Source organism: Nyctereutes procyonoides, unplaced genomic scaffold (genome assembly GCF_905146905.1).
Source record: "Nyctereutes procyonoides isolate TBG_1078 unplaced genomic scaffold, NYPRO_anot_genome, whole genome shotgun sequence".
In the NCBI taxonomy this organism is placed as follows: Eukaryota; Metazoa; Chordata; class Mammalia; order Carnivora; family Canidae; genus Nyctereutes; species Nyctereutes procyonoides.
The window spans coordinates 4846463-5423178 of record NW_026575137.1 but is presented as its reverse complement, the minus strand read 5'-3'; the positions used below and the strand labels follow the sequence as shown (position 1 = coordinate 5423178).

Here is a 576716-nt window from a genome sequence, read left to right as displayed (position 1 = left end):
CACCAACTAAAACTTTACCATAAACATTTTTTTACATTCAAATTCTTCCTACTTCTAGATACCAATATGGGGGGGGGATTACAGATTTATAAATTAAGTTTATCTGCTACTCTAACAAAATTATCAATATTTTCCTATCTCTTAGAGTTATATGGGAAAAAAACCACTAACAGAGACAAGTGGAAATACCAGCCTTCACCTCTGGCTATCTTTATAGCATTTTGGAAAAAAAAAAAAAAGTCTGGGTTATTTCAGTAATCCCATTTTTCAGGTAATTATGTACAGAAGAATAATGCTCTCTTTCCTGAAAAAAATTCAAAAAATATTTTACCTTAATAAAACTACTTACTAGAAATTTTTAGGCTTTTCTCCTTCTAATATATTTTCTCTTGTTTTTTTGCATTTTCTAAACTTCATATTTGAAATTAAATAAATCAAGATGAAACCAGAAACTTCATTAAGTCATACTTATTTCAGGCCTCTAAGGAAAAAATATCAAGCACTGAAGATCTAATGTCTGAGGCAAAACAACTGCCAAATAGCCACAGCTAAGTAAGTTAAGCACAGAAGACATGAGGAAATTGGGAAGTTAATGAACCTATTATAATTTTGAATTTGAAAGTATGTCACACCCATTTCATGGTTTTGAGGGCAATTCTTAAAACTTTGAAACAACAGAAAACTTACCCTGTTTTCCTGACCTTCCTGTTAGACAATATGACTGTGATACTAATTTAATAGACAATAGTCTCCTCATTGCTCTTGATATTTTTCACAGGTCCCCCAGGGAAGATCAGTGAGGTCTGCATGTGGTGTAACTAATTCTCATCAAGAAAATGACACTCCTATTATTTGCATTTTTGCAAAGCCATAATATTTTTCTATTATTATAATGAGTTGTAGTAAGTTGACAAACTAATCATAGTAAAATGTCAGCTTTTGGATAAAAACTTGTATATATCCCAATGATATTCATGTCGCATAAAACCTTAGTGTCTTGCACTAATAGCGTGCCAGATGGTGCCATCTTGCTGTTAGGAAACCATGGATCTAGTGTTATATTTCAAATTAGAATGAGTTGATCTTATTATAGACTGTGAAACAGCACTAAAGTTCAGAGATGCTACTGCAATTTAGTTTACTTATGATACAAAAATCCAAAAATTTATGAGATGTTTCAGAAAACTTCTGAGGCTAAAGTGGGATATATTACTATCTCTGTGTTGTTGATAATTCAAACTTCATCCAGGACAAGGAAGCATGGAGCCAGAAGTCTAGAGCACAAAAGTTTCAGAGGTAAGAAAAATGCAACATGAATGAATAGGTGGCAAATCCTTAACAGGATTTGGTAGATCCCTAGACTCTAGAAATGGGCAATGAATAAGCAGGAAAAAAAATGTGCAGTAGGTTTGATTCGTAAAAGGAAATGGGCCAGACTCCTTCAAGCATTTTGATACAAGGGTATTCCAAAATACAAACCAACCACACAATCCTGAGACCTCTCCCAGGAAGGAAGAAGAGAAGTAGAGCTTGTCCTCAATGTCCTGGCATTTTAATACATTCTCCCAGGGAAAAGGGGCAGGTGGCTCTCAGCAGCTGACACGGCTCTGGAGTAGAGAGAAGGCACAAACATAAAATCTTCTCCTTCAAGAGGAAAGGAAAGAAGTAGAACTTGTTCCCAATGTCCTGTATTTATGTGCACTGCTCTAGAGAAAAAGGGCAGGAGCCTTAAAGCAGCCTCCATGGCTCTGCAAGATTGGGAAAAAGAATACAACCTTAAAACTTTTCCCTCAGCCAGCAGACAGTGTACACATCCACAGAAAACATTTGAGAGGCCCCCAGAATGTCTAACTGGGTTGTTGGGAAGTTCTTTCCCTGCCAAAAACAGTTCATAAAGACTTGAAGAGTTGGCTGCTTCTTGAAATGTGCCAACCAATGCAAAACTACGAGGAGCACAAATAATCCAAGAACTAAGATACTACCAAAACAACAAAACAAATCTTCAGTACACAACTCTAAAGAAATGGATATCTATGAATTGCCTGATAAAGAATTCACAATAATCATTTCAAAGAACTCTGTAAACTATAAGAGAACACTAGAAGAGATAGACAATCAACAAAATCAACAAAGGATACATGGGTGAGCTCCTGGGTGGCTCAGTTGGTTAGGCATCTAAGTTTTTTTTTTTTAATTTATTTATGATAGGCACACAGTGAGAGAGAGAGAGAGGCAGAGACACAGGCAGAGGGAGAAGCAGGCTCCATGCAGGGAGCCCGAAGTGGGACTCGATTCCGGGTCTCCAGGATCACGCCCTGGGCCAAAGGCAGGCGCTAAACTACTGCGCCACCCAGGGATCCCCAGCATCTAAGTCTTGATTTCACCTCAGGTCATGAGATCTGGGTCATGAGATCCAGCCCAGTATTGTGCTCTGCATAGGGCATAGAGCCTGCTTAAAATGCTCTCTCTCTCCCTCTCCCTATCACCCATGTGCATGTGCGCATTCTCTCTCAAGATAAATAAAATTTGAAGAAAAGATACAGGAACAAAATGAGAATATCAACAGAGATATAATCTGTAAAAAAGAAACAAAAATTCTGGAGGATACAATAACTGAACTAAAAAATTCAATAGAGGGCTTCAACAACAGACTTGGTCAAACAAAAAAAGAGATTCCATGAACTAAAGCAAAATGAAAAAAAAAAGTGAAGAAAGCCTAGGAGACTTATAGACTAAAAATAAGTGAAAAAAAAATACAAGCAAAAAAGAATAGTTAAATGGAATGACATCTGACTAAAAAGCTTCTGCACAGCAAAAGAATCAACAGATTGAAAAGCAAACTTATGGAATGAAAGATATTTGCAAGCCATATATCTGATAAAGGATTATTTTCTAAAACATAAGGAACTCTTGCATCTCAATAGCAAAAAATAAATTTAAAAAATAACCTGATTAAAAGATGGGTAAAGGACTAAAATAGACATTTCTCTGAAGACATACAAATGGCCAACAATGTTATTGAATACCTTTTCATTTATCAGGGAAATGTAAATCAAAACTACAATGAGATATCACTTCATTTTGTTAATATAGCTTTCACACATACACAAAAACGAATATTAGAAAGGATGTGTAGAAACCGGAACCCTTATTTACTATTGATGGGAATGTAAAATAATGCAGCAGTTATGGAAAACAGAGTAAAGTTTCCTCAAAAAATTAAAAAATAGAACATATGATCCAGCAACCCCACTTCTGGTATACATCTAAAATAAATCATTGAAATCAGAATCACAAAGAAACATTTGCATTCCCATGTCTATTGCAGCAATATTCACAATAGCCAAGATAACAACTCAAGTGTCCATAGACAAATAGAGAAAATGTGCTAATATACACACCCACACATGCACATACATACATACAATGGAATATTATTCAACTTTAAAGAAGGAAAAATTCTGCCTTTTGTGACAACATGGATCAATCTGGAGAACACTGTCCTAGGTGAAGTAAGCCAGTCACAGGACAATTACTCCGTGATTTCACTTACATGACATATCTAAAGTAGTCAGACTCATTGAAGTGAGATTACAGTAGTAGTTGCTGGAGGCTTGGGGTTGAGAATATGTGGTATTGTCATTCAGTAGGTATAGGTATAGGTATAGGTTCAGTAGGTTCAGTTTGTTATTCTGGGTAATTTCTAGAGAACTGCTGTACAACATGGGGTTTATAATTAATAGAGTACTGTGCACTTCAAAGATTAAGAGGGGAGAACTCATGTTAAGTGTTCTTACCACAAAACAACAAAAAAATAAAAAGGAGCATAAAGTTGGTTTCATCCATTGCTTTGATTGCGGTCATGCTATCAAAGGTGTGTACATTTGTCCAAACTCATTGTACACATATGTGCAATTCTTTGCATATTAATTACACCTCAATTATAATGTTCAAAATGTTTAAAAAATGCAAACCAATTGACTTTCTAACTCACTTGTGAAAAAATCCAAAATCCATTAGCCTCCATATGTCTGGCTCCTTTTTCCAGCCACATCTCTACCATCTCCCCTGTAGGTTTCACCCACGAAGACATATAACCTGTATGGTCTTATACAAATCCCCTGCATGTGTTCATTTACTAGGGCAGCTGTGACAAATTACCACAAACTTGGTGGCTGAAAACACAGAAATAGATTTTCTCACAGTTCTGGAGACCAGAGCTATTCAATCCCATGGTGGTGCTCTTCCAAACATTCTAGGGGAGACCCCTTTCTTACTCCTTCCAGAGTCACGTGGTTCCAGGTATTCCTTGGTTTGTAGACATAAAAGTCCATTCTCTGCCTCCATTTTCACAGGACCTTCTCCTCTGTCTCTGTGTCAAATTACCTCCTGGCCTTCCTCTGTTAAGGACATGGTCATTAGACTTAGGCCCCACTGGATAATTTAGGATTATCTCAGCTCAAGATTATTAACTTAATCACATCTACAAAGTACATTTTCCAAATAAAGGCATATTCACAGTTTCTCAGGATTAAGACATGGACATACCTCATCTGGGTCACCGGCTAACCCAATACATGCTTTCACCTCACAGGGGACATCACTTATTTTGCTCCCTCTCTCCCTGGGGCACTTTGTTTGTCTCAATATAACTCATTCTCTCACCTTGCATAGGTCTTTGCTCTCATTTTACCTTCCCTGGGAAAATGTCCCAGAGCGTTTTATTTAGAATTGCAATATTGCGCACCCCCCAACTCAATCCACCAACAGATGAGAATCCGCTCTCATTTTTTTCTGCATAGCAACTATTACCAACTATTACTACCTATTACTATATAACATTACAGTTTCCTTTTTCTCTGCTTTTATTCATGAAAATGAAATCAGGGATTATTACCTGATGTTTAACATTTTATTCCTAGCACCTAGATAGCACTCAATAATTTTTGAATGAATTAAAAAACATGAGTATTGGGAACATAAAACAACAGTTGAGAAATGTAATGACCTCAGAGTAGAAGAGAGATATTTGTTAAGTCTAATGCAGTGAGTAAATGATGGCCTTTTCAGTAAATTATATTGTGTAATATTTTTAAAAAGTGAATCCATTCAGATTTTTTTAAAAAATAATCTTGACTCCTAACACACTATACACAAATATCAATTCCAGATGAATTGCAGATGTAAATGAGAAATGTATAACAATAAAGCTCTTAGAAGAAAATTTGGAATACCTTCCCAAACTTGGAGCCGGCAAAGATTTTGTAAAATGCACTAATCATAAAAGAAAAATTTGATAAGATGGACTACAGTTAAAAACGTTTAATATTAATTAGATGTTCCTTAAAAAGACATTGTTAATGAAGTCTAAAAGCAGATGGTGGACTTACAAAAAATTATTTGCAATTCTTATTTCCAACAAATGACTATATCCAGAATATGACTGTATATAAAACCAAAAAAGACAATCCAATGGATAAAAGGGCGTTTGAAGAGGCATATCACAGGAAAGTATTTTCAAATACCACGAAAGATATGAAAAGGTGCTCATCTTTGCCAGTTATCAGCGACAAAAATAAAGTGATAATGTGATAACTAGTATATAACTCACTGGAAAAGCAAACATAGAAGATGGGTAATAATAAATTTTATCAAGGAGGTTAAAAAGCTAGAACACAGTGCTATTTAATATGTAAATTGAGAAAAGGACTTTGGAAAGCTCATGGTACCTATGGAAAGCTGAAAAATGGTCTATGGCCAGTAATTCCAACCCGGTATTTCTATGCCCGACAGAAATATATTCTCACCAAAAGACATGTGACCTAAGGTCCACAATAGAACTATTGCTAATACTAGCCCTAAACTGGGTACAACTCAAATTCCCATCAGTAGAGTACTACACAGCAATGAGAATAAACAGGTACTAATGTATACAACAACGATGAATTTCACAAATAGAACACAAAGTAAAAGAAGCCAGACCCAAAGAGTATATGAACTTTGTATATAAAGTTCAAAACTAGGCAAAACTAGCATATGGTGTTAAAAGTCAGGATAACAGTTGCCTTTGAAGGTGAAATGACTAAAAGGACTCAGGAGGGGACTTCCGGGTAATGCTCAACTATTTTGAAACCAAATCAAGAAAACACATTTAACTTTATGGTCATTCATCATGCTGTATCCTAATGAATCGTAAACTTTTGTGTATTAAAATTGTTACATTTTACTTAAAAGGGTTGGTTTTGTTTTTTTTCTTAAGGTCCACCAATCTTGGCCCTATCACTCTAGAAGTGTTTTAACCGTCACCTTAACCAGATGTGTGACTGAGTCCTTCTTTCTATAGGTACGATGTGTTTTCTAAAGTGTCAGGGAAACCACAAATCAGTCTAGGTTTCAGAGTTTTTTACTACATGCCTAGCAGCGTTCCAACTGTCCACATGCATCTCTCTGTACCCTGCATGCACATGGGGAAAAGGGATTTAATACTCTGTTAAACTGAAATAGTTGAGTAGCACCTGTCCTGTGCACAGGAAGTATATGTTAAAAAGTCAAACTTTGGCAATGAATATCTTATTTGTATAATTCCCATAGTGCCCTTCTATGAAAAATGTGCCCAAATCTGAAACACTCTGAATTCAAGTTTTATTTTTATTATAATTAGGTTTCTCTATCCGTATTATCAGTGGATTGCACATCTCCCTTTCTAGAACTATCTCTTCCATCATCTGCCTCTTCCATGCTTGATACTGCTATACAATAACTATCCTCACTATTACCCAACTTCCCTGGGCAGGAGATGCTTTAGGATGACTCTAGGGAAAGCCTGCAGTGAGGCTTCATTTCCATGCTTACTTCCCCCCATTTGGTGCACCAGTCAGGACAAATGAAAGTCTATGATTTAATAGATCTGAAGAGGGCATGAAAATCTCTCCCCTCCTTTCCCATTTCTTCCTTGTTTTGTCATATTAAAAATGCTAATATTCATGAAATTGAGCATTAGCTACATTTGCAGTAAATGGTAGGTACTACCATTTGAGGATTCTCTGATTATAATTAATCTGCTTGATTTAAAAGTGTTTCTAGACCAGAAATCATGACGCAAGTAGAAGCCACAATCCCAGAGAAATGTTAAAAATTCTCAATCTCTTATTGTATTCATAAGTTAATGATAAAAACAATTTCCAAAGTATACTTTGAACTCTCAGCAAGGTCAGAATACAGCAATAGCAATGGTGGTAAAAATAAGTTAAGTCCTTGGTATTATTAGTACCTTACACATTAAAAATGCTTTTATCTATAAGTCCTATGAAGTAGGGCATATGGTCTGAATATTTGTGTCTCCCCCAATTCATAATTTTAAGTCCTAATGTCCAATGTGATATCAGGAGTTGGGGCCTTTGGAATATTGATTGCTCATGAATGAAATTAGTGTTCTTATAAAAGAAATTCCATAGAGATCCCTCAACCCTTCCACCCTGTGAGGGCACAGAGAAAAACTGGTGCCTGTGAACCAGGAAGAAGGCCCTGACCATAATGTGACCATGCTGGAGCCTTGATCTTGGACTTCCCAGCCTCCAGAACTGTAAGGAAAAATGTCTGGGATATTTTTGTGATAGCAGCCAGAAAGAAGTAAGACAGTAGGTATTATTATTACCCTATTCTCTTGATAAGAAAACTGAGGTACAGATAGGTCAAGTAACCTCTCGAGATCACGAAGCTAGCAAATGTTGCAAAAAAAGGTTTAACCAAATGCTACAGCAAATCCTCATATTTGGGACATTTAAAGAAAATAAGCAGCTGTCCAGGAAAACAAAATACAATTGGAATTCATAATATGAAAAGGTGTTTAAGGACCCTATAATAATATTCAATTTTCTCTTCAAAAGGGTAGGTGTATTTTCAAGAAAATTGCAAAGTATAACTTACAAGGCCTTGAAATCTGTGAAATAAGGGTAAATAACAGTAAATAAATATTAAAGGTTTTATTTTATTTCTGCTCTTAAAAATATGTCATAATGACAATTGAAATTAGTTAGTGGTAAGAATCCACATAGGTCTGGCATACTAGCTTGGGATATTAAGAGAGATCCAAATATGAATATGAAAAGAGAAATGTTGGAGTCTTTGCATTCCGTAGAGGAGAACACCTAAGACCTAATGACATAAACCCACACAGATTCTGTAAGGAATTTAAAGACTTGCCTAAGTTATCTTATGACAAGAGCTTTCCATTAAATATGACTAAGGTGATGACTCAGGAGCGACTGCTAAGGATACTGGAAAATGAAGATACATCAGTGGCTGGCACGGACCAATACAGTTTTGAGGTTGGAACTGTCAGCAGTTTGCATAATGCATTAGTCACAACAGCGTGTCAGAGGAGGACAGAGGATTTTGGAGTTCTGTGTTACAGTAAGAAAAATTACTAAGTATTTCCAAAAAAACAAAGGAGACTATTTCGTGGGCTCCGGTCTGAGCAAAGCATTTGAACAAATTAGAAAACATATGCACACATTCTGTAATGTAAGCAAAAATGAAATTCTAATCATACCTCACAATAATTCCAAAGTCACTGACAGTATCTGTTGGAGTCCCTTCACTAACACCAGAAACCAAACAAAACCCCCAAAAAACTAAACCAAGGGGGGACAAAAAGAACTCTATGATTTATAAGGTTTTTCTCCACCTAGTTTATTTAATACTGTCAAAATCATTTAAGCTGTTTGTTATTTTTTTAGAAAAGGACATTGAATCTTCAAAGCTCCAATCAATCACACAAGAACAACTATTGAATTAGTTGCTCCATTATAGTCACATTTAGCAGGTACGGGAATGTTTTAGTCCCGTGTGCTTTTACTTGATTATAGAACTGCTCATCACTGGAATGACTGTTCCAGGTGCTTGTGCGTTGGCAGGTAGGAACCTAGAAACCCCTGTCCTGATGTTGCAAGTTTTCAAGATCTCTCAGCAAATTATTTTGTACTTATTTTAGGTTCGTCAGGAAGTTTATCTTTAGGAGTTTTCTTTCAATGCAGAATCTAATGCATCGCATTTGGCCTCCAAATTTGTTGCTTCGTTTTTTTTTTCAATAGAAACAAAATAATGACAAACAGCCTAAAAATAGGGTTCCAGCTACACTGTTCATGTATATAAAATATCTTAACACACACACACACACACCACACACTTGAATATCTTCAGTCCTGCAACTGGCACAATGAAGACATTCCAGAATGCTAAACTATCAGAGCAGAGATGATGAATTTTATTCAACAAAATTTTAGTTGCATTAGGTACTATGCCCTGCCCCAGTCATTTACTAGCTTACATAATAAGAATTGAGCCAACAAACACAATTTACTGGAGCAGATTCTACAATAGAATATAGAAATGCCTTTTCCACCTGCATCCCTCTCACTACCTTAGGCACCCAAGTAATCCCCACACCTTTTTTCATGCAGTCCATCGTCTCATTACTTCTTTAACATGAATCAAACCCTTCCATACATGATGTTTCTTAGCTAAGAAACCAATCTGATTAAATCAATCCATTTACAAGTAACTCACCGTCATTGCCAACCCCTCTCAAAAGATATTTGCTAATATAAAGCAAATCAAAATTTGTAAAATTTAAAGCAGTGCAAAGATTGCATTTTGGGCACAAAGCAACTGCTTTGCTTTGAAAACTGTAACACAGAAAAAAAGAGTTATTAAGAGTGTCAAGTATGAAGAAAAGCCAAGCATAAGGATAACTGAGGACAGACTCCACCCCCCTCCAGATTAAATCAAGTAGTAATTCAGTTTAACGAGTCAACTAAGGAGGAAATGGGATGAAGTAAGGTTACCAAATAAAAAATAAGTCAAATAATATATATGATTCAGTCATTATTCTTTCCACAAAAGAGATAATGATAAAACATTCTCAAAATGATGATGTGATCAAAAAAAAATGATGATGTGATCAAAAATGACTTAAATATTCTCATTGAGGAAGATATTTATAATATCCAGGGTGTGGATGACAACAAGCATTAATGTAAAACATACGAGACGGAAAAAAATCTTGTTTATAAATTACAGAAAAGCTTTTCTCAAGCTAGTTAAAAGTTAAATGTAATTTAGGGTACAAAGCAAGAAAACATGAAGTAACAATCTTGTCAACAGTTTTTGAAAAACACTGGTAGGCTACTGATTGCATGTAATTCAAGTCTGTGGGTTTTCAAAAGTTTAGAGGAGCTGAAGAGAGCTAATGAGTTTGCTATATAGCCGAGCAATGCTTTTGAAAGGTATTAAACATTAACAATTATGATCAAGATAATTAACAAAAGTTAAAATTACATAATAATCTCATTTTTAAAAATATGTGTTTTCATGCTATTTTCTCAATTGAAAGCCTGTATTACCTCAAATAGCTGTAATAAATTCTAAGAGAAACTTGTTTAACAAATAGTAATGATATTTTTATTTCTATACCATTTCACAACTTCCTAAGTATTTTAATATGCGTGGTCTCATGGTCTTGGCCTGATATTTTTCTAGTAAGACAACTGGTAAGGTTGCAATTTTAGAAATGCAATTACAATTAGTATAGCTTGTTCAAATTACCCAAATAGTCACCCAGGTGAGACAGGTATCTTGACAGGAAGAATATTCATTTTTTTTCAACCATTTGAAAAACCTATATCTAACTCATGGATATATGCTGGGTGCAGGGAATACAATGACAAAAAAGGCCATGTCTGGGGCACCTGGGTGGCTCAGTTCGTTAAGTGGCTACTTTTGACTCAGGTCATGAACTTAGGGTCCTGGTATCAAGCCCCACATCAGGCTCCCGGCTCAACAGACATCTGCTTCTCCCTTTCTCTCTGTCCCCCTACTCATGCTCTCTCTCTCTCAAATAAAACGAAAGAAAAAGAAAAAACACACTCTTGACTTTATACACTTTAAACGTGCTTACTATTTCTACTTTTAGGCTATAAATTCTGTCCGCAAAAGACCCAATGCCAGTGATGTTTACTTCCTTATCTCTAGAATCTAAAACAGTGCCTGACACAGTTGATGTTCAAAAATATTTTACTTATTTGTTCAAATGTGTATTGGGTGCCTATAATGCACTGTAATGTACTGTTCTAGGTATCATAGTACCAGTGAACCAAACGGGCAAAGTGACCATCTTCACTTACGTGTGTGTTGGGGAAAAAAAATGACAAGTATTGATAGTATGTTAAATGGTTCCAAGTGTTAGAAAAAAAAGAAAAGGAGCTTAACAGGAGTTCAGGAATAGTTCTCAACAATAGCCTCACAAAAGGCCTCACTGAGAATGTTACATTAAGAAATAGCCTATGGGAGGGAGAGAATGAACTATGTGTATTTAGGAGTTTCTCAGGCAAAGGAAAAGAATCAAAAGGCCTAGAGGTACCAACAGCCTCCCATGTTGGAGAAATAGCAAGGAGGCTCCTGTGATTAGAACAGAGCCAACAAGGAGAGTCAGAGATAAGGTCAGAGAATGTGGCAACTATTTTGGCATGGGCACGGTGGAGAATCTTTGGAACAGAAAACAGTGTCCTGTGATGTAGTCTAGCAAAATCAGGGCAGGACTCGGTCAATCTTTCCATTTCAAGTCACAGAGGACACAGTCCACCATATTAAAACAAAAGGACGTACATTAGCTCATGTAAATGAAATATCCACAGAAAAGGCAGGATTCAATTATGGTTGATTTTGGACTCAATTACACATAATGGCCCTGGTGTCTTTGGGCTTCCTGCATCCCAACATCAAGCCCAGCAAAAGTCAAGGAGTCTCTTTAGACGGCACGAGGAAAGCATGGACATATACTCATGAGGGCTGGCCTCAATCAATCACGAGGACTAGAGTAGTAAAATCTTCTGGGTGACCTAGGGCTGAGTCATGAGCTCCACTCTAAAAATAGCACATGAACCAAATAGGATGAACATTTCAGTCTTACCAAGCATGAGTAAAATGGATGTGGAGAAGCCAATAAACAATGAACACCCAGACGAGGCTCCCAGGGGAAATTACATCTAAACGGAGAACCATAGAGAGATAATATTGGACAGGTAGATGGTGTTAGGGAATAAAGGAAGAGCTTTATAAGCCTAGAAGCAATAGTATGGAGTTTTAACTTTATTAAAAAGGCAATAGAGAACTACTCTGGGTTTTTAACAGGAAAACAGCAAACATATTTCAGTTTTTGTAAAAGGCTACTCAGCGTTGAAAATGGTTTGGAGTAGGGCCATGGTGGATATAGAAAAGACAGGTTTTCAGCTACTGATACAGAAAATGATTGAAAACTGGAACAGGAGTAGTGGACGAAGAAATAAAGTTAGACTTGGGATACATTTGGAAGACAAAAATCAATAGGCTTGATGCTTGGGAGAAGATAAGATTGCGGAGGGTCACACAGGGGCTTCAAAATTTTGGATACTACATTGCTACATTTCTTAAAATGAATAGTGGGAACATGAGTCGTTTATTATTTCTAATGGCCTACAAACACATAAAGTAAAAAATTATATAAGATCACTTTATGCATGATACTGAGATTCAGCTCCCCTTTTTTGCCCTACAGAAACCATGTGGGAACAATTTTTCACCCCAAAGCTTCAGATTAATCTGAATTTGACTCTAAAGCTGTACCATTTTTCCCCCTTCCCTGACTTATCTCTACTATTTCAGATAAATCTTTTTGTTTTTCTTGGGAGACAGGTGGAGCGTGAGGGTAATCCCTTCTTTCTTGAATGCATAGAAGCTTACAAAAATATGTTTTATTATTATTTAATCCACATCTTCTGGATGATTCAGAATTTCTAGCCCTACATTCTTCCAAAAATCCATTACTAAACTTACTTTTCAAAGATAGTAGTGACAAGGCTTTTAAGAGCATGGTTAAGTGTTCATCATACCCAGTGTTGGTGGTCCATGTGACCTTGTCTCGGCTGACTGGAGTAACATTTGTGTGTTCGTAGAATCTAACAGGATAGTTTGAGCATATTTTGTGGCCAAGAAGTCAGGTTCTCCTGGAGATTAGGCCATCACTCAATATCCTTTAGTATTTAAACCAGTCAGGATTGGTCCCTAAGATTTCCAAAGAACCCAACTGATACAAACACCAGTATGTACATCTCATCATTTTATTTAGCTCAAGCATGCATATGAAGAAGGCTATGTTGATCTTGGGTTAATGTAGGATTAGGGACACCAAAAAGACAATGAGCACAGAACTGAAGTCAGATATGGAAGGAAATTGAGACGGACAGAGAAAGAGAGAGAGAGAGAGAGAGAGAGAGAGAGAGGAAAAGCATCTAGACAGATGAAGTAGAATAATTTCAAGACAGAGCAGGCAAATAGGTTTTCCTGATATAAGAAATCTCATTTCAGAGATGAAGTAATGCTGATGATATCTAGACCCAGAATATTGTCAGGAGAGACCTCAGTAAAGTGAAAAGGAGGTCATTGAACATAAAAACATTATAAAACACAAAAGATCAGGGAGTTAAACAAGTGATACACATATTGAGACACAAGGATGATGAAGTGGGCAGTCTGGTGCCACAGTTATCAATGGTTAAAGGTAAGAAATCATTCTAGGATTTTGAGGATGAAGAAGGGGCAAGTGTGGGCATTAACGTAAATAAGTTTTTCATATAAGAGTGGAGGAGTACTAGTCTGTGAGTAGCAGTAAATGATACTACCACATATGGTACTGCGGATATCCTCCCAGCCACCCTGAGCTTTCTCTACAATACACTTCAATTTACTGTCTTACAACACTAAAGTGTCCGTGTATCATTACTAAGTATAACCAGAAAGAGCCAAAATAAGACACTGAAATCTCCACATGCTCTGTGACAAAAAGCTTCCATTTTAACTAGAGTACAGAAATGTTAAGGGTTTTTGTTTGTTAATAAAGATAGTGTTCTACCTAATTTTTATTCTGACAAAACAATCATTCATTGAAAAATATCATTTGCTTCTTGGTAAAATAGTAAAACATGAACCACATGGGTGTGGAATGCTTTAAGAGTATCATGTAGTCATTAAACAGAACTTAGGGATTGGTGAAAGTATTGGCATCCTTGAAGATAAACTTCATTCCATCCAGTACTTTCTGTATTGTAGAGGAAAGAGCTATAAATACTTAGGGGAAAACAATTTCAAGCTCACATTGGGATCTCCATACCAATAATAATAATAATAATAATAATAATAATAAAGAATAATCAAGTAAAACAAGGACTTAACATTGCTATATTACATAAATTTCTCAGATTTCTACAAAGGATGAATATCTTTTTTCAAATATTTCATGGAACAATTCATGGAAAGATGTATTTTTCTTTTGAAACTTAATTGCCATTAGGGTCCCTTGACAATTTTTTTTATATGTTTGGTGTTAAGGAGAGTTGACTTTTTCTCTCTCATATATATTCTAATTGTTTTCATTGGTATTTATTTTCCCACTTTCATTCATGTTGCTATTTGATAAATGATAGCAGCATCTAGGTTCTTCCATAATCTTTGTTTTTTTAAAAATTGTATTATTTAAAAGGCTTTATCTACTCTGAGATTAGATCATTTAAGCATATTTCTGTTTTTAAATTTTTAATTTGTAACAAGTATTTCTAAATCTAAAGATTGTGCTGGTACATGGTGTGAGATGAGGTTCTAAACTTGTTTCCAAGTACTTGTCATAACACTTATTAACCAGGGCATTGTTTCCTGCACCGATTTAAAATGATGATTTTCAATAAACTAAAGTTCTCATATGTCTTGCAGTTGTTTTCTAGACTCCCTACTGTCCCAGCTTTTCTGTGCCAAAAATCATCATTTCATATTTTCAATATTGTATTGATTTTGATATTTAGAGGAACAGATTTATGATATAGCTAATTCTTTTATTTTAAAATAATTATTTTTTATTGTACTTGCATTAAATATAAGCTAGATAAAAGTTGATTTCTTAGACTTATTGGATCTTCCCTTTGAGAAATATAAATAAATGTGGAAATATACCAAGTCACTTACACCAGTCAGTCCAATGTTTAGGTCTACATAGATGCTAAGCATTTCTTATTAAGATATATGCAATCTCATCTGCCCATTACATCTTCTAAATTGTGTAAGGTAGTGTTAGAGGAAGCTACTGAGTTCTTTATGTTTTTCATTTTAACTAGTATCTTTAGTAGCCCTCCTGTTTATGAGTGATTATTTTAAAACACATTAAATTTAAATAAATTTTTATTTTTAACCTTACACACACACACACACACACACACACACACACACACACACACACCTTGTATGTTACATTAGAAAACGCATCCAAAGTAATTACTGTGCAAAATGTAAACAGCCTTATAGTATTCCCAAGCTTAATGGTGATATTCTTAGTGCTTCACTAGTCATTGAGATTCTAGGGAAGAAAAAAATCTCTTCCTCAAACCATTTTAGGTCTTCAAGGGCTCTGTAAATTAGACTAAGACATTAACAAGAGAAGAACAAAGAAGTTTATCAGTAGATGCTTCACCATCATACATAGGAGTACCAAGAGGTGAGAAGCTCAAAAGCATGGAGATATATATATATATATATATATGGAATCTTAGGCTAAATCAAAAGAAAAGAGATTGGGGGCTTCTGGATGAGGAAAGAAGTCATGAGAAGATGACTAGGGATCAGGAAAAAAATAAAAAAATGTTTTATAGGGCTTGTTATGCAACTTTAAGTCTGTGCCCTCTCCATTTGTAATAGTTGTTAAAAATGGAGACAAACCTCTTTTTGCTGGTACTGGAAAGGGAGACACCTTTGACAAATATAAATTTCCTTTTAAATACAGACTTCCTTTATAAAAGGAAACCTTATGCTCTCTTTTCAGGGCTTTTCCTGCTTGTTCTCAATGGTCTTTTACTCAAAATAATCCATAAACCAAAGAGGTATAGTTTGGGGTGGTCTTCCTAGGTATTGGTTTGAAATAAATAGATTTAATGATATTAAAGGAGTGACTTTTTCTATTTTACTTAAGTTTCTGTTTTAATATAGAATATTAAATATGGATATTTTATTTATCTCAATGCCAAGAAGGCACCTGATAATCTTGATTTTCACTCCTTGAATTTATTGATACAATGAAATACACGGATTTATTTCTTAACGTTAAGCCATCATTGTATGCAGACCATTTAATCACTGTATTTTTATGCCTTATCTGATTATATCATGTAAGTTCTTATAGTTCACATTTACAAGAAGAATCAAGGAGAGGTAACCTCTATCTTTTGCTCAGATTTTTCTATGAAATCCCAAACTAATACTAAAGAATTACTTTGACTCTACATACTTTGTCCATCTTTTCTTTTAAATGGAAACCTACACCATTTGCCTTTGGACCTAGAGAACTGCATAGGAATTTTCAAATTAAACCTAGAATTATAAGGACAAGTTAGAATACATGCCTCTTTTTTCCCCCCGGCAGATGAGTTTATCCACCTTATACTACTTGAAGACTCAAGTATATCTTCGGTTTTCCCACAATTAATGAGAGAAAAAGATAAAGAGTGCCACTGTAAGATGTCCAACAAAACCAAAAAGAATGTAGGTTCTTTGAAATGACCTTATTGACTGGCTCAGTGACATGAGACCCATAAGCAATGATGAATATGTCTAGGCTGGTAAGAAACTATTTCAAGAAGTGAATTTGTTTAACACCAAAACACATGTGAGATTGACTTTCTGTGGCAAGGACGTGATGAAGAGAGATTTGTCAGATTTGCTGACAGACCCTAAATGCCAGATCTCTCATTATTTCCCATGTTATTCATATGGCAACCTTTATTTAGCTGTTATTAATCCATCACCTACTAATTATAATATTCTTCATTTTTCCCCTCTATAACCAGGGTGATCAACTATTCAAATACAGTCATGTGCATCTACAGGCCCTGATATCAGGAAAGCTATAATATCATTCTTAAGGTTTTTCCACCTCCAAGAACCCAGATCTGAGGGGCTCCATTCTCATCTGAGTGCAGCACAAGTTCAGTCAAATATTAACAATGACTATCCTATGGAGATCCTCCTGAAGGCTCATCCTCAGAAATCTGACAGATGCCTTACACTTGTGCTCTGGTTTATCACTCTTTCAGCTATTCATCTACAAAGGCAAATCACTTTACACCAAAGAATAGACTCTGCTGAAGTCCATCAGTCACATGACACAAAAAAAAGCAGTCCATTACCAATATACCATCCCCTTTGACCTCGGGTACTTAGCCCTTTTCCGAGTCTTTGGTCTTATTTCCAGGGGATCATCGTCACTCTCTTCCACTCTGATCTCCTCAGCAGCTCACTCATATAGAAGAGGGGAGAGAATTGGCCCCCTCTCTCACATTTTCACACATTCGTCCCCTGCGATCATATCAAGAGATGAGAAAGCCTATACTAGGCAACTAAAAGATAAACACACACACAGACACACATACCTATATTATTATGCTCTTATCTAAAATAAATATTTTTCATCTTTCTTTTGCATAATTAAAAGAGGCCATTCAAGCAACAACGCTAAACAAGTAGATCCACTCCCCTTGGCCAGTGATTACACTTGAGATCCTCCAGACTTAGTTAAAAAACAGAATAAAACAAAACAAAACAGAATCCATTCCATGGAATTCTTATTTAATCTCTGCCAAGATAGGAATTCATGCTTTCAAAATATTATATAGGATATACAACACAAAATGCATATAGATTGACCCTTGTCACTATCTTAATGAGGTAGAAAATGTGGTTAATCATGTTGTCTTATATTGAAGTCTCTCCTCTTGCTTTTCAAATCGCAACCTATTAGAGTGGGGAGAACATATTCGTATCTTAGTTCTCTCTCTCAAATCAATAGGGCAATTTTATTCTAGATCATACCCCTGATGAGAGAAAAAAAAAGGAATAGCCTTGTAAGTGCTGAATGTATATGACAGTAGTTTATGTTTGAAATATTTTATACTTAAAAATAAAAATATTTAAATTGTAAAAAAGGATTTTTACATGTAAAGAAAGATTATTTATATTTGCTGATGGTTAATACATATTTGTTAAGTTTTAACAAATGTCCTTTATATATTCACTATGACCCAAACTCAATAAACAACTAGGCAAAAATGAAACTAACTGCAATAGTATTACTGATTTAATGTTACTGGCTTAAAGAACAATATTAAATTAAGCAACAGTTAACAGGAAGTGATTACCCTTTATTGATGAAAATTCTAGCACAGTGGTACCTAAGTAAGAAACTTAATTAGCATTACAATTCTAAGGATAGCCTATCTATGATGTTTTCCACATATTTAGGCCAAAACCTATACAAATACCTTTTTTCCCCCCATCACAGAATTTCCTTAGTACCTTGTCTAATTAGTAACAAGATAACCAAAGTATTCTAACAACAGCAATATAGTTTACCAACTTGAATTTTAAAAGGCACAACTCCAAATTTATAAGAGTTTTCACACCTCAGACTATTTTAAAAAGAAAGGTAATTAAGTGGCAGAAAGGAATTGCTTTTTGGAATGGTATATTTTTCTACCATTGATATATTTACACACCACTATGCATTCCCCCAATTATTTATATTTCTCAGGAATAATGCTGACATTAAAAATAAGTCTTTGGGGATCCCTGGGTGGCACAGCGGTTTGGCGCCTGCCTTTGGCCCAGGGCGCCATCCTGGAGACCCAGGATCGAATCCCACATCGGGCTCCCGGTGCATGGAGCCTGCTTCTCCCTCTGCCTATGTCTCTGCGCCTCTCTCTCTCTCTCCCTCTGTGACTATCATAAATAAATAAAAATAAAAAAAATAAAAATGTTTAAAAAATAAAAATAAAAAAATAAAAATAAGTCTTTGTACTGTATTGCAGGTAACAAAACAGCAAAAAAAAAAATTTCCATTCAAATACTATAAATTTTTAAAGGTCATTCTGTATTTATCAGAGTAGTTTTTTATCCAACTAATCTTTCTATAAAATACCAAAAATCATTTTCCCTTAAGTATTTAAGCATATTTATGGTATAGTTATCCCTTTTTTATTGGGAATTCAAGGCTACCTTAAAATATGATTCGTTGCTGGTAAGAGTGCAAATTGGTACAAACATTCTGAATTTGATAAAGTATAACTTAAAGCCATAAAATACTTGCATAACTTTTAATCCGATGATTCCACTCTAAGAAAAATACCTTAGGATAATATTTGTCAGCCTATAGAAAATGGATGTGTATCAAAGCAATTTTTTACGACAGTGAAGCAGTGGAAACAATCTGAATTTTTTTTTAATTTTATTTATTTGACAGAGAGAGAGCACAAGTAGGGGGAGTGAGAGAGGGAGAAGCAGGCTCCTCACTGAAAAAGAAGCCCAATGCAGGGCTGGATCCCAGGAGCCAAAGGTAGTTGCTTAACTGACTGAGCCACCCAGGCACCCTTGATTATCAGTTGAGATATAAACAACTAAAAAAAAAAAAAAAAAAAAAAAAAAAAAACTAAATATATATATATATATATATATCATCTATCTCAAGGCACATCAATATAATGAAAATTAATTCACCCAGTAAAAATTATGTGCTAACTAAAAATTGATTGACATAGATACTTATACTAAATGAAAATGTCTTAAGGAGACATGATGTTTTTATTTAGTGATGATAATTTTTATTTAAAGTTCATATAAACAGAAACATCTTTTTAAAATATCAGTGTTAGGGGCACCTGGCTGGCTCAGTCAATGGAATGTGTGATTCTTAATCTCAGGGTTAAGAGTTTGAGACCTACATTGGGTATAGAGAGGACTTAAAAATGAAAACTTATGAATGGATAAAGAAGATGTGAGATTATATATATGGACTACTACTTAGCCATCAAAAAAATTGAAATCTTGCTGTTTGTAACAACGTGGATAAACTAGAAGTATTATGCTAAGTGAAATAAGTCAATTAGAAAAAGAAAATTATCATAGGCTCTCACTCATATGTAGAATTTAAGAAACAAAATAGAATCATAGGGAAAGAGAGGTAAAAATAAAACAAGATGAAACTAGAGAGGGAGACAAACCATAAGAGACTCTTAATCATAGGAAACAAACAGGTTCCTGGAGGGAAGGAGGTAGGGGGATGGGGTAACTGGGTGATGGAGATTAAGGAGGGAATGTGAGGTAATGAGCACTGGGTATTATATAAATTGATGAATCACTGACCTCTACCTCTGAAACTAATATACATTAATTGAATTTAAATTATAAAAATTCCATTAAAAAATAAAAATCTTAAAAATACAGATATCAATTTAGAAAATACATTCTTTATGAAATATATTAATAGGAAATATAGGAAATAAGTTCTATGAAACACATGCAATAAAAAAATGTATATTTGTGTAAATATCAAAAAGTATGGAAAGATATGAAGGGTTTAATCCTTACCTTGGTGTGGTATTAGCTTAGCAGTTTTCTCAAAATTTTAACAAAGTATTTTCTTACAACAAGAAAATTTTAAAAACCAGAAACAGGAAGTCCCACAGAGAGAATCTGCTGTGCAACCTTTAATACCACATAGGAAAGCATCTCCAAAGGTCTTAACCCACTCCTGATAGTCATATTTGTGTCTGGGAAGTTGTGATTGCCATGGTGATTTCAATGCACTCATTCTGACTCAGAAACGGGAAGACAGGTGATTGAACTAAATATGCCTTGAAATATGAAGAGGAATGGTATGCTCCTGCTAAGGTAGACGGTACTAGTACCAATTCCAATGAACACATTTTCTATCTTCCAAAAGAATGACATTTATGAATTTAGAAGTAAAATATGGTTGCTTCCCACTAAATCAGAGGGAACAGTTTGAGGAAAACTAAGAGTAAACTTTGCAAAATAGCCATCTATTTCACCTACACACTAAGGTCAAATCTCAATCACTAGGCTAAGATGGAACTTCATTTGTGTCAGATGTTTATTATAACATGGCTCTTATCTATTGTTTAATTACCAATTGAGAAAGCAAAAGGCAACTCTAAGAGAAAAAAAAAATTAGTGCTTCAAAGATTCACTGGAGGAGTGAATACATATATATGTGTGTGGATATATTGTCATTAAAATACGTCAGAATGCAAGACACAACCCATTAAACTTAATATTGAATCTGAATTAGGACTGAATTTATCAACTACCAGAGAATAAGGTCCCACTGTAGAATTTAAGCCAAAGATTAAGCATTCCCATACCATCACAGATATAAAACATTTCCCATTTTTTAAGTTTTCCAATTGTAAAAATATTGATTAAACTGATTAAAATTGATGCATAAATTGGAGAAACACTAATAGAAGCAATGTAGATGAACATAAATTAGGAGTGGAATTGAGCAATATAATAGCTTTTGAACTTTAAAATTAGAATGAATATACACACTCACATATATTTAGACACAGGTATGGGAAAATAGTTCCTTTTAAGCTTTCCAATTGCATGTGAAAATTGGCACAATCCTGACACGTTATGGTAGGACAATAAGTATCAATATCGATGTGTGCATACAATTAGCTAGCTTGCAAGAAACAAGGAAATTCTTGGATAAGCTCTAAGATTTTTTTTTTTTTTTAGAATATGTCACTTTGCCTTCTTTTCAATGCTGTATCATATTTTAATTCTTGTGATCACGACAACATGAAACCCACATGACTACAGGGAGAGACAGACTAAAGGGCTTCACTTTTCTTTCCTGATAGTTATCATGCAAAATATTAACCTACCTATCCTGCCACTTTCGCGGAGTGGAAATCTAGAAGGACATACATGAACATTACCAGGATCCACAGTTCTTACGGAACTATTAAAGTGTGGTCAGTACACTTTAGAGTAAATGGCCTGATAGTAAATATTCAGCTTTCCAGACCGTAAAGTACTTGTGGCAACTACTCAACCTTGGTGTGGTGGCACAAAAGGAGCCATAGACAATATATAAACCAATGAGTATGTCTTTGTTCCAACAGCACTTTGTTTAAAGGCAATGAAATTTGAATTTTACAAAATTTCTCTCCTATGAAGTATTTTTTCTTGACTTTTTAACCACCTACAAATGTAGCGGTGATTGTTAACTCAGGAGCTGTACAAAAATAATTTGAAATTGGCCCACAGTTAGAGCTTGCAGACTCCGGATAAAGAAAAAGCTAATTTACCAATGGTAATGCTGGCAATTAGTAAGCAGGACTGTTAAGGCCTGATGGTACCCAATTATAGGGATGACCATATATCAGTCCCCAGTGATAGGAATGTGGAAGCTTTCTTTTTCTTCTTCCTCCCAACCCTCAGAGAATAAACAAAACTGATGACTTTTGAGCTAAACTTGAAAAATAAATACTTATTTGGGAAAATAGAAAGTCTCATTTTTTCTATAAATAAAATAGCAAACACACAGAAGAATCAAGCAAAGAGCATTCCCGGAGCCACACACAGTCTCTTTGTAAATTCTCATCCCTCGTTGCAATTATGTAGCCTCTTACTTGAAAATGCCACAGAGATCTTGGCATACTTTCTATAAGAACAATGGTAACACTATGCTAATTGCACCTATTTTTGTGACAAGAAAAGTATCTTTCCAGGTCAGTTACTAAGCAGTATAGGATTCCATATGGGAAATATTTTTTTGTAGTTTATCATGGGCTTTTTCACAATAGCAAAAATTAGAAACATTCTAAATTTTCAAAAGTAATGAATTGAGACAACTAGACTAAAGATAGAATAGAGCACAGATAATATATAGGTTTTTTATAATCCCTTAAGTATCTTTGGTAAATATTCAGTGACTTCTGGCTACATCAATATGGCAAACAATGCCCGAAAAATTTCTCCTCAGGACACCTAGAAATTCTAGATGAAAAACACACTTCCTCAATTTTATTATGGATGGAATCAAGCTCATAAGAAGGAAAATTTGTGCTCCAAAATTAAGGAAGGAACTGAAGCACAGAGCAATTAACATTGTGTTGACAGTGTAGGTGCCTTGGAAGGGGGTGTGTTGCTCTTGGTACCTAAAGGCTTGGGTGTACAGGGATTAGAAAAGCAATAAATGAAATAACTACATGTTTTGCAACCACTTTAAGGTGTTTTAAGTGATGTAAATTAATATGCTTCAACTCTATCAATACTCAAGGAACTCTAAATGGTTTTTACCCCTTTCCACGCATTGTGTACTATATTCATTGCCTTGGCGTTGTCTTTTTAATAATGAAATGAATTATCCTTCCTCAGCTCTCTAAAAACCTATTTATACAGCACAAGCCTCTGTTACCTATTACAGCCTCTCACAAAAATGTTTTCAGTATGGAGGGGTTTTCTTTGTTTTTGGTTTTGTTTTAGGTAGGCTCCACACACAATGTGGAGTGCAATGTGGTGCTTGAACTCATGACCCTGAGATCAAGACCTGAGCTAAAATCAAGAATTAGACACTTGACTGAGCACCCCCCACCCATGTACACCTGAAGTTCATATTTTTTATAAAGACAGAAAAATCTTTGACTCACAACATTCAAAGCTGATTTGGAAACATTCTGCAAACTCATCAAAACAGTCTCAAACTGCATCAAGGGGAAAATGTATTCAACTTTTTTCACAGCATTTAGTACTATTTTATTCTTAAGTGTTGAATATTCCCAAAAAGTTATCGCTACTTAGGAGGTCTAAGAAAGGCTTCTCATCTTGCTTTTGCATGTTATTTTTCCCCTCACAAAATATATAATAGGATTGACCCGACTTGCAAAAAATACTAATTAATGATTAATTTGGAAATGTTCACAAGGCATTAAATACCTGCTAATTATCAAGATGAAAAGGGCCTAATAGCCTTAAATTATCAGCCATGATTTGTCCTTATAAAACTCTGATAATCATAGGCTTTCAACAAGCTTTTCTTTGTTATTGCCAAAAGCTAGAGCAGAGAATTATAGAGCAATTCTAACAGGATAAAGAATGTTTTCCTCTATTCAGAGGACATTCTATTAAAGATAAAAAAAAATAAATACGTGTTTTGTTAGTTATGGTTCTAAATGAAATATCGGGTATCAGACATTTAGCATAATAATTGAAATTTCCTAATTAGAAAATATTCAGACTTTGTGTTAGTTGAAATTTAAATATGTAATAGATTTGTAGAAAAATAAAAGATTCTTATAAAACAACTCTGTTCTTACTTATCTTTGGTCTTCTGTAAATTTAATTGGGATGATGGTTATATACATAGAATTTCTGGAATTCATAGTAGACAGGCTAAAAATATTGATTGATACACCAATAGCTGTGTCACAAGTATTTTCCTGCTGTCTCTAAGCCCTGCTCTCTATTCCCCATCAGGTCCCTTTGCTTTATCCATTTTCTCATCCCCCAGTCATTTAGTTTCTATAAAAGACCTACTCCATCAAAAATTTTCTTGGTTAGTAAAAAGTACCTAGTTACTAAGTTCAGTTAATACTTTATAGTTCCTATGTTAGTCGGTCTCTCTGCAAGCACTGGTACTGTTGATCCTTTGTCACTAAATTACTTACCTCTCCCATGTCTGGCAACCATGTCTGGATCTTTCTCACATTCCCAATCCCTTTGACTCAGTGGTCATGGGAACTTTTTCCCCTTCTGCTACCCTCTCATAAGCTATTATCTCCCCAGGAGGACTTTTATCTCTCTGCATATTATCCCTGAGAAATCCTGATCTAGGGTTATGGTTTCAAATGTCAACTGCATGCCAATAACTTCAAGATCTCTACCTATCCTTTCCCTACCTCCAGAAACCAAAATCCAACTGCTTTTATAATATTGTGCAGATAAAATACCTTAGATTAGAAAATATACAATTATAATATTTGAAAAATTAACACTTTCATAGGAATTTCTGAAGAAATTTTGAAAAGATATATGAGGAGCGAAAACTAAAACATCCTGCAATGGATATCTGTGAGGCTATACACCATCTTTTACTTCCTCAATCTTTGAGCAAGTTTTAAAATTTTCCACAATGGACATTGACATTATAAAGGCTTGTTTGATATCAGGTTTGTTTATTGAATAATATACAGCATTAATGTAAAAGCATGAGATCTATAAAGCATGAATTTAAGAAATATGATTAGTCTTGAGAATCCTGTTACTATTCTTGTTACTTCGATAGCCAAAAAAGATGGTCTGCTGTTTTTCATTCCAAGCACCTATTCCATCTGTCTAGGTTTTCTTTTATGTCCACAGATGTTAGGATGAGCAATGGATGTTGTATGTAAGTGATGAATCATGGAGTTCTTTCCTGAAACCAATATTGTACTGTATGTTAACTAAAATTTAAAAAAATAAATAATCCAGTTAAGACATGACAATATGAATATTTTTCCAAAGAGTATATCCAGCTAGCTAACAGATACATGAAAAGATGCTTAATATCACTCATCCTCAGGGAAATACAAATCAAAACCACAATGAGATACCACCTCACACTGATCAGAATGGCTAAAATTAACAATACAAGAAACAACAGGTATTGGATGCAGAGAAAGGGGAACCATCTTGCACTGTTGGTAGGAAAGCAAACTAGTACAATTCTTCTGAAACACTGTACGGCTGTTCCTCAAAAAGTTAAAAATAGGACTACCTTCTAATCTAGTAATTGTACTACTAGGTATTTACCCAAACATTACAAAAATACAGATTTGAAGGGGTACATGCACCTGGATGTTTGTAGCAACATTATCAACAATTGCCAAACTATGGACAGAGCATAAATGTCCATCGACAGATGAATGGATAAAGAAGAGGTGGTATATACATAGGTATATATACATATTTAGGTACATGTAGGTACATGTATAGTGTGTATATGTGTATATATGCACACACACACACATATATACATATGTATATAGGAATACTACTCAGCCATCAAAAAGAATGAAATTTTATCATTTGCAATGACATGGATGGAACTAGAGTATACTATGCTAAGCAAAATAAGTCAGAGATGGACAAAATACTATATGATCGCACTCATATGTGGAATATAAGATACAAAACAGCTGAACATATGGGAGGAGGGGTGAAAGAAAGAGGAAAACCACAAGAGACTCTTAGTGATAGAAAATAAACTAAGTGGTGATAGAGGGAAGTAGTTGAGGGATGGGCATTAAGGAGGGCATTTGTTACAATGAGAACTTGGTGTTGTCTGTGATGAATCACTGAATTCTACTCCTGAAACCAATATTGTGTTGTATGTTAACTAAAATAAAAGTTTTAAAAATAAACCATTCCATCTTAGCTCTAATACATTCAGAACATACCTCTCTACCACTTCCCACCTATCTCACCTAAGTATTTCTTAGCTTTTTCTGCCTCAGTTATCTGATTGGTAAAATTGGGATATCATCATCTGCCTCATGGGGTTGTAGTGAATATTAAATAAATTCTTCACTACACAATTATTACTAGCATTAGATCTTAAGCAAATGTACCAATTTTTCAATTATCTACAAATACTGTTTCTATATACTCACCTATCCAATTCAATGCTTATATTCTTTTATCTCAAAATTGAGACTATATAGAATCCACATCAATGCAAATAATGGAAGCAACCCCACAAAAGCAAATGAACACAGCAGAAAAACATGTTGAATAAAATGCAATACCAAGAAGTAGAGACCTTAAATACAAAATAAATTATGAAAAAAATTCTGGGAAAACTAAAGAATTTCAAGATTGGCTAAGAATTAGAACACATGAATATTTGTAGTCCTTTAAGAAGAAAACCAAATCTAAGAATACAAAAAATAACTGACAAAAATTTTTATCAAATGAAATTTGGAACTGAATCTTGACATAGCCGTGGCATACTAAGAATATAAATCTGAATGTATATTCAGATAGAACAGATAATATTCAGATAAAATATATTTTGATAAAAAATGAGTATTTTCAAAAAGAATTTTTTGAGCATCCAGGAGGAGAAAAAAAAGAGGAACACTGCATATAAGGGTAAGACTATCATCAGATGCTTTGAGAACAAGGTTGAATATTTAAATACTGAAAAAAAAAAAGTGTGAAGAATTTTAAACCCAAAAAAACTAATCAAGTATAAATGGAACTTTTCAATATGCAAGAAATCAAGGAATTCTGTTTGCTTGGAAACTTAATCCGGTGTTACCTAAGAGCAAATCAAAAAAAAAAAAAAAAAAAAAAAAACCAGAATAATTAGAAGGACAACACCATCAGCACAGTTGAAAAGCACTAATTATTACTTGGACAATTCTTCAAGATTAAATGAGGTTTGAAAGAGCATGTATGATATGTAACAAATATATGTTCTAACAATGTAGATATAGTATAAGTAGTTCCTAAAATGAGGGGACTGGAAAGAGCATATGAAAATATTTCAGTGTGTTCTATAATCATTAGTGATGATGGTAGTATTGTCACTCCAAGACTAATTATAAAATAAGTAATAAAACAGGAGTAATTATGAAGTATTCTATTTCTAGTCTATTTCCAATGTCTATGTCCTTGAGACAATCTCCAAAAAAATGCATTATACATATATTATATGTGTATATATACATATATGTACACACTGAAAAAGTGAACGAAGAATTTTATGTATATATATATATATAAAATTTTTTTCAGATAGGAAGAAAACTATCAAAGACTAATATTAGGGGGATGCCTGGGTGGCTCAGCAGTTTGGCGCCTGCCTTCGCCCCAGGGTGTGATCTTGGAGTCCCAGGAATGAGTCCCACATCAGGCTCCCTGCGTGGAGCCTGCTTATCCCTCTGCCTGTGTCTCTGCCTCTCTTTCTCTCTCTCTCTCTCATGAATAAATAAAATCTTTTTAAAAAAATGTACTGTAGGGCATCTACTGTACTGTAGGGCATCTCAATGTCCAATGGAACAAGATTTACTAATGATAATAATGAAAATACAGGCATTCCTTCACATAATTATGACTTCAAAAATTAGCCACCTTGAAAGATAGGAAACCAACTTATTACATTAAAAACCTGTAAGCAAAGGAATCAAACATTTATTTTGCCTTTCCTAAAGTATTTGGTTATCATCTAATAGATGAAGGGAAGTATATACTATTTATTTATATTTATTTATGAGAGAGACAAAGAGTGCACATGCATGTGCAGGCATGAGCATAGGGAGGAGGAGAGAGGTGGGAAATAATTTCAAGCAGACCCCACATTCAGGAGAGCCCAACAGAGCTTGATCTCCAGCCCCTGAAATCATGACCTGAGCCAAAACCAAGCAAAAGTCCCTTAATAGACTAAACCACCAGATGCCCCAGATAGTTTATTTTTATAATTGTATTCTAAATTTTTTTAATGATGGGATCCCTGGGTGGCACAGCGGTTTGGCGCCTGCCTTTGGCCCAGGGCGCGATCCTGGAGACCCGGGATCGAGTCCCACATCAGGCTCCCGGTGCATGGAGCCTGCTTCTCCCTCTGCCTGTGTCTCTGCCTCTCTCTCTCTCTCTGTGACTATCATAAATGAAAAAAAAAAAAGATTTAAATTTTTTTAATGAAACTAGAATATCAACATCTTGCAATTATCAGTGAATAAATAGACATAGGGTTAAGTATCAATTGCTGTTAAGATCACAAAGAAGATCAACAACCATACAAATCATTGTCCTATAGTTTTTTGCCTTCTATATATGCCTCCTCTGGTCATCCCTAACACCATTTATAGACTTGGCAAATAATGAAACAGGTGCCTTATAAGTCCTATGGATTCAACTCGAAGGTATGGGAAGTGCAGAAGATAAATGGACATGTTAAGTATTCAATCAGTAATATATAGACTATGGGAATCTCTACAGATCAAATGGCCAAAGTTTTTCAACAGAAAAGTATATTAAAAATAATGAAGAGGGATGCCTGAGTGGCTCAGTGGTTGAGTATCTGCTTTAGGCTCAGGGCATGACCCTGGTGTTCTGGGATGGAGTCCCACACTGGGCTCCCTGCATAGAGCCTGCTTCTCCCTCTGCCTATGTCTCTGCCTCCCTCTCTGCATCTCTCATGAATAAATTTTTAAAAAAATTAAAATAATGAAGGAAATTATAGATTAAAAAAGAACTTGATAAAGATAGCACATTTTAAACCATGATATAGGAATGCATATGAAAATGATAAAACTATACAAAAATCTAAGGAGATGAGTCTATCATGTCAGAACAATCTTTTTCTCTAGAAAGAGGAGGAAAGCTAATTGGGATGGAATACATATAAGGGTGTGTCTTCTGGGTGGCAAAATTCTGTTTGACTTGAATAAGGTCACACAGGTATTTGGTGTAAATTACTGTATTAATCTATTTAATTTAGATGATTTTATTTAACTGAAAGCTAAAGTTTTTTCCTAAATGGTAAAGATGAAATATATTTTTAGTCAAAAACAAAAATGTTCATCAATCTGCCTGCACTGAACAAATTAAAAGGCATTGTTTGGGCAAAAGAAAGTTGATCAAAAACAAAGAAATGAAGAAAAGGCAGCCATAAAACAAGCAAAAGTATTACTGTTCACAATGTTTAAGTATGTGTAGAGTCAAAATACATGACAACAACAACAAAAGTGATGGAAGTCAATAAAGTATTCTATTTTTTATCATTATCTAAGAAGTGGCAAAATTAAGATCTACTAAAATCCAAGAATATAGGTTATAATCTCTAGGAAAAATTTTAGAGTAAACAATGGAAAATAGGGAAAATTAAAATATTCTTAATCCAAAAGACCTCCCCCAAAAAGTGAAAAAGGGGAACACAAAATAAATGGAATAAATGAAAATACAGACGGATGAAATATATCCATAACTAAATATCAAGATTCCAACTGAAGAAAAATATCAGACTTCACAGAAAATAAAACACAAACACTTATATTCTGCTTCCAAGAAGCTCTTAATTTATCTATATTCTCATATTAAAAGAGTGGAAAAGTTATATGATGCAGTACTATGTAAAGGTCATAAGGCATAAAAATAAGACAATAAAATATAAAAGGATTACAATGTTCCTTCACAGCTGAAGTGGTTATGTATATAGAAAATTCAAAGAATTTAACTGCAAAGTTAGGATGTTGGGTGAATTTATCCAGGTTTTAACTTAAAGGGTAATATAATTTGTTTTCTGTATATTATCAAACTAATTGAAAAATAATTAGTGATAATAATCAAATATCTATTGAAAGTTAAACAAGACCTTAAAAATAGAAAATAGAAAGTGGCATATTATGTGGTGCAGTAGGTTAAGCGTCTTCACTCTGGGTTTTGGCTGAGATCATGATGCTAGGGTTGTGATCTCAGTGACATCAAGCCCCAAGTCAGGCTTCATGCTCAGAGCAGAGTCTGCTTAAGACTCGGTCCCTCTGTCTCCTCACCTACCTCCTCCTCCCCCAGTTCACACAGTCTCTAAAATAAATGAGTAAATCTTTAAAAAAAAAAAATAGAAAAAATGAGAAATAGTACAAAAAATACTGAAGATCTAAGCAGATGAAGGGAATAAAAAATAGTGATGTAACAGGACTCAACATCTAAAGCTGTCAGTATTAAACCATGTTGGGATTTAATACTTAATGCAATCTCTATCCATTATCCATCAGAGTGTGTATGTGTACACATGTACCCATAAATTAACTGAATCTAAAATTCATATGGGAATAAAAAAATAGCCAAGACAATTTTGAACAAGACAGACTGGGAATTTATCATGATTTATTAAGAAGTATTAGAAGATAAAATTTTTAATGAAATGGGAGAAGTTACAACCAACATGACAAGAATACCAGAGATTATGAGACCACTGTTATTAAATTAAAAAAAAAGCCTATATGGCAACAAATTGGACCTAGAAGAAATGGATAACTTTCTAGCAACATAGAATCTTCCAAGACTGAATCAGGAAAAAATAGAAAATCTGAGCAAACTGATTACTCCAAACCATATGTCCTGGAACAGGTAAATTTACAGGTGAATTCTGCTAAACCTTTAAGGTTTACAGGTGAATTCTGCTAAACCTTTAAAGGAGGATCTCCTTTAAAGGAGAATCAATGTCTATCTTTCTCAAACGACTCCAAAAACCAGAAAAGAATGCTTCCAAATTCACTCTATGAGGGGAGCATTACCTTAACACCAAAACTAGGCAAAGACATTACAAAAGATAGAAAAGTATCAACCAATATTCCTGATGAATATAAATGCAAAAACTCCTCAGTAAAATATTAGCAAACCAAATTCAGTAATACATTAAAAGAATCATTCACTATGATCAAGAAAGATTTATCTCAGGGATGAAAGAATGGTGTGTTCTCTCTCTCTCTCTCTCTCTCTCTCTCTCAATATACAACATTAACAAGATGAAGAACAAAAACCATATGGTTACCTCAATAGATGCAGAAAAAGCATTTAACAAAAATCAACATCCTTTCATGATAAAAACTCAACAAATGGGTTTAGAAAAAACATAGCTTAATATATATATATAAAAAAGCAATACATGGTAAACACACAGCTGTCATCATACTCAATGGTGAAAAACTGAGCACTCTTTTTGTAAAAATCAGGAAGATAAGGATATCCATTCTTATCACTTATATTCAACATTGAACTGGAAGTCCTAGCCATAGCAATCAGACCAAAAATAAAAAGTATTCAAATTGGTAACAAAGGAGTAAAACTGTCATGATTTGAAGATGACATGATACTATACATAGAAAACTCTAAAGACTCCAAACTATTACAATACATGAATTCAGTAAAGCTGCAGGATACAAAATTAGTTGTGCTCTATACACTAATATACTAGCAGAAAAAGAACATAATAATCCCATGTACAATTACATCAAAAAGAATATACCCAGAGATAAACTAAAGAGGTGAAAGACCTGTACTCTGAAAACTAAGATTGATAAAATAAATGGAAGATAACAGATAAATGGAAATATATAATGCTCAGGTGTTAGAAGAATATTGTTAAGTGTTCATGTTACCCAAAGAAATCTACAGATTCAATGCAAATCTTATCAAAATACCAGTTTGATAGTCACAGAATTCAAACAAATATTCCTAAAATTTGTATGGAACCACAAAAGATCCTGTATAGCCCAAGCAATTTTGAGAAAGAACAAACCTGGAAGTATCACAATCCCAGATTTCAAGCTTTACTATAAAACTATAGTAATCAAAATAGTATGGTACAAGCACAAAAATAGATACATAGATCAATGGAACACAACAGAGAACCCAGAAATAAACCCACACTTATATGGTCAATTAATACAACAAAAGAGACAAAAAATATATGATAGAAAAAGGTCTCTTCAATAAGTGGTATTCAGAAAACTGGACACCTAGCTGGCTCAGTTGGTAGAGTATGTGACCCTTGATCTCAGGGTTTTGGTTTTGAGCCCCACCTTGAGCATAGTTTATTTAATAAAAAGTATATTTATAAAAGTACAACTGGACCATTTTTTTTACACCATACACAAAAATAAAATAGATTAAAGACCTAAATGTGAGACCTGAAACCATAAAACTCCTAGAAGAAAACAGGCAGTAAATTCTTGGATATCAGCTTTAGCAATATTTTTCTGGATCATTCTCCTCAGGCAAGGGAAACAAAAGCAAAAATAAACTAGTGGGACTATGTCAAACTAAAAAGATTTTCCCAAAGCAACAAAACAAAAAGTCAACTCACTAAATGGGAGAGGATATTGTAAATGATGTATCCGATAAGGGGTTAATTTCCAAAGTATATAAAGAACACATACAGTCACACACACACACACACACACACACACACACAAATCCGATTGAAAAAAAAAATGGGCAGAGCATCTGAATAAAAATTTTTCCAAGAAGACTTCCAAATGGCCAATGGACATATGCAGAAAGAATCAACATCACTAAACACCAGGGAAATGCAGATCCAAAACTACAATGAGTATCACCTCACAGCAGTCAGAAGGGCCAGTATCAGACAACATGTATTAATAATGATGTGGAAAAAAGGGAGCCCTCCTGCATTATTGGTGAGAATGTAAATTGATATAGCCACAATGGGAGACCGTATGGAGGTTCCTCAAGAAATTAAAAAAATAGAACTACCATATGATCCAGCAATTCTACTTCTAGGTATTTATCCAAAGGAAATGAAAACACTAATTGTAAAAGACACACATGCCCCTATGTTTATTGCAGCATTATTTACAATAGCCAAGATACGGAAACAACGTAAGTGTCCATTGATCGAGAAATGGTAAAGAGGTGGTAGGTCGTAGGTTTATATACACACACACAAACACAACATGAGTATTATTCAGGCATAAAATGAATAAAATTTTGTTGTAGGGGACATGGGTAGACCTAGTGGCTATTATATTCAGTGAAATAAGTCAGAGAAAGACAAATACCATAGGATCATACTTATATGTGGAATCTAAATAAAATAACGGAACAATGACAACAAACAGCCTCATAAATTCAGAGAAAAACTGGTTGACAGAGGGTATGTGCAAAATCGGTGAAGAGAATTTAGAGGTACAGACTTCCAGTTATAAAATAAGTCACAGGATGAAAAGTACAGTATAGGGAACATATATATTATTATAATAACTTTGTATGGTGACAGATGGCAATTAGATATAGTGAGTTTTTAATTGTTGCATCACTATGTTGCTCACCTGAAACTAATCTTGTATGTCAACTGTACTTCAATTGAAACTAAGAAAAAAATAGAAAATTTTTATATGTGGTCACCCATTTTACAACAAAAGAAACACTGAGTTTCAAATGGAAAGGTTGGTCTTTCTAATACATGGTGCTGGATCAACTGGATATTTCTAATGGGTAAGAACTGGAGGGAGGATAAACCTTGATCCCTACCAAACAGGAGCTTTAAAAATAAATTCTAGATGGATTGCCATCTAGAGGTGTGAAAGCTAAGAAAGCATTTAGAAGAAAACACAAGAGAATATCTTTACCAAGAACTATAGTCTGAAGATTTGTGTTCTCCCAAAAATTCATAGGTTATAAACCTCATGCGCAGGGTGACAATATTGGAAGATGATGCCTGTGAAGGGTTATTAGACATTGAAGGTGAAACCCTCAGGAATGAGATTAATGCCCTTATAAAAAAGACTCCAGAGAGCTCGCTTGCCCCTTCCATAATGTGAGGAGAATAGAAGTCTGAAACCAGGCGGAGAGCTCTCACCAACCACACTGGCACCCTGATATCATACCACTCAGTCTGCAGAACTGGGAAAAATACATTTCTGTTGCTTATGAGATACTCAATTTGTGGTATTTTGTTATAGTAGCCCAAAGAGACCAAGACACTGAGAACAGGCAAAGATTATTTAATAGGACATAAAAAGCAAAAATCAGTGAGAGAATTGATAAATTTTACTACACTAAAATAAGAACCTGTCGCATTTAAGAGGAATGACATCACAAAGAGGGTAACAAAGCCTGCTCCAAACTTCACTAGGGTTCACAAGAAATAATTATTCAAGAATGAGACATTGCTGAGAGAATCACAGAACTTTAGGGCCACTGTGAAGCACACTTCTCCCTCAGAGGAAAAAAAAAAAAAGACTACATTAGAAGGGTAAAAATAGCAGTTACTCATTGACTGCATGGACCATCCTCCAGGCCAGCATGGCATGGTGCAGACTAGTTTCCCCTGAGCCTTCATTTCCATCATTGGGAAAAGAGACCCTGGTGGGGAAGTGGATAGGGGAACAAGAGGGAAACTAGCCCTACCCCTGGCATTCTGGGTTGCTTTGTGGGGGCCCCTACTCTGATCTTGCATCACAGAGATGATAGGAGAATCTGCAGGGTTCAGCCACTGGGAATCTGATGATGATGGAGAAGGTAGGAATGGTTTGCAACCACCAGAAATGGATCTTAGCAGACCAGATTTATACCTACAATACTGAGTAGTAATCTCAAACTGAGCTAACTGGTGAAAAACCACCCCCACCAAAGTAAAACCTGTACAGTCTGAAACAGTAGCCCCATTACTCAAATGCACATATACCAATATAAGAAATCCAAGATCATAAGCCACATGCAAAAAAGTAAAACTGGACCAATCTTATGTACCATCCACAAAAATTAACCTAAATTGGATTGAAGATTTGAACATAAGACCCGTAACCATAAAATCTTTGGAAGAAAACAGGTAGCTCTTTGACATCAGTCTTGGCAATGAAGTTTTAGATTTGCTACCAAAAACAAAGGCAACAAAAGCAAAAACAAACAAGTGAGACTACATCAAAATAAAACCATCTGCAGAGCAAAAGAAATGAGCAACAAAATGAAAAGGCAACCTACTGAATGGAAGAAAATATTTACAAACCATGTATCTGATAAGGGGTTAATATCCAGAATAAAGAATCCTTATATACAACTCAGTAACAGAAAAACAACCCAAATTAAAAAAATGGACAGAGGATCTTGACATTTTCTCCAAAGAAGATAGACATTTGGCCAACAGATACATAAAGAGGTGCTCCACATTGCTAATCATCAGAGAAATGCAAACCAAAACTACAATGAGATACCATCTTACACCTGTTAGAATGGCTATTAAGAAAAAAAAAAAAAAAGCAAGAAATAACAAGTGTTGGTGAGGATGTGGATGGGAAGCCATCTGCATTGCTGGTGGGAATGTAGATTAGTGCCGCCATTATGGAAACTAGTAAGGGAGCTTCCTTAAAGGATTAAAAAAGAACTGTCATGTGATCCAGCAATTCTGCTTCTGGGTATTTATTTGAAAACAATGAAGTAAATATCATATGCTCTTACTCATATATGGAATCTTAAAAAAAAATAAAAAATAAAAAAAATAAAAAAACCTGAACTCTTCGATACAAATGACAGATTGGTGATGGCCAGAGGCTGTAGGGTAAAATGGATGAAAGGAGTCAAAAGATACAAACTTTCACGCATAAAAAAAAGTAAATCATGGGCAGGTAACACACAGTATGAGGACTATAGTTAATAATACTCAATTACATGTTTGAAAGTTACTAAAGAGTCTTTAAACATTCATCACAAGACAAAAAAAAAGTTTGTTCGTATCTGTCTACACTTGGTGCCAGATGTTAACTAGATTTATTGTGATTATTTCACAATATATACAAATATGGTATCATGTTCTATAGCTGAAACAATGTTATAGGTCATTTTTATCTAAAAACAAGAAAAATATCGTTAAAAATCATTTTAAACTAATGTTAAAATTTGCATTTTTTCTAGTCTATTCCGTATTCATCCATTTGTAAAATTAGGTTTCTACTAAATAGATGTGAATTTTCCTTTTTACTCTGTTAATAGATTCTAAACACCTCCTCTAACTAATGCATAAGATTTAATTCTATGAAAATATCCCTGAAAATATGAAAGTTCTACTAAGGGTGAGGCATTTTTTTCATAATTATGAAAAAACGTTGAATATATATGCAAATAATTCCTGATTATTCCCCTAAAATTCCAGGGGAAACCTACTATGTTAGAGGATGTGCTACAGTAGAATAGAAGGCTAATTATACGTATTACAGAGTCACTCCTATAAAACTGTGCCAACCTAAGAGTAACAGAAAAATTAATTTTTCTAATTTGATAAGTAGAAAATTATGGCCTAATTTTACAATTCAGTTCTATATTTTCTTAGTTTATGTATTTATGCCAATTAAAGTTCATTTTGTGAATTAATTTTTGAGATCTTTTGGCCATTTTTAAGTTGAATTGTTCATTCCCTTTATTGTACATTTGAATATACATTGGTCATATGAATTTTATATACATATACACACACACTCACAAATTTTTACATGTATATATACAGTTTGTTCTTTGATAAATGTAAGTTTACTTGTAAGGCAGATCTTCATATTTATGTGATCAAGTTGAGGTCTTCTGTATAAAAGAAGAGAATCCTAATAGTAAAAACCCATCACCTTAGGCATATCCTACTAATTCCAAGCAGGCCATGGGTCACACCCACACCCACGGGGAGATTACACAAAGGCACAAATAACAGGAGGCAGGAGTCAATGGGCACAGGGCACCTAGAGTCTGGCCAACAAGTTTATTGACGATGGAAGAGATTCCACAGATAGAACATTCCACTGTGGCCCTCTTACCGTCTTGTCCTCCACAATCCTTACTCCTCACCTTCCTTGCACAACATCAGCCCTTAACGGCTCCTCCTCAACTCTTACATAAAATCCAAATTGCAAAAACAACGCCAGCTAATGTACAAGGGCAACTTCTCTCAAGATCACGTGAATTTAACTTCAATTTCAGGCAGGTTAACACCTCCCTGTTGCACCTTATTTTTAAAACCTGCCTTTTAACCCCCAGGTTCGAATGCTCCTGTAAGATTTCTCAAGTCCAGCATTTACCAATAAAGGTTTCTGCTAATAGTATCTGGGTGATTTCTTCCATGATACATTGTGTTGTTTTTTAAAGGAAAAAAATTATCTTTACTGAGAAAAATATCAGCAAAATCTGCCTTACTTCTTGAGATAAAGTTCAGAATGTTTATTTTAGTTCAGGGTTTCTAAAAATGCAATAATCTAGGACTGTGTATTTTTCCAATCACTTTGACTTCAAATGCTTTGTATAAAATATATATTTATTATTTTACAAATCACTTAGAAGTATATATGTTTATGTTCTTTATCCAATATAAGGAAGGAGCCTACTAAATTCCTAAATTGGTGTTTTCTTCCAGAAATTTGTTCCCAATTTCCACTTTTATTTCCTAATAGGTCAAAAAGCTCAAGAAGTTATAGATTTTATTAGGTCTTACTGGTGTTTACTGTGGGGTCATATATAGTCAATTTTTGTACACAGGTTTTAGAAGAGATATTCGTTGATGACTTGGTTCAAAATTAAATATGAGTAACTCAACTTTGATAATTAAAGAATTCAGATCCTCTCTGGCTTTTCTTTGAATAGTAGTGGTGTTTAAAATCTACAATGTTCTATTTCTATGTATTGTTCTTACAATCCTAGGAGAAAATTATTTTTAGAATTCTGTTTTGTTTTGTGCAAGTATATGTTTTTCTTGTATTGCCTTTTTTATGCTTTATTTTTCCTGTTAACTTGCCACTTTTTAAAAGCTGTTTTTACTATAATAGAAATTATGTGCTTGCTTGCATTGGGGTTTATTCTTTTATTTACATTTTTCATGGTCATGTTTTCTCTAATTTGCTGTAGTAGAAATTAGACATGTGCTATATAGGCTACCTTATCTGAAGTCCTAGAGACGCTTTTATTTCTGTGATAATTTGAAAGGCATACTTATGTGTGCATCTCTACTTGTGGCAACATTTACGTGTCTTATGCTTCTCTACTCTTCAGTGTTGATACTGCAACAATTTCTGTCTTCTCCTTAGAGACAGGAGCTTGACATTTTACTTCCTTTGCCTTTTTTTCTACTACCAAGTATTTTAAAATGTGCTCTAAATATGTAGCTCCTTCTTATTAACAAACGAGACTTATTTTTCAAAAATATCCCATGAAAACCTTGGCATTTCCCTTTCTTATACACTATTAAAAGAGGGATTTAGGACTTCAGCTTTTAGCTCAGACATATAGAGAGTTTGGAAGTTTTCACTCTTGCTCTTACAAGAAAAAAAGCTGTATTGAAAAATCAATGATTTTTCTTGGACCCATCAGAAAATTAAGGTCGCAGAACAAACCACCACCCTGAAATCAGGAGAGACAGGTGGAAACAGAATAGCTGAGATCAGCTTACCTGGAGAAAATGACCTTGTAGCTATAAACTTGTAATAATGCTGTGATGAATTGTGGGAGGTTGATTGTGGAGTAGCATGATTGAGAAATTCCTGGGGGCCGCTGTCTAGCCGCCCTCCACTTTTGTGGGGTTTGCATCCAGGAAATCCACCAGGTTCTCATAGTGAAGAACCAGGAAAAAATTTTCATGTTTTCTGGCCAGGATAGAATAAAAAAAAAAAAAAAAAAAAAAATTAAAACACACAAAATTAATTTTAACTGCTTGCAGAACATTTTCCTTAACAGAGGCCAACACTCAAGGGGAAAGACTGAGATTTATTTGACCTACAGGAAGGGCAGTTCCCTGGACACAGTGTCTCATCTTGGGGGGGCTGGTGGGAGTCTCGGAAGTCGTTGTAAGGGTCAAAAACCAGGAATACAGGCCCACTGAAAGACTAAAACTCAATCATAGGATTATAAAATACTTTCTCTCCCCCACATCCTACCACCACATCACCATAGAATCAGTAAACCAACAGTGGGATGCAACTGAAAGAACTGCAAGCTACAGACTCTATTTAAGAAGAAATCCCAGGAAAAATGGAAACAGAACAGACACACAGAAGCACCCTAGAAGAAACTGCAGCCTCTGACACCTCTAGCTTTACCAGTCATTAAACACAGCCCAACTCTTAGCCCGAGTAACTAAAATCGCACACTAAACATCTATTTACCTCAGCTACTATTCTCTGGTACATCACGTCCATATTTTAAAAATCAATAAAATGGTTATGGTCTGACACATATAAAGAGCTTAGAAGTCACCACTACCAACCTCAGAAAGAGAAAAGCTGAACAAACTGAAAACCAACAACTCTTCTTGGAGACATTGGAGAATTCAGGCCACAGGGCAAATCACTGGCTGAAATACTGGAGAGAGAAATACAATCAGAACTTCCTGGGAGCAGAAATCACAGTTGGAGCCTACTGTGAACACTTAAATGGTAGTCAACTAATTGCTGGAGACTGAGTGAGAATTTGTTGGAGAGAGAACTCCTGGCTGTCACCTTCATGAGTTTTATTTAACTCCAGGTGTCCCATCAAGTTCTCACGGGGAAGATGGGGGAAAAACAATTCCCTCCTATTACCTGTAAGGGAGGCTAAAATCACCATTTCAAAGACACCTGGCTGTTCTGTTCTCAATAACAAAGTCCTGCCCTGAAGGGAAACTATTTTACTAGAGCCTGACCAACGGGAGATTTACCAGAGCCTAACCTACTTAAGGGGAAGGAAAATACTCAAATCCGGCCCCCTGTAGCTTTCTTATCTCCCCTAAGGGAGAAAAAATGAGAAGTAATTGAGAAGGTCACAGCTTTGGGGTATTAGCCCACTAAAGACTGAGATATAATCTAGGAATGTAGGTACATTCCCCGTCCCATAAACCATGCCACCCACCATATCTAGAAAGTTCCTGTATCCCAACAGGGGATTAAAGCTGAAATAAATTGCAAAACTCAGACTCTTGTTTAATAGTCTCTAGGGAAGCCCCAAAACCAATAGGAGAGACAAAAACAAGGACACGAGAGGAAATTTTAGGCTCTAATAACTACGGTGACAGCACATGATAAATACAGCCTATCCCCTAACCAGGTAAACATAAAACCTCACACTAAATTCCTTACTCACTTCTTTCACTTAACCGATATACATTTCAATCTCATCTATATATTTTCTGCTTTATTGCTAAAGAACACTCCATTGTATGGACATATTATAGTTTATCTACTTACATACTGAAGTATATATCCTGGCTCCTTCCAGGTTTTGATGATTATGAATAAAGCTATTAAAAATACACACTTTCGAAAAAAAATACACACTTTCGGTTTTTGTGTAGCCATACGTTGTCAAATCAGGTAATTATCTAGGACTGCAATTGATAAATTTTATGGTAAGACTATGTTTAGTGTCATAAGAAATTGCTAAGCTGGATTCCAAAGGAGCTATACCATTATGCCTTCCCACCAGCAATTACAAAGGATTCCTAAAAAAAAAAAAAAAAAAGACTCCTATTCCTTCAAGTTCTTTTCAGCATTTGTTGTCAGTTTTGTTTGATTATAGACATTCTTATAGGTGAGGAGTATCTCATTGTTGCTTAGATCTGCAAATCCCTGATGACAAGATGTTGTGCATATTTTCATGTTTGTCATCTATATATCTCCTTAGATGAAGTTTTTGTTCAGAGCTTTTGCCATTTTTTAAATTATCTATTTTCTTGTTGTTGAATATTAAGAATTCTTCGTATACATATCAAATGTGCATTTTGCAAATATTTTTCCCAGTGTGGCTTGTCTTTTCATTCTCTCTTGTGGAGCAGAAGTTTCAAATTTTAATAAAAACTTTTTTTTTCTTCCTGGGCTTTATTGCACTGTGTCTAAAAATTCAATGCCAAATGCAAGACCACCTAGTTTTCTCCTCTACTTTTTTCTAGATGTTTTATAGTTTTTATAGTTTTGCATTTAACATATAGGTTTATGATTCATTCTGAGTTAATTATTTATGGAAATTTCAATTTCCACTAGATACATTTTTGTATATGGACATCCATTTGGTGGGGAGTTTATCCTTTTACAATTAAATTGCCTTTGCTTTTCTGTCAAAAATCTATATACAGTTGATCCTTGAACAATACTGGTTTGAATGCATGGACTTACTTATATATGGGTTTTTTTATAGTATAGTATAGGACTATAAATGTATTTTCTCCTCCTTACGATTTTCTTAATATCATTCTGTTTTCTCTAGCTTACTTTATTGTAAGAATACAATATGTAATACAGGTAACATACAGAGTACGTGTCATCAACTGTTTATGTCATCAGTAAGGCCACTAGTCAACAGTAGGCTCTAGTAGTGAAGTTTTGAGGGGACTCAAGCTATACATAGATTTCAACTGAACGAAGGATCGACAACCCTAACCCCATGCTAAGGGTCAACTGTATTTGGACTATATATGTGTGGGTCTATTTCTGGGCCCTCTATTCATTTGTTTATTCTTTTACCAATACTATCCTGTCTTGATTATGGTAGCCTTATAGTTGGGTCTGTATGTGCTCCAAATGGGTTATCTTAAGTCCTGTGTTGTGTTTTTGTCTTTTGGCATGCCTTACAATTTTTTCTTGATAGCCTAACATTTTGTGTTGGGTAAAAAGGATTGCTGTAAATAGCCTTTAGTATTGTGGTGGTGGGATGTGAGGAAGGAGGGCAAGCATTCTTTAATCCTGTGAATAGAGCTCAGTCTTTTAATGAACCTATGCCTCTAAACTGTGAACTTCACCAAGTGTTTCTTTACTTTTCTCTCCCTTGGTAGGTGTCACAAGATGGCTGGAGGGGCTGGATTTAGGTATTTCTTTTCCTGAAAGTCAGTTAGACTCCGATTTTACCCCAGGAGTCTAAATTTTGGTTAATTAGTATCCCCTGGAGGCAGGTCTTATGAAGAAGTACAGCGTGCTTTGGTGTATTTCAAAATGGTTTCTTCTCCCCTTGCCAAAAGCTCAGAGATTTTTCTCTGACACTTAACCTAGTGGAGCTCCTTGAAATAAATCTTAAAATTATAGAGGAAAGGAGTATGATCTGGTCCCTTGGAGTTTTTAACTCTCAAGCAGTCCACATGGAGCCTCCAGCAATTCATGCCACTGGTTCCCACAGTGATTCCTCCTCGTGAGTCTCTGCTCTGATAAACCATGACTCCCTGTATTCACCTATCGGTTTTGGGAGCAGTGATTTGCCATGTATCTTCCCCTCTCCTAAGAATTCTAGAAGAGTTTCTGGTCTGTCAATCCATTCAGCTCCTTACTTGTTAGAGCAGCAGCAACCTCCAAGTGCCTTATGTGCAGAACTGGAAATCAGAAGTCTTACATTAGATTTTTTTTTTAGCAAAGTTAGCTGATGATTAAAGGTTTTTCCATTCAACTTTAGATACTAAAATAGAAAATTTTCTTTTTAAATCATTATCAGTTCTGGTGGGCCCGAGTGGCTCAGTTGGTTAAGCATCTGACTCTTGTTTCGGCTCAGGTCAGGATCTTGCCGTTGTGAAATTGAGCTCCACATGGAGCTCCCTGCTAAGTGTAGAACCTGCTTCAGAGTCTCTCTCCCTCTCCCCGTGCCCCACTTTGTCCCTTTCTAAGAAAAATTAAAAATATATTTTGAATTTTACCTAATCACATTAGGAAATGAAATAAAATTTGTTTTATACAGATTAAATGTGTTCTAATAATGAAAAGAGACCTTCATTGAATAATTTTAGTATCAATAAAATAATTGTCTTCTCCTAGCACATCATCATAATAACACAGCTGAAACAACATAAAAATAATATTTTAAAAGTACCTAACTTTATTGTTTGCATCCTTAAATAGCAAAAAAATTTTTTGATAAACAGTATGACCTCGGTACAACTCTTTGTCCATAACAAGCTTTATATCAAGTAAAACATTAAATAGAGTGTAAATTGAGATTTACTCCACAATGAAACTCATATTCTGATAAGGTAAAATGGATTTCACAATCTAAAAAATTGAAATATTAAATTATATAAAGTTAGCCTTGGAATTTTCATAAGAATATATTTTCCAAACTAATTACTGATACAAAGTTATCTTTCTAAAACATAGCACATTTGTGTCTAGTAAAATTCCTAATGTATGGGTAATTTCTTAGTTTTTAATTTATTTATGGCCAAACTCTGGGTACACTTTCACAGGCACTTCTTTCAAACATCATATTATGGTCCTGATTACTTTCTTATGGCATGTGTATCTGATGTATAATGGAAAGATGATCTCATGTTATAAAATTTCACGTCAAAAATCAAGAAAGTTAACTTTACAGTTATTTTGATTTTTGTAGCAGTTATAATGGAATTGTCAAAAGAAATCTGGTAATAATCTAGCAGCATAATTATCTCAGTGAGCTTGCATTTTCATTTTCTTCATCCTATTCTACATTTCATTTTCTCTTCATCCTAAATAAAATAAATTCAGTTCGCTGATTAATGAGCTCAGCTAGCTGCCTGCATCCAATCTTATTCAATCCCTCCATCATAAGTACATTTATGTCTTGAATTTAATTTTGTATGTTACTTTTTTCAGAAGTCCCTTTTTAATCTCATTCCTGTTTTGGTCCATGGCAGAGCTAATTATCTATCTTTTAACAATATCTGTAAAAATCTTAAGAAGTTGTTATATCAGAGATGGAAACGAAGTTCTCAAATTCTTCTATTGGATATTTTTCTCATTAAATAAAAGAATGGATAGTATGCTTCAACAGTTGTGATTAAAACTTATTCAAGTTTTTAAGTATCATGAATGCAAAATCACTGACACTCTTAAGCTAAATAGAAACACATTTCAGTGATGGAAAATCTATCAAAATAAGGAAAAGAGTCTACTGGTAGGACTTAGACACCCGCTCTACGCCATGCCTATTTCATGCAAGCATATCTAGGAACATAATGGACGGTAATGATTTCATTATTTTTTGTCTTTGTGGTGCATTGTTATATACTCTAAGGGAGCATTTCTTCCAAATATTATATGACAAAAGAATAATCCTTTGTGAGAGCAGAGCGCTTGAGTCACCCTATAATTAAATCGCCATAAAAAAATTACCATGACTTAATCACAAGCTATTGTTATATGCTTAGGGAGCAGTAGACACATCATAGTGTCCCCATACCACCGATTTTACAATAGTGACCAGATAAATTTTAATGGACTGTTGGAGACAAACAGAAGAAAGTATAGACAATTCATGGTAACTCATATAATGGTGAAGCAATCTAGATAGAAAACTCTTTATTGTGTATATATTAGTTTAACATAACATCACAAAATAATCAGATAAATCTAGTTGGGCAGTCTAAAATTTATATTTATATTCATGAGATCTAATAGGACAGTATCAATCTTAGTAAAGGATTATGAACAAGTGTGTAATTTTTCCAACTCTAAATAGGAATTGCTTTCTTTTTATCTTTTTCTAAATATCATCATTAAGAATATATACATACCTCGATCTCTGCACGAAGGACTAAGTAAAAACTACGAAATTGCCCAGACTTCTGTCTTACTATCATGTTTTCATACCAATTAAATTTATCTTATTCTTCTGGTTTCATGTCTACTACCATCTAAGAATCTAAAATATCATTTTTTGTAAAAATGTAGCACTGATTTCTCACCAGTCCTTTTTAAACTTTTCTTAGTATTGCAAAGAAAACAGAGAAAGAATTTATTGATTAATACTATCATTTAACTCTGACACTTCAGGCATTTTTATAATAAAGTTATTAGACCTTCCAAGGCATTGTACTATATTTGTTTGCGGGTGTGACATGGACAAAGGCATGGCGAATTCAAAAGTCCTTCCTTTTTCCCAACAGAACTGACTGGCACACTACCTGCAGCATGACAATCTAGGGAAGGCTATTCCAGAATAAACTATTTGAAAATGACGGAGTATGTGCACACAGTTTTCAATTTTATGAATCCGTTCATTCTCAGATTACACTAGTACCACTAAAAGCTGTTTCTCAATTGAGTCCTTACCAATATGCTGTATGATGAAAAGCATTAACACTTGACAATATATGCCATGCAAAATTTGACTCCTTCTGGGTATCATTTTATACTGATGGAAGCTTCATAATTCCTCCCCTTCATAATGAAACATTTATTGAACACAATTTCACCTAAGGTATTATATAAAACAACAAAATAATTCATTCAATACCTCTCTTGTAAGTGTTCTTTGATAAGTGTGAGTTGCGTGTGGGCAAGAAACACATCTGATTTGTTTATCATTGTGCCACAGTGATTAACACTGTGCCCAGTGCAGAGGAGGCACTGTGTGCGCTTAGTAAATACCTTCTGAAGGGATCATGATGTGATCCTGGTGCTTTAAAAATGTGTTAAAAAAAGATGACCTCAATCCAAACAGGATTTTTTTTTCATAATCATCTTCACCAGTATTTCTAGTTCCTCATTACTCACTTTTAATTTCTACTTATATTTTTCTCTAGTTTCTTTCTTCTATATACTGAAGTTGCAACTGTTGGGTTGCAATATATTCCAGATTGAAGAGAAAAGCATTCTGGAGCTGTTTCCCATCTTAGTTCCAGTTGTTTTCTTTAATTGACTGTGTTTATCTGTTAATTTCATAATAATAGATTCAGTTTATAGTAAATGCTCAGGACTTTCTTCTATTAGGAAGAGAAACATTATCTGAATCATACAATTTTTTGAATCTCTCAAATGTTGACATTGGAATTCTATTTATTAGTTGGTAGACTATGTTTGCTATAGTAAATTTACCCAATGAAAGTTTACAAAGACAAGGGGATAGTTTTACTTACTTGTGTTGGCTGTTTTTTTTTCTGATGGTCATTAATCATAGTTCTTGGGGAGGAGATAATAAATTTGAGATACATCTCCAGACAATATCATTATTCATTGGGAGGACCCAAGTGCAGGAAATCACTACCTTCCCATTCAGAGAAAGTGTGTTGTATTGTCTCATTCATTTTTATTTCTTTCAAACATGGGTAATAATGCAGAATCTTGTGCAATTTCCTTATTTCTTTAAGTAGTGACACAGAATGGCAGTTTCATAGAGCGCTGAATGTTTTCTAGTATGTCAAGAACTCACTGTTCATAAGAGGAATTTGGGGCAAATAAGCATAGTAGTCATCCTGAAGTTATGGAGATGTCCTTTTCCAGATGGAGTACCCCCATAAATCATAAATTATTTATGTAAAACAATGTACACAAATGATCTTTGACACTTCAACTCATGTTATCTCTGATGAAAAAGGTAAGTTTTTTTTTTTTTAAGGAACAGAATTAGAAGTACTGAAAAAATTGAAAATGCCAAGTAAGCATATTCTTTCATTCTTTTGGACACCATATTATGTACTTTGTGCATTTTGAAGCACTTTAGCATCTTGAATACATCCTCAGCAGCTGTCATATTAAGAAATTACAAAGATTAACATAATATAGCCATTTCTTCTTCATACTTCTTCATTTCTTCATTTCTTCTTGATACTTTAAAATTATTTTTATTTTTAAATAAACACTTCTTAAAAATAAAAATTCAAAAATATACATTGATATCATTCTTTCATTATTTTAAGTATAAAACTAACCAAAATATAACTTTTCTGAGAATGTTTATTCCCTACTTTTTTACAAATAGCCTCTTATTCTGAAGCAATTCTTTTTTCTGTTAAAAATGAAAAAATATAGATTGCATATTACATACACACTCTATTTCAACACAAATGGATAAAACTAATGGAATTTTAAATGCTTCAGTTTATGAATAAAATTTATTTTCATAAAAGGTACATCTTGCCATTTTGCACTGTACACATTTTAATTTAAACCAACGATTCAGAGTTTATTTTTTCTGGAAACACTTTTAACAATTCTTTGCATGGAAATTCCTTGAAAAGAATGTCTTTTTAATTATTCTTTTGGAAATATATTATTATATATGCAAACGCAAGTAGCAACAATTAGGAAATAGATTCCTCATTGTTACTGTAGAAAAGACAATCAAGGAGAAAGGAAAGAGTTTATTTGAATCACTAGCACTTTCATGTTAGATGTTTCAGATCAGAACACCAAGCATAGTTACCGTAACTTTGCACTTGCTATAACCAGGAACTATATGGGTTAATCCTGTAATCTTTAAACCTTAGCTAGTAGCAATTCCGGCCAAATAGTGAATAGTTGGGTAGGAAAATCAGCAATACTTTATGGAAGCAGAAAATAATTCCTAGTTATAAAACAAATCTTTTTAACATTAGAATAAATCTGAATTTTTCTGCAAAGATGATAATTTACCAAAATATTTTAATAGCTAAATTTTAATGGAATGAAATTATATTGGAAGACCAAGAGTTTCTTGGCACTATTAGTTTTTTTTCTTTTATTTACAAGAGTATACAGTAGATGTACAAAATAGAAATACATTTTCAGCTAAGATTGGTGTAGGAACAATTTGTTTTCTAGTACTTAATTTTTCTTTAACTCTATGTGCCACCCTTTTTTCTTTTTTTTTTTTTTTTACATTTTCATTATAATGTAATCAAAGATGGATTCATTTACTAGATCAAAGGCAATTTGTCATGGAAATTGAGTAAATTTAAGACATTTCCCTCTATTTTATATAAATCTGATGAACATGTACAAAAGTTTTAACCTGACAAAAGCATTTTTTCCTCTACCTACTTAGGCAATGAAGTTTGAACTCTATTTGCAATACTTTTAGGCCACAATATCTCAGGTCATTCTTTCATTCAATAAAAATTTGTTGCACATTTTTATCAAGATTAGCTACTATCTATTTACAATGCTAGGAATATCACAGTGAACAACAATGTCCCTACTTTCATGAAACATACATTTTGTTGAGTGACAAGCAATTTTTAAAAAGCCAATACATATATAATATATAATGAGTTAAGACAATAGCATAAAACAACAAGTCAAAGGGTGAGAAGTGTTAGATTAACGGTCATAAAATTCTCTTTGATAAAGTGACATATGAACAGAGATATCAGTGTAACAAGGCATAACTTCTAAATCTTTAACACAGAAGTTGTCTCTAAAGATACAAATGAAATATGTTCATGAAGTTTTTTTTTCAGCTTTAACTGTTTTATACTTTCATATGATTTTGTATTACTAATTAGTATCCTTTTGTTTCAGCTTGAATAACTCCTTTGAGCATTTTTTATAAGGTAAATCTAGTGCTGATGAACTCCATGGTTTTTTAAAATTTTTATTTGGAAGTTTGTTGTTGTTGTTTTCTCACTCTGAATATATCATGCCACTCCCTTCTGGTCTATAAGGCTTCTGCTGAAAAATCTGCTGATAGTATTTTGGGAGTTCCCTGATATGTAGCAAGTTTCTTTTCTCTTGCTGCTTTTAACAGTCTTTCTTTGTCTTTATCTTTGACAATTTAATGATAACATATCAGTGTGGGTCTTTTTAGATTTATGTTATTTGGTAGTTGGACTTCCTGGATCTGGATGTCTATTTCTTTTCCCAGGTTAAGGAGAAAGTCATTATTTCTTTGAATAGACTTTCTGCCCCTTTATCTTCTCATTCTGAGACATTTATAATGTGCATATTCATCAGGTTAATGGTGTCCCATAAGCCCCTTAAGCTATCTTCACTCTTTTTATCCTTTTTCATTTTTTTCTGCTCTGATTGGATTATTTCCATTGCCTTGTCTTTGAACTTCCTGACCCTTACTTTCATTTAGTCTATTCTGCTATTGAACCCCTCTATTGAAATTTTCATTTCAGTTACTGTATTTTTCAGCTCTATAATTTCTGTTTGTTTTTTTTAAATATTTATTTATTTATTATTTATGATAGACATAGAGAGGCAGAGACACAGGAGGAGGGAGAAGCAGGCTCCATGCCAGGAGCCCGACGTGGGACTCGATCCTGGGACTCCAGGATCGTGCCGTGGGCCAAAGGCAGGCGCTAAACCACTGAGCCACCCAGGGATCCCCTCTGTTTGATTTTTTTATCTTTTCATTGAAATACTCACATTGATCATGCATTGTTCTCCTGACCTCAGTGAGCTCTCCATTAACCATTATTTCGAATTCTCTATTGAATAAATCACTCACCTCTGTTTCATTGAGGTTGGTTTCTGATTTATCTTGACTTTTGTTCAGAACACACTCCTCTGTTTCTTCATTTCCTTGACTCTCTGGAGTTTTTTCTTTGTTGTTGTTGTTTAAGATTTTATTTATTTATTTCCCCACTGAGCAGGGAGCCTGATGCAGGGCTCAATCCCAGGACCCTGGGATAACAACCGAAGCTGAAGGCAGACACCTAACCAACTGAGCCACCCAGGCACCCCTCTGTTTTAATTTTTTAGCTCTAGATAAAACGACCACACCTCTCCCAGTCTTGACAGACTTGTGTATGAGGTAAACCTCATCAATCAGCCTGGCCTGAGCTCCTGATTGCCTCTCAAACCTTTGTGATTGTCCAAATCCCCATCTTTGTTTATAGTGGCTCCTAGTAGAAGAGGTATGCTAAGACCAATCAATGTCACAAAGGTATGGGAAATGCCAATATACCTATTGAAGCTTCTAGAAGACTACTAATTACCTGCATCTTTAGCTCCCTGATGCAGGTTAATTGGAAGCCCAACCCTCAAGCTGCAGCTAGGAATATCAGTGTGTTATACATGCAGTCTCGCTCCTATTGGGGAGAAATGGAACTGGATGTTTTGCTTCCTAATTCTGTGCTGAACCAGAGGGAATAGTCACTAGGAGGGCTTATGTACCCAAATAGAAACACGACTTTGCTTTCTGTGCTCCCAGGGGATTAATGAAAAACAAGCCCCATAACCTCCCATAGCTAAGTGGGTTGGAAGCCAGACATAACGGTTGGTGTGTGGATCAGTGAACAAGCTCCTTTAAGGGGAGAAGCTGGCAACTTTATTTTATCCTTGGAATGATCCTGCAGAGACAGAAGGGACACAGCCACCAGCTCTTTCAAGCTCCCAGGAGGACACAAATCATCCCTCACGTTCAGGATGACTAGAAGCTAAAACCTTAGGCGGCCACTGATAATGTATACAGACAAATTCCTTCCAAGGAGAAACTGAAGAATGGGCATTTTTGCTGGCTCCCTTAGCACTGAGACTGGGAGGAGAGCTGCAAGAAGTACACATATACCTATTTGAAAACTGATTTTATTGTTTAATGTGGTTCTGTGAGATGTGAACGTCAAGCCTTGTTGGGTATCAGAGCTAGGAGATTTGCGGGCTCATTGCTCAAATAACAGCTGCTACTTGAAAAGTTGGGGTTCCAGGGAGATGTTGGCAACTTAATTTTTTTTTTGTTGGAGCTAACTGGAGGGAGAAAGTAAAGAAAGTGCCTAGTTCTTTGGGGCTCTAGGAATGATCCTACTCAGCACATAGATGCAGGCTGTTAGTAGCCAGACCCTCTGGCAGCAGCTGGGAAAGTATGCCATCACACCTCAATAAAAAACTGAGAGATGGCCATTTTTGTCTGCTCTCTCTGCACTAAGCCCAAAGGGAGTGCTTGTGAACCTATTTAACAACTGTTTCTTTGTTAGCTATAGTCCTGTGGGACTTGTGATTTAAATCCTGTTGGCTCTCAGAACTCAGTATTTGGGGGGCCCATCCCTCAAGTGGCAGCCTTGAAAATTGGAGAGCTATATAGGTGGTCCAAACTCTTCACCCCTCAGGGAAAATCTGGGAGTTGGGAGGTCCTTCATGATCATAAGACATTCTGCTGGGGTGTGGTTTGTGGAGACAGTGTGTCTCAGCCTTTCCTACCCATTTTGGTTTAGGCACTTCTTCAGCCACCCAATGTGTAGTAGTCACTCAGCTGGTTTCTGGATTTCTCTCAAAAAAGGAATGGGTCTGTGTATAGCTGTGCATCCCTGGGAAGAGGGCAAGTTAGGATCCTCCTATGTTGCCATCTTGGTGATGTCTCGACTCAGTTATATTTATGTATGAACTGGTGTAAGAAAGATTCAACGAGAGAGATGCTAATGAAGTCAGTTTGTTGTCCTGTTTGCTTTAATTTAGTTTTGTTCTGAGTAGAATTCTCTGGGATGAAAAACACATAAACATAAACGATATATAATACTTTTAGCTTTTTGAAATCCCTAGATATTTTTTTAATGAGGTATAAACAGTGACAACTCTTATTTCTTCTTTAGTATAAAATACGATCCAACTTTGTCACTTAATTAATGACATCTAGGTTTGAACTCTTAGTTTCGGAGAGTTTGAAATTCAAATCAACCACCTTGATGTAAAAGTGCATAGGAATCATACTAACATAAACAGTGAAGTATTGAATCAGAAGCTCTTAATCTAATAAATGTTTGACATAAGCCTAAGGCAAAGTGAAAATATTGGAATCTCTGCTCTTTCTCAAGGCACATGCATATATATATAAAATCCAGATGATAACACAAGAATATTGTTAAAATATTTATAATCCTCTCCTTCTATGCATCTTTTTCTTCCCTCCTATGGTCTTCAAAAGTAATAAATAATAAGTAAATAAATAATTAACTTATCCATTACTCTATACTTATTAAGAACTTTTAAATGTTGAATACATGCTCTGCTATAAGCAATTTTAGAAGCCTATGTCTCAGGCACTGTGCTTCTTTCTAAGCATATATATGGGATTTAAGCAGAATTCATTCATGAGAGGGTTTATAGTTTCTAATAAGACAGACATACAAACTGATTGTAATAGAAATGTGTGATAATGCAATAACTTTAATAATGATGACTTAATAATAACATTTAAAAACAGAGATTGTATACAAAGCTAGAGTAGCCCAGAGAGGGGAATATTTAACTCTCCATGGAAGAGCCAGGGCTGGATTTCCAGAGGACTCTTAAAAATAGGAATGGAGATGTTAGCTGAGAGATTACCAGGGCGTGGAGATGAGAGGTGGGCCTTCACATGAAAATGAATGTGCACACAGAACATTAGGTGTCTAGTACAAAATCAGGGCAAACTGGTGTCACATACTAGCAAATGTGAATTTTATCCTAACAGTGTTCAGGAGACAGTTAAGTATTTTAAGCGACTGAGTATCATGTTAACACATTCTCGTCAAACTTGGTATTATCAGTTCTCTTAAATTCAGTCTTTTTTTTTTTTAACTTTAGTCTTTCTGATGGGTGGGTGCATAGTGATGTCTAAATATGGCTTACCTTTGCATTTCCCTAGAGAGAGATGTTAAGGAATTTTTCATGTGTTTATTGGCAGATATATCACTTTCTTCTCTGATGTGTCCATTTTTAAAATTTGTTTGTACTCTCTTATTAAGTTGTAAAAATTCTTTTTAAAATTTTATTTATTTATTTATTTGAGAGAGAAATAGAGATAGCAACAGAGACAACAAGGGAGGAGGAGAGGTAGAAGCAGGCTCCACGCTGAGCAGGGAGTCCCATGTGGGGCTCAATTCCAGGGCTCTGGGATCATGACCTGAGCCCATGGCAGGCACCCAACTGACTGAGCCACCCAGGTGCCCCAAGTTGTAAGAATTATTTATATATTTCAGACACAGGTCCCTTGTCTGTTATACTTGTTATAAAACTTTCCTCCTCACCCTGGTACCTTTTCATTTTTGTACCACTGTCTTTTATAAAGCAAATGTTTTTGATTCTGGTAAAGTCTAATTTACCAATCTGTTCTGCTTTTGCTTTCTGAATGCAATTTAAGGAATCTTTCCATGTCTCAATGTCACAGATTATTTTCCTATGTTTCCTTCTAGAAGGTTTATAGTTTGAGCTTTTCCATTTACAACTACTATCCATTTTAGGTAAATTTAGTCTGAAGTAAGTTTCAGTGTCCAGGTACATAAAGATATCAAATTATTCCATATCATTTGTTGCAAAGATTTTTTTTTCCCAATTGAATGATACGGGCAACTTTGTGAAAAATTAAATGGCCAAATATGTGTGGAGCTATTTCTGGACTCCCTATTCTGTTCCATTGATCTGTTCTGAACATGTTTATCTTTTTGGCAATTCCAAATGATCTTAATGGTTCTACACTTTAAAAATTGCTCACCCTACTCAAAGTTTCTGTTATTTCGTATAAATTTAAAAATCAGCTTGAAAGTTTCTATTAAAAGTCTGCTAGGGGGGACCTGAGTGGCTCAGTCAGTTAAGCTTCTGCCTTTGGCTCAGGTCATGAGCCTAGGGTTTCGCTTAGCGAGGAATCTGCTTCTCCCTCTCCTTCTGCTCCTCCCCTCCATTCCTGCACACTGTCTTTCTCTCAAATAAATAAATAAAATCTTGTTTTTTTAAAAAAGCCTGCTAGAATGTTATTAATATCTGTAGGTTAATAGAGAATTAATTGAGGATGATTAGAATCTTTCAATCCATGAACATGATTAATTGCTCTATTTCTCTACATTTTCAGTTCTTTGAGTGGTGCTTTGCAACTTTCAGTGTAGAAATCTTAGATAACCTTTGTTAAATTTCTTTTTGGTCTTATACAATTTTTGGTGCCATTGAAGATGAAATTGGCTTTATAAGTTCATTTTTCATTTTTTTATTATTAAATTAAAAATATCGACATATTATATGGTTTTTTAAATAGATTTTTAGAATTTGCTAAGTAAAACATTATCTAGAATTTATTCTCAGTTTTACTTCTCCCTTTCCAATCTGTATACATTGTTTGTTTGCCTTATCATAATGGCAAATATCTCCAGATCAATGTTCAAAGTATATTTGAAAGGAAGCATCCATGAGCTGTCATTGATCTTTCCTTCTGAAGACATTCTTTTAGCATTTATTTTAGAGGAGGTCATTATGGTAGCAAATTTTCTTCATTTTTATTTACCTAAATATGTTTTTAAAATTTTTACTTTATTCCTTAAAGATAACATTTTCTGTATATAGAACTCTGTTGGCAGAGTTTATTTTTCCAAGCTCTGTAAAATGTGTCATTATCTTTTTTGTGGTTTCTAATGAAAAATATGTGGATTTTCAAATTATCATTTCTGTATATGTAATGTGTTATTTTTTTCTTTGACTACTTCAAAGACTTTATGTCTGATATTCAGTGACTTTATTATGCTGTATGCTATATGTAATTTTATTTGAATTCTATCTTGTTTTGGGTTTGTTGAACTTCTTAAACTTGTGTATTTCTGTATTTCACAAAATATGGGGGGTTTTCAACCATTATTTCTCTAATTATTTCTTATGCCCTATTCTTTTCCTTATCTCCATTGTAAAAGTACTATTTTTCCCATAGTAATTAATAATGATCTTATAGAAATATACTTTGAGACTATGTAAATATCTTGTGTCTCCTCATACTTTTACCTATTACTTTAGTGTCTGTTAACGATTCTTACAACAGGTATGACCGCGGTATTAGCCAAATGGTGATTTTCTTTTTCCTTTATTTTTCTACGCTCATTAAGTGGTCTTTTACTTTAAAGAACTTTCTCTTTTTCTTCAGTAATTTATTTTTTAGTTACTTATGTATAACATATATTCATGGATATTTATTTCATTCTCTGTGTTTTAGCTTATCTCATATGTGGCCATTGGGCACTACTTCTAACTGGTTCCTGGATCATTTTGTCATGTTACTATCATTTATTTTTTTACTTCTTCCTTTCTTTGGGCACCATAAGATAGTCAAGACTCACCTTGGTTTTTTATCTTCCCTAACATTGAAATCAGCTAATCATGTAATGATTAAAAAATTAGGAGGGAAATAATTTATTGTGAAACAAATATTATGTGGTAAGAATTGTAAATACATAACTTGTTTCAGACACTCAGGAATCTTTTGGTCTTTCTCAGCCAGAAAATAATATCTGACTTGTTTGCTCTCTACTGTGATGCAACCAACAATTTTTATAAACACCAAAATTTCACATTTATTATAATTTTATACAACATAATTATTATATCCAAGTCAGTCTGACAGTTTCCTAAATCCTTTTATGCCATTTAAGTCCCTCCTACAGAAGTCAAGTAAAAAAAATAAATTTCAATTTGATGAACAAGTAGTTTCTTAATCTCGGACCAAGGCAAAGAAGTTATTTGGGGTTGTAATATTTCCTGAGAAAATATGTTCAATGACCACTTAGTAATGTGTGGCCACATCCTGCCAAAAACTCACATTTCTGTGAAATGTAAAAAGTTTCCTCACCACACAATACCAAAGCTGAATGAGAGATTAAAATCTGCAGAGAAGACATTAAATAGTGTTAAACCTGATAAGGGCCTATTCAAGTATAGAACTATAAATTACTTCATTCTTTAATTCTTTTAGAAAATATTTACTATAGAAATACCTTTTACAAAGTGTTAAAAAGTAGGTAAGCTCATTCAAACTTCACTCAATTTTGGAGAAAATATTACTTAAGACAATTGTGTTTGATAAGTAGCAAGATATTACTGTGTTTTCAAGATTCTCTAAATTTGCTACTTTACTTTCTATTGACTAATAAATTTCAGATACAGTAACTTGATTAAGTGCTGGTTTTATGTAAAATCATTTTTTAAATATCAAATAGTACCTACAATAAAATTTGTATTTACTCCTAACTTTGATCATTTATTAATAATGTGTTTATAAGTTCATTTTTGCATTCATTTGCCACAAAGTTCTGTTATGCATTTATTAGTATCAAGAATACAGTAATATATAACATAAAGGTGAATATGGTTATAATCAGAAATCAGAATTTTAAAGGAATCTGAGTGGTCTAAAAAACAATCACAACAGTAAAATAAAAAGTGAGTTTAATGATAAGTTGACAGGTACATTATGTTGAATTTACATGGTAATATGTATGCTGGATATACATTCCAAGGGCATTTCCTAGTTAGATGCATAATGATATGAGGCCCAAAAAGTTAGGTAAGGAAACAAAAATATATTTATCATTTGTTTATTCAGTAGGCAAATATTTACTAAAAGATAAGCACTCATATTTATTATGGATATATTGATGGCCAAACCAGTGAGAGAAAGAGACCTTCATTGTAAAAGAAATTAAATTAGCAAATATAAAGATATGCACATGGTACCTATCACAATTCAGTGGATGGAGGATTTAGGGAGGGGTGCTCTTAGGAGGCTAATTATAAGAGTTGATGCCTTAGCTAAATATTTATATTCTAGACACTAACAAATGTGATGTGATAATAGATAGACATAGGAAAGATAGCCAACATGATTAATCATTAAGAAAATGCGAATTAAAACCACAATCTCATACAACTATTATAATAAATAAATTTAAGGTCACCTGGGTGGCTCAGTTGGTTAAGCATCTGACTATCTTGATTTAAGCTCAGGTCCTGATCTCAGGGTTGTGAGATTGAGCCACTGTCAGGCTCAGCACGACATGTAGTCTGCTTATGATTCTCTCTCTTCCTCTCCCTCTGCCCTTCTGCCCCCCAAAACAAACAAACAAAAAAGAATAAATATATTTAAAAAGCTGACTATAACATTTGCCAGTGATATGGAGGAACTAGTACTCTATACGGTGTGGTGAAAATGTAAAATGGCACAGCCACTTTCAAAAATAGACAATATTTTTAACTATTAAATCATACAGCTACCATATAACCCATCTATTTTACTCATTGGCATTTACCCAAGATAAATTAAAGTATATTTTCATACAAAGACTTGTAAATGAATATTTTAGCAAACTTATTTGTAATGGCCCAAAATCTGGATTAAGAAAAAAAAAATATGTCCATCAGTGGGTGAGTGGATAAATTATGATATATCCATATAATGAAATTTACTCAACAATACAATGAACTACTCATAAATGAAATAAAATGGATAAATCTAAAAATAATTTTGTGGAGTAAAAGAAGACAAACAAAAGAATGAATACATTTGTGTGATTCTAGTCATAGAAAATTCTAAAAGTGCAAACTAACCTATTGTGACAGAAAGTTGATCAGCTGTTTCAAGAAAGATTGGGAGGTAGAGAGTGGCAGAATTATGAAGGGGCACAAAGAATATTATGGAAGGGGGATGCTGGGTGACTCAGTGGTTGAGCATCTGCCTTTGGTTCAGGTTTTGATCCCAGGATCCTGGGATCGAGTCCCACATTGGGCTTCCTCCAAAGAGCCTGCTTCTCCCTCTGCCTATGTCTCTTCCTCTCTCTTTCTGTGTGTCTCTCATGAATAAGTAAAATCTTTAAAAAAAAAAAAAAAAGATTCTTCTGGAAGAGATAGATTCATTCATTATCTTGATTATGGTGATGTTTTCCTGGATGACCAAATATGTCACAAGTTATCGAATTTCATACTGTAAATATTTGGAGTTTTTAATATGCTAATTATACCTGTACAAGTATGATTTAAAAGAAAAATAGAATCCTTCATCTATCTTACCTTGTTCTCAACATAGTCCTGGTTCATAGAAACCATTTTGTTTTGTTTTGTTTTTTGTTTTTTTTTTTAATTTTTATTTATTTATGATAGTCACAGAGAGAGAGAGAGAGAGAGAGAGAGAGAGGCAGAGACACAGGCAGAGGGAGAAGCAGGCTCCATGCACCGGGAGCCCGACGTGGGATTCGATCCCGGGTCTTCAGGATCGCGCCCTGGGCCAAGGGCAGGCGCCAAACCGCTGCGCCACCCAGGGATCCCTTGTTTTGTTTTTTTTTTTTTTTTGCAGAAAGTCTCATTTTATTGAAGTTACATTAAGTGATCACTATTTTATAACATAACTTCATAAAACAATAGAATAATGATTACCATCATTTGGGGAGGAATAAATGAGGGTACAAAAGGTGGAGAAATAAAATAAAAGCTGTTATTGGGAAGTCCCGGTGGCGCAGCAGTTTAGAGCCACCTTCAGCCCAGGGCGTGATCCTGGAGTCCTGGGATCGAGTCCCACGTCAGGCTCTCTGCATGGAGCCTGCTTCTCCCTCTGTCTGTATCTCTGCCTCTCTTTCTCTCTCTCTCCATCTCTATGAATAAATACATAGAATCTTGAAAAAAGAAAAGCTGGTATTAAGATTGAGATTTGAGTAGAGCAAGAACTAAAACTGAATTTTTTTATTTGAGAAATTGTGGGTTTTTGGTTTTGCATAATCCTGGGAGGAAAAGATGGTTTAGGCATAGGTGAAAGAGACCTACCTAAAGGTGACAAAAATGAATTGTTCATCATTACATCCATTAGATTTATCCCCTCTCTAAAATGAGATTAAATCCGATGCTTTTAGAGTTTTGTTCTACTTTCTTTTTTTTTTTAAGATTTTATTTATTTATTTGAGAGAAAGAATGAGCAATGGGGAGGGGCAGAGAGAGGAAGAGATAAGCAGACTCCTGGATGAACAGGAAGCCCAATGTGGGACTTGATCCCAGGACCCAGAGATCATGAACCCAGACAAAGCCAGGTGCTTAACTGACTGAGCCACTTTTCTTACTCTAAGATTATATGATCTGTGACTTTTTTTTTTTTTTTGAGAGAGAGATTGGGGAGGGGCAGAAGAAGAGGAAGTGAGAGAATCTTAAGCAGGCTCCACCCTCATCAGAGCCCAATGTGAAGCTCTATCTCATGCCCCTGAGACCATGACCTCTTGAGCCAAAATCAAGAGTCTGACATGTAACCAACTAAGCCAACCAGATACCCCGATCTGTGACTCTTGAATAGAATTGCTAATGGCTAGGAGTTCAAAAATAATTCTATTTCTAACAAATACTGTATTTTTGTCTGGCCAATTAGACTGCATAACCCTTTATGAACACCATGTTAAAGAAAAAAAAACATACTGGCTTATTATAATGAATAAGTTTCTCTTAAAAATGTCCTATTAAAAATGTGCATTTCAAAGAATGATACATTTTGATCATTTTAAATTGTGAATAGAGAATCTTTCATTGAGTATAATATTCTTAATTCATCAACTCAACTTGATCATATTAAATATGTATTCACATCTGTAAAAGGAAAATAATTCATTTTAATTTGGAATAAGTATCATAAAACATAAAAGATTCATTGTAGTATCTTGAAGCAGATCACTATATTTATAATTTTTAGAATATTGCTGTTAAATGAAATGAAATATGAGTTCTGTACGTTGAAAAGAACACATAGAGAAACATATTATGTGTCTGCTTTTTTCCTACTAGGAATCATATTATAAACAAAGAACAGTGTTTTGAAATCCCGTGTAAAAAGAAACAGGAATCAAAGTGATAGAAAAGTCCAAAAAGCTTATCTCTTAGCTATGAAAACAATATTAGAATGATAACCTTTAACAATTGTATGTGGAATCATTTGAAATAGATTTTTCCAGCTATCTGAGAGTAGTGTTTCTATGAAACATGTCATACACTGAAATCACATAAAGTAAAGAGGCAATACAATTTCGAAAAAGTGATAATCCTCCTTGGATTACCTTTGATTAATGAAAAGAGCTACTAATGTAGTCATTTGTAAAAGCAAACTGTTGTAACACAAACTTTCAGACAGTGAGGGAAACCTGTATCTAAGTTTAATTGAGAACATTATTCATTACTATTATTTAAAAAAAAAGTTTCTCCAGATTTAGACTGCATTAAGCATCTAAAAAGTAATAATTGCATACAGGCTGTGCACAGCTTGCACTTTGAAGAAATTTGTAAGAATTAAATGCTAGACTGTTCAACTACTTCCAAAAATCAATGTGAAGAGGGGTCAAAGACGAGCACAGCAATTCTTGTGCATGGATGGACAATTATAAGCTAAAGGAAATGTTTAAATGTTTCACCCTCCTTAGGGAAAGCTCTGCCTCAGAATTCTCACTACCTTTAAAGAAAAAATAATTTCCTTTGAAAGAGAGCACTTTCAAAGGCTTCCCAGACTGTGAACTGGCATCAGAAGAAACAAGCTTCATTCTATGGCTATTTACATAACACTTACTACTTAATAGGAAAATAAACATGGTAAACCATGAGGAGAGAAGGGACATGAAAGATAAGGATGAGACAATACAGAAAGGAAAAACAAAATGGTCTGACAAAAAAAGAGAAGAATCCAGGCTTGTAAAGAACTGTTATCTCTTGCCTCAGACAAACATTTTTGAAATGTGAATGATTCAGTAATGAGTACTTTATTTTACAATATCCAACTCCCAGTTATTCCACACATAATTATACATTTCATAGATAAACAAGCCTTTAAGATTTTTGTATTAACAAAATGATGAGAAAGTAAATAAAATATTTTGTATAAACTTTTCCAAATCTAGTTAGAGCAATCTTTGCTAAGAGTCGACTAAATTAATTGATTAATCTGTAAATGCTTCAACATAAATTGTTAACCATTCTGCTGGCAATAATATAGTCATTTTAGAACTTCTCAGAATGTTCCCCAAAACTTAGAGGAAGACTAGAATAGAAATGCAAATTAGTCACTTCCATTTTATTTAGCAGTTTTGGCTAAAATGAAGATGGAGGTAAAGCATGGATTAAAATTGCATCTTCATCCAGAACCAGAAGGAAGTATGGACAAAGAGAAAGCAGAAGTCCTGGGGAGGTAGCAGAATCAGAAGAACCTAAATTCACCTCATCTCACAGATACACTAGGATAATACCCATATCAGTGTAAATACCCAGAAAGTGACCCAAAGACTGGCAAAAGAGACTCTCCACAGCTAAATGTAGAGAAGAGGCCACGTTGAAGAGGGTAGAAGGGTGGAGAAATGTGTGGGAGCCAAACTGACCAGCAGGACAGTCTGCAGGATAGAGGAATTTCTTGAGGGGCAGAGAAGAGATAAGCAGACCATACCAGGATCCCCAGGCACAAGGGACCCACACAGGGAAGACCAATGTCCATAGCATTTGGCCTTGAGAACAAGAAGGGGTCCAATTCTCAAATTCTTACCATCAGTGGGGCTTAACACTTGGAATTTTAAAAACTAGTGAGTTTGGTTCTGGCAGAGCCAAAGGGTGTCAGGTAACGGAGTCTCTACCCTCCAAGAGACAGCACAACAAACAGCCCTGATGAGATACAGCATTAAAGGAGCAGTTTGAAAAATGCTTGGGGTATAAGGGAGGGAGATTTGTTTACTAAACATAAAAGGGTGCACTGGAGGGGCAGGGAACCTTGGGGGACTTCTCCAAGAACTAGAGAGCTGGTGGGTTATTACCATCCCTCCTTCCCAGCCTAAATACAGAGATGACTGTGAGAACCAGTGGAGCATGAACATTCTCCACCTAATTTGCTAATAGCACACCCCACCCCACACTCTTCTGTAAGCTCACTTCCTCTGACTGGCCCTCTGCAGGACTTCATCCAAAGTGGTGCCACAAATATGGAATTATGCAAGCAGTGCCTGCAGGAGCCAGCACTACTTCAAAATGACTCCTGTCCCAGGGAATAGGAAGATAACCAGTTCAACTCTGGCCCTAGCAGTGGGCTTGGAATAGACATCTGATCTGATTGCAGGCCTCATTCACCAATGAAAACTTCCCAGGGTAGAATACAGGGAGAGAATCTTGCAGTTCTGTGCAATCACAGTTCTGGCAAATCCCTGGTCAGACCCAACTCAAGCTCAAGTCACCCCAGATTGGCCCATTAGCAACACATAGGCCAAACTCTGCTAACAAGAGGCAAAGAGAGCCACTGTAGAGGCCTGAAATGAAGGCAAACATAGCTCAGCCACAAAAGCAGGGCACACACAGCACTTAGGAGACACCACTGAAGTGCCAGGTTCTGGTGAACATGAGACATTGACCTACAGGGCACCACAGGACCTCTTCTTCATAAGGTCACTATATGCAAGAGCAGGAGACATAGCTAACACAGGGAAATAAACATAGAGAATTAGACAAAATGAGGAGAGAGAGAAATATGTCCCAAATGAAAGACCAAGAAAAAAATCACATCAAGAGAGTCAAGTAAAATGGAAATAAGCATGTTTGATAGAGACTTAAAGTAATGGCCATACAGATATTTACTGGACCTGAGAAAAGAATGTAGAACCTCAATAAGAGCCTCACCAGAGATAGAAAACATAAAAAAAAAAATATCAGCAATGAAGAACTCAATAACTGAAAATCAAAATACACTAGATGGGATAAATAGTAGAGTAAGCTGAAGAATGAATCAGTGACCTGGAGGAAAAGACTAACGGAAAGCAATCAAAAGGAAGAGAAAGGACTAATGAACAATGAGAACAGATTAACTGACATCATCAATTATAACAATATTTTATTTGTATTGCAGGAATTCCCAGAAAAGGGGGCAGAAAATTTATTTGAAGAGATAATTGCTGACAAGTTCCTGAATGAAACAGACTCCCAGATCCGGAAGGCACAGAAAAGCCCCAACAAAATCAACCCAAGGAGGTCTACACCAAGACACATAGTAATTAAGATGGCAAAAAGCAGTGATAAAGAGAGAATTTTAATAGTAGCAAGAGGAAAGAAAACAATTATGTATAAGGGAAATCCATAAGACTAAGAGCTAATTTTTCAGCAGAAACTTTTTAGCCAGAAGAAAGTGGCATGATAATTCAAAGTGCTGAAAAAAAAAAAAAAAACTTGAACTGGTAATACTCTACCTAGCAAAACTATCACTCAAAATAGAAAGAGAGATAAAGAGTTTCCCAGACAAAAGTTAAGGGAATTCATCACTACTATATATTAACCTTACAAGAAATGTGAAAGGGAATTCTTTGAGTGGAAAGGTATGACAATAAGTAGGAGTATGAAAAATAGGAAGCATAAAAGCAGTAATATTAAGTATATCTAGACAAATCAGTCAAGGGATTAATGAAATAATGTAATGCATGACACTATATACCTGAAACATTGGGAGTAAAGGAATAAAAATGTAGTGCTTTCCAAATGGGTTCAAAATTACGCAACCATCAACTAAATGTAGACTGCTATATGCATAAGATCTTATATGTAAATCTAATGGTAGCCACAAATCAAAAACTGGCATTAGATATGTAAAAAATAAGCAGAACAGATTGGAATTGAAGTATATCACTAATCATCTGAGAAGAGAGAAAGAGAAGAGAGGAACAGGGAAGAACTACAAAGCAACCGTAAAACAAGTAACAAAATGGTAATAAATATATGCTTGTCAATAATTACTTTGAATGTAATTCAGCTAAACACTATAATCAAAAGAGGTAGGGTGATGGAAGAGAAAAAAAAAGGAAGACACATCTATATTCTGTCTCCAAGAGACTCATTTCAGACCTAAAGTACATGCAGATTGAAGGTGAAGAGATGGAAAAAGCATTTTTCATTCAAATGGAAGTGAAAAGAGAGCCAGAACAGCCATACTTACATTGAAAAAAATAGACTTTAAAATAATGGAAACAAGAGACAAAGAAGGACAGTAAATAATAACAATCTAACAAAAAGATAAAACAATTGTAAATATTTATGCACCCAACATGGAAGCACCCAAATACATAAAGCACATGCAAGCAAACATAAAGTAATAGATAGTAATACAATAGCAGAAGGGAACTTAAAACCCCACTTACATCAATGAACAGATCATTCAAACAGAAAATCAACAAAAAACAGTGGCTTTGAATGGCACACTAGACTAGATACATCTAGCAGATCTATTCAGAATATTCCATCCTAAAGCAGTGGAATACAAATTCTTTTCAAGTACACATGGAACATTCTCCAAAGTGGATCACATATTAGGCCACAAAACAAATATCAACAAATTAAAAATGATTGAAGTCATATCATGCATCTTTTCCAACCACAATGCTATGAAACTAGAAATCAACCACAAAAAAAATTTGGAAAGAACACAAGTATATGGGAGGTTAATTAACATGCTACGAAACAATGAATGAGCCAATGAAGAAATCAAAGAGGAAATTTAAAAATATACATGGAGACAAATGAAAATGAAACCTCAATGATCCAAAATCTTTGGGATACAGCAAAGCCACTCTAAGAGGAAAGTTTATAACAATGCAGGCCTACCTCAAGAAGCAAGAAAAATCTCCAATATGCAAGTTAACCTTACACCTAAAAGCAGAACAAAATCAAAAACTAGTAGAAGGAAGGAAATGATAAAGATTAGAGAATAAATTATATAGAACCTAAAAAAAAAAGCAGTAGGATATATTGATGAAACCAGGAACTAGTTCTTTGAAAACATTGATAAAACTGATAAATCTTTAGCAAGACCTATCAGAAAAAGAGAAAGGACTCAAATAAACAGAATCAGAAATGACTGTGGAGAAATAACAAATAACACTTCCAAAATACAAAGGATTATAAGAAAACATTATGAAAAAGCATATGCCAACAAATTGGACACCCAGAAGAAATGGTTAAATTCCTTAAAACATATAACCTCCTAAAACTGAATCAGGAAGAAATTGAATATTTGAACAGACTAACTACCAACAATGAAAAGTGAATCAGTAATCAAAAAATCCCCAACAAACAAAAATCCAAGACCAGACAGCTTCACAGGTGAATTTTACCAAATATTTATTTATTTATTTTACCAAATATTTAAAGAGGAGTCAATGCCTATTTTTCTCAATTTTTTTCCAAAAAATAGAAGAGGAAGGAAAGCCTCCAAATTCATTCTATGAGGCCAGCATTACCCTGATACCAAAACCAGATAAAGACACTACAAAAAAAAAAAAGAGAACTATAGGCCAATATATCTGATAAATATAGATGCAAAAATATTCAACAAAATATTAGCAAAACAAAACTAAAAATAATAAATAAATATTGATTCACCACAATCAAGTGAGATTTATTTCTGGGATACAAATAAGGTTCAATATTAGTAAATCAATCAATGTGATACATCATATCAATAGAAGAATGGATAAGAATCATATGATCATTTCAATAAATGCAGAAAAAGCATTTGACAAAGTACAGCATTTATTCATAATTAAAAAAAAAAAATCCTCGGGGCAGCCCGGGTGGCTCAGAGGTTTAGCGCCACCTGCAGCCCAGGGTGTGATCCTGGAGACCCAGGATAGAGTCCCACATCGGGTTCCCTGGTGGAGCCTGCTTGTCCCTCTGCCTGTGTCTCTGCCTCTCTCTGTCTCTCTCTCTCTCTCTCTCTCTCATAAATAAATAGAATCTTTAAAAAAAAATTATCAACAAAGTAAGTTTAGAGGGAATACACCTCAACATAATAAAGGCTATAAATGAAAAACTCACAGCTAACATCACACTCAATGGTGAAAAGGTGAGTTTTTCTCCTAAGATCAGGAACAAGACAAGGATGATCTCTCACCAATTTTATTCAACATAGCCCTGGAACTCTGATCAACAGCAATCAGAAAAAAGAAATAAAAGGCATCCAAATCAGTAAGGAAGAAGTATAAATTTGCAGATGACAGATACTCTCTATATAAAACCCTGAAGACTGACTCCACCAAAAAACTGCTAGGACTGATCAATGAACTTGGTAAAGTCATAGGACCCAAAATCAATATAGAGAAATCCATTGTATTTCTATACACTAATAATGAAGCAGTAAAATGAGAAATTAAGAAAACAATCTCCCTTACAATTGCACCAAAAAGAATAAAATACCTGGAATAGACTTAACCAATGAGGTGAAAACTTGTACTCTGCAAAATACAAAAACATCAATGAAAGAAATTGAAGATAACACAAATGGAAAAAATAGGTCATGCTCATGAATCTCCCAGAAAGGTGAATTGCGAGAACAAATATTGTTAAAATGTCTGTACTACTCAAAGCAATCTACAGATTTAATTCAATCCCCATCTAAATATCAAATCATTTTTCATAGAAATAGAATAATCCGGGCACCCCTGGTGGCTCAGTGGTTTAGCGCCGCCTTCAGTCTAGGGCGTGATCCTGGAGACCCGGGATCAAGTCCCACATCAGGCTCCCTGCATGGAACCTGCTCCTCCCTCTGCCTACATCTCTGCCTCTCTCTCTCTCTCTCTCTCTCTCTCTCTCTCTCTGTGTGTGTGTGTGTGTGTGTGTCATGAATAAATAAATAAAATTTAAAAAAAAGAAATAGAATAATCCTAAAATTTTTTGTAGAACCATAAGAGACCCTGAATAGCCAAAGCAGTCTTGAAAAAGAAGACTGGAATTGGAGGTACCCTGGATTTAAGGATATATTACAAAGCTATAGTAATCAAAACAGTATGGTAATGGCACTAAAATAGACACATGGATCAACAGAACAGAATAGAGAGCTCAGAAATAAATCCACGCTTATATTGTCAATCTAGGACACAGGAGGCAAAAATATACAATGGGGCAAAGACAGTCTGTTCAGCAAATGGTGTTGGAAAACTGGATAGCTACATACAAAAGAATGAAACTGGACCGCTTTCTTATACCATATACAAAAATAAACTCAAAATGGATTAAAGACCTAAATGTGACACCCGATACCATAAAAAATCCTACAAGAGAGCACAGGCAGTAAGATCTTTGACACCAGCCATAAAAACATCTTTCTACGTGGCTCCTAAGGCAAAGGAAACAGAACCAAAAATATACTATTGGAACTACTCTAAAAAGTTCTGTGCAGAAAAGGAAACAATCCAAAAAAGACAACCTACTGAATGGTAGAAAATATTTGCAAATAATATATTCAATAAGGAGTTAGTATTGAAAATACACAAAGAGCTTACACAACTCAACACCCAAAAAACGAAAAATCCAATTAAAAGTGGGCAGAAGATATGAACAGACATTTCTGCAAAGAAGACATACAGATGGCCAACAGACACATTGACAAGATGCCCAACATCACTTACCATCAGGGAAATGCAAACCAAAACCACAATGAGACATCACTTCACACTGTCAGAATGACTAAAATAAAGAACACAAGAAACAGCAAGTGGTGGTGTTTCATGCACTGTTGGTAGGAATGCAGACGGGTTCCTCCACTGTGGAAAACATTGTGGAGATTCCTCAAAAACCTAAAAATAGAATTACCATATACTTCAGTAATTCCACCACTGGATATTTACTCCAAAAATATGGCAACACTAATTCAGAAAGATATATGCACACCTACATTTATTGCAGCATTGTTTACAGAAGCCACAATATAAAAGCAATCCAGGTGCCCCTTAATAGATGAATGGGTAAAGAAGTAGGATATGTACACGATGGAATATTACTCAGCAGCCCCCCCCCAAAAAATAAAATCTTACTATTTGCAAAAATATGGATGGATCTAAAGGTATAATGCTAAGTGAAATAAGTCAGTCAGAGAAAGACAGATATCATATGACTTCACTTACATGTGGAATTTAAGAAACAAGACAAAAGAAAAAAGAGACAAAGACTCCTAAATATACAGAACAAATTGGTAGTTATCAGAGGGGAGGCAAGTGGGGGGATTGATGAAAATAGGTGAAGGGGATTGAGAGTACACTTATCATGATGAGCACTGAGTAATATTTAGAATTGTTGAATTACTAAACTGTACACCTGAAACTAATATAACACTATGTTAATTATACTAGAAATAAAAATAAATAAATTTTAAAAAATAAAGGTCATATTTGAGCTAAAAATGTTTTTAAATTAAAAAGATAAAACCATCTTTTTGTTTTTCTGGATTTTTAGAATTAATACTATCCTTTTTCCCTCCAAAACTAGAGATATTAAAGTTGCACTGGCCTCAATAACAGTGTTCAAGGTACAGGTGCTCTTTCACTTATGTGCTGGATGAGAATCTAATTATATAGTACAATTGTATCTACTATAAATGTGAAAGGGATTAACATTTAAAATACATGAAACCATTGGTGGAGTTTCTGGAATTATGTTTTGTAGAATCCATCAGTCATTAGATGAGAACCAAAATAAAAGAAAAAAAAAAAACCCTGGTGTGTTCCTTAATGATCATTAAGGGGTCATCATACCTTTTTCATAATCATTTCCACACATCACCCTGCACTCCTACCCCCATGTATTTTTGGATGACCTAACTTTCCAAATTTCAATACCTCTTCTAGTTTTCTTCACAATCCCTAGTGAAGTATCTCAATACAGTGACTACTCTTAACAAATTCCAGAGCATGTGTGTCATAGCTATTAGAAAGTTTTCCTAAAAAAAAAGAAAGAAAGAAAGTTTTCCTGAGTACCCGTGCACTGTGTAGGACTAATTGTTCCAGTAATTAAGGAAAGAGCTAGAATTAGGTGAAAGGAAACAGCCCAGCATTTAAAAAAAAAAAAAAAAAAGAGAGACAGAGAGAGAGAGAAACAAAAAGATGGTGGATACTTATATTTTCTGCTCTTTTTCTAGAGCACTGTAGCAGTTGATCCACAGGTAAGGCTATTTCCCCTCATTGAATCTGACCTAGGAATGAACCAGTTATTTAAAGTTTATTTCATATCCTGGTTTTCCATTTCTCCTGTGAAATGTTTTCTGCAGACTGAAGCAGATCTCAGTAATGGTTAGTCCCATGAAGAGAAAGGATTTTTTTTAATTTAATTAATTTATTTATTTTTTACTTCTCAATTTACTGCTTTATGTCATGAGCATTCAAATTGTGGAGTGACAAGACATCAGATGTACATAACTGTAGCTCACAATGAAGGATCCTGTGAATGGTGGTGGTTGGAGATTCACATTGAAACATCCCTCAAATGTGGAAACCTCACTTCAAATAGGCACATTATATTCAATAGCTACTCTGATGACAGAGACACTATTAGAATTTTTATTAAAACTAATACTTTTCAAGACTTTATTATGACAGTACAAAAAAAAAGAATGTGTTTATCAGATGTGTGATAATTATCCGAGAATATGTATAATTTTATACATATATATATATATTCGGGGTTTTTTCTGACAAGAAAACAAAAGGAAAATAATTAGGTTATATAGATTTGTGGTAGATATATCTTTTTCTTAACATCACATCAGAATGTCACAATGGATTTGAGGGCCTTTTATAAGGGAAACAAAATGTGAAAGTTGTTGCTTTTATTCTTCAAAAATATTCTGTTATATTTCCCAAAGAACAAAAGCAATCAGCAAGAGCTCTTGAAAGAAACACAAAACATGGCAAAAGGCTTTAAGCAGAGGCTACTACAGAAGATCAGGGGTAACCCAAGTGCACCTCCTGTCAAGAACAGGCTGGGGCTTGGGCTGAGAGGTTGATTAACAAGCCTTGGCCTGCTGACCAACCATTCAGAGTCGAGTCCGCTTGATAAACAAGATGTTAGTCTTTCAGGATCCAGACATCAGCAATTTTTTGCCTATATAATAGCATGTAAAGCATATTAGGAATCACAGAGTTAACCTCATAGTTGCATATCACATGTGTATTAGTTTACCGGGGATGCTGTAACAAATAGCCCAAAGTAAGTAGCTTAAAACAACAGAAATTTTTTTGTCTCGTGATTCAGAAGTCTTGAAGTTGCAGATCAAGATGTTTACAAGGCCACTCTCCCTCTGAAGGAATAGTGGGGGGATCTGCCCCAGACCTCTCTCCTAGTGTTTGGTAGTTCACTGGGGTATACCATGGCCTGACATACCAACGCCTCCTCACGTGGCATTCTTCCTGTGTGTGTCTGTGTCCAAATTTCCCCATTTTATCCGTGCACCACACATATGGGGCCCACTCCATTTCAGTTTGGTCTCATCTCAACTAACTGTGTCTGCAATGACCCTACTTTCTGAGGTTACCGGGGGCTAGGGCTTCAACCATGTGAATCCTGGGGGGACACAATTCAATCCACAACAACACATAAACATTTTCCTGCAAGCACAAGATTAATGTATTCTCACCCTCAGACTTTGGAATAGTATCTGTAACTCTCATATGATTCATGCATCAATCAAAACATTCTATGCTGTGGTAAGCAACATGAAACCCATTTGCTTGTCTCTAATAAAGTTCTATTTTGGGGGAAATAGCCATGACTTGTAGATAAGCAGTAAGAATGATTTCAAAAGCTGCTTTTATAAGATTTTCAAGATTTCAAATCCTGTGCCTTTATCTATTAAGAAAAATTTGACCTTGAAATGTGCTGTTGCTGAAGATTGATGGGATATGTGTTTACTGGAAGGGTTATTTGATTTTTTTGAGGGCATACAGAGAACCAATCTGAAATTGGCTGAAAGCTAACTCTTTCAGAACAAAAGTGATATAATTAACTCATTTTCACTTTATCTGATGATTTCTTAACTGGCAAAGCCCTGTGAAACCACTTCTAACAGGAAAGAAAAAAACCCAACCTTTTTCTTGTATAAAAAAAAAGTTAGCAAACAATTGTGGATAGGCTTTAAAGTTTACACCTGTGATGCATATTTTATACCCAGTCAACATCAAAGGGAAAATAAAGGGCTACTGATTTTCAATTTTATTGTACCTGTATATTTCTCCTATGTCTTTAGTTTCAAAAGGCTTAGAGTTACCAGCTCCTCTGATTAAGAAGGACCAGACCTTTTAAAATATGTATGATCAGACTGCCAATAAACCTAAGCTGTCATAGACGCCCAATTCATTTTGTAAAGATTTCATTTATTTATTTATTTGAGAGAGAGAGAGAAAGAGCATGAGCGGGGGGGGGGTGCAGAAGGGGAGGGAAGGGAGACAGAATTTCAAGCAGAATCTGTGCTGAGCATGGAACCTGCCATGGGGCTCCATCTCACGGCCCTGAGGTCACGACCTGAGCCAAAACCCAGAGTTGGACGCTTAACCAACTGAGCCACCCAGGTGCCCCTCAATTCATCCTAACACGAATTATTTGTAGATTGCCAACAATATGAGACACATTTTAGCGGCGCTATGAAAAGTACAAAGGAGAATAAGCTATTGTCTCTTGCCCTTGAAGAGGCCTTAAAGAGGGCATTCATTTAGACAAACTGAAATAACCAGAGTAGAAAACTAAAGACAGGCAATAACACCATAGAATTAAGTGTTAAGGAGGATAATTACAACAGTAGCCATAATAACACGCTTAACTATGATATGGTGCTTCTCGTATGCCAGGTGCTGTTGTAAATGCTTTATCTATGCATATTTCATCTTAACAACAAGATCACGAGGTAAATACTCTTATTAGCTCTATTGTAGAGATGAAAAGAAACTGAGGCAAAGTGAGATTATCCAAGTTGGTTTCTGAGACTGCACAGTTAATAAGAGTTGCAGCCATGATTCAAATTTAGTGAGTTTGCAGAATCCTTTCTCTTGTCCGTTACCATGTACTGTTTCTCTACTCTTAGAATCTCTGGTATCAGTAGGCAAATTAGGGTATTTTTAGCCCAGACATTAATACAGCCCACCCAAAACAACAGAAGTAACCAAAGAGAGAACAACGAGGAAAGATCCTTGTTGCCAAACCAAAAGCTATGAGAAGTGGCTTTCAAATATTGTAAACTGGACCAGATTAGGAGAATTTCAGAAAAAAAAAATCAGGTGCTGTAGATATGGAATAGGGGAGGCATTGTTAGTTTCTCCCCCCCCCCCCAACAGATACCTCTTAGACCTAATTTAAGGGGGATATTTCACAAAGGTAACTGGAAAGTCCAAGGAATGCTCCTTCCTTGGAATGAGTCTAAGAGAATGGATAGATCATGGAAGAAGAAAGGGCATCCTTGAAAGAGCCGGTTCCAGCTGCAGACTAGCAGAGGCACAGAGCTAGAGGAGAAATGCCATACAGGTATCTCTACTCCTGCAATCCATCCTGCTAACCCGGAAGAAGCCTACCTGGAAAAGCTAGGGTAAGGGAATCAGGGAAGGAGTGATCACCAAGACAGTTGCTAGCTAGAGTCAAGTGAGCAGAAGATTAAGTACAATGAGAATCTGGCACATGGAGGTCCCCTCACTGATTTTTTTTTCCCCCTGAAGGAGAAAATGTCAATAATTATGGGAGATTTGTTTAGAAATGATTTTACTCCAGCTTTACAAATTGAAATTTCTGCTTGCCCTGGCTTACTTCCGCATCCCATTTCAGAAGTGAGTGACACACAGAAAAGCAGCAGCACGGGCCTATCCCAAGATATGTTTTTTAACATCGGGAAAAGAATATAACAAGCACCACCATCAACTCTATCCAATCCTTGTGAGAAACAGAAAGAACCCACGTTTTGTGCTTTTTTAAATAGAATTACTACTACCAAATGGGCACACTCTTCAGACCCAAAGGAAGAAGAAATCCCTTCCAGATAGCCAGTTATAAAAAAGACCTTTTGACCAAGCTGATTAGTAAAAATATGGCTTGAATGAGTTGTGCACACTCATCTGCCTGACTAATCAGGATGAACGCTGGCATCCGTTTATTTCTGGCAACGTCAGAAGCATCAGATTCCCTGGACATCCGTTTTCACTAGGACTTTTATTATCAATCACATGTCTCCATCCTTTAATCTGACCTATTCCTTCTAACCCTTCTTTTCCTTTCATTGTGCCCTCAGGTATATAATGTCTGAACTAGCAAGCTCCTGTATATCAACAATCTTTTATCTGAACTTTCTCCAGTCCTTATCTAGGCTGAAATGGCTTTCCCCCAAGGGCACCATTTCCTCTTCTCAAAGGAAGGCTTTTTTATCTCTCACTTCCCAGATATATTAGGCTTTCTTTTTCTCTCTCTGCATGCCATTTAGTCTCCAGCTACTGAACAGCAGGGATATGCGGCAGAAAAAGGTAAACTTTTTTTTTTTTTTTAAACGCAGTGATGAATGCAAGGTAAACAAAAACCAGCACACTCAACTCAAGTGAGGGAAAGGAATGAGTTCATTTCTAAATTGGCCTTTGGAGAAAGTGACTTGAGAATTGGCCTGCTAGCCAATTTGACTTACCTTCAAGAGCAGGTCATAAGCCTTCTCTTCTGTTTTCCCTTCTCCTCCCAGATGAGCTCGTTTATTCTGATGATTTTAGATACCATTTCTGTGCTAAGAACTCAAATATTCATGTCTCAATCTCAAGACATTCCCCTCTAACCCAACTGCCTACCTAGTGCTTCTACTTCAGGTCCTTACACATGTATACACAATTCAAGACTTATTTTCTTTCTACCCACGACTCAAACCAAACCAAAGCTCCTCTCAGATGTTTCCTGCTAATAAATGGTGTCACTATTTACCTGGTTATCCTAAATCAAGCCAACGTTCATCTGTGATTCTTCCCATTCTCTGATCCACTTGTATGGAATCCATCTTCAGGGTCAGGGGTTCTATCTCCAACACATCTGAAATCGCTCTATTCCCATGCAGCTCCCCTCCCACAGCCTTGGTATCAATCACCACCATCCCTCATTTGGAGTACTGCCTTATTGTGTTAGCCCCCCCAATAGTCTCCCTGTGCCTACTTTCCCCAGTGTACCCAACTGCAATTCATTTGCGCGTGAGCAAATCAGAATGCTGCTCCCTTGCTCAGAAGCCTCTGAAAATTTCCTGTTGAATTTAAAGTTGTATCCACTCCTCCTACTGAACTGAAGGTGCCTTAGAACAGGGGTCAGCAAACCATTTTCTGTACAGAGTGAAATAGTGAATAATTTAGGCTTTGCAACTCCTACGGTTGTGCCACCATAGGCAATACGTAAACAAATGAGTGTGCTAGTGCTTCAATAAAATTTTATTTATGACGCTGAAATTTGAATTTCATATAATTTTTACATATTATTCTTTTGATTTTTCTCCCAACCATTTAAAATATAAAAAGCATCCTTAATTCATAGACATACGAGTTAAGTACAAAATCAGGCAGTAGATCATATTTGGCCTGGGGACCAAAGTTTGCCAACCATCCTAAATGATTACCCTAGACTACTGACATCTCTTTGTAGCTCTTTCCCCTAGGTCATTATGCCCAGCCATATCATCCTTCCTTTTTGTTTTATTTTATATTTTAAGATTTTATGTATTTATTCATGAGAGACACAGAGAGAGAGGCAGAGACATAGGCAGAGGGAGAAGCAGGCTCCCTGCGGGGAGACTGAAGCAGAACTCAGTCCCAGGACCCTGATATCAAGACCTGAGCCAAAGGCAGATGCTCAACCACTGAGCCACCCAGGCGCCCCAGCCTTCCTTCTATTTTAAAATACTCCAATCTTCTCTTTACACAGACCTTGTGTATTTATTCTTATCTTGATTTAAAATATGGCTTCCCTTATGGTGTGAATGGTTTGGCTTATTACTTATTCTTTATCACTCTACAAAAATACGACTGCCTTGTAACTTTCGTTTTTTTCTCTCTCTAAAGTACATTTTTATCCCACCTTAATATCTTTTCTCATAGCACTTATTCCAAGAAATTACCTGTGCAATACCATGCACCTAGTAGTTACTCAATAAAAGGGTGACAGAAATAAAATAATAATTCTTCATATTCACATATAAAACAATGGAAATGTAGAATCTTTGAAAGAAAGTAGCACACTGTATTAAATGTAAATAATATAGAATGATCACCCTTAACATATACGTTGGCGAAGTTAATGAATTTCAAGGAAAATAAAGGAATTTATAAGCATCCAGGTAATGGAAAAAGTCACATAGAAGAGAAAGTAACAATTCCAAATTGGTCTCATAATTTATTGCAACTTTTAGGATTAGAAAAATGTGCAGTGTCGTTAAATCCTCAGAGAAAGAAAGCTTAAATCAGGGGATTACTTCAAGAATATAGGAAACTAGAACAAGAATGAATATGTGAGGAGTTCCTTTGAGCCCATTCCCAGCTATACCATAACTGGCAAAAATTATTTTATTTTTTTATTTTTTAAAAGATTTTATTTATTCATGAGAGACACAGGGAGAGAGGTAGAGACATAGGTAGAGGGAGAAGCAGGCTCCCTGTAGGAAGCTTGATATGGGACTCGAATCCAGGACCCCAGGATCATGCCCTGAGCCAAAGGCAGATGCTCAATCACTGAGCCACCCAGACATCCCTGATAAAAATTCTTTAAAAAAAAAAACTCTCTGGAGATTTTTCCAAGGACAAATAGTTAATAAAATATTTATTCAAGAAAAATCTACTAAATCTCAGTAAGAACATTAAGAGTGTATGGCATTTGAGCATTGACTCGTTTCCTCCTCCCTGTCCCCAGGTCAGCATGATAGAAACCACTGTAGTGGGTTTAGACAAGAGGATATGGTTCCCTCTTGGCTCAACTTCCTATTTTGGGCTACATTATCTCTTCAGAAGGAGTGAACTGCTAGCATTTCCCCTCAGCCAAGCTCCATGTTGCAAAGGTAAATTCTAGGCAAATGCAACTGAATAGTTAGGGAGTCCCTTCCACCACTGAGCCCTACTTGTAGGTTGGACGTTGTGTTTCAGGCACAGCAGTTCAAGAAAACTAAGACTCCAGTCCCCTTTCTTCAGCTTGCTTATGAAGCCGAGGTTCAACTCTGGGAAAGGAAAGTCAAAAAGATCAGAGGCTACCACCTCAACCCAACACCCAATTCATAAAGCAGGAGAGTCACTTCAAGACAAGTGAACTAAACTATTACTCATTCCTTAAAATTGCATCATTATAAATTTGCAAATCAAAGATGTGGCTATTAGTTTATAAATCTCTAATCATACTTCCAAAGACATAGAACTGAGAAAATTTACTTGATTTTACTCCAAGTCTAATATGTAAAGAAGAAAATCTTTTTCAACAAAAACAATTATGGATTCTTAATTATGTCGTTGTGCATTGCAGATATATCTGATATTCAAATGTGCTTTTTTTCCCCAAATCCATTTCTATGAATAAAATAAATGCCAACTGTTAGATAGGAAGATTTCAAGACTAGATACACTTGAATTCAACAGACATAGATGTACAAATATGGCAGAGACCCTCGGAAATGTAGTCACGAGGAGGAGGGGGGGGAGATTATAGCCAGATGACTGTTTTCGAAGAGAAGTGCCTACTTCCAGTTACCTCCCTTCATGTGTATTGCTGCATTTGATTTGATAATATTTCTTAAGGACTTTTGTGCCTTGATAATAGCTTAGCAATTTTTTTCCTATAATGTTTTTATAAGATTTGATACTGGATTTATGTTGACTTCCTAAAACATAGTAGAAAATGTTCATTCCTCCTCTGTTTTCAGGAAGACTTCTTCTAAGTTTGATATTATGTCTTCCTTAAATGTTTGATGGAATTCACATATGAAACCACCTGGACCTGGAATTATCTTTGTTTGGAGCTTTTGTTAACAAATGAAAATTACTTTGACGATATAAGGCTATTTTGATTTTTTAATTTCATGTGTGCCCATTTGTAAGTTATGTATTTCAAGGATTTTGTCCATTTCATCTAAGTTATTGGATTTATTGTTATGATGCAATATTTTATTTATTATTATTTTGATATCTATAAGATCTGTGGTAATAGTTGCTCTGTCATTTCAAATGCTGGTAGTCTTTCTCCTTTGCCCTCATTCCCATCCCATCTTTTTCTCTCTCTCTCTCTCTTCCACTCTCTCTCCTTGGCTTGGAAAACCCTATAAAAATGTCATCTTTTATAAGATTTTGGCTAATTTTTCAGAATCTTAAGTATTAATTGTATCTGAGATCTCTCTGGACTGACACTTATCATTCTTACATCTAGATTTAATATCTGGAGTGATTAGTCTTACCCAGCAGTATTCTTAAAAGTACTGAGGACCCCAAAAAGCTCTTGTTTGAGTTACATTTATTGACACTATATTATTAATAACTAGAAAAACTATTAAATATAAAACTATTAAAACTATTAAAATATAAAAGGACACATACCATTAATTATCTGAGTGGATATGTCATCATGGGGTAAGGGGGCCTCTGGAGAACTCCAGAGTAGTAATTCTTTTTTTAAAAAAAAGATTTTATTTATTTATTCATGAAAGACACTGAGAAAGAGAGGCAGAGACACAGGCAGAGGGAGAAGCAGGCTCCCTGTGGGAAGCCTTTTGTGGGATTTGATTCCAGGATCCTGAGAACACAACCTGAGCCATAGGTAGATGCTCAACCAGTGAGCCACCCAGGTGCCCCCAGAGTAGTAACTCTTAAAAGGATAAAAGTGAAAAAAATTATAACATCTTAGTATTATTGAGAAAATAGTTTTGATATTGTGGATCTTCTGAAAGAGTCTCAGGAACAAAAAGAGAGTTCTAGGCCATTTTTTAAGAACTATAGGCCTAGGTCACAAAGACTCTTCTGAAGTAGCTGCATATGAGAACCAGATTTTACTGTTTTATCCAAATAGACATCTTCATCTGTAGTCTGCACATTATCTTTGTTTAAATTTGACCCACCATCAAGAGATGCACTAATCATTTGTCAATACCAGCTCCACTGTTTATTTTTTATCACCATTGTATATGTCTTGCCTCTCCAACTATAGTTCATTAGCTAAACAACAAAATCTCATATATCTTTAATAAAAAGTTCTGTGTAAATCATATATACTCCAAAATTTAACAATTTGTGGATTAATTTGTATTCTGGGCCATATTCTCTGGGAGCACCTAACAATCCTTATAGAAGTTTGTATTGGCTTTTTCCATAAAGATTCATGAATTTTATAAAATTTTCTGAAAAAAAGAAGTGAAATATAGAACTATGCTTTACAATATTGTTTCCTTTTCTTCTTGCCTATATTATTTTAGTAACACCATAAGCAGCCTTTATAATTTTGTGAAACAAACACTTCATGCTACATGAGATCTGCCAATTTTTAAAGAAAACTTGTGATACGATTTTCTACCTAATAATTCCAATACCTCTAATCAGACCATAAAAATAGATTTGTGCCCTGGTAACAATGAGTATACCCAGTGCCCAGATCTTGGATTCTAATACCATTTCTTAATAAAAGAAACTGGGGTTCTTTGGCAGGACTAGGCTAATTCTAGGGCTGGAGCTTCGAATATCCAGGAGGCTGGAGCCTCTTAGAGTACCAGAAAGTAAAGACCCGCTCAAACATACACATACGTATACACAAATTGGAGTATGTCAAAGGGTCCCACTGAAAGTAGTTCATTTTGGCCAAAGCTGCAAACAATCTGAGCAACAAAATAAGTAATGTAATGTTAACTTATAACCCACTATGTCATAGTAAGATCAATGAATCTAAATTCATACAAATAATTGACTGGATAAATAAGTAAATGGACAAATATAGACAAGTCTCTCATACAGAAGAATTCCAAATAATTAATTTATATACCTGTAAAACATAACTCTCCTCTCCTTAAGCATGCACTTCATATAGTGATTTCCTTCCAAAATTTGTGGAAATGGGAGAAAAGAGTAACTTTAGAGTGGAAGAACCTAAAATCTTCCTTAGCTACCCTGTTAAGGTCAACATCAGCAGTGATTAGTCATGTCGTTACCATGTACCCTTGAAATAATGTGGGGAGTATGATCCATTCCCTCTGTGTTCTTCCTCCCTGCATCCAAAATTCTGTGGAACCACGAGAAAAACACCACACAAACTCAAATCGAAAGACAGACTATCCAACATTGGACCAGTATTCCTCAAAACTGTCAGGTCATGGAAAACAAGGATAGTCTGAGAAACTGCCAGTCTGCAGAAGACTAAGGGGACATGGTGACTATGTGTAATGTGGTATCCTGCATGGAACCCCAGGGAAGAAAAAGAAAGGACATTAGGGGGAAAAAGCCACTAGGGATATATGAATAAAGAATGGTCTTGAGTTAATAATGTATCAATACTGGTTTATTAGTTGTGACAAATGTCTTGTGCCATTATAAGTTGTTAACTGTAGAGAAACTGGTGGTAGAGAGCTCTACTATTTTCACAGCTTTTCTGAAAATCTAGAATGATCCTATAATATCCTGCCCGATTTCAATATCATTTATGACCTTTGTTATCAACTGATTACATGTATTTTTCTCTGTGGTTTAATCTGTAAAATTAAATCCTATGTAAAACACTGTGAATCTTTAAAAAGATATTGAAAAAAAAAGATATTGAGTATATAATTCAAGGAAAACATATGCAAAATTTTAATATTATGTCCTCTGGAGAAGAATTATACATAGGGCACTTTTTAAAGGTCACTTCGAATAATCGAGAATTTATAACTTTATTTCTTTTCTCTTGGATCTAATGTTTAATTCCTATGCTTTTAAAACTTCTCTGTGCCATAGTCCTACTTGTGTATATGCAAAGTAACATATGCAGGTTACTGTGCAGTGGGTGGAAGCAAGTCCCCTTCTATTCATTCTTTTCAAAAGCAAAGTGCAAACAAGGTATTTGGCTAAGCCCCAGTTCTTGTTTTTCATTTCCATTTCACCTTAGTTTTATTCATGAGTTGCCAGGCTTTAAATTTTTTTTCATTTCAAAGTGAATCCTGCTTTTTATTCATTCTTAGGATTCAAAGAGTACAAACACTAACAATTTCTGTATATCGCAAATGAGGCTTTATAATGAGGAGCAAATCTCTTCAGCTAGGAACATTTTAAATTTGAGTGAACTCTGACAAACAGCCAAAATGTGTTTACAAAAGTTTCCACTGGAGGAGCTCTCACACTGAGGTTAGGGTAATGGCTGAAAATAGCATCATCACAATAATAATAGCTTCCTCATAGAATTCTTGTGAGAGTAAAATGGAATCATTTTCATAATGTATTTAAAATTGTGAGGGCACATTAGATGTTAGCTAAAATCATCATTAGGTGCTTTAGTAAGAATATTATTTCTTTCTGGGCATATATATATATATATATATATATATATATATATATTATAAATACCAACTGGTCCAAGGCAGAGTCTCTTCAAAAATGGGAAGAAACTGAAGATGTCATGAGACACAGTTAATATTCCCCATCTGACTTATAGATTTAGTAGTTGAGAAAGTAGTCCTCTAATCAATGGGGTTTTTTTAATTTTATTTTTTATTTTTTTAAGTATTTTATTTATTTATTCATGAGAGACAGAGAGAGAGAGAGGCAGAGACACAGGCAGAGGGAGGAGCAGGCTCCATGCAGGGAGCCCAACGCGGGACTCCATCCCAGGTCTCCAGGATCACGCCCTGGGCCGAAGTTGGTGCTAAACCACTGAGCCACCCGGGTTGCCCATAATCAGTGTGTTTTTAGTTACATCAGTGAATCTTGAACAAGTTGGGTTTTTTTTAGCCAGAAGAGTAAAAAAAAAAAAAAAAAAAAGAAAGAAAGAAAGAAAAGAAAAGAAAAGAAAAGAAAACCACACACACCAAAAAACTCCCTTCATTTTGGAAAATATACTAATTCTTTATTACCATTTACTCATTCTTTTAATTAGGTCAATTATTATTTACATACCATGTATCTGGCATTATTTCAGAAATTGTGTTTGGTCCTGATAATTCATAGTTTAAAAAGACAGATGTTGCTCTTTTCTTTGGTTTATTATCTGGACAGTATTGAGGACTGTGAAATTTAATTTTAAGTAACTGTGTAAGGGGTGGATATTTGAATCTGGAATTAAAAAAGGAATAGAATGTACATGGACACTGAATTGGAATATAACTTGGCAGATGAATTGATAATAGTCACTAAGGCAGTAGATATAATTATCTAGGGAAATAATAACTGAGAAAGAAAAAAGTTTAGGACAAAGTCCTCAGAAATTTCAATACGTGATGTTTGCATAGAAGAAAGGAAAGGAACAGCCAAAGAATTTATGGAGGAACCAAGAGAATGCAGGATGATGGAAGTGACAGAAGGAGCTTGTTTCAAAGAGAAAGTGATCAACTGTGCTCAATGAAGCTAAGAAGTAAAGTAGCTGAGAGCTAAAAAAAAAAAAAAAAGTAGTCCACTGGGGGGTCTTTAGAGACTCCTATGAAACTAGAATTAACAAAACTATGTAGTAGAAACTAGTTTAGACCTAATGAATAAGAGGAGTGAGGAAATGGAGCCCATGAATATAGATTCCCCCCACCTTCCCACAGTCTGTTTCTCCCTCTGCCTATGTCTCCACCTCTCTCCATGTCTCCAGTGAATAAGTAAATAAAATCTTTAGGAAAAAAAAATATTGAGATGGCATTTTTGTTTTAAGATGGGGCAAGCTCGAATATGTTTAATACGTTATAAAATGTAGGAGAGGCACCTAATCAATAGTGCATCTCATTAGCTGTCATTTAATGCACAACTGATCTAAGGTAAGCAATGTAGTTCTAGATTATAATATAAGGCAAGATAAAATGCTCCAGAGGTAGAGAGATTTGGAAATTTGATAATGAGAAATTGATGGACTAGCTGGTTTCTATTTTATCTCCTAGGTAGAAACATAATCATATGTTGAAAAGGCCAGAAAGGGGCTAAGGACAGTCAGGAGTTAGAAGGAGGATTAAACCCAGACAGAGAATGAAGTATGAGAATGCTCTGTCTAGAGAAATCTAACAGAAATGAAAATCTTTATGATGGTTCAACTGAAGTAAGTCATGGAATTCTTAGTATAATTTTCTTGGCTGTATCATTTTTTCCCAGTAGCCCCTGAATGCCGGAAGTGAAAAGACAGAGAGTAAGTTCCAAGCTACAATGAAGTTCTGCCAAAAAATATTATAGAAGGACAGGGTGCAAAAGAGTTAAAAAGAATGTCAAAAGATTGACAAGTAATGACTTGTCCAACAAAAATTTTTGAGTAGTTACCACACCCATATTAGGCATTGTGTATACAGAGTAGATTAAACAAGGTTCCTGCCCTTAGCTATCTCACGTTTTAGTTGATTACACAGGTACTAATAGAGTTAATTATAACACAAATGATAAATGCTGTCATAAAAATATTCATCAAGGATATTGCCAGCCCAGAAGAGGTTTTCCTAACCATGTGCTGGTGAGGTGTTTATGTAGATCTAGTGTGGAGTCAGCTCAACTGTGAAGGTCACTCCTCCAGACTGCAAAGCCTGTCCAAGACTCCTGATCCCAGCTACAAAAGAGGTAGGGTGCAACTACAAAGGTAGAGGGAAGAGCCCACACAAAACCACTCTCATTTCTGACACCAACTGCAAGTTTGAGAATTTCCCAAAATCACCCTTGATGATTCACTAAACAAACTCATAGAATTCACAAAAAAGTGTTGTACTCATAGCTACATTTATTATAGGGAAAGGACACATTAAAATTGGCTAAGGGAAGAGACGCATAGGGTCAAGCCTGGGAAAATTTCAAAAGTGAGACTTCTGTTGTCCTAAGGACATGTTATACACCTGGCGTTGATGTCTAACAATGTTCATGGCATATTGCCAACCCAGGAAGTTCATCAAAGCTTTGGCATCCAGAGCTATTGTGGAGACTTTATTACATAGAGATCCATTGATTGAAGTCAGTCTCTAAGTCAATGGATACCCTGTGATCCAAAATCTCCACCCTAAATCACACGTTGGATCTTCTAGCAGCCAGGGGACATACATTTTTTTTAAGATTTTTATTTATTTATTCATGAAAGACACACACACACAGAGAGAGAGAGAGAGAGGTAGAGATACAGGCAGAGGGAGAGGAGAGCTCCATGCAGGGAACCTGATGTGGGACTTGATCCCAGGACTCCAGGATCATGCCCTGGGCTGAAGGCGGCGCTAAACCGCTGAGCCACCCACGTGTCCCAAGGCCAGGGGATATCCTAAGACTACTAGGTATGGCTGGTCTCACCTTGACTCATCTCATTAGTATAAACTCTCAGATGTGGTCCCAAGAACCCACCAACAATAATAAAGACATTTCTAATACAAGGAAATTTAAAAATTACCTCTTAGGAACTAGGCACAAAGACCAGATCTATCTCTTTGGGCAAGGCCAAATTCCTTATTACACAGGTCTAGAGTATAAATCCCCACCCCACCCCCAGAGTTTGTCCCACCTAGAAATGAGGCAAATGGCTTTTTATAGCAGTCAACCATTGACTATGAACAATCTTAAGATCTCAGGCACCTCCAGCTCCCAATTGCCCCAGACTAGTGTTTTGAAGAAAGTTGTGAGTGCAAGTAGAAGCAGAATGCACAAAAGCTGATTTGCACAAAGAACCAGAAATTCGGGTGAAGCACTAAGTATTTACCACAGGAAGCCATCATGAAAATATGATGTTTGAATTGAGTCTTGATGAAAAGTGGATAGAAGGAGCAGAGGGGAAGAACTATTACTAGACTAAGAACAACCAACCAAAAAACAAAAAAAGAAAGAAAGAAAGAAAAAGAAAGAAAGAGAGAGAGAGAGAGAGAGAGAAACAACAACTCACTGAAGCATGGCCAGCATGGAGACTTCCAAATATTTCAGTACAGGTGAGTGTTAATATGTAAGGCAGGGAATAACAAAGATGAATTCTGCATACATGAGTAGAGGCCAAATCTCTTAAGTCTTGAAAATCTTTGGAAGGATTCTAGATACAGTACTGAGAATTGAAGGGTCATTAAAGGATATTGAGGAAGAAATTACTGACCAATGATATTAATAATTACATAGACATCAGATATTTATTAAAAGTATGTTGGCTTGCTCAAAACAGCATGTCATTTTTAAGTATAACTCTCTTTTGATTTACCAGCATGATCTTAAAGAGGAACAATTGTGAATGATCAGTCTGGCTTTAACAGCTAATTGCAGTGAAATATAACATGTTTGGTTGTGTTTACAACAAACATGACCTACTCTATATGCCTTATTCATTAAGAAAAATTTATTACCTCTGATAAGAGAATCTTTGAGGTTAGAGGACCCCACTGTGGTTTATTTGGCTCTGGTTCAATTCTGTTTAACCAGTTTGCCAGAAGCCAATTTTCCAGATTTACAACTTTTACAATTATTAGTAAGATTTGGAGGAAATTTTAGAAGGTGAAAGGCTTAGTGGCAATTAAAAATGGTACCATTTTTCTTTCTTTTATTGTCTCCAATATGTGCTTTTGCTTAGGTCAGCGTCAGTCACTTACGAATAGGGTCAAGATGGAATAGTTAACAAAATATATTCTATTTATATGGTAAATAAAATCTAAATAATTTAGGATCTCTAGTAATTTGCATGAGAAAGCCTGAAACCTTGACATGTATCAGTTTGAATTTAAAAGAAACAAGATCACAGCTCTCTTGTTTTGCTTGTTCACTTGCCCACTCATCATATATTTTAAAGGATTTTTTTTTTTAGAAAAGGAACTAAACTGAGAGGTATCGGTGAATTTACAGTTTTAAAACATTTTTAAAAGCTTTTGACAATGTCTTAGGCACATACAAGGGCAATGTATTCCCCTATGAGATAGGAAGTGTGCAATATTTTAGCTGTCTCATTCTCATTTACCAGTGGAGACCTGAAATGTATTTTGATTTTGAGAATAAAGGGCAGGTTGAAGGGGATGGAATAGGTGGTACAGATTGAAGTATAGGTGTATTTTAAGAATTTTAAAACAGGGGCACCTGGCTGGCTCAGTCAGTTAAGCATTTGTCTTCAGCTCAGGTCATCATCTCAAGCTCCTGGGATCAAACCCCGTCAGGCTCCCTGCTCAATGGGGAGCCTGCTTCTCCTTCTCTTCCCTCCTTGTGCTCTCCTTTGTTATCTCTGTCTCTGTCTCTCTCTCTCAAATAAATGAATAAAATCTTCTAAAAATTTTTAATCACTTTTAAATATACAAATACAGGAATTTTCAAATTTATAAATTTTTTAGTTGCTTTAAGTCTAAAACCAATTGGGAGTCTTAGTATCATTCACATGAGAAGTAACAAGGGCCTGAATGAGGCAGCAGCTGTGAATTGGGAGGAGAGGGAATGCGTATGAAAGAGATCTAGAATTTAGAATCAATGAGAGGAATTTGGTGGACAGATGTATGGGTTTCTGGATTGTTTCTTGCTGGATTCAGTTTCATTCATAGCATAAAGGATATGAAAAGTATAGAAGGAGAGAAGCATTTATGTGTACAGAATATAATGAGACAACTTTGATTACTGAGTTTGAGATATTCATTCATTCAATAAAGATTTATTCAATACCTGCTCTCTGTCAGGCACTGTGGCAGTGCGTGGGAATATATCAATAAAAAATATCAATGGCACATCTATGCCCTATGAGAAAGTACATGAGCTCTCTCAATGTGGATGTGTATTATAGGGTTGTACAAAGAATATTAGACTCGAGAACATAGAAAGCAGACGTAGGCTGGAAAGAGCAAATTAGGAGCTATTTTTATGTGGTTGAGAATAATGAAAGAGAAGGCAAGCGCCAAAGATCAAACCTTGAGGGGGCACCAATAGAGAGAAGAATTATACAAAAGAACTTAAAAACCCAGAAATGAGATGAAGTGAGTTACTTAAAATCACAAGCTAAATTTTTATTCTAACAACAATTGGCTATGATACAAATTCCAAATAAATGAATAAATAAATATATTTTTAATATTTTATTTTCTTCAATGAACTTCAGATGCAGTGGGAGTTGAATAAAACACAATTGCAGATTTATGACACATTCTCATGATTGATTCATGCACAGCTTGCTTGCTTATTTATTTATTTGTTGGTTGGTTTTAAAAACGATCTAATGCACAAAATTATAAACATGGTAACAATTTCCATCTTATTATATGGTCCCTTCATCCCCGGTCTGTCTTCTCCTACTTATGGTAAGCATTATTTTGAAGTCTGTATTCATCACTGTATGTATATGCACTCCTGGAAGGCATAAGTATATTGTAAGAATTTTAAAAGAACATATATATGTAACTTTAATCACATTTAGATGGAGAAATTTACAAATTCATAATTTTTAGTTGTTTTAAACATATAAAAAGATTATATTTTATATGATCTTCTGGGGAACTTTTAAAAATCTAGCATCACAGATTCATATATATTGTTGAATTAGTTGTAATTTGTATGCTTTAAGAACTGTATATTTTATTTTATAAACAGATCCTTTTATTAATTCATTACATTCATGGACATTTTGGTGGTTTCAAGATTTTGGCATTTGTAAATATTGCTGTCATCGACTTTTTGTCTATGTCTTCTCATTCCTCCGGTTGGACCTGAGGCAGAATTTTTCATGTGCGCATGATCAGAGCATGATTTTTCATGCTGCATGATCAGAGCATGTGAAAATTCAATTATATTCTAAAAAGGTTGCACCAATTTACGTTCATTCCAGGAACAGACATCAGATCCATATCATTTCAACTCTGGTATTGTCAAACTTTTTAATTTTACCAATGAAAGAAATTATATAGTATTGATAGTATTGATATAGTGTTGCAAAAATTTTCTTAGTGGCCCAAGTTTGTAAATTTTCTTTAAAAAAAAAAGAGAGATTTATTAATTTACTTTAGAGAGTGGGAAAGAGAGATGGGGGAGGAGAGAGAGAGAGAGAGAGAATGTCAAGCAGACTCTGTGCTGAGTCCCGGCCCAGTCACACAACCCTGACATCATGACCTGAGCTGAAACCAAAAGTTGTCCGCTTGACTGACTAACCCACCCAGGTTCCCCTCAAATTTGTAAATATTTTGTATCATTTTTGAGATTATTTTGATGAACAAACGTTATCAGTGTCAATATAAATAAATCCTGTATTAGCACTTTATATATTTACTTTTGAAAACTTTCTCTACCTCAAGATTTTTTTTAAAGATTTTATTTATTTATTCATAAAAGACAGAAAGAGAGGAAGAGACACAGGTAGAGGGAGAAGCAGGCTCCATGCAGGGAGCCCAATGCCGGACTGATCCGGGAATCCAGGATCACACCTTGAGCCAAAGGCAGAGAGATACGCTCAACCACCGAGCCACCTAGGCGTCCCTCTACCTCAAGATTTTAAAAATTATTTTTATTATCTAGTAGGAGTTTCAAATTTTTTTCTTAACATTTAAGTCTTTAATCCATCTGAGGTTGAGTTTATATTTGGTGTGAGATAGGAATCCAAATCTACCCTTTTGCATTTGCATAACTGTTCTATCTCCACTTATTGAACAGTTCCTCCTTTGCCCCTAATTTGACATGCTAGTCTGTTTCATATTAAAGTTGCATCAGTCTGTTTCTGGCCTCTCTAACATATTTCATTGGACAATTTTGCTAATGCTGCAGAAATACTACACTCCTACCTATTATAGGCTCATTAGTTGTAGAGGTTCATTACCTGTCCCAAAATTCAATAGGAGAAATCCTCCACTCTTCTTAAGTGTTCTGAATTTTCTTGGAACTTTTGTCTTATGAAGTGTTCTCATTATTTGGTGCATAACAAACTACCCCAAAATTAGAAACTTAACACCAAAAAAAAAAAAACACTATTTTTTTTTTGCTTACGAATTTATGAATTGGCAAGATGGGAGAGTAAAGCTTTTTTCAACGGATTCATTGTCCAAATGAATATAGAAGCATCTGAAGGCTTGTTCACTCAACATGTCTTACAAAATGGTGTTAACTGTTGGCAGGAACTTTAGCTAGGGCTGTTCACCAGTGTACCTATACGTGGCTGCTCTAAGTGGCCATAGCTTCCTTATAACACAGTGGAAATGTTCCAAGGAAAAGTGTCCTGACAGAGAGTGAGAGCAAAAGAGAGAGGAGCTAGGGTGAAGCTAGATTGTCCTGTACCAGTTAGTTTTAGAAAACATGCATCATCACTTTTGCTGAATTCTATTTGTGAAACCAATCATAAAGGCCTACCAGTTTTCAAAGGGAGAGGAAATAAACTCCCTGACTTGATAAGGGAATGGAATGCTCTGAAAAGCACATGGGACCAGAAGTACTGCAAGGCCATTTTTGGAAAATATAATCTTCCACAAAAATTTTACATAAAACCTAGATTTCATTTGGATTTTCCATGGATCCAAGTAGGAATTTGGGGAAAATTTGACATCACCTAAATATCAAGTATTTCTAGGCATAAAATGAGTTCTTAATGAAGCTTACATGTTTTACTGGAGAAATACTACACATTTTTGTTAGATTTGTTTTCTCCATCCTGAGATACGATGGTAAATTGTGTTTTTCTTTTAAATTGTTTATTTCCTAATGTTGAGTTATAACTGACTTTTGGACATGTTATATCAAGTCCAAATTGCAAACAATCATATTATTGCTAGAGATTGTCTATACATTTTCTTCCTGTTACTTTTTTTTATTGAGTAAAATGCACATGTTTTAAGAGTTCAATTTGGTGAGTTTTGGTAAATATATATTCCCATGTAAACTAACATCACAACAAAGATAAAAATATTTCCATCATTTCAAAGAGTGCCTTTATGTCTCTATTCACCCAATTCAGTGCACTCAAGTATAACTAGTATTTTGATTTTGTAAGTTTTGCCTGCATTAAACCTCATGTAAATGGAATTGTGTGCAATGTCCTTTTTATATCTGGCTTATTTTTCTCAACATAATGTATTTCTGTTTCTCCTTCATGTGTTTATCAGCAATTTGTCCCTTTTGTTATTGAGTAGTAATCCATTGTATCAATATATTAAAATTTGTTTCTCCATTCTGCTATTGATAGACTGAAACAGTCTGGATCCAAGAGAGACAGAAACCACATAATAATCACCAGAGAATATTTACTAGTAAGAAAGACTAACTCTTCACAATGGTTGTTAATTAAACTTACTGTGGTAAACATTTGGCAATATATATATCAATTTATTAGATTGTGCACCTTAAATTTATAAAGTGCTGTATATCAATTATATCTCAAACAGAAAAATTTTTAACTAAAAGAAATAATAATTAAATGTAAAAGGAAAGTAGACTAGCAAAAGATTGACTAGTAAGAAGTAGAGAGAACTCAAAAGATTATAGAAGCAGCAGTTATAAGGAACTGCTACCACCTTTAGGACTATGATAGAGTGCCCAAGGAACACACCCTCCTTGGGCTGATATCCAAACCTCATTGCGAAAGGCATGGCCATGAATTACCAAACATCAGGAAAGTCATGGTGATGCCATACTACCTGAACTTGCTAGAAATATGTCCTGAAAATGTACTGCGAATCCAACATCTAAGATGATGGGGAAATACATACCGCAGGGAGATATGTCACCAGAGGCACTCTGCTACAAAGCCCTGCAAGGTGGGTGCAGGAGACAGCTAAGGCTGTTAGCCAGTGAGTACTACAGGAGTTGTGCAGTGAAGAGACCTCACGCTGCAGTGACCAGCTGAGCCAGCCTTCCATAATTAGGAATTAAAACTGTTGTTTCTTCAGTCGTGTCTCTCCAGCACATTCTATCAGCTAAATATCACTGTCATCTGGAACAAACAAAAATATCTAAAGGGCTCGGTTCCTTTCTCATGGATTAGTCTAAAAGAATGAATTTGGACTTAAGAGGCAATAAATAGCTAATTAATATTTGAAACTTTGGATAAAGCTACAATGAATGTGTTGTAGAGTTGTTGGTGGAAATTCGTTTTCATTTCTCTTGGATAAATGCCCAAGAGTAGAATTGCGAGATCATAGAGTAGATACATGCTTAATTATCTGAGAGACGACCAAAAGGTGCCAATATTTTAGAATTAGCTTGTCAACTTCAACAGCTATGCCAACAAAGATTTTGATCAGGATTACACTGAAACTATCAATATCAAGAGAATTGACATCTCAATCGGAGGACAAACATTATATGGTCTCATTCATTTGGGGAATATAAAAAATAGTGAAAGGTAATAAAAGGGAAAGGAGAAAAAATGAGTGGGAAATATCAGAAAGGGAGACAGAACATGAAAGACTCTTAACTCTGGGAAACAAAATAGGGGTGGTGGAAGGGGAGGTGGGAACGGGGTAGGGGTGACTGGGTGACGGGCACTGAGGTGGGCGCTTGACGGGATGAGCACTGGGTGTTATTCTATATGTTGGCAAATTGAACACCAATAAAAAATAAATTTATAAAAAAAAGAGAATTGACATCTTTAATGCTATTTAGTCATCTAATCTATAAATATATTTCTCTATTTATTAAGATCTTAATATCTCCAATAATGTTTTATATTTTTGTAGTTAAGTCTTGCACACAGTTTGTTGATTTATTTTTGAATATTTTATGTTTTAAATGCTATTATAAATGGTAATTTTAAAAACTTCTTTTCTAATTGCTTGTTGGCTAATATAAAAAAAATGTACGATTTTTCTGTATTGACCTTGTATAATGAGACCATGATACATTCACTTATTAGTTCTAATGATTTTGGGGGTTAGAGTCCATGGGATTTTCTGATTACACAATCATATTATTCATAAAATAAACAGTTTTATCTTTTTCCTTCTAAACTTTGCTGATGTCTCTATCTTGCCTTTTTGTAAGAGCTAGAAGCTCCAGTACAATGTGGAATAGAAGTAGTATATGCAGACATTTTTTGCTCTTTTCCAATCTTAAGAGGGGAGAAACATTCAATATTTCATTGTTAAGTATAATATAAGGTCAAATATTTATATTATGGCTATATTGTCCTCATAAAATGAATCAGAAAGACTTCTCTTAAATGTATGGTAGACTTATTAGTAAAGCTATCTGAGCATGGATATTTTTGTGTAGAAAAGTGTTTACTTACAAATTCATTTTTTAAATTGGTAGAGGTCTACTGTTTTCTATTTCTTCTTAGCATAAATTATATATTTGTTGGAGGAAGTTATCAAAAGCATATGACTACTGGTTGACCAGGAGCTAGACCCAGGCAATCAGAGGCTCCTCTCCACTTCTTCAGTCCTTGGAATGTATAGTCTGCCCACTGTTCCCACAACCAGAGCCACTCTGGAGGATGTGGCTTCTGAAAAAGCAATGTGTTGCTGAGACTAGGCAGTCTACATAACAGAACCCAGTTAAAGTCTCTGTATAAACTCTTAAGATCATGGCAGGTGTGGAAGGAGATCTACTTGTCTTGTGGCCACCCGAGGCAAGCCTCATAACTCCTTTGCTTGTTATACCTACCACCTACCAATCTGGAGAGGCCTACCTTTCTTCAGCCTCTCCTTGCCCTCACTACATTGAGACCAGTTTCAGATTTTACCCAGGGAACTCCTGAGGTTTTGAACCAACAGTATTTCAACTACTATGCTTTTCATATCTAACATTTCCATTTTATTTATGATTTCTTACTCATGTTTTATATTGGTAATATATTCCCTTATATCTTTTGTATCTTGTCTGTATTTTTATATATTTTTAAGTTTTTATTTTAATTCCAGTTAATCAATATATACTGTTATATTGGTTTCAAGTATACAATATAGTGATTCAATAATTCCATACTTCACCCAGTGCTCATCTCAAGAAGTATATCTCTTAATCCCCATCACCTATTTCACCCATTCCTTCACCCTCCTTCCCTCTGGTAACCATCAGTTTATTCTCTTTAATTAAGAATCAACTTCTTAATTTACCCCCGCCTCCTTTCTCTGTCTCTTTTCCTTTAGCTCATATGTAGGAAGTTAAGAAACAAAACAAATGAGCTAAGGGGAAAATGTGGTATTTTTTTTCTCTGACTGACTTATTTCATTGAGTTGAGTACCCTCTAGCTCTATCCATAAATAAATTCTTATTTTGGATTCATATATATTTGATCTTACACACTGGAGATTTTCAAACACCACTGACATCTGAATTACACAATTTAAATAAATAGTCTAATGTTAAAAAGGTTAAATTCTGTCAGCTAAAATTGTCAGAATAATATGGAAATTAAAATTATTTTGTGCATTATGATATTTCATTGGCTTTAAATTCATTCTATTTCCCCCCATGGAAACATTTTCAGAGATTTCCTACTCAAGTTTGGAATAGAAGTGAGTTGTGATTTCAAAAGCATTTTACATGAGCATTTTTTGTGATATTTAAAAGGCAATACACAAAGAGAAAGTTCAGGGACCATGTTAGCCAATTAGTCAACCACTACATAAGCTAGAAAATAAAGCAGGGATTTGGCAGCTGTACTGGTATAAAATGATTTTAAAATAATCACAAAGGCTTTATCACCAATTGACCATCCTTGCTTGAGTTAATGTAGACCTAAAATGGAACTCAATAGGTCATAGAATATGAGAATGCAGATTTTATATCTTGTCTTTATTTTTTGTAAGTTTGGTTATGCATTTAACGTTGTCTGTACCATTTCTAGGTAGTGATGTGGAGCTGTTTTCAAGCCCTCTATACTTATGCTGCCAAATCGCTGGAATTAGAATTCTTATAAATTTTAAAATTTAGAAATCATACTTTTAATTTGGAATTCTTTTCTGATTCCTTTGAAATTCTTATTATTTAAGCCATTTTTGTCTCTTTTATTGGTTTTACCACTAGGAGTCAATAATTCTAGTTATTCATCTTGATCTTCCTCCTTCAGTTTACTGACTTTCCTGAAATATGCTATAATTCATAGTTAGCCTTCCACGATTTGGCATTTCTAGAATATCATTAAAAGTCAGGTATTCTTTACAGAGCCAAGTCTTAACATTCTGGGTGACATGGCAGCTTTTGGTCATTTTGATCCCCAGCAAACTTAGCTAATAAGCTGTTTTTCTATTGCTGAGGTGTGAGGAGGAGGGATCTTCTCTGTCATGACCTACAGGTAGTTCTTTCCAACCACATGCATCAGAAGCAATTTCTCCCAAGGCAGTGTTCCCAAGGGCCTAACAGAAGTCTCTGGGTTGTAGTGGGAAGAAACTATACCTCAAGGAGCAGACATCACATCTTCGTTGGCTCATGTCTCAAAACATAAGAATGTTTTTTTTCCCCCTTAAAATCCTGAAGTTCTCAGACGAATACATGGGTCTCAAATGCAAAGTTGAGCACTTACTCTTTGGTAAAAGGAAGTTGGAAAAGAGGATCATTGCCATATTCACAGAACACTTTTTCTAAGCCATACATCTGATTTCTAAAGAGTTAATTCTAGATGATTATGTTTCATTGTCATATCTATAACAGGCATCTTCAAATATCAGAAGGTAAGCTGACAGCAATGAAAAAATGTTAACTTAGAATCCTCTTGGAGGAGTAAAAATAAACAAAAATCAAACCTAAAAATATCTGGGGTAAAAATTCAAAGGAAATGGATTACATGTTATGATGCTCTGGTTTTTTTTACCCCATTATTGAAATTTTAAATGCAGGCATAAGTGGAGCTCTGAAATATAGGTGATAACTGTTTCTTGTAATATAGTTCTGATATTGAGTAAAGTTTAGATCAAAGAATTATTCTAGCCAGCCTGTTTTTACTCATATCAATGAACTTTACCTCATTATGTCTCTTATAATGACTGTTACTGGATCCTCAGGTCAGGAATAAGATCTTTGACAACATTAATGAATTCACCCAAATCTCAACATATTAGTACACAATACCGGATTTTGAGAAATTAGGGATAAGTAAAGCAAAATGGTAGAGAACAAAGACAAGAACTTGAAATTTAAGATATCAGATTTCTATCTCTAAGACTGAAACCAAAATTATTGGTGAGTTTATACAAGTTGGCCTCTCTCTAGGCCCTAGACCCACCATGGGTAAAAAGATAGAGTAGAACTAGATTAATCATCAAGTCAGTTTCATCTTCAAAGTTTCACAATCAAGTCCAAGGTATATGTTATTCTTTATCTATCTCAGATTATTTGCATTCAATCTCTAGGTATAGGTTACCACTTAATGGATGCTTTGGGGAATTAGAAACTTTCTTATTCCCTTGAAGTCACACAGTACATTTACTCACTTTCTTTTCCTGCAAATATCCATGAACAAGCTTCTTCATAACGAAACAATACTCTTTAAAATGTAAAGCATGATTAAAAGGAGAGAAATATGCTTCAGACCAAATATGTGCATATCATATGCCTGCAAATCTTTTAATAGCTGTTTTACCTCAGACAAATCAATCTGGCCTCAATTCCCTCACCTGTAAAATGGAGATGATACCGTATATTATGTCACAACAATAGCCTGAGAATTACAAGGATGGATGGACGTTACATTTCATAAGTGTAATGAGCATATGCCACCTTTATGCATTTTTGCATATTCAGTTATCAAAATAAAAGTACTTTACTCCTTTCAAATTTTCATTTTTTTTCCAGCTTGGTTTTCAAGAGTGTTTTATTTCTTTAGGATGCTCATTTTTCAAATGAGAGTGCAGCATATAAGTTAATATATATCATCTCATCCCAAATAGCCTGCTTGCAGTTGCTGTGTACTTTTGGCACAACTGCACCAAGCTCTCCATTATAAATGTCACCTATGATAGATACTATTGGCTATCAGGCCACTGGCATCTCTGGCCCATGGAGTAGGTCAGCAGGCAATTTTGCAGAGTGTCTGAGCAATCTACAGGAAGAACTTACTCAGCAGCAATACCAATTGCTTTTACTTAAAATTTAATTTGTATGATGAGTGCTTAAAGCAAGTTTTTACTCTTACCACCACATCAATAGCTTCCAAGAAGAAATTTCAGAGGCATAAACAAAAGGGAGATGAAGAGGCAGAAATTTAATGGGAAACAGTTTGGATGTGAAAGGCCAATTTCTTTGACTTCTCTGACTATCCGAGACGGCCCGTGTACAAGTTTGACTATGGCAGTTAACGTGTCACAGATTCTTCTCTCTTCATCTTTTTTGTCTTTTAAAACTACATTCCTCCTTAACAGTGACAAAAGATGCTCTCTCTGATGCTAAAAACGTAAGGAATACAGAACAAGCACAGGCTTTTGTAGAGACTAATTCAACCACTAAATCAGAAGGCTCTTGGAGTCTCTTCGCAAGGAATGATATGTGCTGCAAATCAAAACCATAATGAGATCACCTCACACCTGTTAGAAAGCTTATCATCAAGAAGAGACAACAGGTGTTGATAAAGAGGCCATTGAAGAGGAAACCGTTGTTGATGAGAATGTAAACTGGTCCATCCACTGTGGGTGGTTCCTCAAACAATTAAAAATAAATCTACCATATGATCCAGCCATTCTACTTCCAGATATATAACCAAGAGAAATGAAAACAGGACTCTGATGGGATATCCCCACTCCCGAGCTCATTGCAGCCTTATCCACAATAGTCAAGGTATGGAAACAACCCAAATGCCCATCAGTGGCCGAATGGATAAAAAGATGTGGTAACAGGCCTCAGCTTGAGTGGTGGGAGGAGCATGAGGAGTGGCAGCCACCAGGAAGCCCATGTTCCTGAAAACTCTCCCCACCTGCCACCCCACTACCACTATGCCCCAGAGGAGGGTAGCTGTGCTGACAGGGCAGTGAAGGAGAAGCCCAAGAGGAGATCCTCAAGCTTGTCAGTCGAACCTGCTACTGCAAAAGTGAATATAGAGCCAGAAGAGGCAAAAGGAAAGGATAAATCTTCAGACAAAAAAAGCATAGACAAAACAGGGAAAAGGGAAAACAGACTGAAGTGATTAACCAAGAAACAAAAGAAGACTTACCTGAAGAAAACTGAGAAACTGAAAATGAGGAGAGTCCAGCCTCTGATGAATCAGGAGAGAAAGGTGCCAACTCTGGTTAATATCACACACCATGTCTTAACAGTGGGCCCTGTCTTACACAATCCAGAGGAACATTTTTATCAACTATTTTGTAAATACAAGATTTTTTAGTGACTCTAAAAACATTTTTAAGAGGGATTCCTGGGTGGCTCAGTGGTTGAGCGTCTGCCTTTGGCTCAGGTTGTGATCCCGGTGTCCTGGGATCAAGTCCTGCATCAGGTTCCAGGAAGGGAGCCTGCTTTTCCCTCTGCCTATGTCTCTGCCTCTCTCTGTGTGTGTCTCTCATGAATAGATAAATAAAATATTAAAAAAATACCATTTGTAAGAAAGATAGAATCCCACTCCATCCCATTTTTAAGTGTAAATGCTTTTTTTTTTTAACACTTAAGTAGTGAAATCATTTGCTGGTTTATTTTTTGGTACAACCGGAAGATAGTGGGATATCGATTATGGGAGGCTGTGCTTATCTTGGATGTCAGTTTAACATCCATGGATGGGGTAAGTTTTATATCCTATAACACCTGGCATACAAAGTGGCAATTTGGAGTCAGTCGTGCATTTAATATGTCTTGAACATTTCAAATTATATCTATTCCCATGTTGTTTTGCTAGAATTGTTTCCTAAAGAAAACCATCCCTTGATCTGGACTATACCGGTCAGAATTTTGTGCAGTCTCTAACATCTTGGTTGTGATAGCCCAGTTTTCTTTGTTGATGTGCTGGGCAGGATTGAAAATTTGAGTATGTAGTGTGTATGACATTAAATTGTGAATTAATGGGACTTAACAGTGTAACCCACATATCAACATTTAAAGATATTGGTACTTGATATACTATTTTAGGAAAATTTGCTTCCAAATTCTAAGCTGGAAGGTCACTGGAATAACTTTTAGAAAAGAATCACAACTACACGATTTTATAGATTTTTCAGCACATGTGTTTGGCAGTGGATCCAAATTGAAGTGTCTGTACCGATCCTCAGAACAACCAATAAAAACTCAATCATGAAAGAATTTCCCAAAGCACATTAAAAAAGGAAAAAATATGTGGTATATATGCACAATGGAATATTATTCAGGCATGAGAAAGGAGTCTACCTCCCATTTGCAACAACATGGATGGACTTCGAGTACGTTATGCTAAGTGAGATAAATCAGACAGAGAAAAACAAGTACTGTATGATATCACTTATATGTGAAATCTAAAAAAGTTAAACCTACAAAAACAAAAGTGTTGTTTACCAGGGGATGGGGGGTTAGAGTGACAGTATTTAAGGATACAAACTTATGACAAGTGGTAAATAAGCCATAGAGATCTAATGTGCAGTATAATGAATACAGATAAAATATTGCACTATAATTATGTCATGTGATAAGTATACTATATTGGCAATCATGTTTCAGTATACAAACATATAAAAGTCAGGGGCTATAGAGCACTTACACAATGTGACATGTCAAATTTATTAAGTAAAAAAAGATGTAACTAAGCAGTGTGAGATCATTAGAGGGACAACTCTGGTGTGCTGGAAAGGATAGAAGGAGTAGTAAGGGTTGAGGAATGGAGCAAGTTATTAAAAGTGAGGCAGTCGGTGATAATGTCTCCTTTGCAGTCTTGGCCAATTTTTTAAAATGTTGTTCACAACCACCATGGTACATTTTGATAGTTAAGCCTGTGCAAAAATTTTTTTTAAGTTTATTTTGCTATGGTAGGATTCAGGCTGTATTTTATAGGACTGCAAATAACATCTTTATTATACAAAATTACAATAACATTTACCCCATTTTCCCAAAACCCCTCCTAGCAAATGGAGAGCTCTATTTATGATTCATGGATTAATGTTTAGGTCAGATAGACTGACATGAATTAAAATATGGAATTTTAGTTAATTTCCTAAGTCACTTTCTAAAACTGAGATTTTACATTTATATTCTAAAACAGGAACCAGTTCATGAACCCATACTGCTTCTATCCCAACGTTTGAAAGAGAATAGTAGTGTTTTTTTTTAATAAGTGTTGAATGCATTTTTGATCTTGTAATATATTTCTGTTTAAAATGGTAGAAAATCTTTGCCTTTAATTTTGCATATAAGCCAAGAGTTATTTAACTTTTTAAAAATAAGGACTATTATGTGTGGTGATTGTTTAGTTTTAATGTTCAGGAAAAAAAATGCTTTATTTCTTTTTTTTAGGGGGGAGGGGCCAAGGGAGAGGGAAAGAAACTTAAGCAGACTCCGTGCTCAGGGTGGAGCCCAATGCAGAACTCAGTCTCACAACCCTGAGATCATGACCTGAGCCAAAATCAAGAATCAGATGCTTAACCAATGGAGCCACCCAGGTACCCCATAAATTCCTTTATTGCTTAATTTAAAATTTTTAATTAAAATTTTTAGTTGTTTCTTGACCTTTTTGTTTAAAAAGATAAGTACTATGTGTAGTTGTTGGTTCTTTTCTTTTTGCTTTTTATTAAAAAAAAATCCTCATACTTTCAATATTGATTGTTGTCAATAAGGTAAAAAGTACCCCACCTGGAGTGTGGGTACATTTTTAGGCATTGTATATTCTGAGTTCGTTAATATCTATTGTTTATTCTCAACATAAATGACACAGTACACATCTAAATTAATGCTGACTCTACTTGTACTGCAAGATATTACATGGATTTTCCAACCTTTTTAAAAAATTAGTCTAATAAAACTGATTAAGTTATTATATTACAATTTATTGGAAACACTTCATGACTTGAAACAAAATCCCTACATTAATTTCATATTACTACATTAACTCTGATTAGCTGAATAGCTGAGAGGACAGAGAGTGCAGTAGATAAGCCAAAAAAATGATTTTAATCTGCTTTTAAAAATTATTCTTAAATATAATCTAGTTCTAGCTTTAGGCAATACTTTAAATGAACTGAAAATAACCTATTTCTCCATTTCTTTGTGCCTTAGATGCCTTTTTTCTCCCTAGATATCATTGATCATACTATGCAATAATACTAACATTGCAGAAGATAAGATACTTAACTGAATGTGTATTGACACTGAGAATCTGTCTCTAAAATATTTTATTATTGATAGAGACAAATTGTCCTATTTGAAGCTGAACCCTTAGACACAATCTCATCAATCGCATAGAGATGTGGGTAGCTGTGAATAGTTGAGTTGGAGACCCGTGATGATCATGGTGAAATTTAGACATACAGATTCAGAAAAGTGTTGAGACATGACTCATTTGGTTGTTCAAGGGTACTGCAATGAAACAAGGAGACCAAAGGAAACCGGAAGTTGTTTGGTTGAAGCCTTGAACAAAACTGAGACTTCCCAGAGGAGTAGGAAAGAGGGTTCCCTTTATCCCATTTGCTCCAGAGAAACCTTCCAATTTGATTTCTTGGATACTTCCATTTTATACCTTCCAAAAAGAGGATAAAAATGCCTTCTCATTATCAGAGATCATGTCTCAGTCAGGGCAGGGGATGCTTATTTAATAATTCGGGAAGAAGATGGCTGATTTTGACATAGTCATTGGTATGTTTTTGAGAAATGGTGACTTGTAGCAATCTATTGAAGAGATTAGTTATCTATGCCTTGCACTTTGCAAGCCCCTTAAACTTTTGAAATATTTTCATATTTGCAATTACTTCATTAACAACCTGTACTCATTTGTTAAAATTTGCCTTCTCCAGACTTAGCTTCATGGTGTCAGAGACAACCTTTGTTGGGTTTGTTTTCCTCTTTCTTAGTTCCTTGCTTACTACTCAGCTTACAGAAGCTATTTAACGTATACTATTGACTTAAAGACTGACTGACTCCAAGGGGCCTCTCTGCTGGTAGATTCAATGTTGGAGCTATTCGTACATATTTCTGGATCCCTAAAGAATCATGTCCAGAGCAAGGATTCCCTTAATTTCAGTTTTCCCTAGTAGAAAGCATGAATCTTTTTTCTATTATTAGTTTATAATTATGAATTTTATATTAAAAACAAAATTGTTGATTCAATTGAATGTTGGTTAATAGTATATGGCTATAATAGTAATAGATATAAACTTGAATATTCTAAAATTAAATGACAAATTCTTCATTCATACTTGTTGAATATTTGGGCACTTTCAGAATACTTTATATGTATTACATCATTTAAATGGACCACCTTAATGCATTTACCACTTGGCCTATGAGAAAAGCAAATGAGAAGTGATGGACATATTATACATATATCACTCTTTAGTAGGTTCACGGTGCTCAGGAAGCTGTGCAGATACGTGGTCAGTATGAAAAATAAAACAATTTTATTTAACCACTGTTTATGAACACATACAGCATCCCAAATATGATGCAAAATATTTCCTGCTCTTCCCATCAAAGTTTCTGTGCATAGAATCATTCTGTAAAACACGATCTAGTAATCTTCTATTGTTTCAATCCTTATTTCATAACTGCCTTATTCACCCAAGTCTTCCTTCACTGTATATTTTCCCCATCTTTGCTCAATACTAGAGAGAGTATTTTCTTCATTCTGGAAAGAGAAAAATAGATTTGGCAAAGCATGAGGAAAAGAAGCTTGGAACATCAAAGTCCTCTCATCAGAGCAAGCCAATGCCTGTTGTTCTATTGTTAATAGGAACTTTTTTTTGGGGGGGGTGTATTACTATGCTAAAGCTTCTCCTATATATTCTACCAAAGAACTACTTTCCAGACTGAAAAAATAAAGAAAAGAAGAGAATGGGGGCAAGAGGAAAAATTGTTTCTATCCTATCACATCCATCACATAATCTGTAAAGGAATCATGAGGAGTGGATTAAACCTTAGGAATTTGAGAAGTACTTTCATGAGCTCCATGGTTGTCCTTTGGAAGAACATTGCTACTTTTGGAAAAGCAGACTTGACCTAAAATGCATGTTTCTGTGAGGTAAATTAGCTCTCGCATAATCAGTATGTAAGAGATGATGGCAACATGTGAGGTAGTATGGGATCATTTGTGTTTCTAGTGCTTTATTCACCAAACAATGGCAGTTGAATGCAAAGCACACTAACACAAGCTGCCCCCGCATGTACCAACATGATACTGTAGAGTGTGTCTTCTGACCACAAATTCTTCCCCTCGGGTCACATATTGGAAATTATCTCCCCAAACCTAGTCTCTTAAAGGAACATTTTATTTTGTTTTTCTTCATTCTCTTTGTGTCAGGAGCACAGTACTTCTAAGCTGGGTCCTTGGGCTGGGAATCTATCCCAGGGCTGCAATCAAGGTATAGAACCAGGACTGCAATCATCTCCAGGCTCAACTGGGGGAAAGTCATTTCTAAACTCACTCCCTTGGCTGTTGGTAGGTTTCAGTTCCTCAAGGAATTTGAGTCTGAAAGCCCCAGTTGCTCCTTGGTTGCTGAGCTAAGATATCTTGCCACACGGGCCACTCTCTAGGGCCACTCAGAATGTAGCAGTAAGCAAATGAAGGAACAAGACAAAAGCAAGACAGAAGCTAATCTCAGGATGATGTCCCATCACTTTTCTGTATTTTCTTCATTAGACGCAAGTCACTAATACTGGCCCATAGTCACAGGGCATTGATATCAGGAAGCCGGGTCATGGGGACATATTTGAAGGCTACCTACCTACTAGATATCTGCATATTTTGCCCTTAACTCCATAATATAACTATCTGAATTATTTTCTTATTTTATATTCATCTAGGAACATCACTTCTTTTTCCTTTGAAGGGTAAAATGTTTTATGTAGTGTAGTACAGTAATTCATCTAATTGTGAATTGTATTACAGTCACCTGGAACTCTTAATAAACAAATTACTCAGCCCTGATCCAAATTTCTGTTTCAGTTGGCTAGAGGTTCAGTGAGCCTGAGAATGTACATTTCTAAAAACCTCCCAGGTAATACTGATGCCACTGGACCACTACTTTATTTATTAGGAATCTATCATGTCTTTTGAATGATGTTAATATTTTAAATTAGTACTTATATTGCCTTTGGTTACAAAATTTTTATACATATAGAATGATCTACATGAGCCTATGTTCCCTATAGGCACTGCTATTTTTAGTGTCTGATTTTTCAAGAAATAAGATTTTTTTCAAGGAAGTGTACATTTATAGTACTATGATCTGTATCAGAAGAGCAAAGCATTGACATATTTTGAAAAAAAAAAAAAAGAAACCTATCTTATCTGATAAGTAGGCATATGGCAATAAAAAGACCATGATTTTATTTTCAATTCTGTGAGAATAAAGTGTTTAATTTAGGGAATGTCAATACCTGCCATAATGACTCTAATAAATAGTTTTTTTCCATTCAAAAAAATAAACAAAAATTGAAACATAGAAATAGTTTACCATTTCTTTCCTTTCTTACCTCTCACAGACTTATAGCTATGCCCACTTTGGAAAATGAAAGGACCGGAACATTTTGAGGATTTTTCCTTTTTATTTCATTACCTTTTTCATGTGCAAGATGTTTACAATCATTGCTCCTTAATATTTTTTGAAAATATATTCTTACGACCTAACATTGGGCAGGCAAGTGTAAAATTTGAAACTAATATTTTCTAGTTCTTTATGTATAAATAACTTTAACTTAAGCTGACCCAGGCCTTCCCTAGTGAGTGACCTTCCAAAGTGGCTAAATCACTGGAATGGAAACAAATAATCTCCTTCACGAAGGCTTACTTTTGCAACTCAGCCCAAAGATAATTTTATGTACAACAAAAAGGAAGAAAAAAAATAAATAAAGCCTCTCATAGATTGAAGCATCGTTTACCATTGATCCAGAGAGATAATCAGAAAGGGTGCATCTGAGAAAGATCAAGCACAGAGTGCTCAAGTGTCTCTGAGGCAGCTGTGAGTCACTTTGTGTCAGCGTTCAGGCAGGTCCCAGATCTACAAGGGATGTGGAGGGTGAGCTAGTCACCTCAATGTTCTGGTTCACTCCCCTAAGTTCTGAAAGCAAAACATCATGGACAGCACGTAAGGCAGGCCTTGACAGAAGCCCAAAAGACCAAAGGATATTTCTACTGTAATTTTCCAAGTTAAATAGAGGATTAAAATACTTTGAAGGTCACATGCTATTGAGTCAGAAGGTTACAATTCTTTTTGCGAAAGTCCATCAGGTCAGTTTATAGAGAACAGAAAAACCGATCTGTGAACAAATTAGGGATCCTTCAAAATTTGATATCTTCTATGTCAAATGAGACACCAGCATCTTAGATACTACACATTAAAGAAACAAAACAAAACATGCTGACCATAGGTGCATCTGGGTGGCCCAGTTGGTTAAGCCTCCCACTCTTGGTTTCAGCTCAGGTCATGTTCTTAGGGTTGTGAGATGGAGCCCCGTGCAGTCTGCTTGAGATTCTCTCTCCCTCTCCCTCTGCTCTTCCTGCTTGTGTGCTCTCTCTCACAAATAAATCCTTAAAAAAAAAAACAAACAACATGGTGACCATAATCACATATTTAGATAGAGTAATTATGGTTTTTCTCATGCAACAGGATGTCATGGACGACTTCATTTTTTAGGAGATTAGGGCTCTCCTCATTTCCTCACAGTGTGGAGGTTTCTAACAAAACTTCTAGGATGCTAGATTAGGCATTCTGTTTAAAAATTTGCCTTTTCTGGAGCAGAGACCAACCAAATTTCCAGATATCATGCTATAGAACTTAGTTTTACGGACATGTGATAAAAATGCCATCCCATATCTTCTTGGTAACCTCGAGACAATGAAGAAATGAATCTTAGTTGTCATTTCTGCCATTGACAGTGATATGCAACAAATAAATTGTGACATTTTGAGCATTTGAAAATTATAGAAGTAATGGTGACACTTGTTTTAAAAATTGATTTGCACTATGTGTTCATATATAGACCAGTTATACTGCATAATTATGTACAACTACTGTGTTTTATATTACTGTCAGGTAGTATTATTACTAAACATATTGGAAGATGGCAAAAGTAGTATTGGCCTTAATTTGATCAATAAATGATAAATATTTACCTAGCAGACTTCAGTAATCTTGTTTTCCATTTCCCTTTTGCCTTCCTGTTTTGTCTTCTCTTTTCTGTTAATACTAGCTCTTTTCAAACTTCTAAATGTGGAAAATCATCAAGGCTTAGTCTTTGGATCTTGGCTATTCTTTCTTCAGAGTCTCTCCTAATCCAGTTGCATGAATTTCTAACCTTTATGTAAATAGATGACTTCAACATTTTTATCTCAATATCTCTCTGCTGACACATAGTTCCAAATCTCTTAAATTCTATCCGTACTTTAGTATGTTGATATTCCCCATTATCTCATGTTCAGAATGTCCAAAATGAATTAATCAGTGTCAATTCAAAATGTGTTACTTCTGATGTTTCTACTTTCCTCTGATCACACATTTTTTGGTATTCTAATTTCATAACTAATTGGTTTTTTTAAATTTCATTTGCAAACTAAGAGATGCATCCCAGATCTGAGTTTATGATTATTTTTTCTTAATGAGATAAAAAACTCAATACTACCCCAAGTGGCAGGTATCTCAAGGGTTTTGTGTGCTCTTTAATCGCAATTAAGTGCAATGTCTGTCAAGATCTAGATGATACTCTCACTTTTCTCAGCACTCTGCCTGAGGAGGATGCTTCATTGTTCATAGAGCCCTGAGCCACAGAACTGGAACTGCTCCTTCTATAATTGGAAAAGACCAAAGGGAAGTGACCTAAGATTTAAAGATGATCTTCAGCAAAACAAGACGAGTTTAATCTCTTGTTATTATTCTGCCTGGAGTAGAAATTTTGGAATTGTAAAGAAGTTGATCCCAAAGGGTTTTTTTTTTTCTCTTTGCATTGTATAGATAACAAAGAAAGGTTTCTCTCTAATCCAGTTTTGGGGACTTACATATTCAACAATAAAGAAGGCAAGATACCTAAATAAAGGAATCAGCGGCTGCTTCTCACTAATCCTAAAGACTTACAGTATGTCTCTCAGGAGAAGACTTCAGAGATGTTTGGCTACTTTCCTTGGGAAAATAATGACCATCTATGAATATCTTTTTTTCAATGAAATTTTTAAAATCCTTTAAGTGGTCAATGTGAGAGGTTTTGAGCCACCTTATGGTATTTTCCAAAATATTCTTTAGTAACATAATTGATCATGTTTCCTCTTTCCACTATGATTGATACTGCAACTGGAATCCAACTTGGTCTCCAAAACCTCCAGCTACTCATCTCTTCCACAGTTTTATTACACTTTCTTACAAATTTTCACATCGCACTTTCAAAATGTCACTTGTAATCTCAAAATACTTAAATACCCGTGATCTGCCTATATTCTAGGATTGATAGTCAGAAACCCGTAGATTGTGACTCTATCCTTCTTGAAATCCTATTGGTATTTTTTTAAACTCTCAACTTCCACTAATGTAATCAATTCTATTTCCCTGTATTTTCATTGTATATTCTTCTTCCAAGACTTTATCCATGTTTCTACTTCACTTTGAATTTCTATCTTCCATTTTTTTATAATCTATCTTTCAAGATTGTTGATAGGTGCCCCCTTCTCCAATGAGAACATTCCTAATCTTGCTGATAAATATCTTTCCTTCTTATAATGTAATTGTTTTTATTTCTCATTTTACCTTTTATTTATTAGAACAGAAAATATACCAAGTAAGGGCTTCCACTACTCTCTATGCTGTTGGACAGTAAGAAAAATGTTTTTTTTTTTAATTTTCTGGGAGGTTTGATATAATGAATACAGTATGCTTGATTTTTAGTTCATATTTATTAGTTGATCAGTGTTCTAAAAAATTACAGATGGTTCTCTTCAGGAATGAATAATTAGAGCACATTTTTTTTCCTGCTGTGTTTATTATATGCTTATCTTTACAAGAAACACAAAAAGAGCAAGGAGAAAGTGTGTTTATATCCTATAATAAGCTACCATTTTAATTAACATATTATTAATATTTTTGCATTCTTTCCTCATGACAATGCAAAGGGCTTTGCTTATATTTGATCTTTGTATGCTTGTTAATTTAAAGATATTTGTAAACACTATAATTGTGTTTTTATCTTCTTAGATGTATTGCTTTTGTTTCTCTATTTTTGGAGGCATGTTTTATACCTTTGCTTTCTGAATTGGCAAAATTGTTTTTTTTTTTCCTTCTTATTTGATTATCATTTAAGTGAATGAGTCTGCTTCTCTTACATAGATCCTACATAGGTAATATTTAGATTTTCCTTCACCTTCCAATACAACCATGAAAGATTTTAAACTTTGATCATCATCTCTTTCTGATTTTATGCAGTAAAAATTAAAAGATAATACTAGCTTTTTAAAAATAAGCAAGTTCCTAAAATAACAATCTCAATTGACATCCTATTCATATGCAGCATATCCTTATTTCTTATTTCCATTTATACATTTCCAAGAGTGAGATGTTTTTATAGATTGGCAAAGAGGCACTCTACTAGATCAAATAAAGGCAATAACAAAATATAAATGTGACCATAGTTTTTATATGCTTTAATAGAAAGCATGTTGATGGCTTAAGACATCTGGATCATCTCCATTATTTGACTTAAAAGGCATCAAAACAGTAATGAAAGCTCACTTTTAAGATTATGTGGCAAGACTCTAGCAGTGTGCTATCACTGAGGCTAGCAATTACTAAAGTTATGTTATTGGTAAGACCTTATTGAAACTGTTTATAAAGGAAGTGTATAATTTCATAAGAGAAATAATGTTCTTGAAGGATTAATTCTGTGTTCCTGCTATAGTACATATTAAATATTTTTGACATGGTCATATGTAATATGGGATTATCAGAGAGAATGCTCAGTATATTTTTTTAATTTAAAAAGGATTTTATATTAAAAGACTTCATTCTTCCACATTAACTATTTCCCATTTAGTGAGTATTATCAAATGCCTACAATATGTCTGAGTCCAATGGGATAGTGTCAGTTATTACGCTGTACCTCAAAGAGTGGTCCTCTTTTCCTTCTGCAGTGAAATCACTTTAATATTGTCCAAAGTACCTATCCATGGACCTCACCCAAGAACTTCTGAATAGAACATCTGAGTTGAAAATTGGGGATTTGTCTTTCTAAGAAATGATCCAGATGATTTTTTCACACACTAAAGTTTGAGAATTATTGAGTTAGTGATTAAAAGCATGGATCAGGGCACCTGGGTGACTGCCGTTGGCTCAGGTCCTGATCCCTGGGGTCCTGGGATTGAGTCCCACAAAGGGCTCCTCATGGGATGCCTGCTTCTCCCTCTGCCTGTGTCTCTGCCTCTCTCTCTTTCTGTGTCTCTCATGAATAAATAAATAAAATCTTTTTTAAAACATGGATCATTAAAAAAAACATGGATCATTATAATCACAATAATTTGATTGGAGTCTAGCCATTTTACTTGCAAGCTTGTCATTTTTATTGGGCAAATTAACCTGTCCGTGTTTCAGTCTCCTTGGCATACTTAATCTCAGTAAAAAGAGAAAACAATAGAATCTCAGTTATATTGTTTTATGAGGATTTAGAAGGCAGCCCAGTAAAGTGCTATACCAGAGTTCCTAGAATATTTGATCATATTAGACCCTAAAATCTGTGTTCATTAGCAAAAATACATATTTTTTTTATTTTTTTTTATTATTTATGATAGTCACAGAGAGAGAGAGGCAGAGACACAGGCAGAGGGAGAAGCAGGCTCCATGCACCGGGAGCCTGACGTGGGATTCGATCCCGGGTCTCCAGGATCGCGCCCTGGGCCAAAGGCAGGCGCCAAACCGCTGCGCCACCCAGGGATCCCTCATTAGCGAAAATATAATGGTAGACTAAATATACCAAAATATTTTTAGCTGGATTTTAAAATCTAGTGTAGTTTTAAAATTTAGTAAGAGTTCAACAAACATTACCTCTTCTGTAGATGATAATGATGATGATAAGGACAGAGGTCTATAAAGCTAAAGGAAAATAAAAACTAAAGTAAGATCAAATGCTTTCAGAAAACTATTTTTAAAAGAAGAAAGAGGCAAAGAGAAGAATATTTCTGGGTACCATCTATCTTCTCTATATTTTATACTTCACATGTTTCTGGCAATCTCTTTTTCCTGGTTACTTGTTTTTTTGTATTTAAAGGCTGCTGGATCTCATCACAGTGACCCAGAAATGATAGATTTGGATCATGCATTTTTCTTTTTGGAAAAAAAATATGCACATATCCTGAGAGTTTTAAGTTTAACATAATTATACGGCTATTATATTTTTCAATAGAAATGATGCTCTGTCTTTACTTATTTTACCCTTCATAATTTCTCCTTTATCATCTTTCTTCCCCCAAGGTTTACAAAGAATCAGGAAATGTCCACTGCATGCAAGAGTAAATAAATGAAATAAGACATTCACTATTATGAGTTTTATATTCTAATGACAGGGAATAGGATGATATAGATGATAAGTAAATCACACATGAATGAATAAGCAAAGAGACTAATTTCAGATAGTAATGAATGCTAAGAACAAAAGGGGACATGGTGATATCATTGAAAATAGTGGGGTGTGCTACTTTAGAATAGAGCATCAGGAAAAGATTGAAAACATCATGTGCCAAGAGTAATGAATTACTTGGAGAATTTAGTTATTTAGGAGGATAGAACAGGGTATTTTAAGAAAAAAAAATGCTCAAAAGTGGAAATAAACTGATCTAAATAGTAGAAAGCCAGAGTAACTAGAGCAGTGTAAGCAAGTGGGTCCAAGATTGGTTTAAGAGGTAAATTAGGTACCACATGATGTGTGCTCTTGAAGGAAGTGACAAAGAATGTTCAATTTTTTCCAAGGAGAAAGCTTAGCCATTGAAGAGTTTGAGCAATGAAAGGACAGAATCTAATTTATGCTTTTGAAAGAAGAGTTTGGCCATTGTATCAATAGTGGAATATAATGAGACAAGAATGAGGGTGAAGATACCATTAAGATATAATCGTGGGGCACCTGGTTGTCTCTGTAGGTGAAACATGTGACTCTTGATCTTGCGGTTGTGAGTCCGAGCCCCGCATTCAGTGTAAAGATTATTTAAAATCTTTTTTAAAAAGTTACAATTTTAATAGTCCAAGTGAAAGATGATGAAGTTGTGAGTTTGGGCTTAACAGACAAATGTCTGGATTGCAGAAAATATTTTGGAGGTGGAGCCAAGGAAATTTACTGATAGATTGAGTGTGTCATGTGAAAGGAAGTGAGGAATCTACATTGATTTAGGTTTGGGGAAATAGCAATGATTCAACAGAATGTTGCATTTATTGATAAAATTAGTTTGACCATTTAAAATCTAAAATGTGTGGAACTCAGTAGTGAGTTGAAGCAAAAAGGTAAATTTGAGTGCCATCTATGCATAGGTTGTAATTGAAGTCATACAACTTGATTGATTATCTAGAAAGTGTGCCGAGAAAAAGAAAATATCTGGAGCACCACAGTGTCTAGAAGTCTGGGAGAGAAGGGGAGCCATCAAAGGAAACTTTGAAGATAGGATAATGAAGTAAGAAGAAAATCAGGCATCTTGGGTATGCTTAAAGGCAATGAAAGTGTGTGTTTCAAGAAAGAACTATAATCATGTATATAAATGCTGCTAAAACTCAAGTAAAATAGGGCAGTGAATTGGCCACTGGCTGTGATCATTTGTAATCTTGAAAAGAGATTTTTCACTGGAGTTGTGGGGAGAAAAGCCTCATAGAAAATGGGAAGTTAGGAAAGGGAAAGAATAATAAAAATAGACAACTCTTTCATGCGATTTTTGCATGAAAGAGAATAGAAAACTGGGGCAGTGACCAGAAGGATGTAGGGTTACGTGATGATTTTGTTTTAAAAGGATCATATTAAGTAATGCTACATTCCAGTTGGAATAATCCAGCAGAGAGGGGGGAAAAACTTGCTGCTGCAGGAGAAGGAAAAAAAACCCCACATTAATTGCAGAAACAATATCCTTGAAAAAAATTAATGGAAATGGAATTCAAGACACAGATGGAGGGGCTGACTTTAACTGAAATCAGAAATTTGTTTTCTATCATAATAAGAATTATACAGTATAGATGGAGGTGGGGTAATGGATTTGGTACAGGTCTTGTCCAGAGGAGGAGTATGAGGATAAGTTAGTAATGCAGTGTGCAAATACACGGACAAGAAAGGATCTTTGCCATTAAAAAGCTTACAATGAAGTAAATAACCTTACAATCAATCAAATAAATAAATAAAAATCTGGATATTTTTTGTATTGCACACAATCTTGGTCAATTGCATTTTAATTATATTTAATTCTTATATGAATTTTGGCAACTTTACCTGCTTTTATTATCCAGCAAGATGTTATTTTTTTGCCCTTGCACTTCTATGGCACAGAAGCATAGATATAGGTTTGCCTCATTGCACTTATCCATTTTTGTAATCATATGTTTGCAAGCTGTTGGCATAGATTGATATTGCCTGTCATTTTTTCTGACACCATTTAAATCATTACAATGGTTTAATAGTTTCCTTAAAATGATGCTATCATTAATTCACCTTCCCAATGAGGAAATTCTATTTTAAGGAATATATTGTGTTCAAAGGATATAGGATATTTTTTGGATGAATCAATGAGGGTTATGTCTCCTTATATGAGCCCTAGTGGTTTATTTTAGCTCATATAAGGTCACATCAAGGAAAATACCCTGGAGTAGTGGTTAACATCTTAGTTTTAACATCAGGCAGGTCTTTGCTTATGGAGTTCCCGGGCTATCTGAACTTGGAAACATTTCTTATACTGTTTCTTAACTTTCTCATCTGAAAATAAAGGATAATCTCTCTCTTTCTTTCATTACAGTAATATTCTGCTGATTAAATAAGATAACATTTGTAAAGCAACAAATGCAGTGTTGGCATGTTATATGGCAAATATTTCATTTTTATTACTACAATTATTAACATCACTGCCACTACTAGAAAATATTTGAGTGCTTATTACCTATTATGGTAGAGTTTAAACTTTCTAAAGTTTTTATTATATAAATTCCTTTAAATCCTACAAGAGTACAGAGTAAATATTTTGTAAAAAGAAATGATATGCAAAGAAATAAAATGACTTCATGAAGGTCAGCCAGCCAATAAGTAGCAGAGCACATGAAGAATTCAAACCCTGACAGTATGGCTCCAAAGTCCAAATCCTTAGCCCTTCCAATCTGCAGAATATCATCCCTACTATTCGTGAGGGGAAAATATTCTTATCCTTTATCCTGTTAAAGTGGGATATTTTCAGTAGCATTTGCTCCTAATACATCTTACTAAAGATAATTGTAGCAGTGAGGATCTTAGTTATTGTTTTGTTCTGACTGGATTTTTTCCATTTCTGTGGAAAGCAAGAATGTTTCTGTATCCTGGGTATGCTCAACATTCATTCTGCAGGAAGCAATGACAGGAGTAATAATCTCAGTTCTACCAGAAACAGTTTAAAGATTATTTAATTGTATTAAGGGTAAAATATAAAAGAGATTTTATCTTTCAAAGAGAATTCCTTAATCTCTCCATGAGAAGGAATGTGACCTCAGTGACCTACAGAAGTTTTATTTCATTGGTACCTTATTCATTCTTGTGGACAGTAAAAGGACAACACCTCATGTTTTTTGCATGACATTGTTTTATTTGGATGATGTGTTTTTCCCTACTCTCACCACGAAAATTGCAAGAGCCCAGATTTATCAATAAGGGAGTAACTATGATTCTCTTCTAAGCATTTTTCCTATACCTAAAGGCTCTCCAACTATCTTAGTAAGATGGCTTACATAACTACTTTAGCTCAAAGGGCTCTGAGGAAATGTGGCCACCTTGGCATCATGTGATAGAAAGTAATGCATGGTGCTGAGGCACAGGACTAGATTTTAAGCAAGTAGAATTAGTAATAGGCTCTTTCCCCTCCAGACAGGAGTGGCTGAGGTGCCCCTGAAATTATACCTCATATTTCCCATAATCAAAAAGTATTCACATAGACACTCCTGCATTTCCACCAAAGGTGCTAATATACTGATCATTGGATGATCATTGAATAGTGTTGAGATAACTTTGCAGTATTTGGAGTCAAACAGATTTTGGTTCAAATCCCATCTCAACCACTTACCACCTATGCGATTCTGGGCTATAACTTCTAAGAATACTTACTTCACATTGTTGTATCAGGTGAGATAACACATAGAACGTACTTGGCACCCTTTAGAGAGTGCTACAACCAATCAATAGTAATAGCAGTCATATATATCAATTAGAATACTTTCTTCTGCAAATAACATAAAACTCAAACTAGATCAAACTCTAAGGAAATACATTGATTCATGTATGTGACTGGAGGACCAAAGGGAGGGTGGTCTTCAGGATTGGCTAACTCTATTGCCACTTGCGCTATGTCTATGGGATTTTCCTCCACTGTATTTTCCACTGTTTCATTTTATCAGGAGGGAGATTACTGGGAAAAAGACTCTTGTAATCCGCATTGCACGCTTTCACACCACAAAGTCCAGAGAAAGAGGAACTACATCCTTTCTCCATACATAAGTCCCATCAAATATGCCATGAAACATTTTGGCCTGAATTGAGTAACTTGCTCATATATGAATCATGCCTGGTAGTTAGATAAATGTCTTGGACTGATTGGCTTAGGGCCAGACTTTTGGGTCAATCATTGCAAAAAGAGGGGTAGGAGTTACCCTTAAACCAGTAGGTCAGACATGGAAATCTGAAACTAAAATCAGGGTACTTTGAGGGAAGAGAAAAGTCAGGAATAAATTCAGACAAGGCAGCAAATAATGTCCACTTGGCTTTATTTTCATAATGAGTGTTTCTATGGGTTTTTCCTTCTAAGTCATTGATGATCATCTTAATATTTTTCAGTGCTTCTTTAATTGTGTAGCTAAAAAATATACAAATGCTATTTTTCAGCTTAGTGATGGATAACATAGCAAAAGGTCTTGATGTCACAAAATCATAAGAATTCAAATATTGTTGTTCAAATACCTGTTTCAGAGTTTAATAATAGAAGGATACTCAGTAATTCTTTTTACATAAGTTATGAGTTAGTACATAGAATTATATTGTAAGCAGACAGACTTGATAGTGATATCTGAAAATTCTGCAAAATGTGCATTTATTAGTAGCATCTGAAATATGCAATTAGAATAATTACATAGTAGTTAAAATTACATATTATATATATAAACCATATATGCATTTTTTGATTCATATAATCAGTTTTATATTAAATTTTCTCTTAGAGTTATTTGGATAATTTCCCCCTTACTTCTCAATAAGAATATTGATAAGTTAATTAATTAATGCATGTCAGGTATAATCCAGCTTTCTGCATAAATCCAGCTACAAATGCATAAGAATCTGATGATCAACCCTGGTGTTAATGTGACTCAAGTGTTTCCAGGGTTTTTTTTTTTCTTTATTGTACTGTTTGACACATGATGAAACTATAACCTCTATGTGGCTACACAGTCTGACATCCTGATGGTAGAGGGGTTACTTTCATCTGTTCAGATTTTGACCCAACTTTCAGTATTTATTCTCTTACTATTAGATGGTATCTGGATACCTAAGTGAAGAAAAAATGTCATATTTTTTTGAGTTGTTAGGAGCTTTTCATACATCAATTTCATCCATGAATCAGCAAAAAACAAAAAAATAGTAAAAGTTGTGAAATTAGAGCATAGAATAAATTCAGGCAGCATTTGGGAATTGTTAGTCTATTTCTGGAACTTTTATAATATGAACGGATTTTTTGATAAGCAGGAAAAATCTCTTATGGTGATCCTTTTCAGTTAACATACAATTTGAAAGTCATATTTCAACAAGTATATTGAAATGTTTTTATCAATTTGACAGAAAAGGAAAATGCGTACACTTATTATATTTGGATAATATCATATCTCATTTTCCCTATTCATAAATAGGGTCCATAACTTTTGTTGCTCTAGAGCTGTGCTACAACCCCACAATTTTTGACTCAGCCTCTGTGATTTACCAAGATTCTAGAAGCACATCCAATCTAATCAGATCATTCCTTTTGCCAGTTTTATACCGCATTTCCTCTAACTTTTCCTTCTATTCTCCACAAAGTCCTAAGAACAGGAAGAAATAGTGCATTTTCATGGCAGCTAGTTGAGGATGCAAAAGACTGCAGTTTTATTTCACAAACAGGTGTTAGAACCACAAAGATGAAAGACCCTACTCTCTGCTAAAATCTGAACCAAGCAATTGTACAGCACTTTCTACCTAAGGTCGGCAAACAAAGCTGGAGATTGGTTTCCCCAGAAGCAGATAATGATGATATCCATTTGGTTAGTAGAGCAAGCCATGCCCCTTTTCTACTAGTCTAAGGAGGCCAAAGATTGCTCGAAATGACTTTGTAGTCACTTGGGGAAAATCAAAACATTCCACATCATCTGCCTACTTGTTTTAAACAGAAAGTTTCAATACATTGAAATATCTTAGCTCAGAGTAGTCATCCTTGAAATAGCTGGAGAGCCATGCAAGACAAATATTTACTCTCCTAAAAACTGCAAGACAAAGAGGCTATACTGTGCTCTATTAAATTTAAATTGGTCAGTGTCCCACACAACCAGTGTGCACAGGCTGGGCACTCACAGTCAGCCATGAAGAGGGGGCTGCCAGTGGCAGTTCCAGAAAACAGCAAGGAATTGATTAAAGTGAGCTTTCTACCATCTGTGGTCACGTTATGCTTGGGATAGTTCATATATCTGCAAGAGCAGCAGTAAATATGCCAACAGAGGCAACAGGTTTCCTTGAAGCAGAAAAGAAAGTGGAGTCGATCAAGCTAAAGCTATAGCTTAAATCTGATAGCAGAGGATTCATGGAAAAGAGCTGACTTTGGCATTCTGTGTGAAAAGACCATCCAGGATAGAAATATTATGCTAGAAAGATAATTCTTACTTGGAGGATTTATGATTAAAATTTTAATTCATTCTAATATTTGTCCAATTAAATCAGTTATAGGCATTTTGGCTGAGAGTCAGCCTTTACATTAGGGAGCAATATTTTTTAAAAGGGTTTGGCTGGAAATGGTGGCTCCAGTGTTTTATTTTATTTGGACGAGAGGAAAAAGAAGAGAAAGAGAAGATGGAGGAGAAGATAAATAATCGGGCAAAAGGTGACTTTTTCCAATGTTGCAATTCATTGGACAATCCCTTAGTTCCATAAAATCCTTTTATAGGAGTCAGAATTTTTGTTTCTTCATTCATTCATTCACTCAACAAATATGTATTGCATGCTCACTTTGCATTTAACGTAAGTGATGAAGCCTTAAGGGAGACAAACATCCTGCCCTCCAGGAGTTTACCTGGTAGGTATACTAAAACCTTAGCAATTCTGCAAATAGCGATACAACTATATTTAGCAGTGTTTCATGTTCTTTGATCAGAAAAGTCCAGCAAAAAGTGGCACCTCAAATGGGCATACAATCCTATTACCAGGTCATAGAGTTTTCTCTTTGTAATGACTATTCCATATCTCCTCCTTGGTCTTCCAATACCCTATATTTTTTCCTCCTCACTTGCACATTGTAATCTTGCGTTATATTTTACATAGAGCATGGAAATTATTCCAAAAGATGTTTATCATTTTCTCACGGCCAAATCTACAAACCTACGTGCATCTGCCAGGAACTTTCCTTTTTTACTGAAAAAATGGGGGAAACTTTGCTTTCTCCTGGCAGTGGTGAATCATTTCATATATGCTGCTTTCTCCATGACTTTGCCCCTTTGGTTATTTCCTCTCTTTCCGAATCATTAATCTCTCTCTCTCTCTTTCTCTCTCTTTCCTCATGAGTGATTTCCATATGTCAGAAGTCGCTGTTTCACAATATGTTTCATGTCGTGGCACACATATAAAGTTATACTAATTTTAAGTCACACTGAGGAAAACCGGTGAGACCATTCGAGTACTGAGGCGAGTGGCCCCCCTCTTCTCAGGCCATCTGGAGCATTGCAGGAGCAACTGTGGGCCTGAGCACTTCTGTAGCCATCTTATAATCAAACAAATAGGCAAATAAGACCCTCCTTAACCCCATATATCCATTCAGTTCCCTTCTGCTACCCTACCCTTTATATCTAAAATTCTTACAATAATTTTCTATATTTGCTTTTTTTAACCATTTCCTTATCTCTCATTTAAGATATTCTCTTCGAAATACTCCAAGTTGCCTTCTCCGAAATTATCATCAAAAATCAACAAATCTACTGCATAGCTATCTCTCTGCCTCTCATTTGAAAGCTTCCTTCTTTGAACTCTATTTTTAGTTCCCTTTATGATTGATTTCAGAATTTCCTGGCTTTTTCTCTATGCCTTCCTGATTATATTATTTCTCAGCCTCCATTGCTAGCTCCTCTGCTTCTATCTGACCTGAGAACTAGGTTCTGTTTCCTCTTCTCTTCCCTATTTTTCCTTCTCCTTAGGTCATCTTATCCAGTCACATGGTTTTCATTACCACATATGTACTAATAAAACTAAATTTAAATTCTAAGTCTAGCCTTCTTGTCTTGGCATTTACATTTGAATGTTTTATTAGCATCTTAAACTTAATGAGTCCAAAATTAAATTCTTCATTCTTTTCTTTCCCAGTCTTCCCCATTTCAATAAAAATTCCACAAAACAATCAATTTTGCAGTAAATAATTCAAGAGTCATCTGAATTCTTCTTTTCTTACCTCCCGTAACCAACTCATTGGTCAGTGTCAGTAATTCAATCTTACATAACCATAGAGAATCTATTGTCTTCCCCTCCCCCCATCTGCTACCATTTTAGCTTTGGTCACCATTCTCTCTCACCTGAATTATTGAGATAAGCTCTATTTACCCTTACCTCTCACATCTCCTTTTCTTGCCATTCATCCTTACCTCTCATCTCTAACCTTTTTCTCCTCAGGAAAGCAAAACAATCTTTGTAAAAGATAAATTATTTCATACCCCTGAATAAAATACTTCAAAGAACATAAAATAAAATCTGTACACTTCTATGGTTTACAGTGCTCTAAGTAGTTGGGCTTTTGCTTTGCTTTTTATCTCTATTTTTAACTCTTTGGGCCTACTACCCTCTCACAGATCTTTGGCTTTCTTTCATTCACTTATATAAAAGTCTTATCAAATAGATACCCTTTGTCTATATGTTTTACCCACTTTCTCTTTGTATGATAGCCTCTTGCTTATCTTCTAAGGCTAAACTTAATTGCTTTCTACTCAGGTTTTGTTACTTTTTGTTTTTTGTTTTTGTTTTTTTCTGATCATCAAATCTTGAGTTAGTCTCACCTGCCATTCCTTCTCACAGGATATTGTCCTTTACTTTCGTGTTATTTATCATAATTTTTAATTAAAGATGCCTGGGTGGCTCAGTCAGTTAAGCATCTGACCCTTGGTTTTGGCTCAGGTCATGAAGTGGAGCTCCAAGTCAGGCTCTGCACTCAGTGTGGAGCCCACTTGTCCCTCTCCCTCTTCCTCTGTCCCTCCCCCTGCTTGCCCTCTCTCTCTCTCAAATAAATAAATACATAAAATCTTTGAAAAAATAATTTTTAATTATAACTATCAATTGTCATTGTTTCTAGAGGGTAAAACTTAAAAGGTTAAAGACCATTTTATTCTGTTCATAAAACTATAGTAAAGTGCTGCCATACAGTAGGTTTTTAATAAGCACATGTTGAATGTGTATTCTATTTCAATATGGCAGACTGAGACAGATGTCTCATTTTATCTCTTTTCTTTCTCAATACCCCCACGTGAAATGTGGAAGAAACATAAAGACAACATGAAGATATTCCATTACTGAACACATTTTTAAACAAATATTTGAAAAAACAAAAGGAAATCACAATTATAGACTGATTGGAGAGAGCGGAGGAAGCCACAGTCTAGAATGTACACTAATGTGTCTGCATTCAGGGAAGGAGCCAAGTCAAGCAACAAGTTCTGGAAAGGGAGAGCGAGAGATATATAGCTGAAAGCATGGACACTGATTGGAGGTTTATAAATGGAACAAGTTGACTTATCCATATCTCTCTTCTATATCCTATATGGATACAGACTTTCAGCCAGTCACTAAAGCCTAAGTAAAAATATTACAGATTTATTTTCTATGGAAGTGATGAAAACTATTTGTAAAGTTAAACCTAGTCTTTCTATCACCTTTGTTCTGCCTCAGGTGAATTCTTTCATCTCTGGTGCCACTGGCTTCCACCCAATCATCACCCCACACTTGGGGTCCACCATTTAATCAAGGGACACCTCATTTAGACACTACAAAAACCTAAAGAATTCCAAATAAAATGAAAGACAAGACTTACTGCTAGATCTAGGATTGTAAAATGGCAGCATTCAAAGTTTTTAAAGTTTTTAACAAATTTGTTAGTCATCAGGCTAAAAGATGGTAAAGGCTAAAAGATTATAGAGGAAAAACTCTCAGAGCAATAAAACAAAATATATTTTTAGTCTTGATTTCTACACCCAAATTTGTCATCAAATATGAGAACAAAACAAAGATATTTTCAAACTCATAAGTGTTATCTCTCATGAATCTTACCTTAGGAATTCAGTGAACTAAAAGTCTAGAAAAAACAAGGCTGGTAGACATAGAACATGCATCAGGGACAAGACAGATTCAACTTCTCTTGGACTCCATTCTGACAATTGTGCTGCAAGATCAGTGGTAATAGCTCCAATTGGAAAAGAAGGGAAAATGGTTGGCAGCCATAAGAGAGGACTTTGAGAAAAAACTAGCAGATATGATGGAAGAGATATCAAAACAGAAACTTGAAAAATACAAAGAAAAAGGTAAAGGTGCAGATTTTTTTAAAAAAGAGAGAACAATCAAAGTTTATTTAAAAATTAGAAATCAGAGTCCAAAAGAGAAAGAATGTTTGATCTCAGCAACTTTTTGGGATAACATTTTAATGAAAGTTGAAATTTAGTGTTTAGTGCAGCTATGAAGTAAGAGTTTTCATATTTCATTTTAGGAAATGTCTTTCCAGTCAAATAACAATTGTTAAATACTGATATCATTTCACAAGCTTATTTTAAAAGAGCATTCATCATTTGGAAGTCATTTATAGAATCCTATCAGATTCTCCTCTTGATATTCACCTTTTAGTATCTCATTATTTTGCAGATTAATCACTTCTATTTGAAGGATGGGTGGAAGCTCCTCAATTGTACAATTAAACGGGTTTTAAAGTATGAAAATTTCCTCTACATTTGCAGCAAGGTCTAAAAAACACTGCTAGATCTGTGTTTGAGCTCAAGAAATATATCCACTACAAATTTGCATGGGAATAGAGATCTCATTTCCTGTTTTAACTTCTGACAGCATGGTAAGTGTTTAAAGTAGCCCGACATTACTTATGATTCAAACAACATCAGTTGTTGAAATGACTATACAACAGCATCAACTCCACATTTAAGCACTATTCTGCCTATAATTTTAGGTTGAATTCATCAAAAAATACAGAAAATATATAAAAATGAAAATAAAAAAAGAAATGTCATTATGTCTGTAATTAATAGTGGTTGAAGAGATTCTTTTAATTCAGGAAAAAATAAAATCAGTTTGGGTTCTGTGCTCAGAAAAACCCCAGTGACATTTTACCATCGCTCAGCCATCAAACTCCTGTGAAAGTAGGGCAGGTCAGATTGTTCAGCTTTTATTTCTATCAAAAATTGACAACACTGACAATACCTAAGTCTACAGGTGACGTCCATAAGCACAAGTGAAGCTCATATTTACAATTACAAGTGATAGTGATCAAGCATTTGCCCGCATGAATATTACAGTGACTATCCACCGGCTTTACCCATGTTACATTTTCACAAGTTTTGTAACTTTGTTCAACTTTTCCTTTTTCTACTGCATATACATTTTTATCACCATCTGTTGCAATATATCTTAACAGATTCCACTTCAGGTTGTGCTGAATTCATGTTTTCTCAACTTCTTTGAAAGTGTTCTTGCCTGACCACAGATAATGTTCATATAGGCTGATTCTTTAATCACTTCAAATTTGGCTTTGAGTCCTCAAATAAACACAACATCTGAGCAGTATCAATATCATCTGTTGACTCATCAAGAGCCACGGAAAACCACTTGAAATCAATTGCTATGTTTTCTTTTTAATTGACTATTGCTGTTTTATCCAAATTCTCAAATCTTTGAACTGCTCTCACCAAAACGCTAGCAGTCTTAATCAAGTTTAGTGTTTTCTGGTTACCTTTCCTTGGCCATGTCAATAAAACACAATGTAATTAACTCACCATCAGTAAATAGTTTTCTTTGCTTGATTTACAAATAAGCCACTCAGAAACTTAATTTGGTTCCTGCCTCATTTTCTGCTTTCATTTTTACAAAGAGATTCTGTTTAAAATCTTCTAATTTGGGGATGCCTGGGTGGCTTAGTGGTTGAGCATTGCCTTTGGCTCAGGGCGTGGTCCCGGGGTCAAGTCCTAGCCTGCTTCTCCCTCTGCCTGTGTCTCTGCCTCTCTCTGCGTGTCTATCATAAATAAAATCTTAAGAAAAGAGAGAGAGAAACTATCTAAAGGTCAAGGAAAGAAGAAATGGATGTAAAAATAAAAACTTAATAAAAGATTAAAAAACCACTCTCAAAAAATTAAGTTAAATTTAAAAATTTTTTTTTTAAATTTTATTTATTTACGATAGCCACAGAGAGACAGAGAGAGAGAGAGAGAGAGGCAGAGACACAGGCAGAGGGAGAAGCAGGCTCCATGCACCGGGAGCCCGACCTGGGATTCGATCCTGGGTCTCCAGGGTCGCGCCCTGGGCCAAAGGCAGGCGCTAAACCGCTGCGCCACCCAGGGATCCCAATTAAGTTAAATTTTAAAAGGAGGCACCTGGGTGGCTCAGCGGGTTAAGCAAGGAGCCTGCTTATCCCCGTTTCTGCCTGTGTCTCTCATGAATAAATAAAATCTTAAGAAAAAAATTAAGATTTTCTAATTTTTCGGTCACTTTCTTTTGAATATTGCCATGAGTGTGCAAGTAGGCATCAAGGTATATTGATTCTTTTAGCACAGTAATAATGTCATTGAATAAGAAACACAATTTTTGCATTCTAATTGTATAACAAAATAACCTACACACCATTCTGCGTTGAAATCATGATATTTACAATCCACTTTTCTCTTTTTTTTTCTTGTTTTGACATGATGAGTATGCACGGGTAGTAAGTAAATAATAAAATAGCACCGTACAATGATACCCGCAGCATTCACAACCCTGCTAAGCTGTAACAGTGTCACTGTGACAGCAATGCTCTGAGCAGAAACACAAAGCTGCGAGGGCCCCACATAGTGTCTCTCCCACAGTCACTTACCTTGGTCATTTTAGCACAGAAGCAGATACAAAACGCAAACAAATGAGCTCGACTGTATTCAAGTAAAACTTTATCAGTAGATGCTGAAATTTGAATTTCGTTTGTTATGGGCCACTGAGTATTTTAAAAATACATCTTTTCAACTGTTTAAAAATGTGAAAACCATTCGTAGCTTGCAGGTCTACCCAAACAGGCAGCAAGCTGGCTTTGGCCCACAGGCCATTGTGGATTCCCCAGTGGGTTTGGGCAACATCCAAGGGCTTCTCACCCACTGAATTCTAGTCAGGTTTGTCCCTGGAGAATACTGGCAGAGGACCAGAGGAAGGGAGAAGAGCTATTTGGGGGCACTTATTTTCTTGTTGCTGCCCCCTTCCTTTGAAATTGCTGCAGGCTGGTTGTGTACCTCACCTGAAGGTTTTAAGGCCGCATCCCTCTACTGAAGATTTCAATTCCCATCAGGTGGCTTTCTCCACACAGCTCTGTTTCTAAGTTACAGTAACTGCTCCTTACACTTGTTCCTTCATGCATTGGGGTAGTAAGGGGACTCCAGCTTGTGAGCCCTGCCTTTATATGCTGCCCTTATGATTTACTCCGATGTGACTTTGTAAGTGGTTAACAAAACTATCCTAATTTGCAAAATATATTTTCTGTTGTGATCATACCAGTCCAGATATTAATTTCCCAAAGTTAGTATATGATAACATAATTTTTTCCATCACTTCCATGTGTATGAGGCCCTTGCTAGGTATAACTGGAACCGCATGTCCCCTTTTCCTTGGTATACCTTCTTATTCAAACAATTTGTGGTGAGCATAGACAAGGCTGGCAAGTGAGAGGAGGGTGGAGGGAGGGAGAAAGAAAGCCTTACTCTGAGGGTTAACTTCAAAGTCTTGCAAGTAAATTGTCTCTCAATTTTCTCTGATTATGTTTATGGTTTAAAATGTCCTGTAGCTAGTGGTCTTTTAGATAACTGCTCCTATCTCTCCACTAAAATACCCAGAAAAAGCACAGAATAAATGATGGAAATTCAAGGACAGCAAAATTTAGGAATGACTTGCACACTATTGCCAGAGTCGGAAAAATTCTCACCATTTAGAAGGTAGATGGAATTCAATTGAAAAACTAATTTGAGTTTCCAATGAGTGGTAGGTGCCAGAAACAGCAGAACTGCTGGCCTGATTGAAGACAGAAAGACTGTTTCTCTCTCTGTGTCTCTTGGGATGGAAATGCATTTTTTTTTTTGCATTTTTTTAACCAATCAGGGTATAGTTATACTTGGGAAGTATCAGTGTTATTTTTCAGGCTATTCTCCATTTTGTAAAATTATGAATTAAGGTATAAAGAAGGCATAGCCTAGGGAAACTGCTTCCATTTAAAAAAATATTAATTCAAGGACTGTCTATTGAACATCTATGATATGACTGTCCCTATATTAGCTGTTGAGAGAATAAGACATTAGTCCCTGAAAGACACTATAGTTTGGTGTGAAAATAAAACAAACAGAATTTTGAGAACATAGAGCTTAAGAGGTCAGGGTAGATTTCCTGAAGGAAGCAATATCTAAAAGGATATATGAAAGGTGATTAATGTTGGCTTAATAAGTTGATATGCATTAGAAAGAAGTGTGTATGCATAGCTCTGAAATAAATATAGCCCTCCCCAAAAAAATTTAAGGTGCAAAAAAATGAATAAAATTTGGAAGGATCCTCTGTCAAATAAAAAACAACTTCAGACTTTATATTTATATATTTATTTTTATAGGAGCCACTTTTACTGAAAGATCCTATATTTCAAAAGGACAGGATGGGACCATGGCAAAGGGAGAGGATTACCATTGCAATCAAGAGAACATTGCTATAGGGAGCTCTTTAGTGTTCTCAAGGGTTTGGCAAAAGGGTTTTTCATTTATTGGGAAAAGTAAACAAGGCTGCAAAGAAACAGGTGTGTGGAGAGTGGAATGAAAGTTGGCATGATTGGCTGGTAGTTTTGTGACTGTTTTATCCTGATGCCAGCTTTTACTCAGGAGAGGCCCTGAAATGCTGACTCAGGCTGAAGGTAAGTCCGATTTCAAGGTGGGGAAAGAAAGAAACTTAACCAAAGTTTGGTTAACAAGCATTTTGTTCTCATTGCTTGATGGGGCAAGCAGTTTAGCTAATCATTTATGAGCAAAGCATGGAATATGGAGAGTCAGTGTCTAGCCTTGTCATAAGTGAAGGAGGCATCCTTGAGTCTTTTCTAAGTCATATGGGGAAGAGTGGCGCCTTCTCATGAGAAACTTCTGAAACACAAAGCAGTGGGGATAGGGAGGGATTTCTTCAACCACCTCTGATTTATAGGATCATAGCATTCACGGAGGTAAAGTTCAATATTATTACTTTAACGCACTGTGTCTTCACTGGAGTTCTAGATTTACCATTAACTTCATTTGTAAAAATATCAGAGACCAATTATTGTGGGTAAGAGATTGGTTTGCTTGATTGCTTGAGATCAGCAGAACCAAACATAAATATGTGCCAGATGCTGGGAAATGAATGATTTGTTAAAAGCTTACTCATGCACAACTTCCATCCCAAGTTGTATTGTTGTCATCTGATTGATTCAGGTGCTTAGTACTGCTACCAAATTACCTTCATCCTTCCAAGATTTTGACAATACTTCCCTTGTAGGGCCACACCTTCCAGAATGCAAAGTGCTGTCAGCCATTACCCTTATTTCCTGCCTGATGACTTTTTGAGCTTTGAAGATTCAAATGACTGTGTGTGAGGTGATGAAGTAGAATGAGGAAACAATGATTACTATCTTCCCCAGGAGGGAAGGCTATTGAACTTTTTTTTACAGGCTTTGGGTTTTGGGGGACAGTTAGTGGGGATATGGTCAAATGACTTTTAATCCTTCTTAGTTGTGTTTCAATAGAGATACGAGCTAAGAACACTGTTTTCTCCAATTTCTGCCAGTTCTGACATTGGATAGATCTCTTTCCCCTCCCTTTAGCTAGAGTTGTTGTGAGACTTTGTTGTTTTGCTGTTGTTGTTTTCAGGGTCTTCTTGGGAATTTTCATGAGAAATAAGGAAAGGCAGTATTCAGGGGAATAGCTTGCTAAATGCCGTTCTTAACCAAAAATCATAAACTGAAATCTTCTTTAAAGAGGTAATTTCTGATTAAGTCAACAAACAGGAAGGCATTTTAGGTACTCAACAGAACTTTGAAAAAGCTCAAAACAGTCTATAATTGCATGTGACAGATGAACCTTAGAATCAAGCCAATAGCCTATGTGCATAAGATTTAGATGAAATAAGTTTGGGCTAATGTAACTCAATGTCTAATAAAGAATTACAGCATATGAATTAATGCATGTGAAAACTCCTTGTCATCTAAAAGCTTAGAGAGGAAATTGACCAAGATAGCCTTAAAGCTCCACTCAGACTGACAGAACTTTAAACTGATTCCTTCCCCACGGTGGGCCTCTGACGTCTCTTCTTGGAACATTTACTTCAGAACATTTGCAATTGTAAATTCTTCCTCTGACCCTTTGAGAGGTAAGTCTTCTCCCAGTTTCAGGCCAGTCTGACAACAAAGAATGTTTCTCTCAGAGACCTGAGAACCATCCCACCAAGAAAGTTAGTGCCCCTGTCTCCTAGTCTCTGTGGGAAAGTCGAGGCCCAACTTCAATTGCCAATTAGCAAACACAAATGGCCTCATTACACTGGCTGCCTCCCCACAACTTCCTCCAGCGATTTACCACTAGCTCACCTAAGCACTGAAAACTCTTTATTTCAGTAGAGTTCAGTTCAATCTCTCTCTCCCATTGCAATAGTCTTGAATAAAGTCTTCCTTGCCTGTTTAGCTTTTTCTGATATCACTTTTTTTTTCCACAATGCTTTTACATTTCTTTTAACAGAAAGTGTGGAAAATGTTTTTAGGTAAATGCAAACTTATTTGTTTCTCAGTTTTTAATTGAGTAGTCACTGAAATTTATCATTTCAATTAATGTTCCAAACTACTGTGCAGTTGAAGAAACCCTTTTTTAAGATTAAGCCAATGGAATTTGATGAAAAGGAAGTCCATGTAATATAAGTAAGAACTAATGAGATAATATTTGAAAGGAATATTTTTTTATGAATTTGAAGTTTTCCCATTTCCCTTTTCTTCCCTTCCTTCCTTTCTTCCTCCTTCTTTTTTTATAGGTCTTTCCTCTCAGGTAATTACTGCAGCTTAAAGGACACCATCTGCTTTCCAATCTGTTCCAATTATCACTATAAAAGTAAAAAAAAAAATCAGTGAACTTTGGGAAATTTCACACAATTCATAGCATTTACACTAAACACAATTTCTGTTAAATTTATAAAATGTCTTGATCACATTTAAGATAAAATGCATGTCTTAACCTATTTTACTTGCTTCATACTTCTTCATACTTCTTCAAAGAAGAAGATGGTGATCTCTAAATGTTTGAGAACCTAGGGGTCTCCTCCTGTCTTGATTCTGTCAATCTATACAATCATTTATTTTGAGCTAATTCCAAGAAATCCCCCTCCCTTTTTACCTCCCTCCTTCCTTCTCTTGTTTGACCTCATTTCTTGTTGTTATTACAGTTTTTGCTGATATTGTGGGCTAACTCATATTGTGGAGGACATCTGTATCATTGCTAATGGCCCTGCTGCCTTATCTAGTAGTAGTGATTTTAAAACTCAAATTTACATAAGAATTATAGTAGACACTTGTTATAGGTGCAAATATCTGGACCCACCATGAGTAATTTTGAGTACTATCTGGTAGGATTTGGAATTTGCATTTTAAAAAAAAGCATTTGATTTAGGTAGAAGGATCAAATTTGGAGAAATATCAAGATGGGGTAAAATATATGAATCAGAGAAAAATAGAAGAGTGAAAACATTGACAGTGAGAGACTGGAATAGAGGCTATACGTATATTTATTAAATAAGAAAAATAAATGAGAAAGAAGCACATACCTGACCTTCACCCTGTAGGCCTTCTGTATGATTTCATTTTCAAATTCTTCTGGTTGTACCTATCCTGTGTCAGAAGGAAGCTATATTTCAACCATTATGTTCTTTTAAAGTAAAATCTATTAGAGTTGAGATTATTTAATAAATTATTTATCTATAAATTAAATGATCTCCCTTTCCTTCTTTGCCAGACATATATTTACATTTTCATCTGGTCATATGTTGCTGATATCCCAGCATTTTCATTCTGCTTAACCCTACGAAGACTGTTAAACATATGCTTTCACCAAATTTGTCCTCAATCCCTTTTCTAGACTATTAGTTATTACTCTATAATACTTCAAAAAGTAATATATGTGTGCATTTCTTTTAGTTCTCTTAAGTGAGGCAGAGCCAGTCGGGAGAGCTAAATGATAAATGTATCAATAATGTAACATCATTATTGACTGGCTGGTCCCTCATCAAAAGAAAAGAAAATAATCATGAGTAGAAATAGGAAAATGTTTTTCTCTTAAGTTGTCTCTGTGCCCAATGTAGGGCTCAAACTCATGGCCCCAAGATGAAGAGCCATCTACTGAGCCAGCCAGGTACCCCAGAAAACTTTTCCAAACAGCTTCCGGAATCTAACATTCTCATGGAGATTGCTCATGACTTTTGCTTAAGAAACCAGATATATGTTCTCTTCTATCTAAATACAAAAAAGCATTTTCCAAGACATCGTAATGATAAAAGACAAAACATGAGATTAGTTTTCCAAAACCAATTGTATGACAGCAAATTATCTTACCTTAAATTACACATAAAATTTAGGTCAAATTACTACTTTATTTTCAGGAATTTTTAAGAACCATAGGGGGCAAGTCTTTGTAACTGGTATTGGTATTATATACAATGTAACTCCTAATGGCTGCCTTCTGGGGGACTTGTTTAAAAGAACATTTACACTTTAAAATGATATTAATAATGATTAATTATCAGATAGTGTTTATTTTTTCCTAAGATTTACTCATTTCTGTACTATTACAAAAAGTAAGTATAAGTATATGCCTACATTCATAAATACAATTTCCATGTTTTTAGGACTTTACTTGAACTTTTATTGGTTGCATCCCCTCTTTTAGGTCATGTGGGCAAGATGAGCCTAAACAATGTTGGATTAGGTCCCTAATTATTGCCCTCCCCCCTGACCCCGTAATGTCCTATACCACCTTTTTCACCCCCCACCCCCTTCATCCCTTTTCCCCTCCCATATCCCACCCAGATCCACTTCCTGTCTACCTTTTGTTGGAAGTTTGAGTAGGATCTATTGGCCTACTCAAGGACAATTTCTACACATCTAGGTACCAGAGACAGAAACACAATATAGTATGTCATAACATATGTATGCTTTTCAGTGATTCACTGTTCCAATACACCTTAGAAGATATATACTTCTAATGAGCACACTGTAGCATTGAGTGAGTAAGGTGAAGTAGGACCAATATGGGTGGGGAATTAGATTGCTAAAGATTTGTTGGTAGGGATACCTTGCCAATGTGTATGCATCCTCATTATCATGCAATTATGGCTTTCCAGCTTTCCTTATCTTAAATTCTTAATGCAGACAATCTCCCAACATTTCTTCTTTATTATGTGTTGTATGATGTATTTACTGTTAAGAGTTTATTGTTTTCAGACCTAATGCTGTGTGCTGTGCATACCTTCCAGCTATTAAAATCACTATTTCCAGGAAAGTACAATTTTATACATGTGCCATCTCATTCAACTTATTTTACAAAATTTACCTACTTTTCCACAATTCTCACTGACAATGTAGAATAATTATCATAAAGTAATTCAAGCCATTTTCATTTTTCAGACTTCTCAGCAAGGTTTTACTTAATTTCCATGCTAAAATCAGTATTTAAACACAAAATTATTAATACATGCATATTCATATCTAAGATCCTTTTCCTCCCTAATTATCTAGATGAATGAATCTTGTTGATGATATATTTTAGAGGCTGCATAAACTATTTAGTTAGTTGCCTCTCATACTTCAACAAAAATAATTAAACAATATTTCAATCAAGAAACACTTATCAAGCACCTACTGGGGACCTAAAGCTGAATCGTACTGCCTCATGAAAGTTGATTGTGTGCCTCTCTTAATATCTCTATATTATATGTGACATTGTATTTGCAGTTTGAAAGTGGCCATGGTGGGGGCCATGGTGGGAGTAACATGGTAATGGACGAATGTTAAATAGCTGGATTTTTTTTTTTCCAGGAAAGGTGATTTACCAGCACACAACTTACTAAATGCCAGATACCGTCCTTGCCTTCAAAGAGCTTACTGACAAGTAAGTGTAAGAGACAAGTAAACCTTTGTATTTTCATCCTGAAAAGATAATTCTGGTGCCAGTTTGAGAGTGACTAATACAAGGATGAAGCTAGAAGTGTTATAAGAACAGTCTACTAGAAGTGTCCATGGAATTTAGGTGAACAGTGCTAGATACCTAAATTAGGAAAATGACAATGGAGGTGTACAGATGGGCTTAAAATTTCATGGGAGATGGACTTAGAACTAGTATATTGATCTTACACTACCACCCACAAACTGAACTGCAACAGCAACTGCTCTGCTATACTAGGAAACTAAAAGAAGTATGTGAAAGAACAGCTTTCAGACATTGCACAACAGGGAGCACCTGAATTATTTTTATGTTCCTAAAGACATCCATCCTTTTATCATTTCCTCATTTAAAATTTTGATTCTATGTTGTTAGGATAATTTTTGAAAAAAGCGGTTCTCATCATGTCATTCTCCTGATAAAAAATAGTGTCATTTTAAGAAATAATATTGTAGTAATAATCAAATCATAGAGTGATTTTTGAAGCTGTGTCACACAGGAAGCCGTATTTGCTCTAAGCATGTTCCATGAATCTTTGCATTTAGTCCTCACAACATTATGAGGCAGGTCTATTGCTGTTCCCCTTTTAAAAGATTAGAGGTTGGAAGGTTGAGATACTGAGAGATTAAATGACTTTATCAAAGTCTTAGAAAATAGGGTGCTGATATGATGCTAGGTGAAATAAATTCAGTCAGAGAAAGACAAATACTCATATGTAGAATTCCTCAAGCAAAGGGGGAGAAGAGAGGGGGGCAAACCATGGAATACTCTTAAACTATAGGAACAAACTGATGGTTTGTGGAGAGTGGGGGATGGGTGAAATAGGTGATGGGGATAAAGGAGAGCACTTGTGATGAGCACCTGGTGATGCATGGAAGTGTCAAATCTCTATTTTGTACACGTGAAATTAACACAACACTGTGTATTAACTAACCAGAATTAAAATAAAACTTCTAAGAAAGGAAAATAGGGGTGCTAAAATTCAAATTTTGGTAATTTGTCATCAGCAACCACTCTTATAGCCATGAAATCCACTTACTTTTCAAGAAGATGCTGATTTTTGCTTTTTTGCCTATTTTGAAATCCCTCATGTATGAATCCCAACATATGCTTTCTAAATGATCTTTACTGTTTCCCTACAATAAAATCCCTTTTCCTCACTTATAAAATGCAATACTCATCTCATCAAGTCTTTAAGGATTAAATGTGATAATCACATACCTAACTCACAGTAGATATTCTGTATTAGTTCTCCCCTTCTTCCTCTTTCTTTTTTCTCCATTTGTTTTGTTCTTTTTCTGCTTGTTATACTTATTATTATACTTTCATGTGAAACTGAATAACTCTTCGGCTCTTTAATTTTCTTTACCTAAGTCCACATAGTCCATTGTACCATTTTTGTGACATGTCCCAAGTTCTCCTTTGTTTTTATACTTTTGTACATTTTTTAGAATTGAACTTTACCTATTTTATGATAGCTTGTGATCCCTTACAAAACAGTACTTTGCCTTAGATATTGTAGCACAATGTCATTCATTGAATAGATTTATAATGTGTCTACTGGGAAACAGGCATGCTAACTTATAGATTTTGAAGATCCACTGGAATTCTAAAGGTCAGATGTTTTCAATCAAATCCAGTGTTATCATTTTTTACTTCATTGATTAAAGTTGCAGATATAAACAACAGAAGGTCAAATATGATTTCTGAAATAAGCTGACATAAAATATAAAGCCAAGATGAAATTCCATAAAGATAAATGTAAGGTAATTAAGTCAAGAAGATAGAACATTTTGTATAGATACAAATAATCCATGCTTAGCTTCACACAAAGACCTAAGAAAAAGTTGAAGGCACCATGGGCTACAAATTAATTGTCACTGGTATAGTTTCAAAAGAAACAAGGATACCAGGCTCCGTAAATTGTAATGAAATATGTGGATCTTCCCAGTGTGCAAATTGAAATGATGGTTAGTAACCTCCATTAAATTGAAAAAGTCCAGGTAGTTTTCTTAATAAAAATTTAAAGGATTAACTTAACATAGCAATGTATTTGGTAATTAGCTGAAGTGTTAAGATTCATGTTATTTGATAAACCATATTTTATTAAATATTAAGTGCCAGTATAAAAACTAGAAATAGTGAAAGATATAGATAACTACAATGTGGTCTTCGTGTAAAGTATAGTTCTTTGTCCTTCTGGTTTCTATTCTCTTCCTCTTTATTCTTCCTTTCTTCCAGGCTGTTGTGTACTTCATCCAAGTTCCCATTCCTTGCTTAGTCAAAGTGTATTTGTTATGGTATTGTATTACAGCTAATGTGCCAAACCCTTTAAAATCATGGTCTGTTTTCTGTAATTTTTGTTTAGTTTTGATGTGTAGACAGTAGGCTATGTTTACATACTTAGTTTCTATTTCTTCAACATAAATGTACAGAAATACTAGAAAAATAACTAATATTTATAGAGTGCTGTGTAGTTAGAAAGCACTCTCACAAGTGTTGTTTCTTTGATATTTAAAACTACTCCATTTCTCTCTTCTTAAAAAAATAACACTGGATCTCTATGAGTTTTTGATTTGCTTAAGGTAATATAGTTAGTAAATGGCAGAGCAAGGAGTCAAATTGCAGCTTCCACAATCTGTAAGATCTCTGCAAAATGACTTTCATAGGTGAAATACCAGGAGTTTGTAGACTTCCTTGCTTTTGGCAGGAAAAAAAGATTCTCCCTCTCACTAAATTTTAAAAAGAAATTTTTCCTATTGCTCAGAATACATGACAGAGGTTTCTTTTATTCTTTGATTAAGATTGCCCAACTTTAGAAAGAGTCTTCCAACTTGTACCCCCTCTATGATGGAGGATGCATTGCTATGTCTGGTACGAGCCTGGATTTAAGTGACAAAGTTGGCAGTCTGGGCAATGCAGTCCCACACAACAGCTAGATTTTAGTTGGACTCATCAGGGAATAGGCCCTTACCCAGAACATCTACAAGCATGATCCAGGCAATTCAATCAATACCATGATTTGTGTGGCAGACCAAACATCTAGGCCATTGGCAAAAACCCAAAAGCCAGAATAATTATAACAGGATTTGTCAAGTACAGTATTGGCCAGAGCAATTACAACATCCTCCAGTCCTGACCACTGAGATAAGATTGCCTCTCCATTTTCAGTTCAGCATAGCTGGTGCTGATGCTGAATAATTCAGTTTGGGACACCAACAAATCTTAACTCAGTCAAAACATCAGTGATCTAGGAGATCACTATTTAGGAGAAGAAAACCCTATCGAGACAGTTTTGCTATCAAAGGCAGTGGGTAGGGTGGGGATAACGTTTCCCCCTACATTAGAGCTGCTATTTTTTCATATAAAGCCACAATGCTGCTGGGGCTTAGACTGCAGCATTTAACAAGAGAGGCATGTTGGCCCTTTATACCTTGTTTGTTGAGTGGAAGCTGACCTACCTGAAAATGGGAATATCAAGGTAGAGAGTCGCACACCTCCACCGTTCAGGTACTTGGTGTCAGTAAGAGCTCCAATGACAAGCCAATAGCTACTTTACAAAAGGTGTTTTCCTGGTCACCATGTCAGGGAGGACATGATTGCAAAACCCCCAGGGATGCCATGGTGTGAAGGCTGCTTTTCTATGTCAGAGGCTCCAGTTGAAAACTCATCAGCACTAGCATATATAGCCCAAATGGAATATGCCCAAATGGAATATCAGGGTTGTGTGGCTTTAAAGCACTAGTACTGCTTATTGGTACAGAGGCTTTTTCAGTTAGGGGGGGTCCCTCTGGCCCTTATAAGCATTCACACTACCAGCATGTAAGACATCCATACTATTAGTTATAGATTCAGTAGTGGAAGCCATAACAACAGCACATTGAATTGGCTCAATGGATCCCACTCACAAGATCACTTAGTTTTCCTTCCCTACTATGAGCACTGCCTAAACCCCATATGTTAAATTTGGGTACCCCTTCCTCCCATTGGACCAAGTATAATGGCAACTTCATTGACTATATCAAACAGAGCCATAAATTTTGTGATTCTCTTTTCCCCCAAAGTTCCTCAATGTATTTGGGTGTATGGCTTCTGCTTCTTCTTGGAGACTAGAAGAACTATAACCCACTCTTAGAAAGCTTTCTCTTTAAAGCAGCTGAGGTTGGCATAGACGGAGAGCAGGGGTCAGGAGGGATAGCGGGAAAGAAGGGCTTCACGGCAATAAGCAAGGTGCATTTCTGGTTTCAAGAGGTGTGCTGCACTTGATCACAAAGATTTATCTGTGTATTTCAGAAGAATTTACCTGCATTTGGGGGGGTCAGTTTCTCATTCTCCAGTGGGTCACCTTTGTCAGCATTATAAAATGATCTGGAGCAGCAGCAGACTCAGTTCTAACCAAAGCCTAAACAATGGTTTCCTAGAAGAGGATTTTTTCCCCCTTGGGAAATGTTTCCTCAGAGGGTCAAAGCTCTCTTATAGCATCCAGGAGCCATTACAAAACAAAACAAAGCAAAACAAACAAATTAACAAAACCGTCAGATCTTTAACTGTCATCTTCAAGTGGGTCTAAGATTAGCATAATGGACTGTAAGAGGGGCTGAGCTATAAGACATCCCACTTATTTCCATTTTTCCTTAATGAGCATATGCCCTTCTCCTTTTTTCTGAAATGAAGTAGCCAAACTTTTAAAGATTCATCTGTTCTCTGCCCATACGTCCTGTGAGTTCTCCTCCTTTCATGCTAGTATAGGTGCCCATCTCTAGAGCTGCTGTCTGAAAGAATGTAGAACTCCACTCTGCCCTTCTAGGACCAATCTTAGCACTAGTTGTTACAATGGGTGTATCTGAGGCTGCTCCATCCTTCCTCTCCCTCCCTCCCCATCTGCCCCCACCTAGAGTAGAATTAGTAACAGCTGCACACTGTTCAGACAGCTGACTTTGAACCTATTTTCCAGTGGCCAGCATGCAACTGTGCCCCAATTTCTTTTCATTAATAGACGATAAAGTTGAGGATCATTTATCTTCTGGTTGACCAAACAGTTTGATCAGCATGTTCGTTATCAATTCTCATAGATTTCCCTTAAATTCTGTCAAACTGCATGGCTCTCATTCTTATCCTACCCTTGTTCTCTTTGTCTGTATCCCAGCTTCATTGTTGAAACATCTTTCAAGAACTGTGAGGGGTTGGAGATTTTATCTAACTTGCAAAGTAATAAGTTAGCCTGCCATGAAACAGAGACAAAGATTCATGGATGCTGGGAGAAGACACAAGACTCCCAATTCAGAGATAAAGGACTTTATGTCTCATGACAGTATCAGTGGTCAGGGTTTATGAATTTTTGCATATATTACATGGATCCCAATTCTTCTAGAGAGACATGAAGAGGACAAGATGACCACGGCAAATAGTAGGTTTCAAGAGAGGAATCCTAAGCGTAAGGAATGTGAATCTTCTACAGTAGGAAGTAAGCATGTCTGCACTTTGCTTATGTAGGAATCATTGTCTTATTATGTTGAGTAGTAAGCAAGCCTACCCTTTGCTTCAGAGTGAGACACTGCACCTTTAAGTCTGATCATTATGCAAATATCTTTGAAAACAGAGTCCAGAACAAAGGCAGTTAGTACCTCACTCATGAGACTTGCAGATATACAAGAGAGTCACTGAAAACCATTTCCTAACAATAACAGTAATGTGAAATTATCACCAAACATCATTTATAATTTTGATAAAAAATATCATAGACTCATTTAGGGAATTAAGAATATCTTTCCTAATAAACAAATACTTCCCTTGTAAGTTTGGGGCTATTATCTGTGCAATTAAAGTGAACAAATCTCTTGTAATTTATGTAGTAATAGCGTACAATTAACCCTCAATGTGTATATATGTTATTGAAGTTCAAACACTTGTTTAGATTCCCCAAATTAGCTAGTAGCATTATGGTTCTCTGTTTTCAGAAGCAGTGCTAGGATGTTTGTTGAACAAGAATTCTCAGAAACAGTGCTAAAATGTTTATTGAACAAGAAAGGACAGAAACAAAATCATGGGGGATTGCATGTGAGCTGGACAGCGTCAACGAAAAGCTGGCAAGTTCCTGCTTGATGTATTTTGGTGATACTGAAAGAAGGAGGCAGTTACTGATACTCGGGGGGCCTTAAATCCTCATCTGAAATAGATTAATACATGTTTACCATGTAATAGCATGCTTTAGATAAGAGAGTTAACAAGTCTTGTATTTGGTAACATCTGCTTTTATTTGATTGTAGTAGTGACTTAATAGGGTCCATATGGAGTGAGGAGAGTTTGCAAAATTACATATTGAAACCCTGTTTTGGAGGGATGGAACAGCACTTTCCCCCTCAAAGATGGCACTTTATAGTAACTACAGTTTTTTACACAATTTGGATAGTAATTTCTGATTTAATGTAGTGATTTCATTAACAACACATTTTGTGAATTTGTGATTATTTTTACAATTGTGCTCAGCATCTAAGTATATAATCAAGCCAATATTGTTTAAATATAATGAAAAGGAATAATGATGTCTTGATAACAAAGCTCACAATGTGGTTACATTTACTAAACATAGAAAGATTTGAGATTTTTAAAGCCATGTTCAGAGTAAGAGAAATACAAGAATAGATGGAAATAGTTATACTGTTCCGGGGTGATTTTCATTTAAGTCATCTATCAACAGAGACAAAGTATTCACATTTCATTTCACTTCTGTCTTCTCCAAACCGAAGAACTATTTCAATCTAGAAGAAGTGAGAGAGAGGAAATAATCCATGATGTTTGAACAATTAGCAAAAAAATCATCTTTTTACATATGCTCATGTATTCTATATCCTCAAATCTTAGTTTCCAAATGTAATAAAGAGTTTGGGTCAATAGTTTCCAAAGGTAAACAAATAAATGATTTAATGGAAAAAGTAATGAAGTAAGAGTCAAGAGAGCAGCTGGTCTAACCTTGTGCAATTTCACTTGAATTATCTGGAATTAATTTTCTGGGCTAAAAAATGAGGTGGTTAGAAATACACTTGTCTTCTTAAGCCTTCTTTTGGATTAAGAAATGTGTGGGTAAATTAAATGGAAGGATATATATACCTTCTTACTAACCAATTATGCTTCCTGCCTATAAATAATATTGAAATTATTGGGAAACATGATAATAATGAGATCAGAGTCATGACATTGGCCAAAGACATTGCCCAAGACATCTTATTCATCACCTAAGACATCTTAACTTTTTGGCTGGAGAATCACTGGAAAAGAACATCACACCTTCTAATGTGAGTTCTCCTGAAACATGGGTCACATGGCATGGTGACAACCAGGGATCCAAACTCATGAACTGGATCTCACAAGTTCCTATGTAAGGAAAGGGGGTGGGGGTGGGGGTAATGACATTAATTGACTGTTTTTAGTTTTTACCGGGATCATATACTAATACAAATTCCCTATGAGCTAGCTCATTTTGGCCCAGCTGGGTAGACAGAAATCTTTACATATAACAGCAAATAAATGGAGGAGCCAGGTGTCTTCACCATTTATCTGACATCAAGCCCTGTTTTCTATGCACTAAGTCACACTACTGCTGAATAAACAATTGAATGAAATGACATTGCTCTTCCTGGATGCCTCTTGTCTCTTTGAATTGGTTTCATAGCTAGTTCCTTCAGAATAAAGATCCAGGCTCATTCATTATGATACCTTGAGCCTAGCACAAAATCTACACACATTAAGTGCTTATTGAATAACTAGTGCATGGCACTAAGACCATATCAAAAGCTTATGGAATGTAATATTATTTTTTCTCTTCAATGTAAAATATTTTTACTTAGATGAACGCTTGCACCTCTCACTAGTTTTCTGTGTGATGTAAAAATCCAGAATGTTGAAGTGTTTCAACATGTAATAAGTATGGGAAATGGTTTGAGAAAACAGAAAATGTAGATGAATTCCTGAGTACTAGCACAACTATTTTCATGGATTATTTAGGAATTCATAGCTTAAATTATTCTCATTTCCCTGTTTAATTAAAAAATAAAAATGATTCAGGGCACCTGGCTGGCTCAGTCAGTAGAGCATGCGACTCTTGATCTCAGGGTTGTGAGTTTGAGCCCCACGTTGTTGGGTGTAGCGATTATTTAAAAAAATAAAAATAAGTCTATTATCTATAAATGTTATATTAAAAGCATTAAAAAAGAGAAAGAATCATAATGGTGTAGATGAAAGACGTGAACACTTGAAAAAAATTATAGAAAATGAAATAGAAGGCAATAAGTGGTTGACTAAAGAAAAACTATTATACATGAAAGATAAAGGAGATCCATCATGCATATATTTCTGAATAGGGAATAAAATGAATGAAACAAAGATATTCAAAGATGACAGAAGGAAATTCGCTGAAACAATGATACCCCTGAATTTTACCAGATTAAGCAGGTGCAACACATTCTGGAAAAATTGACAAAAGAAGAAGAAGGAGAAGGAGAAGGAGAAGGAGAAGAAAAGAAGAAGAAGAAGAAGAAGAAGAAGAAGAAGAAGAAGAAGAAGAAGAAGAAGGAGAGAAAAACAGTGAACAGGCTTCCAAAATCATAGTCAAATAAAATTTCAGGTTTTGTAGGTATGATAGATCTGTAAAGAACTATACAGATTTAATGTGTACAATTTGATGAATTTAGACATATGGAAACACCTGTGATACCCACGATCACTATCCAGGTAACACATATCCAACATCTCCCAGAGTTTCCTTCTATCTCTTTGTACATAACTCATTTCTAAGTATTTTCACATAAATCATGTTTGTCTTTTCCATTAGAATGAGGATTATGATAAGGATATCCTCTAATCTTTTCACTAGTTAGATTCTAAAACATGGTGAACTTGGGTTTGCTGTCCATGAATTCATTACCATGCAAGTCACACACGTCTCTTGCATTTTGTTTTAATTCCTCTTGACTATAATGAATCTTCCTCCTGATCAAATAAATCTATCGGTCGGTATGCCAATTTTGCCGCATGAAATACATATAGGCTTTTTGTTGGAAAACATGGGGTTGAAGCATGACTACCCTTTTACTTCCTCTGCGACTTAAGGCAAATTACATATCTTTTCTCATGCCATTAAAAGTTGCAGATCAGTGGCAAGAGAGATTTGTGTTCTTGGTGATCAATTGAACTAAACCTTCTTAATTTCTACCAGTTAGCCATTTTATATTATGGCTTTAATGTGGCACACTAAATGCACGCTCACGGTAGATAGTTCCTGAGAATGAAAGACACACCCCATTGTACCTTCACAGGAACTGCAGCTGATTTAGGTCACTAAATGGATCTCTGTTTGGTTCCTTTCTGTCAAGACTTTCACTCCTGTTGCCATTACCTAGGCTCTTTGCAACTCCTCTGATCATTTCTCCATGATTTCTCTCTCTCTCTCTCTTGCTTTCTTTTTGTCTCTCACATAATTCTCAGTTTTTGTACAATTGCTGTTAATACGAATGTTGCTTTACACCGAGGATAAGATATACCAATTTCTAAGCATTAAGCATAATCCTTTTTCTTACATTTTACTTGGCTACTTTCGGTTGCTAGATGTTCACAGGTCACTTTTACAGAGCCAGGAACATCTGTTAGCTTCTTCTTCCTTCCCTTGTACTTTCTCACTCTTCTTTTATCACCTCCTCCCTTCCTTCCAATCTTCCTTCCTCCAGTGCCTGTTCTCCTGTAATTCTGATTGTACTTCTTTCTTCAGCTTAAGGAAGTCTGAAGTTTGACTTCCAGAAAACTGAGATGAAGCTCTCTCATATATATCATATATCATATATAACACATATATATAGTTCAAAATAGCTTTAACTTATTGTACCTACTTATACTCAAAGAAGACTTGCCATTTAAATATAAGATACCCATCAAATTTGATTTTCAGATAAGCAACAGATAATTCTTTAGTGTATGTCCCAATGACTGTAGAGATATGATTATACTAAAAATAATTTGTCATTTATCTGAAATTCAAATTTAACCATGAGTCCTATATTTTTATATGCCGAATGTGGCATTTGTAACTAAAGTATATTTTACATGTTTTTTAACCAAGCAGTGTCAAAAATCATTCTATAATTTTTAAAACAATTTATTTATTTGTTTTAGAGAGAGAGGGAGAGCATGTGTGACCAGGGGGGAGAGGCAGAGGGAGAAAGAAGTAAAGAAGCAGGCTCCCTGCTGGGTGAGAAGCCCCATGAGCCAGGGCTCCATCTCAGAATACTGAGATCATGACCTCAGCCGAAATCAAGAGTCAGGGGGCTTAACCAACTGAACCACCCAGGTGCCCCAAAAATCATTTTATAATTTTTAACATTAGAACGTCTCCACCAAGGAGATGTGGACAACATTCACATCAAGAAGACTAGAAATTGCCAAATTGGGCACCTGGGTGGCTCAGTTGGTTAAGTGTCTACCTTCAGCTCGGGTCATGATCCCAGGGTCCTGGGATCCAGCCCTGAGTCTGGCTCCCTACTCAATGGGGAGTCTGCTTCTCCCTCTCTCTCTGCCCCTCCCCCTGCCTATGTCTGCTCTCTTTTGCTCTCTCAAATATTAAACAAAATCTTAAAAAAAAATTTGCCAATTTAAACTGATAAAATTCTTTATTGATGTATGTTACACTTGTCATCAGAAAACGACCTTTTTCACTTTTATGATAATTTAGTATTATATTTTATTTATTACGATTTATCTTTAAATCATTTAAACAAATACTTGTTTAAAATGGGTAAATAGTCACTTTATACTAAATCAATAACCTACTTATTCTAAAACACTTGGAAATCTTATCGATTTCCTCGAGCATCTGATAGTACAGAAGAAAAATTAAATACAAGAAGTATGCAACTCAGCAGATGCTGAATCTTAAGTGACTGAATGGGGATGGGTATAAAACAGGATTTTTTTTTCTTCTACTTCCATAAAAGTATTCGTCCTTAGGGTAGTGCAGTTTCACATATGCGTCAACAATAAAAAAGCAATTTTTACAGAGAAGTTCTCTTTTTAAGGTAGATAATTCATGAAGAAAAGTGATTATCCTGTGTTGCTGTACCTACTCAAAAAAAAAAAAAAAAAACACAACAACAAAGCATTGACAGGCTTAAAACTTAAAAGCTTTCCTCCCCTTAGACATATGCACTATGATGACCCCTGGTGGTGAATCAGGCAAATGTGCGACGTTTACACAGAGGCAGATGCCTATGCTTCGCTTTTAATCAAGCAGCTTCATGTGGGTATAAAAACTTACCTTCCTATTACATCAGTCCATGGGTTCCTCTGAATTTAATTCAGAGTAAGCTAGAGAATATTTGCACTTACTTAGTGAAAATTAAAATGAAAAAAAAATCAGGTTAAATTGTATTTATACCTAGTCCAGTATTTTAAATTCTGACTTCTTGCAGGACAGGTACTGATTATGGCTTTTGAGTCAACAATAATGTATATGTTCACAGTGTTTGAAAAATTTAGGATACTTCAGAAATTATCTGATTTCAAATTCTTCATTTCTCAAAGAGAGTATCTTAGAGCAAAGAATGGCTGGGAGGCTTAAATTCAGTCAGCTGTTTACTGACAGAGCTAGAACTAAGAAGTAGTCTCCAGACTACTATCTCAGTGCAATTCCAATACCCGGCAGTGCCTTTGTACTAAAAGGTCACAATATTTACTATAATAGGGGTAAAAAGCAGAAATGTGTGGTTCTGTATAGGGACCTAATACTCATTAAAGTAAGCCTATGATATCTTTCCTGAAGGAAGGTATTAATCTTATTCTTCACACAATATATTCATACCCCCAGAGGCAAGAAATAAATTCTTGCTTTCTGATTAATGTTAAGGTACAGCTAAGGACATATATCAATGACAAATAAAACTTGGAAAATTTTAAAAATCGAGTTTAATAATCTTAAGCCATTATGTTATAATAACAAAGGATCAAGAAATATAACCCTATAAAACTCTGAAAATATAGATTTAATTTGCATAGAGAACATTTTACTTTCAATTTTAGTATGGAATTTTAGTAAGAGTTCATAAATATTTAAATAATTATGATGTTATAAAGTTTTTTTTTTAATTTAAAATCTTGGGGACGTTGTAGAGAGGATTCAAATCCAAGATAGGAAAATGAACTAGGTAATCTTTACAGAGTCCCCAGAAACCTTGAGCTTAACATTTTATGGTAATGGTATGTCTGTATTATTTTGTTTAAAACACTTGTAGGCTCATGAGATTTTAGATGTATTTTTCTGCTTCTGGTCACAAAATCACAAATCCTAAGTTTTCATGTTTTTAATTTTATTTTTTAAAGATTTATTTACTATTTTAGAAAAGAGTCTGCATGTGTATGCCTGCAAATGGGGGAAGGGGAGGGATAGAAGGAGAGGCAGAGGGATGGGACAGGGAGAGAAGCAGACTCCCCACTGAGCAGGGGCCCAATGTGGGACTCCATCTCCTGACCCTGAGATCCTGACCTAAGCTGATACCAGGAGTCCATGGCTCAACCAACTGAGCCACCCAGGCACCCCTAATAAATGAAGATAGTTGAATTGCTCTGCTGATAAGATATTGTGTTTTTTTTAATGCAAAAAAATGATTTTAGCTATGAAAAGCTGTGTAATTTTGATTTGGATGAATTATGGACATGTTGATCAAAATTCCAAAGGCCATATCCCCTTCTTAGTTCCACTGAATATTTTGTTTTGTAAAGTAGTCAAACTCCCATCTTTAGATGTCTTCAAGAAGTAGCTGAATGACTACTTATTAGGAAGAGTTAGAATAAATGTTTCCATTGGGTGAGAGCATGAAATGAGGCATCTACTCCTTCTACTCAATGAAGTGTTTCTACAGTTTTTAGACTAACAATTTAGTCCTCACAGTCCTAGAGTTTGGTCTTAATCTAACTTAAATTAAAGCTTAAAATTAAGCAAAATTTCATGTAATTTATGTCCAGCTAATTTCATTACGAACATCTGAGTAAGATTCTTTAAAGGTAAAAAATAAAAGTTATCTTAAAAATAACTACACTAAGAATTTCCAAAAAGTAAAAGTAATGAAAAATGGGTAAATGCAGATGTACATTTGATAAGGATAAATTAAAGTTCCAAAAGAATTCTTTTTAATAGTAACACTTAAATTGCATCTGTGGGTGTATATTTGGTTGTACTACGGAAACTCTAAGAGCCTAAGCCAAGGCATAAAATATTTTCCTGACTCCTTGGGTTAATACGATGATAATTTTATTTAGAAATATATGATGACAACTGATGTAGAAGGAAATCTTTGGTGTAAACAATTTAGAAAATTTTTTTCTCTTTCATTTTTTACACTTTTATTTGGATGAGTAAGTTTTAATCTTATAAAGAATGGTCACATATTTCACAAAAAAATAAGTAATTCTTAACTATGTGATCAAATTATGATTTATTGACATTGACTTATGCTCTTTTATTAAAATCACACTGCTTACACTTTGATGATATACTCACAAATTCTGTAAATCTTAGCTCATTTGAAATGACAGTAGCTACTTTTTCAGAGAAGAAAATAAATTCTTGTAAGTCTCCAGATTTCCAGATATTGATTACTTCATAATTTGCAATGAATGAGTCACTTATTTTTGGCCTTGCCTAGAAACACTATTCCAATGAAAATGGAATCAGATATCTTAATCATATTAATAAAACAATGACAACATCTACACGTATGATAGGGAAAGTCAATCTCTTGGGGCAAAGATTTTATAAATGTGTATGAATAGGAACTCCCTATTAGACCATTAGAATGCTCTAGTCTTCAATGAAGAGGGAAAGTTGAGTAGTAAAAGCTGTAATAGACAACCAAGTTCATTATCCTATTATATTTGTTAATAATAAGCAACATATGGACGATCCTGCCTATTCAAGAATTAACGGAGTGCGGTTAAGTCATTTCAAAATTATGAAACATGCATTGGAAGCACTAGATACGCTAGTATCTACTACTAAGATTATTCAACATTTTTTCTCATCTATTACTCTCTTTCCTCTAATTATAACTATAGTGATATGGGTTAATTCACTTTTATTTTTATTCTCATATACAGAAAAGGATATTTCAACTTAGTTAGTTTCTCATTACTGTAGGAAATTAGCTCATAAAAAATTTTCTGAACTCCATAAGTTTAAACTCCAATTCAATGCCTCTAATTTAATATAAAATATTCACTTCGATATCATACATTTTTATTGTGATCTTATGGCTTTTATGGATGCCAATCTAATTTTCATTCTGTTTTCCATTTCCTTTTCTTTGCCCATGAACTAATGAAAAGTGCATTTAATATACTATGTAATAGTTCAAATGAGGCTAATTATATTTTGATAACAATGTTAAAGACTGCCATTCTATAGCTCCTTTTCTTTGGCTAAGAAATGAAAACCTTTATCACTTCTATTAATACCAGTTAAACACACAGCACTTGTTACTCTCTAATATAATCTATTAGGAATTTTCTCACAGTATCTTCATTCCAAACATTTCTAACTTGTTTTAACTTCCTTTGTTAACCACAGTCCCAGTGAATCTTTGCTGCTTGCTTTCTGTGTGTAGAGCAGGGCATAGTCGTATACTGTAATAATCCCTTATGTTGTTTAGCATTTCAAAATTTACAGAAAGCTTCTACACGTAGTATCTCATTTAATCTTTACAACTGCACAGAGAGTTTGATGTCCCATTTTGTTGATGAAGAAAATGAAATTTAGAAGTATGATTTTCCTACTAAAGATATGCAGTATCCTTAAGGATACCTATCCTGAGGGATCCTTAATTCCTCTTCATTTTTTAAAAAAGATTTATTTATTTATTTTAGAGAGAGAGAGAGAGAGTGAGATTGAGAGTGTGAGCATGGAGTGGGACCAGGGACAGAGGGAGAGAGAGAATCTCAAGCAGACTCTGTGCTAAGTGTGGAGGCCCACATGGGGCTTCATCCCAGGACCCTGAGATCATCACCTGAGCCAAAACCAAGAGTTTGATGCTTAACTGATGGAGCCACCCAACTGCCCCTCCGCTTCTCCATTTTATCAGTCACCTACAGGATAATATGTTCTTTCTCATCAGATCTGTCACCCCACACTAAATCAGGACAAGTCTGAGAATCCATTGAGCATTACCCAATTTTATTCTACTGCGATTGTTTATATGGCCTGGGTGACACAGCAATGGAACTAGGTCTTGAACCGAGGTGTTTGTTCACACTGTCTTCTCGCATGTCTAAAGTAGTCTACACTGAATCTTTTTCTTTTAGAGAAGCAATCAGCTATAAATCAGAATATGTGCGTTGTTACTTTTGTCAACTAGTCACAGGACTCATGTAACTTCAATCTCCTTATTGGGCCTCAATCTCTTCTTCTGAATGACGAGGAATTTGAAGGAGAGAATTTTAAAAATTTCCTTCCAGCAACATATACCTGCCATGTCCATGTTGAACATGGTTTGTGAGAATAGTAGAAGGGGGATGCTTCAGCGGACTGGCATGAAGAATCACTGGAGACAGAAAAGGAACAAATGTAGGCACAGCCTGCTGGAGGCCACTGCAGTGGTCAGTAATGAGATGACACAGCATGAATTTACTAGGGACTATGATAAACTACAAGTGCAGGTGAAGGAATGAATCAAAGTGGTATTGGACAGAAAGACATGACAGCTACCAGCGACTGATTCAACCCAGAGCATAAATTAGTATTAGAGGTGTTCAAGGTTTCGTGGGAGTGTGGGTCCAGATGAACAAGTGGTCCCAGATTGAAATGTGGTAACTCAGGGATATGCCATCCAAGGAAAAGCAGATACAGGTCAGTGGGAGGAGGTTTAGGTGAAGGTGATAATAGGAAATCCAGACCATGGGATTGGGCTTAAGGCTAAAAATGTAAAAATCACCAGGGTAGAGGTAACAGATAAAACTTAAGAGTGAAGAATCTCTCTGAGGAAGATGGTAGAGTGAGAGAAGAACAGAGTTAGCCTCTGAGCTTCAAATCCTATATGTGTTATAGCTCACCGAGGTCAGTGGGAGGACCACAGTTGTTGTACCACTGGAGGAATGGCCTTACAGGGTGATGGACACAACTATGGCCACAGACCAGACTCCCCAACCACCTTAACCTAATGGTATGAAAGGTTGTAAACCCAGTTTTTTTTTTCTTTCCTTCTCTCCTCTGGTGAGTTCCTCATACTTCCGAGCCATCTTTGACCTCCAGATTTCAAGTATTGCCTGGTGAAGAAATGGGGAGGCCCTGGAGGCCGTTGCCACTCACTCTCTTAGACCTAAGTCTTATGTTGATGGTAAATCCAAGTGAAAACAACCTTAAACTCCAAGACTTTATTCTTATCTTTTATCTTTTTTTTTTTTTTTTACTTTATTCTTATTTGTCTTAGACTCTAACCAGGCTGAGGTGATCTTTTTTTTTTTTCAAAGATTTTATTTATTTATTCATGAGAGACACGGAGAGAGGCAGAGACATAGGCAGAGGGAGAAGCAGGCTCCCTGTAGGAAGCCAGATGCGGGATTCCATCCCAGGACCCTGGGATCACAACCTGAGCCAAAGGCAGACAGACGCTCAACCACTGAACCACCCAGGTGTCCCTGAGGTGGTCTATCTGAACTCTTCACATTTATCTTTTTTAACATTCTCAATTGTTTGGTATTTTACAGTGGTTAATGAATGTTCAGTGGAGGGAAGAATGAACAAATAAAGGAGCAGAAAACCAAATATTTGAGAAACTCCTGGTTAAAGGGGAGCAAAAGTCATGAAGGAAACAAAAAAAAATCATACTGTCTTCAGGGGCAAGTGATAACAGCCAGCAACTTTTCAACTTTACCCTGTGTATGAATCTCAGGAAGATCTTGGCGCAGCAGAGATTTGGCCTTTCCAGCAAGTTCGCAGACCTTAAGGTTCCTCCAGGGAGCACACCTTAAATTATAAAGCTGTGGATGACGGTTGTACATATGCGAACCCCTGCTAATAACAGGTGCACGAGAGAATGCCTATAGCCCAGCACTCGTCCAATAGTCTCTGAAATTAAAACAAAACACAACACTGCAGGTTCAATGGGTGCAAATAGAGAAGAAAACACATAAACTGAAATGATCGTAGAAGAACACGTTCATGTAACTGTCCAAGCTGTAGAACTCATTTCTAAGGCTCTAGTCCATTAAGAAATTGGGTTCCTTAACGATTATTCACCCCCAATATTATTTTAGGTAGTTGTAATCATTCACCTACGTCAGCATGCCACTCACCTGCTCACTTGTAAGTGGCTGTCATTTGACTCTTGGGAGTCACATACATCACTCTTCGGACCCCTTCTCTCCCAAGGAACATTTTATTGAACTGCTATTAACCTTTGCCGGGGGCAATTATTATTTTCCTTTGGCTTTCTTATTCATTTTCCTTTAGTTTCTTTTGGATTCTCTGTCCTCCATCCACCTGCAATTTTGAGATTGTTCATGAGTTTTGTGAAATTGTGAGAAGAAGGGAATTGTGACAGAAAACACACACAGCAAGGGCCAAGAGTTGTGAGGACAGGTTTAATGAACCCTCTAAAGGGAAGAATGATATTCTATATTTTAACTTCCCGCGGCTAGAAGAACAAGTCTTTCTCTAGTGAGAACCACCAACGAAGAAGTGGATACCACTAAGATATGGGGGTAGGAATTTCTTTGTGATTCTGACTCTTAAAAGACAAGCCTACGTTACAGATGAGAGACAGACTAACAAACTTACCTGGCAAAGAGAGTGATTGCATTTCCACAGGTGCCCAGTAGAGTCCATATGGGGAACTGTTGCATCAGGCATATTAGACTAGCACAGATAGAAGGTCTACAAAGATAGTAGATATTAAGTGCTTAATAGAACGTTTGGAGAAATAAATAAAAATAAATTAAGAAAGAAAGAAAGAAAGAAAGAAAGAAAGAAAGAAAGAAAGAAATGTATGAACTTCTAAAAGGCGACTGTTTCCGCAGAGTTGGCAAACATACAACAAATGTAGGGAAAATTCAATTATCTTCTTTTAAGAATTCTTTCAGGGTAAAGTCTAAACCCTGAAATGGCACATGGGACTTACCCTGAAATCATCTCTGCCACCTTTGACCTTGGCCTTGCTTTACACACACCTTGGTCTCCAGCCCCAACAAACCGTTTGTAGTGCTCCTGATTCATCTTGTACGGTTCCTCCTCCACTGCACACAGATCTGAAATATCCCTCCCCTTCTCATCTGACTGGTAAATTTCTACTCTTTCTTCAAGATTCTCTTTGGAAACCAGTACTTTTGTGACGCTTTCTCCAAGGACCTCGAGGAAAATCAGCTACCACCTTCCACCCTGTTCTGAACCATCCTGCATATGCAATTACCTGCGGAGTCCTTACAACATTGCCATAATTATCACATGTCGGTCTCAGTATTTTATTTCTGTTAGTATTTCTAGAGCCTTGAACACACATTAACTCATTCACTGCTCATTGAATGCCCACCAGTGAATTTAATAAACGTCTGTAAAAATTTTGCCATCATTACTAATCACTGATTTGAGATTATCTTTTGAATTTCTGATTCCTTACTCTTGTTTCCCTTAGAATCGCTCCTCGAAAGCATAAGTCTCCAAGGACACCTCACTCGTATAGGCCCTTACATTTTCACGGCTGGACTCCAGCCTTTTAAAATCATTACCTCTTTGCACCCAGTCTCTCTGTGTCGCCAATCCTATGCATAATTCTGAAGATAACCCTTCTTAGTACCCATTCCTATCTAAAACGGTTTAGCAATCCTTGTTTGACTATTTGATGAAACGTAAACTCAGTATTTCTTTGCAAGCTCCTCCCCGCACCTTATCCTCTACATCTCTTTATTCTGAGCTCAGGTTATTTTCTGGGATAAACAAGGTTGCTTACAGTGAGAAATCCCTTTTTGCTGATAGCCAGCAGCACTCAACTTGCATTCCACTTCTTTGACAGAGTCGGCTAACATTCTGGCCCATTTAACAAGGACTTCACCTTCTAGAACCACCATGTTTTCTCATGTACAACTTGCATAAATTTTTAAAATCTCCCTCCTTTCAATACGATCTCAAGGATTAGGAAAAAGAAGATTAGGAAAAAGTCCGCCCCGGACTTGCCCCGCGCGGGTTCGGTGTTCGTGTCTCAGGGCAGCTGGCGCACCCCGCAGCCCTGACGCTCGCCTCGCCGCGGCCTCCCCTTCCCGCGGCCCGCGGCCCGGGGGAAGCACCTTTACTGGCCCGGGCCCCAGAGACGCCCCCCCCCCCCGCCCCTTCTCCTCGGGCCACCGCGTCACCTGCCCCGGGCTGGCGGCTGCCGCCCCGCTGTCCACCGCCGCGCACCGCCGGGCTCTGGGCCCCCGGGCAGCGTCGGTCCAAGTCCGCAGCCTCCCCAGTCCGCGGCCTCTCCCCGCCCGCAGCCTCCCCGGCCCGCCGGCCTCTCCCCTGCCCCCAGCCTCTGGCTGCAGCCACCCGGACTGCCGGCCTCCCCCGCCTGCAGCCTCCTGAGCCTGCCAGCCTCTCCCCTGCCCCCAGCCTCCCTGGCCCACAGCCTCCCCATCCCTTCGGCCTCTCCCCAGGCCGCAGCCTCCCAGGTCCGCCGGCCTCTCCCCTGCCCCCAGCCTCTCCCGCTGCAGCCTCCCCCGCCCGCCAGCCTCCCCCCACCATCGTTCCCCAGCCCTTCCCCTGGCTCCCGCCGCGGGGTTCCTTCCCAGCGCCGCCCCCTCCCCTGCCCCCTGCTTTGGGAGCGCCCGGGACCGCGTCGCGGGGTCCCCTCGGCCCGGCGTGCAGGTCCGTCCCGCGGGTGGAACATGTTGGCAAAGTGAGAGCATTTTCTTCCCGCCTCGCTTGTACCGGACTCCGCACCGACCCCCAAGCCCGTGCGCACTCCCCGAGCCCGAAAGGCGTGTGTGTGTGTGTGTGTGTGTGTGTGTGTGTGTGTGTGTGTGTGTGTGTGGTGATGGTAGACGAGGTTCAGGGGAACAGCGGGCAGGGCTCGCCCCGCGGACCCCAACAAAGTTTGGCCGCTCGGGACCTGCCACGTCGGGCTTCCCAAACCTGACAGCGCGGCGGCCGACACGAGCGCCGGAGCAGCGCGCGGGGACTCGGGCGCCCCCTCCGACTCCGGGGCCGCGGGATCGCCGCCGGCCCGCCGCCCTCCAGGCCCCGGCAACCCTCCCCCCGGCCCTCCCCGGCCCTCCCCGGGGTGCTAGGCGGCGCCGCACCCAGTCCCGGAGGGGGAGGGGCGCACTGGTTTCCAGGCGCGGGGCGGGGGGAGCGGGAGGAAAGGATGCAGCGGCCCAGGTTGCCGGGCTCGCGTCCCGCGGGCGAGGGGCTCGGGCGGCAGGTTAAGGACCTGGTCCCGAGCCGGGGCCCTTCGCGGGGCCTGCTGACTTCCAGGGCGCGCCGCCGTGGGGGTGGGGTGGGGCTGGGGCTCCCCTTCGCAGCCCGTCTCCTTTAAGGAGAGCGCGCGCGGGCGTGTGTGGAGTTGTGTGTGTGCTCCTGTGGGGATCCGTGCGCGCGCGTGTGCTAGGGTGTGCACGTGTGTGTGCGTGCGCTCCTGTGCAGATCTGTGTGTGCGCGCGCGCTGGGGTGTGCACGTGTGTGTGTGCGCGCTCTAGGGTGTGCACGTGTGTGTGCTCCTGTGCAGATCCGTGTGTGCGCGCACGCTGGGGTGTGCACGTGTGTGCGCGCTCTAGGGTGTGCACGTGTGTGTGTGCTCCTGTGCAGATCCGTGTGTGTGTGCACGCTGGGGTGTGCACGTGTGTGTGTGTGCTCCTGTGCAGATCTGTGTGTATGCGCGCGCTGGGGTGTGCACGTGTGTGTGTGCGCGCTCTAGGGTGTGCACGTGCGTGTGCTCCTGTGCAGATCCGTGTGTGCGCGCACGCTGGGGTGTGCACGTGTGTGCGCGCTCTAGGGTGTGCACGTGTGTGTGTGCTCCTGTGCAGATCTGTGTGTGTGCGCGCGCTGGGGTGTGCACGTGTGTGTCTTCCTGTGCAGATCAGTGTGTGTGCGCGCGCTGGGGTGTGCACGTGTGTGCGCGCTCTAGGGTGTGCACGTGTGTGTGTGCTCCTGTGCAGATCCGTGTGTGTGCGCACACTGGGGTGTGCACGTGTGTGTGTGCTCCTGTGCAGATCTGTGTGTGCGCGCGCGCTGGGGTGTGCACGTGTGTGTCTTCCTGTGCAGATCAGTGTGCGCGCGCGCTGGGGTGTGCACGTGTGTGTGCGCGCGCTGAGGTGTGCACGTGTGTGTGTGTGCTCCCGTGCAGATCCGTGTGTGTGCGCGCGCTGGGGTGTGCACGTGTGTGTGTGTGCTCCCGTGCAGATCCGTGTGCGCGCGCGCGCTGGGGTGTGTGTGCGCGTGTGCGCGCGCGCGGAGGGCCGGAGACTCGGCGGAGCCCGGGAAGGAGGAGTTATGTAGATTACGGATGAACGTTCTGGAGGGGAGCGCGGCGAGGAGGCAAGGAGAAGCCGAGGCGAGAGGCGAGGAGCGGCGGAGGCCCTTCCCGCAGGAGCAGGAGGCGGCAGCAGCGGCGGCGGCGGAGTGGGCGGTGGAGGAGGAGGAGGACGAGGAGCAGCAGGGGGAGGAGGAGGAGAAGGAGGAGGAGGACGCACGGGCTGGTGGCGGCGGCGGCGGCGGCGGCGGCGGCGGCGGCTGCTGCTGCGGCTGCGACTGGGCGCTTGGAGCCGGAACCGCGGGTGAACTTGGGCGCCACGTTCCCGGCGACGCGCCCCCGAGGATGGTGAACGCAGGCTGCTGCTGAGCCTGCCCCCGCCGCGCTTCCCCGGGGGCTGCCGAGCGCCGGGCCCTGCGCGACCTCCCCTCGCCGGGCCGTGGGTGAACCTGCAGGCTCCCTGCCCAGCCGGAGGACTTTTTTTTTTTTTTTCCTTTTTTTTTTTTTTTTCTTTTTGCCAGGAAACCAGGGAGGGAGGGAGAGGGAGAGAGGGAGAAGGACGCCGGGGAGCTCGTGCATCCGTTGAAGCACAGTCCACTATGATCTTACTCACATTCAGCACTGGAAGACGGTTGGATTTCGTGCATCACACCGGGGTATTTTTCTTGCAAACCTTGCTTTGGATTTTATGTGCTACCGTCTGCGGAACGGAGCAGTATTTCAATGTGGAGGTAAGAGTGTGAGAGCTTCCTTCCTTCCCCCTCGCCTGGGCTGCTCCCCGAAGCTCCCCGGTTGGCTCCTGGGGATCCCGGCGGCGCGGAGCAGCCCGGGGCTCTGCACGGCGGCGCCTTCGCGGCCGCCGCGACCCCTGGCCGAGTTTCCCTGGCTCGTAGGTGACGGATGCGCGCGAGGCTGGGGATCCGTTATCCCCGGCGGCACAAAGCCCGGCGGGGCGCAGCCGTGGCCGGTCCCCGCTCGCCACCCGGGGAAGGGGCGAAGTCCTGCGTCTCGCAGACGTGCGCCCTAATAGGGGCAGGCAGAGTTGGGGACCAAGGAGCGGTTCGGGCGGGACGGAGTGCACGGCCGGGCATCCTGGGCTTCCCCCGGTATTGTTCCTGAAATCTTCCTCCCCGGGTTCGGTGCCTAACAAAGGAGGTCAAGATCCGAGACTCCAGAATGGGGGTGGGGGGGTGGGGTGTAGAGCGTGGGAACACTTGATAGGGTTGAATAACATCCCTCTGTGCTGCAAACACTGGACCGGGCAGGGTCTTTTTCTCATCATTTAGACACAACTTAATACACTGTAACTAGATCTGGCTGCACAGAGGAAGGGACATGAGATCCATCTCTTGCAAAGTGTCTTCTCTTCCCCTCCCCCGCCAGTTGGACACAAACGTGGCCCGATGGAATAGTTGTGAGGTGTGTTTTTAATTTGATTTCACACTCCCGTGGCCAGACTTGAGAGGTTGGGGTCTGTCATGTGTTTTGCTTTGATTGCTTTGGGAACAGACGGACCTAAAGCAGGAGGGAAGTTGAGGATAAGGACTTGTTAGACCTCTGCCAAAGTACTCTTGCTGTCATCAGCTCAGCACTAAAGGCAGTGACGTGCAGTAAATCAATGAAAGTGTGTCTACACCTGGGCTCTGAGTCCCGTTTATAGCATGCCCGGTGGTACACAAAGACAGAAAGAGGGTTTTAGTAAAATACATGCCTTTTGGTTAGATCTGCTGTCCTCTGACCTCTCAGAAGCATTACAATCCAGTCTCTCAAGAATAACGTGATTTTTTTTTTTAATATATATATATTCTTGATTCCTTAAAGCTGCCTGTCATCCTGTTGGGAGTGTGTGTTTACACAATAGCAGAACCTGTTGCGTAGCCTTTGAACATGTTTCATGTAACAGATTGATATACAAAGTGTGCATAATAAATGCTGTGTGTGAGGCCATATTCTGAATATAACTCTGTGTTTATATGAACTGTTCTGGGGACTCCATGTAATAAGTGGTGGTGGGTAGAGAAACAAAGTGTTTGAAGAAGTAAGAACCATTATCAAGAGTTAAAGAAGTTTAGAGACCTTAGGTACGATTGTATTACACAAAAACCGCAGTTCAGAAACCCAAACTGTTTAACCTTTTGAAAAATAACAACTTTGGTTTCCTGGATTAAAAAGAGAGAGAGAGAGAGAGAGAGAGAGAGAGATGCAAAGGGGTTCAAAGTCCAGACTTCTCTTGATTGCAAATTTGAACTTTTTGGATTTATGTGCCACAGATGGATTTTTTCTTACACTGAAATCAAGAGATACTTTAATGTCATGATGAAGGAGGGATTAGTTTATAGACTGAAGGAATGAAAGTGGCAAGCTGATCTTTATGTTGTAAGCAGAAGGGCCTATTGCTTCGCTTTGGTGATGATGGTGATAGTGGAAAGGTGGGGCAGGGGAAGGTGGGTAAAAGTAAGTGCTGGGTTTTATTTTGCTCCCTATGAAGTAGAAGGGAGGGTCTGGATTGATGGCTACTTGCTTGGGGGAAAGTCTCAGGTTTGCTTTCAGAGATGGTTGGAATAGCATCACTGGATGATAATTAGGTTTTCTTTTTGAGGCTGAAGACATAAATTTTATTGTGTGTCTTTACAGTGTGAATTCCCATCAGTTCAATCAGGTACTACTATGCAAGAGAAGTTGATTTTACTAAAAAAGACATTTCCTTTTAAATTTGCATGATCCTTTCATCAATATATATGTGAAAAAAATAGTTGATGAGAAAAAGTTATTTTCCCATTTTTAGAGTGTTTAAGTTATGTCATCCCTATTTATTACACAATGCAAATATTTAATTATGAATGGTAAGAGGCTGGTGACATCTGAGACCTTAAAAACCTTATTTGATACAAAGGAGATTTCCTAATGACTTAGATTATGCTTCATAGTTTGTATTAACCTCAATTATTATTTTTTAAGCACTTGAGCATATCCTTAGCTGGGTTTATATACTTCCTTATGTGTAATGATAATCTCTATTTTTCTTTTTTTTTAATTATAAGAGTAGCTGCTGGTTAACTCAACATACTGCAAAGAACATGGGATGACAGGATATTTTCTGACATGAATTTCTGCCTGGTTCACCTTTATTAGATATTTCTTTTTGGTAGGAAGCCCTAATAGGAAGAACAGTCCATCACATCTTCTCCAGAAAAGCACTTATATTGTGTTCTTCATTCTGGGTTGCAAAACATACACTGGGAATGCTTTATTTGATTGATTCTCAAGGACAGTCTTAAAATAAACAGTAATGGTATCAATCATGCATGAAGCTCATATGATCATAAATTTTTTTTCTAGCAAGCACACCAAGTTATTATAGTTGGAACGAAGCTCCTGAGAGATGCTTTTTATGCTGACAGCTGAGGTTACAATGCTTTATTCCTCACTGGACTTCACAGTTGGTGGGGACCCCTCTACTTTTCATCCCTATAATTAAAGGTTTAAAAAACATACTCCCACCCCCCCACCCCCCAGGTGTGGGGATTGAGTATAAATAATCATGTTAACTCTTTCCTGCCTATTTTCAGGAATATAAGCATTTGGAATTTTCAGTTATCAGAACCGGAGATATTTTTTTAATATGCCAATGAAAGTCAGTTACAGAGAAAGAGTACATTTTATTATTTGTTTTTGTTCTTAAGAAGCAAAAAGCAACGTCTCAACGGCTAAGAAAGGGTCAGACGCTACCAGAAGTAGTACTATGGAAGAGATTCAATTCATTCCTCTCCTTAAATATATTTAAGGAAGAACACTTTAATGCCAGGTTTTCAGTGTATATTTGCTTAAAGATTTTTGTTCACTATGGGATCCATTTTTGGGAAGTGGGCCTTTCAGTGTCTAATCATTACCATGATGCAAAGGAAGTACATTGCTAATATTAACTTAAAAGTCAAAGACTACTATCATTGGACAGCAGCCTGAATCAGAGGTGTTCATTGGTCAAATGGAGCTAAATTGTTAACAAAGAAATAGGATTGAATCTCTGTGCTCTAAAAGATCATATTGTCTCTAAAATAATGTTCTTCTCTTGAGGCTCTTTATTTTTTCATTTTTGTGGGGTTATTTTTGGTACACTTTGAGCATTGTTGTTAGGAAATTTGAGCTGGAATAGCATTCATGAGGGGCACCTGGGTGGCTTGGTCTGTTAAGTGTCCAGCTCTTGATCTCAACTCAAGTCTTGATCTCAGGGTCGTGAGTTCAAGCCCTGCATTGGTCTCCACGCTGGGCGTGGAATCTACTTAAAAAATATATATTTATTTATATGTATATAATACAAAAATTCATATATAAATATATATAAATATATACACATAGCTCCTGAGACTAATAACTTTCATCAACTTTGATAGTTTGTTATATGTTAAATGTATAAGTAAAATGTTCTTTATTGTTTTTTAAAGAACCATACACATTTCTAAGGAGGAAAGTTATTTTAAGCCAATTTAATGTTAAAATAAAAATGTGAACTCTGAATGATGCAAGTATCAAAGCATAAGAAGATGATTACTTCTCTGTGACAAAAAGTCTTGATAAAGCGAAAATTGACTTTGTCATTCCTAATTCACAAAAGGGGACATTCTAGGTTTTTTAAAAGATATTTTATGACAAATACTATGAATCATTTCCTACCTTGCAGTATGTTTCTTTAACTGATTTAGAATTTATTCACCTTTGTCCGGTTTATCTGAATCTACTTAAAAGGTCAGAATTTGCTTGGAGTAGCTCTGTACTGCATATAAACTTGGCAGTTACTGGTGGTGAGGGATGTCAGAGATTAAAAATCATATTTCACAGATTTTAAAATGTTATATGTTGGGGTCATTTTTTTTTATCTATCTTGTTTTCTACTGGCTTAAATAATCAGCATGCCTTATTTCCTTTGCTCGTAGAAGGTGGCTGACCCTGTGTTCTGTCAGCCCCCTTGAGTAAGGGGCTGTTTGGATTACATCCCACAATTCTCACTGTACCAGTTTTTACTGGGCAGGAACAGGGGCTGTGTTACTGATTCATGAAGGTTTTTTATCCACTGCAAATCTCAAGCTTTACAAGACATCCCAGGTATGCTGGCCATTCAGAATGCTCATAAGGTCGCAAAAACTAAGACCAGGAGACCAGAAGACTCAGTACCCTCAGGTTCCCCCATGTGGCCCATCTTAGACTTTTCTCTGTTCAGAGTTGCCTGGTCAAGTTCCCCAGGTCTAGGGTTATTCATGAAACTCTTCCAGGTGGGTATATGCCAGCGAGGTAGGTCCCTGCTTCACTGTCCCTGAGAAATCCACAGAGAGCAACTTTCCAATTCTGTTCTTTCCTATGGAGTTGGATCTCCTCTTTCAGGGTCTTCTCCATCAAGTAAGGAGAGAGTCGGGTTCAATAACAGCTTTTTAAATCTCTGGGGTCAGGTTAAAAGTTATAGATCTAAAGTTTTTACTTTTTCTTATTCATGCCATTTCAGTTTATAATCATAAAATTTTAATGTACTTGTTCGGTGGTATAATTCTTCTCTCTAAAGTTGGATTAATCAATTATTTTATGTAACTGTATTTCACTGTCTGACCTACCCCAGCTACTCAAAGTGTACCTGCTCAGAATATTTGGTAAATGACCATTTGGAATTATTTCAGGACCAAATAAATGAATAAATAAATAAATAAAGCTATTGGACACTTGAATCCATTAGTTAAATTTGTTCAATGTCAAAGAAAAGATTTCTTTATGTTCCTTCAGGAACTTTCTGACCCTTCAGGGTGAATATTCAAATTGAGAAAATCACTTTTCATGTTACTTCCTGTCACAATTTATTTTAAATATCTGTGAACATAATCATATCCATCAAATTGTTTTTTATTGTGGAATAGTATAGTGATCAAGATCACATAGTCTGGTACCAGACTGCTAGATTGCAATCCCAGTTCTTTTACTTGCAAGTTAATTAGGTTAATTAATGGGTTAATGAGGTTAATAATGGACAAGTTCAATCTCTGAGCCTCACTGTATATATCTGTAAAATGGGGATACTAATAGTATCCGTCCTATAGAGTGTTTTGATGATAAAATGAACACATGTATATCCTATTAGATGGATAGATGGGAACATACCTTCGTATAATTAAAACTCAGCACTTTTTAGATATCATTATTATTAGTAAAAAAAAAAGATGCCCATTCAAAGCTAAATTGTCATGATGGCATCTAATTACATTAAAGTCTATCAGGTTAGGACATTACCAGCTGGTCCAGGAAGATTGTATTTTAATACCTTTTTCATTTTTAAAAAGTGTAAAATACTGAATATCAACCACTAACATCAGTACATTTTCTTCCCGTGGGTTTTTCTTAGACAGTTTAGTTCAGGAATATGATTTGCACATTTTGTCTTGTCATCTGTTACTATCATAGAATGTCAAGTTCAGCTCACACCTTCCCTTACAAGACTGAGTTTGCAGAAATCTGTTCATCTTGTAATACCATGGAAAATAAATAGGCCTTATGATTCAGTGGGCTTGTTTATTTTAATTGGCTCAAGGCCCATGTGCTTCCTATCTACAGTAGTGGGATTCAGCATATAACTTGGGCCAGGTCTTTGTTACACCACAAATCCAGAACATAAAAGTCTTTTTTTTTTTAATTAATAGAGGAAGGAGGGGGATGGGCAGAAAAAGATATTAAAGTGTTTTCTACAACGATAAAGACATTTTTAAACAGCAACAATCCTGTTCTTACAACACTGGGAATAAAAGGTAGCTAGCAATAAAATGTAATGGAGCCCTAGGACAGAGGTCAAGGGATCCAGGCTTTAACTTGGGTTCTTGTACTAACATAGCTTTGATCTTGGACAAGTCATTTCTTTAATACCTGCATCTGCAAAAACAAAGACGGAACTAAACTATCACTAAAGACGTTTGCAAATTTGAAATTCTATTGTACTTAGCCTCCAAACTTTAATTTGTATGGACAGAGGAGGAAAATTAAACATATTTACCCTATAAATTTGGAGGCAACTAGATGTTAAGGGTAGAGTGTTCAGTTTTGTTTTGTTTCTGAAGTGGATATCATGAAGACATACAGAAAGGGCAACTTATTGCTAACATTTGTTATCATCTGTAGTCATACAGGGCATTACATTTTGAAAATAATCCTAGCCTTCTGCTGAGTAATGAAAACACTGGCAGCAAATTACATGTAATTTTAAAATCAATCTTTGGCTAAGGTAACATACTTTAAAAATTTAATGTTAAAAACATGGTTTGTTGTTATTTTGAAAAATCTATATCATCTATAAGTTGGCACAAATAGAAAGGCAAGCTTCAATAAGATCATAATTTGTCTATTAGGGTGGGAGAGAGTCTCGAAATTCAAATCTATCTTATCTATAAAAAATATACACATATTTTGTAGTGAGCTGAAGTGCTTATCCTGTGTATCCCTCTTACCCACTGTGGAAAATAATTGGCACGTGGCTTTTTAGGGTTATTTTTATTCTTCATAACACATTTCATTTTGAATGTGAAGAATCAAGATTCCATTTTATAAAATATGCAGCTTATGTGAACAGCAAAAATATTCCATACCAAAAGGATAAAATACTAAGCAATAACATGTATGGTCCTCAATTTTTTTTATACGCCTTCTTTTTCATGGGCAAGTTATTTATAGATTTTGAGGTTATCCATAAACCCTTATTTGATTGTTGCTTCCTGTCATTTAGTAACTCTGAATGGCTGTTGTCTTCGTGCTTCACCACAACCGTTTGGCATTGTGCATCCTTGGGTTTGGATCAGTGGAGTATCTTGATGAGCCTCTTAACAGAAGTTGAGCCCAGGGAGTAAGAATAATCCCACTGTGGCCCCCTGACCTCTGATAGAATGTGATCTGCGGGTGTCGTCTATAAAAGGAGGCTAGAGGGAGCTATTGAGCTGTTTAACGACTCCAGTGGAGTAGAAGAATTTGGTTTAAAATCAAGGACACTAGGTGCAATCACATGTCTTAAAAGGAATCATAGGCAGTCATAGAGAGTTTGAAGAAATCAATGAGCAAATGGTTTATGATTTAAGATGTGAGATGGGTTTACTGAGAGCCCCTTGGCACCAGTGGTTTACATATGCGATGAACTTAAGAAAGGAATTAGCACTTTCAGGGAGGCCAGGCGTCTGGGCCTGACAGCTAGACGAAGACTGTTCGAATGCAGGACTGCTTTATAGACCCCTCGCTTTTAGGTGTAGAGTAGGTCAGAGACCCTGTGTTACAGTGACTGCAGGTGCTTTCGAGACTCTCATTTTAACTAAAATGTCTAGGGAGACAACTGTAGTCCTAACAGATGAGAAGTGGGCTAAATTTAATTTGATCGTGCCTTTTAGGCTATATGTAGGAAAAATCCAATTTTACAAGCTTGGGAGACTGAAGTCATCTTATTTTTGAATGTTTATCATAGGGCCTTGTTGAATACATGTTTTTCAACGAAAGCAGATTTTCAAATACAGGCTTACCTATTCTTTTTAAAAAAACACGTACAAAATGAGTCACACAAGTGTGAAGCCGTTGTTTTTTTTTTTTCTTTTTTTTCTTTTTTTCTTTAAATAGGAACCTCAGACATATTTTCAGTTGAGCGGATTATAACATGACCTCTGGTGGAAGGAGGGAGCATAAAAAAAAAAAAAGAGTCTCTAGTGCATGGGGTGTACCAACATTTAATGAAGACGTTTTGATTTCCTCACAAGCATCATTTGGATTTTTAAAAAGGTTTTTAATCTAGTGAGTCAAATGAAATCTGGATAAATGAAGTAAACCACGGCTCCATGGATATTCTCCGGAGAAATAGTCCTTGGAGTGATGTGTTCAAATGACCAAATAAACCCAAATAAACTACTCAGTGGAATGGAATTTTACAGTATTTGTTTTAGTCACGCTTAAGTGAAGGGGGAATAAACTGCCTCTTTTTAAGGGAAGCTGGATACTTTCATGAACTTTATTTCATGTCCCCAAATTGCATGCACCTGAGGTGATGTCAGTGGAATGCAGGCTTGTGCCTCTGCCTAGGCTGATGCACAGTCAGCCCAAGTGATGTCAGTGGAGGCATTTTTTTCCATAGGAACTTTCACAGTTGAATTCGTACCATGTGTTAATAATTTCTCATTGTTTATACTGATTAGATATTGGAACTTGGTTTGGGTTTCCAGGGGGCGATGCATTCATTCCCTCTTTACTCTAACACCTTTGCTAGGCAGTTCCTCCTCCTGGTCCTTCTTGTTTCTTCTGGTTTGGGGGCTTGAGGGACTTTACACTTGAGTTCTATTACAGGACACCAGGCTTGAAAATCAGGGAGAATTTCACAAAAAAAGCCAAGTCTGCACCCCCTCCCTTCTTTCATTGTGAATAATGGAGAATAGATTCAAATGACTTCCAGAATCAAAGGCATACTTGATGATTTGTATGAAACCGAGAACCAGTTTATAAAAACTCACTCCCAGTTACCGATAAAACTTTTTTTGGAGGTCTGGGTGTTTTTATATTGTTTTTATATTGTAACAGCTCTATTCACATGTAACTCACTGATTTACTCCTGCAGGTGGATTGAGTGAAATTTGTTTCATGGGTGACTCAAGCAAATCACTTAAGCAGTCTTTGCCTTATTATTTTTTTTTTTGCCATTCATAAAATTGATTTGTGATCTTTTCCTGTTTGCCTAGAGCACAGATTTTGTAATGATAGCACTGAGAAAATGTCAAGCAATCTCCTTAAATAAGAATAGGGTGTATCTCAGTGCCTCATTCCCACCCATGGGATGACCAGAGTTTGGAAACCGTCGTGTGCTGGCATCATATTCTAATTAGACCAGGTCCAAATAACCAATAAAAAAGAGATGGATGGAATTGATTTTATTGGATACCTTCTTTTAATAATAAAAACAATGTTAATTAACCCCAGTTGTCCATTTGCTGAGTGCCTGATTGTGTTCTAAGTGCTTCATATATATTAACTCATTTAAATTTCATTACAAGCTTGTGAGTTAACACTGCTGTTTCTCTTTTCACAAATGAGGAACCCGAGACACCGAGCGGTTGAGGAACGTGCCAAGGCCACAAAGCTCTGATTCTCCCAAAGTGGAGTAGCCCAGAATCAAAGCAGGCAGGCTGGCTGCAGAGCCCAGGCTCTTCAAGTAAATACAGAATTAATTTCCAGTTTCCCAGTAAGACAGTGTGATCCAGTTCCACTGTTCACATCTTTTGTGTTTCAAAACTGAAAAGAGATCATTAATACGCACAATGAAAACGCGAGGTCTACCCTGGCATAGAGTCTTGCCTGGAGTAAAAACCTAAATAGGGGATCCCTGGGTGGTGCAGTGGTTTAGCGCCTGCCTTTGGCCCAGGGCGCGATCCTGGAGACCCGGGCTCGAATCCCACGTTGGGCTCCCGGTGCATGGAGCCTGCTTCTCCCTCTCCCTCTCCCTCTGCCTATGTCTCTCTCTCTCTCTCTCTCTGTGTGTGTGTGTGTGTGTGACTATCATAAATAAATAAAAATTAAAAAAAAAAAACCTAAATAGGCTGCCATTGATTTCATTTGCTGCTTCAGGATGGAGTGTGTGTGGTGCTCCATGATTTTGCTGGTGAATACTCCTTATAATTTTTCACTCATTAGAAAGTTGGTGACCTGTGTTTAGTTACACATAGTATTAAATGTGACATGATCTCAAATTACATATAAAATTCATCATAGTATTGCCTTTCTCAACTACTTGCCACGCTGCAGTTTATCTTTAAATGTGATTTGCAAAAGTTTTAGGAAGGTGCGATTACCTTCCAAGATGAGAAAAAGTAGAGCATTGGAGAACACGTAAAGGAAAACCAGTCTGGTCTGTGTCCTAGTGTCCTGCGGGGAAGAATGTATAGGGGGCATGTCCTGTGAGTTTTGGAGTTTGTTGTTTTTATGTGTTGCATCAATTGGGTAGAAGCTAAAAGGCAACCAGTTTATTACTTCTAATATATTTAGTTGCAATATAAATGATACCTTTCCCAGAAAGAGATTAATTTTCACATGGACCAGTGCTTTAGAAATTAGTGAATGTCTCCTCACTGTTTGAGAAGTGACCTGGTATCTGCTTACTGTCTTTGTTGTGAAGGGGATGGAAACTTCAACTTGGTGGTTGACCAAAGACTGAAAAAACAAAACAAAACAAAACTTTAGTCCTTAAGATCGTTGCTGTATATAGCTTTCAGGGCTCACTTAGTTCATTCATTAGCCTTTCGAGGAGAAGTGTCTCAATACCAATTTACAAAGGTGAGAATCTAGCTGATTTTATAAAATTTCTCAGTTGCTAAATATTCATTCAACTATCTCACCTCCTCTGGAGGCAGTCTATCATCACGGCTGTTTGCAAGAACTTGCGAAGAAATGCTTAAAAGTCTTAGCTATATCACTACAAGTTCAGTGAACTTAAGTGAACCAAGTCACGTGCCCCAATTTCTTCATGTGTAAGGTAGGGATAATAATACCCAATTCATGGGTTGTTGTGAGATGAAAGAGGAAGGGATAATGGGGGAAGATAAATAACAGGCTCTTGATTTACTCTCTGAGATAACCAAAATATAAGGGAAAAAATGGGTTTCAAGTCACTGGACATCAGATAATGAAGGGATGTGATCCCTAAGAGATGGGAACCAGAGTGAACCCTGCAGTTGTCTCAGTTTACCACCTTGAGGGCGCCTCCAGACAATAGTATAAGGGATGCAGAACCAGGCTGAGCCAGGCAGCTAGGGAGTATGAGGAGACCAAGGTTGCTAGAATTCACAGGCAGGAATTCCAGAAAAGAGGGAGCTGCACAGAGCAAAAGCATTGGAGGTCTGCAGAGAGTTCCCTTGGCTCTCTAGTTGAGAACTGTGAAGTAGCAACGGGGGGCGGGGAAAGAAGCAATTAAAGGAATCAGAAGGGACAATGCTTGGTGCTCACACAGGGCTGGGAATAGTGCCCATTCCCATGAGCCTTACCTGAAAACCTCATTTACAGGACAGTGGGGAGACTCCTCAGAACCATCCTGCCCAGGTGGTGGGAACAAAGTTCTGGACTGAATACTAGTTCTGCTTCAGAAGTCTCAAAAGCAAGACATGGAAGGATTGAACTGTTTCTAAGTGACTTCATTGCTTTCCACAGCAAAGCTCAATAAAATATACAAGAATACAAAAATATGCAGCACCCGACAGTTTAAAATTCACAATGTCTGGCATTCGATTAAAAAAAAAAAAAGGAATTACCAAGCATGTGAAGAAGCAGAAAAACACAACTCATAATGAGGAGCGGCATCTATCTAAACTGATCCAGAAGTGATGCAGATGTTGGAATTAGCAGATAAGAATATTAAAACAGTTGTTATAACTATATTCTTTGTGCAAAAACTTGAGACATGGAAGATATTGAAAATGACTCAAATTGAATTTGTAGAGATTGAAAACGCAATATGTGACATTCAAGATACACTTGAAATTTGTAACAGATTTGACACTACTGAAGAGAAAAAAAAAAAAGTAAACCTGAAGTCAGTAATACAAGTTATCCAGAGGGAAACAAAGGGAGAGAAGAAAATTTATAAAGTGAGTGGAGTGTGTGGGATTTATGGGACAACTTCATGTGGCCTGGTATATGTGTAATTTGAGTCCCCGAACTGGGAGGGGGGCAGAAAGAGGATTTGGAGGTATAATAACTAAAGCTTTGCCTAATTTTGTAGAAAGTATATAAACTCATGGATCAGGGTCTCATTGAGTCCCAAGCACAAGGGACATGAAGAAGGTAAACCAAGGCACGCCATGATCAAATTGTTCAAATGAGCGATCAAGAAAGTTTTGTGAAAAATAAATTGTACAAAGCAACGATAGTAAAAAAGACAGTTTTACATTTTTCCAAAGACCTGTAGCATCTGGCTTACCAAAAGACAATTGGATTTTCATCTTTATTTCTGTTCATACTTACAGTATTGTAAGTCACGTAGCCGGTGGTAAACTGCGCCGTCAATTGCAAGTCAATGAGAGTGATGACACAAATAGCATCATATTAAAATAATTTTGTCCTAGTGGAGTCCTGTAAGAGTTTTAGGACCCCCAGAGGTTGCTGGACCAAACTCTGAGAACCATTGCTCAAGTAGGTATTCTATTTTCTCATTTCCTCCTGGAGGTACCAAAATCCATGTACCTGAGAGTCTTCACTGAAATGCTCACATCCTTCATTTCTTTCCCACCCCTGTCCTCATCGCTTAGTCAATGAAATCTGGCCTTCTCTAGTCCCTGTCTGCACCCCCGCCCCCAGCCAGAAAATGAGCCCATTATGCTTTTATAATAACCTTCGTTACTACTTAGTCTTCAAAGTACCTTTCATAATTGTAATCACAGAGTGTTTTATCTTACCTCAAAGTTGCATACTGATGTATGTATGTGAGACAAAAGGCTGCATTTAAATAGACTTGAAAATCCATGTAAGAGCTTATTAATTGCTCAGACTTGGCACATGGACACTCAGAGGCCAAGCTCCCATGTCTTTTGTTTCTCTATGCCTTTGAGTTCTGGTCTTCCTGTCTCTGGAACCATGTAGGCCAAAAGTATATTTACTGGAAGGAGATGTTTAAGGGGACTTGAATTGAATGATTTTTCTGTTTCCCTGGAGCATATGGCTAATTTTGGTCAATGAAATGCATGTGCCAAAAACCTGTTGTACAAGGTTTTTGTGTAATAGATTCATATCTGACTCTCATAGTAAATTATAACTTTATGATGAGATGGGATATCTGCCATGGTCACCGCTGTAATTCATGAGTCTAACAGTGCCCTACGAAAAGTTCAGAGCTTAGTATCTAGTATAAATAAGTGCTTTCCATCTTCCTTCACTGATGTAGTATTTATGTAAGTACCTGTTGGCTTGACGTTAGAAAAACTGGCCACTTTTTTTCAAAAGTGTGTATCACAACAGCGAGGGAAATAAATATAAAGGAAAATAACCTCGTTCTAGTTCAGTGACGTCAGTCGTAGTTATTCCTATTAATAAATGGCAACTTTCCCAAGACAGTTTCCAGTAAAGAGCAAAACCAATTTTGCTTGTATTTCACTGGACATCTTGAATCATTTCAATCACTTTTTTAGCTACCTGGATGAGAAAAATGTTGATAGGCCATCAACTTTTACATCCATTAGCATGTAAAACCCTAAGAGTGAATAATCACATCATAATTTGAATTTCTTTCTTTTTGTTATAATTTGAATTTCTAACATGAAAAGTAGATCATGTTTATTGTTCTAACAAGTACAGTATTGAAAACCAGGAAGAGCTGACTCAAGAGATGTTAAAATTTCATGGATTTTTCTCTTGCTGAACACCTACACATTGGTAATTGGCAGGGTAAGAACAGGGAAAATATGACTTTCTTTAGATTTTCATTGATACATGTACTATCTATCTGGATTACATCTTCCTTAGGAGGAGAGGAAATGTAACCCTCTTGAATATTAAGCAGTCCATTATTCACTTTTGCATTTACCAGGAGAAATGAGTCTTCTGATATAGCATCATCTGAGGAATGGCAAGACTTAACTTTTGGTTGAAGACAGCCATCTGCCCAGGGGCTGTAGGTTCCATTCATTTAAACAACAATCTGGTTTTCTTTTCTTATTGTTACTTAAATAACTTCCAGAGATTTTGTAGACACATACACACTTCATTTCTCCCTGCCTTTCTTCCTTTCTATGGAAATACATTATTTAAAATGTTCCATACATTTTTAATATAAATACATGCTTTGGGGAATTTTTCATATCAGTAAAAAAAAGAACAACTTCATACTTGTAACTTATGTGGTAATCTGTTTAAGTACAGCATTATTGCTGGATCAATAGGTCATTTTCAAAGTTGTTTCTATTAAAATAATACAATATGTTCAAGCATGTGTGAGCTTATTTAACAAATACATTTTGGAAGTGTAATTACTGTATTATTGACTGTGTATTTATAATTTTGGTGAATTCTGACAAATTGCTACCCCCAAAATATTTCAATTTACTAGTTTTCAGCAGTGCTTGGGGTGCCTCGGTGGCTCAGTAGATTAAGCATGGGACTCTTGATTTCGGCTCAGTTTGTGATCTCAGGGCTGTGAGATCCAGCCTTGTGTCTGGGCGTGGAACCTGCTAAGAATCTCTCTCTGCCTTTGACTCTCCACCCCCCCCCCCATTCTCTCATTGGTACGCACACTAGTGCTCTCTTTTTTCCCTCCTCTCTACCAAAAAGAAAAAAATAGTTTTCAACAGCGCTTAAACATGTTTGATTCCACACTCTTCTGCCATTATTTAAGATTTGTTTCTTAATCTGATGAGTGAAAAACTAATTTTATGAAAATTTAAATGAATATCAATATTCAGCACTTTAAAAATACTTTAATCCACTTACATTTTTTATTGCAGAGGTTTCCTTTTCGTGACATTATTTTGTCTTCTCTTACTGATTTATAACAGCTCTATATGTGTTTAAAAGAAAGTTGTCCCATTCTCTGTCCCACATAATAATATGAATTTGCTGATCTATTTTGGTTTTGTTAATTTATTTTTTCAGATTAACTAGTCATTTATACTATGACTTTGTTTTGTATCATGCTTTAAGAAGTATCTAGCATTTTAAAACTATTTTTAGAAACACTTGTTTCTTTTCTGTTTAAATCTTTAAGTAAAAATACTTTGTTGTGGGTACCGAAAGTGGAATCTAACTCATTTTCCCCAGAACTAGTTAAAAGATGCTTTAGCAGTATGTATTAAGTAATAATACATCTTTTCTCTGTAGCACTTAGGTTTTCTTGAGGACTAATAACTATAAAATACAATGCCTTAAGACAGATTTGATTTGATCTGATGGATTTGTGGGTGGTCTAGGGCACCTTTGTTTTGCATTGCTAGGCTAGGGCCACTCTGATGTGGTGAGCTTGGGGTGCTTCAGTGACTGAGTAGGTTAGGCATGGGACTTGAGCATTTTTTAATGTATATACAGTAATTATTATATCACAATGGGTACACCTGAAAGTAATATGTCAATTATAATTTAAAAAAAATAAAGGGTGCCTGAGTGGCTCAGTTGGTTAAGTGTCAGACTCTTTATGGCTCAGGTCTTGACCTCAGGGTCATGAGATTGAGCCCTGCCTTGGCTCTGCACTGAGTATGGAGCCTACCTGAGAGTTCCTTTCTCCCTCTGCCCCTTCCCCCTCTGCATGTTAAATAAATAAATAGATAGATAGATAGATAGATAGATAGATAATAAATCCTTGATATTTATTTCCCCCTGGAAAAAAAAAGAAAAGCTATTGATTTTTACACATTATCAAATGCCCACCTTGTTAAATCATCATACTGTTTCATATAATCCTGCTGAAGATCTGCTTGAGTAATCTGGACACACAGTCATATTACTTATATGAAAAGATAATTTTACCTCTTGTTTTATTCTCTCTCTCTTTTGGATAATTGTACTGACTATAAAGCAGTCTTAAATAATTATCATGACACTAGGCACATTGTCTGTATTCTGACTTTAGGGGAGATGAATACTCATTTGGTTTCAGTTGTCAGTTAACCTTTAAAAATATTTAAAATCCTAGTTACTTTGTCCAGGATAATTAATTCCTGAATCTTGTATATTGCTTTTAAATTAAAGATTGATGGTGAGACACAGCATGACCAACATGATAAGATACTGAAATTTGGTATATTATCTATGTTCTCCATATTTTCCTCAATTTTAATGTGGTTTTTCTTTTACCGTTTCCTTGTCGTTTCCTTAAACTTTGGATCTCTGACTAAGTAGTCACGATATTTCTGTGGAATATCACAGTGTGGGTAGACAAAAATTGTTTTCTGAATGAAACAATGAATGGATTGATTAATTTTGTGATAAAATTTGGACATCTTACTCAAGACTTTTATTCAAGACTCCTGGTTCCATGCAACAGAAAGCCGGTTTGAACCATCCTGTCCAATGTAGGAGATTTATTGGAAAATACTAGCATAGTTTGCAGATTGCGGGGAAGGGCTGACCACAGGAGCCTGAGCCAGTTGCAGGTACCTCTGCAGAGCTTTCTGTCCCACCCTCCCTGCTGCTTCTCTTTGTTGGTTGGCTTCATTCTCTTGTTGCAAGTTTCTTTTACCCTGTTACACGGTTTCCTATCACCTGGCAAACATTTTTCTTTATCACTTTTCTTAGAGAAAATATCTTCCCTCTGCCCATATGTTTATACTTCCAGCTCTGCTATGAAAAGCCCTAAAGAAAGTTTCTCATTAACCCAGTTTGGATCACTTTGCCTATTCCTGTAGCTGGAAATACTTTGTGGGACCATGAATGGCAGGCAGCTCCTGGTATCATCTGATAGTTGGAGTGGGGGAGTAGTAGTTTCCTCAGAAAAGAGGAGGATGTTGGGCAGAATTTCAACAGTAGATGTCTAAAACAGTTGAATTGATTTATTTTTTCTTTCCTGCATTTCCCTTTTACCTATTTTCCCCTTCTTCCAGCATTTCCAATTGCCTCCCCCGCTCCCCTCACATATGTACAATTACCTTCCTATTTTTTTTCTCATCCCCTTTCTTTCCTTTGTCATTACCCCTCCATTTCTCTGAACAAGTTAGGATTAAGGTGTGTTTTCTGCTATAGGGTTGTTACCTATTTAGAGAATTATCATGAGTAAAGTTTCAGTGGAAAAGGAGTAGTAATAGTCAACCATGCACAAGTGACTCTGTAACAGCCCGGAAGCTAGGATAAATGTGGCAAAGTTTTGAACTAGTGTGACTGCGAAAAACACAAAACCCAGAGGCTTACTGTTGGGTTCAAGCAATAAATTTTGGACTTATCCTCAGTATTTGTGCTCAAGAGATGAGAAATAACTTTTAGTGTTCCAGGAACTTCTTCAATTTTATTTGAGAGGTGACAGCAAAGCACTGAGACTGTTATCCTTTGTGTCCTTCATTCTTTTTCCATGTTAGGACCTTAACCATAATTTAGATCAGTGCTTTTTTATTTTTCATTTTATTTTTAATTTTGTAAATGAGATATTTATTTTAGAGAGAGAGAGAGAGAGCACACACACAAGTGGGAGAAGCAGGGGGAGGGGGAGAGAGACTCTCAGACTTTGTGCAGAGAGCGGAGCCAGAAGAGGGCTTGATCCCATGACCTTGAGATCATGACCTGAGCTAAAACCAAGAGTCAGACACTCAACCGACTGGGCCATCCAGGTGCCTCTAGATCAGTGCTTTTTTAGAAGAGGAATCTGAGGACCTGGTTGTGGATATAGCTTCACCTCAGGCTTCACAGAAAGTTAGTGAGAGAAACCAGAGTAGGGAACAGGGCATGGATTCCTCTGTTTTTGCCAGGGTTTATGAGGAAGTGTGCTGCTGTCAAAAACCACACATTCAGCTATGGTGTCAATGATCAAATTACAAAAATTACCATTGTGATATGTGATTGGTAAATGTTCTTGCCTACTGTTGACAGAAATAGCTTGAGACACTACAGACAGTTTTAGTTATTTGAATATTCATATGTGGGTTTATTATTTATTTTCTAAAAACCAGTTTTAATAGAGCAAAAGGATAGAAAATACAAAGACATTACCAGATACCTTCTAAATGCACACTTTGACACGTTCATTTTGTCTCAAATCCTTTTATTAGAGATATGCTGTCTTCCTCAGCAGCAAAGATGTTTGTGCTGGTAGCTATGATTCAGTTATCACAGTTCTAGGCACTATTAAATAAGAGCATCTTTGTTTCATCTTTGTTTAAATTTATCTGTAATGTTACAATCAAACACATTTCTAACTATATACACATAATCTCATATCCATGCATATATATGTGTGTTCATAAAAGAAAGATATATAAGATATAGAATACAGCATATGTATGCATGCATATATTGAAAGAACTTTCTGAGCTATTTGGGAAATTAGCTTTTTATATACATCTTGGGATTTTCCTCTTATTTTTAAACCTTGTAGCAAATAAGACAGAGTGATATTAAAGGAAGATAACTGTTTTCCTGCTTCCAAGAAAATGTAAAGAAGAGGATCAGACACTTAAGCTCTCAGGGTTCTTCTTTTTTAGATCTTATTTGTGGCTTATTGCAGTTAAAAAAAATGGAGAGAGGCAGAGATGAGAAGGAGGGATATTGAGGAAAAAGAGAAGGCCGAGAAAGACTTTTCCCCCCGCTGCACATGATCCCTGGAAGAATTAGTGTTGCTAGAAAGAATATTTGTCTTTTGTTGTAGAATTATTGGATAGGGCCCTGTGAGAGGTAAGGCTAGTCTTTTATTGAGCAAGGTTTAAAATGAAGGATGATACTGTTTTTTATGGCAAGGTAGGGTAAATGATATATTAAATTTTAATGCATCCATATGAGGCAAAAATAAATATTTAAGTAATACTGCTTCTCACGTTACTCTTTCAACTCTCCAACTCTACCTACCTTTAAACACGTGTGTAGAAAGTAGGAAACTTTACAATTCTTCACCTTGTTTTTCCCATCAACCCATTGTTTTAAAGTCCTATTTGTGCAGGTGACTCATGACATTTCATTCGCTGGTTGTAGTTATTCCAATTTCAGAGTCTTGAAAGAACAAGCCCTTCACATCCAGTCTTTCCTCAATCTCAGAGGATAATTTACAAGATAGAAGAGTAGGTTACAGTTCCCATCCCAGTTTTTCCTGATAGAATGTATTTTTTTTTTTTTTTTTTATGTTCTGAACAAAAGTGTGGCCATGGATCCTATAAAGATACTGGCCACTCTTCTCTAGGTAGGCCACTTGCATATGGTCTGCATTGCTTCTGCCTTTTTAATGTGAATGTTTTTGGCATTTCCCAACATAGCAGACATTTATATTTACTTTATTAGAAAGGAGATACAAGCCTAAGTATATAAATACGCATTCCAACTTGTGCCTAACATCTAGGACGCATAAAAAGTGGATGTTAAGGCCTTTGCTGTGTATATACTCCGGAGAGACTAGGGATGCAGCCATAAAACTAGTATAGAAAATAAGGCAGTGTGTTTCCAAGTTCTGATGTTTGTAACATAAACTATCACATATAGACTCCTTTATAGACTCAATTACAGAAGGTTGGAGAGGAATGACTTTGAGGCTAAGAAGGGCTCTTATCTGTTTTCTAAAATACAATAGACTAGATTATTTTTTTTCCCCGAGACTTACCATTGCAGGGTACAAAACAACTAGTCTAATACTGTCATCATAAATCACCTCAAACTGACTCATCTGATGAAATAGTGACAATTCAGTTCTTTGGTGGCTTTGGTAATATCTGGAGAGCTTCAAAATTCGGAGACAGAATTATTCACTTTGATGTTTGGATTGTAGGAATGTCTGTCTGTTGAAGTATTCTTTGAGGTTCTGGGAGAGGTAAGTGCTGGCAAATGGGACGTCAGCTCCAGGATACTTTCCTTTATGGGTTAACTCTTCCAGGTGGGATCCGGGTAGAGGATCCACAGACAGAGTGTTAGTTAGCATTAATGGAAGAATTTGGAGTTTGGAGGACTTTGATTATTTTTCCTTTTTATTTAAACATCATATTGATACAAGTGGATAAACAAAAGCATGAAGCAAGAGTTGATACGTTCATTTTCTGAACAGAAGACATTAGCCATGAAAAATATGAACTAATGTGCTTGCAATATATTCTCTTCAAATTGGGAACAGATGCATGTGTAGCTACAAGGTGTAGGTAAACAGGGCTGAGTTTTTCCCCCCGAGTAAACTCAGCTTTATCCCACTGTCCATCCTACTTCCCCCCCACCCCCACCCCGTGGAGTTCTCCGGCCTCATTTCCCCCATGTTGTGTAATTTTAAAACGTTAAGCTTAAGCAGAAAAATTTTGCATTTGTGCTAAGCAAGTTACGACCTATCAATCTGATAGAAATGAGCTAATAAGACAGTTTTACCTAGAGGTTTGTCCTTGCTTGAAAAAAATTCAGCAGATCCATTTAAAGTTGAATGCGATCATATATTGAAATTCAGTTTGATTTTTTCAAACTGTGGACTCTTACCATGGGACATGTCTTTGAAGTTAGATAACACTTATTAAACAATACAGATAACACTCAGTATGTATGTGGGCCAGTGTAGACTAAGTAGCCCTGAATCCAAAAGAAGGCCTTAGCATTTTTTTGTTTACCCTCCCCTGCCATCACTTCTTTTTGTGCGATGGGGCTGTGGGTGTCGAACTTCAGTGTGCAGATGAGTCATCTGGAGGAGCTTGTCCAAAGTGATGATGCCTTGGCTCCTTCTCCAGAAGGACTATTTCAGGAGGTTTGAGGTAGAACTTCAGATTCTACATTTTGAAAACTATCGCCCCCTTCCCCCCTGCGTGATTTTGATGTGGCCCAACCATTGATCTGGCTTTGGGAAGCACGGTTCTAGAATTTCCTCGAGGATTGGGATCTGAGCAATTCCACGTGTTTTCCATTTCTTCCCCTAAATTGAATTCAGGTTTATTGGCCTGTAATTCTCTGGTTCATCTCTTGTTCCACACGTAAATTTGGCAATTACAAGCAGTACATTTTTTACCTCCCAGTCTGCCCTTTGATGCTTACATGGCTCTGCTTTCTTATACTTTTCCTTACATGGGGTGTTTGGGGATGAGGAGATAAAAATGTTTTAAGGCTTATTACGAGTTTTAAGGAATGTACTCAAAATGTACCTATCGTGTTTTTAAATTCAGTTCTCTTAATGATGACCTCCTACTGGCTTGTTCCCCTTCTCTCTTTACCTTCTAATCACTTTGAACAGGCAAAGGTATAATTTAGCTTCCTTTTTTTGCTTTATTTACTCATCAGTTTCATTTTTTCCTATGCCCTTTTTAATAGGCCTAGATCTTTGCTCTGTGTGCTACTGAACTTACTGATTTCACTTGCATGTGGTAGGATGGTGATGTTGGTTGGCATTGACTATCTCTGCTCCAGTTGTCATCTTCATAGACATAGCTCCTTTGCCTTGAAAAATAGCCGATATTTATTGAGCACTTTGCAAATGTGCTAGACACTGTGCTAAACATTATGTATATTATCTTATTCCACTTTTAACTCTCTAGGAGGTATAAAGTACTGTTACCATACTCACTTTACCATACTCACTTTATTGTTACCATACTCACTTTACCATACTCACTTTACAAAACTAAGGTCATTTAGAAGTTGAAAAACTTTCCTAACTACTAAATGTGAAAGCTGGGAATCAATTCCAGGTAGTCTAACTCTAGAGCACACTCAGGCAACTTGCACAGCACATAGAGTAATAAGCTGGTGTAGACTCTGTCTTGACTTTACCAAGGCCCTCATTGGCAGAGCAGCGCTGGGTTTTTAAGGAAGATGTGCCATCATTTTTTTTCTCTACCGGGCAAGTCAAACCATCCTGACCTTTGGAGGTAGGCCATAGTCAGGCCATCTCTATGGTTATTTGAAATGACATATGCAGCTTTATTCTCTCTAGTGCCCAGAAGACACTGTCCTCAGGTCTCAGAGACTTTCTTGGTTATTACAAAGAAGTTGTCTGAGTTTGGGAGAAGCACTTCTAGACAGAGGTTCTTTTCCAGATTTTGGTACTTCTTCATTAGAGCACTCTGGGATCTTTCTTCCATTAATAGCAGCCACTGGTAACAGTAGTGCCTGTGTCTACCATATTGCCTTTAGCAAATTTATCTTTCTGATTATTCTTGGGGATCACCTTTTCAGATCTGAATATGTCAGGTACATGTACTTAGCTTTGTGCGAGCCAGCCCTCTGGACAAGGTTATGTTTTAGCCAGTCTGATAAAAATATAACTATGAAATATTGAAATTCCAGTAAATGCCATATGAACCATTGTGCAGTATTGATGGGAATGTAAATTGGTGCAACCACTGTGGAAAAGAGTATGGAGGTTCTTCAAAAAATTAAAAAAAAAAAAAAAGAATTGGAATGATCCAGTAATTCCAGTACTGGGTATTTAATCAGAGAAAATGAAATGACTAAATTTGAAAAGATACAGGATCCCTATGCTTACTGCAGCATTATTTACAATAGCCAAGGTATGGAAGTGTCTATTAATAGACAAATGGGTAAAGAGGATGTCATATACACACACCCCTACACATACTATGAAGTATCATCCATAAAAAAAAGAATGAGATCTTTCTATTTGCAGCAACATAGATGGACCTAAAGGATGGACCTAACAGTAAGTGAAATAAGTAAGAGAAAGACAAATACTATATGATTTTGCTTATATGTGTAATTTAAGAAATAAAATGAACAAAGAAAAAAGAGGCAAACAAACAGAACCTTAAATACAGAGAACAAACTGGTGATTGCCGGAGAGAAAGTAGGTAGGGGGATGATTAAAATACATAAAGGGAGAAGTGCCGACTGGCTCAATTGGTGGAGCCTGTGACTCTTGATCTCAGAGTTTGAGCCCATGTTGTGTGTAGAGATTACTTAAAAATAAAATCTTTAAAGAGCTTTTTTTAAAAAATTAAGAAAAATAAAACAAAGGGGATTAAGAATACACTTATCTTGATGAGCACTGAGAAACATCATAGAGAACTGTTGAATCATTATGTCATATAACTGAAACTAATTTAAGACTGTATGTTAATTATATTTGAATAGAAAATACCACTATTGACGTTCCGGGATTGAATACCATAGTATTTCCATTTCTTTACAATAAACATACTGGAAATATATTTTTAATCTTAAAATAATAATTTTACTGTTCTTTGTCATGGACAGTAACTTATTTTGAGGTTACTCTATTTCAAAAGAAAAATGTTACCAACGATCTCATTAGTAATAAATATGATTAAAGCCACTGCATTAAATCATTATTCACTTCATTTCAGATGTAGAATTCTTGAAGGTAGAGTCATATTCTTATTCTGCTTTTTATTCCAGCAGAGTGCCAGGAAATTAGTACAAGCTAAATAAATGATTGTAGAATGATGGATACTGGGGAAATTTAAGGTGGGGATAATATTGGATAATAAGCATATTCTTAGTATTTTATCCAGACTAGTGTCAGCACTTAGGAATAATGTACAACATATATATATATACACACACACATACACACACATATATATACACACACATATATATACACACATACAATACATATATATATAATTTCCATTATGAATGTATTTCCATTATGAATCCTTTTAATTCATCAAGCAACATATTATATCTAAGGTTTTACTTGATTTTTCTGTTTTTTTTTCCTCTCGTGTGTCTGTTACGGTCCTGTTTCATATCTTGTTAGAGAAAAATGGTGCAGTACAGGGTTCATGGTAATATCATCTGCATATAAAAATATATCCTGTAAAAGCAGTGTATTACCATCTGTGCTTCACTTATAATTTCCGAAGAAATTACTACACAATTTCCAGAATTACCTTACTTCTTTAACCAACATGTGTTTTATGAAAACAGATTAAGGGTTGGAGAACATTTCTGAATTCTTTCCAAAAACCACCATGGTTATTAGATTTGAGGAACAATTTGAAAAAAAAGGGCATTTGAAAATATCTTTCTTTGATAGACCAGCCCCTTCGGAAAATTGAGATCATAAGTCAAAAATGCTTAATTTAAATTGCTATTTTAAGGTATAAAATACATTCTCTATAGTACAAGGTACAACTCTCTGAAAGCATCTATGAATACAGGATTTATTGGGCTCTCTCAAATCTGTAAGTCTATCACCTTTCTTTTTCATTCTGTTTTATCTTCTTCAACTTATTATAGCATAGATTACTGCTACTAATAGCAATTTTCACTTGAAATTGTTGTGTTTTGCTCAGCTTTTATTTTCCTTCCTGGGTTTTTGAGAAGCTACTTTCTGTATTCCAGGGATAAGCAATCAGGTATTTGGTTACTGATGGAAAATTAGAATGCAGTGTGGAGCATATCTTCCAAATGAGAGGAAACTATTTGAAATCCAGGAGGTAATGTGGAAGCAATGTGTGCCCTTATTAATTACTAGTGACGTCTGTTAGGATGAGGTTTGATTCTTGCATCCTTTGTGCCATATCCTAGAACAGGCATGATATTTTATGAGATGAAGAGGATACTTAAGATGCTAATCCCTTGAAAATCGGAATTGAGATTTAACTGGATGTTTCTCTTCTGTATTTCATTACTAATAGTGAAAATGTCAGATCCCACGAAAGGGAAATACAAACCAACATACACATACACACGGAGGCACACACACACACACACACACACACACACAGCTTAATCATCAATTCGTGCATTCTCATAGTATGGATTTCAATTCCAGATGTTGATTTAAGGGACTACCAAGCCCAGATGGATTGTCAAGAAAGCTATTGTGTGCATTCACATATGGACGTATAAGTATGACAATGAGGTTTGCTTATTAATGGAATGTTGGATATATAAGCCCTTTACATAAAAAAATTTAAAAACACAAATAGCTTCATGTATTAATTACAATAACTTTTGATTTATGCTGCTAAATGACTATACATAGCAATTGGACTTAACGCTTCATCTAGTTTTGAAGTGTTGTAGCATGAGCTTCCGACTTCTACTTATTTTTATTTTTCCTGTTCTTTCTTGTCGAATTGGTGAGTGCCTAGAAAAGTATCTGACACATAACACTTACTTACCAAACTTTGGCTAATAGGATTTGGAATAATTAGGAATGCTTTATATCAAGGGGGTAGATCAAGAGGAGGCATTCTCTGGCCTAAATTTAAATCCTAACTTCACTATTTTATATGTTTTTGGACAAACTGCTTAAACATGCTGAATTGTTTTGCTTTTCTAAAAAAAAAAAAGTGAGCTTTTTTATAGATAAGATAATAGAATTTGTCTCATAGAGTTCTGAGGATTGAATGAGATGCAAAATAAGATGTACACTGTAATATATTCCTAATACATCCCTGTTATATGTTTTTCAAGTTCAAAGAAAATGGGTAATGCTCACTTTTAGAAACAGTGGATTAGAATTTTTTAAAAGTGCTTATTCTCATTGTCATTTAAATTATGTTATATGAAAAAAAATAGCTAAGTAAACTGGAGTTTGTTTCTCTAACAGATTTATTTATTTTTTTAGAGAGAGAGTACGCACATACAGGGAGGAGAGGAGGGAAAGGGACAGAGGAATTGGGAGAGAATCTCAAGCAGACTCCAGGCTCAGTGCACAGCACCACGTGGGCTCCATCTAATGACACTGAGATCATGACCTGAGCTGAAATTAAGAGTTGGACGTTTAACCAACTGAGCCACCCAGGTACCCCAACAGATATTTTTAATTGGTAATGAGTCTGATTATATGGGGGTCATTTCCAGCTCACAGCTACTTTAAACTTCCACCAGTCCTCAACTTTTAGGGGCACCTGTGTGGCTCGGTGGTTGGCCTTTGACTCAGGTCATGATCCTGGGGTCCTGGGATCGAGTCCCACATGAGACTCCCCATAGGGAGCCTGCTTCTCCCTCTGCCTGTGTTTCAGCCTCTCTGGGTATCTGTCATGAATAAATAAAATCTTTTGAAAAAAAATCAACTTTTAAAGTTATCTTTTTCAAACAGTAGGTAGTTTCGGGAAGGGGTATAGCTTAGATCACTATCAGCTAAGTAAGTAGTGAGGGGAAAGTAGAGAGAAGGTACTGACATAAAAATGAATTCTCAGGATTTAGAAAATTTTGTTTAGTTGTTTAATTCTCTTCTTTTTTTTTTACTTAAAAATCATCTGTGGCATACTAAGTATTGATAAGGATATGACCCGACCAAAATTACAGTTGTGGTATTTCATTCATTTTTGAAGTTATTTGTGGTTTTCATAGCTGAGGGTTCATTACCTGGTGTTCACAGAACTCTAGAGAGCTAAACAGGTTCACAGTAGGGCATTGTGAACTCCCTAAGGTCAGAGGTAGCATTTATACACGTATGTTTTCCAGAATCTTCAGATTCTCAAGTTCAAAACCCACCATCAACTAGGAGTTAAAGCTACTCTCCCTGTGTGTTAATATTTTTAAATGGAGTAAACCCCTTAAACTAAAAGAGGTTCACTTGTTTTAATTTACACAATTTCTTACTAAATACAGACCTTTGAACTAAATGTTTCTGTGCATATATGATGATGGTGATTGGATCAACTGTTAACAGATTTCCGTATTTAGGCTTTTATGAATACCAGCGAAGGAAAAACTATTTAGTTATCCAGATGATAACCACAGCCTATTTGGTTAAGACCTCAGACAGTGATCTTTGATGACTTAGAGATTTTCGTTTCCCAATTTGGTGATTTCTGTTATATATTTAACTTTCTTGTATTTATTGATTTTTAAAAATCTTTTTAACCACCAATTTGGGTACATCCCATAACAACCTATTGTTTCAAGACCGTTTGAGCTAGAATACTATTGTCACCCAATGCTGAGGTTTTTCCTCTGGTGTTCACAGAACCCTAGCGAGCTGGCTGTGTGGACATCGAGATGTGAATTCTGAAGTCAAAGGCAGTGTTGGTATAGGAGTTATACTCTTAGAGTCTTTTCTTCAGATGCTCAAGGGGCTCCACAACCACCTGGCCATCGGCTAAGAGTTCAGACAACTGACACTGTGACCAAATATTAAAAAGGAGTAACAGTTAAACTCTAAGAGTTTCAAAAGATTTTGCTAACTTCTAACTTACAAATATAATTTCTTATTAAATGTTAATCTTTTCAATAAAGCAGGTAATTCTTTTGGAATAAGTCTTACTTAATAACTATTGATTTTAGCTTTCAAACTACTGCTGCTTTCAGGAGGCAACATCCGTTGTGCAAATGGAATAAGAATGGACTTTGTATGCAGGCAGATCTAAGTTGACAGTAACACCTCCTCAAAATACTAGTTGTGTATAACTTTAGAGAAATGGTTTAGCATTTCTGTCTTTTGTGTATAAAACAAGATAATAATGCTTACCCAGTACTGCCAGTCTGAAAACTAAAGGTATTTATAAAGCATTTGGTAAACACCAAATTCTCAACATTGAGCTGTTATTCACATTTTTAAAAAAGCTGTAATCTCTTGAAAATACAATTTGATATGTAAATTTTCTCTCCTAGTTCCGTTTTTAATCATTTTTCCTTTAAAATCAACTTGAAATAAAAAATGTTATCTAATGATTAATCTCTAAAAATCGAGGGTTTGCCTACCCTTGGATTTTGTATTCCTACCTTTAGCTTTTTTTTTTTTTTAAGATTTTATTTATTTATTCATGAGAGACACCGAGAAAGAGGAAGAAGCAGGCTCCCTGCAGGGAACCAGATGAGGGACTTGATCCTAGGACCCAGGGATCACGACCTGAGCCTAAAGGCAGATGCTCAACCAATGAGCCACCCAGGCGTCCTCCACCTTCAGCTTTTATTAATTTGTTCACTGCAAGTATATACATATACATATATATATATACACAGATTTTTTTTTTTTTAAAGAGCAAGTATATTTTTTCTGCTTAAAGAAAGAGCTTTAGTTTGTCAGTACCCTGGTTTGGAAAAGTACATGCCTCTCTGCCTCCTTATACTAAGACACTGAGTTCAGTTTTTGAGTTCTAGTGAAAAAAGACTCTTAGACCAGAATTCTGAAGTACCTGTCCAAGGCATAAAATCTTCCTGCAGCAGGAAGGATCTTTCTAGTTTACTTCTCTTGTTGTGGCTCCTTATAGCTTCGGTAGTAGCTATTGGTATTGGTATACAGCAGTACTTTTAGGTTAATAAGGGCTTTAAGACATTTCAGCCACATCCATAGTATCATGTACTCTTAAGTCCTACTTTCCTTAAAAATTGATCTTATTTTTGAACAGCCATGAAATGCCAAATTAAACAGGATTTTAGTCATTGGAATTGAATAATTATTTCATTCTTACATATTTAGGGAAATTCTCCCTATTTGTGTGTGTGTGTGTGTGTGTGTGTGTGTGTGTGGTGTGTATGTGCATGGGTCTGTGAGAAAACAAATGTGAGTAAGAAATAAATCCAGCTTAGGTTACAGTTACTTCTGTGTTTTCTTTTGTCTTTCAGAAGGTTGCAATCAAGTCAGGTGTCATGATTTGGTGAATACAGTCCTTTCTGTCAATTTGGAATTGGTGTTTCATGTAAAATGAATTGGGAATCCTTGTCCCTCCCTCCCTGCTTTCTGCTTCGAGTGTTGTAGATTCTAATACCTGGTGAGAAAATTGTTCATGAGTGAGGTGGGGAGTTACTGAACTATTTTGTTGGATAACTAAATTTAATACATGTCTATAAGGTCATGAAACCTTTGGAGTTGCAAATATTTAGAGATGGAAAAACCTTGGAGATCTGTAGACTTGAGGTTAGAAGAAAATTCTGGGATTATATAATTCACTTTGCTTTCATTATACAGAGGAGGAAATTTTCAGTTCAAGAAAGTTATAGATTTTCTTAATCACCTGTCTATCAAATGGAAGCCCCAAAGCTGACAGGGCTCTTTCCGTTGTACCACATACCACATGGCAAATTTTCTCTCTATGTGTGTATCATAGGATGGCATGAACTGATGCTTAATGCAGGTGTTTACACTACATTGTCAACCCTCATTTTTCGTGGATTCCCTATTTACGCATTTACCTACTTGACATAATTTGCAACTTCAAGGTTAATCAATGGCATTTTCCTGGTCATTCGCAGTCATATACAGAGAAGTGAAAAACAGATGTCAGCCGACATGCACATTCCCAGCTGAGGCTGAACGAGGCATCCCGTCCCATGCCTTCTCCTGTGGCACTCACCTGAGGATGGAGGTGGCGGGGGCAGCAAGGCACAGTGCAGGGGGCTCTGGTTCAGTTAGACGGCTTTGAATCCCAGCTCTGGCCCCTGTTAGTGGGGTGGCCTCAGGCAAGTAACTTAACACTTCTGAATCTTGTTTTCTCTTTTGTAAATTAAAGAAAATAGAATTTACCAATCCCAGTTGTTTTTAGGATTTAAGATTATCTAGGTGAGGTAGGGGTGTGTGTAAGTGTCTCTCTGTGTGTATGTGTGTATTTTTTCTGGGAGCCATGATTCCCATGATTCAGTATTCGCTGATTAGTGTTGATGGTGACTTTGCAGAACATAAGCTATCATGAGAAACAAGAAAGGTCTCTTTTTAAATGAGATCTAAAAGAAATGTTTAAGATAACAGCATTATTGCAAAAATATTTTGTGTGTGCATGTGTGTGTGAGAGAGAGTTGACATGTATTTTATTTGTTCAAGCTTTTGAAATCTATTGTTCTGTTTTAGCCCTGACAACAGACCTCTGATGTGAGAATTGTTTGATGACGTGCTTTATGGGTTAACTACATGTGCTATTACGACTCTTTTCTATTTCGCTTGCTTTTACAGTAGCTTTCGATCTTTTCTCCCTGGTGAACAATATAGACATTTTATAATATGGAAACATATAAAGAAGAAAACAAAAGTGGCCCATGTTCCTCTGAGTATGGAACGTTCCTTTTTTCTGTGTGATCCCTTACCACTCTGACTCACCCTCTCCCTGTCCAAGCTGTATCATCTTACTGGAATGTGCTCCCCGGTGCCTGTCTCCCAGTCGTCTGACTATTTCATACTTGTTACCCCGCATCAGCTTGTGTCTCTCTGTCCCTCTCTCCCACCATCTGCAAGAAGGACCCTATCTCTTCTTTACCTGCAAATTGAAATTGTCTCTTTTTTGGTGTGACTGTCTCCTATAAGACCTGTGAGATCTCCCATGTGGACTTGTGAGGGCAGCATTTTTCATACCCTTTTCCTTCTTCCCAGAAGGTGCCCAATAACCATTTGTTCAATGAAAGGATAAATGGGTGTGAATAAATCAGTTAGAGGATAGCAAATGAATAAATGCATCTTCATCCACATCTCTGTTTCCCTGAGTTAAGTCCTAGATGATGGAATTACTAAGTCAAAGTCTATGGGCATTTTGAAGTTCTTGATACATAATAAACATTGCTCTTCTGAAAGTTTGTGCCAACTTATACTCCCAACAGGAGTATGAGAATTTCTCTCTTCCTGCATTCTTGTCAACATCAATTTTTATATTAAAAAAAAAACTTTGCCTATATATGAAGTGAAAAAATGGACTCTTCACGTTTTAACTTGCAACATCATTGCCCTCTGAAGATGCAGGGTGCTGGTGAGTAGATATCAGCAATTATGGGATGATGGACTGTATATCTTGATGGTATGTTTCATCAACATTCTGTATGAGGTTAAGTAGGTCTAAGGATGATCCTAGCATTGTTTGATATACTTGGTGCCAACAACCTACTGTTGTCTGATATGACAGGTGGTACTGTGGCCTTCCAATGACAAAAAAAGTGTCCTGCAAGGTGTGTATTAATTGCTACGATTACCTAATTGCATTTGGAAGAGCTATGTTTTATGGAAGTTCAGAGATGTGTTTATTGTACCATTGCCCAAGCTTGAAAGGGATTATCATTATTATTGGAATGGTTACATTAGTTGTCTTAACCACTGAAATATAGGTATCATGTTTGTTGAGAGTAGGTATCAACACCCCATGTCACCCTCAACAGATTTGTGGCTCAAAAGCAAATGAGGCTTTGTGTTGTTACTGGCAAAGTGATACTGGCCCTAACGTTCAATTTTAGGCAACTTCAGAACTATCATTTGTTCCTGAAATCAACAGCTGCATTTATTTAAATTGTTATGTTTGAAATGTATGAATATCACCACTCATTCAAGAAGTTCAATCAGATTGTGGAATTTGTTCTAGATATGATTCTCTTATTGTTTAAAAGATCTTAAGGAAATCATGGAACTTCTTTGAACCAGTTTCTTGTTCTATAAAATAAGCCCAATACTGGTACCTGTCTCACCATCTTTTTGTGGTGATAACACAAAAAATGCCAGATCAGTCAAAGATTTGGACATCTCATCTGATACATAGGAAGTGATCAATAAACATTAGCTATTGTCCAATGCCTTTGGATGGTGCCTAGCACGTAATAGGTACTCAGTAAATTATTTGGTGAAAGATTGTGCTTTTTCAACGCATATTTAGGACTCTATAATTCATTGATCTATTCATATATCCATTATCTTGTTCAAATATTTATTGAGTGCCTACTATATTCCAAGTCCTAATTCCAGGGCCTAATTCCAATTAGGCTAGGGAACTATAATGGTGAGCAAAAACAGGCATGGGCCCTATATCAAGTCAAGGGCTTGAAGCAGGGGATACATTGAAATTAAACAAAATGAAATTTAATAATACGGTAGGAGCTGTGAATGTATTTTGATACACGGTGTATCTGATGATATGAAAACTAATGGTGGTCTTTGATCCAGCTGTGCCAGGCCTTTCCTATCAGGTGACATTTGATCTGTTCTCTAAAGAATCGACAGGAATTATCTATTTAAAATATGAGGAGGGTGGGAGAGCTTCCCAGGCACATAGAATAATATACAGAAGGGGTTGGGAGGAACAAAGAGCTGTAAGAAATCCTATGTGGCTGTGGATCAGAGAAAGACTGGTAGCCACTATTAAGGGCTGAAATGTAGGTAGAGAGAGGATCAGACCACACAGAGCTTGATAGGTGACTTTGTCTTTATTCTGGGAGCAAGAAAAGCCCTTGCACTGGCTTTGGTGGGCAGGAAATTTGAGGTTTATGTTGCAGTGGAGAAAGTATTGAAACTGAAACCAGAGTGCATGTAGATAAACCAGTTAGGTGGCAATTATAGCATTCTAGGTGGGGAGATGATGCTGGATTTAAGGTGGTGGCACTGAAGCTACAAAGAAGAGGATAAATGTGCTTTTCCAACAAATATTTTAGGGTCCTACAATTCATTTATGCATTTATATATCCATTATTCTGTTCACCAGATAGCACTGGTGATCAAAAACATGGAGATTGGAGGAGTAGAATGTATCAAAACTGAGTGGGCCTCTGCCTCCTGTAACAGGCTGAATGACAGTGACATTCACGGAGGGAAGATAACACTGGGAGACAACACGCTTAGAGAAGAAATCAGAAGTTTGATTTGGAATGTAGAGTCTGAGATGTTTGTAGGGAATGATAAAGCAATTTTTAATAATTTAAGTTCAATGAAAAGTTTTGACTGTCATGTATAAATAAATAGAAATTTATGTAAAATATATATAAGCATACACATATATATGTATTTGTATATATATTACCCAAAGTTCAATCTATATTACCCAAAGTTCAATCTAAGGCATGGAGAAGGTTACCTATAGAGAAGGGGAAAATATATTATGAAGATAGTAGAGGGCCTAGAGGGGAAGACTCATATTGAGTGGCATTGTGTGGGCAAAGGAGTATAGAAATGCTGCACAGAAAAGGAGCACCTGGAGGGACAAGAGGGAAACAAATAGTGTACTGGGCTGGAGAAGTAAGGGGAGAAGTACACTGAGGAGGAAAAAAGATTAAACATGTTGTTAAGTGAAATGAGCTCATTGAATTCATCAGTATGGACCACTACCGTTTGCTAATTGATACCATCTTGGAAGAATGGTGACATCCTGATTGGAGTAAGTTAGGAGTAAGCATTTGGTGAAAAAAGAGATACCATGGGACTAGAAAGCTGGCTTTGAAGAGAAAGAGAAGGGGTGTCATTGGAGGAGGATGACAGATAGGTAGTTCTACACTTTATTTTTACGTGACAGATCCTTCAGTATGTTTAAAAGCCATTGGAGAAAGTTCTGGAGGTGGATAGTGGTGACAATTCCATGACAATGTAAATGCCACTGAATTGTACACTTACAAGTGGTTAAAATGGTAATTGTATGTTATGTATATTTTCCACGATAATACAATTTTTAAAAAGGAAAAGGAAAAAAAGCCATTGGGGAGATCCAATTGAGAGGGAGAGGTGACATATGCAATAAAGAAAAGAGGTCATCGAAGGTTTTTTTATCTCCTAATAAGGCGGGAAGGGAATGGGGCCTAATGTGGTTAGAAAGATTTGTCTTAGAAAAAGAAATAGGTCATCTTTCGTAAGTGAGTGAGAAAGTGAAGGACTTTTCACGGGGTAGCATCTTCGGATTCTGTTGTCTGAAAAGCCGTGGGGATAAGGTAAAATGGTGAGAAAGATAAAACACTGTGCTTGTCCTTCTGGGAACTTACAGTCTGTCAGGGAGACAGACAATTCAATAAGAAATAACAATAACATATGCTAAGTGCTATTGTGAGGAAAATAAATCACTTAGGGGAGCCTATTAACAGGGGCCCATAATAGAGATTATTAAGAATCAGTGACGTTTACCTTGAGGAAATAACATTTCAGTCGTAGCCTCATGACTAAGTAGGAATTAACCGTGAGGAAATGAAGAGGAAGAAAGAGTGTTCTGACAGAGAGAGAGAGGGAGGAGGGGAGCCTGGGAGAGAAGCAAGTAGCTCTGGAGAAAGAGGGAGTTTGAAGCATTCAAGGAAGGAATTAAAGCAGCTCCTGGTTGGCGGGAGTGGAATTGTTTTAGGAAGTATTGATGCAAAAACTTGAGCTGAAGAGAGAGGCCCTACGTGCACTCCTCAGCCTTCTTCTGGCTGGCCATTTCCACTGTCTGTCAGCTGCTCTTCAGAAGTATCCTCCAGTGTTTGCAGACCACGGTGCTGCTCTTGACAATGGTTTTCAGGAGACAACAGGTTGTGAAGGAAGGAGCACTGAATTAGGAGGCAGCAGACCTCCGCCCAGACCAACCCTACCCCTCGGTGCTTGCAAGGCCTTGGCTAAGCTACTTAACTTCTCAAAGTCAGTGTCGTTACCATAAATGGAAGGAATTAAGTGAGCTGGTTCTTCAGATCCTTCTAATGAAACAGTGTATTATTACTGTTATTATAGGCTTGATATGCACGTATCCAACACCCACCATATTGATAGTAAAAGCCAAGAGTTGACAGAGCTTCTTCAAAAGCTGTTTACCCCTGACTGTACATCTGTGATACATAAGCAGCATCATTTGTAAAAGCTGTTAGACTGGTGTGATAAAACGTTGCTTCCTGTATTTTGAGAGTTAATAACACACAGCACTGGGCTGCCCTGGGGAACAGAGCTAGTGCCTCTTGCCATTTCAGGTTACTTTCAGAGAGACGCTTGGAGAAAAATATTATCTTAATGGTGTCATCAAGTAAATTTTCTGACAAAACACTGCCTGTGGGCAAAAATGGATGATGCTTTGGGGCAGGTGATTTATGAAAAGCTATGCCTTTACTGTTAACAATTATCATTAGTTGTTTCAACAATTCTTCAGTGCCCAAATATGAAATCGTTAGTGCCATTTCATGCTTTGAAAAATATTACGACAACACTGCATCAGTAGTGGTAATGTGTAAGAAAAAATAATAAAGAAGGAAAGAAAGATAAGCAGAGGAGGCATATGTGTACCATGGATTTGTATCCATTAATTTAGCCCCCACTGTAATCAAATCCAATTTCATCTTGGCTCTGTTATGTTTCATGTTCCTCAGTTAAATGGAACCCATGGAACCCCGTTGAAGGGGACTGTTTATACTGTTGATTAAATGATTTACCTCTTTGTACCCAGAATCAATTGCCACCCAGGCCAGGACCAGAACTATACATAAGAGGTGCTTAGTAATTGAAAGTGATGCCTAAAGGCCTTTATATCACAAGTTCTTATAGATACTACAAAACTGAAACCATTTCAAAAAGAAAGCCACAGAATATTGCCAACACAGATTTAAAGGTAAGGATCTTAAATGTGAGAATCTTGAGTAATCTTGAATTAAACTATATATTAAAAGAATAATATATGGAACCAAATGAAACAACCCAGGCATGTAAAGGTTGTTTTAAAATAAGAAATTTATTACTATCCTACACTATATTAGATCACAGAGAAAGCCTATGTGGTTCTTGCAGACAATGTCAAAAAGCTTTTGACAAAGTAACTTCCACAATGATTTATTTTTATTTTTATTTATTTTTTTAATTTTTTTTTTTTTTTTTATCATTCATGAGTGACATAGAGAGAGAGAGAGAGGCAGAGACACAGGCAGAGGGAGAAGCAGGCTCCATGCAGGGACCCCGATGTGGGACTCAATCGTGGATCCTGGGATCACACCCTGAGCCGAAGGCAGATGTTCAACCGCTGAGCCACCCAGGCATCCCTTTGATTTATTTTTAAAAAATGATAAAACAAAACAGCTTAGGAGAATTCAACTACATGGTTACCTCCTTGACCACCTGCTTACCTCCCAACATCAAGAAAAGTAATGATTCAATTGAAACATTTTTTTTTTAATTCAGGGGAAAATAACCTAAAAGAGATCATGTTTACTATTGTTAATATTGTTCTAGAAGATGTAATCAGGAAAGAGGAAGAAAGGCATTACACATGTTGAAAAAAAAAAAAGATGACGTATTTAACATTAATTAGGTAAAGTATGATTTTCCCTGGGAAACCCAATAGATTATATTGAATAAATGTTTATACTTTTCTGCTCATATTTTAAAATTCATTATTTACATGTAGAAAAACTCTGGAAGTTTTCATTTTAATTCCTTATTGAAGTCTGTGAATACTTCTTTAAAACAAAACATGTAGGATTGAATTACCAAAGATCCAGCGGGAACTGTGTACAAAACTTAAAAAGCCTGCTACGGGATATAAACAAGCTGTGGATATGGGGTGATCAGGACAGGGGGCCATCAGGAGAGGCTTTGATCAAGAAATTTTGGAGAGAATGAGTGGACAAAGGATTGGGCAAACAGAATTTCCTGGTTGACAGTGTGACATAGAAAGACAACAAAACACGGTGGGTCTGGGAAAGTACTAGCTGTGCGCCCCGTGTTTGGGGCATCCTTGCACAATGCTTGTGCACAGTGTGTCGTTACACAGAATCTGCTCTCTGGGCTCTGGAGCCTGGGTAAACGCACTGATGGAAGACTTGTAGGTGACTTCCGTGGTCTCCCTGGAGGTGACTGGAAGGATCACCAGCCTAGGGGAGTAGGCTGGGACTCTAATTTGATTCTGAGATTATCAGCCTCAACCAGCCCAGTGTATTTCTCAAAGAAGCCAAAGCCATTGTTATTCCTTTATTACATCAAGTTTGCATTAGGATCACTTTGAAAATGATACTTGCCTTTTCTTGTCCCTTCCACGGATGGTTTTTTAATTTTAAGGTTTTACTTATTTATTCATGAGAGAGAGAGAGAGAGAGAGAGAGAGAGGCAGAGACGTAGACAGAGGGGAAAAGCAGGCTCCTGGCGAGGAGCCTAATGTAAGACTTGATCCCAGGACCCCTGGGATAACAATCTGAGCCAAAGGCAGACGCTCAACCACGGAGCCACCCACGTGCCCCTCCACTGATGTTTTGATGAAGAAGCAGATTGGGATGCTCTCTTTCTCTTGGGAGCTCTCTCTTAAACCTTGTGCTGATCATCAACTCCTTCTTATGAGCCAATAATATATATATATATATATATATATATATATATATATATTTATGGAGAGGGGGAGAATGGTCACAAGTGGGGCCTGGGGGAGAGCAGAGGGAGAGAGGGGATCTTACCCAGGCTGCAAGCTCAGCACAAAGCCTGAGGTGGAGCTCCACTTCCAGACCCTGAGATCATGACCTGAGCTGAAATCAAGAGTCTGATGCTTAACTGACTGAGCCACCCAGGCACGCCACCAATAATGTATTTTTATATTTCTTTTTGACTCTTTAGATGATTTTAAGATGGGTCCTAATATATCCATGAATTCTTAGTTATGATAACTTTATCTGGGGCACCTGGGTGGCACAGTGGTTGAGCATCTGCCTCTGGCTCAGGGTGTGATCCTGGGGTCCGGGATTGAGTCCTGCGTCAGGTTCCCGGCAGGGAGCCTGCTTTTCCCTCTGCCTGTGTCTCTGCCTCTCTCTCAGTGTCTCTCATGAGTAAATAAATAAAATCTCTAAAAAAAGACAACTTTGTATGATTAGTTTTTCTTTTCCCTTCAGATATTCTTAAAAGAAATTGAAGGGAGAGTGCTTTAGAATTCTATATGAATAGATGAGCAGAGGAATTACGTGAAATTTTGAAATTCCAAGGACTTTTCCTTTGATCAAGGTTTGCACTCTTTTGGCTTTGCTGTGTTTATGACTTTTGACTCCTGGTTTGGAGTGAAATTTCAACTTTATTACTTTGTACCATGTTGTTTTATGTGTACTATGTGAAATTGGTTTAAAGAGAATAGTGATGTGCTGATACGTTTAAATACTGGGACTAGAGATTTAGAAAAGCAGAAGGTAAGTTCTAAGAAAATGTAAAATATCCATAATTACAGAGTTTAAATTGTCAGTTTTTAATTATAAATGTACATATCTCAATCCTTAAAAATTGGCTTAATGCAGATTAAAATAACTCTTATTAAATCATATTTTATACTAGTTATTCAGTTAATTATTGTAGTGACTATATACTGTGAAAGTCAAAACTTGAGCATACCTCAATATATTTTATGTGGTTATTGGTAAGTTATATACATGAATTAGAGCATATGCGAAATAGAAATAAAAAAGAATGTGATTTTAAAATATCAGTATAGCAGAAGTTCTGATATTTTATTCCATTTTCCCAGTAGACTGCCTTCTTCATTTCCCAGAATGAATAAAGTTTATATTGTGGACCAATATTCTATTACATTAAATGTAGAAATTTTATTTTAAGTCTGAATGACAATAGATTTTTTTTCTCAAGACGAAAACAAAAATATTTTATGTTAATCTATATATCATCTCTGTGAATAAATAAATGAAATAGTCAATACCCACTGGACTCAAGATGTATATTTGAATTCTTCCTTTAAAAAATATTTTGGTATCGGGGCATCTGGTGGCTCAGTCAGTTAAGTGTCTGACTCTTGATTTAGGCTCAGGTCATGATATCAGGGTTTTAAGATCGAACCCCTCTTCAGGCTCCATCTGTGCGTGGAGCCTGCTTGGGATTCTCTCTCTCTTCTCCCTCACCTCGCACATGTGCTATCCCTTTATAAAATAAATTAAAAAAATATATATATATACACACACACAGATACATATATATGTATTTTTAATCTGCTTTTATTTTACTTATAAGAGCATGGTAGAGTTCTGTTCTATATAACTTTACTTTTTTCATGTCAATACATGGAAAAGTAAGTTTTGCTAATGTGGTTTTCGTTTTGGTATACTTTTCAGAAACTTGCCCATTTCCTATATGGACAAAAAAGATGCATGAACGCAACCATAGTGTAGTAGTAACTTCAGGATATATTTGTTAAATTATGTGATGAGCAAAAAAAAAAAAATACAGAGCGAACCATATGAGTACAGATTCTGCCACTTAAAACAGATACAGTTTGGCTTTTGTTACCTCTGATGGTTCTGTAAAACCAGGTTCTTTAAGATTATCCATGGATGGAGACTGCTTGGTAGGGGGAGATGTAGAAGAGGAGTGGGGAATGAAGGGGAGACCTCTGAATGCTGAACCACTGAGGTTCATCTGTCCCTTGGGGCCTCCTCTTAGTTTCTGCTGCCACTAGCACTCTGGCCTCAGGGTGTTTCTCTTTTTTCTTTTTCTTTTTTTTTTTTTAAGATATTGTTTATTTATTCATGAATAAACAAAAAATAAATAAATTCTGAAGGGTATTCATAACGCAAGCAGAAGGAGAAGCAGTCTTCTTCTGGGGAGCCAGATATGGGACTCGATCCCGGGATCATGACCTGAGCCGAAGGCAGATGCTCAACCAGTGAGCCTCCCAGGTGTCCTTGTTTCTCTCTCTCTCTCTTTATTTTTTTGACACTTTAGTCCATGCAGGGCTTTATGATACTTACCTAGAGATATCACAGTTCCCTGAGGCCTCATTGTGTTTCATTGAAGACTGTTCCTTGTTAGAGTCCTTTTTAGATGGTATACTGAGAAGAAATTTGGCAAAACATGGGGTGTCCTCTGATAGTAAGCCTGTGTGGCAAACACTCTTCCATATTTTGTTTTTTTCCTCTTTGTCAGCAAAGGCAGTGTCCTCTTTAATGGGGGAAATAGGGGTTGTCCCTCTTAGGAGAGGAATTAATTAGTTAGGTCCCAGAAAATTCCTGCCTGCAACTTTATGAGGTTGTTTCTAGCTTGCTGATGCTTCCTTGCCCCTTTGTGAGAACAATGCAGTGGACAATTCATCCCCTCATAACTTCCATAAAAGTTTCAAAAAGTTCTTTGATGTTGTTCTAAAGCCTCTGAAATATTTCCGGAAGGATGTAACCTTGCCCATGCAACACATTAAGTCGGTTGTGCCCAGTTGAAAGATAACGTAGGTATGTAGGTAATTTTAAACTTCTAGTAGCCATGTAAAAAAAAAATAAATAAATAAAATAAAACTAAACCAATTAAGTAAATTTCCATATGTTTTTAATGCAGCTCTATCCAAAATATTATTATTATTTCAACATATGACTAATAAAAAACTCTTGAGGTAGTTTACGATTTTTGGATACTGCTTTAGTTTTTAGGTTAAAAAGTGGCTCTAGCCATATGTATGTACCTCGTGGCTCTCGGTATGGACAGTGCAGCCCTGGGCCAAGAATTCACCCTGTATCTATTTCCCTTCATAGTTGTGTTATCCATGCAAATCCAGGATTATATGATGTCCTGCATATTAAAAAAAAAAAAGCATCAGATTCTGAGCAGAACATTGTAAAATCTTCTCATAGCGCTTCCTACAGTGTGAAAGCTTTTCCATTTCAAGATAATCCTTTGTTTCCACCAAATTACAAAAATGATTCTCCCGTTTTAGGTCAGAACAATGAAATTTCAGAATTATGTACCCAACTCTTTTCGTGCTCTCATTTTGTTTTAACTTGAGCAATTTAGAAGAGTTTTACGTAGGTAGCTTTTAGAGCCTGAGTCATCTCTTCAGGTATAACCGTGGCATGTGTCCCACAGTAATTTTATGTGACTTATGCTGTGCTTCTAAGATTGGCTTCTCCCAACCTTAGGTCTCTTATGCTTTCCACCTCTTCATAGCCCTAGAGAATTAGCAACCTACGTGGAGCTAGGGCAGCACTAATATTGCAACATACCCCCGTCTCAGGACCACACATGGCCACTGAAGCTGACACTCTACAGCAGGATTTCCCACACAGTAGACACACTCTCAAAACCCATTACAAATTTTGTGTCTTAGACCTATGTTGTGAAACTTAGTGTTACCTGGAGGAACAGATAAACAACAATCTCAGAACAGCCAAAGATATAGGTTGGGGGATTTTATTTGAAGTGGTGATACTTAAACAAAATTTGAAACCAGGAGGAGGAACAGATTTATGGGTCAGTGAAGACCATTTGTGTTTGCCCTTCCTGGTCAAGTACTTTTTAACCATTTTGCCTGCCATATGTAGAACTTCAGGCACACGTAACCAGCACGATCACTCTACTCATTGAAAATGCTCCATACATTTGTGGGAATTCAGTGCAATCAGTAGTGCTGGTATCAGTGTTATGAATACCCTTCAAATACCACCACGCAGATATCATCACATGAGTGTTTGGTTTCTCAAAACAAAGGCCAAAGCATCATTCTGAGAATTCATCGGATCTGATGGTGATGATATCATGATATCATGATAGTTGAAAAGTAAATATGCTGAAGATTATTCTATGCATCACTAGCTTACACACAGTGCAGGCTTGGTAACCAACCATAAATTCCTCCCATGTCAAATCTGTTGTTCACAGAGTAGCCAACTTTATAACATATTCCTTAGTAATGGTGAGATAAGCATAATTACCCTTATGGTTCACAAAGGTACTTATTATTATATATAAAGTCTGGATGAACATTAATTCTCAAAATAACCAATGCATCTGCCTGGAGCTCGGTTTCGGCTATGGTAAATCAGGAGAGAGTCAAGGGCCATAGCTGTTAGTTTCTAGTCTGCTCTCTTCCGAAGACCTGTGTGAATCCCTTGATTAGAATCTTCCTAAAGCTTAGATGAATTTCTTCCGAATAGCACACCTGGGTGTAGACGTAGGTCTCGAGGCTTTGGGACTTCATCTGAGTAGCCTGAATAAAATATTCATAATTAAAGGGATTTGAAGAAAATACTCCTAATCATAGTGACAGATTAAATATATAGAGGAAATAAATACATTCAAAGTAATTTAGTATTGAGCTGCTGAGCTTTGCACTGCTTTTGCTCATAATCAAAATTCCAAATGTTTTGAAATGGGAATAAAAAAGTTAATATGTAAGAGTTGAACAGCTTAATTGTACTTTGACGGCTTAAGAATAGTTAGTTAATATCTGTTGGCATATATTCTTTTTCCTGAAGCAGATATATTTCACTCTTTTAAACCATATGGTGTAATTAAGATGTTCTAACTTTACTAATATTTGGTATACAGAAAAACAATCTTTGACAGCGAAAATTTCATAAAGTGAAAAGTTTACCCAACAATGAAGATATTGTTTTAGTTCCTGTATTACCTGTTGAATTTTTGTGATTTGTACATTCAGCTGAGTTTTTACTCAAGATTATTTTTTAAAGATTTGGAAGCTGAGAGAATGAGACTTGACTTAATTAACATGTAACTAATGTAACCTATACAGAATGATTAATTAATCTTACAAGGGTATTTACAATACAGAGACGATGGGGGGTGTTAACTTCTCTTCAGTGATGGGTCATTACCAACCCTTAAGTAGTATTGGGTAAAGCATGTGAGTCAGAATGACTGATACACTTCCTCTCTTGGCATAAGATGTGGACTGATGAAGCAAGAGATTTTGGTATTGCGAGAACTACATGTTTAAAGGAAATTTAAGAAATATTTTCTCTGAAATCACAGGTAACTAATTTTTTTCTTCATGGTTATTCAGGGTGTTCTCTGGAATTTTCCAAGAGACTGAGCCAAACATTTGAGCAAATATAAAGCAATGCATTTGAACACAGGAAGCAGAGAATTGCTTTGATATCTTATTGAAGCTTCTGTAGAGACAGTAGAATTATCCCCAAGGGAAATGAGTGACGCTAGAGACCAAAGACCACAGAACATTGGCAAAATATTAAAACACGTGCATGTACACACACACACATAAACACTTCACATGTGCGCACACACACACTATTCACACACACACACACACACACACACACCCATTTATATTTTTAGGGATCTACGAAGCTATATACCATGTGCAGTGTAGGCAATACTTGTGTGTGTGTGTGTGTGTGTGTGTGTGTGTGTCGTGGGCACCACGCTCTTGTCGTTATTTCTTAAAATAATCTTCATGCCTTGATTCTCCGCATCCACTTCTGCAGATTTTAAAACTTACTTGCATGTAATTTTAACTTCTGAAACTGTTTAATTTGAAATGTTAAAAGACCTGAGTTACACTAGCCTTAAAAAAAAAGTTGTGTGCACCAGGGCCTCCAAAAAATGCTTTGGGATGACACTTAGGCAATGGGATTATCTGTGCCGGCTTTGCAACCCTGTTATTTGCAAAAGAACTGATAGTGCTATTAGTTGATTGTGTGAAGGTCGGGCATGAGGACATCAGATTGGTAGCTTCCAGGAATAGGTGGATAGATTCCTATCTTGCTCAAGAAGAAAATGAACACTGCTATGTATTTTTTAAACATACACAATGACATTATTTATGATATTGCAGAGCATTGTTCGCTGGGATTATTGGTCTGACTATTAACCATCTCTCATTGTGCAGTTTCTTAGACTCAATTCTGATATTTTGATATTAAGTAATATATGACAAGGACTGAATAGGATGAAAGGGATCCTGAAAAAAAAAAAAAGCTAATCTTTATTGGACTAATATCACTGAAAGTCTCTTCCAATAACCAGGGGTAATCTATTTTAGACCTAAAAAGATATTAAGGAAAGGCATCCCATAACTACTTTATCTTATTCTATAATTCTGTATCAATTAATAAATAGTATTTTATTTCAGATCGTCTCAGATTTATTTAGTATATCTATCATAACTACTTTTCTTATTTTTTTAATTATTAGCTGTAGTTCCATTGATCCTTCTTTGGACTCACACAAAATGATGAGACGGGCCTACAATTTTGATTCTCATAGTTCCTTTTCAGAGAAGGTCCTATAAGGGTCAATTATGTATAATCCTTTCTATTTTAGACGTTTGAGTTCCCCTCCAGTGTCTTGTCTAAATGTTGCTTTAATGATGGTGACATTTATTGTTCTTTGTTTCTTAGTGTGCTTCTCTCTGTAGCAGACAATAATGTTTTGCAAGGATAGATCAGAGAATTGGGCAACGATGAATAAATATGCCTTTGTGTTCATATTCAGGATGCTTTTAAGGAAAGTTTGAATGACATATTGTTTCAGCTTCTTTTTCACCTTTGTTCAGGAATGTTCTCGAGTGGTGTTGGTAGCTCAGATTATTTACTTTCACTCCAGGCTAGCCTTAAATATCCCTTTTCTGGTATGATTCTTTTGTCACCTAGTGATACAGCAGATACTAATTCCCTTGCTTCCTCAAGGAGCACAGATGAAAGAGTCTGGTCAGACTCACTGGCCTTTCGGAGTCAGAATTTAACAACTACAGATTGAATCTTTTACATTTGGGTAGTGCATCCGCCGGAATCTGTTTTTAAGCAAATTACCTGTCCGCTGTTTGATTCAGGCAGTTATTTTGTCATACATTTATTCAACACATTTCTTTTTAGCATGTACGTTGTGCTAAGAAAAGTCCTGGATACCAGAGTTATAAATCGAAATAGGTGAGGCACCTGGATGGCTTAGTGGTTGAGCATCTGCCTTCGGCTCAGGTCGTGATCCCGGGGTCCTGGGATCGAGTCCCGCATCAGGCTCCCTGCATGGAGCCTGCTTCTCCCTCTGCCTGTGTCTCTGCCTCTCTCTCTGTGTCTCTCATGAATAAATAAATAAAATCTTTAAGAAAATAAATAATAAATAAATAAAATTTAGACAGTCTCTGTCCTCAAGGACTTTCCACCTTCTGTTGGTAAAAGCAGGTGAAGGTTCACACTCACGCTTTGGTGGTTCAGGAACATGGAGGGAGCCAGTTGTAGAACCAGAGCTTCAAAGACCAAGTCTTTGCCAAGTGGAGAAGAGGGAGAGAGTGGAGAAATCCAAGAGAAGGGGTGGGAAGTATGTACAAAGGCATAAGGTGATAGAACAGCTGACACATTTAGGAACGTGCAAGGATCTGATAATGTCTGTAGACTTGGGTATTAGAGATGGGTGAAAAATAGAAGGTAGGCTTAGAGGAGTAATCAGGAACCAGTCACAAAGAGTGTTAATAAAGGTCTGGGTCATAATTGAAAAATTATAATCCCTCCCTTACAAATATCCTTAAATTTCTCGTTTCTTCCTTCATTGTCATCATCAGGCAACCCCCCACAGCCCTGAGTAGGCTCAGCAATCCCTAGATTCTGTGCTTGCACTCAAGCAACTGAACACTGCTAAAGAAAAATGCCAATTTACTGATTGGCCTCACTTTAAATTCGTCGTCACAAACCTGAGACACTCTATGCAGCTGGATATTGTACTGCCCCTCAGTAATATGCTTGCTTTCCCACAATCCAAGATGACTGTTTTACTACCTTCTTTTTCCATAGAATTACTTCTCTCAAAGGTCAATCGCCTAGGATCTTATGTCATGCCGTTTAGAACAGGGTCTAGCACACAATAAGGGACTAATAAATGTTAGCAATGTTGTCGATGTTGATGAAGGCGTGGTTATGACCACAAGGATTTTGGTGATGATGATGCTTTGTGTCCTGTCCTATCAATTTATTGAGGACTTTGATTCTGTAATTATTCCATCTCTACTCTTGATTTCTATGGCTGACTCTTGTCCAGGATTTCCTCTTTTCCTGCTTCTTCCTCTCCTTCTGGGCTTTTTTGATGACTTCTCTTTACATTTTGCGAGCATCAAGAATCTTTACTAATGACTCTTCATGTGATTACTGAGTTCTTTCCTGGAAGAAAATGACAATATTTATTATAGAGTTTTTGTTCCATTATTAAGGGGAAGGTTTGAATTTGAAGATGCCTGTTGATAGTGTATAGTATTTGTATGCACTCAGCAACAATTTTATATGGAATTTCAAATGTTTGAACCAGAAAAAAATAATTCATAGGTAAAACCTCTTCAAGTCTGTGAAATATTTTTAAAATGTAGTTCGTTTCACCCATTCTAATTCGGAAAATATAAGATTGGAATATGGCCATTTGTTTTCTTCAATTTATTCAGTTAAATTTGTAGCTAGAATGTAGAGTTTGTGCCATTTTGTATCAGAATTTATGCATTATATATCACCCTGTGAAAGATTAGCCCAGAGCAGAAATGTCATATCCTTCAAATGGGTGAGCTCAGAGGATTCAGGACCAGTCTCTCATCAAAGCCAGGTTCTTTATTATTTAGCTATTCAAAGCAAGAGAGACACCTTTTTTTTTCTGGAATGATTTATTTCAAGTCAGCCTGGAAGCAGTGACTGACTTCTGGAGTTTCATTACAGTTCTATTTCATTTGATTTGTCTAAAATTACAGCATCATAGGACTTTGACTCCTACAGTAGGCTCTGGGGAAGAAATCTTGGGGTCAGATAGTCTAAGCTTCTTTTCAATATCCCTGACATGTTCACTTTTGGTGAGCACTGCTCCCTTGACTGCATGCTTAGAAAACATGTCTGTTAGAATTCCCCTAGCGATCAATGCTCACTGGTCTACAATTTTGAAAATTCATCTCCTGCCAACCTTTTCAACATAGGTTTCACAATTGTATGCCGCTAGGCTTTGGCTGCTTTCCTATTCCTTGTGATAACACAAACACCCACCATGGTTATGGGGCCACATTTACCTGTAGATTGTTCCATTTATTATATAAATATGTACACATAGATAGTATATGATAGCAATAATGATTATATTCTTTAAAATTGAATTATTTGGGGTTTAAAATAGCTATAGTGAGTTCTTAGTCTTTTGTCTTAGTTTGTTTTACCTTTCACTGTTTTTTAAAAATATTTTATTTATTTATTTATTTATTTATTTATTTATTTATTTATTTATTTATTTACAGATAGAGATCGTGAGTGTGTGGGAGTGGGGAGGAGCAGAAGGAGAAGGATAAACAGAGTCCCCGGGGAGCACAGAGCCAGCCAGGGCTTGGTCCCGTGACCCTGAAATCATGACCTGATCCAAAAAATGAGAGTTGGATGCTCAACCAACTGAGCCACCCGGGCACCCCTTATCTTTCACTGTTTGCAGTGGTTTCCCTTCATAGAGAAGTAGATACAAAGTAGAATCCAAGTCATCTGCTCTTCCACATGTGTTTCAAGCACTAAGCTTTATATCTTGTCACTTTTCTTCTTCCAGTATGACTCAAAAACATGTTCTCCTTGGCCAAAGTTCAGAAGAGTATAAGGATAATGATAATGATGCTGATAATAATGGTGATGATGACACGGTGCTAATAGTAATGATAATGCTTCTCCTAATATGATGGCCCTGATGTTGACAACAGTAGTACTACCACTACTAATGTGACACCAGCTTCTACACATACACACACATGCCCATGCACACATGCAAACACACATACGTTTAGCTCTGTATTTAATATATGTCATGAACTGTACTAAGCACCACTTACACGCTTTCTCATTTAGTTTCCATAAAAGCTTCATGAGGTAGGTTTTATCTCCATTTAGTAGGTAGACAGATTGAGAACTTAAATATCTCTTACGTTGCTGAGCTCGTGTTCAAATCCAGCCTTCTCTAGATTTAAAGCCCATTCATATAACCACAATACAATACATAGATACAAATTCTATGTATTTAAGTGGACTTTTCTATTATCTGACAAGTTTCTTTGTATTTGCTTTGTGAATGCTCCTCTTACCATTTTATTATTTTTTAAAGATTTTATTTATTTATTAATGAGACACAGAGAGAGAGAGACACGCACACAGAGACAGAGAGAGGAAGAGACACAGGCAGAGGGAGAAGCAGGCTCCATATGCAGGGAGCTTGATGTGGGACTCGATCCCAGGTCCCCAGGATCAGGCCCTGGGCTGAAGGCGATGCTAACCCGCTGAGCCACCCTGGCTGCCCACCTCTTACCATTTTAAGCCAGCAATTTTTTTCTTGTATAGGACTGTCAGTTTTGAGATCTTTTTCATTTTCACATTTGTGTCTATGGGATCATACTAAAATTTTTCTCTGAAACATTGCAAATCAACTTCTAAAATCTGGATTCTTGACTGGCAATGCCTGATGTACCACTGTTAGCACATATGTAAATAATTTTCTATCAAGATTCCTCTGTACACATTTCACCAAAACGTGTTGTTGTTTTGTTTTGTTTTATCGGTTTCAGTCAGAGTCAGATCTAGAGAAGAAACTCTTACATCTGCTTCTGTTATGGAAGAATGGAGAAAAGTCTACCAGAGGTCAAAGTCCAATAGTGTTCTTCCACAGTAAATGAGAATTCTAATAGGTAGTTGAAGTTTCTCCTAAGTCCTGTCTCCTTTCTTTCAGTTTTATAATCCACAAATTACTACTTCTTTCTCTTTGGTCTGATAGTCTTGGTATACTCCCCCATAGAATATTGTGTTTTCCCTCATTCTTTTTATATTAAGCTCTGTTGGGTTTTAAACTATATGCTGAATCCAAATCGATTGTGCCTGTTTTACTTGAGTCTTGTTCATGTTGTATGCATGCATCTAGCAAATGCTAGGAACTGTACTAGGTCCTGGGTATATAGCGAGGTAAATTAAAGTGGATGTACCTACTTATTTATCTTTCACATAGTTGCAAAAATGTCTGAAACTTATTTGGATTCTGATTTAAGTAATAAGCCAACCCTTTTTAGGAGCTCTGGTGGGCAGACAATTACATAGATATAATCAGGTTTGATGAATGTTGAAAGAGATACCAGCAGACTATAAGGCATAAAACAAAGAGCTTGAGCTTATCTAGTGTTTTAAGGAAATGTCACAATGGAAATGACAGTTGGCCTGCTAGCCAGGTAAATGAATAGGAGTTGATTTTGGATGTTTATTTTGTGCGAAAGACACTTAACAGACTTAGGCTAAGCACCTATTACGTCAATGACTGCTGCGACCCTATCTCTTTCACTTACTACAAGGAGCTTCTCTTATTCTCAGTGTCCTTATCAACAAAATTTGTGTAATAAATTATTGTAAATAATCAATGAGATATCTATAAGTGTTTTTGTAAACTACACATTGATGTTTTAAAAGAGATTTTATTTGACAGAGAGAGAAAGAGAGGGGGAGGGAGAGAGAGAGAGCACAAGTAGGAGGAGCAGCAAGCGTAGGGAGAGAGAAAAGCAGCTCCCCACTGAGCAGAGAGCCCGATGCAGGACTCCATCCCAGGACTCAGGGATCACGACCTGAGCTGAAGGCAGACGCTTAGCCAACTGAGCCACCCAGGTGTCCCTATACATTGACTTTCAAATCATTTCTCTTACTATGTTTCTAATTATATGCCAGATGCTGTATGGGTTGCAGTGGGAATACAATGATTGCAGGCCGTATTCTCTGATACCTGCGTGGGTTACTCATTCTTCTTTTTCTCCCTGGTATTTACAGAAGTGATCTGATAAATCTTAAAGGAAATTTGGACATGGAATCGTAACATTAGATGTCCTAAATATATTAAAGGCATTTTATTGACTTAATGACTTGAGTTTGGTCTTCAGTTTTCTACTTGAGTTATGACATTTTAATGATACATGCACTTATAATAATAATTACTATATATATATGTAGTCATGACATTCCAAAAGGTTTGAAGTACTTAAATGTGAACATGAATCCATCAGTTTAGTCCCATAACAGCAATGTTAGAAGGTGCTATATACTTGATTCTAATTAGATAAAGGAAATAAGAGGAAAAGACTTTTTAATGCTTGACTCTTATATGATGTTCTAGTATCAGTGAACATGTTAAACAGATATGCATTATAAAAGAATAGCTTGTGAAATGAATTCCTTGTATGATGTCTAGCTTTCTGTAATTTCTACCTAAACACTGTTCTGTTTCAAATGGGTCTCCATCAAGAGTAATACTAAAATGTTTTCACAGTCCATAGAGCAGAGCAGTGGCCAGGGGTGTGGATGTCATTCCACGAGCTGGGTCAGGATCCAGGAGGTCCATTTAGATTAACACTTTAGTTGCTGGATCATTGATGATTTGGAGGGATTGATTAGAGTAGTAGCAATATGTGAGGCTGGATAGAAGATGTTTTGTGTTTTAACCATCAGTCAGCCCACATTGGCACATTTTAGCCGATCATCAGCCCTGGTCTCAGTTTGTTTTGATTGATCATACTTTTTAGGTTTCTGAATAAATATGTTATGTCTCTCATCCTTTTGTGTCTTCCTATGTCAGTTGCTGAGATAGACACAAGATCCTTGTCCACTTTTGTCATGGCTCATCCTGGCTGCTCTGTGATAGTGTTTCCTTAGAGTGAGGGCACTTGGTATTTTGCTGTTTTTCTTATTTAGGCTGTTCACGGAGAACGACAAGCAATGAAAGACAGCCAAGACTGTTTGGGCTTAGATGCCTTAGATCAAGCCCCTTTGGGGGCTTCAGGAAAAGCCTGAATGACCACTCTGACAGCAAGTTGCACTGTCACATCAAATATTAGTCAAATCTTCAAATCTGACAAAAACACTGAGTGATTTAAAATTTTATCGTGATCCCCTAATAACTGTTTAATGCTATTTTCCATGAAAAAAAGTTTAAAAATTATTAAGCAGTGATATTCTAATGTAAAAATAGCTTGGCACATTACCAATATGTCCTGCTTTTCATGTGGTCTGCTCTGCAGATTCTATAAGGATCGCTCCATTATCACAAGTACAGTGGTTTCTGGTTGCCTGTTATATCCAACCCAGTGCTTCAGCTTCTTACATTTGGGGGTCTCTGCACAGACTGTACATCCCAGGGTCCTATGGGAAACGTAGCCTGCCTTTGTATAGGGGATGCAGCTAAGAACCAAGGCCAGTGGTCAGTGTTTCAAGTGTGGGGGTGTCCTCACTGGGAGTGAAGAGAATGGAAGAATGGTAAGAGAGAATATTAAGAAACAAAGAACAACAACAACAACAACAAAAAGAAAGAACAATACAGGAGTGGGGAATTGAAGAAATGAGAGAGAAATACCTATTGAAGGGAAAATGGACACAAACTGCATTTACTTGGAGGCTCATCATATGGAGAGGAAGGAAAATCAAAGCGTTTACTTAAAATCCAGATGCTTGGAAGACTAGACCAATAAATTTGTAACTGACTTCTGGGGAAAAATTGGCTTTCAAAGAACAAGAAAAGTTTAACCATTATGGGCCATCTCCCACCTCTCTAGACCAAAGCAGCCCCCGTTTTATCTCTTTTATGTACTATCTCTTTTATGAACTAGAGTTCCTATAAAGATTTTATTTGAGGGAGAAAAAAAAGAGTTGTTTAGGGGAAAAAAAGAAGACATACAAACTATAGAACTAGACTACGTGCTCCTTAAAAAGTTCTTTCTGTGTGTAGGCATTTTTGTTGAATAGAAGATGAATTCATTGTTGATGGAAAATCTGTTTGTTGAAGATCCTAGTGTATTTTGCAGGACTCTCATATAGATAAAAACCTCGTTTAACTCTACCATTTTTCTATATATACCATATTAAAAACTCCAGTTTCTTTCCTTTGATCTCTTTATTCACACTAGTATATAATGATAATTCAGTTATAAGTATCATTGAATAAAAATGTGAATTTTAGAATCGGTTATAGAATTTGCCTGAAACATATTTCCCTTCATTTCTGTATTTTCAGATTTTTCTTTGTTAATAATCTATGATGAACTTGCACAAATATGACAATATTGAGTATAACATAGCCTGAATTTCCTCATGAATTTTCCTTTTAATATTTAGGAGTTACATCATTTCACCAAGTGCCGTATTTGATAATTCTACAGACCCTTAATTTTTAACATACAGAGGAAAATCTGCTGCTCACCCTGAGGGGGCATTCTTTTTCACGCATTCAGTGAGTATTTATTGAGTGTCTGCTACTTACCAGGTGTTGTGTTAGCTATATAGAAGTAAGGCAGGTGTGGTTCCTAGCCTACAAAAGCTCACAGTCTGGTGTGAGGAGGCAGGCATATTAATAAGGCAAGGACGTTATATCAGCAGGCTCTTTTGGGTATTGTCGGGGCACAGAGCTCTCACAGTGAATGGGAGTGAGGCTCAGTTAAAGGGAAGTGATTGAAATCAAAGCAAAAAGATTTAGTTGTAAGACTTGCCCACTACGAATAGAAGTGTCTTGAGCAAGTTACTTAACCCTTTGGACTCTACTCAGTTTTCCGAGCTGTAAAACAGCAATGGATCACCCCCAAATTTTATGAGAATCGAATGGTCATGCTTTCTAAAGTGTTTTGTGATTCCATAAATTTCTATAGGGGCACTGAGTGGCTCAGTCGGTTAAGCATTGGACTCTTGATTATGGCTCAGGTCTTGATCTCACAGTCATGAGATTGAGCCCCTCTTCCAGCTCAGTGCTGAGTGTGGAGTTTGCTTAAGGTTCTCTCTCTCCTTCACCTTCTACGCTTTCCCCCCCGCTTGCACCCATGCTCATGCTCTTTCATAAATAAATAAATAAATAAATAAATAGATAAATAAATCTAAAGACATGCTAACTCTTTCTCTGTAGGTCCTCCTACATAAAAGCAAATGAAAATTGACAATATATTATAAGCAGGTGTCAGGTAGAAAAGTGTGGAATGATCTCGAATGATATCTTAGTTTCCCCTCAAATGTCCTATAAATTAGCACTCATCACATAAGCATCTTCCTTCATTATGCACATTCATTTCCTGTGTTCTCCTGCTTTGGTAATGCTTTTAGAATGGTTTTAGATTCTTAACTAATGTAACTGGTTTCTGTGAGGAAATGTATACAGCAAAGGTTTTCAGGAGTCATGCAATAGCTATTTGAAGGTAATTGCCACTGATTCAGTGTGATTGAAATCCAAATGACAAAATTGGTTAGAAAAAGATTGCAATATGTTCTCTTTTTCATGCTCTAGGGCCTCCCATTTAAAAAAATGAACAGTTGCTCACCTTGGGTAGGCACATTTCTTATTATGTTTCTACAAGCTACTAAGTAGATGATCTCTCAGAGAGCAAGCATTAAGTGGACTATACCACCATGAGGAAATGTCCTCAAAGTTGGGAAATGCTCATTTTACCATAGTAAGAAGGAACTTAGGAAAAAAGGGTTGTCAGATGAGTGGAAATGTAGAGCCCTGGATAAGTTGGCAGGAGTTCTGGCTCTTCTATAATTACGTGACAATTTTACTATGTTGTCTGGTCTATAAAATGATCAGTTTATACTGGGTGATCTCCCACACTGCTGACAACACTTAAATTTTTTTAAAGTTCTTGAATCCCAGCTTGAAGGTCACTTCTTTTTCAACTGAAAATCTTTTGTCAAAGGATAGCATATTTACTCCTAGCTAGTTGTGAGTATGATGGATGTAAGCACAGTTATAGATGGCTGAATCAGAGACCTGGAGGGAAGCAGAGACTTTATCTAGTCTGCTAGTTCCCAAAAGAAGGGTGGAAAGGGAATTTGGAAATGGGAAGGCGTGTTTGTTTATCACAATAATGAAGGCACTCCTGGCACTTGAGGGGGTCAGAGATGCTAAAGGTCTTCCAGCATTTGGAAGTATCCCACAAAATGAATTGCCCCTCCCAGAATGCCAATGGTGCTCCACTGAGAAATACCACCAGAGCAAGCTTTCATTTTACACATGAGAAGGCAGTTCTAAGAAGTAAGATGGTCCTACACTCTAGGCAATTGGTGATGATCTAAGATTCCTCTGGTTCTTAGGTCATCCAGCCCCACTTCTTGTCCTCCTATAGCCGCTGTTGTCAGTGTAGATCTGCTTTCACCTGCCTTGGAAAACTCCATGACCAAACTCTTTGGAGTGACACGAAAATTATCTAAAATCTAATATTTGTTGTCAGCTTTTTGTTCTGGAAATATTGCTTGCTTCCAAAGCATGCATCTCTCTGTAGTCATGAATTAGCCAGATATTATATTCTCAAGGAACAAAGATGAGATGATCTCAGGGCCTTGCACAGGTTCTGGCTTTCATAGTATTTTAAATACCTGAAACCTTAAGTGGAAAATCCAGAATGGAAGTGGAGTCAAAAATTTATAGTGGAGACCATATCCCAACTAAATTAATTGGTCTTGCAGACTTGTATAACCACCTGACTTCCCAGCAGTCTTGTGGACTTGTATAGCCTCTTGCCCAACCCATGACTCAGTGTCTTTATCTGAATAATGGAAATGATAATCTCTGCCCTAACCCTGTCTACCTGAGGACTGAGTTTGAGAACTGATACAAATGAATGCTTCAGGGCACCTGGGTGGCTAAGTGATAGTGTCTGCCTTTGACTCGAGTCATGACCCTGGGGTCCTGGGATCGAGTCCCACTTTGGGCTTCTTGCAGGGAGCCTGCTTCTCCCTCTGCCTATGTCTCTGCCTCTCTCTGTCTCTCTCATGAATAAATAAATAAAATATTAAAAAAAGAATGAATACTTGAGGCATATTGATTATATTCAAGTGAGACTTTTTCTGCAATAAACTTAAAGGATGCTGCTCATAGCAAATGATATAAGTGGTATCAAGTAGGGAATATTTGATTAGCTTAGTTTCACAGGTGCCTAATTCCATCATGGTAGACATTCTTGGGGAAGGATAATGGTGAGCCAAGAGGAGGCATATTCTAAAGTACCTACTTGATACCACTTATGTCGGTATTACTATATTAGCCCATAGTACATAGTAATGCTTATCCATCACATAAGAGCAGTATACCATTGCTTTGTAATGATGACTAGCCAGTGGCATGGCAGTTATGTATATGCTGTGTCCAAGTCCCAAATCTCAAGGAGATTCTGAGCATGGTTTACCATTACCCTTTCCCAAGAACGTCTACCATGATGGAATTAGGGACAATCCCAAAGGATTGTTCTGAGAATTGAGGCAATTGTCTGCATGTGCCTGACACCGAGGTGCTTAGTTCATGTTGAGCCTTACTAGTGTTTACTCGATGTTTCTAATATCTAAAATATGCAAAGTATTTGTAAATGATCAAACATGTGGACTGTTACTCTGCTAAATAGTTATCAGCTGCTTTCTTGTGTCTAGCATGGACCAAAAGTGATAGATACATATACATACAAACATATATCATATATATATATATATATATATATATACACACATATATATTACACATTCTCTGGAGGATTTTTAAGCAGCAACCTCCGATTAGGGGGTGTTATTGGTTGGCTTGTGTTCTTGCAAAATTCTCATGTTGAAGTTCTAATCCTGGCACCTCAGAATGTGACCCTGTGTAGAGATAGATTCTTTACAGAGGTCATCAGATTAAAATGAAATCATGAGAGGGGGCTCTAATTCAATATGATTGGTATCTTTATAAAAAGGGGAGATGTGGGGATGCCTGGATGGCTCAGTTGGTTAAGCATCCAACTCTTGGTTTCGACTCAGGTCATGATCTCATGGGTCATGATGAGATCAAGTCCCAGGTTGGGCTCTGTGCTCAGTGTAGGGTCTGCTTGAAGATTTTCCCTCTCCCTCTGCCCTGTCCCCACTTGCTCGTTTTCTCTCTCTCAAATAAATAAACCTTTAAAAAGGTGTTCAAAAGGGGGAGACATGGACACAGACACATGCATAAAGAGGAAATGATGTGAAGAGACATAAAGAGAAGCTGGCTGCATGCAAGCAAAGGTGCAAGGCCTAGCCTGGAACAAACTCTTTCCTTAGCCCTCAAGTGGAACTAGTCTTAGCAGCACCTTGATGTTGGACTTCTGGCCTCCAGAACTGTGAGAAAATAACCTTTCTTTTGTTTAAGCCCTCCAGTTTGTAGTACTCTTGCTTCAGGCCAAGCACACTACTATGCAGAGTGGATGGGAAATTTGTCCTCATAGGGTCCCTCCCTCTCGGCCATAGCTGTCTTGTAATTTAAGTCGTGCTGTAAGTAATTATGCCAGAACAATTTATGTATGCTGAGAAACATTTGAGAGGATAAAGGTCTGGAAAATTGAAGTCACCGTCACTAGATGTCTGAAAAAGAAAAAAAGCAATTGAATTTTTTTTTCCGGAAATTGCATCTTTCTTTGTGTTATATTTGCTTTTGAACATATTTGTTGGGAATAATGGAAAATGACTTTATTCCAATGCATGGAGTGGAGAGTCTTGATTCTCGCAATTGATTTTCTATATTTGTAATTTATAGAGAAGTGTAATAGCAAAGGTAGTGGTATGTAAGCACTCCTTGAATTCAAAAACTTTAACTTACTCCAAAATTGCCAATTACCTGAAAAGAAGGCTTTGAAAACAAACAAGAAGTTTAAAATGCTTGCAAAGCCCAAAGAAATTCAGAAATCTAACAAGGAAACAGCCAACAGCCTACATAACTGCCTGCGTATTGATGGAAGCCAACAAACCTGAACGTGTAGATTGTGCTGAGTAGTAAGCAGTTCTTCTTCCAGCAAGGAGCCTCAAGGTGTGTACTTTCTGCCTAATGGATGCAAAAGCAGTAAAGCGTAAGTGGGTGGTTTAACTTCTGTTTCTGCTGAAATTCCTGAAAAATGCTTTAGGATTTTATGAAGTGTAATATTGGTAGACAGTCCATTTTACCATGCCAACCTCATGGAAATCCTTGAGAATCAAATAAAATCCAAGCACAATCTGCAAATCTGCAATGGAAGTATTTCAAGAATTTTTATATTCCCTTGCTTTAATAAATGTAGACATACTTTTGTTGCTTCTATGTGGCTTTGACCTGAAAAACACCTGGCAGCTTTGGTGACTAGAGAGCCATAGTCAAGTAAATTTTATTATTTATTAAGAACTTCATAGCTTTTATTATGTTTTGGATGCCCGCCTTTTTTTCTGTTAGTAATACATCTCACTGCCTTGCATTGTCCTCAGGGTTTATGTTTTATTATTTCATTAGTTTGTTTTTGTCTTTGGTGAGAGTAAAGCTTTGGCTTGAATGGGGACTCTGGGTCCCAAGCATTGAAATTCTCTTGTTCTGGCCCTGTGCTCAGTGCTGGAAAATGCAAATAGGGAGACCTCGTTCTTTGTCTTAAGGAGCTCATCATTTTTAGAGCTTACCTATGTACTACCTAAGTAATCTTGGCCAGGTTACTTTTGGAATCTTAAATTATTTATAACCTTCCGTGTTTGTTTTGGGAATTAAATAATATAATGCGTCTGACAAGCTTGGTATAGTGCTCATGCATGGGATACACTCAGTTATCTTATTCTTCTTCCATCTATGGATGGTTATGTGTGTGTGTGTAGAGTTGTAGGGATGCGTATATAGATATATAGAGAACTGTTAATTTATGATTTCCTTAGCCTGATACATCTTTTTGCCCAGTGGTTTGTTGGGAGTCTGAATCGGAAAAGGAGTCTTAATTGAGTGGTTGGGTGGAAAACCTATCCTGAGTAGTGAAGTGTAGAGAGAGAAGTATTGATTAAATTATCAAGTATGGTAGTGAAAAATGACCCATAGGATAGGGATTCGGGAGATTGTAGTTTAGAGGTATAATGCTGTAATAAATTGTAGAGGTTGTTTTTTTTTCCTTCATAAAACTGGAGCAGTGAATATATAGTAACATATTTTTCTGGAATGGAGAATATAACTGTCCATGTGCAGTAATATTTGACTCATTGTTGGCATATTTGTCTCCTAAATGTTTTCTAACTTTAATAAACTGAATAACCAAAATCAGTACAGATCTAACCCCTTGTTTGTAGCTACCTAGATTGTTTAGAGTGATGCCCTTGACACCGAGGGGAATGATTAAACGAGAATCAATATGTTCTGCTTAATAAAGCAGGGAAATGAATATTATATTTTGAGGCATATTTTAACAAAATGTGTTAAATACATTCAGCACTTCAAAATGCAGTGTATTGCCTTGCCTTTGGCAGGCTGGACTGTTGGAACGGGCTGTTAGGGTGCTCAAGTACAGGATGTTTCTGGAAATACGTTGGTTATCTGAGATCACCAACATAAGAATTAGCCATGTGGTGGAAGCCACATAAGGACTTAAGCAGCAATGCTCTTCAAATGAAGAATAGTGAAGAACTATGAACTATGAAGAATAGTTGACTCTTAGAGCACTTAGATGTTGAAGTCTAAAAGCCAGTTGTTAAAGCGCCTACTAACTGAGGAACATAACAATTCATTAATGAAATATGAGGATTTTTCAGTTCTGTAGCTATGTTTATACTGTATGTATGTGTGTATATATATATGCATATATATAAATACGCGCATATATATATATACATGCTTTTTCCTAATTTTTAATCTATATTGTAGTTGCTAAGTCTCATCTGACTGTCATTGTTTCAAGTGTTGATTTTTCCCCCCTAATAGTTTTGGTCTAGGTTAATTGGCTTTCCTTCTTGGCAGAAGTAGAAGAGCTTTGTCTTTTGGATTTTCTTCGTAAATGAATTAGGTTTTTGAAGATGTTAGACTATGGAGAGATGATATACTGTTTTTATTGATAATATGAATGCTCAGGGCTGTACAGGTAGAAAAAAGAAATCACTACATACTTGTTTTAGCAACCTGTTGAGAGACTTTCAAAAATTGACTCTAGAAAATAGAAAAGAATATATAAACCTTGTGGTGAAAGAGATGAATTGATGATGTCTTAAGTGGCAAGAAAAATAGGTCTTTCACTTTCATTGTGCTTTAATTTGTTACTTTGCTTTGCAAACTGTTCTGTGAGAAATATTTCATATGAATGACAATACAGATAAAAATTCTTTTTTTGCAAAGTAATAAAACAGTATTATAGAAATGTGGAAAAGTAAGACAAAGGTGAAAAAAAACCATTTTTATCACTTCAAGTATTCTTTGTTTTAAAGATTTATTTATTTATTATTTGAAGAGAGAAAGAGTGTGTGTGGCAGGGGGCGTACAGAGGGAGAAAGAGAATCCTCAAGCAGACTCCCTGCTGAACCTGGGGCCAGACAGGGGCCTGGATCTCAGGATCCAGAGATCATGACCTGAGCTGAAATTGAGAGCCTGGTGTTTAACCGACTGAGCCACCCAGACGCCCCTCAAGGATTCTTAATGATCTGAGTTTTTTTTTTTTTTAACGGTATTATTGTGGGCCTGTTTATTCTACTGCCTTGAAGTGTACATTTTTCCCATAGATATGTGTTCACTTCACTTGATCAACCCAGTTAAACTAATGCTTATCTACCTTTAGTAGTAGCAATAAATAAATGTTTTGGATGCAGAACAAGGAGCCAACGATTGAGTTACTAATCAGATGATGACTTGTTCACGTCCATTTACCAGAGTGACTGAAATTTAAAGAAAACAGCTTCAACTCAGATTGTTTGTTTTCATGGACAAACATTGATGGGTTAAGGTGGGATGCTTGGTAGTGGCTGGAGCTAGAGAACAGGGCCTACAGGTGCCATAAACATTGGCATAATCAGTATTTTTCACGTCCGAATAGGTTTTGGTAGAATCAGTGTTCCATCATTAACAGCTATAATCCTAAACATTGGAAATTTCTTTTTTTCTATTATAAATAATGATAAGATAGATCTGTCTGTACATTTCACTTTTAACAATTTTTAATTATTTGTCTAGGATTTGATGGAGTCATTCTCCAAAGTATTATTACTGCTTTAGATTATGGTAGATGTGTTACTATTAGTGGGACTGTAACAATATAAAATGCCTTCAGTTGTACGCAAACTGCTTCCTTACCAACATAGGAACATTATCATTTTCATTTTTGCTCTTGTGAGCTTTCGGTCTAGTCATGATTTTATATTTTCTTTGAGACATTTTTTGTTGAGAAATCATCTAATTTCCTAGCTGAACCTTTTTTTTTTTTTTTTTAGCTGTCACTTTGGCTTGGCAGAAAGTAGCCAGGTAGTTACATAAATACTACATGTAGATGGCATCCATGTATGGCTCCTTAAAGATCCTGGCTCTGGAGTTAGGCAGAAATGGGTTGGAATAATAATTCAGCCACTAGACAAGACATTTCATCTCTTTGTGCCTCAGAATCTTTATTTTCTTCATGCGTAAATGAAGATGGTGAATGGTGGAAGGTAGGGGGCATACTTCTTCATGTAGTTACCACATGAAACTTTTAGGATTTCCATGATGATTTCCAAAATTATCACATTGTTCTAAATGGGAGATGAAATCTCTGAATCATAGCTATGCAGCTTACATAAATTAGGTAGAACTCAATCAAGTATTTTGATTTTAAATTATTTTCTATCAGCCAGAGATCTTTTTTTCTACAGTATTCCCTCATTACACGATTACGCTACGCCTCCTCTCTATAAAAAGAAATAACAGAATTTCTAAGTTGTTGAGATAAGAGAACAAGTAACATGATTCATTTTGTCCAGGTTGGAAATGAAAATATTTCTGGAGTTATAAGCCTTTCCTCTTTTCTCTTACTGTATGCAGTTCTTTAACACTTTACTGTACACCACGTGTTGGGGAAATCACAGGATAAAATTTTGTTCAAAAGGCATACTTTTCATACATAAGGTTTTATTTAGTCTTGGTTGTTTAAGTGATTTTCTCTGTTTTAGAACAAAGGGCTACTAAGGAGGGAGAGATTTAGGAAGAAGAACGAGGGCTTAGGCAGAGAGAGGTTTCTCAAGTCAGGAAGAGACCTGATGTGTTAGACAGGAATTAGTATGCCTGACAGCCAACTCACTGGAAACCTACTCTGGTAAGCTATTCATAGTTTTTGAAATTGAAAACCTATTTTAGCTACTGATCTTAAGTCTAGGCTTCTGACTGCAGAACTAGGTGCATTTTAATCATCTTTCTTCTTGAAGGCAGGCATGAAAGGAAATTATATTAACCTAGCAGAGGTGTTAACACACAGCCTAGACAAAGTGACGGGGAAGGAAAAGATGCGACGCAAGTCCTGGGCAAGAGAAACCTATAGAACTGTGACTTTCCCAGCTGCAGGCAGTGAAGTTAGTGCCCTTTCAGGGTGTTCGACTCTTGGTCCCCATCACCCTGCCCTTTTACTAGAAAATACTCTTCTTTCAGAGTCTTGAGAAGTACCGTCCATGACCTTAATATTCTCTTCTATTTAATTTTAAGCCTTGTTAGGACAAGGTTTAGGCATGAACCTTTTTGTATCACCTTTAATGGGACAGTGAGGCCGAGTGTATCCAGCAGGCAGTACACTCTATAAATGTTTATGAGAGCAAAATGCCAAGGTATTCATTCATTTAGTCAGTGTAGCCAGTATTTAGTCAATGCATAATATGAATCGATCATGGTTCTTAATGCTTATTATGCGTTGGTGAGCAAAAGAAACAAACAACCTCTGTCCCCACGGGTTTATATGCTAGTGGAATTCATGGCAGTAAATTATAAATTAATTTAGAACAAGCTTTGCTGTTAGAGACATTAAGCCCCATAAATGGGACTAGCCCCATGAATGATAACTAGTTATAAGCCCCATAAATGGAAGATTCTTTAAAGGGAATTAATCTATTTAGAAAGATTCAGTGTTTACTAGATGCATGAACTATGCCAACAGTAGTCAAAAGTAATTATAAACTATATTTAACTTTTAAAAAAATAATTAACAAATACTGTGTTATATTAGTCTCGGGTAGAGTTTATAGTGATTCATTAGTTCCACATAACACCCAGTGCTCATTACATCAAGTGCCCTCCTTAACGCCCATCACCCACTTACTCCATCCCCCTACCTCCCGTCCAGCCACCTTCGATTTGTTTCCTGTAGTTAAGAGTCTCTTATGGTTGGTCTTCTTTGCTGATTTCGTCTTATTTTCTCTTTCCCTCCCTTCCCCTATGGTCCTCTGTTTTGTTTCTTCAATTCCACATACGAGTGAAATCATATGATAGTTGTCTTTCTCTGATTGACATAATATCCTCTAGGTCTATCCAGGTAGTTGCAAATAGTAAGATTTTTTTTTTCTTTTTCTTTCCTTTTCTTTTCTTTTTTTTTTGGAGAACTAATATTCACCTATCACACCTTCATCTGTTTATCTATCCCTGGACGTCTGTGCTCTTTCCATATTTTGGCAATCATTGTCATTGCTGCTATAAATATTAGGGTGCAAGTGCCCCTTCAAATCACTATGTTTGTATCCTTTGGATAAATACCTAGTAGTGCAATTGCTGGGTCATAGAGATAAACTATATTTAACTTTTCATTTGTTTGTATTTTTGTCTCCCCATTAGCTACAATTTTTGCACGTACATAATTCCTCATAGACATGACCTCTAGCAAATCTTCCTGATTCTTGGAAGGTGGCCCCTTCCTTTGTTTTCTCTTCCTTGTACAGGTCTCCAGAGTGTATTGTTTATAGGTATTTGCTATGACATATATAGAGCTGTTGTCCAAGGATATTTTGAGCTCTTGAAGAGTAAAGACTATCTTGTGTATTTGTTGAATGAATGCACATCCTTAAGTTTAAGTGTAACCAACTTTTCTGTGTGTAGGTAGATTCACTAGATTGAAATAAAATAATATTCAGTCTCATTAAATGTTGTAAGAAGAGCTATTAACAGGATGCAAAGTGACAACTAGTTACAACATTTAACAAAATTAAATCACTGAATTTGAAATATAAAGGTGAAAGAAGACATTGTACAGAAAGCAGTGGTCCTCTCATTGAGGGTGGAACAAAAGGAATTTAGCAAAATTCTAAGAAATCGATGGTTCTTATTTTTGAAAGCTCTCATTATTATGTTTATTTTTTTAAAGATTTTATTTATTCATGAGAGACAAAGAGAGAGAGGCAGAGACACAGGCAGAGGGAGAAGCAGACAGGGAGCCCAATTTGGGACTCGATCCCAGGACCTGGGGATCATGACCTGAGCTGAAGGCAGACGCTCAACCACTGGGCCACCCAGGTGCCCCTGTTATGTTTAGAGTTGCTTAAATAGGTTCTGAAAGAAAGGAAGAGAGAACACTGAGCTGTGGTGACCTAACAAAAGCTTTCAGCAGAAAGAGCATGGTCCTAAAATATGAACATTTCTGTTTCTTCTAGGGTGATTATAAGCCAGTGACCCTGAGTTGGGAGTGTGTTGGCCCTTCCTAATGTGTGTGCGTGCGCATGTGTGTGTGCATGTTATAGGATGTTTCGGGAAGGACTGCGTGGGAAGGGGAAGGGAGGAAAGCAAGGTGATGACAGACAAGGTGACTTCTGTGCTTACCTCTGTAGTTCGACCAGGACAGGCCCAAAGAATTGGCTGTAAAGTAAACTGTGTTTCTTTTCTGGGAGTACATTGTGCTTCGTCTCCAGCAGGAAACCGAGAACACACGTACACCTGTCGAGAGGAGGAGAAGGGGGCCTGAGGCCAGCAGCAAGCCATTGCTTTGTGCAAGCCAGACCCTGGCCCCGGGTCAGCGGGTGTGATTTTCCTGATGTCTTGGGAAAAGCCAAGAAAGCGTCCAAAGCCCTAGAATATTGAACACCTTTCCAGAACAAAAAAGAAAGCAGGAGCTCAGAGCAGTTTTTGACAGATGTGCACACTATTTATATTTGTCTAAATCTTATCTCACCCTACAATTTACTGAAGCTAAAAAGTAATGCTTTTCTTTAATTGATAGGCTGTACTTCTTTCCATAGATGTGCTGGAAAGTGTGTGTTCAGTGTGGTTGCCTCCAAAGCCTGTGGTGTTGTGATCAGTACCCAGGACATTCTCCTACAGCGAGAAGGCATTCGCAGTTGGTTGAATAAACGTGTTTGCACAAAAAGGAATTCATATGCTGGGAGGAGAATTTTCCATGGATCAGTCACTGTTAATTTTGGGAAAGACTGGCCAAATTCTTTGGATGTACTTTAAAATCAGATTGATCCTCATTAATTAACAGATACTTTAAGACTCCTTCATTTAGAGAGGAAAATAAATTACATTTCGAGGCTTTATCTTCCTTTTAATTTTTTTTTTTAATTCTACACAGAAATGTTTACTAGATGGAAGGAGAATGTGGTGAAAATAGAACTTGCCTTATAAATCAGAAGACCTGGGTTGCTATCTTCGGCTCCTTAGCTGTGTAATGCTGGGCAGGTTGTCTAACTTCTGTGCAGGCCAGTTTCATTGTCTATAAAATGAGACCTTTTGAACTAGAATAGTTGACCTCTAAAATAATAATTCTGTTCAAATAACCATAAATGAGTCTTTTGAAAATATCTAATATTTGGTGCTATTAAATATCATTGGCAAAGATTTTGCAAGGATTTCTCTGAAAACTAAGATTGTGGCCAAATGGAAGAAACTAATCCAATTTCTGCAACCTAGCACGCCTCAACTACTTCAGTGCATGGATAGATTAGTCTAGGGACTATGTGCCACTTCAGAATTACCCTAAATCACCAAGTGATAGATTTGACTCCCAACAGTTGCTGGCAAACCTTTAAAGAAACCGCATGATTCGGTTTCACTTCTTTCCAGTAGTAAACCTTTGTTTCTGTGTAGGAACCTCAGGGCAGCAGCCGTGTGGGAGCATAGAAAAAGCCCCAAGTCAAGAGGAATAGGAAGATGCCATTTCATTTGCATCATTCCTGTCTTGCTTGCTTCTTGCCTTCCTTCCTGAAAAGAGCATTATTTGAAGGAAAATGCGCACTAGCATCTCTGTCACTTTGGAGACAGGCTTGGTGTCAGGAAGGACCTTCGTATGAGATTTGTTAATACGAAAGCTCTGTTGATGTGTCCCCTTTAAACAGCGCTCTGACAGTGAAACCAAAATAATGACAGTTAAAATAATTGCACCCAGGGGTTATCAGCTCCATTTCAAAGGCCCTTTTTATGGCTGAATTGAACATTCTTTAATTTTTGACATTAGACTTAGCTATTTTCTATACTGCCAACCTCCTACAATCTTTAAAGAGCCTAACATTATTCAAGAAAATAGAAGCATCATTAGAAACCTGCCAGCTTCACATCACAGTCTTCTCTAAGTTTTCTTCTGCTCTTGAATCCCGTAGGTCCTTTTCAGGTTGTTAACAGCAATAGGACAAGTTGAGGCTAAACCAAAAGGTGATTCCTTTAGGTACTCGCTTTCTGGGATCGTCTTCCCATTTCAGTTCAAGTTCCTGTACTGAAAGAGTTCAGCAAGTCAGCAAACACTTCTCCAAGTTCTGTCTGTGGATGAAAAGGTGCTTATGCCAAGCTCCCACCCAGGGGGAATATGGAGTACCGGGGGGATTATCTTAAAAGGAAATTATTTCAAAAAGATGGGGTAAGGAATAAAGACTCTTTGCTTAAACAAACTTAAGTTCTGAATAAAATCTGGTTTTATTGCATTAACTATTGTCCGGCTCTGGTTTGTCTTTGGCAGTTCTGGTACCAGATCCGACTCAGATAGGATCAGTTCATCATTGGATGATACCTTGCCCACTCACCCAGGCCCCCAAGTACCTACCTTTGGACCTTTTGTTTTTGTTGCTGATTGACTGATTGGGGTTCTGTTGCTGGATCCAACTCCTATACCCTTCCTCAGCCTCAGTGAATTCAATAAAGCTGGTATGGACGGATTTTGATTCTTAAGACTCTGAGTATAACCTAGAAGCTGGGTTAGAGTCCTAGGCTTCTTAGTTTGTGAGAGGCTTGTCTCTGTAAGGAACAGAAGTCACGTTCGCATCCGTTTTACTCTGATGCTTTTGCAAAAATGCTTCATCTAAGAGGAAATTCATGCAAATGACTCTGGTAAGTACAGATTTCTGATAACTTTAAAATCATACCACTAAACTGATGGGGCATCTGGCTTGCTCCATTGGTACAGCATGCGACTTTTGATCTTGAGGTTGTAAATTCAAGCCCCGTATTGGGTGTAGAGATTACTTATACAATTAAAATAATACTGTTGAACTGAACAAGAATTTTCAGAATACTAATAGAAAAACTGGATTCATAAAACTGATATCCCAAGATTAAGCCAACCAAGAATTAAGTCTATTAAATAAACTGACAAAGATGATTATGTTTTTTATGAGTTTTTGTTTGAAATATTGCTGGTTCTTTAATCTTTTATTTTCCAGATTTAAGGAAACCTTTTCCCTCTTTGCTTAAGCTATGTATAACTTAAAACAATTTGGTAAATCGTGCCTTTGTAGAAAGGATTGAAACATTTATCTTTTAATCCTGATCTGATCCGTCCAGAATTTAGAAACTTTCATTGGATATTCTTCTTTTCTTTTTTTTTAATAATAAATTTATTTTTTATTGGTGTTCAATTTGCCAACATACAGAATAACACCCAGTGCTCATCCCGTCAAGTGTCCCCCTCAGTGCCTGCCCATCACCCATTCACCCCCACCCCTCGCCCTCCTCCCCTTCCACCACCCCTAGTTCATTTCCCAGAGTTAGGAGTCTTTATGTTCTGTCTCCCTTTCTGATATTTCCTACCCATTTCTTCTTATTTTCATGGAAACATAGTTATTTGCATAAGTTCAGTAAGAATCTGTTCTTATAACAGGACACAATTGGGACCATTAGTTATGATACCAAGACCTTGACTGAAATATCATATTTGAGAAAGATGTGTATATAATTGAATGTGACCAGACAGCTTTAAGGAACTATGGTTGACTTTATGGAGTCAATAAAAAAAACTGCTCAGTATCTTGTTTGCAGAGTTTCCAGCTTTATAGATTAGTAAGGAAGGTCGCTTCCTGGCAGGTCCAGGAACCTCAGGATATTTTGAGGACCTCAAGAAGAAAGGAATTCACTCAAATATATAGGTATTTCAGACAAGGCCTGATGGTGACTCCTTTGCTTGGATTCCTAGCCTTGAGAGGCTTTTAATAGTCCAATCTGAGACTGATTATGAAAAGTTCCAATAAAGCAAACTCAAAAGACATTCTTGCTGCATTTATATAAATAATCAGGCCAAGTTTAAAGAGAATAGACTTATTTTGCAAACAAATTAATCTTACTTTATTCTCTTTGATAGAAATGTGAGTGAATGCAGAGAGAAAAATTATGTTTTAATGGAAAATAGTCCTGAATAAAATCTGTTTTTTTTCCCTACTTTGACTACTGTCCAGCTCTGGTTTTTCCTTGACATAAGTGGAAAGATAAAAGGTAGGGTTGGGAACACAAAACTCAGAAATCAAAGAAACTAATCCCACTGGGTCAGTGCCTGGCTTGATATACCTGGAAATGTCCCTTTGCTCCCAACCTTCCCAAGTACTAGCAGTGCCCAGAACTTTCCTTTCCATCAAGACCTTTTTACGCTGGTGCTTTGGACTGACCCTCTGTGCTCTGCTTCCAGATCTTTACTCCAGAGTCTCCTGAAACTGTTTCTCCAGATGTTGACCTCTTGTCCGTGGAGCAATTGCCATATTGGATGGACATGTAGGTCACTGAGTTGGCAGAGAGGAGTCATGAAGGCAAAGCTTGCTGCTGGGTACCTCGGGTCTTCAGTAGTATAACAGTAGTATATTTTGACAGCTCTCATTGCTGTGTGGTTATGCTGGTTTAGTGGCTAATATTTCGAATTGTGACTGTGGGTATAGAAAAGTTGGGGGTAGATTTAGGAACAAGTGTATTGTATTTTAAATGTCTTAGGATTCTCCTTCCTAGGGTGAGAAAGAGGTCAAAATCCTACCTCAGATGAGGTTTTATTTAAAAGAGAAAACAAAGCATTAGGTTACATGTTCACATATTTAGGTCATTCAACATTGGAGTTTGTTATGGAAAATCCTTTTGGCCATTCAGTTTTTCATTTGGGAAAGAAAAAAACATGAGCCCATTTATCTAACTGAAAAGATTGATTCTTGTTTAGATACAGGCTAATTTTAAATTAGTAAAATTGTTTTTTTTTTATACAAATAAAACTTTGTTAGGTCCTGTCCTTTTTTTTAAGATTTATTTATTATTTTAGAGAAAAAGAGAGGTCCTGTCTTTAATGAATAATGTAGAAGCATTTTCCCTTATTTTTTAAGTATTTAGAACATTACTGATTGTAACGTAACTTGGCTTAGAAGATATTCAACTATACAACATAGAATTGATGAAGGGAGAATGAATGGGTTAAAAACAGTGCCTAGAAAAATCACAAGATGAAAACAGGAGATGAGCTGTTTTAATAAGATCAGGGACACCAGGTGCAGAGACATTACAAAGATAAGCTGGGACAACCTTGAGGTTCAACCAAGAGGAGAGATAAGAATGACCTTTGGATAAATGAAAAGATACAATAGGAGAAAATGAAACTTAGTATCTGCAGAAAAGTTCCCTAAAGTCATCACTGCAGAAATTGGGATCTAAATTACACCATTAAAATAAAACAAAACGAAACTGCCCAAGCTGTATGCCTTACTATGGCAAAATTAGACTCTTGCTCAACAACCCATCATCCATGTGTATGAGAGTAAGAGTATTCTGTGTTTGATGCACATATATTAAAAATTACAACTAACCCTTCTCTTCTTGCTCATCTATTGGCAAGTAAGGATCTCTTATTATCCTCTGGATGTATCAAGTCTTTATTTACAATGAATGCGGTTTAAATAGAAATGCAGTTATTTTAGAGGAAAGCTTCACTGTTACATTTGAAAATCTACTCTTGGTTCACATTCAGCTTCTATTGATGATCTAGACAGATCACTGATCTTAGAAAAGCTCTGTTTTCTAACTATAACTTAGGACGTTTGTGTGTGTGCATGCACAAGCATGATGTGTGCTTGGATTCTTTTTTCTTTTTTTTTTAAGATTTTATTTATTTATTCATGAGAGACACAGAGAGAGGGGCAGAGACACAGGCAGAGGGAGAGGCAGGCCCCATGCAGGGAGCCCGACATGGGACTCAATCCCGGGACTCCGGGACCATGCCCTGGGCCAAACTGCCCAGCTACCCAGGGATCCCCTGAATTATTTTTTTCTAATAACATTTTTATTTTAAAATAAATTTAGAGTTATAGAAAAGTTGATAATGCAGATAAATCCCATATTCTGCTGAATATATGTCCCCCATTATTAACATCTTACGTGAGTATGGTACATTGGCCATACACAATTAATGGTCCAAGATTGATATACACTATGATTAACTATAGTCCATGTAATACTCAGATTTGCTTCCTGTATATGTCATCCAAGTTTTCTTCCAAGGTCTTATCCTTGATACCACATTACATTTAATTGCCCTGTCTCCTTAGCACTTCTCTGCTTACAATGACAGTTTCTCAGAATTTCCTTGTTTTTGATGACACTTATGGGGAGTATGAGATATTTTTGTAGAATGTCCCTTAATTGGTATTTGCTTAATGTTTTTCTCATGATTAGACTGAGGTTATGAGTGTTAAGAGGAAGACCACAGTGGAAAAGTACTACCATGTTCATTACATTGTGTTAAGAGTACATCCTGTCAAGGTGACTTATCACTGTTGATGTCTGTCTTGATCATTTGGCTGAGGTGGTATTTTGCAGGGTTGTGTACTGTAAAATTACTCTTTTCCCCTGCAGTACTGTGTTCTTTGGAAAGAAGGTACTGCACATAGTAAAGATGATGTTTGTGAAGTGACCAGTACATGGTAGGTGCTCAGTGAAGAGAATCTGTCACTGGAATTTATGTTTGACACTGACCTCTGGTTTACATGATGGCTACTTCACCTTGTCTTTTTGAGAAAGAAATTTTAAAATGTTTTGCTCTTATTTTACCTCAGCGTTTCCCCCTTAGGTCCCCTCATGTCTCCCCCTCAGTGTCTCCCACTTAGGTCCCCCATGTCTCCCCCTCAGCATCTCCCCCTCAGCGTCTCCCCCTCAGGGTCCCCGGGTCTCCTCCTCAGTGCCTCTCCCATCAGCCCCCTTCCTGTCCCCCCAGCGGTGTCCCCCCTCCATTCCTTGGGCCTGCATGCTCGGGTCTCCCCACACCGCCGTGGAGACTGAGTCCCTACTAGAAAATAAGTATTAAAAATTACTAGATTTCTCAAGCTAGAAGTACATACACCACTGAAGGAAATTAATATTACAACTGTATAATCAATTATACTGGCCCGAGGTGTTCAGATAATTTTAAGTGCATTTAATTTTTATTCACTTAAAAGTGTTTGGGGGATAGAATTTAAAATTCTGGAAGACAGAATTTTTTTTTAAATAAATTTATTTTTTATTGGTGTTCAATTTGCCAACATACAGAATAACACCCAGCGCTCATCCCGTCAAGTGCCCCCCTCAGTGCCCGTCACCCATTCACCCCCACCCCCCGCCCTCCTCCCCTTCCACCACCCCTAGTTCATTTCCCAGAGTTAGGAGTCTTCATGTTCTGTCTCCCTTTCTGATATATCCCACTTATTTTTTCTTCTTTCCCCTTTATTCCCTTTCACTATATTTTATATTCCCCAAATGAATGAGACCATTCATGACATGTGACTTAAATTCCTGCAACTGTAAAATTTTGCTACGTTTTATTTTTTTTCTCTTGTTAAGAAGCAGAAAAACACTTTTTCCCCCCTGAAATTTTCTTATTAAAATGCTGTTCACTTTTATTTTTATCTAGATCTTGATATCAGGTGTTGTAATTTTATTTCTTCATTCTTTATGTTTGACGGATAGAGTATGGTTTGTTTTTAATGAAGCTGGGAAATTAGTTCAAGGGGGGAAATAAGTAAAATGCATTTGCTATTCACGAGCTGAAAGTGTAGGCTATAATGAAAATCTTCCTATTAACTGTAGTGATTGAGAAATCAGTTGGAGAGCTGTAATTGTCCATTAAGATAATGAGCACCAGGAGCTAGAAACAGCGTGTGTGGAAAAAGGGCTAGGACAATGCGCCATAGGAAAACTGCAACTATCAGAGAGCATCATAAACACTAAGGGGGTATAAACGTACATCAAAGAATTACAGACACTGGGGCTGCTTTGATAAATTTCAGGGACCTCTTAATGACACTCTTAAACATGTTTAATGTGAATTTTAGGAGATAAAATATTTTCATCATTTACCAATTATCTTTTTTGCATATTTTATATTAAGTTGGTTATTGCTGATGATTTGGTCATTACTCTACAAAACAATCTGATTTAATAGTTGAGCTCCCTTTGGGCTTTCCCAAGGAAAAATAAAATTGTTCGTGTTTGATTAAGTGGTTGCAAAATGAAATTAATAGTAGCAGTGTCACCTTTAAACTTTGATGGCTCTTTATTTAAGGAAATGAAAAGTTTGGAACTTTTTAATCTTCTTAATATTAGCACTAAATAGTAGAATTATTTAGAGTGTCTTCCCTATGCTGGCATTGTATCAGGTGCTTGAACTGAAAACTAAGAAAGACACGATACCCATGCCCAGGCTGTTTAAAGAAAAAAAAAAGTACTCTTGTGTGATATGTTCTGTATAGTTGAGCTCTATACAGAGCTTTGCACAGTTTCTTGTTAGGGAGCTTTGAAGCACTGATAATTTCTGACGTTGGATCATAAAAATGCAATAGAAATTTGCGAGGTAGCAGTGGAGCTTTTTGGCCACTGAAAATATATGCTTAACCAAGATATTAAGACATGAGATAATTTAGGAATAGGATTGTTGTTCTCAATGGCTAGAGGCTAGTTTGAATGGGGAAATAGAAGCAGCTGGTGGGAAAGTAGGTAAGATGGTTACAAAGATGAATGTTTGCTTATATATCTAGACTTAATGTGTGCAAATAGCGTCAAAACAAAAGAAGTAAAATATTATAGGAACACTATATTTAATTTAGTTAAGCACTTTAGTGCTTGTTGAAAAACAGAGTCTTAAAATCTGCTTCCTAGCTGAGCTGTTGCTTTAGAGTATTAGAAACATACTTTGTCGGACAGAGACACAATTCCATCTTTATGCCAACCTCTCTCTCCCCTAGCAGCCTGACTCTATGGTGTAGGATTCTGTAACGGAGGTTCTTGCGTCCCTCTGAAAGTCACTTCCTGGAGGAGGTGGTGGAGGAAAAGGGAATGATACTCCAGAGAAGCACGTGTCTGGCCAGGGGGAAGGACGTTCTCAGGTGTAGACAGTAGAATATACCTCCTATTCCTGAATCCATTCAAGGTAAACAGTCCCTGTTGACCTTTCCCTTTCCTTCCTTCCTTCCTTCCTTCCTTCCTTCCTTCCTTCCTTCCTTCCTTCCTTCCTTCCTTCCTTCCCTCTTTCTCTCTCTCTCTCTCTCTCTCTCTCTCTCTCTCTTTTCCTTACTTCCTTTTTCCCTCTTGACTCTGCTTCACTTTACCCATTCATCAGACCTCTGCTGGACCTAAAGGCAAATGACAACTGTTTGGGTCCTTGGCAGTTGCTCACATAAGTGCCTTTTTTCTGGCCAGGGCCTATTATGTCCATTCTTGACTTTCTGACTTCCAAATTTGGCCTTTTACTTAAGTCAACCTTAGTTCCCATCAGGTTGACCCTCTTTATATTGACACTTCTCCACCCCAGGCATTTCAAATGATGTTGTGGACTTTGGACTCTTCTATATCTTACGGTTTTATCTGCTTTTGCCCTCTGGTGTCCACTATTGTCTCTAGGATATCTGGATTGCTGGGTGCATGCTTTGCCACAGATCTCTAAACTTTGATCCATCCCAGCTAGCTTATTTAAAGAGTTGTGTTGCTGATAGTTGTGAGGCTTTTTTTTTCTTTTTTTTTAAACAGATCAAATATGAGATTTACCCCCAAATCATAACAAGTGGGATTTCAAATTTAATTGGATGAAAATACTTTTTTCAGGGGTGCCTGGGTTGGCTCAGTTGGTTAAGCATCTACCTTCGGCTCAGGTCATGATCCCGGAGTCCCAGGATCGAGTCTCACATCAGGCTTCCTGCTGAGCAGGGAGTCTGCTTCTCCCTCACCCTGTTCGTGCTCTCTCTTGCACACGCATGCTCTCTCTCTCTCAAATAAATAAATAAAATCTTTTTGAAAAATACTCTTTTAAGTCCTGGAAATTGGCCATAGTAATATTCACAGTATTGTGATAGGGAAACACACTAAAAGTTAATTTTTTAATTATGTCCAGCACAGCTCCAGGGACAAAATTATTTTCATCAATCTCTGCCTGGGCAGCAGTTCCTTTTTTCTGTACTCAATTCAGAAATCTCCATGCTAGCACATTACACTAGGCAAGTCCTTCTGTGTGTATTGTGGTGAGCATATATGTGAGAAATTACTGTCCTTGGAAATTTGAAATGGAAATACTGGAAGCCTTGGAAGCCATGAGACTTAATCCAGGAGGATTAAGGGAAAAGAAATTCTCCAGTAAAGAGGCAGAGGGGCACCTGTGAGAACCTCTACCTTTGATTGAGACCTTAGCTTTTTTCCTACCTGCCTCTGTCTTCCATATCTCTGAACTTTTTCTTTACATTTTCTATTTATTCCTTCCTGATGTTCTGTGGAAACACTCCTTAATCAATAATCACTAGTTCATTCTTCACCCTGAACCATTCTACTCTTTTATCAATATGTTGAGTTTATTATTTATACAATTACATTTTGTGCACCTGATATCTCCAGTTGTGGGTTTTTTTTTTTGTTATATCTTCTTATACCTGTTAAAATATTCAAATTTTTCTCTTATCCTTATTGTATGAACTTATTTTAAATATTTGTCCTGCCTGGATTCATTAATTCTACATTGTGTGGTACAGATAGTTCTATACGAGGTCTATTTTTTACAAAGACTGTAGTATAGGTGGGTGAAACCTCCAGAGATGATCAGTAATGAAACCCCAGCCTCAGCTTGTATCTTTCAGTCTTTGGGAGTTGTGTGTGTGGATGGGTGAGGGTGGCACCTCAGCATAGTGAGCGTTATAATCTAGAGAGATTTTTAAAATATCCATGCCTGCTGAGTCTCTCCCTCTCCTCTAATTCTGATTTAGATGGTCTGGTAGGGGACCCAAGCTTCAGTGTTTTTCAGAGCTGCCTTGATAAAGTCAATGTGCAGCCTCATTTGAGAACCTCAGAGTCCTAAGCATTGTAAGAAATGGTAGTGGGAGGAAATGCTTGGGGACAGCAGGGCACACATAATCCATCATGTGCTTCTCTGCCATTATTACTGCAGCTGGGAATGGTAATGAAGTGATTAATGATCTGTCCAGAGCAATTTGGGGAGAAGGGACAACCAATATACCCAGAACCTATCCTCTATCCATGACTCAGGACTTGCCTCTTCTCTGGACTGCTGCATCTGAAGGGGCCCCAGGGTTTTCCCACCTTTGATTTCAATCTCTCCTTTTATGCACCATCTCCTGGATTGGAGGGAAGATGTTCTTGTTGGGAAGCACAATGTTGAGTTCTCTAGTCTGTTAGCCTTGCCCTGTGAACAGTGGCAGAGAATGTGCAGAAACAGCCAGTGCTACACAAAGGCAGACTCTTATGTATCATGTGTTTCCCTGATGACTGGCACTTCTTTATACCCTCAGGGTACTTAATCATCTGTTTCTGAAAACTAATATAATGGTAACAATTTGCATTATTTAAAGTGTTGTGAAAGTCTAAAAATGACAAGATTAAAAGTGCTTTATAGTAGGAAATATTTCTGTGTAATATTTATACTTGAAATATTCTAATATAATTTTTTAAAAGATTTTATTTATTTATTCGTGAGAGACACAGAAAGAGAAGCAGAGACAGGAAGCTGGTTCCCCACAGGGAACCCCAATGCAAGACCTGATCCCAGGACCCCCAGACCATGCCCTGAGCTAAAGGCAGATGCTCAACCACTGAGCCACTTAGCTGTCCCTCCAATATAATCTATTTACAGATTTATTTATTTATTTATTTATTTTAAAGAGAGCGTGAGGGTGTGGGAGGAGGGGCAGAGAGAGAGCAGAAGAGAGAGAGGGAGAGAGAGAGAGAGAGAGAGAGAAGCAGACTGCCAGCCAGGTACCGGGCTATATCTCAGGACCCTAAGATCATGACCTGAGCTGAAATCAAGAGTCCAACACATAACTGATTGAGCCACCCAGGTGCCCCTCCAATTGAATTTTGTTGAGACTCTCTTTAAACATTATTTAAAATTTTCCTATTGTATTAAACACTGCCTTCTGAGTATATTTTAAACACTTATGAAGACTTAAGATAATCATAGTATTGCTTTGCTATGTCTTGTAGTTCTTGGAACTGTTTAATAGTTCTATTCTTTATTAATTGGTTGTTATTATTTCCTGTAGCATTCAGAAGAACTACTCTTCCTGGGGTGCATGGTGGCACAGTCTGTTGAGAGTCCCACTCTTGGTTTCAGCTGAGGTCATGATCTCAGGGTCATGAGATTGAGCCCTCGTTGGGTTCCATGCTCAGCTCAGAGTCTGCTTAGGACTTTCTCTCCCTCTCCCTTGACCCTCCACCAACCCCCCATGCTTACTCTGTCTCTCCCTCTCTCAAATATATAAGTAGATAGATAAATCTTAAAAAAAGAATTGCTCTGCCTGATTCTCTGTTTTATTCTGTAACAGTTTAAATAAAAGGATACCCATTTTATCTAGAGTTATATAAAAAAAGAGTAAATACATGCAGACTGAGGCTTAATTTGACGAATGAAACCCAGTGTCCAATTTTGTGAAATTTATTTTTTTACTTTTGGGAAACAATGGCATATTTCTTATTTTAGAACTATGTTCAAATAGTTGAATTTGCTGGATTTAGGTAATCACTGGAAGAGATAGATCGCTTACTCTAATTAAATAGTATGGTATGTGTCCTGATATATTATTTTCCTTAAACAACAATAGGATTAAATCCTCCCAGCCCCTTGCATATTCTTTTCTCCCCCTTTAATTCTGGAGCACATTACCAGCTCTTTAACGGATACTATTCTGGTTCCCTCAAGCATTTCCATAGGCATGCTAGTATAAATTCAGGTGAAACAGGGATGAGTGGTATTTATCATTCAGTAGATATTAAAAGAACTGTTTTGATGTACAGATGATATGCCACTAAACTGAAATTTTCTTTTCAACCATTTTAATAGTTGATGTGAGATAGTTGCAGTCTTTAAGGTGACCAAATTGGCCACTGTGCTCATCATTTCACCTGTCACAACAGAGGCATTCATACACTCTATTCCTTAGGTTTGCTGTACAAGATGTGTATAGATGTATGTTACTGAATTGGATATGACCAAATTATTTGATGGATTCCATTTTCTAGATGTAACAAGTGGTTTATAAAAGCATTTGGCCTGCAACTCAATAAATCACCCAAATGATAAATATTAAATTAGAATGTAAAGTATATCCCTATAAATATGACATTGAAATTAAAATCTAGATAACTTTATAATTTTCTCACTCTTCTTTTTTTTAACCAATCTGCCATTACACTGAAATTAAGAAGGAACACTTCACATAGGTAGTTGATTAAAATAGGTCATTGGAACACTCCGTAATGTTTTTTGTAATGCATGGTTTGCACAGAAAAACTTACTTGTGTTATAGAATGTGATGTTTTGCAGTCATACCTTCCAACTGGATAATTTAATGCCCATGAAGCAAATGAAATGTACCATTAAATATAAATATATTCTTACTGAAAATGGCCACCTTACCCTCTGATTACTCAAAATTTTGGCAAAGCAAATATAGCACTATTTTAGTCAGAATGGGAATAGTTTGCTTTACATACAGTGCTTATCAAAAGATCTTTTAAAATGCCATCTGACTTTGAGATCCTTTGTATTATATGTACTGCTAAAAGCAGAGAACTTGTAGAACAGAGAAAACAGAGCATAGAAGCATAAAGTAACCCATGCCATGAAATCTTTACAATTTTTCCACCTGAGTTATATGCAGACACTGATTATCACACTGACTTGAAATAATGGATTAATGTTGTCAAGGAGGTTTACATGTGCAAGATAGGCCATCTTTCAAATAAGATTTAACTAATATATTTTTGATATTACTCAAAATATAGTTTTAAATCACCGATTTGCTCTTATGCTAGATAATTAACACCCTATAAAATAGGTAATTTTAGGTTAACTGTTTAGCCACTGTGGTCTATTTTCTACTTAGAAGAAGTGGATTGAATTTTGTCTCTCCTGTTAGCTCTATGATGTTTCATTAACATTTCAATGCAGTCTATTTTTAACCAGAATTTAGTTTATCCCCTAGAAAGAGTGCCCCCCCATCACAGAAAACCTGTAAAGTATGCCATCGTCAGAGTACACTAAACAAATCAGAACTCTACAGTTGCTTATCTAATAAAAAAAAAATGTTTTTCCCTAGTCTTGTTGAGTCCTTAAAACCTAATCATTTTGGTGGATGTGGCTGAGACTCCTTTAGCTTTCTCCATCCTATGCCAATGTGATCTTCTGTAATTCCTCTTGTAATCTGTCCAGGGAAATACAGTGTTCCAGCTGTGCTTTCTTTCTTTGAGGCAGTTCCAGTGGTAAAGTATTTCTCTTTTCCTTATACAGAGTCGGCCTGGGAGAGGCGAGCTCAGCTGTCAAAATAGTGTGACTGTTGATTTCTGTGCCTTGTCAGAGAGTGCTCCCATACTCCTGCCAAACTCGGGGTCTGATATATTAGGGACTCCTAAGGTCATCTATCTACACTATCCTTAGACTTTTCTTAGTGAGGCATAGCTTGTGTAGTTACCGGTTCCCAAGCAAGGAGGACCTTGTGTGGTCCAAACTGTGATGTGAGAACACAGGTATATACATACACTGAACCAGAAGGATTTCTATTCTAATACTTGTGCTATATTGAGAATCACACCTGTTAGGCATAATTAGCAAAACAGAAAACTGCAGGGTTGAAAGGGAAAAGGTCATGTAAAACATATGGCAGAGAAAGAATAAAGATTTTGTATTAAAAGCTCAGAGAAGAAAAGCAAAGTGAAATTAAATCAGTCTGAGTCTTAAACTGCACATTCCAGGGTGTATTGGTGTGGAAGGAAGGAGCATAGAGATATTTCATTTGAGCCGAGGACATATGTTTGGCCTGAGGTTTATTGACAGCGTTAAGAGCATAAATCCCTGGGTATTGGTGAGACATCTAAGTAATATCTACCGAGACTAGGAGGGATAATAATTGAGTAATAGCACAAATATGTTCAAAACCTTCCTGGCACATAATTTTGCTCATGTCTATGAAAGTCATGAAAGTGAAGAGAAATGTTAGAACAGTTAAGAGCCAAGACTCTGAGCAACACTGCTTGTGTTCAAACCCTGGGACTCACTTTTACCAGCTGGGTGACTCTTGACAGGTTATGTAACCTCTCTGTGTATTGGATTTCTCATATCAGAATGTGTAGCAGCATAAGGCTGTGGTTGGGATCAATTAATGAGTATAAAGTACTTTCAACAGGGCTTGGTACATTAAAAAGTGTTCAATACATGTTAGCTAAAAACAAACATTAGAATAACCAGGATATTTATGATAAAGGAAAGGAATGATATGCCACAAGGGAAATTGGACCTGGTTTTACCATTCAGCCTTAAAGTACTCTTCGGCAAGTAGTTTTCAAGAGCCTCGCCCCCAGAGTTTGATGTGGCTTTTGTATTCGGGTCCATAAACCTTTCTCAGTCCCATTTAAGATCCTGTAAGACATATGACATACTTCTGTAAACTCACAAAATAACAGCAGTATCTTACACTTTTTCTTTGTTTTCCAATGTATGAGTTTTTTTTTGGAGAGAGTTAAGACAGACATGCTCTACAGATCAGAATAGTGAGTCTGCTTACAAGTTTGCCTTTATGAACTTGTAATTTGATAGAAGACAGTGCTGACTTGAGGCCAAGGAATCATTTATGCTTAGAGTGGCAATCAGCTCTTGCCTTGAGCAAAGGAAACATCATCAACTTAATTCTAAAGGTTCTTTATTAGGATTTTTCTTTACTGGGTAAATTAAAAAAAAAAAACTTTCATTACTTTTACCTTTAATAAAAAAACAATACTGGTGATTGATTTCCCATTGTAAAATACTAAATTGCAGCTGTCTTTTGCTTTGTACTTCCCTCTTGGTTAATACTTTGGCTCAAATGAATGGCTGTAAGAGTAAACTCTAGCAACCTGAGCTTTACATTATCTTCAACAGGCAACCCGAGGACTATTACCTAGAAAGCAGTTCATTATTCATCCCTTTTGAGCAGTTGCCCAAATGAAACAGTGGTGTCATACATTATATTAACATGCAGCACAAAAGATCTCTGCTTACTAAACAGTTCTGAGCTCAGGAAAGGCTTGGGCCTTCTTCCAACTATTAACGTAAAAAACTTACTGACATCAGCAGAAAGCAAGTATTAAATGCAACGCCATGATAAATCTGAGGACTCTTGCCCTAAATACAGCTTTGGTAGCTTTTACTATGTGTCTCCAGATTCTGCTGCTGCATTTCCCTAGTGAAATCATGCTGACTAGAACTAAAATTAGGAAGACCTATGTGACAGGAATTAAGTATCTTTAGTTTCCAGAATGGCCAGCCAGGGCTGCCGTCATCCAAAATTACTAATGGAGCCTTGGATGCTGTGAAGAGAGAACCAGGTGTTGGGCTTTGCCTCGCACATCAACACTGATGAATCCTTGCATCTCGCTTTCCTGCGGCTGCAGCAGGTGGAAGTATGAGCAAAATACATCTTCTGATTTCCTACATCGGGCCAAACAGAATGATTTCTAATGGCATCTTATCCAAAAACATAGGACTTCAGTAATATACATTTTTTAATTCGTTTGTGTTTGTTACAACCTTTTAAAGCAGAGTGGGACTTGAGCACTCACTACATTTCCACTCACAGAATTTGCTGAGTTACTTCTTCAGCAGCTTTACAACAATGCCTACGTAGGCTTAGAATTTTGCTACCCTAAACGATGCTTTTCTTTGGAAAATAAGCTCTATACATAGTTCCATCAGGTTGGTTCAGTTTAACATACTAGTTCTGACACATGCAGTTGGTAACTATGAGGGATGGGAGATTTTAAAAAGTAGATCCTAAAAGGTGAAAGTTGTTCTAACCAATATTTTTCTTTTAAACATCAAGGCATAGCTCAGAACACTTCAGTGACAAAAATAATTTGGTCTTACTAAGGAATCTGCTTGTTGGCTAAACACTTTAGACCCCACAGGTTAGGTTACATACACCTTACAATACATGTTATCTTGTCCTGTTAAAAGAAGCCAGCATGAACTAGGAAAGATAAAACTAGCTGGGCTTTAGTTCCTACATGTCATGGTGTCACACTCCGAAATAGAAATCTTATCGTCCCCATAAGTAGTTATTGTCATGCCATACAGATGTCTTAAATGTTAACAAAAATTAAAATATCCTTGAAAATAATCATCAGAGGGAATGAAGATAAAATATTGGTTATGTGTACAAGTAATTCTTGGGGCAGCACATAGACAACCTCTTCCGTGCCTGACGTGTCACCATTGCCTTCAAGGGGTGGTGTCTCTTCGCTTGTGGCAGTACTGCAATCATCAGCGGTGGCGTCATCTTTGTCAACGCCAGGACCAGGTTTGGTCGTCTTGTAGATCCTGTTAGCATGTGTCTGGGCATCTTCCAGACTGAAGCGAGAAGACAGGAGCCAAGTTTCATAGAGCAAGATGACCAGATGACCTTAGGAATATGTTTATCTTGTCGCTGTAAAACTTGACAACTGTGACTCCCATTTGGGGGAACCATTCTTTACACCTGAAGTGGAGGCTGCAAGGAGGACAAGAGCTTGTTGAAAGGACTGAGCACTCACATTCTTGAAAAAAATGCAAGATCCAGAAAAGTGTGTTTGCAAGTATAGTGAACTTTGGCTTCTGAGGGTATTTGCTTTCAGATATGTTAAAGATGTGTATAGGTTTACTGTCACTTTCCAACCAACTGACTTACCTAGTCAACTGAGGGCCATTGGGGCGGGGGATGGGGGTGGGGCAAAAGAACAATTGGATAATATATGTTAAGAAATAACACTCTAGCTCATTTTTTTCACTGATGTGGGGATGTGATGATTAACTACTGCCTGCTTGCTAACCTGAAAAAGGCTAAAGATCAAAATATTTAGTCATAGTATTTATTTTTAATAAATTTATTTTTATTGGTGTTCAATTTGCCAACATATGGAATAACACCCAGTGCCCATCCCATCAAGTGCCCCCCTCAGTGCCCATCACCCAGTCACCCCTACCCCCCGCCCACCTCCCCTTCCACCACCCCTAGTTCGTTTCCCAGAGTTAGGAGTCTCTCATGTTCTGTCTCCCTTTCTGATATTTCCCACTCATTTTGTTCTCCCTTCCCCTTTATTCAGAGTCATAGTATTTAAATTGACTTTCCAAGGCCTTTATTACTGTGACTGGTATTGCGTATGATAGTGTTCTTCTATATTTACAGTTTCAGAGTACTGTTTTTACTTTAGAATGGACTCAACCCATCAGTTTTGGTATGCACGTGGCATTCGGATTGGGAGTTCACCCTGTCTGAGTGGAAGTTATATGGATAACTTGGTAACAGTGCATTTCTGTGGTACCGTCCCCCCTACAATTTATGACAGCTTGGTTTTGAGTCTTCTGCTAGGGCACAGTTCTTTGTATTTCTATGTCCACACAGCTTTATTGCAAAGTATCATTTGGCTTAAAATATGCCCTCTTGCACTCTAATCTTTGTCTAGAAATACCCAGAAAGTATATTGTTGATAAGGCAGGGTAGATGCCTAACCATTTGACAGTTGATTTCAAAATCTTTGTCTAGAATTTTTACTACTAATTTCAAGGTACCAGTGGCAGGAAACAAAAGTAAAAAAGAAACAAAGTGATAAATCTAATTTTTTTCATCTTTAAATACAACTACCTACAATTGTGTGTTCTATTTCCGTCACCATTAAGTGGGGAAAATATGTTTTATTATCTTTATTTCAAGAGCATGAGATGAGTTGGTTCCATAGCCTCTTTTTTATTTTCTTTCCAAGTCTAAAATATTACATATTTTACCCTGTGGCTTAAAAAGATACTGTGTTTTTCCTAATATTTCATTTATCTTTTCAGCTTTATTGAGTTGTAACTGACAAATTATATTTAAAATGTACAATGTGATGATTTGATACACATGTACATTGCAAAAATATTCCCACGACTGAAATAATAATGTAACCATCACATCACATTTTTACTTTATTATATGTGAGAATACTTATAATTCTACTCTCCTAGTATATTTCAATTATACAGTAGAGTATTATGAACTACAGTCACCATGTTATACATTAGAACCAAAGCCCTTCCCTGCTTCTCCCTCTGCCTGTGTCTCTCCCTCTCTTTCTATGTCTATCATGAATAAATAAGTAAAATAAAAGTAAAATAAATAAATCTTATAAAAAAAAAAGAACCAAAGCCCTTATTCATTTTATAACTGAAAGTTTGTACCCTTTTACCAACATCTCCCAATTTCCCCTACCTGCAACCCCTGGCAACCACTGTTCTACTCTTTTTCTATGAATGTGAATTTTTTTTAAGATTCTACATACAAATGATTACCATGCGTATTTATCTTTGTTTAGGTTATTTCACTTAGCATAATGCCCTCCAGTTGTATTCATGTTGTCCCAAATATTAATATTTCCTTTTTTTTAAAGAAGCACCCTACAATAGTTAATTTTATTTATTCAAGGCTCATATTGCAAGCATTAAACCAGGCATTGGCTTTGATTCTGTGAGCCCAGATTCACATATTTAGGAAGATGAAAGCAACAGTGATCCATGTATATGGATGAAAAAGGCTCACAGTTAAGCACATCATGGTTTTAAATTTCTACAGTCTAGAAGCCAGAAGTCACAGATCTTTTTACGTCTTTCTGGATGTCCCACAAGGTATCTGGACTTTTCTTGAGCTGGGCAACCTCATCATCCTTCAGCTTCTGGTTGATCACACTGGTTAGGCCCCGAGCATTCAGGGTACACGGAAGACTCCGGAAGACTTCGTTCTCAAGACCATAAATGCCCTTCACCATTGTTGACACTGGATGAATCCTGGAGAGATTTTTCAACATGGATTCAATGAGATCAGCCACACTTAATCCAATAGCCCAGTTGGTATATCCTTTTAGCTTGATGACTTCATAGGCACTTTCAACCACCATCTTATGCACTTCCTTCCAATTTTCACTGTCATTGCCTGTTCCCATTTCTGGATTCAGTTCCTGATGAGAAACACCTGCCACATTCACTCCACTCCACACAGCCACACTTGAGTCGCCATGTTCTCCCAAAATCCATCCATGGCAGCTGCTGGGATGAATGCCAAGGTTTTCAGCCATAAGAGAGCGAAATCTAGCAGAATCCAGATTACACCCACTTCCAATCACACGGTGCTTGGGTAGTCCACTTAGTTTCCAAGTAACATATGTGATGATATCCACTGGGTTGGAAACCACAATTATGATACAATCAGGACTGTACTTGACTATCTGAGGAATAATGAATTTGAAGACATTAACATTCCTTTGCACCAGTTTGAGGCGGCTCTCTCCCTCCTACTGGCGGACTCCTGCAGTCACCACCACACTCTTAGAATTGGCAGTCACAGAGTAATCTTTATCTGCCACAATTTTGGGTGTCTGAAGAAATAACTTCCCATGCTGTAGATCCATCATTTCTCCTTTGAGTTTATCTTCTAAAACATCTACAAGGGCAAGTTCATCAGCCAGAGACTTTCCCAGAATGCTGATGGCACATGCCATACCAACTTGTCCAACACTCACTACAGGGATCTTACTGTTTGGGATTGCTGCCTCTTCTTCTGCAACTGGTGCAATCAGTTTTTCCTTAAGAGTTGCCATTGTATTCATTTGGGGAATATAGAAAATAGTGAAAGGGAATAAAAGGGAAAGGAAAAAAAATGAGTGGGAAATATCAGAAAGGGAGACAGAACATGAGAGACTCCTAACTCTGGGAAACAAACAAGGGGGGTGGTAGAAAGGGAGGTGGGCGGGTGTTGGGGGTGACTGGGTGATGGGCACTGAGGTGGGCACTTGATGGGATGAGCACTGGATGTTATTCTATATGTTGGCAAATTGAACACCAATAAAAAATAAATTTATAAAAAAAAAAAGGGGACCCTCCTTAACGCCCATCAGCCATTCATTTCAGTGTAATGGCAGATTGGTTAAAAAAAGAAGAGTGAGGAAATTATAAAGTTATCTAGATTTTAATTTCAATGTCATATTTATAGGGATATACTTTACATTCTAATTTAATATTTATCATTTGGTAACTTATTGAGTTGCAGGCCAAATGTTTTTATAAACCACTTGTTATATCTAGAAATGAGTTGCCATTGTGCCCCAAGACAACTGGCTATAAGAGTCGCGCGAAGAAGACAATGTTAGCTGCATGCGTCTCCTCCAGCACAGGATCTGCCTATTTCCTTCTTTTTTAAGGCCGAATAATACTCTTGTGTGTGTGTGTATGTGCGTGCGTGCGTGTTTGTGTCTGTATACTACATTTTCTTTATTCATTCATCAGTGGATACTCAGGTTGTTTCCGTACCTTGACTATTGTGAATAAGGCTACAATAAACATAGCAGTACAGATATCTTTTTTGAGATAAAAATTTTATTTCCTTTGGATATATACCCAGAATTGGGATTGCTGGATCGTATGATAATTTTATTTTTAATTTCATGAGGAACCTCCATACTGTTTTTCATAGTAGCTATGCTTAAGTTTACCTTCTCACCAACAGTGTTGTACAAGAGTTCTCTTTTGTGTACAGTCTCAGTAGTATTTGTTATCTCTCGCCTTACTGATAAATAGATATCTAAACAGAGGTTAGGTGATTATCTCATGATGGTTTTTATTTCCATTTCCCTAATTATTAGTGATGTTAAACACCTTTTCATGTACTTATTGACCATTTCTATGTTTTCTGTGAAAAAAAAAAGTCTGTTCACGTCCTTTACCCATTTTTAATTAGAGTGTTTTTATGCTATTGAGGTATATGAATTCCATGTATATTTTGAGTATTAAACTCTTACCTTATATGTGTTTTGTGAATATTTTTCCCATCCCATAGGTTGTCTTTTCATTTAACTTCTGGTTTCCTTTAATGTGCATAATTTTTTTAGTTTGATATAATTCCACTCATTTGTTTTCTCTTTTGTTGCCTTTGCTTTGGATATCAAATCCAAAAAAAAAAAAAAAAAATCATTAAATGATACCAAGGAGCTTACCTCCTTTGTTTTCTTCCGCAGATTTTATGGTTTCAGTTCTTATACTTAAGTCTTCAATCTTTTGTGTTGATTTTTGTGTATGGTGTAGGATAGTGGTCCAATTTCATTCTTTTGCATGTGAATATCCAGTTTTCCCAGCACCATTTATTGAAAGGACTGCACTTTCCCCATTATATATTCTTAGCTCTCTTGTTGAAAATGAAGTAACCATATATATGTGGGGGTTTATTTTTAGGCTTTATTTCACTCCACTGTTCTGTGTACCTGTTTTTATGTCGAAACCTTATTCCTTTGATTACTATAGCTTTGTAGTATAGTTTGAAAACAGGAAGCCCGATGCCTCCAGCTTTGTTCTTCCTTTTCAACATTGCTTAGGACTATTCAAGGTCTTTTGTGGTTCCATATGAATTTTAGGATTTTTTTCGAAAGATTTTATTTATTTATTTATGAGAGATACAGGGAGAAGCCAGTTCCCCATGAGGAGCCTAATGTGGGACTTGACCCCAGGACCCCGGGATTATGCCCTGAGCGGAAGGCAGACACTCAACCCCTGAGCCACCCAGCCATACCAAATTTTAGGATTTAAAAAGAAATTTGATGAACAGTGAAATTTTAATAGGTATTGCACTGTATCTCTAGACGGCTTTGGGTAGTACGGACATTTTAACAGTATTAATTCTTCCAATTCATGAACACAGATTATCTCTCCATTTATTGGTCTTCAATTTCATTCATAAGAGTTTTTTAGTATTCGGTGTACAAATCTTTTACCTCTTGGGTTAAATTTATTGTTAAGTGCTTTAATTTTTTTGATGAGATTGTTTTCTTAATTTTTCTTTTGGATAGTTTGTTGTTAACATGTATAAATATAACAGTTTTCTATATTAATTCTGTATTGTGAAAACTTGCTGAATTTGTTTATTAGTTATAAGAGTATTTTGGTGGAGTCTTTGGCATAGACAATTTTACTTCTTCCTTTCTAATTTGAATGTCTTTTATTTCTTTTTCTTGCCTAATTGTTCTGGCTAGAACTTCCAGTACTATGTTGCATAAAAGCTGTGAAAGCAGGAATCGTCTTGTTCTTGATCTTAGAAGGAAAGATTTTGGCTTTTCTCTGATGACTGTTAGCATTGGGCTTGTCATATATGGCCTTTATTATTTGGGGTCCATTCTTTCAATACTCAATTTGTTTAGTTTTTATCATGAAAGAATGTTTAATTTTGCCAAATGATTTTTCTACATCTATTAAGATGATCATATATTTTTTTACTTCATTTTGTTAATGTGTTATATAACATTTATTGATTTGTATATATCGAACCATATGCAGTCTTGATTACTGATTTCATCTCCTGACCAGTAATTGGTCTGGTGAAATTCAATCTTGATAGGTGGTATATTTCTAGAAGTTTATCCATTTCTTCTAGGCTATCTAAATCACTGAATTATACTTGTTTAGAGTAGTTTCTAATAATCCTTAATATTTTATATTACCACTTGTAATGTTCTTTCTTTCCCATCTGACTTCAATCATTTAAGTCTTCTATCTTTTTACCTGGTCTAGTGAAAGGTTTGTCAATTTTATCTTTCAGAAAACAGCTTTTAGTTTGATCTTTTTTTCTATATGTATTTTTAGTCTCTATTTATTTCTACTCTGATCTTTGTCATTTCCTTTCTTTTACTAACTTTGGGCTTAACTTGTTCTTCTTTTTCTTGCTCCCTGAGGTACAAATTTCAGTAGTTTATTTGAAGGTTTTTTTAATGTACATACTTCTTCCTCTGAACTTTCCTCTTAGAGCTACTTTTGCTTCATGCCTTAAGTTTTGGTATATTTCCTTTTTCATTTGTCACAAGACTTTTTTTCCTTCCCTTTTGATTTTTTTTTCTATTACCCATTGATTATTCAATAGCATGTTGTTTAATCTCCACATATTTGTGAATCTTGCAGTTTTCTTCTTGTAATTGATTTCCAGTTTCATACTATTGTGGTTGGAAAAGATGCTTGATATGATTTCAGTCTTCTTAAATTTATGAACATATGGTCTAACATATGGTCTATCTTGAGAATGTTCCACGTATACTTGAGAAGAATGTAAATTCTGCTGCTATTGGATGAAATGTTCTGTATCTGTCTGCTAGGTCTGTCTGGTCTAATATGTATTTTAAGACCAATATTTCCTGGTGGCTCTTGGAGTCTCCTACTGTTATGATATTGCTGCCTATCTCTTCCTTCAGGTCTGTTCATATTTACTTTGTATATTTAGGTGCTCCAATATTGGGTACATACATGTTTATAACTGATATTCACTCTTGATAAATTAACCTCTTATTATAATGTTTTTCTTTGTCTTTTATCACAGTTTTTGCCTTAAAGTATATTTAGTCTGATATAAATATAGCTACCCCTCCTTCTTTGATTTCCATTTGCATGGAATATCTTTTCCCATCCTTTCACTTTGGCCTGTGTGTGTCCTTAAAGCCAAAGTGAGTCTGTTTTATGCAGCATATATTTGAGTACCGTTCTTTAATCAATTCAACAACTCTGTGTCTTTTTATTGGAGAATTTAGTCCACTTACATTTAAAGTAATTATTTCTGGACATGGACTTACTATTGCCATCTTATTAATGGTTTTCTGGGTGTTTTATATTTCTTTAGTTTCTTTCTTTTCTTGCTCTCTTCTTTTGTGATTTGATGAAGATTTTTCTTGGGGTTACTGGTGTCCTTTGATTCCTTTCTCTATATTTTTTGTGCATTTACAGTACATTTTCACTCTATGATTTTCATGAAGCTTATGTCTTACAACAGTCTACTTTAAGCTGATAACAACTTACCTTTAAATGCACAACTTAGGGCGGCTCCAGTGGATCAGTGGTTTAGCACCTGCCTTCAGCCTAGGGTGTGATCCTGGAGTCCCAGGATCGAGTTCCACATCTGGCTCCCTGCATGGAGCCTGCTTCTCCCTCTGCCTGTGTCTCTGCCCCTCTCTCTCTCTCTCTCTCTCTCTCTCTCTCTCTGTCTCTCATGAATAAATAAAATCTTAAAAAAAATAAATAAAATAAATAAATGTACAACATATTACATTTTTACAATCTCTCTCCAAGTTTTGTTTTTGATGTCACAATTTCCATACTTTTATATTGTTTATACATTAGCAAATTATTTTATTTCTATTTTTAATACTTTTGTTTTTAACGTTTATACTCCACATTATAAGTAATCTACCCACCATATTACCATATTAGAGTATTTTGGATTAAGTTGTGTATTTACCTTGATCAGCAAGTTTTATACTTTATGTTTTCATGTTGCTAGTTAATATTTTTTCATTTCAGCTTGAATAATTCCCTTTAGCATTTCTTGTAAGGTTTCGTTGTGTTGATCTTCAGCTTTTGTTTTTCTAGAAAACTCTTTATCTCTCTTTCACTTTAAAAGACAACTTTCCCATATATTCTTGGTTGACAGTCCCCCCCCCCTTTTTTTTTCAGCACTTTGAGTATATCATCCCACTGCCTTCTGGCTTGCAAGATTTCTGCTAAAAAATCTGCTCTTAGTCTTAAGGGTGTTTCTTCCTATGTAACACATTTCTTTCCTCTTGCTGCTTTTAAGATTTTCTCTTTGACTTTAACTTTTGACATTTTGATTAAAATGTATCTCAGTGTAGGTTTCTTTAGATTCATCTTCTTTGCCATTATTCAGGCTTCCTAGATCTGGATGTGTGTTTCTTTCCCCAGATTTAGAGGATTTTTCAGCCATGATTTCTTTGAATAAGCCATCTGCCCTCCTTCTCTTTCTCTCTTCTCCTGTATAACACAAATATATTCTGCTCGATGAGTCTAATGAGTCTCTTAAGCTATCTTCATTCTTTCTCATTCTTTTTTCTTTTTTCTTCTCTGATTAGATAAACTCCACCACCCTGTCCGAATTTGCTGATTATTTCTCCCACTTAATCTAGTCTGCAGACAAACCCTGCTGTTGATTTTTTCAGTTTAACTATTACATTCTTCAGATCTATGATTTCTATTTGTTAGTTTTTGATGTTTTGTATCTCTTTATTGAAATTCTTACTTGTTCATGCATTGCATATTTTTTTCACTTTGGCCATCTTTGTTATCGTTATTTTTAACTCTCTACTGGACAAATCACTTATCTTTGTTTTATTAAGATCAGTTTGTAAAGATTTATTTTGTTCTTTTGTTTGAAACTCATTCCCTTGGTTCTTGATTTTCCTTGACTTTGTGTTAGTTTCTGCTCATTGGCTAAAACAGCCACCTTTTCCAATCTTTATAGACTGGTCTCATGTGGGAGATGAACTTGTCCATAAGCACAGCTCAAGAAGTCTTGTTGCTTCTCAGCCCTTTGCACTCCTCTGAGGCATTGTCTTTGTTTTTAGCAGCTGCCTGTAGTTAAGGGTATGCCAAGACCCATCAGTGTCTCAAAGGGGAATATTGCATTGAGCACCTAGATGCAGGCTGATTAGAAGCAGGACCCTCAGGCAGCAGCTGGGCATGTTTGCAGTTGACTGCATATTTCTTCCCAGAAAAAAACAGATGGGCGTTTTTGCCTTCCTTTCTGCAGTGACTCCTAGTGGTGTGGTGAGTGCTCATGTGCTCATTAACAACTGCTTCTTTGTAATAGCTCCTTGTGACTCAGGAATGCGAGCCCCTCTGACTAGTAGAGCTAAGTGATTTGGGGGCCCATGCTTTGAGTAACAGATGTTGTAAAAGTTGGAGTGCTAGGTGTATGTACAGTTTCTTTCCAGAGAGATACTGGCAACTTGGTTTTATTTGCTGGTGATTTGATTTTATGGTTGGAATGAGGCTGAGGGAGAACACAAGGGAGTGCCCACTGATCCCCCTTGTCCCCAAGGAGGATTATAGCCCCTGCGGCTCATTAGAAGCTAGACTCTTAGGCAGCAGCTTGTAAAGCAGCAGTCAGTCCCCTGCACGGAAAGACTGGGAGATGGTACTTTTTGCCTAGTACTCCCTCTGTGCTCTGCCCTCGGGGAACAGCCCTGGCAAATGCTTGTTATGCTCCTGTGAGGAGCTATTCCTTTATTTGCTATAATACTGGGTACTCCAAGCCCCCTGTTGACTTTCAGAGCTGGGATTTTGGGGGGGGCCTATCCTTCAGGTGAGAGCCTTAAAATCTGGGGTGCTGGATGTGTGGTCCAAACCCTTTACTCTCAGAGAGAAGTTGGGATTTGAGGGTTCCCTCACAACTGTATGACACTATGCTAAGGGTGTGGGGTTTATCGCAAGAGTGTGTCCCAGCCTCTCCTACCCATTTAGGTGTGTGTATTTTCTCACTTGCCAAAAGTGTAGGAGTCATTCAGCTTGTTTCTAGATTTCCCTGGAGAGAATTATTCCCTTTGTAGCTGTGTACATTCAGTGCGTCTGTGGGAGGAGGGATATTTAGGAGCTTCCTGTGTCATTATCTTGGTCCTGCCCCCTAATATCTCATTTATTTACTTACAGTTGTTCAAGTAAATTTTATATTAATTCTTTTATTCTATGTTTAAGGTCACAGCAAAAACAAGTATTCTAAAATCTCATTTTTGAGATACCTATATTATGTAAATCGTACTGTCCATGGTATCTTTGCATAATCATCTTAGCTAAGAAGCATCTTAGTAATGAAATTTTTTCTATACATTTAAAATTGTCTTCCTGAGTTAAAAAGAACTTAAAATTAATGCTAACCATGCCTGTTACTTTTTGGTACGCATTTTTGTTCTGAAAATAAGTTGAGTACTACACCTCTAAGGTGATATTATTCACCACCTTCTGCTTACAGTTTTTAATTTTTCTTACATTATATATGTTTGAAATACAAAGCATTTTTCCAAGTTTTCTTTTTTAGTAGACGTTGATGCTTTGAAGGAGACAGCCTGTACTCTGCAAAGCCATTGAAAAAGGCTGTTGACTATATGCCGAAAAGAAGCCTTAATTTGCCCCATAGTTGGTCATCAGCCCGGCAGAAAGTTGTTTCACTAGGCTTTCGGTATTAGACTTCAACTACATTTACATTTTCTAAAGAGGACTGTAGTTTTTAATGTGTTTATTTGAGATCTGTCCTTTAAATGGAAAAAAAAAATCCTCTGGGAAATTGGGAAGCACAATTAGTTCTCATAGATTACTTTTTGAGTATGAAGTGTAAAGAAAGGATCCTTTTCCTTAGGTATATTTCTTCTAGGTCAGAAGGACTCTTGGTGAAATATTTTTTTACATAGCAAAGTACACTTCTCTAGTGATTACATTGTGTGCCCACAGTTTTGCATCTTCTCCCCATTAGGTGTTGAACAGTTTCCTTACTGAGCAAATCATTATGTTAACTGTTTACTTCAAATTTCTTAACGTGCTAGTAATTATATATAATCTTTGTGCAAGCAGGGATCTTGTGTGATTTCTTCACTTATGAGACTCAGAATAGTGACTGGTGAGTATGTAGTACTTAGTAAGTACATATGAATGGCTGGCTGAATGAATGAATGAATGCATAGGACTGACCCAAGCTAAACATTAGCAGTCTACAACAGCTGTGAAAGACGCTTCTGTGTTGAAGGCAGTCATGCTTTTCTGTACATCAGTTAAAGGGTACCTCACTGTTCCCACCTGCCATGGAGATTATAGAAAAACCCATAAACTGCTCCTTTTCTAAAAAGTAAGTATTCCTTTTCATGACATTTTTGTTCAATTTTGGAAAACGTCTTATATTTAATACAACCACTACTCAGCTGAGCTTTTTTGTGTAATTTTTTGTACAAAGATTCTCTGTCTTAAAGAATTTACTAATCTTACACAATCAACTTGATAATACAAACTTTTTCTTATAACGAAATTAATTTTATGTGATTCTGTCATGTTTCTCAGAACATAATCAAGTTGTAGAATTAATTAATATTTCTCTAATATGTTTTCATTTGGGGCTTAAAACTCACTGACTCATTTATTCAAATTCATATCTGGGTCATTATACTGAGGCCAACAAATGCAGTATCTCAGATATCCCTGACCTTGGACATTCACAGTCTAGCAGGGGAGAAGAATAACGGTGGTTAGTGAGTTAAGTTATGTGGCAGGGCACGATGGGAGCATGTGGGAGAGGCCCCAAAACCAAATTAGAGAAATCGTAGAGCTTTTCTGTAGGAGTTGATGAGCTCGCTGATTTTTTTAAGAAATAACTCCATGCTATTTGATGAGGAAAAGTGGTTGCTATGTATGGAACAGTGGTGGCAGGTGTTTAAAAGAGCAAAGAGAATCTGTGAAAGCACAGAGAAGTAAGAAAGACATAGTAAATAGTTCTATATGCCTGATGGTAATATATGTATGTCAGGTTCCCTCAAACATACAGCAGAATTTTGAAAAATAGAAAGGGTAAAAATAAAATGGCTTTTCTTCCTCATTTTATTTCCTTCCTCATTTTACCTTATGAAACTCTACCTAGGTAATCTCAGCCACTCTCAAGGGAAATGCACATATTTATCAGGACTACATGGGAAGTCATCAAAAAACTGCTTGTGGACTCTAACATTGGCTCTAACTTATTAAAAAAAAAAAAAAACGTTTCATGCAGAATCCATTTTCTGCCAATGTGGCAACTTGGCAGTAAAAAATAAAAAGTAAGAAGAACCGCTTTTGAAAATTTAAAAACATGCTTCTGAACAAGTCAGATGATGATACAAATTATAAGATACAAACCGAATGGAAACAATCACTGTGTGTCAGTACATGTAAAACAAATGTATAGTCCAAATACTACATTTAGAAAGAAGAAATCTTTAAAATGCATTAGCTAAACATTTAATTTAAAAGTCAGAAAAAAATAGCTGAATATAACTAAAGGATGTAGGACAAAGCAACTAGGGAAAATAAGATCATAAATTCATGGAGTAGGAAAATAGGTATATGATATAGGAAACATATAACACAGTCGAACCACAAAGTCACAGCGGCCCTGTGCAAGACTAATAAAAATGGACAAACCTCCGGTAGGATTAATAATTTAAAAAGAGAAGGTACAGATACACTGGAAATGGAAATGGAACTGTCGATAGTACAGAGATTGAACCATTGCTAAGAGAATATTGGGAAGAATTTCGTGCCAACAAGCTCAGAAGACGGAGATGGGCAGACACAGTTCCTACATCACTGCAGTGGCCTCCTGATCAGTCCTTGACTCCTGCTTCCTCCCCCTTCCCAGTTCATTAGCTACACAGCACAGAGATCAGCTTCCAAAGCACATCAAATCATGCTCCTCTTCTGCTTAAATATAAGCTGTAATTGACTTTGCCCTAGTCTAAAGGAGAAAGTGTAAAATCCTTAATGTTTCCTTGCAAGAGATGGCATCTTGCACCTGCCTCTCTATTTCCATGTGTCCCTAGTCGGTCCTTGCTTACTGCTCTCCTGCCACACTGTCCTCTTTCCCTCTGCTCCCCTGAGAATGTGCTAAATTCTTTCTGTCTCAGGCCCTCCACCCATGCTGTCCTCTCCACTGATGGATGGCACATTCTATCACCACATTCTCTTGGAAAATTCTTACTTACCTACCAGATCTCAGCTAAGTGTTACCTCTTCCATGAGAGCCTCTCAGACACTGTGATCCCAGACTAGGTTGCCCTGGTATAGCCTTTCCCATTATTCTATGCTCTTTTTTGAGAAGTCCAGCCTCATTTAGGCATGATTATATTTATTTTTTATTTTTTGCTACTTATACATATGCATTTTACACTGTCAGGGGTTACTAACGTCTGTTGAATTGACTGCTTTGATCCACCCCCCACCACAGTACCAGCCTAGGATCTTCCCCTTTGTAAATTTTCAGTCCACTTTATTAGTCATTCAGGAAAAAAAAATAGTTTTTTGCACATTTTTATGAACTAAGTTCTCCCAGAAGTTATAGAAACCCGGCAGTGAACAGAACAGACAAAATTGCTGCCCTTGTCGAGTTTAGTTTGGTGTATGTATATAAGGAAGTGTGGATGCCAAACAAATAAATGAGTAAAATGCTGTCAGATGATGATGATAAGTGCTATGGTGAAAAAAAAATGTGAGAGGGATAGGATTGGACCTTTAGATAGTATGGAAAGGGAAGACATCATTGAGAAGTTGATATTTGAGTGATGCTTTGAAAGAGCCTTCTGCAAAACCTCCAGAAAAAGAGATAATTGCTCCTGCCTCAAGGCTTTTAAAAATCGTATTTGTAACAACTTCACTATAATTTGTTATTTCCTGTCTCTTGTCACCTCTGATTGTGGCAGCCTTAAGGTAATAATAGTCACTCTTTTTATCCTTTAGTTCCCATCATACCTATCTTGTCCAGTTACTACTTTTGAATATTAAGGAATACTCCAGTGAGTGAAGGTGTTTAAAGATATATTGCAACACACTTACTTTGCACAGAGCTTTTTAAAAAACAGCTTTATTGAGTTATAAGTGACATGTAAGAAGCTACACATATTTAAAGTATAAAATTTTATACATTTTGATGTACATATGCACTAGGTTTGCAAACCCTTCTTCCTGCCTCTCCCCCACTCCCAAATCAACCACTGACCTGCTTTTTGTCACTATAGTTTCCATTTTATTAAATTTATATATGGGGGGAGGGATGGAAACGAATACCGTGAGTGATTTTGTATAAATTCTTTTGTGTCTGGCTTTTTTCATTTAGCATACTACTTACTTATACATATTGCATGTATCAGTACTTCATTCCATTTTTATTACTGAGTAGTATGGCATCATATAGATGTAACAGAATTTGTTTATATTTTCCCTGTTTGTGGATTTACACGGTGTTTTAACCACGTGTTTGCAACTTAGCTCTCCCTAGAAATAGCAGTAGTAATAAAATCTACACAGACTGGGGATAGGAAATACAAATTCTAAGGTTGCAAATAGAGAAATGGTGCAAGACTATTCTAGATATTTTCCAATTAATAGACATTTGGCATTTGTGTGTACCACATACAGATCTAAAAATTGTCTCTAATCATTGGCATACTTTTTGGCTATAAAGAAGACCAAAAAAAATACTTGAATAGGGGATCCCTGGGTGGCGCAGCGGTTTAGAGCCTGCCTTTGGCCCAGGGCGCGATCCTGGAGACCCGGGATTGAATCCCACGTCGGGCTCCTGGTGCATGGAGCCTGCTTCTCCCTCTGCCTATGTCTCTGCCTCTCTCTCTCTCTCTCTGTGTGACTATCATAAATAAATAAAATTAAAAAAAAATACTTGAATATTGGTCAAATCACTACTAGTTATGTCTATTTTTAAAATTATAATAAATATAAAACTGTGTTTAACTACTGTGTTGGAAACCTTCTAAAACTCTAATTTAAACCTCGCAAAGGCATTGTGCAAAAGAAAATAGAATATAATCACCGTGCCTTTGCATGGAAAAAAATTCCTTTTAGGATTAATCTGTTCTTCTCCTATGATGACTCTTAGTTAAAGGAAATGTGAAAAAAGTAATCTATGTAGTTTCGTTTAAATATTATTTTCTGGGATCCCTGGGTGGTGTAGCGGTTTGGCGCCTGCCTTTGGCCCAGGGCGCCATCCTGGAGACCCGGGATTGGATCCCATGTCGGGTTCCAGGTGCATGGAGCCTGCTTCTCCCTCTGCCTGTGTCTCTGCCTCTCTCTCTCTCTCTCTCTCTCTCTCTCTCTCTCTCTCCCTCTGTGACTATCATAAATAAATAAAAAAAATTAAAAAAATATTATTTTCTGTCACCACTTTCTTCTGATGTCTGTTCTTAACCATAAATTAAGTAATCCTAAATAAGGACATTTTTACATCTCATTTTTCTTAGTTTTGAGTTTCACTGGATTAAAAGGTATCTGTTTAGGTAGGGATTCAATTCTCTCTAGCTATCCACATCTCTCCCTCTCAACATCTTTTTTTGTAGAGCAGTGCTAGTCCAAAGAATAAGTGGGCAGACAGTGAAAACAAAAGTTCTGCACTGTACTTCCCCTTTCAGTGGCCTCAACTAGATGTTTCTCTGCGTGTTTTTATACTGGTGCAAAGAAGGAGAGGAAGTCATCCAGATTAAAAAAAGAAAATGTTTACAAAGATGTTAGAATTTTCCTGTATTTGTATATTTAATCTTTTTTAGAATGAAAAGACATATAGACTTGTAAAAAGTTACTTCAGTTGCAAAGAAGTAATATTGGAGTTTCAGGCCTCGGGACATGGGTGAGAGAGACTCTTGACAGGGCAGTGCCACCCATTTCTGGAGTCCTGTCACCAGGTACAGCTTATCCTGCCTACGGGAGAGCCAGTTCACACGTGCATGGTACAACTTGAAATGCAAAGAATTCAAAATGTTAAAAGTAGGACAAGTGAGGAGAAATTGAAAGGCAATCTACAAAAGAGAGAGATACAACAATATTGCTGTGTTTGTAGGTAATTGCCAATTCTTTGTAATTGACAGTTGATTCCTAAGCTTAGTCCTCTGATAATGGAAATTGTTTTGACTGTAATTCAACTGGTTTAACTGAATTGTTTTGATGTATTTATCTCTCTCACCATTTTAGATGTAAACTGTTAAGGGAATATAGTGTTGTGCAGAGATTAAGACTACAGTCAGAAAAATCTGAGTTTAAATTTCTGCTTTTTCATACTCTTATTTTTAGGGTCAAGATTCAATTTTTTAACATCTTCGAGACTAGTGACCACATCTAAAAATGGGAATTATTATTGCATCAAAATTTCTATAATTGTTAAGATACTCAATGAGAAACATACAATAACATCTGCTTATAATGCCCAGTATATAGTGCATGCTCAATTAGTGAAAATTAATGATAGAACCCATATTTATGAGTTTCAATATTTTTCACAGTGCCTTTTTCTGGGTTAGACACTGTCTGCTAGACATTGTCCTTGTATTGAAGATAATGTGAAGATAAAGAAAAGGAACAGTGAGGATTCATTAATAACTAATACTTATCTAGGTTAGAAAGCACTGTACATCATTATCTTTAATCATTTAAAAAATTGGAGAAGTATATATCATTACCCTATTTTACAGATGCACACACAGTGAGAGCAAGAGAGAGGTTTTTAAAATTTTTTATGTATTAATGTATTTATTTATTATTTATTATTTTTTAAGTAATCCCTACACCCAATGTGGGGCTCGAACTCATAGCCTCAAGATTAAGAGTTGCTTGCTTTATCAACTGAGTGAGCCAGGCACCCCATGTAAGATTTTTAAGGAATTGGTTTAAGTGATTGTGGAAGCTGGCACATCCAAAATCTACAGAGTAGGCACACAGGCTGGAGACCCAGGGAAGAGTTGATGTGGTAGTTCAAGCCTGAAAGCAGTCTAGTAACAGACTTCTCTCTTCCGTGGGAGAGGACTGTTGTTTTTCTTTTTCTTTTTTTTTTTTTTTTTCTTAAGGCCTTCAACTTACTGAATGAGATCCACCAAACCACCAAAAAAAAAAAAAAAAAAGAAAAAGAAAAAAAAGAAGATCCATCTCCATTATGGAGAGTAATCTACTTTGCATAAAGTCTACTGATTTAAATGTTAATCTCATCTAAAAAAATACCTTCACAGCATAAATCATAAAAAAAAAAAAAGAAAAAATCTAGACTAGTGTTTGACCAAATATCTGGGTACAGGCCCTAGCCAATTTGAGCATCTGGTTAGTGATCAGTTGATCCTTTAGGTCCCCAGGATACAGGTTGGGGGTCCATCATTTCTGTTCATTTCTCATGCTTCTCATTCAGCGTTACATAACAGATACCTTTTAATAGCTCTTCGTCACACCAGATGAATGCCACCCTGAGCACACAGGCAGCATGGGTTTTACACCAGCTTGTGAACAGAGTCTCTGAGCATGCAATACTGAAAGATAGAAAGTTTGTGTGCAGATCACCTAAATTAACTTTCCAAAATAAGGAATTTCTTAATAAATCCCCCAATATATTTTGACCCATGCTTCAAAATATGCATGAAAATTGACTAGTTTTTCTGTGTTATTTAGTATATAATTTATATTTTTTGTTTTGGGGAGGAAAATCATAATCTCTTCTATTCACCTCACTGTTTTTTACTTTTTTTCCAACCTAATGAAAAAAATAGTATGCTACAGTAGTATAAGTTTTTACAATTAAAATAGCTTCAATTAAGAATGCATGCTGTATCAAAATCTAATTTATCCTCTTCATCAAAAGTATATGTTTGAAAAATGATAGACACTTTAGAGGAAATTCTTAACACTTTAGGAATTCGTAAAGGTTTTGTTCACATCCGTGGGTACAAGGAGACTTTTCTCTTAAGTGCTTTACCTACTTTTTCTTTTCTTTCTTTTTTCTGTTTAATACTCCATTTTTTAGAGAACGTGTCCTAGATTCTGAGATAATGATTTGCATCTGTAGCAATGTATATGAAATCATTTCTTCATTGAAGCAAAGTAAACATAATTAACATTTGGTTTAATAGACATACAGCAATGATATAAATTAAAACCTGAAGCTATTCTGTGCTGACCTTTATGGAAAAAAAAGTAAACCAATTAAAAAGAAAAGGAAGCATTCTAATCTTCTTTTGGAATTTTCATTTTTTTTCTATCACAGTATTTTCTTACTGGCTAAATACATATTATGAATTGTTAAACGTAAAAAATTATTACAGAAGTAATACAGGAATGTGGTCTGAAAAATACTGATGAATAGAATACAAGAAGTAAAGGCCTCCTATGTTATCTCTTTTGATAAATGGTTTTGTTTCTTATAGGTAATAGTAATGATCTAGATCACTGTTTGTCTACTCCAGAGTTTGGTGAGGAGACAGGTAGGAGGGCCACATAGGATGGCTTCACCATGTTCCATCTCTGAAACAATTCATCACACTATAATTAATTTCTGTCTCTAAGGCTGGAGGGAATACATGTTACTTTGAAGTTCTTCCCACCAGCTTTAGGTTGATGGATGCCCTAGTTTTCTTTGAGTGAATGGGCATAGTTTTTAGGTGCTTTAACTTTTAGTAACTAATAGGTAAAATAAGTATATGAATCATTTCCAAGAAATATGATTGGTCATAATAATAGAATAATATGCCCCAGGTACCAAGGCATTCCTTTTCATACATGTAGCAGCCCAGATACAGTTAAAGAAAAACTGAATTCAGGAAAGAGTACATTTGAATACGTTTTTAAACAAAAACGTATAATGTCCATAACTTTGTTCATCTATAGAACAAGATTGTTGAACTAAGAGAATTAAACTAAGTTAGTTTAAGATCCTAACTCCTATAAAATTCTTGTGAAAATTTTTATGAAAAATGTTGGGGGGAGGAGTGCCTGGACGATTCAGTTGGTTAAGTGTCGAACTCTTGATTTGGGTTCAGGTCATGATCTCCGGGTTGTGAAATGAGCTCACGCATGTGCGCGTGCATTCTCTCTCTCTCTCTCTCTCACTAAAATAAATAAATCTTTAAAAAAATGTTATGGAAGATTGTCTTATCAGTAAAATGGAGATACTGAAATTTAGGAAAATTATTAATTACTAACCTGGTGCTTTTATGCTCATGTAAAATTAATTTATAATAAATAAATAAATATAAATAAATAAATAAATAAATAAATAAATAAATAAATAAATAAAATTAATTTATATAAGACTTTGAGCAGTCTTTGATAAAAAATTTTCATCTGTAAAAATGGGAATATTTATAACCTGGCCTGACTTCCCTACATCACAGGAATTGGGAAGTATTATATCAATGTATAATTTTATTTTTATTACCAGTACTATTAATTCTGCCTTTATAGTGTGAAAAAATCTTGAAAGGGATAGCTGAAGAGTAGGTGGTTAGAGCAGTGCAATCAGTTGTGGCCCAGACCTGAAAAATCAGACATAACAAGGAAAAAGAACATAAAAGGCTCTATCCTAGGGTTGATTTTGAATACTGATGTTCATGGAAGGTGAGACCTCTCTTTATCTTGAGTACTGCCATCAGCAGCTAATGTCATCAGCGGTTAATAGCTAAGTGGTACTTATTGTGTGTCAGGCACTATTCTAAGCACATTACATTTAACCCACTGGCATATATTTTGGGGTCATACCACCAACTACAAAATGATAAATTTAGATTCCTTTCAGATGGTCTGACTCCAGTACATGTGCTTACAACCATTCTTCTGCTTTCCAATTGCCTTGTTCTGTGTCCTCTGCTTTACATGTTCTTTGTCTGCATCCCAACTCCAATCTCCATCTCCATGCACAAATTTTCACTTTATGAAACTCCTCTGTTTCCAATAAATCATCAGTTTCAAGGTAAAAAGTAGGTGGTTTCGTTTATTACCAGTGCATTTCTTCTAAGAAATCTAGTTATTTGATTGAAGATACCTATGCCCATGTGCTAGGAATTATATTCTGGCCTGAATGTTAGGGGTTTTGAAGGTAGCATATGTAAAACTTTTTTAAAAAGTCATATGGATATAATTGAATCTGTATTTTAACAGCTATCTATTTTTTTTATTTATTTATGATAGTCTGTTTATTCTGTGTCCGTGATTCTCAATATTTTGGGGGTGATTATAGATTTCCTTCAAGAAGTTGAAACACAATGAAATCTCAGTGTCAAAAGAAAGAAAAAAATGTGCATAAACACAAAATTTTCATGCCCTTCCAAGAAGTTGGATAACCCGAAGCCTTTCCTGGGTCCATGGGTTAAGAAATCACTGACCTGTAGCTTAAGCTTTCTTTACCCACGTGTAGTAACTTCAGTACTGCTGTAAACTTATTATATTACTTTCTGAAAGACGTTTAAACAATGAATGAGTAAGTGGAATGAAGGGCAATATATACTTTGGGGTTTTGAAAGGCCACCTAGCACCTTTCCTCCATTAGTCTTTGACCTTTCTTTTCTGCCCTTCTTGACAGCAGGTCTGCTTTTACTGAGTCACCAGAGTTAAAAGGGCCCAGCTCTAATTGTGTCTGTAAGTAAAGGTCAGAGCCTAACCCTGAATTTGCTATATTTGTCCTAATGTCTTTTGAAGGAAACAAAAGATCTGCTGTAGTTAGAGAAGGGTCAAGGAAGAAAAGTTAGTTAAATCATTAAATCAGAAAGCAGTCATTAATTTTAAAATAATTGCTGGGGGAGACCCCATAGAACCCTGAGCCATTAAAGCAGAAAGAGCTTGGATACATCACTCCTAAGGCCAAATCTATTCCTGGAATGGCCGGGTAAGAAAAGTAATTGTGTTCACTCGATTTGAATTACATCATGGCCTTGCCAAAATACTTTAACTTTTATTAAACTCTCAAGGAAACATGAATACCACACTTCTGACCTGTAGCATACCCAAAGTTCTAGTTTGTATTTTAGATGAAATTAGGGCTGCAAGATAACAGAGTCATGTGAATAAACCTATTTGGTTCATCGAATGAGTTTCTAAGTTATCTACCTGCTATTGGGTAATATCAGCACAACTCTACTTTATGTTGTTTTATTAAGGGTAAGTGACGTAAGATTTTTTTCTGTCCCTGAAAAATGAGCATAAGTCTCTGTATTTCTGAGAGATTTATTAAAGCGTACAGTGAAACTGATTTAATCATTCATTGCCAGGTTTCCTTCTTTTTTTTTTTTAATCTTTAATTGAATAACTCTCAAGAGGCTAGACGTACCTCCTTAAAGTTGTACATAATATACGTCAGTTTGCATGTTTGGCCATAAAATAGAATTATCACTGTGCAGTAACTAGATTTGACACCCACTTTGGGGACCTTTCAAGTAAAGTAATTGAATGATATTGGAAAGCCCAGTGCTTTTTTGTATCCTGTGCATTAAATATTTGTTCAGATGTGAATCAGCTTTGCTATATGAGAAGTTCCCGTGGGACAGGGACAGTTGTGTTCTGATATTTCTTTTGTGAAGTCTGTTAATTCATCGTTGATTCAGCCTTTATTTCAGTCTTGCTTTGTACAGATGGTATGCAGGCAGCTTTGGCCGTCAAAAGGAGAGAAAGCCCAGTCTCTGACACCGAAGAGCTCAATTTTGGTAGTGGAAGGTGCTCATCTATACAGAGAGAACGTGCTCTTGCAATTAGAAGCATAGGCTCCATGGCTCATCAGGGGGTAAGAGTTGGATTAGGCAAGAGGAAGCACTTGGATTTGACCACTGAAGAACTGTACTTGATAAGGGAATATGGGATGAGAAAGATATTTGAGGCTGACCAAAGGAACTGCCGAAATATAGAGGGATAGGACATTATAAGAGAGAATGTAGGGAAGGGCACACCATCTGGTTTGGCTGCAACATGGGTTGCCAATAGGGGAGTGTTATTATGATACAAATCTAGAAAAGAAGACTGTGCCATAAAGTGAAAGGGTATGAATTTCTGGCTTAGAAGCTCATACTTTATCTGCCAGGCAACTTTAAAGCCCTTATTTGTGTGGGGGGAGGGATATAATTAAAATCACAACTCACATTTATTGAATATTTACTATGTGATGAGTATTCTTCCTAGAATTTTCATATTTTATCTAAGCCTTATGGAAAATTTAAAAATAGACATATTTGTTATTACTCCTGTTCAACAGATAAATCATCCGTGGCTTAGGGACATTAAGTAAATCAGCCCAAATCACTTAGGTAATAAAATAAGTGACGGGGCCAGGGTTCGTGCTTGATTCCCTTGACTCTAGAGTCTATCCTCCTTATTCACTATACAATGATCTGACTCGGGTCTTAGGAAGATAATTCTAGAAACATTGGATAGCTTAGGTCATTGGGAGGAGACACTAGGGTTTGTTAAAAAGAAAAAAAAAGTGATGAGATGTGAAGAGAAGGTACTATTATTAGGAATGCATGGAAAGGCCATTAGCATCACTGCAGAGGTCAGAGCCAGGAACTTGGCCCTGTGACTGCTTCCTGAAGGGGCATCTTCCTTTTTAAGTGGAGTACACTTACATGACACCTTCAATCCATATGACCCACAATATTATCATATGTTATATATACTGTTGCCCTGTACGAATGTTTTGTCAACTTGTTTTGCACTTGTGAGTGCTTCATTTTTCTAGGTAGACTCTGGATTCACTGAAAGCAATAATTGCCTCTCATTGAATCTGTTCCACACTGCCTTAACTGGAAGCTAAAGAGTTGTTGCTCAAAAAGAAATGGTCACCTTATATTGAAAGTCCATTTGCCGTTTCTGTTGACAGTTTCTGTTTGATTCATTTCTCTGCGCGAGCTAGATATTGCTGACTTGCATGAACTCTGTTTGCAGGGAAAGTATGTTTGCGCAGTAATTATATTAAATATTTAATATTAGATGTCTAAGGAACTTGAGTACTTTTTCTTAAGACTGACACTGTTTAGAAAACTTCAGAATATGCTTTCACAATACAGTACCATGTGTGGGTCATTCAGTACAAAATCTCATCCTTTGGGTGGCCCTGTGGCATTTCTAGTGAGAAATATCATGAGAGATGATCTGATATGTAATAACGAGAACATCACAGATTCACACTCTGTTGAATATATAGTAAATGTAGTTCTGTGGAATTTGGAAGCTATTTGGCCAGTTTGAATAATCTAGGAAGTGTCTTTTTTCTGAGTTCCTGATTCATTGGATGGTTGCTTCAGTTTCCCCATCTGTAAAATGGTTTTCTATATAGTATGTGATTAAGTCAATGCAATTAAAGAAGTAAAGCATAGTTTCTTATAAAATCACTTTGAAATCTATGATGAAAGCTATTTCAGAAGTTCAGATTGGCATTAAACATCCATCAAGGTTTAAATTGATGATGGGGACCACTTCTTTCCTTGCCTGTATGTGAACTTTGATCTTCGTAGATAAAAGGCTCAAGAAGGAAATTCTTGATAATCTCTAGGTTTCTTCCCCACTCCTGTTCCCTCTTTTTGTGGTTTGATGTCTGTGCAGCAAAATAAACCCAGAATTTTAAAATACCTCGATCTAAGAAGTGTCATTAGCACTGTTTCATTCAGAATCTCGAATGTTTTAACATGACTTAGATAAGAGGATGAATCAGAATGATATTTTCAAGGTTATCATCTAAAAATACATATATATATATATATATATATATATATATATATATATATGTAGCCCATTAAAAATGTTTTGGGAAATAAAGTTTTTAAATGGTTACATCCTAATATAGAATAATATAGAACTTGTCTGAAGTTGGCCATATTTCAAAATAAAGAAGTTAGGATCATTTTAGTGATGTTGATATTTTAGGTATAGAAGAGAGGGAACCAGCAAGTATTATTAAGCTGTGTAAGACTTGGGAACCTTATATATTTATAAGATGATCACCTGAGTGGCCTCCCAGTGACCTTCTATGGCTCTTGTGAGCTTTGCTTGGAGAAAAGAACTGCAGAGCTTAGATGTGACATGTGCCATGATTGTTCTGCTTTCTGCTACCACTAGACTTTTCATCTCTAGACTCAGTGGAATATGTGCTTTCTAAGTACCTTCCTGTGGTAACAGAGTTTCTGGTTACAGATTTTAGGTAAAGAGAAGCTGGATAATTTTGGATTCTACTTTCAGTTGACTCTAGGGGAGACATATATATATATATATATATATATATATATATATATATATATATATATACAGTTTCATCAAATGAACTGCAGGACACACTGGAAACCTCATATTGACTCCAGAATTCATAATTTTATGACTGTCTTGGGTTAACCAATGGCTCAGTTTTGAGTTGGATAAACCAGTTATTTCAGTGAATCATTATAGAATCTACTCCTACTGGTTGTTGATTTCATTTTCTTTTCTCAAATCCATCATGGGTATAAAGAAGGATCAAAGAGGGAATTTTGTAACTTTTTCAAGTTTCAAGTTTTTCATTTTATGTTTTCAAGATGATATTGTAGATATTTCAAGCAAAATAACTAAATAATGTTTATTAAGATCCTTATTTATGTTGGCACTGACATATATATTGCTTAATTCAGTTCAGCAATATTTTCAAGATGGAAGTTTTCACTCCCATTTTATTAATACTTCTACTGAGATTTGGAAAGGTTATACGACTTCCTATATTTTCACAGGTAGTAAACACCAGGTCTTTTGCTAGATGTTTTAGGGTGACTTGACTTCTGAGTTTGAGGATTTTGTAATATATTCAACTTCATATGACTCCCAGAGTATTTATGGAAAATAAATATACAGGTGGCAAATTTGTGAATAAGGAAAACTGTGTAGCATGTTTATCTAGCATTTATAAAACTGCGTAGTAATATTATAAAGTCTTATAAAATATGATCACATTTCTTAGAAGATCTTAATGTTGCTTTTTATTATTGCTATTGTTATTGAAAAACACAAATGTTAAGTACTATGTCTTTCTACTCTTTACCCTATAAATTAGCTTATTATGTTTCAAGAATCAATATAGTAGAGGGAAATTTTAGTTATTAACAATTTTTCTATTGCTTTCATTTCTGTCCCTCACTAAAAACATAATTTGATCTAGTGACTATCTAGTGTAAGTATTTAGGTTCAGTTTGAAACTTCAGTTGAGAGTCTCTGGACATTGGTTTTGATGCTTAAACAATGAAACATCACATGTTCAAACTGACCTTTTGAGGTTCCAGTAAAGGCTTTGTATGTGGTCTGCTTTAGAGTTATCTTTTGAGATGTTAGCCCTTGAGAATATTTCACTTACCCTCAGTTACTTAAAATAGCTTATCTTTACTGTTCCTAGGGTGACTGTTCCTAGGGTGATACAGTTCTAGGGCAGTGGTTCTCCAAATGTGGTCCCCAAACCAGCATCTGCATCACCTGGGGCCTTGTTAGAAATGCAAATTCCTAGTCCCACCCCAACATCCTGATTCAGAAACCTGAGGGTAGAACCCAGCAATCTGTGTTTTTAAAAGCCATTTGGATGATTCTAAGGCACTCTAAAGTTTGAGAACACCTTCTCCTACAGAAATGCTAAAATGATGAATGTTTACACGTAGGTGTATCTTTATTGTATGACAGTTTCCATGTAAAATTGTCAGATTGTTGTTATATTTGTTTCTGAATATTTATTCACTTTTATTGGGAAAGGGCTGTGTATTTTTGCAAGGTACTTTTTTATAGGGATGAAAAGACACAATTCCTCTGTCAAAGAGGCAGAAATAAGACAATTAAAATATATTGGATCTCCTAACCACATTGTAAATTTACCATTCTCTCTACCCCATGACCCTGTATTCCTTAAATGCAGAATTATTTATTCTCAAAGTCATTAAGACTTGGACACACATCGCAAGACTTTCATCTCCCTTGTTATCCACATCAATTGGTCTTTAAATTTAACAGTTCTACTCTCACAATTTATTCAAGTCCATTCTTCTCTTTTTTTTCTCACAACACCAGGTCATTAGGTCATTGCTCTGGCCCCTTAATTGATCAGATGCTTTAATCTAATTTATTAGCTATAAATAAAAGTCACTAAAATATTGCTTTTACCCTGTCATTCTTCTCAAATAAAAACCAAATTAAACCAAATTATTGCTTACCTCATGAAAGCCAAATCTCCTATCCTAGCTAAGACTTCTCTGCAATCTAGTAATGACCTGTCTCCTGTGCCCTATCCCTCATTTTTTCCTCATGTTTTCTAGCCAGATTGATATTCGAGAGCATACTGTGTTTTATGTTTGTTATTTCTTACTTTGACATTGTTTCTTTATTCTTCAGTTTACCCTGTTAGGTGTTCCCACAGAATGTGGTCATCTAAAGGAACCATTAACCTCATTCACATTCTTTATTGAGATATAATTGACAAATAAAAACTGTATATATTTAATGTGTACAGCATGCTTATTTGGTATACATATGTATTGTGAAATGAAAACTGATGTGGGAAACAAAAGCAGAAAAAAAATTATTAAATTTCCTTACTACTTGCAGCCTGTTGACAAGTCCTTGAAACAGGCAGAGTGACATTCCTCTAGGGACTCAACTACTTTGATGTTGATACATTGCTAAGGGCAAAAGGCAATTTTAGCCTGCCCCCCAGGACCCTGTAAGTCTACTTTAACATATAATAATTCCTTTGGAAACTTCCTTTATCTCTGCCCCCCCCCCCCAAGATACAGGTTGGCAATCATCCCCCAAGCATATGACCCACCAATATGTATCTGAAGGGTATCATGACTAGGATTTTATTAGATAGTAATAAATGATCTTTTCCTAACCTGACCATTCCCTTCAAGGTCCTGGAAACCTTGCTTCCAAAATTCCTTTTTTTTTTTTTTAAGGCAATTTTTTAGAACAGTTTTAGATTCATAGCAAAGTTGAGAAGGTACAGAGATTTCCCCCCACACACGCATAGTCTCCTTGTTATCAATATCTGACAAACCTACATTGGCACACCATAATTACCCAAAGTCCATAGTTTATATTAGGTATTCTATATTCTGTGGGTTGAGACTAATATATGATAAAATATATCCATCATTATAGTATCATACAGAGTATTTTTACTATCCTAAAATTCTTTTGTGCTTCATATATTCATTTTCTCTCTCCTCAGCCACAGGCAACCCCTATTCTTTTTACTGTCTCCTTATTTTGGCTTTTCTAGAATGTCATGCGGTTGGAATTATACAACATGTAGCCTCTTTAGATAGTTTCTTTCACTTAGTAATAGGCATTTAAGGTTCCTCTATGTCTTTTCATGCATGGACAGCTCATTTGTTTTTTGTGCTCAATAATATTCTCATATCTGGACAAACCACAGTTTACTTATCAATTCACCGACTGAAGGACATCTTGGTTGTTTCCAAGTTTGGGCAGTTATAGGTAACTATGTGCAGGTTTTCATATGGACATAGTTTTCAACTCCTTCCGGTAAATAAATACCAAAGAACCTGACTACTGGATCATCTAGTAAGAGTATATTTAGTTTTATGAGCCAGACCTCCAAACTATCTTCCAAAGTGGCTATACCATGTTGCATTCCCATTAGCAAAGAATAATAGTTCTTATTGTTACCCATTCTGACCAGCATTTGGTCATTCTAATCATTCTACTATACATATAATGGCATTTCATTATTGTTTTCATTTGCATTTTCCTGAAATCATATGTTACGGAACGTTTTTTTCATATGCTTATTTGCTATCTGTATATCTTCTTTGGTAAGTGAGGTGTCTGTAAAAGTTCTTTAACCCATATTTTCATTGGGGTATTTTCTTTTTTGTTGTTGTAAGTGTTCTTTGTGTATTTTGGGTACTAGTCCTTTACAAATATTTTCTCCTAGTCTGTGGTTATCTTCTCATTCTCTTGAAGTGTTAAGCTGTATGTAGTGCTTTTCATAAAAACTATAGGCTATTAAATTTTTGCTTTTAAATATTGATTCATTGGGGATCCCTGGGTGGCGCAGCGGTTTGGCGCCTGCTTTTGGCCCAGGGCGCGATCCTGGAGACCCGGGATCGAATCCCACGTCGGGCTCCCGGTGCATGGAGCCTGCTTCTCCCTCTGCCTATGTCTCTGCCTCTCTCTCTCTCCCTCTGTGTGTGTGACTAACATAAATAAAATAATAATAATAATAAAAAATAAAATAAATATTGATTCATTGATTTCACAATAACCTAGTATGAATATTACATAATTTATTTAATAGTTGCTTTCTGATTGGACATGCAGGCTATAACTGGGGGAGAAGAGTGGCTATCATAAATATTGGCATAAATAAATACTTGTATATCTCCAATTTAACCATATTTTTGGTGTTAAGATAGATTCTCAGAAGTGAATTTATTACATTTAGTGTCATAAATATATAAATAAAAATCACTTGTAATGCATCCCTTAGAAGGAATACATACTATATTTTAATAAATGTACTTATAGTCCTTTCTTTGGTGATCATTTTTTATGTGCAGTTGATACCATACAAATTATTTCTTGATATTTTCCCCTTTTTTTCTTAAGTTTTTGTTTATTTAAGTAATTGCTATACCCAGTGTGAGACTTTAACTCACTACCCTGAGATCAAGAGTGCACATCCCTCCAACTGAGCCAGCCAGGCACCCCTCTTGATACTTTTCTATTAACATTTAACATAAGCATTTTACCTTATTGTTACAGTTCATAAAAATAATTTTAATTGCTGTGAAATATTTCATTTAAAAGTTATCAGTATTTAATCATTTCCATTGCTTATACTTATTTATTTCTTTAGGAAAATTTTTGTACAAGTGTGTCTTTCTGGTTCTTCATTATTTTCTTATAATAATTTCCTGAAATTGCATCAAAGGATATGATCATAAATACCCTTGAAACATCTTGCCAAAATTGTTTCCAAAATGGTTTGCCAATTTATACCATTAGCAGTGTAGGAGATTGCTTGATTCAGTGCTCCCTTTTTAGCTCTGAAGATGATAATGTTTTAATCATTGCTAAGTTTATAGGAGAAAACAGTATTTTGTTTTAATTTGCATTTCTTTGATTAGTCTTCTTTGAATATTCTCATATTCATTAGTCATTTGTATTTCTTCTAGGAATTTTCTCTATGTAGTCATTGCCAATTTCTAAATTGTGGTTGTATGATTTTGCATTTGCTGTTAAAGTTATTAACCCTTTGTTGATTAAAGTCATTAAAAAATAATGACAATTATTTTTTAAGTTCCTAATATTTTATGGAGTTTCCTCTTCAACGTTAAATTAAACAGAGTGATTGTTGTGCTTCAGATATGAAGTGTCTGCTTATGAAGCAATTGTAGGCCAGAGCAGTAATTAATTTTTTTTCTACAGACATTGTAGAGTCTTTTCATTTTTTTTTGAACGAGAGCAAAAAACACAGCTTTATACATGGAAAAACAACAACAACAACAAACATAGAGCCTAGGAAAAGTATACTAGAAAGGAGCAAGGCTGAAAAACAACCTAGACACTTAGGAAGCTGACTTAAAGGGTGGGGAAGATTTCCATCACCTGATCTTAGGGAAGGAGGAAATGAGAAGAATCAATATACACCAGAGTGACACATCTTTGTCAAGTTTTTGTAACATGGTATTTGGCTTAGTGACATTTCTTTACATTTATGTTTGCAATTTTCTATACCTCCTTTAGGTTATATAACAAATTTGATGTTTTAAAAATCTATCATTATTTCTGGGGTAATTTTTCATCTCTTTTATGCCTGGAAATTCCCTCTTTGAGAGATATTAAATAAGCATTCCCTATTACTTTACAAAAATGTAATTTGATGTTTTATATTTGATGTTTTAAATATCTTGGCATTAATTATGCTATATGTGTATGGTAGGAATTTGAATTATTTTCTTTTTCTCTTAAGAGTCAACCCAATGTGTAAAAGCAGAAATACTTAACTGCCTTTGTGAGACAAACTGTGATCTGACAAATTATACCTAACTATTACTCATTTTAATTTTCTTGCCCATTTTTTATAGGATGTTTTCCTAATAAGATGTAGTTGACTGATTTATTTATTCGCTCTATATTATTTTTGTGTATTTGTTTGTAGGAAGAAGGAACAGAGAAACTGGATATTAAATCTCTAGTTACTGTTATCCTGGCCCTGAATATTTTCATCAATTTATTTCTAAGAAAGTAAACAAAAAAAAAAAAAAAAACATATTAGGCCCCTTGAGTATATCTTGCTTTAGTGTGTTTCAAGAAACAAATTTCTCCTAAATGTTTTATATAAGAAGTGGGTTTTTAAAGCTCCTATTTATTAGTTGCCATGAACACAATTGAAAGGCAAATGTCTAACTAGGAAAATATTTTGAACTTTTTTTTTTAAGATTTCATTTATTTATTAATGCGAGACACAGGCAGAGAGAGAGCAGGCTCCATGCAGGGAGCCCTATGTGGGATTGATCCCGGGACTCCAGGATCATGCCCTGGGCTGAAGGGAGGCAGTCAACTGCTGAGCCACCCAGGCACCACATGTTTTGAACGTATATGAAAAAGTTTTCAAACTTTCATACATTAAGAAAACTAATATAAGAGAACTGTAGAAAAATGGACCAAGTATGAATTTGTGATTCACACATACACACACACACAGTCTAATCTTCCTAATATTCTAATAAATATAAATGAAAAGAATGTTACATTTTTTGACAAAAATAATTAAAATTCAGAGCATTTTCAAGAATGTGGGGAAATGGATGATCTCAAACATGAGAGAATTGAAAAATAATGAAACTTTTCTAGAGTGCAGTGTGGCAGTATCAAACTTTAAAATATTTATAATATTTAATAATATTTACATATGGGATCCCTGGGTGGTGCAGCGGTTTAGCGCCTGCCTTTGGCCCAGGGCACGATCCTGGAGACCCGGGATCGAATCCCACGTCGGGCTCCCAGTGCATGGAGCCTGCTTCTCCCTCTGCCTATGTCTCTGCCTCTCTCTCTCTCTCTCTCTCTCTCTCTCTCTCTCTGTGACTATCATAAATAAATAAAAATTAAAAAAAAATAAATCATTTAAAAAAAATAATAATATTTACATATGGATTCTAACTTGGCACTCCTAGGAATTTTCACATGAGAAAAATCAGCATTGTGCACAAACCTTCTTTTAAAGTGTTATATATAATAATGACTAATTTGAAACCATCTAAATTTCCAGCAGTAGGGATAGCTTAATTGATGATAAACTTTTATCTTATAATCCTACGTAAACGTTATACTCCGTGTTTTAGAGGATTAATGATACAGAAAAATATTCATGAGATAGATTGGAAGGATGAAAACAATTCTATATGCAACATAAGACCAATGCATAATTATGACTGAACATTTTTGTATGTTTGTTGTAGGAGGGGTGGAGTGTGTGTGTGTATATTTGGAGTGTGGGTGTGTATAATGGAGAATATGAAGGTTAGAATAGGTATGTTAGTGGGTATGTTTGTGGGTTTGGGGCAATTGTGAGAATATGGAAATGTGTTTGGGGTGTGTATATGGGTTTGTAGATATGTATACCTGTTTATGGGTGTGTGAATGTGTCAACAAATATTCAAAGATGAAGAAATTCAAAGGCAGTACATTGAAATAATCATCATAGTTATAGTTGAATAGGCTGGATTAATTTTCTTATTATATTTTTTTCTCCAGTGGATATGTTTTCAAGTATTTGTGCCTTTTCATGTATTTCATTATACCTAGAGAAAGATTGTTACAATTAACTAAAATAAAAATATTTTCAGTGATTTAAAAGAAGTATCTCTAAGGATTATAAATAACCTCTAAATTCCAATAAATATGCTAACAAATTCTACTTAATTGGGATAAAATGATAAAGTGGATGAATTTTAAGATCAGAAAATGGACAAGTGACAACTTGTATACACATTTCTGCTATATCATGGAAACATTTCACGTGTGAAGTGTGAAGTTTTAATTTGAACTAAATGATGTTAGTTGAGCTATGCTGTTTTCTCTCTCAGTGCCTTTTTATCTGTTCCAGACACATAAAATATCTTATGGATGTTTCATATTAAAGCTAGTTAAATTTTAAATTATATGGTTTCAGAATATATTTTTGATTTGAAAAAGATCCTTTATGTCTCACTGTAAAATGAAAGTTATTACTTCAAATATTTAAACAGGTGGTACTTGTTCATAAATGATTTGAATGTTAGTCAGGATTTATTTAACACCTCACTCAGGAAACATAGCAGAAAAGATTAGAGGTTAATCTAATCCTTTAGGCCAGAGACTCTCTCAGATTGTGTTCAGAGATGTTAACGGGTATCCTGGAAAAAAAATATAAATTAAAGTTTGGTGGTCAAATAAGGTTAGGAAATGGTGTCTACTCTAATCCTCTCCTGTTGATTTTCAGTTCATATTAGCTCTCTTAGGTCCCTCAGAAAGAAATCTCTTTAACTTTGTTTAATTTAGCCTTTGCCACATAAATTTGACTATGGAATTCTTTTTTTTTTCTTTTTCTTGGATTTCCTGTTGACATGTGAAAGTAGAGTTCTATAATTTGAAAAACGTGCTTAAATTCTTCAGTTCAAGCATAGTGACGTTTATTGTCCGATCAAAATAATTTTTTAAGGTTTCATTTATTCATGAGAGACACAGAGAGACAGACAGACAGACACACACACACACAGGCAGAGAGAGAAGCAGGCTCCATGCAGGGAGCCCGACGTGGGACTCCATCCCAGCTCTCCAGGATCACACCCTGGGCTGAAAGCAGTGCTAAACCACTGAGCCACCCGGGCTGCCCAAAATAATTATTTCCAGTAGTTTTGCATAGGTAATTTATTCAGATCATCCTAAAAATAAGAACAAAATAAGGTAGTAAATAGTAATTTAGGATGAAGTCATCAAAATTTATTCTAAGCATTTGATATACAAATGGCATAGTGGGTCATTTGCATAAACTGCTTAAATAAAAATTCTTTTGCAAGCCATAAACATGCATATTAGGAAAGGTAGCAGCTAATGAGAAAAATTAACCAAAAAAAGCTGTTTATAGTATATGTAGCTATTTTTATTGCCGAAAGTTAAGTCTTTCCTGGGTAATTATGTATATCCTAGTCAGGCAAATGATTCATATTACATGGTGTCCAGATCCTGCATTAAATTTTTGAAGAGCAACTAAAGTAGACCTCAGTTTGTTTATTGCACAGAATAACATATCAATTTCCTTATCATTAAAAGCTACCATTAGATACATAGGATCCATACCAGCATTTTAAAGTTGAAACCATTTTACGCATGAGACCATAATACCTTCCTCACAGTCCTCCAGAGGCCCTCACATTGTGGCCTAATTCATCTTTTTATCGTTCTGGTCTACTACCACTCAGATGAATTTCTTTCATGACTTTTCCTTCCGTAATCTGTGCATTTTTGGCCCTCATGTCCTTTGTCATGTTCTTAAAACTCATCTACTTGCATTTTTTAGGTCTATACCAAGTGCTTTCTGCCCAGTAAACCATTTTATGATTATCTCAGAATAAAATGATCTCTTTCTCATGCAAGTTAATAATACTGTCTTTCTCTTTTTAAGATTTTATTTATTTATGCATGTATTTATTTAGAATGTGTGAGTGAGGGGAGGTGCTGAGGGGGGAGAGAGAGAGAATCCCAAGCCGACCTCTTGCTAAGCACAGAGGCTGACTCAGGACTCAATCCCAGGACCCTGAAATCATGACTTGAGCTGAAACCAAGAATCAGAAACTTAACCCACTTAGCCACTCAGGCACCCTAGTACTCATTTTTAAGTCTTTTATTCCCACTTGATTTTAGTTGATTTATTAACTATTTTATCAGGCTAGATATTTTAAAAATATGAAGCAAGGATATGATTTTCTTAAATAAAAAATGAAGGAACAAGTATACAAAATGATGGTCATTTTGTAATACAATGAACCAAAAACCTCTTAAATCTGTGATAGAAGAGAATATATTACTTACTTGGATTTGTTTAAAATAATTATATGTTTATAGGCCTTTAACTTTTTTTTTAAATAATTTAATTATTTATTCATGAGAGACACAGAATGAGGCAGAGACACAGGCAGAGGGAGAAGCAGGCTCCCCGCTAGGAGCCTTGTTGCAGGACTCGATCCCAGGACTCTAGGATTACACCTTGAGCCAAAGGCTGATGCTCAACGACTGAGCCACCTAGGCATCCCTGGGCCTTTACCTTTGTATGTCTTAGTGACACATTGGGTGAGAGTATCAAAAATAAGTTAAATACTCTTCACTTTCTGGGTTTTCATAATCAGTGTTAAAACTTCTAAATTTATCCCTTGATGTTTTAATATTATCTATTATTTTTCATTCATTTGTATTTTTCTTTTTTAGGGGGAAATTATATCAGTTCATTCTGTCCACTGATTGATTATATCTTATTATAGTTTGGCAGTAATATTTTTTTTCCAAGGGATTTTATTTTTCTCTTATTTTTTATATATGTGTATGAACTCTCTTCTCTTTGAGAATACTAATTATAAGGATTTTATTTTATTTGAAGTGTAGTTGACATACAATGTTGTAGTTTCAGGTGTACAACATAATGATTTGATTTTTCTGTATATTACTCAATGATCACCTCGATAAGTGTAGTCACCAAATGTCACCATGCACTGTTACTACAATATTATTGACTATATTCCTTCTGCTGTACTTTTATCTCTGTGATTTACTTATTTTATAATTGGAAGTTTGTACCTCTTAATTTCCTTCACAGATCTCAGCCATCCCCCACTCTGTCCCCCCATCCCTTCCAGCAACAGTCATTCTCTGTATTTAAGAGTCTGATTGTTCTTTTGTTCGTTCATTTTTTTTGTTTTTTAGATCCACATATAAGTGAAATCACATGATATTTGTCTTTGTCTGTCTGACTTACTTCACTCAGCATAATAGCCTCTAGGTCCATCCATGTTGCAAACGGCGAAATTTCTTTTTCTTTCTTTCTTTTTTTTGGCACTTTCTTTAGGTATGGTTTCTCTGTGATTCTTTTTTTTTTTTTCTGTGATTCTTTTTTAATGTCATACTATTTTATTTTATTTTTTTTTTTCATATCTGAGTTTGGAGGTTTTCTTCAATTATCTAGTGATCTTTAGCTATCAGTACCTATGTAAGACTGAGGCACTAAAAACTAATTGAATATCAAGGCCAGGCTTGCCAGTTGGAGGCTTCAGCATAGATACTTGTATAGCAATCTGGCCTCTCAGCTTTCACTATATTTTTTAAGATTTTATTTATTTATTTGAGAGAGAGAAAGCACAAGCATGGGGGGAGGGGCAGAAGAAGAGAGGGAAAAAACAGGCTCCCCACTGAGCAGGAAATCTGACACAGGGCTCCATCCCAGGACCCTGGGATCATGACCTGAGCCAAAGGCTGACTAAGCCACCAGGCACCCAGAGCTTTCACTATTTATAGAGAGTTTTCTTTTGGTGTTTGATTTCTCTTGAGAAGTACTACTGCCTGAGGAAAATAAACCTGGCTGCCAGCCTGAGAACCAGGTGGGGAAGGGACAGGGAGTCTCACCATTTAATTTGCAGGCTATCATTCATCCAAACCTCCTTCCCCTTCCCCCTCAACTAGTCATTCCAGTGCCCGATCTCTGTGCTTCACCCCTATCTCCTACCATGCCCCCCATTCTTGAGTTCTGAGGCTTTTTGGTTAAATTTTCCAGAAACTAATCCTCATCTGGTTGCAGGATAGTCATCTGGGTACACAGCTGACTCAGATTATATTTGTGAGAGTCTGACTGATTTTTATATGACTTTTAGACAATCCTTTGTGGGTTTTTTTGTAATTTAGGCGAATTTCAGTAGGGTGCAAGATAAATACATATACTCAACCTGCTAAGTTTATCCAGAAATCTTAAATATCCCCTTTGTTCATATGTAAAACATTAGTTTGTATATGTTATTGGACATAATTTTGATATGACAGAGCCAGAGCATGACCAGCAAATTTGTTCATAGCAGTCACCTCACTGACCTCATCTAAGTGATTTTTCTTTCTTTTGCTGAAACCACTTTTCTTTGATAATTATGTGCAGATAATTATGCCTCTAAGAAACATTTTGCAACTCCTAATGGATATATTAACCTAGGCAACAATTATCAATGGCTGATTAGATACATATTAATGGTATACAACACAACCTATGAAATATTCTGGCTGAAAAAAATATACTACATACACACAAAATCTGTTCTTTAGTTCTGACTACTTACAGGATACATAGGGGATTGCAGACCATGATAAATGTCACCATAAAGATGCAGTCAGCAGAATCTAGACATATAGATTGAAAGAATCTATGGATGGAAACAGTCTGGTTCCTTCAACAACAACAACAAAATTGCAAGAAGAGATAAAGAAAGATGAACTCGGGGGAACTTAGAAACTAAAAAAATAAAAACTTAAAAGACATAAAAACCAAAATGCATGAGACTTACTTGGATTCTGATGAAAACAAACTATAAAAATAAATTACAAAGTAATTGGAGAAATAAAGGAAATGGACATTAGAAGATATTAAGAAATTATGATCTATGTTTTAGGTATGATAATGTTGTGGTTATTTTAAAGAATTCATATCTATTAAAAGTTGGTATGAAATACATTATTAGTGAATTGAAATGCCTAGTGATGTTTTGCTTTGCTTTATAATAATCTGGGTTGGAGAAATGAGTTAGAGTATTGATGAAACAAGATTGGGAAGGTATTGATAATTGTTGAAGATTGTATGAGTACATTAGATTCATTTACCATTATCTCTATTTTGGTCTTATTTGAAATTTGGAAAATAAAAATAAAAAAAAAAAGACTGCTTTGACTCCCTCCAAAAGATGAGTGTGATCAGCTTCTGAAAAAATCCAACTTAGAATTCAAAGCACTTCTCTCTATTTTTTTTTTAAGATTTATTTATTTATTTTAGAGAGGGAGAGAAAGAGAGGTGGGTGGTGGGGGCAGAGAGAGAGAGGGAGAGAGAAACCCATGTAGACTCCGCACTGAGCACAGAGCTCAAGGTGGGGCTTAGTCTCATGACCCTGAGATCAGACTTGAGCCAAAACCAAGAGTCAGAGACTTAACCAACTGTACCTCTGGGGCACACCTCAGAATTCAGAGCACTTCTCATTCACAATAAGAAAGCGGAGTTAAGGATGCTGGCCTGCAATTTGAAAAGCAGAGCTCTGCATTTGACACTACAGTGTCAGTGCTGAACTATGCATAAGGATTAGAGCTAAATATTGAAACAGTCATCTATAACCCTGGAATATTTTGAAGTTTTATTTTATTCTAGTGAGCATTGTCATTGTATAAAATATTCCATTAAATGGCTATTTGTCCTAAAGCCCATTGCATCTCTAGGTTTTTCAGTGTACCAGAGGGCTCAATGAATCCCCAAAATGATGATATTCTAATCTCAAAAGGCTACTTAAAAAGAAAAAAAAATTCTTATGGGATAATAAAGCCATTGCCTTTCCTTTTTATGTGTTATATCACTTCTGTGCTCATCTCTCTAGTGGTCCATGATCTCCTGCAGAGGAAAGCCAAAGTCCTTAAAACAGGTTGTATGGCCTAATACTTTTTGGCTCTTGGGAATTTTTTTGGACTCATCTCCTTTTTCTCTCCCCTTTTTCACTCCTTTGTAGCTCCAAAAGCATATGCTTGCCTTGAGTCCTTGACAGTTGCTGCCGCTTATGCCCAGAAGGCTCTTCCCTACTATATCTGCCTACGTCACTCCTTCTTAGCATGTCCCTCCTTAGTGGAGTAGTGCTTTCCTATCACATCACTAACTTGTCCTTCCCAACCTTCATCTCTTGCTTCATTTTTTTCCTGTGGCTCTTATCTCTGTATGATGTTCTGTATATTTATCTTCTTGTCATCATATTTCTTTATTGTTTATAATCTTTCTCACTTCACCTAAATGAGATCTCTATAAGGACCAAGATTTTTGTCTTCTTTATGGTCTGCACCACTGCTAAAGTGTCTTTCACATAAATGGTACTCCATAAATACTTAGTGATTAAATTTAATGAATTATCTGGCAATTTGAGGCCACATGCTAAAATGTTACTTAGTTATTTTTTAAGAGTTTCTAAAATGTAATAATCATAAACTATTATTAGTTCTTGTCTGCAGTTTACTTAGGATGTTAATTCAATATCATGTTATGAGTTTGCGGTGCAGTGCTCCTCCTGACATTCTGCAAATTTCTGGTAGGATGTACTTGGTTGGCATCAGGGCACCATGAATGTTTACTAGATTCGGTGAACATTCACAATTGCTGGAAATCTTACTTTAGATTTAAATTGTCCTAATTTAGATTATTGAGATTTTCTTAGCTTCCTGTGCATCATAGACTAATGCATACTTTCTAACGTTTCTGGTTTATGTTTATCCAGCGTTAAACTAGCAGATGAGAATGTATTATGACCTAAATATTAATAATTTTTTAAAGATTTTATTTTTTAAATATTTTATTTATTTATTCATGAAAGACACAGACTGAGAGAGAGAGAGAGGCAGAGACGTAGGCAGAGGAGAAGCAGGCTCCATGCAGGGAGCCTGATATTGGACTCGATCCCGGGACTCCAGGATCACGCCCCGGGCCAAAGGCAGGCGCTAAACTGCTGAGACACCCAGGGATTCCCAGAATATTAATAAATTATGGCATTATTTCTAAGGGGCATGTATGCATGATACCCACCCTCCTCATTTTTTTCCTTAGAAGTTATTTTGTTTACTAAAAAGAGGTAATAAAAGTAGAAGAAAATTTTAAGATCTTCAGCTTGATAAAGTGGACCATAGTAAAAGTGAATGAAGCAAAACCATAAACATAAATAATATAGTCTATCTATTGTATTTGGAGGCTTTGTCATATATGTTCAAGAACCAAGATCAAAGTGGGGGGGGGAGGGGGGAGCACTAGATGAAGAAGGCCACTTCACATAGACATATGACACGTAAGATACATCTCTAAAGAACTCATTGGCTTAGCCAGGTCAGTTCCTTGAACTTTCTCATAAACAATTATATAATTTGCAAAATATGTTATTTTTCCATTTTTCTTATTATTTTCATATTTATTTTTCATTCTTTACATGAATTAAATGAAAATGGTGATAGTAGGGGTCAGTATTTTTTTCTGATTTTAAAGACAGTGCCTCTAGATAACTGCTTGAACTATCTTCACTGTGGGGTTGGGAGTAGGATTAGTGCTGGTGGAGATAGGAGATTAGTTACATAGTGAAGAATTGATCACATGACTGAATATATTACGGATAATGGAACCTAGTGTTCATACGGTCTAAGAAGGGTGTTACAAATGCAAAAAGAGAAAATAATTGTTTGAACCTTGTGGTCAGTTAACTGATAATTGTAAGCCATGGTTTTAAATACATATGTAAATAGATACAGAAAGAAATATAGATTTAAATATATGTGAGTATGGAAGAGAGCAATATAATAATATCACCTGAAGATAATCCTGTCAAAGATACATAACCAAATCTAATTATGGGACAGTGTTAGGAAAACCAAAGTTTATGAACATTCTTCAAAAATAACTGAGTGGTATTCTCCTGAAGTGTCAATATCATGGAAAAGATTGAAGTGAAATTCCAAGCTAAGGAGACAAAGGTGACATTGTCAAGCAACTCATGCTTTTGAAATGGATCCTTTGTCATTAAAAATATTATTGAGACAACTAGATAACTTTGAATGGATCTGATGGCTATATGATAATAATGTTTCAATGTGAATTTCCTGACCTTGGTGATTATATTTAGCTATCCAGGAAAATGCTTGTATTTATAAGAAGTAGAGTGTTCATTGCATTGTAGCATCATGTTATTGGCAGCTTATTCTAAATAGTTCAAAAATATGAAAAGCTCTGTACTGTACCTGCGATTTTTTAGTAGTATGATTATTTCAAAATTTTAAAAAGTCTGTGGTAATAAGCCAGTTTAAAAAATTTACATCTATAATGGATCAATACTTTTATTAAAATGCAGTAAAAAATTACATAATATCAAAATACTACAATAGTTATTAAAAGCTTGGGCAGCCCCGGTGGTGCAGCGGTTTAGCGCTGCCTGCAGCCCCGGGTGTGATCCTGGAGACCCGGGATCAAGTCCCACATCGGGCTCCCTGCATGGAGCCTGCCTCTCTCTCTGCCTGTGTCTCTGCCTCTCTCTCTCTCTATGAATAAATAAATAAAATCTTTTAAATAAATAAAAGCTTACTCTTGCTTTCTGTACTTTGTCTAGTCACAGATAAGCCAGAAATAGTCATGACTTCAGATTTGTACCAGTCTGTAGACCATACTTTGAAGAACACTGCTCCAGATCACATATTATCTTTTGTGATAAAATGTGTTCATTATTGTCTGAAAATGGTTTTCAGGTGGCACAAATGTGTGTATTATCATAACAGATACTTTTGAACAGGCATGGGTATTAGCTAAAGGTTTTCTGAAAGGCTATCAAGATAGGATATAAAGATGATTCTGTATTGCTCCTTTTTTCTGCTCATGGAATAACCCCAACTTGGTAAATGAATTCGTTATTCATGTTAGTCAGGATCCTGTCAGGAAAAGGTGGTGCACTCTAAAGTGTTTAACCAAAGAGTTTTGTGAGAGGACTGTTTCCTGAGATTTAAGGAGGGCTAAGGGAACCTACAGGGGGATGGTGTGGTAGCCTGAGATTACTAACAGCTGGAAGTCGTTATTATTTTTAGAGCTAGGAAGGCAAGAGGAGAGCAATTCAATTTTCAGAGCCTGGTGAGATCTGGAGTCACATTCTGGAAGAATAAATGCCCAACAGATGTGTAGCCATAGGGAAATGCAGAGAGGGTAGTGGAATTGGCATGAAATATCTCAGCTTCTCCTTCCTTCTGTTCTCTGCTGTCTACTATTAGAGCTTCCTGTGTGCTCAGTCCAACTGGACATCAAATGCAAGGGAGCCCCAGTGATGCAGCGCGTAGAGGTCAGCCTCCCAGGGTACAGAGCAAGGGAGATAGAACCCACTGTGAGAAAGGCAGATGGAAACTAAGCCACATAGCGTTTTTTAGAAATGTTTTTAGATTCAGTCGCTATTACTTTCTTTTAAGTTTCCTATCTGTTCAGTCATGAAACTTGTCTCCAATTTATATTTTATTTTTTAAAGATTTTTATTTATTTATTTGAGAGAGAGAGTGTGTGTGTGCACATGCTCTCTTAGGGAAGGAGGAGAAGGAGAAGCAGATTCCCCACTGAGCTGGAAGCCCCATACAAGGCTCAATCCCAAGACTCTGAAATTATGACCTGAGCTGAAGGCAGATGCTTCGCCAACTGGGCCACCTAGGCGCCCCTTGTTTGCAATGTATTATCTGTGCATTTCTTTTCAAATTTAAAGATTAGAGTGATAGATGGAATGAGTCCAGATGAATTCCGCCTACTTAGGCTAAACATCTTCAAGTGTTTGAAAGAGTTCCTACTAAAGATGATCACCCTAGCGGTAGATAGGGGAGGTAGATCAAGAGTAGAGACAGGGAGATCATTACCCTCATAGGAGAGCGTTACCACTTTTCAGTTTTAAAAGTTTGAAGCCTAATGTAAGGCTAAGAGTAGAAAGATGAAGGTGAGTCTGAGATGTATTTACCCTGCAGTCAGATGTTTACACTGGTTGACGGGTTGAGAGAAAAAAGAGAAAGAGAAAGTGTTCAAAGTAACTTCCAGATTTGGAATTTGGTTGCTGGACAGTGTCATTTACTTAATTAAATAACATAAGAGCTGGGCTACATTTTGCCTACGCTGGGAGCCAAATGAGCAGTGATGAAAGGCTCAGTTTTAAACAGGGTGCCTATGACATGCCTGTGGAGGCGTCTACACGTAGGTATTTGGCAGAAAATATATACATTTTGGCAGCTCCTGAAAGGCCTCTTCTGGATTTATACTTGGAGGAGTCATCAACAATTAGATATTGATTAAACACTTTTTTATTTTAATTAGAGAGAGGGTGGGGGAGGGGCAGAGGGAGAGAGAGAATCTTGAGCAGGCTCCATGCCCAGCGCAGAGCCTGGTGTGGAGCTCGATCTCACAACCCCAAGATCATGACCTGAGCTGAAATCAAGAGTCAGACACTTAAGCGACTGAGCCACTAAGGAGCCCAAGACATTATTATTGTTGTTGTTGGCAGCCTCTATGTATTGAAAAACCACAATGTGCCTGGTGCTTGGTAAAATCAGAGAAATTTAGTAAATTGATTCCTTAGGAGAACATGAGTCCTCTATATTTGTCTACAACAAATAAAAATCGGCAGATTATTCTCAAAGTTCTGGAATGTTATTTGTGGGTGAGGAGAGAGTAGGAAGGAAGGAGCATCAGCAAATAGAAAGAATAATCTGATTTCTTTTCCAACTTGATATATGTTGTTAGCTATTCTAAGTGATGATTGCCTTTCTTTGGTCTGTAATTATGAGACTAATACGTAGTGTCAAGTGCACAGTTATGAAGCTCATGAGAAAAACCAACCTTAGGATTAGGAGTAGAAAACAATAATGTGCCTCTTCTACAGTGATCTTGTGACTATTATAGTTGGTCTTATAATTGGTCATTTTTTAATCTTTGCTCTGAATTTTAGGGAATTCAGAAAGTTAGGTGAATGGCATCTATACAGGATATTAGAGTAGACATAATAGTCTATATTAATTTTGCCATTGGCACATTATCTCTCTTATTCTCTACTCTTTTCCCCTTAAATGTCAGTGTTATCTCTTTTAATCCTATTGTGTATATTTTTCTGTGAGCAACACCATATATTGAATGAGGTGGAATATTTTTTTTAAATGAATGTAAACGTAATCAAGTAATTCGGTTTCACGAAGCAATTTTCCTTATTCCCAACAATTTGGAATTGCAGGGTTGACCCATTTGAAATTTTAATTTGCTGTATTTATCAAGTCAAAATAAGGTGTTAAATTAAACACAAACGAGCAACATATAAGAATCAGTGTAGAAGATCTTAACATAATGTTTAGTGGATTAGTGGTCTAATGATATTGCTACAGAAATACAGAGCTCATTATGTTTAATCAGTGCAAGTGCAGCCCCTGAAATCCATTTCAATTGCATTGTTTTAGGCAATCTTTGAATATTATGTGGGATATCATCTGTTAGACACAGAAAGAATTGCTTTTAACCAGTCTTTGCCTCTGATTTTTCATTTATTTAACAGGTCTTTTTAAAGCATAATCATAGAGCAGTTAAATAGTAAAAGTTAAAAGTTACCTGGAATCTTCTGTTTCAATCCTTTACCCACAAATTCCATTCTGTTTACCTCTTAAGAATGGAATTTGTGGGGGGGGAATTTACCCTGGGTGGTGCAGCGGTTTGGCGCCTGCCTTTGGCCCAGGGCATGATCCTGGAGTCCAGGGTTCGAGTCTGGTGTCGGGCTCCCGGCATGGAGCCTGCTTCTCCCTCTGCCTGTGTCTCTGCCTCTCTCTCTCTCTCTCTCTCTCTTTATGTCTATCATAAATAAATAAATAAATCTTAAAAAAAAAAGAATGGAATTTGTGGGTAAATGAAAGTAGAAGTTTTCTATGCACGTGCAAGCATAACATATAGATGTGTGTATACATATGGGTTCATCTGATTCTTCTTTATGCGTATACAATATTTTATTATAGTCATTTTTTTATTCATTCAATATTTATTGAGTACCTTGTCCATGCCAGGAACTATTCTTTCTGCAGCTTAATAAGACACACATAGTCCCTGCCTTCATGGAACCCACAGTCCAGCAGGTGGAAGACAAACAAGTAAAATAAATATCTATTTTGAAAATTAAAGGGATTAAAAAAGTTATGCAAATATAAAATAATAGGAGAGGTCTATTTATTTAGAATGACTTGGGAATGCTACTTTTTGAGGAGGTGCCATTTGATCTGAGACCTGGAATTTTGAAAGGAAGCAGTGAGACACCAAGAGGAGGTCATAGTTTCTTCCTTACACTATTATATAGAATCTCCCTGACATATGATACCACAATTCATTTACCCATTCCACCCTTTAGTTAGATTTCCTTTATATTTTTGTTTTGTTCTCTTCTGTTTTGCATACACATCTCTTGGTGCACATGTGTAAGAATTTCTCCAAGGAATATGCCCTACAAACTTATTTAGAATATTTACATCTACTGTAATATATTCCAAATTGTTTCCCAACATATTGTATAAACTTACATTCCCATCAGTGTTGCAGAAGAGGGCCTGGCCTGTTGGTCTACAGCTTTGCCAATGCTTTGTAATGCGAAGTTTTTTGGGAAGTTTTTTTTTTTTTTTTTTTTTTTTTTGTTTTTTAAGTTTTATCAGTCTCCATGGATGTGGCCTGAAATAATGATCCATCAACTTCTATGACACTTCTGATTCTTCCCCCATTTCTCTCCTGTCTCCATTGTGTCTTTTGTTGGCCTCTTTTCTTCGGAACCCCTTAACTGTTGGTGTTCCATTTTTCTTCTTTGTGTTCTCTTTCTCTCTCTTTTACTTCTTACCTCCCTCTCTGTCCCATTCTTGTCCTCAAATAGCACAGCTCTTCTAATTGTGTCATTCTTGCTATATGAGTGTTTATATCACCAGGAAGCATAAGATAACAAAGATGTAGTGTATCTGCCTTATTATGAGAGCAGCCAATTAAAGATGAGGGAATATAGGCTCAGTGGATGCATGCAAGTAATACTTGCACCCAGAGGATAACTAAGCTATAGATTTATAGAATTAAGCAAAGGTAGCAATTTATATAGATAAATGCAATTAGGGACATGTTCTCAGAAGAAAAGAGGAAAAACTGACATTGATGCCTATGCCAGACTTTGAGCAAGTCTCTTAGAGTATCATCTCATTAGTATATAAGACGTGACAGGAGACTGAGAGGAATCCAGCTAGTAGAAAACAGGATTTATGGTAGAGAGGGGCTACAGCTCACAGTACTAGAACCTAAGAGGATAAGATCCTAGAAAGGCTCATGGGATGTTCCCCACCAATGGTATGTGGTAGTTTTTGTTTTGTTTTGTGGTTTCTTCTCAGTGGGTGTAGAGGTCATAGATATTTTTGTCAAGAATTTAAGAAATCTATGACCTAAAAGTGTCATGTATTCTTCAGATATTTTGGAGATATATTTACGTGATATAAATAATTGTAACATATACAAGTGTGTATTTTTTATTCATTATTGCTGAACTGTTTTGTGCCATGCCCTATGAAAAATACTCTTGCAGGGATATTTTATGGAATCCTCGCTACAACCCTTAGGTAGTGATATTATTTCCATATCACAGATGTACAGACTGAGACTTACAAAGGCCCTATATGTTGCTCAAGACCGTAACTTGTAGGTGTGTGATCCCTGCTGGAACCTATATCTTCTGGACTCCAAGGCTGTGCCCGTAGCCACCTTCAAGTATTGCGTGTCACATGATGACTTAAAGTTCTCGGTGAGCTGCCTACACACTAAATACTAGAGAGGGAGATAAGGAAATACAAAGCTTTCAAGGAAGACTGGGACTTGATTGGCCAAGACACATTGGTGTATGCAGGAAAATGATGGATGGGGCTCGTAGGAACATAAGCAAATCCTGGGAAACAGATTCTGTGGCCCATAAATCAGTTTGGGTAATTTTCAGCTAATATGCATGTTTTTAAAGAGAGTTGAGTTTGCAGAAGTAAGATACGGTCTGAACGTTTGGAGTTTATTAAATGCAAGAGAAGAATTTTAAACCAGTTCAGGAAGTAAATGATAGCAATCATAGTGTCTTGAGCAGGAAAGTTAAAAAAAGGAAACGATATTTTAGGATAATTAATCTTTCAGTACTAAGTAGAATAGATCAAAATGGAAAGAGTATGGAGCCAGGGAAGTGAATTAGGCAATTAGGCAAATGTTGCAATATTTGAGTACAAGTAAAGGAGAGCCTCATCTAGGGAAGTGACCTTGAAAATGGAAAGAGGACAGAGGAGCCTTTTTATAAACTCAGGAGATTTAGGTGCCTTGAAATATTCTTTTAGGTATGTTTGAGTTTTATTACCATAACCCCAAAGCTCTGAGGTCTGCGTGACCTATCCAGGTGCACCTGTGGTGCCCGTATAAGCTTCCATCAGAATGTTTGCTTGTTTCCTTGACAGCTTGACTATGAATTCCTTAATGGCAACAGCTTAAAGTTTCCATGTATCCTAGTGTCTAGCATTAACCCCCCTCCCAAAAAACAAAACAAAACAAAAAAAACCCAGTATGTTTTTTCCATGTATCCCAGTGTCTAGCATTAACCCCCCTCCCAAAAAAAGAACAAGCAAAAAAAACAAGTATGTTTTTTCCATGTATCCTAGTGTTTAGCATTAACCCCCCTCCCCAAAAAACAAAACAAAAAACAGTATGCCCCCAACTTAAGTACCCCCAACCTTAAGTACAAAAACAAAAAACAAACAAAAAAAAACAGTATGCCCCCAACCTTAAGTACTATAACAATAGTAGTAATCACAACTGCAGCATACTTTATAACTTACAAAGCTGTATCCACCTCTCAGATGTATCCTGAAGTCATCTACTTACCCATCTCCCCAGCTACTGCCAGAATTACATTTGTTTCCTAAACTGCCCCCACTTTACTCATATTTTCTCCAATTAATTACCGACACAGTAGCCAGACTGACACTTTTCTAACCCAAATCTGATCATGTCACTTAGAGGTTTAAAACCTTCCCCTGCTTTCTGTATCTCACTTATGCATATTAAATCCTGTAAGTTTTGCATTACTTGATCACGTAAACTCCTAGACTCCCTCTTAGCCAAAGTGGCGTTCTTTCCTTGAAAGTTCCTTGAAAATGCAAAGCTCATTCATGCTATTCCACCTATTACTGTGAAGCAATTCATCCCAAAGCTTAGTGGGTTCAAATGATGACAGCATTAGTTTTACTCACAGATCTGTAGTTGGGGCAAGGCTCAGCAAGTGTAGCTTGTTTCTGTAAGCACACTTACAGGCTGGGAGCTAGAACCATGCGATTGTCCATTAGTTGATGCTGGCTCATCGGCTGGGACTTCATGTGAGAATATCAGAGGGAATCTCCCTGTGGTCTCTGTATATGGCTTGGGCTTCCTTACAATATGGAGGCTGGGTTCCCAGGGTGACTTTCCAGAGAGAGAGAGAGCCAGACAAAAGACTTTCCTAACATAGCCTTGAAAGTTGGGCAGCGTCTCTTCCTCCCATCATACTCTGTTAATCAAATCAAGTACTAAGAGTAGCCCATAACCAAAGGGAGGGGAAATTAGACTCCTCCTTTTGATGGGACTAGTGTCAAAGAATTCATACACCTGTTTTCAACCCACCAGCCATGCTTCTGGGTGTATGTGCCGGCCCATCTCCCACCTTAGTGTGAACTTCTTTCTCTTTTTTCCTTTGCTTTCTTATTTTTTAAAGTTTCAGTTTGACTCTCAGTTCATGTGTCTTCTTATCTTCTAAATCTAAATTAGATCCTTCAGTTAGATTTCACAACACTCTGTTTAAAGCACTTGTTACAATCTGAAATGATGTATTTATTTGAAGATAGCTTACTTACAATTAGTCTTCCAAGAGATCAGTCTGAAAGCTCCAAGAGACCAAGGGCTACTTGACCTCGAAGTGACCTCGAGGCCTGGCCAAGAACTGGTGCATAATAGGTTTTCAGTAAATATTTCAGTAAAAAATAGTGCACTGTGGAAGAGGTTTCTTTGGTCCATTTGCTTTTTTAAATTCCTTCTTTAGAAGAATCTGAAACACTTCTTATGCTTGAGAAATTTTAATTTCCATTCATTAATCCTAAAGCATATGTATTTTTTAAATGCAGCGTCTTATTTTGGAAAAAAACAAAACAATAACAACAAAACACCCATCTAATTGTCACAAAGCATTTATTCTCCAAATTACTTTAATTATAATAAATGATAAATTCTTCCAACCTTCATACTATGTTATTCCCTTAAAAAAAAAAAGAGTTTTACGTTTCCAAGAAGTATATACCTTCTGGGTGGGGCAAAGGATGCTTTCAAGATTTTGGAGCACAAGATTGTCTCTGGAGATAGAAAGTTGATTGGTGAGTACTGGAAGTTGGAATACATGTGTTTTTGTTGTTGTTTAAGATTTATTTATTTGAGAGAGAGAGTGTGTGAAGGAAAGTTGGGGCAGAGGGAGAAAATCTTCAAGCAGACCCCATGGAGTGTGGAGCCCAAGACAGGACTCTGTCTCACAACCCCTGAGATCATGGCCTGAGCCAAAACCAGGAGTCTGATGCTTACCCAACTGAGCCACCCAGGCACTCTTTGTTGTTTTTAAATATTATTCCATTATTCACTCTGCTGCTGGAGTTTGTCAGGAGAATCTATCCTTATTAATTGTCCCTCCCTACTTCAAAATTAAATGCAAAAAACCTAGTGCTTTCAAAATCTCAATATAATAATTAATTGGCACAATCAAACCTCGTTTCTTACCATTTGGTGGAAATCAGAAAGAGATTTTCCTTCAGAGAGCTCTGCTGTTTTGAAAGAAAGAAGTTTCACTTTTAGAGAATAAGTATACTTTGCAGCCTTTTGAGAGGTCCTTACTCTTTGCTAGTTGGTAGTAATGGGTTCTGTTGGATAGACAGGTGATAATATCATTCAATTCTCTTTTTTTTTTCTTATTTTAGATTTTATTTATGTATTCATGAGAGACACAGAGAGAGGCAGAGACACAGGCAGAGGGAGAAGCAGGCTCTGTGCTGGGAGCCTGGTTCGGGACTTGATCCCAGGACCCCACGATCATGATCTGAACCAAAGGCAGATGCTCCACCACTGAGCCATCCAGGCACCCCTCAGTTCTTATTTATGTATTATTTTGCGGTTGTTTTTTGTTTGGTTGGTTGGGCTTTTTTTTTTTTCTTTGTGTGTGTGTGTGTGTGTGTGTGTGTGTGTGTGTGTTCCACTAAAATGCCCCCACTGCCCACAGATGAGATTCAGTTATGTGAAATAAGACAGCTGATTTCTGACCTAGAATGGCCAGTTTGGGTCATCCTTAATCTTACATCATAAAGGCTAGTTTATCAAGGACTCACTCTTCTTGGCTTCCTGGCAATTGTTAAGAACAAGAGCCATTTTAGATTCATACTGAGACATATCTCTGGATATCACCTACTTGATCTGTGGCCCTGAGCATGTTGATTAACCCTTCTCAGGCTGTTTCCTCTTCTGTAAAATGAAGATAATGATACCCACCTCACAGGCTTGTGGTGATAATTATATGAGTGAGTGTTTTAAAGAGATGAACACAGCACCTGACTTAATAAATGTAAGCTCTTGGTGTGTTGTTTGCTTTGACTGTCAGTACTTTCCTGAAAGCAATTTTCAAACAGTAAAAACAATTCCACATTGATTTTTATCTGCAGGTGTAGGGAAGGAGGTTGAATCTGAAAAGACAAAGATAAAAACTGCTAAGTGCTTTCCTAACATTGACCCAAACTGTCACTCATATTTTACCTTGTTCCCCATTTTGTAGAATGATTCTGAGGTGACTGGAAGTTACTAACTTCTGCTATGTATGCGATGAGCTGAGGTTTAATTGTGCACATTTGGAAATGCCTAGTTGTATATGTGAAGGGAGAATGAATAATTGGATAGTTAACCCACCAGTGGGTTAACCAAGTTAACCCAGTGGGTTATCCAATTACCTAGCCTGTGTAATACCTGTACTTCAGCTCAGAAAATTGTTCTAAGTATTGTGCCTATCATGTTGGATGAGATATATAAAGATAAAGAACAAATACATAAGTAAACAAAGCTACCATGCAGTGATCATGATAAGTGCAGTGTAGGATTTCCAGGATGCTACATGGTGTTGGTGGTAGTGGTAAAGTGGCATCAGGGAAGGTTTCTTTGAGGAACTCTAATTTGAACTAAATTTTAAAGGATGGGGAGAAATGTGTTTTTGTGTTTCATACATGGGAAAGGTAAATGCAGTATCCCAAGGGAGGAAAGAATTTAACTGGTTCCAGGGGAAAAAAAAAAAGACCATATGCCTGCAATATCAAAAGGGGGTACTATGAAAAGAGGTTAAAGATTCAACAATGACTATGCATAGACTTTTAGGCCACAGTAAGGAATCTGAATTTTACATTAAGTCACTGGGAAACTACTGAAGGTTACAGTCAAGTGGATGTAGTTCCTTCATCTACATTTAAAAAGATAACTCATATCACTAAAAAAGAAATAATAAAAAATTTAAAGAAAACACAGAAGATAAAAAGTATTGGTGAGGAAGAAGAGATATTGGACTCCCTTGTGCACTACTGGTGGGAATGTAAAATGGTGAAGCCACTGGAAAACAGTAAGGCAGTCCCTCAAAGTTGTATGTAGATTTTACTGTAAAATGCAGCAATTCCACTTCTACATATATACCCCCCAAAACTGACAGCAGGGATTTAAAAAGGTATTTGGAGACCAGTGTTTATAACAGCATTCTTTATAATATACAAAAAGATAGAAGCAGCTCAAATTTTGATGAATCAATCTATCTATCTATCTATCTATATATATATAATGTAATATTGAGCTTTAAAATATGTATATACACAAAAGTGTATATAAATACAGGGTAATACCACTCAGCTTTAAAAATGTCACCTTGTTGTAACATGGATGAACCTTGAAAACATCCTAGATGAAATAAATCAGGTGCAAAAGGATGAATACTACACGATCCCACTTATACGAGTCACCGAGGGTAGTTAAATTCATAGAAAGTAGAACAGTGGTCGCCAAGGACTGGGAGAAGAGGATAAAGGGGAGTTATTGTTTAATGTATATAGAATTTTAATGCATGTTGTTTAATGCATATAGGAATTCTGATGAAAAATTCTGGAGATGGGAAGTGGTGATGGATTCATAACAATGTGAATGTACTTAATGCCACTGAATTGTTAAATTGAAAATGGTTAAAATGATAAATTTTGGGTTATGTGTTTTTTTAATTAAAAAAAAACACAACTAGTTGGATAAGGAGAGAGAGGTGGCAATATGAACGCAGAGGCCAGCTGGAGAATCTTGTAAATTCTGGTTGTAAACGATGGTGCCCTCAACAAAAGGGTGTCAGCAGAAATAAGCTTTTGTGTTCAAGGTCAAGTTGGGGCTAAGGAGTGATGACGGATTAGATAGGAATGAGGAAAAAGCAAACTTAAAGATAATTCTGTATTTGGGATTTAAACAGCAGTGTGGTAGCAGTCCTGGCATTAAAGCAAGGTCAGGGTTAGAGGGTTAAATTGGTCTGTCATCAGCACATAGATGGCATTGGAGGGACTAATTCTAGAAGAGATAACCAAATAATAATAATAATAATAATAATAATAATAATAATAATAAAATAGAAGAGATAACCAAGGAAGGTGTAGATACAGTTGACCAGCTACAACATCAAAGCTACTATAAGAAAGTGCTGCATAAGAATTAATGAAGAAAAGGCACATCTCTGGCAAAGAGGGTTTCTGTGGGTTTTTTTTTTTTAAGCTGTAAAATTGAAATGGCCATGAATGAAATATTCTGGCATGGAAATAAAAATATTAATTGGGCTGGGCAGATAAAATTGTGCAAGCATGTTTTGCATTGGTAATTAAACCAATGGAGGTAGGCATGAGTGTTGGACCCAGAGCGTGTGCCACCACTGTCAGATGTGCTTTCATGATGTAACATGGGATGGTTCGGTGGCATAAAAACTGAACACTCTCAGTTACTGTAGATGTATTTTCACACAGTCTGCCTTCTTGTGTTGAAATATGAATCGGTCTCCCAGGATTTGCCAGGATCCAGACAGATAGTGGGGTCTTTCCACGTCTAAGAGGCTGCCTACAAAAACAGAGAGAGCCGGGTGTGGGTATGGGTCAGATCTCTGAATACGGATCACTCCTCCTATATTGGTGCATCCTTGGGCAAGCTATTTCATTGTTCTGGGGTGTATTCTATCATTTTTAAAACAGAAGTAGTAGCGTGTAAGTCATAGATGTGTTACAAGGGAGAAAGATAATGCATGGGTACGTGGTTAAGTAAAGGAATGGTTGCCGCTCTTATGGACCTCTCTTGAGAGTGGGACATAAATTTGAGTGTAACCAAAGAATTCCATGGAACAAAGTAATGAAGGCATACTTTAAGATGAAATCACAAGTGGCTTGGAGGTCATTCTAAGGAATTTATGCTGTGCGACTTGAGTAGCTTCAATAGTATATGACAGGAAGGAAGAGCTTGGGAATTGTCACAGTCAGAATATAACATATAGATATTGATAAACTGTCTTCTCATCCCTTAGGGAGAGTAAGTATATCACACTGGAGAGAACTTAAGGAGTGGCTTAGTTTTAAAAAATTGAGTACTTTCTATCAAACCAGTGATCTCCACACTTTTGATAGCCAATCTCCATTGATCAATTTTTTTTAACATTTATCCTCTTTATTTATAATTCTATTCATTTTTTTAAAAGATTTTATTTAATTATTCATGAGAGACACACATTGAGAGAGGCAGAGACACAGGCAGAGGGAGAAGGAGGCTCCATGCAGGGAGCCCAATGAGGGATTTGATCCCAGGACCCTGGGATCACGCCCTCAGCCAAAGGCAGATGCTCAACCACCCAGGCATCCCTATAATTCTATTCATGAACAGATGTGCTAAGCATTGCATATGCTATGAAACATACTCCAAATAGAAATATTAAGTTGAGTTAAGGATGACATAAAATTCTAAAATATTTTTTGTTTTACCTATTAATTGTATTTATGTTGTTTTGTTCCTGTTAGGACTATCAATTATTATCTTGGGAAATTCTGTGGCTGACTACACTACAATATCGATTTAACACTTTGAAATGCAGTAGTTTCAAGACCCATTTAAAATTACCTTGGCCAAAAAAGATACCTCACCATCTCACAAGGAAACACACATGCAACTGGAAAAGTTATATCATTAGCTGATTATAACTCAGGAGCCTCATTTTATAATCCTGTCCATCAATTATGCAAAAGTTCTTTGGTAAAATTCAGACATTTCCATCTTCCGTGATGTCTGTCAGTTGTTCCAGAAAACTAATCGGATGTTGTATTTTCGTATTTTCAACAAATGGACTTAAAATCCCACTAAAATTATTCTTTTTGGCAGGTTATTTTACAGGTAGAAAATTCTGTTGCTGGAATTATTTTATTTTATTTTTATTTTATTTTATTTTTAGATCTTATTTATTTGAGAGAGAGAGAGAGAGAGCACGAGCAGGGCTGGGGGTGCGAGGAGTGTGGGGATGGGGATGGGAGGAACAGAGGGTGAGGGAAAAGCAGACTCCCTGCTGAACAGGGATCCTGATGTGGGTCCTATCCCAGGATCCTGGGATCATGTAAAGGCAGATACTTAGCCAACTGAGCCACCCAGGCACCCTATGGAATTTTATTTTATTTTTTCTGTTTTTATTTTATTTTATTTTATTTTATTTTATTTTATTTTATTTATTTTATTTTATTTTTTATTTCTTTTTAGAGAGTGAGAATGTATACCCAGAGGGGAGGGGCAGAGGGAGAGAGAGAGAATTAAGCAGACTCCACACCCCCGCTCAGAGCCTGACACGAGGCCTAAGGTGGGTTTCCATGTGGGGTTGAAGCTCCTGACCCAGAGATCATGATCTGAGCCAAAATTAAGAATCAGACACTTAACTGACTGAGCTAACCAGATGCCCCTGTTGCTGGAATTTTAGAGTAGGAAAATAAGAGAGAGGTGGTGGTCGTGGTTGTTGTCTTAAGTACGTTTTATTTTTATTTATTTATTTATTTATTTATTTATTTATTTATTTATTTATTTTTAAATATTTTATTTATTTATTCATGAGACACACACAGAGAGAGAGAGAGAGGCAGAGACACAGGCAGAGGGAGAAGCAGGCACAGGGAGCCCAACCTGGGACTCGATCCTGGGTCCCCAGGATCACACCCTGGGCTGAAGGCAGCACTAAACTGCTGAGCCACCCAGGCTGCACTTAACTGAGTTTTAATAGGTGAAGTATTTATACCTTTTGGAGTACAAAGTCATGTGATAATGGTAACGTGTCTAAACATGCATTTTTAACATACTGTCTACATGGCACATCTTTCTTTCAAAAATAGTTTCTTTCACCTACATTGCTAAAACATCACTTTCATCTTGAGACAGATTACCTTCACAGTAGCTATTACCCTCAAAGTATGTACTATTTGCAGCCAGTTGCCTTTACAGAAAAGGACAACACTGTTGTCTTTTTGTAAAAGGAATGCATAACTTAAGTTTGACAACTCTTTAAAGTACTTTTTCATAAGATAACCAGGAAACGTACCTATGGTACAAAATACTCTCTTGGTCGTCCTCCATCATATCGCGAAGCTATATGCGATGTCTATTTTTAAGGTGATATATAACCCATAAATCCATTTAACCTGTCACAGAAAAATAGTGGTAGGTTGTAATGTGTTAGAATCAAGCTAACTATTGAGGGTGATTCTGTAAACCGCTCCACACTGTGGAATTTTATCTCCTTCCTCAGGACACCTGATGGAATGTAGGCAACAAATAAATGTCTGTCCAGGCGAGGGCTCGTGTCAATCTCAACAATTAAATAAAAGTGAAATTTATTTCTTCTTATTTTATAGATAGGTGTATTTACGCATGAATGTGTGGATGAACACATTACATAAAATGTCGTGGCCTTTTGGGCCTACGTCCCAAGGGGACATTTTGTCCTATGTTGAAGACCCTGAGATTAACCTCCTCATCATTTTTTGGTGTTGATGAGATTGAATCTGCCTCCAGCAAACAGAGCAAGTTGAGTTGATCATCTACCTGACTTGAGGCTCAAGGACGTGCCTTTTAGAAAATTCACAGGATACATTGCCCAGTGCTTCCTTCAATGAGGATAAAGAAGCACAGATTTGAAGAGAATTTGACTGTATTTAGATTTGTTCAATGATTTCAACATAGAGTAGAATCATGTTAGTGATTAATACAAGTAGTTACTTTTTTAGTTATTATTTCTGTCCACCTAGGAAAATGGGGATGGTGAGATGATATAAGGCACTGCTGTTGTTCATTGTTGGTTGAGTTTTGTCTTTTTGAGGTTTTTTGGTCTTGTTTTGTCAGTGTGTATGCATATGTACATGCGCACTATATATCCATCTTTTTTTTTTTTTTTAAGATTCCATTCATTTACTCATGAGACAACAGAGAAAGGGTGCAGAGACCTAGGCAGAGGGAGAAACAGGCTCCCCTTTGGGAAGCCGGATGCAGGACTTTATCCCAGGACCTAGGGATCTTGAACTTATCCAAAAGCAAATGCTCAACCATTGAGCCACCCAGGTGCCCCCATATCCATCTTTAAAAATGTAAAACACACTTAGGAAAAACCATAAAAGACAAGGAAGGAGACCAGTAAATCACAGTACTCTAGCTTTCTGGTAGAATGGACTAGCATATGATAGAATCCCAATTAAAAACAACTGTTTTGTTTTGTTTTGTTTTGTTTTAATTTGCTGGGGGTGTTTTGTTTGTTTGATCACTGGAGCTCAGCCATTACTATTTGGGGGGATTTGTTCCCATAGCTATGAAGTACAAAGGGCAGTTCACTCATACGCAGAATGGAAAATCTCTCCCTAGCCTTTATATTCTAAGTTTTTAGTTTCTATCATAAATTAGAGAATTTCATGTTAAGGTGGAAAATATGGTCATCATTACCATCATAATTTTTAATAATGACCCAGCTGTTTTCCATCTCCTTGTCCAAATGGCATTGTCTCTTGATTGCTAAGATGTTCAGTGGTGTAACTTTTGGTCCTTCCACTGTTTGATTTCCATTTAAGAAGCCACTTAAATAGACAGTAAAATTCTAAAGGGATTGAATTCTATGTGTGCAATTTCATACACTGATTCATTCATGGTAGGGAAAGGATGGTGATTTAGAACCCATTTAGATTTTTGAATGGAACAGAAAGGCTAATTTCTGCCTCATTAACTTATCCTATGAATTTTCAATTTGACCAATTCTGAATGACTACTCCCACATCAGTTTAGTTTTTTGGTTAATAGGTAGTCATAATTCATATTTATAGCCACTCTTCAAACTAGAAAAATTTTCTAAAATTTAGGGCCCCTAAATTCCGCCCTTCTTTATAACTATTAAATATGTGCCATTTCAGGGGGAAATGTCCTTAAGTCTTTGGTAATTCTGTGGGTCAGACCACAAAACAGGAGATGGACACTTTTTAGTTGTTAATTTTAGTTAATAACAGAATTTAACAAATAATGTTTACAAGTCTCATACCGAAAAGTGGAAAACAACTTCATAGAATTGAAAACTATTAAAAATGCTTTCCTTCCATTTATCAAAAAAATCAGCTACTTGTATCAGAATATACGTTAACTATTACATACTTAAACATTTTTGTTAGTAAATATGTTAAAATTTAACATGAATTCAATAATTTAAAAAATCATATCCCAAAATAATTTAAAAATCATATAATTGTGTAAATTGAAGTGATTGTTACTGTATAAATATCGTAAAATACTATAATTAGAACTGTTACCGTTGCCCTTTTCCTTCCGTATTGATTGCTGTAATTTGATCATCTGATCACACTGGGTACATGGGATGAGGGAACAGAAGGCTAACTGAGGACAAAGCACAAGCTAACAGCCCACAAAGACCCACCCACCAGACACACACACACACACACACACACACACACACACACATGGTAAGTGTGACATTTATCAGGCACTCCTGGCTGCCCTAGAGCTAAGAGAAACAAAAAATAGTTATCGTTAATTTACAGAGATTATATGGTTCTATAGCTTGAATTCAATAATTCAAACAGTTTACATTTTGTAAAACAGTTTACAAAATGTTTTAGTGATTTACCAGAAAAAAAAAAAAAAAAACATTCTTATCAATCTAACTTCCAGAAGGAAACTCCCAACCATCTTCATGTTAATGCTTTACTAGAGGGAAAAATAGCCTTAACCTGACAATGGCAAGGCCTCCAATATCTTGTAGGTCTTCTGAATACAAAAATTCTTTTGAAAACCTCCCTTTTCCTTACCTCCCCCAACTCTCAGGTATATAATCAGTCACCCCTTACAGTCCCAGAGCAGCAGCTCTTTCTGCCCACGGATCCTGTCCCTGTGCTTTAATAAAACCACCATTTTGCACCAAAGACGACTCAGGAATTCTCTCTTTGTCATTAACTCCAGACCTCACCCCACCAAACCTCACCTATATTCTAAAACTACATCATGTGGACTTTGCATTTGGCCATACCACACATTAGCTGAAATGAGCTATACCTGAAATAACTGGCTTAGTCACAAATAGACATTGTGGTCTGGCAAAGTGATTTTTCAAGTTAAATAAAATTCCAAACCCTACCTCCTTTCTCTTCACCTTCAGTAATTTCCCTAATTTCTAAAATATATCCCTACCTGTCCTAATAAATTCACTAGTTTATTTAAATTCTCTTTGGAAAAAATATCTCAGCATCATTTCTAGATGTTCACTCCATATGTTGGATCCTGCCAGTGGTGGAATCTTAATCTGGTTCTTGCACTGAGTAAATGAATAGGAGTCACTTCATTTTATATGAGGTCATTGATATACTTATTAGCTTTGACAACTGGAGGAAAATTTACTCCTCTTCATTTTAAATGGTCTGAGAAACTAGATAATATATATGTATTCTAAAAAATCCTCTGTGTCTATTTACTGTTAGCTATGAGAACTGCTACTGTCTCCTTTGTGTTGTTGATAACCATCTTTCCGGATACTGCACTGATATATGGGTGTGGATAGCTGAGTCGATTAATATAGGTTTCCCCCATATGGTTACTTGAAATATTAGTGACAAAGATATTCTTTCTTAAGGAATTTAATAAAACTTTGCATGCCTGCCACTCCTTTTTTATCCTATACAGTCTGGTAAAGGCACTATCTGTTTCATATTCTTTTGGCACAGAATTTAATATTTAAATGTTTCCCTTTTATTGCTTGGTAAGTCTTCTGGCTCTGCAGAGAACAGCACTCTTCTGGTTGTTGTTCCTCCATTTGAATAATCACTAAGTGCAGGAAATTGGTTCTGTCTCCAAGATAGGAAGATAATTTGAATATGTAATTCAAGATTAGAGACTTTGTTGCTGCATTTGAGGTTCTGTGGGGGCCTGTTCTCATGATAATGACACAGGCTAACCTACAGACAGTACCTGGAGTCAAGGTTTGCCTCCAAAGAGACTTGTTTCTTGATAGTTTCCGGTGTTCTCAAATGCGTGTGTCAATCCAGTAAGCAAAATAAGGCAAAACAAAGAAAACAAAAGAAAAACAAGTTGTCTGTCCTCACGACTCTGATTACTTACATCTCACCTGCATTTCAGTGTTGCCCCATTCCAGTGACAAGTATGTATGTATGTATGTATGTATTTATTTATTTATTTATTTATTTATTTATTTATTTATTTATTATTGGCATTCGACCCGTCAACATACAGACCAACACCCAGTGCTCATCCCGTCAAGTGCCCACCCCAGTGCCCGCCACCCAGTCACCCCCATCCCCCGCCCACCTCCTCCTCCACCACCCCCAGTCCATTTCCCAGAGTTAGGAGTCTCCCATGTTCTGTCTCCCCTTCTGACATTTCCCACCCATTCCTTCTCCTTTCCCCTTAATTCCCCTTCACCACCCTTTATATTCCCCAAATGAATGAGACCATACAATGCTTGTTCTTCTCTGATTGCCTTATTTCACTCAGCATAATACCCTCCAGTTCCATCCACGTTGAAGCAAATGGTGGGTATTTGTTGTTTCTAATGGCTACGTAATATTCCATTGTATACATAAACCACATCTTCTTTATCCATTCATCTTTCAATGGACACTGAGGCTCCTTCCACAGTTTGGCTATTGTGGACATTGCTGCTATAAACATTGGGGTGCAGGTGCCCCCGCGTTTCATAGCATCTGCATCTTTGTGGTAAATCCCCAGCAGTGCAATTGCTGGGTCATAGGGCAGATCTACTTTTAACTCTTTGAAGAACCTCCACACAGTTTTCCAGAGTGGCTGCACCAGTTCACATTCCCACCAACAGTGTATGAGGGTTCCCTTTTCTCTGCATCCTCTCCAACATTTGTGGTTTCCTGCCTTGTTAATTTTCCCCATTCTCACTTGTGTGATGTATCTCATTGTGGTTTTTTTTTTCATTGTGGTTTTGATTTGTATTTCCCTGATGGCAAGTGATGCAAAGCATTTGCTCATGTGCATGTTGGCCATGTCTATGTCTTCCTCTGTGAGATTTCTGTTCATGTCTTTTGCCCATTTCATGACTGGATTGTTTGTTTCTTTGCTGTTGAGTTTAATAAGTTCTTTATAGATCTTGGAAACTAGCCCTTTATCTGATAGGTCATTTGCAAATATCTTCTCCCATTCTGTAGGTTGTCTTTGAGGTTTGTTGACTGTATCCTTTGCTGTGCAAAAGCTTCTTATCTTGATGAAGTCCCAATAGTTCATTTTTGCTTTTGTTTCTTTTGCCTTCGTGGATGTATCTTGCAAGAAGTTACTGTGGCCGAGTTCAAAAAGGGTGTTGCCTGTGTTCTCCTCTAGGATTTTGATGGAATCTTATCTCACATTTAGATCTTTCATCCATTTTGAGTTTATCTCTGTGTATGGTGAAAGAGAGTGGTCTAGTTTCATTCTTCTGCATGTGGCTGTCCAATTTTCCCAGCACCATTTATTGAAGAGACTGTCTTTCTTCCAGTGGATAGTCTTTCCTCCTTTGTCGAATATTAGTTGACCATAAAGTTGAGGGTCCACTTCTGGATTCTCTATTCTGTTCCATTGATCTATGTGTCTGTTTTTGTGCCAGTACCACTCTGTCTTGATGACCACAGCTTTGTAGTACAACCTGAAATCTGGCATTGTGATTCCCCCAGCTATGGTTTTCTTTTCAGGGACAAGTCTTAACCTGAGCAGGAACAATTTTGAGAACTCAGAATGATTAGCAAGCATAAAATAATCATATGATGGATCGAGCAAAAAATTTTCTGGTGGCCCTATGTATACTCAATCTTCATATCAGACCTGCAAATTCAACATTATTTCCCCTGAATGCCTATATGAGGAAGTTATTCCTTACCTATCCATCCATCAGGCGCATTTGAGAGCACTGAAAAAAAAAACATCAAGAGACAAACAATCTCAGAAGGCAAATAAATGTATTTGCTGTCACCCAGGAGAATAGTATTTTAAAAACAAAATTTAAAATAGAGATATATTTCAAATGACAATGTTTGAAGATGAAGTCTATGGTGTGGTCTTTAAGGAATAAGGTATACCTTCAAATATTGTTTTGTATATTTAACTTCATTTGCTATCAAGTAAGATATTAAAGATTATAATTTAATAGAAAACAAAGGTTTTCTCTGTTACTTCTGTCATATTTCAATTTTTAAAATTTCCTTTTTACTATTCTAGATTGACACAGTGCTAAGACCACCCACCTTGCTCTATTTATATAAGGGTTTTGTTTTATAGAAATAGAATAAGGTTACTTATACCAGAGTTTCCTAGACTTCAGTGATGATTATGGGCCAGTGTTTGAATCTGATCTACACTGTTTATACCTGATATTCATTCATTGGTGACCTCAAGAGTCAGCATTTACAAAGCCCTAGATATTTTGGGCAATAGCGATTGTCTACCATTGATACGGAGTGTACATCCACCTTGTATATGGTCGGTTTTACCTCACCATGTTGACCGACTTCGTCTCCTCCAAGAAGCATTAGCATCTTATGTAGGGCTGTTGGGTACAGATTTCTTTTCTCCATCATACCAAAAATGATCACTCTCAGAATTCTGTGGTGTCAACAGCCTAAAGGAAATAGTAGAAGACAAAAACAAACTCAAGAGACTATGCTCTCTCAGTGATGAAAAGATATTTAAGCAATTACTTATTTTTCCCTGCAGTTTCCATAATGAGTATTGGATATAAAGAAGCCCTATGGATCCAATTAATACTTTAGGCCACTGTAGGTATAGTTACTTGTTTTTTATATCCATCTAGAATACCATTGTCCACAGCGGTTTTGTTTTAATAAGAAATGTTATTGACGGCTTGCGAGTTTCATACTCTAACCTGACACTGATATCCTTGATTTTCCACTGTTTTGTGGGAAGATGCGTTGCAAGTTTCCATTGTGAGTTATCCCTGGTCAATTTTTCATGATGTCTGAGATTTCTTGGTTAACAAATAACAATGATATGAAGAATGGTAAACTCAAGGTGACCCATAATCTCAATGACAGTTATCTGATGAATAACAAACTTTGACTATAAAATGGTAGGTCCCGTAGCTTTTCACAGTTAAAAAGAATTGTTCACTTCTCAATCATTTAGAAAACTGACTTTCAGATAAGTGACATAATATAAAAGAGAACCTGAAGAAGAGCCACAATTTAATTTTTTTTTATTATTCCAGCTCATTTGTTTGAAAGGGTAAGGCATAAATCAATATGTATTTTTGCAACATGCTATTTTTTCATTATCCATTTAGAATTTATATATTTTCATAGTCATTCTATTTGTATATAAATCACAGGGTTTATTATTAACAGTTTCCTCTTTGCTGTCACCTTAAACGTGGTTGCCAGTAGCTTAGCACCCATGAGTAACCTAGCAACAAGTCAGCTCTCTAACAAGTTAGAAATAAATGCAAACAAAGTATTATGGAAAAAAAGAGTTCAATTTAAGAATATTAGTGCATGTATAACGTTAAAAATCAAGATGAAATCTTCTAATTTGAGGGAAATTGCATTACAATAGGTATTGAATTTTCTAGTAAATAATACATTGCCAGTGAAATCCTTCATTCAGAAAACAAATGGAATCTATTTCAGACTGCACCACTGTTGACTAGGTAACTGAATATATGTGTCTTCCCTGGAAGCCTATTCATTACAGATTAGATGAGAGGAGTGTCTTGGCATGTTTTCACTGTGTGGTAGATGAGTTTACTAGATGGAGTTTCGACAAAAAAACCTTCCTGACAGTGATACATTGTTGATCCCTTAAATAGTTTTAGAATAAATGTTTTATTTTCGAAGGTTTGTGCTTACAGTACTGAACTTTTGGGGGCATCATTTTCTTGGAAATACTACAAATGAGTCCACCTGGTTTTATCACATGTTAAGACTTTTGGTCTATTTAATATGCATTTCATTTGCTGAAATTTAGCTTAATAAAATTACTGTTTATTTTCACTGAGAAAATAGGTCTCCTGTGTTTGAGCTGTCAGGTCATAATGGAAGTATATCAGGGATTGAGGAAAAGCTGTAGTTTCACAGGGTCATCAGTTATATGATGAATCGACCCAGGTGGGGAGGGAAATACACACTGGTGAGTTCCTTCCATTAAATAGCGCAGCTTCTATTCTGTGAGACAGGAGGAATTATTTGGCCTTTCTCAATTTGACAGGCAGTTCACTGCACTGCAAGAAATCTTTGTGCCCCATTGGAAGATTGAGGTAAGGGACCGAAGGATAGGCTATGAGCTGAACATATGATTATGCATTTAAAATGAATGCATAGAATTGTACAACTGGAAAGCACCTGCTCTCTGGTGAAAATTATTTTCCCCACATATCCTGAGTTTTAGGTTACTTTAAAAATCTGTCCTGAAATGACTGAATTATTGTTATATTCATGATTGGGATGTGAGCTCAACTCTGACATCTATCACTCTCCACACAGATCTCCCTTCTTTGGGGAAGAGGAGAATACAAATCATAAGATCCTTAAAGAGAGATCCAAACACCCTTACAGCAAGATAGTCTGATTTTATTTATATATGAGATTGAAGTGACTTACATCATTTGGATTGAAGTGAGTCACCTTTAAATATTCTTACACGAGAAACACTTACCTACCCTTGAAGACATGTAGCTACAACTGAATAAATCAATTGCATGAAATTTATACTGAAAATGTCTTGACAGAATAATATGGCCTATATTGTTGATGTTACCCATGATGGCTGTAGTCCTCGGTTAGTTGTTCAGGAAAGTGATATTTTAGATGTGGCATATGCACATTAACTACCCTTTTTGGCATAGATGTCTCATTGGTGCCTTATTGTGGAAAAGGTACCATCCCTTATTTTGGGAAGTTGAGTTCCTAGAGGGCAGGGATCATCTTATCTGTTATTTTATCTGGTACTGAGTATAACTTCTTATAAACAATAAGCTTGCAAAATGACTAATCTTTTTCTTTTTCAGTTAATGTTTGTAGGTGTGTTAGAAAGATCCATGACAATCACCAAAATTATATTAAAATAAACTACAGCATATTTATTAAAAGAGATAAAACACTTAAATAATATATACCCTTGTAGAGGAAATAAAGTTTAAAGATCCACTATGACATACCTTAATTACTGTAAAATTATTGCTCAATTGTGACACTGAACTGAAAGGAACTGTACTTATTGCAGGTTTGGTTACAAAAGTACGGCTACCTTCCACCAACTGACCCCAGAATGTCGGTGCTGCGCTCCGCAGAGACCATGCAGGCCGCCTTAGCTGCCATGCAGCAGTTCTACGGCATTAACATGACGGGAAAAGTGGACAGAAACACAATTGAGTAAGTAATGGCATCTACTCTCTTTCCTTTTGTGGTCCTTGAGCCCAGCTTCATAGTCTGAAAAAGCTGTAGTCAACTCCACCAACTACAAGTAAGGCAATTCACCTCATGTCTCTTTGCTTTGGAATTGGACCTGTCGTAACCCTACTCCCCTAGGATGTCAGGTTGGTCCAAGTCAAATTTACCCATCTGACTTTAGCAACACATTTTCAGAATAGGGGGGAAAAGGAACAATGAGAGTCAAAGTAAATGTACCATTGAAACTGTTACAGGAAGGGCTATAGTCAGTGATTTGTTGGCTTGTGCTGCTGGTGCAGACATGTTGGACACATCTCATTTCTGTTAAGTGACATGATATCAGTAGCTTGAAATTGGCCAAATTAGAAATATTGACGCTAAGAAAAATGGGAAACAACACAAATCAGGGCTCTCTTTGGGGGGAAGGGTATTAGAGAGTCAGTTAACAGTTTATTAGCCTCCTAGTAGTGGTAATTCTCTATGGGAGTTAAATCAAGGAGAGGTTAACTGCTAGTCTGTCCCTTCAATGTTTTATTAGCAAATGGCTTGTTTTTACTACGTATTAATATTTGTTATTTTATTTATTTTATTGATTGAATCATCAATCATTTGTTCATTTATTTATTCAACCAGTAACTCCTTACTGGGCATCTCATCTGTAAAAGAGGCATATGCAGATCGGAAGATAGAGTCTCTTCTTGAAAGGAACTTCCGAGTTAACTGTGTAGCTAGACATAATCACAAATTATTTTGCCACAGGTACACTGTAAGTTCTGTAACATTATGAAACAGCATTATTGTTTTTGGACAGCAAAGGAGGGAGTGATTAATTCTTTCAGTGCAGGGAAGAATCATCTGTGTTTATTGGGTCCTTGATACAAAGTAAATCTACTTCATCATGTAATATGATCATCATACATCAACTCTTCACAGTAGGGAAGACAAGGATACATTTTTCTTCTACTTTTTCGAGTAAAGAAACTGAAAGTCAAAGGCTAAGTGAATTCCAGAGTAGTTGCAGAATCCAGAACTTTTGGTGTTTAGTTCAAGAACTTTCTACTATATCTCATGTTGTGGACCTCAAGAAATGACACATTTATTTTTCTTTTTAAACCTTAAATACCTGAAGTTACTTGTCCCAGATATATATAATTTTTACATGTTAAACTAATTTAATATATAATTTAAAAATCACATTTTGCCTTCTAACACTTAGAGCATATCAGTCATACTATTTCTATTTCATCAACAGTAAAAGTACATAATAAAAGGCTTGAAGATTTAACATCAAATCAGCTTGGAAAAAATAAATATAATTACTTCTCCTAGCATTTTAAGAGATACATAAATATTAACTTTGGTATACCATCTTGGAAAATAGAACCAAGAGTTAATATAATGCATTCTGCAAGAATGAGAAACTTGTTACCAGTATTGGGAAGAGAGCTTAGATATTTTGAACCTGCTGCCCTCTATTCATTACAACTCTCCATTAATAGTGTCCTAAATAAATACAGCTTTAAATTAATTTTAGTTAAAATTACAAATTAATTTTAAAGATAGCTTATTAAGTTAATAAGCAAGCCCAGCATTTTGTTGCTGCATAGCACAGAATTCTACCTAAATCATGCTTTTAATCCCAACATTTTACAAAGTGCTCTGAACAGTTTTTGTGCTCCCTAATGTAGAGCTGTTTTTCTCCAATTCACTTTCTTGGAACATATGACACAGTTTTTAAAAATACAATAGATTGAGAACTTGGGAAACAAATTCCTTTGAATCTGCTTATTACCAGATATTAAAATTCAAAAAGCTGAGTTCTATAGAAGGTGGCATCTGTGTTTCCTCTCAGTTTTGAGAGCTCCTGCTGGTCATTGGGAAGACTCAAGATGGATAGGTCTGATTTTCTAAGATAGCTGAAAAAAGGTCTTTGTCAGAAGATGATGGAAGAGGAATGTGCACAGGATTTATTTAGGCCCCTCATGTGGAAAGGGTCTGAACAGTTTTTAGTTGTTTTCTGTCAGGACAATGTCAAATGCAGAGGTGCAGAAAAGGACATGGGTCTTTTTCTGCCACACAGTGGCTCAGATTCCAGACGAGGAGAAATGATTGTGTCAGTGTGTAGGAGTGAAAGTAGCATTTCTGTGAATTACAGCATTGTAGAGAAATGATCAACTGTAGAGACAACCTTTAATTTAAAACCAACCAGTATTTTGATCTGTGTTCTTTAACCAAACTTTGTTCTAATTCAGTTTTTTTTCTTTTCTTTTTTTTTTTTTTTTTGAATTAGGAATGCATTTTTTCTGTTACATACAGTATTATTCCTAGGGGAGCCCACTAAAGCCTGGTCAAACCCTTATCATTGTCCCTTCCTTAGATTGGCCTGCTTCCTCTGTCCTCTGTGGCACCCACCATTGTCCCTCAGGAGAGAAACCCTGTGGCTTCATTGGCCTCCTGTTTGGGTTTTTTCCGCTGATGTATCCCCAATCTTGAGGTGGTGTTGCCCAGGTTACTCAGCTCAAATAGCATACTATTTTTGTAAGTATAATCCCTATAATCATGCTACTTAAGCAATTCTCTGTACTTTTGTAATCTCAAATGAATGTGTAGTAACAATCCATGCTGAAATTGTACTCTATTATTTTACATCCTCAAATTATAAAGTATGAATTTTTACCTAAACCTTATCACATAAAATATGGGCTTCAATTAGAGACCTAAAATTACTCCTCAGTTTTAAAATAATACCTTAAGATTCATTTTCAGATGCTATAAACTTTTATCTAATTGTAGGCTCTTAATCAGGATCAGTTGTTTTTTAATTAAATAATTATGTCTTCCTTTGTCAGACAGACATTTGATGCATTCAATCTATAATTCCTGGATAATTAAAAGTAATGATGCAGTTGTGGTGATCTCTATGTTAAAAAAATTAACCATTTTCAAGCAACAAATTTAAGTATTAAATGGCATATTTTATTGCTTTTATATCAGTTAGCTTTGGTGTTGGAGAGATAGTAATGAATACTTACCCTCTACCCCAAAATGAGCTCATTATCATATGTTGTAACGGTTCTTCAAAATTAGGGGTTGCTTAGCTAATTTTTGTAAGCAAGCTTACTTAAATTCCTTAATAAGTGAAGCAATTTATGTTATGCATGAAAAGGATTATATTTAGCAAGGAGAGGAAAAGATAGCGAGGCAATAATGAAAATGAGTTTAATCTATTTTTACAATATTAATGATAGGTATTTTAAAATTTTAATTTGTCTCTTAATGTGTGCACATTATCATGCATTGAAGCTTGCTAGACGAGATGTCATTTTTAAGGTAACCTTTCTTTTTTATCTCCCCCCATGTGTATGTCTATACATATACACGTACATATATGTATACACACATATATATGCAAAAATACACATGTTTGTACATATATAGGATGATCTGAGTAATTCTATTTATTTAAATCACGCAGAGAAATTTATCTTCATTAAAATTAATTTAAAAATGAATGTGTAGCTTTTTTCAAATAACTATTTTGAACAGTGGTATTTGATTTCTCCTAATCTGAGAATTGAAATATTTATTTAGATACAGCCAGAATCATGAGTTTCGGGGTTTGGTTTTCAATATGTTTCATGATTTTCAGTCATTTGTCTAAATTATCAAGTTAAGGCTCTCTTTCAATCTAGATATAAAAGATAGGCTCATCAGTGATTAAATTTATTTTTCCTTATTTCTCATTATAGCAGTAAGACTGAAACACTATAACGTTATAGGATGGATCAATCCTTATTTTGGTAACCACAGAAGCAATGGTTGATAGTTAAATCAGCCTTACATTCCCCTTCTGGAAGGTGAAAGGTGAAAGCTTAAATGAGAGCTGACACTAACTGAGCTTTTTTTTTTTTTTTTTTTTTTTTTTTTTTCACATTGCAGATCATGGAGGCTTATTATGTCTATTCTCTATGGTCAGGTTTTCAGTAACTTGGTAGTTTCAGCTTGTGAATGATGTGTGTCCATGCAGGTAGTTCATTAGTTGATAGAAAAAAGACACTCGGGCCACAAGTGAGCTGTCAGGCTATCTGCACTTGGAGCCTGAGTTAATTTACTTTTAAAAAATATTCTTCGCAACTCCTGGACTTTGTTCTATGAGTACAAACAAAACCTAAGGATTTTTGAAGTAATAAAAATAAGTATGTTTAAAAATTTATAAAATGATATTTTGAGGACAACTAAAAATAGTAGATATGACTCTTATCTTTCATTAGAACATGGAAAAGTCTGGAGCATAGAAACCTGCTAAATATATTATGCAGCTGGATGAACACTTTTCTTCCATTACAAATCCATAAAGCACAAGATATAATTTTGTGAGGTTTTTTTTTTTTCTCGTGGTAAAGGTAGGTGTATGTCCACAGATCCACTGTGTGGTACAACTCTCCGCTCCGAGGGACACCTTTCTGATTGTATGTATTTTACTGAAAAGCTGTCTTCCTGTATAGCCCCACTACTGGGGCACCAGGTGTGCAAACTAAACCTGAAGGCGTCTTTTACAGTCATGCAATGAGTGGCCCTGAATGTTTGACTTGAATACCCAAGTCTTTAAAAAACAATTACTGAAACCAATGGATACTGTTTTATATACAGTGACTCTTTTTACTGCAGATTTGTTTAGAAGTTTGTGGCTACTTTATTTACATAAAAGGGTAGTGTATCTGTTGATACCTGTATTATCAAAATATCAGGATATCTTTGTTTTGAATAATGAAGTATGTTAACAGATAGGTCAAGGTGAACTGAAACGTTAATATCAGTAGGCTTCGACTGCTACTGCTTCTGCTGCTAGTATAGCCACTTCCTGATGGTTGTAAAATAATAATAAGTATTATAAGTTGATATTCATAGCCATTACTATTTGCCAGGCACTGTTCTAAGTGTTTCACATGATATAACTCATTTAATCCTCATTTTAATCCAATAATATTATCACTTCCATTTTGTAGATGAAATGGAGAAACAGAAACAGTAGCCAAACCAACATCACAGGGCTAGTGAGTTGGTGGAGGTCGGGTGGGAGCCTTAGCGGCCTAGCCTAGGATCCCTGCTCCTAATGTTTGCAATATAACCCCTCTCCAGAACCCTGATTTCAGATATTTTTCCATTTTAAGTTCAGTTAATTTAAAGAAACCGCTAATGATCTACCCAACTAATTTGAAAATGCTCTGGGTTCTAAATAGTTAAGTCAATACTGCATATCAGTATTACATTTATGAAAAATGAGGTGGTGCCATAATATATATACCTCAAAAGTACAAAATGACTTTCTTGTAACCCCCTACCCCAGTCCCAGTGCCCATTTCCATGTCTTTGTTTGCTTTGCAACATCAACTTAAAATTCTTAGCAAATGAGTCAGTCAAGAAACACATGTATATGAGCTGTGTATTGACACACAGAAAAATAAGTATGTTATAGCAATGGCACTTCCACAGAAGAAGCACCGCTTGAAAATAGTGCACACGTGCATACACACACACACACACACACACACACACACACATTCTCGTCAACCCATGTTTCTTTCATTTTTTTTTTCCCCATGTTTCTTTCAGGTGATAGAGTTGTTACTTTATGTGAAACAATCAGTCAATTCTACTTGTACATATAGAGTTTTGCACTCTCATGTACAAATATACATGGGTTTTATCAAACTGATATATAAATGACAGTATTCGATTTATGATAATTAGAAGTACATCCCAGTGTCAGACTCTACCTGAATAACAATATTAACTTGCCAACTTTACCTTTAGTATTAAATATTTAATACATTGATGAGTCCTGTTAAGCACTAATCATTATTTTTATCCACCAAGAACTGTAAAAGTTTTAGTAAAAAGAACCTGACTCCTTATGAAATTAAAGAATACTTTAAATGTCTGGAGTCACAAAAGGACCTGAAAACCAATTTAGCTCAGATACTAGGTGTCATATTCATTGGCATGATGTGCTTCAGTCATATTTTGGGGATTTTCCATAATTTGATAAATAATACCTGCTAAAATCTCTGTGCCAGAATATTGGGGTACAAATATTGACAAAGTTAATATAGTGTGTTCTCAACTCGACCAACCCTTAATATAAAAGAGTTCTTTGCATTAAGTTACTCATCAATATTAGATTATTCCTATTCTTATGTTTGCTTCTTACACTTAAGTCATGTACTTTGTGATTTAGTTTTATATAAAACTGTCTACACAATGTCCATGCAATAAGCACAGACCTTGTTCAAGGCACAGACTTGGGAAGAGTTACAAAGTCTTCAAGAAATGTGGATAGTAAGGCAGATCAGCATGTACCAAAAAAAGACATGCAGACTCCATTCATTTGCTTCATTTTCCTTATTGAAGATTTCACTGAAGATTTCGCATTCCTGGCTCTCTCTTCTGACTCAGGCCAGTGGAAGATAGACACCAAAATTGGAACACATAGTGTAATCCATGCTGTGTTGTGGTGATAAACTGTACCTGTGTGAATTGAATAATGAATAATGTTTAGGATTCTCAGTGTGAAAAAAGAGAAAAGGTTATTCCAGACAGAGGTCCCTGCATTACAAAGGCAGAAATGGGTTTAGTTCTGTAGGAACCTGAGTGGATCTTGGAAAGTAGGGGCACAGGGGATCCTCCGTAAGTAGGCCTGAACCAGATTCTTTCTATAGAAGCACTTTCATGTCCAGAACACACAGAGAACACATCTGTGCTCTGGAAAGATTTATGTTTAGGAATGAGAAGGAAGGAGGGAGGCATTAGTGAGAAAGTGAAGAGAAATTTTGGAGGCAAAAGAGATTGCCTCCTGATTGATTAGATGTGAGGAGAGAGTAGTGGAGGATACTGCCTGGGTATCTAGCTTAGGCATTAGAAGGATGTTAAGACTTGGCTGAAATCAAGCATCAGAGAAATTGGTACAAATCTGGGTTGGAAAATCATTTTTTTTATTACATGTAGAATTAGAAGTAATGACAGAGTATCTTGACAGGGATATGACAACACTTAAGACATTATATAGTAATTTTTTTAAAAATCATGCATGTCTTATCTATAGGCTGTGAACTCAGGAAGGGCTTCTTGCCTTATCTTTTTAGTTACTTTTTTCTTTATATCTCTTAACATGTTATAAAAGCTGAAGAACACTATAGGATGAATGAATAAGGATGAAATGATTAAATAAATGAAGAAGTTGCAGCATAAGAAAAAATATATTTAATGGGCAAAAGCCTAAGAAATATGTAAAGAATTCAGCAGAGGTATCTTTCAGCACAAGAATTTAATACTCATCCATAAAAACCCTATCCTTTGAAAGATGCAGTGCTTCACTGAGAAAATTTTTACTAGATCTAACATATGCATGACTTAAAATGGAAATTTATATTAATAAATTTAGTTTTCTTTTCAATTGCTACCTTCCTCTTTTAATTTTATTGATTTTTAAAGTAATTTTAGACAGTATGTTCTCATTGACAATACATTTCATCCTGACGATGGATAATTCCATTTTGTCAAATTTCATCCCACTATCCATTTCAAAATGATTTCTCTTCCCAGAGTGCTAACTTAAAGATTTTTCTTAGCAAAATGTAAGTGTAACCACTTCCCACATTTAGTAAATTTATTCATATTTAATAATTATATATTATTTATTCTCTTACTCTTTTAGTGAAATAAGCATAAATACCTGCCTTAGGAATATTACAATTTTTGCTGAGAATATAACTAATGAAATACCCATATGTAAAAGCCACTTAAATCATAATAATCCCCCTCAAGCTTGATATTTGCTAGTTAAATCTCTCTCACAGTATATAATAAAAACTAATGATTTTTCATTTAAAAAATACAGAGTGTCCCTATCCACTTATTCATTGAACATCTCTTATATTCCAGGGATTGTACAAGGTCCTAGGAGTATATACATCCCCTGCCCTTGAATGTTTACAGTCTAGTGAAATATCTCTCAAACAAAGTGGTTTAGGAATGTCCTGGGGGTGTTAGTTAAAAATAGGAGATGTCCATTCTCAACTCTACAGAGTTCAAGTCCATAGGACCAGATAGCCTTGTAGGAGTTGGGAGAGTTTAAAAAATGGAAAGCGATTTTCTGAAGTAACTTCACAATGCATTATAAACCAGGATGGGATTTGTTAAGTCTGATAACCACAATGTCTACATCATTACCGGGGCCAGAATGAAAAAGGAGAGACTTCTTTCAATACTTACTGGGAAAGTGTCATCTTTCTTAAAAAGCAAAAGTAGTGATTTTATTGTATGAAGTTACTGTTTATAAGAGCTAATTAGCTGATTTATCCATGTGACATGTAAACTTTTCACAAATGAACACCTTTAGATAGTCATCTCTATAGTCAATTACTTTCCATTTAAAGAGCAGAGAAATTATAAACTATTTGGTGAAATAGAGCAAAATTTGATTCTTTTCTCATTTCTAATTTCTGAAGCATGTAGTACCATGAAGATTCCGCATTAGCTTTGTAATTGTTAAATGTGCTAATGAATGGTAAAACCATTTTATGAGTCACTAAAGAAACACTACTCAAAATCTTGAAAATCTTTCTTAGATAAGAAGCAAGACTACATAGAAAACAGGCCATTTGAACAATGAGACAGACTGTAGAAAAGAAGTTCTATAACTGTAACTATAAAAATATTAAAAGTTAATAAATCAAAGAGCAGCATATCATTTTTCTAATATAATTATGTTAAGCCTTATTTGTGTGATGTTAAACCTCATATCCAGAAAAAAAAAATAAAAGCATTGAATTTGGTTATTAATTAGTGATTTAAAATGAAGGGCTCTTACTTGTAAATTGGGGTAGTAATCAAGGGGAAAAGAAGAAAAAAATTGGAGAAAGGCAAATGTTATTTAAACAATTCACTTCTATGTGAGCTAAAAGAAAGAATAGAATATACCTCTCAAATCCTGAAATTTAAGATCATGTAATAGCTTTTAAAAATTGTTGAATGTTAAACCTGGAAGAGACCTTAGTGAAAATTTATTTTTAAGAGTCCCATTTTATGAACGAGACTAGGAATCAGTGACTTGCCCAAGGTCACAAATCTTGTTAAAAACAGATTCTAGTTAAAAGCTTAAGCGGACTTCAGTCTACAGTAAGCTTAAAATGAATTAGAGAAAGAAGAACTATCTAAAAGAGCTGAGTTCAAAACTAGTGATTCTTGATCATTCAGGGAAAAAAATGCACTTTCTTCTTAGATTCAAATTGCAAGAAAACTGACAACATTCTTCTTTATGTTTTCCCATTTTTGTTATCACTGTGATAGATTAACTTCTCGATTGATTTCCTTTTGAAATTAACGAGTAGGGATGTTGGTAAATAACTGGAAAATACTGCTTTTTGCAGCTGGATGAAGAAGCCTCGATGTGGTGTACCTGACCAGACAAGAGGTAGCTCCAAATTTAATATTCGTCGAAAGCGATATGCATTAACAGGACAGAAGTGGCAGCACAAACACATCACTTACAGGTATAAGAACTAATGATAAATTACTGTTTTCTCCATTTTTCCACAACTATTTATTTTGACATCTTGTTTGACATTTTGTTTGGCTGACTACATGGTAACCTATAGTTATATAATGGTTTTTTTTAAAGATTTTATTTATTCATTTGGGAGAGTGAGAGAGAGGAAGAGAAAGAGAGCATGAGCAGGGTGAGGGGCAGAGAGAGAGGGAGAAGCAGACAGCCCGATAAGCAGGGAGCCCAATGAAGGGCTTGATCCCTGGACCCTGAGACCAAGACCTGAGCCAAAGGAAGATGCTTAGCTGACTGAGCCACCCAGGTGCCCCTAGTTATATAATGTTAACATAGGGAATTGAGAACTACAGTTGAGAAGCGATTAAATTGCCCTTTTAAAGGCCTTGTAAATACTTCTTAAATATTTGGTCTCATTTGTAAACCATGTCTTCAAGCTTCTTGAAAGAATACTGAATTCCAAGGGACTCTGAGATGAATATTGTAACACATTACATTCTTTACTAAGGATTCATAATCTAAGCGTAATCAAATAATAAAGTTTACAAATAATTGTTACCTAAACAAAATGTCTTTGAATCTATTAATTAACTTTCAGTATCAGTTCAGTCATTTTACTTTCTATCTTTTTTGGCAACCATGCAGATGGATCATTGTTTCTTATTTTTTCTTCAGTGAAGGATGCCGAAGGGATGCCAGTGTCTTCCAACGTGGAGTGACAGTTGCTGCTAATGGAGATGTTCCTATTTATTCATTAATTCATTGAATAGCTGTTTATTGAGTCTCAGTTTGAACCAAGAACTGTTCTAGGTTCTAAGGATATAGAAATAAATAAAACGTGGGGACTCCATTTGTCCTCTGGGAATTTAGTCATGTGGATAAGTTGAACAACCCTATAAATATGATGCCTGTTATGAAAGGGAAGGCACAGAATGCAAGGGAAACATAAAACAGGGCTATCCAACCCATTCTAGAAAACCAGGAAAGAGCTTCCTGAAGAAATTACCTTTGAGCCAAGTAAACAGAAGAGGAACACAAGTGTCAGACCAAGGGTCAAGGGAAGGGGCAGGGTCCCTCAGGGGAAGGGCAGGCTGTCAGGAATACCCAAATAAAAGAAAGAAATGTATAGTTCTCATTCTTTGTATAAATAACCTTCATGTATGCTTAAAGATAAAATTTTAAACTCAGTGTATAGATTTTCTAATATAGCTGGTTTGTGCCATTGGGACTTATTTTAGTTATTTTGAGAAGACACTTTTCAGTGTCATTTTATATTCTTATGCTAATCCTCCCAGATAGCATGCTCCTAGGTTTTTATGCAACATAAAAGACGTTGGTTATCTTTGTAAGAAACTGTCAAACTATCCCTCAAATGGCTGGGCCATTTTAGGTTACCACCAGTAATAAATGAAAGCTCCTGTTGCTGTGCAGCCTCACCAGCATTTGATGTTGTTGGTGTTCTGGATTGTAACCATTCTAATAGATGTGTAGTGGTATCTAATTGTTGTTTTAACTTGCAATTCTCTGATGACATATGAGATTGAGCATATCTTCATATGTATTTGCCATTTGTGTATCTTCTTTGGTGAGATGCCTGTTGAGATTTTTCACTAACTTCTAATAGAGTTGCCATTTTAGGAGGTTTTTTTTAAAAAAAATTTTTAAGAGTTCTCAATATATTTTGGATGCAAGTCTTTTATCAGATATATTTTTCCAATATGTTCTCCTAGTCTGTAACCTGTTTTCTCATTCTTTTTACAGTGTCTTTTGCAGGGCAGGAGTTTTTATTTTGATAAAGTCCAACTTATCAATTACTTTCTTCTTTTAGTGTTTTAGTGTGCTTTGGTGTTGTATCAAAGAAATCATTTTCAAACCCACGGTCACTTAGTTTTTCTTCTGTGTCATCTTTTAACAGTGTAATAATTTTGCATTTACAGTTAGGTCTATGATCAATTTTGAGTTAGTTTTTATGAAAGGTGTAAGGTCAGTGTCTAGATTCACTTTTTGTGCATGAGGATATATTGTTGTTCCAGCACTTTTGTTGAAAAGACCATTTTTTCTTCTTTGCCATCACTCTTGCAAAGATCAGTTGACTGATGTGTGTGGGTCAATTTCTGTGCTCTTGATTCTATTTTTCTTGACCATTCTTTTTAGTTGTAAGCTAATATCACACTGTCTTGATTTCTGTAATTTTATAGTAAGTCTTGATATCAAATAGGGCCAATCTTATGCCTTGATTCTCCTTCAGTATTGTGTTTTCGAGATCTCTTACTCTTCCATATAAAGTTCAGAACTGGTTTGTTGATACCTTCAAAAAAGCTTGCAGAGATTTTGACTGTGATTGCATTCAATCTGTGGATCAATTTGGGAAGAACTAATATCTTAACAATATTGAGTCTTACTATGCATGAACATGAGTATATCACCACTTATTTAGGTCTTTGACTTCTTTAATCACAGTTTGATACTATTACTCATAGATCTTAGGCATAAACCTTAATCCCATCGGGATGCTATCACAAAATACATAGATTGAGTGGCTTATAAACAGCAGAAACTTACTGCTTATAGTTCTAGATACTGGAAGTCTGAGAGGTTTCAGTGTTGGGTGAGTTTGCTCTTCTGGGTCACAGACTTTGTGTTCTATCTCCATGTGGCAAACAGGCTACAGATCTCCATGGGATACTGATCCCATCCCATTTGTGAGTGCACCACCCTCATGACCTAAGCACCTCCCAAAGGTCCCATCTGCTATTACCATCATCTTTAAGGGATAGGTTTTTAACATAGGATCTTGAGGGGGATATAAATATTCAGACCATACTCACATATTTTGTTGGATTTATTCATAAATATTTCTTTTTATTTTGGTACTATTTATAGTATTGTATTTTTAATTCCAAATGTTTGTGACTGGTATATGGGAAAACAATTGGCTTTTGTATATTAACCTTTTATCTTGTAATTTTGCTATAATCATTCATTAGTCCAGGATTATATTGTTAATTCTCTGATATTTTCTTCAGAGAGTCATGTCACCTGAAAAAAGAGTTGTTTTTCCCCCCTTCCCAATCTGTGTATCTTTTATTTTCTTGTCTTATTGCATAAGGCAGAGCTGTCAGTAAAATGTCGAATAGGAGTACTGAAGGCAAACATTCTTGCCATTTTCCCAGTGTTTAAGAGAAAAGTATCTAGTTTCTCACCATTAAGTATGATATAAGCTGTAGGCTTCTTTCTAGATGTTTATCAAATTGAGAAGTTTAGCCTCTTCCTAGTTTGCTGCAAGTTTTTATCATGCATAAGTGTTGGATTTTATGAAATGCTCTTTCTATGCTTTTTCTACATCTATTTATATGATCATATGATTTTCCTTCTTTAGCCTTTTAAATTATTTTAAAAGTAATTTAAATTACTTTAAAAGGCTAAAGGCTAAAATCCATTACAGGATTACATTAGTTGATTTTCAGTTGAACCAGTCTCTTATACATAGGGCAGACTCTACTTTGTTATGTAAATAATTTTTTTATACATTGTTGTATTTGATTTGCTAATTTTTTGTTGAGGATTTTTACATGTATGTTTATGAGGGATATTGATATATAGTTTCTCTTTCTCTTAAAGTCTTTATCTGGGTTTGGTAGTAGAGTAGTGCTAGCCTCGTGGAATGGGTTAGAAAGTGTTCCCTTTACATCAGTTTTCTGGAAGAGATTGTAGAAAATTGGTGTGAATTCTAAATGAAATGTTAGTAGACCCAATGCAACTATTTGGTACAGTTTTTTCTTTTTTCTTTCTTTCTTTTCTTTCTTTTCTTTCTTTTCTTTCTTTCTTTTGGTGGTTATCAATTGTTAATTAAATCTAGTTAATAGATGTAGTCCTGTTCAGATTATTTATTTCTCTTTGTGTAAATTTTTTATGGATTGAGTTTTTCTAAAGAGTTGGTCCGTTAAATTCTGTATTCATCTGCTACGGCTACCATCTCAAACTAGCATAGCCTGGGTAACTTAAACAACAGGAGTTTAATTTTCTCAGTTCCAAAGGCTGGAAGTCCAAGATTAACATGCTGTCAAGATTGGTTTTTGGTGAGGTTTCTCTTTCTGGTTTACAGACGGCCACCTTTTCATTGTGTTCTCCTCTTACCTTTCCTCTCTGTGCATATGTAGAGAGAAAGATTTCTTTTTTTTTTTTCTTATAAGAATGCCAGTCATACCAAATTAGGACCCCATCCTTGTGACTTCATTTAAACTTAATTATTTCCTTAAGCTCTATTTCCAAATGTAGTTATACTAGGGGGTGGGTCTTCAGTTTATTTATAGAGAAGACCTTGTAGATCATTGGGGAAAGGATGGGCTGTTCCACTTACTAAGTTCTTCTGTAATAGTTGGGTATCCATACAGAAAACAATGAAATTAGATTCTTACCCCATAACATATGAAAAAAAGTTAGTAACTATTGATTAGATTAATGTATATAATCAATTTTAGAACTGCAAAATACACAGCTCTGCATGTTGATATTTATTGTTTTCATTTCAGATAGTGTCTTTTTTTTCTGGCCTGATTTCCAGACTTAACAGTGTACCATGTTTATTATCTCTGCATACTTAGGTACATTCACTTAAGAAAGAAAGAAACTGTTAAGAGCCATTATGTTCAGAACTAATCATAATTCCATTGAAGTTGTGTCCCTATACTGACAATTGTCTTGGCCAGTTTTGAATACTCAAATAATTAGATGTCCTGTAAATTTCCAGGTTATTGATAGGTACATCATGTGGTTAAGAGTCCTATTTAGAGTAAGAAAGATTTGGATTTGAATCCTGGCTCTGATATTTGCTACTTGTAAGACCAGGATCGAGTTACTGAATCTTCTAAGTCTCATATTCCCTGTGTGCAAAGGGAGTATTGTAACACTACCTACCTCATAAAGCTTAGGAGATAATTAAGTCAAAGCATTGTTGGGGGAACTCTCAAACACAAACAAAAAAATACCTCAGCACAGTGCTTAAAACATAGTGCTTAGTAAATGCCAACCATCATCTTGTTTTGATTTACCAATTAACAGAAATTGTTGAGCATATTCTAATGGAATTAGAGAAAGATGAGAGTGAGAGCTAAGGATATTAAATTTTAAAGTTAATGTATGTAAGGTGTTAAGAACTTGTCCTGTGTAAAATAAGTACTGTATAAGCATTTGCTACTGCTTCTATTACTATATTTAGAAAAATAAACAAAATATTACCTTTTGGGTAAAAGAAATTACTCTTTAAAAGGATATTGGGGGATCCCTGGGTGGCTCAGTGGTTTGGCGCCTGCCTTCGGCCCAGGGCATGATCCTGGAGTCCCGGGATCGAGTCCCACGTCAGGCTCCTGGCACGGAGCCTGTTCTCCCTCCTCCTGTGTCTCTGCCTCTCTCTCTCTCTCTCTCTCTCTCTCTCTCTCTCTCTCTCTCTATGTCTATCATAAAAATAAAGAAATGAAACTTAAAAAAAAAGGATATCGGAAATGTGCCATTGCAGAATGAAGCCAGGAGTTGGAGTGGGGGTAGTCGAATCTAGGTTTTATTTGAAGGCAAGCTCATTATGAGCCAACAGTATAGTGTGGCTCAGAAAGAACTACAATGAACAGATTAGATTGATAGAAAGCAAAATGTCCAAAGCAGTGATGTTGCCAATTTTTCTCTTTGCTTTGTTGGCCAAGCTTTACCTGATGTATCCTTTTCTCTTTGGTCCACCACATTTCCAGCTGCTTCTTGGCAAATTAAAATGCACCTCTAAAAAAGAGATCAAAATGCTACGAGATCTTGAAAATAGTCTGCAGGAGAAAGGGCTCAATATTAGAGCCAAGGATTCTCAACATGATGGAAAAAATATTTAAGGGAGAAATTTCCAGTTATTCTCAAATACTTAAAGGCTTTCAGAATAACCTAATATTTTGCGCTATTGGAAAATTAAATCATTCATCCTACAAGTCTTCATTGTTGGAAGCAAATAAACCAAACAATTTATTCACTTGTCAGGGAAATTAGAGACCATTTGTGGAATGGTTGGAAAGTTAGATTATATAATTTTAAAATCTCTTCCTATCCTTAAAGTACGGAATTGGAAGGAGCCTTCTGTAATCACTCCCTTTAAAGGGAATGTCTAAGCTCCCAGGCCTTACACTCCAATGACCTCAGGGCTTGATGCCTAGAAATGGGAACTTCTGAGATTGTACCAGAAGAATCATTTAAGTACTGTTAGGGATATATATATATAACTTTGGCTGATACATAATTTACAACCTGGTAATAATTATAGCATAAGTACTGGTGGCCATTCATCTCTTAATTGAATCTTTATGACCGATTTTTCTTTTGGCAAATTTTGCTTCTTGGGTAATTAGATGTTGTTCATTCAATGAATGGTTATTGAACAACATTATGTGACAGCACTGGCAATAGATGAGTAAGCAAGGCCTCCACTCTCAGAGAAAGTACAGTCAAATTGGGGGGACAGATGTGTTTAAGTGAATAATTGCAAAATAACATATTGCATGTAACTTCAGGACCTTACAGGAACTTCATTACATCTCAGAGACCATATCCATTTTATGCCCCTTAGGACCTAATAGAGTGCTGCTGGGTATTATGCCCTAAGTAAATAGCTGTTGACTAAATTAATGAATTCTTTGTAGGCTTTGGTCAAACTTTATTCAAAACAATAATAAGAATGTAAGTAATGAGGAAGCTCATTTTTTATCAAAATATCTTTATTTCCTATTAAATATTGTATAAAATAAGCTTAGCCTGAAATTCTTTTTCCTTATAAAATCTAAATACCAAAATAATATTCTATGTAGTAAGCATCCCATGGAATATATACTTAAATTGCCAGATGCATCTGTTTCTTTTAAATTTGGTTATATTAGTATGTATTCACAATATATTAACTAATGTGATAATAGTATGTTATATTATATTATATGAATTAGTATTGATTTTCCTAGTAAATTCTCCTTTAGCTAACTTTGATTTTAAATTTTTTTTAATTTATTTATTTATGATAGTCACAGAGAGAGAGAGAGAGAGAGAGAGAGAGGCAGAGACATAGGCAGAGGGAGAGGGAGAAGCAGGCTCCATGCACCGGGAGCCCGATATGGGATTCGATCCCGGGTCTCCAAGATCGCGTCCTGAGCCAAAGGCAGGCGCCAAACCGCTGCGCCACCCAGGGATCCCAGCTAACTTTGATTTTAAATGAATGTTTGTGACACACAAGTTATTATTTTACTTTAATAATATATGCAGAGAAAAGAAACCTAGAGGTTGCTGAGGAATAGTCAGTTCCTCCCCAGAAACTTTTCTTATACTCTCAAATCAGTGAGGTCATTGAATCTGATGATCCGAATGACTTCATAAAGGATTCAGGTTCAGCAGGCAGTGAAACAGACACTATTTAAATTAAAACCCCAAAAATGCGTACTTTAGTTTTCCTAACCTGGAAAACTAGCATCTTGCAAAATCACGAAATATTTAATGTAAGCATTTCTAGAAGGAGAGATTCCATATTCAATTTCTATTCTCTGACCATTTCTTATACTTAAAAAAGAAAAGGTGAAGCTACATCAACTATACAAACATAATATGAATAAAAATAAATAATTCTATTTAGGGACATCTGGGTGGCTCAGTGGTTGAGCATCTGCTTTTGGCTCAGGTTGTGGTCCTAGGGTCCTGAGAACGAGTCCCACATCAGGCTCCCCACAGGGAGCCTGCTTCTCCCTTTGCCTATGTCTCTGCCTCTCTCTCTCTGTCTCTCATGAATAAATAAATAAAATCTTTATAACAAAAGGTCTATTTAATTCTCTCTTGATAGGATATTATAATATTCTGGATATGGTTCTGACAATAACTATGTAGTTTTTTATTTTTACTCAAACTTTCAGCAGTTGTCTACTTTCCCAGTTACCATAAGTTTCACTTAGTATACTTTTGTGGACAACTAATTTTTGTCAGTTGAATTGACTAGTGGGTATTTATCCTTAACCATACCAAACTAATTTTGACACAAGTATTTATACAACTTCTGAATCGTAACTAGATGCTGAAGTATTCAGGTTTTTTACTTATTTTGAAATTAGAGATAAAACATTACCCTAACTTTGAAAAAGATTAATCGCTCTGTCAAAATCTAAAGGGCAAATGATTATTAATATATAGAGTTATTAAATAAATTAGTATGGATCCAGTGATGTTAAAACTAGAGAATTCTGACTTTACACAGTAATATTGGGCACCAAGTAATATTTACTACGTCACTTGAGGAACTAATTAGAGTTTGGTTCATTCAAAAGGACAAAACCTATTGTAGTAGCCTTGTTTCACATTTCCCATAACATCTGTTCAAATGAACAAATGTTTGATACTTTCACATTTTACATTCATCTATTTTACAGAACTAATGAAGCAAAATAATTCCAACAGTGTCATCTATAAACAAAACGCATATATATTTCAGTAGAGTTTTGTTAGTAAAGGTCTCATTCCCTCAGAATTTACCATTTCTCTGAATGTCAAATTCTCACACTTTTAAAAATTATCCTAGAAGTAGTGTAGTAAACTTAACATCTCACTTACCGTTGTGAGACCTATATGTTTTTATTGAGAATTATAAGCCGGAATACCAGCTTCTTTTAACTTTTAATACACAATACAAATACCAAAATATTTAGGTTTTTTTCTTACTTTCATAGTGAGGTGAAATAATGCTCTAATTTTGGAAAAGATCTATTAATCTATGAAAAAGTTAAAGGGAAAATACTCCATGATTAGTATGTAGAATTGTTATTAAATGATTGATATGGATTCACTGCAGTTAAAGCTACGGAATCCTGACTTTGCACAGTTATCTTGTAAGTCAGTTGACATATTCTTCCCTCACTACCAACTGTTCTGATGAATAAAGAGTTCGAAAAATTTCCACTTAATCAGTTTTATTATGTATGATTGTATAAGGCATGATCATTAACTAATTAACAATAACATTTATTAATTTTTTTAGGTAAAAGTTCCAAAATCTAGCAGCATAGAAGTTTAAAAGAATCTGGGAAATGGCATAATGAAAAAAACCTGATAAAGCCTTCAAAAAAAGAAATCAGTTGTCTTAGTAGAATGAAAAGTATGTTCACTATAACTACTCTGTTTATAGAAAAGCAAAGTAAAAACATTTTAAAATAAGTAGCTCTATTAAGTGTTTGAAGCATGTTATTCATCTTATAGCACTTTTTTGTTTTGCAAATATATGTTAGTAATTTTGTACATCATGTATTAGAACTACTAAGACTAACGGTCCTATTATTCTTCATATCACATACCTTTGTTCCTTTATTATTTCAATTATTAGTAAACACAAAATACATCTTACTGGCATAAAAATTCCTAAATTGGTTTCTTTGTACTTCGTTCAGAACTCTAACTTTGAAGTGCACTCATGTATCTTTTAAAGATTTATTTACTTATTTGAGAGAAAGAGAGCAAGCACACGGCATGAGGGGCTGAAGGAAAGGAAGAGAAAATCTTAAGCAGACTTGGGGCTGAGTGTGGAGCCTGAGGTGGAGCTCACTCTCGTGACCCTGAGGCCATAACTTGAGCAGAAACCAAGGTTTGGGAGCTTATCTGACTGCATCACCCAGGCGCCCCTTATGTGTCTTGTATCTGTTAATGACATCACCAATATTGTGGTTAAGTATATTTTGGAAGTTAATCAGGGTATAGCTTTGAAAAACACAGTGATATGTTTACAGATCCAAATCATAATCCACATTTTTTCTTTTTTTGAGAAAGAGGGGAGGAGCAGAGGCAGAAGGCGAAATGCTTGCCTGGCTCATAGTAAATGCTCAGTTAATACCGTTATTATTATTTCAGTATGATAGCTGCCTAAAATTTGTGATTATTGAGATATAGCTACAAATGAACTAAAAATATAATTTGTATTTTATTTTTCCATTGGAAAGTATATCTTATTTTTTTTCTATTTTGCTAAATAGCCTTAAATGCTAAAAAATAATTTTAAGTCCCTTTTATATTATAAGTAATAGAGACACCATAATTTAAATACTACTCCATCATTGCAAATTGTTTAGCTTCCAGTTCTCTTTTTTACTGCATTTTAATAACTATTCACCTGAATGTTATACTCTTTTTCATGTATTAAGGTTTTTTTTAGTGTGAATATATGGATTTATGGACGTAAGATTGTTGGCTGAAGTCTCCACTTGATATTAGCCTCAAGAAAAATTAACTAACTAAATAATGTCCAAGTAACTTCTTTAAATTCCTATAATTGTTAAATTTTTCTATTAAAAAGCCATTCATTCATATTGCTTTTTGTAACTAGAAAGATTTAAGCATATCATAAGAAAACAATAGAACATAAGAAACTGTAATTAGTTAACCTTTTCCTTAAAAACTAACTTTGTGTTTGCTGAATTGGTGTTTGTAGATAAAGAATAACATGAGGACATTGCTTGGAAGTAACATGAGTGCACACAATGGTGTGCCCCTAAAAGCAAAGATAACAAGGAGGAAATTGGATTTTTAATTTCAGCTCCAGACTGTTGCACCTGTTTGATCACTTGGCAGAGCTGCCTTTCTGTGGTTGTTCAGGAGGCAAAGTGACTGATTGATCCAATCACTCACCCCTGTTAACCCATTCTGCAGAGAACTTCTCATTTGTAGCCTTGATAGAGGAGTACTATAGCTTTGAGAATTAAATGACCCCAGTGTAGTGAAACCTAGCTCTAACGACATGAGACATTGATTAATTTCCTTCCTATTTAATGGAAGGCTGTTTTTCCAGTATTTTACTCGCCTGGATAGATCAAAATCTGTAATAAGCCAACCTGTCATAAGTCAGAGGGTCTATGAGGAAGCCATACTGATTATGCTCTTCTCTGAATTTCAGTATAAAGAACGTAACTCCCAAGGTAGGAGACCCTGAAACCCGCAAAGCTATTCGCCGTGCCTTCGATGTGTGGCAGAATGTGACTCCTCTGACATTTGAAGAAGTTCCTTACAGCGAATTGGAAAATGGCAAACGTGACGTGGATATAACCATCATCTTCGCGTCTGGTTTTCATGGAGACAGTTCTCCCTTCGACGGAGAGGGAGGGTTTTTGGCACATGCCTACTTCCCTGGACCAGGAATTGGGGGAGATACTCATTTTGACTCCGATGAGCCATGGACACTAGGCAATCCTAATCACGATGGTAAGTGCATAGCCTTTTTTCGTTGCAGTTAGTTCTGTTTTTATTTTTACTTTTGGAATGCTCAGATGATTTACTGATTTGCTGGCATCTAAGGTGTTGATTCTAAGTTTGTTTTTAAAACAAGAAAGCACCTGGGAGGCTTTTTGATAACATTTTAGAATAGGAATTTGTATGGGTCAGTAGACAATACTCAGTTTTCATATGGTCTGTTGCTTAGAGATTAGAACTTTACTCTGTGTTCTGCACATAAAGTGAATTTTGTTTTCTATAAAATGTCACATAAAAGACTTCATCGTACTTTAAGTCATGGAACATGCTCAAGGAAACTCTGCTGTTTTTTTCTAAACTATATTGCAGTGTTTCTACTTGAGACTTAACCTGATTGACATTTGTGGTATAGCTTCTGCCGACTTTTCCTGTTCTTTTCTTTTCTATTGTCACCTTTCTAGTTTGTAAAATATTGCTCCTTTTCTTTCATCCTTATTTCCATTTTCTTGGTCTCCCAATATGATATGACTACATGATTTATTATTTTTATATTATCTTTATTTTTATCAAAAAAACACTTCTTGTATTCACTTCAGCAGCACATACACTAAAAAAAAAAAAAACACTTTTTGCAAATCTATTCAGACAAATCTATCAGGTTCCTAAGCCGTATAATTATTCTGATATGCAAAAATAAATTTAAACAACTTGATAACTAAAAGAATAGTTACCTCATATAAGAAGCATGTGTTACTTCCTAGACAACAATCCATACTTCAGTTTTATGTTTAAAAAAAAAAATTCACATAATTATAGGATCCTAGAGTTAGAAGATTTCTAAGCAGCCACCTCTTGCAATTCTTGTAATCAAGACTTAAATATTTTTCTTCCTCATCGTAGTAGAATGTTGAAAATACAGCATGCATTGTTTTAATGACAGCTGATCAGCTAATAAAACTCTCAATTCTTCCTTGATGAGTTAAATCCAGCCATCAAATTAAGCTTTGTTAGTTCATCAGAAAGTTTAGTTGGCTGGATAAGTATAGTAGCCTTGCATTGTGAGAATGCATAGGGTTCAAACATATTATGGTTAGAATGAAATAAACTGAGTTAAATTTAAAAAAAAAAAATTTAAAAAAAATTAAAAAAAAAAATTTTTTTTCAAAAAAAAAATATAATAAGTAACTGTTCCTGTTTTTCAAAGGAAAATAAAATACTAGAATTAAATAAAATGTCCTTTTGCATTGTTATTAATAGATATATTGACTATTAAATTATGACTTCATTTTTTTAGAGCTAATTTGGAGACAAATGGCAAGTATGTTGGGAGATTTCACTATATAGTAGTGGTATGAAAACCAAAAACTCTGAAGTTCAATTCCTGGCCAACTGATCATTAGCTCAAGAAGCTTCTACCATGCTGTATACTTATTTTCTCTATATATGTTGTATTTTAAGGCTGGAACATTGCAAGTAGAGGTACTTACTATTTAGACATGTTTAACCTATTCTATGCTTAGCATCCAATAATAAAATATCTGCAATCTGATAGGTCCACACAAGTTTGATACATAAATTATTTAAAATTAAATGTGTTTATCTTATTTAAAAAAAATTATTATTAAGTGGGCTCCACACCTAGCATGGTGCTTGAACTCATGACCCTGAGATCAAGACCTGAGCTGAGGTCAAGAGTCAGATGCTCAACTGACACAGCCATCCAGGCGCCCCTATTTTATTTTTTTAATAGATTTTATTTGTTTATTTGAGAGAAAGAGCACAAGCAGGAGAGAGGAGCAGAGAGAAAAGGAGAAGCAGACTCCTTGCTAAACAGGGAGCCTGATGCAGGGCTCGATCCCAGGGCCCTGAGAGCATGACTTGAGCCAAAGGCAGAGATGCTTACCTGACTGAGCCACCCAGGCGCCCCACCCTTCATTTTATTTTTATCAAAATTACTTAGGCATTCTGATGAAGTAGTTCAGACATCTTCAAGTCAATTGTTAATATAAATGTTTGCATTCTAAGTGATTGAGGAGAAGAGCACTTATAATGGTAGAATTTTGCTGATGGAGGCAACACTGCATTTGCTTCTGTGAAAAGACTTCTAAAATTCTAAACAGAGAAAATTATAGTTTATTCCAGTAATTATAATTCCAAATCATATTTTATTCTAATAATAGATCTGATTGTTAAGGCTACTTTAAATCTGTAGCTTTGAAGTCGTATTAATTTGGGTGATGGTGCCTATCAAATGGCCTATATTATCTTTCAAAATATTGAAATCCTTAAGAAAGCTGCACAGATTTTTTTAGATGTATTTTCTAATAGTTGCATTTTTTAGTCATCAGCAAGTACTTTCTGAAAATAAAAAACTTTAAGAAAAAATCTTTAGGAACATTTGTGATGACATAGGAAATGAGAATGTTTAAGTGTGATTGGTGTTATGAATGCTCATGTGTTTGCAGGACTTAAGAGGTTTTCCAGGAATATATATGTGGAATAGAATTGAAATAGAACATAAGAACTAAAGATATGCAATCATGTCAATGGACTTTTGACTCAGATTATGTATTAATACATTTGATTACCTCCTACTTTACACTGTAGAAGTATAATGTTTGTACATGGGCATACTATTAAACAAAACAAATTGTTTAATATCTAGTATTTCATTTGTAAGAAAATATTTCTTTACTGATCTTATAAACATATCTTTTACTTTCGAGTGAGCTTAAAGAAAATGACTACAAAATAATAGGGTTTCAGAATTGTAGGGGATTAGAGAGAAGTTAACTGTCTGTTCAAGATGTAATACCACAGAGATTTACTGCTTAATTGAAATTCATACTTTTAACTAGCAACAGCAGGGCAGCTAGGTTGGTGTCATGCTGAAGTATTGATCATTTATCAAAAGAACAGCCTCTGGCTTTGCTGTGGTCCTGGAGAATGTGGGGGAGAATGAATGCATTTGTACATCCTAGATCCTGACTGTCTGTAAGGTTATCTCTTTGTATCACATATATATATATATATATATATATATATATATATATATATATATATATATATATACAAGGGACAATCCTGACACCTTCCTTGATAAACTTTTTCTTTTCTTTGCTCCAGTCCTGAAATGCCCCAAGCTTACTTAACTGAAAAATGCTTTCTTCCCTAGTCACAGCTCTTAAGCACCTAGAAAACAGAGCAGCTTGATAATTTAGCAAAAATGCAAATGAAAGAGCCTCTTGATAAGTACCCAGCTCATTTTCCACAGCATATTGCTCAGCTAATGAAGGCAATTTGAATTCTATCTACCTCAAAAGAGATAAACAGTGTCTTAGGTTGCCAGTAACCTTTAATTCATTGTTATCCACTTTCCTATCAATTTGCTTTTAGTCATGATACCTTTCAAAAACTCAAGCTAAAACCCATTAAGTAAATTACACAATAATTATATTAAAATAAATAAATAAATACACCACACACACACACACACACACACACTCCCCAGCTAGTAAAAATAATGCTATTTCTTCCAAGAGGTCCCCCCACAACATGCAGTGGATAAGCAAAGCATGTCCATAATAATTCTAAATAGAAAATGTTACTGTGGTATGTGGTCTTTGAAAAGTGTACATGCCTGAATGTGAGTTGGAAAATTTTACTCTAGCAAAATGTTAAGATTCATTTTGAGCATCGTTATTGTATTGTTTCCTTGGCGACAGTATATAAAGTTTAAATGGCACTATCAATGCAAGCACAAACTTACCACAAAGTTTCTTCCTAATTACACAGGTATGTACCATAGTAATAGAATTTCAAACTGATCGTCTCTAAGCAAAAAGGGATCGTACCTACTAAAATATTATCTAAAACTACAACAGAGAAATATCTAGAGGCGAGTCTTACTGGACCATGTAGTTGCGATTCTGTTAACAAGAAGAATGCATTGCATTGTCTGTGTTTATTATCAGAAAAGTCAGTGCCTGAAGTGAGAAGATGGTCAGGAGGTGCACAGGGCTGTTGTGGCCATCTGTCTAAAAACCATGGAGAGAGAAATGATGATAAAAATTTTAGCAAGATGCCCAGACCCTGAAATCTGTTGCATCGCTGTGATGGTTCATGTCTACTTGACTGGACTAAAGGGTACATGTATAGCTAATAGAATAGGATTTCTGGATGTGCCTATGAGGGTGTTTCTGGAAGAGATTAGCGTTTGAGTCAGTAGACTGAGTAAGGAAGATCCTCCCTCACCATTGCGGGCAGGCATCATCCAATCCATTGAGGGCCCCCAAATAGGGAAGAGAAAAAAAAAAAAGAGGAAGGGGGAATTTTCTGTCTCTTCCTGAGCTAAGGTATACACCTTTTCCTGCCCTTAGACACCAGAACTCATGGCTCTTGGGCTTTCTGTTTCTGACTGGATTGTATCATTGGCTTTCCAAGTTCTCCATCTTGCAGATGTCAGATCCTGAGACTTCTCAACCTCCATAACCTTTTGAGCTAATTTGTATAATAAATCTCTTCTTCTATATCTGTATATATCCTGTTGGTTCTATTTCTCTGGAGAATCCTGGCTAACATGACCATTAAATGTGAAGCAGTCAGATTCTACATATAAGCCAACTCATTCTTCAAATAAGCCTAGTTTCAGTTAAAAATCTTCAGGATGTGATGCCGGAGTCAATGGACTTGATTTATGTCAACTGGGGAGGGTTAACTTTCTGGAGGAGATATTTTGTCGTTGGCACACTAGAGGTGTGCTGGTGCCAAAAAATAAGCTTAGGCCTTAACCAGCTGTGTGCCACCTCCCAGCTTTTTCTGCTCATTCTGCAACTGTAACTGCTATCTAATATTTTTCTGATGCTTACAGGATTTTGACTTTGATCTTTGAGGACAGGAAAAGTTGGATGCCAAACAGATATTTACCAAGAGGCCTGGAAGTGCTATATAGTCTGCGGGCAGAGTGTCCAGATCAATCTTTCATGTACTTCCTGAAGATAAGGGAATAACTTGATATAACTAGGCAGCCAAGGACCTTAACCCATCTTTAAAACCAGAGTACTCATTGAGATTTTAAGATCTAAAAATATTAGCTCCCCTCCACATAGTTCTTACCTTACATGTTTTACCCAAACTTGGAAGCTCGCTCTCGCAAATTGACTTGGCTTTCAAAACTATAATAGAGGTATTTTTTGAAATATGTGTGTGTTTTTGAAAGCATGGCTTCTTTCCTTCTGACTTCTTTCCTGGAATAAACTTAATTTCACTGAGCTTATTTTATTTCAGTACACGGGTGACTTTAATACGCTTGAGTTTTTCAAAATCTCTCAATTACATTGCTTCACATGATTACTATGCAGCGTCTACTTATTTATTAGATCCATGTGTGCCGTTAGAGAAAAGCAAATGAATTGGGATCATCACACTCAATACGTTTCCTTCTATCAGATTTAATGAAATAAATAGATGGATCATGAACACTAAAATACAGAGTATAGAAGTCTTAATAAATGAAACCAGTAAGACCAGAGATTTCAGTGGCTTAACACACTAGAGTTTTCTTTTTGCTCATGTGGTAGTGGGGCAGAGGACTATCCACTCACTCAGTCTGAGACCCAGAAAACTTGAGGTCAGCTATCACCAACACATGATTTCCAGAGTTGACTTGAGCATTAACGTCCAGACAATGGCTGGGAGAACTGAGATAGATTTGCTCACGGAGTGGTGTTATGTGCCAGACCTGCAAGTGGTAAATAATATTCCTGACAAGATCCACTAACTAGAATTCAATTCCATGGCCACACCTAATCTCAAAAAAGGTTGAAGAAAGGTGATGGGTTTGATGAGCAACTAGTCGGTGTCTGCTGCACCAACTAGTCGGTGTCTGCTGCACCAATACGTTAGGAAGTAAAAACAATATTAGTTTGACATTGAGATACACTCTGCATCTGTGAATTGGTTGTTTAACCGTAATTTGCCTTAATACAGGTTTTGACCTATTGACCATTATTTAGCTTCTGTTATTCCTTTCCTTATATAGTATATTTATAGGAATTTTCTTTGAAATTCATCTTCATATAGGTTACTTATCTTAAACTTAGGTGGTCATCGACAAGGCAAAATGTAGTAGAAATTTCAAATTTAGCCATTAGTTTAGCAATATAAAAAAATTAATGTCTGAGTTTTTGAGAAAATCCAATTGTTAAAATTAATAATTTTATAGTTGTTATTGTCTAAATTATTAAGTAATTAATCTCTACCTTAGTTTTGTGCAATTACTTTTTGCAGAATTACAGCCATACCATTACAAAACCTGGCCTAGTAGGCATATTACCACTTTAATAATTTCCTTTCAGTTTAAGCACAACAAAACTTTCTACTTAATTATTCTCACATTTAATTTATAATGTGATTCTTCATTTGAAATCAAATGTTGCCATAACTCACCTCCTCCCCAGTGTATTGATTGCAAATCAGGGAAGCAGCAGAAATAGCTCTTGATGCAATCCACAGTGGAAATCGCAGTTTGTCATTGATTTAATGCATCAGAGAACAAGACCACTATGGGCTTCGAGGAAGGTTGCACCTCTCTTAGGCAAGGCTATAATAGTTGCATGTGTACTGAGACATGGAGATTGACCTAAGATCATGGGAAATCAAGAACCCAAGAAAATAAGGAAATCAAGAAGTAATTAAAAACATCTCTTCTGGGGCATCTAGGTGGCTCAGTCAGTTGAGCATCTGTCTCTTGATTTTGGCTCAAATCATGATCTCAGGGTTGGGAGATTGAGCCCAGTGTGGAGCTTGCTTGGGATTCTCTCTTTCCTTCTGCCCTTCCCCCCTCATCCTGCACCTGCTCGCTCTCTCTCTCTCTCTCTCTCTCTCTGTCTGTCTCTCTCTCTCAAAAAAAAGACACAAAAACAAGAAAACCCCCACCTCTCTGCTGGTTTATCATCAGTCTCGTTCCAAAGGTCATAAAGCCGAATTTAACTGAGCGTTTAGCATGTCTCAGATACTATTTTAAATTCATTGTATGTTCTTAATTCATTTATTCCTCACCACAAACTTATAAAGTAGTTAGTGGAATTGCTTCCAGGAAGTTAGCAATTGCAGAAGAATTGCACAGAAAGTTTGGTAACTGGCCAACAATTACCTAGTTGGTAACAACAAAATGAAAACATTAAAACAATACTAAAGAACCAGAGAAAGGGAGGATCTATTTGAAGACTCAGGAGAAAAGCCTATCCCTGAAAATATTTTATCAAGTGAACCAAAACAACAATATTGGAAACAACTCTGAATACCCCTAAAGGCTGTCTACGGAACAGGAAAAGAAACCTATTAATACTGTAAAAATGGAGTCTGTCGTGTGGAAGGAAATGTTGGTAAGCATTTTGAGAAGAGCATGATGAGATCAAATGATGTGAAATTCAGGGATAGATAGAGAAGATCTAGGAGGTAGCTCCACGTTAAGAATTATGGATTCTCCCAAGAGAGGGAAGAGTGGGAAATTCACGCAAAAGAAACCTGTAAACACATAATAGCAAAATGTCTTGTTCTAAAATAAGAGAGATAATAATAAATGCAATTCAAGGTCATTGCATTCATTGCAAAATTTACAAAATCAGATCCATAAATAAATCTATCCTACAAGTAAACAAAAAGAGTCTATCAAGCATGACACTATTTATCTTGTTTGAGGTAGACAGATTTCAAAAATTGTGGGAGTTCCATGTACCTCAATGGCATCATCTCTGGCCTCTGTCCATAAAAGCCAGTAGAAACCCCAACTGTAATCAACCAAATATTTCTTCCAACCAAAAATGTCTCATCTTTGTCAACTGTCCACTTGGGGCAAAATCACCCTTGCCCGAGAACCACTGGTCTAGATGACAGGATAAATGCAGAAATAGTAGTAAGAGCTAAAATGAGGAAGGTTGGTGTTTATCTAATTTGTTGAAATTATTTAGTGACATGTTAATGAGACTGATTTCTGTTATGGCCCATAATAATCCACTAAACTCTTTTGAACCAAGGTATAAAATGATCATACCCATCATTTAGGAAATTTTATTCAGGTTGCAGAATATAAAGTATCTCAGAAGAAGGGAGATAGGAAGAGCTGAGTATGCATCTGTTCAGGATTAATTTCTCAATTGCAATTGTGCAGCCTCTTTTCAGTATTATCTCCTATACCTATATCATTTAAGTCAAAATATGTATTAGAGAATTACAGAATATTAAAAATGGGATAGTACAAAAAATTAAAAGAAAATAAAAATGGGATATTGTTTGAAAACACATTACAGACAAAGGTAGATTTTATTAAAATGAGAACGTGTAATTTTATGTAAGGAACAATTAATTATATGTGAGGAACGATTTAATTTTTAACTGCAAACTTTGGCTTTTCCAAATGTAAAAATTCTGGTGACTCCATCCAATCCAAGAGCAAGAGCCTTTGGTTACTTCTTTGTGGCAATTCTAGTTCAGATTCATTAAAGACATTATTTACAGTTTTTTTTTTTTTAATTCTGATCAGAATCTCAAACTATGTCTTGAATACATTTAGTTTTAAATTTGCTCCCACATAAAAGTAAATATTTGTTTCTGCTTAAACACTGAGGTATTCAATTTCAGAGTTAGAAAAGTCATCTCAAGTAGCATATTATTATGTAAAAATTTTCAGAATAATAACTTATCTCCTATTTACTGCAGCTTATTTTTACACATATGAAATGGGACTTCATTCTAAGATTATTCCTTATTATATTAATCTGTAGTTTGTAAAAAAAAAATGCCCAGGCTAAATTCCCTTTTCTCTGTTTTTTATTTAATCTCAAGTTTTTAAGCCAAACATTATCAGTTTTTTTCTATTTTATAGCATAAGTTTTCAAATTGTGCGTATGTGTGAGGGGTACATTCAGACTATTTTCTTAGAGCAAAATTGGCGCTTTGTTAGAACTTTCCTCCACTTGCCAAGATTTACTTTTTTAGAGACACCTGATCCTTTTAATTTTATTATTAAATGATGCATATTGGATAAAATAAGAGACCAAGAAAACTGATACTCATTTAGTTCTAGTAGATCTACTCATCTAGGACAGTGCCAAAGAAGGAAATACTAACAAGAAAATACATGTTTATGGAGTATTAAACACATTTTTACGATTACATATTAAACAAGTGGCAAATAACCCCAGTTTAAAATAAAAGTTTTTGTTTTTTTTTTTTACCTAATGAAACTTTTCATTAGAGTCCTGTTCGAGAATGATTTTATCAACAAAAATTTTAGCAAGATGAGTGGTATTAATGTTTTTCTACCTGACAGAAACATACAGAGGAAATGTTCGCTTCTCTTTTGCAATTTATTTCTTTGCAGGGTGATCCAAAAAAATTAAATTCGTTGTAACATTGAAACCTTTACACTTCCAACCTAATTCCCTTGACTTAACAGATAACCATGCATCTTATATTGAAATCGGTTTGTGTAATTTTATTCACACTTCTCCTTTCTCCCTCTTCTTTGAGTTTTACTCGTTGTTTCTTACTGAATTTCTGCCCCTGGGGAAAAATGGCTACATTTTATGTCCACTGCCCCCTCCAACATGAAGCCATACTCAGTCCTCAAGACCCTGCCCTTTGGGGTGCCTGAGTGGCTCAGTAGGTTAACAGTGGGACTCCGTTGCTGTTCAGTTCATGATCTCAGGGTGGTGATAGCCATTCCGAGTCGGGTCAGGCCCTGCACTGGGCATGGTGCCTGCTTGAGATCTTCTTCCTCCCTCTCCCTCTGCCCCCCCCCCCCAAAAAAAAAAGACCCTTCCTTTATCTAATCAGTCTACTGCTCTGTCCTAATCAGTTCCTCCTTTACTTGTAACTTCTTGGTCCACAAAATATATAGCACATTTTCTTTACTATTTTAAAAACAGTGAATTCTTATGAATTAAATGAAATCAAAACTAGAAATGGGTATATCTTACTAAATCAATTTCCAGACAGAATAGATCATAAATTTGTCATTTGCTTAATATATTTAAAATAATCATTTCAGTCAAATAATAGAAGGACTTCAAGTAGAACTCTTTGCACTTCAGCCTGAGGTCAGTTGGCCCAAGTCACCAGGAGGAAATAAGAGAATCTTTCAGGAAGTTTTCAGAAAGAGTTCCCTTTATCTCTGTTATTATCAACTCATGTGAGTCAAGTCAGACTAACCTAACTCCCCTTGATTTATGTTCAACTCTGAAAATATCCATTCCTAAATATTATCTCTTTGATACTGGGGACTAGGGGAGGTTTGGGGTCCTGAGACCTCAGCCACCACACCAGCTGGTGCCAGGTTCTTGACTTCATCGTGAGAAAGAATTCAAGGACGAGTCAGAGTAAAGTATAGCAGCAGAATCTTTATTGCAAAACAAAAGTACACACTCCAAAGGGGAGGGAGTGCGGGCACACTCGGAGGATCTGGGTCAGGAAGGGTAGATGAGGTTGGGGGTGCTTTCATCTTTTATGGGCAGTTATAATCAAGGGGTGGAATATACATGTGACAGGATTCTAAAACCTAGGCAGAGATTTCCAGGAACTCAAATGTCATTGCACATGCTCTATGCAAGGTACTCTGCACAGCACAGTCTGATTTTTTTCTGGCATATGTACTCTGAATGTGCTATTGGTCCTCTGGCGCCTCTGGTGGAAGGATCATCTGCCACCATTTGTCAGCTAACAGGGTCGTTGTGCGCACACCTGCCGTGGGCTCCACCAACAGGATGCTTATGGCCCTGAGAAAACACAGAGCTATCCCAGGGTTTAGTCAGTTGTCAAACCTTCTGTCAGTTGTCAGACTCCATTCTCCCTCTTTTGTTCTCATGCAATTACCCAGCCTTTTCCTAGTCTACCTGCCTCATCTTCAAGTCAAGACAGATACATATATAATGATTCGAGGAAGGCTATCAGTATCATCACACCCTTTCCTCATGTTGAATGTTCTATTCATCTCTATTCAGGACCCCAGGAGTTTATACTTAGAATATATGCATGACCCTTGGTGTCAGTAGATCATCTCAAATGATAAGGTTCAAAATAGCATATCTTAAATAAAGAACTTTTTGTCATTTTTTTTGAAGCAGCTTTAACCTTTTCTTTATTTTCATGGCACTGATCTAGGAGCAACCACACTTCCTCATCCGAGTGTCCTAGTGACATTGACTTACTTAGATTGTTTTCATTTAAGATGATGCATTTAAGTCGGTTTCCTGCTTTGCTGTTCTTAGATTTGACTCAGTGGTTTCCATCAAATCCTTTCGTCTTCATGAGTGTTAATACAGGCATATACCCGCTCTGCAATAGCTATATACCTGCGTATCTTACACATAAAGAGCAAAATGCTTATTAACCTTCAAATAAAGAAAGACTGTATTTCTCAATGCCTGTATCATGGCTGTTAACAGTAGACCAATAAAGGTATCATTTCTACCACATTTAGCAATCTCTTAAACTTAACTAAGCTTTTGTTTCTCTATTTGTAATACAGGCAGAGGATGGTGGCTAAAAAGGTTATAACAACTATTTGAACATATTAAACATGTCAATACACCTACTTTAATGCCTGGCACATAATAAACATCAAAATAAATACCAAAACAATAGTTTCCTTCCTGATAGCGACAGTGTTGACTGCATATTTGATTTACTGTTGAACCCATAATTTCTAATAACTCTTTAGCTGTGATTTCGCTTATAATATGATTAATCATGTGTATGAATTCCTGGCATGACATTTAATAAAATCCAGAAGTTAGAACGAAAATAATTGAAGTCACCTTCAACACCTCCACTCAAAGACAACCATTGCAAGGTCTGAGAGATTTAATATCCTAATGTATTGATTGCTAGATGAAGTAGAGATGTAAACCTGGACAGATGGCATACGATTATTATATTATATATGATTTTAAAGTATTTAGTTTTCACTGTACATTAATTGCCCATACTTTTCCTAAACTCACTAAAACGTCTTCAATATAGCCCAATATCCTGCTGTATAAATTGAATATAATTTATAGAGATTATACCAATGGACAGAAATTAAGGTTATTTTCAATTTTAGCTCTTCATTATAATGAACATGTTTTTGCATACATTTTTGCTGACACTAGCTATTGATTTATTTTTCCTAGTTATTTCTCAGGAACAGACACATAATTATTTGGCCAAGAAACAAACTTTTTAAAAGAACTTGATATGTTATGAGGTTCTTTTTTAAAATGCAGAACCAGTTTACACTTCTACCAGTAGTTCAATACAACCTATTAAAGATGAGCACAACAATAACTATGATACAGTGGTAAAAATAATAATAAAAGGCAAATGATATTAGTATGTTCTAGTTGTTAAGCACTGTTAGGTGCTGTAGATGAATTTTCCTTTAGTCCTCACTGCAACTCTGTTACGTAGATTCCGCTCTTGTCCCAGCAATACAGATGGGGAAAGTGAAATACAAAGGTTTAAGTGATGTGTCCAATGTCATAGTTTATAGGTGGGGATCCAGGCCATTTGCCCACATAGGATAACTGCACAGCATGCAAATTCAAGCCCCCAAAGCTACCTACCTGACTGTATATTAGAGTTACAGTCTATTGGCAGTTTACAGTCTGCCAGTTTTCATCTTAACCAATTTGAATAGATGAAAGTTTAATTTCACTCATTTACATATTTTGTTAATTTATTAGCACATATATGTTAACTGATTGGCACATATATTTGTTGTTACTCACTTGTATGTGTTTTGTGAGTGTTCCCTAGCTATTTCTCACCTTTGTTCCTCGTGGACTATTCTACTAAATGATTTTCATTAATTTCTTGGAGTCTTTCAGTAGAAAGGATATTGATTGTTTATCTCATTTTCTCCCACTTGCTCATTTTCAGGAAGTAGGAAAGAGCAAAACTGCCTTCTTTCATGAAGAAGAATAAGGAGGCTACTACCCCTATTTGGCTTCCTATGGGAAATGTCCTTCCTTTATTTGGGTACCAGGTGGACAGTCATAGGTTATTTCTCTATTGTTGTACTACATTTTTTCTGTTTCATCACAGATATTTTATTGATAACTTGGATGAGGCCGGTGTTACTATTTGATCTCAGTGATATTTTAACTTTGGTGACTTTTCAAATGGTACATCCTTTTGTCTTTTGGAGTCTAAAAATTCCCCCTATTGTAATAGGCAACATTTCCTCATTTCTTCAAGAATAGAATGTGGTTTAGCAGACAGGATTTTATCCATTTTCTTTTTTTTAATTTTCGATGTGAAATAATTGGTTTTCTGAGTTCTTGTAGGCAGCAGTGCTTTCTAATCAAAATGTTATGAAATGCACTCAGTAAGGTTATTAAGACTTTAGCAAAATATATAAAAACACCATAAAGAACTTTGTTATATATTTAGAATCTTACAAAAAACCTAATTCAGTAGAATTGTATTCATGTCAACAGTGGAAGCCAGATTAATTTTATCTTTCCAGTTTCCATAATTGGATAAATTATAATTTGAGTTTAAGGCACACGTAGCTGTTGGGATGCTTTTAAAGTGTGTCTACAAATTCTTTGACATTTGTTCCTTTGAACCATAGAGCTTAATTCTTCTCTCAACAAACATGGGCCATGTAGGTGAATCACTTCTAATGAATAGAATGTGGTGGAAGTGATGCTATGTCACTTCTAAGTCTAGGACATAAAAAGGGTACAACTTCTGCCTGGCACTAGTGAGATCCCCCCTTCCCTTCCTCCCTCTTTTTCCTCTTATTCTTTCTCAAGACATTTGCCTGTAGAGTTTGTTTTATAGGAACCCAGGCCATATGGAGAGACCCAGTGGTCCAGATGGACCTCCACCAGTAACCAACACTAATTTGCAAGTTCTGTGAGTGAGCCACTTCAGCTAACTTTTCAGGAGGAGAGAGACACTAGGGCACCACTCCCCAGCCAAGCTTCTTACAAACTTGTGACCAACAAAATCCGTGAGAGGCCATGAATGATTATTGTTGTTTAAATGCCCTCCAGTTTGTGGAGATCAGTGTTACAGCACAAAACAATGAACACAACTTTATGCCAAGGCCGAGAAGAACATTTATGAAACTACCTAGAAAATCTGAAACAAAATCAAAGCAATATTTTATGGATAATAAATACAGGAAAAGTAGGGGAAATGAATACAGATTACTGATTGAAATATGGCCAGTTTTTCTAATGATCTTAACCTTACTTCTATTCATTAATGAACATGTAAAACAACATAATGCTATTAACTTTGATTTTTCTGCTTACATCAGAAAGTAAAGAATCGGGTAGAGAACTGGCCCTATTTCCTGCTTTTCCCATATTTTTTGGGAGGAAAGTCAATAATTATGTGGACAAAGAATGGAAAAGATGCCCAAATATACAAAAATGAACCTTTTTTCCCCCAGAGGATTTTGCTAGAGTCTTGAACCCAAGTTTATGTAATATGTGTGAACTACTGTGAGTTAAATAGGAGAACCTATAGGGAAGATATAGAATATATAGAAACAGCTATACATCTGACAAGAGAAAGTTTAATAATAGGGTGCTGAGAATAAGTTCTGTGACCCATGATTTCACAAATTACTTAAAGATGAGAATGCATTGAGAAGCACTTGACATTTTTTAAGAACTCTAAACACAATCAAGAAAAATGCTGAGGTGGTCTGAAAAGCCAAAAGGGAACTCACAGAAGTATGATTGGGCATAAAATTGGAAGATGTGCTTATTATGAGAATGTGTAGGAATTTATCTGCAGAAAAATAATTCAAATGAGATGTACAAAATGTCAGAATGTGAACAATCAGCCATAAGTGAAGAACTTATTATTTGGTCCCAAAATAGCTTAGAGATAATTTAGGGAGGGCATTTTTTTATGTCCAAAAGAAGTATGCTTAGAATTTAAATTATCAGAAGCATTTAAAAATGTCTTTATTGCTCACTGGCAAAGTCAAAAGAGTAGTGGATTGTACCTTAAAAACCTAAACAGCAGTGCCTATGACAGAGCTTATGGCAAACGGATGTTCTCATTCAGATTTAAAAAAGATAAAATCGTGTGTGTAAAGTTACCAAAGAGATGACGAGAAATCCAGGACTTGAAATGTGGAGATCCTGATAAGAGGGGAAAAAAAGAGGGGGTGCGGGGGAGAGAAAGAAAGAAAAGTGAACCTATGTACTAGGTAATCTTGAGGCATTTTGCAGTTCCTGGTTGGGGTTTCAGGTAGGGTTACTACTATGATGCAGAGAAGCCAGAAGAGCTGTTGAGAAGCTCATGAAGATGGAGAGACTTAAAAAAATTAGAGTTTGAGGCCGTGAGGGAAGCCAGGATTGGGAAGCCAAGATGCCTAAGAGTAGGGAAACACTACAAGGTAAGCCTCGATACTTTGTTGTACCCTCCAGGCTTTTGCCAAAATTATAAACTGCACAGGATGAAAGACGAAGAGACCAGCAAAAAGTCAGTGAAGCACCAAGCAGAGCTTTTAGTTGCTTCGTGGTAGTGAGGATACAAAAATCAGAGTATAAGACTTGTCAAGGATGATGGACTCTGGTAAACATCCTACCTTCCAGCTGGGACATGTAGAGAGCTATATGTCAGGAGCAAGATCTTAAAGGGAATATAAATCAGACTCCACTCAGTGTCTGACAAGATCTCAAGAGATAGGCCCTCATTTTTAGGTACATACCAGAAGATACAATGAATATTCTGTGGATGAAAATATCATCATCTAGAATCTCCTGGTTTCTTATACACAGTGCTTGGCATTCGGTAAAAACATTAGTAGGCAACCCAAAGAACTGGACCCAGTGATAAACATGTGCCCGTGTGTGAGTGCACACATGATCCAAATATTGGAGTTATCGTTCATAGACTTTAAAATAACGATGATGAATGTATCTGAGATTAGAAGACGGGGAAGGAGCTAAGCAGTTAAATGGAATCATTATAAAGGATCAAAAAGACACATTGAACTAAATAGCTGAAATTAAGAACTTAATAAATGTATTTAATGGAAGAGCCGGCATAGTAGAAGAGATGATGTGTTAATTGGAAGATAGATCAATATCCAGCTGAAGCACAGAGAAATCAAGAATAATTTTTTAATAGAGAACAAATCAGAGGTATACACATAGGTCACAGTGAAAGACATTTAACATGTGGAAATTCAGATCCTGGAAAGGGAGAAAATAGAATAAAGGCAATATTTAAAGAGAAAATGGCAGGAAAGTATCCAAAACAAATAAAAAATATCCCATCACAGATTAAAGAATTGTTGGAATCCCAATAAGATTAAGCACAAAGAAAATTTCTCAAAGACACATCATGATAAAACTACTAAAATCACAGGAGAAAATCTTAAAAGCAGGGAGGGTCAAAAGGGGAGGGAGACAGATTTCCTTGAGAGAAAAACAATAGCACTGACTTCTGACTTCCAAGCATTAACATAAAAGTCAGACAATAAAAGAATGGCATCTTTTTTAACGTGTTTAAAGAAGATAAGAGCTAACTTAAAACTCTGTTCCTGCAAAAATACCTTTCAGAAATGAACACAAACCAAATTTCCAAAGAAAATCCAAATTAACTTGTTGGTAACAGATCGACAGTAGAATGAATCCTAAAAGATTTCAGGCAGATGGTAATGCACGGGTCCAGGAATAGCCCTCAAGGAGGAAAATTTGCAATGGAGGACTTATACCAGCAGATGTCAAGACTTTTAGTAAAGTTACCATAATAACCAGAGTGCTGTAATGGCATAAGGAGAGATAAGGGGACTTCATTACTGAAACAGCATGGATTCCAGGAATATATCCTCATATGTATAATCTGTTGTTTGATGACGGTCGTTATATAGCAGTAGAATAAGCTAAAGATGGCCTTTTTGACAAATAGTTCTCGTTTGGCTGGATATCCATATGGATGCAAAAAGCTGCACCCTGAGAGCTAACTTCACACCCTACATTTTAACATGGAATATACAGCAATTAAGCTTATAAGTCAATGGTAGGAAAATATCTTCAGAAATATGTGTCGGTATGAATAGAAGTATGTATAGGAAATTTTTTATTTTTTATTTTTATTTTTATTTATTTATTTTTTATTTATTTATGATAGTCACACACAGAGAGAGAGAGAGAGAGAGAGAGAGAGGCAGAGACACAGGCAGAGGGACAAGCAGGCTCCACGCACCGGGAGCCCGATGTGGGACTCGATCCTGGATCTCCAGGATCGTGCCCTGGGCCAAAGGCAGGCGCCAAACCACTGCGCCACCCAGGGATCCCATTAAACAAGACACCTTAAAAAAAAAAACATTGACCATAAATTAGATTTCATAATTAGGCCCATTTGTTCATTTTATTTAAAAAAAAAAGCATCATTAAGAGTATGACAAGACAAGCTGTTTATTTCGAGTAGATATTTGTAAGATCTATGTGTAAAGGAACCATATGGAGAATATATTGTTGGAATAGAATTCTTTATAGATTTCTTGCACTTCTGTACATCTTGCAAGTGAGGTACTAACTTTTCATTTTTTCCTGGGGTATCCTTTCATCGTATCTGTGTAGCAGACAGCCTGGAAAGACGCTGACCGTGTACTCTTCTGTAGCAAAGAGCAGTCATACTTTAGGTTCGATGTGATAACTTTAATACCTTCCCCAGAACAAAAAGTAGGCCCATTATTATTTTTTTAATGGCTCTCTAATCTCAGAGTTTCTCTTCTTTTATACATCGCGCTGAATGTGAAGAAATACATCAGACCTATGCGTGTGACCCTAATAGGACTTGGGGTAAAGGGAAACTAATGAAAATACACTGATGCTCATAATGCATGATGAGCCCTGAGTAGTTCTGTCCTCTGTCTTCTTCCAGCCTGAAATCATGGCAAGCTAACTTTTTACCTCTCAAACAGGCCAAAATCTCACCCTTCACAGCCCTTGATACGTATAAAGAACACCATCACGTTGAAAATGAATAAATAACCCAGTGTAAAAATGGGCAAAAGGCTCAAAGAAGTATTTTTGCAAAAAAGGAATATGTAACTGACTATATGAGAATTGCTCAACATCATTAGTCTTCAGGGAAATACAAATTAAAACCACAATGAGATACCACTCATCATGAAGAACAGCCAATAGAAAACATTGACTATAGCAATTGTTCCTGAGAATGTGAAACAATTTTAGCTTCTTGTGGTGCCAGAGAGGTGAAAATTGATACATTTTAGAAGACTATTTGTCTCTTTTTCAGCTGAGTATATGCATACCCAATGAATAGGCATTTTATTGTGTGAGTGTGTGCACCGGTGCACGCAGTGTGGGAAGAAGACATGCAGTAGTAGACTGAAAGCAGCACTATTTTTAGTAGCCCAAAACTGGAATGACTCTGCTATCAATCAACAACATAACAGATAATTAATCTATGGGATTGTTTATTCAATAGAATGCTATGCAGTAATGAGGATGAATGCAGTATGTATAGGAAAAAATGTATATGCAAAACCATGGATTAATATCATGTTACTTTTAAAAAGTGATTCACAGAATACGACATACAGTTTGATTTCTTTAAGGTAGAGTTCAAAACCATGCAAATTAATGTTTGCCAGTAGGAATCTTGACAACAGTTACTTTGGGGATGTAGTGACCAGGAAGGTGTCACGAGGAGGTGGATTGTAGCAATATTCTATTTCTTGATCTGGGGATTGATTACATGGTTTTTTTTTTTTTAATTTGTGAAGATCAATTTTGCTGTATGTTTAGGATCTGTGAAATTTTATTATAAGTATATTTGACATTTAAAAAGTTTACTAAAAAAATTAATATTACCAAAACTGAGGGACACATGGGAACCCACAAAATATAGCAGTGCTCTCCACTTTACACCCAAGTTCCTGGAGTGCTTTATATCTCTAGTACTTTACTTCCCCCTCACTCTTTCAACTTAAATTCACCTTCCACCTCTCAGAAATGGTCATCACTTCCTAAGTTGCCAAATCTAGATCATCTCTTTCTTGACATCTACTTTTATTTAACATCTGCTTTCTTAAAACTCAGCTCTAACTTCCCACCAGGCTACTTTATGTTCTACTGTTTCAACTACTCCAAGTTCCTCTTCTTCATCATTTTTTTCTCTTCCTCCCTCTAAATATAAACCATGGATTTTATTTCATTTTAGTTTAGTTTGTTTTCTTTCTTTACCCTTTTTTTTTAATTTTTTTCTTTTTTTTTCTTTCTTTACCCTTTCTCTGCCTCCTTATTCACTACCATGCTTAAACTACTTACATAATAAAGACTTGTAAGAGCATAATACTGAGCCACTTTTTGAGTTCCAAGCCCAAATTTCACTGCCCCATAGGAATCTTAAATGAATATATTCAAAAGTTACCTTATCATGCCCCTGGACCTGCTGCAGTTTTTATATTCTCTCGTTTTGTTGGTGTGCATTTATGTTTTAATACTTACCTATTATCCACATTAACTTGGTCATGATATTGTTAGTATTTAAACTCTGTTGATGGATACTTCTATTTAAACCCTTTTAGGCCATATCACCCTTGCTATTCATGCTGCTTGTGCTTTGTTTCAGTTTCTCATTGTTTCTCATATATGCATTTTGATTAGAGCGGAACTGGTACCGCTCTACCTCCAGTACCTCCAGTTTTTTTAAACTCCAAAACTTAGTCCCACAACAGTGTCATAATGGAACTGTTCATTTCTCATCTGAATCTTCACTAGTCTCTACAGACTTTTATCTTAGCACCTGCAACACATGTAAAACTTTCTTGGGCTTGTTAATATATCTATCTAACAATGTTGGACTGAGACTGGGACTTTATCTTCTTGGCCTCTGAAGCCACTATGCTAGCAACACGTGAGATGCTAAGCATATGTTTATTGAATGAATTGATATCTCTGTGATTTTAGTTATTAGTATTTTTCTGCTTATTTATGAGTCTCCCCTATCGGACTAAGCTAATTGAGAGTCAGGTCTATGTGCTTAATCCAATACTCAATAAGTGTTTGCTTAATGAATAAATGCATGTAGTGGAATTAGGTTTGGCTGAAATAAACTTTGATTAGGGACTTGTAAGAGACTAACAGATCAATAACTAACCCTTCAAACAGTTTAAAGGAAGAGAATGCATAAAGAATCAGTGGAATGATTTTGAGATAGTGGATTCATTATAGAAATAGGAAAGAGTTATTGTTATATGTCTCTTTTCTTTTTTTGATGTAAAAGCTTACTGGTGAGAGTTCTATTCATATAATTTTCCAGAAGTGAACAGATTGGAGAATAACAAATCAAATAGCTGTCAGTCTTATGATATTTTAGGACAAGTCATCAAAATAAGCCTACATATGTCAGTGGCAACAGATTCATATGTTAGGATGGGACAGAAAAATAGATTAGCAGGTCACATATATAGCCAGGCAATTTTGGAGAAAAGAATAAAGGTGAAAATAATAAAGGGCAGATACAAAGAACATTTGTATTAAATAAGCTGCTAGAACAAAAGCGATATTGTCTCTAGAGAGGGTCTTACCTACTAATTAATTGTGATAGGATGAGAAGATAAGTAAAAAAGTAGATAGAAGAGATATGTGGATTAAAATTTAGATTTTCCGGGACACCTGAGTGGCTCAGCAGTTGGGCGTCTGCCTTTGGCTCAGGGCATGATCCCGGGATCCAGGATCAAGTTCCACATTGGGCTCCTTGCATGGAGCCTGCTTCTCCTTCTGCCTGTGTCTCTGCCTCTCTCTTTCTCTCTCTCTCTCTCTCTCTGTGTGTGTGTGTGTGTGTGTCATGAAGAAATAAATAAAATCTTTAAAAAAATAATAATAAAATAAAATTTAGATTTTCAGAAATCTTTGACAGTGTTAATCCTGAAGACTGTAAGACAGGGGACTGCTATCAAGTTAAGGTGTAAGTGGACCCACTTTATCAAGAAAAAGAAATTGGCTTAGAAACAAAAAAAGAAATGTGTGGAAAATACAAGCACTTCACTGCATGAAAATAGTGTTTCATGGGAATAAACATTCTACATATATAGAGAAATTTGAATACCTGTAAGATGATTTAAACTCCTGGACATTGAATATTCAAATACAAAAGAATAAAATGCAAATCTCTTTATCTGTGTAAATTTGAAAACAAAAGATGCTTTTAGTAATCTGGGAGGTATGTGTCTTTAATAGCTTATTGGCCCAAAGGAAACTCTGGAATTTTTAAAGTGATTGCATGTGGTTAGTATTTTTGTTAGAATTGGTAACATATTGTTGGAATTTTCCAATTAGCTGCGTAAGAAGTAAATGTTATAAAATAATTTTAAATTATAGACTTATATGTACATTTTTCCACAGGTGTTTTACATTTTTATTCAATAGGTCTTGCTTTTTTAAGCTTTTGATTCTCAAAAAAGTCTGACTTTTCTTTGTTTTTACATTCCATTTTCTTTGTAACAGACAGCCATGCTCAATGATCTGCATACTGGTGATGAATTACAATCCACTTTCTTTCCTCTTGTTTTTCACATAATTGACTTGACAATGCTATCACAAGATGAAGGTCAACAGGATACAAAATGACAAAAGTGAACATAATTAACATGTTCAGTGATGATCTGATAGTTGTAATAGGAACTATGATAATTTGGGAACAACATAGTGAGGTTTTCATATTAACTTTTGTAATAATATTTGTCACATTGTTAATTCATGATCCAAGTGTTAGAACTAATTCTGCATCATTATCTTCAGCTCTGCTTTTGTTTGTCCAAAAATTTGGCTGCTGAACCTTAAGAGTCACCAATCTGAAAATATATCTGTGTAATCTCTTTGACAAAGATATAGAGGAAGGACTCTAGATTGCTCATTAGAACATATGGAGACTGTGACTACCATGACAGAACTAAGTGGAAAGTATATTCTCCATAAATCAACAAACACCATCACTCATACAGTAAAGTTCAGTTTAACCACTACTAGTCCCTTTTTATCTTCTACTCTCTGATTCTCCAGTCAGTTTAGAAGAAAAGTGATGGAGGAGGGCTTATGTAAACTCCCAGTGTGCAAATAAAGATGAAGAAACCCCTGTATTTCTGCATGATTCTTGGGAGAACAATTCTGAGCACCAACATTTCATTTCAGAATTTAGCAAGTTGGATCTGCTCTGTATCTATTTAAGAATTATTTTGAAAAGTAGCAGATTTTGCAGGTTGTAATTTTCCCCTAGAACCAATTTGTTACAGTTAACAGCAGCATAATCTGATAGGATTTTTATTTCCTCTCTCCTTACACAATGTGAATTCCCAAAATGGTGTGTGAAATAAAATTTGTCATAATTTAGATCATTTATCATTGTTATTGTAGAAAATAAAGAAGGCACAGTGCTAAAGGGAAGAGAAATTGCTGACTTTGAAGACAAAGACACTTGAACTGAAATTTGAATTCTGGTTCTGGCAGTTACCAGTAATATTCCTTGTTATTTATTCAACAATCCTAGCTCTCCAGTTTCCTCTTATGGGAAATGCAGATGGTAAAAACCTCCCTTCCTTAGTTACTGTCACCAGCACAGGCACCCTGCACAATATCTGAAAATGGTAGCATTTGTTATTATTATTGATGTTGGAGTAGCCAGTCTCCAAGATGGCTGCCAGTGATCTACTTTTTTGGCAATTAAACCATCGTGTAATCCCCTACCCCTGTCCAGCTATGAGAGCTGGATGTAATTCACATCTAATAAATAGATTATGAAGGAAGTAATGGTAAATCATTTCCAAGATTAGATTACAAATGACTACAGGTTCTATCTTAGTCCTTCTGCATCTCTCATCAGTCACAGTAGAGTAAGCCAGAGAGCATATCATGGGGACACTTAGGCAACGTATGAAAAGTGCGTGTGATGAGAACCATGTCTCTACACAACTACTAGCAGGAGCCGTGGCATGCCCGCAATTACATGACTCAGCTTTGAAGCAAAGTTGTCCCAGTCAAGATTTGACAGCCCAGCCAACAGCTTTCCTACAGCCTCATGGAAAATCTTGAGTGGTTAAACCACTCTACGATTCCTGACCCACAGAAATTATGAGCTAATCAATAACTTGTTTTAAACTGCTCATTTGTTGTGTAGCAGTGAATAAAACTGTGTTATCATTATTGAAGTTATTTACGAAGAATGGAAAATTTGTATTTTAAGGATTTTTTCCAAGGCTTTTTAATTATTTAAACTCACTTCCATATACACACAATAATTTCCACTTTTTTTTACAAAAGATATATTAATAATTTTAGGGGAACATATAAAATTTCTGTGTCTCCCCAGCTAAAAATAGCTTTTGGTAAATATCACTTTGTTTGTTAGGATAACTAAGGAAACAGAGCAGAACAAGGCCAGAGGGAGGATGTGAAAATAGGCAAGGTAGTTTCAAAGGAAATTCTATTTCTGAAGAAGACATATCCCTTGCAGCAATAAGTGATGTGATGGAATAAATAGAATCATTCAATTTGTAGTTCAGTTTTCATTTCTTAGGATTGACTATTCAAAGTTGTTTGATCACAATAAAGCGGATAAAATTTTAAACAATGAGAGAAAAGTAGTTAATGCTTTATAGTATTTCTATGTGGGGAGAAAGCATGGAAAAAGTGAGAAAGATGAAAATTAATACAGAAAGGAGAAATGTTAAGAATTAAACTATACATAGACAAACAGTGGCAGACAGGTTGCATAGGAAAGTTCAGACCAGATTATGGAGGGTAGCATTTAATGGCTTAATTGAACTGTAATCAGCAAGAAACAATTTTAATATTTCGAGCAATGGAATAACATGAAGATGGGGACGTTTTATTAACACTTCTTCATACGGCAAAGCATGGTAGGTGTTCTTTAAAAGTCGAGAGTAAGTTCGTCAAAGACTTATGTACGTCTTATGAATGACGCCTATCACTGGTTGGGCATGCAGTGGTCAATAAATTCTTACTGTATGTTATTAAAATTCATGGATACTAACAGTTCATGAGCAGACATTAAAGGAAATGATATTCTCTTTGGTGTCAGCATTGCTTCTCTTCTCTTTCATTTGTGTCCTAAGGTTACCTTAATGGCTTTTATGTTGGTTTCATTGATGAAGTTTATTTAAGACAAGTTTGTGTGTGTGCTGGGATGATGGACGGTGATGTATTAATTGAGAATCCTATTTAGCATAGGGAAGAGATTCTAGGTTCAAACAGACCTGGGTACAAACTTGCCTGGGCCCCTCACAGGCTTTTAAGTTATTTACTGCAGACCTTTTTGTTTCTTTCGCTATTATTCGAGGGTAATTGTACCTACTATCTCCAGGGGTTATTGTGAGGCTTAACTTTCCGGGCCCTGGTGACTATTCCATGAATGTTAATTTTCATTCCCCCTTAGTAAATGAGGAAACTACTTCTTGGTTAATTAGGTATTTTGCAATTAAAAGATAATTATGGTAAAAGAAATGTCAAAATCAGGAATTTACATGCCTAGCTTCTTTTTCTTTTTTTAAGTCCATATTTCTAATACATTTTTAAGTCTTCCTGTCTGCTGGCAGAAATTCCCAAGACTGCATTGAAGTTATATGAATTTATTTTTGTAGACTTTGTGAAAATCATGAAACACAGGTGCTTTATTCATTGCTTTACTTGTAACACACACACACACACACACACACACACACATCAAGACATTTAGGTTATGGTTTCCTTCCAAATCATGTATCCTAGGGGGAAAAAAACATTCTTCAGAACACTTGAAATTCATAAGCACATTACCAACAGAATATTCTCCCAATTTCTAAGCTAAAACCATGGCCTTTCAAATATTTGTTTACTAAATAAAAGGAAAAAAGCTGTCTGCTACACCCATGGTGAAATAATTAAAATGAGACTTACAATTACAGAATATGTTGATTAAGTCACAGTCAAAGAAGAGCATTTCTATTATTAAAAAAAGAAATGTCCTTTTATTTTTGTTTCCATTTTCATTCTCTGTTTTGGTTTCACCTCTCTAAAGGCAAACTTAAAGATAAGTAGATAGGAGGACACTTAGGTGACATTACATCCTTTGGAAACATCCAGAAATATTTTTCTTCAAAATTTGCTGTGTGAACACCAGCCCCAACGTGAATCTTCTGATTTTGTTCATATGTGCCATATAGATGTATCTTTTTAAGTCCACTACTTGACTTAAATATTTTTGATGTACCATTTCACTTAACACCCACTGCTGTTGATTGCACAAATAATTATCAAATTTGTGATTCTTTTAATTCTTACTTCGTACGTGAAGGATACCTTACTGCTCAATTAAAATTATGCATTTATCGCTGTCAGAACACAAATGTGTGTTCAGATCACTGTTCTAAAAAGAGAATTGCAGAAAGTCAAACACATTTACCTTATCTCATTGGCATCAATAGGTAGAGGTAGTAATAAGTAAATTCATGTTTCATATATATTCCATATGTGTTGTTTTTATGTAAGAATTCATATTTTATATATGTGTTATATATAATATTATATGTATAACATCTGTAAAATAAGAAGCCTGCTCTAAGAATACCTGATATTAAAGTGTTAAGCTTTTAATTATTTTTACATTTTGCACATTTTGGTCTGGTTTCACTCTTCATTATTCTATGAAAAAAGAAAGGCTGTGAAGAGTAAGAAAGGAGGACTGCTATAGAAAAATGCAAAAAATGAGAAGATTCCTCTTAAAAGTCAATATTTTAAAAAATCACCTTGTTGACGAGAAACAGGTTCTGGGGAAATGCTTTGTTTAGGGAAGGAAGGGAAAACTTCAAGAGTTCTGAATGAGTCATTAAGTTATTATGGCTTCTTTGCTTGCTGTTGTTTGATTTACATATAAATGTTTTATAAAAACACATTTGTTTATAATCTGTTAATAAATCTCTGTGCAAATATTTGGGCATAGAGGATTGTTTATATATATATATTTACTTTTGCTTTTTTTCCCCTGAAACCTGAACATCATCCATACATAAATGACTGGGTCTGTAATATCACAAAAATGAATTATCCAGTGGAAATGAACTAGAAAAAGCAAAATTCAGAAAACAACTAAAATTTTACCCTACCCTCCCCCGATTTTAAATTCTGTAATTCTTTAATCTGCCCCTATCTCTCAGAAAACAAACAGATGCACTTGAATTAAGTCCATCCCTTCTACCCATGTAAACATATCCAGGTACAAAGAAACATGTTATATGGGTTTACTCTTAGGGTAGTACACACCTACTCCAAACACAATCCATTCAATCAAGTCTTTGTGTAACACCCTTTCACTTGCTTTCCTGTTAATTCCTCTAGCTACCTAATTCCCTTTGTATACCCCTTCTGTGAGAGACTCTTCTAGTCCTAAAGAGCTGATCATTTTAACCTGTTCTTTAATTTTTGTTTTCAGGAAGTGGAAATAAACCAGGTAACTAATTCCCTGTGTCCAGGTGCCCAAGAGCCCCACCCCCATGCCAACTCCCTTAGGCTTCTTCTTTGCCCATCCTAAACAAAAAGCAAACACACAAAAAAAAAAATCTTCCCCAGTGTTTTCCTGGGGACATATACTCATGATTGGCTTATGTAAGTAAGTGTCAGTAGGAGGCTCTTCAAGGTAAAACAAAAGAAAAAAAAGTTTTGGTACCCAAACCTTTAGTCTTAAAAAAAAGCAAGTGGGTATTAATTAGTTTGCAAATTATTCTTCTCAGGTGTAAGGATATGTTGGATTCCAGCTTTATGAAGGTTTTGATAGATAGGCTGATAGAAAACAGGCATTTCTCACTTCATGCGTGGAAAGACTGACCTTCAGCTTGCAGCTGTGTATGCTATTTAGAGGCCTTGCCTTTTCCAGTTCTGCCTCTTTGCATCATAGTAAGCCCAAAGCTCTTACTCAAAAAGAGCTAACCTATCTCATTATTGTGAACCAGCCCTTGTGAATTAGCCATCCTGTATAGCAATGGTGTTACAGTAAGCCTTTCAAGCACCTCTGTCATGGGCTAAACTCCTGTCAGTAAAGAAATGCTCGAAGCCAAGTCCATACAGGAATTATAGTCTATATATGCTACAACAAGCAAGTGCATGAAACCTTATTTTTTTGCTGTTTCTTGCTAATTATTCTTCATTTGGTACAAAAAATTACAGCAAAAATTCAATTTCAGATACTACATGAAAAAAATTATATATATGAACACATATTTATATAAGGTCTTCTATGCACATATTTATATGATACATAAGGTCTTCTATGAACACATATTTAAATAAGGTCTTCTATGGACATATTTATATGTTATACAAGTGAAATATTTATAAAAAGGTCTTAAATGGACAGCTTTTAAGGTCATAACCACTTAGTATATTTTGAAAATGAAAATCAGAATCTAGGTTCAACTTATCCTCTCTTTCACAATAATGATAGTAAATATGAAGTAGTTTTTACATGGATTTGGATGCCTAAGGGCTTATGATGAAATCTAACTTCATGATGGGAAGTAGTTCAAAGAATTATTTCAATCATCCCAGCACCCAAGTATTTCCTTTTTCTGTTTTCAGAGACTCCTTTTTTCTATTCCCTTCATCACTGCCTACATTTAGGTTGTCATCACCTAATAATCTTGACTGTCGAAAGAGTCTTCGACTTGCTCTCTTAGCTTTCAGCTACATCCCACTCCAATCATACCTGCATGCTGATGCCAGGTTACCCTAAGCAATATTGCTTTGATATTAACTTTTCATAATACCCCATTGCCTTCTTTGTAATGATCAAATTCTTAAACCTTAAAGCATTCAAAACTCCCCAAAACTTGATCTTAACATAGTTCCCAGCTTTGTCACTGACATACATTTGTATCAAGACCATAGTTAGCCAGGTGGTGCATGGATCTTGGTGAAGTCAGAACTGATATTTTTTAATTCCTGTTTTGATACTTGATAGGTTTCTGACTGGATAAGCCAATGTAAAATGAAGAATTTAGGGTCTAACTCAAAAGTTTGTGAAGTCTAGTAATTATGGAAATAAGAGTAGTAATAGTAGTAGTAGTAGGGTAGTAGCTCCTCACTACCACTCTCTAAGCCCTAAACTGTGTCATAGGTATTGTGCTAAGTGTCTTATATATATTATGTATGTTTATATATATGATGTAGACTATAAGTAGGTGATGTTAGACCAACTTTACAAATAAAGAAACCTGATCACAGAGAGGTTAGTAATTTATTGAATTTTATATACACACAGTAGCTGAGTTAGAATTTTCAATCTGGTTTATCTTAAAGGTTGTATATAGAGTAAAACTAACTTCAGAATCACATACAATAATGTGCAAATGCACTCACTTTTCTTGGGAGAATTTGCATAGTTAACTCAGATTCTCTGAGGAGCTTGTGAGCCCAGAACTCAGAATCACTGAACTCTCAGTTTCTTAATTAAGAACAAAGGATTTGGGTAATTTATCTTTAGAGACCCTGGTACTTCATATTGTCTGGCACACAGTAGAAAAAAAAATCAATTACATGTTAGGATGAATTGTTTATCAATAGTTCAGTAATTCTATCAATAGTTCCTTACACACGGGAGATAATTAGTAATTTTTTAAAGACTATATGTCACATAGTGGCTGCTGGTCTGGAGATTGTAGCACATAATACCAGGATGGCTATACCGGGCGTACTTAGAATGATGACCGGGTAAACAGTACTTAGAGTTCGCATACAGTAAAAGGGCATATAATTCAAATCAGCTACTGAAAAGTGGCATTGCAATTTATTATATGATTACTTTTGTTTAAATAGTCACTAAAATTGATCTCTTTTGCACTATTACAGAGAGAGGAAGTGGGCCTCCAGAATCATTCTGACCTTCAAATTGAGCCGCCCAGGGGAAAAGTATAGCACAGATAAGCCACACCTGAATAAATTACATAGAACAAAAAAAAAAAAATTACATAGGACATAACTGAAAACGTTCTTAGATTCCTAACCAGGCCCAACAGGAGAAGGGGAAAAAAAATTCTTGTTAATATGGTGCAATTAGCTATATCCAATCTTGTGTTTTGTTTTTTACCAAGACTCTTCTGAATTTAATAAAGGCGCGTCTAATTCACTCAACACCAGACTTCATATCCAAATTATAGCCTGAAGGAATAAAACACGTACTTTCACTTTGATTATTCAAATATCTTCCTAGGGTGTCCACTTTACCTGGCTTAGCACAGACCTGAATTGTTTTAATTCTATCGATTTATTCTAAAGTGCTTATTAAATTAGAAATTGTAAATGTTTGGTGGTAGTTTGTCTTTGAAATTGCCTTTATACTGATTTTTGGAAGATCTATTAGCTGGCCATTTGTTTCCCTTATATTTAAGTGCCCGGTGTTTACCTCTGCCTTCAGAGCATACACTAGTGGCATGCTTAAGCCTAACCACCTGCCTACAGCAACTCTGTAACATTCCCAGCAAACCCTCTGGAATTGCTGAAGAAATGTTTTGAAATAAAATTTTAAAAATAAAAGTCCAAATATATATATATATTTTTTTACTTCAAGGCTTTTAGACTTAACTAAAAATTAGATTGAAAGTGACTGAAACTCTTTGAGCAGCCAGGGTTGTACTGGGGCCATACATTTTTATTTTATTTTAGGAAAAGCATTTTAAAATATTAAGTTTAGCATGACTTCAGCGGAGAAAAGCAGTAGTAACTATGGCTTCAGACTCCTGGAAACAGGTCTTACACAGCAGCTGCCCTCTGATGCACAAGTCTACAGCCCTGAGGAGAGGTTTAGAGCAGAGGAAGAGAGAAATCCATGCCCTCAGCACACTCAGTTTTGGTTTGTGGGCCAAGACTGGGGGGTTGGAGGGTTCACATCAACTCTTGCCACTTACTGGGTAACTCTGGCCATCACACAGTCTGTGGAAGTCTTCATTTCCTAATCTGTAGAACGGTGGTAATGAGAAAACTTAGCTACGATGGTGAGACATAGGGAAGGTCATGCATGGAAAGTATGTCTGCTATTTCTCGCTGCTGCTTTTAGAACAGTCTAAGAAAGGCGTTTGGTTTCCTTTAGTTCTTTTAGGGGGTGTCGTTGATAGCACTGTGTGTACCAAGCATGTGTGAAAGTAAATTAGATTTGTCATTAAATAAAAGTCAACAAAATTGGTCTGACACACGTCTAAGTGCCATTTGTAACTGTAACTGCATGGCATCAGATTTGCCCATAAATGATGTGCGACTAATAAATGACTGCAATACTGAGCTTTTCTCCTAAGCTCTCCTAGTCCCACCACGTCTGACTCGATGGGGGGAAAGCAGCTAGAAGAGGAACCAGGGGATCATTCGGAAGTGTGAGGCCCTTGGGGAGCAGCCACATCCAGGCCGAGTGTTGCAGACAGGAGCGGTGGGCAGGGGGAAGGCGACAGAAGGGCACCGAGCCTTTGAGGAGCTGGAGACTTGACCGAAGAACAAAAGTGACAGAAAGAGATGTGAGAAAATCCGCCCCAGATCAGCTTCTGTCAGCTTCTATCTTGCAGCTGTGATCTCACTCCTGTCTGGAGCTGGGCAGCCAGGATGTGTGTAGACGACAGCCCAACTCTCTCAGCACGGGCTGCCTGGCTGAGCAAGTTCCGCAGCCTCCGAAAGCATTATTGGAAAAGGAAGCCAGGATAGGTCGTCGAGTTTCAATGACAAGTTCGGTGTGACGTAATTCTGGTTCGTAATAGATGCTCAACAAATACTGTTTCTTTCTTGTTCTTTTTTTTTTTTTCTCTACCCTATCAGAGTTTTCTGGTTGCCTGGCAGGGAGCACCAGCCACCCAGGGAGCGGGCCTCTCTTCAGTGATGCGCAAAGAAAGTAGTAGGATAGGTGCCACTGAGGTATCAGGCTTTGCACATTTGAAAGAACATCCGAGGCAGGGAAGTTGCTGATATTTCCATCCCTGGAAATTTTCAGTCACAGACTTTCTCTCAGACTTAGGGTTACTGCCAAAACCTTTTGGTTTCTGTAGAGAGAGATAGCTGGGCTGGACAATACTTAACACCCACGTTCGTCGCAGGATGATCCTAGAAGTACTCAAATGCTTCAGAGTGGCTTCCTTTTCTACTCAGATCCTTTTTTTCTTTCCAGTTTGTCTTCCCTATCTCCTAATCCTAATCAAATGGAGAAGAGGCAGTGGGCTAAACCATCCTGTATTATCTATTACCTATTGCCGCAGCAGCAATCACCCCAACAACAAATGTTTATTATCTCACACAGTTCTGAGGGTCAGGAATCCGGGAGCAGCTTAGCTGGGTTGATTTGGGTCCACGGTAGGTCATAAATGTGCCGTGAGATGATTGGGTGGGGCTGTAGCTGCCTGAATGGACCAGAGAATCTCCTTCCCACCTCACAGGATGCCTCAGTTCTTCTCCATAGGGCCATCTATACAACATGGCAACTGGCTTTTCCAGAGTGAGTAATCAGACAATGAGGGAGAGAGAGAGAGAACACCAAGGTGGGAATCATGAGGTCTTTTATGACCTGTCATTAGAAGTCAAATACCATCGCTTCTACCGTATTCTGCTACTGCGAGCTGATAGGGAATGGGAATAAATACCAGGAGGTGGGTATTATGGGGATTTCTTAGAGGCTGACCACACAGATCCCTTTTGCTTCTCAACTGGCACAACACGCAGTATGGAAAGTCTGGGAGGACTGAGGTTCAAGATGGTCCATCTCATCTATTTATCAGGCCCTGGGGAAATTTATACTAATCAAAAGTTGTTGGGTTTTTTTGATTTTTGTTTTTTTTTAAGATTTTATTTATTCGTGAGAGGCACAGAGAGAGGCAAAGACATAGGCAGAGGAGCCTGATGTGGGACTTGATCCCAGGACCCCTGGGATCACGACCCAAGCCAAAGCCAGATGTTCAACCACTGAGCCACCCAGGCACCCCAGAACCCTAATCAAAGATTTCATGATGATTTCTGAGTGTTACTTCTACACATGGATTTAAATAGTTCGTATTTAAATGTTTAAATATTGAAAATTATGAGTCTGCCTAAATTTGTTGTGTCAGTCATTTAACTTACAAGTAAATCTTAAGAGCTTCTGTGCATCAGAAGCTGTCAGGGCAATTTGGTATGTGTTATGACCCAGTTATGTTTATAAAGTTATGCAAGGATACACAGAGGCAGAGGAATCAAATTTACCTGGGGAGTTGGAAAAGGCTTCACAGAGGAGGTCATTTTGAGGTTCGTTTTAAAGGATTAATGAGATTTTGCAAGACTCACTAAGAGGCAAACAAGAAGATAAAAGAAAAAAAAAATGCTGGGTTTCACAAGCCAGCATATAGAACAATACCATGTTTATAAGGCTGTAAGTCAGTTAAACATACGTACTTGATAAAAATATCAAAATACAGGCAAGGTAATGAGAGATGAAGAACCTCAGGTCAGTGATTACCCACAGAGAGAGCGGGACAGCCAAAGGTATTAGATGAGAGAGAAAAACCAGAGAGAGACCCAATGGTACTGGTCATATTCGAGTATTTGCTCGGGTCGGGAGGATTATAAATGTTGGAAATATCCGTAACAGCTTTTTATGTATGAAATATTGCGTAGTCATTTTTAACATTCAGGATATGTTGTCAGCAGAGGGAATAGCATATGAAAATGCATGGAGGGATGAAACAGCTTGGAATAAAATATAAAGACATAATTATGACAGGGAAATTATAAATAATGCATTATCTTTCATAATATACAGTTCAGTGTTCTGAAATTGTATTGGAGTATACAAAGGAAAGAAGATTAGAGATACAATTGAAAGCAGCAAACTCAAAACTCACAGTCTTACAAAAGGAGCAAGTACTATTTCTGTGCTGAGAATCAGGAGGCTGATTTATCCTTTGTTGCCGGCACGGTGATAAGATCAAGGCATATTACAATTAAGAATCTCAAGTAATGTGAATTAATGATAAGTTACAGAAGCAGTTATTATTTTCATCATTAGGAAAGAGGTCTGGTGCATTTTAATTGTCTAAACCTCATCATACGCCAACAACTTTTGTTCCTAGTGGAATTCAAATCACAGGGTGGTACTTTATTTAACAACTTACCCTTTTAAACTATTGTGAAGCTGCAAGTAAGGTTTAATTATATTATTGCCAATCATCTGAAGAACGGTAATTACTTGGAGCTCTTGGCCAGTATTTCTGATTAAAAGTGCTGTGGCGTACCGAACGGGTCATAGGTTCATATCCTGATCCTATTAATTTTCTTCTTATTCCTTAGACAAGGAATGACTCCACCCTTGGAAATGGTGCTTAGGAAAAATGTGATTGATCTGAAGAGCACAGATACAGGGGATGAAATCACTTCGGCTGTTGTCACTACTCTGTTTTTTTCTTCTTGCGTTTTGGTCGTTCTCTCATTAAGGAAAGAAAAAAGAAAGAAAGGAATTGTGGCTGAAAGACTACTGTCCTGTGACAGACTTGAAATGCTTTTAATAATCCGGTAAAGTTAGCAAGGTTGATGCATGACTAAACACACTTATCTGCCAGAGAGTGAGAGGATGAGTTCCTACATCCTTATTCAGGAACAAAGTTCAGGATACTTTCTTCTGGAAAAGGGGACGTGATACACAAGGAGGAATGTTCTAAAGGTTGGATTTCTTCTCCTTTTGAAGAATGAAAACCAAACATCATCCCTGTGAGGCTACATTGGGACTTTCCGACTTAAGAAATTATTATATCTGTTTTGCCACAAGAAGGCCAAGGGTGTCTACAGGTGTTTTTCTGAATCAGCGTGCTCTTGCTGAGCTGGGTTGTCACAGTCGGTATTCCTGGTAAACCTAAGTGCTAACGCCTTCTCTTCTTGGTTCAGCTGCCTTGGTTTTTGTTGGTCTTTTGGCTGCTTGCTAGATCTTGGTTTTGTCATTAGGCCTGCTGTTGGTGAAAATTTTCTTTCACTTTTTGCCCACTGATAGTCATTCCAGCCAAACTTTACCCATTTTTTCTGGGTGTGGGCATGCCAGAAGCCAACCTGTCCTTCTACTACTTTAGGTGGCAATGGCAGTTACAAAATCTCGTCAATACCAGGTTTGTATCTTAACTGTGGTGTCTCTGATTTGAACTCACACAGGTGTTTACTTCAGCTTGGTGTTAGATGGGTGGTATCTAATAACGCCTGCAGCTCCTTTCCTTCCCCACCCTCTCTCACTTGAGATTGCCCTCTGGCACACAGTCCTTGGAAGTCTTCTCTTGTTATACATACTTGCAGCCAATCTCATCATTCCTGCATCTCTTCATAAATAATTTCTTCTTTCCTTCTGTTTTTTTTTTAGCTCTGCCTGTGACTAGAACATGGGGACTAGATGGTACTCAATGGCCATGTTTCATTGTGTGTTATGTTTTTTTTTTTTTTTTAAGATTTTATTTATTCGTAAGAGACACAGAGAGGCAAAGACATAGGCAGAGGGAGAAGCAGAACTCGATCCCAGGATCCCAGAATCATGACCTAAGCCGAAGGCAGACGCTCAACCACTAGCCACCACACATCCCCATGTTTCATTGGTTTTCACTCAAAGTGGCATCCTTAAAAAATGTTTTCCTCTTTTTACTAAGTCCACACTTCTGTGTCTTGTCTTTCCACTGTTGGACTTTCTTACCATCCCCTCACACTCCTTACTCCCTCCAATCACTTTAATTCCTCCTCCCTAATAGTTAATAAAATCAAGCCCGTTTTTGCATTCCCAAGCAATTTCCTCTAGACCACGTCCTCTTTTCATTAGCTGTGAGCACAAGTATTTACTGACATTTATTCAGCAATGAGTGGCCGACCGTGTTGAGTACTTTAGTTCTGTTTTCTGAACCATAGAATAGTGGCCCCCTTAGTCTTCTCCTATCTCATTCTCTTTCCATTCTTATTCCTGGCATTATGGTCAGAAAACAGATTTTGGGAGGAAATAGAGGTAGGTAAAAGGGTATAAACTTTCAATCATAAGGTGAATAAGGTCTGAGGACCTAACGTATAACATGGTGATTATAGTTGATAACATCCTTGGATGATTGAAGTTTGATAAGAGAGGAGAAATTAAATGTTTCCACCTGAAAAGAAAAAAAAAAAAAGCTAAATATGTGAGGTGATATACATGTTAATAACTCAATGGGGAGGAATCCTTTCAAAATGTGTGCATATATTAGATCTCCATGGTGTATTCTTTAAATATCCTACAATTTTATTTTTCACTTATACTTCAATAAAGCTAGGGAAAATAAAAAAGTTCTGCGCCGCACTGAGGTAGAAATAGCATTCTATTCTTTACTACTCAGATTCAAATTAGTCCTCCAGGCCCTGGAAACTGATCCATTCATCCAACTTATTTAAAGATTTGTCATCTACTGTGTGCCAGGCAATGCCTTTGAACTGGGGACACCAGATAAATGATGCACAATTGCAGCCTTTAAAGAATTCAAAATATATTGGGAAGATTTACCAAAGGATGATGACAATACAATGCAATTGCTATGATGGGGGGATGCACGAGGGCCCGTGGGAGTCTAAGGAAGAGAGCCTGCGGGGACAGCACCCCTCGGGAAATGTCTTCATAGAGAAGGTGACATCTGAGCAGTCACATCAGGTCTGCTTGATGTGCTTCCAACATGGGGGCGGGGGCAGATGAGGGGATCCAGAAAGAAGACAGTCCAACGATCTTAAGGACAGAACAAGCACATTTTTCTGTGACCGGAAAGAGGAAAATAAAGGGAGGAGGAGATAATGTTGGAAAGGAAGGACAAGGACTTATGTATGAAGGGTCTTGGTTATCTTGATGAGGAATGTGAAATTATCATCATGTAGGTGGTAGAAAAGCAACAAAAATTGAACCAAAGACAATTACAGGAAGTTGTCCTTGCAACCACTGTACATTTTCTCCTCTGTATCACCTCTAATTTCACTCCCTGTTTTCTCTCAAGACATGTTCTTAAATTCCTTTAAACATAGTCAAGTAGTAATAACGTCTTATATTTGATATATTGGAATCTGCGGCCTAATTTGATTAGGACCCTGACTTCCATTCCTATTTATCACCATAGGAAGCACAGAAGATGCCCTCTCCCCTTGGACTCTAATCCCCATAGGACGTCTGCATTGCTATCCCTCCCTCCATTCCCTTCCCTTCTCTACCTTCTGACACTGTTTACTTTAGAGAAGTTTCAAGTCAGTCATGAGCAAAATCCCCTTCATAATCAACTTATTTTGAATATATTCCCTTTAGGCTCCTTTCTGTAGCTGACACTGATCTCTCCATTGGTTATACATTTCCTTTCCTTTACATTCGTTCTCTTTTCTCTTTCATATTCCTTCTACGTCAGGGCTGGAGTCACAATATTCGCACAGCCTTATATCCTTGTAATGCTACTTCAGGATGATTCTCCTTTCCTCCTCCATAAACACTTCAAGTTTCGACTTTGATTTTGTCAAACTGTCCCATCCTCTGTCCCTCGTTGCTAGAATCATCTACTAATTCTCGTTTTCCCTATTCTTTGATGATTTTACCTCCAGGTTCAATCCTACTCTCTTTAACACTACCCTTGTTTTAATTCTCGGTGATCTCAGTGTTGATGTAGATAATTTTCCCAGTGTTCTGGGCTCTTAGGTCTTGAATCTCCTCTCCAATTTCATATTCATCCTGACACAGAGACTCACTTCCATAGGTATACATACTTTTGACATTGCTCTTACAAATCTCATTGCTCGGGATCCCTGGGTGGCACAGTGGTTTGGCGCCTGCCTTTGGCCCAGGGCGCGATCCTGGAGACCCAGGATCGAATCCCACGTCGGGCTCCCGGTGCATGGAGCCTGCTTCTCCCTCTGCCTGTGTCTCTGCCTCTCTCTCTCTCTCTCTCTCTCTCTATCATAAATAAAAAATAAATAAATAAATAAATAAAAAATAAAGAAACAAATCTCATTGCTCCTACAATCTACTAGGACTATCACTGAATATTTTTCTAGCTCACTCCTGCTAAATCATGACTAAAAACACAAAACAAACAAAACAAAAAAACCTTGATCACCCCAGAATTTAAGAGTTGACCTTAGATTGATCTTATCACCTTGTCACAGACCTCATCCCATGCTATTCCTTCCTTCCTTACATGACACAAGTATCATGGCAGAGTCAAAAAATCACTCTTATGTATATCCACAACTCCTTCATCTTTTCCTCTGCTTTTCATAGTTACCTAGAGATACCAAAAGTCTGGTGAAATCAATACTGCCACTTTGGTATCTGCATACACACAGACAAATAAGGCTGAAGAAGGGAGACATCCCGCATAATGAAGCCAATGTCACTTTAAATTCATGATCCTGAATGCTGCCTGACAACTACTCCATATTTCCCTCATCCACTGTTTACAACTGACCTATTCAAACATTTCATACATTCTTCTTTTTCTTTTCTATTATTGTCTCAGTTGATGAGTCTTCCTGTTTCATTAAGCAAATTAAAACATTCAGAATTTGACACTCAAGAAAGGAACTCCTGGTTATGCTTCCTACCTCTCACCCCCCACCGACACAAAAAGCAACAAAAAATTCATTCCTCCTATGGTTTTCTCCATCTCAGTGAATGGCAACTTCATTCTTTTCGGTGTAGGGCCAGAAAACGTGGTGTTGTCTCTGATGTTTTTCTTTGCTCATGCCTTGCATCTTGTCCTTTAAGAAACCCTATGATTCTCCTTTCAAAATATATCAAGAATTTTACTGCTCTGACTACCTCCTTTACTTCTACTCTGGTCCTGAATTATTGCACTAACTTCAGAGACTGAATCATGCTGCTTCCCTTGTCCACTGTACTTGATTCTCAAGAGCAATCACCAGCGTGATCCTGTTAAAATGTAAGTCAGATTATGTCCCTCCTCTACTCAAAAACACGATTATCAAAAAAAAAAAAAAAAAACACACGATTATCCCCACCCCAGTCAGACTAGAAGCCCAAACCATTAGTATTATTTAAAATTCCATACATGTTTTAGGTTCCATTTCCTCTCTGATTTCATTTTGTCTCAGCCTCACTATTTATCCTTATCATTTATCACTATGTAGCATTCTGTATATTTTACTTTTCTATCTTGATTCTTTCCAGTACCCATTAAAATGTAAATGTTACAAGAGCAGGGATTTTTTGTATGTTTTGCTCACTACTATATCAAAGCCTAGATCAATGCCTGACTCATAGTAGGCATGCAGTAAAAGTAGTGGAATGAATGCATGATTTAATGAATGAAATTGTTTTCACATGGCTACATTATCTGAGCTGTTGTGCATGCTAATACTTTTATAGCTGTGTGATTTACTGTAATTCAAAGGATGATTTCTAATCAGACTGAGAGAAGTTTGGATTTTATCTGCAACTTGCTACATGAATTTGCAAATTGTATTTAATGTCTCAAAGTCTTTGTTTTCTCATTTTAAAAATGGACATAATAATAGTACTGACTCAAAGGATAATTGTGAGAATTAAATGAGAAAATGCAGGTAAAATGTTCAAAATGTACAAGTTAGTAAACTTTTAATAAACCTAGTTAATATTTTTAATTAAACCTCATACGTATTATATGATTTTTCTTTTTGTGTCTTAATTTGCACATTTAAATAAGAGGAGAAGATAAGCTTTCTGAGATTGGAAATGTTAACCTCTATTCTTTTTAAACCCTTTCAATTTGTTTCACAACAATATTTAATCAGTTATTCTTTGAGAGTCAGGTAGGTCCCTGAAGTGTTTTAAATGACTCGTTTTTGGTATGCTAAGGTCATATGATGAATCAGCCTCATGGTTTCATCCATTTTTCTATGAAGGACTACTCCAGAGTAGGAAAAATATATTTGTTATGTACTCGGCTTTTGTGTTTAAAAAAAAAAAAAAGGAAGAAAGAAAAAAAGCCCTCAGAAGGGAATTATCACAGAGCATTATAAAAAATGTTTTTAGAGAGTTTTCCTGAAAATGACACTCAGGAAGTTCGCTGAAATCATTTGCAATCCACATATGCAAAACTTTATATTTTATGTTCAATCATTTTAAACTTTCCACTTAGGAACATAACCCTTAGGAGTATAATAGTCCCAACTGTTTGATGCTCACATAGTTCAACTTAATTTTTAGAAATAACAAATATACGTGTAGGACTGGCTCTTTTGCTCATGAGTTTAATTATGATGATCCAGAAGGGACAATATGTAGAGGCCATCAGCAGGGGTGTGACTGCATAAAGTTTCTCTGAGAGTCTGCACTGAATAGATTTCACTGTGCAAGTTTACCACAGGTGGGAGAGATTTTTTTTTTCCATGTGAAACAGCCACTCTAAATAAATATATCTTGTTCATATTGCCTCTGAGTTGATTAGAATTTGTATTCACAAAGCTAGGACTAGAATCCTAGTTTTTGTGACTTCTAGCCTGTGACTTACATTTTATACTTCTGTATTCCTATATTCTAGGCTAGTATAAAGAAAAGCCTTCATCTAGGACTTAAAATAACCTTGAGTTCCAGTCACAGCTCTGTAAATTTAAAGATTTGCTGTTCTTGACAAAACCTGTCACCTCTGTGCCTTAATTTACTCACCTATGTAAAAGTAGGAATTGGATCTACATTTTTTTCCTGACTTACTGTTAGCATTATGTTCAATGTAAAAATTATAAAAGTATATTATTACATGCTTTCTAATTGGAAGGATATTTCAACATCAGTAGTAGCAGTTTCTGATGCTGCTAATCTTTCTTCAAATTTTATTCTTTGTTCCTTCCATTCAGTATCTAAATTTCTGTGACTACATTATCATCACCTCCCACCTACCTCCCCAACCTTTTCAAAAATAGTGTGTTGGATTTTGCTAGTAGAAAATTCAATGATTGGGATCCCTGGGTGGCGCAGCGGTTTGGCGCCTGCCTTTGGCCCGGGGCGCGATCCTGGAGACCCAGGATCGAATCCCACATCAGGCTCCCGGTGCATGGAGCCTGCTTCTCCCTCTGCCTATGTCTCTGCATCTCTCTCTCTGTAACTATCATAAATAAATAAAAATTAAAATTAAAAAAGAAAATTCAATGATAAAATCATACTGATAGTTGAAATAAGGAGTTCCTCCTATTTTTCTTGGGTGAAATTTTGAAACACCAAAGTTCCAATTCTGTACTTGGATATTAGTTACAATAGCATCTTTTCTTCTCATTTTCACAGGAAATGACTTATTTCTTGTAGCAGTTCATGAACTGGGACATGCTCTGGGATTGGAGCATTCCAATGATCCCACTGCTATCATGGCCCCATTTTACCAGTACATGGAAACTGACAACTTCAAACTACCTAATGATGATTTGCAAGGCATCCAGAAGATTTATGGTAGGTTACCACTGTTTCTGTTTGGTTAACACCACAGTAAAGTTCGGAATTCTTGCTGCATTTCCTTCTTTGAGATGGTTGCTCTAAGTATATGAGAGAGATAAATACCAAAATAAGAAAAAAAAGTCTGGCCTATTGGCAGAAGTCTTATATCAATCAAGTTTTGTTGGCAACCGTCCAGATATCTTAATATACATATTATAGTAAATCTATACACTAATCTTTCTTACTGAATTTAATTGCAACCTGCAGTTACACCAAAGATCTTATAAACTTTAGTATTTAAAATTCAGGTTAAAAATGTAATAAATGATTACAACCAATAAAAACAGTGAGAAATACAAGGTTTTCTATAAGATAATGAGATTTTGGTAAAAACTGAGAGATTGACACTCAGTTTATGATACTTGATGTAAGATATGTACTAGATAAATCACTTTTGAGGTTGCAGAAAATGCTCTTGTGTAATGGATATAATAAAATGGGCTCAAAAGCATGTAATCATTGACTAAGAGTCCAAGTTAACAAGTGGCAAGGTATACTTACACATAATTCAAAAGAAATTTCTAATATACCGAGATCATTTTTATTTATGGGGTTCAATCAGTGAATACAAATTAAGACAAAAGGAAGAAAGACTATTCCACATATTTACTATAATCGTAACTCCCTCAACAGAACCATTGACCTTTATAAAGACATTTATTTCACACATAATTGTTAAGAACTTGACATTTATAATTTACATATAGAGAGTATGCTTTACTAAATTACTGAAGTGATGCTTTCATTTTACAATACAAAGGCAAATGTGTGTTATCTGTATGTTAATATCCAGTATCCCGAAGATGTCATTTGCATTTTTAAATAGCATAGTTTAAGTTCACTAATTTATTTGCATTCATTAGTTTTTCAGTTTCAATATCTCAGTGGTAACCTTTCTCTCAGGGTTAAAATACGATTTGGGAAAAAAAAGAAAGTCTACTTTTGTGCTGCTCTTTATTTGGGGGATACTGAGAAAAGGGAAACGTCTCAGACTCGAAACTAAGTAGCCCATGAGTTGAGAGCGCAATCCTATGCCTAATTTGTACCATCAGAAATTCCTCCTAAGTGGTTAACTGAAGGAAGGCTCTTTCTCATGACCTCATGAATTAGTAGTCTAGACTGAGGTCTGCAAAAGAATATTCTTTCCATATCTAAATATTAAGTGCGAACAGCACTGTATTTCTTTTTAAAAACATAAATCCCTTGACGAATGATGCTTTACATCTGTACCAAATTATATGTGTAAACTTTGGCTTAATTTAGAAGCCTCTTTTTAGAAATACCTCTTCACATTAATATTTTACCTAGTGGTGTTTTAATCAATAGGTGTTTTAGATTCAGTATTCAAATGAAACAATCATCTGGCAATTTGTCAAAACATGTCATTAGAAGAAAATAATGAAAGTCAGGAAAAGGCTATAAATACAGTTGGAGACAGAGGGTGGAATAAACTTTGATTCCTTAATGTTTATCTTTTAGAGATATTTGCATAGAATCATTGTCAGTCAAAATCTAGGATTAACTTTGGTGGAGCTTACATGCATGGTTCCAGTATTCATCTTCATTTATGTATTATTTATACACCACCTACTTCCAAAAAAGATTTCAAAGCAGTTTTTCCAATAAGGACTCTGGCAAAGCTACGAAAAATATCATTAAAAATTAACAAAGAAAGTTCAGTGACTGGGATTCAGAACTTAGCAAGATAAGGACTTTCTGATAGACTTGGCAGTAGTTTGTTGGGTATAATGGTTTGTTTTTTCAAAAAACATACAGTCTTCAAGACTTCTTAGCTTACTCAGTCTGTGCCCTCCCCTCAGGAGTGATTGTCCTCTGCAGCATATTATGCAGCACTATTCCAGTTTGAAGTCAGCCAAGTGCTTTCCTCGTATTTTCAAAGGTCCACCTGACAAGATCCCTCCACCGACAAGACCTCTACCGACAGTGCCCCCACACCGCTCCATTCCTCCAGCTGACCCACGGAAGAATGACAGGCCCAAACCCCCTCGGCCTCCCACGGGCAGACCTTCCTATCCTGGAGCCAAACCCAACATCTGCGATGGGAACTTTAACACTTTAGCTATTCTTCGCCGTGAGATGTTTGTTTTCAAGGTAGGAGGCTGTGATTTTCTTTTCTTTTTTTTTTTTTTTTTTTTTTTTAACGGTAGACCAAGTGTCTACAGTGTCGCTTTAAAAAACAAGTTCTCATTCATTCTAACACTACCTTCCCAGACCTCTCACAGTTAGAAGTTTCAAAAAAGCATCTTAAAAAATAAATGCACAAATGGGCTTAAATGTCTAGCAGAAGATTGCTGTAATATTCTATTTGAGGAATGTATTTATGTCAGCAGAAGCTAAAATGCCTAGAAATGTGAGGGTAAGAAAATGCTGCATGTTACGAACAGATAAAAAAGCATAATTGAAGTCATGAATAGGGACTAATAGGGATGATTTGCTTGGGAGCTTAGCCACTTGCAAACGCGCTAGAGCTATTCTATCTTTGATTTGCACGTCTTTATGAGATCCCTATGATTTCACTTGACAATTAAAGCATTGTTTTTAGGAGTAGTAGTGATCATTCTGTTTGAGGTCTACTGGTAGAAATTTGAGTCAAAGCTCCTCCATGAGACCATCATTTTGATTTTACGAGTGTATGTCATCATTGTTTTCTTCAGTCAGGTATTTTTATATACCTGATTTATTTTTTAAGTTTTTTTTAAAATATTTTATTTATTTATTCACAAAAGACACAGACAGAGAGGCAGAGACACAGGCAGAGGGAGAAGTAGGCTCCATGCAGGGGGCCCAAGGGACTCGATCCCAGGACTCCAGGATCACGCCCTCAGCCAAAGGCAGATGTTCAACCACTGAGCCACCCAGACATCCCTATATACCTGATTGATATTATTTTTTAAAAAGGTTGCAAGTAAGACTAATATGTCTGAGTTCTCAGACAACACTGACAGGCAGTGTATTAAAATAAGTTACATAATGAAAAAAATAAGTTACATAATGGACCTACTAAAGTATGTTTAATATAATACTGGAAAATTAATATAGTACAATACTGAAAAATATTTTCTCCCTCAGTATTGTAAACTGATCTGAGAAATTGATGAAAAAATTGTATGTTTTATGTCGGCATTAGCATATTAAAATAACCACATTTTACCAATACCGTCCATTTAAAAATAAAATAATGTGCACTCTTTTTGAGTAGACATGAATCAATAAATAATGAAATATTGTCCTACTTACACAGAATTTCCTATCTACCAGAGGCTACACTTTAAAAATATAGATTTCGTATAATTTTTAATAGACAAAGTACTCTATTTCCTTTATTGGAAAATAAGATTTGGATTTGATATAATATGCACAAGAGCATCATACTTTCCAGGAAAAATCGATGCTTTTGTTCAAACACATGAATAGATTTTTGAATTCTATAAATGCTATGCAATGCTTAATTAGATATCTCCCATTCAATTTAAGTAGATTAATAAATTTAGATTCAAGGAGTAAAAAATAAAGCTTTCTCTCTCTGTGTCTCCCTATCTCTCTCTATCTCCACTCATTGTGCTTAGCCCACAGCAACTAGTTGAAATGAAAACAAAATGCAATCATTTGTTTCCTCTACAAGACATCAAATGACATCTGAAGGATTTCGTTTTCTCTGTTTTGGCCAAATTTCAACATCCCAGCTTTATACCTTGATATCATAGTCATGTCAACAAAGTTTTAAACTTATCTGAGAATACGATGTGAAACTGACTCTGGGTACAATCTTTCCATCCTTCCTATCTGGGTAATTACTTGGCCAATCTCAGAAAAGATTGGTATCTTCATATTTAATGATCATTTTCACCAGCCTTTCTCGCTCTGCACACTGGGCGTGTTCTTGATTGACCAAGTGAAGTCTTGTGATCATTGGTTCCTGGACTCAGGAATGGATAAAAAGCAAATAGACCAACTCTCAAGTAGAATAATACAGTAGCCACTATTATTAGTGTCAAAATAAGTATATGAAGAATATGAGTAAGGCCTGTTTCTCTAACCTCTCATGTTATCTTGGATTCCTTTATCAAAACTATAGGACAGAGTTCCTAAACTCTATTTAGGAATTTAATTTCTTTTTTTCACTGTTCCCTGCCCTCTTTCTAAGAATAATTACTATTGGGGATATCTTCTGATAGGCATTGCATTCTTTTAATCTCCATTTACTTGATGGATTTTTGTATCACTTGACTTGATAATTTTCCTACTCATCTCCTCTTTCATACAGTGCCCAGGCTTGCTTCCTAGGCCCCAGGTATGTATGCATAGGAGGTAGCACTCCTGTCTCTATGGAGCTCGTATTCCAGGCGTGAAGACAGACACAAACTTAAGTACTTTCAAGATGTAGGGGTAAAAGGTACAACAGGGACATGAAAAGAAAGTGCCGAAGTCTAGCTGAGTATATCAAGAAAACCTGACTGAGAAAAAGCTTATCCTGAATTTTGAAAGAAAAATTTCTTAGGCACATTAAAGAAATTGGTTATTTGGTGTCTAAAACAGTTGATGTATTGAGGGAGAGAAGCTAGACGTGTTAACTCTAGTGCAAAATGACAAATGATATAAATCAGAAATAAACAAGGTTTGATCAAAGCCAAGAAAGCATGATTGAGTGATACTTGCTCTTAATTAATAGCTACCATGGATTGGGTTACTAATACGTCCCTGAATAGATCTAGGCACTTTACAGCCATAACCTCTAAGCCTTATAATAACACTGCAAGATGCATAGAATTCTCTGTTTTACAAATGAGAAAACTGAGAATCAGAAAAGTGAAATAGTTAGTCTGAGTTACGAGGTTTTAAGCAGTAGTCAGGAGTTGAACGCGGGTCTGCTTGATTCTAAAATCTGTATTTTCCCCACTAAGCTTTCCTACCTGAAAGAGTAAGGGAAAGTTTAAAAGAAAGGTGGTAGGCTTTAAGCTATATCTTTAAATAGTAAATATTCAAGGAATATTTATTGAGCTCCTACCATGAGAGGCTGTTTTAGGCACCGACCATGCGGTAGTAACCAAAGCAACTAGACTCTGGCTTCTTGGAGCTTACATTCTAGCTTTCAAAGTGCTTCACACAGAAGCACGCCATGGGCCCCTGAATGAGGTGGGAAAGCATCCTACAAATTCTTTCTTTATTAATAACTGGTGGTCCCCTAAGTCTGCCCTCTATACCTAAATAGGCTATCCTAACTTTACCTCAAATTACTGTCATCTCCCCATATCCGTTCTACTTGCCTGGAATTACTCTCTGCCAGCCTCTCTTGTGCGTGCCTGCCTTTTTTCTTTTAATATACTCATCATTAGTTTCATAGTTTGCTCTTTATTAACTATTCTTTCAAGTATATTTTAGGATCACCCACTCTTTGATCTCACTTTTTCTAATGTAACTTGATTCTCTACTTTCTTCATTACAGATTCTCTGTATAAATTAGGAACCTCTTTATCTCCTCAACCCTTCCCCATCTGACACTCGTTTCACTGTAGTTATTAATATCTGGGGCTTCATTGCAAGCTTCTGCTTATCTAAAACTTCCCTCCTTGATGTCTTCCACATGTCCCAACCTCTCTGACTATTCTTCAACCTCAAACCTCTTTCTAGTGATTTCTATATTTATCCCCTCCATTTGATTAGCACGTTTTTAATTTCTATCTTCTCTATTTCTCATTGTAGTGCATCTCTCATTTGTAGACTTCTTCAAAGCGGGATTGGTTCATGCGGGCTTCATAGTGATCAAGCTAATGAACAAGGATCTCAATATAAGAATTATTTAATGAAAATAGAGCTACTATCAGGTTTATGCAAAAACAATCAACCAGTATAATGTTTCTGAAAATGTTTCATTCCACTAGTCTGTTATTCCTTGCCCAAAGATTTCTATGAGTACGATTTACTTAAAAATCTATACGTATGTTTTTACTTAAATTCTGAAAATCTAGATATAAATAAAAGGTAATATCATCAGATAATTTTGTTTTCTTATTAGAAAGGAACCTTTCTTTAGAATGGTAGTTTTAACATAATTCTTGGAAGCAAGCTTCCTCTTCAGAGATTTGATTTACGTTGAGCTTTCCAGGCATTCATTTATTTGAAGTGGAGTTCATCTGGGTATATTTCAATATGGAAATATAATAAACATTACATATATTTAATATACAGTATGTACACACACACATATATATATAAAATTCTGTCCTGCCCTATAGGTAAAATTCTGAATCTATTCACATGAGAAAGTTAAGCTTTCCATGTAGCTTCATAATCTTTGGGAATGTTAACCACCTACAGCAAGGAAATGAAAATCAAAACAAAATGCCAAGGAATCGAGGAACAAAACAGCAATACAACAGAAGGTCTGTCCTTACTCTAAAGAGGTTATTTTTAAGAATGTCCCCTGAAGAGCTTAAGCTGTGTATATCACATGAGGCTGCTGGTGTGACAACGCTGACGACAGGAAGATTTGATGGTTCAAATGATGACTCAAAGTTCTTTTGGACCACAAGATAAAAACATTGAATATTTAGCTCTGTTGTGGTGTAAAAGAAAGCAGAATTAGCCAAACTGGTATGGGATATGTTTCAGCACACGATATTTTGTTATGTAGGAAAGACTGTAGTAGTAACTATTCTTCCTGAAGTTGAAGATAGGAAGAAAAACTGTATCCACACCTGGAATTCTTTTAACATGAGTAGGCATGTGTGTGCACACGCACACACACACACACACACGTAAGCACACACACACGAAAGGTTTCACTTGGCAACTGACCAGTTCTTTATATCAAAGGGAACAAAAGCCAATGCTTTACAGTAGAGCCAGAAAGGATAGTGTTAAAAGGCAAAGCTGTCCTAGAACAGCATTCACGGAAGTACAGTAAAGTGTATTCCCAATTAGAATAGAAGAACAAGGCTTAGGACTCTCATTAAGGAAAACATTTCATCGTTTACCAAAACAGCAACAACAACAACAACAAGAAAGCAAGCCAACACAGAAATCATTCGGTACTTTCCTTTATCAAATTCTCTTCTATTCATGTTTATTCATCACAAAACTAAGTGTTCTTAAATATGATCATCTTCACTTATGACTACCTACTTAATTCTACTGGAGAATCAGAGTTCCTTTTATTTCCATAGAAACAGACTTGACCAGAGCCTGCCCTCATTAATACTAGCTTAACTTCTATTGAAAGTACAATGTCTCATTAGCCAAGCCTTGTAAGTATAAGGTATGACTCAATTTCATTTGCAAGATGGGGGTTTTGTTTCATAAAAGAAGAGATTTTATATGACAGGGAGAGAGAGATGGAGACTCCGGGGGCAGGGAAATGGGGAGATGTTGTACAAAGGGTAACATCTTCAGTTTTAAGCCCTGGAGACCTAATATACAGCATAGTGACAATAGTTAATAATAATGTATCAATTACTTGAAATTTGCTAAAGTAGATCTCAATTGTTGTCACCATAAAAAAAAAAATAGGTAACTATGTGAGGTGATGGATAGGTCTGTTAGTCTGATTGTGGTAATCATTTTACAATGTATACTTATAACAAAATCATCAAGTTGTAGTCCTTAAATATACACCATTTTTATTTGTCAGTAGACCTCATTAAAGTTGGGGCAAAAAGCCAAGGTTCTTTCACCCATAAAGCTGCACGATAACTGCATTTTGCTTTGCTTCTCTGGTCTCTCCACCTCTTTCTCATTCTGCTCATTTTCACTCACTCAGTGCCAGCTGCACTTATCTCCCTGCTGTGTTTGAACTTGCCAGCCATTTGCTTTGCAGGTCTTTCCCTGTCAAATACCAGATATTCACCTATCTTCCAGATTTCTGTAGCTCTTTATAAAGCAGCAGAAGGCTATCTCCAGTCTCTATTCCTATGCAGTGTGCTATTACGTGGGTCTGCATGAGGCTAGATATATGGAAGGAAACAATATTTGTAGAAATTCAGATGAGTTTCTTGTGGATTCTGTAAACTTTGTGCCATCTTTGTGACTCTAAAGAATAGGTTTGCCATTTACAATTGGAAGACTTCTCTCCCAACTCATAACCTAATGATTCATTCATTCTTGTTGCATACTTGCATGTTCTTGTTTACAGTATAGGATAATCCTATAGTATAGGATAATGCTTAAACTTTATTTTTTTAAGACTTTATATATTTTTCATGAGAGACACAGAGGCAGAGATACAGGCAGAGGGAGAATCAGGCTCCTTCCGGGGAGCTCGAGGCGGAACTTGATCCCAGGACCTGGGGATCATGACCTGAGCCGAAGGCAGATGCTCAACCACTGAGCTACCCAGGCACCCCCAATGCTTAAACTTCTAGACATTAGAGATAGACTCGGAGTCAGATCCCATTTGTCATAGGCTCCAGACAAGAACGGAACTACTCCTGTATTTACTGCTGGATTGAGCCATGCCATGAATGTAGCAGACAATAAATATTTTTGAAAATATCTCTGAGCTCATTTTCCTTATCTGTATCATGGCTAATAAATTCCATCATAGGTATATAGGAAGCTGAGGAAATGGTAGCTTTTATGTTGCGAGACAGACTTGGCATTTGGAATTACTCATTATATTCAATAACTCAAATTCCCATGCTGTTTGAAGTTAGTTTTAAAAATAACTTTTAGCTGAGTAAAGATCACAGAAAAATGGCCCAAATTTGTATTTTATAAGGGAAAGGAATAGAATGGTTTGTGATTGTTGCTATTGTTCCTATCACTTTACTCAGCGAAATAATTAAAAATATTCTGTTGTCAGATGGAGGCGCCCAAGGGGGCTCAGTCAGCTATGCTCCTGACTGTTGGTTTTGGCTCCTGTCAAGATCTCATGGTTCTTGGAATTGAGCCCCCTGCCACCTCCGGTCTAGCTCCATGCTCTGTGGAGTCTGCCTGAAGATGCTCTCCCTCTGCCTCTCCCCCCCCCACTCACAAGCTCTCCCTCTCTCTCTAAATAATTAAATATATATATATATATATATATTCTGTTGTCAGAGAATCCAAAAAGTGTTTTAAAAAAATACTTAGAGAAATTACACGACAGAGGGTAATCTAAAATTACTCTGCATCATAGCTTAATTCTATATTGCCAAGAAGTATTAACTGTTATTAATAGTTTGTTGTAATTGGGACTAACTTTGCATTAGACCAAAGGGAGCAATCGCCAAGACACAGCAAGCAGAGTATTAATTAAATCCCTGATAGTACAAAATCATGGCCTTTCAAATATTTTAGGTAAGTAAACATTTGGGGGAGCAACTGGAATTATGTGTAATACTGAATTTTAATGTCAATATTAATTGATTTTCAAAATATTGGTATTCTCTATGGCTTAAGATTTACTCCTTGAAATATTTAAATTCTTTACTAACATTTTCTGACCATCGGGTCAAGTGTTTAAGTATTCAGAAGAATGGATTCACAGTCACTTATATTTCCAATTTTCTCTCTAGTCACCTTATTTTTAGGTGACATCAAACATTTTAAACATATATTTGGATACTTGTTTTGGATTCAGGAAAACTATTTTTATTAATAATATAAAATAGGACATTTAATGTATGGTTACAAATAGGCCCATAAATACAGAACAAATAGGTGTTTGACAGAGAGGAGGGGGTAAGGGAATGGGCAAAATGAGTGAAGAGGAGTAAGAGGTACAGGTGTCCAGTTACAGGATGAATAAGTCACAAGGATGAAAGTGCAGCATAGGGAATAGTCAGTGGTGTTGTGTTAGCATTGTGTGGTGACAGATGGTAGTTAAACATTTGTGGTGAGGACAGCATAAATGCAAACTGGTGCAGCCACTGTGGAAGACAGCATAGGGGTTCCTCAAAAAGTTAAAAATAGAACTAACTACCTTATGACCCAGCAATTGGACTACAAGGTACTTACCCAACGAATACAAAAATTCCAATTCGAAGGGATGTGTGCACCCCACTGTTTATAGCAGCATTATCAACAATATCCAAATGATGGAAGCAGTCAAGTCGCCATTAACTGATAGATGGAAGAAAATGTGGTATATATGATATATGGAATATTACTCAACCATAAAAAAGAATGAAATCTTGCCATTTGCAATGATGAGGATGGAGCTAGACGGTATTACGCTAAACAACATAAGCCGGTCAGAGAAAGACAGATACCATAGGATTTTATTCACATGTGGAATTTAAGAAACAAAACAAATGAACATAGTGGGGAGAAAAGAGCGGATAACCATGAAACAGACTCTTCACTATAGAGAACAAACTGATGGGAGATGGGTTAAATCGGTGATGGAAATTAAGGAGGGCACTTGTGATGAGCACTAGATGTTGTATGTGAGTGTTGAATCACTAAATTCTACACCTGAAATTTAATGTGAGTATATTAACTAACTGGAATTTAAATAAAAAATTAAAACAAAAATCACTATGTTGTGCACCTGAAACTAATCTAACATTGTGTGTCAACTATATTTCAAAAAAAAAAAGTAAAAAAAAAAAATATATATATATATATGCTTGCACTGCATATTTTAGGGACTAAACTATGTTTTATCATGTGTGGTTTGATACAAATATATAGTATGAATAGAAAAATCCCATATAGTCATGCAAAAGTGCTTTCTGAAAGCATATTGTGAGCTTATTTGAAAAACCCTTTCCCTCCAAGCAATTGCAATTTTTCTATTCTACAATTAATAATCTAAGTCTTCTCAATATCAAAAATGTTTTTTATTCCATGTTTGTCATAATCTATAGCTTTATATTGAGATTTTTTACAAAGAAAGTGCTCACACTCACAATTATTTTTCAGAGCACTTTTACCAAGAGCAAGATTAATAAGCAGTTTAGTTCAAGATGTATGCTGTACATAAAAAAGTAGATTTTCTTTTATATTAGAAGTTTTGAAAATAAGCACTTCTCCAGTTTTTTTCTTTCATGTTTGGCATTTGTGACTGTGCCACTGTCGCGGCCGGCGCGAGAAGGTCCGGATTCAGGAACCGAGGGCAAGGGGATGAGAAAGAAACAAGAGACTAAAAGTTCATGGGATAGGAGGTTCCATGCGGCTGATGGCCGCAATGGACAAGCTTTATTTTTACATGTATAGTTTATATAGCCTCTATAAGCAGGTGACCTATTTCTCTAAGGAGAAATACATCTCGTGGACGAACATACATTGTCTTTAAAACTAACAATAGCTAGAACACCGCAAATTCCTGTCACTTGTTTTTAAGCAGTAGAGCATGAATGCCACATTTAGAATAAACAATGAGGTTTGTTCATTAAGTAATGACTACCAAGGCAGTCATATGTCAAGCCACTTCCTTGCTCACTTTATGGGAACTTGTCCCAATAATATTTTAAAGGAGAAGCAAATATGTACTTTTACTTCCATAAGGGGGAAGAGCTAGGTGCAGTCCCAGCGGGTTGGCCAGGCATGACAAGGAGCCTTTGCTCAACCTGAAACCCTGCCTCACACCGCAGGACTGCGGGTTGGCCAGGGACAACAGGGAGCTTTGGCTCAACTTGGAACCTTGCCTCGCACCGCGGGACCGCTCCCGACATGCCACTCTTGACCTCTTACATATCTGTGAAGCAAAAATGAGACTTTATTTCTTCCATTCCCCTTTTAACCTTTCTGTTAACAATGCCGTGATTATCATTGTGCTTTGTGGACTGTGTGAAGTTATTGAAACATTCATCCAGCTCTTCAGAATTTCTTAGAAGCCTTTGTTTTTCTTATGCACATGGAAATATATAAGACACGTAGAAATATATAAAATAGAGGCCAAAGTTGTCATTATTGGCAAATTATGTGACAATCTACCTGGAAAATTCCTGGAAAAATCAGTGGCCAGGGGGCAGGGGAGACTCTTAACCGTGTTATGATAGATGTCCTGAGCCATAGTAAAATAGTGAAATAGAGCTTTTCTAATAAGCACTTTGACTATAAAATTGAGAAATATTTTTCTTGACTTGAAAAAGCAACTCGAAGGATTAAACTTAACTAGCAGTACTTGTCCTACTGGCAGCATTCAATAAATATTTATTAAATGAGCAGTGTTTGGGGGGCACCTGGGTGGTTCAGTTAAGCATCGGACTCTTGATTTTGGCTCAGGTCATGATCTTAGGGTTGTGAGATCAAGTCAGACTCCGCACTCAGTAGGGAGTCGGCTTGAGATTCTCTCTCTCCTTCTCCTTCTGCCTCTCCCCCCCCACTCCCTTTTGCTCTCTCTCAAAAAATAAATAAATCTTAAAAAAAAAAAAAAAACAATGTTTTTACTTCTAACTCTACTTTCTCTGCATTTAACTTCCATGAGGGAGGTTCTTGACTATTTTATCCATTCTTCTATGTGTACTTCTTATGATGCTTTAAAGTTTCAAAGCACTATAGTATGTTTATTTACATGACTATTTTAAAGAAAGTATAATCAGTATCAATAGCAAGTGAGTAAGATTGAAAAAACTATTTCTAATCCAAACTGCAGCATTAGTGTATCTTATAATAAAAAGGGAAATGAGCATAGTTTCCAAATTAGTAATCCCCTGAATGCTAATTCATCCTGAAATAATAAAGTAAATCTAAAAAGAACAATGATATTCATCACAGCTTTCCTGCCAGTAGGAGAAAATTTAGCAAGCAACCCAGATTATCCAGGAATAGGGTAGTGGTGTAGCAAATAAATATTGTATCAACTCAATGAAATATAATGTAATCATTTAAAAGGTTAATTGTGGAGAATGTATGAACAAATAAGACATTATAATGTAGACAGAAGCAAAATAAAACAAAAAAAAAAATTAAAAGGGATCCCTGGGTGGCGCAGCGGTTTAGCGCCTGCCTTTGGCCCAGGGCGCGATCCTGGAGACCCGGGATCGAATCCCACGTCGGGCTCCCGGTGTATGGAGCCTGCTTCTCCCTCTGCCTGTGTCTCTGCCTCTCTCTCTCTCACTGTGTGCCTATCATAAATAAATAAAAAAAAAATGTAGACAGAAGCATAAAATAGTAAAATTTAAAATTTTATGTATCATGAATGACATCATTTGAAAAATGTATTGACAAAACAGATATAGAAAAATGATGTTAGACAAGTTTTAGAACAATGGAATTGTGAGTAACTTTTTAAAATCTGTAGTGCAGTGGTGTTGTATATACATTTAATAGGTCAAAATACAGTGGCATAAAAAAAGGCTTGATAACTGCGAAGTTTATAACACATTAAATGATAGTGAAGCCATATAATTTTCAAAAAATACAAGTAAGCAAGAGCTATTAAAGTATTCAATGGACTTTTACCTTGAACTGTGACTAAAAATGTCCTTGTTCAAAATGACGGTGACAACTTTCAATGATATATTTTAACCTGGCTCGCAAAGATGTCCAATTAGATGAGGATCTCTGCCCATTGTTCACTAATCTTGAGTAGGATTAGCGTCTAGTGAGTGAAGCTAACTAAATATTTTGATTATCTACAGTTTTGCCATTTTGTAGACACCATTGGTGAGAATTTATTTAGTTTACTATAGAAATACTTTCAAATCATGCAAAGCATCGCTTCTCAGCCTTTTGGCTAGGATCAAGTGTAACATCATAGAGTGACATGATATTTGGCAATTAATCCAGAGAGTATTGTTTTTTTTTATTTTTTTTTAATTTTTATTTATTTATGATAGTCACACAGAGAGAGAGAGAGAGAGAGACATAGGCAGAGGGAGAAGCAGGCTCCATGCACCGGGAGCCCGACGTGGGATTCGATCCCGGGTCTCCAGGATCGCGCCCTGGGCCAAAGGCAGGCGCTAAACCGCTGCACCACCCAGGGATCCCCAGAGAGTATTGTTAATTGATGAAACATGAGGCCTGCCATATAGCAGTGTTTGTCAGTTCAACTAACACTGACAAAATCGTAAGCTGTGTAAGGCACTGAGCATAGAGACTGGTACACAACAAATGTTCAACTAATTTCAGCAACCGCTATTATTGTCATAGTTGTTGATGATGTTGTTGCTATTATTACTACCATTGTCTGTGTTCAGAAAAGTTCTGTGGTTGACCTTAAAGCATTGCAAAGGAGTCTATGACAACAGTCCTTGTTCTTAAGAAGTGAACTACTATACTCTTCCATTCGTTGTTTTAAAATTCTTTAATGAAATTTCGACTACCTACCAAAGAATAGCTGGACATTGAGAAGGACACAATGAGCAGACCACCCTCTGTTCTGTCCCTCAAGGAGATAATAGTCTAGCAGAGGAGGCACCAGTAACTAGATCATCATAATGCATCATGATGTGCTCTAATGATAGGCTAATGCACCAAGTACAGTGGGGACCCAATGGAAGGCCACATAAACTGGGAAGGACTTCTTGTAGAGGATATTTAATCTGTATCTGTAAGAACGATGTAAAGCTAGCCAAGCTTGGAGGTCCGAAGGAGTAGGGTGCAGTAGGAAGCTTTTATCAAGTTTGTTACAAAAAGCAAAGCAGAGAAATGGGAAAATGAGGCTGGAAAGACACAGGTGGGACTCCTTCATAAAGGATCTTGCATGCCTTGTTGAGAACTCGAGGCTTTGTTCTGCAGGCTAGGTTAACTGGCCAACCGTCTTGAGCCTGGAGTGACTGGGTAGGATGGAGTGTAGCAAACAGAGCTAATGAGAAATGTTGAGCAAATGTTGGCTCTTGGGAGAGGAACCCCTAAGAGCAAGGCAGAGCCTTATTCCTAAAACGTGAGGAGGGAAAGGAAAGGAAAGGGAAGGGGAGGGGAGGGGAGGGGAGGGGAGGGGAGGGGAGGGGAGGGGAGGGGAGGGGGGAAGGAGGGAGGGAGGGAGGGAGGAAGGGAGGAAGGAAGGAAGGAAGGAAGGAAGGAAGGAAGGAAGGAAGGAAGGAAGGAAGGAAGGAAGGGAGGGAGGGAAAAGAGAAAAGAAAAGAGAGAAAGGGAGGAAGCTTGCCTTTAAATATCACAGGAAGCTGAAATTATGAAGGGACTCAGAGGGGCCCAAAGAACAAGATGTCCTGTCAGGAAGTATGTGGTCTTTCAAGAATATTGAGAATATTGAGACTTCTGTTAAAAAAAAAAAAAAAAAAAAGAAGTTATAGTGTTTCCCTTTCTCTCTACAAATATTATTTACTGAAACTTCACTCAAAGAAAGGTGCATCATGTTCTGAATCTGTCAGGACAGGAAGCCTTTTTTGGGAGGCTTTAATATGGCTATTGTGAAAGCCCCGCTTTTTTTTTTTTTTGCATCTCCCCTGGAACAGTTGGTGAGTCTCTGCGTTCATTGGGCTGCGCTACTCGTGAAGTGCACTTATTTGTAGCAGTTACTGGTGAGAACATTAAGCAAATAAAGACTGTTTATATCCCTGAGCTACAGCTCAAAGGAGCTGATGTCATAGCTGGCCACTGGTGTGCCACTGACACATAAGCCTCCTCATCCGTAATCACGAAGTCCCTTGGAATAGAGACGTTTTCCAAGTTGTCCACTGCATTTGCAGTTACTGTCAGAAATAGAAATGCCGAAGCTTCTGGTTCATGTAATACTATAATTTTGTTAAAATATCTTTATCATGTATATCAACCCATTTTCTCTACTGCTAGTATAAACAAAAGATCAGATAGAGGAACAAAAATAAATTTTGTGATTAGAATTCTGAACAACACTTGTAGAAAAAAAATCATACGATTTACTAAATATGCGTGTAAGGACAATTCCTCTACTTCTCTTCTTGAGTATTTTGGGGAGTTTTTTTTTTTCTTTGCGTAAATATATGATATGGGAAGTAGTTTAGGAAAATATAGCAAGTGATTATTGATATATAGTCATATTTAATTAGTTTATTTACTTGAAACTCTGGATGGAGTCTCTATTGTGCTTCAGAAAATATACTAGGTTATAGTAAAAATGGAAAAGCCCAGGCTTTGGATACTTCTATGACCAGGATTCCACAACCGAGCCTGAGTTTCTTCTCGAAGAATAGAATCTTCGTGACTACCCCAGTGCCACTTGCTTCAAGAGCTTGCTGTTCCTTGTGGGAAATAGACATTCATCACTGAATCAGAAGACAGGTATCTATAGCAACTTCAAAGAAAAGAGAGTATATGGTGCAATAAGCACATACAAATATTTGTTTTGTGTTAGTTTTTGAAACCTGATCAGTAATGTCAGTGGAGGCAGTGAGCTATTTCCGATTTCATGTGAGAAAAACTATATATCTGTTGAAAAGAAACCTAAACTAAAAGTCAGGAGGCAAAAAAAAAAAAAAAAAAAAAAAAAAAAAAAAGGAGGCATGGGTTCTGGTGCCAGGATATTGTTAACATGATGAGAATTTCCTTTTGGACTCTTATCTTTCAGAGATATCAAATAAGGCAATAACAGCTAGATAATCCATCTCACAAGGAGATATGTGAAATGTGTTTGAAATATTTAAAAGAGCTGCACTGATGTGGGACATTGTCATCATTGGCACAAATTTTAGAATTACCTTTTTTTAATGTACAACACCAATATGTCAGTTTTCCGGTTTAAATTTCATTGTCAGCATCTGTTATATCAGAAGTTTCAGGGGTCTTAAAAACTAGGTTTCTAAGGAGTGTAGTCACCAAAGTAATAGTTATCAGAAATGATATGAAACCTGAAAAGTATGACAAAATCAAATCGAGGTTGGTAAGTAAAGTTTTGTCTTTACTTTACAAAGTAAAGTCTTTGGCTTTCATTTAAAAACATTTTTTCCCCATGGTGAATAAGTGGATTCTTATATTCTTCTTAGAATATATACATAGTATGGCTCTTTGTGAAGCGTTCCATAAGTTAGATTTTATGAAAATAATTCATTTTGAACATATCCTTCATTACAGCATTTCTGAGAAAAATTGATATTATAATAACAAGGCAATTTATTTTGCTATAATTATGATTAAGGTAAACAATTCATCATAAAGAGCCCACATCTTATTCATAGAATGAGAGCAAGATAATGGTCGTATAATACCATCAACATCTAAAAATTTTCTCAAGTTTACCTGTAATTTTCTTTACAGATTTATAGCTCATTCACTTATTTTGGTTGTATTTTTTATATTGGTAAACTGATTCTCATAACATTGTACTTGGATTTACTTTCACGTCATACTTCAAGCTGGGTCATGTTGATACCGGGCACTAAAGTTGTTTTCTACTTGGCTTTCCTTTTCTTAAAAGTCAATGGCTGTTAAGAATTTCTAGCTAAGTGTTTGGTTTCAGGATTTTGCTTTTATTTTTGTTTTTGAATTTGTAATTATATCCTTGAACTTTGAAATAAATACTTGCTGTTATAAAGAGTTGGCCTAGGCCTAAGGAGGTCTGGGCTTTTGCCCTTGGCTTTATGGAGGTATTCCCTGTCTATAGATGATAGCATTGTCTTTGTTTAGGATGGAGGCTGACTACACCAGAAAAAAAAAAATATATATATATATATATACACATACATATTATACATATATATAATATATATATTATAAGTCATATATATTATATATTTTAAATAAGTCATATAAAATATGATATCATATATATATATATATATATATGATTTAGGGTGGGTGGGACCTTTGGGTTATGTGGTATCCATTGACCTAGATATTGAATTCAATGATATGGATAACCAGTCAATCAGACATGCCTGCAAAATAAAGCACTGATAAAAACTTAAGATACTGAAGCTCAGATGCCCTTCCCTGTTTGACAGTAGCCCATGGTTATTGTCATACACTGATACCAGGATGGTAATGCACCCCTAGGAAAATGGGAAGCTTTTCAGATGCTACTCTACAAATCTCTTCTTTTGGTGAATTTTTGATCTGCATTCTCTCCCTGTAAGAACTGAAATGTTAAAGTAGAATAGTTAACAGTGATTTTTTTTTGGAGGCGTCTTCAAATCTTAGAATGTTTTTGGGAACCCCTGAATGTGTTTGTTTGGTGTGGGAAGTAAGGTTGGTTCTGTGTGGAGTCTTCCCTCTAACTTAATAGTTGGACCCTACCTCATTGCAGTTGGGGTCAGAAATCTTGGATTAGTGGCACCTGGGTGGCTCAGCAGGTTAAGCATCTGCCTTTGGCTCAGGTCATGATCCTGGAGTCCTGGGAGGGAGCCTCGCATCAGGCTCCCTGTTCAGCGAGAGTCTGCCTTTCCCTCTCCATCTGCCTTTCTCCCAACTCATGCTCTCTATCTCTCTCTCTCTCTCTCTCTCTCTCTCTCTCTCAAATAAATAAATCTTAAAAAAAAAAAAATAAGTCCTGGTCAGTCTTGACAATGGGAGGACTATGCTTTTAACTTCAGTTTGGCTAATTCTAGGAACTTGACAATATCCACATCCCCAAAATTTCTTAAACTCTGTGACAGCTCCACATTCTTCAGTGTAAATTCATGTTTTGAAAAATTAATTAGCTTATAATGTATCAACCATCTTTTCTACTAGAGTGCCTCCTTGCATCCGAACATAGCTTTGTAATTCTTTAGCAAACCTATTTGTAATCTTCCTTATGATTGATTTTCATTTTCATATTGGAAAGATGGGGTGTTCTCATGTCCCAAGCCCCAGCCTTTTTCTATTCCCAGTTTGAATGGAATGTTTGAGTAGCATGAATCATACATAGAAACAATCCTTGGCAACTTATTTACCAAGGATAAATATAGATCATAGTCTGACTTAACTTCAAAATAAGTTCTTTTTTTCCCTCTCAAATAGTAAAAAATTTAAACTAAAATCATAAAACATTTTCCCCCATTTGGAATATCAGAACTCATATGCAAAGTTAATTCATCGGAAAAGGTCAAAGAGCGGATTTTCCAGTAGAGATCACTAAAAAAAAGGGATATGCCAGGTGACCTCAAATACTTAAAACACTGCAGTATGAAGAGGGCCTATTCTGTGTGAGTGCCAAGGTAGAATTGGAACCAACATCAGGAAGGCAGATTTTGCCTCAGTAATGCCCCTCACACTGAAATTGTCACTGCTGAGGCCACGTGTTCAAATCTCAAAGACCGAGGTATGATTGCTCTACTGAATGTAGTAAATATGATCACTTTCAGTGTTTTCAGTGTTAGAACATACAGTGACTAGGATGGCTTCACATGTTTCTAATGATGAATGATTCTCTCTGGGAAATAAAAAAAATATTAAACATATATGCTCATACAGCTCCACATCTAGATGGTACTCGCTACAGGAGGGGGTGACTTTCAGGTAAGGGTTGAATATTTTAGGAATTCTGTGAGCCTTCATGTTTCCTGCTGGGAAGGTTTCTAATCCATCTTCTTGATGGGGGCTATCTCTGGACATAACACTTAGTCCGGCAGTAAATTATATACCTGAGGCCTCAGACGAAAGACCAAGAACTTAAGTTCCTTTAAAAAAAAAAAAAAAAAAACTAGTTCCATTTATCTTGTTTATTTTTAAAACACCAAAAGACAAAAACCAAAAGCAGTGATCCTCTGAAGAAACAAGAAAGCAGGAAATAAAATTCTCAATTTTGATCAAAATGTCATCGGCATTTGAACTTGAAATAAAAACACCTGAAGTACTGATTTCATTTTAATACAATGTGGCCAAAAAGGACATTTTTTACAGCCTTTCTTAAAATTAATAATTCAGTGTATTAAACATTTCTTCCACAATATCCCTGTGGGATCTATAGGGAAGCAACTGATAAACTCAGTATTTCTTCATTGAAACTTATAAATAGTCCCAATAAACCAGAGTTAAAAGTCTCGTGTCAGTTCACATCAGGCTCTCTGCCAAATAAATTTGTTGCAAACTCAAGAAACAACTTTATGTTTTCAAGCTGTCTGAATTTTACAATCATAACTAAGAGATTATAGACATCTACAGTGAATATTGTACAATAATGTAAATAAACAGTATTTTGACCATGTTTTCCTTTAATGACATTTTGGGAATAACATCATTTTCTGTTTCGAAACTTTGTGAGATACAAATAATTAAGAAGTTGTGTGCAGTAAATAAGAAGTTTGACAAGTTACACTTGGCTTTTTTAGAACACTCTCTTATTTCCTGCTCTATTCCCAATGCCTAGCAAAGCACCTAGCTTTTGGAGGTGAGAAACAGGTCATTATTAAATGAATGAATTCTAGATAATCAGTGATTTGAAAAGTCCTTTGAATGCTCAGCTAATAACTTGACAGTGTTATTCAAGAAGATACTTTCAGGGACACCCTTACAATTTCATAGAATCATTTGATAATTAGGAATAGATTCATGTTTAAGGACTATACTCAGTTGTGAAGTGTATTTCATGAGAGCAGAAAATCATCACACAAACAATACTCACTAATTCATCAAGAGGGGTTTTGTTGTGGCTCATCTTTTAAATATTTGTAAATATAGGATAGTCACCTCCATGGATTTTCATGTAAGTTTTAGCCGAGTTGGAAACATCGACAGTCCCCATTTTCCCTACAGCTTGATGTTGAAACTGAAAGAGGAGTCAAGCATTCCATTCCTTAAGGCATGTATGGTATATATCTCTAGGATCTAAGGTCATAAGATAAGTGAATTGCCCTGATGCACAGAAAACCAAAGCCAGAGGCCAGAGTCCAAATCAGAACGCAAGGCTCTTGCACGTATCTCTCATTGGCATTGTGGTAACCCAAAAACTCCTTACTGTGCTATTTGGCTTTGTTTCTAGTGGCAAAAGAGGAAAAAAAAAAAAAAAAGCCTTTGGACATTTCAGTCTATCCGTAATTGTAATAATTATAATAAATTTGCAGGAAAATTTTAGGCAATTTTCAAGGCAAAATTAATAGTTTTTTTTTTAATGCCTTTCAGCAAATTGTTGCCTTCTTTTCTGCTCTACCACTAGTCATTGCTGGTAGTAAAATATTAACGTACTGTAAAATCTGTGAAGCTCTGCCTTTTATTTTTGTACCTAATCAACTCTCTCTATAATTTTGTAACCATGTGGCCCACCCTGAATTACAGTTGTGAGCTATATGCATTAATAATACAGAAAGGACAAGAATGAAATAAACCTTTGAAAGTGGGTTAGGAAGGCCAAAGAAAGAAAACTGAAATCTTTTTGACAAGCAGTTTCTGAAGGTGCTGACATTCCTTTAAAGGCCTTTTTCATGTTGGCACACAGAGAGGCTTTGCATAGCACACCAAGTAAAACCTATTAACTGCCTCTCCAGTACAAGGGACTAACAGTTTTCCAGAAGACCTGGAAAGAAAATGGACAAACTTTCCTCTTGCTGACCTTTCAGGCTGAAATTATGCTTTTGAAGTGTTGGATGGGGGAAAGAAAGACATAACTTCTTTTGGGATGTGTTGCTAGTCAGTATCCACCTCTTTCATTTCCTTGAGAGCTGTGTATTACAATGACATACATAGTTGACGAATTATAAAAACAAAGAGACATTTTGACCACTGGATCTGTGCTACATAAACTAAAGAAAAGCCAGAACATAGCAAGAGGAGAAAATGTACTGCTATTTCTTTTGGTTACCTCATGTTTTACAATTTTGGTCAATAAAAACTTTGGAAAAGAAAGCAGTAACTAATGCCTCGTACTTGGCATTAGAAGCAATGTTAATGTCAATTTAAAAAAATTAATCAACAGTATCATAATCTGGTACCCTTGTTTACCCTTCTAATTGCTATCAGTAATTTCAGATGATTTTCCTTTTTACAGGTTAGTCTACAAATGAATAATGGCACAGAAATAATCTTGGTAAATTATTTTGACAGTTATAATATTTGTCAGTAGGATTCTGTGGTTATCTTGCATGGATCTGTCATTGGCAAGGATTCTGTTGGGTTATATAGGGGAAACCAACATAGAATAGTTACTTTAGAGCTAGCCCATGTTTGGGGAAAAGAAATGAATATAATTATCCTACATTAAAAATATACCATCGTGCTGCCCCAAGAACCCACAGTACGTGGTTATGTTGTACGTGAAATAAAGAGTTCTTTCTGTTATTTCCAGTAACGTACTCCACTCTGGTCTAGGCCCAAGACAGACCCACCTTATACTAAATAAATGTTACGGTACTTCATATTAAAGTGAGAATTCAGTGTGGGTTTTGGGCAGAGACTGATACAGCATGGACAGATTGTTTTCTTAAAGGTCTTTAATTATGCATTTCAGACATGAAACGTATATGGCATCACTAAAATTGCTAGTATATACATGAAAATAAAAGGGGAAACAAACACTGTTAAAGGTTGCATTTTGTGTTCAGCCATAACCCAGACATTTCTGAAACTCCTCTAAGGTATAAAACTTAAGCATTTGTAATCTAGATAAGACCTAAAATGATGTCTCTTCTGCTTTTAAAAATGCCATTTTGGGGTTATTTTGAAATATCGACAATTATTTGTGTTATTTTTTAACTTTTAAAAAAATTTTATATTAATTTTAATTTGTAAAAAAAAAAGAAAAGAAATGCAAAGAACAACCAAAATCTGGTTAGAGAAGAAAATTAAAGTAGTGTAAATCAGAATTTTACTGTACTGTGTGAGGTGTGACAAATGCCTAGAACAGAGGCCAACTGTGACTCAGTGATGAAAGTCACTGTGTTTCAAGGTCCAGTCCTTGGGTTTATGGGGAGGCTGCCTCAGTGGTTCAGGCTCTAAAGGACTCAGTTAACAAAGTCACAAAAGACTGGCTGATGCATGAGCTACAGTGACAACTTATCAATTCATGGTAATAATTATAATCACAAAGAAAAATATGAATTATTTATGCTCAAAACTTTACATTAAAAGCCGTAGGATAATCAGAAGGCTGTTTCTGAAGCAGTTGGACAATCCTCATGGTGTCCTTGGAACCATCGTTTTTTGATAGGCTGGTTCTCCCTGTGTTACTGCTAGCCGTAGTTGAAATTATACATGGTTAACATCTGTTAAGTCTTCCAGGTAAACACTCCCCAGTACTGAGATTCCCCCCTCACCAAAATCTGCCTATTTGTACCCTCTTTCTTAGACAATGCACAGTCAAAATCACCCATTTTTTAAAACTTTCAGTTACGATGTTAACTAACTTGAATTCAAATAAGATCTTGAAAGAAAAAAAAAATTAAAAGAAAGAAAATAAAACTCCCACCTACGATTCCAAAGAGGATTTCTTTAGAATTGCGAGGACCTGAGACTTAACATACTCTTCTCATTCTTCGAAAGATTTGCATCCCCTCTCTCCCCAAGAGATGCCATCTCCATCTCTGGAGTCTCTTACTGCTCCAAATAGCCAATCTCATCTATTACAAGCTAACCTCATATTTAACTTTTATAAAGGTAAATGTGTATAATATATAACTATGAAGTTACTATTTCAAATATCAGTTTTGGAGAATATTAATAATAAAGATCAAATGGGAGAAAAGAGTAAATGTATTTTTATTTGGAAAAAAATGCCTTTATATTTTACAAAAGCACATCTCCATCATGAATGACTTTAATCTCCATCTCTTGTCCAGTGCCTTGATTGATTTATTTCTGTGATAAATATTTATAAGGCCCTTGCCTTTGCCCGGCAGCCTTCTAGGATCTGGGATTTTGCAGTGAATATCACAAAATCCTTCTACAGCGAACTTTATTTGAGTGGAGGAGGGACAGTCAAAATCAAATAAATACATATAAGTAAGGAAGGAATCAATAAACAAAATGGTGAAAATGAAATAGAACAATATGAGAGAAGGTAGGGATTGAGATGAGGGAAGGGGCTATGGTAGTTTGGGTGGTCAAGAACATCTTCTGAGGAGGCGACATTTTTTTTTTTTTTGAGGCGACATTTTAATGCAGGTTTTAAACTGCAAAATTAACCAGCAACACAAAGATGAGAGGAAAGAACATTCCAGTTAGGCCCCCAGCTAAATAACGTTAAATTTTGTTCCTGAAATTTGTAAGCAGTGGTGCCTCCACCTGTGACACCACAATTAGCATTTCAACTGACTGTCCCAGAAGAGCCATAGACACAGTCCAGGTCCTGATCAATACGTACAGTGTTTCTGCTAAAGACTGGCTCTGGAAACCTTAGTGCCTTAGGATTATCTCAGTCAACATTTCCACATAGTCTTGGACCACTACTGCATTTAGGAATTTATTTTATTAGTAATACAGGAGCCTTAAAGCAAATCAGGAGGTAGGAAAAAAAATCATAACATCCATCAAGAACTAAACAGCACACTGTTCAATAAAACTTGCCGCAGTGATGAAAATGCTTTATGTGTATGATGCCCGGAACGGTAGCCACTAGTTTCATGTGGCTGTTGGGCAATTCATATGTAACCAGTGCTACTGAGGAACTGATTTTTAAAATTATATTTAATTTAACTGAAAGGGAAATAGTGCCATGTGACTAATGGCTACCATATTGACAGAACAGGTCTAGAGAATTAATTTTAAATAATTTATCAGTGTTTTGGACCATGCAAATTGGTTAATTCTTTAAAACTTGAAGCCATATAAGAGGTAGAAATGAAATGCTTGTATCTTAATTTATACTTTATCAGTCAAAAGCATCTCTTAAACACAATATATTTATAATGAATTAGTCATGTTGCTGCTACCACATGTTCTCATTTGTTTTTCTTTGGCACAGGCTGAAATATAGTTTTCTCTCCTTGACTTTGGAGTTAATGGTGCAAAACTCTACATAGGGAGGAACCGAACCAGAACAATGTACAAAAAGCTATTAAACTGAAAAGCATCAGTCTCTGTTCCCTTGATGTGTTTTGGGTTCACAGTCATAATTTCTGCCATTTCTGACTAGTAAGAAAAAACAGCAACAGACTCTCATTGAGGAAGAAAAATCTAAAAGGATCTTCTGGGGCAAAAGTAGGTATTACTGGTGTACCCCCCAAAAAAATCATGAATGAGGATGAATGAATGATAGCATTAAAATATTGCAAAGTAATAGATAATCTATATTATTTGTTAGTCATTAACCGTAGACAATAACTCCTTTTTTATCATAGCAATGAATATTTTATTTACTTATGATTGCTTGTTACTAATCTTAAAAAATACACCACCTGCAGAAATCAGCTATGAACATAATAATGTTCACTGAGCCCAGAATGAAGTTACTATACGTGGAAATGCATTTAAGAAGGTTAATAGAAAAGAGGAAGAAAGACTTTCCCATTTCTAAGATTTTCTAGAAACAATACAGACTATGTTTGTTATTCTAGCTTGGTGGACTGAGCACTATATTTATATATGTTTGAGAATGGCATTTGATAGTCACATTAATTTTGTATAAATTGGATCATATGAAACCTGTTCAACCACCAAAGCTAGTAATATGGTATTACCCAAGGTCATCTTTTTTTTTTTTTCCTACTCTCTAACTTTGGCTTTGGAATTGAATGAAGCAATGCATATTTTGTAAAGTTCTATAAAAACATATTGTGTATTTTTGGTGATAATTCTTTTAATTACTAGTATCAAATAATTGATAATTTCTATTAATGAGTTTGAACACTAGAAGATAGATGAGCTGGACCATGTATCACCAACTCAACTCACTTTATGCAGAAGATGACTCACTAACTCCGTTTTCTTTTCAGAAAATAATGGTCTAAATGTAGCCTGATACAAAAAAAAAAAAAAATCTGAGCAACAAATATCTAACAGTTAGAAACATTGTATCAATAACAATGGTTTTTATATTGTTTTTATTTAATTTTGCATAGAGTACTTACAAAATTAAAGTAAAATTATTCTTCTCCTTAGCATTCATTTAAATATTAGCCCCTTTTTTAGTTCAATTAAAATAGTATTTTCTTCACACAATAATCAATAACCAAATTTTCAGGAATAGATATGTGGCATAAAGTGAGATTCATCTATATTCATTATGTCTGTAAAATGAATTACAATTGCAAATTCTTTTTTAACCACACAATAAAATTCAAGAAAAGTTGAAAAGCTCTGAAACCTTGCAAAAAAAGATAAATAGGAATTTATTTTGGTCTTCATATATAAGCAGAAGACAGAGGAAAAATTAAATTGCTCAACCAAATAATCAGGTTTCCTTTCCTGGCTTCCATGTGAATTTGAATCCTCTTGAAGAGATGCAGGCAGGGTTACATCTCAATTATACTGGAACTTTCATCTGTCTCCCCCAAGAGGTAAGTTTGAAATGGGCATAGCAAACAAGAGGGCTATATTGAGCAGGGAGGAATTTCTCTGCATATTTAAATATTTTGGGCAGCCAGGGTGGCTCAGCGGTTTAGCGCCGCCTTCAGCCCAGGGCCTGATCCTAGAGACCCGGGATCGAGTCCCATGTCAGGCTCCCTGCATGGAGCCTGCTTCTCCCTCTGCCTGTGTCTCTGCCTCTCTCTCTCTCTGTGTCTCTCATGAATAAATAAATAAAATCTTTAAAAATAAATAAATATTTTGCATAAACTCCTCTTGTCTTTTTTGACACCCATATCCTTTATCACTCTTTAACACCTAATTTGCTTATTACTTATTACCTGCATTATTGTTATATTCACTTGATACCCTCCCTCAGGAATGTAGCTTTTCCTACTTTACCTAACTCAGGCACCGCCAACCTGCTTCCCTCCAGAAATCCCTAATGTTTTCTTTTCTTTCCCTCCCCAGCTCTAGCACAATCTCTGCCACACCCTTCTACTTCTCATTTCTTTCTTACTTCATTTTCTCCTAATTCTGGTCCTTCATTTCTGAAGTAGGAAAAGACGTTAGAGTTCGAAGCCGATGGCCAAGAAAGAATTCTTGAGATGTCTTTGGTGCAAAAAGGTGGTTTTATTAAAGCATGGGGACAGGACCTGGGCAGAAAGAGCTGCACTGGGGTCATGAGGAGTGGCCCATTACATGCTTCCAAGTTGGGAGGGTGGTTAGAGATAGTGATAGTGTAAGTGCCTAAGGAATTTTGGAAGCAAGGTTTCCAGGGTCTTGGGGGGAGCCTGGGGGAGCTAGCTATTGTGTCATTTATTACTGTCTAATAAAACCTTAGTCACAAGACCCTTCAGATGTGTATCTGTGGGCCGTATGCTTGGGGGATGATTGGCAACGGGTGTCTTAGGGGTAGAGATAAAGGAAGTTTCCAAAGGAATTTTTATGTGTTAAAGTAGATTTACAGGGTCCCTGGGCTTGGGCTAAGATTGCCTTTTGCCCTTAGCCAAGAATTAGCATCCAGGCTGTTGGGTCCCTAGAGGAATGTCATTGTGCCTGTTTCAAGGACTTGTCAATGGGCTGTAGGTAGTAAAGGGATTTAATCATTTTTCTTCTGCCTTTGTTTCGCACAGCAATTTCTATACCTGTTTTCTTATATATTCTATCTTACTGACTTGGCATTGGATGCCCCATCAAGCGGCAATCTTTTCATTTCATATTGCATTCTGTGCAGTTGATTCTAGCTAGAATTGCCTCACTTTCCTTAGTTACCACTCCTCCTCTCCTAGAGCACTCATCTCCATCATATGCCACTTAAACTTGTGGTTTTCAAACCTCATTTCCGTTTCTCCCAAAAAGAAATATCCTTTCCTGCCCATCGTCACCCTCAACCTCATGGGACATGGATTGTTTTGTACTCTCCTTTGGTATGGTGTGTGTTTACTTCCTTTCCTATAATTCTCCTACACTTTTCCTATGAAAGCCCAGTCATCACATCCTTCTTCACCTTCAGAAGCTTCTGAAATTCCTCTCAACTTAATGAATCTTCCAGCCAAGTGAGACAGTCTATTTCTTTTTTGCAAAAATATTACCGTGTTACATACTTTGTCAAAACGTCAAATCCTATATACTATAATCTTCTGGCATTAGATTCGTTAGTGCTTAGAATAATTTTCAAAAATTATTTGGTCACATCAGTAGTTGTTCTGGGCTCCACGATTTGGCTGAATGAGTAGGAAAGTTATTTACTTATTATTTTGGAGAAGTTTCTCCTCCCCCCCCCCCAACAGTAAGCAAAGAATGCTTATTCCTGTTTGTTTCCCTTGATAGCAATGAACCAGTAGTACAGGTGCTTTCCATTTGTTAATGATTCTGGCAGTCTGACTTCCCTCAGGACTGCCTGAGAAAGCCATCACTATTTTATTGCACATCAAGTTGTTTGTTGAGGATTTTCTTTGAGTTTAAGGAAGGGTAGTTACCTTTTGAACTCCCCTGTTTTAGTAAATAAACCACAGCAAAACATTGGCAAGAGAAGGAATGTTTTCAAGAGCATATTAGCATAAAGCAATTAGGCAATGGTAATGAGGATTAGTCTCTCCTGTTATGGCAACAAGGACTCCTGAACCCTGAAACAAAGTCACTTAGGAATCTTGCAGGGGTTTTTTGCTCTGTAATTTCTTGGGAATTCTCTGCCCAATCTACTCTTATCTCTTAGGAACAAACCTCTAATTGAGCATAGGCCTTTATCACCTAATTTGTTGACAACTCACACTTTGTGTCCCTTGGAAAGGGGGGAAAAAAAGGTTTCCCTCTGGCACATTTCCCTCCGGGCATCCGCCTGCCTTCCTCCCTGCTGGAGGCCCAGGCCTCTGCACTTGCTCACAGCTTTTAAGTGGAGTCTATTGACAACTCTTCTGTTCAGTGTATTGTTCTTATTGCTGGTTTTGTCTGCAATAGCCACATTTTTTTAGTTCAGTGAGTTTCCTTCTGTGATTGAAGAAGAGGCCAAAACACAATACTCCACAGCACTAGCTCCACCTTTGATTCTTTCTGTGTGATATTGGTGAAGTGTTGGAATTAGAGGTGGGGTCCGGAGCCGTCGACCAAGAAGGAGAATTCTTGAGATGTCTTTGGTGCAAACTGGTGGTTTTATTAAAGGAAGAGCTGCTGCCCTGGGCCTGTGAGGGGTGGCTGATTATATACCTGGGAGTTGGGAGGGGTTTGGGGATAGCGTGCTCTCTAAGGAATTTTGGAAGCAAGGTTTCCAGGACCTGGAGGGGGACCAGCTATTGTTGGGAAAATGTCACTTATTTACCGTCTAATAAATCCTGAGTCATGAGACCCTTCAGATGTGTATCGGTGGGCCATGTGCTTGGGGGATGATTGTCAACACGTATCTTGGGGGTTTAGAGATAAAGGGAAATTTCTAAAGGAATTTTTATATGTTAAAGTAGACTCACAGGCTCTTGGGGGCTGGGCTAAGGTCGCCTTTTGCCCTTAGCAAAGTAGTAACTTCAAGGCAGTTGAGCCTGAAGAGGAAGGTCCCTCTGCCTGTTTCAAGGACTTGTCAGTGTGCCACCCCAGGCTCGTGCCTTGTCCTCGGCTAGCCCTGTGTTCCCCCATCAATATCATGAGACATCTCTTTTCTACCCTCCATGGCATGACCCTGTCCTGGCACACTGACCACCACTCACTGCTCTCCAAGGTGCAATGGGAATACATGTAAAGGTTATCTAAAGGGCAGGAAGAGTCCTTGGAGAATAGAGTCTTTGTTTTAAGTAAATATCCCTAGAGGTAGTGAAGCCTGAATGGAGTCCATAAGAAAGAGAGAGAGAATTATAATGATACTCATGGGAAAGACAGTAACATGTAGAAACAGGCTGGCAAATGGGTAATTTCCATACAGACATTTAAGTACATGGTAGGTGTGTGGTGCCTATATGGGCAGTAGAGAGGGCCTGAAAAAGCCTTTCCATGGGGATGCTTATGTTCAATATTGACCAACCCAGTCCCCCTGCATCCGGGCCAAGGAAAAGATTTGCGGCTGTGTCTCTTCTCTTTCATGGTCTGTTTTTCTCTATCTTTGAACACTTGCTCAACACATAACGCTGGCCATTGTGGCAGGGCCGAGGAGCACAGTGTTTGAATAAGGTAGATGAGGTGCCTACTCTGATGAGAGGCAGCTGAGCAAATAAACAAGATGATTTCATAGAACAATAGGTATTATGAAGAAAATAAAACCTGATGAGTTGATAGAAAAAGACTGAAGAAAGACAACTTTAGATTGGGTGGTTAGAAACTAAATTGAATACACTGCCCTTATGTACCTTGAGTAAAAATTGCCATATACTCTATTCAGCGGGAACATAGTTTTTATTGTAAATGAAGCATCTTTCTTCAGGTCAAAAATAAAGTGATGGCAGTTCTTGATAGGTGTGCTAATGACACAGCTGTTTTCCGGCTCATTATATTCACTAAATGGTAGTTCCCATTTTATAGAGGCAGCAATAACAGCATTTCACACAGTTTTTTGAAATTAGTTGTTTGCCTCTGCTCCCCTCTAGATTGAATGTACACTCTTAAAGAGTTCATATTTTTGGAATCCAGAACTGCTAGTGCAGTGGGAGGAATGAAACCTTTTTTCTTTTCCAACACTTAATTATATGATATGTGAATTGAAATTGAGATCTCTCTGCCAATATTCATGATCCTCAGAGTCCAAAGGAGGTGGGGGGGGGGGGCGGGGAGAAGCAAAATGTCATAGTACCGTGCGATGTAATTATATCTGGAATTTGAAGATCCTTACCTTAAATGCAGTACGCTGATGAAGCATTTTTTAGTACACTGTTATTTTCTGCATCATAACCATTGCAGAGTAGTTTCGGAACAAGAGTAGACGCAAGAAGAAACAAGAAAGAAGGTAAGGACTTTAGAAGAAAACAGGGTCAGCACACACACATTAAATTTTCTCTTCTCAGATCTTTCTGTTCTAGGGCCTAAGCACATTTGTGTTATAGCAACGCTTCTTTACCACTCATTATTCACATATGTAAATGGATTAAAACCCATAAATATTCCTTAAAAAAATATTTATGTTTCTATGTGTTACATTACACATGAATAATTATGAATTCTTAAGTTTTAAAAATCAGTATTCTTTATGTCAGGGCTTAATAAATACTAATCAACATCTGACATATCACTTAACCTTTTACTAATACTAATCAACATCTGACATATCACTTAACCAGATTTGCAATCTAAAGTAATCTAAAAACAAAGCCCTTTTTTTTTTCTAACATCTGGAGACTCTAAAAATTATTGTGTACAGTTAGCATTAGTAGTTAACAAAATATTCTGCAAATGCCGTATGCCCTTTGAAACTTAAATATACTTTATTAAAATAATTTACATTTATAAATCCAGGTATTAATTCTGACAGATTCTTCCTTAAAAATAGTCAAAGACATTAAGGAATATATGTGTAGGCACTGACCATCCAAAGTGATTTGACCCACGGAGGTGGAAGCATTTTCCTTTTTTTCCTTGTAGGGTTTTGGCTTGTCTAATAATTAAACTGACATAAGACAGATTAATAGGAGAAAAACAAATTTAATTCTATATGTATGGAGCCCAATAAAAATAGAAGACCCAAGGGTAAGTCATTAGGCAATTGAGGCTTGTATGATGTCTTGAGCTAAGGAATGGGATGGCAACCTGGGGCTCCCAAGAAGAAGAGAGTTCACAGGACAAGAAAAAAAGTAGATGTTTGATAATTAAATGTTTGCCCTGCCATACATACTGGTTGTTCAGATAAAAAAGTTTTCTCTAGTAATAGCTCTGTTTCTGCACCAGGCTCCCTATCTAAATTCTTTCAGGTAGTTAAGGGAGGAGTAAAATTTTTCTTGAACCTACTGGGTCTTGATTGCCTTCAGCTCAAAATATCCACGTGCCAAAGGGGCACGTTTTGGGATGGCACATTCTGCCCCCCTTCAGACTTACTGAGATGTAATGCAGCATTATTTCTCCCAGAATTACATCTGGTTGATCTTTGAAAATTGTGATGAGCCCTGAAAATCGAGCAGAAATTCATGACTGGCTTAGTGAGAAAAGTGTATTTTAATGGTTGCTTTGAACAGGTTTTCTCCTAAGGTTTATATACCAAAAGCCAGTTTGTGTCAGCTCTTGTGATAAGATAATAAAAGCTTCCCAGAATGGCATTGTCTTTGCCAGATACATCTATTAAGCACTCTTAGAATTTTTTTTCCTCCAAGTTATAATTTTACTTTTTCTTTCCCAATGTTGAAAAAGAAATATAGCTAAATAAATGTAAATGGCCTTGTTCTCTTTCTTTAAATACTACAATACCTTTTATAAGTCTTCGTACAGGCAGTAAATTGGAATACAATAGTGTGAAATCAAATTAGTGAGTTTATAATATATTTGTATGGTTTTACAAGGTGTGATTTTTACATTTTCAGTTCACATATGTTACTGTTGAATGGAGCATGAATTACACTTAATTAAATGGCATGGGCATAGTTTTGTTTCTGCTTTAAAGCATAAAAAATGTTGGTTGCAACACTATTTATAATAACAAATTTAAATGGCTAAGATGGGGGTGTCTTGGTGGGTCAGTCCATTAAGCCTCTGACTCTTGGTTTTGTCTCAGGTCATGATTGCATGGGTCATGGGGTGAGCCAGGAGCCTGGCTCTGTGCTCAGTGGGGCGTCTGCTTGAAGATTCTCTCCCTCTGACCCTACCCCCATCTCTCAAATAAATAAATATTTTTAAAAATAAAAATAAATGACTTAAATGAAGGCTTCATAATCTTATGTTTGTTTGGTAGCCAGAATATTTAACCATTGCAAATACTTACAGTGATAATATAATAATATTCTATCATAAGGGAATTGCCTATGTGTCTTCACGTTGTGGGTTTTTTAAAGATTTTATTTATTTATTTATTTGAGAGAGAGAGTGAGCTAGAGAAAGAGAGCACACGAGCAGAGGCAGAGAGAAAAGCAGACTCCCCTGCTGAACAGGGAGCCCAATGTGGGGCTCAATCCCAGGACCCTGGGTTGAAGACGAATACTTAACCCAACTGAGCCATCAAGGCACCCTTATTTTCAGGTTTTTCAAACTGAGTATATATTTTAAACTTCTTAAGAGAAAATTTCAGAAATACAGAAAAGTTGGAAGAATGAATACTTGCACGCTTAATTTCTAGATTTAACAATTTTAAGCGCTTGCCTGAATTTTCTGTGTGTGTGTGTGTGTGTGTGTGTGTGTGTGTGTGTTGTGTGTATGAGCAGTGCACCATGCACGCTCAAGGTTTTGGTGAAATGTTTGAAAGAAAGTGGTTGATACCAGAAAACTTCTTCTCTGAGACACCTGGGTGGCTCAGTTGGTTCAGCATCTGTCTTCAGCACAGGTCATGATCCCAGAGTCCAGGGATCGGGCCTGCTTCTCACTCCCTCTGCCACTCCTCCTGCTTGTGTTCTCTCATTTTCACTCTTTCTCACATAAATAAATTAAAAAAAAAAAAAAAAAAAAGGAAACTCCATCTCTAAATACAGGATCCAGGGATTACCCATGCATTGCATTTGGTTGTTATGTCTATTTTTTAAAAAAATTTTATTTATTTATTAATGAGAGATAGAGAGAGAGAGGCAGAGACACAGGCAGAGGGAGAAGCAGGCTCCATGCAAGGAGCCCGATGTGGGACTCGATCCCGGGTCTCCAGGATCATGCCCTGGGCCGAAGGCAGGCGCCAAACCACTGAGCCACCCGGGCGTCCCTGTTATGTCTATTTAGATCTGACATTTCTTCCCAACTTTTTCCTCATGACTTTCGTTGTTGTTGTTGTTTTCTTGTTGAGACCAGGCTAGTTGTCTTCTAAACCATGCCTCGTGCTGAAATGTGCTTGATTGCTTCTTTAAAGTGTCATTTGACTTATTCCTTTCTTATAAACTGGAAGAAGTAAGGTGTGAAGGCTCAAGTAGATTCCACTTTAAGCATGTTTGACTTCTACCTGTTGGTGCTTCATGAACGATTCTATGGCCTCTAAGGCCTAGCCAGTGTATTTTGCATCGCGTATAATATCTAAATTGCTGTTATGACTGATACACATCTTGATCCCTTGTTTTCAGGGGCAACTACTATCTCTCTGTGTTGTAAAGATATGCTTTCACTGTTGGATTAAGCATAAATACATACGTATACACACGAGCACATGTGAAATTTTAATAATGTGGGTGGGTTGTATCCAACTCCATTTCCTAGTTTTGATATTGTACTGTAATTATGTTAAGAGTTATCATTGGGGGGGATCCCTGGGTGGCGCAGAGGTTTGGCACCTGCCTTTGGCCCAGGGCGCGATCCTGGAGACCCAGGATCGAGTCCCACGTCGGGCTCCCGGTGCATGGAGCCTGCTTCTCCCTCTGCCTATGTCTCTGCCTCTCTGTGTGTGTGTGTGTGTGACTATCATAAAAAAAAAAAAAGTTATCATTGGGGAAGGTTAGGGAAGAGTATAAGGAATCTGCTATTTCTGATAGGTGTAATGTGAATCTACAATTACTTCAATTTGAAAGTCGTTTTTTTTTTTAACAGCAGCTAATTTATGGGCTGATTTTTAGTATTCTCTGTCGCTAACCATGAATAAATTAACCTAATAATTGGTAATTATCAATTTTTATTCCCATAGGTTCAGTAATTATTTATGAGCTTGGTCAAGCATATGCTATTATTAAACATTGTTTAAATATTAAATGTTGTGAAAAATTCTGATCATTTGCTTTTACTCTGTGCTTTTGAAGTATATCTAAAGCAATGAATCAGTTGAACTCCAGCCCTGTGAGACCCCTTGATAAGCTTGGCTAGCAAGGCTGGGCCCAGGGTGGGGAGCACTCAGCTGGGCGTGAGACGGTCTCATTCGGCTTTGAGAACCTGAGAAGGAGGCCACCATTTCTTCCGCCCTTTAAGCATTCATGCAAATTGCTTTTTCTCTCATTCTTGCCATGACTTTATGTTTTAATCACTATAACTACATGCCTTTTTCTCTTCCATAGGAACCGTATTAATTTTGAACATCAGATTTCCCATTCTTTTGCCCACATGATACATCCTCAGAAACAGTACGAACTGCTTGTAAACAAACCCATATTTATAGGCAAACGTTTTTCGGTGTTTTCCCCCCATAGCTAGTGAGTTTCCTTGATAAGAATGTCATTTTAATAAATACTCTAATGCTCCTATTAAGCAGTTACCTTGGTTTGAACCATCTCAGGTGTATATTCTTCATCCCAGGGCGGTTTGATGAAAAAAATAGACAATTGTGACCATTCAGCATGAGTAGGTCTCCTACAGAAAGCCAAAAGCTGATACCTCAGTGGTAAGGAGACACAGTTTGATGAAAAAAATAGACAAGTGTGACCATTCAGCATGGGTAGATATCCTACAGAAAGCCAAAAGCTGATACTTCAGTGGTAAGGGGACATACTGTCCCGACCTCCACGGGCATAGAGCACAGTGGAGCAGCAGGGAGAGTGTGTCACTTTAAAAATGATAATAAGGGGGATCCCTGGGTGGCTCCGTGGTTTTGTGCCTGCCTTTGACTCAGGGCGTGATCCTGGAGTCCCGGGATCAAGTCTCACGTTGGGCTCTCTGCATGGAGTCTGCTTCTCCCTCTTCCTCTCTCTCCGCACCCCCCTCTTTCTCATGAATAAATAAATAAAATATTTTAAAAAATGATAATAGGGTGACAGATGGTGTAAGTGCTGGAAAGTGAAATTACAGACTACTGCGAAGCAGCATAACAGGGTCACCTAATTCCAGTCGGGGGGCAGGTAGGGCCTTTTTGTGGAAAGGAAATTTCAGCTGAGAATGAAGAGGTGATCCAGGGTTCATCGGGTGAGGAGTGGGAGCAGAGGGCGTGGGGACGTCTTAAGGGAGAAGAGAGCATCCCTCCCGGAGGCGGCAAGGGTGCCGGCGTGGGGAGGGCGTCATGGGCACGAAGGGACCTGCAGTGGATGCACAGGGGCTGCAGGCAGGAGCGAGTCTGAATTCCGTTTTAGATGCGGTAGGAGGCAGATCTGGAGCTGGGAGCTGGCACCTCCGTGAAACTCGGTGGCAGCGCGGAGTGGGCTGGTGACAGTGACGATAGCAGGGAATCAGGACTTGGGAGATGCTATTTCAGAGGTGGGGACGACTGGGGGCGCCCAGTGGCGGGGCAGGCGAGGGCTGGGCGAGCAACCCAGATGCCTCTGGCAAGGTTCAGTTTAGACACGTGAGGCCCTCACAGGGGTGTCTCAGGTTTGGGGCTGAATAACCAACCTGTGTATCAGAAGAGAAGCACAGTCGATCCGATGCACTCATCGGCTCCTAAAAAGAGGCCTGCAAACCCCACCCTGTCCCGAGAGTAGATGCCTAATGCATCTTCCCAGTCCAGCAGCGGGAGGATGGATGCTTTTGCCTCTGGAGTGGTCAGCAAAGCATATGCCCGTATTAGGACAGAATTTTCAAGGGAATTTTAAAAAAGAAACCAGATTGGGATCCCTGGGTGGCTCAGAGGTTGAGCATCTGCCTTTGGCCCAGGGTGTGATTCCGGAGACCCGGGATCAAGTCCCACATCGGGCTCCCTGCATGGAGCCTGTTTCTCCCTCTGCCTGTGTCTCTGCTTCTCTCTCTGTGTCTCATGAATAAATAAATAAAATCTTTAATAGAAAAGAAAGAAAGAAAGAAAGAAAGAAAGAAAGAAAGAAAGAAAGAAAGAAAGAAAGAAAGAAAGAAAGAAAAGAAAAGAAAAGAACCAGATTTCCCTGGTATGTTATTTCCTCGTGGTCTACACCCTGCAGTACTCTGGGTATTTGTCATCTCTGTGAGCAAAGTGGCCTGCCTGGGTCCCTCACTACATGGAAAGAAAAATCTGTGTGACCTTGTATCTAAAGTGAAATATTGGGATTCCTGGTGGCACAGTTGGTTAAGCATCCATCTTTGGCATGCGTCATGATCCCGGGGTCCTGAAATCGAGCCCCACGTGGGACTCCCTGCTCAGTGGGGAGCCTGCTTCTCCCTCTCCCACAACCCCTACTTGTGATCTCTCTCTTTCTAATAAATAAGTAAATAAAATCTTTTTTTAAAAATAAAGTGAAATATTGGTGTTTAAGTAGGAATTCCTCTTTGGTAATTTTTAAGTGCTATTTTTTTTTCATGAGTTGATTTTGCAAATGTGCTAGTTTTGATTATTTTTAGGGTATGCTTCTACTGCTTCCGCCCCCTTTTATAAGGGCTGTAGCCAAAAAAAGGCCAGTGGCAAGATAGAAACAACAGATTTAGAGCTTGAATTCTTTCTTTCCCTTTACACCAAAGGCCAAAACAAAACCTACATTGTTTAGAAGGGTGAAGCAAAAATTTTTTTTCCCTGCATGGCCCAAAGACCTTTATATAGCATACCTTTCTAAATAATGGAATATATAGTAAACACCTGTGCCTATTCAAGTGGAACTTTTATATTCTTGTGACATCTGCATAGCTTTTGTAAGAGGATAATTTACCTTTACTTTGCCCTTTTCTCCTTAAATTTGTTTCCTTTCAAGAAATATTTAGTAAGCTTCAACCATGTGCGAGACATTTTTCTGGGGAACCACAAATGAACACAGACAGATACATTTGCCATCGTGGAGAGATGGCAAATCTATTCTACCGGAGAGAGAATAGACAATAAAGAAAACGTGTGTTGTGTTAAAGAGTGATCAACATGGTGAAGGAGAATAAAGCAGGGGAGGAGGGGGAGTGAAAGCCCCTGTGGGTGGGTGGCAGGAGGGAATTCAATTTTAGACTGTGGGGTCAGAAGAGATTTCACTTAGAAGGAAAATGTGCATAGAGGCTTAAATATCATTTTAAATATCCTCTCTTCACAAGCTCAGTTTCTGAAATGGCAATCTATAGTGATTGTGATATGTTTACATCCTCTGTGACAAATGGTTGCTAAATTATTTCGACCGTTACTTTCTACCGCCCTGAGAAGGTGTGGATAAGTTGAATAGAAGCACAACCTGAATATCGACAGTTTATATCACTGTCTGCCAAGGCTGCTGCTGTCAATTAGAAATCATTCTCAATTCACCTACGATTCCATATTACCTTCTGAATTTTTGCAAATGGACTATACCTCTCTTGAGGCAAAGTTTCCATTTCTTCCTGTATTAATGGCAAGTGGAGGTTATGTTCCTATCTCCACTCAGCAGCATATATCTGTCCCAAAGAGCCACCGGCCTTGTCTCGGTATTGGAGAGAGAACAATGTGAAGTGATTCTCTGAGAAAAATTGGAATGTGTTTCAGGGTTTTTTTTTAAACTGATTTTTTCTGACCCGTCAGGTCAGAGAGCTTTCAGTTTCATTGTTCCATTAATTACCATGGTCTGTTATTTCTTTGTCAGAATCCAGTAGGTATTTAGCTATTTTTATTTTTTATTTTAGGGTATACAGTACAATAACTTAAGAATATTTTATGTGGAAGGGCACCTGGGTGACACAGTTGGTTAAGCATCCAGCTCTTGGTTTCAGCTCAGGTCCTGATCTCGGAGTCCTGGGTTTCAGGCCCACGTCGGGCTGCGCACTCAATGCAGAGTCCTCTTGGGTTTCTCTCTCCCTCTTTCTCTACTCCTCTTAGCCCTGTCTTCTCTCTCGCATGCTCTCTCTCTCAAATAAATAAATACATCTTTTTAAAAAATTAAATAAACTATCAGAATATCATCTGCTATTAACTACTATTAACAGTAAGCCCTGGATCTTCATGCCTGTGTAATTTTCCTGGATCGATCTTTTCATGGCATAACTTGGTTTTTTAAAATCAGTTTAATGTATCTACTATATGTGGATCAAAGTATGTATTAATTCAGGTTAACTGGTACCATAAAAATTATCACAAAAAGGTTAATAGCATAAGAAGATATTGGTAGGAAAGAGATGCATGGCTAGAGCCATGATATGGCTGAAAACTGAAAAGGAAACAAAGAACAGCAGCTAAAACTATAAGCAGGATTGTGAAGGAAAATAATATAACCAGTTTCAATATAATTTTAGCAATAATAACAACCAACTGTGTGCCAGGTTCTCAGAAAGCCTTTTATATTTAAAACAGTAATTAGGAGTGCCTTGGTGGCTCCATCGGTTGTGTCCAACTCTGGATCCTAGCTCAGGTCTTAATCTCAGGGTTGGGAGTTCAAGCCCTGCGCTGGGCTCCGCACTGGGTATGGAGCCTACATAAAAATAAAATAAAATACAATAAGACAGTATTTATACTATGAGTCTGTCACTAGTTTTAATAACTCAATGACTAGTATCTTGGCTAGGGTAACCGTTATTAAGGGACAGAGCAAGAATAGGATACAAACTTAGAGTTGTTAATTAAGCTACTTCCTTCTTTTTTATAAGAACAAAGTTCATAGAGAAGGCAGCTCCAGATAACTAGAATGAAGTACAACTATCCAAAGATTCCTAAGAAAAGTTTTATATTTGGATTGGTTTAGATGGGAAAAGGTTCATTTTTATTGTATCACCTGGAATCCAAGAATCCTCAGTTGAGTGTGTGTGTGTGTGTATGACTATGAATAACTCACAAGTCCTGGGAAATCTAGTCAGGTTAAACTATTGTGAGCCAAAAGATTGAGAAAACCCTGTAATAAATCGCTTACTAATATCTAAGTAGGGGAATTTGGAAGTATTTTAGTGAAACATACTTATGATTTCCAAGTGAAATGTTTGTAAATACAAAATTTATGATTTCCAAGTGAAATATATGATTTCCAAGTGAAATGTTGTTTGTAAATACAAAATTTTGAAATAAAGTGAAATGGTATACTTGAAAATATACCTAGTTTTTCTAATATCAAAACACTTTGGATAGTCTTTATTCTGAAATTTTCCATAGGAAACAATTGAATGTCATCAGAGGTAACATTTTTTGGAAGTTTTTCTGCCTTTAGAATTTACAGTGAAACACATTGTGTGTAAGCTAATGATTAAGTCAACAACATTTATAAATACTTGCTCTGGGACAAGTCGTATTTTCACTAGAGATAAAAGTAGACACTTTTTACATAAAATGACCGATGCTATGATTGAGTGAAGTCAGGATATGGTGAGAGCGTATAGGAGAGGCAGTTGACCCAGATTGGAATCACTGTGATGATTTTTTTTCAAGGTAGCTTTGTTCATGTAGGGTGACCGTATGACTTGTCATCCAAACCAAAACATGTTTGAGGGTGAAAGAGGACTCTACTTATAATTATAGGAGATGATGGGTATGATGTGAGCATAGCAGGAGGGATGGCCTCTTTTATTCCATCCCTCACATTTTAGGTGTGGAGATCTTGTATACGTCTGTAAATGCATACATGTCCATATGTTGCTCTCTTATTCAGGAAAACTGACTTAATCCACAAATCTGGCAGGGACTTGTCTGTGCTACTTCTGTTTTTTCCATCTGAAAAGCCCTGAAGATAATGTAAAGTGCTTAAATTAAATGTTTTTACATTATCTTTCAATCACATTGTATGGATTAGAGGTTGGGTGGGTAAAGACAGAACCAATTACTGATCACTGTAAGCAAGTTGATTAGCTGTTTCTTTGACTGTTTTGATGTGAGACAGTGAAAATGACACTAGTTTAGTTTTAGAAGTGTTACACCATTGCACAGGGAAATGCCATGGAGGCCTGCATGTTTGTTGAGAGATGCTTTTGCTTGGTTTGCAGGACCAGTGGTTTTGGCGAGTGAGAAACAACAGGGTGATGGATGGATACCCCATGCAAATTACTTACTTCTGGCGGGGCTTGCCTCCTAGTATCGATGCAGTTTATGAAAACAGTGATGGGAATTTTGTCTTCTTTAAAGGTAAGGAATGTTTCCCATGTCTTGCTCTGTTGTATTTTGGTCATTTTGTTCAGGGCCCTATAGCGCACATAAAGATGAAGAAGTGAAACCTGTGGAGTGAAGTTAGGTAGCTAATTCATCTTATGAAATGAACTGCATATGTTGACTGGAAATATAAATGAAAGGGAAAAAAAGAGAAAAAAGAAATATAAATGAGGTAAAATCATTGATAATGTTTAACTCTGTAATTTATGTTTTCTTATATGGCGTTCTCATATATGAGTCAAATTTAGAAGGCATTTGAGTGAATTTTTTACATTTGGCTTAAAATGCCAAAAGAAATGAATTGATTAATTAGTAAAAAGCCAATTTTTCCATTACCTAAAGATTTTTGGGTTGTCGTCTTTTTTTTAATAGAGTATTTGCAGTTACTTGCTCTTTTTATTTGAAATCTATTTTGCTTCTTATATTCAACTACAATATAATCTCTTAAGCTTTACTTGATTCAGTTAGTTCCCATTAAACTAAGAAATTGCTCATAAAGACAAGGAAAACTCATGAGTAGAAAAAATTCCCCCAATTAATTTCACCCAATAAAATGTATTGCTTGTTATTTACCTAAGTGACAAGTTTTAATTGCACAAATACTAACTGCCTGGCATACAAAAGTAAGGTTACCTGGTAAACTGAACTTAGTTGGGGCACCTGGGTGGCTCAGTCGACTAAGTGGCTTACTTCCACTAAGGTCATGATCTTGGGGTCCTGGAGCCTCGTGTTGGGTTCCATGATCAGCGGGGAGTCTGCTTCTCCCTCTCCTTCTGTCCTTTCCCCTGTTCATGCTTTCTCTCTCTCTCTCTCTCTCTCTCTCTCTCTCTCTCTCTCTCTCTCTCTCAAATAAATAAATAATATTAAAAAAATTAACTTAGGTGCCTGGTAATCCATCCTCAAAGCTTGCTTCAAAATAGTAAGTCATAAGTCTGTGGGGAAAACACAGGGAAAAAGATTGAGTTGGACGGTTGACAGGATTGTGAGGAGAAGATATATGACAGCACTACCCTACAATCCAGCAATTGGTATCTACCCAAAGGATACAAAAATACTGATTGGGGGCACATGCACCCTGATGTTTATAGCGGCATTATCAACAATAGCCAAATTATGGAAATGGCCAGAATGTCCATCAACTGATGGATGGATAAAGAAGAGGTGTGTATGTGAGGGGGGTGTATGTATCTATATAGATATAGATATAATGGAATATCACTCTGCCATAAAAAAGAATGAAATCTTGCCATTTGCAATGAAGTGGATGGAACTAGAGTGTGTTATGCTAAGTGAAATCAGTCAGTCAGAGAAAAACAAATTTAAGACACAAATCATATGAACATAGGGGATAAGGAAAAAAAAAAAGATGAGGGAAGCAAAAAAGAAGGAAAAGGAATACTATAGTATTCCCCACATCCTAAACCAGGGATTGACTCTTAACAATAGAGAACAAACTGAGGGTTGATGGAGGGAGGGAGGTGGAGGACGGTGTAAATGGGTGATGGGCATTAAGGAAGGTATTTGTTGTGATGACCACTGGGTGTTGTATGTAAGGGATGAATCACTAAATTCTGCTCCTGAAATCAATATTATGCTCTTTGGTAACTAACGGGATTTAAATAAAAACTTAAACAAACAAAAAAAGATATCTGAGATGAAACTGGAGAACTAGAGCGCAGAACGTATCAATTGATTGACTGATTGATTGTTTGATGATTGAATTAGCCAAGAGCCTGAAGGGCTAAAAAGAAGTTTAAATAAGGATAGAAACAGATGGAAAGAAGGGGGGGATCTTAACACCCTTAAAGAGCAGTTGTTCCCAGGATCGAACTAGATGAATTAATGAGGATGATAAAAACACAAAGTATGGGAAACACTTGGGATATTTTAAGTGAGGCACAAACTATCCATATAAAATGAAAGTGTAGGGCAGACTGGGTGGCTCAGTGGTTTAGCACCTGCCTTGGGCCCAGGGTGTGATCCTGGAGACCCGGGATCGAGTCCCACGTCAGGCTCCCTGCATGGAGCCTGCCTCTCCCTCTGCCTGTGTCTCTGCCTCTCTCTCTCTCTCTCTCTCTCTCTCTCTCTCTCTGTGTCTCTCTCATAAATAAATAAAGAAAATCTTTAAAAAAAGAAAAAGAAAGTGTATACGTGGGATTTCTTTACAGATTGTTCCTGGAGAAAATAGGGTACATTCATTTTAAGCACATGGGGACTGTGCAGTGGTGCGGCCATTTGGGGCGCTTCTTGGCCACAAGAACTGGGCAAGTCACTGAATTATCTGTATCTCAGTTTCTCCATCTGGAAAATGGGCTCCGTATCACTGCCCATCTCAGGATTAGCTTGAGGCCTAAAGTAACCACCAGGTGTGACGTGCTTGGCACAGACCGGTTTTCGTAAAGCTCTGATGTGGCGGGTCCGAGTAGGGCCGCCGGCCTCCTGCCGCCCACAGCGAGCACACTATACCCCTGGGGACAAAGAAGGGACACGGTGCGAGGGACCTGGAGGCTGTTAGGGGCCTGCGTGGGAAGGAAAGGACTCTCCCCTGCGCTCTCCCGTGAGCCCATGAACAGCAGCAGCAGCAGGAACACAGGAAGAATCTGGCCCAGGCGGCCGCGGCCTTAGTCTTGGCCTTGGTCTTGGCCTTGGCCTCGACCTCACAGGAGGCGCCCCGGGCCCCCCATAGCGCCCCTCCGCGTTGCTCCATGGTCAGCCAAGAGGCCACCTCATCAGAAGGTCCCTGTGCCTGGCGTCTGTCACAGGCCACCTTCCAGTTTGCGCGTGGAAGCCACAGCCTGCGACGCGACACAGGGCAAAATCTGAAATCACCTGCAGGATCCGAGTGCAAGAGGCACCAGAGAGCTGCCCGTGTTTTCGGGCACACGACTGTATCCTCAGTTCTCAGAAGTGCTGGTGCATCACGGTGCTTGACGAACATCTGAATAAAGATCATGTGCATGGGGGCGCCTGGGTGCCTCAGCTGGTTAAGTGTCGGCCTTGGGCTAGGTCATGACCTCGGGGTCCTGGGATCGAGCCCCACGTCAGGCTCCCTCTCCCCTGGCCTGCTGCTCCCCTTGCTTGTGCTCTCTCTTTCTCTCTGTCAAATAAATAAAATATTTAAAAAGAATAACAATAATAATTATTACATGGTGAAGTATGATTTGGCTTCATATGGTGTTTCCTATGTTACGATGCTAAGGAATAGGAATGACTTTTTTCTTGTCACGTATTGATTCAACTTCTAGAATGTTATGCTTGTCAGTGGCCTCTTCTGACCTACTGCCAGTATCAGGAAATGTCTAATATTAAAAGTCTTGTCACTCCAAGACCCTGCTGTGGTGCTTCCTTCCTCCACTTTTCCCTCCGCAGTTCTTTCAAGTAAACCTCCTTCAGGCCCAGCCATGAATATGCAGCTCCCCTCTTCCAAATACTTGCTTCTCCAGAGGGAGCCAGGAGCTCCAGGTCAACCCAACGAGACCACCCCCATTCGCTAGTGTCCGCCTTACCCCTGGCAGGAGAGTGAAGAGCCCCAGAACGCTGGATTTGAGTTAATACACCACTCTCTTCACCACCCTCACCACAACAATCACAATCAAAATGACCGTCTCCGCTTGCCACCATCTCGTTGTGTGACCTTCATCACCTCAAAAAATGCAGCTTTTCTGAGGAATCAGATCATCCCTCATCCCAAGACCGTCCTCCTCATTTTGCTCTTTGGGCCATGAGGCAGGTCTAAAGCTCACGTCTAGCATCCGATTTCTCTCCCTCTTCTAATTCTCTGCCTACCATCTGGAAACTATACATTTCACTTATTTATTGCTTTTCTGGATCCTTCCTACTAGGATATCAGGTCCAGGGCAAGATCTTCTCTCCCTCACTCTTTTGCTTTTATGCTGATGTATTCCCTGTATCTTAAACCAGGCATTGACAGACTTTTTCAGTAATGACCAAATAGCAAATATTTTTAGGCCTTGCAGCCCATACTTCTCTATTACATATCCTTTTTTTTTTTTTTTTAACTTTTAAAAATGTAAGGACTCTTCTTAGATCATGGGCTGTACAAAAATAGGCATTGGTCAGAGTTTGCTGACCTCTGTTTTAAACCTGGAATATAGTAAACACTAAAAGATTTATTGAATGAATGAAGAAGAAAATTCAAGTGCTAATCCGTATCCGTGTGCACAGCCCTACAAAAGTTCGTCCCAGCCTGTCCTGGCCACACTAGCCCATTACTGCTGATGGATTTAAGCATTATTCTTCTGGTTGCTCTTGTCTTTGGGCTTTTTAGCCTTCATTTCCTTTCTCTTTGTGTTTCCCTTCGTTCTCTTTATGCTTTTTATGTTTTTTTTTTTCTCTTCTTCTAATCTATACTACACAATAGTACTTATACTTAACCAGCTTTGCCTTTTATTCACCCTTTTGAACTAAAATCCATGTTGGGATTTAAACTTTAGTCATGCATCTCCTAAATGTGCTCACACACATTTAGGCTTATTTTCATCATGCATAAGAATTTGAAGGTATGGATTTCAATACAAGTAAAAATGAGTGTTTAGTTATAAAGTCTACAGACTACCTTCGTAATATAAAGATAAGCATAATATGTTATATTCAAGTGAATCTTCATAAATATCTTAAGAAAAATGGGAAGCCATAGATCCAATTAAAATTTCATATTTTGGTGTAATTTATATGTTTTAAAACTTGGGCAAAACTATATGTGTGCATATATGTCAAATGCAGTGGGAGTTGTCAGCACATAAATTATAAAAACATGAAAATGTAAGCAACTTGTCCTCTATAAATGTGATCAGTTCTATATTCTTAACAGAATCTTATTGCTTTTCGATATATTAGAGTGTAGTATATCAAAATATACTGAAGTGCTCTGCTTCCCGCCAGATGTAATAATAGGGATCAGATTTATCCTCCTACCTAAACCCACCAACAACTGGATAAAGTATTTAAAACAATGATTTTCATGCCACTGGACAGCAAGAAACAGAGGATAGTAAACCTGTAAGTCATGAAACAAAGAGAAATAAGCTTGGAAAATGTCCCAGTTTCCTGTTTTGGTAGTTTCCAGGCTGTGGAAGAGGGTAGGAGAATCCGGGTGGTGTTCAGAAGACTGTCTCCATTGAGGGGAACAGAGCTGAGAGTCAGGCGATAACAAGTGGCTGCAGTGCCCAGAGGCAAGCAGCACGGAGAAGAGAGCTGCATGGAGTGCAGACACCGCAATTAGCAGAGGAACCCCCTGAAGTGCAGGAGAAAGAATTGGTCAGCATATGTATGTAGGCTAACTACCAAAGTGCAGATGAGGGATCGTTTAATAGGATGAAAGAGAACAGTTCCTGACACTCACACAGCACTAACAGTACTTACTCCCACCAGCCACCTCTCTGTGGCCATTGGCTGGAATACTGAAAAGGGTCTTACCTCAGGAGTGGGGAAAACGATTATCTTAGAATGAGCACTGTAACAGTCCTAGGACAAAAGTATTCACCCAGTGAGGTAAAAGTCACAGCATCTGGCCTCTCCCATAAGGTTAGGAACAGACAAGGATGTCCCATTTCAATTTTATTCATTATTGTACTGGATATTTCATGTAGCAGAATAAGGCAAGATATAGACTAAATAAAATTATATTCACAGACAAGATGACTGTGTTGAAAATCAGATGCAGTCAACCAGTTACCTCTAATGGACAAATGAATTTATCAAAGCTGCAGCGTATGAGACCATTATATAAAGAGCAATTGTATCTATGTATATTTTCGAGAACTGTGATGGGTCTGAGATTTTACCGTCTTTGCAAGCTAACATGTTAGCCTGCCTCACTTTCAGGGATGTTGGTAGAAACACAAGATTCCTGAGTCAGAGAATAAGACAGAGACAAAGGCAGTAGCTAGAGTATAGCCATTTATATGAGTCCCCTGAGCCCCTGATTCTCAAAGGTGATGTGAAGAGGACCAGGCGACACCTGTACATGTAATCAGTTGCATTGCAGGAAGGAACCACAAGCTTAGAGAACCTAAAGATTTCATGATGAGCAGTACACCTGTATAAACTTTATCCCAAAGGGAGACCTTTTCTTCATTATACTGGACAATAAATACATCTTTCATTTGCTATGGAGGAGACACAGTCTGTCCCCCAAGATTGTGGCTATTCAAATACCTTTCAAAATATAGTCTAGGACAAAGGCAGCCATTGCCTCTGCTCACCAGACCTGCTGAAGACTGGTGGAGAATTGCTTTCCATCACATAGCAGCAAAGGATAGTCAAGAATTGAAAATTAAAAAAAAAAAATACAATAGCATCAAAAACTATTAAATACTTAGAGATCAATCCAAAAGATACATGAATGACCTCTACACTAAAAACACAAAATTTTGCTAAATTAAGTAAAGAAGACAAATAAATGAACAAATATGTCTCATTAATGAGTTGGAAGACTCAATATTATTACAACCCTCACCAAATTCATCTATACATTTGAGTGCAATCCCAATCAAAATCCCCACAAGGCTTTTTGTGGTAATTGTCAGACTGGTTATCAAATTCATGTGCAAATGCAAAAGACCTAGAATAGACAAAACTATTTCTAAAACTCTAATAACTTCAAGTCTTATTTTAAAGCTACAGTAATGAAGACAGTGTGGCATTGTCATATTTTTCTTAAAAAATCAGTGTAACAGAATACAGAGTCCAGAAACAGACTAAAAAACAGATGGACAAGTAATTTTGACAAAGGTACAAAGGAAATTCAGTGGAGAAAAGATAATCTTTTCAACAAATTATGCTGAAACCATGGGATATCCATATGCAAAAAACTAAACTCTGATCCAAACTTTGTACCATATACAGAAATTAACTCTAAATGGTCCTAACCTAAGTAGGAGTTATAACTATAAAACAACTAGAAAAAATAGGAGACAAATATATGTGACTTTGGTTTAGGCAAAATGTCTTATATATATGGAGCCAAAATCAAAATCCATAAAAGAAAAATTGATGAATAGGACTTTATCAAAATTAAAACTTTCTGCTCTTTATTTTTTTTTTAGGTTTTATTTATTTATTAATGAGAGATACAGAGAGAGAGGCAGAGAGAGAAGCAGGCTCCATGCAGGGAGCCCGACATGGGACTCGATCCCAGGTCTCCAGGATCACGCCCTGGGCTGAAGGCAGGCGCCAAACCGCTGACCCACCCAGGTGTCCCACTTTCTGCTCTTTAAAGATACTTTTAATACAAAGATTGCTATAGACTAGGTGTCTGCAAACCATATATATGATGAAGGGTTTGTGTCCAAAAGATACAAAGAACTTTTAAAACTGAAAAAGAAAACAAGTGATTCAATAAAAATGAGCAAAGGACCTAAACAAACTTTACCAGGGATGATATATCGGTGGCAAATAACCACAGAAAAAAAGATGCTTACCAGTATTAATCATTAGGGAAATGTGAATTAAAACCACAGTGAGGGGGTGCCTGGGTGGCTTAGTCAGTTAAGCGTCCAACTCTTGGTTTTGATTCAGGTCATGATCTCGGGTTTGTGGGACTGAGCCCCCCATGGAGCTTTTTGATCAGTGTGGAGTCTGCTTGAGATTCTCTCCCTCTCCCTCTCCTTACCCCCCGCCCCCATCAAGTAAATAAATAAAATATTTAAAAAAAAAAAAGAAAAAAAGCACACCCACACAATGAGATACTCCTGCATACTTATTAGAATGGCTAAAATTAAAAACCCTGACCATGCCAAGTGTTGGCAATTCCTTTAAAAGTTAAATACATAGTTATCGTAGGATCCAGCCATTGCACTCTCAGGTATTTTCCCAAAACAAATGAGACCGAATGTCCAAAGACATCTATGCAAATATTCAAAACAGATGTATTTGTAATCACCCCAAATCAGAAGTAATTCTAATATACTCAACTAGTAAATGGATAATCAAGCTGGTATATCCATATAATGAAACCCTACCAAGCAATAAAAAGGATGAATTACTAATTTACACTACAATGTGGATGAAGCTCAAAGTAATTGTGTTTGGTAAGAGAATTTGGACAAAAAAGAGTATTGATATTAAACTCTAGAAAATGCAAAGTGATCTATAGTGACAGATAGTTACCTGAGGGCAGTTGAGAACTGAGCAGGAAGGAATGCAAAGCAGCATGAGAAAACTTTTAGGGTGATCAATATGTTCATTATTTTGCTATATTGATATTTTGACAGATACATATGTGAAAACTTCACAAATTATATACTGAACTAGGTGCCATGTATTCCATGCTAATGGTACCTCAGTACAGCTTTACTAAAAAACAGCTTTACCAAGCACATAAGTTTATGTTGGAATAGTTTAAGTAACTATTGCATAGATTTAATATACTAGTGACTGTGAGTAGTAAAACTTGCTTCCTGCATTGTTCTACAGCATGTTAATTATGAGCATCCAAATTAATACTATGTTGGTTTCAGTCCCTTACTGAATTCAGGGATAATTAAGCAGAGTGTCCCCTTAGAGCAGAGGTGCCCTCATTCCCAGCAACCTCTCTTCTTGGTTACATTTCTAGTATCATGGAGAATAGTAAAATGTGAAGTTAACTGAATCTTAATAGAGAATGAATCCACTTACTGAAGATCTATCTAAAACATTATGTAATTTCAATTTAATCTCAGGATTTACTCCTTACAATGATTATAACATATTTCCTATTAAGTATATTGGAATGACTGTGTAAAATAGGTGGGTGCCCTCCTTTGAAATAATTTCATCACTGTTATTTTATATTGCATATCTATGTTATCTTTACTCTCTAATTTCCCTGCTCTTACTTTTGTCCGTTTTTTAGTTATGGTTTACTATGTTATCACGTATTTTTCCTTTAAGAGCCTTCAGATTTTTGTGTAATGAAAGAAGGTGTAAGTAAGTAGATAAATGTTTTAAGGAATTTTTTCGTTCTACCTCACATATGTGTATGTGTATGTATTGTTTTTAAGAAACCAGTATATAATACCTCCTTTTACTCATCAAGGTGCTACTCAGTGTAACTGCTTATATTTGAATGTGAGGCCTGTGTACCAGCCACGCAATTTCAGCTAGTCAGCTAACTTAACATCACTCAGGTAAATCAAATATAATAGAGTAACATTTTGTGAGGACAATCAACCCAGATGTTTATATTCTCAATTACCAGTCATGTTCAGGTTGAATGGTTATGAGATAATAATATCAAAAATCTATGTTGAAAATTGAGTTGGTGTAATTCTCTCGAGAACTGAAAATAATTTTTAAAATGAAGCTTCCAGTGTTGTCAAAACCAGTAACAAAGTCAAGTAGTTGAGAAGTCTCAAAATTCATATTGTTGCTATCACTTAATAACTTTAAGCAGTCCTTATCGTGCTATTTGACAGTTTCATTTCAAGAGGCAACATCATTTATGGAATTGGAAGCAAAATATCTAGGGTGTAAAAGAGCAGGGCCATAGAGTTTAGGAATAAGAAGGTATACAGAAGATGTCTCTCAAAATAGAACTGTCTAAAATATGTGGCATTGGAAAATGGCAAAGAATATAAGTGTTAAAAAATTATTTATGTGACTCGGCATTACTCCTTTATTTCAAATACTCCTGTAAACCAGCAATCTCTTTTTCCTGCTTGCAAATCTTCATTCTTGAAAGGCTTAAGGAGTGCTAATGAAGTTCATTTGAGGTAGAAATATACTGTTTCTTACATGGTGCAATGGATAACCTAAAAGATCTTTTACTATAAATAGAGGAATGCAGTGATAACTTAATTCCCTATAGGAGCTAATGGAAAATTTATGCCTGAAAAGCTACAGTAGGTTAAGGAATCTACATTCAATGGCCCTGATACAGACAAAAATAGATTCATAGCATGTGAATTGTGCTATTGTCTTGAATTATAAATTTCAGAAAATTTTAGTATTAGTGTTTATATTATATAGTGACAGGAAGTAATCATCTAAGCCAAGGGGTCAAACATATGATTTTTGAAAACCTCCCTTGATAAATTTCCCTCCACTTGTTTATAGCCATTCCAAAAGTCTATGGTATGTTTTTATTATAGCTACTTTTATTCATATTTTAAACTATAGTATGTTCCCATCAGTAAAACTTGTGTCTAATTTTTTTCTCATTTTCCAAAATTTTTATCATATCCTTTTATTTATCATGTCAGGTTTGAGTTCCCTGGGAAGCAAACACAGATAAAGTTATGAGGAGAGAAGTAAGCTTCTGGAAGGCAAACAGGGACAAGGCAAGACTGGCCTGGAAAGCCATGAACTGTGCTGTAGATATAACAGGGTCTTAGCAGACCAAATAAGGAGCTCCAGAGCAAAGACTACCTGTCAGAGGAATCTCATGTAGGGCAGAAATGACCAGGATCTAGGATGTGGTGTGCTAAAGTATTGGCTGGATGATGCCCAGGAAGAGCATGGGTTTGGCCCATCCCAAAGCACTTACCTGGTTTCTTGGCCCAATTCTCAGATCCAAAGGCATTCGTTGATAGATAGGCCAGTTCTTTCTTGAAGAGAAGTCTAATAAGCTGCAAAGTCAACAGCTGCCACATTTGTGGAGGTATTCAAAACTCTCTGCTTACTAGGTGATGTTGTAGAACGTGGCAAAATAAATGCTGGTAAGAGTCATATGACCTCCATAGTTGGGCATTTGTTCAAATTTCTTGAGTAACCAGCCTATAAACAATATTAGAACTTAATTCAAATAATTGGCACTAACATACATCAGTGTACTTAATCATTTATTATTGATATCATTTATTTGAATTGGTATCAAGCAAATTTGAACAAATATTAGATTATATAAAAATAATAAGCACCATTTATTGGGTACCATGATCCAGGTATAGTATGGATATTCTACGTTTAATCTCTCATTATTTCCAGAACTCTGAATGAGGGGGTTAGTGTCTTATGTTACAAAATAGGAAAGGAATATTCAGATTTAGTTATTTTCCCAAGAGCTCACAGCTAGCATTTGGCAGAGCCATCACTCCTTAGTTCGATCTGCTCTCAAGGCTGTTGAATGTTCCACTAAACCACAGAATCTACTACAGAAAATATTAATTCTTTATTAATTTTTTTAAATCCATGAAATGTTCTCTAGGAAAAAATATATCAATGTTGAACAATAGTTAGCCCAATAAACAATAGTTATTGAATAATCTAAGTGCAAAAAAAAAAAAAGAAGAATCTAAGTGCAGCCTTCTTTTATATGAAGAATATCCAGTCTTCAAGGAACTAATGTTCAAATCTTTTTTTTTTTAATTTTTATTTATTTATGATAGTCACAGAGAGAGAGAGAGAGAGAGAGAGAGAGAGGCAGAGACGCAGGCAGAGGGAGAAGCAGGCTCCATGCACCGGAAGCCCGATGTGGGATTCGATCCCGGGTCTCCAGGATCGCGCCCTGGGCCAAAGGCAGGCGCCAAACCGCTGAGCCACCCAGGGATCCCTGTTCAAATCTTTAATGTAAAGGACACCAAGCAAATACTTTTGGCTTTATGGATCATATGGTTTTCAATCAAAACTACTAAACTCTGTCACTGTGGGGTGAAAGCAGACTAGACCATATGTAATGAATAGATGTGACTGCATTCTGATAAAATTTTATTTACAAAAACAGGCAGCAAGCTGGCAGCCCTAGTTTACAAACCCGTGTTGTAATAAAAGATACAAAATATAAATGTGTGAGTAGAGTTCTGTGGCCCCTAAAAGACAAAAATATAGCTGATTTTTTAAGTTAATAAATTATAAAGGTATCTGATTACTGAGGACACAATGTACAAGGCATGAGCAGAATACAGTGGATTAATTAATAAACACTTCCAATAATAAATGTGGAGTGACTACTTGATAAAGCAAGAGGAAGCAGAAAACCCTCAGCAATTCTGAAAGCCAGACAGAGTGTAAACGTGTTCTATTGAGAGAGTCAATTTGGAATAGCAAGTTGAGCATCAAATTAAAAATACCTGGACTGTAGTACAAAGATATTAGCAATTAGTTGTGTGCTCTTAAGCACATCACTTCTTTGGCCTGTAAAATCAATGTGTTGGGCTGGATTCTCAGCCATATTTCTTTTATTTTTTCCCCCCACGTAAATCTTTTGTTTTGATAAATAAGACATATTCATGGCTTAGGTTTTAAATCACATTTACAGATGAGGAACACTTCTAGGCCCAAACAGGTTAGCGGTGAAGTGACTACTGCTGGGAGGAATGCACGGCCCCCATGCACTTTAAGCCTAAGAGCAAAGACTTCATGTCAGAGATCACCGTACACATCCCCTCTAGGCTCAAGAACTGGAAGACTGGAGGAGGAGCGGAGACTTGGTGAAGCTCCTGTGACCACCATCTGATACCCTCACCTTCACACTACAGAAGCCTACGAAAGTTGTGCTACTTTTAGATAAGCTAAGAAGGAACTTTCCTGATTATATGAAGTGAAACTTTCTCTCTATTGTTAACAATTAGGGTAAGGGCGTTAGCTACACAGAGTATCCACTGACAAATACAGACTATGAGAACAGGGAAGAGGAAGCCACACAGATACCTCATTTCTTCAAATGTCAGAAACTTCCACACCACAGCAGGAGAGCAGTGGATGAACTCAGCCATATTTCTGATCTAGTATATCTGAGCAATGTAGTGCACTCCCATCAACAACTGTGGGCCAGTCCAAGGGTGTTAGAAAAGCATATATGAGTGTTAGCTTGATAAAAATTTTAAAAAGTCATTAGACAATACAGTTTTCCTTGTAGGAATAAGCATACAATTTTAAAATTCTTCAAGGGATTATCTGCTTAGTGCCTATTTCCTCTGCTGCTCCATCAGCTTTACAGGAGCAAGAATCTGTGTGTTTTTTTCACTGGTATCCACAGCTCCTAGCTCAGTGACTGGCTAAAAGAGGCTCTTAATAAACACACACTGGATGGATGGATGGATGGATGGATGGATGAATCTCATTGATGAATTACCGGAATAGATGGTCTGTAAATTCGTCTCCAACTGTAAATATTCTTTGAGGTTACTCTTTTTATTTATAAAGCTTCTCTGTCTTTAACTCGGACTTGTTGATATTTTCCTCTGCACATTGCCAAGTACAATGTCAGTAAGGACCAGTTCTTTCCACTTGCTCCAGAATATGTGAACCTCATAGGAAATCCAGTAAATGCCTTCATTCTGCCAAAGAGGCAATATTTTCCTTGAGAACCAGACCATCTGATGGTAAGGTAGTTAAAAATCTACCCCTCCAATGTTAAAAAAATAGAGAGTTGTATATGAATCTCATACTTAGTCAAGACTCTTAACAAGAGAAACAAAGTTCATCTTTGTCCATGTGAAAATCTTATCAAGATACAAAAGGAATTGCATAATTGTATTAATTGGGTGTTTGTTAGAAAACACCTGGAGAGGAAAAAAAAAAAAGAAAACACCTGAAGAATTAAATGTATTAACTCATAATCATTGTTATTTTCTTGAATTCTAAGCCACAAAAACTCAGCAGGCAAGGTGTTGTTTTTCTTAATTTTTTTGTGTATAACTGCTGGGATCTCATCATGTAACCCTATAGGAAATGCTTGCTGATGAGTTATCTGTTTTGCTTTGTTTTTTGAAGGGAATATAAGTGCATTAAAAACAAACAAAAATCCCCTGCTGTAGGTTCCTAGTGGGGAAAAAATGATAGGTGAATGCTAATCTTCTATATCAAGGCCTTAATTATTAAAAGAGAGGCTCTTTGTTTCTCCTTTTTATTGACTGAAAATTCTTGACCTACAGCATAGGGAAGTTCTTCTGAAACACATTTTTTTAAAGTTTTTTTTTCTTCTCCTTTTTTTTTTTTTTTAATAACAAGAATTTCCTGGAAGAACTGTAACTCTTTTTCTTTTTTTACACATTATTCCCTTCTGAGACATCCTGGAAAATATAAACTAGGGTTCTGTGAACATTCTCTCATGTCAGTGCAGCATGAGTATCCATGAGCTTAGTGATATCACCGGACAAGGCCTGGAAAAAGTATGAAGAAGTTTTCATGGATAGGTTAGGTATAAGGAACTACAAACAGGTATTCTAAAGCATAATAGAATGTTCCTCTTAAGAGGTAACCAACTGAGGTTAGCTGATGACAGATTTACTCTAAATAGCTAACATGGAAAGCACTGGAACCATATTATCCTTTCCTAATTAAAACTGAGATGAAAGGAGAGAATGCAGCATAAAACAGGACTTTCTTTTTTATTGTATTGTTTTAAGACTTTCTATTTTAAATGCCACAGAGATATGACTAAAATATAGAGCAAGCTGGGAAACAGCTGTCTGGATTTTCCATCTCACTAACTCTGGCAAGGAAGTGATCTGGGCCCTTGGGGTGCTTTTTTTTTTTTTCTTTTTCTTTATAAAATATTCAAATTAAACAGTGGCTCAGGATAGGGGTATATTTTTATGATAGCATCTCCCAACACAACAGTTAAATATAATTACTTAAATGGCCCTCCAACACAATCCTGGGACTTGCCTTTTTATTTTCTCAGGCTAGTTAGTGGTCAGAAATCTCATTTTTTCCTGCTCTATTAATAAGGTTCAAGACTAAGGCCCACAATATTATTTGTGTAGTCTTTTCATTTTTGTTTCGACTGTATTTGGTTATTCATGTAATATCAAACATAGATCTTTGAATTAATAACCATTTATTAGGCACCTACTGCTTTCCAGGCATTATCTATAAGGTACTGCAGGAAAATGGTGTCAGACGCAGTGTTTTTTTCCTCAAGTTGCTCACAGCTTAGAATAGGTAGCAGGCTTGTGATCCATTAAAGTACCAAGTTCTATGTACTAAAAGTGTATAAGTAATATGATAAAGTAGAAAACAGCATACTCTGGCAATGTAAGAGGATGGGAACCTTATTCAGATGGGAACTGCTATCCAGAGAAATGATGTTAAGCTAAGTTTTGAAAGAGCCGTACCCATTTTCCAGAAATGGAAATAAATGGGATATAGATGAAATAAGAGACTCATATTTAAAAGAACCTTGAGATGATGTATAGATGAGTTTGGGTTTTATGCCAGGTGCAGTGGTAAACCACTGAAAAATTCAACCAAAAGGGAGATAAAATCAGGTACACATTTTAGAGAAATCACTTTAATGACCTTGTGGGAGACATATAAAAGTGGTCTGAAGGCAGGAAGATAGAAAGGAGGTTATTGAAATAATACAAGCTAGAAAACAAAATTATTGCTCTTAAAGCACATGGATGGAAGACAGCACTGCGTGCTGGCTAAAAGCCAGGATTTTGAGTAGCAGACTTGGGCTCCATCATGTCTAATACCTTGTGTGATGTTTGGATGGCCAAAAATTTATACTGGACAGTCTTACTCAGTTAAAAGAAAAATAAACCCAACCAGATTAATTGAGTTTAGGGGTGGGCGTGTGACAGGAAGTCATTCAAGAACTGACTACACTTGCCGTCTCTCTAATTAGGCCTTCTGGTCTCTTCTGTAGCTTTGCTCTTTGCATCCACTCCATTCTCTTTTCTCTTTCAGTTGATCTCTCTGGTTATTCAGTTTATACATCCTCATAATGTCTGCTTGCCCATGGCCATCATGACTTCTCCAGCCTCATACTATATAATGAATCATCCTTTCCCCTTGCTTAGTGGGAATGTCTCTCAATATTCCCTGGGTCACATTCCCAAGAAAGAAGAATGAATGGCTCTGTTCATCTCTTCTCTTCTGCCTAAACTATAATCCAGAACTCTGCAGAATTTTGACTGGCTCGAGGCTTAGATGGTAATATATGGAGAAGACATGGAAACTGGTGGGACCGACTTCAGAGCTTGTGAACAAGACAATTACCTTTAGACAGGATAATTGAAAAGTTGACCTGTATCGGCGGCAATAAGAATGGACCGCAGGGAAGAGGTTCAAGGAAAAGTTTAGAAATCAAAGCAGCTGAATGTAATGACCCATCCTTATGAAAAATAATATAAATAGGGAGGTTTCAGATATGACACCTTGAGTAATTAGCATGCCATCTACAGAGATAGAGACAACAAGAAGAAAGGCCCTTTGATGAGTTCAGATTTGGACCTGTGGGTCAACTTTATAGAAAATTCCAGTAGGAAGGTATCTATACCATTTGGCTCTCAAGACCTATTTGGATTAGAGCTAGCCCTGTGTGACCACTCTGATTTTTTGGCTTCTAAGTTTTTCTTTTACTTCAGTCTTCTTCCCTCTTTCTTCTATATCCTTTGCATTTGCCTGACTCTTCCCTCTTCCCTTATGTGATCTATTTGAAGACCATATATTTCTAGAAGCCCAGTTCTGGTTCCTCTTTATCTTCTCTATATATTCTTCCCTGGGTAATTTCTTCAAATTAGTAAATACCATATTTATGCTTGTGACTTACAGTCCTTCAAACTCACATACCCACTTGCTCACGTGATGTCATTTCCATATCTCACTGACATCTCATACTCTAGATTCAAACCCTCTACAGCCCATACACAAAGGAGTCTTCTTTGGCTTATTTTAGATCACTCTTATTCTCTCACTTACAAAAGTCAGAACTTGGGAATTATCTTTGATATGTCATTTTTTAAATTCCCCACAGCTAACCCAAAAGCAATGTCTATCAATTCCATCTCCAAAATGTGTCATGACTTCATTTTCTTCTTTCCATCACTGTTGGTGTCACTGCTGTCACCTTATTACAGGTTATTAGCAAAGACCTTTTTAATATAAGTATTCAGTGACTTTCTGTTTCATTTAGAATAAAGTTTAAATTTTGACAAAGACCACATGATCCTTACCTCCATTCTTACCGCATTCCTACAACATTGTATTCTATCACTCTTCTCATTAGGACATTTGTCCTTGGTGTTTCCACCCCTTCAGACCATTTTCACTGTTCTGGCTTCTTTGAATCATGTAAGTACAACTCACATGTCACCTGAATAAAGGGAACTTTCCTGTGTCCAATACAAGCAACCACCCTACCAAATCCCATCATTTTCAGGTTATATATATATATATATATATATATATATATATATAGAGAGAGAGAGAGAGAGAGAGAGAGTCTGTATAGTGTAGTATCTTTACTATATATATATATAGTATCTTTATAGTACTTTTTTCTCTGAAATTATCTTTGTTTAAGGTCAGTTTTCCCATATGCCTTCACCAGAATTTAAGGTCTAAGAGACAGAGATGTTATCTTTCTTATTCACTGCTACATCTCCAGTGCCTAAAATAGTGCCTAATAAGTCTACTAAGTAAGTTGTTGATGAATGACTCAATTAATTAATTCCCGCAAAAGACCGTTGACAGGTCTTCTCATTTCCATTCTTTTCTTTATAGTCCACTTCTCACAAAACACACACAAAAAATCATGTTTTGAAAATATAGAACAGATCACATCCTTCCACTAATTTAATTTCTCTGATGGTTTCTCAGTACCCTCCAAATAAGACTGAAACCCCCATATACATTTTCAGTACCACTGCCTTGTTCATTACACTCCACTGATCTTTTCATTTGTCATCATACAGAACTCATTTTCTTGGCATACTGTTCCTGACACTCTTTGCATAGCTATCATCTTCTTCTCTTTCTTTAAATTTTGGTTTAAATGTTATTTCTTCAGAGAGACTTTCCTCATCTCCTTACTTTAAAGGAGACCCCTTAGGATTTCTTTTTTCTCAACCCCTGATGTCTTTCCTTTGTAGCATTCAGTAGTTTTTCAGTTACTACAATTATATTTTTGTATATTTGGTTTTGTCTGCCTAATCCACTAGAATGCAGGATGATCAGTGTAGTGATCAGGTCTGTCTTGTTGTCTTTAGTATCCTTAGTACCTAACATGATAGTTGGGACACTGAAGATATTTAATAAATGGCTTTTTTTAATGGTATCAAATGGTCGTAGAAGCTCTTGAAGTAAATAAAATTACTCCTGTAACAGACTAGAGACACCTAACTAAATCTAGACTGAAGACATGATTTTTTTTTTTGCTTTGTGTTGTGTTGTTTTAGGCCAAAACATGGTGTTTTTTTGTTTTTGTGGGGGTTTTTTGTTTTTTGGTTTTTTTTGTTTGTTTTTTTTTACTTCCTTAAGGTGTAACATGAATGTTTTATCCTTACTTCCTATCTCCTGATTTAGAATAAGAAGAGAGGAGGTCGAGACCAAAGCTCTAGGAAGTGTCAACATTTAGGAACTGAGGGGGGAAATAAAGTCCAGAATGTAGCCCAGAGAAAAAAAGACTCCTCCACCCCCAAAAATGGTTTTAAGTAGCCAACTGTGTCAATAGATAAGGATGGAGAATTATTTCCTTGAAAGGCATTGCTGACGTCAGAACAAAAGTTTTCGGTGGAAAGTAGGTGTTATATCAATTTCAGTGGAGTGAGAAATGTTTATAGATTATTTGAGAGGCATACCAGAGAGGGGAGTGGTGGGCCCAGTCTGCCAGAGGCATAGGACATGAGGAAGTGTGTTGTCTGTAGATAATTTCAGAACAGCAATAAAACTAAAGTTTGTCTTCTTTTTAATATTGGCATGCTCCCACAATTCCCAACAGGATTAGGGTTAAATTCTCCTCCCCTTAGGTTACCATTCTTATTAAAGAGAGGGATAGTATAAACACTAAAAGAGGGCGTAGGGTCAAAGGAGGATAACTTTGTAACACTAAAGAAACTTGTGAATGTTTATAATAATAGGAAAGGATCAGCCTAGAGGATGTGTTTCAACAGAGTAGAGGTTGTAATCAATAAAGCAATCTGAGAGTACACAGAATGCACAGAACACAGTCATGATTTAGCCTTAAAATAAAAATAGCGTGTCTGATTCCTAGAGGAAATTCCTAGGAATTCCTAGAGGAAAAGTCCTGATTCTTTTTTTTTTTTTTAAGATTTTATTTATTTATTCATAGGCACAGAGAGAGAGGGGCAGAGACACAGACAGAAGGAGAAGCAGGCTCCATGCAGGGAGCCCGATGTGGGACTCGATCCTGGGTCTCCAGGATCACACCCCAGGCCGCAGGCGGCGCCAAACCGCTGCGCCACCGGGGCTGCCCCGATTCTTGATTCATAATTGGTGTATTATGGCAAGTTGTAGATCTTTTTTATTTTTACATTAATTCACAAATTCTGATTATATCATTAAATACCCATTTTATCCATTTTTGTAGATAATCTTTCAAAAATAACATCCGTGTTCCAAATGTGACTACTACTTATTATGAATTTCATGTAAAATAACTTTAAATGCATTGTATTCATAGATATGTTCTAATTTCTGATATTAAATTATTGTATTCTACAACTGCACTTCTTTCATACAGGTAACAAATACTGGGTGTTTAAGGATACGACTCTTCAACCCGGTTATCCTCATGATTTGATTACTCTTGGAAGTGGAATCCCCCCGCATGGTATTGATTCAGCCATTTGGTGGGAAGACGTTGGGAAAACCTATTTCTTCAAGGGAGACAGGTCAGTACACCTTCCATGTGAAGAAAATAGTTAACTAATGTTCAGAAAAGTTGATATTTCTATTCTATAATAGACATGTACTATTGATTACGAATCTGTGTGGATATAAAGACAAGGATTAATGAAATCAAAAATATTTTTAAAGTCTTTCTAAATAGTATTCAAGATAAATCTTACAATAATATTCCCAAATAATACAACCTTCTTATGAATGTTTAAGTTCTTCCTCTTAGCCATAAGCTTAACATGCTTATAAATCTGTGTGACCAGGGTGCCTGTAATCTTGCAATGAATTTTCTTTTCATTTTAACATAACTTTATTTTTAAAAGCACATTTCACAAAGGCTTTTTTTTTCTTTCATTTGAAAGTTAAATTTTTATACTCTGCACACTGTTCATTGTAAACATTTTCACACAGTTTCGGTTTAGTATGAGTTCTGTTTCTTAAGAAGCTGATTATTTAGGTGTCAACGAACAGGTGTTCATGAACTAGGCAAACTGATCACTTAGCTTGAAGTGTAGTATCCTTTCCCTGCAACTTTCTTTCATTTATTTTTTTAAACTGTTTTTTGTTTGTTTGTTTTTTAAGATTTCATCTATTTATTCATGAGAGACACAGAGAGAGAGAGAGAGAGACAGAGAGAGGCAAGAGACACAGGCAGAGGGAGAAGCAGGCTCCATGCAGGGAGCCCGACATGGGACTCGATCCCTCTCCAGGATGAGGCCCTGGGCCTAAAGTGGTGCTAAACCGCTGAGCCACCCAAACTTCCCTTTTGTTTCTTATCCTTTCCTTTTTTTTTTTTTTTTTTTATGGCATTAGTAAAAAGTGAATTGTTAGTCTTAAAATTGTAGCATCTACTAGGCATGCATGGCTTCCCCATGCACCTTTGATATAAATTACACATAAAATGTAACTTGAAGTCTATATTTTTTATTAATCTAAATAAATGTTAGGTAGAAAAAGTAATAGAGATGAAAAATGTTTAATTACACAATTACTAGCTAGGTCAAATGTGACACTCAATATAACTTTTATTAGTATGTAGAAGAACTTAAGTACGCATTTTACTGCATTTTACAGTAAATTAAGAATATACACACCTACACGTAAACAGAACAACAGGCTTTAATGCCCATCTAGCTAGTATTGAGTTTGCCTCATAATCTTGGCACAGTATAACCTTATAAAATATCTCCAACTTTAGGAGAAAGATATGTAAGGACATAAACCTTATTTTACAATTCGCAGTATTTAATTGCAAGTGATTTCAAACATTGAGCTTTATCATGAACAAAAGATTTGTGTAATTTGTCTCCATGGATAAGAACTTTTCAATTTATTCTGTTGCTAGCTTTCTATATATTTGATTTGCATATACTTCTATGGCAAAATGTTTTAATGCACTATCATGAAACTGAGGTGCTAAATGTTTACCAAATCACAAACAAAAAAAGGTCTATCAAACCAAAATTCTATTAAAGGAGAAGATGCTACTTACAGCCAGAAAAAGTATATGGTTCTCAGCAATCTATAAGTGTAATGGAGTAGGAAACAAGAATAAAGAAATTGAGGGCCACAGCATGGTGACCACTAATGAAAATAAATCTGCAGACTTAGGACATACTCTAAAATAACCTTGGGGCACATGGGTGGCACAGCGGTTGAGTGCCTGCCTTTAGCCCAGGGCATGATCCTGGAGACCCGGGATCGAGTCCCGTGTTGGGCTCCCTGCATGGAGCCTGCTTCTCCCTCTGCCGTGTCTCTGCCTCTCTCTCTCTTTGAATAAATTAATATTTAATTTATTAAATATCAATAAATTAATGAATAAATGAATATTTAAATATTTAAAAAATAATAAAATAAAATAACAGCCTTGAAGGTAAGTTTAAGTTCCCAGCCATTTTAATTGCTCGAATATACTCTTTCAGGACCAGGTTTAAGGAATTCTTTGGGGGTTTGGGGGGTTTTCTGTTTGTTAGGGTTGTTTTTTTGTTTTGTTTTGTTTTGTTTGAGAAAGGTATAGAAACAAAAGTCTGACAAAACACTTCTGCAGGACAGAACATGACGCTTAGCTTTCATGCAACAGTTTTCACAGGATTTCGCAGATGGTGATAAAAACTGCCATTCTATTATCAGGTAGCCTATTTTTTTCACACATGCGGATATTACTTTTAAAATGTTTCCAATCGAAAAATTTAGCACTTCCTTAAAATTTTAAGTTTAGAAACTAAATGTGCACTTCCTCCAATCAGTGAAAGCAATGAAGATTAGATACCAAATTCATACTAGAATAAAGGGAAATACTAGTAAATGGGAAGAGGAGTTTTAATACATTTGTTTCCTACTTGAGAAGCTACCTGCAAATACAACAAAATACATAGAAGAATACTTTATTTTAAGCTCTGCCTTAATAACTGGTTTTATAGGTTTAAAAATATGTAAAAGCAGCAGTCCAGTTAATTTCCATGTGTGTGATCTTATGTAAGATTTTATGAGTCATGGATGTTTTTTAAGCAGATTACCTCATATTCACATAATTCTATAATTCCAAAATCATAATTTGTCAATACGCTCATTCTAGATTAAAAGTAGATGGACAAGACATTAAATAAACTACCTGTCCGAAACGTATAAATGACAATTTGGTTGTCACATTTATAGACGAATTCAGTGAGTCTTTCTTCCTTACATTGTGTATTTTTCATACTTATCAATTTTTTGATGTTTTCTTTATTTTCTATGTCCAGTTTTGAGAGAAAACATTGCAAATTGTTTTGTCCTTACTTCTCCCTCTCCCCCCGCTGCAATCTTTCTGCTTAAGAAGGGCGGTGAGGCGGGACGGCAGGGTGGGTGTTGATTAATAGGTTTCTATTTCTCTGAGGCTAAGAGCAGAAAGGGATTTTAGAGATCATCTGTTCCAGGTGTGAAAAACTCAATTGCTTTAAAGGGTCAAGCAGATAATATACGTACTACTGGTACAGCAATAGTATGAAAGGCAGTAGTAGTGAGCTGGAAAGTACAAATACACTAGAAAAGTGCTCAGAGCCAGGATCATTTACTTAATATGCTAGACAAACAAAGCACAGCTTAAAAAAAAAGATTTTGTTTATTTATTCATGTTAGATGGGGGGTGGGGGGGGGCATAGACACGGGCAGAGGGAGAAGCAGGCTCCATGCTGGGAGCCTGACACGGGACTCGATTCCAGGACTCCAGGATCATGCCCTGAGCCAAAGGCAGGTGCTAAACCGCTAAGCCACCTAGGGATCCCCCAAAGCACAGCTTTAAGTTAGATTTGGTCCAAGTGCTACCCTATGTCAGCCCTGCATCTTGTTCACATCCTACCCAGTGTGTAGACACACTCAATTATATTCCACAGAAAATCATCCTACTCTAACCCAACTGTCCATCATGATAGTGTGAATATGATATAACCTTTTCCAGTCTCAATACCTCTAATTCCTACTTCCTTAAGATGTCTATAGTAGTCCTGGCATAGCCTTCAATTCATTTACGCAAAAAAAATATTTTGGGATCCCTGGGTGGCGCAGCGGTTTGGCGCCTGCCTTTGGCCCAGGGCACGATCCTGGAGACCTGGGATCGAATCCCATGTCGGGCTCCAGGTGCATGGAGCCTGCTTCTCCCTCTGCCTATGTCTTTGCCTCTCTCTCTCTCTCTCTGTGTGACTATCATAAATAAATAAATAAATAAATAAATAAATAAATAAATAAATAAATAAATAAATAAATAAATAAATAAATAAAATATTTTGAGCGCATGTGATGTGACATGTGCTAGAAAGGACCACGAGGTTTCTGCTCCCGTGGCACCTAACTTCTATTAAAGGAGACAATAGTAAGCAGCAAACAAGTAAATGAGCCTGAAACTTTAACATTGAGAAATGCTACAAAGAAATAAAGCAAGGTGGTAATGTGATAGAGACTCATGGGTGGTAAGGAGCAGTTGGAAAATCAGTGTGGAAGTCAGACAAGACCTCACTTATGAAGGGGACGCTAGAGTGGAGACTTGAATGGGTGAAGTTTCAGCCACATGAAGCCGTTTGGAACAATATGTGATAGGCAGATGACACAGTAGGACACAAGCAATAATATTGGAATGTTTAAATCAGTTAAAACTTTGTGGCTAGAGCCTAGCCAGTTAAGTGGTAAAGGAAGTCAAATAGGGACCAGATTATATGGGGCCTTATAGACCACAGCAAAGATGTTGGATTTTATTTCATGTACAATGGAAAGGCATTGGAGGATTTTTAACAGGAAATTAAAGTGATCTGATGTGTATTCACAAACATCCCTATGGCTTCCGTGTGAAGAATGGGCTCAGGAGTGGAAGCAAAGAGCGTAACTGGGAAGAATGCTGGAGTAGTACAGGGAAATACGGAGGTTGTAGTGGAGATAGAACAAAAAGGGTAGTTACAGGATATATTTTGAATGTAATAAGAACAAGTCCTTATTATGGCTTAGATTTTAGAGGTGAGGACAAAAGCAAATTAAAGATAACTTCTAGGTTTTTCAGACCTGAAAAATTGCATAGATGGTGCCATTTCCAGAAATAGGGCAGACAAGGGGAAGGAATATTGGGGAAGGCGGATTAAAAGGTTGAAATGTTCATATTTAGATTGAGATGTCTGTTTTACACACCAACTGGAGGAATCAAGTAGGTACTTGGATATTTTGAGTTTGCTTCTCAATGGAAAGTTCGCTCTGAGGTACACATTGGAGAACAATTGACATAAATTGCATTAAAAGCAGGGGACTACCTAAGTATAGAGATAGCTAAAGAAGAATAGTTGAAAAGATGGCTCTTTAAGTAAATCTGTAAAGTCAGATAAAATTTTCCACTATTTCCCACTATTTTACATATAGCTTGAAACTCAGTTCTTAGATTCCCACTTGCCCTTTTCTTAATACACTATAATTTGATGCTTGGATACATTTTGCATCCTCATAGCATTTAACTCTAAAATGCTATGTTTCTAAATCATCTCTCAGCATCTTCTCACAAATATATACAGGGCTCTGTTGCCATACTTCATTCTAAGCTTAACTTTTAAGAATTTTATGATATTTTTCAAAGAAAGACAAGTTTAGATCCACTTTGGTTTTTACCATTATTACCACTAATAGTCAAACAGAAAAACATGTTTATTTCTTCCAGCTTAACTTGTTTGTTTATGAAGTAATTAATATATGTGTTTTTAAAATCATCCAACACAGTAGATTAATATTTCCAATTCTGATGCGTGTTTAAGAATTATCAGTGTTCTCTTGGAATCTCAAGTTCCAGAAACTTGTTTCTGAAAAGTGGGATTTTGAGTAACTATTTGGATATGAAAAAAAGAAGTGGTCCTATATTTTGTGTAACTTAAGCAAGTAGTCTGTAGTACAGAAATGAGACAAAGTAGGATGAACAAATGGGTGGGTCACATGAAATAACCCTTGGAGCCACTTTTTGTTCAGTTTGAATTTAGTATCTAGCAATATGCCATTAAAGTATGGCATTCTATAATTTTCTGTACCATTTTTTTTTCTTAGCAGAGAAAGCATTTCTTAGCAGAGAAAGCTTTTAACAAAATGTTGTATACCATTACATGGACAGTTTTTGTCTTTTATGGATATGACCCATGGTCAAAGTAAAAAAAATGATAAATCTCATTTCCAATTATAATTTATTTTGAAGCATTGATTCACAATACTTTTCTCAAAGAATCAGCAATTTAAAGTCATAATGCTACAGTAGAGATAATGGATATATCAGAAGAAAAAGAACTGTAAGTTTCACTTATAATAGCTTTTATCATTTGCCCACCCTCCTGCCAAAATTCCAGGTTTTTTTTCCTATAATATCTAAGTTGTAACCCCCCCCCAAAATGGTTCATTTACACAGGCTTCATCTGAATATGTTAATATGCTTTTCAATGAATCCATAAGCTTATTTTTCAGGGAGAAGAAAAAATCAGTGGAATGAGCTTTTTGTTCACGCTGAAATATGTTCAAAAATGTTGGAAGTTAAAATTCAAACCTGTATTTATGAATAAGCTTCAGCACCTCTTCTAAGGCAGCTCTGAATATAGTTAGATGATTCTAATCACATACAAGTTTACTGGGTATTTATCAAAGCTGCCACACAGCAGATAACCTAAGTCCAAGCCCATGTTGGGTGTTTAAAAAAGATTGTGAAATGATCCCAAATTATAGTTTTGCATTATCTGCTAGTGACAAAAGGGTAAAATTCATACCAGAATTGTGTTCCTACAAGAGTGTAAGTAAATTCACATTCCATTAATATTTTCTGGAAATGTGATCTCTGTGAATCTTAGGTGCCTGGTTCAAGAAAAGTCTTGGTGGGTCAGTGGGTCTGTGAGTGAACAGAAGGAGAAAAGAAGGAAAATGATACTCAAGCAGTGTATCTTAGGAGTTAGCACTGAGGGTAAGAATGCTCCGCCAAGGGAAACAATAACAGTCATATGCTAACCTATGAATCCAGCAGCATTAGTCTCAACTCTGCAACATTTCAAAAGAGTAAACAAAACTAAATCATTATCTTTTAATGCTCTAGCATTGACTGAGTTGAATAAACATAAATACTTAATCTATGCTAAGGACATCATAAAAAAACACTGTAATATTCAATATAAAAGATTTTTGAGGGACTTAAATGAAATAAAACCATGTTTGTGTATAAATTTACTTTATAGCTTCAAAAACCTACACAAATTATTGGTATTGTTACAAGAACATTGTTACAACTACCTCTCAGAGAACAAACGTGGTTCCTAAGTATGTAATTAATACTTTCTTAAATCACCTACAGGGTGTGATCCCGTTGTCCCCAGGATTTTTAATTGTTCCAAACTTCTGACTAAGCAGTATTTCAAAACTTACTCTAAGTTATAGTTTATATCTAAAAATGACAACTATTGTAAGATATGTCATTATTTGATCTATCATGGAGGGTAAAAACCCTACCAAGTAAACTTTGGTACAGTATCTACTGTAAAGTGCATTCTAATATTAGCCAGGTAAAATGTAAAAAAAAAAAAAAGTTTCTTAGAATCCAAAAATAAGTCATTTGGCTAATTCTCCCCAAGACATTTTCTTTTTGGTCAAGTGCAGGAACCAGTTGATGTATATGACTATTGTAAACTCCATTGAAATATTTACTTGAGAGAAGGTATCTTGAAATTTTGAGTGCAGTTTCATCAACCACATTAACCATTTTGCATTCATCACAGCGTGTTCTGTGACAAATACCTATAAGAGGTGTTTCTCTTTTTGGATAAAATCTGCCTTGTGGCTCACTTATTGGAATACTGCCTGAAACGATCTTTTTCTCATTTCCAAGTAAACATTGAGAATGGAAGAGTTGCTAGTATTCCAGATGTTACTTGAGTGGATGTTTCTAGGGAATTATAGCAAAACCTTATGTACAAAACCCCACAACTCTGTAGATAAAGAATCTTCCATAGGCCTCGAATAAGAAACTATCCAGAAAGGACCAGAAAAACCTTATTTTTTTTCCGTTTTCAGCCAAAGTGCCTAATCCTGAGATAATGCATTAAGTACATCACTTCCCAAACTTGTGTTGGTAAAACACTAGCTTTAGTAGGTGATAAGAGATGTTTAGTGGGAAAAAAATGACAAAAGGTTGTCAAATAAATTTAAATTTGGAAAACATATTTGGTGTGCGTAGAGGAAGGAGTGAGGACTTTTAAAATCAGATAGAACTGGTTATAAGTCTAACCCTCATTGTCCTCTTAGAATTCTCCTCTCTTAAAAGGGGACAATGATGGCTATCTCATGGGTTTATTGTGATTAAATGAGATACTGCGTAGAGCATATGCCTGCCTTAAAGTATGCAATGTGCTGTGAACTGTCAATGGTTTCACCCCAGTTTTGTCATTCCTTTTGAACATTCAAGACATAAACTCGCTTGACTCCTAGAACATTTTAAACAAAACTGAGTGATCCAAAGTAGGGCTGGTTGCAGTTTATTCTTTGGGTGTCTAGCAGGTCTGTGAAAGTGGCTCATGGGCCACCCTGTGAAGGCATGGGGATCTCAGAGTTCTGACTCTCGGCGAGCTTTCCTTTGATCTAGTTTCCTTATCTCTACCCTGAGCACTCTAGTCAAGGCCTGCCCTAAGTCTACACTCCTATAGCCAATTGCCTCATCAACAGTTCTTCACCTTGATGTCTTGCAGGTATCTGAATTTAACATATCTAAAATCAAACTCATAATTCTTCAGACAAACCCAACTTACCTGCCCCCATTTCCTTATCTTACTGAAAGGCAACATGATTCTTCCACATGTTCAGGCCCCAAATTCCTGAGTTATGCCCAACTCCCTTCTCTTGGACCCTGCATTCAATCCATGAGCATGAGTAAGCTCTTCGGGATTTCCTTTCAAAAGATAGCCCAACCCTTTGAATTATCCTCAACTCTGTAGTTTACATTCTAGTCCAAGGTTTATTGCAGTGACATCCTGACTGGTATCCCTGCTTCTATTTTACCTCCTTAAGTCTATTTAACTCACAGCAACCAGGGTGTTCCTTTCAAACATCGGCCATATCGTGAAGCTCCCTGCTCAAAATCTGTGTTGGCCTCACATATTCCTTAGTGGAAAATCAGAGGCTTTGCTATCATAATAAAGGTCTTTCTAATCTTAGATTCTGGTTCCCACTCTGACCTTTATTTCCATTGTTGACTCAATCCTAGTCACCCTAGCCTCCTTGTGGACGCTTAATTACTCCAGGTTTGTGCTTGCCACTGTAACTTTCATTACTAGTTCCTGTCCCTGGAATAGATTTCTCCAAAAACTGTGTATGTTGGACCTCACTTATTTCTGCTTGAATGTCTGATAAAGAAAGGACTTCTATGGGGCCACCTGGGTGGCTCAGCGGTTTAGCGTCTGCCCTTTGGCCCAGGGTGTGAACTTGGAGGCCCGGGATCGAGTCCCACATCGGGCTTCCTGCATGGAGCCTGCTTCTCTCTCTGCCTGTTTCTGCCTCTCTCTCTCTGTGTCTCTCATGAATAAATAAACAAAATCTTTTAAAAACACAAGAAAGGACCTTTATGTTTAGTATTTAAAATTGCTTCCCCCCTCCAAAAATAAATAAATAAATAAATAAAATTGCTTCCCTATACTGCTAACTTTATCTGCTTATTTTCTTAAACTTACCACCTCCTATCACAGTATGTATTTGTTAATAAGTTGTTTTATTGCCTAGAACCCGTACATATCCCAGAATGTAACACTGATGAGAGCTGGAGCCTGTTTTGTTCAAAGTTACATCTCTAACATCTACAATATGCCAGAAATATAAGAATAGGTACTCAGTAAATATTTCTTAAATGAATAAATGAATGAATGAAGATTCTGCTAAAGATGATTCCAAAAAAACAAAAGCGTTCTGCTTCCTAATAAGAAAGATTTATAAAACGATCGTGAAAACCACTTATTTATCCATAAGTTAGTGATATCTTTTTGAATTGTATATATATTTAGCAAGCACAATTTTTTAGCTAGAATTTTAAATTAATTTTGGCAGACTGAATATACAGTAACAATACACGCTTTTAACATAGCAAGAAAGGAAATAAAACAAATGCTGTTGGTGTCCACTGTCTTTCTGATGTATTTAATAAGTTCTGTAAGTCATTAACAGCATACAGTAAGGATTTAATGAATGTTAGCTGTTACTGTGTACACATAATTTCCTTCCCTACGCATGTGTTTTGTTTTTGTTGTTTTTGTTTATTGTTCTTTTTAGGTATTGGAGATACAGTGAAGAAATGAAGACCATGGACCCTGGCTATCCCAAACCAATCACAGTCTGGAAAGGTATCCCTGAATCTCCTCAAGGAGCCTTTGTGCACAAAGAAAATGGTATGCAGCATGTGCATTATATATTTCATGAGTTTACTAAGTATTTCAATAATGCATTCTAATTTTTCATTATGTTAAATCATTAGAAAGTACGATGCTAGGGCTATAAAATATTATATTTACATGAACTTTCCATCCTAGATTTATGTTTAATATTATGCTCCAGGTGTTTTTTAACCTCAGCTTATTTTAGTTTATGAGAAAAAAAATAAAGGCAATTTTTAAAATGGAGGGTGTGGCTACCTTCAAAGTAACGTCACCTATTTTTCTATTAAAATTCCTATAAAGTTAGTAACAGACATATATAGGACAGGAACTGGTCAAAAGGAAGGTATGTTGTTAAGTGTGGGCTGAGACACAGACACCTGGCAGTTGTGCATGTTGAAGATTTTAATTTTTCATGCACACCTTTACTTAGAGTGTCAGCAAGGAGGGAATATGCCTACTCCATACAACCAGGCTAAGCGACTGTATGATTGCTTAATAACAAGAAGCAGAGCAGAGAGCTGCCCACATTCCTTGTTCTCTATCTCAGGATTTGAGTTTCAGCCAAATCCTAAGAGGAAAGTTAGCCACGCGACAGAAAATCCCTACACTCCTATCTGTTGGCGTACATAAAATCTCAACATTTCTCTCTTCATTCAGAAATCAGCAAGTAGGAATAAACCATAATGATCATTCAAAATATGACTTATATATAATATTCCAGAACAAAGGAAAGAAAAATCATTCTGAAATATGTAGAAAAAATGCACCCCACCAAATGATTTATAATAGGAACTGTAAGAAAATGATATACCGAAAAGAAAAAAAGAAAAAAAAAAGAAAATGATATACCATGCGGGTCCTCAATAGCATGAAAAGTCTATAACATATATGCAGCAAGAACAAAATAAACATCACTTACAACAACAAAATTAAACATGTCAGGAGAGGAAAGAACAGAAAAGTTAACTGAAGAAATGGGAGGAAAATGAAAAATCCACACCACTACTGAAGACTGCAATTAATGATCAACGTTATTGCCAGAGTTTAAGGTAAACTCTACACTGAGTGTAAATCTGAAGGAACTGACTCAGGATCGATAAACACCAATCAGAAAAGTCAAAGTACACAAACTGTATTTTGACACTTGTTATATGAAGTGATGTACTACATTCCGTATGATAGTGCCCCATAAGTAATATGCCATAGGCAGAGGCAGAGTCAAAAAGACCCTTGGAGCCCTGATCATATAGCACTTGCTGAGAATTACAGATTTTGTGTATATTCTATTGGCTCAGAAAATTAAAGGACCAAGTTAAGATACAGAGCCTGTATGTGATGAAAGCAGAAGTCCATAGAAGAGGACAGATAGAGTTGAAAACGTATCTGTCAAATGGATATCAATAAGAAAATAAAGGAAGGAAAAGTGCGGTCACGTTGGAGGCAATAAGTCAGACCAAAATAGGGCCCTGAACTCAAACTATGAGGATGAGGAATAAAAGGACAAAGAAATGAAAAAACTGTGAAAAATGATGGCATGGAGGCAGGAAATTGCGATCGCCCCTATGAACTGTAGGTGTTACCAAGGAAGAAACTAGAGGGAGAGGAGATTTCTTGGAAGTTAGAATAAATGTGTTTATTGAAGCGCAGATAAAACCAGCTCTTGCTAATATTTACGTAAGTCTTACCGCTGCTCTAGACTGTCTTCAATAAAAGTTATCACATACAAAATTTTGAATACCATACAAAAATATTGCACAGAAAATTCAACCAGGATCTTATTAGTTATTAATTCAACAAACTTGGGTAACAATTTCTCATTTGTCTTTAGTTTATTAATTGTTAATTAAAAATTATTTATTAATTTCACTTTTTTTCCATTTCTTTGTCCTTTTAATCCTCATCTGCATAGTTTGAGTTTGGTCCCTATTTTGATCTGATTTATTGCCTCTGGTGTGACTGCACTGTTACTTCTTCCATTTTCTTATTGATATCCTTTTGACAGATATCTTTACATCTCTGTCCTCTTCTATGGATTTAATTTGTCTTTATTTCATCAATTTTCTTAACTGAGTTTATCTTTTAAGATAAAAATAGCTTTTAAAATAAGTAATAAGTTTCAAAAGATTTAAAAAATACACATAATCATAATTCTTTACCACAGTAATTTTCATTTTCCCTGTTTCCATCTATAAGGCCACTGATATCTGAGATTTGATTCAGATTCTCTGGGAATAAATCATAATTATATAAAAATAACAAAAAAAACCTTCTTGCTGCCCCCTGCCCCATGATTTTTCATACTCTTTTCCATCTGAATATTTAATAATATTCATATAGTATGTATCAGTCAAGTTGTACTGAGAAGCATATTCTGAACTGAATTAACTCTTTCATAAATGGTTTCTGGATAAGTATGAAGCAACACATCTAGCTTTTTAAATTCTAATATGTAATTATATTCTTTTTATGTTATATTAACACAATTAACAAAATACTATCGATTTTCACCAATTTTGTGTGTTGTATAAACCAGGACTGAGACTGCGAAGATCATAATTCCATGAGTGTTTCCCCCACGATCTTCTCACCTCGAGTCAATTTCATAAGGGAAAAAAAGCAACAACAGTTTATTATATTCAGAACTTCATGGTTTCTTTTCACATAGCAAAAACTAACTTTGTAAAATACTGACAAATAAATCAATGCTTACAAATGACTAAAAACTACAGATGAAACTTTGATGTATCTATTTTTTTCTGGACTTTTACTGATCTGGCCTTCTTCTTTGATATCCTTCACTGAGCTCACTTTTCATCTTTCAGAATATCCTCCTTGATTATCCTTCTGTGGTTATCCTATCCCTTGCACTCAGATCTCATATTACAATGATCATTTTATATGCTCATTATCCCCTCTTTGAAGAAGCCACAGACTAAACATACAATAAATATTAGTCATATGAATTAATTTTATCCCTCCCATTATTCCAAAAATTCCCTCCCTGGAAGAGAGATCTCATCTGTCTGAAACCCTTGTTCTGTACAATAGCAACATCAAAGATTCTGGAAGGCTTTGGTCTATCAACAGCAAATTCTCAACTTTTTATTACCTACAAATTTCATGCTTGTTGCTTTTTATGTTAAATTCATACTTTACACAGATTCTTCCCTTAGGTTTGTGCATGAAAGATAACAAGTTCAAATTATTAAGTAAACAAATTTATATTTATATTTTGACTCAAAGTAATTCCCAAAAGTCTGTGCACATTAAATTTGATAGTCATAAAGCTAGAGACGATAAAACACTGAATATTTTCTCCGGTCTATCCTTCCATCAGTGTAGGAATTTCTTCCTTGGAACCTTCTCCTAGTGGTAATCTTAAGCAAAAGTCCACAAATTCAGAAACCCAGTTATAGATTTTTGAAGGATATTTTTCATATTAAGGTGGAATATGCCTCCGTATATACTTACTGATATTAATTCTCCCATTTTTACCGATGAAATATGAATACTTGGTGCTATTTATTGAATGCCTATCATATATCGGATATATGAATTCATTATCTAATTTAATTGTCCAACATAAATACCCTTTGATGGCCTTGTTATTATTTCTAAAGAAGGAAACTGGTATCAGTTTAAGTAACTTATTCATGATCATAGAAAAGGTAAAATTATATATTTGAAGCTCGAAACTAGGACATTCTAGCCCCACCGAACATGCTGTAATGCATTTTCTCCAAAGAGGAAAAGTTAACACCTTTCTCTATAGTATATATTCATTGAAGTAACTGATTATCTGTCGTGTCTGGTTAAATTTTTCATCTTGTTGTACTAGACAAGTATCTTTCTTAGAACGTAGCTTCCTGAGTCATCATCCTCCTGATTTTCACCGATAACCATCTTAATTTAACAGCTTTTTCATTTTCCTCTTTACTTTTAGTCCTTAAAAATACAACAGTCTAAATGAGATTTGACTCATGCAGAGTATAGTGGAGTGATTTCTTCTTAGCACTCCTTAGTTGACCATGTTTTAAGGCACGGTGAGTTTGTAACCCATACTAAAGTTGTAGTAAAGAATTACTGCAGTCCCTCTCCTTCAAATTGTTTCTATGTTAATTGCTCTCAAGCCATATCATGCAGGTATTCTATATTTCCTCCTTAGAAAAATGCAATTTTAAGGCAAATACAAGATTCTACTTTTCAAACTGTTGCCTTTCATTTAGGCAAATGAAAATAGTCTGAGAGCTGTTAAAATAGTCTTGACTACGTTAGCCTATTAAAATAGTTTTGACTTTTGAGTCTATTGATTTGCTCTAGTCCCTCCTCCCCACCCTCACTCTCTGTTAAAATATACACGTATTTCCACAAGAGTTAGTTTATTCATTCATTATATTAAACACTAATTAACTTCTTACTAATAAACATATAAAAGTGGAAGACAGAGAACACGTAGACACTGTCATTCAGGAACATCTACTGTGTTAGAACAAGACAATGATGGTGGACGGTGTCTTACTACATTTTAGGACTAAGCAATAGAAAAGTCACCAGTAAAATCTGGTCACATGTGGGAGGAAAAAAAAGTCATCACATAATACATTGCAACCTCACTGAATTCTTTCCCAGGATTTCTCAAAAAATAGTAATTCAGGCAAGAATTCATCTGAAGGTGCTGTTCTTGATAAGCAAAACATCTACAAGAGTATAACATCAAAGCTACTCTTAAAAAGGAAGAAAAAATGAGTACATAAACATTTCTTTAACCAACTGCTATTTCTTAAGTGGGGGACGGAAACAGACTTACATTATCAAATGAGATGAATATTGTGGGATCAAGGTTTAACAGATTTCTATTACCAAGATCGCAGGCCACTTCTTTTCAAATACTTTCATTATTTAACTTCTACTGACTAGACTTGTTAACAAGTATATTCAGTAAACTACAATTCTACTCCTGTATACGGAGTGTGCTACTACAAAATTTGGCCTGCATAAATACGAAAATGGAAACTTCTGAACTTTTTTATGGAACCTGGTAGGTTCACAGTAATTAGCTTTGACTAAAAATTAAAGATGAGGACACTTCCAGCTGTTGGTTTCCAGTTTATAAATATAAGAAGTACATTCACCTGTTTTGAAGGTCTGTTTAATTCTAAATCAATGCCATTATTCAACTGCGATTGTCTAATGTACTGTTATTTGGCAAGTCCTCAACATTTCTTCATCCAAACTTGTTGAGTAATTACATTGGATTTCATTAGCGTGATCAAATACCAGCTCCCTGCTGAAATATTTGAATCTACATACACCTGTTTTCACTTGGCATGTTACTCTGATTGCAGAACTGCCCTTGGAAACTAAAAGCAACAGCAGATTTTTATGGCATTGAACAGAATGATTTCCTAAATGGATTGACCTGAAGTGATTGGTCTATCCTAGATGAAATTTTTTGAAAGGTGTCAGAGTTTTTTGTTGCATGGGTTTTACCTGTCACAACCTGTGATGTTTAATCAAGAAGCAATTGTTAAAGGACAGGAGATCTCTAAAGGACATAGTTTTAAGAAAATCATTAAGTGTTCAGAACTCTAGAACTAGATCAAGATTTAAATTCTGCTTTCACCAGGACTTGGATATATTATCTTATGCTTGAACCTCAGTATCTTTGCCTGAAAAGCATAGGTAAATAATTCTACCTAACAGAGTGGTCATAAGGATTAAAATATGTTATTTACTGAGTTTTAAGCATAGTACTTCTTCCATAATAAGTGCTCAATAATACAGGATTTAAAAAAAAACCCTCATTAATGATTACTAACTCTAAAGTAGGTGTACTATTCAAAACAGATAGCTCTCAAAATACAGTTTTTAAGTATTGATAACGTTAAAGTATTTCATTGTAGTTTCTTGAATTTTGTCTTAAAGCAGGAATTAAGTCCTAAGAGTACAGTCACAAAAAAACTTAGGATGAAGAAGCTCTGGATGAAAAGAAAAACTTTTTTTTTTTTCCCAACAAAAACAACAATTTAGAAAACAGTCCTAAGGAAAACACACATATTTGTAGTTTAATGTTCACAAGCTTTCAGAGTCTATTATCTGCATCCATGATGTTTTGGAACATGCCTCATATGGATTGCTGGTTACATGAGCCCTCCACATACCACCTCCTCCCCCGTGAAGTATTTCAGTTGAAAATATTAAAAGCAGAATTATAGATTTATTTATACTCTACTAATCCTTTACTATATAAGTCAATAAGAGTGTTAAATAAAAAGGGGAAAAGGAGAAAGGACAAAATGGGCATGATCGAGAGCCAGAAATAAGGCTGGTGCAGAAAATACTCGAAATACCTATTTAGTTATTAAGATTTCTAGCAAAGAAACACCTCTCTATAGTTTCATGACTTACAAAATGTTATGATTTCTTGTCCAAATGACAGAGGCAAACCTAGTGTTTAAACACAACTGGTCCTGATACTAGGATGATGAGAAATCTCCCCTGAAGTGTCTCATGGGGTGGCCTCCTCATAATGCATTGGGGAGTGTCCTCAGTATGTGCAGGCACAGAGTGCCTCGATGTAGAAGGCTGCTGTTTCAGCATAGTTCAGTGTAGGTTGGAATTATCACCCTGATGGGTAAATCTGAAACAGCAACCTTACAAGTAAGAAATAGGGTAAAGCGTTCTTTCCAGACTAGGAGTAGATGTGTTCAGCGGGCTCTCTTAACAGTCCTCTATAGATATTTTGCCTCTTGGCTAAGCTTTCCATAGGCATTAGAGGGCACAACTATAGTATACCAGCCAGGTTTATTTCAACAGACTGCTGAGCTGGAGATAATGTTTTTTCCTAGCAAATTTGAAGGGCCTTACCATACCTCTTTTTAAAAGTAGCCTAATTTAAATTAATAAAAACTGCTGTACGTATACATTTTCCAAATAAGTGGTACCTATGTGTGTGTGTGTGTGTGTGTTTCCCCCTCTAGGCTTTACGTATTTCTACAAAGGAAAGGAGTACTGGAAATTCAACAACCAGATACTCAAAGTAGAACCTGGATATCCCAGATCCATCCTCAAGGATTTTATGGGCTGTGATGGACCAACAGACAGAGATAAAGAAGGACACAGCCCACCAGACGATGTAGACATTGTCATCAAACTGGACAACACAGCCAGCACTGTGAAAGCCATAGCTATTGTCATTCCCTGCATCTTGGCCTTATGCCTCCTTGTATTGGTTTACACTGTGTTCCAGTTCAAGAGGAAAGGAACACCCCGCCACATACTGTACTGTAAACGCTCTATGCAAGAGTGGGTGTGATGTAGGGTTTTTTTTTTTCTTTCTTTCTTTTCCAGGAGTTTGTGGTAACTTGAGATTCAAGACAAGAGCTGTTATGCTGTTTCCTAGCTAGGAGCAGGCTGGTGGCAGCCTGATTCAGGGCTGACCTTTCAAACCCAGAGGGTTGCTGGTCCTGCACATGAGTGGAAACACACTCATGGGGAAGCTTCCATGATGCACAGTATCTGCCGTTCTTCAGTCCTTTGTCTTTCTTTGTCATTCAGTTCTAGGCCTTTCCTCTGCACGCTCAATGCCCAGTAAATTTTCAGGATTAACTAAAGAAGAGGAAAAAAAAAAAAAAAAAAGAAGAAAAGATTCTTCTTAAAGGTTTCTAATATTATTTTCCTTCTGAAGTCTGAGCCCATATCTGGGGGAAAAAAAGCAAAATGGAAAACCCATGAATTTTTGCTTTAAAGCAAAGAAAAACAAAAAGGTTAAACAAACAAACAAAAAACCCACAATTGAACTTTCAGGAAAGTGTGAAGACCCAAAACAGCTTTGTCTCCAAAGAAGATAGCTCTCTGACTGCTATGGATAGTCTCCTCCACTTCCTTTTTTTGTCAGGTGGGAGATCTGGAATACAGATGCAGGACTTTAGACTGTTGGGACAGCCATTTTCCGACCAACAAGGGGCCAAAATATCTGCAATATAGTAACAGCCTTAATAATACATCCATTTTTCGTTTTATACAGCTGTTCTCAGCTATGTCCTCAATGTTTCATCACATTTATATTCATAGCTATATTCAAACAGGACCTTTTGATTGTTTTTGAAGTGTTTCTAATCCCCTTCCTGCCACCTGACCCCTACATCATTGTGATGATCTCCCCAAGTTGTTATTAGGCCATTGCCCCAGGCCTTCCGTGGGTCTGTCAGGAATATTCATTAAGAGCAAGAAGCAGTATGTCTCCAAAGTGGTTTAAAGTGACAGTTATTTTACAAGGATATGTGACACTAGTAATACCTTGGTGTAACCCTTTGAGAACTATCAGATCAGCTTTCAGAGTCTTAGGGTCGTCAGTCTTGCTATCTGGTAAATTCTAGAACTGGGCAATGGTAAAAACAGGCACGGGTTCAAGGAGTTCAGGTTTCTAAAACAGGTATCCTACAACCCCATGTAATTTTTAAGCGATTTGTGGTACTACATAAATGCGTTTATAGCGAACAGAAACGATGTTACTTGCCAAACATTTTTCTGGCAAATAAAAAGATATTTTATTAAGAAAATGTAAGAGTGAAATTTTATTTGAGGAACTGATTATAATAGCCTAAGTCTTTTTTTTTTTTTCTTTAGACATATTGAATTTCTGTTTTGAAATCCATTGCATGAAAATTCAGTTTGCCTTGGTACATGCAGTCAGCATTGCCATTTTTAAAATGACTTAAAATGATGACTCTGAGATTGCATGAATATCCTCCAGTACATTACCTATTGCATGTCAGCCATAGTTCTCAAAGGGTTAGTGTGGCTTCTGGCATTTAGCCATCCATTTGATCACTGACAGAGCCAAGAGACCACCAAAGCATTTCATTGTTGAGTGTAATTTGTCCTAACAGCAGTATTGTCATTTTCATGTGACCTGCAGAGCAGGTTTGTATCAATATTTTTTTCCTAGAGAAAAGTCAGCAACTGACAGACCTCTTTATTGATTTTTAGGAGCTGCTTCTTGCAGTGAAAGGCTTTACAGCCACTGGGCTGTGAACTTATTAGAGATGGTCAGACTGAATGCACCCCATGAGTCAGACATTGGCTTTGTGTGAAAGCCAGCTTTTGAGGGGATTAGCTTTTGAAACAATGAACAGCTTGCCTTGAACTTGATTATTGATCTGTTGACTGTCATTAACAACAACTTAAACATTGTCTTCTGTGAAAATTTTCCTTGAAGAGTCCTGTTCTATGTCTTTGCCCTTTGACCTTTAACTTGCAAACTGGCACAAACTGAAGGAAATCTGGTGTTGCTTCTCCTTTGGAGTGTTAATTGTACTCTAAAACCCTAGTAAGCATGAGCTGTTTCCTTAGAGTAGAGAGAAAGAGTGTTGATGGTGGATCTGCAAGATGGACACTTTGCTATTTTACATGCACACTCGAAAATGCCCTATAGGTAGAATGACTTTTAATTTTCCTTTAATATAATTTCAAGTCTAAATTCATCATTTTAAGTACAAATATAAAACTATAGGGGGAAAAAAAAAAACCTCAAAATACTTGAATGGCCAGTGTGGCTTTTATATAAAGCAGGAATTTTATACTAGTGAAAATTTCTTACTCATTTGCTAATAATACACATTTCCAGATGATTTTTAATGAGTGTAGGTACACATTCTTATTTGGAAATGGATAGTTTGGCTGCCTTGAATTTATATTTATACTCAACATAGCATGAAAATTAGAATGTCTTTCAGTTAAACAACATGTTTATGATTTGGTTTGGGAAAATATTTTGTAATCATGGGTGGCATGCTGCAAAGCCTTGCAGATTGTGATTTCTTACAACCTGAACATATATAATGTAAGGATAAGAAAAAAGAACAGTTAAAAAAGAGGAATGGCTTTACAGCAAAACATTATGCAATGCAAACTGTATTTTGACAAGATATCAGAGATTATGTATGTGAGGGCCAAGAAAGAAAGCATGGAGAGAGGACCAAAATCAGTCCTGTAGCTTCACTTCAGTGCTTCCATTCTAGATGATGTTGATATTATAAAGAGTTAGTCACTTCTACTGAGCACGGAGGACTATCTACATAAGCTCACTTATACAGTGTTTGCTCATGGGAGGGTTTAATCATTTTAGGACTTTGGTGTCAAGAAAAAAAGATGACTGGAAATTGTATTTTGCTAAACATAGAAATGAGGAACTCTGTCATTTGGGGGCATGGGTAAGTCATTGAGGAATTCCATAAACCTGCATTAAATGTTGATTTTATTTTATTTTTTCTAAAATGAGAAAGAAACTGAAGAAGCAATCTTTTGCCTCTTTACTCATTTGTCACAAAATCCTGATCCATCATAAGACTATAAGTATATAAGGGCTAGAAAATAACCATAGCATTAAGAAGGGAAGGACCCTGTCATTATGCTTGAATTCTGGAAATGTCATGGGTAAGTGTTGGGTCGTATTTACTTAAATATGAGATGAGATTAATGTGATAAGAAGAGGCATCTATAGCTTCTCTCTTTACTAGAACAGTTAAATTTTCAGGCTGTGAGATTACAAGAGATAAGAAAATATTAAGTTCCATATAACCGAAAACATCAAGATTCTATTTGTGTATTGTACACAGGGCACTTCGTGAGTATGGTTGCTGACTCCTCTTCCACTTGGAGTTTGGGGGAAAAAAAGAAAGTCTTGATCCTATTGGAATAATGAAGGGGAGAGTGACCAGTTGGTCTAGCACATAAGAAAAGTGATTCAAAAACAATGTGGGATAAACTTCCACAGGTCAACAACATAATATACCAAGTTCAGTATCGATAGAAATCTACCTGCATACAATCTAGCAAATATTTTTCATCACACTATCATTACTAGCATGGAAAGTTCAGACCTAGGGTTTCTCAAATTGAAAACACATTGAATGGGTGACGGGCACGGAGGGGGACACTTGACGGGATGAGCACTGGGTGTTATTCTGTATGTTGGTAAATTGAACACCAATAAAAATTAATTTATAAAAAAAAAAAAAAAAAAGAAAACACATTTGTGATCACAAAACATAATTCTCCTTCTGTTTCATTATTATTACTTTAATATAAACACAAGTGTAAACAAGGTAATGTTCCTTACATAAATTAACTCTATAGTTTATAATTTTAGCCAAATATTATTGTTCTATATATTGTTAACTGGACTGAAATGAAGTATTAAAACAGCCAGTCAGTCTGTATTCCCTAAAAAGAAGTCAGTCCACATCAGACCGTTCAAGAGGTTGAGAATTTAACTATTGACCCCTTTTAGAACAAAGTGCTGACATGGCAATCAGAACAGGTGAATACAGAGGCTCTTTACAACTGCAGAGATACCATAGATAAATTAGAGAACATTATATGATACTAGCAAAGACAACTTCTGTTATAAATCAGAGGGCAAGGCTTTTCTGAATCAGATGTAATAAATTACTAAGTAATAATTTACAGAAAATAATTACTAAGTAATAAAGGATAGAGACTGATTTACTGAAATAAGCAAATGTTACTTTTCCTAGTCAGATTGCTTGTAATCTTTTTCTATTGACACGATTTGTTTCATATACGATATACTTATTCCTATTCCCTTTCTGTGGGTGATTTTAAAACGCAATGTGGTGGATGAAAACATTGCCCAGCTTCACTGGTAGTTCCAATATGTGGATGATGTGTATATACTGGGTCCTAGGTAGAGTAATATAATACTTCCAAGTTCTGCATATTATGCTAATATCTCTAGTATCAAATACACGCCCACACTTTGTGAATCTTACAGTAGAGTAACAAATGTGTCCATATTGACTAAATTCAATGTGCTATCTGAAGAGAAGTGGATGTTTTAATCAAGTAGACTGAGTTAACACAAAAGTCATGAAAAGATCTTTTTTCTTTTTTTTTTTTTTTGAAGTTTTGGAAATTATTTCCAGAAACTAATAAAGGCGGTGATTTACTGATAGTATTGAGTCTGTGAGATTGTAACATATACTGAAACAACCTTGTGGATGGTGGTGAAATCTTTTTCGCAAACATCGCAAAGAGTTCATTTAATTTTTGGATGCTCTCAAGAGCACGTTCCAAAATATCACAGATGTCAAACAGAACATGCCGTCTAAATCAAAAATGTTAAATTCAGATGAGCTATTTATAAGTAGCTGTAAATACAATCTCAGCCAATATATGATATCACCAAAGGTTTCAAGCCAATAATTTTAGAGGATTTAATCATTCCACTGCATCTCATGCACCTTCATGATACTGATTTATTGTGACCGCAGGTTATAACTGGCAGAGGATATATATGTATGTTTTAGGTTCCTTGTTGCTGAAGAAGGAACCCTAGCTACATCAGAAAAATGTTACCGGTTATATTTTAAAAATTAGAACTTTATATAATAAAGAAAGCAGCAACCAGGCCTAGCACCACACCATAAATATGAAAATTAAATATTATATATATTAAATATAATAGAAATGGAGGAAAAGAAAAAAAATGAGTGTTTTGTAAGATATAAAAACATACTATAGCACTGCTTAATACAACTGGAAATTTTACTTTAGCAAGTATAAAAATAGAGAAAAATGCAACTTTAAGCTCTTCATATTAGTAATGGGTATGTGATATATCAATGTATATAATTAGCCAGTGGTCTTTAGATGTTACCCTGCATAAACAGATCTGATACTAATGCACTGCCTGATAGGCTAAAAATGTCAAAAGTTAGGTATTAAGTAACCTCAATTGGAAAGATATATATATCTACATATATATTAGAACCTCCTGAGAAAGCCATTTCTCTAGGATAGAAATTTACCTCAGTGACCATATGGTATACACACTTGGCATCACAGCAGAGGTGCCTGCGTGTTCAAATCTCATCTAATTGTAACCGTTGTCTTTCTGTCCTACTCAAATCATTCTTTGTTTCCACTGGTATCCTGTTGAAGTGATTCAGAGCTATTTCAGGTCAGATGAATACCATCAATTACAACATCTCTTTCAACATTTTATACGCATTTCTGCTTTGAAATTTGAACCAATAGTATATAAAGCCTAAGAGTGAACACCGATCCAAACAAACACTTGACAAATTCACAGAAATCAAATGAAAACCGGATAGTATAAAATTCGTCAGTTCTCTGGTAGAATAGTGAAGTAGCAGCCTTCAATTTTTAAACATGATTGTGAACTTATAATTGGACAGGAACACGCATCTTTTTTTTTTAGAACAATGCTAATTATACGAAGTGAAGGTAAATCATGAGTACTGTAAAATAGTACATAGCTAAAACTCTTTAAGGAAATGAGGACACACCCAGTTAACTCCTGGTTAGTAGAGACGTATAAAAAACATATGAAGGCTATTTATTTATGAAGATTTCTAAGGATTCTATGCCTTTCCAATTTAAAGAGCAGTGCATCTTAAACAATCTGTCTTACACTAATATTGGACTGGGGGTAATCAAATTTGCACTCGATGTGGCCTTACATTCAAAGGCCCGCTGGGCATTGTAAGACAGAGACATCGTAAACTAGATTGTTGTACTGATTCACATACTTTGCCATGTGCTCTGCTACAGAGCTGGATTTATATGCCCTTAAGAAGGGAGAAGAAAATCAATTAAATATAAATAAGGAAATGTGATAACTGTATCATGTTAGGCCACAATAGCTTCAGAGTAAGATGTCATTAACCCTTATTTCACAAAGGAAAAAAAAAACGGAAGGAGGGAATGGTGAACATGAATAAAATGGTTAACCTTTTGACTTACAAAGATGTTTCTTGAGTATTTTATCTACTTGTTTTTCTCCATGAAAAAAAAAATCACACAAAATACAGACATATCTATAGAACTTGGTCTGTAGCTAGATTTGACCCCAGGCATAACATTTTTTGACACAGGCCTTTTTATAAATGCCTCCTATTCGATGAAGCTTTGGTGAGATATGACTGCATGGTAGGATGCTTTTTCCTAGGATAGGATATGGTGCTGCTTGTACTTGCCACCTTTTGTATGATTATATGTTTCTATGTTGGCCTGTCTTGCTAAGATATGGTGAATAAAGCCTGGTGTGAGCTGTCTATTTGCAAAGTCACTAGAATGCATGTTTCATTTGTTCTTTCGTAATGCCAATTTGAACTTTCTCCCTCTCTATATATTCATAACCCAGTTGTGAAGGTAAAATATAGTTTCCTTGAATGATAATGCAATCCTTAAATCAATGTCATAATCTTTGCTACCACTGAAATAACATCACAGAGGCCACGTGGTTGCTTGTCTTCTCACAGATCTTTAGTATGTACTACTGCGTGGGTAAAATGAGTTGTGTTTTTTCTCGTCACTTCTTTTCTATCTGAAGAGGAATAGTTATTCTTTTATACGTTCATAATTACAAAATTTCACAATCTTGGTTACTTTGTTTACTTCCAAACAGACCTGATTTCTTAACATGGATGATGGCATGTCTGGTTTTTCTGCTCCTCCAAATCTGAAATTATTTGTTTGCTTTCTGTGTGTCAGCCCAAAATGCAGATGGTGGGGAGGGATATATTTATTTTGTGTTGTCTTATGCACTCTGTACCTATATTTGCATTCCTTTCCATTTCCACCTTGCCCTTCTTTTTTTACAGATTTGATTTTCCCTTCCGTTTATGAAAACCAGAATTGAGCCGCACTGTACATCAGACATGGTGCCCAGAAAATATGTTTTTGTTCCTCCGTAATTTCCTTCACAACTTTCATGCAAAGACAGTTCCCAATCAATTTCACATACCTTCCAATCTCTTATATTGGATTTTAACTTTTTTTATTCCCCTGAGAAAAGTGAAATGCTGAGTATGAAGGCTGTCAACTGTTGATAAGCCAGCTAAGGAAGTTCGCTTTTGGAGAATGTATCTTAAATAATTATACAGGAAAGTGAATATCTTAATATAGTACTCTGTTTAAGGTACATCATGTGTACATGAATGCCTAAAAACCTCGATTCTTTGTCTATTTCCCTTTATGTGTAAATTACATAAATTACATATATATTATAAAGAGAGAGAATACAAGAATAAGGGGTATTATAGTGGCAGCTTTTTGCTGCATTGGTTTTGACTGCATCAGCATTTCTATTGTGGACCTCTATTTTCAGGGGTTTTAAAGACTCACCCATAAAAATTTGCTTCAGGATTAAAAGTCTTGTAAGATTTTTTTTTAGGTATCTAATTTTAAACAAATATATCTTGTTTTTATATTCTAGGAAGGAAATAAATGGAGTTTACTAGTTCAAATTTGCGCTATTATAACTTTTAATAAACTTAATTTTTTTAGCAAAAACATAGTCCATAGTCTATTGATGGTTTTTTAAAAGAATCAGTTATTGATACAAAGAAAATTGCCTGCTTCATCAGTGTAGTAGTCTATCTTCAAGATGTTTTAAAATCTGTATACCTATATTAACATTATCTGGATTCCAGCAGTGGATCGGTATGATAATGAACACAATTTATGCCATCCATATGAGCTATCTGGTAATATAGATTTGGAAATATATAGTGTGTGTGTGTATGTGTGTGTGTATAATGTGTGAGCATGTATGTATGTGTGTGTGTATAAATATACATACACATACATATTAAACAGATAGATTAGGGGGGGAAGCTCCCATAAATTTAGTTTGTCAAATAAATACCATATGCTATATTAAAAAATAATTGCACATACATTTGTCTTTCAGAGCCAGAATGAGATGCAAGCAATTGCAAAAGAAAGTTGTCTCTTGGGTAAACAGTAGACATTTTATAGCTTCTTATGAAAATCATTTTTCCTTTCTATATTGTGGTTATGGGAAATTAAAAGAATATAATGCATAAAATTAATGCAGACTTTATTTAAATAACATTACAACATGAAGCAGAGAGAAACACTAAGAAATTAAATATTTAGGCTATTATCTCTTGGTTGTCTGACAATACTTTGCCTTTATTTTAATTCCCCATGATATTTTCAGTTATGGAGAGGATATTAAAATCTAACTTTAAGCTTCTGGATTGTTCACATTACACTCAACACTACTTCATTAAGTTTCTGATAATATGTAGTCTTCTGTGTGCTAGGAAAGAAATAAATAACACATTTATTTGCTGAATGAGCTCTAAGGTTTGCAAGTTGTTAGTGGGTTTTTTTGCCCACACAGGATTCTATACATTTATAACATCTTAAACCTGGCATATATATATATATATATATATATATATATATATATATATATATGTAAATATATATTTTTTCAGATAGCTTCTACTGACAAACACAAAGCTTGTTTGTGTGCAAATATAAGGCTAAATAAATGGTGCTAAAGTGTATTATGACTGTCAGATATAATCAGGCAAAATTTTGTGGTGCTTAAATTAATTTTTTCATTGATTTTATTGATCAATGCATTGAACAGTGTTTATTATTCACAAGTTGTCTTTTATTAGTAAATCAAGGCCTCATAGCACATTGTTAAATAAAATGGTTGACTAGTCTATGTAACAGCTCACCAAGCTACTCTCTCTTCAACTCCTTATAATGTTGCGTCATTAAAGGTCAAGGGGTCATGCTATTAATCTCATCGCTGTAGACCATTAACATGACTGAACTTTTCCACAAAGTACTTATGTTTACAATGCTATAACCCTTTGACTGCTGCGGCAACCTTTAACCACACAAATGTCACAAGCTAGAATCATCAGCATGGTTCTTGCCATGGCAATCAAAGAGTTAAGGGCTGTGCAGTGATTTGTTTTGTATTTATTAATTTATATTTATTTTGTTTCCATTCAAGGAGGGGATTTTGGGTGGGGCAGTTTTTGTCTGCTGTAAGTGTCTTAACCTAGGGAAGGGTTAAATGGCTTTTTATACTATTGCATCTTCTGTATTTACCATCAATTCATTGTGTTGTAATTAAAAAAAAAAACCTGTCAATAAATAAGAGAAAAGAAAAACAGTTCATAGACATTGTGGTTTTACTCAATGAATGATATACATACATTTATGACTAATATAGAGGCTGTGATCTATAGCAGTGGCCTTTACTGTCTGTTTCTTTCTAATCAATAGGAAACAGAAAATGAAAATCCGTAAGTAACTGAGGCCTGAAAGAGCAAATATATCAAACTGGCCACATCAACTGGAGAATTGTTCAACAACTAACTAGATGCATGTTACTAGCCAAGGACAGGAGCACGAAGCATTACTATCTCAGATATAGTTCAGTCAAGTAGCCATAAACATAGGATATGTTAGGATTTCATCTCTAACAAGAATAAATATTAACTTTTGGATATATGAGTATAATTTATTGTTTAAAGTCATACATCATGACTAGGTAAATTTAATCAAAGGAGTTAATTTTTATATCAAAAGTCTGATGGATTCCCATTTAAGAACTTTTTTTTTTAATGATAGGATTCTAGTAAAGAATGGCCATGAATAAAGAACTGACTCATAGAAAATATAAGTAAAGGTAAACATTTCCATACCTGCATTTTTATAAATTATCTTGAACACAGGATCAACTCTGAAATCTCTTACAGTACCAATTATTTGCATGTAATCAAGTGCTGAAAGAAGAGTTTCTTGAAAATCCAATCTAGTATGTATCAATAGTTCCAAACGGTCAGCTGAATTTTAGGAAGAATTAAGAATGCACATGGGGAATAGCAAAAAAATATGTTCTCTCATGCAAAAATCAAGATGTATCTATGCACAAAGAAACTAATCTTACAAATTTTCGTCCACACATAAAACAGGAGTGCTGAAGCAAGGTAACTAAGACAATCACATTGGATTTAATTGTCTGAAGTAATAAACAGTAGATGAGAGGGACAGAGAACTGTTTGTGTTTAGTCTTTGAAATCTCTTTCTATGGTGCATCCCTGAGAATTTGTGTGTCTATCTCAAAGAATTTAAAGGAAGACACAAATCAGAGTTGTTGGACTCTTGGAACATGTCAGCCCGTAAGAACCTACAAGATTAGCCAAGCAACAATATATTGTATTTTTATTTGCAAAAGAAAGACTGTTAAAAGATATCTTTTAAAAAAAAGATTTTATTTATTTATTCATGAGAGACACACAGAAAGAGGCAGAGACACAGGCAGAGGGAGAAACATACCCTCTGCGGGGAGCCCAACATGGGACTTGATCCCAGGACCTGGGGTCATGACCTGAGCCAAAGGCAGACACTCAACCTCTGAGCCACCCAGGCGTCCCGAAAAGATATCTATTTTTATAAAGCTGTCAACAATATGAAACCATAACTAATCAGAATCCAAGAATACATCTTCATTGTTTTTATGATCAAAGAGAAAAAAGCGAGAAATAGCGATCTAACACAGTATTTTTCTTACGTACCTGAATTTTATTTACTTAGTATCAAAATATGCTATTATATGACCTATCTTGCATGATTGCTGTCTTAACCAAGGACCAAACTAGAATGATACACTGTGGAGAAAAGGAGAAATCCAGATAGGGTTGTCGAGAACTCAGTAACACTCCTAGGGAGCTGCAGAAGCAGATGCCATTGAGGTGAATGAAAATGTTTGCATATTCTAAGTCTTTCATAGGAGGTCTTTGAATGGGCATTACTTCAACCCAGCTTGGTGCCCTCTGCCACTCCCTCAATTACCCCAATGTGTCACTAGCTCTCCCCACTTCCGTCTCTCTCCTTCCTCTTCTTCCTCCTTACCTCCACCTTCTTTCTCTCTTCTCTCTCCTTAATTGTTCTATTCCTTGAGAAAAAAAAAAAGTATGATTCACTCCTTTCTTGATTCACTCATTCTTACAATTTTATGGCACTCCTCACCACGTCTTTAAATTTAAATTATGTATTTGTAACTAAATCTAGTCTAATACCCTATCTTACCGGCCTTCTTAAGAGTATTTCATATTAATGGTTAATCTGCCATTAATACTTCTGCTCCTTCAGGGCAGGACCTATTCATTTCTTACTCCTTTTCTATACCTAGAGCCTGCTATAGAAGCTAACTATGAATTCTGCATCAACAATATTATTGACATCTAATTTCTCCATGACATTCTCATCCTAGTTCGGGTTCATAACTCCTTCCCTTCTGAATCTTCTTGGCTAATTCAATCTCTTTCCTTTCTAGCCTTTCTACGCATTCCCGGCAGAACAATCTTCTCAAATTAGAGTTTGAATCATATCAATCCTTTATTAAAACAAAGATTTTATAGGAAGACTCTTTGAGATCTATTTTTAACCTGCTTTTCAAACTTTCTCACCAATATAGATTTTTTTTATACCTGAGACCATTCAAATACTTGCCACCCCCTCATCCATAGTTTGGCTCATGCTATTCTCTCTACTTTGAATTTCCACTTTTCCCTTCTTTAATCTTCCCTCATCTCACTAAGTAGATCAAACTCTACCAACTTTGAAACCTCATATTAAAAAAAAAAAAAGAAAGAAACCTCATATTACCTCTTTGCATGTTGTTTTGCTTAGGATGATCCCAGTATAATTATTAATGTTGTATCCCCCTTTCTCTTCAAAAGTCTCCCAGTTTTAATAATAGGTTATATGGTCATATTCATGCAATTTTTTAGGCAAAATCTATAATTTTATGTGAATCTAAACCATTATTCCCTGTGAATGTCTAAGCTTCTAGAAATTGCATTCTTCTTGGTTTGTTTTTGTTTTTGTTTTTAGTCCCTCCTGCAGCATCTAATTCAGTGCCTTGAATGAAGAAGCTCTAGAAATGTTCACTACACTAAATTAAATTGTATTTTTTTAATTTTGTTATTACAGAAGTCTTATTTTGCTTTGTAATATAGTCTCTCACCTGTTTTCTAGGAGTCTTATGAATAAAGATATTTAAAAGTATTTGTTTGCAAGATAAAAATTTTCAAGCACTTAGCCTTGACTCTTTCCAAGGCATTACTTTTTTCCAAAGCCCTTTAAATATTTTTTATTAGATAATAAAGAAAGCCTCAAATTTAGGCTAATTTTTGTTTTCTATAAGTATTGACCTTTTGCTTCTAATAATCACCTTTTAAACCAGAGGAAATTTTCCAGGAACCATAGCCAAGTAAAAGTGGGAAGACTGGGGATCCCTGGGTGGCACAGCGGTTTAGCACCTGCCTTTGGCCCAGGGCACGATCCTGGAGACCCGGGATCAAATCCCACATCAGGCTCCCGGTGCATGGAGCCTGCTTCTCCCTCTGCCTATGTCTCTGCCTCTCTCTCTCTCTCACTGTGTGCCTATCATAAATAAATAAAATAAAATAAAATTTTTTAAAAAAAAGTGGGAAGACTGTGTTTGGGAGGCACCAATGATTAGAGAACTGTTATCAGGATTTAAAATATTAAAAAGCCAGGGGCACCTGCATGGCTCAGTTGGTTACATGTGTGACTCTTGATCTTAGTTCAGGTCTTGATCTCAGGGTTGTGAGTTCAAGCCCTGTGCTGGGCTTCATACACGGCATGGAGCCTACTTAAAAAACTTCTATACTTAAAAACTACTTCTATATTTGGAATGTTAATACAGACACCTCCCAGACTTCCTCAGCTTCATCACTGGTGTCAGGAGCTAGTTTTGGGGAGAATTGTTGTTGTTTTCTTTAGGCCAAAAAAAAAAAAAAAACCCAAAAACAAACAAATTGGAATACTCTTCTCTGGTGAATCTGACCAATCCAAAAGGAAAAACAATAAAATATGTAATGAGGGTTTCCCAAACCAAAGGTCAGCAAGATTATCCTTTATTAAAATTCATATAGACAAGTCCCACCCATGCAGTCAGTGTTTCCAATTAGCTTTTTGTTTCCCCCTATTAAACAGGATCAGACAACTGAGAATTTCTAGGCATCTAAAGAATAGTTCAAACAACCATAGTGACACAAAGCAATATCATTAAGAAACTTGTAAAATAATCCTTATTATCTCTTAGAGGAACAAATTTTTTAAATTATTTGCATAGAAACTAAAAATTGATAAGATTTTTAGTAGATTGGAAGACAAAGTTAATTTTTTTTCTTCCCCCATTCCATTTCTTAGCTATATAATATAATCCACTAAGTAATAAGATATCCAAGATACACAGAATTCAGAAAAACAGGAGTTTCAACAAAAGGAAGATAGAAGTAAATGGATCATCCAAAAGGGTGGTGAAGGACATTTTCAGGGTTACAATGGTGTACCAGTCATAAAAGATAAGCAGTTAAGATTGGAGCAGCAAGACCAAGAGAAAAGCATGTTAAAGACTCCATCTTCATGACTTTTGTCATTGTCTCACCTTTTTTAACCTGTGAAGCTACTGCAGAAAATGCTCCATCAGAATAATAAATGAAGAATACTATCACATAAGATTTAAGGAATAGAGATTCCATTTTTTGAGAAATTCAAAAAAAAAATTTCATACAATAACATGAAGATAAATCCTGGGATAATAGGCCTGCTAGCAGCTAGTCCAAATAGGAGAATGGAAGACTAGTGTGCTGTGTGTGTGTGTGTGTGTAATATATATATATATATATATATATATATATATATATAATTCATAAATAAACACAAAGAGAAACCAATAGATTACTTGATATAATTGACCTTATGGGAAATTGTACTTAGACTTATGTAAGGTGTAAGGATAATTAGCAGTGGATAAAATAAAATGAAGCAAGTGTAAAAACTAGGCAAATATTAATTTAAGGAAGAGTTTTTAAAATTTAAAATATAGGTCCAATTCAGTGCTCAATTCTGAATAACTATAGACATGATACTGTAAAAATTGCATCTTTAATCAAAAACTGTAATAAACTATATTTAGAGGACAAAGGAGGGGAAGCAGAAGACATGATACAGGAAGACAGTTTACTCTTCATCTAGTAGGAAATCAAGAGATGATGTCAAAAATTGATTTCGAGTACATAAGTATTACTTGTAAATACTGAGATGTTCAATTCAAAAGAGGAAAAAATCAGTCAAAAATATTAAAAGAGGTTTTAGAGAAGAGGACTATGGGAGTGGGGGGATGGATGGGGTGGAAATGCTTATAATTTTTATAGTGTTATTTCAGCATTAAATGATGTTTTAAATGACTTAACTGTATTAATCGGATAATAGAAAGTTGAAGTTGAAGCACAAAAACTATCGATGGTCAGCAAATCCAAAATCTGCATGAACATGACGATGCTCTGACCACAACTCCACTGCTCTTCCTCTGCCTCTGGACATTCATCATGTTCATTCTATTGCAGTTTTTCTTTTCAGGCACTTCCATTCTCCACCCTTCTTTTAATAGTGTTTATGGTCCCTCACATGGCAGAGAAAAAAAGGGAGTGATGAAAATCTTGGCAACTGCTTTTCAAGGACACTTGACACTTGCTTTAGGGAGATATTTGGTCAGATGTTTATGGATGATGATAGCTTAGGAAAGATAGATGTTTCAGTTTATTGGGTGTGGAAAATATTCTTCAAAGGAAGGATTAGTGTGATAAGTAAGAGTAAAATTAGACTGCAACAGAGTGTCACCAAGTGTAGGTAATCTCCCATACCAGAAGATAAGAATCCTGAAAAAATAGTTAAGACTTAAGATCTGACACATATTTTTGTAGGCTCTAAAGAAATACTTATAACTTGTAGTTCTGAAAAAAAAATGATTTCTGGGAAAAAAAAGGTTATTGATTCATTTGTCCATTCACTGGGTATTAAATCTCTACCACATTTTAAATATTACCTAGGACAGAGAATGGGATGTGCAAAGTTAAATTAAGGGAGTCAAATTTGCCTAAATTATTGTACCTCATTGTAATTAATATATTATACAACATAAAACACATACCACAATGTAACATAACATATGATAGATAATATGAAAAATATTATATTATTATAGGTATAACAGAATCATGAGAGAATCTAGATGGTGACTGTACCTGAAGTTATCATGGAAGACTTTATAAAAAGGATAATGCATGGGGAAAAAAAGTAGATTAACAAGTAAACAATAGGAAAGTTGCATTTTAGGCAAAAGTTATCATTTATAGAAAAGCATACAAGTGTAGGAGAGCATAGAACATCTGGGAAAATGAATTATTTTACCAGACCCCCATGTACATGAAGGAGAATTATAAAAGATTAAGTTCAAAGATTTAGGCAATGACTAGATCATGACGGGATTTGATGCCTCTAAATCTTGTTTTCCCGGCCTACTTCATGATTCTATGAGCTACCCACTTCACTTTTAATGCTTTTCTTTCTTCTTTCTTTCTCTCCTTTCTTCTTCTTCTTCTTCTTCTTCTTCTTCTTCTTCTTCTTCCTCTTCTTCTTCCTCCTCCTCCTCCTCCTCCTCCTCCTCCTCCTCCTCCTCCTCCTCCTTCTTCTTCTTCTTCTTCTTCTTCTTCTTCTTCTTCTTCTTCTTCTTCTTCTTCGTCGTCGGCTAAAGTCAGGCAGAGTTGCTTTATCTTTTTCCATTTTTATTCAATGTATTTAAACTAGAACAAACAAAAAACCAGATGACCCCATTCTCTTAACTATTCACCCCTTGCCTTCTGCATCCACCAATTTGTTCTCTATATCTATGAGCTTGGTTTTGTTTGTTTGTTTGTTTGCTTTTCAGGCTCCACATATAAAAGAGATCACTCAGTACTTGTCTTTCCTTGACTAACTTAATTCCCTTAGGATAATGTCTTTGAGGTCCATCCATGTCACAAATGGCAAGTGTTCATTATATGGCTGAATAATATTCTCCCCCCCCCTTTTTTTGTTTTACTGAATAATATTCTAATGTATGTGTGTGTATATAAATTTTAGGATTATTCTATTTCTCTGAAAAATATCATCAGAATTTTGATAGGGGAACGCCTGGGTGGCTCAGCAGTTGAGCGTCTGCCTTCCACTCAGGGCATGATCCTGGGATCCAGGATTGGGTTCCACATTGGGCTCCTTGAAGGGAACTTGCTTCTCCCTCTGTATATGTCTCTGCCTCTCTCTGTATCTCTCATAAATTAAAAAAATCTTTAAAAAAAATTTTGACAGGGATTGCACTGAATCTTTAGTTTTCTTTGGGAATTCTAATATTTTAACAATATTAAGTCTTGCAGTCCATGAGCACAGAATATCTTTCCACGTATTTGTGTGTTCTTCAATTCATTTATTAATATCTGATAGTTTTCAATACATAGGTCTTTTACCTCCTTTCATATATTAATTCCTAGGTTATTTTTTTCCAATGCAATTGTAAATGGAATTGTTTTTCTTAATTTCTTTCTGATAGTTATTAGTGTGAAGAAATGCAACAGATTTTTGTGTATTGATTTAGTATCCTACAACTTTACTGAATTTGTTACTAGTTCCAACAGTTTTTTGATTGAGGCTTTAGGATGGAGTCTTTAGTCTTTACATAGTATCGTGTCATCTGCAAACAGTAACAGTTTTACTTCTGCCTTTCCAATTTGGACGTCTTTCATTTTCTTGCCTAATTTCTCTGGCTAGGATTTCCAATACTATATTGAATAAAAGTGGCAAGAGTGGACGTCCTTGTCTTGCTTCTTACCTTACCAGAAAATCTTTCAAGTTTTCACCATTGAGTTATGATGTAGGCTGTGGGCTTGTCATACAGGCCTCATTATGTTAAGGCACATTTCCTCAATATCCATTTTTGAAGAGTTTTTGTCATAAGTGGATGTTGAATTTTATCACTTTTTTATTGAGATGATCATATAATCTTTATCCCTTATTTGTTTATGTGGTATATCATATTAATTTGCAAATTTAACCATCCTTGCATCCCTGCAGTAAATCCCATTTGATTGTGGTGTATGATTCTTTGAATATGTATTGTTACATTTGGTTTGCAAATATTTTGTTGAGGATTGTTTCATCTGTGTACTTCAGCAATATTGGCCTATAATTTTCTTTTTTTGTGGTGTCCTAGTCTAGTTCTGGTAATGCTGGCTTCACAAAATATAATTGGAAGAGTTCCCCCTACCCTTAATTATTTTTGGAATAGTCTGAGAAGAATTGGAATTACTTCTTTGAATGTTTGATAGAATTCACCAGTGAAGCCATCTGGTCCTGGACTTTTGTCTGTTCAGATTTTCTATTTCATAATGTTTCTGTCTTGGTAGGTTCTATGTTTCTAAGAAAGTATCCATTTCTTCTAGATACTCCAATTTGTATATAATTCTTTAACTCTTATTTCTATGGTATTAGTCATAACATGTCCTCTTTATTTTTTTTAAGATTTTATTTATTTATAAGACACACAGAGAGAAGCAAAGACATAGGCAAAGGGAGAAGCAGGCTCCATGCAGGGAGCCCAATGCGGGACTCGATTCTGGGACTCTGGGATCACGCCCGGAGCCAGAGGCAGATGCTCAACCACTGAGCGTCCCTCCTCTTTCATTTCTGATTTCATTTATCTGAGTCCTTTACTTTTCTTGATTCATCTAGCTAAAGTTTTGTCAATTTTGTTTACCTTCTCAAAGAACCAGCTCTTAGTTCATTTATCTTTTCTATGGTCTTTTTAGTCTCTATTTAATTTATCTATGCTTTTCTTTTATTTCCTTCCTTCTACTAATTTTGAGCTTCATTTGTTCTTCTTCTTCTACTTTCTTGAGGTATAAAGTTAGGTTGCTTTTAAAAAAAAAGTTAAGTTGCTTTTTTGAGACTTTTCTTGTTTTTCAACATAGGCATGAACTTTCCTCTTAAATTATTTTTGCCTTATTCCATAAATTTTGATTTGTTAGATTTCCATTTTCATTTGTCTCAGGAATTTTTTTCTATTTCTCTTTTAATATCTTCTTTGGCCCATGGTTATTCAGTAGCATGTTGTTGAATCTCCACATATTTGTGAATTTTCTGGCTTCTTTATACAATTAATTAATTTTTAGGGATGCCTGGGTGGCTCCACAGTTGAGCGTCTGCCTTCAGCTCAGGGCATGATCCTGGGATCTGAGATCGAGTCCTGCATCAGGCCCCCTGAGTGAAGCTGCTTCTCCCTCTGCCTATGTCTCTGCCTGTCTCTCATTCTCTCTCTCTCTCTCATTCTGTGTGAATAAATAAATAAATCTTTAAAAAAGATTTTTTTTTTAGTTTCATACCACTGTGATCAGAAAACATGCCTGCTATGATTTGAATTTTAAAATCATTAAGACTTCTTCTGTGCCCTAACATATGATCTTGGGAAACATTCCATGTGCACTTAAGAAAAATATATATTCCATTGCTTTTGGATGAAATGGTCTTTAAGTATTTTATTGTTAAGTCCATCCTATCTAACATGTCATTTAAGGCATTATGTCATTTAAGATGTTTCCTTATTGATTTTCTATCTGGATTATCTGTCCATTGATGTAAGTTGGGTATCAAAGTTCCTTATTACTATATTGCAGTCTGTTTCTCCACAGTAGTTTTCTTAGTCATGCAACTAAGACCCTTGACTGAAACAGTTGTTGGCAATAGAAGCTTAGTGAGATAGGAGAATTGTGAATGATTTATCTGCCCTAGTTATACAATGAATGGTGAAAATTATTTTAAAGAGATATATGTTTGATATCTAATGGAAGATGGAAGCAAAACAATTAAATCATCACCTACATTACCTGGAATAAGGTACAACTAAAGGCAAGGCTTCAGAAGACCCAGTTGCTACTGCTACATAGCTATGTGAAAGACACGAGGACATTGAAGACTATAAGCTAAAGTTATCACTTCTAATAATATGAAAGCTTAAGGAATTAAAATTTTAATTATAAGTTAAATTCATATTTTCTTGGCTTAGGCATTTACTGAAAACTAAGGACTGCCTATGAATTTCTTAACTTTTGCAGCCACAGATTTGAGTGAACTAAAATAAAACCCTCATTGAGACAAACTGCCAAACTTCAATATCCATTAATTCACAGCTTCATTAGATATATTAACTAAAAAGGAGGGTTTGGGTTGGTGAAGAACAGAACTATAGTCGTTGAAATTGGAGGATTTATAATATTCAGAGTATTCTCAAATTTCCACTCTGCTGTGACCTTCTCCCCTCCACCCACCTTAATTGTCTCCAGGTCTAAAAGCCAGAGTCATATTTTAACATGCCCTGAGGAGAAATTAATTATAATGTCAAACACAGCAGAAAACAGCTTACATACCAATGTTATAAAATTTAGCTACTTTATGCATCCAAGTTCTGGGGAATTTGTATGAGAATGGATTCTGAAGGTGCCACACCAACGAGAGAATAACATATTTTTTAATTGGCTAAATTTAGCAATATGGTTTAATTACTAGAGGTTCTGTAACAAATGAACTAGGTCAAGCAGCATGGAGTATTGTACAACTGGAATCAAAACTGGTTCACATAATTGATGATGAAATGCCAAAAATTCCTTGATATGAGAAAGAAGAAGGACCTAGTGAGATGGAATGTTGGACTGGATATATCACATGTAACTCACTCAACCACACCCAACCATATTCCCAGATGAGGGTCCAGAAGGCAGTCTCTGGATAGAGAGACAGGAGCATCATCCACTTTGACAGAACTTCTTAGTCGGAAAGCTAATAAGAGAAATTATAGATGGAAAGAGTTTACCATTTCAGTGATGATTCTATTACTATTTCAGTGATAGATTCCAAGAATGGAAAAGCCCAAGTAACAATAATTGATCACTAGAGGCATAAGAAGTGTGTGCTTACCATTAAAATCAGTGGATCTGGGAATCCCTGGGTGCTCAGGGGTTTAGTGCCTGCCTTCGGCCTGGGGGGTGATCCTGGAGCCCCGGGATCGAGTCCCACATCGGGCTCCCTGCATGGAGCCTGTTTCTCCCTCTGCCTGTATCTCTGCCTCACTCTCTCTGTGTCTCTCTGTCTCTCATGAATAAATAAATAAAATATTTTAAAAATTAAAATAATAAAATAAATAAATAAAATCAGTGGATCTTTGGAGGTAGTCATAAACGCCCCTGAGACCAAGATAAAGAGCATCCCATAAAGTTCTATCTGAAGTACAGAAGTGATAAAAATAATAAATCTGGTGAACAAAGGCACTGAAACCTCATTAGAGATCTAGAGCTTTCTCTGTTGACCTGAATCTGTTATCAGACCTGCATAGTTCACAGAGTCAACATCTATTGAAATAAAAATGAAGCATCTGCTTACCCTTGAGGAAGAACCTTTCAATATTATCACAATTGTGACAGTGAATCTTTCCCTTTCCCTTTCCATTTTCTAAGATAAACATGTTCCAAAGTAAGATAAAGAGCCAGTCTTTTCATAGATATTGTTAACACTGACTTTGCACTAACTCTAATTCCCAGGGATCAAATTAGCAACTCTGGTCTTCTAGGCAGATGTCTTATGGAGATAGATTTTGATTCAAGGTAGCCCCAAAAGCATCCCAACATATACTATGGTTGGATGAATTTGGGATATTACCTTTAGTATCTAGTAGTCTTTTCTTGGGTATCCATCCAAGTGAAGACTGATTATAATGATTAGGACCCAGTGGAAGTTCCCAAAATACCCTAGACATACAAAAATTAAAACTGTATCTCTGGAATAATGCATTAAAAATTTTAGAGCCATCATCAGAGATTTGAAAAATTCAAAGCATAACTATTTAGTACTCTGCATTAGCCAGTGAAGAATAGGAATGGGTTTTGGAGAATGATGGTGGATTTCCATGATGATAATCAGATGATGATTTAAACTGTCATGGGTTTTCCAGATGTATTCTCTGTATTGGAATAAATTTTACAGTCCGTCACTTAACTTGCAGGTTGTGATCTAATAGATGATTTTTGTTTGTTTGTTTATTCCAATTAGTACAGGATATCAGATTCATTTGTCCCACTTGGCAGGAATAGCAGTATACCTTTACCATATTGCCATCATGGTATGTCAAAACTGTGTTATAATGTAGTTTGAAGGGAAATAAATCATCCTTACCCTTACAGAGAATTCTTGCTTGCCAAGTACACTGATGAGAACAGCCAGGAGATGCAGATGCATACATGTCAACATATGGGACATGGATATGGGACAAAGAGGTCTGCTCTAGTCAAATGAATTGCTAGATGTCTATTCAGGGCACACCAGAATATTCTCTATAAATTAATAATAATAAATTATTAATAAGTTCCTATACTTTACAGACACTACAACCAAGGAAAAGGCAATGTATTACTGTAGATGTCTCCTTAACCCATTTACTCAATAATCTAAGGCTGCTAAATTTGAGTAGGGCTTAGAGAAAGAGGTATTTGTCTACAGTGTAAACAATCTGCTATCTGGCTATGATTACCCAGTGCATCTTCTTACGTTCAAACTGTCTTTAGAAGATTCAACATATAGCAAGCTACGATAAGAGAAATCTTCAGAGCTCCGTAACAAGAATTATGCACTTTTAATCAAGTAACTATTCTCATTTTGAAAAATAATTGACTTATTACTGTGCTGTATTAGATATTAAACCACCAACCGCAAGTGTTGGCACTTCCCATGAACTGATTATCTGATGTATCGTGCCAAAAAGTTGAGCACATCAGCACGACTTCCATTATCAAGTGGTCCGAGAAGGTCATGAATACACAAGTTGCATGCAACAGTAATGCACATTCCCAATTTACCAATACTTGGTGCAAAATCATCCCTCCTTCAAGTGACAGCAGCAAGCAGGAAGAAAAATGTCCAGTTTGTTGAAAGGGTTACTGGAAACAGCAGAAGAGGACTGTTACAGGGTAAAAGTCCAACTCAGGAGTGACTCTGAAGGAGAGTGGGGAAAAGAAATTCTTCCAGGGCTAAATTTTCACTTTGCTGGAAGAGAAATGGTCTGAAGTGTCTACACTGCTGCCTGGACTGTGGCTAATCATGTCCCTGGATGATCTGGGAGTTGAAGGGGACAAGATTGGAATCACAGGAGCCAATTTGTCAGTGGACACTCTTCGTTGCCTCAGTTTTTAGAAACATATTGATTTCCACAAGAATGCTTTCTCCTTATTAAAGTGAATATCTATTTAACTAATGGTGTTGCTCATGGTTTGAATTTTTTCACCATAACATATATTTTAGATGTAAGAACTTTTTTTTCTCTGAACAATGTAAAAGATGTGACATTGTAATCTGGCTTGTTAGTGGATATCCAAGTTTTTAAACTGGAAGCAAAGCTACTAAAATGTTTCAACTAATACTAATAGTACCACTTTCACTTTTTCTCACTTTTCCCTGAGGGAGGTAGTGTGGTGTGATGAGTAGAGCTGGATAGGAGGCCAGTAAATCACTAACCAAATTTTGGGAAACAGGCACGTCATCTCCCTGATTCATTTGTTCTCCATCTATACAAAATTATTGTTTTACTAGTCCTTTTCTGTTCCAGGATCCTACAGATGACTGAAATGAGTGGATTATTAAGATGACAAGGCTTCATGAAAAACAAACATTTATATGAGAACATGCATAAGTTGCTATTATGACAATTCTTTTGGGGGCTGTATTGGAGTAAAATAGTTTCGTCTCTTAAATCACACATTTTAGATATTGATTTCACATCACATTTCCTTAAATACAGTAGTGCAGTGCTTCTCAAGGATTGCTAATTTTCATGAATGTTTAAGGTACTGAGTGGCCATGGATTCCTGAGTTCCACCTCAGGCTTGCTGAATTAAGTTTAAGAAACACTTCAGATATTTTTGATGTTTGGCCAAAGTTTAGAAACTTTTGCTATTGCTGGCTAATCCTTTCCTGAGAATATTAATTGCTTAGCCAACAAAAATTGGAACTTTCCTGGGAGCAGGGGCCATGTGACACAGCCCTATTATTTCCCACAATGTCAAGCCAAAAGTTTCAGGACACAAAGGATAGTATATATGTGTGTACATAGTTGGCGGGGTGCTTTTAATTTAATGAACAAGGGTTGTAGAATGAAAAGGTGATCCAAAGTGTATCTCTTCTAAATAAAAGAAGACTTCTCTTTTTTTTCTTTTTCTTTTTTAAATATAGATTTGACAGCTGGAACTGTTCCAATTTGAATTTGTTTGTGGTTGTGAATTATTCAATACACTGACAGTGATGTTTGATTTGAAACTCATTCATTCCTTCACCAGTCGCATGCGAAACACCTCCTAAAGAGCATTTTTAATTGCCCAGATGTTTGTGTGAAATTACTGCCATTAATCACGGTATTGATTATGCTTCTCCTGTTTTCCGGCAGTCTTCTATTTTTAAACAGTCCCCTGAAGTGACATACGGAAGCATCCTTGTTATCCATGACTTTCTAGTTTGCAATATAATTGATAGATGAAAAATTCATTCTGAGTCATTTAAATATGCTGCTTGTGTTGAAAAGGTAGTTATTTTTGTCACTTCCTGTTTGCCACAAAGCATGTTCTATGCCGCAGTTTCAACAACTGACCACTCTTTCTCCAGTCAGCCTGTCCCTGCACATAGGATTGGCCTTAGGCACAACTGTCCAGTATGCAAAATTGTTAGGCTCTCTCCCAGCTCACTTGCCAGCACACCTCCTCACCCTGCCCCTGCCTCCTGCCTTTCCAGCTATAGGCTTACACGTTGCATTCCGTTTCAAAATTCTCAGCTATCAACCAGCTTAGCTTAAAATGTGAAAGTCTGTAGATCTCTCTAAGAGATATCTCTTGCCCATAACTACATTTGGGCAATTAATACACATTTAACCTCAAAACCAGAACACACGTATGGAATAAAAGTTTTGAAAATCACTTTTTAAAAATTCTAGCACTTATTAAGAACCATATTTCAAGGCAATGAAATTGCTTTTATTTTGGCGTAGGACACGTTATCAGGTAGTGCTTAATGTTGTCATTCTAAGCCTCACTTCCTTAGTTGTAAAATAAAATTACCAAACTGGTTATAGCAAAGTCACTTTGGAGTAACTGGAGGAGAGCCAGCACATGCATGCAAGCCCATAACTGCCCCATTTGTCTTTCTATCCCCACCTTTATTTTGTATCTTAAGGGATTATACTTCCAAGTTCCTTCCACCAGCCCCCCAACTGATGGCTACTTCGTATGTACCCTAATGGCACATTCCACTCTAAAAAGGATAGACCCATACATCCCTGGAAGCAGGTTCAGAGCTATTTGGGCAGAAAATTCCAGATCCCAAGTGCCAAGCATGTGTGTGTGTGTGTCCATCTCTGGATTGGTACACCGGCCCAGTCCTGGGGACTCTACACCTTGTGAAAAAAAACTATAGTCAAAAGAGCTAAAAAATCAGGAGCCACTTCGTGTAGAGACCTACTGCCCAGGCAGAAGAATAAGACTGGGTATGGCTAAAGGACTATTCTGTTCCACTCTTACCTGAACGCTCTTATACTTTTACTATTGTGTTATTCTATGTTGTCCACTGATCCAGTTCTTGGTTGATTCTGTGGTCATAATGGATATAACCAAATAGTCTTTTGCTTGTCCTAGAACTTTTAAGATCTCTCTTTCTCTTTGCAAATGTTAATAGTTTCATCTTATATATCCTGTATGTTGATATCACACAGGATTTTCTATTTTCTATGCTACAGTTCCATGAGATGCTTGGGACACAGCTCTGTAAAATGCCTGCTACAAGTCAGATATCAGAATAATTTTTCTGTCTGTTGTTCATTGTGATGGTGGGAAGGGTTTATATGAAAGTGCTCTAGCTTTAGGACTGGAAAAGAACAACGCCTATGTTGCCTGCTAAGCAAAATTCTTCTCCAAGCAGAAATCATTGTCTGATATATCTTGTGTTTTACAATCAGATGTTTTTCTGCTTCTTTCTTTCTGTAGTTTTGCAACTTAACCATTCCAAGACCACTTGTCTGGATCAAATTTATAAATTAAACACCGCTGTTAATTCCACTGTTAATGAGATTATCTTTAAGGCTCTATCTACTCTGACCATACCATCTGCCTGAAGCAAAAATATTTTTTAAGGAAAAATAATGAATACATTTTACAGAGGAGAGTATTTCTAGTTAAAGAGACACTAAACTGATCTCTGACTCTCATGCTTAGAAACAGTTCTTATCTTAAAAATTAAATTCCTTAAAAATATTTAAAATATTAATCAGAAGGGAAAAAACAAAAAAAAATTGTAAAAGTAGTGGCTTACTCGTAGACTTCTACTTACAGAAACTAGTGAAGCAGTAACTATGTTGGCTTTTATTTTCACAGTGTATTATGTAGTATTATGATTAATATTAATAAGAAGAGCTATTGATACTTCAATCTTACGGATTTTGCTAAAAATAAGGAGTGGCCATACTTTTGATATCTAATATTATAAACATCAGAATAACATTTCTCTGTTGCTCACTGTGGTGATGGGAAGGGTTAATGTACCGTACTCTAGCTTCAGGACTGGTAGTGAACAAAACTGTGGGTTTCTTTCTTTAACAACCTTCTTTAATCAATTTCAACTTGAATTTTCTGTCCTTGTAGCCTTTATTTCCCCAGAGTTCTCCAAGAAGGCTTTGCCACTGTTGGACTCAAATACACACTTGTAACCAGCTCTTAAGCAAATAAAGCTAATAGTTAGGAAAGGCGTCTGAAATCTGGATATAAATACTGAGTTGTGTTGATAATTTGTGCAATTAGGGCAATATCAAGAGGAGGATTCCAGGCACCTTAGAGACGCTCCAGAAGTCCCACAAATATGGTGCATGTATTGATGTATTGGAGGGAAACTATGATGAATGTTCCATGCTTATTCCTGATTTTCAGTCTTTCAAGGATTTAAAGAAACAGTAAGCCACAAACGCTGCTTCATTATCTCCTCACAAACTGCTTATTAATTACAAACGGAAAACAATAACTTCCAAGTAAAGAAACCTGGTGGAGGGACACCTGGGTGGCTCAGTGGTTGAGGGTCTGCTTTTGGCTCAGGGCATGATCCCAGGGTCCCGGTATCAAGTCCTACATGGGTCTCCCAGCATGTAGCTTGCTTCTCCTCCCTCTGCCTATGTCTCTGCCTCTCTCTGTGTGTCCCTCATGGATAAATAAATAAAATCTTAAAAACAACAACAACAACAACAACAAAAGCAACGTGGAGGATTCCACAGTAACAAAATGATAAAGTTGACATTACCAACATCAAGAAAACATTGCATGCCTTCTAGTAGGATGCACTAAGGAAGAAGAGCATCATGGTGTTTTGGCCAACAATACATAACCTGAACCTAGTAATGAGGAAATACAAAAAAATCCCAAACCAGGGGATCCTCTACGAAATAACTGGCTTGCTTTCAATAATGTCAATATCAAGCAAAACAAAGAAAAGCTAAAAAAAAAATTATTTCCAGTTGCAGTGACTTATCCTGGACTAAGAAAAATAACAACTATAAAGTATTTTACTGGGACATTTGACAACATTTCAGTATGAGCTATGAATTTGAAAAAAAAATTCATATCATTTTTAAATTCCCTAGTTTTGATAATTTGTCAAAGAGAATACACTTTTACTTAGGAAATACATAATAGAGTACTTACAAGTAAAGGGGCACTATCCTTCCACCTAACTCTCAAAAAGTTCAGAGAGAAAGAGCAAAACAGAAAACTGATGGGCAAGCAAATGGGGCAAAACATAAACATTTGTGAATCTTGATAAAAGGTACATAGTTGTTTCTTATATTATTTTTGACACTTTCCTGCAAGACTGAAATTATATTAAAATATAAGGGGTAGTAAAAAAGAAAGGCAGAGAAGAAGGAAGGTGGGAGGAAGGGAGGTTGGCTGTGGCCTTTAAGGTAGAATGGGTTTCCTCTGGCTCCGTAGTTTGCAATTTCTAGAATGAAGGGGTAAGGGATGAATGGGTGGGACTTTTACATGAACATCCACACAAATTTATTCCTGTAGGGCTGGTTACTAGATTTGGTGTTACTCTGCTGCTGTAATACTCTTCACTTATGACCCTCAAAATACAATAAAATACAGGTTACTTCTGGGGGCACCGAGGAAATGTTGAATTGACCCAGTTGTTGGTATATACTTACCATTTGCAACTCTATTAAATTGGAATATGCCTTTTTGTTGCAATGTTATGATGCTGCATATAATCTATATGTTTTAAAAATAAAGAAGATTTCAGAGCTAAAACGGCTATAAAATATTTCTAACCACAGCTAACCTAGCAACCATCAATTTTTGATCTGCCGTATACTGGTTAGTTGAAACAGTCAAGTATTCATTTGAGAAGGAAAATTTCTTTTTACTGTTGAGAAAATTAAGTGATAATTATTCAAATAGTAAACATGAAAAGGATGTAATAGAATAAAACCCCCAATGGCCTTTGAAAGTCTAAATTGGAAAATGCATTCTTAAAGCAATTTTAATTAAAGCAATTGAATTTAAGTAGTTGAGATAAACAAGGAATTGGAAGCCCTAAACCTTAATTTATCACTTTGATAGGGCAGATTATAGAAACTGTATTTTAAATGTAGGTCTCCATTGGTTTGAGCTGCAGAACTCCATCAGATACTGTGCTGCCAGGCACACTCCTGATCTTTCATTTAATTGTCTTCTTGCCTACTTGATTAAATAAAGATTAGTGTTTATTATCTTCACAGTATTTTTACAAGCTTTAACAAATGAAGCCAAACAGCTTATCTGTGAGGTGGGCAAGCCCAATGCTTTCCTCTCATTTATGGATAGAGAAATAGAAGACTCAAGGTTTCAAGCATAAAAGTAAGAGGGAAAAGTAGAAGGTCATACATGGCAGCTTCTACCTAGGTCCTTGAACCATTTCTAGTATGTTCCATCTGTTGATCACAAAAAAACAAAAAACAAAAAACAAACCTTCAGATATTTTAGCAGTTGTTGTGATTATATGGCACTTGTGAGAAGATTAAGCCTTCTAGTTTTCCTTATTTCTTTTAAACAGTTCACCAGAGAAGGAGGGAAAAGATTGTTTCGTAGTAACCACTTATATTAGTTTTCGATTGCCACTGTGACAAGTTACCCATAAACAGTGGCTTAAAAAAAAAAAAACCCACAAATTTATTCTCTTGCAGTACTGGAAGTCAGAAGTCCCAAAATCAAGATGTCAGCTGGGCTGGTTCCTTGTAGAGGCTCTAAAGCAAAATTAATTTCTTTGCTTTGCAAGCTTCTAGGGGCTGCCTGCATTCCTTGGCTCATGGCTCCTTCCTGCATTTTCAACACTAGCCTCTTAACATGGTCATAACTCTTTCATTGACTCTACCCCTGCTGCTCCCCTCTTGTGATTATTTGCTCCACTGGGATAATTCAGGATTTTCTCTCCCATCTAAAGATTCTTAACTTATCACATCTACAAATATGCTTTTACCTATATAAGGTAACACATTGACAGGTCCAGGGACTAGAATATGGGAATCTTTGGGTGGTCATTTTTCAGTCTAGCATACCTCTGAAAATGTATGTAGGGAGGAAGGTAACTGATATCCATGTTTTCTTCCCTTTATAATCTTTGGGTTAGAATTCCTGAGGTCACAGGTGGCTACTGAGACAAAAATGTTAACCCCAAGCTCACACCTCAGCTGGAATGGAGAACTAGGGAAGCAATATATATATATAGTCAGTCAGAGTGGAGGCTTTGTAATAGATTTGGATTCTAACCCTATATGGTACTAGACGCAAGTGTCTGGTTGATGAATGAGCAGGCAAGGTAAAACAAAACAACAAAAAGATACTATCTTACATCAATTCTCCAAATCTCTTGCACCTATTTTTTTCTTTACAAATTTACTTCACACTGCGTCCTAAAACATCTTTTCCTCTGGCCCAAGAAATTTCCTGTTGACATACTACCTGAAACACATTGAAAAGTCACTGTTATAGACGATGTACCCAGAGGAAGAAAATTTCCCCTTTATCTCTTTTTTCACTCCCTCCTAACCGAAGTTTCTACTACTAGTCTTGACTTGGCCATTTACCAAGAAAGAGGCCTTAAGCAAGCCATACAATTGTCTGAGCCTCAATTTTCTTATTTCTAAAATGGGCACAATAATCCTTACTTCTGTTGGAAGAAAACTATTTCCTTTACCCTTCAATGTTCTTTTGACTGTTCTAAGAATTAAATTGACGTGAGACCAACAAACAGAAGAAAATCAAGTTTAATTCCATACACACAGTCGTTCCCAAAGAATATGAGGCCCATAGGCAGCCAGGCAATTGAGGCTTATATGCCATCCAGAGCTAAGGGGACTGAGATAAGAATCTGGGACTTCAAATGAAATGAAGATAATACACAGAAAAATGAAAAAGAGTAAATGGTAAACAAATGTTTGCTGGAAGGAATTTTAATAGACTTTGCTAAGTTTCTCCCTTTCTACCACACCAGGTTCATATTATACTACACTTATCTATGATGATACCTACCTTCTAAATTTTTTTTAGGCAGCTAGAGGGAAGGTCAGTTTCTTCCTGAGTCTTCTGTTTCTTAAAAATAATCAGCCTAAAACAATCCACATGTCTAAGAGACATATTTTGGGGTTGCAAATTCTCCCCCTACACTTCAATAGAATATTGTGACCTTTTAGTGAAATCATGTGTGAAGACCAGCTGGCACATACTAAATGGTAGGTAAGAAAACAAAAATAAATCCAAAAACCTTGGAGTATATTCCTCTCAAGAAATCCATTCCTCAAATTCCATTTTAAGCAAATACTTTTAGGTTATTCAGCCTACATACATGAAGATTATATGACAATAAAACCAATAGGGGAAATGATATAAAAATCTTCTCTTTTAATAAATAAATATATGTTACATACATATTTAATAAATAAATACTATACCCACTAGGTACTATAGTATAAATACGAGACACAGTTCTCCCGATGAGCAGTTTCAGAGAAGGTAAGAGACTAATATAACTTGAAAAGGGCAATGATCAAGAGGAACAAATTAGTTATAAGTAGATGAAGCAGACAGCCTCTTCTTTTTGACATCTGTGGAATCTGGTGGTAAAAACAAATTGGATAGTGGCACAAATGATACCAATTCCTGAGTAAGTAAACATACTTGACGAAGAACTTGCATCCTTTATTCCTTTGTTTTTAAGGCCCTGGACAGATAAGAAAGAACTGCTTCTCAGGCAAGACCAGAGAAACTACAGGTAAAATACTAGTCCAACAATATCAGCACAAAATCTTTTTTTTCTTTTTAGCACAAAATCATTTTTATTCAGTCAAATTAGACCGATGTCCTGGTTGACTGCCCATGAAAGCAGTAGTATTTTCTTAAACTAATTATACCATTTCCTTAAAAGTCTGAACTTTATCCGATCTCCTCTCTAGACGATAGTCCCTGTTCTAACCAAACTGCTTCATTCCGTACTTTGCTATTCAGGGGAAAGGATAAGGAGCCAGTCCCTTGTAGTTAAGCCCTTTGTTCTTTATTTCCTCTCCTATCAAGTATCAACTGTCTCCATCTAGTTCCTCCCCACTTGAATATTCCACAACCTAAAGTCTAAGTAATCCCCAAACCACCACAAAAAAACTCAGTCAAGAAAGCAAAAGTTAAAAAAAAAAAAAAAAGAAGAAAGAAAGAAAGCAAATGTTCAGAGGGAAAAAAAGAGAAGAGTGGGTGTGTGTTGGACTCTTTCTTTCCTAATGAGTTTCAAGCATGTTCCATGTGTCACTTTCATATCCTATTAGTGCAGACTGGTATATGATTTATAGTCTTGTATTACTTTTAGTAAAATTCCACTGAAACAGAACAATTCAAGTGTCCTCCAGAATTGTTTATAATAGGATTTTATCTCTATTAGAAAGAAAACGGCACTAGTTCCAGCTGTTCTTGCTTTGGATAAAATTCACTTTTCATCAGTAGAATGTATAAAGTTTAGTTTGACAGCTGGCTTCATATAGTTAAATGCTATTTCATGTTATTCAGTTTAAATTTTCTCTCATAATTCTAGGAACAGATAAGATGAGACCCAGGTGCTGAATGGCATATTTTTTAGTTCTGATAGAATAAGCTTTGTCAACAAAGTTGGAAAAGTGAAAGAATAATTAAAGCAGAACTGCTAAGAAAATTTATTTGAATGAAATCTAAAGATTATAGCCTGGTATTTTCACGAGTTTTGCCAAACGTATAAAGGAAAATAATAGAAATTGGTCCTGTCAGCAGAACTATACATTATAGAAAATAAAACAGCTACTGAAGAAGAATCACAACAAAACGTAAATGTAATATTTATGCTCTTTTCATGTCTCCTTCCATATCAAAAATCTCTCAAAATAAAAAAAAATCCAAACTATCTGTGGCTCATCAGCATTCTTGACTTAGGAGACATAAACTAGGAGGTTTTACAGTTCACTGGACTTCAGTGGAGGAGGTAACCAACTAACCATGTAGTCATCAAATAACTGCTCATAGCAAAACAAACATCTAATTTCTAGGACACTTCATTTGTGAGCTAGACCATGATTTCAATACTATATGCAAACAGAGATATTAAAGTTGCTTATTTTTTATCATGACAGCAGGTTGAACCATCTCCCACAGAAGTCATACAATCTAGTGCATCATCTTTATGGATGGAAAATGGTGTACACTTAGAGCACTGGACTTGGAAAATGTACTGGGGACTCTTGTTAGCTTAGCTGGGCAAGCAAGGCCATTGGCCATAGAAAAATCGGGATACAGGCCGCCAGCTCTCCAAGCCAGGCACACCATCAGCTGGTCCATAGGCTTGAAGTAAATTTATCAGGCGGTATTTTTAAGCCTTAAAAATTTCATTATTTTTCCTGGCATGTTTAATTTCAAACCTCATCTATTTTCTCACCTCTTCATACAGCATGCTGAAAGTTGCCAAAATATCTCTCCCGAATATAGACATCCTGGAATAGGGAGGTGACTAGACACTGCATCATCTTTGGAAGCTCTCAGCTAACCTATGAAAGCAGCCTTTCACTATTTCTCCACTGCAGTTATTTCCCATTTAATATAGTCTAAGTAGTGATGTGCACAAGGGGTACATGTATGTGTGTGTTTGTAACGGTCATCTCTTTAATCTACTACTTTGGTCATAAACAACAAAGTGTGTTAGATAATTGAACAGATTATTCAGGAAGATTCTAAAGCAGTAAGAAATTAAATATTTAAATAATATATTTCTTTCTTGTAATAATAAATAGCTCCATTATATCTACCATGTGTAAAGCTCGGTCAAAGGCTATTTAAAACATGAAACTAACTGAAGCATCTGGTGATATATTCCTAACCTAGCAAGGGTGGTGGGGTGGTGGTGGCAGGAGATGGGGTCATATAAATAAGCGTAGACAAACTATAGTTAATAAACAACATAGCTAACATTTTAGGGCAGTTACTGTGCGCTGGGCACTGGTATCACAAACTCTACATTTATTTTTTCTTCATACTTTCATGAAATAGAGTATAAGAAAAACCACCTGGTTTTCCATCTCCTGTGTCTTTCTTTCTTGTGTGTCTCCTTTACTTTCACACTACTGCCATAGGCACATAGGATACTTCTGGTCACCAAATGTGCAGAGGTTTTTCCTCACACCAAGCAATTCTCTGTGACACCTGCTCAGTGGCATACAATTCAACTCAATTCTGACACTATTTACCCAGAGGTGGCATCATGAGATCCCACAGATTAAGGGCTCAGTCCCTCAAAATTGGCTCCCCCCTAGCCCCAACCTCAGATGGCAGTCTCTGGTTGTCACCTGTGCTTCTGATGAATCTACTATAGATAGAAGGTTCCAATGACCCCCTTGTTGGGTTTAATTTGCTAGAGTGGCTCACAGAACTCAGGGAAACATGTTTACCGGTGCAGGATCATCTGTCCCTGTGGAGCTGTGGTGAGTGTCACCCTCCCTAGGTAGATATGTTTGCCATCCGGGAACCTCTCCAAAACCCCTGCCATTGCGATTTTATATAGGCTCCCTCACATAGGCATAATCAATTCATTAACTCCATTTCCAGCTCCTTTCCCCTTTCTGGAGGATGGGAAGTGGGGATGAAAATTCCAAGCTTCTAGTCATGGCTTGATCCTTCTGGTGATCAGCCCCTATCCAGCAGCCATCTAGGAGCCCACTCAGAGTTGCCTCGATAGAGCAAAAGATGCCCCTAGTGCTCTTATCATTTAGAAGTTTACAAGGGTTTTAGGAGCTCTATGTCAGGAACTGGAACAGAGACCAATATATGTATTTCTTATTTTTTCATAGGCATTGTTATTGTCCTTGTTTTATGTATAAGGAAACTGAAACCCAGAGTTAAGGGAATTGCCTAACATTACACAACTAAAAGTGATTCATTCATTAAGTAATTCATCCATTCATTAATTTATCCAATCAACAAATATTTACTCTGTACTTATTATGTGCTAAACACTGTTTAGGTACGAATGAGGTAGAGCAATGGGCATGACATCCAAAATCCTTGCTCTGAGGAAGTTTACATTTTAATGGGTATAGGATGGGAGACAAATGGAATACAGATTAGCACTTACATAATATGTCAGGAGGCAATAAATGTAAAGATGATTGAAAGAGGACAGTGCGATAGACATAATGGTTGGGATGTACTATCTTTTTAGAGGGTGTCAGGGATGACCTATCTGAAAAGGAAGCATCTGAACACTTTTCACTTAGTTCAAAATTTCAATAAAAACAATGTGTACTGAGGAATATTTAGAAATATAAAAAACATAAAAGAAAACATAAAAACTCATCAGATAAAATCCAAAGTGAAAAGTATCCATTATTCTAACACGCATATGTAACTATCACCACGGTTTTAGTGTCTGTCCCGTGAGATAATCAGAACATCAAGATCATGTTGCTTAGGCAATTTTATAGAGTGCTGCTTTATTTTCCTCTTTTGGTTGAGTATTTTTCACTAAATATCACTAAATATTCTTATAACATATGATTTTAACACTTGCACAGTATTCAACTGCATGAACAAGCCGCAGTTTATTTAACCTTTCTCTTGTATTTATCCTTTCTGTTGGATGTGTACATTACTTCAAAGTTTTCACTAATATAAATACTACTTGGATGATGACTTTTGTATGTAACATGTAGGCTTCTCTTGTTATTTATTTAGGACATATTCTTAGGTGCTGAATCCCTGGGGAAACATGCACAAAGCCAAATTTGCTTTCTAGAAAGCTCATAACTCATTTTTCCAACAATCCTGCATGAGTACCAATTTATAGCACCCTTTCTAATTGAGATTATTTAAAAGGTACTTCAGCTAATTTTATAAATGAAAAATACTGTTATAATTTACATTTGGGATATTGATCTTTTATTGAAAACCCCTAAATTCAGATTCCCAAATCTGGAAAATTATTGAGAACCCTAGTATCTGTTATAGGGAAAGCAGGCTAGTTGAAGAGACTTCTTTCCAATTCTGAAAGGAAGAGGTGATGGAAGAGTGGAAAAAACTCAGTAGGAAGAGTGATGGAAGAACTCATTTTTGGCTTAAACCTCTTCTTTCATTTATTATGCTGTTACAAAATTTTTGATGCTTACCATGTGGTAAACAGTATTCTAGCTCTGAGGGGCTAAAATTCCACTAAGTAAATATATAGTCACATTTTGATAACTGCCACAAAATATTTAAACTCCTGGGATGCCTGGGTGGCTCAGTGGTTGAGCGTCTGCCTTTGGCTCAGGGCCTGATCCCGGGGTCCCAAGATCAAGTCCCACATGAGGCTCCCTGCAGGGAGCCTTCTTCTCCCTCTGCATGTCTCTGTCCCTCTCTGTCTTTGATGAATAAATAAACTCTTTAAAAAAAATCTAAGCTCCACCAGCATACAGACTCCATGAAAACAGAGTTTTTGACTATTTTTGTTGAACAGTATATCCCTAATATTAAAACAGTGCTTAGAACATTAGAACATAAGTACAAAAAAAAAACATAAGTACACAGTGAATATTTGGTGAACGACATAATACAATAAATAAAGCAAGTTAATAAGATAGAGCATATCTGTTGGGTGTGTGTGTGCTAACATCAGATGGTTAGAGAGGGGCTCAGTGCCAACATAATATCAGCAGATGCCTTGGTCCATAAAAGAACTGGTAAGAGGGCCAGTGTGGGCGCTTTGGAGACAGCGAGGAACACTAGAGGATGGATTATGGAGGAGGACTGGGGAGAGGGGATCATGTAAAGTCCCACTTGGTCTGAGTGAGATAAAAATCCATTGAAGAGTTTTAAACAAAGGAATGACAAGATCCAACTTGCATATTAAAAGGAATACTCTTTCTTCCAGATTTTAGAGGCAGAGAACAGAAGCAAGGGTACCATTTAAGAGAGGCTGTTGCAATAATCCATGATGCAGTGACAATGCCTTGGAATAGAATATTAGCAGTGGAAACAGCAAAAAAGTGGTCAGATTCTGGGTAGACTTGGAGAATACAGCCATTAGAAGCTTCTGGTATTTAGGATGCAGTATGAGAGTAAAATCAGAGTCAAGGGAAATTCCAAGGATTCTCGCCCAAACGACTGGAAGGACAGAGTTGTCTTTTACTTGTAAGAAGTTGTATAAAGAATGTTAAACAAACAAACAAAAAACAAAACAAAACAAAAAAACAACAACAACAACAAAAAGCTTTGTTTTTTTTTTTTTAAATAGGGAATTTAGGAATTTTTTTTTATTTAGGAAATTGTTTTAAGATAGGTTTAAATTGGTTTTAACAACTTTGTGAAGAAATAAACAGTATTTAATGTAATTGAAAATGCTGTAAACAGATTATTTAAAATTCTCCACTTTAGGAATTAAAGTGGATAATAAGTGAAAAACAAAAATGAGTTTATTTTTGAATTATTCAGTCATATATATGTATCTAAGAAGCTGTTCCACTAAAAATTCAGAGTAAGAGCAGCACTTCCTTTGAGACTCAAATTTAGTAACATAGAAAGGTGAGGGGGCAGTCTTTACTTTACAGTAGAAAATGTAGCAGCTTTGGTATCTTGATAGTCCTTGAGTTAAAAATATGTCAAAAATGCCCGATACACGTCAGTACCTGAGGATACCCAGTAGTGTGCTGACAGCACGTAGCAAGTGTTCTTTGTGAGCCCAGCAAGATGATGTCTGAATTACTACTGCTGACTAACTTTATCCACAGACCACTACTAAGTGCTTGAAAATATCAATTACATAGTTTTTCAGTGTTGGAAACTTCTACATGAATAATTTTAATTCTTATTAGAAATTATTATCATCAGTTGAAATTGACTGTATGAATATCTTTACACCTTGCCATAATTTCACTTTGCATTCTACTCATAAATTTAATCCTTAACAAATAATTTTCTGACCATTCTGTGAAATATTCAAAACGTATTTCAATGCTTTCTTGTAGTAATGTAGATGTGGAAATGGTTACCCAAAAGGAAACTCCTTTTGTCTTAGCAATCTAAGGCATCTGTATGTCATAATGCTATATGGATTTTTCTCCAGTTTTCTTGAATCATCCACAACTCTTTTAATTAAGAGGAAAAGAACTAAGAGACACAGCGATAGGCTCTGGAGAACACCATAGGGTAATATTTTGTGGCAATATGGAAGAAATATATACTGCATCAGTGAGGATGTGTAGCCTCTTCCAATGCAGAGGGTACTGGTCAAGTTCAACTAAATAAGAAGTATTAATAATGAAGTTGGTTACAAATATACATACTTTTTAAAAAGGACATATGTGCAGTAAGTTACTAACTGGATCATTTGAAGTGTTCTTAAAAAGAAACAGAAAATTTCATTTTGAGAAAATTCACCCAAAATTAATTCTAAAGCTCATGGAGTCATCCTATTTTGTGGCTCACGCTAAAAGCTTTTCCCTCTGATTTTTCTCTCTTAATACAGAATCCCTCAGGAACCCAAACTCAGGAAGCCTCCTGCATGCATCATAAATTTTCTACTGACATATTTAACCCAACTTCCTCTGTTGGAGCCTAGTGTATTAACAAATAACTCCTCTGACTTCCTAGAACACACACCTTTATTGAGTTACAAAATGACCGTTTTCAGGCCTATTGGAACACAAAACAAAGCTCTCCTTTTACCATGGGCCCATTGAAGGCCACTTTGATTCCTCCATCAACACTAGGAACTGCCAGAAAAATTTCATTTTTTTTTCCTGTGCCTGTTGGCAGTAGGAGAGAAGTTCTAATGAGTCCATTGTCAGCAAACACACTTTCTTGGATTGCAGATTGCTAAATTACACATTAGTTATACTTTTAGTCTCTGGATGTGAATGTGTCAGTGTTCTTCCTCTCTTGAAACTTTGCCAATTAGGAAGCAGATTCTCCTATCCTGTATTTCAAAGCCTTTTTCATGAACTGACATTAGTGTTACAATTTTAGTAATGGACCCAAAAAAAGCATTAGGGCTAAATGGTTCTAATTTCAATTACGATGACATCGTATAGAGTGAATGCTTAGACAGATGCTTCAGACTCCCAACTAAATACACTATGTTCTAATTGCTTTGCAATCTTTCAATTCAAATCAAGTGAACACTTCAACCTTGTTGCTTCAGTTTCTCCAAGAAGGTAAACACTGGGCTTTAATGGGCTGTGCTAATAATAACTACGCAAAGTGGTTAAACAAAACTCTAATTCTTTAGAAGGCTGGCAATAAAAAGAAAGTTCTGAAAAGAAAGCCTGTAAGTATCTGAGATTAGTGCTAAACTTAAAAAAAAAAAAAAAGCAACAAAACTTTGGAAGCTCTGATAGCCTACTTAAAAAAACGGTCAAAGAACTCTCCTAAAATGTTTGTTTTGATATATGAAGGCAAAAAAATGAAATTCAAGGTAGACAGGAGTACTTCCCTTTCATTTCTTTCTATTCTTAGATCCTTATCAGGGAATGGTCCCAACTAGCTCAGAAAATTTATTTAAAAACCTGTTTTACTTGGATGGTTGCTGTATTTTAATCAGAGTAATTTAAAAGTTCCTTTTACAACTCTATCTAGTTACCCATTTCTAAATATGAGTCAAAAACAGGTCTGTGAGAAACAATTGGCAATAGAAAGCAGGACACAGCATGAGGCTAGGATGTGACAATAATTCCTCACTTTCTGAGAATTCTAAGAAAAAACTGAGACATGAGGCCAGGGTGAGTGTTAGGACATTAATTCCAGAGCTAGGAGAAACCCTGGATAGATACTCAGTGTTTCCTATTCTCTCTGAAATGTTTAATTTGACATACAAATGAAATATATTCATACAATAATAAAACATTTAGGCATTCAATAATATTTCCCGGAAACATTTAGGAAATGAAAATGAAAAATGCAGAATTCATTACTTTATAATTACACATCCATAAGTCACTGTATGTTTACAAAGTACTTCCCAGTCACAGTCTTCACTTTAGAGCAAAAGAAACAGAACTGAATTAGCATCAGCCATAATGACTCTCAGCTGAACAGCACTTTACAACGTTGCCATATATTATTATTTCATTGTTGGATGTTAAATACCATGTACACACCACTCCAAAGCATACCGAAAGCAGCACTCATTCCCTCCATACCTGGAGCATGATGAGCTCATTGGCCCATTTTGCTGCTTCATCAGTCCCTGCATCATTACCTAGAGAAACGTGGTAAAAGAGCGAGTCCAAGTGCAGCTATCATGGGCTACTGCTGAGGAGTCTAATTATGGAGTCACAAATAATTTACTATAACAAGGTTTTAGAATGTTTTAATTTTCCAGCTTTCATCAGAGAATTCCTACTAAACATTCCAAATTACAATTCTAGAACGCAGAATAAGATGGACAAATCAGCTCCAACAAGTTTCTGCTCACATCTTATTCAAGAAATTCTAATTCTCTTGACCTCCAGTGTGTCCAATTTACAGTAGACTGTTTTCCTGCTTTCTAAATATTTTAAGTTATCTCATGTTCTTAAGTAATATGAGGTTGTTTTAAACTAGTGTTGTGTGCCCTAGAAAATAGGATAAGGGGGCAGCCCCGGTGGCTCTAGCAGTTTAGCACTGCCTTCAGCCTGGGGCGTGATCCTGGAGACCCGGGATCAAATCCCACATCGGGCTCCCTACATGGAGCCTGCTTCTCCCTCTGCCTGTGTCTCTGCCTCTCTCTCTCTCTGTGTGTCTCTCATGAATGGATAAATAAAATCTTTAAAGAAAAAAAAAACAGGATAAGGTAGAAATGTTGTGAAGCAATAGATTGTCAACAGGTAAAATTAATTATCATGATATACTGATCAGCTTGAAATAAACATGAAGCCCAAGTGACACACTCTGTTTAACAACAACAACAACAAATTGCTGTTTGGATATGAGAAATGAGTTTTAATCACTGAGAGTTTTGGTTTTCTACTTCTAGGTACTTTTGCATATTTCTTTAATTATCACAAGTGAGATATTGTTGCACAACACTACAGTTGGAAAAACTGAGACTCAGAACATCAAAGAAAAACAGTACAGGACGCGGTAGCACGTAATAGCATAGTCTTTAGTCTCAATTCAATATGATTTTAGTATGAGAGTTTCTACCAACTTAAGCAATTTATTCAAACTTGACAAGCTTCATTTCCTCATCTATATATTGGGGATAACAACAATACCTACACCTCATACTTGTGAGAATTAAATGAATATGCATATAAGGTTCTTGGCATCGTGCTCGAACGTGGTAAGTATTCAATAAGCGTTAATGTATATGCTATTATCTATAATTTATCCAGGGATACTGGCCAAAAAGTGGCAGATCTGATTTGGTGCTAGTTCTGAGTCCAGGAACTTTGCTCTTAGCCATTACAGTCTACTGCTTTCCATTGTCTATAAAATAAGAGCATTCTAAATGTACCACATGATTTTCTAGTTCTGAAATATTGTGATATTGGGACACAAAGATGTTTGTTAATCCCTCATTTTAGTTAGTGCATCGAAGTGTGTATTGCCACTATCAGATCACAGAGATCACTAATTATACAATGAATTTAGTCTTTTCAAGGAAGTGTCATTCCTTGCCTAGAATCAATTATCTAACCTTAAACATTTGTGCTAAGGTGAAGAACATATCTGTGTAGCTCAGTGTATTTATAATAACGTAGGTTTAAAATGTAAAAAAAGTCAGATTCCTTGTTTGAATTCTATAAATAGAGTACTCATCATCTCAATTACACACAAGGCTCAAAATTTGGCTCTGCTCATATGAACCTTTTTGTTTCTTAAATTTTAACTTTGAACCACAGGCATATACAATTAGGAGGTTAAATTTTCTTTGCTCTATTGGTGAAAGGAATTAGGTGAATCCCACCAGGAAGCTGAGTTTGAAAAGCCAAAAACAACCCAAATACCTCAGTTAAACTGATTTAAGTGAAACAATCTTAATTCTGAGTTATCATTTTGCATTATCCCTTTCAAGAGTGCAATTTTATATAGAAATACAGGACATCAATGGGAAGATTAAGTAAAGGCTCTGAGTATCTGTGACTGTATCCTTAATTATGGCTTCACATAGAGAAGTTGGTTCAGCTCACAGCATATTATTTGACAATGGCTAAGCTTTATTTCTGGAGACAGGAGCTCTGAAAACTGTGTATGTTTCAAAAAAAAATGAGATTTCTTCCACTGGACTGAGTTCTTATTTATATATAATTGTGACATACTCTATTTTTTCACTCATGATTATTTCTCATATTCATTCACCCATAAGATGTTCATGGTCAAGGAAATATCTTGAGAGTGTTTAGCAAACAACACTCCTAGTAAGATAACTGTTTATTTATGTACAAATGTATTTAAGTTTGTCTTTTATATACTAAATGTTCCAATATGAAACTTAATAGATGCATATTAATCATTTACTGAAAAAAAAAGAAAATCCATACTCTAAAGCTAACCAAATATCTACCACATTTGAAAAATCTACTATTTAAGAAGATACACATGATTATCTGCTAATATAAATTGGTCTTGATCATAGAGTATCTTAAAAAACTGGCTGCCATTTCATTTATGGATAACGCTATCCGGAAATACTGTAATTTCTTCAAGTCTGTTCTCTTTCACAAATTTTTAGGCTTTATAACAGTTGTGGTTTTCCTTTGAGATTGCCATTTATTGGTCTTTGTTATCCTTTAGAAAATGAAAGAAAAGTAAATCTCTCCTTTGAAAATTGATATACAAAAATGGGAAAGAATATGGGAAAAGCTGTTTCCAGTTTCATTTATAGTATAATGCCTATGTGTGAAGGGAAACCAGTATCCAAGTATATGTGGAAAAGGAGTTTTTTAATAAAGAAATAACAAAAGCAGGACGCCTGGGTGACTTAGCGTTTGAGCATCTGCCTTTGGCTCAGGACATGATCCCCACATTGGGCTCCCTGCAGGAAGCCTGCTTCTCTCCCTGCCTCTCTGTCTCTCTCTGTGTGTGTCTCTCATGAATAAATCAATCTTAAAAAAATAAATAAAAAAAGCACTGAGTTTGAGAATCATCAAGTTTATCTTTCTCAAAATAGGACAAAAATTAAAATACTTCAAAATATAGTATGCGGCTTTCAGTCCTTGCCACCTTATTTCATAATGTCAAATAACCTGGGATGAAGAAGGACCAGAAATCCTTCAACCAAAACCTGGCGCAGTGAGAGCACTTTATCTATATCCCTGTTATCAAAGATTTATGGGAATCACCTGCTCCCACTCTGGGCCATGCTGATAAGTAAACTGGGAAATGAGACTTTCTATTGCCTGCTAGATGTCTGGCCATCAGATAAAAATACATAAATGAAGGTCAGAGTGGCACAGCAGGAGGCACAGGTTGAGCATCATCCAGAAGATGACTATTTCTGAATTGCTGCTAAGGGAAACAACAGAAAAAGGGTTGATTGTGTGACTCAACCTAGTCTCCTGTGGTTCCTGGCTACACTCTTCATTTGTGATTGTGATGTGAGCTATGCTTCTGACTCTGAAAGATGAGTTTCCAAAGTACTGTGACCAGATTCCTAGTCTATGACATGATTTTCCCAAAATCAATGAGTGTGTTGGAATTTGCCCTCAGTAAGCCTAATAGATATACATTGTGGACTTGAGTGATTTTCTAACGCCATCTTATTTACAAGAAAAGAATTCCAGTGTCCTGAGGGCATAGTTTTGGAATAAAAAGGCCTAGTTTGTAATGTGTTTTATCCACTTGACTGACTTTGAGATTGCAATGATATCATCGATCCTAATTTTAGCTACACCGAAACCCTTGTATTCTTGTGAAGATAAACAAAATAATTTATACTTCAAGGAGAACCACGGATAACATGTACTTTGAAAAGAAGACAAGTTGTATCTATTTATCCTCAGGATGAAACTACAAACTTAAAATAGTTCCCATATTATAGGGGTAACAATCTGTATGTTGCATATCCACAACCTGATGCTAACTGGCTGCTACCAGGATAGAAGTTGACAGTATAGTAGTGGAGGAATGCTTTGCTCAATTAAAAGAAGAAGAAGAAGAAGAAGAAGAAGAAGAAGAAGAAGAAGAAGAAGAAGAAGAAGAAGAAGAAAGAAGAAGAAAGAAGAAAGAAGAAAGAAGAAGAAGGAGAAGAAGAAGAAGAAGAAGGAGGAGGAGGAGGAGGAGGAGGAGGAGGAGGAGACCAGAGACCATGGCAAGCTCTTAAGACAAGTAGCCTCAAGATTACAGTGAATACATAATAGGAGCCTGATATCTCTACAGATTAAATGTTCATTTTCATATCAGCTAGATCTGACATTCTAGTATATAAGACAACCTTGCAGAAAGCTGAGATTGTAAGTGACTCTTAGGGATATGTAACAGTGTGCTTCCAGAGCAATGAAACTCTAATGTCCTCCTGTTGCCTTATTGACCTATTGGACCAGTGTACAGAAACCATATTAGGAACCCACAGATATTCCATAATGGTGTCTTGTCCTATTTTTAAACTGTTTTCATTGCCAAAATGCCAAGATTATATGTGCTATGTAGTATTTATATCCATTTGTATGTGGATTTAACAGTAGATTAAATACTCAATATTTAGTATTATGTTAACGGTCATAGCTTGATGCCAGTACATTTTTAGGAATCAGTGGCTACAAGAAATAATGATACCTGATGGCAAGTGATGCAGAGCATTTTCTCATGTGCATGTTGGCCGTGTCTATGTCTTCCTCTGTGAGATTTCTGTTCATGTCTTTGGCCCATTTCATGATTGGATTGTTTCTTTGGTGTTGAGTTTAATAAGTTCTTTATAGATCTTGGAAACTAGCCCTTTATCTGATAGGTCATTTGCAAATATCTTTTCCCATTCTGTAGGTTGTCTTTTAGTTTTGTTGACTGTATCCTTTGCTGTGCAAAAGCTTCTTATCTTGATGAAGTCCCAATAGTTCATTTTTGCTTTTGTTTCTTTTGCCTTCCTGGATGTATCTTGCAAGAAGTTACCGTGGCCAAGTTCAAAAAGGGTATTGCCTGTGTTCTCCTCTAGGATTTTTTTTAAAAATTTTTTTTTATGATAGTCATACAGAGAGAGAGAGAGGAAGAGGCAGAGACACAGGCAGAGGGAGAAGCAGGCTCCATGCACCGGGAGCCTCATGTGGGATTCGATCCTGGGTCTCCAGGATTGTGCCCTGGGCCAAAGGCAGGTGCCCAACCGCTGCGCCACCCAGGGATCCCTCCTCTAGGATTTTGATGGACAAATACCCAAATACAAATTTGCTTCAACGTGGATGGAACTGGAGGGTATTATGCTGAGTGAAATAAGTCAATCGGAGAAGGACAAATATTATATGTTCTCATTCATTTGGGGAATATAAATAATAGTGAAGGGGAATAGAAAGAAAGGGAGAAGCAATGGGTAGGAAATATCAGAAAGGGAGACAGAATATGAGAAACTCTGGGAAACAAACTAGGGGTGGTGGAAGGGGAGGTGGGTGGGGGGTGGGGTGAATGGGTGACGGGCACTGACGGGATGAGCACTGGGTGTTATTCTGTATGTTGGCAAATTAAACACCAATAAAAAAATAAATTTATTATTAAAAAAAAGAAATAATGATACCTAAACAACAAATGATAACAATGCAAGAAATACATTGTATAAAGACATCTCAAATTCTATATGTGAGGAAAAAAATAGGTCTACACAGTGAACAGATAAATTAACACATACATAGAATATAGTTGATATTCATGCATACATATATACATCTGTGTGCATAGATTTACATGCATATATATTTATATGTATATATATGTGTGTGTATATATATATATATATATATATATATATATATATATATATATAGTTAATTCTCATTATTTGTGATAGTTATATTCTACAAAGTCACCAAAAACATTGGGTTAGTGAATACTAAATCATTGCACCTAGAGGAAATGGAAAGTTAGGTTCTTGGGAGCTTCTGGTCACATTTTTGTCAATGATCAATATATAGCCTTGTTTTATGTGTGTTTCTGTTTAAACAAGGTTGGTTGCCTGAACAAACCTTATCTAACACACTATTTTCTCCATAAGGCACATCAAAGCCATCCTATACTCAGGAATACCAGACAGCACTTTAACTTGAAACTTGAGGGCATCTTAAATAGCAAAATTGTCAACAAAAAGCACAAAATGCAAAAAAAAAAAAAAAAAAAAAAAACCCCAAACATGGCTGTGAAAAAGTCATCTATTTATGGTTTAAGAGCTGAAGCAGGAAGGCAGAGTATCACTTTGTTTGACCTTAGCTGGTAATGCATGCCTCGGGCAACTCAAATTTTTCACTGTTCTGTGCATGTTCAGGAAAGACTGAAAATGCACCAGAAGTATTGGTGTTATGATTGGGCTACAAATAAATTTTAATGCATAAGCAAATTCAAAAATACAGAATTATGAATAATGAGGATCAACTATATATAGTATATATACACATACACTGGATATTTCTTTTACCATTTTCTAGTTGCACAGAAGCTATCTCCTTATTTGTCTGCGTGTATGTGTATGTATTATTAATATTTCAGTATATCGCAATCTTGGTGGAGTCTTAAGGATACATAAGAAAGTAGAGTGAGTATATAGTTCATGTTGTGCTCATACATTTTCTAGTCAACCCATGTTCCTAATGCTGTAATATATAAATGGCCCATTGTATGATTAACCTGTTGATACTCTTTGGTCATAAAGATCTCAACTCCAAAACTGTTACCAAATATTCCATGTTGACATGGGCATGTGATAAAGGCAGAGTTAGAGGGTTTTTGTGGTAAAGTCAATGATCATCCTTATGAACATAGGTGATCCACTTCTAACAAAAGAATACTGGGTGGCTCAATCAGTTAAGTGTCTGACCCTTGATCTCAGCCCAAGTCCTGTGTTGGGCTCCATGCTGGGCATGGAGTCTACGTAAAAGAAAAAAAAAGGAAAAGAAAAAAAAATGATACTATTCTGTGACTCATGAGATTAAACAAGAATGCATGTTCTCCATTTTCAGAGAATGTGCAAACTATAAAAGGGAAAAGTTCAGATTAATAAGAGTAATTAAATTTTCTAAATATCAGCATTAAGTTAAGCTTACTTTATTCATTCTTATTCAATAAATTTCAGTTAACAATATTTGCAAAATCTAGTTAAGTGTGATCAGTTAGCAGCAGCTAGATTGCCCAAATAGGGCCCCAAAATATTTCCATGGTTTTATTTGCACTGTGATAGAGTAAACAGAGATAACCAGTTATAAACAGAAGTAATACCAATTAGTGTATTTTAAATAAGAAATCATAGACTGAAGGTTTCTTGGGTTTTTGAACTCACATTCTATCTAATTGATGAGAGGTGGTGTGGTAAAATGAGAGGTATTTCTTGGTCACTGTCATCAAATTCTATTTAATTGGATTATGCTTTTTTAATAGAGTTGACTTTTAAGCAGAATCACAGAAGATCCAAAGAAGTAGTTCCTGTGATGCAAAAAGAGAACTTCTTAAGTATGCTGAGACAAGGTGAATCGATGAAAAAACGCAGGGAATTAAGAGAAGGAGGCCATTATGGGGCTTCCCAGGGCCTGTGCCTGAATAGTGAGTGTGGCTGTGAATCACTGGGTCCAAGGTTCAGTGGTCAATTTGAAGCAGGCCATGGAAATACAAAACCATTCTCTCTGATAGTATACTCTTTGATTTTAGAAATCCCTGAAAAAATATAGATTGAAGACCTCCCGCCAGATATCAGATTCATAGGAGGTACTGATATCCCAGGGTTGGAGAAAACCCCAAAAATAATTTCAGGAAGCTGTTACTTATAAGCACTGAAGTACCTGACTAGGTCTCCAAGACCTATAGTTCTGAAATTTGAAAGAATTGGTTTTCTTGAGGTTTCAGAAAACCTGCTATATGGGCCTAGGGAATATCTTTTAAAACCTTTCTGTGGATACTAAGATCAATGACCACCAGGGTAGATAGTAAAGTTAAGAAGAAAGAATTGAGCTATACTGATGATACAAACTCATGAGTTATTGTGGAGATATGTACACATCTGTCATATGTAAGTGCAGGAATAAGGGCCAATTTTAAAGTTCTAAATTTTCAGATCTAACACTAATACAGAAGAAGAACACTACGAAGAATTTGGGGAAGACACTGTTTTTTTTTTTTTTTTCCTCTGGAAAATTCAACATCCTTTTATAATGAATTCGGCTGTACATTTATTTTAGGGATATTTTCGTGAGTCTTTTGGGATTTTGTATATCTGACCATAAGCAGAATATATTAATAATTGATTTTATATATCTACAGGAACAAAGGGAAGGCCTCAGTTAAGACAGCTTTAAAAAATGTTTGATTTGGGTGCCTGGGTGGTTCATTTGGCTAAGAGTCCAATTGTTGGTTTCAGCTCAGGCCACGATCTCAGCGTTATGAGATCCAGCCTAGAGTCGAGCTCTGTGCTCAGCAGAGAGTCTGCTTGAAATTTTCTCCCTTTCCCTCTGCCACTCCTCCTGCTCTTTCTCTCTTTCTAAAATAAATAAATCATAAAAAATAAGTTTGATTTAGATCATTATATACAAGGGTTTTTACATAATAGAGACTTTTTATTTGAATCTGTTATGTTTGTTCCTTAAACTCTGCGGAGGGGGATCACTTTGGTAAGTAAGCAAGTGATCCAACCATTTAACTCCCTTTGCAGTTTTCAGTTATTATCCTCCAAGATGGCAGGTAGAATAGGGTATAGAAGACATTGCCTCCAATTCTCCCATGTTGTGTAGAAAATCTTATTTGTTCAGGACAACATGAAATAAATGTACACTATAACCACATGCAAAATGATATTAAATTTTGCACACGACATTTGCAATATGGAAAACTGGGTGCCAATAAGTTTTTTTCCAAACAATACTTTAACATTTTTGACAACACTTAGAAGGAAAGTTTAAAGCAAAAAATTTACCCTGCCACTTTGTGCCACTGTAATGCATTCACTGTTTTATTGCTTCAATGTAATCTTTAAGACCTTCCTTGACCGAATTCACATATAATTTTAAATATTACCTTGTATTTCCATAATCTCACAACTTTCATATTTTAATGGCTCAAAAATATTATATTAAGTTGGTGGAGATTTATTTACATGATCAATCTTCTGTTGCCAGTTAATATGTTTTCCTCCTCCCTTGCCCCGTCCCTGGCATTACAAAAAAAATAAAAATAAAAAGAAGAAGAAGAGAAACTTGTAATTTATACTTCTGTAAGCCTTTTTCTTTTTCTTTTGAATACTTTCCTTAGGATGAATTTCTTGGAATTAAGTTACGGGTCAGCAGTTTTAGTTTGGTTGTTTCTTGCCATGTCTGCCTAAGGAAAAATCACATTCCTTTACTGTTCAAGTGGATTTGTTCATACGTAGATAAATATTAACAATAGGTCCCAGTAGCTGTCATTTCTGAACACAGAGAATTAACTCTATTTAATAAATTAGTGTATTTAGAAGAGTACTTCAGAAAAATTAAAGCAATTCCCATCACCCTCCATGCCAAGTGCAACAGACAAGAGTATGCTTTGAAATCAGACAAACCTGGGTTCAAATCCAGATGTTTCTACCTACTTGGTTATTTTCCTCTTCCTCATTAGGAAAATAAAGGATCACGTGTATCTCCTACTGGTCACTGTTAGAATAAAATAAAATAAGGAAGAGATTACTGAGGTCAGTGCCTGACAGAGCAGGGGCTCAGTAAATCTAAGACCTTTGTGCTCTTTCTAGAGATGATGAAAAGTCATCTGGCATCTATCCTCAATTCAAGATTAGTGGATTTCTGGGATTACAAAGTATTTGGTTGTCCCATAGTTTATGGATAGCAAGCACATTCAAATGGGAAGAATGGCACTGTTGCGATTATCTAAAGATTACCAATTTCTGATTTACTTTTGTAGCAGAAAGGAGACAATGTGTGCAGTTATGAACTAATGGGTGCAGGTGTGAGTTCAATCATATTGCTTCTTTATATCTCGCACTTATTTAGGCATTTGTGTATTTGTGTATGTCTAAGACTCTATAAAAATATGTTCATTTTCTGGACAAAAGGACACAATTAGTTTGCTGGTCAAATTAAAAAAAAGGAGAGCTCCAACTATCTGCAGCCCCATGTTTGACAAGAGAAGCCAGAAATATTTGCCAGTTTGAATAACATGCTGTGCTTAGGCTGGAGAGTACTGACTGGTGGATTATTTGAATGTAAAAAAAAAAAAAAACACAAAAAAAACCCGAAAAACCCACAGACTGACCCCCTAGGTAAGGCCACAGTTTATACAGAACTTGTATGAGTTGCCTGCGAAGAGAACACATTCATTTCTCTGGTACCTGAAGGCGGAGAGGCAGGCCTGTGAAGAAAGAGAAAACTGGTAACACAAAAGAAATAAGACACCAACCAAACGCAAACATTTGTACTTAGTCATATATAGTTTTTGCTATCCTCAAGATAAATAGCATTGTTAGGAACGGGTCTCTCCTGGGGGGATCACTGGTGTCCCCTCACCAGACAATTTCCTGAAGGTTTCAAGGGAAGTCTGAGCTTTACAGTGTCGTGGGGGGTTGAAGAAACCATTTATTCAGGTATTGCATGACAATCATTTGGAAATGATTCTCATTAAATCAGCAGCAAGGTCTATGCACATTCTAAAGATGTCCAGCTGCATTCTGCTGATAGGCACAAAGACAACTGTCAGAAACTCCAAGTGTTGCACTCCGCTTTACCATGACACTGCAATTGTACTTGTCTCATTTCTCCCTTGTTGCTTTTTGTATTTCTTGCCATATAATTTTATTGAGAATTCTTTTTAAAAAGAGAGAAAAATCCCAGAAACTTCAAGTAACATTGCTTCCACGATTACAAAGAGGGGACCACGAAGCAAACAGAAGCAGCCCAAAATTCAGTCACATCAAGAGTCTCTGTTAGGAAATCCAAGGAATTGACCCAAGGCTTTGTTGAGCTGCCTGGCTTTCTTCATTTGTGTGAGGCAAAGCTGGCAGTTAGATGCCTTGTACATTTTGTTCATGCAGAGTATGCTTGATTTACGCACCCCTGACTCTGCATTCAAACAACTGCGGAAATGCAAAGTTTCTCAGGTCATAAAGACAACAACTGAAAGGATGCAAAGAAACAACAATTAGATGGATATAATGCAAACATTTTATTTGTCACCACAGATAATTTCTCATATTTTAAAATTGGTGGGGCAGCCTGCGTGGCTCAGCGGTTTAGCGCTGCCTTCAGCCCAGGGCCTGATCCTGGAGACCCAGGATCCAGTCCCACATCGGGCTCCCTGCATGAAGCCTGCTTCTCCCTCTGCTTGTGTCTCTGCCTCTCTCGATCTGTCTTTCATGAATAAATAAATAAAATCTATTAAAAGGGCACCAGATTTTAGGGAATTACGCAGTCATTTACTTGAGGCCACCCTTAAGAGTCCACTTTCCATGCCCTTCCACTAGCAATGTGACGAACCCAGAGAGAGCGAATCTGAGAAGCCTGGGGGAAAAAAAAAGTTGAACACAGTTCATACATCAGTTCTAGCTAAAAACAGAATCGTGCCCCGTAAGGAAAGAAAAGTATGTTCCAGTGAAAGTAATAAACGATTCAAATACTTAAATCACGTCCCCTTATCATGGAGAACGTGCCACTAGGTTCCGCCTGTACCTCATTTCTCAAGTCCAGTCGTTTCCACCATGGCTGGCTGAGGAGCACCTGCCCAGGCCACAGTGTGTAAACTCGGGACCTCATCCTCCCCAATCCACCACTCAAACAGAGGCCTTTTCCCCGGGCCACGATTTCCTAACCGCACCCTGATAGAGCCTTAAATTACCCATCTTTTCCAACCCCTACCTTGGGTCTACCGACACAGAACCTGCCCCCTGAGAGCACCTCGGCGGCTGGCATTATTTCAGAGCACTTAAACGTTTGAAAGGACTCTTTAGTTTGCAAAATCGTTGACTGATGGTATCACGTTAATGAACCGTCCCAGAGCAGCTTTCCAGAGGAGAAAAACGTTTCCGGAGAATAGTTGATACACCAGACAGAACCTATTTAAAATTTACTCACCTGGGGACGCCCGGGTGGCTCAGTGGTTTAGCTCCTGCCTTGGGCCCAGTACATGACCCTGGAGACCCCAGATCGAGTCCCATGTCGGGCTCCCTGCATGGAGCCTGCTTCTCCCTCTGCCTGTGTCTCTGCCCCTCTCTCTCATGCTCTGGGTCTCTCATGAATAAATAAATAAAAAAACAATTTTTTTTTTCAACTCACGTTTAAGACTTCAAAAACATTAATCAGCCACATGATAAACTGGGTTTTCATAGTTTCCACCTCAGGGCATCAGGGAAGTGGCCGCTATTCAATCATTTTCTCAAGAGGCGTCCCCGATCCAGTGGAAACGGCAAGGACCACGCAAGGAAAACAGCTCTTAAGTCGGATCCAACGCCAATCGATTGGTAATGGCTTCTCAAAGTGCTGGGTAGAAAAGGATTCTGGGATGACGTAGCCAGGAGCAAAACGGTCTCCAAATTGATTAGTGATGTCTGTCATGGGCTCCGGAAATAGTCCCGGGCGGGTTAATGTGCCGCAGACACACAGCCTGCTTGGACTATGGAGATCAAAAGCCCTACATTCCAACCATGGCGGCCCAATTTTAGAGTTCTAGACCGTGCGTGACTAAAGCTTTCGGTTTCAGGCTCCTCGTCAGTAAAGAAGGGAAGGATACACTTGTAGCTGTCTTATTCTCAAAAGCAGAGGTGAACGAGTGTAAAAAAAAAAAAAATTAATGCAGCGTGTACTGAATCTTTGTGCTGAGACAGTTCTTTAAAGTACAGCCGAAAAGAAGCTTTTTGCGCCAACACGAAACAAAGGTATTTTTAATAACCGGGCTGCGAGGGTCTGCAGTGTCTCGGAGAAGAACATGGCGGCCCAACATGGCGGCCTTCTCTCCCCAGGCCTCCAGCAGCACCCGAGGAGGATGCTGGGAGGGCTGGGGGTGCGCAATGCGCATGCTCCTAAGCCCAGGCCTCGGCGCCGCTGGAATCGCTCGGAGTCTGCGCGGTGGCCGCCTGGCGCCAGTGGGCGGGGACTTCGCGGGAGAAGCAGCGGAGGAAAGAGCCGCAAGATGGGTAGGAGGGATGGACAGGTCCAGTGGGCGGTAAGTCGCGTCCCAGCCTCTAAAGGAAGGGTTCTCAGGGACGCTGAGTGGTTCAGTGTTGGAGCGTCCGCCTTGGGTGCAGGTTATGATCCCAGCATCTCGGGATCGAGTCCCGCATCCGGCTCCCTGCAGGGACCCGCGTTCTCCCTCTGCTTGGGTCTCTCATGAAAAAATAAAAATTAAAAATAATAAATAAATAAAAGAAGGAAGTGTTCTCGGACTGTGCCTCGTGCTTCCAGAGAACTTAGTGGTGGCCTGGGTTTACGGGATGAGCTTCCCTCTCGCAGAGCCCTGTGAGGATTTAACTCCCTCCTTTATTCGTGTGGTTACTTAAAACAAAGGTGCTTGCAACTTCCTGTAAAATCGTATTTCCCGAGTCATAGAACTGAACGTACAGAAAGCTGCCACCCAGTGAGCGAGGTACAGACAACCCCCCCCACCCCCCCCCCACCACCACCCCAAACGCTGTGGTTCCCATTCTTTTGGTTTAGAGATAGGTGCTGACCGATCTAGGGGAGGAATGACGCGTCTACAATGTGCCTCGGAATAATGGAGAGAAAGAAGTGAAACATGGGTGGCCGCAAGTGAGGACTTGAGGCTGCTTGGTAGTTCTTAGGATGCGGCACTTCGGTGCCTGTTAGACATTTTTCATAATAAAACTTTAAGGGACGCCTGGGGGGCCCAGGGCGTGACCCTGGAGACCCCGGATCGAGTCCCGCATCGGGCTCCCTACATGGAGCCTGCTTCTCCCTCTACCTGTGTCTCTGCCTCTCTGTGTGTCTCTCGTGAATAAATAAATAAAATCTTTAAAAAAATAAATAAAACTTTAAAAAGTTAGGCACAGAAATTATCTTAAAATACTTAGTACGCAAAATCTGAAAACTGTGCAACAAACGTCTATTTCATTATAATATCCCTATTATTTCGGTTAGACCAAGAACTTGATTTAATCGCCTTTAGATTTATGAAGCATGAAAAACTTTTAAGATCCCTTGATTAAATGTAAATGCATCCCTTTTGTTATCTGTTACTTAGATGTAATGCCCTAAATGTACTGGTAAACATGTGCATTGAATATTACAAATTTTGGAAGAACAGATATTTTCCCTCAGATACCCAAATTGTTTTACATCACACTGAGAAATAAGTTACGTTTTCTTTTTTTTTTTTTTTTTTAAGAAACCGCTAAGTCTTGGGGCTTCCTGAAGGAAGACGTTTTTATAGAGAAAATGGGAAGCAACGCAAGGAAATCATCCCATTGGCTATACCTTAAGTGTTTGCTTAATTTGGAAAAGCCTAGCTGGCTGTTTGTGATTGTTTTTAAGTGTTTTGCCCCCCCCCCCCCCCATTCAGTGAATTGACCCTGGCTGAGGTTTTGGTTTGCTTTACACTAGCTACGAAGGCATTAGAGCCACCTCAGCCTAATGGCCTTGTTCTTTAATTATTCTACCATCCCTAATTTTGTTTCTAAAAATGGGAGCTATGTATTTGTGTTAGGCAAGAGGATATCTTTACTCCGTTTGCTGCCTCTGTATTCTGAGGACATCGTGCTAAAAATCTCTCTTAAGTATCTTGTAAAGTTGATTTGTTTATTCATTGTAGTGGCAGCAGCTGGTAGACTTGAGAAGCAAGAACGGTAATTAACAGTGACAGAGGAAGGAAAATTTAAACTGAAAATGACCACATTCCTTTTTTTGTAGTAGAAAAATTAAGCCTTTCATACAATAGATTGTAGCTCTAAGAGTTGGTGTAAGAAACCCAAGGAATATCAACTAGTAATGTAATTAAATGTGGGCATTATCTATGCAAAGCTGGGATAACCAGCTGAAAAGTGAAAAATTGTCACTTAGCCAGTCGTTTTGTCTGTATGATAGAGGAAAAAAGGTGGGTCGAGGTTTTTTGTTTTTTGGGGTTTTTTTGGTATTGTTCAATTGATTCATATTTTAAACATTATATTAATTAGGTATTCTCTTCTACAGGTTATTTTAAATCTCAGGAGAAATATTTTTACAACTGAACAAGAAAGACTTCTTTAGGAAAGTATATCCTTATGAGTTAATCAATTTTTAAAGCAAGCACTTTCTTCTTTCCACATGGCATAGAAGTTTAAATACCGAAGGCAAATTAGAAGATGTAAACTGAACTCATAGGTAAAATACAATTTCTTTTCAAGTGAATACATAAAAGGCAAAGGGAAAATTCTACACTTGATAGATATATAATCTCTTCAGTTATTTAGTACCTCCTTCAACTCCAGTGACTTTTCATTTGTTGCTGCCTTTACTTAACTACTTCATTAAGAAAAATACTTTTGTGTAGAACTCCAAATTTTCCCCAGAAATACTGGCACTAGAAACCTGGAGACACCAAAAAAGAGCCACTTTAAAAGGGTTAAAGACTCAGAATGGAAAATTTTGTTTTATCTTACAATATCCTGTACATTTTGCATTCTGCATCACAAAAACTCATATTTGTTTAAAAGAGGGAAAAAAAAAAGATTTTTTAATGATTTACTGGGAGACCGATAGATGGTAAGAATCCAGAAGAATTTCCTACCCGGTGGTAAGCAGTGTAAATTACTCTCACTTTCTCTGGATGTAGGATGCAGGGGTTCAAATTCCACTCTTTTTCCTAGTGGTGTTCTTGGGCAAGTTCCTTTGCCTCTCTGCCTTAGTTTCATTATCTCAAAAATGGGAAGATTAACACCTCTTAGAGATTCAGAGTGAGAATTAAAAGCAAAAACCTATTTAAACTGCTTACACCACTGATTGAACACATGATAAACACTCTGGAAAATCAGCTATTATTTGTATTAGTTCTTCCATATAAGAAAATTTAAAATGTAAAGAGTTAACTGCCCATTGGGTGTAGCATCCTCATGTGTCCCTTTTTTCTGTATGTTACAATCCTTTGAGGAGCAGCACCCTTATAATATAAGGCTGCCACCACCTTTCAGGGTGTATTTATTGAGCATTTACCAAATATTCTGTTAGACACCAGGAATACCTTGAGGACTAAAGAGAGGGTAGAGTGCAGTCCTTTTTAGCTATTACTGAAATTTTAATAACTACGATGATGTGTATTTTCTATTAATTCAGATTTTGCCAGGTGTCTGGGTGACTCAATCGGTAAGCCTCTGCCTTGGGCTCAGGTCATGATCCCGGGGTCCTATGGTGGAGCCTGCTTCTCCCTCTCCCTCTGCTCCTCCCTGCCCTGCTCATGCTCGCTCTCTCTCTCTCTCAAATAAATAAAATCTTTTAAGTAAATAAATAAAAATTCAGATTTCGCTAGTTTAAAATGGTATGTAATACTAACAAAATCTTGTTTTATGACCCGGATTTGCAAAAGAATAATGCAAATGCTTATTTGCATTTATTTCTATGAGATGTTTAGCCTTGGATTAGGCAAGTTCTGAATAATACAAAGTCTTCAAGAATACATGCTTTACATAAAATTTTTATTGCCTTACTTTTTTTTCTTTTTCTAGGAAGTCTTGTTATTTCTTTTAATAATAGACTGAGGGGCACCTGAGCGACTCAGTCAGTTAATTGTCTGTCTTCCACTCAGGTCATGATCTCAGAGTCCTGGGAGGGAGCCCTGTGTTGGCCTCCCTGCTCTGTGGGGAGTCTGCTTCTCCCTCTCCCTGTCCCTCTGCCCCTTTTCCCCACTCATGCTTGCTCACTTGCTCTCTCTCTCTCAAATAAAATCTTAAAAAAAAATAAAAATAATAGACTAAAAGGATATCTAGTCAGTGGTTACCCTCTTTTGTCCAAAGACTTTAAAGAAAAATTTCGATTGAAGTATGACATATGCATAGAAATGTACACAAATCATAAGACTACATACAGTTTGATGAATTTTTGCAAATTTATCACACCATTTCAGTCAACATACACATCAGAATCAACATATTATCAGAAAATTAAGAAACTTTTCTTAGGCTCCCTGCTGGTGACTACCCCACCGTAAGGTATTCTATTCTATTCTAACTCTATTCTAACTTCAAAAACCATTGATTGATTAGTTTTGCTTGTTTGTCTACTATATATAAAAGAGTCAGTATATATTCTTTTGTGTCTAGCTCATTTCATGCAGTATTGTTTGCATTTTTTTCATCCACACAAATGTATATGGAACATCCCATTGAAGTTACAATATTGTATGTTTACATATGCTAGAGACTCTATACATCTTATGCATAATCATATTTAATAACAATTTGAAAAATAGGTGGTACTGTTACTTGAACTTTATTGGTATAGAGCCAATAGGCTTTAATGGTAAGCAGCCAATGCTGCTTTAGAGCCTTAGAGTGATACATTATGTTCCCAGGTAAGTGGTAAAATTGAGAGTCTCAACTCAGATTTAACTTTAAAGCCCAAAGAATCCTCAAACATTGTTATAGCTCTCATATTAGAAATATTATTTCACCGAGACTTTGGTTCATGCTTGAGAGACATACTTGATTTGGGGGAAGAGCCAATTTTAAAATGTTAGCTTGCTAATAAACATTGTTGGCAATGTACAAAATAGTATTAACTGTAATAATTAATGGTATGGCATGATATTTTATAAATCTGTAAAAGGAGCTACCTTTTTTCCCTGCAGTTAACCTATGTATTGGTTACAATGTGATGAGTAATTACAGGCTTTTCAGATTTCAAAATCAGAAGTTACACAAAAAATAGTCAAATATTCAGGAAAGACTCATTCACTGCAGCTCTGTTCTCTGCTTTGTAAATAGTTGCTATAATTCTTATTCTGAGCAAATTCTAGACAAAACTCAACATATAATGGTAAGGGATTTTTTTTCTGTCTTAAATACATAACAAATATTCAACTTCCCTTAAGCTAAAAGATCAAATATTTAGTAGCAAGAATTAAAAATCAATATTTTAAAATAACAAAAAGAGGACCTTTTTTCAAAGAATGGCTCATATAACAAGCTTTTAGCAAGTATCTACTAACAAATTATTGGCAAACCAAGGAAGACTATAATCTGAAACTTTTTTCAACTTTATTTTTCTCTTAGAAATTCCATTTCTAAAGGTCATGGATTCTCTAAGCATATATACTTGTTAATTAGAGGAAACAAAACGAAATGTTCCATTTTAAGAGTTTTTTTAAAAAAAAACAAGTGAACTTATGAAAAAGACTGATATTTTCCATGCAAATTAGATTCTCTTTTTCTTTCTTAGTAATAGAATTCCAGGGTAAGCATATGACTTCTAACCAAAAACTTCATTCCCCAACATTTCTTGTTGTAGGTAGTTCTGGTTTTGTTAATAAATTTCGGCCAATGATGTCTGTGAGAGAAAATAGTATGATACACTTTTCAGTTATGTTAAGGAACATATCTTTCTTTTTTTCTTCTTTGTTCATGATCTTTTCTGAAATATGGATACAATATTGAGCTAGCTTATACTATGTGGGAAAGGACCACTAAAGAAGGTGAAACAATCTAGAAAGATCCTGGGTTTCTAGGTGCTCTTGTGAAGTAGAACTGCTTTAGTAGCTCTGGACAGCTCATATCCAGATTGTTATTAAGAAAGAAAGCAAATTTTGTCTTATTGAAGTACTTTTGAGTCTCTGTTGTAAGCAGCTGAAATATATCTTAACTACCACAAAAATTTGGCACCTGGAAGTGATGTCTGACATAACACATCTTGAAAAATGTAATGTTTATTGGCTAAATTGACAAGAGGTGGGCAGGGAAGACACAGATATTCCTAGCTGAAAAGTTGGAATGTTAAAAACTATTTGGTAAAATTTTGTTTCTAATATCTTGGAAACTATACCATATGCTGACTGGTACTATAACTCTAGGGAAATAATTGAAGAGTCCTGAATGCCAATATAAATTGGTATGTAATGGTGCTTTTAACAAATTCTGTGAAAGAAAAATGAACTCAGGCTATTGCTAATCTGCATACAAGGAGAAATTTAAATATACAGCAAGGACAAGGGGCTTTCGCTACCTGCACCCAGCAATCCAAGTTGGCTGAGTGGTAACTGGGAGTCTTGAAAATTAAAACAAAAAAGAAAAACTGCTTTTGTACTTAAACCAAATTGTTTATATGAGGTGGCTGTGAAGCTAGCAAGAGATATGCCCCCAAGTATTTCTCAAGCACTTCCAGTTTAAGATTTTCAAGCTAGAGAAAGGTAGTTATCGTGATGGCAGAAATCATATTAAGGGGGTTGTCTTTCTCACCTAAACCTGATATCTAGATTGCTCTAAGGTGGTCTCTGTTACGTTAAGAAAGAGGGATGAGCAGAGAGACTAGTCAATAAAAAAGATAAAGTCTTTAGACTTAAAAAATATAAATAAACAAGACTTAGTGTTGGTTACATGAATGTGGAATTTGTGAAAGCAAATATACTAGAAATCTGTTAAGTTTCTGGTGGGTGGTATTGACAAAGAAACTAAACATCCATGCTAAAGATCATGTGACCTAAGTAATACCCAAGCCCGCAGAAGAGCAGCAGCAAGAATAGGGCTGGAGAAGCTGTGCAGCCACCAAGAAGGGTCAGCTGTCCATTGCTCACTTTAAATGTGGTTTTTAGGGATAATGGGCAGAAAGAACCTTTCAGAGGAAAATTCAGGAATGAATGGAGGGCAGTGTTCCTCTGAGAGAACAGAACCAGGAATTTTGAGATGGAACAAGCAAGGAACTCACTTCACTGTCAGGGCAGGGACATATTTGCAATTTCCATCCAATGTGATCTGACAGTTATAAATGGACTTGGGTCTGCTGTGTATTTCCCAGTCCCCCCTTTTCTGAATATAATTTTTAGTGACATTATCTTGTTTTGACTCCACAATTGCATATAAGTTGTGTGTGTGTGTGTGTGTGTGTGTGTGTTGGGAGTGGGTTTGAATAACTTGTTTTCTGACTTACAGGTCACCAGTCCTCCCCACCCCCAGACAAGGCTATATGGACCTCCTAGAGGTGGATGTATGTTATCAAGATTCTATAGTTTGAGCTAAATGCGTTAACTTACTGGATATATAGAATTGCATCATTTGGAAAAGAGCTAAGTATGGTTTATGTGTACAAAGAAGTGCACATAGTGATTCAGGTGATCCGAAGGGCAGATAGCAGAAAGATCACTAGTTTCCCAGTCTTGGATTACTCTTCCATAGTATCGTTTGATATAAAAATCAAACTTTCTTCATAGTTTATATTCCCCAGGCTCCCTTGCAATCATACCTATCTTTTATTAAGTTTTACAAAGTTTTTTACTAACTTTCACCAGGTTAAGCAATGGTGTGTGAAGAGGTAGTGTGGGCCACTTCCCGGTTATACTCTTAAAAGACCTGCCCTCCTTACCCCATTTCTTCATCCAGCTTCCTGAAACATGAAGTTGGTGATGAGTTACCTCGGTCCTGTTCACAGGGAGACTGCCCTGGGGTACTGATGCTACACTTGGTCTGAGTTGCTGGCTGCCATATAAACCCTAGACCACCAGCTTGTCTCCTAAGGGAAATAAACTACTATCTTAATTCATTTTAATTTTGTGTGTGCACCACAAAATACTGATTTGCCACAAAGGGTTTCAGGTGTGCCAAGATCATGATCTCCTCAGCCCTTAGAGTTGCCAGGCAGAGCCTGAAGCTGCTGGAGCCATTTGGCTAGTCACCATCTTCTCAAAAGATCTTAAAAACAAACAAGTAAAACCACAAAGTATAATTGACCTACAATGTTATACTAGTTTCAGGTGTATAACACTGATTCAATAATTCTAAATTTACTCAGTTCTCAGCAGGGTAAATGTAGTCACCATCTGTCACCTTATAACATGATTACAATATTATTGACTATATTCCCCATGATGTACTTTCTCATTTAATACTTTTCTCTGTTTGTCATTACATTGGAAACATGGGGAAATACTGCCCTAATCAATACAGAGTCCTTTTCTATTAGGTTATGGGTGGCCTGCTGCACTGAAATCTTAAGAATGTCCAATGTAACAAAAAATGCAACAGAAGTGACTAGTCTAAGGATGCCTGGCTGGCTCACTAGGAAGAACATGGGACTCTTGATCTTGGGGTTGTAAGTTTGAGCCCCACGTTTGGCATAGAGATTACTTACAAATAAAATCTTAAAAAAGAAAAAGAAGATGAATAAGCAAGCCACAGACTGGGAGGAAATACTTGCAAACCTGACAAAAGTCTTATATCCAGAATTATATAAGAATCTCTGTAATTCAACAATAAGCAATGCAGTTCAAAAAAAAAAAAGTAGTTTGTGCAACCGATGGCAAGAAGAATTTCCTTTTATGGTAATCCCATATGGCTCTCTTCCATAAGCCCTCAGCCTGAAAAGTGTAAAATCAGTTTGCAGCTCTGGCCTACATTCACCTAGTGTCCTCCATTCTTCTGGGTCATTGAAAGGATCCAGCAGGGGTGTGCCTAAGTAGGAAACAAGAAGGCATCAGGGATCTGCACACATGGACTCCGCTGCATATACTTCATTGTGTTCTCAGCCCAATTTACTAGCCAAAGCAATAAATCCCCCATGTGAAAGTAATCCCAGCAAATCCAACTTGTCATTTTTGCCTATTCTCAACAGACATTAGCCTCGGTGGTCTGGCCTAGAATCCCTATTACTCTTTAGAATAATTTCATAGAGGCTTAATGTAAAATATAAACCCAGAGGGTAAAGTAGATCATACCATTAACATTAACAAGAGTTCTAGATAAGTAATCCATTGGAAAAATATTTAATATATGTCTTTGGCCACAAGCATGAGAAAACTTCTAGTTGCCTTTTAAATTTATACAGGATCAGAGATTCTTGGAGTCAGTCATAAACAAAGCTGATTTAATGACTCCTTGTTTGGAACATTAAACTATTCACAGATGTTAAGAAATAAAATAAAAAATGGTTGGCAGATAGGATGATGAGGCCCCACAGCCTCCACCCACCTAGTCATCTCCTTAAGGGAATGAAAACTCAAAGTGTTACTTTTGACCACTCTGGGCTTGCTCAGTCTCTATGCATCTATGACTAAATGTTTTTTTTTTTTTTTTTCTGTCTGGAGTTTAAATGTGAAACAATTTGAAGAGGACCACACCTTCCCTGTAGGCCTTTATTGACATGAGGGGGGAAAAAAATCAGTGTTCCTTCCAATTGGGCAAGTGGGAAGTAGCTATAAAAGTAAGTTATCTAGTGACACATTAAGTAATGTTATAGGACATGGAGCCAGAAAGCAGCTTTTCTGGAGCTGTCCATCGGACTCTATCCAATTTATCTCCCTTAAAAGAAATATTCACTGTGGCTTTTGCCATATGGAAAAATTGTATGGCATATGACATATGATATAAGAACCCATAGACTGGCCATTGACCTAAGATCTATGGCCCAGACCAGAAAGGATAAGGTGGGTCAATTCTTTTAAGAATCTGAAGGAAGAGAGGCACCTGGGTGGCTCAGTTGGTTAAGCTGCCAACTCTTTGTTTTTGGCTCAGGTTGTGATTTTGGAGTCCTGGGATCCAGCCTCTCATTGGTTCCACACTCAGCAAGGAATCAGCTTCAGGATTTCTCTCCCTCTCCTGCTCCTCCCCACGCTTTCACACTCATGGGCGCCTCCCCCCTTTCTAAAATAACTCTTTAAAAAAGAGAGAGAGAATCTGAAGGAAGGAATATGAAGCAAATGAACTATTTAACAATAGGAACTGAAGAAGCAAGTAATGGTGTAGAGTCCATTTCTTTGCCTAACAAACTGTTGTAATGCAAATTACAGCATAAACTTGACTATATGAGGAGGACTTCCATCACCTTCAGGCTAGATTAATCTCCTTGCCTGCAGTATAATGAACTTGTCCTACTTATACTTACCATAATGACATGTTTAAGGTCTTTTCCTTCTCCTACTGTAAATACATATGATTGCTCAAGTGAGAAACCTGGTCATTCATGAGTCCTCCCTCTCTACCTTATTCCTCAAATTCAAACTATCAGTAAGCCCTGTAATTTGTACTTCCAAAATATATTTCAGAGCTGACTACCTTTTCCCCATTATCAGTTGCCAGCACCTTACCCAATTCATCATCATCTCTCCACTAAACAACAAACACCTCTGGTAGTCTAAGTGGTCTCCGATTTCTTTCTTTCACCTCCTTTCATCCATTTTTTACAAACCTAACGGACTGATCTTTGTAAAATGTAAATTGTTCCAAATCACATACTTGCCTAAAATGATTCAGAAGCTTTCTCTTGTGCTTAGAAAAGAAAATCCAAACTCTTTGACACAGACTATAAAGCATGCATGATCTTTTGGCTGTCTAGCCCTTGTTAAAAAGCAAAATTCAACCGAGTAAATTTGAAGATCTAATTGGCTTTATTCAGCATTTCATAAATTGGGCAGCACATCCCATCTAGCAAGTAGGGAGAAGCTACAGGAGCTGTACAAAATGCAAGGTTTTTATAGACAGCATGGGGTGAAAAAGTAAGTTTTCTAACAAAGAGTGGATTGTTTCAGACTATGTCACCTGTCTCTGGGGAAGTCCAGGGTCAGTCATGCAGATTACCACACCAGTATTGATCAGGAAACTCCAGATTGACTGACTACAGGTCACGTTTCTGGGAGAGGTTGAAACTTCAGTCAAGGCTTAGTTTGCTGTCCCAGAGGCAAGCAACTCCATTTTGGTCCCATTGTCCCTCATTTAATATCCTGAAACTTCACCTCATACCATTTCCCCCTTGCTCAGGTTCTCTTTCACCACTTGCTTTTCCATTCTTCAAATGTATTAAGCTCTGCTCCACTTCAAAGCCATTATGGGAGCATCCTGCCATTTGGCTATCCTTAATTTTCAGAGGGCATTTCCTCAAAGAGTTTCAATACTGTCTGTTCTAAAATACTTTTTCTTGTTCTTCTCTCTTAAAACAACTTTTAAAGTACTTTTTTTATTTTGATAGTGTGTGTTTATTTTTATGATCACTTGTCTCTCCCTTTGAAGTGCCGGGTCTACGTAGACAGGGCCATATCTGCTTGCCTTACATTAGTGGAGTGCTTTGCACATAATAGGTAAAAATAAACAAAAACCTCTTTGAGCAATGAGTGATAATATATGCTCCTTTGCTCTTGGGAATTAAACAACTAAAATAGTATCATTGGTAAAGTAAATCTATTTAACAGTGTTGAGGAAGGAAAAGATGTATATGTTGATAACATAAATTGGTATTCCAAAAGAGAAAGGGATACCACCGTCTTAGATTATTTTTTTACATTATGCTTGTTCATTTGTTGGTGGTTAGCTTGTTGATTATCTGTCCCTCCCTGTTGAATATAAACTTCCTAATGGCAAGGCCTTTGCCTTTGTTGTTCATAGCTGTATCACCAGCACCTCTAAAAAATAATGATTTTAATATATAAAGAATATATGGATTGAGGTGCCTGGGTGGCCAAGTTGACTGAGCATCATCAGTCTTTTGATTTCAACTCAGGTCATGATCTCAGTGCCCTGAGATTGAGCCTCTGTGTAGGACTCCCTGCTCAGCAGGGAGTCTACTTCTCTCCTTCTCTTTCTCTCTCTGACCCTCCCCATACTTGCATTCATATTCTCTCTCTCTCTCTCTCTCTCTCTCTCTCTCTCTCTCTCTCTCAAATAAAGAATTCTTTTCAAAAAAAAAAAAAAATGGATAGGGCAGCCCAGGTAGCTCCGTGGTTTAGTGCCGCCTTCAGCCCAGGGTGTGATCCTGGAGACCTGGGATCAAGTTCCACGTCGGGCTCCCTGCATGGAGCCTGCTTCTCCCTCTGCCTGTGTCTCTGCCTCTCTCTCTCCTCTGTGTCTCTCATGAATAAATAAATAAATAAAATCTTTTAAAAAAAGAATTAAAAATTACTGTTGAATAGCAGAGGATGATGCATGTACAGAGAAATACAAATAAAATTTAGGAACTTGCCATAAAAAATTACAACATATTTCCTTTTGGAGTTAGTTTTTGGCTCTTGGATACTTTTGTCCAGTGACAAATTTATTAAAATGATGTATGGAAACTTGTATTACAACGGAAAATTTTGGATTTCAGCCATGGGTAAGAGAAAGAATTGAACATCTCCTGTCCTAAATGGCAATTCTATTAGAAATATTGCAATAGAAACTTTGTATTTGGGGAAGGATAATGTAATCAAGCATCTTTACCCAAAAAATTACAGGATTCGAAAGGCAATTTCCTGGTTAGTATAACTTGATTCATTCCTGTTTTTGACTTATACATCAAAAGGAATATCTCCTAGAAGTCTGAGGATATTAGTTTTCTAGTTCAAATGACCTAAATATTTGGCTGCCTTAAATCTGCACTAAGGATACTGTGCTATCTATATAGCAAATTAAAAAGGATGCTATAGATAGTTATTTCTCAATAAAACAGTTCCTTGAATACTGCCTTCATGTACACGCTCATTCATTCATTTGACACTTGTCTATCACCAATGTTTGAGAGATTTTGTACAAATGAGTATCTACTGCTTGAAACAATTATTTAAAAAGTTCCTAGAGAGATCCAGTGAATGGACCAGATCTTTCATTCTCAATCTTAACTTCACATTAGCATTGTCTGAGGGCAGTTTTAAGATGATCTATCCCTAGATCCCACCAAAGGAATGCTCATTACAATTAAATTTGAATTTCTGGTCAACAGATCAAATGTGGATTTTTTTTAAAGCTCCTCTGAATAGCTGGTGTTGCTGGATGAGTTACTATCATTTGTTAATGAAGCAGCCCTTCCTTCTTCATGCTCTTCTGAGCTGAGTTAATGCTCATTGAACACAAAATGGGCCAACTTAAGTGTCTGCCATTTTCTCCATTTGAGGCCATGATTACTAAGAGATTTTGCCTTTTTCACTTCTTTTCAGTCAGCTTTGTCTCAGCTTTGACTTGTAAATACCCTTTTTAGTAGAGAATAGATAACGAGATGTTTTTCAAGTCTCTCCATCCAGTTGTGTTGTCTGATAGTGAAAACTTGTGGTAGAACTAGACATAGTCAATGCAGGCTCATCTACACATAACTAAGAATAGTTTCTTGTCAAACTCTGATATAAATCACTTATATTATGCATAATATATCACTTTGAGTTTCCACAGATTAGTCTAATGAATGAAATATTTCTTTTATTAAAAGACCACTCTGCCAAACTGAGAATCTAGCATTTTACAGGACTAGAAAGTAGAGTAGTATTGGGGACCAGGAAAAGTAGGCCTATGAGCTTCAGGATATTTTCTTTCCATCTCATTGGTAAATTCCTTCTCAGATCCATCTTGTCATAATTTATTTGTTATAATATGCATCCTCAGAGTGATGAAACTTTCCATAATTGTGTGATTTCCAGCTGAAGTGTCGCATAAAGACAGAAAATGAGACTTTTTCCCTTGGTTGTGTGAGTGGTGATATTAGACATTATCGGAAATGAGTGGAGTGTGTTAGGCTAAAGACAAGACAAAGACTGCCAGGAAAGCCATGTCAGTTCACGGTATTAATCTTGTCCTAAATGGTATTGAGCATGTGCCAGCATCCCTGGAACCAAGCCATTTATGTGGAAGCCAAGGAGAGGAAGAGCAGGTGGCCGGCAGAGGAGTCCAAGCACTCACAAAGCTGCCCCTGTTTAGTGGCCCAGCCTTGAAAAGCTGCCTTGCTGGCGGAACTGAGTGAATGAATCCCAATGTGATTGACACACTGTGAGTATCACTGCATGCTTCTGACTCATCATTAGCATGAGCATGGAACCAGGAAATTTAAATGAATTGCCATAATCTTTGTACACCAGCTCAAAATGCCAGTCTGTTAAAAGTCATTTCTTTTTTGCCAGTTAACTATATTTGGAGTAGGTGGTTGAGAATGCACATTTAGCCCAACAAATTAATGGGGCTTCAACAATTCACTAGGCATAGTTGTTCTTCAGGGAAAAGAAATTAAGAAAGCAATGGCTAAAGCTGGTATTCAACCGTGGGAGTTTCCTTTTAGTTGAGATCCCCATTAAAACTCAATTTACCAATCCAATTCAGTATAGGTTAGTAAAAACATCCACTGACTATATTTTTACAGCATCAATTATTCTTTTTTGTATCTTTACCAAATTCATGAATCATCTTTCCTAATCATTATCTCCATGATATCTAGTTTCTTTTTTTTTTCCAGCAAAAACCTTGGTGGACAATGTACATGGGTTTAGGAATGATGATGGAAACATCAGGAAGTTTTCCAGAAATTATAACGTATAAGTGAGTAGTTTAAAGAAAAGCTACATACGATCTGTGGACCCAGAGATATTAGATACTTCATAAAGTATTTTTAGTTCCTATCAGCTTTAATATGCTGCTATTGACATAACTTTTTTTTTAAAGATTTTATTTATTTATTCATGAGACACGGAGAGAGGCAGAGACATAGGCAGAGGGAAAAGCAGACTCCCCATGGAGAGCCCGATGTGGGACTCGATCCCAGGATCACGCCCTGAGCCAAAGAAGGATGCTCAACCACTGAGCCACCCAGTTGTCCCTCAATATAACTTTTGAACAAAGCAGGGTTTCTTGGTAAATAAACATCCGTTTTACAAACAACACAGGCATAGGCACACAATTGGCTTTGGCCTTGTTTATTTTTCCCTTTATCTCTGGAACCTCCTAGGGCTGCTCAGTAGGAGTTAGTATATAAAAACAACCAAACAGTGCTGGTAAAAACAATTTAAGAATAAAAAAATTAAGAGACTGCAGGTTTGGGAATAGGTGGGGATAGTGATGATGATTTAATTTGAAAAGTATTACGTTTTTAAGGTTCTGATCCTGGGTGAAAGGTAGATTTCCTAGCTTGATTAAATATGATATTTCTTGCTCTAATCTGAGATTTTTCTCTTTTATGTTTTTCCTCTTTCTTAGAGGTCTCTAAAAACCTGTCAATTAACAATACTTTTGTATTCTTTTTTTTAGTGTATCCACTAATAGGGTGAAGAGCTGTGGTTCACTCGTATAGTCACATAAATCAGTTCAGTAAGTAAAGTACTTTGTATTACCTAGTTGAGAGCAACTGTTTGAAAGGATGGGGGTTTTTATTAGGGCAAGATCATTTTGAAATTTTGGAAGATAAATCAGGCTTTGAGGAGATACTTCTTTAGGAAGCTTTAGTGGGAGGCTTGATGTAGCACCAGGACTCTGGATATTTAAGAATTAGAGGAAAGGATATAGAAGAAGTTAGAAAGGGATCCAAAAAGAAATGCAGAAAAATGTTATTTGGAAAAAGAATAATTTTTTTGATCAGGCTTCCAGAGATACATAATTTGGAAATGGTTTCAACAGGTCATATTACCAGAAATGAAGAGGAAGTTTTCTCACTTTTTTATTACCTTCTCTTTTTAGTGTCTCTTCGTTTTTTTCCCCTTTACTTGAGTTTCCTCCTTGCTAATGAAAAGACATTTTGTTGAGAGCCTAGCTTCAGGAAGATATGTATAAAAGCACATATTAAACAGAATTGTGAAAAGTTGATGAGAAGGTTATAGTGAAAATGAAAAAAAATATACTAACATCAGGATATGAAGGAAAAAGGTGCTTCCAAGAATTTATCTTCCCAGGTGAACCTCCTGAATGAGAAAGTGGCCATGTCTCTGCTTTATATATCAGACATTGTGTTAGGTAGTTTGTCAGCCTTGTTCATTTAACCTTTCAAAGAACCTTGTGTGGTTAATATTATTCCACTTTTACAGGAGACAGAAGATCAGAGATATAAAGGAAATTGCCCAGGGTGACATAAGAGAGGGATTGTACCTAGACTTGAACACGATTCAAATGATGATGCACAACATTGTTTATGTGGGGAGACGTGACCTTATAAATAACATTTAAAAGTACAATCTGATTATATATTGAGGATGACCTGCAATGAGACTGTTTTAAAAAGGAGAAAAAGTACTTTTAATCAACATTATATATTTTAGAACAATAAAATTTGTCACTTTTCTGGGTTTGAGGAAATCATTTGCAACAAAGTAATATGATTTTGGAAGTTTATGTGCAGTTGTTCAGGTTGATTGCTGTACAAAGGCACCTTGCGAGGAGATGAGTACAGCCAAGGTCCAGCTTATCCTCATCCACTAGGCCTTGAATTTTTAGAGGGTACTGTTTTCTAATTGTTCTCTCTCCTTTAGAGGAGACATGTTTTTCTGATTGTTTTTTCTTCCAGAGGGAGTTCCTTTTTCTATTTTTACAAAGGTTAGTAGTACTTCTTTCTAGGATTCTCTTTTCTCTTGATAGCAGAACTACATGTTACTGTGATAGCAGAAGGCTTAATATGAAAGTCAGCCAAACAGTGTCAACCAGATCTTATTAAACAGTTTTAAAAGTTTAATCATGACACTGCCTGTTCAATCAGTTTCCCCTTTGAAACAGAAACTAGTATACACTCTCCCCAAGTCCCTGTTGCAAATCATGCATAAACACTAGCAGGCCATCCAGAAGAGTCTACTGTTAAGATAGAGGATAGCAGGGATCCCTGGGTGGTGCAGCGGTTTAGCGCCTGCCTTTAGCCCAGGGTGTGATCCTGGAGACCCAGGATCGAATCCCACGTCAGGCTCCCGGTGCATGGGGCCTGCTTCTCCCTCTGCCTATGTCTCTGCCTCTCTCTCTCTCTCTCTCTCTCTCTCTCTCTCTCTGTGACTATCATAAATAAATAAATAAATTAAAAAAAAAAGATAGAGGATAGTGGAGTTAACATTTTTGCTAAGAGTAATCATGACACAATTCTTTCAAATGCGTAGGATACAGAGAAACAAATGCAGAAAAGATATACTTTGGGTAAATCAAGATATTCAGACAATTAAATGAAAAAAAAAATAGAGCCTTTTAAAAATAAGGTTGGTATGAGATGAAACAAGTATTTAGGGAGTAATAATTCAGGGTTTATTATTTTCCAGCAAACATGGTGTAACTTTGAAACCTTTTACATGAGAAACGAGGCAAAGATTTTGTTGTCTTTATGCAACTTTAATGTGGGTAATGCAAATTGATAGTGTTGCTAATTAAGATGACTGCCTTTTTATCTAGATGGGTTTCTGGGTATAAAAACCGCACTTAATTGTAATATTAATGAAATGTTTATAGATGTTTGGGTGGAATTTGTTTTGTTTTAAGGCAGCTTTATGATTATTACTTCTGTTACATATATAAACATTTTCTGTATCTTAGCAATGAAAGTCCTTCTTTAAGTAGTGAAAAACAACCAAACCCAGAATATATTACCCACTAAGGAAAAATATTTGAGCATCTTAAAATGAATACACAAAACCTCAAAATATAGAATTCTTTAAATAAAAGAAAATCTATTTTGTTTCAGTGGCCAGTAATGAACATTAAAGCTAGTAAACCAAAAATCCTTTGTGACTATTTAAGTAAAGACAAATAGACTATTAAGGGCTGCAAAGTACATTTGAGACTGCCTCATTAATATTAATTTTAGATACATAGAAGGATCAGCACATTGTAAGAAATTTAAGTATTAAAGGATGTAACTATTCAAGAAAAGGAAAAAAATAATTGGGCTATTTCTTCTGCAAAACATTTTATAAGTACAATTTAGAAAAGTGTAATTTACAGAAAAATGTTTGAATTATTCAGGCATTTAAAAATGGATATTCAGAGCTGGGACATAAATGCATAGAGAAAAATTAAATCTGTATTAAACATAATGAATTCAAGAATAATACAATTGGATATTGCAAAAATAGATATATGTATATGGTTCATTTGTTTTCACTATTGTTTTTCAGAGACTTCCAATATCTTTGAAATTCACTGTGGTGATGTTCACTCTAAAAGTCAGATTCAGTGTTAGATTCTAGCTCCCTCAACTCAACTAGCTCTCTAAATTGTAATAAATAACTTCTCTGAGCTTCCGTATCTTCATCTGTACAGTGGGTCTCATCTTATCAGGCTGTTGTGCTGATTGATTGAGATTAATTCCCATAAATGCTCTTAGTAGAAAGCAGAGATAGCCTATATTTACTGAACTCCATTTAATCTAGTTCAATTTAACATAAGTGGAGTATTGTATATAAGTTGCAGTTCTTGCTTGGTGATTTACATTTTATAATATTTACAGACTTTTTATGAAGTGTGCATGAGATACATTTTTAAAATAGAAATAAAAGTTGTCAGATTGAGTTGATCTAATCTAAAATCTCTTAGGAAGTGGTGACATTGGTTGATCTGACTTTAAAGTCTGTGCTGACCACTGTATCATGCAATTTCATATTTATGAAGCATGATTCAAGTAATCTCTACGGAGAGACATTCACTGTAAAATAGTCCCACTTGGATTCTTTCAATAGAATATTGTGTCTAAAATGCCAAAGGGCCCTGTTGTATGATAATTTCAGTAGAAGTTGTGTTCGTTATTGTAAAAGTGATAACAGAAATAATATTATCAGGTTGCATAGCCTATATAGTGTAGAGAAGTGGCCTAAAATAAGTTAGGATGGAATTACTTTGGAAAATTCTTAGATGGGGGCAGAGATTGCTTAAGTAATTATTTGAAAAGGTGAGAAAAGGAATTATAATAATTTGGTGTGGAAAATAATGCTTAAATCAAGACTCCATAAGAATGCCCTGGTACAGTGCTTATTGATGCAAGCATTTTTCGTCTAGGGATGCTTGTGACCATATAAGCTAAGAGGTAGTATAGCAAAGTGGACATGAGTTTTTTTTTTTTTTTTTTGCCTACTGCTTGAGTTTGTATTCCGACTTTGGTGGGTACTAATTGTGTTTTGTAGGGTAAATTACTCAGCCCAGTATAGTTCAGCATTATTTTCTCACATGTAAATTGGGCATAATGATATTCCTTCTCCATAGCCTTATTGTGAAGATTAAATCACACAGGAGATGTAAAATGTGGTTGGAATAGTATTTGCCATACAGAAACATCTTCTGGAAAATAGTTAGCATTTGATAAATATTTGCTGTTCTTATTTTTTTTGCTATTGTTTTATTATGTGAGTCTTAAGAGTTTCTGTTTTCTTTCTCTTTCATTTCACACTTAAAATCTGCTGCAGCCAGCCTTTTGTTACAGCCCCCCTTTAAGTGTTCTTTACAGGTTTACCAGTAAATTTCCAGTTACATGATCCAATAAAACTTTTTTAATACTTTTCTTTTTTGACTTCTCAATTGTGTTTGTAATGTTGACCTATTTTTTCTCTTTGAAACTGTCTTCCTTTGGAAGTCTGTTAGTAGATGTTATGAGTTTTAAGAATGCCATGATATATGTCAAGCCTTTAGCAATGCGTCTAGTGCACAGACATGCTATATGTTAGTATATAGTTGTATTATTTTTATTCTATTTCTTTTTAAGATTTTATTTATTTATTTGAGAGAGAGACAGAGAGAGAGCATGAGCACAATCACGAGAAGCAGCAGGCAGAGAGAGAGGGAGAAGCAGGCTCCCCATGGAGCAGGGAGCCCAACTCAGAGCTCGATCCCAGGACCCTGGGGTCATGACCTGAGGCAAGGGCAGATGCTTTGCTGACTGAGCCACTGAGGTGCCCCCGTTTTGCCTATCTTTAAGTGAAAGTTGCATACTTATCATTACCTTCTCAGTAAATTTCTCATAGGTCATACCTATGTCATAGCAGATGCTATGGTGTATTCCATTACCTACCAGAGAGCTTGCCAGAGAGTAGGCTCTCATTACATACCTGTTGACTCCATAAGTACTCAAAACCTGCACACAGGTGTTTATAGCAGCTTTATTCATAATTGCCAAAATTTCAAAGCAACCAAGATGTCTCTCCATCGGCGAATGAATTAATAAATGGGTTCATCCAGACAGTGAATATTCAGCACTAAAAACAAATGTGATGTCAAGCCATGAAAAGACAGGAGGAACTTTAAATTCATTTTACTAAGTGAAGGAAGCCAATCGGAAAAGGCCCTGTACTATATGATTCCAACTGTATGGTATTCTGGAAAAGGTAAAATTATGGAGACAGTAAAAAATTCAGCGATTGCCAGGAGTTTTGAGGAGGAGCAAGGAATGAATAGGTGAAGCACAGAAGACTTTTAGGACAGCAAAATGATTCCATATGACATTGTCATGTGGAATAATATAACTGCCAGTGTCATATCCAGAATTATATATTGTGAAAATTCATGGCAGGTGCAACACTGAGAGTGAACCCTGATGTAAACTATTGATGCTGGGTGATTATGATGTGTCAGTGTGTGTTTGTTGATTATAATAATTGTATGCTCTCGTGTAGTATGTTGATGGTGGAAGAAGGGCTGTGTCTGTAGGGGACAGGGAGTATATGGGAACTCTAGACTTTTCACTCAATTTTGTTGTGAACCTAAAACTGCTCTAAAAAATAAAGTTTATTAAAAAGCAAACAATCACGTCTAAAGGGGACATGTTGATCAGTGAAGATTTTTCAGAGCAAACAACATTTGAACTGGAGTTTGAAGCATTAGTGAACAGAATGGTAGGGAGACAAAAAAAAGAAGAAAGCATCTCCAGCAAAGAGGACAGCCCATACAGTGTTTGGAGGCTTGAAAAAGCATTTTGAGTTTAGAAGAGAAATACATAGGGAGATAGATTAGTTTTGCTGAATTATAATTTAGCTAAACACATACACATCTCATTTTTAAAAAATGATATAATTTGTAAATCTCTAACTCAAACTTAATCTTTTTAAAAGCAGTCCCTATCTTTTGATTATTTTTTCTTATCTGAATATAGTCACCGATTATAAACATAAGGCAAAAATATTTTGATAAGCTGACAATTGATGAACCTAAATGCTTCCGGCCTCAGTTGAGGAAAAAGTCCTTTTGATCTGTTCACAAGAAAACAAGGACCCTCTGACTCATACAGCTTCCTTTGTGTATCTGAAGACCATGGTTAACTAGTGTTTAATCCACTGAAAGAGACACTGTAGTTCACTAAAATGACATCCTGTGGCCTCAAAAGGAGATTTCGATTCAGTTCCTACAGGACATAAAGTGTTTTTACAGACCTTACAAGAAAGCACTGTTCAAGTTGTAACACTAAGGTTTCTTTCATCCCATAGAGGATAAAACTTTATGGCAAAAGAGTATTTATCCATCTCTTCTCACAATAGTTAAAGAGCAGAGCACCAAGAGATGGTAGTTCAGATACCTTACTTGTAAATGGAACTAATCCTGGTAAGCCTGTCCAAAGTAAAAGCACTAAAGCACAGCACAGTGAATCATTTTTTTTTCCTGCAGACTATTTTGGGTTGTTCAGCTTTATGAATGTACCCATTGATGCTATCCTTCAGTTAAAGAAGCATTTTAAAACATGAAATACTATGGAAAGTTTGTAATACATAGTTTCTGTGTTTTTAATGGGAAAAATCAAGCCTTGAATAGCTTCTCATTCACTGTTTATTCAATGCTTTCCTTCTTTCATAAAATGATTATTGAAAGACTCCATATGCAAAGCATTGGGGACAGAACCTTGTGGACACTAGATATGGAATCTTCTCTCAAATGCTGCTATGATTTCAAGAGAGCTTTAGTAGGTTGCTTTTGTTCTGTGCAAATGTACATGCATAGTCACTTCACATTTTGACTGCATATTAATTACATATTATGAAGTGTATCCAAATACACTTTTAAACTACTTTACACGTCACTTATTATGCTAATACAACAGAGAAACAAATATTCAGAAATGAGATATTTTTGGAAGTTCCTAATACAGTAACTGATTGACTACTTTCTGTAGGTAGCTTTTTTGTGATGATAAATCACATGTAAAAGTAATGAAGGTTGGTCATTTTTTTATTGTTCTTGATCTTCTGCATAAGTATTACATAAGAACTGGTAGTTTTATTTTATTTTTTTTTATTTTTAAATTTTTTTTTTTTTTATTTATGATAGTCACACAGTGAGAGAGACAGAGGCAGAGACATAGGCAGAGGGAGAAGCAGGCTCCATGCACCGGGAGCCCGACGTGGGATTCGATCCCGGGTCTCCAGGATCGCGCCCTGGGCCAAAGGCAGGCGCCAAACCGCTGCGCCACCCAGGGATCCCCAGAACTGGTAGTTTTAAAAATTCTTTCTCATCATTAGGAATTTACTTCTTCATAGAAGGAAACATAAACAAGGAAAAGAAAGTGGTAAGATGGACTGCTGAATGTTGAAAAAGAGAATTTTCTGTGAAAGAATAATATCCTTTTCTTAACAACTTCCAGAGCCCAGATCAGGAGATTTTCTTAAGACATATGTGGCATAATTTGCAGCAACATGGATGGAACCAGTGGGTATTATAAGCAAACTAATTCAAACAGAGAAATACAATTATATGATTTCAGTCATATGTGGAATTTAAGAAACAAAACAGAGGATCATGGGGGAAGAGAGGAAAAAATAAAAACAAGATGAAATCAGAGAGGGAGACAAACCATGAGAGACTGTTAATCACAGGAAACAAACTGAGGGTTGCCAGAGGGTAGGGGGTAGGGTGATGGGGTAACTGAGTGAAGGACATTAAGGAAGGCACGTGATGTAACGAGCACTGAGTGTTGTATACAACTGATGAATCACTGACCTCTACCTCTGAAACCAATAATACATTATATGTTAATTAAGTTTAAATAATTTTTTAAGTGAAAAAAAAAACCTTTGTGGCTTAAATAACAATGGCTCTTATTAGAGATATTGATGGGGTCTCTTTTTGTTTAGTTTATTCTGGATGTATATTCATATTATAGATATTTCTTTTGAAAGTAAAATAGTTTACTATATGACAAATTTCAGCAATAACAAACTTAAGATATCATTGAAAGTAGTTTACTTTTATGTTCTTTTAAACAGTTCCTAGAAACAATCACAATATTCAGTGAATTGAACATCTGAAAATACATTGGATATGCAAACATCCCATAATTTTAAATACTATGATATTTCATACCATCCTTCTCACAGAAACTATTCGGTAGCAATTTCCCATCTGTGTACAGTGACAGGTCATCCAGATGGTATTGATGTTTGCTCAGAAGATGTCTTTGAACATCTGTTGTATTGAACATTAAAGTTTTTTTTTCTTTTGATCAAAGATTGTTCTTTTGCCTTTGCTATACCATAGATAATCTAAATAAATCCATACTAGTGGACAGAAAAGCTACTGGATTTTTCTGATGAGGACCAGAGAGAGCAAATTATGAGTGCAAAAATTAAGAAAAAAAAAGGAAATCTAAATTATCATCTATGAGTTTTATAAAATTGTGAAAATATGGATCCAAGATCAACTGTCTGTCTAGTTTTTTAAATGTTTGAATTCAGTGTGCAGGTTGAGCTAGTGATATGCTGATAAAATGGCTTTCTGGAAAGGAGAAAACCCATCATCACTACCACCACAACAAAATACAACCCCAGGTTTGTTGTAATATTTGTCAAAATCTATGGTATAAATATTCCCACCATGGTAATTTGAAATTAACAGTGGTTCAACAGCTTCTCACAAAATTCCTGATTTTTAATAAATAGCAATTGTGAATTAGTAAGAGCTAACTCCAGAATACCACTCATTGTAGCCATGATAGAAATAACATATGCTCCTTCTCATAAAGGCTGCTATAAAGTCCAATTTGTTGTACATAAACAGATGTTTTAGTTTACCTTTCCTCTTGAGTAGCCATTTTTAATTGCTATAGAATCTGCTGCATAGGTTGCATATATGTTTGGGTAATGTAGTTAGTGACTCCATTGCTTCTCTTCTCCATTTTCCTCCAACAAATGTTTATTGCTTATTAATGGGAGGTGGGTGCTAGAATGCGTGGAGGGAGGTTGGACTGGAAGGTTATAAAAAATGCTGCAAATAGAGGCACCATTTGACCTATATAATTTGTATATCAGCTTTTTTTGAACTTGTACTAAAATGTGACATTGCTAATCCCACGATGTATCCATAATACATAAGGCCAGTAAAATATCTTGTTACTATATAATTCAAACCAGTCACTTTTTTTATTATATCAAGGTCATGTTATTATGGATAGTCCAATAAATTTTTTTATGAGCAAAATAATATTATGAATACTGAGCAGTCAGTTATAGTTTACAAGAATTTTATAAAGACCCTGATTCTCATTTATTTTATTTTTGGAGGGGTTAGCTCTTGGCCCAAAAGCTTATCTGAGCCTTTTTTTTTTTTTAAATCAAATTGAGTATATTAGTTGCAGGACATACTATTCCAAAATTTAGCAGTTTGCAATATAGTAATAAACTCTTATTAGCTCACAGTTCCAGTGGGTCACAAATTTAGGAAACTCTTAGCAGGGTGGTTCTGGCTTTGGGTCTCTCATGAAGTTGCAGTCAAGATGTGGTCATTGTAGGGACCTGACTGGGATTGTAGGATCTGCTTCCACTATAACTTGTCTGTGGCTGGCTAGATGGTCCTGGAAGTTGGCAGAAATCATGGTCCCTTGCCACATGGGCTTCTTCAAAGGGCTGCTTGATTGGTTTCACAATATGACAGCTTTCCTTTAGAACAAATGGTCCTATAGAGAGCAAGGTGGAAGGAGTAGTGTTTTGTATGACCTATGCTCAGAATTCAAACATTGCAATTTCCTAGTGGTCACACAGATCAGCCCCGTGAGAGGAGACCACGCTATAGGATGAGGATGAGAAGGTGGGAATCTTTTAGGGCATCTTGGACCATATGTAGGTTTTGTTTTGCTTTAAACAAGGCCTTCAGAAAGGTATCCTGGTGATTGGGATTTTCAGGCAACTGAGCCAGTAGAGTGGTAGGACAAAGGATTTCAGTGAATCTTGAGTGGCACTATCCAATGTATACTGTATGAAATATAGAAATTATTATGAGGCCCTTTTATAGCCTTGATAATTCTTTCTTTAAAAAATAAATGAAGATGGCCAGTAATTGACTGAGGGCGCAGAAGCAGAGGTTCTGCTTCATCTGTGCAACAGTAAAGCAGAACAGCACAGTCCCTAAAGCTGAACTCTCTATATTCAAAACCCAGCTCTTCTGCTCACTGACTGGGTGACCTTGAGCAATTAAATAGTTCTCTGCCTTAGTTTCCTTATTTGGAAAATCCCATAATAGAACCAGTTTACAAGATGATTTTTAGGATTGGACTATTTAGCATACATAGAGTGTAGAGAAGAACGCCTTCAAATAATAAATGCCCTATAAATTTTGGTTGGTTTTTTTCCTCATGGAGTTGTTAGTGTTAGACTGTAACAAAGATCTATCATTTTTTTTGAGGAAGTGGGCATATACATGTCATAGATTTTCTTATCTTTATTCCTCATGGCAAAGCTGCAACATAGGTTGTCATTTTCATCTTATACATGAAGAAGCTGAGATGAATCAATGTGGGGTGCTAGCTTAAGTGAGACAGTTAGTAGAAAGAAGGTTGAGCCCAGGATTTATTTGGTTGTACTGATTCTGAGGGGATTTCTGGGGTTTAGCACAAAAGATACTTAAAGATTTTGCAACAGTTTTACAGACTAGAACTTCGATTTTGTCAACTGCCCCATCTTATGGGTAAAATAGAATTACTTAGGGTGTACCAAATTTTTGGTTTGACTCAATGTTCTCTATCTACTCTCTGGCCAAAATCTGCCTTTCCAGTGCAATTTTAGTCTGAATATTTCCAAATCATGAAATGTTTATTTCGCTGATATTTTCCTCATAACCTTGATACTGCGCATTATTGATAATAATGTGATTGCATACTCTAACATATCTAAAAGCATAATAACATTGATATTAAGAACAATATATGCCATTTACCTTCATTTTTAATACCTGAGTCTGACTTTCAAATATTGGCTAACATTGTAGATACAGTTGGAGTGAAATCATTTTTGTGCCTTGTATGGTAAAATTCAATCCATTATATTAAGTATAAATTATATTTAATGTTATGAGATTGTCAAAATTCTAACTTTGTAGAAACAGTTGTGAAGAAATTTCAGAAGAGAAAAACATCCACAACTAATATAATTATCATAAGAGAGTCTGTTAGCTCAATAATTGTATGAAGAATATATTTTTTAAGGTTTTATTTTATTTTATTTTTTTATTTGAGAGAGAGAGAGAGAGAGAGAGAGAGAGAGAGCCAAAGCAGGGGGAGCGGCAGAAGGAGAAGGAGAAGCAGGCTCCCCACTGAGCTTCCATCCCAGGACCCTGGGATCATGACCTGAGCTAAAGGCAGATGTTTAACTGACTGAGCCACCCAGGTGCCCCTATAAAGAACATTTTTGAACAAGTACATGTTTATGAAAATTAATAATTTGAGGTAGAATAATACAGAGATTATAATTTTATAATTTGTGTTTGCTTGTTTGTAAGCTATCAAACATTAATAACTATCATTCATAATATTAAACAAAAAATTTAAAGTCTTTTGAGTTTTTAATTATTTAATTTCATTAAGCTATAAGGCTTATCAGTAAAAAAAAAGTCTTGTTCAAGGATTTTTCACTTCTTGTAAAAATGAATTAATTGAAAACCATCTAACAATTACAATGAAGAAAATAAATTCCAAAATCATGTGTGATAGTACCTACAATAAAACGTCTTTAATTCAGACAGAATGATATGTATGAAAGTATAAAGAAAATAAGAAAACAGAGAAAAATATGGTCCCCCCCAAACATATTTATCTTTTTTTTTCTTTTAAGATATTATTTCTTTATTTATAAGAGACACACAGAGAGAGGCAGAGACACAGGGAGAGGGAGAAGCAGACTCCCTGCTGGGAGCCCGGTGCAGGAACTGATTCCTGGACCCAGGATCACACCCTGAGCTGAAGGCAGATGCTCCTCCACTGAGCCACCAGGCATTCCCCAAACATATTTATCTTTATGAAACAATGAAAAAACTGACTTTAAATGAAGCTTTGAAAAGAAAATTTTTTAGAGAACCAAAACTATGAAAGTTAACATCTCAACAAAATCTTGTTGAAATAAGGACGCCTGGGTGGCTCAGCGGTTGAGCATCTGCCTTTGGTCCAGGGCGTGATCCTGGGATCTGGGATCGAGTCCCACATCCGGCTCCCCACAGGGAGCCTGCTTCTCCCTCTGCCTGTGTCTCTGCCTCCCTCTCTCTCTGTCTCTCCCAGATAAGTAAAAATCTTAAAAGAAAATCTTGTTGAAATAATTGCTATTAGTAACTCTTCAAAAGTTAAAATTGAAGTGTTTTCCAGATTTGCCAGGCTGAATTTGTCCATTTATTCTGCTCGTGTAGCCTCATGACAGCCAGTGGGCTGCGTGTGATATAGTAGTTCCTTATAAGATAATAACAAGCATATTATTTTGAAATGGAATAATTAGAACAATATCCATTGAGCATTTCATTGAGAGTTGAGTCTCATCTCTGCAATGACAGGGAAGCTTGCTCTCTTAAATGGGAGAATAGGCTGGGAATTCAATAGTAAACACCAAAGTCTCTGGTTGAGAGGACCACCAAGATATATACTTTAGGATCAGAAATAAGGGATAAAGTATAAAATCACCAGAAATGGGGATGCTCCTTATTTATAGATGCACTTTGTTCTGGATCTACTTATTTGGTGTGCTTCCTAAAATTTGTAACACAAATGGTAATGATTTCAACACTTCCCAGAACAGATCATTTCATATGCTAGTACATACATTTTTTCTCTAATATTCAAGAATAAATCCTCTTTTAAAAAATTTTATTCAAGCAATAATAAGTACTATTCAGGATTTAATGAGCCTGGTTTTCTCCCCTGTGGGGGTGGAAAAGCTCGCCTGAATAAATGCTCTCTGGAGCTGCCAGGATTTATGCAGGGGAGGGAGTGGGGAGAGGAAGGAGCACAGCTTCTTTCCTGTGTTCAAGCACCACAGGATCCTGCTTAGCCCCAGGAAGTAACTGTGCTCTATCCCTGAAGGGGCAGTGGGAGTTGGGGAAGGGGAAAAAAAAAAAAAAAAACAGGAGGGAAAGGGAGAATGCATTATTTTCAGCAAACAGAGCACTGATTTGACCAAATGATAAGAATCTAGAAAAAAATTGATGAACAAATTCTACGTAAATACTGTATTTTAAATAAATAGGAAAGAATGGATATATGAAAGGAATATGCATTCAAGAATCAGTCTATCTGAATTCAACTTCACTGCTTAGTTGCTAAATGATCCTGGATAAATTGCCTGATTTCTAAGCCTTATCTGATCTGTAAAAATTCAAATAACCCTCTCAGAAAATTGTTTTAGTGGTGAAATCTAAAAAAAAAAATAAAAAAAAATAAAAAAAATAAAAAAAAAGAGGTGCTTCCCAATGATTGTTTTCTGGCTTTCAGACCTTCTTCCCCTTATTTCTTAGTGAAATCTAAAAGTAAAAATACCACATGTGAAGAGCATGTTTTGAATATTCTTTTGCATCTTTTTTATTCAGTCAGTTTAATATTTATTTAATGTGCTTGTCCTGGGGAAGGGTTGTTAATACAAAAATAAAAAACACTTTTAGTCCAGAACACAGACCTACAAACACACAATTTTAGTAAGTGCAGTAGCTCCACTCTAGAAAATACAGAGACATGACATGGCTCTAGGATACCACAGAAGGAAGAACTTCACGAGAGGGAGTTCAGGGTTACTGTGATAGGTCTGAATCTTCCTCCACAAACGCAAAGAAATGTCAGACTTTAAATTAAGTCAAATGCTTCTTGAGCATCCCACTGTACTGAAGGAAAATCCTATCTCAGTTTTTATTAGGTGGCCTGTGCCAAAAGACTTTACATAAGATTTCAGTAGGCTCCTTTGCTATCTGTAAAATGTGAAATAGGTGTTATCCATCATTGCCTATTCCCACGTAATACTATATTTGGCAATTTGTGGTAGGCTGAATAATGGCTTCCCAAAATACCCATCTCCTAATCCTTGAAATCTGTGTTACCTTATATAGCAAAGGAAACTTTGTAATTAAGTTATGGATTTTGAAATGGGGAGATTATCCTATATTTTCCAGGTGGGCTCTGAATATAATGAAAAGGGTTCTTATAAGAGGGTAGTAAGAAGGTCAAAGGAAAAAGTAGCAGATGTGATGATGGAAGCAAGAATTTCAGGTGATTTCAGGAAGAGATCATGAGTCCAGGAATGCAGGTTGCCTCCAGAAGCTAGAAAAGGCAAGGAAATGGATTCTTTCCTCTAGAAAGAACCAGCCTTGCTAACACATGGGCTTTAACCCAGTGGAACTGATTTTAGATTTCCAGCCTCCAGAATTGCAAGAAAATAAATGTGTAACTTTAAGCCACCATATTTGTGGTACATTGTTACTGTTGGGTTACCAACCCATATTTTTTTCTGAGTTTAGGTAAAAAAAATTTTTTTTTCTCCAGGACTGCTACTAAGAGTGGTTAACTCTTCCCAGCATAATTCTCTGTTGGGCCTTTAGGGAAAAGATTATTAACTGGTGAATTTGTGGGTTAGAGTTAGCCTACAGGTTTGGTTTTGATCTGTGTATATTTGAATTTTTATTTAAAATTCAAGAAATGTCCTGTTAAATAAAGGCAGATTTCTGCCTTCTTTTGAAAAGTTGAGAAGTCTGGCAAATGTGGCATTCCTATGAGGAAACCATTGTGGAGAGTTATCTTGTTTAGTCAAAGTGTATGTTTGCCAGTTAGAAGTCCACAGTGATACTCCCTCACTCATTTAGTTGCTTGCCTGGCTAACAGAGACTTGTGAGTTTGTGATCAATTCTTAATGCCATTAAATTCAAGAAAATAGAGTATCTTTTAGTCACCTGCTTCTTGGGACCTGGCAACCCAATCTTCTCGTAAGAAAAGCAAAGAGGGTCTGGAGAGCTTATAACAGGTTGGGAATAAAAACAGTACGCACAAAATCAACCATAAAAATAAATAATAAATTATTTTTCCATAAACGTTTTAAAGAAGCAGTGACATTTGAACTTGATCCTAAGGGATGAAGACACAAGATTTAGTGTGACAAGGTGGTAAATTATCAAGGACTGTGGCTCTCTCCACTGACCCAAACCCTAGGATGTCTTAGGAATAAGAATACCTGAAGCTGAAGAACTAAAGACAGGCAGAAGGTCCTGGGAGGGGTTGGAGGAAGGTGTGATTGTGGGGAAGACAGAAACATCAGATGGTAGGAAGCTAGAGGCAGTCGTCAAAGGATGAGATGGAGAAAGCTGGCGGAAGGATTTTGAGGTTTTTTTTTTCCCCTTTCTGCCCCATTAACTGGATCATTGGTGATTATTGCCTGTTTCATCACTGATATGAGAATCTGTTAAGTTGAGTTAGATTGAGTTGGAGATTTATTTAGTTTGGATTTAATGGGAGATATGTGTTTGGTTTATAGTTACCTCTCTGTACAGTTACTTGTAGCTGTCCTGATGAAAGAATGGTTACACAGAAAAGCTCAGAACTGTTTCTAGGTTATCAGTAATATGATACAGAATATCTTATCTTAGTCATAAATGTGCATTATCCCAGCATCCTGGACTGGTGAGAAGGACCACAAGGTTTTTTGTTTGCTTGTTTGTTTTTTTTAAACAACACTTTTCTTTTTTTTTAATTTTTTTAAAAATTTTTATTTATTTATGATAGTCACAGAGAGAGAGAGAGAGAGAGAGAGAGAGAGAGAGAGAGAGGCAGAGACACAGGCAGAGGGAGAAGCAGGCTCCATGCAGGGAGCCCGATGTGGGATTCGATCCCGGGTCTCCAGGATCGCGCCCTGGGCCAAAGGCAGGCACCAAACCGCTGCGCCACCCAGGGATCCCCAGGACCACAAGGTTTAAGAAGTTGTAGAAAACAGTAATAATCCCTATTGACCTAATTGATTCTGTTTGCATCTAGATGTACGACCTGGTTTGAATTGAATATTTTAAAGTCAGTAGAAAACAAACAAACAAAAAAGAAAACCATAAATTGGCAATTATACTCGGAGCTACTTCTAGCCTATGTGGTGAATTAGAAAACTGAGTCCATTCCTATGCAGAGACTAGGCCTGAGCTAGACTGCAAGATTGACGAACGTGGAGGAGATTAGATTTTCACCTCCCATGTTTCTGGGTCACCAAATCCTATTGTCCAGTGCACAGCATGCCAATGGTATGCAGTGACCCTGTAGCAAACAGAGAGTGAGAGTCAAGGGTGGGGGAAAGAAGTACAAGTGTTGGAAACCTTAAATATGGAAGAACAGAGTTGGTTTTTTTTTTCTTTTAAATTTAACATAAAAAATATTAGTCATTTTCATGAGGGTTCCTTAAAGCGGTGGCATTTTACTCTGTGTATCAGTATCACCTGGGAAACTGGTATCAAAAACAAACAAACAAACAAACCCCTGCTTGAATCCCAACTCTGGAATTTAGATTTAAATTAGTTGTGGAGATTCATCCAGGTGATGATACCCCAATGGCCTGAATAACTTAAAGTATAACAATGGCATCATACTCCTTTATAAATTTGAGAAAAAAATTCCTCAAATGAAATTCTCTGCTAGATGTGAGATGCTCTATTTCAGGGCCATTCTTGTCATAGGAAAAGTTTTGTAAATGTTTAATAAGTGAATGATTTTATTATTTACTAAATAAAAATAACAGGCATGATTAGGGTTGGAATTTCATCGGTGGTACAGATTCTAATCTTCTAATCCACAATAGATTAATATTCCTTGGATAATACTGAAAGTAGAATAAATTTGCTTATACTCTAATTTTGGATCATATTTTCTGTTTTCCCATAGTTGGGAAAGGAGATCCTTTCCCAACTATCCTTACATAGTAAAGGTTGATTATACATTTTCAAATTGGGGGTTTTGGTTTTGTTGGCGTGACGGGAGATAGGAGTACACAAATTTCACAGGAATTCCTGATATGGCTGTGAAATTGTTGTAAATTCTTGATTAAGAACTAGCTACCTACCTAGATTTATGGAGGCCCAGAGAGAGCAATTATTATAGTTCAGTTGTTAAAATGGAAAAAAAGTATTTTTAAGGCAAAAGTTTTGTGAATTCAATTCAAAGAAATTACTCTTATAGTGGATAAAATATAACAAACTGAAATAGCACATTTCATGAAGAAATGCAGAGCTTTTTGCTGATTTACAGTGTCAGAACAGCACATTCTCATTCAGGAGGCCTTATTTTACTCAGAGTAGATTGAAAAGTTTGTCCCATAGTACCACAAAGTTATAAACATATTACAGAAATAAGCAGAAGTGTAGCAATAGATTATGGTTTAAATGACTGCTTTATATAGTTATTTGAAAATAAATATTGCCATAATTATTATCTCTGGTCATCATTTTCCCTTTGGTGTTAACATCTAAAACAAATAAAGGCCTTCAAATTATTTTTAGGAAGGTGCTTCATTTCTTGTGAGGTTTATTTTAAGATATCTGTGTACATGAACATGCCTGTTCTCTGCTCCAAATCAAACTAGAAAAGTATTTTTTAGAAGGTATGAAAACAAACGGCTCTAAGTTTCTTCTCTGTTTGTAGTGAGGTTCAGATTTCTATTTGGAGAGAGCATTAATTGTCCCGCAATGCTAAAGGAGAGTTAAGTGGAATGTGGAAATGATTTTCAATATCTTTTTTTAGATCAGTACCCTGTTTTAATATAGAACAGGTGTGTGTGAATTTACATGTAGGTCAAAAAAATAGGTATGGTCATTAGTGTATTCAAGCAAAGACAAAAATCTGTCTAAAGCCTCAAGAAGCAAAGAAAATTGGAAAATCTGAAAATATACTTGAATTTCTCCTTTTTTCGTTTTTCAAAAATGGGAAGTGTATGGAAATTTCTGTATTTCAGTAGAACCCAGAACTTTTTGTTGTTGTTTTCCCATAACATTCTGTTCAGATTTTATAGGGGAATATAACAAGGTAAAGTTCTTGCAAGAAAGAAAACCATAGTAGACAATATATTATCTTCAAATATTGCACAGTTAGACATACACATAGAGCTGTTGTCCTGCCTGTTTTTTTTTTTTAGATTGAGTCCAGTTCCCTAAGCTGATTGATTGCTGAGCCAGACACTGTAGTGATAATAACTGAGGAACAGATATATCACCAACTGCTCAGAGCTGAGGGATGGTGAACAGCAATAAGATCTGACACAGACTTGGTTAAGGGAAAGCTTACACTTCTGCTTGCAATGTTTGAAAGAATCTACCTTTCAGAGTTGGATTTTCGATACTGTATGGGCATTCACTAAGGGCTTCTTGATACATTAGCTAGACTTGACTTTTCTGAGCAGCATTCATCAGATGGGATAGAACGTCTACAAGGGCAAATTTTCTAGCATTAAAAAACAACAACAATGTTCTCTGTAGATATGATTGTTTTAATTAAGTGTGTGTGGTGGCATTCATACAAAGAAATTTCATATCATGTGAGAACCAGAGGCCATCAGGGAGTTCAGGCTGGGAGACACACTGAAGTACTGTTGTGATTTTCTGTCAACTGTTTCATTATTTAAGATACTATGTATGTCTGTACAGGATATTTAAGAAGTTTAAAATAACTAGAAGACCTGACATTTACCTTGAAAGATAATTGCATTTAATGGAGAAGACAAAGGGTTATTTGCCATATACTTTTGTTCATATTCAGCCTCCAGTGCCCTTTCTCCCATTCTCCATGAGTCAAGCAATTACCCGAGCTTCAACGTCCAATTCAAATGCCACCTTCCTGCATGATGATTTCACTGTTCTTTCAGTGAAGAATTCAACTAGAGTCCCTGTCTCCTTTCTCTACCCCCCTACCATGTGATGAACACTAATTGCACTGTCTTCTTTCTACTTTGTATATCCGATTACATCCCAGAGCTCCCTAAGGACAGGAAACGTGTATTATATAGCATTGCCGAACATTCTAAATGCTGAAAGGGTTAGTGAGTGATGCTGGGAGAAAAAAAAATCTTAGAATTAATCTCTAATTTTGCTTCTTGCGTATCCCATGGAAATGGAATAAGAACTAATAGGAACATAAGAGGGATTTTTATCTTTGCTCACTATACAGAGGTTTTCTTGAGTACCTCAAGCTTTTTCACTTTCTCTAAGAATGACCCCCAGACATGCACTCACATTGCTTTCCTGGGAATGGGCAGACATAAGTTTATATCCTATTTCTGGACTTTCTGAAACTAGAGAAAAGGAGCCATAGCAAGCATCCTCTCAGTCTGATAGATAGTATGCCCAAATCCAGACAGCAGCTGGGGAATGCATTACTGCTCAGAGCTTAAAGATGTGAGGAGTACAAGGCAATTGCAAAAAACATTCTGGAGTTTTCCAACAACTGTAATCCAGAGCCCTTCCTCTCTTCTGGCCATTGTACTTTATCTTGGGCTGCAAAAGTCAGTGACACTTTCTGTCAGTCCTCAGATCTTCATAATTGTTCCTTGGCAAGTTCTCATAGTCGTTGAGTGTATGCATCTGTATAAACAGCATTATATGTGCTTTATGAATGATAATAATCCTATGTTAATATTGCCAAAGAGTGACTGTGTGTGTTTTCAAAGAGGTAGCAGAAACACACACACGTTTTTAAAGGGGTGAAGGAGGTGAGGGATACTGTTAGGGCTATAAAGGTTATAACAGGAAAGAATGGAAACGGTGAAGGGCTGAACTTACTAGATAATTGAATGTGAGTGATGAATTTGAGCTTCATGGAGGAAGTCTTGAGCACAAAATTAAATAAGGCAAATGTGATTTATTTACCAGCCTGAGAGCAATCCACTGATAAAGGTGTATTTTTTAATTAAATGTCTGCAATCTGGTATCACATTCAATATTTTCGCCGTAAAGGAAGAAGATTTTTCCTTTTACTTCTCCAGGTTCTTTGGGGTCTAATAATGAAATTGACCTAATATGGGTTAACAGGGGAAAAACAAATTTAATTTCATATATATGGGAGCCCCATAAAAATACGAGACCCAAGGGCAAGTTGGGGCTTATATTCCATTCAGAGCTAAGAGATGGGATAGGGGTCTGGGGCTTCGGAGGGAAAGAAGAAAATACATGGGAAATTGAGAAGAGCAAAGATTTTGTAAACAAAGGTTTGTCATGCTATGCAGACAATGGGACATAGAGAAGAACGTGAACGAGTGGGCCCTGCCAAGCTCACTATAGCTTACCACAACTAGAACATATTTTTTGTAGCTATGTGTAGTGATAGCTCTCTTCCTAGACCAAGCCTTCTATCTAAACTCTTATCAGCAGTTAAGTGGTAGGTAAAAAAGCTCTTTCTGAATCTTTTGGCCCCTAACTGTCTTTAGCTCAATATAATGTTTATGCCAAAGTGGCATATTCTGGAGTGGCACATTCTGCTGCCTTTCACCTTATACTTTGCTAAAAAAGCTACGGTTGAGATAAGTTCTTGCGTGAAACTTCCGGTATTGCTATAGCTTGGGGAAGCAGAAAGCCCTAAAATACGAATCTTGACTTTGTCAAGTATAAGGAGGAAAGACATTGTGGATAACCACAAGAAGAATCCCACCCTTCAGTGCTTATCACAATCCCTTTTTCTATCCCAAACTTTGAGACTATGCTGCAAGCATCTTTCTTTGCAAGTGTTCTCAGAAAAAAATGCTGTTGAAGCTAAACTTTGACATACCCTGCTAAATGGGCTTAGCAGGGCTCTTAGCAGGGAGGGTTTAATTTCTGAGTGTTGCCAGGGAGGATCCAGAAACCATTTCCTCCTGTGACCAAAGGGATTTCTGGATTTCTTGACTGAGAAATGAAAAGATTTAAAATTGTACACAGACTCTGGTGGGGCAGGATAGTTTTCCTGTCATTGAACTGTCTTCTGAATCATTAAATTAGCATTGCTTTGGAGTTTGAAAAGCAAAGGCCAATTGCCAAATAAAACAAACTATACATGTTCTGATGTTAATGGCTGACTGGAAAATGTCTTTATCTTCCTCAATGACTGGTCATTTTTTTCTTTAACCATATGGAAATATAATTCAGCTGGATTGCCCATTAGGAGTTATGGATTTCAAGTGTAAGAAAAAATATTCTACCTATATAATAAACTATGCTTCACTGACAAAGAAATATGTTTTGTTTTACAAATAAGAGAACTGAACGGGGGAAAAAAAAGCCACAAGAAGTTGTTTTAAAAAAATTGAATATTAAGGTGGTGGGTCAGCATTGTAACAGATTTTCTCAGAAATAAATGATCCAAATGATTTGTTTTTTTCCATTAAATATGACAAGAAATGTTTGAACAGTTGCTAGGAAAACTTCTTTATAAAAGGCACTTTGGAACATTCTGTTAAAACTTTGCTTTATCCACAGCTTTCTCACCCTTTTCCCAGCCAATATCAAAGTCTCCCTTTACTGCTTCTGGTTAAGGTTTTTGGAGTTGTTTTTTGTTTTGGTTTGTTTGTTTCTTTGTGGGTTTTTGTTGTTGTTGTTGTTATTGTTATTTGCTTATTTGTTTTGTTTTTGCTGGTTTGATGAAAAATCCTCCTCATGCTTTAACCTGCCCTTTGACCAGTTCATAATTCACCCTCTTTGCCAGAGCAGCTGCTAAGTGCAGATCTGAGCAGGCCACTCTTTTGTCTAAGTTTTTTTTTTTTTTTTTTTTTTTTGAATCACAGACAAAATCTTACCTCAGTGAATTGATGTCAGATTTGCCACTTCAGATTTTGCCATTTTCTGTCTCATACATTTTGTTCAGTCAACACAGTTATATATTTAACAAATAGTTATGGAGCACTTAGTAAGTGTATCATCCCATTCTAGGTCATCTGGCTGACAAAACCTAGTATCTACTCCTGTTGGGCTCAAGGTCCAGGGCCCTTTGTCCTTAGAGCTCATTATATTATTACGTAAATCCCTGTCCTTCACTGTGGTAACTACTTTCTTTTTCCCACCTTCATCCGGCCAAGTCTTTCTCATTTTCTGAAGATCTAACTCAAACTACATGTCTTCCAGGAAGTCTCTGGTGGTGGTTCTGTACTATGTCAATTTAACTGTGTTGGATTGTGGTACTTAGAATTCCCTTTCTTGCGTTGTTCCAAGGTAGAGTTGATTACATGGATATGTGTATGAGACTTGGGCTGTGAAAATGAAGCAGCAGTTTTTCTTAGACTCTTGAAGCCTTGGATCTGTTTGCTTACTTGTTGGTATGGGTGGCACCTAGGCCTACAGTTCTCCCAGGCCATCAGCTCTTCTCCGTCAGCATGTACATCTCTGGGCAAGATATGCCAGCCTCTTCTGCATTATTTCCTGCATCATTAAGGCTGGAAATGGTTCCGATTTCTCCTTAGGTCCAGTTTCTTGTCATGAATTCTATTTTTCTCTGTGAGTTTCAAAATTTGTCATTGTTCCTCCTATCTCATGTCCACATTTTATTCCTGAATTGTAGCCTCTCTGATCTGTAGCCATCTCAGACCCAACACTAAATGCAGAAGCCAAAGTCTTGGGTAGACTTGTCTACCAGCAACCAGAATTGTGTAACATTTAAGTCTTGTGCTGTGTCACTTACTCAGTATCACTCACAGTGATTCTACTTTTCTGACTGAAACCGGACTGATATATAGAAGAAATGGGGTGTCAGTAACAAAACCCTAAAATATATGGTATTAGCTTTCAGAAGGGAATAGAGGAAATTGTTAACAGAAGCCCGGTGGGCCTCCTGGATACTGTTGGTGAAGGTTAAAGGCAAGTGGGAAAATGTTACTGGAAATTGGAGGAAAGCAGAATTTTGTTATATCTTGGGGGAAAAGTCAGTGAAACCCTTGTCTGCTATAATGTAGAATATAGAAGATATACCTAAGGAACTGATGGAACTGATTAAAAGAACTTCCCTGCAGAATGTTTAAAGTATCAACTAGTTTCTTTTAGCTGAATATCATAAGTTACAGATAGGAAAATGAGCTAAGGTGAGAAATACTAAGTTTTCAAGCAGAAATTAGAAAATATGAGTATCTAAGATTTGCCAAATTTGATAATAAAACTACTTTCCTATTCTCTGTCTCCCAAACAAAATATTCTCTGCTAAAAAAAAAAAAAAATAGACCTCAGGGCAAAGATCAAATCCAGGATGCAGATAGGAAAATACAGCCTTTGGGCAGGTCATAGATGAGGTCAAAGATGTGACTATAAACGCTTTGTTAAGACTTAAGAAAGATTTAAATTGGTAGCTCATAGACCTTTTGACACAGATAAAAGGCAAAAGACTTTCTAAGGGTCTTAGGATGTGCCTTGTGTATCTTCTCTTCTAAGTAATTAGGTTTTTAAGAATCTTGAGGTCATTTTCTCACAGTAGCCTCATGAGGACCCAAAGTAGAGAAAAGCTTATTTCAAAAATTTTGTAGGTGTGACTTTGCCTAGTGAAATGTAATATAACTTGGTGTTTAAAAAAATTTTTTTTCAAAGAATTCTGTTATCTTGTACTAAAAGGTACAGAGGCAGTACACAATGAAATGAGACCTTCAGAATCTCTAATTTCTACAGATTGGAGTTAAACTGATAAAACTACTCATCTCAGAAACTGATCAGATTTTGTAAACTGCTCAAACAAAGGCTACATTTATGGAAAAGGAAGAATGATTTAGAGAATAGAAATAGAAGACAAGAGGGTGGAGCTAAGAGCTATAGAATACAACTTCCAGGCACTTGGGAATTAACAACATGGACCCTGTTGGATATTAGAATTGCTGTAGATCAGTAATTTTTTTCTCTTTCTTTTTCTACTTTCCAAGCAGAAGTGCTAGTCTCATGGATGTGTGAGGTGTGCGTTTCTAAGGACCCTGTGGTTAGAAAGGCCCTGGGCTAGTTTATCTTGTTTTTTGTCTTTTAAGATTTTATTTATTCATTCATTCATTCATTCATTCATTCATTCATTCATTTATTCATTCATTTATTTATTTATTTATTTATTTATTTATTTATTTATTTATTTATTTATTTATTTATTTGCGAGAGCGAGCACACAAGCAGAAGGGGAGGACTGGAGGGGGAAAGAATCCCAAGCAGACTCCCTGATGAGTGAGGAGCCTGACGCAGGTCTCTATCTTGAAACCTGAGATCATGACCTGAGCTAAAACCAAGAGTCAGATGCTTAACTGACTGAACCATTCAAGTTCCTGTGAGCTAGTTTCTCTGTTGTCAACATCTTGAAATTCTTAGTAATATTCAAATAGGGGCTTTGCATTTTAAATTGCACTGGAAGCCACAAATTATGCAGCTGGTCCTGTACTGCAGCGTTTATTGCAGGTAGTTAGGGTTCTCCTGTCATTTTCTATTTTGTGTGTGCAGTTGAGGCAGATAATTTGCCTCTTATATTACCAGTCTCCAGACTGAAAGGAACCTATAGAACCATATCAAAAAAGCTTCATCTGTGCCTGGATTAGATGATGAAATCCTGAACTTTGGGCATTTGGGAGGCTCAGTCAGTTAAGTGTCTGCCTTTGGCTCAGGTCCATTATCCTGGGGTCCTGGGATCCAGTCCCAAATCAGGCTTTCTGCTCAGTGGGGTGTCTGTTTCTCCCTCTTCCCCTCCCTGCTACTTGTGCTCTCTCTCTCATGCTTGATCTCAATCTCTTTTAAATAAATAAGTAAATATATATCTTTAAACAAACAAAAAATTAGGGCAGCCCCGGTGGCACAGTGGTTTAGTGCCACCTGCAGCCTAGGGCGTGATCCTGGAAACCCCGAATCGAGTCCCACGTCGGGCTCCCTGCATGGAGCCTGCTTCTTCCTCTGCCTGTGTCTCTGCCTCTCTCTCTCTCTGTCTCTATGAATGAATAAATAAAATTAAAAAAAAAAAAAGGAAATCCTGGACCTTGACCTAAGCTAAAGGCTGCTAATGGGATGAGACTTTTAGCTGGCTTAAGAAGTCTGCTGAAGGACTGACTGTGACAGTTTTAAAAGATTCTTTGACATTTCTTTTATTCAGAGATGAAGTACCTATTCTCCTTGAACCCACATGGGCTTGTCTATTCAACCAATAGAGAATGGTACAAGTAACAGCATGTGAGTTCTGAGGTGAAGTCATAAAAAGTCCAAGCAGTTTCCTCCTGGTTCTCTTAGGATGCTCACTACTGAAACATTCCTGAGAACCCAGATCAAGTCTAGGTGCTCCAGTCAACAGACAGAACTGAGCCCAAACTTCAGTCCCATCCCAGGTGTGTACACAAGAGAAGGCTGGAGAAGATTCTAATTCTCAGCTCTTCAAGTCTTCCTAGACCATGCATAAGATATCAAATAGAATCAAGTCATCCTTACTCTACTCTGTCCAAAATTCCTGACTGCAGACACCATTGGTATAACTCAATGGTAGTTATTAATTTACTGCCACTAAGCTGCTGGTGGTGTGTTACACACAAATATTATATATTATGCTATTATAAAATTTTATTATTCAAAATATTATATAATATATATATTACATACACTAGAATACCTTCCTTCTAGTGCCTCCTAAAGTTTGATTAGATAATGTTGCTCTAAATCTTCATATTTAAATTTGCAACTGATTCTTTATGGATACTCGACTGTGTTGCAACTTGTATGCTCACGTCTGTCTTACTATTCATGGAGAGCAGTGCCATATTTATCTGTGTAACCAAGTGTCCTGCACAGAGTAGTTCCCAAATACTGTTTGATGAGACATTTAGTATAACCACAAATACAGTTTCTTCCTTAACTACTTGTCACTCCATTTAACAACTTCAAAGACTTAGCTCAGGTATGTTATTATTCTACTTCAAATTCTTGCCTCAGCAGTAATTAAATAGAAAATCTTTGAGTCAGACAAGCTAAGTAAGCATTAAACTCACAGTTCTGCTCTGAGTACTGCTGTCTTGATAAGACTTAGCAATTCACCACATCCTTCCTGATCTGTGGCTTATTTTTCCTCTGACATAGGCTTAGAATCCCAAGTTTATGAGAGGTAAGCAGTAAGGCCTGGCTGATTTTGAAACCCAGTCCCCTGCCTTTGCCTAACAGACCAGGTGATATGATGCTCTACTCTCATCCAGTCATCAGGACCCCCTAACACATCCCCCCCAAAAAAAAAATCCTTAGCATTTTTGGGAGAAGATTCCTTAGCATTTTTGGCATGACAGTCAAGAGACTGGGCTTTGGAGTCAGAATGACCACAGTCCCAATTCATCATCTGTTTCTTTGAACAGAGTATTGAAGCATTCTGAACCTCATTTCCTCATCTGTGAATGGGAATAATAGTAGTATCTAACTCATAGGGCTGTTGTTAGAAATAAAATGAGAATATGTACATGAGCTATTTGGCATAGAGTAAACATTAAATAAATATTAGCTATTAAGCTCTCCATACCAGTATTCACAGGCTTAGCGTCAAGTCTGTCTCAGCTTTTCTATCCTTACTTCTAAAATGGGTTTATGCTTCTTTCCCAAGTCTCAGTTTCTGTCTTTTCTCCCTGGTTCTTTAATATGGCCTTTTCCCCAGATCCCTCTTTTCCTGGATCTTTTTCTTTTTCTTATTTATTTATTTGTTTCCTGGTAACCATACATCCACTGGTACCCCTCCCAGTATTGTGACTCAAAATGTGACTCTGACTTCTTCCACTAAGGTCTAGGAATTCTGCTCTGGATCATAGTCCTGAAGATGCAGTTATTACCTGGTGCTCAGCCACTCTCTTGGAACCAGATTTGGAGTCCTTCATCTAATGTATTTTATTTGATCCTAACATTATTTTCTATTGTCCCTACCTAGCCTGCTAGCCACGCCTGGTTTGATTCTGGAAAGTGCCATACATTTCAAACTTCTTCTCAATTGCCAGGTTGAATCTTCTGAATAGGATTTTCCACCCCAAAATGTTTGTACATCATCAACCACACTCAATTGTATCCAAAGATAATGGCAATATAAAGAATCTTTGAGTAGAGTCTGAAGAGACTTGTGTATCTCCTCTCTGAGGCCAGGATTGGTAACTGGAAAGAATGAAGAGGATTGGGCCTGTAGGAAGGGAACAACTCCACTCGCGTGGAAAAGTATACATAGAGCCTTTGCAGGGAAACAATAGCCTGATTAAAATTGTGGGAGTGGGAAATAATGAGGAAGAGAAATACTCAAAAGACTAAATACAAAAAGTCATAATAGAAAGGTACAAAGGAACTTGATACAAAAACTGGTTCAGGGGCATGAGGTAAATGGTGGTGCCCCTATTAGAATAGGAAGTTGAAAGAAAAGAGAAATAATTTGATTAATGATTCATTGGGATAGATAGAGTTTGAGGTCATGGCAGAATTATTTGGTAGTATTTTTTAGTAAGAAACTAAAAATACATTATTAAAACTCATAATGACTCAGAGTAGGATTTAAAGTTTTGAAATTCAGCAACACATCAGCAGAGTAGAAACTGTGAATGAGTGAGAAAAAGATGTAATAGAAAGTGGGCATGGTGGTGGGCTACACACACCTAAGAGGAGCATGAGATGAACCAGTGAAAAAAACTCAGAAGGAGATGTTGAAGATTGAAGGAGAACAGATCTGGTCTATTAGTAAGGATGGTTTGAGAAGTGGGTTTTAAGAAGAATGATCACTAGTAACAAATGCATAAGAAAGGTCAAGGAGGATGAAGTAGAGAAATAACTGCTGAATTTTAAACAAGATCATTGGTGTCAGCCAGGAGAGCAGTTTCAGTACACCTATGTGGATGAAAGCCAGCTTTCATGTGATTAAGAAGGGTGGTGAAAAATTAAACAGTAAAAATTGTATTTCTAGCATCCTGAATCATTAATCTTAATGTACTCCTGCAGTTCATTGACTCTTGGAGTTGCTGGAAACCTTTGAGGTCTCATAGTTCAACATCTTAGAGTAAAAAGTCTGGGGAGTTGGTAATAAAACCTCTACACTTCAACTTCCAGGAACTTTTTTGGGAACTTACTATTTCAGAACATAATATATTCATTTGTTAAAAGGTCCTTCTTGCTGACTCATGACATAGTAATTTGAGTAGATATATGGTTCTCTTGGCATTGTTTTATCCATTTGTGCTCTGGGTATCTAAATAGCTATAGCTCTTTAGGTTGAACATTGACTTCTTCATCTTTTTTTTTTTTTAAGATTTTATTTATTTATTCTTGAGAGACAGAGACATAGGCAGAGGGAGAAGTAGGCTCCTCCCTGGGAGCCTGTGTGGGACTTGATCCTAGGATCATGACCAAAGGCAGACACTGTAAACCCGTGAGCCACCCAGGCACCACCGACTTTTTTTTTTTTTTTAAATACTGTGACAGAGACTTTATCAATGCTATTTTCAGAATAAATATTCAAAACACTTTGGTCGATGAGCCTTGTAGTCATTTACCTCCTACATTCATAGAAGTTAGCAGGAGCTTTTGTCTACTCCACAAAAAGAAAAACAAAACAGATGATGTAAAAAATTGCTATTGGAAACACTGCAGACCAACTCCTATCACATCTCATTTTCTGGTAAATATTCAATTTTAAAAGAATAAGTCCAATTTATACAACCTTTGGTCACATGTTGCTTTGAAATATTTCGTAATTGGATATGTGTGTTTCTTTGTTTCAGTCTTTCAGAAAATATAATAGATTTTGTTGTACAAATAGCAGAGGTGAATTGAAGTCAAATTCTTAGAACTGTAGTTCCAAATAGACTTAGACTTTTGATATGCTGTGTTTATTGTTTATTTACAGTCACATTGCCATCTATCTAGAGAAGAATAAAATAAATGGAATAAAGTGTAAAAGACTAACTTTCATACATGTTTGCAAAATGAGATTTTAGTGACTTGGGAGAGTACCTGACATTTCCAAAATTCATATTCCTTCCTTGAATTCAGAGAAGAGAGAAAAAATACTCAAGTCTGATGACCTCATCAGAATTGTTTGAGAGAGGACTCATACATACAAATGTTGCCATATTCTTAGATATTTTAGGTACATACCCTCATGAGAATACCTACAGAAATAGATTATTTCTAACAATATTCCAGCTATGGAGAGCCATATACAAAATGTGAAGAAGTTGGAAACTCCTCCCTGAGCCATACTGTCTCTCCTAAAAGGTCCTTCTAATCATGACTTCTTCCCTACAACCTCTGTCTAGTTTAATAATACCAATCTTTCCAACCCAAAGCAAAAACTAATAGGGAAGTTCCTGTTCTTAGTAAATCACGGACAACTTAAATTAGAGTGTATGAAGGACTTGAATTGGACATTGAATACATATGACTCAAAGCATGTCAAATATGCCGTTAGAAGTAATGTGAAATGCCAAAGGTGCTATTTTAAGAGGTAGACAGAAATGCTAGAGAGGAGAGAAAGGAACATTCAATAGATATTGTTTTAGAGAAAGAGCTCTTATAATAAATAAAGTTACAAAATTTTCTATATGATCTAATTTGAAATACGTTTCCTCATGTGTACAGTATGGCATCTTGACGCACATGGCGCAGAGTTAGCGTATCTTTCCAAATGCAGTTTATCTTTCTAAATAGCTAACTATCTATAAATTGTAGCCCCAATTCTATGGAATTACTGTATGGGGTTGGAGTTGAGGGTCTACTGAAAGTTGTTAGCAGTTAGAAACAACTTAATAGGATTTGTAACATTCTTCATATGGTTCAGGAGCGCAGCTTCTAAGTGGGGTCCTTTTAAGAAGACCTGCCTCAGGTTAGGATACTAATAGTGCTATGCTAAAAAAATCCCCTTTGGTAGTTTCAAGCAAGTTAATCATTCTGTTTCTTATCCTTTACTTTTCCGAACCCGAGTTTCTTATCTTTCTACCTCTTTGATCCTTATGCCTCTGTGTTGAAATAATTTCATCTTTTATATTTCCCTCTGATGGCAGAGGCATGTAGAATGATGATGCTCAACATGTTTTAAAGACCTCAGAGCTATAGGAAAAAATGGAGGTAGACATTGAAAATTAATAATGCTGATTAATTTTAGAGTCTTTCCAAGGAGTACTTATGATAGGCAGTGGCAACTTTGGCAATTTGTTTTATGGTTATACTCTAGTATTTAACAAGATGGAAGCATTCCCCTTAACTGACACCATTTCTACATGTCATTGTTATGTCTGTGTGTGAAAAAGCATCACCTTCTTTGTAGATAATTATGGTTGGAGGAATATATGATGTGAAATGTTCCCATGTTCATTCACAAGTGACATTGCTTCTCTTTAAAAATGAAGTTTTAAAAAATAAATACATAAAAATAAAAATGAAGTTTAAATTCTGTTGGATATTTTAATAAAGAGCACCTATCCATAAGTATAAAAATAATTTAGACTACTGTTTAGCATGACCAACAATAATCAACTGTCTATAACTTTATTCAGTGTACATTGTTGAATTCATACAGCAAAAAATTGGGTTTATGATTTAAAAAAACATTAAATAACAGATATTGTCAACCATGGGGAGAAATTAGAACTTCTGTACATTGCTGGTGGAGACATAGCTGTGTTTAGCAACTGTGTTTGGCTACTGTTGTTGTTTAGCTACTGTGGAAAGGAGTTTGGCAGTTCCTCAGAAAGTTAAACATGGTATTACCATATGACTCAGCATTTCTGCGTTTAGGTATGTGACCAAAAGAATTGAAAATGATTATCCAAGGAAAACCTGAGTGCAGATGTTTATAGCAGCATTATTCACAGTAATGAGAAGGTAGAGACAGACCAAATGCCCGTGGCCAGATGAATAAACAAGTTTGGTATTTATATATAGGGGAATACTATTCATCAGTAAAAAGGAATGAAGTAATTACTGATGAGTGCTACAAGGGTGAATTTTAGAAACATTAGACTGGGTGAAAGAAGACAGACATGGAAGGTCACTATTATATGATTCCTTTTATACAAAGTATATAAAAGAGATAAATCCATGGAAACAGAAAGCAGATAGGTGGTGGCCAGGGGCTGGAGGAAGGGAAGGAATTGAGGAATAACTGCTAAATGAGTATGGGGTTTTATTCTGGACTGATGGAAATATTTGAGAACTGGAGAGAGGGTGTGATTGCACAGCATTGTGAATGTACTAAATGCCATATAATCATTCAGTTTAAAATGGTTAATTTTACATCCTGTGAATTTTATCTTAATAAAAATTTTGTGTTTATATAAATAACCTTAAATTCAAGATTTAAGCAGTTTTTCTCAGCATGTTATATTGGGCGCAGTTCTGTTTGCAGCTAAAGAGTTAATCAATTACTGCATCCTAAAGGAAAATGAAAATTAGAAGTCAGGGTTTCCAATTCCTGCTTCAGGAGTTTCTATGATAGGTGTGCCCTGCTTTCAAATGGTATCTAGTAATTAAAATAGAATTTGGAAAACACATTACTGGGGACTTACTCACTTTCCAATGTATTTTTTACCTGTTAATTTTATTTCAGAATAATTTTAAATATTGGATTGCTCCATTATTTAAAGGTGGAAGTTATTTTCTAAAATGTTACTTACAGACATTTCTACAGACATTTGAGGAACATCTCCTTGCCAGCAAAATTTCACAGCAATATTCTGGAAATTTAATTGCTTCCTTTATCATCCAAGTGGAGAAGTAGTTTACCTGACTTGCTTGGCTCTATCAAGTGTTGCAGGAAGGCACCATCCTCTGGTGGTGTGTGGCTAAGAGGAATATTATTACAATAAGCACAACAGATTTCTCTTGTACCACTCACTTGGTTGCTCTGTTACTGGCAAAAAATATCTTGAGTTTGCTTCTGCACCAGTGCATGCTATGATAGCTGGTTCCTATTAAATGTGATAATTTGGTTTTTGTCTTTGGGATATTTCTTCCTGAGGCCAAAATCTTTGGTAATGAGATTGGATTGGGACAAAGGGACAAATATAGATTGTTTTCCTCGAGTATCTTGTTTCTAATACAAGCACATGATTGAATCCTTTGTTTCATTTTAATTCTTTTATTTGGTAGATATTTGATAGAATGAAAATAATTGCTATTGATGGCCCCATTAAATGAAATTTAATTGATAAAGGAAGAAATGATTTCTTCCTTTCACTCATGATTTCAACCTCTGAGGCTGTAGAAATCCTTAGTTAAATATTTTGGTATGTATTAAAAAGATTGAAAGTGTGGTCATATATATCTTATGTTTATGCCACTTTTTCTCATCTGAATAAATTTTGTTTATACACTACTGAAATAGAGCGCATGTCCCTGGCTACGAGGGAATCCTACCACAGATTATGCATATCACTGGAATTATAAAAAATAAGGTTATGTTTTTATTAATGACAATTATAGAGTTACGTTCTCCTATTCAGAAATAACTTCATATATTTTATTTGTACAGATATGTAAACTCAGCAGAAGGCACATTTACTTCAGTTATACTCAGTTTCCTAATGTGATACTATTTCAGCAGGACAATATGTTAATTCAAAGACATAAATCCACTACAATTTTCAAATAGTAACAGCAAATTATGCATAAATTGGAAGTGCAAAATCAAACCCAAAATCTGTTTAAAATTTGGATGACAAACATTGCCTTGGAAATGCAAAGAACAACAGAAGTACATTTGAACAACTGCAAAAATTTAGCTACTTAAATGCATAGTAAGTAACCTAAGAACCATGCAGACTAAAACTTACAGATCTAGGATGAGAATAAACCAGAAATTGAACATAAAACTGTGATATTTTTATTTTTTAAGCACTTGAAAAGCAGAAGTATGGCATGACAGTACATATTATTAATCTCACTACTGGCATATTTAGCTCAGATCAGGAGTTTATTTTAATAGAGTATTAATTTTTACTATGGACTCCACATGTTTCTGATCTTAGAGAAGTAAAAGAATCTGAAACAACTTAAAAATACATAGTGGGAAAAATGGAAAGAAATTAGAATAATTTAATTTGGAAAAGAAAGATTAGAGGAGTCAATCATTTATTTTAATTTCTTAATTTATAGTGTCTACTACACGTAAGACACAGTGTTCTCCCCTGCTAGGCACGATCATGAACTTATTGCACTTTCTTCAGGATTAGTCTCTCTCTCTCTCTCTCTCTCTCTCTCCCCCTCCCTCCCTCCCTCCCTCTCTCTCTCTCTCTCTCTCTCTGTGTGTGTGTGTGTGTGTGTGTATGTGTGTAGGGGGAATGACTCAAGTCTAAAAAATAACTGTAGTACGAGATGGAATTACATTTTAAGGAGATTTGGAGGAATCAGTTACAGCTGGTTGAAGAAAACCTTTCTGGAAGGGTAAGATTTGCATTTGGCAAATGACATTTAAAAAGAAGTAGGTGTGGAAGGCAGAACCTGTGTCTGTCTTATTCGCTGCTGTAACCCAAATGATAACAAGTCCCTGGAACAAAGAAGTGCCCAAAACATACTTGTGTTTAATAAAAGAACACTGGGCAAAAACTGAGGAGGGGGTTTAGGAAGACACTCCAGGTGGAAGGAACACCCCAAGAAAGGATATAGAAAATAAAAGAATTTGGGGAAACAATGGCCCATCCAGTTTTTCTGGGGTTTTCTGGATGTGTAATAAAAATAGAAACCAATATTTCTTGAGCACCTGATTTTCCAGGTTTTGTACATTATCTTTAATTCCTATTTTATATATGAGGAAACTGAAGGTTAAGTTACTTGCTCATGGTTAAAACTTGGTAAGAACTAGGCTCTACCTCTGATAATGGTCAGGTGAACTTCTATCAGGCCAGCCACTACACAGATAATTATGAACTCAGAATAAAGTGTGAAAAACAAGCCGATAGCATAAGCAAAAGCAGGAACAGTTTGCTGAGACTTAGAAAAAGGAAAGAGACTTTGTTAGGCTCAGATCCTTAGGAAGTAAAAACAACAACAACAACAAAAACACTAGACATGGTGAATAATGTAGGGAACCATCAGTATTTTCCCATTAAGACTTTTAAAATACAAATGATTACTTAGCACTGTATTCCAGGGTTTCTAATGTCTGATTCATATGATAGCTTTAGAGAATAAATAGACCTACAGAGCAACAAGATTTCTAAATTTCACATGCTTTAGTACTATATTATTTTCTGTGCGATGTTCCTTTTTCTATTAAACTTACTATTTTGAAATATATGTTGATGCACATACAGTTATAAGGAACAATACAGAAAGATATCATGTACACTTCAGCCACTTCTTCCGAAGGTGACATCTAACAGAACTGTGTGATACATATCACAAGCAGGATAAGCACATTGACTTACATTGTCTTTTTATAGCCATACTGACTTTGCTTCCACATTGAGTCCCTTATTAGTTTCTGACAACCAGTAATCTGTTTTCACTTCTAGAATTTTATCTTCTTAAGAATGCTATATAAATGAAATTATACAGTAGGTAATTTGGGGGCATTGGCCTTTTTTGCTCAGCATTCTTTGGAGTCACCCAGAGTGTTGTGTTTATCACTTATTTTGATCATTTTATTGCAGAGCAGTATTCAATGGCATCTATGTACCACATTTCACCTGTTGCAGGACATCTGGGTTGTTTCCAGTTTGGGTCTATTACAAATAAAGCTAGAATAATCGTTCATGTACAGGTTTTGTGTTAATAAATCTTCATTTCTCAGAGATAAATGCCCAAGAGTACAATTGCTAAGTGATATAGTAGTTACAGATTTGATCTTTAAAAAAACTGATTTTTCAGATTGGCTGTACAATTTAACACTTCCACCAGCATTGCATGAGTGATCCAGTTTTTCCACATCCTTGCCAGCAATTAGTGGTGTCACTATTTTTTTTATTTCCGCTCTTCTGATATGTTGTAATAACGTATGGTGATTTTAATTTGTATTTCCCTAATGGCTGGTGATATTGAACATCTCTTCATGTGCAGATTTGCCACCTGCAATATCCTCTTCTATGGTGAAATGTCTCTTCATGTCTTTTGCATATTTTTAATTGGATTTTTTTGCTTTTTACTGTTGAGTTTTAAAAGTATGTCTATTCCATCTTCCTGGAAGTGAAGGCCTACAATATTTAAAAAAAAACATCTTTGTGTATAATAAACTGCACATATTCAAAGCATACAGTTTGAAAAGTCTTTATTTACATATACACCTATTAAATTGACAAACTGGTCCTAAAATTTATATGGATGTGGCAAGGACCTAAAATAGCTAAACCAACTTTGAAAAATAACAGTTGGTGGACTTCCTGTCTTCAAGACAAATTATAAAGATTTAGTAGTCAAAATTCAGTTGTCAACATATTGAGGCATTGAAATAAGGATTCACAAATAGCTTGATGGAACAGGAGAGAGGGCCTCAAAATAGACTCATGTTTATGTAGTCATTCCATTTCATTGCACTGATAACGTAGCAAAGCAATTGGAAAAGGAAAGTCTTTCCAACAAATTGTGCTGACTGACTGATGGGTCTATGGAAGATAGTAAACCTCAACTCTTACTTTATACACCATACCTAAAAATTAATTGCAGATAGATCACAGAATTCTATGAAATAATGAAAATCGAGTGAAACCAGAAGAGACTATTCTACCTAGAATATTTATAGACGAGCCTTTCAGTAGCTCGGGTGAAAGGTAATAAGGAATTGAAAGGAGGGAAAACATCTGAAGATCTATAGAGAGTCAGTGGATTGAGAGGGTTCCACACCTGGCTGTGGGAACTAAGTAAGTGAGAGTTACCAAATGTAACTGTGACTTTGCTACTGAGTAGCGATGGAATTATGAGCATCTCAACAGAAGTAAGGAATGAAAACCATGTGTTCCCACCTGAATAGGTTATGAACACCTGAAATGTTCAGAAGGGTTCTGACCAAGTTTCTTCACATAACCACTGAGAAAAAGCCACAAATGTTACATTAGATGCAAGAGCACAGGAGGGCAGGGAGGGTTTACCTCTATGGAGAGCTGTTTGGCTAGTTAATGAGCAGCCAGGTGGCTGTGGGATTCTCTTCTTTCATCAGGTAAGATGTGGCTTGGGAATGAGTGATTGCCAACATCTGGTGAATTTTAGTTAAGACATTTTTAGTGAGCCAGATTATTTATTTTGTGTGTCTGTTTTGTATGGTTCATCAGGTAGACAAATCAATGAGGTTACTGAATGAATGATTTTTGAAAGAGTTTTTTAGTTTTTTTAAGCATCATTCCTCATCTTGGGTTGATGAAAACATGGTTCTTCAGTTGGATTGCTTCTGCTCTTGCAGTTTATCAAATTTCACATCCATCGTTAAAGGACAAATTTCACATATCCAGTATACATATCAGCAGTACTTAATTATTAAGGCAGGCAGACTAGAGGAAAATACTTGTTTCTATCATACACAATTCTGAAGAAAACATTAAAACAAAAATAGAAGATGGAAAACGTTAATTTAAATGTTTTGAATTTGTATCTTCCAAAGGAGACTATAGATTTAGTTTATACAAACATCCAGAACCACTGTTTTACAATACATAACTGAAGAAGTATTTGTAATTTTACCAACTAATTCAATTTTGTTTGCTAATGTATTTCCTAAATAAATGAGACAACACTCTTCTGAGATAATGACATTTCACTTTCACTAATTTAAAATTATACATCTTTTCAGGTATTAAATTTTCTTTTGATTTCTGAAATCTAATTTCATCTTTAGATTGTTTTACATTGTCTCTTTTTATTTCCTCCTTTCTTCAGTTTTGTACTGAAAGATTGAGGAGTCTTGAAAGAACTTATATTTTATTAACAATAGTATTGCAAAAAAGTCTAATGCAATCTCTTAAATATAATAGACAAAGTAAATGAATGAGAGAGAGGCTTGAAACCCATATCAAGCATTTATGGTTCTGTAGATTTTTCCGTGATATATATTAATACTGAGTTAGGGACAAATGGGGCTGGGCGGGGCTAGGTAGGGGGCCATGGCAGCAGGCTCACAAAAATCCTAAAAATGTGGAGGTGTAAGGAAACAAGCCAGACCACCCTACTCTAAGTGTGGGTGGGGAGGGTGTCTTGTTAGATCAGCTACTTGTGACCAAAAAAAGAATCCTCAGACCCTAAAAAGGAAGAAAACCATTAAAGACGTTATCACTAGTCCTTACTCAATGATGATATCAGTGGAGATGTTAAAAGGATTTAAGTTCCCTGATTAGGCTCTCAATAAGAGACCAACCCTACAAGCTTTCAGTGGCAACCCTGTCAAGACCCCTGTCACTCCTGATAGCTTTCTCTGTATCTTTTTTTTTTTTTTAAAGGAGTGGCATGGAGTTTTTTAATTTGGAAGGCAAAAAGTTACACTTAATGGGAAGCAGAGGTCATGTTAATAAATGCTCATTACAAAGCTGCTCTAATACAGAAGCAGGGAACTTCTCTGGGCTCTCCACCTACATTTCAAATCAGGGTTGGTAGTTAAGTATAAATCTGAAGAAAATCCACATGTCCAAGTTGCCATCTCAAAAGTTCTCATCCAGGGGAAATCAAAAAGTGAACATTCTTCTAGTGTCCCACTCCCGAATTAAGTAAATAGGAATAATTCAGCCAATGAAGTTCATTACAAGGTGCAGGCTTTCTCTGTATCTTTACTTAATAAACTTCTATCCCTTTACTCACTCTCTGTGTCTGCCGAGATTCATTCTTCGACTCTGTGAAACAAGAATCAAGCTCTCCCCTATCAATACTATTAGTGATTTTTAAGCATATATTGGTTATATGACTTAACTGACACAGAACTTAAGAAACAATGTGTGTGAGAAGACAGTGCTCTTTAATGATATAAACACTTAATGTTTGATTATAATTTTCTGTTATTTAATCCACGAAGACATAGAAATATGCTCATACAAAACACAAATTTTCCTTTTATTCTATTTTCAAGTTATCTGGGCTAAGATCTTTCTTACAGGAAAAAAGAAAAGACCACCTAATAAGAGGGTATAATAATTTTAATTTTTATATATTCTTATATTTTACATTTCTGCTAGATGGTTGTATGTTTGACCTGCTACTACTGGATGACACTCTTGATCACTTGAAATTTAACACATCGAATCTAAATTCACTATTTTCTATCTCATTAAGGCAAAATATTAGAGTTCCTCAAAATTCTTAATCTTTAACTATGACACTAATATCTCAGGTCATAAAGAGCCTTTCTTGAAGAGGAAAGGCTTCTATACTTCTGCATGTGTTTTTACACTGCTTTTCTACAACTGCTAGCACAATCTAAAATGTCAGTATCAATTCAAATTAAATTTAGGTTTAGGACCCAAATCTCCAATGTAAAATTAAAATCTTTCTTTCTCACATATTCGTGTTCCACCAATTTCAACATCATGACAGCTGACCTCCCCAGTTTTTCTCTGCAGAATAACAGTAACTACCAACAGGAGTGTGAACTATGTTACCATCCCATTTAAACTCCATGCCTACCTGGGTCCAGATCCCATTTGGACCATTGGGCATTGGCTGCCAAATATCAACTTTAGTCACTATCCACTCTGGGTTTTTAAATCCCCCTAACAACCATGAGTAGGTCAACTTTGTTAATCTCATTTTAAGAAGAGGGTCCTGAGACTTAGAGAAGTCTGGATTCTGCACTGCTAGTGATAATGGGAAGCAAGAACTAATCCCAGGCCTGTCCAGCTCCAAAGCAGCAATACAGTCATCTGTGTTTCCATAAACAACCCTATTAGCCTTCATCATTTTTCCCTCTGAGTTTCTAACCTCTATTCTGTCTTGGATATTCTACACAGAGTAGCCAGACTAATATTCTTTATTTTTTTAAATCTCTGTCCAAGTTTGTAGAGTGATTTCTTATTACTTGTGGGATAAAATCCAAATTCTTTCCCTCTTTTGTGGGTCTTGAGAGGAGGTTTCCAGTGACTGGAAAAGACAAATTACAATAAATCTTAAGCAGCAAGAGAAGGGTTATAGAAAAAGACTTAAACTGAGGAGGCTAAATTTGTACTGGACATTTGGATTATATATGTCCTTTTGAAAGCTGAAGTTTAGGAAATATATAGATATATTTCGCACTCGGTTTGGGTTGCCATAACAAAATATCATAGACTGGGTGGCTTAAACAACAGGAATGTATTTCTTGTAGTTTTGGAGACAGAGAAGTCCAAGATCATGGTGCCAACTGATTGGGTTCCCTGAGTGAAGGTTCTTTCCAGGCTTGCAGATGGCCACCTTTTCACTATGTTTTCACAGGTTGGGGGGGGGGAGAGAGAGAGAGAGAGAGAGAGAGAGAGAGAGAGAGAGAGAGCGCTAGCTTTCTTCTTTTTATAAAGACACCAGTTCCATCGTGGGGGCTCCATTCTCATGACCTCATCTAAATCTAATTACCTCCTAAATGTTCCACCTCCAAATACCATCACATTCAGGGTAAGGCCTTCAGCATATGAATTTTGAGGGACATAAAAAGTCCATGATAACAGTATATATGTATGTATAGTTTAATAGATTGAAAGGTGTAACGGAAAGACACCAGAAGAGATAAAGATTCTGGGGTGGCATTTGTAGATATTTTGATATGTGATATGTGATATTTGATACATATTTGATATGTAGATATTTGATATATTCAAGAACATAAAAATGTATTGTTAGTAAAACAAAATAGTATTATAAAAGGCAACTATTTCAAATCTTCTTCTGTGCCATGCATTGTTCCAGATTTATTGAAACGTGGTTAAAATATCTATTTTTTTTAAATGAGGAAATAGAGGGTCAAAAATGTGTGTTTCCCAAAGTTTATACAGCTAAAAGGTTACACATCTTGGATTTTAACTGGTGTCTTGAGTCCATATGCAGCATTCATTCTGATATAGACACTGCATCATCATTGGATTGCAAGCAGATGATAAAATTTTATAGAGTAGCAGTTTCCATTTTTGAAAAATAGACCAAAATTACTCAAGGTTCATGTTCACTTAGCAAATAAAAAGTCTAAGACATTAAAAGCTGGAGCAGGGGCACCTGTGTGGCGCAGTCTGTTAAAGTGTCTAACTCTTGGTTTCTGGTCGGGTGGTGATCGCAGGGTTGTGAGATCGAGCCCAGTGAGCCGTACATTGGCTCAGTGCTCAATACAGAGTCAGCTTGAGACTCTCTCTCTCTTCCTCTGCTCCTCACCCCTCTTGCTCATTCTCTCACTCTCTCTCAAATAAATCTTAAAAAATAAAAGCTAGAGCAGATTTGGCAGCCAGGTTTCCAGTGGCTAAACTGGATTCAATTTGGTTTGGACCTTTATATATAACACATACTGAATAAGTGTCTGCCGAGTAGTCAGGCACTTCTATGGAAGAGACTTACCAAGAAAAATAATTTATAGAAAGACCACTTTCTCAGCTCTTCCCCAGAAAGCTAAGCAAGGGTAGCACAAACCTTAAATTAATATGATTTTTAGGGATAATTTGCCTCTTGATGTGTAGAGGATCTTTTACACATTCTTTAATAAACCCAGATATTAAAAAATATATCCACATTATCCATCATTTTTTCAAGAATCAGTTTTCAGGTAGATACTTTGTAGATAATTAAAAGTCAGTTATGTTACATATAAGTGATGATAAAACAGTGATGTTAATGATAATAATACATTGCATCGCTCAAGCCAGGAAAATTTGTAGTGTTCGTACATATCACATCAATTATCTGGTATGACCCAAATAAAGTTCCAATATTTAATTTTTGTTTGAATGTCTGAATCCCACCTTCCCGTTTTGCAAGAATATTTTTTAATATATGAAGGATTATTGTACCTTTGAAAAGTGTTTTCGATTAATATTTCTTAGAGGAATAAAACACATAAACATACTCCACAGTTTCCAAATTACACAGTCAATACTCTCTATGTGGGTACATGTATGCTCTCTGTATATGTGGATTTGTACGGGTGGGTTGTTAATAGTACAGTAAGCCATGATCGTGTTATAACTTATTACAGTCTTGTTTGCTGAACTACATATCTTTATCTCCACTTCTTCTTATTGTTAAACCTAAAATAAGAGGTGATTAACTTCACACTCCCCATATAGAACAGCATAATGACCTTGAAATTCAAATAATAAATGGGCCACTTTTTCTGTTGAGACTTTTTTACTGCTGCCCCATGTTCCACAAGGCATTCCAACACACTGCACTCTGTTTTATTCACATAAAACTTAGACCTTGACATTCAATTCTATAACCTCCTAGCTTTTCCACAGAGTGTTTCATCTTAATTCCCCTAGATGAAGATGATAGCTTATATTGTTGTATCCCAAACACTTGAACATTTAAACATTGGAAAAAGAGAGCTATTTTTTTCATAGAAATCTATATTGTATGGAATTCAACCTATATTAGGTGCTGAAGCATCTGAAGTTTAATAATGTCCTATTACTTACTACAGTTTTTGTAGAGATAATATAAATCATTATGATTATGAAGGATTTATTTCAGAATAATCCTTTAAGTCATAAAATTCTTGAAAAGATTTTGATTGTGTTACTAGCTTAATGATTATGGTCTAGACCTGAAGCAGGGGCCATTCTGAAACTGAGTCCATGCAAATATTACAATTAGTTGATTGGGTCAGTTCTTTTAAGCAACTGGTTGTAACAAAAAATAAGTAAAATAGATAAACCAGATCAAATCAGGTTTTTGGCAGTGCATAAGAAACTAATCGGCTGAATATTTTACTCTTAAATGGAAATTTTTTGTAGACATAGCCTCCGGCATATATAGAAAGCACAGCTTACTTTATTTTTGTTTTGTCTTGAAACTCTGCTCTAATATTCTGCAGCCTTTGTCTTGAATAGTTACAGTGGGTCATTCTTACAGAGGCTTAAAAAGTTTGTGTCTAAAATGCAACATTTTGTTTTCTTCAAGAAAATTATGGCCTTTGTGAAGTGAGGTCATAAAGTAATGAGATGTTCTTTATATTTCGAGTAAATTGGCAGTGAAGGTAATTCTAAAACAGAAGTTCCAAAGAACATTTTGAATAATGAGAGCTTTGTTGGAAAAAGCACTCAACATCTGGGTATGACCATCTTGAAGGACAACACTTGTTTTGTTACAGAAGTTCTGACATATCCTTGTAAAGCCAAACAGAACAACATAAAATTGATGGCATCATTTTAGTTTCCACACCTATATCACTTGCAGTGGAGTTTTAGAAAACTAAAGATAATGTGTTTTTCTGCAAGTTGCTCTGATTAAAGTGTTTTGGGGAACTTGGCTTATTAATTCTAGTTTAGGCCACTTGTGAGATAAACCTGCTATAAACCAGAGAGAGACAATGAAATAGTTTGTTTAAAGAGGGTGAGCAGGAAAAAAAAAAAAAAAAAAAAGACAAGGGAAAGAGCCAGGAGGACCTAGTTCCTTAAGTCTGAGTCTAGCCTGAATTTATGACACAAGGTTAGATGTGGGTCCTGAAAAGAACCTACATGGTTTATCTCAGCTTCTGAAGGTGGGCCATGAGAGACATGTTTGGACAGAAGAACTGAGAGAAAAACACAAATGCCAGAACTTTCTGTCAGTCTCAGGGCCTAGCTACTTAGGTGATTGCTACCAACACAGTAGCTAATGTGGACTTAAGCATTTAAGTGATCATAATTACTCTGTCAAGTTCATTTCAAAAGGTCTGCTTTTTTTTTTCTTTAAAGAAAAGAAAAAAGAATAATGGGTGAATTTCTCACTCAGGACTCCATGTGAAAATGCTGAATAGGAGAAAAGGCTTCAACAATATCAACCTGACATTTCCCAATCCACTCATTATTAGAACCGGCTCAATCTTATATATTTGAAAGAGCAACTTTCAAATTCAAATTTTTTACTAAATCAGGGGTTTTGCCTGTTTGTTCTAACTGTTCTCTATCCTTGAACACCTCTTAGGGTAAGAAAACCTTATGAACTCAATCAGCTACTGAGAGAGCTCGTTTCCTCCTTCCTTTACTGCCTCCTGCCTTTTTGCCGTGTGTGTGAATCTGGGTAATTGGTCATAGAAATTGGGAAAGGGTATGATTCAAAGGCAGCTGAATTGGTTCCTCACATAATGCATGCAAGTTCCACTGTTGTTCCTAGAGTCTCCCTCCCTTTGTGTACTAATTAAAAAGATCCCCCTTCTTTAAATCTGCATTCAAATCTCACTGTGAATGAGCCCCAGAAAGGTTATCCTAGACACTGGAACTCAACTCTTGTATGAAGCAATCATGTTCAGCTTTGATGTCTCAGCAAACAGCTGTTCTTTAAGCTCAGTTATTTAAAAAAAATTTTTCAGCAAGTGTTCAGTTGATACGTTGGTCAGGACTTGAGACTTTTCTTGGAGAAATGGCATTAAAATTCCTCTGGGAGTGATGTGTGTGAGCATCCTTCCCCCAGGATCTCATAGAGTCACAACATAAGGCTGAGCTTCCTTTGGTCTTGCTGAGTTCCATATTTGGGGCAGAAGAATTGGGCTAAAGTTCAAACATTTGGCACACAGTAAATCAGAGGAGGATTTGTTATGTGGCCACCACCACCATCCATTTCCAGAGCTTTTTCATCTTTCCAGAGAAGGCTCCAGGAGACCACCTATGGTAGCATAAGGATAGCTTGCTGAAACAAAATTGAATGGAAGGTCAGTTAGTGTTATTACTGTGGGGTGTGAGATATAAACCATCTTCTCCATCTTGGCCATTAAATCTTCTGTAAATTCAAAATCCGAAAGCTGCTCAGGATAATTGGACTTCCTGGACTGCACCCCTCCTTTTTTTTTTAACTCGAACACGCACATTTACAGCATCATTATTGACAATAGCTAAAAAAAAGGTGGGAACAACCTAAGTATGCACTGATAAAAGGATAAGCAAATGTGACATATACATACAGGACAGTATTATTCAGCCTTAAAAATGAATTCTGAGTATGCTACATGAATGAGTCTTGAGGATATTATACTAAGTGAAAAAGACAGAAACTGTATGATTCCACTCACCTAGAGTAGTGTAAAAATACCTAGAGTACTTACATGCATGGAGACAGGAAATAGAATGGTGATTTCCAGAGTCTGAGGGGGAAGAGGGAAATGGAGAGCTACTGTTTCATGGGTACAGAATTTCTATTTGGAAAGATGAAAAAGTTCTGGAAATGGATGGATGGTGGTGATAGCCACACAATAATTGTAAATGTACTTAATGCCACTGAGCTATATTTGAAATGAACTATATTTGAAAAATGGTTAAGGCAGTAGATTTTACCAAACAGTCCACATACACACATGCTAGTTGATCCAAACTGAGAAAGATCCAGCCTGCCTAGCTGAAGAGACAGCTGTCTTTACATAAAGCAGCAGACTAATTCACCTGCTGCAAATTATTTTCCTATAATAGTAAGTAGATCAGAAACTAACTAGGTCAGTTTAAACCCAGACATTGGGGAAAATCCATAATATTTAAGATCATTTTGTTGAATCAATATACTGTACACTTGAAGCTAATATGACATTGTATGTTAACTATACTGGGATTAAAATAAAAAATAAATTAAAAAAAGAAAAATGATTTCACCATGGGTTATTTTAATTTTGTAATTTTGACATGACTTTTTGTGTTAAACTCAATTCTAAATAAATTGATATTATTGAAAATATACATAGTAAAGATTACATATTTGAATTCTAGAATCCAGATTTTCTCTAAGAGGCAGGTTGGGGTCTGACACCTAAGGGTATGTTCTTTGACAGTTACTGGATTGAGTTGGACATTATTGACCTAATCTTTTGCAGTTTGTTTCTTGTTGCTAAGCAACTCACTTGTTCAACAATCAAGTAAAATGTTCCCTTCCTTTTCTCTTCCTTCACAGAAAGTGGCGTAGGGTGGAGTCTGCATATTCCATACATGGTTATTCATTTAGCATGAAAGGAAACTAAAAAAAAAAAAAAATTCCAAATTATAAACTTACCTGGAAAATGTTGCATTTTTTTTGAAACATAAACTAAAATATTTGGAACACATATACCTCAAAATGATGCCAGTTTTACTTACAGATTTCTTACTGTACCACATTTTTGCTTTCACTAATTGACAGTGTTTCAAGAATGACTATAGCATAGATTGAAGTGTTTGAAGCATATACTAAAGATTAAAGTATCAAAGAATACAGTTCTAAAGTGTCCAAAAATGATCATTTAACAGGCTTAATGTTGTTAAATTGAACATGGCTAGTTATATGCAATTCAGTCTTGTACATCGCTATGTGTCAAGTTGAGAAATACATTATGTTCCAATTCATAAAAGGACCTACCTCCTGAGTAGTATACCGAAAAAAAGAAAATAAAGTGTTAAAAGGTCCCAGTGGTATCCTAGCAACTTACTTAGGGTCTTGGAAACAAGGACTTGTGCATTGAATCAATTCCAGGAATTTGTGGCACTAGCCAATGTTGAGATGGGGAAACTGCCAAGCCCGGGAAGAGAGGTGATAATTATTATATGCCAGGTGGTGTTTGTTATCAGTAGGCTAACTTCTTCCATTTTATTTCCTCCAATGAACATGAGATTACTATGGTTTTAGTTAGTGCTGTTTCTCGACAGAAAAGTCTGTTGCCACCCCAAATGAACGGAGTTGACAAACGTATAGTGAATATTTACTACCAAGCTGGAATAGTTACATAAGTCATATTATTTAGACCTTTCTGTAGTCCTTGAAAGTAGCTATTACTACTCATGTTTTACAGCTGTGGAAACTGATGCTCACCAAGACCAAGTAATTTACCCTAAATGGCCTATCTAGTCAATAGCCTGACTGGGATTGGAACCCAGGCCTCTGATTTGCATGAGAGCAACAGAGCTGCTGCTGAGGAGTAAAGATGAATGCAATATTTGTCATATAAATCAGATCTATTCATCTCTGGGTTTGCAGGTCAACATAGAGCCCCCCCAGAATGGTGGACTGTTAATTCACAACTCCTCTCCAGGCCAAAGGATATGTGTGCTTTGTCCAAACTTAATTTCATTCTCAAGGTACGCTTTTATTGTTACTGTCATATTACTGATATTCTCTCTCTCTCTCTCTCTCTCTCTGCTTTTACTTTCTTTCTCAGGGTTGCTTTAATATTGTGACCTGTGAACGTATTTTTGCCAGACTCGTCTTTGATCTTCAAGTACTTTACCCAAACATCAACAGGTTTTCAGGGTAGAAATAATCTCTCTTGAGCTTTTGTGTTGAAATGAATTGGTTTCAGCCTTTAATCTTGGAAAATAATGGTCAGTTGCCATGATTTCACATTTGTTTACTTAAATGCACAGATTTTTCTGTCTTGTAAAATCTGGTCTTGGTCAGCATGTACTGATAACCTACAAATCAGACCCCAGGACCTGCATAGGAATAGCTCTATCTTTATTTGTCTTCCAATTAGAGTCTCTGCATACCGTCAGGTTTGTAATGGAGTCACTCCAAGTTTTTGGCCAGAAGTAGTTTAAATTCTTGCCTCACTGACTTCCACTCAGCGTCTCTTAAATTGGTAGAAGAGACTCAGTGATAGTCAACTCATGGGTGTTTGTTGTTTTCAAGATTAATTTGAAAAGCACCATAAGAGAACTCACCTAAAGGTGTAAATTACAGTGAACAGATTTCAAAGAATTAACCATCTTTGAAAAATGGTGTTTTTACGTGATCTGACCAACAAGAAAGATTAACAGCTATCCCTCCTTTTGGAGTTTATATTCAGTCACGAGCCAATGCAAACTGTTTACCAAAAAAACAGATGTGCTACTATCTTTTACTTCCCCATATTCTTTTCCCTGGAGTCCATTCTTTTGAAAAATGGTAAAGTGGTACATGCAGCATTAATGCTTTTCCCGAATGCATTTTTAATATATTTTTTTCCAATGTGAGATTATCAGAGAGAAGAGCAGAAAGCCACAAATTATGCAAATCTTCCCACTGCGATTGAAAAATTTGGCTGCATATAAAAATTGTCACTGGTAATTGCAGAGTCAGAATGAATTGTGGCCTTAAGGCACTTGAACAGAAGGTCTAATGAACCTTGCATCTCACAAAACGGCCTAACGTGTGGCCATTAAGTTAAAACCAAAGAACGTACAGCTTGCCACCGTGGAGCCACCAAAGCAGTTGGATTATAGGTGGTACGTGACCTTGTATGCTACATATGTTACCTTATATCATTACCACAGTGAATTTAGAAATAAAAGCTGTTTATATAAAGTAAGGCAGCTAAGCTCAGTTATAAATAATTATTTGGTATTATACCCTTTGTGTGTAGACCTGAGATCACGCACGTGTATTTGCTTTGCTTATTTTAAATTTAAATGACAATGATTTTTTTCCCCCCCGAACCATTTAGAAGTATTGGCTTCACCCTAACATCCTGCTTATCTAACACGTCATGGGTTACTGGTGATTCTGTTAAATAAACACTGGAAAACAGCAAACATCAGATACAAGCACACAGAGTAGTTTCATCCCACACCCCAAAGTTCAGGACCCTTAGAGTCATTGAATCAGTGTTTATGCTTATATGAGAAAGTTGGTTTTGGATGTGGTATGTAACCTTGTGGAAATTTCTTTATTTAACTAGATTAAGCACCAAGCAAAATAACATTTACCGACTGAACAGAATCCCAGTGTAAAATTCCAGAGAGCTTGCCATATAGGATTTTAGCTTCACAATGCTAGGATCTTCAAGAGAGGGCACGTAGTATAGAATTGAGTCATCCTTCCCTTTGCAGATGCATCCTGCAAATGGTTGCCATGCATATTTCTATTATTCTGTATGTTGGTAAATTGAACACCAATAACAAATAAATTTATTAAAAAATTTTTTTCATCTACTTTTCCCGAAGTAGTAAGGGAGAAAGAAATACCCTAAAAGTTATTGTTTCTGAAGAATGGATAGAAGAGGTGTCTGGAACGAATGCTGTTTCTCATTGCATAGATCTGAAAGGTCTAAAAAGGTAACAGCCACAGATTAAAACCCAAGTTAAAAATAAAATGAAGTGAACACTTCAATAGCAGTCTGAGCATCCATATTAAAAGTACTGTTGCATTGACTGAGAAACTAACTTATCTGTAAGATATTTTAGTATCTTTTAAAACTTGAATCATTATGCTGAGACGATTTTACCGTTCATCATAAGATCAGCTATAGTTACTATATATTCTCAGTGAATGAAACCACCAGCAGATGAAAAGACCAGAGATTAATGTTTGTTATTGAAGAATATAAAAATTAGCAGCAATTTCTAGGAACAGAACTCTCACTTGTTTAAAGAAAACCAAAAAACGGATTCCTGTTAGTACCAGAAATCAAGAAGTAATTTGTTGAGGGAAGGTTAAGGTGTCTGTGGTGTCTAATGCAGTTTTCCTAGGACCTTTAGTGAAACTCACATCTAAGCAAAGGAATATTACAGTATTGATTAAATCTGAGTCTCAGCTGGAATAGCTATGCTTGGTTCCATTCAAATCACATACTTTCAAGAATTTACATTCAAGTATTATTTTTAGGTATTGATTTAACAGGCCTTTTTGAAATGACAATTTGTTGTGATTCTGGACTTTATTTTATACGGGTATTTTGCTGATGAAATTTCAGTAAACTTGAAGTACATGTTGTCGCCTGGATGATAAAAACTAGGACAAGAATTCTGCACATTAGCGGACTGTAGTCAGTTTTGCACAGAAATGGGTATGTAATGTGTGATGTTTTATCTTACAAATATATTGTACATTTTGAACAGATGATGTCAGGGAAGTTTCTATGTTCTTTCCTTTTTTTTTTCCCCCGTGTTTTCTTTTTTAAAGGTTGAGGTTAGAGGGACAGCAGGGACATGTGGAGTCGGCCCGAGCAGAGAAAACAAGGTATCAGTGACAGAGGTTGAAGTGCATTCTTTTTGTGGTCTTCACCTTGACCGTCTTACATGTATTATTTTTTATGTCTGTGGTTTTTTTTAAAAAAAAGGACATTAAGGTATCCTCTTAAGAGTTGAAAAGATTATTTTAGTAAAAGGACTGTGAGCCCTTGTGAAACATTTAATGCTGCTAATCTTCCCAATGTCGGGAAGCTCACTACTGTATCCGGCCTCTAAGTCATCATGTGGACCCCAGTGCACCATCCCCTTCCAATTTAGCCTCCACATGAGGCTATGCTCTTTCTAAAACATAAGCAAAATCATGTTATCTTCTATCTTTTCTGCTAAAAATAAATCAAATACAAACACTCTGAAAAGTGCTGTTTTTGGAACATGGGTGGAAGAGAGGTCTAACATGAATGCTATTTTTCATTTCATAGATCTGCTAGGTCCAAAAGACGAAACAATCACAGACTGTAAAACCCAAGTAACAGATAAAATGAGGTGCACAGAATAGCGGTGTGAGGATCTTTGTCAAAAATACAGTTGTACTGACTGATGCTGGAAACTTTTGATATGCCCTTATCACATCGAAATTCTGTGGCTTGGTACAAAAGGCCTTAATGTGATGAGGTCCCTTTCAGTTTTGCAGGCTTATCTTTTTGCCCCTCTCCTTGGGATGTTCCGTGTTCTGGCAAGACCAAATTACTTAAGAGTCGGAGAAGAAGCCAGGCAGTGTTTGAATCCCTGTGCTTTTTTTCTGAGTATATATCTCTACCTGGAAAACTTATATTTCTCTGATAAGGCCCTACTTTGTTTTCAGTGTCCAGTCCATATTCTTTAGGTTATCAGTCAGACTAATTCTGACTGGGCTAGTGAAGTTTCATTTTGAAAATGTAGGGGTAAGAGAGGGTTGCTAAGGTTTTATCTTGCAAAGTAAAGATAGTTAACATCAAATAAAACACAAGAACAAACTATTAGCTGCAATCACATCAGCCTAGAACATTTTAATATAAAAAAAGAATGTAAATGAATTCAATAAAAATAATTATCAGTCTATGTTTCTTGTCAATCTCATTTTATTCTGAACTGGCAAAAACTTCATTAGACAGATTCTATTCTACAGAGCAGTATTTTAGAAAAATTTCTGGGGCAGAGGCAAATAAGGACATCTCTCTATTCTAGGTGATTGTTGCAATTATTGTTCAGTACCGCAGCTACTTTTTTTTTTACCTTTCTAAAAAGTGAATTATTAATGACATAAACTAAGTCTTATTCATCTTCGTATCATCTGCACCTGTTGGAGTACCTAGCATATAATGTGGACACAGTGTTGGTTGAATGCCTGGAAGATTTAATAAATGAAGACAATGCATCCCACTATCGGACAGCTTTAGTTGTTAGAAAATTTCTTACACTGAATTGAAATTCTTCCCTAGATCTCACGGTTCTGTTGCAAAGAACAACTCTATTTCCTACGCCCAAATAGCAAGCCTTTAAATACTCAAGCTGATCTTTTCTTTAGGCCACAAACCTCAGTTCCTTAAAATAATTTGAGAAGGAAATGTTTAGATACTTCCAAACTTCCACTGTTTCTTCGAAATCAACTCAATCAGGTTTCTTTTTATCTTTTCTAAATTATGGCAATATTTTGGAGGCACTGTGTAAAACAGACCTGGATCCAGAAAGATCTGGCTTCCAGTTCTTACTTAGCTATTACTCAGCGTCGTTGAAAATGCAATCTGGGATGATTGACTAAAATTTTCTGAGATTTGGTTTCATTATGTGTGAAATTGGGATAATAATGATGATCAAAAATAATGTATGTAAATCTCTGCACATGGTCTGGAATATAGTAAGTGCTCAGTTAACTTCGGTAATAGACCTAATATGTAATAGCCCAACACAAAAGAAAATATGTGTCGTTCACATAAACTGTCCAAGGCATTTTCCCATGGGTGGGATGGGGTTGGGTGGGACTCTGAACTGAATGTTTTTGTACCTCCAAAATTCATATGTTGAAACCTAAACCCCCAGGTGATCATAGTTGGAGGTGAGGCCTTTGGCAGATGATTAGGTAACAAGGGTAGATCCCTCACGAATGGATTAATTCACTTGGAAAAGAAACCCCACAGAGCTTCTTTCCCCATTTTGTCGTGTGCATACACAGTGGGAAGATGACCATCTATGAACCAGGAAGTGGGCTCTCACCAAACATGGAATCTGCCAGCACCTTATTTTTGGACTTAACCTCTAGAACACTGGAAAAACAAACAAACCAAACCCACAAAACTATTTGTTGTTTAAGCCACCAAGTCTATGGCACTTTAAAAAATAATTTATTTATTTATTTATTTATTTATTTATTTATTTATTTATTTATTTATTTATTTATTTATTTATTTATTTATTTATGAGAGACACACAGAGAGAAGCAGAGACATAGGCAGAGGGAGAAGCAGGCTCCGTGCAGGGAGCTTGATGTGTGGGACTTGATCGCAGGACCCGGGATCACACCCTGAGCTGAAGGCACTCAACCACTGAGCCACCCAGGCATCACTGGTCTATGGTATTTTTGTGATAGCAGCCCAAATGGACTAAGACAGGGACTAAACTCCAGTAGTCTTTCAGAGACCCAGGTTGATGGAACGTGTGTTATCTTTAACATGGGCTTCCAGGGTCACTGTGGATGACCTCCCAGTCAGCAAGAAAGGAGATAGAGTGGAATAGAGGAACAAGAAAGGGAGGCTTTTATGTGCCAACATATGCCATTTTGAGTCTCTTTGCTGGTTTAGGACTTACAGGGTCATGCCAAAGTTCAAGTGATATGGGAAATATGGCTGACCCAAGTGAACCCGAGGAAAGGAGAATGGAATTTGATGAACCATGCTAGACTATCCATTACAGCTCAAGAAAATCTATTAGATTAGATTAAGATGGCTAATGTTACTATGTAGTCTCATTTTATTGTTGGGTCACATTATATTTGTGGTCATGTTCAGAATTTGTGAAATTTTTATTTTTTTAGCTAATAGATTCAGAGCCCCCCCCCCCTTTTAAAAAGATTTCATTTATTTATTCATGAGAGACACAGAGAGAGAGAGAGGCAGAGACACAGGCAGAGAGAGAAGCAGGCTCCATGCAGGGAGCCTGACGCGGGACTCGATCCCGGGTCTCCAGGATTATGCCCTGGGCTGAAGGCAGGCGCTAAACCGCTGAGCACCCGGGCTGCCCAGAATTTGTGAATTTTTAAATGTAAATTGCTATCTACTCCTCTATAAATCTGGGCAATAATTTTTAAAATAAAAATATCCTTTATTCATTCTTATCTAACTACGAAAGAAAAACACTGTGACTAATAATTTGGAAAACACATGAAAGCCTGAAAAAGGAAAGTAGAGGTTTTCCAAAGTACATAAATTGGGGTGATAATAAATATCTTTAAGATACTATGAAGATAAGATTTTATATATATGACAACACATTTTGGGCAAATTGGCTTCCAGGGTTAACCATATTTGTTAACATTTGGCAGTATAAACATTACATTTATTTTCCTATGCAAATATATAGCTTTTTAACCAAAATTGGATTATCGTCTTTTGTATTTTCTGTGGTTGGCTTTTAACATATATTATGGACTTACTCTTTCGTAATTGTATTCATTTTCTATTCTGGGCAACAAACTACCACAACCTAGTGGTTTGAAACAACAATTTTTTTTGATCTTACAGTTTCCATGGGTTAAGAATCCAGGCTCGGGGATCCCTGGGTGGCGCAGCGGTTTGGCGCTTGCCTTTGGCCCAGGGCGCGATCCTGGAGACCCGGGATCGAATCCCACGTCGGGCTCCCGGTGCATGGAACCTGCTTCTCCCTCTGCCTATGTCTCTGCCTCTCTCTCTCTCTCTCTCTGTGTGTGTGACTATCATAAATAAATAAAAATTTTAAAAAAATATTAAAAAAAAGAATCCAGGCTCAACATAAATGGGTTCTCTCCTCAGGGTCTTAGCCTGGATTCAAAGTGTTAGCTGGGCTGCATTCTCATCCGGAGTTCAGCTTCCTCTTCCAAGCTTCCTCAGGTTATTAGGTTCCTACTAGTTATACAACAGGTCCCTCTTTCCCGGCTAGCTGTTAAGCTGGGAGTAGTGCTCACCCTCAGCTACAAGAGGCTGCCTGAGGTCCTAGCCACTTAGCTACCTCTCATGGCAGCTTCCTTCTTCAAAGTCAGCAGAATAATACCTCTTATGCTTTTGAATGTCTTCTCAGGAAGCTCCCTGTCCCTTTTCAGAGGCTAAATTGATTAGGTCAGGTCCAGCCAAGGTAATCTCCCTTTTGATTATTTCAAAGTCAATTGATTTGAGACCTTAATTACATCTACGAAATGTCTTGGTCGTCATATAAACTAACCTAATCGCAGGAGTGAAATCCATCATATCCACAGGTTCAGGCAACACTCAAGGGAAGGAGATTATACAGGGCTTATTCCTAGGAGGAGGGGATGGGATATAAGAATCATGGGGGCCATCTGAGAATTCCGCCAACCATGGTCATTGATTTTTTTTTCATGCAGTTTGTGATATATATTAGTGCTGTTGGCCATACATTTGTGATTATCCGTCTGTTGGGCACAGGGTCTAATAGCACTTCCTTGCCCCCTTGCAATTAAGGATGGCTACATCATTTCCATTGGCCAATGGATTGTAAGAGAAGTCATACGTGTCACTTCTGAGTGGAAGTCTTAAGAACCAGTGAAGAATTTAGCGACTTTTGCTTTCTTTCTGGCACAGCAACCAGAAATGACTGAGATGGAGCTGCTTTGTTCTTAAACCTCAGTTCCTCTGACGCCTAGAGCCCTGTTGCCAACCTGTGATGGGCATTGGCAGGAGCAGGAGATAACCTGTGTTGTTTGAAACCAGTAAATTTCACATCCATTATAACAGGAAAATGGTACCTCTCATCTTGGATACATTATACTTTAGTTAACCTATAGATAAAATCTTACATATTATTCCTGTTAAATTTTACTGTAATGGTTTAGGCCTAGCTTTCCAGCTTGCCAAAGTAATTTTGAATCTGATTCTATAATCATCTTAGCAATGCCTTTCAGTTTGGGATCACCTGAACATTTCATAAGTAGCCTTAGATGTCTTAATCCAAATAATGAACACAAATATTGATTGTGACTGGTTCAATGATTGAGCCTTTTGCCTGTCCCTAGAGAGATCTTCCATATTTCAAAGAACCATTAATCACCATTCCCTGGTGCTGTAATTCAACAGAATTATGTAAAAGGTGTTTACATGATTTATGTTCAAAAAAATAATAGATGAAATAAAAGATGTGATAAAAACACAGTATTACATCATGATTTTTAAAACAATTTTTAGCAGTTCTATGAGTGTAATTTATATGCCATGAAATTCACTCATTATAAGCATCTCTTTCAATGATATCCATTTCCTCTTCCCATATCCTCCTTAAAACTTCTTGCAGAAGCTTATGCTTTGTCTCAGCACTGTCAAAGGCTTTCCATGACCTTCTCAGTTCCTGTGCAATAGAGGTCCTTTGCTTTTGTCCAGTAGGCTTTCGCACACTGGCTTTCTTACAAAATGTCTTGGAAAGACATTTCCCCATGTCACATAATCTTGAACTGAAGACTTCTCTAGCCTCTATTAGGTAATACTTGCTCTTCTTCTCCAACATCAACTACATAGGGTCATTACAGATTTGCTTTTTAAATTCATGTTGTATTTGTCCCCCAGCATCTAAAAAAAGTCTATCAAATCAAGGTCAAGATAGTATTCATGGAATTATAAAAATACATTTATCTCCCTCCCTGTCCTTCTCTCTGTACAAATCACATATTTATGATAATCAGCAGTATGAGATCCCACCAAACGTGGATATAAGTAAATAACCTGATTTTCACCTACGCAGATTGTATAACTTGGTTATACATAGGGTAAGCATATATTTTAGTTTGCTCTGAACAGTCTTGTTTACTTCTTTTGTCTCAGGGTAAGTATTAATTGTTTCCTCTTTAGGTCTCAGATAGAGACTCTTTTGGATGACAAATTATATGATCACCCTAATACAGGGTTTAGCTTTAAAAAAAAGAAAAGAAAACTTCTGAGGCACCTGGATGGCTCCGCCGGTTAAGTGTATACCTTCAGCTCAAGTCATGATCTCAGATCCTTGGATGGAGCCCCAAGTCAGGCTCCCTGCTTGAGGGGAAGCCTGCTTCTCCCTCTGCCCCTCCCACCCCTTGTGTGGGTACACTCTCTCTCAAATATATAAATAGAATCTTTTTATTTATTTTTTTGTTTTTTTTTTAATTTTTATTTATTTATTTACAATAGTCATACAGAGAGAGAGAGGGGGGGGCAGAGACACAGGCAGAGGGAGAAGCAGGCTCCATGCACCGGGAGCCCGACGTGGGATTCGATCCCGGGTCTCCAGGATCGCGCCCTGGGCCAAAGGCAGGCGCCAAACCGCTGCGCCACCCAGGGATCCCTAGAATCTTTTTAAAAAAATTCTAATATCACTAGAAATGCTCAACAAGCCCTTCATCCTAGCTGCTCCCCAAGTTTGAAGTTAGCAGAGAATAATTGGAATTTGCAAACCTGACAATCAACAATGAACAATCTATCATGCAGTATAAACAAATAAGGAAAGGTCATCAGCTTGTTCTTGTGCTTTTCATTCATTTGGGGGTATACCAGGAAAACAAATATTAACATTTTACTTCACAGACTGATACCTGTAGCTAAGAAAATGTCTGGAAAGACATTAGAAGAATTTGTGTCCCCACTGCAACTTCCCAATCCATACATGCAGATGCACAGCAGCCCCAAGTTACTGACATTTGTCAGATAATTGACTCAACTACAGGTTACTAATTTAGATTAGCTAGGAATTAGTGTTGTTGTTTTAATTTGTAAATGGCATTTCCTAATTCATGGGTTGTTGTGTAAATTGAAAAACAATATAACATGATAAAATATGTGAAGTGCCTCTCACAGAACCTAGCACAACAAACATGAGACTTTATCCCTTGTGTAAATGCTTATTAATTTAAAGTGGCTGCCAAGAGTACCATTTAAGAGAGACAATGGGACCATCACTAGTTAGAGTGGTAATGAATGCTACTATAGATAGTGAAGTCTGTCGTAGGTGCAGGAGGAGGAGAGAATGGTCCTCTGTGCTCACATGGTACATTTCCCATCTGTGTAATAATTCATACTTATAATTAATTTAGCTTTTTACTCCCAATAAGCTATTTTAACCGTTAATTGTTAATATTCATAGATATTAAAGTTTTAAATTGTTGTTCTCATTTGGACGGTTTAACAGTATTATCAAAGGAATCATATGTTTTTTCCTCCTCGCTCAAAGATGTTTCCTTCTGCAGACACCAGGAGGTTGTAAACAAGCCTGTGGTTGATGAGCTTTTGGTGATGGAAGGAAGGAAAGGAAGAAAAGAATGATGAGACATAGGTGTTGAGTTCATGTCTGTTTCATTTCAGACTTACTATGTTCAAATCTGACCCTAAAAATGTTCTGAGAATATCAGTGCTCAATTAAAAAAAAAAAAAAAAGGATGTTCCTTATTGGCTAAGATAGGAAAGTCATTGGCAACACGATGAGGTAGGCAAAGTGTGTCTTGGAAATCCTTCACCTGCTATAGTCAGTCCCCTCACCAACCGTGATTCCAGTCTAATTTATGAATCTCTTCTAGTCTCCGATCCCCAACTCTAACCTCAGTGTTTTCATGGTATCTTTCAACTAAGAGGGAATTTGTAGAGTAATTTTCATTATTTGTTACTGTCTTAATGATTTACCTTCATGTCTTTACCCCCAGGAGTATCTGTCTTTAAAAAGAAGAGAGTGTTAAATCCAAAGAAATATATTGGTGGTGAGAGGATTGTAAGCATTTGTAATTTGCCTAGGAGAGAAAATTTTGGCAAATAAGCCTCACATCATCTCACAAATAGTGTTTTACGCAAACACATGGTTTGTTATTCCATCTCAAGGCTGACTGTGACTAGAACACTATGTATAATCTTTTCATTGTGGTGTTCATTATACCCATCCTCCCTTATCATTTATCACTTTCTAAATTGAAGCTCTTGTTCCAAGAGTTTTACTGTACTTTATGCTTAGTTTGTTCATTCTCATTACTATTCTTTCATGAATTTCATCTGTCCCCAATGACCTTCCTTCTCTATTCCATCTACTTAAATTCTTTTCATCCTTTAATATTCAGATTGAGCCCTGTTTTTTTTTTGGCATCAATCAAGTATTCATTAAACTCATCACTATGATAGATACAGTGAGTTATATTAATCGGTTCAGAGACAACATGAATTCATTAAAAAAAAGAAGAAAGATGGAATATAGGATTGAGGGGTTTGGTAGACAGCATTATGACCCTCCAAACATGTCCATGTTATAATCCTTGAAACTTGCAAATATGTTAGGTTGTATAGAAAAAGGAAATGTAAGTTGTAGATAGAATTAAAGTTGCTAATCAAGATAGGGAGATCATCCTGTTTTATCCAGTCTGGGTCCATGTAATCACAATAGTCCTCGCATGTTAGGAGAGGAAGACAGAAAAATCAGAAAAAGACAGATGGCATTGTGAGAATGACTTGAACAGCCTTTCCTGGCTTTGTAGATGGAAGGGAACTATAAGCCAAGGAATACTGGCAGCTTCTAGAAGCTGAAAAGGCAAGAAAATGGATTCTGTCTTAGAGGTTCCAGAAAGGAAATGCAGCCATGCCTATAACTTGATTTAGGTCAATGAGACCCACTGAATACTTAATCTGTAAAACTATTAAGAAAAATAAATTAGTTTCATTTTAAGCCACTAGGCTTGTGATAGGTGTTATAGCAGCAATAGGAAACTAATATAAGACTCAGGATTCAAATAAGATAAGTTCAAAAATGATGAAGAGTTTGAAGGCATGTCATGTTAAGAATAGCTGAAGAAATAGCTGAAGAAAATGGTAAATTGAATTGGGTTTATAATAATTGCTATTACATGTTTTATAGACATGAAAAATAACTTAGTGGTTAATAATTTCAATACTATATGCTAAGCTTTTCAGTACTCTATGCTAAGCTTTATTCTAGGATCTTAATAATCTTCAAAACAATCATATCAGCTAGATACTCCTATCATTTTTCATAAAAGTAAATTGAAATGCAGAGAAGTTAAGTAACTTGTCCCAAGATCTTATGGCTACAAAGAGAGAGATGAGATTTGAACAGACACTGTGTGATTCCAGAACCTTTTATTCCTAACTAGTATGCTTTTCGGGGGAAGGAACCCTTCTGTTCTGCAATTTCAAAGGAAAAGCTGGGATCTGAGAGGTAGAAATGACAGTGATTTATACTAGCTCTGGTGAAAGAAGAAATTTTGAAGCACAAAGTTGTCAATAGTTTAGTTGAGACGTGGGGCACATTGATTTGGTTGAGAAATGGTAGGGATGGGGTTGAGTGAAGGCAGAGATTCATTGCTAGAGATGGAACCACCTGTGTCCCAAGTGAGAAAATAGGTGAAAGTGAAGAAGGGTAAGTAGTGAAAAGTGACCAATTCCCTTGAAGAAGTAGAAAGATAGCAAGGAAAAAGATCTGGGATGCTTCAGTTCCTGGTGCTGTCTGTGGAAAAATGCAATATGCCTGAAATAACTTGATGGCTGCCAAAAAAAGAGGCAAGGGAAAAAGCTGTAGAAAGCTGGTTATTAGGATAAACAGACACATTATCGATAAACAATAACTCAAAGGAGTAATTCCATCACATATCCTAAGTTGAAACATGAAGATTGATAAAGTTGCATTAATATATAGAAAGAAAACTTTGGTTTTCACTAAATCTTAATCCTGAAAGCAGCTTTAGGTCTAAAGAGTGTATTTTTATCTCGAATGTTTAATATTGACCCTATAATTTGCTGTGCCTATACCTGAAAATGTAGCTGTAAATAAGGAATAAGGAACAATCCTTTAACAAAATCAATTAAAATTACTTTCATCCTGTAACATTTATAGGCTACATGAAACATAGACAAACTTTATTGACACTGGAAATTGGCATCTTCCTGGATTTGGAGTTCAGCAAATGATTTTTCCATTTCAGTGTCTTCCTTTCATTTGAGTTAAAATCTCTACTAAGAGGCTTTTCCTTCCTCTTTGTTTGAAAACCCGACACATGCTAAGTATCAGGCAAGAGGAATATTTTCTGTCATTTCAGCTTCAGTCCAAATATTACATTGACCACGTTTACAGGATTTGTTCTTAACATCAAATAATAAATGTTCCCATAGGCAACCACAGTAGGTGGCTCAATATTTTGCTTGGCAGATCATTTTCACATGGAGAATTATTCATATATTTTAAAATATGTTGTAACTAAAACTGAATAATCAGGTGCAAAACCTATAGAACAGGGGGAAGATCTATTTCTTTAAAACAAAGTGCTTCAGGGAAAAATGTGAAACTACTTTTGCATGTGGCTACATATGATCTGGACTTTTCCTTTTAGTGGTTTATAAGAACTTGTGTTTTTTTTTTTTTAAAGACCAGTCTTTGAAAAGTCATAAGACAAATTGACACCTCTTAATTTATCTCATCTTTGAAACTTGTGTGTGTGTGTGTGTGTGTGTGTGTGAAAAGGAAGGTATATAAGATGTGGGATATTTGACATAGGAAAAGAGAAGTAATAAACCTATTTAACCAAGATTCATCCTAGGGTGCCTCAAGTTCCTAAATTCTGTGATAGAACATGCATCTTAGAATTAGCCTGAAACTTATAGAACAATATATCTATCCCTATATGTAAATCAGTCTTCTGAGGGAATTATCTTAACCTAAAAGTTAAATGAAAAAGAAAATCAGTTACGTATTTTATTTGCCTCATGTCTAGGAAGACACTGTGAACTGGCTCAGTCTTCCATCTCCCACATCTTCACAATTGGTGTCCCTCTTTGCTCAAACAGCTAGTTGTAAGATTTCTGCTCCAACATGTACTCAAAGTCTACTATAAGTACATTAAGAACATTCTTGAGATCAAGGATTTTTTTCTCCCAGGAAGGCAAACAGGGCACAATTGGAACCTGCAGGGTGTGCTTTGTGCTTTAGATGCATGTAGGCGAGTATAGGTCCAGATAGAGGGCAGGGAGAGGATGGGCCGGGATGTGCTGAGTATCAGCAGTGGGTCAGAGGATGGCGGAATCAGGCCTGATTCCCAGAAGAAGCATGATCTCATGGACTATCAGGGGTTCTATTGGGGGTGGAAGGAGAGTCCCAGGTCCCCAACTTGACCATGAGGCATATGGCTCACATCACTTACCACACAAATCCCAGTCCTCGTGAATACCTCGCCCGCCCATCCCGACTTAACATTACAGCACAACAGTGTCTGACCCCAAGGACCCAGCCAGATGTGGCCTTGAGATCAAGGATCAAGTTATGTAAACTCAACATGTAACAGTTATCTGGAACATGAAAGGCACTCTGTAAATGCTTATTGAATGAAAATGAGAAAAATTGATTTTTGAAAGGTAATCTGCAGTCTCATTATCTTTACAGAAATCGATCTGTTTAATTAAACAAGAGATCTGGATCATCTCTGCAGTGTGGATGAAGACCCCTAGTGGGACAGCCTAAGGGCATTTCCAATAACTTTATTATCTCCCTACCAATACTTTCTGGTAGAATTTTAGCTTGTATTTTTATCAATAAATTGTTCATTTTCTGTGCTATTTCTACTAGCACAGAAAATCTAAACAACCTCTCCTTGCCTTTTATGCACATACCTCTACGTACATCAGAAAGTTGAGCTTAACCCTCCCACTCTCACCTAATCTCCTTCCAGCTTTGATTCTGGGATGGGCTTGTGACTGGTTTTAACCAAAAGAATGTGACGTTCTGGGAGTTCTGAACCAAGACCTTAAGAAGACTGGAGCTTTACTTTCCTAACTCTTGGAACCTAGCCGTCATGCTGGGAGGAGCCCAGAGCACATGGAACAGTCCTTCATGGGTATCAGGGCTCTCTGATGGACAGCACCTGCTGAGCTACCAGCTGACAGCCAGAGCTAATTACCATCCATTGAAGTGAACTATCCTGACATACCAGTCCAGTTGAGCCCTCAAATGACTGCAGCCTCTGTTAACATCATGGGAAGCAGAACTGCCCAGGTGAGCTCAGGATGCTCACATCATAAGAGATAATAAAACAGTTGTTATTTTAAGTTACTCAATTTGGGGATTGTATGCTACACAGCAAAAGATAACCAAAGCAATAGGCTCTTTTCTTCTAGCACATAAAGATAGCTTAATTAAAAAAAAAAAAAGTTAACATATGACCTATAGCTTCAAAAAGATATTTGAGCTCCAGCATTGCTCTGCAGAAATTATAATATTAAGCTGTTTTATTAATATAACATGCAATAACTGTCTTATTAAAATAAGATGCAAAAGAAAATTATTTCAGTTATTTTTATTAAAGTGTTATAGAATTCATGTGTTTTCTTATATGTGCATCCTATGCGTTGGCTTGTAGAAGAGACCACACCTTGCCACTCAACATTTGTTCTCTTCTTTCATGGTGATAGAGTATCTGATTTTTGGGTGGACATATAGCAGCTCAGGATGGAGACTGCATTCCTCAACCTGCCAAGCTGCTACCAAGGAGATATAAACAGGAATCTCTGTGCAAGCTTGTGGAGCCTGCTTGCCTCTTCATCATTTCTTCCTATGTATGGAAGATGGATAATGGGTTTAGAATACATCTTAGATCAAGAGGTCAAGGTATATACGTAGAAAGAGGCCTGGGTGAAAATGTGAGGTACCCTGGTCACCTTGATCACCTCACACGATAAAGAAATTGGTTCTAATTTGTTTAACCCATCATTATCAAGAGTCTGTACTAAGTGTAACCAGTCCCAGTCCTCAGTAATCTATTTATTACTGCATTGAACTAGTATTAGGCTGACGCTATTTGCTGCCAGTCCACATTTCTATATGTATTTTTGCAGCTGATATTGCTGTAGCACATCCCCCCTCCCCCTGCAATGCTCAGTTTCCTTTGTATAAAATAGATATGCTCATAACTATCTTCAACTAATTTTCTTCTTAAAATGCTATTAAGGGGGTGCCTGGGTGGCTCAGTTGGTTAAATGCCTGCCTTCAGCTTAGGTCACAATCCCAGGTCCTGGGATGCGTCCTGCTCAGTGGAGAGTCTGCTTTCCCTCTCCCTCTGTCCCTCCCCCTGCTTGTGCTCTTGCTCTCTCTTGCTCTCTCTCTCAAATAAATAAAATCTTTTAAAAAATGCCGTTAGAAAGTATGAAGTATATGATACTAGCATCAAGCTAACCCAGAGTCTTCCCATTAGCAAAATATTCAACAGTCTTTAATCTCTAATAACATCTGAACGTTAAACAGAGAGAATATAAGGAAAGAGAAGATATCAATTTGGGGGAAGATGTACATTGATGTAAGTGACACAAAATGAAGCTCTCCAAAGTATTGTATGAGCAAGTTGAATGATAATGTAGTGTAAACATGCAAACACACTGAGGAGATGTTAAAGGACAGACTAAACAGGGTAGATTAGACAATTAACTGTGAAGGCAGTTATTTTGGCATTTGGATGCCTACGGAGGATGTTGTTCTAAGGCACTAGTGTAACACGTTAGTGTGTAATTAAAGCAGTATGTTGAGAGTGATAGTTCATGATAGTGTCTGTCAGGACATGACTGAGGCATAGGAGAGAATTAGATGTAATATTATCATCCGAATTTAGTGAAAATAGTGTGAGTTTTCACTCTTTTTCAGAATAGGTATATCCACAAGAGTATTTTGGTACAAATGCTCAGCAGCCTAGTATCACTGCTACCTCCTACTTCCCTTACCTGTGGGAAATACCTTTTCTAATTGTAATCTTCCAATTACCATCATCTCATCTCCTGTTAGTTTAGCGTGAATAATGGTTGATAAATGTTTTGTTTCCTGGATTGGTTACTATTTCCCAATGGTAAGACAATATTTATGAAAAAGGAGACACAAAAATATATTTTAACTTATTTTTTTAATATCAAGGGATTCTTTTTTACCACAGTACCCTCATTTTTAAAAAACTATCACAGTATACTCCCCCCTCACATATACACACACAGACATAAACACACAAGCATACATTCTCTGAATTTTATTCCATAATATATTCAGCAATAGTTTTCAAAAGTGAAGAAAGATGTCTCCATCTTGCATATATTAAATTTTTTCATAAAGCACAAGTACACATAATTCTTGTCATTTTTTGTCTATCTAATATTATGACAAATGCCAGTTTTATCTCTATATGAATAAAATCCCTTTTCAATCCTTCTAAAATAGCTTATTGATTTCCTGTAGAAGTGAATTTCAAGCTTTGATTATATGCACATATCTCTTAAAATTTATCTTTCTGACTTATTGAAGCAGCCTCCAGCTATTTCCTAGTTAACCATATTTTTGAAGCTAAACTATATCTTGATGGAAATCCACATAGTGTCAAAATATAGAAGAGAAATATGTGGACATTTGCCTGGCTATCCATATCTTCTTAAAAATGGAAATGATTCACAAAAACCTGCGAAAGAGAAATTTGTGATTCAGGAAGAGTAACATTCAGACTGCTACAGATTGTTTCTGCCACTAAAGACTTCTCAGGCATATTGAAAGATGCAGTTTGGGATTCCCCTTTTGTAAAGTAGAAGGAATTTCCCTGCTCCCTAAACTCCCACATAGATATTTCCCCCCACATAGATATTGAGTGATGTCTGAATTCCTTTAAAAAGGGCAAGTTAATAAAAATGTCTTTGTGGTTCCACTGTTCTTCATTCTTTGACAAAGTCATACATTCTATTGAGAAGACAATTTTGTATGTGGAAGTCTATAAAGGTTTTATAGACAAAGAAGTCAGAGGTCTCAGATTTATAATTTCACTGACACTCTGATTGAAATCTGGACTGGGTTCTGTGTTCCATCCTTGTTTTCATGAACTCACATCTTGATCCATTTCCCTGGTACAGATCACGAAAGGCAGAATGACACAAGCCTACAAAGTAAGAATTTATAAATTTAGAAGAAATTAGAGGAAATAGTTCCAGTGCAGTTAATTGTTTGAAGTCATTCCAATGGCATGTTTTTCAGAAATAACTATGATTTTAGTGCTGAATTTCTTTGTAAAAACATCATAAGTAAAAATTGTCAATTATAAAAATTATGGTACCAGTGATTATGTCAAATTCACCTCATAGTACCTGCTAATCACTCATGAAGAAAAGACGAAACTGTTCCCATGGCCATTCTCTTTTTTAACAAAGCCAACTGATTTTTGTCTTCTGGAAACTTTCACCTCCAGGTTGGAATTTTTTACTGGTACTTTTGTTCACTGGCAGGTATTGGACTCTATACTGCCAACTTCGAAAAGATTCATTATTCTCCCATGCATTACTAACTCTAGAGGCAGGCAAAAATGCCAGAAATCTCATAAGAAAAATACAATCTCATATGATACATATTTTTATCTGGTTTCCAGACTCCGGAAAGTTAGATAAATGATACAATTTTGAGAATTTTTTACCCTCTAAATTGAACCCCAATCTTGAAACTTTTGAAGCAAATGTGAGGTGGAAATTATTTCTCCTTTATTTTGTGTAGTATTTTAAATTTTATCTGCTCTTATGTAGCTTCAAAGTTATTGTCTTTCCTTCCTTTAAGATTGTCTACGTAGTGAGAAATGAAGTGGTATTTGGATAATGACATGTCTTAATTCATGAAGTACATTGGCCAAAACAGATAATTAATGTCAACCAGTACACTTTTGGATTGTAGATGGAATACCATCAAATAATAGAAGCTTACACATTGGAGATGGTTTCAGGTGACCACTTAGGAAGCTGCAATGCCTTGCTTTTGGATGTAGGGATAAGCCGGAAGGGAGAGGTTAAGGAGAGCAGAGAGAGAAGACCCACTTTTGTAGAGTCTTTAGGCTAGTTTTTTTTAATAGTGAAGAAACAAAATTTATTTGCTGGCCTGCTGAAAGTTCAGCAAATTTCCCTTTATTGATGGAAATTAATTGTTTGATAATTAAAACGTGCGCAGCTTAAGTGTATTCTTGGTTGTGGTTATGTGTTTGCTTTTTACTTTTGAGTTCCTAAAGACTGTCCATAATTAAGCTACACCTAGAATCCCTATAGCAATTTTTAAAAACATTAAAAGTATCAAATATACTTTTTTGGTGAACCTGTGGAGGGGAAGTGACAGCCTTCATTTTCCCTTGAACTGATTAACAGTATGAAAAGTAATGAGTTATATGTGTAGATAGCTAACATAGGTTTTATTTGGCTAGCTTAGGCTCGGTTGCTGTGCTGATATACAAGCTATATGGTTGTAAATTCTGTAATATAAAAGAAAACACTCATATCTGATGGAGAATGGGCTCACAGTACAAAACAAAATGTATGCACAGTACAACCATCACTGATTTGTACACTACTATTCTTCTTTCCTAGAAACTCTAAAACCTATTTTCTATTATTCATATTTTGTCATTTCCCTACCTCAATGAACTTTATGTAAAACTTTGGACTACAGATTTTCTAGCAAATATATATATCTATTTCTTAAAGTTGGAGTCATTTATGTAGACAGATGGTCATGCTAGTTGAACACATTGTGCATAAATGCTACATAGCATAACCAGAGTATAGAATGTTCTCTTTTATAAAAAGAGTTTGGTTGAGAAAAGTCACCATGCATTATGAAGAAAAAAAACGTACCTTACCTATGTGTTACTAACTTTTCAAAAAATTATTGAACACAAGGATCAGTGTGATAATGATTTATTTTCTTTGATTCAAAGGCTCATCATTATGTATAGTTGAGCTGAATTCTAGTTAATGGTTTATTTTAGTAATTTTTCAAACAAATTTGCAGGTGGGGAAATAATATTTATTGAGTCTGTATTTGTGTTAGGATTTGACATACGCTAAATCATTTTAATCTTATCTTTCTCATAGAACAGTTATGATTAAGTTTTAATCAGTTTTACAGTTGAGAAAACAAACTCAGAAGCACTCAGTACTGTGCATAAAGATGTGAAGACGACGAAGGCTAGGGCAGGTGTCTCACTTAAAGTACAGCTCTCATGTACATCCTTTCTAAGGATAAGGTTCTTATCCTTAGAACCTCTGCTGGCATCCCATTATGCACAGAATAAAACAAAGATCTTCAGGAGATAGCTCCATAAATGGATTTAGTTCTGTTTTTCTTTACTTTCTATCTTCTGAACTTGTTGCAACTACCATACACTGGATAACCCAGCACTCCCAGAAAATATTCTGAGATTTCCCATCTTTGTTCCTGGTTCATGATTCTCTCCCCCCTCCATATGGAATTCTCCTTTTTGTCATCTCTGTCAATGAATATCCTAGCCTTCCTTCATGGTCCTGATCAATTGCCAACCACTCTTGGGTATTCCTCAGTTCTTCAGGTAGAATTAATTATCCCTCCTCAAGAGAAAAAAAAAATTATTGTCAAAAATCCTCTGTTCAGGAAATCAGTTATGTATATGTCTATTTCATTGCCTTTGATAAATTATACATACTTTTAGAAAAAAGTTACATCTTATTTATATGTATCTTTTGCTTTACCCATTATAGTATCTTGCATATAGTAAGCACTTAATAAATATTTTTGAGTTGGCTTTTTAGTTGATAGGATATTTAATAAATTAGCTTTTTGTGTATTCAGAAATATTGGAAATGGCAAAGGTCTGATTAATATGAGAGTACCAGAGTGATACATAATGCAGCATGAGAGATTTCTGCAATATGCAGCATGAATATTTGATAATTTTCTATTTTATTGTTATTATAAATTCAGTCCTTTTATTAATTTCTAGAAACCCAGCTCCTCATCTAACATCAGTTATAAATATTGAAAAAAATAAAATTAGGGAAGTTTCCTGCTTATATTAAGGACACATGGCATATCCTTTTTTTAAAAGATTTTATTTATTTATTTCAGAGAGAGGGTATATGAGCAAGGTGGGGAGGGGAAGAGCAGAGGGAGAGGGTGGGAGAAAGAATCTCAAAGCAGACTCCACATTGAGCAAGGAGCCCAGGGACGGCTCAGTCTTATGACCCTGAGATCATGACTTTATTTTCTATCTTGGTTTCATGGCTGAAATCAAGAGTCTGATGCTTAACTAACTGAGCCACTCAGGTGCCCCAACACATGGCATATCTTTAGCTCTCTACACTATTCTTGGAAAACAAGATAAATTATTTACTTTTGTTATCCTAGATATTTCTTTGACAACGTTCAGTCGTTTCTTTGTGGTGATAAATGCCAGTTGTAGAAATCATTTTTATTATCACTAATAGCAATGACTTAGTATTTCAAGGGTTTGTTAGGTCAGGCTAAATCATCGATTATAGAATCTTAAGGATCATCTAGTTAAGGACTGGTTAGTATTGGTTTATGGATTTGGAGATGTAGGTGATCCTTCTCAATTTACATGCAAAATGTTAGTATTTCTGTGTTCCACTATTTTACTACTATAGCTTTTTGCATACTCTCATCCATTGCTGCAACTTCTTAAAATGTCAATAACCAGTGAAATCATCCCACTAAATTTACATACCAGCCCCAGAGAGCTGAAAAGATAATACACATGTCATTGGCATCCTGAAACCAGAACTCAGGTCTTTCAATTTTATGTATAATAATTTTTCGGATATTATGATAACTGATGCCATATTGAAAATTCATAATGTTAAAGGTAACCACGGGAAAATGATATATTGAATGACAACAGTAAGAATCAAGCCTACTATTCATTTTTATTTGTCCTTTTAATTCCTAAATTAATTCTGGACCAGAATGTAGTACAAGACATGTAGTCACAACATGACAAATTCTTGGCCTTCATTATTTGTGTTTATATTTTTCATGTTAAATGTTTTCTTTGAAGCAAGTAGAAGCTCTGCATCTTGTGATAAGTCTCTGAAGTACAGAGGAAATGAGAATCTGGCAAACACCTCTAATGAAGTAAGAAATCACTTGAATTATTTTTGTTTGTTTGTTTAGGTAAAATATAAATGATTGTAATGTTGACTAGAACAAAATTCAGCATTTATTTTATCAATACCCTTTCTGACAATGCATTTTTTAAAATTTTTATTTATTTATGATAGTCACACACACAGAGAGAGAGGCAGAGACATAGGAAGAGGGAGAAGCAGGCTCCATGCACCGGGAGCCCGACGTGGGATTTGATCCCAGGAGTCCAGGATCGCGCCCTGGGCCAAAGGCAGGCGCCAAACCGCTGCGCCACCCAGGGATCCCTGACAATGCATTTTTTAATATAAGAAACAACAGAGCCTACTCTCCCCAAAAAAAAGAAAAGAAAAAAGAAAAAATATAAGTAAACCAAAACAGGTATGGCAAATATTAAGAACCTTACTTAAATTCTAGATAAAAAAGGGGAAACATTTACTGTTGATGCTTCATACATAGTAAATTTTCAATACATTGTCAATTAAAATACTAAACAAACATTGCTACTTTATCTTATCACTGTTACAGTAAACTGGAATTAACTTTAGATCAAAAATCCAATTTATTAGAATAATTTGTTAAATGTTTGATTCTCTAAAGGCCTGTTTATACTCCTTCTGGTAATTTTTGTCTTGCATAAATTCATGACTCTACAATTTACAGTAATGTTACATTATAAGTAATACATTTTGAAATCAATGGTTCGTATTCAAAAATGACCTTTTTCACATGTATCCAGCCTTCTCAGTTACTGATTAATTGATTAAAATCCATCTGTAATCTTTCTAAAACAGGAATTAAGGTGGTTCATCTGTTTCCTTGGGTAACTTTCTTGAACTTGGCCAAAAATTCCAAATTTTCTGACTAGGTCTCAGTATTAAACTATGGCCACAAAACATATATGTATTCCTCTTTTTCTCTCTACCTCTCTTACTTTTTCACTTCCTCCCACTTTCCCTCCCACTACCTATGCAAAGCTCTCTAGCTCACTGAAAGAATGTTTGAATAACATGGTACTCTAGCCTAAAGTCTCTAGAAGTATGTATATATTCCAGCAAATCAAGATCTTCTCTGAAGGGCATGTGATTTTACCTAATTGCAAGCTAACAAGTGGGCCTCCCAGTTTCATAGGTATTGATGGAAGATACAAGACTCTTGACACAGAGACAAAGGACTTTATTACTTGCAATAGCGCAGGCACCATTAACTTCATGTTTGCATTGTTACCCGAGTCCCATAGGCCTGGGTGAAGGGCAACCAAGGAGGATGTGTTAATGCAGTAGGGTTATGTCACAATTGAGGCAACATGAACTTAGGAAACCTCATTCCTTTAAAGTGGCTGTAAGCAAACCTGTTCAACCTTTGCCACAAACAGAAGTATCTCTTTATTATCTTGGAATGGAAACAAATAACTAATGGTTATTCCCCAGACAAGTATCCTTGAAAAGATAGTCCAGGACAAAAGGTATCACAGGACATGTGGAAATGGGAGAGATGCTAAAAGAATTTTGTTTTTCTTCCTTTTTTTTTTTTTTTTAAAGATTATTTACTTATTCATGAAAGGCAGAAACAGAGGCAGAGGGAGAAGCAGACTCCCTGTGGGGAGCCCAATGCGGGACTCATCCCAAGACTCTAGGATCATGCCCTGAGCCAAAGGCAGATGCTCAACCACTGAGCCACCCAGGCGTCCCTAAGACAATTTTCTTATAATGCCCAACAAGTAGTGGCAGACATGGTCCTTCCTGTTAGTAAGAGTGTATGAGCATGCATTTATGTCCTCTGGTGTATGTTTGGATGCTGTTTTCATCTTAAGCAAAAATAATTGAAATGCAGAAGTATAATTAATCTAAAGTTGCTATGATAAAACTGGCAGAGATGAAATAGTAATGCCCAGTGCTGGTGAGAATGTAGAAAACAGGTACTTCTACTGCCAATGTTAGTATAATTGGGCACATTTTTTAACTGGCAAATTTGTTATTATGTATCAGAAGTCTTAAAGTTCGTGTGACAAAAGCTCTGAAACTTTTTCCAAACAAATCAATGCAGTTGTGGACCAAAACAGGAATATTTATTAGTTCCATTGTCTATAAAAACAAGAAAGTAAGAATGACATCATAAATAAAAAGAGGATGATTTAAACAAATTCTAGTTCACTCATATAATGTACTACAATGTATAAAAAAAAACATGTTAGAAAATTCTCATCACATTGTAAAATATTCATAGTATAGGACAAGAGACTACAAAGCAATGCATATTACAAAACAATATTTTTTTAAAAAAGAAAGTACATATCTCTGTATGCATGTAAGTATATAAATGTAGAATTACTGAAAACTTACATGCTAAAATGTTTATGTTAATGGTGATCGATATGAAAAATTGAGATTACTGGCTATCTGTTAATAAATTTATTTGTTTGAGGCTTTTCTGCTTTTATAAGATTTTTATATTATTTTTAAATAAATATTGGTGTGTTATTTTATAATTAGAAATATATGTTTTTTAACTTTTAATTCAGACTTTTTGATGTGAACTAGAGTATTATTCCATGACACAGAGAATACAAGATTATTAATTTATCCTGTATTTTTAAACGATTGGTTATAACAAATACATAAGAAGTCAGACACTGTCTTTAGATCATCCCTCACCATCCATCCTGGGTACAAAGATGGTGTTGAAAAAAAATAAGTTAATAATAAACACAGAATAAAAATATATTATTTATTTTATAAATAACATTTCCTTTTTAGGAACAAAACTTACATATTTCTGATCAAAATTACTGATTGAGATGTCAGAATGTCTAGTATTTTAAATGCCAATGTTAAGAGACAATGTACTAACAATTGTATGCAGTTTGATTTTCATACTGGAAAAAAGGAGTATTTATACCTCCATGGAATTGTTTTATGGAAAGTGCTTACACGTGGTAGCTTAGAGCATTATGTCATCATTTGGAATCAAATCACAAAAAGTGTAAAATCATGCTAGTTTATGTGTATATATATATATATATAATTTAAATATTTTATTCATTTATTCATGAGAGACATAGAGAGTCAGAGACATAGCAAACATAGCAGGCTTCCCACAGGGATCCTGATGTGGGACTGGATTCCAGGACCTCGGGATCATGACCTGAGCCAAAGGCAGATGCTTAACCGCTGAGCCACCCAGGTGCCCCACTAGTTTATATTTTTAAAACTATAAAATATATGAATTTTAAATATTAGCAAGTGAAAAAAAGCCTTTTTCTGTTTTCAACACCATGAATTTTAATCTCAGTACATACTTTACTATATACCTTTGCCCATACACCAAATCTAACTTATTTTTTAGGAATTATCAATAAATCATGCTTAGTCTTCCATAATTAATTCAAAGTTCATAAAATAGTGTTCACCACTTGTAAAATGGGAAATGTTAAAATTTGTACGATACTATAGATTTTACAAATTAAAAAGTTTTAATAAAGTACTAATTAAATATTATTTTAACTTTAGGAGCATGTGGGTGGTTCAGTCAGTTAAGCATCTGCCTTCGGCTTAAGTCATGATCCCAGAGTCCTGAGGTAGAGCCCCACATTGGTCTCTGTGCTCAGGGAACCTCCTTCTCCCTCTGCCCCTCCTCACTCATGTTCTCTTACTGTCCCTCAAGGAAATAAGTCTTTTATAAAAATTTACAAAAGTAAATAAATATTATTTTAACTTTAAATCACATCAAACTCACTATAAAAATGACAAAATTAATTTTTAAATTCCTTACTGTGTTCAGAAATTACATGTAAATCTGTAGCAAAGATCTGGGTATGCACACAAGATAGAGAAGGCATGTATGTTTGGAACAGTATTTAAATATGGATTTTTTTTAAAAACAAAATACACATCTTAAGTACAACAAAAACCTCATCTACCAAATCTCTCATCTTCAACTCATAAAATTCATTGTTTTATGTGGTGAGCTAAGGTGTTTTGTTTGCCCCTCCAGATGCATATTTTACTCTTCTTCCCATACTCTTTGCCCTAACAAACTGTCCTCTGTGAATGACATCCTGATAGTGTACTCAATGATGTTTCATTCAGCCATGGAGTATTTACCCTATGGAAATGCAAACATGCTGTAATTCAGAGGGCTTCCCCCCCCCCCATTCTATTCCTAAGAGCCAGTGGTTAAACATTTATCAGCATAAGGCTCTACCTCTTTTATATATCCAAGACTACTAATTATAGAAGTTATCAAAAAGCTTAAGCTAAGAATTAGCATTTTGTGTGTGTGTGTGTGTGTGTGTGTGTGTGTGTGTGTAAAACTGAAAGGAAATCGAGGAAATTGCCTGTTGATGAGAATCCCCATCATTCTTCTCCCTAGAGAATCTCCACCACTCTAGAAAAAAAAAAAGGTTTGATTGGATGGAATTTAAGATGAGGCACAATGAAATGGGGGAATTCCCGAACAAATGAAATAACTGTTATTTGGTAGTGTATTAACTAGAGTGAAGTAGCAGGAAAATTGAGAGAATGTTAATGGAAAGGAACTCTATTTAATTTTTATATCAGGGGAAATAAAATATGATATTCTTGTCATCCTTACTAGTTCATCAATATTTACTGAATCAAATCCAGCTTCCCCTTCTCTCTGGAATTTAATAGTTAGAAAGAGGTCTGCTATAGTATCAACTACTTGAAGGACTATGTACAGTTATTAAAACATTGGGAAGGACAAGAAAACAAGTATTAGTCAAAACTCTTAGTAGTATTTCTTATTGTTGAAAAAATACATACCTAGAAAAAAGGGTGCCACATTAACACTGAAGCTTTTTTTTAAATTCAAATTAATATCTTTGAACATATAACAAACAGTAACTCCAAGGTTTTTGAAGTTATAATAATGTGCTTATCAAAGAAAAAAGTAATTCCAGTTAAATCCTTTCCTTCTTGTAACAAAAGCTGTAGTGAAGATATATCACAAACAGATGGTGCAGAGGATGTGAGCCGGCTGGATGATGGCAGGATAATATCACTAAAACCAGAATAAATTCCTGCTTGAGCCTGAGGATGGAACTGCTCAGAGAAATAGATAAGAAGCCAACATATTGGGGTTGGAAACACACGTATCTGCTTAATATCCAAGTAACAGGCCTCAGATTACCAGAAAAGGTTGAGGATGGAATTGAGTTGTAAGCAGGTCAAAGAGAGGTAGTCCCATTCTTACTGTGGTGGTAACGTAAGGGCAATCCCAAGGAACTCTGCAGAGCCCTGCAACCCTGCAAAGCTTTAAATAAATGCACATCTACAAATTCCACCAAGCACTCCACAGTTTCTGCAAGCCAGGATTGCTTAACATATGGCATGTGGGCATGCAGACCCTTTTATATGTGTAGATCTATATGCAAAAATGAGGAGGAATGTGGAATTGAAATGTGATAATTGTCCTTTTGTGCTTGCTCTTTTGGGTGTGCCTATGTGTGTTAAGGATTAATGTGGGTGAGAAAGGAAGTGAGGAGAAGGCAGGAGGCCTGGTTCACTCTAATCATATACTTGTTGACTCCAATAGCGAAGAATTGGACATTTGTATGCATTGATCCTTCCCTTACTGAAGTATAAGGCTAATGAAAAGCAAATAATGTTCAGTTGTGCAGAAGTTTTAATAATATAGCATCAATAGAGTTTTAGATAGGTTAGGTATAATGTATATTTTTGCATGATTTGTCATACAATTGAATTTTGAACGAAAGATGTACATGATAGAGATTTGAGATGTATTTCAGCATGAATTCAACAACTGAATATACTTAAAACAATTTATTTATATTATGTTTCAAATCTTTTAAACTCAAAGCATTAAATAATATGGTTTAATTAAAAAAAAACATGGAGCTATCATTACCTCGTTTAGATTATTCATTCTCTCCCTGATAGCTAGATCTAAAATCATGTTATGATTCTATTCACCAAAATCCCTGATTTAAATTTTTGTAAAGTACTCTGATGGACATCAGTATATTTTAAAACTCATCTGTGCATATTTGAAAATGAAAGATGCTGCTAAGTTAGTATTTGGAGAAATTGAAAGAAAAATTTCAAGAGGCAGAGTCTGACAAAATGAATCATGAAAACAATCTGTTTTTAAGTATAAGATAATTTAAAAAGCCTAAAGATTGATGAGCAGTGCCATGCAAAAGTGTTAATTGACTACAGTAAATATTATGTGTAAGGCACAGAGCAGTTGATGGTGGGAGTGTCGAGAACTTTTTAAAAAAATCGTATTTTTATTAAAGTACAGCATACGTATAGAAAAGTGCTCACAGCACAATTACACAGCTTGATGAATTTTTGATGTGGGAGAAACCCACATAACCAGCACTTGGATCAAGAACCAGAATATTTCCAGCCCCCAGAGTTCCAGTTTATGCACTATTCGATCACGACATCTATTCCCAGGGATAACCTGTATCCTAAATTCTGCCCCTGTGGATTAGTTTTGCCTAAAACATGTTCCTTTTCAAATCTCTCTTCCCATTCCATCCATCTCATCCTCTTTGTGCTCATCATCGTAACATTTATACAGCATTTACCACATGTCAAGAGTCCTACATACATAACCCTATAGAAAAATTTTTAAAAATTCAAAAAATTTCAAAAGCAATCCTCTAAAGTAGATGTTATTATTACTACTTACATTATATAAATGAAGAAATGGAGGCTTAGAGTATTTAAGTAAATATCCAGTAGTAAAGGTAGTAAAAAACAGATCTTGGATTCTTATCACTCAGACTTTAAGACATCACACTAATGGCACCTGCCTTGTTTCCACATGAGTTGTCTTACTCCTACAAAGCTTTGATTTCTTTGAAAAAAATTATTTGTCAACACATCGGTGCAGAAGCTAAAATATTGATTGCTATAACATCTGCCTATACACACACATACACACACATGCACACACCTATCTATCTACACACACACACACACATTAATTTCATTGCAGAGTTTATGTATCTGGGGATATGAGAGAATGCATCGTTGGAGAAAGGTTCACATAAGTTTTCTGTTGAGAATCACTGCAGCACCAAATCTGTATTTCTGATGGGAATGTGTATATGTCAAGGCAGAAAAAGAGTAGTTGAGAAAGACTGGTGTAACAAAAGAGAATGACACATTACAGTCACCTATGATATAATTCAGACTCTGAATTCTATGGTAGGATGTAAAAGAAGTATAATGTAGCTCAGTGAAGTGAGCATTTAGTTCTGTTGGGGTGGATGTGGGTAGATTCAGGAAGTCTTCAAAAAAAGAAATTATTTTTTTTTACTAGTTCTAGAAGGGATAATAGTATTAAAAATAGAGTATTTGAGTCAGGAAAATTAGCACGATCGGTCACACAAGGCCACAATTTGGGCGAACTACAAGTAGTAAGGTGTGGATAAATTTGAAATGGAAAATGTAGAAAGGTCCATTGTAATGATGTAGATTTTCAGACCATAGCTCCCAAACAGGTGGCCTCTGAACTAAAAGAGAGTCATGTCTAAATGCAGTGTGGCATCTTGAATTGGATCTCAGAACTAAAAAAGACATGAGTGAAAAACTGGTAAAACCCAAGTAAAGTCTGAAGTTTAGGTCATAGTAATGTACTATAGTTCTGGCAAATATACCATAGTTTCATAAAATATTAACATTAGGGATGAAGGATGGATGAAGAAGAGAAGGAGTTCTGTGTACTATTTAGATAACTTTTCTGTAAATCTAAATTTATGCTTGAATTAAAATTTTATTCAGAATTTTGAAAAAAGTGTTAGGTGTCAAATAGGTAGCTTTTTCATTTTGTTATTTCCTCTTCTCACCACACATTGGGCATATATTGACTTGCTCCATGGCCACTTGAAGGAGGAAAATAGCAGAATAAACCCTTTCCTAATAGGAGGCAACAAAGGAATTTATCCTAATCATTTTGTTCCTTCCCATCTTCTCCCACCACTTTACCCCAAGAACAGCAAATCTTGAAAAGGAGCAGAAAAATTTGTCTTAATCAGCTCTGGCTACTATTACAAAATACCACACATACAGTGATTTAAACAACAGGAATTGGGATCCCTGGGTGGCGCAGCGGTTTGGCGCCTGCCTTTGGCCCAGGGCGCGATCCTGGAGACCCGGGATCAAATCCCACGTTGGGCTCCTGGTGCATGGAGCCTGCTTCTCCCTCTGCCTGTGTCTCTGCCTCTCTCTCTCTCTCTCTCTGTGACTATCATAAATAAATTAAAAAAAAAAACAACAGGAATTTATTGCTCACAGTTCTGGAGACTAGAAGTGCATGATTAAGGTGCCAGCAGGATTGGTATCTTCTGAGGGATCTTAACTTGGGTTGCAGATATCCTCATATGGTCTTTCCTCATTGTGTGAGAGGAGAGAGGGAGGGAGGGGAGGGAGGGAGAGAAAGAAAAAAAGAGAGAGCACAAACTCTTTGGCTTCTTTTTAAAAGGGCACCGATCCCATTATGAGGACCTCATCCCTTATGACCTCATAAATCTAAATACCTCTCAAGGTCCCCATCTACAAACCTCAAATTGGGGGTTAGGGCTTCAACATAAGGATTTAGCAGGGAACACAATTAGTCCATAACAGTGGCTTAC

The 576716-nt window shown here is 36.4% G+C and overlaps 1 protein-coding gene and 1 pseudogene across 1 annotated transcript; one reads left to right on the top strand and one right to left on the bottom strand.

Moving 5' to 3' along the window:
• Nucleotides 1–150522: 150522 nt before the first annotated feature.
• Nucleotides 150523–439791, top strand: MMP16 (matrix metallopeptidase 16). The gene is made up of 10 exons (XM_055303461.1): nt 150523–150691; nt 294240–294388; nt 303835–303957; nt 314902–315206; nt 355464–355625; nt 357571–357782; nt 396102–396240; nt 415637–415787; nt 425575–425690; nt 432659–439791. Exons 1-10 carry the CDS (start codon nt 150560–150562, stop codon nt 432991–432993), a joined length of 1824 nt encoding a protein of 607 aa, XP_055159436.1. The 5' UTR covers nt 150523–150559; the 3' UTR covers nt 432994–439791.
• LOC129495756 (L-lactate dehydrogenase B chain-like) lies at nt 232821–233847 on the bottom strand (annotated as a pseudogene).
• Nucleotides 439792–576716: the final 136925 nt, after the last annotated feature.

Bases quoted from the DNA above. Each gene is read 5' to 3' on its own strand.
- MMP16 (XM_055303461.1), top strand. From the start codon at position 150,560: ATGATCTTACTCACATTCAGCACTGGAAGACGGTTGGATTTCGTGCAT. The intron at 303,958-314,901 runs GTATAAGAACTA...TCTGAATTTCAG, and splicing joins CACAAACACATCACTTACAG to TATAAAGAACGTAACTCCCA. The intron at 396,241-415,636 runs GTAAGGAATGTT...TCTTTCATACAG, and splicing joins GAATTTTGTCTTCTTTAAAG to GTAACAAATACTGGGTGTTT.